This window comes from Lissotriton helveticus, chromosome 1_1, assembly GCF_964261635.1.
Source record: "Lissotriton helveticus chromosome 1_1, aLisHel1.1, whole genome shotgun sequence".
NCBI lineage: Eukaryota > Metazoa > Chordata > Amphibia > Caudata > Salamandridae > Lissotriton > Lissotriton helveticus.
In genome coordinates this window covers 648384251-648960966 of record NC_136057.1, presented here as the reverse complement: position 1 = coordinate 648960966, position 576716 = coordinate 648384251, and the positions used below count along the sequence as shown (strand labels likewise).

At 43.7% G+C, this 576716-nt stretch overlaps 1 protein-coding gene and 1 long non-coding RNA gene across 2 annotated transcripts; both read left to right on the top strand.

The window, feature by feature from the left end:
* Window positions 1-120170: 120170 nt before the first annotated feature.
* Window positions 120171-121761, top strand: LOC144770431 (uncharacterized). The gene is made up of 3 exons (XR_013598893.1): window positions 120171-120276; window positions 120380-120467; window positions 121294-121761. It is a non-coding gene; the product is annotated as an uncharacterized LOC144770431 (long non-coding RNA).
* A 2434-nt stretch (window positions 121762-124195) lies between these two features.
* Window positions 124196-496868, top strand: LOC144762581 (cadherin-related family member 4-like). Its single transcript, XM_078647805.1, has 14 exons — window positions 124196-124245; window positions 124466-124611; window positions 163368-163548; window positions 164829-164985; window positions 212358-212463; window positions 231762-231977; window positions 235039-235184; window positions 268810-268951; window positions 269134-269396; window positions 398627-398757; window positions 436972-437064; window positions 469294-469363; window positions 472725-472761; window positions 496677-496868. Exons 1-14 carry the CDS (start codon window positions 124196-124198, stop codon window positions 496733-496735), a joined length of 1797 nt encoding a protein of 598 aa, XP_078503931.1. The 3' UTR covers window positions 496736-496868.
* The last annotated feature ends 79848 nt before the right edge of the window (window positions 496869-576716 follow it).

Sequence of the window (576716 nt, the reverse complement as noted above, 5' to 3'; positions counted from 1 at the left end):
TTATATACAACTGTCACATACACTGCCTTTTATTTTTCTAGTTTGTTGGACATGCACCATTGAGAAATGTATTTGCTCATCACCACACCCATAAAGATATTCACTCATCCAAACAACTGTTATAACATGTAGTCTTAACTTTATATACCTACAGAATCAACTATTCACACATCTTTGGCAGTCACCCCCCCACACCGAACCACACGCATATTCACTCTCCCATACATGTACTCAATTAACTGATCAATAACTAATATAGACTTTCACGTAGCTGGTAACTAACTGTTGCAGCAGTTTACACAACTGACAAAGTGATACAGATATTCACACAATTTAGTCACTATCCAATATATTTAGTGAGATACTATAAATGAGTAAAGTAAACAGTCAATCACACTGGTGGCAGAGCAGGACTGCTTGATGTAGAAGGTGCTCTGTCCGCACAAAGGTGAGCAGTGAGGCCTGAGTGCGCACCGAGTAGATGCGATACAGCAGACTGGATACAAAAAGCGACGCAGTGATTTAGGCATACGCAGTCCTACATACCCTATCTTATTGCATTTGTATTTTTTCCTATAGCAGGAAAGTTTTTATAGTTGGTCAAATGTCCGTTGCTCCTACATGTGTAGCAAAGCAGATGAGTATTTATTTTTTTATATTATGTACAAAGAAATGTATGATCTTATTTTGACAATCTTTCCTTTCTCAAATCAATGTGCGCAGTATAGTTTGTGCTTTCCTTGGAGTGCACAGCACTGCTCACGCAGCGCAAGACATTTTTTAATGAAAAAGCGGGGATATGAACCTAACCTACGAATCGCACACCCTTCTGCGCGTCTGTTTCCTTCCGTGCTAAACCATTGGCCTTTGTGTGCCAGGGTACACTATGTCCGGGGACGTGGTGGAAGACACACCAGTGACAGAAAGGTGAGCTATGAATATTCTTTTAAGTCACTCTCTCACTTCCTCTCTCCTTTGATGAACACATGACGCCCAATCTTATGTTCCTTTTTATCTAACAGGTTGTGTTTCCCAAAATGGCACCCCCCCCAACACCTCCAAACCTCAATGTTTGAGGATTCTGCGATGATGCGTGGCCATCGTAACAACAAGTAGGAAAGTTGCTTCGACACGTGCTGGACCCTCTTTGAAACATGCCAATGGCACAAGGTGAGCTGAGAAGCTTGTTTCCGAAGCAACGAGTAGTCACCTGTGAGCGGAGAGAATGGATAGTGTGCAGCAACTTGAGTGCGTAGGAATGTACAATCACCTTCGGGCAGTGGGAGTGGATAGGTTGCAACAGTCCTAGTCCCAGGAAAAGGCACTCACCTCCGGACACTAGGAGTCAATGGGGTGCAGCAGTGTAGGTGTGCAGTAATGAGACCTCACCGCTATGCAGTGGGAGTGCATGGGGTATAGCACCCTGGGAGGAAAAGAGCACACAGACACCTCATTGCAGCGGGAGTTGGTATAATACAGTACCCTGGGTGTGCAAAGGTGTAACAAAGAAATATACATGTGCAGTTGTATGTACTCTGCAATTACTAATTGAATACTATCTTTGAGATCACTAAATTTGAGGGTGCACTATAACCCGGGAGATGGTTGGACACACACGGTGGCAAAAAGGTGAGTTACAAAGATTTTCTCCAGTGTCAACACTACCTCTCCTGCTCCATCTATTCCTTTCTCTCTCTCTCACACTTTCAATATCTTTCTTTCTATCTTCCCCTCTCTCTCTCTTTTTTTATTTTTCTCTCTTCCTATCTTCACTCTTACTCTCTCTCACACTGTTTCTCTTTCGCTTTTCAAGTTATGAACCCTGCTGTCCGCACTGGAGATTGATAAATCAAGGCTAAATTCAACTTTGTCTGCAGTATAGATCCAAAGCAGAATTCAAGTTGTGACCTCTGCTAAATACAGTGTTTGCAACAGGTAAGCAGAGCGGCCTAGGAGCAAAAGGCCTCCAATTAAATGCAGTGCGAATAAACAATATTGTCCTGCATAATGATGTGATCTCTCACCTCATGCAGTCTTATCTCTGAAGACCTGCTGGACCATACTATAGATCTCAGCCAGCGGGCACTTACCTACAGACACCTCTTCAGCACCAGTCTACGAGAGGGGTGGGATGCATCACGTAGACTGTACACTCGCGAATAAGCAATATTGCCAAGTGTTATATTAATTTGTGATCTTTGACCTCGTAAAGGCACATCACTGTCTCATTTTAAATACCATCTATACCATAAGTTAGGCCTAAGCCTACAAACAGTGCTGCCCTACAGACTCCTGTTGAGGGTGATTCTGCGGGAGGGGTGGGGTGCAATACCCTGAGTGTGCATGTGAGAAAAAACGATCTTGCCTTACGTAGTGATGTAATCTCTCACCTCATTCAATCACATAGATCTAATTTTAAGGACTTATGTTTCATTTTTGTTTTGCAGGTTACCTTCGCTGCTACCACTGGAGTCCATCTCACATTTTGTTTAATATACTGTTAAATTAAAGTTACGTTTATATTTGTTTATTTCTGTTTTAATAAAAATGAATTAAAAAAAACAACTGAGTGTATACGTCTTCTTTTTCTGACAACATTTGACTATTAGTTAGTGTGGTAATTATCTGCTTAGAGAAGACTTTAAAACGAAAACTATTTAACATTACAGTGCAGCTACACAAAATAATGTAAGTAACTCTTAGGCACATAAATCCTTTCTATGAGTGTATCACTTTATAACAGCATAAGTGCTGTCCATCTGATTACATAACAAATTAGCACTGCCTAGCACCACCGAGGCTTCAGAGACTGCTGAGGCACACCCTGCATATTAAAATAAAGATCCTGAGTATGACAATTCCCGGACTTAAGTTGCCTCGAACTCCTCGAACAATTAGTAAATAATTCTCGGGAAGGTGGCCGTCTACAAGACTACAAAACGTCTCTGTACATTTCCGCGCCCAATTCACATGTGACATTAACACAGTGCTTGAGGGCATATTTACAAGGAAGCCGTTAAAATTATACCCCTTAATTTGTAAAAGAATAACTGACGGAGCTCAAAGTTTTACTAAGATAAGAATAATGTTTATAACTAGAAGTGTAATACGGGGGCTAACTATGTACCAACTCTTTACCAGAGGCTGTAGATGTGATTAATGGTTCCTATGGAAAAAAAATTGAAGTCAAGCATACTAGCTGTTTGGATTAGCAACATTGTGTGCTGAACTTGTGACCTGTGTGCTCAATTGAGTGTTCCATGAACTGTTACTATGGTGACAGGCAGTAAGCAGTTTGGGGGGTAGGGTTCAAAGGTGTTGGCTGTACAGAAACCGTCATATTTATCCAAAGTACTCTACATGACAGAGGAGAAAGCAAACAGAGACGATAGAACACTGTGTATATTAGGAGCAAAAGAAGTACACAACTCTTCGAATTAACCTCAAAAGAGGGCGTGAGCAATAGCCACTGGCTTTACAAAACCCCATGTACAATTTGCCTACTCTATACTCAACAATGGGCAATTCTTTATTGATCCCAATCACACTGCTGCTTCATATTTCACAGTGTGCACTTCACTAAATACTTTGTGACTACTTAAATGGAAGACAGGATTGTCGACATTCCATAACTTAGGGGCATATTTACAAGGACGGCATTAAAATTATCGCCGCTAAAACAGCGATAATGGGCTTGCTAATATGCATTATAGTATTCCAATAGAAGCCCAGGTTAGATGTGCAGGACATCTAACCTGGGCATCTACTGGAATTCTATAGCGCATATTAGCAAGCCCATTATCGGCACTTTAGCCGCAGTTTCCTGCCGCTAAAACATCAATAATTTTAACAAGGTTTTTGCTAATATGCACCTTGGTTTGGATTTTGAAAGAGAGAACAGGGAAACCTGCTCACTCTTTCAAAATGCAAAGCAGATTGTTTTTCACCACGGGGAGCTGCATATTAGCGGGTCCCCGTGTTGGAAAAGTAATGGCGGCTTCACAAGGATGCGGGGAGCTGGCTAGGACTATAGAGACATTGAGGCTCCATCCACGGTCCTCAACCCTGTCTATACGCCTAAACAGTTAAATGGGCAATATAATTTTAACCACATTTTTGACAAAACATCCCTTGTTAAAATGCCCTCAAGTTTGCCATGACAGAGCGGGAACCTCGACTCCTGCCCTGCCATACCAAACAACAGTGTCCCGGGGGTAAGCACCCCAAGACACAGCAGGAGCCGGCCCTGGGGAGTTCTGTTCCCCAGGGCCCCCGACTGCTCCAGAATGGGGCGACATGGGCCCTTTTCACACAATATAAAAAGCCCTGGAGGGTGGTGATCACCGAGGCTTAGAGGGACCTTTGAACCTTCCGACCCATTTTTTTCAAAGACCCGAAGAGTAGCGGTTTCCGGGGCTGCAGAGGGCCTTTAAGCCCCCCTACCCAAGTATTTTACTGAGGGAGTACTTTTAAGCCCCCCACCCGTTTATTTTGTAGCACTGAGGGATGGCGGTCCCCTGGCTACAGGGCTCCTCTGGACCCCCATCAAATGTAATATTTTAGACACCGGGATTTTGCCCCCCCAGGTAGCTAATTTTAAACAAGCACAGGAGCCCACGCTTCGTTTTTATTTTTTTACGGCGGATCCATGCACCCAGCGCACATTTCTCCGTTTAAAATTTTTTATAAAATGTTGGGCCCTAGGGGTCCTTGTGGTCTAGAGGGTCAAAATATTTCTATCCTGCCCCCTGTATACATTTTGAACACTTATTCCATAGATTTCAAGACCCTCCCTTCTACCGAGGCACAAAATGGCAACCAACTCTTCCTGGTTTCGAATGTTGACAACCACTTAACAGCCAATTAGCATTCAGCGCGTGATCGGGACGGTGCACTTAGGGTGCGCTCAGGTTGCGCGGATCCACCGCGGCAAAAGATATATATGTACTTTTAATTGTGATTTTCTCAGGAACTACTGAACAGATTTATACCATTGAAGCAAAAGGCACAAGTCTGAACCAAGGACTACCTCTTTACCAAATTTGGTGTAATTCCGTTCAGCACTTCGAGGTGTAGCCGCGATGAACGGTTCCTATGGAAAGTTGCATGGGAAAATCATGTTTTGGTACCCCCTTTTTTCTCAGCCCCCGCTTCACGAATCACCCTGAGACTTTAAGGATAGGAGGGGACCGGAGCGCCCCACTAGTTGTAAAAATTTCTCAAAGATTCGGCAACCGGCGCCAAAGTTATTCCAAATAGAATGTTGAGGATTTCCTATGGAAAATAGGTCCTAACTATTACTACCTACTGGCGACCGCCAGTAGGTAATATATATATATATATATATATTGTTCACGAAAAGGAAGACCAGCACTCCGCACTTTGGAATTCAAGGTTTTATTCAGACACTGTTAGAGCCTACGCGTTTCGAACCAGATGGTTCCTTCTCACGGCAGTGTTAACTTTGCCTAACACTGCCGTGAGAAGGAACCATCTGGTTCGAAACGCGTAGGCTCTAACAGTGTCTGAATAAAACCTTGAATTCCAAAGTGCGGAGTGCTGGTCTTCCTTTTCGTGAACAATTATTCACGGGACCCGGTCCTGGTCCCGAACCAAGCACCGACTTGCCAAGTTGTTCCCTCTGCGACAGGATCGTTTGTGGAAAATATATATATATATATATATATATATATCTCACCACTGTAAGTTACTCTCGATAACTCACAAACGACCACTCCATTGTGCGGGTATCAAATCTTTAATGAAGACAGCATAGCATGACGCGTTTCGCCTGCAAAGGCTTAATCATTTGCAGCTTTCACCTGGGATGGGTTCGTTTAGCTTTTATCAAAAAAACGTAACTTTAGACATAGAGGACAGACTAGTTCCCGATAGTTCTGATTTTAAAGTGGCAGTAAGGTAATTATAATTGATTATGAGGAGAGCAGTGTCCGTGAGTACTCAGCAATTACATTTGGAAAGTTCCGTTGAAATTAGGTAATTTCATCGTATCTGTCCACAGACACTGTATTCTCATTACTGACTTATTCCTGTGTCCATCAAACCACAGTGCCCACAATGCACCCTTACTGCCACATTCCACTGTTAACGTCCTCCTATGCCGATCCCGGCAAAATAGTTTCTTTTGGACTGGCTGGCAACCGCTTTATAAAGATGCCTTTAAAAGAAAAAGTTCTGTATGTGGCTTTTATTTCCTGGCAGCCGCGCAATCCAAAATTGTATCTTGCTACCATCCAGATTCATATCGGGTTTGTTCTTGTCATCCAGCAAACGTTTCACAGCACAACGGGCGTAGAGAAATCCCTTTCGCCGACCCTGGCTGTTGACCTTGTTCGTCTTCTCAGTCGAGGCGAGCCCTTCATGAGGGCCACTTCCATTCTTCTGTCGTAGAGTCACAGTTAAACAGCCGGTGGGCGCTTCTTACACTGGATTCTCTCCAAATCACCACAATCTGACAGTGAAGCGCCTCTCCCTGCGAGTCGGGGTCGTTTCCTAAGGTGTGTCAGACACCTTTAATACACCACCACTGTAAGTTACTCTCGATAACTCACAAACGACCACTCCATTGTGCTGGTTTCAAATCTTTAATAAAGAGACAGCATGGCATTACGCATTTCGCCTACAAAGGCTTAATCATATGCAGCTTTCACCTGGGATGGGTTCGTTTAGCTTTTATCAAAAAAATTTAACTTTAGACATAGAGGACAGACTAGTTCCCAATAGTTCTGATTTTAAAGTGGCAGTAAGGTAATTATAATTGATTATGAGGGGAGCAGTGTCCGTGAGTACTCAGCAATTACATTTGGAAAGTTCCGTTGAAATTAGCTAATTTCATCATACCTGTCCACAGACACTGTATTCTCATTGCTGACTTATTCCTGTGTCCATCGAACCACAGTGCCCACAATGCACCCTTACTGCCACATTCCACTGTTAACGTCCTCCTATGCCGATCTCGGCAAAATAGTTTCTTTTGGACTGGCTGGCAACCGCTTTATAAAGATGCCTTTAAAAGAAAAAGTTCTGTATGTGGCTTTTATTTCCTGGCAGCCGCGCAATCCAAAATTGTATCTTGCTACCATCCAGATTCATATCTGGTTTGTTCTTGTATTCCAGCAAACGTTTCACAGCACAACGGGCGTAGAGAAATCCCTTTCGCCGACCCTGGCTGTTGACCTTGTTCGTCTTCTCAGTCGAGGCGAGCCCTTCACAAGGGCCACTTCCATTCTTCTGTCATAGAGTCACAGTTAAACAGCCGGTGGGCGCTTCTTACACTGGATTCTCTCCAAATCACCACAATCTGACAGTGAAGCGCCTCTCCCTGCGAGTCGGGGTCGTTTCCTAAGGTGTGTCAGACACCTTTAATACACCACCACTGTAAGTTACTCTCGATAACTCACAAACGACCACTCCATTGTGCTGGTTTCAAATCTTTAATGGAGACAGCATAGTATGACGCGTTTCGCCTACAAAGGCTTAATCATATGCAGCTTTCACCTGGGATGGGTTCATTTAGCTTTTATCGAAAAAACTTAACTTTAGACATAGAGGACAGACTAGTTCCCAATAGTTCTGATTTTAAAGTGGCAGTAAGGTAATTATAATTGATTATGAGGGGAGCAGTGTCTGTGAGTACTCAGCAATTACATTTGGAAAGTTCCATTGAAATTAGGTAATTTCATCATATTTGTCCACAGACACTGTATTCTCATTGCTGACTTATTCCTGTGTCCATTGAACCACAGTGCCCACAATGCACCCTTACTGCCACATTCCACTGTTATCGTCCTCCTATGCCGATCTCGGCAAAATAGTTTCTTTTGGACTGGCTGGCAACCGCTTTATAAAGATGCCTTTAAAAGAAAAAGTTCTGTATGTGGCTTTTATTTCCTGGCAGCCGCGCAATCCAAAATTGTATCTTGCTACCATCCAGATTCATATCGGGTTTGTTCTTGTCATCCAGCAAACATTTCACAGCACAACGGGCGTAGAGAAATCCCTTTCGCCGACCCTGGCTGTTGACCTTGTTCGTCTTCTCAGTCGAGGCGAGCCCTTCACGAGGGCCACTTCCATTCTTCTGTCGTAGAGTCACAGTTAAACAGCTGGTGGGCGCTTCTTACACTGGATTCTCCCCAAATCACCACAATCTGACAGTGAAGCGCCTCTTCCTGCGAGTCGGGGTCGTTTCCTAAGGTGTGTCAGACACCTTTAATACACCACCACTGTAAGTTACTCTCGATAACTCACAAACGACCACTCCATTGAGCTGGTTTCAAATCTTTAATGGAGACAGCATAGCATGACGCGTTTCGCCTACAAAGGCTTAATCATATGCAGCTTTCACCTGGGATGGGTTCGTTTAGCTTTTATCAAAAAAACGTAACTTTAGACATAGAGGACAGACTAGTTCCCAATAGTTCTGATTTTAAAGTGGCAGTAAGGTAATTATAATTGATTATGAGGGGAGCGGTGTCCGTGAGTACTCAGCAATTACATTTGGAAAGTTCCGTTGAAATTAGGTAATTTCATCATACCTGTCCACAGACACTGTATTCTCATTGCTGACTTATTCCTGTGTCCATCGAACCACAGTGCCCACAATGCACCCTTACTGCCACATTCCATTGTTAACGTCCTCCTATGCCGATCCCGGCAAAATAGTTTCTTTTGGACTGGCTGGCAACCGCTTTATAAAGATGCCTTTAAAAGAAAAAGTTCTGTATGTGGCTTTTATTTCCTGGCAGCCGCGCAATCCAAAATTGTATCTTGCTACCATCCAGATTCATATCGGGTTTGTTCTTGTCATCCAGCAAACGTTTCACAGCACAATGGGCGTAGAGAAATCCCTTTCGCCGACCCTGGCTGTTGACCTTGTTCATCTTCTCAGTCGAGGCGAGCCCTTCACGAGGGCCACTTCCATTCTTCTGTCGTAGAGTCACAGTTAAACAGCCGGTGGGCGCTTCTTACACTGGATTCTCTCCAAATCACCACAATCTGACAGTGAAGCGCCTCTCCCTGCGAGTCGGGGTCGTTTCCTAAGGTGTGTCAGACACCTTTAATACACCACCACTGTAAGTTACTCTCGATAACTCACAAACGACCACTCCATTGTGCTGGTTTCAAATCTTTAATAGAGACAGCATAGCATGACGCGTTTCGCCTACAAAGGCTAAATCATATGCAGCTTTCACCTGGGATGGGTTCGTTTAGCTTTTATCAAAAAAACGTAACTTTAGACATAGAGGACAGACTAGTTCCCAATAGTTCTGATTTTAAAGTGGCAGTAAGGTAATTATAATTGATTATGAGGGGAGCAGTGTCCGTGAGTACTCAGCAATTACATTTGGAAAGTTCCGTTGAAATTAGGTAATTTCATCATACCTGTCCACAGGCACTGTATTCTCATTGCTGACTTATTCCTGTGTCCATCGAACCACAGTGCCCACAATGCACCCTTACTGCCACATTCCACTGTTATCGTCCTCCTATGCCGATCTCGGCAAAATAGTTTCTTTTGGACTGGCTGGCAACCGCTTTATAAAGATGCCTTTAAAAGAAAAAGTTCTGTATGTGGCTTTTATTTCCTGGCAGCCGCGCAATCCAAAATTGTATCTTGCTACCATCCAGATTAATATCGGGTTTGTTCTTGTCATCCAGCAAACGTTTCACAGCACAACGGGCGTAGAGAAATCCCTTTCGCCGACCCTGGCTGTTGACCTTGTTCGTCTTCTCAGTCGAGGCGAGCCCTTCACGAGGGCCACTTCCATTCTTCTGTCGTAGAGTCACAGTTAAACAGCCAGTGGGCGCTTCTTACACTGGATTCTCTCCAAATCACCACAATCTGACAGTGAAGCGCCTCTCCCTGCGAGTCGGGGTCGTTTCCTAAGGTGTGTCAGACTCCTTTAATACACCACCACTGTAAGTTACTCTCGATAACTCACAAAGGACCACTCCATTGTGCTGGTTTCAAATCTTTAATGGAGACAGCATAGCATGACGCGTTTCGCCTACAAAGGCTTAATCATATGCAGCTTTCACCTGGGATGGGTTCGTTTAGCTTTTATCAAAAAAACGTAACTTTAGACATAGAGGACAGGCTAGTTCCCAATAGTTCTGATTTTAAAGTGGCAGTAAGGTAATTATAATTGATTATGAGGGGAGCAGTGTCCGTGAGTACTCAGCAATTACATTTGGAAAGTTCCGTTGAAATTAGGTAATTTCATCATACCTGTCCACAGACACTGTATTCTCATTGCTGACTTATTCTAGTGTCCATCGAACCACAGTGCCCACAATGCACCCTTACTGCCACATTCCACTGTTAACGTCCTCCTATGTCGATCTCGGCAAAATAGTTTATTTTGGACTGGCTGGCAACCGCTTTATAAAGATGCCTTTAAAAGAAAAAGTTCTGTATGTGGCTTTTATTTCCTGGCAGCCGCGCAATCCAAAATTGTATCTTGCTACCATCCAGATTCATATCGGGTTTGTTCTTGTCATCCAGCAAACGTTTCACAGCACAACGGGCGTAGAGAAATCCCTTTCGCCGACCCTCGCTGTTGACCTTGTTCATCTTCTCAGTCGAGGCGAGCCCTTCACGAGGGCCACTTCCATTCTTCTGTCGTAGAGTCACAGTTAAACAGCCGGTGGGCGCTTCTTACACTGGATTCTCTCCAAATCACCACAATCTGACAGTGAAGCGCCTCTCCCTGCGAGTCGGGGTCGTTTCCTAAGGTGTGTCAGACACCTTTAATACACCACCACTGTAAGTTACTCTCGATAACTCACAAACGACCACTCCATTGTGCTGGTTTCAAATCTTTAATGGAGACAGCATAGCATGACGCGTTTCGCCTACAAAGGCTTAATCATATGCAGCTTTCACCTGGGATGGGTTAGTTTAGCTTTTATCAAAAAAATTTAACTTTAGACATAGAGGACAGACTAGTTCCCAATAGTTCTGATTTTAAAGTGGCAGTAAGGTAATTATAATTGATTATGAGGGGAGCAGTGTCCGTGAGTACTCAGCAATTACATTTGGAAAGTTCAGTTGAAATTAGCTAATTTCATCATACCTGTCCACAGACACTGTATTCTCATTGCTGACTTATTCCTGTGTCCATCGAACCACAGTGCCCACAATGCCCCCTTACTGCCACATTCCACTGTTAACGTCCTCCTATGCCGATCTCGGCAAAATAGTTTCTTTTGGACTGGCTAACAACAGCTTTATAAAGATGCCTTTAAAAGAAAAAGTTCTGTATGTGGCTTTTATTTCCTGGCAGCCGCGCAATCCAAAATTGTATCTTGCTACCCTCCAGATTCATATCGGGTTTGTTCTTGTCATCCAGCAAACGTTTCACAGCACAACGGGCGTAGAGAAATCCCTTTCGCCGACCCTGGCTGTTGACCTTGTTCGTCTTCTCAGTCGAGGCGAGCCCTTCACGAGGGCCACTTCCATTCTTCTGTCGTAGAGTCACAGTTAAACAGCCGGTGGGCGCTTCTTACACTGGATTCTCTCCAAATCACCACAATCAGACAGTGAAGCGCCTCTCCCTGCGAGTCGGGGTCGTTTCCTAAGGTGTGTCAGACACCTTTAATACACCACCACTGTAAGTTACTCTCGATAACTCACAAACGACCACTCCATTGTGCTGGTTTCAAATCTTTAATGGAGACAGCATAGCATGATGCGTTTCGCCTACAAAGGCTTAATCATATGCAGCTTTCACCTGGGATGGGTTTGTTTAGCTTTTATCAAAAAAACGTAACTTTAGACATAGAGGACAGACTAGTTCCCAATAGTTCTGATTTTAAAGTGGCAGTGAGGTAATTATAATTGATTATGAGGGGAGCAGTGTCCGTGAGTACTCAGCAATTACATTTGGAAAGTTCCGTTGAAAAAAGGTCATTTCATCATACCTGTCCACAGGCACTGTATTCTCATTGCTGACTTATTCCTGTGTCCATCGAACCACAGTGCCACCAATGCACCCTTACTGCCACATTCCACTGTTAACGTCCTCCTATGCTGATCTCGGCAAAATAGTTTCTTTTGGACTGGCTGGCAACCGCTTTATAAAGATGCCTTTAAAAGAAAAAGTTCTGTATGTGGCTCTTATTTCCTGGCAGCCGCGCAATCCAAAATTGTATCTTGCTACCATCCAGATTCATATCGGGTTTGTTCTTGTCATCCAGCAAACGCTTCACAGCACAACGGGCGTAGAGAAATCCCTTTCGCCGACCCTGCCTGTTGACCTTGTTCGTCTTCTCAGTCGAGGCGAGCCCTTCCCGAGGGCCACTTTCATTCTTCTGTCGTAGAGTCACAGTTAAACAGCCGGTGGGCGCTTCTTACACTGGATTCTCTCCAAATCACCACAATCTGACAGTGAAGCGCCTCTACCTGCGAGTCGGGGTCGTTTCCTAAGGTGTGTCAGACACCTTTAATACACCACCACTGTAAGTTACTCTCGATAACTCACAAACCACCACTCAATTGTGCTTGTTTCAAATCTTTAATGGAGACAGCATAGCATGACGCGTTTCGCCTACAAAGGCTTAATCATATGCAGCTTTCACCTGGGATGGGTTCGTTTAGCTTTTATAAAAAAAACGTAACTTTAGACATAGAGGACAGACTAGTTCCCAATAGTTCTGATTTTAAAGTGGCAGTAAGGTCATTATAATTGATTATGAGGGGAGCAGTGTCCGTGAGTACTCAGCAATTACATTTGGAAAGTTCCGTTGAAATTAGGTAATTTCATCATACCTGTCCACAGACACTGTATTCTCATTGCTGACTTATTCCAGTGTCCATCGAACCACAGTGCCCACAATGCACCCTTACTGCCACATTCCACTGTTAACGTCCTCCTATGTCGATCTCGGCAAAATAGTTTCTTTTGGACTGGCTGGCAACCGCTTTATAAAGATGCCTTTAAAAGAAAAAGTTCTGTATGTGGCTTTTATTTCCTGGCAGCCGCGCAATCCAATGTATCTTGCTACCATCCAGATTCATATCGGGTTTGTTCTTGTCATCCAGCAAACGTTTCACAGCACAACGGGCGTAGAGAAATCCCTTTCGCCGACCCTGGCTGTTGACCTTGTTCGTCTTCTCAGTCGAGGCGAGCCCTTCACGAGGGCCACTTCCATTCTTCTGTCGTAGAGTCACAGTTAAACAGCCGGTGGGCGCTTCTTACACTGGATTCTCTCCAAATCACCACAATCTGACAGTGAAGCGCCTCTCCCTGCGAGTCGGGGTCGTTTCCTAAGGTGTGTCAGACACCTTTAATACACCACCACTGTAAGTTACTCTCGATAACTCACACACCACCACTCAATTGTGCTGGTTTCAAATCTTTAATGGAGACAGCATAGCATGACGCGTTTCGCCTACAAAGGCTTAATCATATGCAGCTTTCACCTGGGATGGGTTCGTTTAGCTTTTTTAAAAAAAACGTAACTTTAGACATAGAGGACAGACTAGTTCCCAATAGTTCTGATTTTAAAGTGGCAGTAAGGTAATTATAATTGATTATGAGGGGAGCAGTGTCCGTGAGTACTCAGCAATTACATTTGGAAAGTTCCGTTGAAATTAGGTAATTTCATCATACCTGTCCACAGACACTGTATTCTCATTGCTGACTTATTCCAGTGTCCATCGAACCACAGTGCCCACAATGCACCCTTACTGCCACATTCCACTGTTAACGTCCTCCTATGTCGATCTCGGCAAAATAGTTTCTTTTGGACTGGCTGGCAACCGCTTTATAAAGATGCCTTTAAAAGAAAAAGTTCTGTATGTGGCTTTTATTTCCTGGCAGCCGCGCAATCCAAAATTGTATCTTGCTACCATCCAGATTCATATTGGGTTTGTTCTTGTCATCCAGCAAACGTTTCACAGCACAACGGGCGTAGAGAAATCCCTTTCGCCGACCCTCGCTGTTGACCTTGTTCATCTTCTCAGTCGAGGCGAGCCCTTCACGAGGGCCACTTCCATTCTTCTGTCGTAGAGTCACAGTTAAACAGCCGGTGGGCGCTTCTTACACTGGATTCTCTCCAAATCACCACAATCTGACAGTGAAGCGCCTCTCCCTGCGAGTCGGGGTCGTTTCCTAAGGTGTGTCAGACACCTTTAATACACCACCACTGTAAGTTACTCTCGATAACTCACAAACGACCACTCCATTGTGCTGGTTTCAAATCTTTAATGGAGACAGCATAGCATGACGCGTTTCGCCTACAAAGGCTTAATCATATGCAGCTTTCACCTGGGATGGGTTAGTTTAGCTTTTATCAAAAAAATTTAACTTTAGACATAGAGGACAGACTAGTTCCCAATAGTTCTGATTTTAAAGTGGCAGTAAGGTAATTATAATTGATTATGAGGGGAGCAGTGTCCGTGAGTACTCAGCAATTACATTTGGAAAGTTCAGTTGAAATTAGCTAATTTCATCATACCTGTCCACAGACACTGTATTCTCATTGCTGACTTATTCCTGTGTCCATCGAACCACAGTGCCCACAATGCCCCCTTACTGCCACATTCCACTGTTAACGTCCTCCTATGCCGATCTCGGCAAAATAGTTTCTTTTGGACTGGCTGGCAACCGCTTTATAAAGATGCCTTTAAAAGAAAAAGTTCTGTATGTGGCTTTTATTTCCTGGCAGCCGCGCAATCCAAAATTGTATCTTGCTACCCTCCAGATTCATATCGGGTTTGTTCTTGTCATCCAGCAAACGTTTCACAGCACAACGGGCGTAGAGAAATCCCTTTCGCCGACCCTGGCTGTTGACCTTGTTCGTCTTCTCAGTCGAGGCGAGCCCTTCACGAGGGCCACTTCCATTCTTCTGTCGTAGAGTCACAGTTAAACAGCCGGTGGGCGCTTCTTACACTGGATTCTCTCCAAATCACCACAATCAGACAGTGAAGCGCCTCTCCCTGCGAGTCGGGGTCGTTTCCTAAGGTGTGTCAGACACCTTTAATACACCACCACTGTAAGTTACTCTCGATAACTCACAAACGACCACTCCATTGTGCTGGTTTCAAATCTTTAATGGAGACAGCATAGCATGATGCGTTTCGCCTACAAAGGCTTAATCATATGCAGCTTTCACCTGGGATGGGTTTGTTTAGCTTTTATCAAAAAAACGTAACTTTAGACATAGAGGACAGACTAGTTCCCAATAGTTCTGATTTTAAAGTGGCAGTGAGGTAATTATAATTGATTATGAGGGGAGCAGTGTCCGTGAGTACTCAGCAATTACATTTGGAAAGTTCCGTTGAAAAAAGGTCATTTCATCATACCTGTCCACAGGCACTGTATTCTCATTGCTGACTTATTCCTGTGTCCATCGAACCACAGTGCCACCAATGCACCCTTACTGCCACATTCCACTGTTAACGTCCTCCTATGCTGATCTCGGCAAAATAGTTTCTTTTGGACTGGCTGGCAACCGCTTTATAAAGATGCCTTTAAAAGAAAAAGTTCTGTATGTGGCTCTTATTTCCTGGCAGCCGCGCAATCCAAAATTGTATCTTGCTACCATCCAGATTCATATCGGGTTTGTTCTTGTCATCCAGCAAACGCTTCACAGCACAACGGGCGTAGAGAAATCCCTTTCGCCGACCCTGCCTGTTGACCTTGTTCGTCTTCTCAGTCGAGGCGAGCCCTTCCCGAGGGCCACTTTCATTCTTCTGTCGTAGAGTCACAGTTAAACAGCCGGTGGGCGCTTCTTACACTGGATTCTCTCCAAATCACCACAATCTGACAGTGAAGCGCCTCTACCTGCGAGTCGGGGTCGTTTCCTAAGGTGTGTCAGACACCTTTAATACACCACCACTGTAAGTTACTCTCGATAACTCACAAACCACCACTCAATTGTGCTTGTTTCAAATCTTTAATGGAGACAGCATAGCATGACGCGTTTCGCCTACAAAGGCTTAATCATATGCAGCTTTCACCTGGGATGGGTTCGTTTAGCTTTTATAAAAAAAACGTAACTTTAGACATAGAGGACAGACTAGTTCCCAATAGTTCTGATTTTAAAGTGGCAGCAAGGTCATTATAATTGATTATGAGGGGAGCAGTGTCCGTGAGTACTCAGCAATTACATTTGGAAAGTTCCGTTGAAATTAGGTAATTTCATCATACCTGTCCACAGACACTGTATTCTCATTGCTGACTTATTCCAGTGTCCATCGAACCACAGTGCCCACAATGCACCCTTACTGCCACATTCCACTGTTAACGTCCTCCTATGTCGATCTCGGCAAAATAGTTTCTTTTGGACTGGCTGGCAACCGCTTTATAAAGATGCCTTTAAAAGAAAAAGTTCTGTATGTGGCTTTTATTTCCTGGCAGCCGCGCAATCCAATGTATCTTGCTACCATCCAGATTCATATCGGGTTTGTTCTTGTCATCCAGCAAACGTTTCACAGCACAACGGGCGTAGAGAAATCCCTTTCGCCGACCCTGGCTGTTGACCTTGTTCGTCTTCTCAGTCGAGGCGAGCCCTTCACGAGGGCCACTTCCATTCTTCTGTCGTAGAGTCACAGTTAAACAGCCGGTGGGCGCTTCTTACACTGGATTCTCTCCAAATCACCACAATCTGACAGTGAAGCGCCTCTCCCTGCGAGTCGGGGTCGTTTCCTAAGGTGTGTCAGACACCTTTAATACACCACCACTGTAAGTTACTCTCGATAACTCACACACCACCACTCAATTGTGCTGGTTTCAAATCTTTAATGGAGACAGCATAGCATGACGCGTTTCGCCTACAAAGGCTTAATCATATGCAGCTTTCACCTGGGATGGGTTCGTTTAGCTTTTATAAAAAAAACGTAACTTTAGACATAGAGGACAGACTAGTTCCCAATAGTTCTGATTTTAAAGTGGCAGTAAGGTAATTATAATTGATTATGAGGGGAGCAGTGTCCGTGAGTACTCAGCAATTACATTTGGAAAGTTCCGTTGAAATTAGGTAATTTCATCATACCTGTCCACAGACACTGTATTCTCATTGCTGACTTATTCCAGTGTCCATCGAACCACAGTGCCCACAATGCACCCTTACTGCCACATTCCACTGTTAACGTCCTCCTATGTCGATCTCGGCAAAATAGTTTCTTTTGGACTGGCTGGCAACCGCTTTATAAGGATGCCTTTAAAAGAAAAAGTTCTGTATGTGGCTTTTATTTCCTGGCAGCCGCGCAATCCAATGTATCTTGCTACCATCCAGATTCATATCGGGTTTGTTCTTGTCATCCAGCAAACGTTTCACAGCACAACGGGTGTAGAGAAATCCCTTTCGCCGACCCTGGCTGTTGACCTTGTTCGTCTTCTCAGTCGAGGCGAGCCCTTCACGAGGGCCACTTCCATTCTTCTGTCGTAGAGTCACAGTTAAACAGCCGGTGGGCGCTTCTTACACTGGATTCTCTCCAAATCACCACAATCTGACAGTGAAGCGCCTCTCCCTGCGAGTCGGGGTCGTTTCCTAAGGTGTGTCAGACACCTTTAATACACCACCACTGTAAGTTACTCTCGATAACTCACAAACGACCACTCCATTGTGCTGGTTTCAAATCTTTAATGGAGACAGCATAGCATGACGCGTTTCGCCTACAAAGGCTTAATCATATGCAGCTTTCACCTGGGATGGGTTCGTTTAGCTTTTTATAAAAAAAACATAAATTTAGACATAGAGGACAGACTAGTTCCCAATAGTTCTGATTTTAAAGTGGCAGTAAGGTAATTATAATTGATTATGAGGGGAGCAGTGTCCGTGAGTACTCAGCAATTACATTTGGAAAGTTCCGTTGAAATTAGGTAATTTCACCATACCTGTCCACAGGCACTGTATTCTCATTGCTGACTTATTCCTGTGTCCATCGAACCACAGTGCCCACAATGCACCCTTACTGCCACATTCCACTGTTAACGTCCTCCTATGCCGATCTCGGCAAAATAGTTTCTTTTGGACTGGCTGGCAACCGCTTTATAAAGATGCCTTTAAAAGAAAAAGTTCTGTATGTGGCTTTTATTTCCTGGCAGCCGCACAATCCAAAATTGTATCTTACTACCATCCAGATTCATATCGGGTTTGTTCTTGTCATCCAGCAAACGCTTCACAGCACAACAGGCGTAGAGAAATCCCTTTCGCCGACCCTGGCTGTTGACCTTGTTCGTCTTCTCAGTCGAGGCGAGCCCTCCACGAGGGCCACTTCCATTCTTCTGTCGTAGAGTCACAGTTAAAAAGCCGGTGGGCGCTTCTTACACTGGATTCTCTCCAAATCACCACAATCTGACAGTGAAGCACCGCTCCCTGCGAGTCGGGGTCGTTTCCTAAGGTGTGTCAGACACCTTTAATACACCACCACTGTAAGTTACTCTCGATAACTCACAAACGACCACTCCATTGTGCTGGTTTCAAATCTTTAATGGAGACAGCATAGCATGACACGTTTCGCCTACAAAGGCTTAATCATATGCAGCTTTCACCTGGGATGGGTTCGTTTAGCTTTTATAAAAAAAACATAAATTTAGACATAGAGGACAGACTAGTTCCCAATAGTTCTGATTTTAAAGTGGCAGTAAGGTAATTATAATTGATTATGAGGGGAGCAGTGTCCGTGAGTACTCAGCAATTACATTTGGAAAGTTCCATTGAAATTAGGTAATTTCATCATACCTGTCCACAGACACTGTATTCTCATTGCTGACTTATTCCTGTGTCCATCGAACCACAGTGCCCACAATGCACCCTTACTGCCACATTCCCCTGTTAACGTCCTCCTATGCCGATCTCGGCAAAATAGTTTCTTTTGGACTGTCTGGCAACCGCTTTATAAAGATGCCTTTAAAAGAAAAAGTTCTGTATGTGGCTTTTATTTCCTGGCAGCCGCGCAATCCAAAATTGTATCTTGCTACCATCCAGATTCATATTGGGTTTCTTCTTGTCATCCAGCAAACATTTCACAGCACAACGGGCGTAGAGAAATCCCTTTCGCCGACCCTGGCTGTTGACCTTGTTCGTCTTCTCAGTCGAGGCGAGCCCTTCACAAGGGCCACTTCCATTCTTCTGTCATAGAGTCACAGTTAAACAGCCGGTGGGCGCTTCTTACACTGGATTCTCTCCAAATCACCACAATCTGACAGTGAAGCGCCTCTCCCTGCGAGTCGGGGTCGTTTCCTAAGGTGTGTCAGACACCTTTAATACACCACCACTGTAAGTTACTCTCGATAACTCACAAACGACCACTCCATTGTGCTGGTTTCAAATCTTTAATGGAGACAGCATAGTATGACGCGTTTCGCCTACAAAGGCTTAATCATATGCAGCTTTCACCTGGGATGGGTTCATTTAGCTTTTATCGAAAAAACTTAACTTTAGACATAGAGGACAGACTAGTTCCCAATAGTTCTGATTTTAAAGTGGCAGTAAGGTAATTATAATTGATTATGAGGGGAGCAGTGTCTGTGAGTACTCAGCAATTACATTTGGAAAGTTCCATTGAAATTAGGTAATTTCATCATATTTGTCCACAGACACTGTATTCTCATTGCTGACTTATTCCTGTGTCCATTGAACCACAGTGCCCACAATGCACCCTTACTGCCACATTCCACTGTTATCGTCCTCCTATGCCGATCTCGGCAAAATAGTTTCTTTTGGACTGGCTGGCAACCGCTTTATAAAGATGCCTTTAAAAGAAAAAGTTCTGTATGTGGCTTTTATTTCCTGGCAGCCGCGCAATCCAAAATTGTATCTTGCTACCATCCAGATTCATATCGGGTTTGTTCTTGTCATCCAGCAAACATTTCACAGCACAACGGGCGTAGAGAAATCCCTTTCGCCGACCCTGGCTGTTGACCTTGTTCGTCTTCTCAGTCGAGGCGAGCCCTTCACGAGGGCCACTTCCATTCTTCTGTCGTAGAGTCACAGTTAAACAGCTGGTGGGCGCTTCTTACACTGGATTCTCCCCAAATCACCACAATCTGACAGTGAAGCGCCTCTTCCTGCGAGTCGGGGTCGTTTCCTAAGGTGTGTCAGACACCTTTAATACACCACCACTGTAAGTTACTCTCGATAACTCACAAACGACCACTCCATTGAGCTGGTTTCAAATCTTTAATGGAGACAGCATAGCATGACGCGTTTCGCCTACAAAGGCTTAATCATATGCAGCTTTCACCTGGGATGGGTTCGTTTAGCTTTTATCAAAAAAACGTAACTTTAGACATAGAGGACAGACTAGTTCCCAATAGTTCTGATTTTAAAGTGGCAGTAAGGTAATTATAATTGATTATGAGGGGAGCGGTGTCCGTGAGTACTCAGCAATTACATTTGGAAAGTTCCGTTGAAATTAGGTAATTTCATCATACCTGTCCACAGACACTGTATTCTCATTGCTGACTTATTCCTGTGTCCATCGAACCACAGTGCCCACAATGCACCCTTACTGCCACATTCCATTGTTAACGTCCTCCTATGCCGATCCCGGCAAAATAGTTTCTTTTGGACTGGCTGGCAACCGCTTTATAAAGATGCCTTTAAAAGAAAAAGTTCTGTATGTGGCTTTTATTTCCTGGCAGCCGCGCAATCCAAAATTGTATCTTGCTACCATCCAGATTCATATCGGGTTTGTTCTTGTCATCCAGCAAACGTTTCACAGCACAATGGGCGTAGAGAAATCCCTTTCGCCGACCCTGGCTGTTGACCTTGTTCATCTTCTCAGTCGAGGCGAGCCCTTCACGAGGGCCACTTCCATTCTTCTGTCGTAGAGTCACAGTTAAACAGCCGGTGGGCGCTTCTTACACTGGATTCTCTCCAAATCACCACAATCTGACAGTGAAGCGCCTCTCCCTGCGAGTCGGGGTCGTTTCCTAAGGTGTGTCAGACACCTTTAATACACCACCACTGTAAGTTACTCTCGATAACTCACAAACGACCACTCCATTGTGCTGGTTTCAAATCTTTAATAGAGACAGCATAGCATGACGCGTTTCGCCTACAAAGGCTAAATCATATGCAGCTTTCACCTGGGATGGGTTCGTTTAGCTTTTATCAAAAAAACGTAACTTTAGACATAGAGGACAGACTAGTTCCCAATAGTTCTGATTTTAAAGTGGCAGTAAGGTAATTATAATTGATTATGAGGGGAGCAGTGTCCGTGAGTACTCAGCAATTACATTTGGAAAGTTCCGTTGAAATTAGGTAATTTCATCATACCTGTCCACAGGCACTGTATTCTCATTGCTGACTTATTCCTGTGTCCATCGAACCACAGTGCCCACAATGCACCCTTACTGCCACATTCCACTGTTATCGTCCTCCTATGCCGATCTCGGCAAAATAGTTTCTTTTGGACTGGCTGGCAACCGCTTTATAAAGATGCCTTTAAAAGAAAAAGTTCTGTATGTGGCTTTTATTTCCTGGCAGCCGCGCAATCCAAAATTGTATCTTGCTACCATCCAGATTAATATCGGGTTTGTTCTTGTCATCCAGCAAACGTTTCACAGCACAACGGGCGTAGAGAAATCCCTTTCGCCGACCCTGGCTGTTGACCTTGTTCGTCTTCTCAGTCGAGGCGAGCCCTTCACGAGGGCCACTTCCATTCTTCTGTCGTAGAGTCACAGTTAAACAGCCAGTGGGCGCTTCTTACACTGGATTCTCTCCAAATCACCACAATCTGACAGTGAAGCGCCTCTCCCTGCGAGTCGGGGTCGTTTCCTAAGGTGTGTCAGACTCCTTTAATACACCACCACTGTAAGTTACTCTCGATAACTCACAAAGGACCACTCCATTGTGCTGGTTTCAAATCTTTAATGGAGACAGCATAGCATGACGCGTTTCGCCTACAAAGGCTTAATCATATGCAGCTTTCACCTGGGATGGGTTCGTTTAGCTTTTATCAAAAAAACGTAACTTTAGACATAGAGGACAGGCTAGTTCCCAATAGTTCTGATTTTAAAGTGGCAGTAAGGTAATTATAATTGATTATGAGGGGAGCAGTGTCCGTGAGTACTCAGCAATTACATTTGGAAAGTTCCGTTGAAATTAGGTAATTTCATCATACCTGTCCACAGACACTGTATTCTCATTGCTGACTTATTCTAGTGTCCATCGAACCACAGTGCCCACAATGCACCCTTACTGCCACATTCCACTGTTAACGTCCTCCTATGTCGATCTCGGCAAAATAGTTTATTTTGGACTGGCTGGCAACCGCTTTATAAAGATGCCTTTAAAAGAAAAAGTTCTGTATGTGGCTTTTATTTCCTGGCAGCCGCGCAATCCAAAATTGTATCTTGCTACCATCCAGATTCATATCGGGTTTGTTCTTGTCATCCAGCAAACGTTTCACAGCACAACGGGCGTAGAGAAATCCCTTTCGCCGACCCTCGCTGTTGACCTTGTTCATCTTCTCAGTCGAGGCGAGCCCTTCACGAGGGCCACTTCCATTCTTCTGTCGTAGAGTCACAGTTAAACAGCCGGTGGGCGCTTCTTACACTGGATTCTCTCCAAATCACCACAATCTGACAGTGAAGCGCCTCTCCCTGCGAGTCGGGGTCGTTTCCTAAGGTGTGTCAGACACCTTTAATACACCACCACTGTAAGTTACTCTCGATAACTCACAAACGACCACTCCATTGTGCTGGTTTCAAATCTTTAATGGAGACAGCATAGCATGACGCGTTTCGCCTACAAAGGCTTAATCATATGCAGCTTTCACCTGGGATGGGTTAGTTTAGCTTTTATCAAAAAAATTTAACTTTAGACATAGAGGACAGACTAGTTCCCAATAGTTCTGATTTTAAAGTGGCAGTAAGGTAATTATAATTGATTATGAGGGGAGCAGTGTCCGTGAGTACTCAGCAATTACATTTGGAAAGTTCAGTTGAAATTAGCTAATTTCATCATACCTGTCCACAGACACTGTATTCTCATTGCTGACTTATTCCTGTGTCCATCGAACCACAGTGCCCACAATGCCCCCTTACTGCCACATTCCACTGTTAACGTCCTCCTATGCCGATCTCGGCAAAATAGTTTCTTTTGGACTGGCTGGCAACCGCTTTATAAAGATGCCTTTAAAAGAAAAAGTTCTGTATGTGGCTTTTATTTCCTGGCAGCCGCGCAATCCAAAATTGTATCTTGCTACCCTCCAGATTCATATCGGGTTTGTTCTTGTCATCCAGCAAACGTTTCACAGCACAACGGGCGTAGAGAAATCCCTTTCGCCGACCCTGGCTGTTGACCTTGTTCGTCTTCTCAGTCGAGGCGAGCCCTTCACGAGGGCCACTTCCATTCTTCTGTCGTAGAGTCACAGTTAAACAGCCGGTGGGCGCTTCTTACACTGGATTCTCTCCAAATCACCACAATCAGACAGTGAAGCGCCTCTCCCTGCGAGTCGGGGTCGTTTCCTAAGGTGTGTCAGACACCTTTAATACACCACCACTGTAAGTTACTCTCGATAACTCACAAACGACCACTCCATTGTGCTGGTTTCAAATCTTTAATGGAGACAGCATAGCATGATGCGTTTCGCCTACAAAGGCTTAATCATATGCAGCTTTCACCTGGGATGGGTTTGTTTAGCTTTTATCAAAAAAACGTAACTTTAGACATAGAGGACAGACTAGTTCCCAATAGTTCTGATTTTAAAGTGGCAGTGAGGTAATTATAATTGATTATGAGGGGAGCAGTGTCCGTGAGTACTCAGCAATTACATTTGGAAAGTTCCGTTGAAAAAAGGTCATTTCATCATACCTGTCCACAGGCACTGTATTCTCATTGCTGACTTATTCCTGTGTCCATCGAACCACAGTGCCACCAATGCACCCTTACTGCCACATTCCACTGTTAACGTCCTCCTATGCTGATCTCGGCAAAATAGTTTCTTTTGGACTGGCTGGCAACCGCTTTATAAAGATGCCTTTAAAAGAAAAAGTTCTGTATGTGGCTCTTATTTCCTGGCAGCCGCGCAATCCAAAATTGTATCTTGCTACCATCCAGATTCATATCGGGTTTGTTCTTGTCATCCAGCAAACGCTTCACAGCACAACGGGCGTAGAGAAATCCCTTTCGCCGACCCTGCCTGTTGACCTTGTTCGTCTTCTCAGTCGAGGCGAGCCCTTCCCGAGGGCCACTTTCATTCTTCTGTCGTAGAGTCACAGTTAAACAGCCGGTGGGCGCTTCTTACACTGGATTCTCTCCAAATCACCACAATCTGACAGTGAAGCGCCTCTACCTGCGAGTCGGGGTCGTTTCCTAAGGTGTGTCAGACACCTTTAATACACCACCACTGTAAGTTACTCTCGATAACTCACAAACCACCACTCAATTGTGCTTGTTTCAAATCTTTAATGGAGACAGCATAGCATGACGCGTTTCGCCTACAAAGGCTTAATCATATGCAGCTTTCACCTGGGATGGGTTCGTTTAGCTTTTATAAAAAAAACGTAACTTTAGACATAGAGGACAGACTAGTTCCCAATAGTTCTGATTTTAAAGTGGCAGTAAGGTCATTATAATTGATTATGAGGGGAGCAGTGTCCGTGAGTACTCAGCAATTACATTTGGAAAGTTCCGTTGAAATTAGGTAATTTCATCATACCTGTCCACAGACACTGTATTCTCATTGCTGACTTATTCCAGTGTCCATCGAACCACAGTGCCCACAATGCACCCTTACTGCCACATTCCACTGTTAACGTCCTCCTATGTCGATCTCGGCAAAATAGTTTCTTTTGGACTGGCTGGCAACCGCTTTATAAAGATGCCTTTAAAAGAAAAAGTTCTGTATGTGGCTTTTATTTCCTGGCAGCCGCGCAATCCAATGTATCTTGCTACCATCCAGATTCATATCGGGTTTGTTCTTGTCATCCAGCAAACGTTTCACAGCACAACGGGCGTAGAGAAATCCCTTTCGCCGACCCTGGCTGTTGACCTTGTTCGTCTTCTCAGTCGAGGCGAGCCCTTCACGAGGGCCACTTCCATTCTTCTGTCGTAGAGTCACAGTTAAACAGCCGGTGGGCGCTTCTTACACTGGATTCTCTCCAAATCACCACAATCTGACAGTGAAGCGCCTCTCCCTGCGAGTCGGGGTCGTTTCCTAAGGTGTGTCAGACACCTTTAATACACCACCACTGTAAGTTACTCTCGATAACTCACACACCACCACTCAATTGTGCTGGTTTCAAATCTTTAATGGAGACAGCATAGCATGACGCGTTTCGCCTACAAAGGCTTAATCATATGCAGCTTTCACCTGGGATGGGTTCGTTTAGCTTTTTTTAAAAAAACGTAACTTTAGACATAGAGGACAGACTAGTTCCCAATAGTTCTGATTTTAAAGTGGCAGTAAGGTAATTATAATTGATTATGAGGGGAGCAGTGTCCGTGAGTACTCAGCAATTACATTTGGAAAGTTCCGTTGAAATTAGGTAATTTCATCATACCTGTCCACAGACACTGTATTCTCATTGCTGACTTATTCCAGTGTCCATCGAACCACAGTGCCCACAATGCACCCTTACTGCCACATTCCACTGTTAACGTCCTCCTATGTCGATCTCGGCAAAATAGTTTCTTTTGGACTGGCTGGCAACCGCTTTATAAAGATGCCTTTAAAAGAAAAAGTTCTGTATGTGGCTTTTATTTCCTGGCAGCCGCGCAATCCAAAATTGTATCTTGCTACCATCCAGATTCATATTGGGTTTGTTCTTGTCATCCAGCAAACGTTTCACAGCACAACGGGCGTAGAGAAATCCCTTTCGCCGACCCTCGCTGTTGACCTTGTTCATCTTCTCAGTCGAGGCGAGCCCTTCACGAGGGCCACTTCCATTCTTCTGTCGTAGAGTCACAGTTAAACAGCCGGTGGGCGCTTCTTACACTGGATTCTCTCCAAATCACCACAATCTGACAGTGAAGCGCCTCTCCCTGCGAGTCGGGGTCGTTTCCTAAGGTGTGTCAGACACCTTTAATACACCACCACTGTAAGTTACTCTCGATAACTCACAAACGACCACTCCATTGTGCTGGTTTCAAATCTTTAATGGAGACAGCATAGCATGACGCGTTTCGCCTACAAAGGCTTAATCATATGCAGCTTTCACCTGGGATGGGTTAGTTTAGCTTTTATCAAAAAAATTTAACTTTAGACATAGAGGACAGACTAGTTCCCAATAGTTCTGATTTTAAAGTGGCAGTAAGGTAATTATAATTGATTATGAGGGGAGCAGTGTCCGTGAGTACTCAGCAATTACATTTGGAAAGTTCAGTTGAAATTAGCTAATTTCATCATACCTGTCCACAGACACTGTATTCTCATTGCTGACTTATTCCTGTGTCCATCGAACCACAGTGCCCACAATGCCCCCTTACTGCCACATTCCACTGTTAACGTCCTCCTATGCCGATCTCGGCAAAATAGTTTCTTTTGGACTGGCTGGCAACCGCTTTATAAAGATGCCTTTAAAAGAAAAAGTTCTGTATGTGGCTTTTATTTCCTGGCAGCCGCGCAATCCAAAATTGTATCTTGCTACCCTCCAGATTCATATCGGGTTTGTTCTTGTCATCCAGCAAACGTTTCACAGCACAACGGGCGTAGAGAAATCCCTTTCGCCGACCCTGGCTGTTGACCTTGTTCGTCTTCTCAGTCGAGGCGAGCCCTTCACGAGGGCCACTTCCATTCTTCTGTCGTAGAGTCACAGTTAAACAGCCGGTGGGCGCTTCTTACACTGGATTCTCTCCAAATCACCACAATCAGACAGTGAAGCGCCTCTCCCTGCGAGTCGGGGTCGTTTCCTAAGGTGTGTCAGACACCTTTAATACACCACCACTGTAAGTTACTCTCGATAACTCACAAACGACCACTCCATTGTGCTGGTTTCAAATCTTTAATGGAGACAGCATAGCATGATGCGTTTCGCCTACAAAGGCTTAATCATATGCAGCTTTCACCTGGGATGGGTTTGTTTAGCTTTTATCAAAAAAACGTAACTTTAGACATAGAGGACAGACTAGTTCCCAATAGTTCTGATTTTAAAGTGGCAGTGAGGTAATTATAATTGATTATGAGGGGAGCAGTGTCCGTGAGTACTCAGCAATTACATTTGGAAAGTTCCGTTGAAAAAAGGTCATTTCATCATACCTGTCCACAGGCACTGTATTCTCATTGCTGACTTATTCCTGTGTCCATCGAACCACAGTGCCACCAATGCACCCTTACTGCCACATTCCACTGTTAACGTCCTCCTATGCTGATCTCGGCAAAATAGTTTCTTTTGGACTGGCTGGCAACCGCTTTATAAAGATGCCTTTAAAAGAAAAAGTTCTGTATGTGGCTCTTATTTCCTGGCAGCCGCGCAATCCAAAATTGTATCTTGCTACCATCCAGATTCATATCGGGTTTGTTCTTGTCATCCAGCAAACGCTTCACAGCACAACGGGCGTAGAGAAATCCCTTTCGCCGACCCTGCCTGTTGACCTTGTTCGTCTTCTCAGTCGAGGCGAGCCCTTCCCGAGGGCCACTTTCATTCTTCTGTCGTAGAGTCACAGTTAAACAGCCGGTGGGCGCTTCTTACACTGGATTCTCTCCAAATCACCACAATCTGACAGTGAAGCGCCTCTACCTGCGAGTCGGGGTCGTTTCCTAAGGTGTGTCAGACACCTTTAATACACCACCACTGTAAGTTACTCTCGATAACTCACAAACCACCACTCAATTGTGCTTGTTTCAAATCTTTAATGGAGACAGCATAGCATGACGCGTTTCGCCTACAAAGGCTTAATCATATGCAGCTTTCACCTGGGATGGGTTCGTTTAGCTTTTATAAAAAAAACGTAACTTTAGACATAGAGGACAGACTAGTTCCCAATAGTTCTGATTTTAAAGTGGCAGCAAGGTCATTATAATTGATTATGAGGGGAGCAGTGTCCGTGAGTACTCAGCAATTACATTTGGAAAGTTCCGTTGAAATTAGGTAATTTCATCATACCTGTCCACAGACACTGTATTCTCATTGCTGACTTATTCCAGTGTCCATCGAACCACAGTGCCCACAATGCACCCTTACTGCCACATTCCACTGTTAACGTCCTCCTATGTCGATCTCGGCAAAATAGTTTCTTTTGGACTGGCTGGCAACCGCTTTATAAAGATGCCTTTAAAAGAAAAAGTTCTGTATGTGGCTTTTATTTCCTGGCAGCCGCGCAATCCAATGTATCTTGCTACCATCCAGATTCATATCGGGTTTGTTCTTGTCATCCAGCAAACGTTTCACAGCACAACGGGCGTAGAGAAATCCCTTTCGCCGACCCTGGCTGTTGACCTTGTTCGTCTTCTCAGTCGAGGCGAGCCCTTCACGAGGGCCACTTCCATTCTTCTGTCGTAGAGTCACAGTTAAACAGCCGGTGGGCGCTTCTTACACTGGATTCTCTCCAAATCACCACAATCTGACAGTGAAGCGCCTCTCCCTGCGAGTCGGGGTCGTTTCCTAAGGTGTGTCAGACACCTTTAATACACCACCACTGTAAGTTACTCTCGATAACTCACACACCACCACTCAATTGTGCTGGTTTCAAATCTTTAATGGAGACAGCATAGCATGACGCGTTTCGCCTACAAAGGCTTAATCATATGCAGCTTTCACCTGGGATGGGTTCGTTTAGCTTTTATAAAAAAAACGTAACTTTAGACATAGAGGACAGACTAGTTCCCAATAGTTCTGATTTTAAAGTGGCAGTAAGGTAATTATAATTGATTATGAGGGGAGCAGTGTCCGTGAGTACTCAGCAATTACATTTGGAAAGTTCCGTTGAAATTAGGTAATTTCATCATACCTGTCCACAGACACTGTATTCTCATTGCTGACTTATTCCAGTGTCCATCGAACCACAGTGCCCACAATGCACCCTTACTGCCACATTCCACTGTTAACGTCCTCCTATGTCGATCTCGGCAAAATAGTTTCTTTTGGACTGGCTGGCAACCGCTTTATAAGGATGCCTTTAAAAGAAAAAGTTCTGTATGTGGCTTTTATTTCCTGGCAGCCGCGCAATCCAATGTATCTTGCTACCATCCAGATTCATATCGGGTTTGTTCTTGTCATCCAGCAAACGTTTCACAGCACAACGGGTGTAGAGAAATCCCTTTCGCCGACCCTGGCTGTTGACCTTGTTCGTCTTCTCAGTCGAGGCGAGCCCTTCACGAGGGCCACTTCCATTCTTCTGTCGTAGAGTCACAGTTAAACAGCCGGTGGGCGCTTCTTACACTGGATTCTCTCCAAATCACCACAATCTGACAGTGAAGCGCCTCTCCCTGCGAGTCGGGGTCGTTTCCTAAGGTGTGTCAGACACCTTTAATACACCACCACTGTAAGTTACTCTCGATAACTCACAAACGACCACTCCATTGTGCTGGTTTCAAATCTTTAATGGAGACAGCATAGCATGACGCGTTTCGCCTACAAAGGCTTAATCATATGCAGCTTTCACCTGGGATGGGTTCGTTTAGCTTTTTATAAAAAAAACATAAATTTAGACATAGAGGACAGACTAGTTCCCAATAGTTCTGATTTTAAAGTGGCAGTAAGGTAATTATAATTGATTATGAGGGGAGCAGTGTCCGTGAGTACTCAGCAATTACATTTGGAAAGTTCCGTTGAAATTAGGTAATTTCACCATACCTGTCCACAGGCACTGTATTCTCATTGCTGACTTATTCCTGTGTCCATCGAACCACAGTGCCCACAATGCACCCTTACTGCCACATTCCACTGTTAACGTCCTCCTATGCCGATCTCGGCAAAATAGTTTCTTTTGGACTGGCTGGCAACCGCTTTATAAAGATGCCTTTAAAAGAAAAAGTTCTGTATGTGGCTTTTATTTCCTGGCAGCCGCACAATCCAAAATTGTATCTTACTACCATCCAGATTCATATCGGGTTTGTTCTTGTCATCCAGCAAACGCTTCACAGCACAACAGGCGTAGAGAAATCCCTTTCGCCGACCCTGGCTGTTGACCTTGTTCGTCTTCTCAGTCGAGGCGAGCCCTCCACGAGGGCCACTTCCATTCTTCTGTCGTAGAGTCACAGTTAAAAAGCCGGTGGGCGCTTCTTACACTGGATTCTCTCCAAATCACCACAATCTGACAGTGAAGCACCGCTCCCTGCGAGTCGGGGTCGTTTCCTAAGGTGTGTCAGACACCTTTAATACACCACCACTGTAAGTTACTCTCGATAACTCACAAACGACCACTCCATTGTGCTGGTTTCAAATCTTTAATGGAGACAGCATAGCATGACACGTTTCGCCTACAAAGGCTTAATCATATGCAGCTTTCACCTGGGATGGGTTCGTTTAGCTTTTATAAAAAAAACATAAATTTAGACATAGAGGACAGACTAGTTCCCAATAGTTCTGATTTTAAAGTGGCAGTAAGGTAATTATAATTGATTATGAGGGGAGCAGTGTCCGTGAGTACTCAGCAATTACATTTGGAAAGTTCCATTGAAATTAGGTAATTTCATCATACCTGTCCACAGACACTGTATTCTCATTGCTGACTTATTCCTGTGTCCATCGAACCACAGTGCCCACAATGCACCCTTACTGCCACATTCCCCTGTTAACGTCCTCCTATGCCGATCTCGGCAAAATAGTTTCTTTTGGACTGTCTGGCAACCGCTTTATAAAGATGCCTTTAAAAGAAAAAGTTCTGTATGTGGCTTTTATTTCCTGGCAGCCGCGCAATCCAAAATTGTATCTTGCTACCATCCAGATTCATATTGGGTTTCTTCTTGTCATCCAGCAAACATTTCACAGCACAACGGGCGTAGAGAAATCCCTTTCGCCGACCCTGGCTGTTGACCTTGTTCGTCTTCTCAGTCGAGGCGAGCCCTTCACGAGGGCCACTTCCATTCTTCTGTCGTAGAGTCACAGTTAAACAGCTGGTGGGCGCTTCTTACACTGGATTCTCTCCAAATCACCACAATCTGACAGTGAAGCGCCTCTCCCTGCGAGTCGGGGTCGTTTCCTAAGGTGTGTCAGACACCTTTAATACACCACCACTGTAAGTTACTCTCGATAACTCACAAACGACTACTCCATTGTGCTGGTTTCAAATCTTTAATGGAGACAGCATAGCATGACGCGTTTCGCCTACAAAGGCTTAATCATATGCAGCTTTCACCTGGGATGGGTTCATTTAGCTTTTATCAAAAAAACGTAACTTTAGACATAGAGGACAGACTAGTTTCCAATAGTTCTGATTTTAAAGTGGCAGTAAGGTAATTATAATTGATTATGAGGGGAGCAGTGTCCGTGAGTACTCAGCAATTACATTTGGAAAGTTCCGTTGAAATTAGGTAATTTCATCATACCTGTCCACAGACACTGTATTCTCATTGCTGACTTATTCTAGTGTCCATCGAACCACAGTGCCCACAATGTACCCTTACTGCCACATTCCACTGTTAACGTCCTCCTATGCCGATCTCGGCAAAATAGTTTCTTTTGGACTGGCTGGCAACCGCTTTATAAAGAAGCCTTTCAAAGAAAAAGTTCTGTATGTGGCTTTTATTTCCTGGCAGCCGCGCAATCCAAAATTGTATCTTGCTACCATCCAGATTCATATCAGGTTTGTTCTTGTCATCCAGCAAACGTTTCACAGCACAACGGGCGTAGAGAAATCCCTTTCGCCGACCCTGGCTGTTGACCTTGTTCGTCTTATCAGTCGAGGCGAGCCCTTCACGAGGGCCACTTCCATTCTTCTGTCGTAGAGTCACAGTTAAACAGCCGGTGGGCGCTTCTTACACTGGATTCTCTCCAAATCACCACAATCTGACAGTGAAGCGCCTCTCCCTGCGAGTCGGGGTCGTTTACTAAGGTGTGTCAGACACCTTTAATACACAACCACTGTAAGTTACTCTCGATAACTCACAAACGACCACTCCATTGTGCTGGTTTCAAATCTTTAATGGAGACAGCATAGCATGACGCGTTTCGCCTACAAAGGCTTAATCATATGCAGCTTTCACCTGGGATGGGTTCGTTTAGCTTTTAAAAAAAAAATGTAACTTTAGACATAGAGGACAGACTAGTTCCCAATAGTTCTGATTTTAAAGTGGCAGTAAGGTAATTATAATTGATTATGAGGGGAGCAGTGTCCGTGAGTACTCAGCAATTACATTTGGAAAGTTCCGTTGAAATTAGGTAATTTCATCATACCTGTCCACAGACACTGTATTCTCATTGCTGACTTATTCCAGTGTCCATCGAACCACAGTGCCCACAATGCACCCTTACTGCCACATTCCACTGTTAACGTCCTCCTATGTCGATCTCGGCAAAATAGTTTCTTTTGGACTGGCTGGCAACCGCTTTATAAAGATGCCTTTAAAAGAAAAAGTTCTGTATGTGGCTTTTATTTCCTGGCAGCCGCGCAATCCAAAATTGTATCTTGCTACCATCCAGATTCATATTGGGTTTGTTCTTGTCATCCAGCAAACGTTTCACAGCACAATGGGCACAGAGAAATCCCTTTCGCCGACCCTGGCTGTTGACCTTGTTCGTCTTCTCAGTCGAGGCGAGCCCTTCACGAGGGCCACTTCCATTCTTCTGTCGTAGAGTCACAGTTAAACAGCCGGGGGGCGCTTCTTACACTGGATTCTCTCCAAATCACCACAATCTGACAGTGAAGCGCCTCTGCCTGCGAGTCGGGGTCGTTTCCTAAGGTGTGTCAGATACCTTTAATACACCACCACTGTAAGTTACTCTCGATAACTCACAAACGACCACTCCATTGTGCTGGTTTCAAATCTTTAATGGAGACAGCATAGCATGACGCGTTTCGCCTACAAAGGCTTAATCATATGCAGCTTTCACCTGGGATGGGTTCGTTTAGCTTTTATCAAAAAAACGTAACTTTAGACATAGAGGACAGACTAGTTCCCAATAGTTCTGATTTTAAAGTGGCAGTAAGGTAATTATAATTGATTATGAGGGGAGCAGTGTCCGTGAGTACTCAGCAATTACATTTGGAAAGTTCCGTTGAAATTAGGTAATTTCATCATACCTGTCAACAGACACTGTATTCTCATTGCTGACTTATTCCTGTGTCCATCGAACCACAGTGCCCACAATGCACCCTTACTGCCACATTCCACTGTTAACGTCCTCCTATGCCGATCTCGGCAAAATAGTTTCTTTTGGACTGGCTGGCAACCGCTTTATAAAGAAGCCTTTCAAAGAAAAAGTTCTGTATGTGGCTTTTATTTCCTGGCAGCCGCGCAATCCAAAATTGTATCTTGCTACCATCCAGATTCATATCAGGTTTGTTCTTGTCATCCAGCAAACGTTTCACAGCACAACGGGCGTAGAGAAATCCCTTTCGCCGACCCTGGCTGTTGACCTTGTTCGTCTTATCAGTCGAGGCGAGCCCTTCACGAGGGCCACTTCCATTCTTCTGTCGTAGAGTCACAGTTAAACAGCCGGTGGGCGCTTCTTACACTGGATTCTCTCCAAATCACCACAATCTGACAGTGAAGCGCCTCTCCCTGCGAGTCGGGGTCGTTTACTAAGGTGTGTCAGACACCTTTAATACACAACCACTGTAAGTTACTCTCGATAACTCACAAACGACCACTCCATTGTGCTGGTTTCAAATCTTTAATGGAGACAGCATAGCATGACGCGTTTCGCCTACAAAGGCTTAATCATATGCAGCTTTCACCTGGGATGGGTTCGTTTAGCTTTTAAAAAAAAAATGTAACTTTAGACATAGAGGACAGACTAGTTCCCAATAGTTCTGATTTTAAAGTGGCAGTAAGGTAATTATAATTGATTATGAGGGGAGCAGTGTCCGTGAGTACTCAGCAATTACATTTGGAAAGTTCCGTTGAAATTAGGTAATTTCATCATACCTGTCCACAGACACTGTATTCTCATTGCTGACTTATTCCAGTGTCCATCGAACCACAGTGCCCACAATGCACCCTTACTGCCACATTCCACTGTTAACGTCCTCCTATGTCGATCTCGGCAAAATAGTTTCTTTTGGACTGGCTGGCAACCGCTTTATAAAGATGCCTTTAAAAGAAAAAGTTCTGTATGTGGCTTTTATTTCCTGGCAGCCGCGCAATCCAAAATTGTATCTTGCTACCATCCAGATTCATATTGGGTTTGTTCTTGTCATCCAGCAAACGTTTCACAGCACAATGGGCACAGAGAAATCCCTTTCGCCGACCCTGGCTGTTGACCTTGTTCGTCTTCTCAGTCGAGGCGAGCCCTTCACGAGGGCCACTTCCATTCTTCTGTCGTAGAGTCACAGTTAAACAGCCGGGGGGCGCTTCTTACACTGGATTCTCTCCAAATCACCACAATCTGACAGTGAAGCGCCTCTGCCTGCGAGTCGGGGTCGTTTCCTAAGGTGTGTCAGATACCTTTAATACACCACCACTGTAAGTTACTCTCGATAACTCACAAACGACCACTCCATTGTGCTGGTTTCAAATCTTTAATGGAGACAGCATAGCATGACGCGTTTCGCCTACAAAGGCTTAATCATATGCAGCTTTCACCTGGGATGGGTTCGTTTAGCTTTTATCAAAAAAACGTAACTTTAGACATAGAGGACAGACTAGTTCCCAATAGTTCTGATTTTAAAGTGGCAGTAAGGTAATTATAATTGATTATGAGGGGAGCAGTGTCCGTGAGTACTCAGCAATTACATTTGGAAAGTTCCGTTGAAATTAGGTAATTTCATCATACCTGTCAACAGACACTGTATTCTCATTGCTGACTTATTCCTGTGTCCATCGAACCACAGTGCCCACAATGCACCCTTACTGCCACATTCCACTGTTAACGTTCTCCTATGCCGATCTAGGCAAAATAGTTTCTTTTGGACTGGCTGGCAACCGCTTTATAAAGATGCCTTTAAAAGAAAAAGTTCTGTATGTGGCTTTTATTTCCTGGCAGCCGCGCAATCCAAAATTGTATCTTGCTACCATCCAGATTCATATTGGGTTTGTTCTTGTCATCCAGCAAACGTTTCACAGCACAATGGGCACAGAGAAATCCCTTTCGCCGACCCTGGCTGTTGACCTTGTTCGTCTTCTCAGTCGAGGCGAGCCCTTCACGAGGACCACTTCCATTCTTCTGTCGTAGAGTCACAGTTAAACAGCTGGTGGGAGCTTCTTACACTGGATTCTCTCCAAATCACCACAATCTGACAGTGAAGCGCCTCTCCCTGCGAGTCGGGGTCGTTTCCTAAGGTGTGTCAGACACCTTTAATACACCACCACTGTAAGTTACTCTCGATAACTCACAAACGACCACTCCATTGTGCTGGTTTCAAATCTTTAATGGAGACAGCATAGCATGACGCGTTTCGCCTACAAAGGCTTAATCATATGCAGCTTTCACCTGGGATGGGTTCGTTTAGCTTTTATCAAAAAACCGTAACTTTAGACATAGAGGACAGGCTAGTTCCCAATAGTTCTGATTTTAAAGTGGCAGTAAGGTAATTATAATTGATTATGAGGGGAGCAGTGTCCGTGAGTACTCAGCAATTACATTTGGAAAGTTCCGTTGAAATTAGGTAATTTCATCATACCTGTCCACAGACACTGTATTCTCATTGCTGACTTATTCTAGTGTCCATCGAACCACAGTGCCCACAATGCACCCTTACTGCCACATTCCACTGTTAACGTCCTCCTATGTCGATCTCGGCAAAATAGTTTCTTTTGGACTGGCTGGCAACCGCTTTATAAAGATGCCTTTAAAAGAAAAAGTTCTGTATGTGGCTTTTATTTCCTGGCAGCCGCGCAATCCAAAATTGTATCTTGCTACCATCCAGATTCATATCGGGTTTGTTCTTGTCATCCAGCAAACGTTTCACAGCACAACGGGCGTAGAGAAATCCCTTTCGCCGACCCTCGCTGTTGACCTTGTTCATCTTCTCAGTCGAGGCGAGCCCTTCACGAGGGCCACTTCCATTCTTCTGTCGTAGAGTCACAGTTAAACAGCCGGTGGGCGCTTCTTACACTGGATTCTCTCCAAATCACCACAATCTGACAGTGAAGCGCCTCTCCCTGCGAGTCGGGGTCGTTTCCTAAGGTGTGTCAGACACCTTTAATACACCACCACTGTAAGTTACTCTCGATAACTCACAAACGACCACTCCATTGTGCTGGTTTCAAATCTTTAATGGAGACAGCATGGCATGACGCGTTTCGCCTACAAAGGCTTAATCATATGCAGCTTTCACCTGGGATGGGTTCGTTTAGCTTTTATCAAAAAAACGTAACTTTAGACATAGAGGACAGACTAGTTCCCAATAGTTCTGATTTTAAAGTGGCAGTGAGGTAATTATAATTGATTATGAGGGGAGCAGTGTCCGTGAGTACTCAGCAATAACATTTGGAAAGTTCCGTTGAAAAAAGGTCATTTCATCATACCTGTCCACAGGCACTGTATTCTCATTGCTGACTTATTCCTGTGTCCATCGAACCACAGTGCCCACAATGCACCCTTACTGCCACATTCCACTGTTAACGTCCTCCTATGCTGATCTCGGCAAAATAGTTTCTTTTGGACTGGCTGGCAACCGCTTTATAAAGATGCCTTTAAAAGAAAAAGTTCTGTATGTGGCTCTTATTTCCTGGCAGCCGCGCAATCCAAAATTGTATCTTGCTACCATCCAGATTCATATCGGGTTTGTTCTTGTCATCCAGCAAACGCTTCTCAGCACAACGGGCGTAGAGAAATCCCTTTCGCCGACCCTGCCTGTTGACCTTGTTCGTCTTCTCAGTCGAGGGGAGCCCTTCCCGAGGGCCACTTTCATTCTTCTGTCGTAGACTCACAGTTAAACAGCCGGTGGGCGCTTCTTACACTGGATTCTCTCCAAATCACCACAATCTGACAGTGAAGCGCCTCTACCTGCGAGTCGGGGTCGTTTCCTAAGGTGTGTCAGACACCTTTAATACACCACCACTGTAAGTTACTCTCGATAACTCACAAACCACCACTCAATTGTGCTGGTTTGAAATCTTTAATGGAGACAGCATAGCATGACGCGTTTCGCCTACAAAGGCTTAATCATATGCAGCTTTCACCTGGGATGGGTTCGTTTAGCTTTTATAAAAAAAAACGTAACTTTAGACATAGAGGACAGACTAGTTCCCAATAGTTCTGATTTTAAAGTGGCAGTAAGGTAATTATAATTGATTATGAGGGGAGCAGTGTCCGTGAGTACTCAGCAATTACATTTGGAAAGTTCCGTTGAAATTAGGTAATTTCATCATACCTGTCCACAGACACTGTATTCTCATTGCTGACTTATTCCAGTGTCCATCGAACCACAGTGCCCACAATGCACCCTTACTGCCACATTCCACTGTTAACGTCCTCCTATGTCGATCTCGGCAAAATAGTTTCTTTTGGACTGGCTGGCAACCGCTTTATAAAGATGCCTTTAAAAGAAAAAGTTCTGTATGTGGCTTTTATTTCCTGGCACCCGCTCAATCCAATGTATCTTGCTACCATCCAGATTCATATCGGGTTTGTTCTTGTCATCCAGCAAACGTTTCACAGCACAACGGGCGTAGAGAAATCCCTTTCGCCGACCCTGGCTGTTGACCTTGTTCGTCTTCTCAGTCGAGGCGAGCCCTTCACGAGGGCCACTTCCATTCTTCTGTCGTAGAGTCACAGTTAAACAGCCGGTGGGCGCTTCTTACACTGGATTCTCTCCAAATCACCACAATCTGACAGTGAAGCGCCTCTCCCTGCGAGTCGGGGTCGTTTCCTAAGGTGTGTCAGACACCTTTAATACACCACCACTGTAAGTTACTCTCGATAACTCACAAACGACCACTCCATTGTGCTGGTTTCAAATCTTTAATGGAGACAGCATAGCATGACGCGTTTCGCCTACAAAGGCTTAATCATATGCAGCTTTCACCTGGGATGGGTTCGTTTAGCTTTTATAAAAAAAAACATAAATTTAGACATAGAGGACATACTAGTTCCCAATAGTTCTGATTTTAAAGTGGCAGTAAGGTAATTATAATTGATTATGAGGGGAGCAGTGTCCGTGAGTACTCTGCAATTACATTTGGAAAGTTCCATTGAAATTAGGTAATTTCATCATACCTGTCCACAGACACTGTATTCTCATTGCTGACTTATTCCTGTGTCCATCGAACCACAGTGCCCACAATGCACCCTTACTGCCACATTCCACTGTTAACGTCCTCCTATGCTGATCTCGGCAAAATAGTTTCTTTTGGACTGGCTGGCAACCGCTTTATAAAGATGCCTTTAAAAGAAAAAGTTCTGTATGTGGCTCTTATTTCCTGGCAGCCGCGCAATCCAAAATTGTATCTTGCTACCATCCAGATTCATATCGGGTTTGTTCTTGTCATCCAGCAAACGCTTCACAGCACAACGGGCGTAGAGAAATCCCTTTCGCCGACCCTGCCTGTTGACCTTGTTCGTCTTCTCAGTCGAGGCGAGCCCTTCCCGAGGGCCACTTTCATTCTTCTGTCGTAGAGTCACAGTTAAACAGCCGGTGGGCGCTTCTTACACTGGATTCTCTCCAAATCACCACAATCTGACAGTGAAGCGCCTCTACCTGCGAGTCGGGGTCGTTTCCTAAGGTGTGTCAGACACCTTTAATACACCACCACTGTAAGTTACTCTCGATAACTCACAAACCACCACTCAATTGTGCTGGTTTCAAATCTTTAATGGAGACAGCATAGCATGACGCGTTTCGCCTACAAAGGCTTAATCATATGCAGCTTTCACCTGGGATGGGTTCGTTTAGCTTTTATAAAAAAAACGTAACTTTAGACATAGAGGACAGACTAGTTCCCAATAATTCTGATTTTAAAGTGGCAGTAAGGTAATTATAATTGATTATGAGGGGAGCAGTGTCCGTGAGTACTCAGCAATTACATTTGGAAAGTTCCGTTGAAATTAGGTAATTTCATCATACCTGTCCACAGACACTGTATTCTCATTGCTGACTTATTCCAGTGTCCATCGAACCACAGTGCCCACAATGCACCCTTACTGCCACATTCCACTGTTAACGTCCTCCTATGTCGATCTCGGCAAAATAGTTTCTTTTGGACTGGCTGGCAACCGCTTTATAAAGATGCCTTTAAAAGAAAAAGTTCTGTATGTGGCTTTTATTTCCTGGCAGCCGCGCAATCCAATGTATCTTGCTACCATCCAGATTCATATCGGGTTTGTTCTTGTCATCCAGCAAACGTTTCACAGCACAACGGGCGTAGAGAAATCCTTTTCGCCGACCCTGGCTGTTGACCTTGTTCGTCTTCTCAGTCGAGGCGAGCCCTTCACGAGGGCCACTTCCATTCTTCTGTCGTAGAGTCACAGTTAAACAGCCGGTGGGCGCTTCTTACACTGGATTCTCTCCAAATCACCACAATCTGACAGTGAAGCGCCTCTCCCTGCGAGTCGAGGTCGTTTCCTAAGGTGTGTCAGACACCTTTAATACACCACCACTGTAAGTTACTCTCGATAACTCACAAACGACCACTCCATTGTGCTGGTTTCAAATCTTTAATGGAGACAGCATAGCATGACGCGTTTCGCCTACAAAGGCTTAATCATATGCAGCTTTCACCTGGGATGGGTTCGTTTAGCTTTTATAAAAAAAACATAACTTTAGACATAGAGGACAGACTAGTTCCCAATAGTTCTGATTTTAAAGTGGCAGTAAGGTAATTATAATTGATTATGAGGGGAGCAGTGTCCGTGAGTACTCAGCAATTACATTTGGAAAGTTCCATTGAAATTAGGTAATTTCATCATACCTGTCCACAGACACTGTATTCTCATTGCTGACTTATTCCTGTGTCCATCGAACCACAGTGCCCACAATGCACCCTTACTGCCACATTCCACTGTTAACGTCCTCCTATGCCGATCTCGGCAAAATAGTTTCTTTTGGACTGGCTGGCAACCGCTTTATAAAGAAGCCTTTAAAAGAAAAAGTTCTGTATGTGGCTTTTATTTCCTGGCAGCCGCGCAATCCAAAATTGTATCTTGCTACCATCCAGATTCATATCGGGTTTGTTCATGTCATCCAGCAAACGTTTCACAGCACAACGGGCGTAGAGAAATCCCTTTCGCCGACCCTGGCTGTTGACCTTGTTCGTCTTATCAGTCGAGGCGAGCCCTTCACGAGGGCCACTTCAATTCTTCTGTCATAGAGTCACAGTTAAACAGCCGGTGGGCGCTTCTTACACTGGATTCTCTCCAAATCACCACAATCTGACAGTGAAGCGCCTCTCACTGCGAGTCGGGGTCGTTTAATAAGGTGTGTCAGACACCTTTAATACACAACCACTGTAAGTTACTCTCGATAACTCACAAACGACCACTCCATTGTGCTGGTTTCAAATCTTTAATGGAGACAGCATAGCATGACGCGTTTCGCCTACAAAGGCTTAATCATATGCAGCTTTCACCTGGGATGGGTTTGTTTAGCTTTTATAAAAAAAATTTAACTTTAGACATAGAGGACAGACTAGTTCCCAATAGTTCTGATTTTAAAGTGGCAGTAAGGTAATTATAATTGATTATGAGGGGAGCAGTGTCCGTGAGTACTCAGCAATTACATTTGGAAAGTTCCGTTGAAATTAGGTAATTTCATCATACCTGTCCACAGACACTGTATTCTCATTGCTGACTTATTCCAGTGTCCATCGAACCACAGTGCCCACAATGCACCCTTACTGCCACATTCCACTGTTAACGTCCTCCTATGTCGATCTCGGCAAAATAGTTTCTTTTGGACTGGCTGGCAACCGCTTTATAAAGATGCCTTTAAAAGAAAAAGTTCTGTATGTGGCTTTTATTTCCTGGCAGCCGCGCAATCCAAAATTGTATCTTGCTACCATCCAGATTCATATTGGGTTTGTTCTTGTCATCCAGCAAACGTTTCACAGCACAATGGGCGTAGAGAAATCCCTTTCGCCGACCCTGGCTGTTGACCTTGTTCGTCTTCTCAGTCGAGGCGAGCCCTTCACGAGGGCCACTTCCATTCTTCTGTCGTAGAGTCACAGTTAAACAGCCGGGGGGCGCTTCTTACACTGGATTCTCTCCAAATCACCACAATCTGACAGTGAAGCGCCTCTGCCTGCGAGTCGGGGTCGTTTCCTAAGGTGTGTCAGATACCTTTAATACACCACCACTGTAAGTTACTCTCGATAACTCACAAACGACCACTCCATTGTGCTGGTTTCAAATCTTTAATGGAGACAGCATAGCATGACGCGTTTCGCCTACAAAGGCTTAATCATATGCAGCTTTCACCTGGGATGGGTTCGTTTAGCTTTTATCAAAAAAACGTAACTTTAGACATAGAGGACAGACTAGTTCCCAATAGTTCTGATTTTAAAGTGGCAGTAAGGTAATTATAATTGATTATGAGGGGAGCAGTGTCCGTGAGTACTCAGCAATTACATTTGGAAAGTTCTGTTGAAATTAGGTAATTTCATCATACCTGTCAACAGACACTGTATTCTCATTGCTGACTTATTCCTGTGTCCATCGAACCACAGTGCCCACAATGCACCCTTACTGCCACATTCCACTGTTAACGTCCTCCTATGCCGATCTAGGCAAAATAGTTTCTTTTGGACTGGCTGGCAACCGCTTTATAAAGATGCCTTTAAAAGAAAAAGTTCTGTATGTGGCTTTTATTTCCTGGCAGCCGCGCAATCCAAAATTGTATCTTGCTACTATCCAGATTCATATCGGGTTTGTTCTTGTCATCCAGCAAACGCTTCACAGCACAACGGGCATTGAGAAATCCCTTTCGCCGACCCTGGCTGTTGACCTTGTTCGTCTTCTCAGTCGAGGCGAGCCCTTCACGAGGACCACTTCCATTCTTCTGTCGTAGAGTCACAGTTAAACAGCTGGTGGGAGCTTCTTACACTGGATTCTCTCCAAATCACCACAATCTGACAGTGAAGCGCCTCTCCCTGCGAGTCGGGGTCGTTTCCTAAGGTGTGTCAGACACCTTTAATACACCACCACTGTAAGTTACTCTCGATAACTCACAAACGACCACTCCATTGTGCTGGTTTCAAATCTTTAATGGAGACAGCATAGCATGACGCGTTTCGCCTACAAAGGCTTAATCATATGCAGCTTTCACCTGGGATGGGTTCGTTTAGCTTTTATAAAAAAAACATAACTTTAGTCATAGAGGACAGACGAGTTCCCAATAGTTCTGATTTTAAAGTGGCAGTAAGGTAATTATAATTGATTATGAGGGGAGCAGTGTCCGTGAGTACTCAGCAATTACATTTGGAAAGTTCCATTGAAATTAGGTAATTTCATCATATTTGTCCACAGACACTGTATTCTCATTGCTGACTTATTCCTGTGTCCATCAAACCACAGTGTCCACAATGCACCCTTACTGCCACATTCCACTGTTAACGTCCTCCTATGCCGATCTAGGCAAAATAGTTTCTTTTGGACTGGCTGGCAACCGCTTTATAAAGATGCCTTTAAAAGAAAAAGTTCTGTATGCGGCTTTTATTTCCTGGCAGCCGCGCAATCCAAAATTGTATCTTGCTACCATCCAGATTCATATTGGGTTTGTTCTTGTCATCCAGCAAACATTTCACAGCACAACGGGCGTTGAGAAATCCCTTTCGCCGACCCTGGCTGTTGACCTTGTTCGTCTTCTCAGTCAAGGCGAGCCCTTCACGAGGGCCACTTCCATTCTTCTGTCGTAGAGTCACAGTTAAACAGCTGGTGGGCGCTTCTTACACTGGATTCTCTCCAAATCACCACAATCTGACAGTGAAGCGCCTCTTCCTGCGAGTCGGGGTCGTTTCCTAAGGTGTGTCAGACACCTTTAATACACCACCACTGTAAGTTACTCTCGATAACTCACAAACGACCACTCCATTGTGCTGGTTTCAAATCTTTAATGGAGACAGCATAGCATGACGCGTTTCGCCTACAAAGGCTTAATCATATGCAGATTTCACCTGGGATGGGTTCGTTTAGCTTTTATCAAAAAAACGTAACTTTAGAAATAGAGGACAGACTAGTTCCCAATAGTTCTGATTTTAAAGTGGCAGTAAGGTAATTATAATTGATTATGAGGGGAGGAGTGTCCGTGAGTACTCAGCAACTACATTTGGAAAGTTCCGTTGAAATTAGGTAATTTCATCATACCTGTCCACAGACACTGTATTCTCATTGCTGACTTATTCCTGTGTCCATCGAACCACATTGCCCACAATGCAACCTTACTGCCACATTCCACTGTTAACGTCCTCCTATGCCGATCTCGGCAAAATAGTTTCTTTTGGACTGGCTGGCAACCGCTTTATAAAGAAGCCTTTAAAAGAAAAAGTTCTGTATGTGGCTTTTATTTCCTGGAAGCCGCGCAATCCGAAATTGTATCTTGCTACTATCCAGATTCATATCGGGTTTGTTCTTGTCATCCAGCAAACGTTTCACAGCACAACGGGCGTAGAGAAATCCCTTTCGCCGACCCTGGCTGTTGACCTTGTTCGTCTTCTCAGTCGAGGCGAGCCCTTCACGAGGACCACTTCCATTCTTCTGTCGTAGAGTCACAGTTAAACAGCTGGTGGGAGCTTCTTACACTGGATTCACTCCAAATCACCACAATCTGACAGTGAAGCGCCTCTCCCTGCGAGTCGGGGTCGTTTCCTAAGGTGTGTCAGACACCTTTAATACACCACCACTGTAAGTTACTCTCGATAACTCACAAACGACCACTCCATTGTGCTGGTTTCAAATCTTTAATGGAGACAGCATAGCATGACACGTTTCGCCTACAAAGGCTTAATCATATGCAGCTTTCACCTGGGATGGGTTCGTTTAGCTTTTATAAAAAAACATAACTTTAGACATAGAGGACAGACTAGTTCCCAATAGTTCTGATTTTAAAGTGGCAGTAAGGTAATTATAATTGATTATGAGGGGAGCAGTGTCCGTGAGTACTCAGCAATTACATTTGGAAAGTTCCGTTGAAATTAGGTAATTTCATCATACCTGTCCACAGACACTGTATTCTCATTGCTGACTTATTCCAGTGTCCATTGAACCACAGTGCCCACAATGCACCCTTACTGCCACATTTCACTGTTAACGTCCTCCTATGTCGATCTCGGCAAAATAGTTTCTTTTGGACTGGCTGGCAACCGCTTTATAAAGATGCCTTTAAAAGAAAAAGTTCTGTATGTGGCTTTTATTTCCTGGCAGCCGCGCAATCCAAAATTGTATCTTGCTACCATCCAGATTCATATCGGGTTTGTTCTTGTCATCCAGCAAACGTTTCACAGCACAATGGGCGTAGAGAAATCCCTTTCGCCGACCCTGGCTGTTGACCTTGTTCATCTTCTCAGTCGAGGCGAGCCCTTCACGAGGGCCACTTCCATTCTTCTCTCGTAGAGTCACAGTTAAACAGCTGGTGGGAGCTTCTTACACTGGATTCACTCCAAATCACCACAATCTGACAGTGAAGCGCCTCTCCCTGCGAGTCGGGGTCGTTTCCTAAGGTGTGTCAGACACCTTTAATACACCACCACTGTAAGTTACTCTCGATAACTCACAAATGACCACTCCATTGTGCTGGTTTCAAATCTTTAATGGAGACAGCATAGCATGACGCGTTTCGCCTACAAAGGCTTAATCATATGCAGCTTTCACCTGGGATGGGTTCGTTTAGCTTATATCAAAAAAACCTAACTTTAGACATAGAGGACAGACTAGTTCCCAATAGTTCTGATTTTAAAGTGGCAGTGAGGTAAATATAATTGATTATGAGGGGAGCAGTGTCCGTGAGTACTCAGCAATTACATTTGGAAAGTTCCGTTGAAATTAGGTAATTTCATCATACCTGTCCACAGGCACTGTATTCTCATTGCTGACTTATTCCTGTGTCCATCGAACCACAGTGCCCACAATGCACCCTTACTGCCACATTCCACTGTTAACGTCCTCCTATGCCGATCTCGGCAAAATAGTTTCTTTCGGACTGGCTGGCAACCGCTTTATAAAGATGCCTTTAAAAGAAAAAATTCTGTATGTGGCTTTTATTTCCTGGCAGCCGCGCAATCCAAAATTGGATCTTGCTACCATCCAGATTCATATTGGGTTTGTTCTTGTCATCCAGCAAACGCTTCACAGCACAACGGGCATTGAGAAATCCCTTTCGCCGACCCTGGCTGTTGACCTTGTTCGTCTTCTCAGTCGAGGCGAGCCCTTCACGAGGGCCACTTCCATTCTTCTGTCGTAGAGTCACAGTTAAACAGCCGGTGGGCGCTTCTTACACTGGATTCTCTCCAAATCACCACAATCTGACAGTGAAGCGCCTCTCCCTGCGAGTCGGGGTAATTTCCTAAGGTGTGTCAGACACCTTTAATACACCACCACTGTAAGTTACTCTCGATAACTCACAAACGACCACTCCATTGTGCTGGTTTCAAATCTTTAATGGAGACAGCATAGCATGACGCGTTTCGCCTACAAAGGCTTAATCATATGCAGCTTTCACCTGGGATGGGTTCGTTTAGCTTTTATAAAAATAACGTAACTTTAGACATAGAGGACAGACTAGTTCCCAATAGTTCTGATTTTAAAGTGGCAGTAAGGTAATTATAATTGATTATGAGGGGAGCAGTGTCCGTGAGTACTCAGCAATTACATTTGGAAAGTTCAGTTGAAATTAGGTAATTTCATCATACCTGTCCACAGACACTGTATTCTCATTGCTGACTTATTCCAGTGTCCATCGAACCACAGTGCCCACAATGCACCCTTACTGCCACATTCCACTGTTAACGTCCTCCTATGTCGATCTCGGCAAAATAGTTTCTTTTGGACTGGCTGGCAACCGCTTTATAAAGATGCCTTTAAAAGAAAAAGTTCTGTAAGTGGCTTTTATTTCCTGGCAGCCGCACAGTCCAAAATTGTATCTTGCTACCATCCAGATTCATATCGGGTTTGTTCTTGTCATCCAGCAAACGTTTCACAGCACAATGGGCGTAGAGAAATCCCTTTCGTCGACCCTGGCTGTTGACCTTGTTCGTCTTCTCAGTCGAGGCGAGCCCTTCACGAGGGCCACTTCCATTCTTCTGTCGTAGAGTCACAGTTAAACAGCCGGTGGGCGCTTCTTACACTGGATTCTCTCCAAATCACCACAATCTGACAGTGAAGCGCCTCTCCCTGCGAGTCGGGGTCGTTTCCTAAGGTGTGTCAGACACCTTTAATACACCACCACTGTAAGTTACTCTCGATAACTCACAAACGACCACTCCATTGTGCTGGTTTCAAATCTTTAATGGAGACAGCATAGCATGACGCGTTTTGCCTACAAAGGCTTAATCATATGCAGCTTTCACCTGGGATGGGTTCGTTTAGCTTTGATAAAAAAAACGTAACTTTAGACATAGAGGACAGACTAGTTCCCAATAGTTCTGATTTTAAAGTGGCAGTAAGGTAATTATAATTGATTATGAGGGGAGCAGTGTCCGTGAGTACTCAGCAATTACATTTGGAAAGTTCCGTTGAAATTAGGTAATTTCATCATACCTGTCCACAGACACTGTATTCTCATTGCTGACTTATTCCAGTGTCCATCGAACCACAGTGCCCACAATGCACCCTTACTGCCACATTCCACTGTTAACGTCCTCCTATGTCGATCTCGGCAAAATAGTTTCTTTTGGACTGGCTGGCAACCGCTTTATAAAGATGCCTTTAAAAGAAAAAGTTCTGTATGTGGCTTTTATTTCCTGGCAGCCGCGCAATCCAAAATTGTATCTTGCTACCATCCAGATTCATATCGGGTTTGTTCTTGTCATCCAGCAAACGTTTTACAGCACAATGGGCGTAGAGAAATCCCTTTTGCCGACCCTGGCTGTTGACCTTGTTCGTCTTCTCAGTCGAGGCGAGCCCTTCACGAGGGCCACTTCCATTCTTCTGTTGTAGAGTCACAGTTAAACAGCCGGTGGGCGCTTCTTACACTGGATTCTCTCCAAATCACCACAATCTGACAGTGAAGCGCCTCTCCCTGCGAGTCGGGGTCGTTTCCTAAGGTGTGTCAGACACCTTTAATACACCACCACTGTAAGTTACTCTCGATAACTCACAAACGACCACTCCATTGTGCTGGTTTCAAATCTTTAATGGAGACAGCATAGCATGACGCGTTTTGCCTACAAAGGCTTAATCATATGCAGCTTTCACCTGGGATGGGTTCGTTTAGCTTTTATAAAAAAAACGTAACTTTAGACATAGAGGACAGACTAGTTCCCAATAGTTCTGATTTTAAAGTGGCAGTAAGGTAATTATAATTGATTATGAGGGGAGCAGTGTCCGTGAGTACTCAGCAATTACATTTGGAAAGTTCCGTTGAAATTAGGTAATTTCATCATACCTGTCGACAGACACTGTATTCTCATTGCTGACTTATTCCTGTGTCCATCGAACCACAGTGCCCACAATGCACCCTTACTGCCACATTCCACTGTTAACGTCCTCCTATGCCGATCTCGGCAAAATAGTTTCTTTTGGACTGGCTGGCAACCGCTTTATAAAGATGCCTTTAAAAGAAAAAGTTCTGTATGTGGCTTTTATTTCCTGGCAGCCGCGCAATCCAAAATTGTATCTTGCTACTATCCAGATTCATATCGGGTTTGTTCTTGTCATCCAGCAAACGTTTCACAGCACAACGGGCGTAGAGAAATCCCTTTCGCCGACCCTGGCTGTTGACCTTGTTCGTCTTCTCAGTCGAGGCGAGCCCTTCACGAGGACCACTTCCATTCTTCTGTCGTAGAGTCACAGTTAAACAGCTGGTGGGAGCTTCTTACACTGGATTCTCTCCAAATCACCACAATCTGACAGTGAAGCGCCTCTCCCTGCGAGTCGGGGTCGTTTCCTAAGGTGTGTCAGACACCTTTAATACACCACCACTGTAAGTTACTCTCGATAACTCACAAACGACCACTCCATTGTGCTGGTTTCAAATCTTTAATGGAGACAGCATAGCATGACGCGTTTCGCCTACAAAGGCTTAATCATATGCAGCTTTCACCTGGGATGGGTTCGTTTAGCTTTTATAAAAAAAACATAACTTTAGTCATAGAGGACAGACGAGTTCCCAATAGTTCTGATTTTAAAGTGGCAGTAAGGTAATTATAATTGATTATGAGGGGAGCAGTGTCCGTGAGTACTCAGCAATTACATTTGGAAAGTTCCATTGAAATTAGGTAATTTCATCATATTTGTCCACAGACACTGTATTCTCATTGCTGACTTATTCCTGTGTCCATCAAACCACAGTGTCCACAATGCACCCTTACTGCCACATTCCACTGTTAACGTCCTCCTATGCCGAACTAGGCAAAATAGTTTCTTTTGGACTGGCTGGCAACCGCTTTATAAAGATGCCTTTAAAAGAAAAAGTTCTGTATGCGGCTTTTATTTCCTGGCAGCCGCGCAATCCAAAATTGTATCTTGCTACCATCCAGATTCATATTGGGTTTGTTCTTGTCATCCAGCAAACATTTCACAGCACAACGGGCGTTGAGAAATCCCTTTCGCCGACCCTGGCTGTTGACCTTGTTCGTCTTCTCAGTCAAGGCGAGCCCTTCACGAGGGCCACTTCCATTCTTCTGTCGTAGAGTCACAGTTAAACAGCTGGTGGGCGCTTCTTACACTGGATTCTCTCCAAATCACCACAATCTGACAGTGAAGCGCCTCTTCCTGCGAGTCGGGGTCGTTTCCTAAGGTGTGTCAGACACCTTTAATACACCACCACTGTAAGTTACTCTCGATAACTCACAAACGACCACTCCATTGTGCTGGTTTCAAATCTTTAATGGAGACAGCATAGCATGACGCGTTTCGCCTACAAAGGCTTAATCATATGCAGATTTCACCTGGGATGGGTTCGTTTAGCTTTTATCAAAAAAACGTAACTTTAGAAATAGAGGACAGACTAGTTCCCAATAGTTCTGATTTTAAAGTGGCAGTAAGGTAATTATAATTGATTATGAGGGGAGGAGTGTCCGTGAGTACTCAGCAACTACATTTGGAAAGTTCCGTTGAAATTAGGTAATTTCATCATACCTGTCCACAGACACTGTATTCTCATTGCTGACTTATTCCTGTGTCCATCGAACCACATTGCCCACAATGCAACCTTACTGCCACATTCCACTGTTAACGTCCTCCAATGCCGATCTCGGCAAAATAGTTTCTTTTGGACTGGCTGGCAACCGCTTTATAAAGATGCCTTTAAAAGAAAAAGTTCTGTATGTGGCTTTTATTTCCTGGCAGCCGCGCAATCCAAAATTGTATCTTACTACCATCCAGATTCATATCGGGTTTGTTCTTGTCATCCAGCAAACGCTTCACAGCACAACAGGCGTAGAGAAATCCCTTTCGCCGACCCTGGCTGTTGACCTTGTTCGTCTTCTCAGTCGAGGCGAGCCCTTCACGAGGGCCACTTCCATTCTTCTGTCGTAGAGTCACAGTTAAACAGCCGGTGGGCGCTTCTTACACTGGATTCTCTCCAAATCACCACAATCTGACAGTGAAGCACCTCTCCCTGCGAGTCGGGGTCGTTTCCTAAGGTGTGTCAGACACCTTTAATACACCACCACTGTAAGTTACTCTCGATAACTCACAAATGACCACTCCATTGTGCTGGTTTCAAATCTTTAATGGAGACAGCATAGCATGACACGTTTCGCCTACAAAGGCTTAATCATATGCAGCTTTCACCTGGGATGGGTTCGTTTAGCTTTTATAAAAAAAACATAACTTTAGACATAGAGGACAGACTAGTTCCCAATAGTTCTGATTTTAAAGTGGCAGTAAGGTAATTATAATTGATTATGAGGGGAGCAGTGTCCGTGAGTACTCAGCAATTACATTTGGAAAGTTCCGTTGAAATTAGGTAATTTCATCATACCTGTCCACAGACACTGTATTCTCATTGCTGACTTATTCCAGTGTCCATTGAACCACAGTGCCCACAATGCACCCTTACTGCCACATTCCACTGTTAACGTCCTCCTATGTCGATCTCGGCAAAATAGTTTCTTTTGGACTGGCTGGCAACCGCTTTATAAAGATGCCTTTAAAAGAAAAAGTTCTGTATGTGGCTTTTATTTCCTGGCAGCCGCGCAATCCAAAATTGTATCTTGCTACCATCCAGATTCATATCGGGTTTGTTCTTGTCATCCAGCAAACGTTTCACAGCACAATGGGCGTAGAGAAATCCCTTTCGCCGACCCTGGCTGTTGACCTTGTTCATCTTCTCAGTCGAGGCGAGCCCTTCACGAGGGCCACTTCCATTCTTCTCTCGTAGAGTCACAGTTAAACAGCTGGTGGGAGCTTCTTACACTGGATTCACTCCAAATCACCACAATCTGACAGTGAAGCGCCTCTCCCTGCGAGTCGGGGTCGTTTCCTAAGGTGTGTCAGACACCTTTAATACACCACCACTGTAAGTTACTCTCGATAACTCACAAATGACCACTCCATTGTGCTGGTTTCAAATCTTTAATGGAGACAGCATAGCATGACACGTTTCGCCTACAAAGGCTTAATCATATGCAGCTTTCACCTGGGATGGGTTCGTTTAGCTTATATCAAAAAAACCTAACTTTAGACATAGAGGACAGACTAGTTCCCAATAGTTCTGATTTTAAAGTGGCAGTGAGGTAAATATAATTGATTATGAGGGGAGCAGTGTCCGTGAGTACTCAGCAATTACATTTGGAAAGTTCCGTTGAAATTAGGTAATTTCATCATACCTGTCCACAGGCACTGTATTCTCATTGCTGACTTATTCCTGTGTCCATCGAACCACAGTGCCCACAATGCACCCTTACTGCCACATTCCACTGTTAACGTCCTCCTATGCCGATCTCGGCAAAATAGTTTCTTTCGGACTGGCTGGCAACCGCTTTATAAAGATGCCTTTAAAAGAAAAAATTCTGTATGTGGCTTTTATTTCCTGGCAGCCGCGCAATCCAAAATTGTATCTTGCTACCATCCAGATTCATATCGGGTTTGTTCTTGTCATCCAGCAAACGCTTCACAGCACAACGGGCGTTGAGAAATCCCTTTCGCCGACCCTGGCTGTTGACCTTGTTCGTCTTCTCAGTCGAGGCGAGCCCTTCACGAGGGCCACTTCCATTCTTCTGTCGTAGAGTCACAGTTAAACAGCCGGTGGGCGCTTCTTACACTGGATTCTCTCCAAATCACCACAATCTGACAGTGAAGCGCCTCTCCCTGCGAGTCGGGGTCATTTCCTAAGGTGTGTCAGACACCTTTAATACACCACCACTGTAAGTTACTCTCGATAACTCACAAACGACCACTCCATTGTGCTGGTTTCAAATCTTTAATGGAGACAGCATAGCATGACGCGTTTCGCCTACAAAGGCTTAATCATATGCAGCTTTCACCTGGGATGGGTTCGTTTAGCTTTTATAAAAATAACGTAACTTTAGACATAGAGGACAGACTAGTTCCCAATAGTTCTGATTTTAAAGTGGCAGTAAGGTAATTATAATTGATTATGAGGGGAGCAGTGTCCGTGAGTACTCAGCAATTACATTTGGAAAGTTCAGTTGAAATTAGGTAATTTCATCATATCTGTCCACAGACACTGTATTCTCATTGCTGACTTATTCCAGTGTCCATCGAACCACAGTGCCCACAATGCACCCTTACTGCCACATTCCACTGTTAACGTCCTCCTATGTCGATCTCGGCAAAATAGTTTCTTTTGGACTGGCTGGCAACCGCTTTATAAAGATGCCTTTAAAAGAAAAAGTTCTGTAAGTGGCTTTTATTTCCTGGCAGCCGCACAGTCCAAAATTGTATCTTGCTACCATCCAGATTCATATCGGGTTTGTTCTTGTCATCCAGCAAACGTTTCACAGCACAATGGGCGTAGAGAAATCCCTTTCGTCAACCCTGGCTGTTGACCTTGTTCGTCTTCTCAGTCGAGGCGAGCCCTTCACGAGGGCCACTTCCATTCTTCTGTCGTAGAGTCACAGTTAAACAGCCGGTGGGCGCTTCTTACACTGGATTCTCTCCAAATCACCACAATCTGACAGTGAAGCGCCTCTCCCTGCGAGTCGGGGTCGTTTCCTAAGGTGTGTCAGACACCTTTAATACACCACCACTGTAAGTTACTCTCGATAACTCACAAACGACCACTCCATTGTGCTGGTTTCAAATCTTTAATGGAGACAGCATAGCATGACGCGTTTTGCCTACAAAGGCTTAATCATATGCAGCTTTCACCTGGGATGGGTTCGTTTAGCTTTTATAAAAAAAACGTAACTTTAGACATAGAGGACAGACTAGTACCCAATAGTTCTGATTTTAAAGTGGCAGTAAGGTAATTATAATTGATTATGAGGGGAGCAGTGTCCGTGAGTACTCAGCAATTACATTTGGAAAGTTCCGTTGAAATTAGGTAATTTCATCATACCTGTCCACAGACACTGTATTCTCATTGCTGACTTATTCCAGTGTCCATCGAACCACAGTGCCCACAATGCACCCTTACTGCCACATTCCACTGTTAACGTCCTCCTATGTCGATCTCGGCAAAATAGTTTCTTTTGGACTGGCTGGCAACCGCTTTATAAAGATGCCTTTAAAAGAAAAAGTTCTGTATGTGGCTTTTATTTCCTGGCAGCCGCGCAATCCAAAATTGTATCTTGCTACCATCCAGATTCATATCGGGTTTGTTCTTGTCATCCAGCAAACGTTTTACAGCACAATGGGCGTAGAGAAATCCCTTTTGCCGACCCTGGCTGTTGACCTTGTTCGTCTTCTCAGTCGAGGCGAGCCCTTCACGAGGGCCACTTCCATTCTTCTGTTGTAGAGTCACAGTTAAACAGCCGGTGGGCGCTTCTTACACTGGATTCTCTCCAAATCACCACAATCTGACAGTGAAGCGCCTCTCCCTGCGAGTCGGGGTCGTTTCCTAAGGTGTGTCAGACACCTTTAATACACCACCACTGTAAGTTACTCTCGATAACTCACAAACGACCACTCCATTGTGCTGGTTTCAAATCTTTAATGGAGACAGCATAGCATGACGCGTTTTGCCTACAAAGGCTTAATCATATGCAGCTTTCACCTGGGATGGGTTCGTTTAGCTTTTATAAAAAAAACGTAACTTTAGACATAGAGGACAGACTAGTTCCCAATAGTTCTGATTTTAAAGTGGCAGTAAGGTAATTATAATTGATTATGAGGGGAGCAGTGTCCGTGAGTACTCAGCAATTACATTTGGAAAGTTCCGTTGAAATTAGGTAATTTCATCATACCTGTCGACAGACACTGTATTCTCATTGCTGACTTATTCCTGTGTCCATCGAACCACAGTGCCCACAATGCACCCTTACTGCCACATTCCACTGTTAACGTCCTCCTATGCCGATCTCGGCAAAATAGTTTCTTTTGGACTGGCTGGCAACCGCTTTATAAAGATGCCTTTAAAAGAAAAAGTTCTGTATGTGGCTTTTATTTCCTGGCAGCCGCGCAATCCAAAATTGTATCTTGCTACCATCCAGATTCATATCGGGTTTGTTCTTGTCATCCAGCAAACGTTTCACAGCACAACGGGCGTAGAGAAATCCCTTTCGCCGACCCTGGCTGTTGACCTTGTTCGTCTTCTCAGTCGAGGCGAGCCCTTCACGAGGGCCACTTCCATTCTTCTGTCGTAGAGTCACAGTTAAACAGCTGGTGGGCGCTTCTTACACTGGATTCTCTCCAAATCACCACAATCTGACAGTGAAGCGCCTCTCCCTGCGAGTCGGGGTCGTTTCCTAAGGTGTGTCAGACACCTTTAATACACCACTACTGTAAGTTACTCTCGATAACTCACAAACGACCATTCCATTGTGCTGGTTACAAATCTTTAATGGAGACAGCATAGCATGACGCGTTTCGCCTACAAAGGCTTAATAATATGCAGCTTTCACCTGGGATGGGTTCGTTTAGCTTTTCCCCAAAAAAACGTAACTTTAGACATAGAGGACAGACTAGTTCCCAATAGTTCTGATTTTAAAGTGGCAGTAAGGTAATTATAATTGATTATGAGGGGAGCAGTGTCCGTGAGTATTCAGCAATTACATTTGGAAAGTTCAGTTGAAATTAGCTAATTTCATCATACCTGTCCACAGACAATGTATTCTCATTGCTGACTTATTCCTGTGTCCATCGAACCACAGTGCCCACAATGCACCCTTACTGCCACATTCCACTGTTAACGTCCTCCTATGCCGATCTCGGCAAAATAGTTTATTTTGGACTGGCTGGCAACCGCTTTATAAAGATGCCTTTAAAAGAAAAAGTTCTGTATGTGGCTTTTATTTCCTGGCAGCCGCGCAATCCAAAATTGTATCTTGCTACCATCCAGATTCATATTGGGTTTGTTCTTGTCATCCAGCAAACGTTTCACAGCACAACGGGCGTAGAGAAATCCCTTTCGCTGACCCTGGCTGTTGACCTTGTTCGTCTTCTCAGTCGAGGCGAGCCCTTCACGAGGGCCACTTCCATTCTTCTGTCGTAGAGTCACAGTTAAACAGCCGGTGGGCGCTTCTTACACTGGATTCTCTCCAAATCACCACAATCTGACAGTGAAGCGCCTCTCCCTGCGAGTCGGGGTCGTTTCCTAAGGTTTGTCAGACACCTTTAATACACCACCACTGTAAGTTACTCTCGATAACTCACAAACGACCACTCCATTGTGCTGGTATCAAATCTTTAATGGAGACAGCATAGCATGACGCGTTTCGCCTACAAAGGCTTAATCATATGCAGCTTTCACCTGGGATGGGTTCGTTTAGCTTTTATCAAAAAAACATAATTTTAGACATAGAGGACAGACTAGTTCCCAATAGTTCCGATTTTAAAGTGGCAGTAAGGTAATTATAATTGATTATGAGGGGGGCAGTGTCCGTGAGTACTCAGCAATTACATTTGGAAAGTTCCGTTGAAATTAGGTAATTTCATCATACCTGTCCACAGACACTGTATTCTCATTGCTGACTTATTCCTGTGTCCATCGAACCACAGTGCCCACAATGCACCCTTACTGCCACATTCCACTGTTAACGTCCTCCTATGCCGATCTAGGCAAAATAGTTTCTTTTGGACTGGGTGGCAACCGCTTTATAAAGATGCCTTTAAAAGAAAAAGTTCTGTATGTGGCTTTTATTTCCTGGCAGCCGCGCAATCCAAAATTGTATCTTGCTACCATCCAGATTCATATCGGGTTTGTTCTTGTCATCCAGCAAACGTTTCACAGCACAACGGGCGTAGAGAAATCCCTTTCGCCGACCCTGGCTGTTGACCTTGTTCGTCTTCTCCGTCGAGGCGAGCCCTTCACGAGGGCCACTTCCATTCTTCTGTCGTAGAGTCACAGTTAAACAGCCGGTGGGCGCTTCTTACACTGGATTCTCCCCAAATCACCACAATCTGACAGTAAAGCGCCTCTCCCTGCGAGTCGGGGTAGTTTCCTAAGGTGTGTCAGACACCTTTAATACACCACCACTGTAAGTTACTCTCGATAACTCACAAACGACCACTCCATTGTGCTGGTTTCAAATCTTTAATGGAGACAGCATAGCATGACGCGTTTCGCCTACAAAGGCTTAATCATATGCAGCTTTCACCTGGGATGGGTTCGTTTAGCTTTTATAAAAAAAACGTAACTTTAGACATAGAGGACAGACTAGTTCCCAATAGTTCTGATTTTAAAGTGGCAGTAAGGTAATTATAATTGATTATGAGGGGAGCAGTGTCTGTGAGTACTCAGGAATTACATTTGGAAAGTTCAGTTGAAATTAGCTAATTTCATCATACCTGTCCACAGACAATGTATTCTCATTGCTGACTTATTCCTGTGTCCATCGAACCACAGTGCCCACAATGCACCCTTACTGCCACATTCCACTGTTAACGTCCTCCTATGCCGATCTCGGCAAAATAGTCTCTTTTGGACTGGCTGGCAACCGCTTTATAAAGATGCCTTTAAAAGAAAAAGTTCTGTATGTGGCTTTTATTTCCTGGCAGCCGCGCAATCCAAAATTGTATCTTGCTACCATCCAGATTCATATCGGGTTTGTTCTTGTCATCCAGCAAACGTTTCACAGCACAACGGGCGTAGAGAAATCCCTTTCGCTGACCCTGGCTGTTGACCTTGTTCGTCTTCTCAGTCGAGGCGAGCCCTTCACGAGGGCCACTTCCATTCTTCTGTCGTAGAGTCACAGTTAAACAGCCGGTGGGCGCTTCTTACACTGTATTCTCCCCAAATCACCACAATCTGACGGTGAAGCGCCTCTCCCTGCGAGTCGGGGTCGTTTCCTAAGGTGTGTCAGACACCTTTAATACACCACCACTGTAAGTTACTCTCGATAACTCACAAACGACCACTCCATTGTGCTGGTTTCAAATCTTTAATGGAGACAGCATAGCATGACGCGTTTCGCCTACAAAGGCTTAATCATATGCAGCTTTCACCTGGGATGGGTTCGTTTAGCTTTTATCAAAAAAACGTAACTTTAGACATAGAGGACAGACTAGTTCCCAATAGTTCTGATTTTAAAGTGGCAGTAAGGTAATTATAATTGATTATGAGGGGAGCAGTGTCCGTGAGTACTCAGCAATTACATTTGGAAAGTTCCGTTGAAATTAGGTAATTTCATCATACCTGTCCACAGGCACTGTATTCTCATTGCTGACTTATTCCTGTGTCCATCGAACCACAGTGCCCACAATGCACCCTTACTGCCACATTCCACTGTTAACGTCCTCCAATGCCGATCTCGGCAAAATAGTTTCTTTTGGACTGGCTGGCAACCGCTTTATAAAGATGCCTTTAAAAGAAAAAGTTCTGTATGTGGCTTTTATTTCCTGGCAGCCGCGCAATCCAAAATTGTATCTTACTACCATCCAGATTCATATCGGGTTTGTTCTTGTCATCCAGCAAACGCTTCACAGCACAACAGGCGTAGAGAAATCCCTTTCGCCGACCCTGGCTGTTGACCTTGTTCGTCTTCTCAGTCGAGGCGAGCCCTTCACGAGGGCCACTTCCATTCTTCTGTCGTAGAGTCACAGTTAAACAGCCGGTGGGCGCTTCTTACACTGGATTCTCTCCAAATCACCACAATCTGACAGTGAAGCACCTCTCCCTGCGAGTCGGGGTCGTTTCCTAAGGTGTGTCAGACACCTTTAATACACCACCACTGTAAGTTACTCTCGATAACTCACAAACGACCACTCCATTGTGCTGGTTTCAAATCTTTAATGGAGACAGCATAGCATGACACGTTTCGCCTACAAAGGCTTAATCATATGCAGCTTTCACCTGGGATGGGTTCGTTTAGCTTTTATAAAAAAAACATAACTTTAGACATAGAGGACAGACTAGTTCCCAATAGTTCTGATTTTAAAGTGGCAGTAAGGTAATTATAATTGATTATGAGGGGAGCAGTGTCCGTGAGTACTCAGCAATTACATTTGGAAAGTTCCGTTGAAATTAGGTAATTTCATCATACCTGTCCACAGACACTGTATTCTCATTGCTGACTTATTCCAGTGTCCATTGAACCACAGTGCCCACAATGCACCCTTACTGCCACATTCCACTGTTAACGTCCTCCTATGTCGATCTCGGCAAAATAGTTTCTTTTGGACTGGCTGGCAACCGCTTTATAAAGATGCCTTTAAAAGAAAAAGTTCTGTATGTGGCTTTTATTTCCTGGCAGCCGCGCAATCCAAAATTGTATCTTGCTACCATCCAGATTCATATCGGGTTTGTTCTTGTCATCCAGCAAACGTTTCACAGCACAATGGGCGTAGAGAAATCCCTTTCGCCGACCCTGGCTGTTGACCTTGTTCATCTTCTCAGTCGAGGCGAGCCCTTCACGAGGGCCACTTCCATTCTTCTCTCGTAGAGTCACAGTTAAACAGCTGGTGGGAGCTTCTTACACTGGATTCACTCCAAATCACCACAATCTGACAGTGAAGCGCCTCTCCCTGCGAGTCGGGGTCGTTTCCTAAGGTGTGTCAGACACCTTTAATACACCACCACTGTAAGTTACTCTCGATAACTCACAAACGACCACTCCATTGTGCTGGTTTCAAATCTTTAATGGAGACAGCATAGCATGACGCGTTTCGCCTACAAAGGCTTAATCATATGCAGCTTTCACCTGGGATGGGTTCGTTTAGCTTATATCAAAAAAACCTAACTTTAGACATAGAGGACAGACTAGTTCCCAATAGTTCTGATTTTAAAGTGGCAGTGAGGTAAATATAATTGATTATGAGGGGAGCAGTGTCCGTGAGTACTCAGCAATTACATTTGGAAAGTTCCGTTGAAATTAGGTAATTTCATCATACCTGTCCACAGGCACTGTATTCTCATTGCTGACTTATTCCTGTGTCCATCGAACCACAGTGCCCACAATGCACCCTTACTGCCACATTCCACTGTTAACGTCCTCCTATGCCGATCTCGGCAAAATAGTTTCTTTCGGACTGGCTGGCAACCGCTTTATAAAGATGCCTTTAAAAGAAAAAATTCTGTATGTGGCTTTTATTTCCTGGCAGCCGCGCAATCCAAAATTGTATCTTGCTACCATCCAGATTCATATCGGGTTTGTTCTTGTCATCCAGCAAACGCTTCACAGCACAACGGGCGTTGAGAAATCCCTTTCGCCGACCCTGGCTGTTGACCTTGTTCGTCTTCTCAGTCGAGGCGAGCCCTTCACGAGGGCCACTTCCATTCTTCTGTCGTAGAGTCACAGTTAAACAGCCGGTGGGCGCTTCTTACACTGGATTCTCTCCAAATCACCACAATCTGACAGTGAAGCGCCTCTCCCTGCGAGTCGGGGTCATTTCCTAAGGTGTGTCAGACACCTTTAATACACCACCACTGTAAGTTACTCTCGATAACTCACAAACGACCACTCCATTGTGCTGGTTTCAAATCTTTAATGGAGACAGCATAGCATGACGCGTTTCGCCTACAAAGGCTTAATCATATGCAGCTTTCACCTGGGATGGGTTCGTTTAGCTTTTATAAAAATAACGTAACTTTAGACATAGAGGACAGACTAGTTCCCAATAGTTCTGATTTTAAAGTGGCAGTAAGGTAATTATAATTGATTATGAGGGGAGCAGTGTCCGTGAGTACTCAGCAATTACATTTGGAAAGTTCCGTTGAAATTAGGTAATTTCATCATACCTGTCGACAGACACTGTATTCTCATTGCTGACTTATTCCTGTGTCCATCGAACCACAGTGCCCACAATGCACCCTTACTGCCACATTCCACTGTTAACGTCCTCCTATGCCGATCTCGGCAAAATAGTTTCTTTTGGACTGGCTGGCAACCGCTTTATAAAGATGCCTTTAAAAGAAAAAGTTCTGTATGTGGCTTTTATTTCCTGGCAGCCGCGCAATCCAAAATTGTATCTTGCTACCATCCAGATTCATATCGGGTTTGTTCTTGTCATCCAGCAAACGTTTCACAGCACAACGGGCGTAGAGAAATCCCTTTCGCCGACCCTGGCTGTTGACCTTGTTCGTCTTCTCAGTCGAGGCGAGCCCTTCACGAGGGCCACTTCCATTCTTCTGTCGTAGAGTCACAGTTAAACAGCTGGTGGGCGCTTCTTACACTGGATTCTCTCCAAATCACCACAATCTGACAGTGAAGCGCCTCTCCCTGCGAGTCGGGGTCGTTTCCTAAGGTGTGTCAGACACCTTTAATACACCACCACTGTAAGTTACTCTCGATAACTCACAAACGACCACTCCATTGTGCTGGTTTCAAATCTTTAATGGAGACAGCATAGCATGACGCGTTTCGCCTACAAAGGCTTAATCATATGCAGATTTCACCTGGGATGGGTTCGTTTAGCTTTTATCAAAAAAACGTAACTTTAGAAATAGAGGACAGACTAGTTCCCAATAGTTCTGATTTTAAAGTGGCAGTAAGGTAATTATAATTGATTATGAGGGGAGGAGTGTCCGTGAGTACTCAGCAACTACATTTGGAAAGTTCCGTTGAAATTAGGTAATTTCATCATACCTGTCCACAGACACTGTATTCTCATTGCTGACTTATTCCTGTGTCCATCGAACCACATTGCCCACAATGCAACCTTACTGCCACATTCCACTGTTAACGTCCTCCAATGCCGATCTCGGCAAAATAGTTTCTTTTGGACTGGCTGGCAACCGCTTTATAAAGATGCCTTTAAAAGAAAAAGTTCTGTATGTGGCTTTTATTTCCTGGCAGCCGCGCAATCCAAAATTGTATCTTACTACCATCCAGATTCATATCGGGTTTGTTCTTGTCATCCAGCAAACGCTTCACAGCACAACAGGCGTAGAGAAATCCCTTTCGCCGACCCTGGCTGTTGACCTTGTTCGTCTTCTCAGTCGAGGCGAGCCCTTCACGAGGGCCACTTCCATTCTTCTGTCGTAGAGTCACAGTTAAACAGCCGGTGGGCGCTTCTTACACTGGATTCTCTCCAAATCACCACAATCTGACAGTGAAGCACCTCTCCCTGCGAGTCGGGGTCGTTTCCTAAGGTGTGTCAGACACCTTTAATACACCACCACTGTAAGTTACTCTCGATAACTCACAAATGACCACTCCATTGTGCTGGTTTCAAATCTTTAATGGAGACAGCATAGCATGACACGTTTCGCCTACAAAGGCTTAATCATATGCAGCTTTCACCTGGGATGGGTTCGTTTAGCTTTTATAAAAAAAACATAACTTTAGACATAGAGGACAGACTAGTTCCCAATAGTTCTGATTTTAAAGTGGCAGTAAGGTAATTATAATTGATTATGAGGGGAGCAGTGTCCGTGAGTACTCAGCAATTACATTTGGAAAGTTCCGTTGAAATTAGGTAATTTCATCATACCTGTCCACAGACACTGTATTCTCATTGCTGACTTATTCCAGTGTCCATTGAACCACAGTGCCCACAATGCACCCTTACTGCCACATTCCACTGTTAACGTCCTCCTATGTCGATCTCGGCAAAATAGTTTCTTTTGGACTGGCTGGCAACCGCTTTATAAAGATGCCTTTAAAAGAAAAAGTTCTGTATGTGGCTTTTATTTCCTGGCAGCCGCGCAATCCAAAATTGTATCTTGCTACCATCCAGATTCATATCGGGTTTGTTCTTGTCATCCAGCAAACGTTTCACAGCACAATGGGCGTAGAGAAATCCCTTTCGCCGACCCTGGCTGTTGACCTTGTTCATCTTCTCAGTCGAGGCGAGCCCTTCACGAGGGCCACTTCCATTCTTCTCTCGTAGAGTCACAGTTAAACAGCTGGTGGGAGCTTCTTACACTGGATTCACTCCAAATCACCACAATCTGACAGTGAAGCGCCTCTCCCTGCGAGTCGGGGTCGTTTCCTAAGGTGTGTCAGACACCTTTAATACACCACCACTGTAAGTTACTCTCGATAACTCACAAATGACCACTCCATTGTGCTGGTTTCAAATCTTTAATGGAGACAGCATAGCATGACGCGTTTCGCCTACAAAGGCTTAATCATATGCAGCTTTCACCTGGGATGGGTTCGTTTAGCTTATATCAAAAAAACCTAACTTTAGACATAGAGGACAGACTAGTTCCCAATAGTTCTGATTTTAAAGTGGCAGTGAGGTAAATATAATTGATTATGAGGGGAGCAGTGTCCGTGAGTACTCAGCAATTACATTTGGAAAGTTCCGTTGAAATTAGGTAATTTCATCATACCTGTCCACAGGCACTGTATTCTCATTGCTGACTTATTCCTGTGTCCATCGAACCACAGTGCCCACAATGCACCCTTACTGCCACATTCCACTGTTAACGTCCTCCTATGCCGATCTCGGCAAAATAGTTTCTTTCGGACTGGCTGGCAACCGCTTTATAAAGATGCCTTTAAAAGAAAAAATTCTGTATGTGGCTTTTATTTCCTGGCAGCCGCGCAATCCAAAATTGTATCTTGCTACCATCCAGATTCATATCGGGTTTGTTCTTGTCATCCAGCAAACGCTTCACAGCACAACGGGCGTTGAGAAATCCCTTTCGCCGACCCTGGCTGTTGACCTTGTTCGTCTTCTCAGTCGAGGCGAGCCCTTCACGAGGGCCACTTCCATTCTTCTGTCGTAGAGTCACAGTTAAACAGCCGGTGGGCGCTTCTTACACTGGATTCTCTCCAAATCACCACAATCTGACAGTGAAGCGCCTCTCCCTGCGAGTCGGGACATTTCCTAAGGTGTGTCAGACACCTTTAATACACCACCACTGTAAGTTACTCTCGATAACTCACAAACGACCACTCCATTGTGCTGGTTTCAAATCTTTAATGGAGACAGCATAGCATGACGCGTTTCGCCTACAAAGGCTTAATCATATGCAGCTTTCACCTGGGATGGGTTCGTTTAGCTTTTATAAAAATAACGTAACTTTAGACATAGAGGACAGACTAGTTCCCAATAGTTCTGATTTTAAAGTGGCAGAAGGGTAATTATAATTGATTATGAGGGGAGCAGTGTCCGTGAGTACTCAGCAATTACATTTGGAAAGTTCAGTTGAAATTAGGTAATTTCATCATATCTGTCCACAGACACTGTATTCTCATTGCTGACTTATTCCAGTGTCCATCGAACCACAGTGCCCACAATGCACCCTTACTGCCACATTCCACTGTTAACGTCCTCCTATGTCGATCTCGGCAAAATAGTTTCTTTTGGACTGGCTGGCAACCGCTTTATAAAGATGCCTTTAAAAGAAAAAGTTCTGTAAGTGGCTTTTATTTCCTGGCAGCCGCACAGTCCAAAATTGTATCTTGCTACCATCCAGATTCATATCGGGTTTGTTCTTGTCATCCAGCAAACGTTTCACAGCACAATGGGCGTAGAGAAATCCCTTTCGTCAACCCTGGCTGTTGACCTTGTTCGTCTTCTCAGTCGAGGCGAGCCCTTCACGAGGGCCACTTCCATTCTTCTGTCGTAGAGTCACAGTTAAACAGCCGGTGGGCGCTTCTTACACTGGATTCTCTCCAAATCACCACAATCTGACAGTGAAGCGCCTCTCCCTGCGAGTCGGGGTCGTTTCCTAAGGTGTGTCAGACACCTTTAATACACCACCACTGTAAGTTACTCTCGATAACTCACAAACGACCACTCCATTGTGCTGGTTTCAAATCTTTAATGGAGACAGCATAGCATGACGCGTTTTGCCTACAAAGGCTTAATCATATGCAGCTTTCACCTGGGATGGGTTCGTTTAGCTTTTATAAAAAAAACGTAACTTTAGACATAGAGGACAGACTAGTACCCAATAGTTCTGATTTTAAAGTGGCAGTAAGGTAATTATAATTGATTATGAGGGGAGCAGTGTCCGTGAGTACTCAGCAATTACATTTGGAAAGTTCCGTTGAAATTAGGTAATTTCATCATACCTGTCCACAGACACTGTATTCTCATTGCTGACTTATTCCAGTGTCTATCGAACCACAGTGCCCACAATGCACCCTTACTGCCACATTCCACTGTTAACGTCCTCCTATGTCGATCTCGGCAAAATAGTTTCTTTTGGACTGGCTGGCAACCGCTTTATAAAGATGCCTTTAAAAGAAAAAGTTCTGTATGTGGCTTTTATTTCCTGGCAGCCGCGCAATCCAAAATTGTATCTTGCTACCATCCAGATTCATATCGGGTTTGTTCTTGTCATCCAGCAAACGTTTTACAGCACAATGGGCGTAGAGAAATCCCTTTTGCCGACCCTGGCTGTTGACCTTGTTCGTCTTCTCAGTCGAGGCGAGCCCTTCACGAGGGCCACTTCCATTCTTCTGTTGTAGAGTCACAGTTAAACAGCCGGTGGGCGCTTCTTACACTGGATTCTCTCCAAATCACCACAATCTGACAGTGAAGCGCCTCTCCCTGCGAGTCGGGGTCGTTTCCTAAGGTGTGTCAGACACCTTTAATACACCACCACTGTAAGTTACTCTCGATAACTCACAAACGACCACTCCATTGTGCTGGTTTCAAATCTTTAATGGAGACAGCATAGCATGACGCGTTTTGCCTACAAAGGCTTAATCATATGCAGCTTTCACCTGGGATGGGTTCGTTTAGCTTTTATAAAAAAAACGTAACTTTAGACATAGAGGACAGACTAGTTCCCAATAGTTCTGATTTTAAAGTGGCAGTAAGGTAATTATAATTGATTATGAGGGGAGCAGTGTCCGTGAGTACTCAGCAATTACATTTGGAAAGTTCCGTTGAAATTAGGTAATTTCATCATACCTGTCGACAGACACTGTATTCTCATTGCTGACTTATTCCTGTGTCCATCGAACCACAGTGCCCACAATGCACCCTTACTGCTACATTCCACTGTTAACGTCCTCCTATGCCGATCTCGGCAAAATAGTTTCTTTTGGACTGGCTGGCAACCGCTTTATAAAGATGCCTTTAAAAGAAAAAGTTCTGTATGTGGCTTATATTTCCTGGCAGCCGCGCAATCCAAAATTGTATCTTGCTACCATCCAGATTCATATCGGGTTTGTTCTTGTCATCCAGCAAACGTTTCACAGCACAACGGGCGTAGAGAAATCCCTTTCGCCGACCCTGGCTGTTGACCTTGTTCGTCTTCTCAGTCGAGGCGAGCCCTTCACGAGGGCCACTTCCATTCTTCTGTCGTAGAGTCACAGTTAAACAGCTGGTGGGCGCTTCTTACACTGGATTCTCTCCAAATCACCACAATCTGACAGTGAAGCGCCTCTCCCTGCGAGTCGGGGTCGTTTCCTAAGGTGTGTCAGACACCTTTAATACACCACTACTGTAAGTTACTCTCGATAACTCACAAACGACCATTCCATTGTGCTGGTTACAAATCTTTAATGGAGACAGCATAGCATGACGCGTTTCGCCTACAAAGGCTTAATAATATGCAGCTTTCACCTGGGATGGGTTCGTTTAGCTTTTCCCCAAAAAAACGTAACTTTAGACATAGAGGACAGACTAGTTCCCAATAGTTCTGATTTTAAAGTGGCAGTAAGGTAATTATAATTGATTATGAGGGGAGCAGTGTCCGTGAGTATTCAGCAATTACATTTGGAAAGTTCAGTTGAAATTAGCTAATTTCATCATACCTGTCCACAGACAATGTATTCTCATTGCTGACTTATTCCTGTGTCCATCGAACCACAGTGCCCACAATGCACCCTTACTGCCACATTCCACTGTTAACGTCCTCCTATGCCGATCTCGGCAAAATAGTTTATTTTGGACTGGCTGGCAACCGCTTTATAAAGATGCCTTTAAAAGAAAAAGTTCTGTATGTGGCTTTTATTTCCTGGCAGCCGCGCAATCCAAAATTGTATCTTGCTACCATCCAGATTCATATTGGGTTTGTTCTTGTCATCCAGCAAACGTTTCACAGCACAACGGGCGTAGAGAAATCCCTTTCGCTGACCCTGGCTGTTGACCTTGTTCGTCTTCTCAGTCGAGGCGAGCCCTTCACGAGGGCCACTTCCATTCTTCTGTCGTAGAGTCACAGTTAAACAGCCGGTGGGCGCTTCTTACACTGGATTCTCTCCAAATCACCACAATCTGACAGTGAAGCGCCTCTCCCTGCGAGTCGGGGTCGTTTCCTAAGGTGTGTCAGACACCTTTAATACACCACCACTGTAAGTTACTCTCGATAACTCACAAACGACCACTCCATTGTGCTGGTATCAAATCTTTAATGGAGACAGCATAGCATGACGCGTTTCGCCTACAAAGGCTTAATCATATGCAGCTTTCACCTGGGATGGGTTCGTTTAGCTTTTATCAAAAAAACATAATTTTAGACATAGAGGACAGACTAGTTCCCAATAGTTCCGATTTTAAAGTGGCAGTAAGGTAATTATAATTGATTATGAGGGGGGCAGTGTCCGTGAGTACTCAGCAATTACATTTGGAAAGTTCCGTTGAAATTAGGTAATTTCATCATACCTGTCCACAGACACTGTATTCTCATTGCTGACTTATTCCTGTGTCCATCGAACCACAGTGCCCACAATGCACCCTTACTGCCACATTCCACTGTTAACGTCCTCCTATGCCGATCTAGGCAAAATAGTTTCTTTTGGACTGGGTGGCAACCGCTTTATAAAGATGCCTTTAAAAGTAAAAGTTCTGTATGTGGCTTTTATTTCCTGGCAGCCGCGCAATCCAAAATTGTATCTTGCTACCATCCAGATTCATATCGGGTTTGTTCTTGTCATCCAGCAAACGTTTCACAGCACAACGGGCGTAGAGAAATCCCTTTCGCCGACCCTGGCTGTTGACCTTGTTCGTCTTCTCCGTCGAGGCGAGCCCTTCACGAGGGCCACTTCCATTCTTCTGTCGTAGAGTCACAGTTAAACAGCCGGTGGGCGCTTCTTACACTGGATTCTCCCCAAATCACCACAATCTGACAGTAAAGCGCCTCTCCCTGCGAGTCGGGGTAGTTTCCTAAGGTGTGTCAGACACCTTTAATACACCACCACTGTAAGTTACTCTCGATAACTCACAAACGACCACTCCATTGTGCTGGTTTCAAATCTTTAATGGAGACAGCATAGCATGACGCGTTTCGCCTACAAAGGCTTAATCATATGCAGCTTTCACCTGGGATGGGTTCGTTTAGCTTTTATAAAAAAAACGTAACTTTAGACATAGAGGACAGACTAGTTCCCAATAGTTCTGATTTTAAAGTGGCAGTAAGGTAATTATAATTGATTATGAGGGGAGCAGTGTCTGTGAGTACTCAGGAATTACATTTGGAAAGTTCAGTTGAAATTAGCTAATTTCATCATACCTGTCCACAGACAATGTATTCTCATTGCTGACTTATTCCTGTGTCCATCGAACCACAGTGCCCACAATGCACCCTTACTGCCACATTCCACTGTTAACGTCCTCCTATGCCGATCTCGGCAAAATAGTCTCTTTTGGACTGGCTGGCAACCGCTTTATAAAGATGCCTTTAAAAGAAAAAGGTCTGTATGTGGCTTTTATTTCCTGGCAGCCGCGCAATCCAAAATTGTATCTTGCTACCATCCAGATTCATATCGGGTTTGTTCTTGTCATCCAGCAAACGTTTCACAGCACAACGGGCGTAGAGAAATCCCTTTCGCTGACCCTGGCTGTTGACCTTGTTCGTCTTCTCAGTCGAGGCGAGCCCTTCACGAGGGCCACTTCCATTCTTCTGTCGTAGAGTCACAGTTAAACAGCCGGTGGGCGCTTCTTACACTGTATTCTCCCCAAATCACCACAATCTGACGGTGAAGCGCCTCTCCCTGCGAGTCGGGGTCGTTTCCTAAGGTGTGTCAGACACCTTTAATACACCACCACTGTAAGTTACTCTCGATAACTCACAAACGACCACTCCATTGTGCTGGTTTCAAATCTTTAATGGAGACAGCATAGCATGACGCGTTTCGCCTACAAAGGCTTAATCATATGCAGCTTTCACCTGGGATGGGTTCGTTTAGCTTTTATCAAAAAAACGTAACTTTAGACATAGAGGACAGACTAGTTCCCAATAGTTCTGATTTTAAAGTGACAGTAAGGTAATTATAATTGATTATGAGGGGAGCAGTGTCCGTGAGTACTCAGCAATTACATTTGGAAAGTTCCGTTGAAATTAGGTAATTTCATCATACCTGTCCACAGGCACTGTATTCTCATTGCTGACTTATTCCTGTGTCCATCGAACCACAGTGCCCACAATGCACCCTTACTGCCACATTCCACTGTTAACGTCCTCCAATGCCGATCTCGGCAAAATAGTTTCTTTTGGACTGGCTGGCAACCGCTTTATAAAGATGCCTTTAAAAGAAAAAGTTCTGTATGTGGCTTTTATTTCCTGGCAGCCGCGCAATCCAAAATTGTATCTTACTACCATCCAGATTCATATCGGGTTTGTTCTTGTCATCCAGCAAACGCTTCACAGCACAACAGGCGTAGAGAAATCCCTTTCGCCGACCCTGGCTGTTGACCTTGTTCGTCTTCTCAGTCGAGGCGAGCCCTTCACGAGGGCCACTTCCATTCTTCTGTCGTAGAGTCACAGTTAAACAGCCGGTGGGCGCTTCTTACACTGGATTCTCTCCAAATCACCACAATCTGACAGTGAAGCACCTCTCCCTGCGAGTCGGGGTCGTTTCCTAAGGTGTGTCAGACACCTTTAATACACCACCACTGTAAGTTACTCTCGATAACTCACAAACGACCACTCCATTGTGCTGGTTTCAAATCTTTAATGGAGACAGCATAGCATGACACGTTTCGCCTACAAAGGCTTAATCATATGCAGCTTTCACCTGGGATGGGTTCGTTTAGCTTTTATAAAAAAAACATAACTTTAGACATAGAGGACAGACTAGTTCCCAATAGTTCTGATTTTAAAGTGGCAGTAAGGTAATTATAATTGATTATGAGGGGAGCAGTGTCCGTGAGTACTCAGCAATTACATTTGGAAAGTTCCGTTGAAATTAGGTAATTTCATCATACCTGTCCACAGACACTGTATTCTCATTGCTGACTTATTCCAGTGTCCATTGAACCACAGTGCCCACAATGCACCCTTACTGCCACATTCCACTGTTAACGTCCTCCTATGTCGATCTCGGCAAAATAGTTTCTTTTGGACTGGCTGGCAACCGCTTTATAAAGATGCCTTTAAAAGAAAAAGTTCTGTATGTGGCTTTTATTTCCTGGCAGCCGCGCAATCCAAAATTGTATCTTGCTACCATCCAGATTCATATCGGGTTTGTTCTTGTCATCCAGCAAACGTTTCACAGCACAATGGGCGTAGAGAAATCCCTTTCGCCGACCCTGGCTGTTGACCTTGTTCATCTTCTCAGTCGAGGCGAGCCCTTCACGAGGGCCACTTCCATTCTTCTCTCGTAGAGTCACAGTTAAACAGCTGGTGGGAGCTTCTTACACTGGATTCACTCCAAATCACCACAATCTGACAGTGAAGCGCCTCTCCCTGCGAGTCGGGGTCGTTTCCTAAGGTGTGTCAGACACCTTTAATACACCACCACTGTAAGTTACTCTCGATAACTCACAAACGACCACTCCATTGTGCTGGTTTCAAATCTTTAATGGAGACAGCATAGCATGACGCGTTTCGCCTACAAAGGCTTAATCATATGCAGCTTTCACCTGGGATGGGTTCGTTTAGCTTATATCAAAAAAACCTAACTTTAGACATAGAGGACAGACTAGTTCCCAATAGTTCTGATTTTAAAGTGGCAGTGAGGTAAATATAATTGATTATGAGGGGAGCAGTGTCCGTGAGTACTCAGCAATTACATTTGGAAAGTTCCGTTGAAATTAGGTAATTTCATCATACCTGTCCACAGGCACTGTATTCTCATTGCTGACTTATTCCTGTGTCCATCGAACCACAGTGCCCACAATGCACCCTTACTGCCACATTCCACTGTTAACGTCCTCCTATGCCGATCTCGGCAAAATAGTTTCTTTCGGACTGGCTGGCAACCGCTTTATAAAGATGCCTTTAAAAGAAAAAGTTCTGTAAGTGGCTTTTATTTCCTGGCAGCCGCACAGTCCAAAATTGTATCTTGCTACCATCCAGATTCATATCGGGTTTGTTCTTGTCATCCAGCAAACGTTTCACAGCACAATGGGCGTAGAGAAATCCCTTTCGTCAACCCTGGCTGTTGACCTTGTTCGTCTTCTCAGTCGAGGCGAGCCCTTCACGAGGGCCACTTCCATTCTTCTGTCGTAGAGTCACAGTTAAACAGCCGGTGGGCGCTTCTTACACTGGATTCTCTCCAAATCACCACAATCTGACAGTGAAGCGCCTCTCCCTGCGAGTCGGGGTCGTTTCCTAAGGTGTGTCAGACACCTTTAATACACCACCACTGTAAGTTACTCTCGATAACTCACAAACGACCACTCCATTGTGCTGGTTTCAAATCTTTAATGGAGACAGCATAGCATGACGCGTTTTGCCTGGTATACAACCATTACAACGCAATTTTTACCACGCAATACCATTACCACGCATCTTTTACCACGCCAATACTTTTACAACGCATACTTTTACAACGCAGACTATTACAACGCAAATACTATTACAACGCATGTATTTTACAACGCAATATTATTTTATTAATATTTTAATGTGTAATATTATTATTATTTATTTAAATTATAAAAAAATAAATTATTAATAAAAATTATAATTTAATAATAATTAAAAACACAAGTATTAATAGTTTAATATATAATTTTATTAAAATATATAATAAATATATTATTATAATTATATTAATATATTTAAATATTTAATAAATGAGTATTAATTTAAAAATTAAATATTAATAAATAATTATAAATTAATAATAATTAATTAATTATTTATTTAATTATTATATATATAATTATTTATTACAATAATATATTTATAAAATTTAATACTCGAGTATTAATTTTGCAAACATGTATTAAGTATTAATAATTTAATATATAATATTATTAAAATATATGATAAATATATTTTTTAAATTATATTAATATATTTAAATATTTAATAAATGAGTATTAATTTAAAAAATACGTATTCATAATTTATTATAAATTAATATTAATTATTTAATTATTTAATTTATTTAATATATATAATTATTTATTACATTAATATATTTATAAAATTTAATACTCGAATATTAAAATTGCAAACATGTATTAATAAAAAAAAAATTTTAATTAAAAAATAAATCAATTAAAAATCAAATATTAATAATTTATTATTTAAATTAAATAAATTATATATTGAAAAAATTAATAATTATATTAATATATTTAAATATTTAATATTCGAGTATTAATTTTATAACCAAGTATTAAAAAAAGTTATATTTGTTACCAATAATAAATTAATAAAAAATATTATTGATTTTAAATAATATATTTGATTTTTTAAATACTAAAGTATTAAGTATGGAAATATGTATTTATTTATGTAATATTTATATTTATTTATTTATAATAAATTATTTAAATATTTTATATATCTTTACATGATTTAATTATTTTATTTTATATATCTTTACATGATTTAATTATTTTATTTAGGTAAAACAGTATATGTAAAACATTTCAGTAAGAAATAAATTTATATATTTTGATATTATTTTATGTAATTAGTTATATATTATATTTATTTTATAAGGTAAAACAGTATATGTAAAACATTTCAGTAAGAAATAAATTTATATATTTTGATATAATTTTATGTAATTAGTTATATATTATATTTATTTTATAAGCACGTAATTATAATTAAAAAAAAATTATTAATAATTGTAAAAATTGTATAACAAATAAATGTTTACATTTATAATAAAAAATTAATATATGTAACATTAAACAACATTTTATGATATTTTAACTTAAAAAAAATAATTACAAATATATCAAAATTTTTGGTTCCCACGGTTTAACATTGATTTCTATGGAAGAAATTGTCCTTCATTTATTTCCATGACATAGGATATAGGTCCCGCGAAACAGATAAAGGATGATTAAATGAAGAGGATAGAGCGAGAAAAGAAAGAAAAAGAAGCAAGAAAACAGGTAAGGAGACATTATAGTTAATATATATACATTTATTTTAATTAATAATAAATAGTATAAATAAATATAAACAAACAACAGAGGCAGAAATTTATTTGTAAATATTTTATTTATAAAAATATATTTTTGAGTGAAAGTACTTTTTTTATTACATTTATTGCATATTTTTTGAAATTTTTGTAAAACACATACAATTTATTAATAATAAAATAAACTTTTTACATTTTGTAAATAAAGTAGTCCTTTGTTGATCGTTGTATCCAGCCATGACGTCACGCCGTTGAAATACGCGTTGGCGGCCATTTTGAGGAGCATCGTTGGTGGAAGCAGCAGGAAGCTGATCTGCGTCCAGGTAGGAAACTTTTTAAAGTTTATATTAAATTAAAATAATTATAATCGAATACATTTATTGTACGGGAAGAATAAGTCGAGGTTGTTCTTTAAAAAAAATATATTTTCAGTTAATAATGCATGTCGCTAAACATATAACGATAATATGTCTAAGTCGGGTTCCGTGTTAACTAAAACGATAGGTATATTAAGTACATTACATTGTACATATGTAAATAGATGTTTAATTTTATGCAACTTGTATATGCTTACATTTTATGCTGCATTTATTTTGTGATCAAATGTTTGTATAAAAATGCATTTTTGATTGCCCTAAAACATTTCGGAAAATGATAGAAAGTAAATAGAGGTTAATTTATTGTTTTGTAAAGCTTCATTTACAAAATATGAATGAAATTTTTTTCATTTAGGCAAATGGATTGTGTATTTTCTTCGTGTTTTTGGAAAAAGGAAAAATAGATTAGTAAATGTTTTTGGCATTTGGTTGATTTCGGTGCTTGAAATTGGAAGATAGAAAGTTATGTTTTATTTATGGAGAGCGTTTATGCTTGATTTATTTCACGATATGTTATTATGAGAATGAGATTGATTTTGAGAAATATGTGTCTGTGATTTCATATGTGCTTTGAAAATGTTATTGATTTCAGATAATGCTTGAATTATTTCACGATATGTTGTTATGAGAATGAGATTGCTTTTGAGAAATATGTCTGTGATTTCATATGTGCTTTGAAAATGTTAATGATTTAAGATAATATTTGTTAAATATTATGCATAATAATAGTTTGATAATGCGATAATATTTGAAATTAATAAAACAACTGAATACAATAGCATAATATGTGTATAATTGGTTAGAAAAATTGTATTTTTTAAGTTAAAAAAAACAATAGCAATCTGTAGAGGAAAAAATGTGTAGCCAATATTAGAAAAAAATGCCGTTCCTAATTTTGCTAATAATTTAATATAAAAAAATTATTAACCATATAATCCATTTGCCATTATAAAAATATCTTTGTAGAAGCTTTATAAAAACAATTTATTGAGAAATAGGAAGGAAAAGAAGAGTTTATAAAATTTTATCAAGAATGCATTTTTTAAAAAATCGATTTGTAAAAAAAAATATTTCTTTCCAAAATAAATGGAATCTTCACTAAATACAAAAAAAACACTCTAAATAATGTAATTAAAGAGTGTACACAAACATTAGGAATAGAAAGAACACCGACTTCATTTTGGAAAAAATAATTGATTTAAAAAATAAAAAGCCAATTTCTAATTTAAAGAGGAAATAATTTTTGAGCAAAGCAGGAAAGTAATTCTTTAATAATAACTAAAAAGAGAGAATGTTTGCAAGGTTTTCCAAGTAATCCAAAGCCACGCACAACGAAAACTGTTGCAGTACCGCCAATAGTCGTTCAGACATTTCCTTTGTTTTTAGAGTAATCCGTGAGTTTAGTTTACCTGTGAGAGTTTGAGAAATTCTCATTTCTTGGAAACTTTGCTCCTTCTTCAAAGTTTCCAAAAAAGAGTAGAAATTAGGATGATGTTTGCCAATTACATGATTGAAGGAGTTATGCCATCCCTCTATGGCATTATTTGTTTTAGCCTCTCCCTGTAAGCAACTCGAATAACAGTTCCACCACTCCACATGAAACCGTGGCTTCCTCCTGCGACCCGATCTGCTTAGGTGTCCAATCCATGTGTCTTCCATATAATTTAGAATAGGTGCCAATAATTCTTCATTTCTTAAATAATAATCAGATTCTATAATGGCAGTGTAGTATTCGTCTACACTTTCGGGAGGGACAAAACAAAGTGCAGTTAATTTTTTAATTTCGACTTGTAGTTTGCTGTTTGATGAATATTCTGTAACAAGGGGTGTTTTTTGTACTTTACGCCAGAATGCCTGGGAGAAATGGAAAAAACACCCCTGAATTTGGGTATCCGTGTACATTTTGGAGATCACATTGATCATGCTCAATTCAAAATCAATTATTATTTTCCTAGGACTTTGGTGAGTTTTGGATTTTATAACAGACAAAAATTCTGTGTATGTTGCAGAAGTTTTATCAGGCAGCAAACTATACACTAGGGGTATTACACTATTATTAATTTTAGCATGTATTGTATAAATTTGGGTGAATGGATGGGGTGTGCTTTTAAACGTCCCATCCATCATCCAAATTTCACTGCTTTCTAGTTTCACAAGGTTACGGGGAGTACTAAATATTAATATACGCTTCTGAGGGTTTTCATTGTCGTGCAAAAGGAAAGATTCATCAGAAAAAGAAATAGTAAGCTCATGAGGTATAACTATGTCTGAAAAGGTATGTGGTGTATTAGTTTGGGTATTACTTGCCTGCTTTTGTCGTTGAATTATTCTACGCAAATTGTGGATTGTAGGCATATTACTTGCTATATGTGTAGGGACATGTTGAGCAACCTCTCTTAAAATTGTTCCTGTGGAATCATTGGAGGTGCTTGCCAATACTTTCATCTCATTCACCGTTTCCCTTACATCAACTTCCGTTGCAGAGGCAGAGTGGTTGTGGTCTGTTGTTTTTACAATAATATCATCAACCGTTACCGCTCTGCCACTGCAACGGGTTGAAAAGTAATTCACGCACCTCCAATGATTCCTTGTTAAACTTATTCTTTCCCTACAATAAATGTATCCTCCATGATTTAAGAGTCTGTTTCCTTTTCTGGACATTATAAAATTGGCTGTTGGATGAGTAGTCATGTTCTAAAAGAGAAAAAAAAGAGTTTTTATGAATGATTAGAGATTGTTACTAATTTATAAATGCATTATTTACTCAGTGTTACAATATTTACTTATTTATTTGTAAGATTAAAGAATATCATAAATGTTGCATTTTTCAAAAAAATTGAATACTATCAAATACATATACACTGTTAAACAGTTTAATGACTGCATTCTTTACTTGAGTATTAATAGTAAGTCATAGCCTCAGACAAACAAGCACTTTCCCCACTGCAGCACTTATCTGGAGTTGGAATAGTAATTAATACCCTTACACTATCCAGCACTTTACCTACTGCAGCACTTATCTGGAGTTGAAATATTAATTAATAACCTAACACTATCCAAAAATTTAACCACTGCAGCACTTAACTGGTGTTGGAATAGTAATTAATACCCTTACACTATTCAGCACTTTACCTACTGCAGCACTTAACTGGAGTTGCAATAGTAATTAATAACTCACACTATCCAACACTTTCCACACTGCAGCACTTACCTGGTGTTGGAATAGTATTTAATAACCACACACTATCCAGCAATATCCCCACTGCTGCACTTAATTGAAGTTGGAATAGTAATTAATACTCTTACACTATCCAACACTTTCCCTACTGCAGCACTTACCTGGAGTTGGAATAGTAATTAATACTCTTACACTATCAAGCACTTTACCTACTGCTGCATTTAACTGGAGTTGGAATAGTAATTAATAACCTCACACTATCCAGCACTTTCCCTACTGCAGCACTTACCTGGAGTTGGAATAGTAATTAATACTCTTACATTATCCAGCACTTTCCCTACTGCAGCACTTACCTGGAGTTGGAATAGTAATTAATACCCTTACACTATCCAGCACTTTACCTACTGCAGCACTTAACTGGATTTGGAATAGTAATTAATAATCTCACACTATCCAGCACTTTCCCTACTGCAGCACTTACCTGGAGTTGGAATAGTAATTAATACCCTTACACTATCCAGCACTTTACCTACTGCAGCACTTAACTGGAGTTGGAATAGTAATTAATAATCTCACACTATCCAGCACTTTCCCTACTACAGCACTTAACTGGTGTTGGAATAGTAAATAATACCATTACAAAATACAGCACTTTAACTAGAATAGCACTTCAAGAATTGATTTACCTTATTGGTATCTGTTTCTTTGTGATGAAAAATGTACTCAGATTCTTATTTGGTTGGTTGATATCTCTTTGGCGGAATATAAGTTGGTTTCTTTTTCTAAAAAAAAAGGGAAAGAAATGTTGTTTATTATTATTCAGTTATTGACTTGGTTTGTAAAAAATTGTGTCTCTTCAATTGAAAATGAAAAAATATTCATCTTTGCAATTGTACAATATTTCAAAGTATAATAGTGGCAAATTGACATGTTTGAAATATCTGGCACTTTCTCAGATGCAGCACTTACCTGAAGTTGGAATAGTAATTAATACTCTTACACTTAACCTCACACTATCCAGCACTTTACCTACTGCAGCACTTAACTGGAGTTGGAATAGTAATTAATAATCTAACACTATCCAGCACTTTCCCTACTGCAGCACTTACCTTCAGTTGGAATAGTAATTAATACCCTTACACTATCCAGCACTTTACCTACTGCAGCACTTAACTGGAGTTGGAATAGTAATTAATAATCTCACACTATCCAACACTTTCTCTATTGCTGCACTTAATTGGTGTTGGAATAATAATTAATACACTTACACTATCCAGCACTTTCCCCATAGCAGCACTTACCTGGTGTTGGAATAGTAATTAATAACCTCACACTATCCAGCACTTTACCTACTGCTGCACTTATCTGGTGTTGGAATAGTAAATAATACCCTTACACTATCCAGCACTTTCTCTACTGCAGCACTTATCTGGAGTTGGAATAGTAAATAATACCCTTACACTATCCAGCACTTTCGCTACTGCTGCACTTATCTGGAGTTGGAATAGTAAATAATACCCTTACACTATCCAGCACTTTCCCTACTGCAGCACTTACCTGGATTTGGAATAGTAATTAATACCCTTACACTATCCAGCACTTTACCTACTGCAGCACTTAACTGGAGTTGGAATATTAATTAATAATCTCACACTATACAGCACTTTCCCTACTGCAGCACTTACATGGAGTTGGAATAGTAATTAATACCCTTACACTATCCAGCACTTTACCTACTGCAGCACTTAACTGGAGTTGGAATAGTAATTAATAATCTCACACTATCCAGCACTTTCTCTACTGCAGCACTTAACTGGTGTTGGAATAGTAAATAATACCATTACAAAATACAGCACTTTAACTAGGATAGCACTTCAAGAATTGATTTACCTTATTGGTATCTGTTTCTTTGTGATGAAAAATGTACTCAGATTCTTCTTTGGTTGGTTGATATCTCTTTGGCGGAATATAAGTTGGTTTCTTTTTCTAAAAAAAAGGGAAAGAAATGATGTTTATTATTATTCAGTTATTGACTTGGTTTGTAAAAAATTGTGTGTCTTCAATTGAAAATGAAAAAATATTCTTCTTTGCAATTGTACAATATTTCAAAGTATAATAGTGGCAAATTGACATGTTTGAAATATCTGGCACTTTCTTTGATGCAGCACTTACCTGGAGTTGGAATAGTAAATAATACAATTACACTATCCAGCACTTTCGACACTGCAGCACTTAACTGGAGTTGGAATTATAATTAATACCCTAACACTATCCAGCACTTTCTCTATTGCTGCACTTAATTGGTGTTGGAATAATAATTAATACACTTACACTATCCAGCACTTTCCCCATAGCAGCACTTACCTGGTGTTGGAATAGTAATTAATAACCTCACACTATCCAGCACTTTCCCTACTGCAGCACTTACCTGGAGTTGGAATAGTAATTAATTACAACACACTATCCAGCACTTTCCCTACTGCAGCACTTAATTGGTGTTGGAATAGTAATTAATACACTTACACTATCCAGCACTTTTCCCACAGCAGCAATTACCTAGTGTTGGAATAGTAATTAATAACCTCACACTATCTAACACTTTGCCTACTGAAGCACTTAACTGGTGTTGGAATAGTAATTAATTACAACACACTATCCAGCACTTTCTCTACTGCAGCACTTACCTGGAGTTGAAATAGTAATTAATAACCTTACACTATCCAGCACTTTACCTACTGCAGCACTTAACTGGAGTTGGAATAGTAATTAATACCCTTACATTATCCAGCACTTTACCGACTGCAGCAATTAAATGGAGTTGGAATAGTAATTAATAATCTCAAAATATCCAGCACTTTCTTTACTGCAGCACTTAACTGGAGTTGGAATAGTAATTAATAACATCACACGATCCAGCACTTTACCTACTGCTGCACTTAACTGAAGTTGGAATATTAAATAATACCCTTACACTATTCAGCACTTTTTCTCTTGCAGCACTTACCTGGTGTTGGAATAGTAAATAATACCATTACAAAATACAGCACTTTTACTACAATAGCACTTCAAGAATTGATTTACCTTATTGGTATCTGTTTCTTTGTGATGGAAAATGTCCTCAGAATCTTCTATGGTTGGTTGAAATATCTCTTTGGCGGAATATAAGTTGGTTTCTTTTTCTAAAAAAAAGGGAAAAAAATGTTGTTGATTATTATTCAGTTATTGACTTGGTTTTTAAAATATTGTGTCTGTTCTTTTGAAAATGAAATATAAATCTTCTTTGCAATTGTACAATATTTCAAAGTATATTAGTGGCAAATTGACATGTATGAACTATCTGGCACTTTCTCTGATGCAGCACTTACCTGAAGTTGGAATAGTAATTAATACTCTTACACTATCCAGCATTTTCGCCACTGCAGCACTTAACTGGAGTTGGAATAATAATTAATACACTTACACTATCCAGCACTTTCCCTACTGCAGCACTTAAATGGAGTTGGAATAGTAATTAATAACCTCACACTATCCACCACTTTACCTACTGCTGCACTTACCTGGTGTTGGAATAGTAAATAATACCCTTACACTATCCAGCACTTTCCCTACTGCAGCACTTAACTGGAGTTGGAATAGTAATTAATAACCTCACACTATCCAGCACTTTACCTACTGCTGCACTTATCTGGAGTTGGAATAGTAAATAATACCCTTACACTATCCAGCACTTTCCCTACTGCAGCACTTAACTGGTGTTGGAATAGTAATTAATACACTTACACTATCCAGCACTTTCTCCACTGCTGCACTTAACTGAAGTTGGAATATTAAATAATACCCTTACACTATTCAGCACTTTTTCTACTGCAGCACTTACCTGGTGTTGGAATAGTAAATAATACCATTACAAAATACAGCACTTTAACTATAATAGCACTTCAAGAATTGATTTACCTTATTGGTATCTGTTTCTTTGTGATGGAAAATGTCCTCAGAATCTTCTTTGGTTGGTTGATATCTCTTTGGCGGAATATAAGTTGGTTTCTTTTTCTAAAAAAAAGGGAAAAAAATGTTGTTGATTATTATTCAGTTATTGACTTGGTTTTTAAAATATTGTGTCTGTTCTTTTGAAAATGAAATATAAATCTTCTTTGCAATTGTACAATATTTCAAAGTATATTAGTGGCAAATTGACATGTATGAACTATCTGGCACTTTCTCTGATGCAGCACTTACCTGAAGTTGGAATAGTAAATAATACCCTTACACTATCCAGCACTTTTCCTACTGCAGCACTTAACTGGAGTTGGAATAGTAATTAATAACCTCACACTATCCAGCACTTTACCTACTGCTGCACTTATCTGGAGTTGGAATAGTAAATAATACCCTTACACTATCCAGCACTTTCTCTACTGCAGCACTTAACTGGAGTTGGAATAATAATTAATAACCTCACACTATCCAGCACTTTACCTACTGCTGCACTTATCTGGTGTTGGAATAGTAATTAATAACCTCACACTATCCAGCACTTTACCTACTGCTGCACTTATCTGGAGTTGGAATAGTAAATAATACCCTTACACTATCCAGCACTTTCCCTACTGCAGCACTTAACTGGTGTTGGAATAGTAATTAATACACTTACACTATCCAGCACTTTCTCCACTGCTGCACTTAACTGAAGTTGGAATATTAAATAATACCCTTACACTATTCAGCACTTTTTCTACTGCAGCACTTACCTGGTGTTGGAATAGTAAATAATACCATTACAAAATACAGCACTTTAACTATAATAGCACTTCAAGAATTGATTTACCTTATTGGTATCTGTTTCTTTGTGATGGAAAATGTCCTCAGAATCTTCTTTGGTTGGTTGATATCTCTTTGGCGGAATATAAGTTGGTTTCTTTTTCTAAAAAAAAGGGAAAAAAATGTTGTTGATTATTATTCAGTTATTGACTTGGTTTTTAAAATATTGTGTCTGTTCTTTTGAAAATGAAATATAAATCTTCTTTGCAATTGTACAATATTTCAAAGTATATTAGTGGCAAATTGACATGTATGAACTATCTGGCACTTTCTCTGATGCAGCACTTACCTGAAGTTGGAATAGTAATTAATACTCTTACACTATCCAGCATTTTCGCCACTGCAGCACTTAACTGGAGTTGGAATAATAATTAATACACTTACACTATCCAGCACTTTCCCTACTGCAGCACTTAAATGGAGTTGGAATAGTAATTAATAACCTCACACTATCCACCACTTTACCTACTGCTGCACTTACCTGGTGTTGGAATAGTAAATAATACACTTACACTATCCAGCACTTTCCCTACTGCAGCACTTAACTGGAGTTGGAATAGTAATTAATAACCTCACACTATCCAGCACTTTACCTACTGCTGCACTTATCTGGTGTTGGAATAGTAAATAATACCCTTACACTATCCAGCACTTTCCCTACTGCAGCACTTAAATGGAGTTGGAATAATAATTAATAACCTCACACTATCCAGCACTTTACCTACTGCTGCACTTATCTGGTGTTGGAATAGTAAATAATACCCTTACACTATTCAGCACTTTTTCTACTGCAGCACTTACCTGGTGTTGGAATAGTAAATAATACCATTACAAAATATAGCACTTTAACTATAATAGCACTTCAAGAATTGATTTACCTTATTGGTATCTGTTTCTTTGTGATGGAAAATGTCCTCAGAATCTTCTTTGGTTGGTTGATATCTCTTTGGCGGAATATAAGTTGGTTTCTTTTTCTAAAAAAAAGGAAAACAAATGTTGTTGATTATTATTCAGTTATTGACTTGGTTTTTAAAATATTGTGTCTGTTCTTTTGAAAATGAAATATAAATCTTCTTTGCAATTGTACAATATTTCAAAGTATATTAGTGGCAAATTGACATGTATGAACTATCTGGCACTTTCTCTGATGCAGCACTTACCTGAAGTTGGAATAGTAATTAATACTCTTACACTATCCAGCATTTTCGCCACTGCAGCACTTAACTGGAGTTGGAATAATAATTAATACACTTACACTATCCAGCACTTTCCCTACTGCAGCACTTAACTGGAATTGGAATAGTAATTAATAACCTCACACTATCCACCACTTTACCTACTGCTGCACTTACCTGGTGTTGGAATAGTAAATAATACCCTTACACTATCCAGCACTTTTCCTACTGCAGCACTTAACTGGAGTTGGAATAGTAATTAATAACCTCACACTATCCAGCACTTTACCTACTGCTGCACTTATCTGGAGTTGGAATAGTAAATAATACCCTTACACTATCCAGCACTTTCTCTACTGCAGCACTTAACTGGAGTTGGAATAATAATTAATAACCTCACACTATCCAGCACTTTACCTACTGCTGCACTTATCTGGTGTTGGAATAGTAAATAATACCCTTACACTATCCAGCACTTTCCCTACTGCAGCACTTACCTGGTGTTGGAATAGTAAATAATAACCTTACACTATCCAGCACTTCCCCACTGCTACACTTACCTGGAATTGGAATATTAAATAATACCCTTACAATATCCAGCACTTTACCCACTGTTGCACTTAATAAGAGTTGAAATAGTAATCAATAACCTAACACTATTCAACATTTTCTCTACTGCAGCACTTTCCTGGTGTTTGATTAGTAAATAATAAAATTACAAAATCAAGCACTTTAACTACAATAGCACTTAAAGAAATAATTTACCTTATTTGTATCTGTTTCTTTGTGATGAAAAATGAACTCAGAATCTTCTTTGGTTGGTGGAATATAAGTTGGATTCTTTTTATAAAATAAGGGAGAGAAATGTTCGTGAATATTATTAATATATTGTATAGGTATTTAAAATATTATGTATGTCATTTTGAAAAAGAAAAATAATTATTGGTTGCAAATGTATAACATACATATAACAGGTAATGCACAGGCATAAGCAGAATAAAATCACATAATAAATGGAGCAGATACAGCACAGGTAGCAGCAGTACAAGATTCCCTCACACACGGAGCAGGTACAACATACGCAATAGCAGTGAAAGCTTCACTCACACACAGAGTAGGTACAGCACAGGAAACAGCAGTGCAAGCTTCCTTAACATATAGAACAGGTACATCACAGACATCAGCAATACAAGATTCTATTACACATAGAACAGGTACAGCACACAAAGCAGCAGTGCAAGCTTCTCTCATACACGGAGCAGGTGCAGTATAGGGAAGAGTAGAGCAAGCTTCCTTCACACATATATCATGAACAGCATAGGCAAGAATAGTGCAAGCTTCCTTTAGAAATAGAACAGGTATATCACAGGCAGCAGTAGTGCAAGCTTCCTATACAAATAGAAAAGGTACAGCACAAGAAACAGTAGTGAAAGCTTAACTTATATACAGAGCAGGTACAGCAAACATAACAATACTGAAAGCTTTCTTTACACACGGAGCAAGTACACCATAGAAAACAGTAGCGCAAGTTTCTCTCACGCATGGATCAAAAAAAGTACAGGTAGCAACAATAAAAGCTTCATACACACATAGAATAGGTACAGCACAGGTAGCAGCGAACCTATGTCACGCATAAAAGAAACAAAACACATACATTCAGTACTGCGCAGGCAGCATCATTGCAAGCTTCTCTCACGCATGGAGCAGGTACAGCACAGATAGTAACAGTGAAAGCTTACAACACATATAGGATAGGTACAGCACAGGTAGCAACAGTGCAAGTTTATTTCACGCATGGAGCACATACAGCACCAACATATGTATATACCACATATGCTACATTTTTACTTATTTTACATTAAAAAATTTAAAACGCTATTAATAAATCTGTTTACTCACATAGTATTAAATATTAATACAATAAAATATTTTTATTTTTACCTTATAAGGTGAAAACCTTGAGAAAGTCGATGTTTGAATAACAATATATTTTCGATAAAATATTGTACCTAAATAAAATTTGAAAAATATTTTAATTATTAATTTTATTTGCATTTTACAAAATCAGAAATTATGAATAATAATAAATATTTTTTACCTCGTAATTTTTTTAGCACAGTTTGGTAGCTGTAATTCTTAGCGTCACTGTTTTAAGTTGTTCTATTAATGGAAAAAATAAAGTGTGAGGAAAAATTTTAGAACTTAAATAAATAATATTAATTTTGAGTAATTCTATTACTAATTGCTTGAATATATTGTTAGCTATTTCAATTACTTACTTTGAATCGAACAAATGTACTCCGAAGATTTGATTTCTATTTTGAAGAGGTGAAAAGGTGAGAGAGTCAGATTTACCGTCTGGTCACTCTGATAGTTGCGGATCAACTGATCTTAAAATGGTGTCTGTCTCATATTTATATGTATTGGGTTATTCTGTCAGTTTTTTTATATAAACACAACGTTGTAATGTAAAAATTAAACTAAATAAATTACTGTGTAAACATATAATTGTAATTATGATTTTAAGAAACGTAAATCGGGTTATTTCTGTCGTTTTGGCATCCATTTTGTAAGTACTGTTATGATGTTATTGTCATTGAAATTGTTGTAGGACTACTTTTTCATTAACTTACTTAAAATGGCGATAGCTTTTCGAAAACGTAAACGTAAACAATGAAATATGGTAACCTAAATATTATTACTCTTCTTAAATCGAAAAGTTTAAATGAGTACATTAATTATTTTATTTCAACATGCGTCATTTTAGTAATAAAATATATCATTTTGTAGAAATGAGTAATGAAATATATTATGCTTTTGAATAATCAAGTATTATTTTTATAGTCGATTTAAAAATATGCAAAAAATACATATTGATAAATTATTTCAATTTTTTATTTTCATATTTTAAAGCATTTACCAACCCAAAACATATACTTAGTGTATTTGATCAATCTATATTTCTATTTATTTAAATTATGTAAATTATTTAAATTTATGTAATTTAATATATTTTAATTTAATAAATTTAATATAATGTTAATTATTTTTATATTCAAATATATAATTTTATTAAAATATATACTAAATATATTGTTATAATTATATTAATATATTTAAATATTTAATAAATGAGTATTAATTTAAAAATTAATTATTAATAATCAATGTATATTTCTATTTATTTAAATTATGTAAATTATTTAAATTTATGTAATTTAATATATTTTAATTTAATTAATTTAATATAATGTAAATTATTTTTATATTTAAATATATAATTTTAAATATTTGAATATACATTTTAATACTCGAGTATTAATTTTAATACTCGAGTATTAATTTGAATATATTACACATTTTTTGTATTATATTTTGTAGTTTTATCAACATTTTTTAAATTACTTCCCCACCCAAAACCCCTATTTTCCCTACATCCCGTCCCAGTGGTTATTGTACTTAAAAAAAAAATTTTTATATTTAATTTGCGTTGTAATAGTATGCGTTTTATTAGTATTCGTTGTAATAGTACTTTTTTTAATAATACACTATATTGCGTTGTAAAAGTACTCGTTGTAATAACATGCGTTGTAATAGTATTAGCGTGGTAAAAAATGCGTGCTAAAAGTATGCGTGCTAAAAGTATGCGTTGTAACGTCATATATCCGTTTTGCCTACAAAGGCTTAATCATATGCAGCTTTCACCTGGGATGGGTTCGTTTAGCTTTTATAAAAAAAACGTAAAGTTCTGTATGTGGCTTTTATTTCCTGGCAGCCGCGCAATCCAAAATTGTATCTTGCTACCATCCAGATTCATATCGGGTTTGTTCTTGTCATCCAGCAAACGTTTTACAGCACAATGGGCGTAGAGAAATCCCTTTTGCCGACCCTGGCTGTTGACCTTGTTCGTCTTCTCAGTCGCGGCGAGCCCTTCACGAGGGCCACTTCCATTCTTCTGTTGTAGAGTCACAGTTAAACAGCCGGTGGGCGCTTCTTACACTGGATTCTCTCCAAATCACCACAATCTGACAGTGAAGCGCCTCTCCCTGCGAGTCGGGGTCGTTTCCTAAGGTGTGTCAGACACCTTTAATACACCACCACTGTAAGTTACTCTCGATAACTCACAAACGACCACTCCATTGTGCTGGTTTCAAATCTTTAATGGAGACAGCATAGCATGACGCGTTTTGCCTACAAAGGCTTAATCATATGCAGCTTTCACCTGGGATGGTTTCGTTTAGCTTTTATAAAAAAAACGTAACTTTAGACATAGAGGACAGACTAGTTCCCAATAGTTCTGATTTTAAAGTGGCAGTAAGGTAATTATAATTGATTATGAGGGGAGCAGTGTCCGTGAGTACTCAGCAATTACATTTGGAAAGTTCCGTTGAAATTAGGTAATTTCATCATACCTGTCCACAGACACTGTATTCTCATTGCTGACTTATTCCAGTGTCCATCGAACCACAGTGCCCACAATGCACCCTTACTGCCACATTCCACTGTTAACGTCCTCCTATGTCGATCTCGGCAAAATAGTTTCTTTTGGACTGGCTGGCAACCGCTTTATAAAGATGCCTTTAAAAGAAAAAGTTCTGTATGTGGCTTTTATTTCCTGGCAGCCGCGCAATCCAAAATTGTATCTTGCTACCATCCAGATTCATATCGGGTTTGTTCTTGTCATCCAGCAAACGTTTTACAGCACAATGGGCGTAGAGAAATCCCTTTTGCCGACCCTGGCTGTTGACCTTGTTCGTCTTCTCAGTCGAGGCGAGCCCTTCACGAGGGCCACTTCCATTCTTCTGTTGTAGAGTCACAGTTAAACAGCCGGTGGGCGCTTCTTACACTGGATTCTCTCCAAATCACCACAATCTGACAGTGAAGCGCCTCTCCCTGCGAGTCGGGGTCGTTTCCTAAGGTGTGTCAGACACCTTTAATACACCACCACTGTAAGTTACTCTCGATAACTCACAAACGACCACTCCATTGTGCTGGTTTCAAATCTTTAATGGAGACAGCATAGCATGACGCGTTTTGCCTACAAAGGCTTAATCATATGCAGCTTTCACCTGGGATGGGTTCGTTTAGCTTTTATAAAAAAAACGTAACTTTAGACATAGAGGACAGACTAGTTCCCAATAGTTCTGATTTTAAAGTGGCAGTAAGGTAATTATAATTGATTATGAGGGGAGCAGTGTCCGTGAGTACTCAGCAATTACATTTGGAAAGTTCCGTTGAAATTAGGTAATTTCATCATACCTGTCCACAGACACTGTATTCTCATTGCTGACTTATTCCTGTGTCCATCGAACCACAGTGCCCACAATGCACCCTTACTGCCACATTCCACTGTTAACGTCCTCCTATGCCGATCTCGGCAAAATAGTTTCTTTTGGACTGGCTGGCAACCGCTTTATAAAGATGCCTTTAAAAGAAAAAGTTCTGTATGTGGCTTTTATTTACTGGCAGCCGCGCAATCCAAAATTGTATCTTGCTACCATCCAGATTCATATCGGGTTTGTTCTTGTCATCCAGCAAACGTTTCACAGCACAACGGGCGTAGAGAAATCCCTTTCGCCGACCCTGGCTGTTGACCTTGTTCGTCTTCTCAGTCGAGGCGAGCCCTTCACGAGGGCCACTTCCATTCTTCTGTCGTAGAGTCACAGTTAAACAGCTGGTGGGCGCTTCTTACACTGGATTCTCTCCAAATCACCACAATCTGACAGTGAAGCGCCTCTCCCTGCGAGTCGGGGTCGTTTCCTAAGGTGTGTCAGACACCTTTAATACACCACTACTGTAAGTTACTCTCGATAACTCACAAACGACCACTCCATTGTGCTGGTTACAAATCTTTAATGGAGACAGCATAGCATGACGCGTTTCGCCTACAAAGGCTTAATAATATGCAGCTTTCACCTGGGATGGGTTCGTTTAGCTTTTCCCCAAAAAAACGTAACTTTAGACATAGAGGACAGACTAGTTCCCAATAGTTCTGATTTTAAAGTGGCAGTAAGGTAATTATAATTGATTATGAGGGGAGCAGTGTCCGTGAGTATTCAGCAATTACATTTGGAAAGTTCAGTTGAAATTAGCTAATTTCATCATACCTGTCCACAGACAATGTATTCTCATTGCTGACTTATTCCTGTGTCCATCGAACCACAGTGCCCACAATGCACCCTTACTGCCACATTCCACTGTTAACGTCCTCCTATGCCGATCTCGGCAAAATAGTTTATTTTGGACTGGCTGGCAACCGCTTTATAAAGATGCCTTTAAAAGAAAAAGTTCTGTATGTGGCTTTTATTTCCTGGCAGCCGCGCAATCCAAAATTGTATCTTGCTACCATCCAGATTCATATCGGGTTTGTTCTTGTCATCCAGCAAACGTTTCACAGCACAACGGGCGTAGAGAAATCCCTTTCGCCGACCCTGGCTGTTGACCTTGTTCGTCTTTTCCGTCGAGGCGAGCCCTTCACGAGGGCCACTTCCATTCTTCTGTCGTAGAGTCACAGTTAAACAGCCGGTGGGCGCTTCTTACACTGGATTCTCCCCAAATCACCACAATCTGACAGTAAAGCGCCTCTCCCTGCGAGTCGGGGTAGTTTCCTAAGGTGTGTCAGACACCTTTAATACACCACCGCTGTAAGTTACTCTCGATAACTCACAAACGACCACTCCATTGTGCTGGTTTCAAATCTTTAATGGAGACAGCATAGCATGACGCGTTTCGCCTACAAAGGCTTAATCATATGCAGCTTTCACCTGGGATGGGTTCGTTTAGCTTTTATAAAAAAAACGTAACTTTAGACATAGAGGACAGACTAGTTCCCAATAGTTCTGATTTTAAAGTGGCAGTGAGGTCATTATAATTGATTATGAGGGGAGCAGTGTCCGTGAGTACTCAGCAATTACATTTGGAAAGTTCCGTTGAAATTAGGTAATTTCATCATACCTGTCCACAGGCACTGTATTCTCATTGCTGACTTATTCCTGTGTCCATCGAACCACAGTGCCCACAATGCACCCTTACTGCCACATTCCACTGTTAACGTCCTCCTATGCCGATCTCGGCAAAATAGTTTCTTTTGGACTGGCTGGCAACCGCTTTATAAAGATGCCTTTAAAAGAAAAAGTTCTGTATGTGGCTTTTATTTCCTGGCAGCCGCGCAATCCAAAATTGTATCTTGCTGCCATCCAGATTCATATCGGGTTTGTTCTTGTCATCCAGCAAACGCTTCACAGCACAACGGGCGTAGAGAAATCCCTTTCGCCGACCCTGGCTGTTGACCTTATTCATCTTCTCAGTCGAGGCGAGCCCTTCACGAGGGCCACTTCCATTCTTCTGTCGTAGAGTCACAGTTAAACAGCCGGTGGGCTCTTCTTACACTGGATTCTCTCCAAATCACCACAATCTGACAGTGAAGCGCCTCTCCCTGCGAGTCGGGGTCGTTTCCTAAGGTGTGTCAGACACCTTTAATACACCACCACTGTAAGTTACTCTCGATAACTCACAAACGACCACTCCATTGTGCTGGTATCAAATCTTTAATGGAGACAGCATAGCATGACGCGTTTCGCCTACAAAGGCTTAATCATATGCAGCTTTCACCTGGGATGGGTTCGTTTAGCTTTTATCAAAAAAACATAACTTTAGACATAGAGGATAGACTAGTTCCCAATAGTTCTGATTTTAAAGTGTCAGTAAGGTAATTATAATTGATTATGAGGGGAGCAGTGTCCGTGAGTACTCAGCAATTACATTTGGAAAGTTCCGTTGAAATTAGGTAATTTCATCATACCTGTCCACAGACACTGTATTCTCATTGCTGACTTATTCCTGTGTCCATCGAACCACAGTGCCCACAATGCACCCTTACTGCCACATTCCACTGTTAACGTCCTCCTATGCCGATCTAGGCAAAATAGTTTCTTTTGGACTGGCTGGCAACCGCTTTATAAAGATGCCTTTAAAAGAAAAAGTTCTGTATGTGGCTTTTATTTCCTGGCAGCCGCGCAATCCAAAATTGTATCTTGCTACCATCCAGATTCATATCGGGTTTGTTCTTGTCATCCAGCAAACGTTTCACAGCACAACGGGCGTAGAGAAATCCCTTTCGCCGACCCTGGCTGTTGACCTTGTTCGTCTTCTCCGTCGAGGCGAGCCCTTCACGAGGGCCACTTCCATTCTTCTGTCGTAGAGTCACAGTTAAACAGCCGGTGGGCGCTTCTTACACTGGATTCTCCCCAAATCACCACAATCTGACAGTAAAGCGCCTCTCCCTGCGAGTCGGGGTAGTTTCCTAAGGTGTGTCAGACACCTTTAATACACCACCACTGTAAGTTACTCTCGATAACTCACAAACGACCACTCCATTGTGCTGGTTTCAAATCTTTAATGGAGACAGCATAGCATGACGCGTTTCGCCTACAAAGGCTTAATCATATGCAGCTTTCACCTGGGATGGGTTCGTTTAGCTTTTATAAAAAAAACGTAACTTTAGACATAGAGGACAGACTAGTTCCCAATAGTTCGGATTTTAAAGTGGCAGTAAGGTAATTATAATTGATTATGAGGGGAGCAGTGTCCGTGAGTACTCAGCAATTACATTTGGAAAGTTCAGTTGAAATTAGCTAATTTCATCATACCTGTCCACAGACAATGTATTCTCATTGCTGACTTATTCCTGTGTCCATCGAACCACAGTGCCCACAATGCACCCTTACTGCCACATTCCACTGTTAACGTCCTCCTATGCCGATCTCGGCAAAATAGTTTCTTTTGGACTGGCTGACAACCGCTTTATAAAGATGCCTTTAAAAGAAAAAGTTCTGTATGTGGCTTTTATTTCCTGGCAGCCGCGCAATCCAAAATTGTATCTTGCTACCATCCAGATTCATATCGGGTTTGTTCTTGTCATCCAGCAAACGTTTCACAGCACAACGGGCGTAGAGAAATCCCTTTCGCTGACCCTGGCTGTTGACCTTGTTTGTCTTCTCAGTCGAGGCGAGCCCTTCACGAGGGCCACTTCCATTCTTCTGTCGTAGAGTCACAGTTAAACAGCCGGTGGGCGCTTCTTACACTGGATTCTCCCCAAATCACCACAATCTGACAGTGAAGCGCCTCTCCCTGCGAGTCGGGGTCGTTTCCTAAGGTGTGTCAGACACCTTTAATACACCACCACTGTAAGTTACTCTCGATAACTCACAAACGACCACTCCATTGTGCTGGTTTCAAATCTTTAATGGAGACAGCATAGCATGACGCGTTTCGCCTACAAAGGCTTAATCATATGCAGCTTTCACCTGGGATGGGTTCGTTTAGCTTTTATCAAAAAAACGTAACTTTAGACATAGAGGACAGACTAGTTCCCAATACAAAATATATATATATATATATATAAAAACATTTTACACATCATGTGACTTTTTTTTGCATTTCCTATTGTTTGCTAATCACCAAACCCGGGAGTGCGACCTGTGTCTCCTTCTTTTAGAAGGTTTTGGGAAACCCTGGCGAGGCTCAGCCAGAGGCACCGCACCGAGTGGGAAGCGCCGAATGGATCAGCAACAGTGAGCCTTTTGTGGAGGATATATATATATATATATATCCCGTAGCTAATAATGTCATCTCTGGCCTCATTCATATGTTTCATTTTAAGGACTTGCTGGATCACACTCTTTCTCGCTGACTCAAGCGTCCTAGACAAACGGGTGACGGGAGGTAAACACTGAGGGCTGGGGGCAGTAGGTCGACGCTCTGTCTCCTCCTTCCTCTGTTCTTTTGACTCTCGCTCCCCTTCTCCCTTCCACCCATTCCCTCTCACTATCTTCCTTTCATTCGGACTACCTTTCTTTTTCTCTTCCACATGGCACACATACTTATGTTTCATTTTTGTCTTGCAGGTTTTGTACGCTGCTCCCGGAGGAGTCCCACCCATGTATTTCATGTTATACTGCTGCATTTCCATTTATTTGTGTTGTTTTAATATAGGTTTTTTTTCTCCCAAAAATAAGTGAGTTTATAGGTCTTCTTTTTCTGACAACACTTGTCTGTAGTTTATTGTGTAAATTCTCTGTTTATAGGAGCTTATGAGAGAAAACATTTGTAATTTTGCGGAGCACCTACCAAATATAAAGCAACAGACTATTTCATAAATGAAACCTGCGTAATTCTATAACTGCAAGGGGTCTATACGAGTATCACTTTATAACACCATGAGTACTGCCTGTGTGATTACAGAACCAATAAGGCACTGCCTAGGACCACCGAGGCTTCAGGGACTGCAAAGGCCCAACCTGCATATTTAAGTAAAGCCCCGGAGGGTGGTGATCCCACGGACTTCAGCTGGCCACGAAGCCCCCCCAAACAATAAGTAAACAATACCCGGGGAGGTGGCGATCCCCTAGGCTGCGAAACATCTCTGTCCCCTCCCGCGCCTAATTTACACGTGAGATTAAGATCCCCAGTTCTACAGAGACCCCGCAATATAATAATAGGATTGGCCACGGAACATTACCCACCAGGGGCCTAATTTAAATGAACGGGTGACACCCGCTTCTTTTTTAATAATTTTTTTCTACATTTTTACCATCCGGATCCGCTCTATTAAAGCTATTCGAGGTTTTCCTCTTCCTGCTTCAACTAGTCATATAATTTGCTATCACAGGGTGAAAGCCATGCACCCGTCCTCTAATAGCAAACATAAATGTCCCACGGATGCACACCCCGAGACATTGTATGAGCTGCACCAGGGAGGTCGCGCTCCCTAGGACCATGATGCATTGGTTAGTATAAACGCAAACTAACACTAACACACGTGTAGTACAGCAACCAGAGTGTAGTGAAGAGGCAGAGCAAGTGCACAATCTAAAAATATCCCAAGATCTGGATCAACATGGGCAGAGCAGCCGCTGCCACCAATGCAGTGTATCCGGGACCTTCCAGGGCCTCCTGGACCGCTGTTTAACAAGGCTTCAGCTACAGGGCCACCCGTGAACGTGTGGATGGTTTCAGGGAAAAATTCTGCCACAGAGATTCAGGTACGTCCCCCAAAGCGATGGAGAAACCTTGCTGGGTTTTCCAACTTACCAAATGGTAAGACATGGCTGCCCGCAATACTGCGGTGCCGCTGGGACAAAGCAAGGCAGCCCAGGTGCGATAGAGTTCACTGGCCTTGAGCCCTTGCAGGTCACCTTTTACTGGCCCCACTCACAGCAGGACATCAGCAGAGCTCATCCACTTCCAGATCGGCAGTGCTGGCTTTCAGGGCAGCCTTAGATTTTGCTGTGTTTTGACAAACTTCCTGGTGGTGACGTCGTACAGGGATCCTGGTGACTGAAGTAGGCGGGGGTTTCCGATGGCCAGTCGCACTTCCTTTTCCTGGCAGAGACTCTTCTCCTCAGCAATGTATGCCACGGTCCCCAGCTGACGGGGGGGGGAGAAGAGCCACATCAGGACAAACACAGGCCTCCTCCTTTCTAAATCAGTAGCGCTCAGATTCACACGACTGGGTGGGATGAAGCCACACTCCCTATGCGCTGAAAATGTAACTGCCAACAATATCACACCCCACACACTAGTTTCCTTTGCCCAGAGGGCTTACACTGCCCTCCAGTGCTACACTCCAAGGTAAAAATACTCCCCACGCACTGGACTTGCAACAAAAAGTTTTAACCGCAGGCTAACCCAGCCCTCACTCAGAAAAGGCAGTATTCCTCACACTGTCCTTCCTCTCTTCTTCTGGGCAGGGTCCTCTTGTTCCTTGAAGTAATACTGGGGTTTTAGGTGTAATACTTATACCCCAAAATCTCATTGTTCTCTTTGTGGCAATGGTCTCTGAACCCATTCCAAACCAGTCCTGTCCTCCCTGGTGCAGCATGACCACAGAGAGCGGATACAGCATTGTGAAAAAGGAGAAACAGCCTATTCAGGTACAATCAAAACTCCTCTCACCACTCTAAATGCAGACCAGCTCTATTCAGCCCTGCAATGAGTCACCCAGGCCAGGCAGGGCACACCTCAACCTCCCCAGTGACTGACTAGAGTGAATGCACATTCCAGCTTCTTTCTTTCAAACCACAGATGCTGAATACAGAAAAAGCCGGAGGCACACAGATTGCTAAAGTAAGAAAATGCCCACTTTCAAAAAATCCTATAGCCAACAAAAAAAGGATCAGAAAAATAGGAGGTAAAAGGTTTGGGGTTAAACCTGTAAAAAGGGCCAGGTCTCACAGCAGTTACTTTATGTGTTACACAAATACTTTATGCATTGCCTCTTTAGATAAGCCTGCCTGCTGGGTGCCAATCTACCAGAGGGTTATCTAGCTCACTCTGACTACAGTGGTGGTTCCTGCTTGTACAGGGTGCATACCTCTGCCAAACAGAAAACCCATTTCTAACATATATAATAAACCCAAGAAGTGTCCTGAGTACAGAATTTGGTTGTTCTCCAAGTTCTTTATTGTATTTGCTATTTATTTATAGTGTCTTCCACGGTACAAATAATTAAAGTTTTGGTCAGCCAAGATGTTTCATCCCTTAAAGAATTATGAATCCGCCGGGAAGTAGAGTCAACCACTGGCAATCACTTGGGGTAGCATTTCAACCCATCACTCTTTGACCCACCATGCCACCTCAGATTATCCCCAGCCAAATGCAAATCAGTCTTGTCCCTGCTCCAATAGGAACAGTCCAGACTGAACTGCCAAGTAAGGTCCTCTCTGAATCAGAACACAAGCAATCCAAGACCGGTATATGGGCAGTAATGTGGACCCCACAGACTTCTACTCAGAACACCTCAGGACCTGTGAAGAATCAGAAGATGGACTTCCCTGCTGTCTGAGGAACCTGAAAGAGGACTGGACCATTTTACTTTGAACCCAGGACTCAAGAAGAGACTCCAAGGGTTATTTGGCTTCCATTATGTTTTTGCTTCGTTAGGTAGCAATTTAGTCTTGTTTGCTGTACAGATAATAATATTATTATAATTGATAATAATAATAATAATAATAAGACCTGAGGAAGTGAAAGGTTGGTTAATTACTAAAATATCACTAGTGAATTTTTTGTGTTTTATTTTTTAGTCTAAGCATGTCAGACAATTTTTGGTGGCTTTATTTTTTACATGTTTCTGGTATATGCTTGCCAGCATTGACAGGGAGGGTTTCACAGATCGGCTGACTTGTCCAGCAGTTTTTGGGAGCTTTTCGCCCAGAATCGTGAGCGGGTGTGTTTGAAATTAGACACATCGAACCCTAACTTTGTACCCATATTACTATATTTGCCTATTCATGACCTGCTGTTCTGGTTGGACTTCAGAAAATGTTTCTATGAGGTCTCATTTGCTGTTTTTAGTACGTCCTTCGTGGATTCTAAAAATAGGACTCCTTATTGTTTGGATTGGATGCTCTTTTAATTATTCCTTTGTCCTGATGATAACCTAGAAATCATTATAGGTTGAAACGCCATCAATGCCTGTCTTTGTCATATCTAGGAGGAAGCATTGATCGCAGCTATTTGTTCCTGTTATTTGTTGGACTTTTGCCTCCCTCTGCCATTGTCTTTCTGTATACACTGTATATCACGTCTTTAGTGTTGTCTTTTGTGTAGTTTTGTGAGCACCGACTTTGTTTTTCTATATTTGCTGCTTACGTAAAGATATATTTTTGTATTAATTCTTTGATATGTTGGGTACCCCTTTGGGAACAAAATTCATTTTCCTTTTTTTTTTTGTTTGTTTTACATTTTAAGGTATAACAATAACATCGAAAAAGCTCATTGGTTAAAAAAAAAATCCCAAACCAGTGTAACTTTAATATTGCTTTGAAAACATAGCACGAGGTTGCCGAGATCAGACCTATTGCTTTTGCCAGTGCTTATTGTCTATTGCAACTTCCATATGTACGGTGCCACTTTGAGAGCCCCAACATTAACTCTTCTCTGTCTTGTTGCATATCTACTGCATGATTCAGTTCTTGAACAGCAGCGGATTGACATCTTGTCTTGCAAAACCTATTTAGAGAGTTAGGCCTTATAAACGAATGCCAAAATTATATCAACCAGTAAACGAAAGAAAGCCTTCTGGCATGAACACAGCGAGCCTGGAGATATTTTACTGGAGGAAAGTGGGACACGCCCAACCATTCATATGTTCAGCTAGTCGTTTCATCTGAGCTCTATACTCTCCACGTCACAGAACAGTTAATATTTGGGAATCGTTTTTCAGGCACATATTTTGTTTTGTTATCCAAAACAATACTGCACTCATAAGACTCATCATGAATCTTCACATGCTTTGAAAAAATGCTTTACCACATGTAAACTGCGCAACAGACTTTGCTCACATGATGTCTGGAAAAACTTGTAGAAGCAAGCCCTGAATTGAATGTACTCGTTCCTTGTGGAGTGTTGAGGTAAACTAAACAAGCTTTTGCAATGCAATTGTTCTCGCCTTTTGAACGTTATATGTATTTAGCTATGCAGCACATTAGCCTGGGTGGCGAAACATCTACTGTTCTTTAACATGGAGGGAAAGTAATCACCAAACTGCATGACAAGCCAGGTATGGGAAAACATGGAGAGAAATATTGCCTTTCAGCGGGAAATGGCATGGTCCAAAGCTCTGTTTTTGATATAAAATCAGGGCCTTCGGTGATCATATCACTGAAAGTACAAGATTTGAATTTTTTTTATTGGCAACAGGTGCTTGTGGAAGACATTTTCTATGGACTGGAATCTAGAGAATGCTAAAGTGATTCTGGTATTTTACTGACCTGTGCTGGTTGTTTTCAATCAAGAAAGTTAAATAGAGACAGTTGCCAGAAAAATTCTAAAAATAAAGGGGCATATTATCAAGGGCCGGTGTTAAAAATATCGCAGTTTTATAGGCAGGAAACTGCCGAAAAAACGCGATAATGGGCTTGATAATATGCCCTTGTTAATTCCCATAGAAGCCCATGTTAACACAAGTACATGGGCTTCTATGGAAATTAACAAGGGTGTATTATCAAGCCCATTATCGCCGTTTTATCGGCAGTTTCCTGACGAAAAAACGGCGATAATTTTAACAACGGTACTTGATAATATGCCCCTAAGTCCCTCAGAAGAAAGCAATTCTCGTACTTTACTGACCTCTGCTGGTCGTTTTCTATCAGGAGTGTTAAATAGAGGTAGTTGAACAGAAAAAAAGTCCCTAAGCGGAAGCAGACAAGTCCTAGAGCTGATCTCCAAAGCCCACAAAGTACATATACATATAAGTATATACTAAAGTATATAAGTATATACTAAAGTATATACAAGAGGCCTCGAAGGCTCGACCTAAAAAGACAGTCTGCACCATGCACAATGCCATCTGGAACAAAGGGGTATATTACCAACAACTAGCGATAATTTTTGTCTCTAACTTGTTTAGAGACAAAAATTATCGCCGCACATCGGCGATTTTTATCGCAGATAAACCTTGCTTTTAGCAAGGTTTATCGCAAATGCGATAAAAAACGGCCGCAATGCATGAATATCGCTGAAAAGTCAGCGATATTCATGCATTATCGAGCAAATGCTCTTAGCCATGTTATCCACCTCCCATTGGATAACATGGTGAAGAACTGCTCAGGGCAGGTGTTAGCTTTTGGAGATATTCGCGCTTAGCGCGAATATCTCCAAAAGTTGGTAATAGGAGATAGCGATGTTAGCGACTGTTTCCAGTCGCTAACATCTTGGCACGCCCACTTTGCATGTCATTAGTGATAAATATCACTGACATGCAAAGCGGGGCCCAAGATGGTCGCTATCTCCTATTAGCTGTCACTAACTGGTGTTAGCGACAGCTTGGTAATAGGGAGATAATTTTATCTCCGCTTTCTTGGCTTTTAAAGCCAAAAAAGCGGAGATAAACCCCTTGATAATATACCCCAAAGTCCCTGCGTGCCTGCAAAACTGGACACACCCCCTTACATGCACTCCTGGAATCACCAATCAGCCACCGAATATCTGATCCTGGGTCCTCTTAAAATGGCAACACACATTGCGATGATAAGGACCCGTGCACCTAGAACTACCCAGATCCATGTTTGAAAGCAGAGAATACATAACATTCATGGAACTTCTCAGAAATGTACTATTTCGCTCGTCATTTAACTTCAATTGGACCTCAGGTCAGTGACAGACAAATGAGAGAAAGTGGATGACCAGTGCTTAATTTTTTCTCTCCTGGCATTTAATTATAACAGATTTCAGTACATTACCTATCTTTTACAGGCAGGTTTCAAAATTTCACGACATAAACATTTTATTCTTATGGCTTCTTTATTATTTGAAATGAGTGGGACATGCTGGAAGCGTCAGTATTTCCGACAGTCTACATTGTTCATTACTCTGTTGGATGTTTGTGCTATTTATTTACCCATTCGAATTTACCTATCACGGATTCCTTAATGTTTTTGTGTTCCTTTTGTTTAGTTTCAGGTACCAGCCTGGTCAAAGGATACCGACACTTATTTTAACCTGGATGAAAATTCTGGTGCCATTTCCACATCGAATGTTGCCTTAGACTATGAAAGAAATCCTAAAGTAAGAAACAAATTGACTAGATTATACTTTAAGATTAAATTTCTGTTTGCTCCAAGTATGACATTCATAATTCAGAAACAATGATATTGCTGGCGTAATAAAAGTTGCAGTTCATTTAATTGATTGATTTTCCAATTTTTCAGTGTATCAGTGAATGACAGGTTCCAGGTGTTTGGGTGCACATACAAGCTTAACCTGTCCCAGAAGCAGGGCCGGACTGAGAACCAAAACCGGCCCTGGCAAAGTGTTCGACCTTCCACCTGGGGGTGCGACCGAGCTCTTTGCCGGGCCCGGTTTTCGGCCGATTTTGCTACAGGGCCGATTTTGCAGTGGCCAGTCCGGGCCTGCCCAGAAGTGTTAATGGGGGCAATGAATAGACGATATTGTCTTGGAGGTGCCCGAAATATAGCTATCGATTAGCTTGCATCACTATTATTAACTTCAATTTTTTAGAGGTAGCCACAACCACTCTATTGGATGTCCTGCCTTCTGAGCACTCATTAGAGCATATTTACAACGAAAGTGGCGAAGATTGTCGTTAAACCTAGAAGGCTAACGACACGCTTGGCCACTTTCAAAACGCAGGTCTGCACCATATTCATAACAATATGGTGCAGCCCTGTGTTTTCCCCTGCACTGGCGCTAACTTTAACTGCCTAGCGCCAATGCAGGCACCCTTACACTATAGTCCAAGGGTGTCTACGTGCGGGGGAAGATTGTTTATGTGCCGGGAGGTCCAACGTGCTGCTCATAAACAATCTTTAAATGCTGTTTTGTAACTTTTATGTGTGCTGCTTAATGCAGCACATATAGAAGTTGCAAAACGGCATTTATTTTAAAAATTATTGGATATGGGAAGGATGGGGGGCCTTCCTGCACATAAACAATCTTAGGCAATTTGCTGTTTCTATGTCTGCTGCACAAGGCTGCACGCATGGAAACAGCAAAAACAAGAAAAAATAAAGTATTTTGCCTGTTTAAGACCAGGGGGCATATTTACAAGCCCCTTTCGGCACATAACATCACTTTCAGTGATGTTGTGAATGCGACATGGGTCTCGCCTTATTTAGAAAGCAGTGTTCAGCCACTTAAAATAAATAATTCAGAAAAGGGGGTGGTGATGAACAGAGTGCCTGAATTAAGCAGACCACTCTTACCCAGTCCAAAGATCAGGGCTTGATCCATCACCGTTTTTTAGCTCACTGCACCATCCCAGCTCAGAACTTGGCTATATGCAAATTAGTCTGTTCCTGTCCCAGTGCATGATGGGAACAGGGCAAACCAAACTACCAAGCCAATTCTTATACTGGTAAGGAAACAAGCTTCCGGGGACCGGTTTCTGCCATTTCAGGCGTCGTCGGCCCGGCTTGCTTGAATCCTGATGGTGCAATGAGCAAGGGACTCACATCTGAGTATACCCTTCCACGCTTATGGTGGACAAAATGATTCAGAAAAGGGGGCACTGGGCCAGGGACAGACTGATTTGCATATAGCCAGGTTCTGAGCTGGGATGGGGCAGTGAGCTAAATAATGGTGATGGATCAAGCCCTGATCTTTGGACTGGGTAAGAGTGGTCTGCTTAATTCAGACACTCTGTTCATCACCACCCCCTTTTCTGAATCATTTTGTCCACCATAAGCGTGGAAGGGTATACTCAGACATGAGTCCCTTGCTCACTGCTCCATCAGGATTCAAGCAAGCCGGGCCGAAGACGCCTGGAATGGCAGAAACCGGTCCCCGGAAGCTTGTCTCCTTTCTGGTGAAGAATTGGCATGGTAGTTTGGTCTGCCCTGTTCCCATGATGCACTGGGCCAGGGACAGAATAATTTGCATATAGCCAGGTTCTGAGCTGGGATGGGGCAGTGAGCTAAATAATGGTGATGGATCAAGCCCTGATCTTTGGACTGGGTAAGAGTGGTCTGCTTAATTCAGACACTCTGTTCATCACCACCCCCTTTTCTGAATCATTTTGTCCACCATAAGCGTGGAAGGGTATACTCAGACATGAGTCCCTTGCTCACTGCTCCATCAGGATTCAAGCAAGCCGGGCCGAAGACGCCTGGAATGGCAGAAACCGGTCCCCGGAAGCTTGTCTCCTTTCTGGTGAAGAATTGGCTTGGTAGTTTGGTCTGCCCTGTTCCCATGATGCACTGGGCCAGGGACAGACTAATTTGCATATAGCCAGGTTCTGAGCTGGGATGGGGCAGTGAGCTAAATAATGGTGATGGATCAAGCCCTGATCTTTGGACTGGGTAAGAGTGGTCTGCTTAATTCAGACACTCTGTTCATCACCACCCCCTTTTCTGAATCACTTAAAATAAATAAGGCACTCTTTCACGCTGTATTTAGCGTGAAAGAGGAGGGGAATTGGTGTTGCGGTGGGTGTTCCACCGCAACACCCATGAGTTTGATGCTGCCTCCTATTTACAAGGTCACCTTAAATAGGAGGCAGTGCCAAGATTAAGACCAGGGAAAACCTGTCCTTTAACAGGCGAATCACTTAAAGCTTGCCCAAAACTCCACACATCCTGCTCTTCACCCTACAATGTAGGCATGCCAGGGAGAGAATACCATTCCAGAAGTGAAGCCATATGCTCGTGCTTTTGCCTTCAATTGCTAAAGAGGCCAAAGGTTTCCCTTGCTCAGAGTGAAGTTGTTCAAGCGAATCTTCAGAAAGGACAAAGGGGAATATTATTAAGGAACGGCGTTAAAATTATCACCTCTTTAGCGGCAGGAAACTGCAGCTAAAGCGGCGATAATTTTAAGGCCCTTCTTGATAATATGCCCCAAAGTGCTGCAGCACTCAGAAAAAAGAAAGAGCAAACATGCTTCAGAGGTCTCCTCTTTCACGTCCTTTTGCCTCCACCTCTGTCATATAACTGATGATCAAAAATGTAATTCACTCTCAATCCACATCCCTGTTTATGTCTTTGTTAAGGTTTGTTCATGTAGCAGTCACCGTTTGAAATTAGTCAAAACCGTTCTTATTTTTGCTTGTGGCTTGTGTAATCATTATGCGATGATCGGGTTTGCTGGTGGCATTTGTGCATGTACTCTTTGTATATGTAGTTTGTGTGTGCTACGAAGGACCAGAAGATCAGAAGTTTGTTTACATATTGCATCCTAAATATTGTTTATCAAAATGCTGTCCCATTGCATGGAGTTTTCCGACTATTATCTCCAGTGTGGGGATATATTCTTGTACATGATAGTTAGGTCAGATGATAACCTGTCAATGATATCCCTTGAAATACCTTACATTTAATGCACAATGACACATACAAAAGCTCTTTAGTAATAACCTGCATGGTGAAAGGGAGCCAGTCCTGTACAAACATTGGGTATTACTTTAGGTTGTTGATGCACATCCAAAATAAGATCGGAAGAAGCTTTTGCAAAAATTGCAATCAGAATATATGAAGGAATGGCAAACTAAGTTAAAGACTGCTACCTTACACCAGGGCAGAGAACAATTATTAGCCTAAAATAAGATTTCACGACAATCCATTGATAAAAGAGGAATTCATTTCTGAAGCATCATTAGATGGTAAAATTACTTTTTATTACTCCAGTGGGAACCAAAATAATGTATTCAAACGAAACCAAGGTTCCTTATTAAGTGCAACAGAGCCGTTCACCGTGCTCACATCTATGAGCCTACCATCTAATCGGGGGCGTAACGCAGGCCACTGCAGTGTCGGGGCCCCAATCCTCTAGGGGGATCCTTACCCTTCATTAAGCCCAGGTCCAATAAATATTTGTGAGATATTCGAGACTCAGGGGCAAACTGTAATAAGGGACTTTTGGATTTTTTTTTAGACCTAATGTGTGGTCAAGCCTGATTGTAATTTCTGTCTCATCCGCATAGGTCACTAAAGTGAGACCAAAAGAACAATGAGATTTGTAAGCAAGTGCCATATACATATTTATTCAGTGCCACTCTTTGTGAGGAGCCTGGTGGAATCCCCTTCTCATGGGTGTAGAAAGAATACTGAAATGCTCGAAAATGCACCACTTAAGAACAAATGGAGCAATAAGATGGCAGCCAAGCAAAGACACTTGTCAGAATTCTAATCAGATAGAAAAGAGCAAATATAAATTGGGAGCTCATACTATGTAACTGTGTCTTTGAATATTAATCACATATGTCTTCAAACAGGACAGTGATTGGATAGGTCGTGAGCAAGAGGTAGAGCACATCTCAATTGAAATTTCCTGAAATTTTATTTACCCATTCATTTGATTTATTACGCCTTGTATAGACCAGTAGGTTTGCCATTGTTTTAAAGTTTTGCGTGATCAATCCTGACAGGAGCATGCAATTATATTATGATTCAGTAATTGTGCATAAGACATTATTTCACTGTCATCAACCTTGATTGTTTAGTGACAAGATCAAGTTCTCAAGTTCTTTCTTTGTTTAATAAACCTGCAATATTACAGGCAGCAAATATTACTACATGCATGTTCATACAGTATTTAGTAATTGGGGTTTTAGGGTACAACACCAACGTTACAGGATCAACAGCCTTCCTGCAGTGTGAACTAGAAATGTCCTTTTACAAAATCAACACCCTAGATTGAATAATTGACATACAAACAGAGCATGATTCAGATCCTAAGAATTAGTCTTGCATAAAGTCCAAACTGTTTCTACATTTTTCCCTTTAAACCATTTTAAAATGTTATATTGTAATGGCAGGCCATTTGTCGTTAAATATGACAAATACTATGAACTGTCAGATAAATGAGATTAGAATACATTTTTTCAATTTGGTGAAGCAGCAGAAAAAGTTGTAAAACTAGGATTTTCCACATTAGTTAGTAATTATTTGGATTAGAAAGTTTCTTAATAAAGAATTACAATGATTTTTGGAAGGGTGACCAAATCCTTTTAATGTAATAATCTTTAAAGGGAGGAAAAGTAGTTAGGACTAATGACAAGGTATTTCCATAACACTTAACAACACCAAATTCATTTTTCATCACTCTTTTTTGAGTGACTCAAGTTTAGCATTTTAAAATGTGTAGCTTTAAAATAAAAGGCTATTACGCTGGATTATGTAAGCATGAATGCTACTTCTGATAGGAATTAATGATCTCAAAATGTTTCCTGCTACTTTATTTAGAAATACATCTTTGGGAAATAAATATATTCAATGATATATATTGGTGTGGAAGGGCTACCTTTAACACATATGCTAAATATGTCTTTTATGAAAGTGTTATAATATTCTTATGCCTGTCATCTGTAGTATCCTTTTGGCTTCCAAGCAGCAGCTAGAGCGATTAACATTAATATTATATGTTTTAACAGCTCCCAATTTAGTGTAAGACTCCAGTCTTTTTGTTCCCATGTGTGAAATTGAACCTGTTTTCAGTACTCTGAAAAGTCGTAGTATATTTATAGTTTTCCAATTTATTTTGAGATAATGTTCACAAGCCAGAAATGGAGAGAAGATAGCTCTAGTCTGAAACGAATAAGTATTTGGTAAAATATCGAGGCATAATCAGCTTAGTGAATTATGTCAGTAGTTTTCTTTCCAATGGTTGGAGGAAATATATAGACAGTAGCTAACATTGTGGATAGATCCAAAATACTTAGAGAAAACAACAGGGAATCTAAAAAGTTACCATGTTTTATGACATTATAGGTGATAATATTTTGAATAAGCTGACAATCGTAGCCTGTCCACAGTCAGGACTTATGTCTAAGTATTTGAATATAATGAAGTTAGAGCATTTAGAGATTAAATCTGAAGCAGTTAGTTCTTGCCAAATACTCTTTCCGTCTATTATACCAATTGTAGTAGAGAAATAAGTAAAGGCTGCATAATGTTTCTGAGTATTTTCTGATCACATATTTCTCCAATAATAAATGGAATGCTGAGATATCATCTATAATGGAGTCATATTTATGAAACCCAATTTGTTGAAATAATTTTTCCTTATGACCCCAACCTGGAAGGTGTTATAAAACAATGACAACATGTCCTTTACATCTAGCAACCCAATGCGTTTATAGTTGTTTTGGTTCAAATAAGGAGCCTTTTTATGGGTTGGTATGGTTATGCTGCCATTCTAGGATTCAGTTAAACAAAATGTAAAAAGTGGTACCAAATGCTTGCCTCATTTGTCCAGTTCTTAATCTAAATTTAATATAGACATACCATCGGGGGATTTTGATTTGGTATCCCATGCTTCTATAATTTGACCACATATATACTGGAGAATGTATATGAGCAATGGTTTACTCATGGTGGGCAACATATTTAAATGTATCTGAGACATTCTGTTAGAAGAGTATAGCTCTGAAATATATTTTTGATATTGTTTTAAATAGTATTGAAATAGAGGCTTTAGAAGTGGTAGCCTTGAAAATATTTTATGTGATATGCCAGAATGTATACAATACCAAATGTTTACTCAACATGTATATTATTTCTTGTGGCAATGGCAATTGTTAATTTCAGGTGAGGCAGAATCAGGAGTGTGGTTGACATGTTTTGCCTTATTTTACACATTTGAGCTTTGGCTACCTTCAGATTTGAAATGGTATCCCAAAGGCAGTTAACCAATTGCATAGAGTCCATTGTGTTCCTATACTTATCATGATTTAGAAATGCAGAAATGTCTGTCAGTAATACGGCACCTGGAATTTGTATCAAAGAAATTCTTTGTGTATCTTCAAATATTAAAGTCCTGATTACAGTGACAGGGAGACCGCCACCTACAGCTTGTCGGTGGCGGTCCCTGCCATTTTCAACAACTTCACCACCCACCACATATGGATGGTGGGCGCCTGTGTGGCGGTCGGAAAGACTGAGAGCTATGGATCCAACAGGCTCCAGGAGCCCGTTAGTTAATTGGAAGCAGAGTAATGCCAACATTTGTGGCAGTGCCCACCAGGCACCGCCATAGGCATTACGAAATTCCTTTCTGACTGCCCGTTCTTGGTGGTCAAACCACCATGAAAAGGCTGGCAGAAAGGGATATTGGGAGCCCCTAGTGGGTTCCCCTTACCCCCTGGCCCACAGACACGGGACCTGGGGGGCATCTATTTTGCCCCCTACATATCCCTGCAACATTTGGCAGGCACCACATGGTGCCTGCCACGTAGAGCAGGGATATGTGTGGGGTGTTTGTTTTGTATTGCTGCAGAGCGCAACACCAGTAACAATACAAAACATGGGCAATCATAATTATCCCTGTGGGACTCCCCTCTTGTAGTCCCAAGTGCGAACAATGGCGTACGGACTGAAATCCGTCCGCCATCGTAATCGGGCCCTGAATTCTCATTATTGCAATAGTCTTGAGCAAGTGTGGCTGGTGGAGATTTGAGGCTCAATATCATAATCTAATGGGTGCTTAGAACCATCTGCATTACATGCATATTTTGTACTTGTGAAAAAAGTGGATATGAGACTGCAACATAATCCAGTAGTAAGCCTCCATTTTTAATTGAATCAGTGAATGATGTAAGAGCATCTCCTTTCATACTAGCCTTCAAATTTATAAAGCCCATTGATTGATTCAATGTATTCTCTTTCAAATTGCTATTTCTTTTACCAATATAGGAATTTCAGAGGCTTGAAATATTTCTCAAAGGCTTGAATCACTTATTGTGACAACATAATTTTAATGTCTTATTTAAATGTTTTAATGTTTCTCTGTTTTTGGCTGGTGTATCTGCATCCTACATATATTATGTGATTAAATTAACACAAATAATCTGGTTCAATGAATAAAATCTTTAAAAGTGGATTGAATCGATAAACCATTTAATGTGTACTACTGTCTGAAATATTCTACCAGAAATAACGTTGATTTTTTCTGTTATTTTTTACGGCACCAAAGACTTTTAAAATGGTTGTTTCTGCAACCAATACCAAAGTTGACTCCAAGTCTTGCACTGGAACCATCTCCTTCAACATTGTGAATGTAAATGATGAAGAGCCTGTCTTTACGTAAGTGTTTAGTAAATATATATGATTTGCTGATAGCTGCCATGTTGAATATGGAATTCTATGTTCTATGTAAAAACTCAGGATGAATTTGAATGTTTCATTCAGATACACATTGCTTCTTTTCAATTAACAATGGGTGCCAAATGCACAAATAGGAAACACATTCAATCAACACTGAAGTTAATCCTTGGCCATAGATGTGAACTGGATGGAATGTTGGTTGCTGAACCTGGAGACCTCAGCATTTACAATACCACTATTTGTGATATTCTGCACAATATCTGCTCATTTCTCTCTGCATCGATTAGTAAATGTGGTTAAGGAGAAACCAACACTGAGGGCCCAACTACATGTTGTTTCACAATGCGATTTTGGTTTTGTAGTTCATTTCAACCACACCAAACAATCCATATTGATCACATGTTGGCAGCAATAAGTGCCGCTATGCAATGGGTGTGCCTCAGCCCATTTGTTTTATAAAAATGTGACATTGTATTCTGTCAGCAAAAATTCTGGTGGTCTTGATGTATTTTCACCTTGCTACATAATTATATTGGCAGTTTATTGTTACTTACACTCCTGCTTCCCATTAGCTTCCTGTGTTCCAACTAATGTGTTTATCTGAAGATGATGAATGTATTGTGTCAGTTATATTGTGAGTAGGATGTGGTGTGAGTGTTAGAGACTGCATGTTTCTTGATAGTAGTTTCACTAATTGTTTGTGGGGTTCAATAGAGTGTAAATAATATTCAGCGATGTCTGATCATGGGTGGCTTTTATTGGCCAAGTATTGTGGATTGGTCGTCGACTGGTCCTTGGGAACACAGCATGATGCAGGTTTAGCACCTTTGAGAAGTGGGCATGGCCTAGGAGTACTAAAGGGTTAGTTGGATTTCCAGACTACAGAATATGATTGTGGTAAGCAAGAGATACTGAATGGTTAAGCAAGTGTAAAATACTGAAATTATATACCCACAATGGGAAGTATGTGGCAGTAACAGTTGAAACACCAATTGTGGTGCAATTAGGGTTGCTAGCTTTCCAAGAGAAAAATACCAGCCACTTGTTATTATTTTTAGAGTCTGCAAAGGCTTGGCCATGATACTAGCTTTGGCTTTAAACAAAATTGTATGTATTCATTTGTAACATGACTGTCCTGCATTTGTTTACTTTAAATATTAGTCAGGGGTTGTAAACACAGCTCCAGAACACAATAAAAGTGATTTCTATGTATATTTGCTGTTTGCAGTATGTACAGATAAGGGCTAAAAATCAGCTTTAGGTGATTGTGCTTTTTTCTGGCCAATTAAATACAGGTGGTGCTGGTAGAAAACTGCTCAGGTGGCAACCCTGGGTGCAATCTAAATCAAAATATCATACATTTGTGTGCTAATTTACTCAAGCTCATGAATTTTCTACATACATGGTCAGTGGAACAATTTACAGTTTATTGAGTTGTATAAAGACAACATTACTAATTGATTTTATTTGCTGTATAAAATCATTCAATTTGCATGGAAAATATAGACTGACTACCTCATGATGGAATTCATGGCGGTTTGATTTAAATTGCACCATTGTGGTTGTACTGGTTTTAGGGACCCACCTAAGACTAAAGTGTATTCACTTGATTAAGATCTACAACTTCTCGTTCAGTTTTGAAAATATTTTGACATATCATTGGAGTTTTGTTTTAGCATAGTTATGAAATTGTCTGTCCTCAGGAAATGGAGAAAATAGATCAATACCACCAAAACAATGCATCAATAATTTTTTTTAATGTACTCTTAACACACTATTGAGTTTACCCTGGTTGAATATGGTGTGCATTGATTTGTCGACAGCAGAATGTATATTTAAGATGTTTTACAAGATATATATGAAAATATAGTCATAAGAGAGATACATTGTTTTTGTTATATTTTAAAATAAAATAATCTTGATGAATTTTGTATGTAGTAAAGCCATTTAATATTTTAATACTTTTTGATCTTTTTTTTTGCATAGTGATTTTGCCATTGTTTCAACTCTTCTTTTCTTACTGGAGTTCCTACCATGTGGACATACACTTTCAGTTGCTTGATGATTTACCCTGTAACATTAGTTTATGAGGGATTCTTTTTATATATATTGTTATTAGGAAAATATTACACAATTGAAGATCCACAGATTACAAGCACAGAGATGCATCAGCATGTGTAGATGTTGATATTTTGGCTAGAGAAAGTTCTAGCAAAATAGCCCCTTCAATCTTCAAGAAAGGAGAAGTTATGCATTGCACACTGCGCTATGGGCAAAGACACACACACGGCTGGGACACGCAATATGATCCACTAACGCTGGAGAGAGCATGAGCACGTATACTCAATCTGTCGCTGGTTTGGAGCGGCGTGTCGGCAGTGAGTGGGGTCCGGGTTCAGTGCCGGTGCCGATGTTCGGATTGACGAGTGGCGGGCGATCCTGCTGACAATCTGGAGCGCACAGGGGCCTGGCAACACCAACACCAGGCGATAATATCAGGCGGGGGCAGAGTCCTTACAGCATGCGGAGCTTAGCATATGTGCAGCCAGCATAGCCACCATTAGATGTGGCCGCAGAGAGTGAGCCCTGCGAGACCCACAGAAGCGACCCAACTAGGTTGGGTGCAGCTTGTGGCTCCCTAGAGTTCCCTGCTCCTGCCTGCTCTGTTTAGCCTCTTGGTCGCCCCCTTACCACTCGCCCTTGCCTCCGCCCCATTTCTGTCTTACCTCTGCCAGCCACCTTTTGCCACTTACCTTTGGCCAGCTCCCGCTGCTCCCTCATTCTAATGCCTCCATCGACATTAGACATTGGACATTGGACAGGCTTTCATTCACAGAGCTCCACTGGCCCCTTCTGGCATAAGCACCATAAGCGGCATAAACGGCAGTAGTGTGCAACTAGCGGGGGCATTAGAAGTTATTAGAAGTCAGAAGACTGCCATAACTGGGACTGTTGAGGCTGAGGCAGGGGTAGGGGTGGAGTATGGGAGCGTGAGAGCGTGCACAGCTCTCTGTCTGCCGCTCTCTGCCCTTTTCCCGCTGTCCGACACGCATTAGTGAAACCTGGTCGCCAAAGCACCTTTTGGAAAGTCCCCGCAACACAACGCGAGTGCAAGAAAGTAGGGGAGCACCGGAGGTCTTGTAGTTTTTTCCACCATGAGGTCCGGTAGTAAAAGGGGCCAGCCTGTCGTCCCCATGCGTAAAGCCAAACAAATAGGGAAGACAAAACCAAGTACTCCAAATTTGGTTTAATCCTCCGAGGTAGCAGTCGCCCCCTGGTCTAGCACTGCAGCGACAATGAGGTCGCCCACCACACCTCTCCCAAACAAAAATTTCCTCACAATTTCAATTCTTAAAGGACCCAGCATTGTCTATATTTTCCTCCAGTGGTAAAATTCAGGGCCTTCAAGATTCTGTACTCCTCTTACAACTATCCACTATACCAGTCATGGTACAAGCAACAGAGGGAACACTATCAGTCCATCCTGAGGTCTCCAGGCAAGTACCAGACAAAACTTCGGAATGCAAAAAAAGCAGCTCCACTGAACCACAAATGGGGGAAGCCAAAATGAAAGTAGAGGAGCATTCCTCCTGCCCATCCTTGCACATTTGCACCTTCACCTGTACCACCACAACCTCTACACCTGTAACAACTAACCCTAATAAGCAGAATGAATTGCAACCATCACAAGTGACAACGACAAACAATGGTAAGGGAACGAATTTAGAGCAAGATGAGTTAAGCAGACCCCAATTAAATCACTCTCCCAAACAGCAGCACAAGATCGAGCCTCAAAAAGATTCTCAAAAATCCACTCATAACTTGCCAATACAGCCTGAGGCCATCAAGCTTGCAAACGCCCATTTGTCTCCAGAAGTGGAAACAGGGGGAGGGCTGAAAACCCCAAAGAGACCTCCGAAATCTCACCAGATTCCAGGGGAGGTGGGCTGGATTTAGTCGCCTGTTATGCCCTCTCTTACCTAGGATCACAGGAGTGGGCGGATTTAGCCACCTCCTATGTCTTGGATACTCCGGAAAAACAGCCTCTGCTTATAGTTGGAATTGACACCAATCAAGGTTGCAAACAAGGCAGCGATCAGGAAGCAGCGATTAACAACTCAATCTCACGTCAAAGCCCCCCATCTCTATTTCTACCTCAGGCTCATCATATCAAGCCGGGAAGCAGGCACAGAACACATGGGACATTATATTAAACACAATGCAATGAATCATCGATGTGTTACACTATCAGTCAGACAAAATTGACCTGCAGCTGACCTTACTAGATACACTGGCTCTTTTTGTGGGGGGGATAGACGAGAAACTTGGTCAACTAAACATTCTAATTAGTAGAGCCCAGCAGGAAGCGAAATTGAATTGCAGCTGTGGTCCTATCATCGATGAACTATCGTCACTTCCCTCAATCGTATCCACTCTTATAGAGGGCCTGCCATAGGGCCCAAACCAAGAGAAATCAATGGTCAATCCAAATAAAGTAGCGCTCAACGAGTTATTGAATATGGATCCAGCTGTTCAAAACTTCGCTGACATAAATCTTCAGAGTTGACAAAGGGGCAGCTCGACCCTTGGGATTCTTTCATTACCCAAGGAGCAACACTAACTAAGAATTCAAAGCGACACCGTCAACTCAGGAGAAAAGGTCATAACAAAACATCTTCCTCAAGCCTTACAAAAGTGTACCCTCTTTTCACAACAAAAACACCACAGCAGTTAGCGTCAGCGCAGGTTACTTCAGCACACGCCCCTCTAGCTGACGGAAGAAGAACTAACCAGCTCAAGGAAACCCACTCTAAGGAAAATAAGGATGCTGCACAAGCACCAATAATATCCCCTGGGGCAGCCTTGTCACCACCTAGCAGCCAAATTGACAACACCCAGGCAATAGAAAAACTAAAGTCGGACAGAAAAAAGATGATAGCACAACCTGCCGAACATCACAATCAACTGAGGAAAGGGAGCCATTTCTCATGCATGGTTCAAACCAGGCGTTGGATTCTACCTCAAACTTACTTTTGCCGCTGCCACAGGATGCCAATCTCAAAACATCAACCATGCTAAATGAGCCCCCAACCTACAGGAATATTCAGGCCTCGACCCAGGCACCAGAACCAGTGAATCGAAAAAATTATAACACTAGTAAAGTTACCATGAGGTGCAGGGAGCCCTTTATGAGCCAATGACAACAACAACTGGGCACATGGGCCCCTCTGTAATGCAAAATTTAAATAAAAACCTAGATTGTGGCTCAGATGCATCCATAGGCCCTAATTCCTGACAATCTCAGTGGTCCAATTCAGCAGCCTATCCCCATCGTCAGAGGCAATCACTTGGGGTTAGACTCTGCAACAGCCCCTTTAGCCAATCACGCTAGGAACTCTCCTATTACCCTTTTTATGCCAGAATATGGATCGAAAGGCCCCTTCAACATACTGAATAGAGGGAATATCATCCAACTCCTAGGTGCAATGCCAACACTAAAAGGCATCAGCTTAACTGACCTTTTCTCAAAAGAATTCATAACGTCGGACAAAGCACAAGGTAGGGAATCCACTAAAACGACCTGGAGGTCCATTCACATCGCAAACAAAGTTCTGGAAGAACAGGAAACCTTTAAAGCTTGGGGGATACAATCCTTTGTGTATCACAACATAGGATATCCACTCCCTTTGCTTTTTAGATCATGAGACGGAATGGCCTGCTACAGAGACAAAACATCCTTGGTACTCAGGGGAGCCAGAGGACGGTCACCTCATAGAGAACAGGCGTCAAACCCACAAATGAGCACATTAGACAACAATCCCATTGCTTCTGATCATCTTCGGATTATTAGAACCATCAACATATCCAGCCACCGACAATGACAGAGCAACTCAGCGAGGAATTGTGGAAATCCTGATGAATCGCCTCTGAGGTTATGTTGATGGAACATTATTGGGCTGAACAACAAGCCTGGAAATGCCGAGTTCCTTGATATCTTAAAATCTTTTGACATCCTTTTCCTGCAGGAAACATGGCTAGAGGGGCCATTGCAAATAGAGGAGTACATTTGCTTCACACTCCTGCCCTAAGGAAAGGTCTAGCTACTTATATTAAAGTAACAAAAATCCATAGTGCGCAGGAATCGCCTTCTCTCCTCCCAGCTGTAAACACCATAAAGGATCAACTAAACCTCAGAGGAAAAAAAGGAGGAGGTGCTGCTGATCAACATATATTTAAATCCAAAACGGAAAAACAGGAATCAAACATTTTAATTGAACATCTGCTTCAACAAATGAGTTTGCATACCACACCAAACCTTATTCTGTCTGGCGGCTTTAATCAACATAACCTAGGCACCATTCCAAATGAAGATATTCTGGTCCAGTCTTTTCATTGGAATATTTCAACTCAAACTCATAGCGACTACAGAAGAACCTCTAAAAGTGGTTTAGAGATGCTAGAAGATCTGGACCATATTGGCCTAAGGGTGTTAAACGGAAGATCTGTCAATGACTCTCCGCTGGCCGCTTCATTTCACACGGGACAGGTGACCTCCAAAATTGACTATACCCTAATGTCTCTCTCATTTTTTGAACATATAATAGGCTACTGCCTAGGGGATAAAGGGGACAATGATCATCGGACCCTAGAGGTCTTAATTCAAGCACTCCCAGATAAATCAACTCCAAAGCCAGCAGGTATGCACGCATGCCATACCATACATTTAAAAATAATTAAGTTATCTATAGCAAACTCTAGGGAGGTGCTCTTGGCAGCAAAACAACTTCTAAATGAGCTTAAGTATCTAACTGGAACTCCTACCTGTATTTGGGAAACCTTCACGGCTTTGTTTGCTAACTCCTACTCATCTGTAGTTCGATACTTTTCGACCAACGACCCAATGGCTGCAAGGAAGGCCACAAGTGCACAGAGGTCCACCTTGAAATGTCTCAAAAAATCCATAAATAAATTATTGAGATCACTGAGGCTACGCCCGGGGGACAAGGACCTACACTAACAGCTCTGCAACAGTTAGGCCAAACTTAGGAAACTTAAGTGGGAAATCAACAGACACAATGAAAATGAATTCTGGGCTAAACTCCATCATGATTCTAAAGGAAATAATAGTGCCCAATGTTGGTCAACGATAAATACAATTTTACAACCAGCACATGGCAGTCTAATATTGCATATTACAGAAAATACATGGACATCCTTTTTAAAATGTAATTTTAACCAACAGGTTTCCAGATCACTTGCTCCCAAGGACAACCAGTCAGTTTTTTCAACCCAAACAGTGACAACTGATGAGGTTGAGGCTAATGAAATCGATGCTGCCATGATCAGGGAACAAATCTCTAAAGGGAGGAAAGAAGGAGCACCCAGGCCAAACGGGATTCAACCAGCTCTTTTCAAACAGGTACCAGAATACTGGTGAGAAATTCTGGCTCCTTTCTTTAGCTCTGTTAGACAGTTTGGGTGCTTGCCCACATCAAGCAAGGACTCCATTATTTCACCAACTTATAAAGCTGGAGACAAAACCCTACCAAAAAGCTACAGCTTGATAGCACTGCTAGATGTAGAGGCAAAATATTTTGGGGGTCATTGACTAATAGAACTGCATGAATGGGCATCAGAGCGTAACATAATTCCTCCTTGTCAAACAGGGTTCTGTAGAGAGACCGACACAACAACTAACGTATTAGCAATGTAATTACTTATTAATAAGGCAAAATTAACCAAAAAACCTCTTCATTTCTGCTTTGTGGATTTTAAGATGGCGATAAACAACGTCAACCAAGCTAACCTGTGAAGGAAATTGGCTCTCTGGTTGATTCCTCTATCTAGTCTGAATCTTCTGATACAATTACACTTCAACACATGGATACAGGTTAAGCTAGGTAACAGCTCCCACCTTTCGAGGCGCATACCAACAACTAAAGATCTCAAACAGGGTTGTATGCTCACACCAACTCTTTTTAACCTTTACACAGCAGATATGACAGCAGCCCTTAGTGCCTGCAACGCATATGCCCCCCAACTAGGGGGAAAAGCCATTTGCAGTATAGCATATGCGGATGACGTTGTTTTAGCAAGCCACACTCAAGTAGATCTACAACGGCTACTTAATACAGTGCATGGATATGCTGCTAAAAATTGCCTGGAAGTTAACATCAACAAAACTAAAACCCTGACAATTAATGGGAAAAACAATCGCATTTTTGGTCCCAGGGAAAAACTCCAATTGCGAATTCCACTGAGTAAAAATACTTAGGTGTCAAAATTGATAAGGTTGGCCAATTCGCAAAACAGTTTGAGGCCATTAGGAGGAAAGGGATAGTGATTGCGACAACGGTAAGGCAGCTTAAAACTAAACGGACTGGGCCAATTTTTCCGCCATTGCTTCGTGTGGCGCAAGCAAAAATTCCACCGTCATTCACTTATTTATTTATTTATTTATTGCATTTGTAGAGCGCAGCTATCACCTAGAAAGGCATCCTGGCGCTGACAGACTCATGACGACGTAAATGGCCAGTGGCAGGCTAAGGTTTCGGAAAGAGCAATGTTTTCAATCTCTTCCTAAACAGGACGAGGTCGTAGGTATGTCTTAGCTCAGCCGAAAGGGCGTTCCATAATTTCGCTGCGGCTACGCCAAACGATCTAACTCCTGCTTTGGTTTTCTTAAACCTAGGAATTGTCACCAGCCTGTCCGAGGAGGATCGTAGGCTGCGAGCTGGGGCATGCGACCTAAATTTCCTTTGTAGGCCAACTGGACCCAAGTCATGCAGGGCCTTAAAGGCCAGACAGAGAGACTTGAATGGTACCCTCTGCCTCACTGGGAGCCAGTGTAGCTGGGCCAAGGCCTTAGAGGAGGAAGCTCTCGTCGGCCACCCCAGCGCTAATTTTGCCGCTGCGGACTGGATTCTCTGGAGTCTGTCCATAAGATAGCTCGGGAAATCCAACAGCAGGGAGTTACAATAGTCTAACCTGCTGAGCACAGTGCAACGTACCACCTCTACCCGGGCAGGGGGCGCTAGTAATGGAAGGATTTTTCTCAGAAGTCTAATAATAGCTAGACAACCAGCTGTCAGCTTGGATACCTGCGCCTCCAAGGAAAGATAATTTTTAAACATGACACCTAGGTTACGCACTACCTTCACTGGCTGTCCTCAGGCCAGAAGTTACAGGGTAGGGATGTATACACTCGAGGCCTAGGGCAGTAAATCACCTCCGTTTTCTTAGCATTAAATTGCAAGGAGTTCAACCATCCTGCCGTGTCTCGCAGGCAATTATGAAATTCTTCCAAGGAGGTTGAATCATCTCCCTCCAAGGAAAAAATCAGCTACGTATCATCAGCGTAGTTGACAATGTCGATGTTATATTTTTTGATGATTACAACTAAGGGCTTCATATAGATGTTATATAGTACCGGGCTAACTGCTGAGCCTTGGGGAACGCCATGTGAAATGGTAGAGAAGGTGGATTGGTATGTTCTCTATCCTGGAGGAAAGACTCAAACCACCACAGGGCCGTGCCAGCAACCCCCACCTCTCTCAGCCTGTCCAGCAAGATGGCATGGTTCACCGTATCGAAGGCGGCAGACAAGTCAAGCAGGATCAAGACACCTGCCTGACCCCTGTCTGCTTGCCAACGAAGCTCATCCAACACGGTCACCAGGGCTGTCTCGGTTCCATGGGCTGGCCGAAAGCCGAACTGCACGTCCTCCAAGAGCTTGTACTGCTCTAGGTGCCTAGAAAGAGTGCCTGCTACCACCCGCTCTACAATTTTAGCTGGAAAATGTAGAAGAGAGATAGGTCTGAAGTTCTTCAGGCACTTAGGGTCAAGGGTGGGCTTTTTCAATAAGGGGGTCACCACCGCCCTTTTCCATTGCGAAGGAACCACTCCAGAGGTGAGCGACTGGTTACAGACAAGCCGAAGCGTGGGAAAGAGCTCAACCTCAAACTCCTTACAGATTTTCAGTGGAAGCGGATCAAGTGGAGACCCAGATGTGATACCAGAGGCCACTCCCCTAAAAGAGGCCACTCCCCTAAACTCATCTGCAGTCAACTGCGAGAATTCCAGAAGGGACCGATCTCATCCCTGCTCATAGGCGAGTCCAACGTTGTAATGTTGGGATAAAGTAGTGGCTGCTTCAGTGGTCTATCACATTCGACCAATACCGAGGGGTCTAGGATGTTAGCTCTGGGTTGTGGCTGATCCACCCCCAAGTCTTCAATGATCTTATTGATTTTATCCTGGAAAAACCCAGCTAGATTCTCACACAGTTCCTGGGAGGGGTGGATCTCGTTCTTAACACAGTCCAGGCTAATAAGGCTGTTCAGAACGTTAAAAATACTAAGGGAGCTATTCGGGGCATCGATAATCATTTTAGAGAAATACAATTTTTTAACTCTATGGATTTCTTACTTATATTCTGACTGCTTTATTTTCCAGGCCAGCCTATCCCTGTCCAAATATGCCTGTCTCCACTTCCTCTCTGCTTGCCTACAATCCAGCCTCAGGTTTTTTAGGCTGTCTGTAAACCAAAGAGATGAGGGTCTCCCCCTACTCCTGTGAAGTTTTAAAGGAGCAGTGAAGTCCAAAACCGAGACAATCTTTGAACAGAAGGCGGCATAATTCGTTTCTAACTGCACATCCCGGGAGAAGCACTCTTAAATCCTGAACAAAGGATGTGCTTGCATGTGGACAAACACATCTGAATCAGATGGGCTTTGTTCTCAGGATATACTTTGAAACATTGTAGGATTATGCATTTGAAGTTCAGTAAAAATTTCATGTGTCACGTGGGGGCGAGGTTCACTTCTGTTAAATGTTGTAGAAAGGTCAAGCAGAACAAGGAGGTTAGGGTACACCATTGTTGTAGATATATAGAAATACATCAATGTCTCAGTAGTTATTTTCTCTGTGGTGCACAGGGGTTTGAACACAGACTGGTAGTCTAAAATGCTTGCTAGTACTTTTGATCTTATTGTGGACAACAAGAGTACTGTGAATGGTGGGATGCCCATGGTTATGTCAGACGGGTGGTTTGTCAAAGTGCTGGCTGACCTTGTCAAGATTATATTTGGAAAAATAAATACTTGATGTGTACTTTCTTTTTGATTTTTTTTGTGGAGGAGTTATCAAAGAGTTACATGTTATTTGATCACCTTGCACACAGGTGTAGATCTCCCAGATGATGACAATATAATAGGCAACTTTAGCCTTTGTGAAAAGCCAACTATTAGTAGTGCACAGAACTTTCTAAGTCATTAGATTTTTGTCTGTCTGTATTCATTACTTCTTCCCCTGATCATTGCTGACTTATATGCTGTTAGCTAGTTCATGTCTGTACCATGATCTGAAGAAATTGTCTTTGCTGAGCGAAATTTGAGTGAACTGTGGATATTTGCTAATATTTGAAGATCATTGTTGAAGCTGTGTTATAGGTTCTTATGGTCAATGTTCATGTACAATGTAGCTGGAGGCATATCAGGCTGTCATGGAGAATTTTTCAAGAAGTGCCATAAATATCTGATCATTGACTTTTATTGGTTTGACCTTACTTGCCAGATGAGTTAATATCATTAGTATTTCAACAAGGCTGAATGTCATTATCATTAATGTTGGTCCAGGCTACATGTTGTGATGGGTGGCAGGTGAGGCCAGTACGTTCCCATTTGTACACAGGAAGAAATGTGGGTATTAGTTGAAGGGGCATGTGTACTAACCTCAAATAATAACTGCCGTCTTTATCTGGGTAAATACTTAAGGTCACTAAATTAACCTCAGCTCAACCCATTGGTATCTATTGCACAGAGCAGTAAGGCTTAACTTACATGCAATGTGTAAATATGCATGCCTGACTCAAGGAGAAAAAAGTCAAAACACAGCACAAGAAAACTCCCAAACCAATTTGGAAAAATAGAGTGAATGTAATAAATAAAAATAAACACACAAATGACAAGAATCCCAATTTCAGGGATCACATGTTTAGCCTTGTAATCTAGCTCCCAGCTAAGGGACACCAGATCATGCTCTACCCTATTTTCCTGGGGACTACCTACCCTAAGGCCATATTGGCCACCCCTTTAACCTGTTGACCGCTGCGCAAATTCCGCCGCCGTGTTGGCATTTTAATCAGTGGGCAGGGTTTGGAAGGCCCCGGGCCGACGCCCGCACATGACCACCATCACTTGGGACTTCCCCGGGCCGTCCTTAGCATGGAATGGGTTAAAGTTTGCACCTGCGGGTGGTTTATTGGGACAGACAGAGTCCCCCTGCTCATGTCCTGAGAACACTTTAAGGAATGAGGTAGTAAATGAGGCAACCTGGGCCACTGCTCCACTAGAACCTCCTCCTGGATTGTCAGATGCTGCTTGGGAACCCTTTCATCCCACCTTACTCTTGGACCTGTCCTTGTCTCTATGGACTCTCCCACATTTTGCTGTGGGAAACTGAACCATTCTTCTTGCAGACACTCTCAGGTACCTTCTTTTGAACCCTAGAGCTGGGCCATCGACATGCCTCCTTTGCAAGCTCCCTAAGCCTAGAGATCTTGCTGTCTATCAGGTGTTGGCATAGCTCAGGAAACCAATAGCTGAACATGTCCTGTCTGGAAAACAGATTGCACAGCTCCACATAACTGTTTACTTCACTATTCTTCACCCAAGCATCCAGTGCCTTGTTGAAATACTACACAGAATCTATGCAAGACTGGTGGGGCAGATGTTGGCTGTCCCAGAATATCAAACAGCATGTAAAATTTCACATTTGTATTTAATAAACGATCATTGCATATTCATAAAAACAATTTCCTAGCATCTGCATTTCATAATACAAAACAAAAATGTTTCTGCAAGTTTAAAAAAATGTGAAATCACGAATGAGCATCACAAGTAACACTTGTAACAATTATATACAATATCTCACAAAAGAAAGTTCCCCTGTACTCAAGAACACAAACATAGACTACTCAGACAGATATCAATTTATGACCAGCATAAAAGGAGAGACAACATAAATCTTTAGACGTTAACTCTTTGTCTAATATCCATACACATACAAAGAAATAATAATAATGACACAGTGTTGATGTTCTGATTCAATCGGCATTCAACAAAACAGTATCCTTCCTTGAATTTTGTTTGCACAGAGTCGACGTGTTTCGATGGATTTTGAATTATATTTCCATCTTTATCAAGACATCAATGTTATTGTCTCATATGCTTGTGTTTCAAAGAATTTATCAATGATCCTATACAAAGCAAATAGATAAACACAATTATAATCCATGTGTATCTTCTATTCAATCGTATTTATCAACATTTTATAAAGGCCAACATTGCTAGACCTATATCCTATAAATCATTGTTACTACATTGAATCATCAGTATTCTATGCTTTTACTTATTCTTGCAGGGCAAGGATCTATCAAATGTTGTGCTTTTATTTACACATTTGCATACATTCAGGGTTTTATATAAAGATTATAATTTCTACCTAATACCTGCATTAACCATTTTCTTATACATTCCACAACTGTACGAGAATGCCACAGTATCACTCCATAAAGAAGGCCCTTCCTATATCTGTTTAATGGCTAACCCTACGATATTCAACTGAATATAATTCTAGGGGGTAAGTACCTTGCTTTATAGTCATCAGTTACTATATCTTCATTATTTACAAAGCTGGTTAACGATGTTCTTTACACTTGCCCCTTATCAGGTCTTCATTAATATTGGATTCCAACCCATATTGACTACACCCGCTCATCAGTTGGTGATCATTAAAACCTCTATGTTTACACATCCTAGATGACAATGTAATGGTGGTTTGCCTGTAAGATGTTGAGCAAACCACCATTACATTATCATACCCCGCCAGAACTTACGGAGTTTATCTCCGACAAATATTTAAAGTGGAATGCAGTGCTTTCAATAAAGTTTTTTCTTCAAATCGGCAAATACCTGTGGGACTGTCACGTGCAATGAGCTAACCAATAGCAGGAGCGTTTCCTTGACTCCGTAGGACAGCGAAACACGTGACCTCGCGAACCAATCAGATTCGCCAATCCAGAGTGTAAAAGGAAGTACCTTCAACACGGTCTCGCTTGCGCTATCTATACACATACCAGAAAGCCAGGGGAAGCTCTATATAGCCTTTATTAAAGGTACGTGAGAGTTAAAGAGCCTCTGAATATCATTTTTAGCTTGTAACCAAGAAAGTCGGGGTAGGGCTGAATTTATCTGTATTTTTACAGCCCACCGAGCTGCAGAACACGCAAAGGATTTAGCCCGCGTGGTACGCTGACAGCAAAAGGCGACGATTAAGGAGTGTCCAATGCATTTAGGACCCTACATTTAAGGTAAATATGGGCACACATAGGGCGAGGGTACGGAGGAATCGATATGATTCAGGCTCCCCGATTTCAGCAGTTTTACTCTCTTGTGTTCATCATTTGTTTGTAGACTTACAAAGATAACCGAATGGTATCAGGAAAATAGACAACGTCTTTCAGAAGAATTACGACCAATAGACACGTCCATTAATCAAAAGGTAATTAGGGAAATCTTAGAGGACTTGAGGACGCCTGTTAGCAAGCATGATAGGATGATTAATAACACACGTGTATATATAAGAAATACGTATTTGTATAATCTAAATAGCGTACCGGAATGAAAATAACTTCTGCCAAAACAATTCGTGTTAAAGTGAACTTCAGGTTTTTTTTGAGGTGAGAATTAATATTTAAAGAACTTTATCTCCTACTTCCAAGGAGTGAGAGCATCAATTCACATTGATACCACAATAACAGTGAATCTAGGATGTGTAAACATAGAGGTGTTAATGATCACCAACTGAGGAGCAGGTGTAGTCAATATGGGTTGGAATCCAATAATAAAGAAGACCTGATAAGGGGCAAGTGTAAAGAACATCGTTAACCAGCTTTGTAAATAATGAAGATATAGTAACTGATGACTATAAAGCAAGGTACTTACCCCCTAGAATTATATTCAGTTGAATATCGTAGGGTTAGCCATTAAACAGATATAGGATGAGTCTTCTATATGGAGTGATACTGTGGCATTCTCGTACAGTTGTGGAATGTATATGAAAATGGTTAATGCAGGTATTAGGTAGAAATTATAGTCTTTATATAAAACCCTGAATGTATGCAAATGTGTAAATAAAAGCACAACATTTGATAGATCCTTGCCCTGCAAGAATAAGTAAAAGCATAGAATACTGATGATTCAATGTAGTAACAATGATTTATAGGATATAGGTGTAGCAATGTTGGCCTTTATAAAATGTTGATAAATACGATTGAATAGAAGATACACATGGATTATAATTGTGCTTATCTATTTGCTTTGTATAGGTTCATTGATAAATCCATTGAAACACAAGGATATGAGACAATAAAATTGATGTCTTGATAAAGATGGGAATATAATTCAAAATCCATTGAAACGCGTCGACGTTGTGCAAACACAATTCAAGGAAGGATACTGTTTTGTTGAATGCCGATTGAATCAGAACATCAACACTGTGTCCCTATTATTCCTTTGGATGTGTATTGATATTAGACAAAGAGTTTACGTCTAAAGTTTTATGTTGTCTCTCCTTTTATGCTGGTCATAAATTGATATCTGTCTGAGTAGTGTATGTTTGTCTTCTTGAGTACAGGGGAACTTTCTTTTGCGAGATATTGTATATAATTGTTACAAGTGTTACTTTGTTGCTCATTCATGATTTAAAATTTTTTTAAACTTGCAGAAACATTTTTGTATTGTATTATGAAATGCAGATGCTAGGAAATTGTTTTTATGAATATGCAATAATCATTTATTAATTACAAATGTGAAATTTTACATGCTGTGTGATGATTGTATTAGGATTCTAGTTGGAATCAAGGGAATTTAATTTATGTGACGGTAATTGTACCCTATTTCCCTTCAGTACTTTCAAGGGGTCCCTCTCTTCTCTGTTTACTGTCCCAGAATATCAGCCTAAAATATCCAGTCCATACTTTTGGTTAATGGTAGCCTTCATTGGGGGTTATTTCATCCTGTCACCCTTCCCTACATATAACAAAGATTCCCTCCCCTTTGTAGGTATGTGCCATACAGACTGTTACCCAATCTCCCCCTGGGACCCAGTGCATTTCTAAGCCTACCTCCTAGGCCTCAAACCATTTATTTATGTTGTCTCCCACTATAAAGCTTGGCACTAGGTTTTGGTGCCACCACGGCTGCTGGACCCTGTGCTTTGTTTGGCCTTCAGGTGCAGGTCTTATTTCCTCATTTAATGAGAGAGAAGAATTTTTCCTCCAGAGCCAGTTTCTTTTCTTCTAGGGCCCTGTCAGGTTCTGCTTTCTTCCTTGCCAATGTTCACTCTGCCACAGCCCTTTTTCTTGGCCAGCTGCAACTTGAATTACCCATCTGCTTTCCTTTCACCCAGCTCCTCTGGAGACAGGTTGTGGGCAGCGATGCTGCTGCCTCCTCTGGATCTGGCAGGGAATCCTGATCCTCTGGGCCCTCCTCTCTTCTCTGGGACCACAAGCAGTGTGTGTCATCCTCCTCTCCATTTCCTCCTCCTGCTCCTCCTCAACATCCCCCTCCTCATCCTCTTTCCATGCTGTAGCCTGTAACTAACAGGCCTCCCAACCCGGCCCGAGGGCTTTATGGAGCTCCTGCTTCTTGGAGCTCCTAATTGGTGAAAACCCCTTCTCACTGCAGAATCCTCTGTACACCTTTAAGAATATGTCATTTAAGTTCAGTTTCCAACATCGTTCTGAACAAGGATAGTTATGTTAAATACTCAAGTCTAAACAGAGGATTTTCTGTACAAAAAGACCCCGTGCATCCAGGAACATCCTTCATCCTTGTGGATGTTTGTTGGAAAGTAGTCTGTGGTGTTGTAAATTTGAGGTATTTTAGTCAATATCCAATGAAGGGCTGTAATAAGATGATCTGTAGCCGAGTAGTATTGATTGAAGATAGTTTATTGATGGATTTCAAGGTTAAATCATGTAATCATTTAAGTATCATTCAAGTCTCTCCTAAGCCCCACCAGGAGCAGCTCTCTTGCTACTCAGCCCTCTCTTCCAACTGTCATCCATCCACAAACCACACATTCCATATTATCTCACTCACTCAACATTCTACCATTCACCCAGATAGGGCTGAGCAGCAAGACAGGATAATAAGAAAGGTAGTGGCTTCCAAACCAGGATACTACAAGGGCCCTGTTGTAGCAGATATGCATGGTGTATAGTGCAGTCTTAAAATTAGTCATTCACAGAGTCCTAAATTTAGTTCAGGTGCCATGTGACCCTTTCTATTCAAGGTGAGGAATAGTTCTATTACCTAAATTCGTATTCTTTATTATCAAATGCTTGTATGTATGACATTGTAGCTATCAAATTGTGACTTTATTAAATGTCTAGTCATGTCCACTTGACTGCATATTTCTATTAGTGGCTGAATTTTGTAAAGCAGGGACAGAATGCATTAACCTTGGGGAAGACTGTAAGTTGAAGAACTTTCTAACTTTTCATGATTCTGTTGTCGCTGTCCAAAAACAGGAGGTCACTCAAAGGTATTGTTATATTACCATGTGGTTTGCCTAGCACTTGGAATCCAGTTTTGGCACCTGTAAGGCTAATTAATGTCTCTCTTATCCATTCTTGGATGAGACCAAGGGAAATTTCAGAAATTATACCTCACTTGTTAACTGAGTAATCAGTGGCACTCCTAGCAATATGTTTAGTCAAGTCATTAGGGCAATGTGATCAAAGCTGCCTTACAATACATATAAATCTGTGAGAATTGGGGCTACATGGTGTCCTTTAACCAGAATGGTAAACTCTGTACACGTTTGCATTCATGGACCTCCTACAGGTCTCTCTGTGCAATTCGTTCAGCCATTCTTTTCGCTTTCATTTTAATTAACACAAATATGGTCATTTGAATTACTGGTAATTTAAAGAGAGACAATGGGTCTGTCCTGTCCTTACTAGAACATTGAGGAAGTTGCTCATGTTATGTTTTACTGAAATTAAGTATTTTATCACAAAGAGGAGACAAGAAGGGCGCTATGGGGCTTACGCCTGCCCTTACTAACTGAAATAAACACAAAAAACGGTGTGATACTCTCAGAGAAATGCTGTTTGCTTATTCAGCAAGTCAGCAGGTAAGTACCAGAGACCCAATGAGTTATCTGTATGCTGGTATTTGTTTGTTACCTAAATTCAAGGCAGTTCCAAGAATTGGACGAGGATGGCTCACTCACGTAATGTGACATGCTTCACCAAGAGCCTTGAATTTAGGTAACAAACAACAATTGAGCTTTGTGATGTAGCATGTTTCCACTGCTGTGTATTCTAAGTCCATGATCTATGGGAATGTGTCAATTTTTGTTCAGGGTTTCATGTTTCGTCATTTTATTCTGTTGTACGTGACATCATTTCAGAGACTGATTTTTGACTGTTCAAAAAGAGTTTTTTTATTAGAGTCCTTAACATATTTTCTACTCTTGTATTGCAAAAGGAATATACCAGCAAATCGAATCACATTTGCAGAAAATCTCCCAGCAGGAAACGTGATATATCAATTACGAGCAACTGATCGTGACATAGATGACATAGTACGCTTTGAATTCATGGAAAAATACAAAGGTTTTTCTATTAATGAAGGTAAGCAAAATCATAATTTATACATGTTTTCCTTTTATGTGTAAGTTGGAGGACAAAGACAACACCAACAAAGAGCTACACATAAAATATATCTATTTTATAGAATGCAAGAAAAGTTGAGATGTAATTTGGGGCAATCAATCAATCAATCAATCATAACACTTGTATAGCGCGCTACTCACCCGGAAGGGTCTCAAGGCGCTTGGGGGGACAGCCGCTACTGCTCGAACAGCCAGGTCTTGAGTTGTCTCCTGAAGGCGAGGTGGTCCTGGGTCATCCGAAGGTGGATGGGGAGGGAGTTCCATGTCTTGGCTGCCAGGTAGGAGAAGGATCTGCCTCCGGCGGTGGCTCTTTGGATGCGTGGTACGGCGGCGAGGGCGAGGCTGGCGGACCGTAGCTGGCAGGTGGGCGTGTGGAAGGTCAGGTGGTCGTTGAGGTACTTGGGGCCCAGGTCGTGGAGAGACTTGTGTGCGTGGGTGAGGAGCCTGAACGTGATCCTCTTGTTGACGGGGAGCCAGTGCAGGTTCCTCAGGTGGCCGGAGATGTGGCTGCGTCGAGGGATGTCCAGGATGAGTCGGGCGGAGGCGTTCTGGATGCGTTGTAGTCTTTTCTGTAGCTTGGCTGTGGTTCCGGCGTAGAGGGCGTTTCCGTAGTCCATCCGGCTGGTGACGAGGGCCTGGGTGACCGTCTTTCTGGTTTCGATCGGGATCCATCGGAAGATCTTGCGGAACATTCGGAGGGTGTGAAAGCATAAGGAGGAGACAGCGTTGACTTGTCTGGTCATCGAGAGGGAGGAGTCCAGGATGAAGCCCAGGTTGTGTGCGTGGTCTGTCGGCTTGGGGCGGTGCCCAGGGCTGGGGGCCACCAGGAGTCGTCCCAGGCGGAGGGTGATGGTCCCAGGATGAGAACTTCCGTCTTGTCTGAGTTCAGTTTCAAGCGGCTGTTCTTCATCCACTCAGCGACGTTTTTCATCCCTTCGTGGAGGCTGGCTCTGGCGGTGTCGGGGTCTCTGGTGAGGGAGAGGATCAGCTGGGTGTCGTCGGCGTAGGAGATGATGTTGAGGTTGTGTTGGCGTGCGATGGCTGCGAGAGGTCTCATGTAGACGTTGAAGAGGGTGGGGCTGAGTGAAGATCCTTGCGGGACGCCGCAGATGACTTCGGTGGCTTCGGAACGAAACGGGGGGAGGCGGACTCTTTGTGTTCTTCCAGCGAGGAACGAGATGGTCCACTTCAATGCCTTCTCTTGGATGCCGGTGTTGCTGAGGCGTTGGACTAGTGTGCGGTGGCAGACCGTGTCAAACGCGGCGGAGAGGTCCAGGAGGATGAGTGCCGCTGTTTCCCCGTTGTCGAGAAGGGTTCGGATGTCGTCGGTGGCTGCGATGAGGGCGGTCTCGGTGCTGTGGTTGGCTCTGAAGCCGGACTGCGAGGGGTTGGGGGATCCGTTCGTCTCGAGGAAGGCGGCAAGCTGTCTGTTGGCGATCTTCTCAATGACTTTGGCAGGAAAAGGGTGGAGCGAGATGGGGCGGAAGTTTTTGAGGTTGGTGGGGTCCGCTGTGGGTTTCTTCAGCAGGGCGCTGAGTTCGGCATGCTTCCAGATCTCCGGTAAGGTGGCGGTGTCGAAGGAGGTGTTGATGACGTCTCGGAGTTGGGGTGCGATGGTGGAGTCGGCCTTGTTGAAGATGTGGTGGGGGCAGGGGTCAGTCGGAGATCCGGAGTGGATGGTGTTCATTGTGCGGGCTGTGTCTTCGGTGGTCACTGTGGTCCAGGTGCAGAGGGTGGCGGTGGGGTGCGTTGGTTCAGTGGTTGGGTGCGAGGAAGGTGCGCCAAAGCTGTTGTGGATGTCGGCAATCTTGCGGTGAAAAAATGAGGCGAGGGAGTCGCAGAGATCTTGTGACGGGGTGATGTCGTTGTTGCCGGTCCCGGGGTTGGAGAACTTTTTGACGATGCTGAAGAGTTCCTTGCTGTCGTGGGCGTTGTTGTCCAGTCGATCCTTCAGTGATTTCTTCTTGGTGGTGCGGATGAGCTGGTGGTGCTTGCGGGTCGCGTGCTTGAAGGCGGTCATGTTGTCAGTGGTCCGGTCGAGGAGCCAGGCTTTCTCGAGGCTGCGGCAGGTCTTCTTGGAGTCCTTGAGTTCGTCGGTGAACCAGGGGGCCTTCTTGCTTCTGGGTTTGCCGGGAGGGTTCTTCAGTGGTGCGAGGTCGTCGGCGCAGGCGGTCAGCCACTGTGTGAAGTTGCTGGCTGCTTCATTGGGGTCCGGTATGCTGGCAGGTGGGTTCCGGCTGAGGGAGGTGATGAGCTGGTCGGCGGTGATCTTGCTCCAGCTTCTGTGAGGAACCTGTTACGGGTGGTGGTGGGTGGTGGTTTTTCTGAAGCTGAAGTGGACGCAGCTGTGGTCGGTCCAGTGGAGTCCGGTGGAGTGGCTGAATGCGATGTGCTTGCTGGATGAGAAGACGGGATCAAGCGTGTGGCCGGCGTAGTGGGTGGGGGTGTTGACCAGTTGCTTGAGTCCGAGGTTGGCGAGGTTGTCCAGGTGGGTTCCGGCTGAGGGAGGTGGTGAGCTTGTCGGCGGTGATCTTGCTCCAGCTTCTGTGAGGAACCTGTTGCGGGTGGTGGTGGGTGGTGTTTTTTTTTAAGCTGAAGTGGACGCAGCTGTGGTCGGTCCAGTGGAGTCCGATGGAGTGGCTGAAGGCGATGTGCTTGCTGGATGAGAAGACGGGATCAAGCGTGTGGCCGGCGTAGTGGGTGGGGGTGTTGACCAGTTGCTTGAGTCCGAGGTTGGCGAGGTTGTCCAGTAGGGCGGCGGTGTTGCGGTCCTTGATGTTCTCCAGGTGGAAGTTGACGTCCCTTAGGAGGATGTAGTCAGCGGAGGGGAGGGCGTGTGGGCTGATGAAGTCCGTGATGTCTCCGCTGAATTGTGTGCGTGGTCCCGGGGGTCTGTAGATGAGGGTGCCTCTGAGGGTCGTCTTTGGGTCGGTGTGAATCTGGAAGTGGAGGTGTTCGGCGGCGGTGAAGGTGTCGTCGGCTTCGCTCGTGATGCGGATGGTGTTCTTGTGAACGATGGCGATGCCTCCTCCGGTCTGGTTGACGCGGTCCCTCCTGATGATCTTGTATCCATCCGGGATGGCGATGGCAATGTCCGGGGCTGAGGAGGCGTTCATCCATGTTTCCGTGAGGAAGGCAACGTCCGGTGATGTGGTGTCGAGCAGGTTCCAAAGTTCGATGGCGTGTCTGTGGACGGAGCGGGTGTTGAGCAGGATGCACTTGAGGTGGTTGTTGATGGTGCTCAGCTTGGCGGGTGCGGTGCAGGTCCGGAGGCAGGTGAACTTGCAGGTTGAGCAGGTGAAGGGTCCGTGGAAGCGTTTCAGGGCGGCCCGGCAGCAGGCGGGGTTCCGGCCGGCATTAAGTGCGATGAGGACGGCGGCGTCGTAGGTCTGTCGGGTCGTCTTGCGTCGGTGGGGGCCAGGGGTCCTGGCGCTGGGTGCGATCCAGGCACGGACGGGCTTGCCTTTGGCGCGCCTTTGGGGCACAATCGGCGCGCCCGCTGCGCGTACGCGCGGTCGCCATTTAAGGCGAAGTGGGAGGGAGGAGCAGCTGCGAGCGGGGAGGGCACAGAAAAAAAGGGGGCGTGGCCGCGTGAACGGCGGCGGCGGCGGCGGGAAGCGGGGACAGGGGCGGGGAAGGCGCAGGGGGAGACGGCAAAATAACAGTGAGGCAAGAAATACAACAAATACAACAATGCAACAGTACAATACTACAGGAAATACGGCGGAAACTGCGGGGGCAACGAGTAGCGAGGCAGGCAGCTAGGCAGGCGTCAGAGCGAGGCTGCGAGCAGCAGCGAGGGACACACACACAGCTGGTGGCCGTGCGGCGCGGGGGTGTCCTGGGGCGTGTCTCAGAATGACAAGAGGCTTTACTCAGGACAACCCACAAAAAAATTACAGAAAAAGCCAAAAGGTATGGCTTTTAGTAAGTGAAATTGGTTATCGAGTTGGTGAACAAGCTAATGTTTGGATGAATGTATTGTGTGAATGAATGGCTGGATGACTGATTAAGGAAATTTATACATATACGACTAAGGGCCTGATTTTGATGTTGGGTGGAAAGCCATCAGACAGCTCATCTGAGACTTTCCGTCCAGCATCATAGGTTTCCATCCAACTACCGATATATGATACTGGCGGTCAGAGGGGAGTTCTGCTGCTCTTCTGACGGGCTTAAGGAGCCCAACGGGTTGTGGATGGGACAGATAATCCCAAATTGGTGGCGAAGCATGCTCAATCACCGCCAAAAGGGATTATGATGTCCGTTTCCCACAGCCTTCCCAAGTCGGCCTTTCTGACATGGAAAGGCTGTCTGAATGTGACTTTGGGGGCCCCTGTGGTGCCCGCAAACATCCATGCATTGTGTGGTGTGCATCGTATGGTGCCTGCCACACAGTCCATGGATGTTTTAAAAGTGTATTTTTATTAGTGCAGCTTGTGTTGCAGGCATAGCACAAGCCACAATAATGAAAATACACTTTCCAACCACCGTTCAGGTGGTCACATTGTAATAGTGGAAGCAGGACCGCCAGTTCCTTGTCGGGTGGTGTGTTTCTTCTACTTTGATGGTTGGACGCACGTCAGACTGACATCATAGTCAGGGCCTAAGTGAATGCTTGTAATGATGAATGAGTGAGTGAATGGGCCTTATTTGGAATGTTTATGAAACCTGGAGCATGACTTACCAAACACAAAATTGCATGTGCAGTGCAAGAGTGAGTATGGAGGAAATCCAGATTGTCTTACTGCTCTCAGCCCAAATGTTGAGCTGTGGAGAGAGGCCTCCTACTGCTGCACAGACACCGAGACAGCTTTTCACTCTTGCCTTTACTAATACTACAGAAGGTATGCTTCTGCTGCCGAAGATACTCCAGAGCAGTTTGCGGCTATCATTAATCACATGTACATGTGAATGATTTAGTCCTGCTGCTGCAGTGGTGCAGGGTACCAATTTACACTCACCTTTCAATGGAGTTGTAGAGTAGGTATACCTGCTGCTGCTGAGGCACCAGAGTACATTATATGTGGTTCTAATACAAAGGATAGCAGCAGCACCACAGGGGGAAGCGTGGTAATGCCCTGCTCAATGCCATGAGTTCCCAGGCTCCACACTGGCACCCATTAGAGGCATCTTATACGCCACAACAGTCTCATCCATGAACTTTAGAAATATGATCATATGGAATGTCTGGTCCAGTAAAGAAGACTGTCTAATGTCATGACTCACAGTTACAACTCCAATAACAGTGAACATGTGTGTGTGTTTACTATCAGCCATTCATGAATTATGGGTCTAGCCAACTTATAAATATTTATTTTAGTCTTTGTAAAGGGCTTTGTGTTGCCTCTTAGTCACGGTATAATTACCAGTTGTGCCGCCGGCACAATGCTGCGGGCCCAAAGGTAGGAGGGGGCCCAACTGCACCAGTGCTTTGAGCCCTGGGAGGGCCCCTAGGTATTGGATTTAAGTGTGCAGATAGGTGTTGATGCATCCCCAAAATACCTATGCTGGTGCTCCAAACGTGAGGGAGCAATACATTTGTTGTTACATTTTGTATTTAGCTTGGCACATTTGCTGTGTGTTTAAAGACAGAGGTCACATGTCAGTATAGTGTGAAACATTGCTGCTTATTCTTTTTTTTATAAACAATTTAATTGATTTGAGGATAATACAAAAAGTCACATCCAGAGTAAGTAGCATGTCACACTCACTATAACTTGTAATTAATAAAGCATGCATTCAGCACACAAAAGACCCCACATAGCAGCTAAATAATCAATGCAGCGCCAGACTTATTACATTGCGTCCACTACCAATGCCCCCCCAACACTTGCTCCATATCCTGTCGTATGTAGCGGGCAAACTCTGGCCTCATACTCTGGCTTCTCTTAATAGGAATACCAGTCAACCCCGCGTCACCACTGAGATAAAATAGGAGGCTCAGAACCCTTCCAGTGGGATGCTATATCCACTTTGGCCACCATCATGGCTGTACCCATTAGATCCTGGTTCGCTTGTGTGCCCCCCACTCCATCAAGCACCCCGACAGTAACAGCAGTGGGGAAAGCTCCAATTTCCAACCCAGCACTTCTGAAAGTTCCGTAACTACAGCTCCCCAGTATCGTATTATGATGGAGCAAGACCGAACCATGTGGCAAAAGCCAGCAGGGGCATGCGAGCAGAGAGAGCATTCAGGACTTGCAAGGAGACCTGCCTTAAACAGACGGTCAGCACCAAGATATACACAGTGGAGGTAGTATGTTTGTATCAGTCGGAGTCTGGTCTTCAAACAAAATATCAAAACAAAAATATTGCGCTACCAAATATTATGTCCAAAATATAGTGAAATATCGTGTGCAAGAATATCATTGTCAGGAATATCAATTTAAGGTAAGTAATAGCGATTTTGAAATGATTAAAGTCATTATTATTGTTTACAAACATATAGTTGTTAATACATTCATTTTTTAAATATTGTTATGCATTTTGATATGTAATTTAAATGTATATGTCGTACATTTTTGGTATAATTATTGTTTATGTTTTTTCACATGTTACATTTTTAGTAGTTATTAACCCCCCCATGCTCGTGATGGAACCGGTCCGTCACGAGCCTCGGCTGGGCTGTGCTGGTGACGGAACGGTTCCGTCACGGCCCGCTCGCCGCGCCTGCGCGGTGGGTATTCCGCGCCTCCGCTGACGTTCTAAAGAGCGGGCGGGGCCGTGACGGAACCGTTCCGTCACAAGCACAGCTCACCCAAGGGCCGTGACGGAGCGGTTCCGTCACGAGCTTGGGAATAGCCGCCGCAGCGAAGGGGTTAAATTAAATGTAAGAAATGTTTGTGATTGTTAGTGCCATAGTGGGTTGTGGGTAATATAGGGGGGTAGTAATTTAATTATAATTAGTTCGTAATTCGTTTTTAATTAATATTAATTATTTAATGTATACTTAATTATGTTAATTGTGTGATTATATTTTTTTTAAAGGTACATTTTAGGTGCACATTGTGAGTTTATAGAGGTACATGGTGGGAAGCCAGTAAATTATAATTAATTATTAATTTGTTTTAAATTAATATTACTTATTCAATTCATAATAAATTATGTTAATTGTGCAATAAATTTTTTTCAGTTACAGTTTCGTTGTGGGTAGTGGAGTTGAGAGGTGGACTGGGAGTTAGAATTATTTCATGATTAATTTTTTGTTAATAATTACTTTTTTAATAATATCAATTCTTTAAATAAAAAATAAGTACATTGTATAATATATTAATTGTCTTTTTTGGCTGTGTTTTGTTTCTTTTGTATGTGAAAAGGGTGTGTAGGAAATTAACTATACTAAATAATAAATAAAGGTAATTTATAAAATTATAGAAATTATAAATAATTATGTAAAATGTGTAAATGAATTACTTTTTATATTATTTATTATGTCAGTTATTGAATGTTTAGGAGTAAATGGTGGGAAGTTAATTATATATTAATAATGTAGTCTTACCTAATTATTAATAATAAATGTTTATTTGAGATTTAATTATGAAAAGGATGGAAATAATAATTTTTTAATTTATATATTTGGAGTGTGTGATTTCTTTGTGTATAAGGGTGTGTTGGTAAGTAACTGCAATTATTTTAGGAATAAATATTTTAACATGTGTACATAATATTATTTTAATAAAGACTTTTAAATATGTGTTGTGTATTGAAATATAGGGTAGAAAGCTACTTAAGTAAAAACAAATGGAAAAATAGGTCATTTTTTATTATGCTCTTTATTATTGAATGCTTTAATTGTATTGTGTCATTAAATGTAAATAATATTGTATTTATTAGTTGTCATTATTTTGAGAACAGAACCAATTTAAAGCAGTGCAACTGGTGTGGCCGTACTGGGCGCTGACCTGTGGAAGGGGCTCTGTGACCTGAGGGGGGCACTGGTATTTAGCAATACCTTATGATAGGAGAGATGAGGAGCACTTTTGCAGGGGTAGTGAGAGAACCCGAGGAGGCGGTCATATGATGTGGGAGCATCATAAGTGATTGTCACACCAGGCGCCACCAACACTAAAACCGGCCCAATTTGAGAATATAGTTTTGTTTTTTAGTTATAATAATATTTGCAGTAATTTATTATATGTATTTAATAATGTAGTATGGATTTATTTAATTTAATAAAAAAATATATATATTTCTTTTTTAACATATTTCTTTTTTTAATTTACTACTTTTTGAAAATATTTTGTTATGTTGAAGTGAATTAGTGAGTTTCTAATGTTGCACTGATTAGAGTGGGAATAATACATTTTACCTTCCTCAAGCCCTACGTTGCAGGAATTGTACAAACTCCCATTTTTCTATGGGAGCTTGTGCTACGGCTGGTTTACGGCCACATCACAAGCTCCAATAGGGAAATTGGTCTATGTGACCGCACTATTTGTGGTCGCATGGTAATTAGTCCAGAATGGTGAACTCCAATCTATGCAAGGAGTTTGCGAAGTTTTATGCACTCCACGCTCTGCAAAGCTTGCGAAGTGCAGAAAACTCCGCTTTATGTAGTGCAGCGGAGTGTTTTCCCTGCTTGTGATTGCGTAGAATTTTTACCTGAGCGGCAGGAAGACCAGCGCAAACTGCAGTTCGCAATGCACTCCCCCACTTGAGGAGCTCCAAACAGTTTTTTTATAACTTCCTGGAGCTCCACGTAGCAAATCTCAGTGATCTATTCCCAGGCCTGATCTTAATAAGGTACGGGTTCTCGTATTGTTACAGAAAAGGGGGGTGCAAGTCCGTAATAAGGCCCTAAGTTATACCCCTCCTCAATCTAATACTTTCCCTATTGTTGCAGTGACTGGAATGGGAATAGTATATATTACCCTCACCAAAATCCAACCCTTTCCCTACTCTTGCATTGGCTGGAGTGGGTATAGTACATTTTACGACTTTCCACGTCGGAAAGGCCGACATGGAACTGCTGTCGTGAAGTGCCATCAGAAATGGCAGACACACTGTCCGTTAGGGATTATGAGTCTCTTCCGACTGGCTGACAGGCTCTTTGAGTCCGTCGGAACCAAATCGGATTCCCTGACCGGTTTGGACTCTGACCGCCATCATTAAAATACGGAGGTTGGCATTCAAACCTACGATATTGGTTGGAAAGCCTCCGAAATCATACCCTAAATATACTTTGTTTTTCTTAGATTAACTATATATAATATTTACAATTTAAATTGATATATATTTAAAAAACTATATTTTATACATCATTATTAGTAACAGTAATATGATTTTTCTGCTATTTTTGTACTCACCATTCTAAGTATAAAATGACGATATGTTTTTACTTCATTATTCATGTCCTGATATTTTTGTAGCACGATATTTTAGGATGCGATATTTTGTCAGTGAACACTGGAGGATATTGTGATGACTCTGAGGGCCATCACCGCATCATGCCAATCCTTGTCCTCTTAGGGTCCCAGCAAGCCTTCCCACTGGGTTCTAAGTTGGCTCAGTGTATAAGGGGCATTGATGATTAGTGTGTGGTATATCTGGGAGACACCACCAGTTCCTAGTTAAACCATCATAAGCTTTGTCTCAACAGGGCTAAATTCCTGGAGTGGTGTGACTTGTGAGATGTGTGTATGCAGTGCATTCCACAACTGCATATATTTATGGAATTGTCTTGTGGATAATGCATATTTTGTTTGGAGCTCCTGAAAGGAGTGCACGTGCTTACTAAACCAAACAACTCCCAATTGTGAGAGGCCATTGGCATCCCAGCAAGTAAATCCTTCCAGTGCCACCAGCTCTCCCAGCCATGTGCAATACCACAAGGGTGTCTGCTGAGTCAGTGGGGACCTCAATCTGGCATTGTGAAACATAGCCCTCCACCCAAGAGAGACACCTCTGGTAGTGTTGCAGGGACAGTGACGCAATAGAGATTCACCATCATTCGTTGGAATCCTAGGGGCTCATTGCATTGCGGTGTTTGGGACCGGCCGCCAGTCATGCGGTGGTCCCACCACACAAATTATGATGCACCCACCAGTGTGGCAGGCACATCCCAGACCTTTAACAGTGCGGACGGTGCTGCTGGCTGCAGCACTATGCGCTATGTTAACATGGCATGTACTGCATTTCCCTGCACTGTGTGGCAGACCCCATGCGGTTCCTGCCACTTAGTGCTCGGAAATGTTGGGGGTACCCCCCCAGTGCACCACCCCCTAAACACAGAGGAGGCCCACAACGGGCCCCCAAATCCAATCACCGCCAGCCGTTACATGGCGGTTTCACCGCAATGGAGAGGCTGGCTGTAGCCAGCCTTGTAATCTGGCGGACGGTTCCTGCTAAGCACCGCCACCATTTCCAAGGTCCTTTCCGCTCCGCCAGGCAATCATAACGATTGCCTGTGCCAGAAGTGTGGCGGGTGGTCTTTGCGCCCGCCACGCTTGCGGAATGATGTTACTGCCATCGTAATGTGGCAGGGGAAATTGCCAGTCAGATGGCAGAGGGCCCGCCACTGCATGGCTGGTGGTGGTGGGCCCTTCGCCATCCTGATGAGCCCCCTAGTGAGATGAGCTCCAATCTGTAGGCCAAGTCAGACCATCCTTGTTTAGCCAATCATTTGTTACCAAGAGCTGCAATGCCAGATAATATAGGTACAGGTTAGCAGTACCAAAGCCCCTGTTGTATGGAGCGCATTGACAGTTGACATAGGATAGGCACAGTCTAGAGTTGTTCCACAGAATGGAGATAGCCATTGAGTCCATCTCATCTCACGAAACCAGTGGTGGGGCAGCATGTATGGAATGTTGTGAAAAAGATAAAGAAACCTTGGCAACATCATTGGTTTCTAAAGGGCTATCCTGCCCATTACATTCACGGGAGTGTCTGCCCCTTCTTGAGGTCTGCTTTGAATCCATGGGTCAAAGGACTAATGTTGAGGGACTATATCAGTGCAAGTTGAAGCACCCCCTAAATGCACAGGTAACAGAAAGTCAAGTGACACATTGGGATGGTAGTTTGCCATTCCACACAGCTCTGCAATGGTGACAGTGGCAGTGGTACCTAGATTGACTTGGCTGGATTGATGTATAATCCGTAAGACTCAGATCTGCAAAAGCTGGAGTCAGCAGGGTGCCCTGCTATCTGATTTTGAAAGGAGCAAGTGGATACCGTCTGTGACTAATGCGATGTGGTCTTCATGGCCTGTGCCCCACTTCCATCAGCTGACGTGTGCATTGCACAGAACAAGTTGAGCAAGGGGCTTGATCGCTAGCATGAAAAGGAGGTGAGATACGGGGATCACTGCCAAGTCCTCTGGAATATATAGAAGAACTTGGCAGAGACCATTCCATTAATCTGCACATAGACGGTAGAGTTAGAGTAGAGCATGTAAACAGGGTTGCAGAACTGGAGTCCAATCCCGGCCCTCTGTAAGACAAGAGAGAGCTATCCCCAGTCCACAGTGACATAAGCCTTTTCAAAGTCAATAAGAGCAATGTTAACTGAGGTATAAGGAGGTGGCAATAAGCAAGGGCCATGTATAGTCACCTCAAACAGTGTTTTTGCTCCTAGCTGCCATAGATCCACATTAGTCTGAGTGTATTAAATTTGGAAGGACATATTTAAGGCATGAGGCCAGGATAGTTGCAAAGATTTTAACTTCTCAGTTAATGAGGGAGATGTGGCGATATTCAGCACAGGAGAAGGATGGAGGGTGTACTTTTGATATAACCGCAATAAAAGCAAGGTCAAGCTCTCACAGAAAGGAACCTGTCTCTGCTGCTTCTTTAAAGAGGTTTAGTAAATGGAGTGCAATGACTTCCATGTATTTGGCATAAAACTCTGTGGGAGAGCCATTAGGTCTAGGCGTCTTTCCATTCATCATGGCTGAAATAGCAGCCCTGATTTTCTTAATCATGAAGGGTTGTTCTACATCCTGTTCCAAAGTCAGAGAAAGTTGAGGGAGAGGCATCGCATTGAGGAGGGAGAGGCAGCCTCGATCGGATGGCGAGGGATTGCAGCATATAGTAAAGTGTAATAGGCTGCAAATGTCTGAGTAATGGTGTGAGAGGTGCGGTAGAGGTGGCCTTTTCTTCCATTATTTCTGGTATGAGTCTAATGGCCAAAGGCCGGGCTGTGGGACAATATAGAAATTTGCCATTCTTGATCCCCCACCCGTACACCTGTGCGGTGGACGCGCACCAGATCTGTTTCATTGGTTCGAGCAATAGGAGCCGAATCTCCTCCCGAATCTGTGTCAACTGTTGGATTGTGTCGTCTTGAGGCTCTGTTGGAAGTTGTGTCTTTAAGCAGAGGGCACAAGCCTCAAACTGAGTAATAAGGTGGCATCTTGCCTTTTTCTTCCCCTTAAGGATGCTTTTAGCAGAGCCCCTAATGGTGGCCTTGCGGGCCGCCCAAACTGTGCCTGCAGATCGCACTGTGCCCCCACTATTGGACTGAAAGTAGCTTTTATTTCTATTGCATGGGTGTATTTCTTGTCTTGGAAGTGCCATGCATTGAGCCTCCACGTGGGACACCGTGCATCGCTAGTCACATCTAGTTGCAGAGCCACAGGGGCGTGATCGGAAATTCCACATGAGAGAATCTGTACTTGGGAGACAGACAGTCTGCAGCAGACTTAAAAACCGGATGTATGACATTACAACGCATGCTTTTACCACGCATGATTTTACATCGCAGTTTTTACAACGCATACCATTACAACGCATAGCGCTTTGGGGTGCTGGATAGTGAATAGTTTAATTTACTATTCCAACTCCAGTCCCCGTGGATAGTAGGGAAGGTGTTGGATAGTAAATTAAATCTATTCCCTATCCTAGAGCGCCCCCCAGCGCAATGCGTTGTAATGGTTTGCGTTGTAAAAGTTGTGATGTAAAAGCACTGCGCGGTAAAAGTTGCGTTGTAAAGGATGTTTCCCATAAAAACCATATCAATGCGTGCATGTGTATGATGGGCCACTGATGTGTGTGTATACTGTCTTTGGCGAAGGTTGCAGAATCTTTAAATGCCACATAAACCCAAGGTATTTACCCTGTTGAGCAAATGTTGGGCATCGTTCTGATGGTGCTCCAACAAGAGGCCAGTGGAATCAACTGCAGGGTCGAGGAACGCATTGAAGTTAGACCCTATACGTGTGAGACCCCTATCACTGCTGTTAACGTGTCAAGTAAGGAGTCTAGCACCCTGGGTGGAGTGTAAAGACAGAGGAGGTTCAATGGTTTACCCTCCCCCACTTCAGTGAGGGCGAGTTACCTACCTGGGAGATCAGACCATGTCTAGGCAACAACCATTGGTAAGGTATGGCACAGGAGGATCCCCACCCCTCTGGACCCCCTGGCGTAACCTGCATGATGAGATATATCATAACCCTGGCACCCCAGGAACTGCCACATTGTAACAATTAGGTGTGTCTCCTGCAACATCAGGACTGAGGGCAGGAAGCGGTGGGCATAACGCAGTACTACAGAGCATTTAACACAGTCTAGAAGTCCATTAACATTCCAAGACATAGCATGGAAAGATGTCATGATGAATCAGGAAGTGGCTGTAGGAACGGGACCCGTGGTCTGCCAAGGACATTCAGAGCAGTCGGCACTGAGGTGCAGTGCGCTAATGGAAAGGTGTAGTGATATAACATTGGGTACAACTGTGATAGTGTGATGTAATGACCTAAAAAGAAAAAAACTAAAATGGCAGGTTACAAACAATAACCTTAGAAACATGCTATTTAGGAAAATTCCTCCCCCAAATATTCTCCTATGCCATACCTCCTCTGGTGAAGCATCTGTTGCCCTGAAAATTTCAAAACAAGTGTATCTTCAGGTGTGGAGTGGTGGATGCCTCCATATTACAGGATCAATATCCTTTTTTGGTTTGCAACTGTGCGGGTTGCAGCGAGGTTCCCCTGTGAGTAGTGTTCATCGGCATCCCCATGGCTTGACTTTAGGCTGGTTCGGGTCCAGCAGCGGACCAAGAAGGGGAGAGCATCCCATGTTGTCTGTCCCCAACTAAGTATAATGTAGCTGTATCTCTTCTGGCATCTAGCGGCTGATTAGAGCGTTAGGTTGGTGTCGTCAACGAGTCAGAACTCGGAGGGGTGAGTTGGCCTGTGCATTGTGTCGCCCTCAATGGGAGAGGGTGCAGACCCATTTCCGTTGCCGGACTATCTCAAGCTGGCTGTTACTGATGTTCCAGTCAAGGTGGAGGTGAATGGCTCGGTCTGTGGAGTTGTTTCTCTTCAGTGAGCCAGTCCCAAGCTGGTTCAGGTGTCCCAAAGAAATGTGTTTTGTTAGCGTGAATCACTATGGTGGACTGGGAACAAAAGCATGTACAAAAGATCAATGGCCCTGAACTTTTGTTTAACCACTTCATAGGACCTTTGCTTTGCCTGCACTTTGTTGGTGTAATTCGGAAATATAAGGATTTTGGATTCCTGGTAGTGCAGTTCTGTAAGGGCCCAATCCTTTCTTAGGATGGAGTCTCTAAAGTTGAAGAAACAAGCAATCATGGACCAATGCAGTGCTCCAGGTAGGGGCTAGAGAGTAAGTGCCTTGGGGGCATGTTCCATGGAACACAGGGGAGAGTCTATCAATTGGCAGCCAGGATTTAATCCACTGTTCCACAGCGGACTGTGTGGCCTCCGCACACAATCTGAGGTTGTTACTCCTGAAGCGATTTCCACTGCACAGTGATGTAGCTCAGCTGACAGGGAGACGAGACTAACAACTTTTACCTTGACGTCTGATACCTCATATTAAACTATAGAGAGGTCCCCTTCCACATTTGTAAATCTACTAGTGGTGTTTTTAAGATCCTGATGAAGGAGTGCTACATCAACACGCCTGATTTTAGATTCAACCGCAGTCTGTGATGCATATATGGCCTGTAAAATCTTGGTCAAGTCTCAAGGCACCCTGTTATTGGTTCCCTCCCTCTGCTTCAGGGCCCATAGTGTTATGGTCTATGCAAGGCTGGGAGGAGTGTGGCTTCAAGGTTTTGTCTTTTCGGCTGACTGCAGCAGAGGACCACAGCTAGAGCATGTCGGACCTGGCCCGCTTGCCACGATCACACAGCCTCATTAGCAGCCAGGCACTGGGAGAGAATATCTTGACTGCCAGGAGGTGTCAAGGTGCTGGGGAGTGGGTCTTGTTAGCAGGGGACTGAAAGGTCTGTAAGCTGCCTATGTCTGTGTATTGGGGCTCCAACTGGACCTCTCCCTTTCTTCATTCTGTTCAGTCCTGTGCCAAAGGGGGTGAGACTGGGGTCCCACATGGCCTACTGCAGTGGGGGGATCCTTGATGCAATGCTGTAGTTACCACTCGTCAACCAAGAGCCACACTTATGCTTCAGACCACAGAGGCTCACAGCGTTCAAGTCCTTATCGCCAAGATCAGCAGGATGGCACATCAGGCATTGGACTACAGCCAGGGGCAGTAAAGTTAGGCTCAGCGAGGGAGTGATAATCATTCCTCATTCTTTCCTCACACTGCAATCACGGGAATACTTGTCACCAGGGAGAGGGTGGCAACCCGCTTTTTCGTGTACAGGCGGTCTGAGACTGGTTAACAGGCCTCTGCCCTTCAGTGTAGTAGGTGGAGGAGCCAAATCTAAACCGAGGGTGATTGAGATTGGGGTGATGCTCATTTACTAGATTTTAGCAACCCTATTCTCCCCTGACGCCAGCCCCAAGTGGCTCGCCTCACCAGCGCATAGCCGCCCAACTCCACACATGCCACAATATCAGGAGCAAACACCATCCTCCCATATCCACGCACGTACTGCTCACTGATATTTTCAAAGTGTTCTATGTTTGTCCCCAATGCTGGTCACTTGCCAGGATGTTAGGATGGGTCTCCCTTCAACCATCCGCATTTCAGTGGGCTGGCCGGCCGAAAGTCATTCCCCAGGGTTTATTTCGTATTTCGGCTTCCTTGGCTGCAATGATGGAAAAGGGATGAGCAGTAGTGCTGGCTCATCAGGTCAGCATAGTAGAAAGTGTGGCATTTAGAGGCAGATGGTGGCAGGTGATTAAGGGTGTTGGCGAACTCATAGAGTGCGACCACCATCTTGACCCCAAGCCACGTTCTATCGCTGCTTATTCTTTTAACATGAAGACTGGTGTTTACATTTATTGCTCTTGCTGAAAAGCATGAGGATTTGTAAAGTGAACTATGTGACAATAGTGCTTGCATGAAAGGAAAGGCTGTAGGCTGGTAGTTTCTTCTAACACAAAAAAATTAAACCAATAAATGAAGTGCACCAATATTTAGAAATAAATATACATTTAGGAAAGCACAAATTAAGCACTTAATCTATTCTGAAGTGTGATGGAAACACAGATTTTAATAGGATGAAAACAAATCAATACATTTTGCATTGTGATGAAATAAATATACACTGAACCCCAATTTCCACACATTATATTTTGTGCACTATATATATTTTTATCAGTAAAATTATATGTTTGTGCAAATGAAGTGCTCATTTCAGTGGCAAATATGCTGTATGTAAATGACAGTGTGCTATTGCACCATGCTTTATTAACATATTTATGATTGTGTGCAACACCAGTTAAATACTATACCTGTATCACTCTCCTGCTGAAAGGCCATGGCTCATTTGCAACACTTTTTGCTTGGAGTTTTCAGAATTCCTAGTCTGAAATGTGTTCTAGCACCACTGCATACTAGGACCACAGGAGCTGTAACAGCACTGTATGCTTGCAGTTGGCTCCATCTGGCTCCCTCAGCTGCAAGAGTCAGACTCTGAGCAGCAGAATCCATTGAAGTACCTGTGGGGTTACTGAGAAGGCCTCATTGCGTGAGCACTGAATAGCACTTAACATAGACTTACTAAGTAAGGAGTCGACGGAGTCAGCAGTTCTATTTTCCACTGAGCGCATAAGGCAGATAGTGGATGAAGGCGAGACAGCAGCTTTAGTCTTACTAGATCTGAGTGCAGCGTTTGACACCGTGCTGCACTCCACGCTGCTGTCTCGCCTGATGGAGATGGGGGTGACGGGGTCAGCGCTAGCCTGGCTGAAATCTTACCTGGCTGACAGAAGCTTTCAGCTACACTGTCCCCCCTTCAAATCGTCTCCACGCAGGGTAAGCCATGGGGTTCCTCAGGGGTCAAGTTTGAGCCCCACCTTATTTAACATCTATATGGAACCCCTGGCTCGCGTTGTGGAGACTTTTGGGGTGGACATTGTTAGCTACGCTGACGACACCCAGTTGGTGTTTAAACTCTCACCCGACCGTAGTCAAGATGCCATCAACTTCTCGAACTGTATGTCAGCAGTAGCAGTGTGGATGAATGACAACTGCCTTCGCCTCAATGGCGAAAAGACAGAGCTGTTGGTGGTCGGAAGAGCAACATCTTCATGGTCAAGACTATGGTGGCCCAGTGAACTTGGGGACCCCCCCATTCCGAGGGAGTCGGTACGTAACCTTGGTGTTATGTTGGACACCGACCTCTCGTATAAGAGCCACGTCAATAAAGTCACAGGGAGATGCTTTGGCCTACTCAAGGTTCTTCGTAAGGTCTTAGACCTCTTGCCTGCTGTAGCCAGAAAAACTATTGTTCACGCCCTAGTAACTCCACACCTTGATTACGGCAATGCCATGCTGTTGGGGCTAAGCCAAAAAGCACTACACCAACTCCAGTGCGTGCAGAATGCCGCCGCACGTTTAGTGCTTGGCCTTCCGCGCAGAGCTTCAGGAAAGTCTGCCTTGGCTAAACTCCACTGGCTTCCCGTCAGGGAGCGTATTAAATTTAAAGCCCTCTGCTACACTCATCGCATAGCCCAGAACAAAGGCCCGGATTATCTCAAAAACCTCCTGGCCATACATCGCCCTATTCGCAATCTAAGATCCTCTGGTGCGATGTTGTTTAAAACTCCCCGTATTCTTAGGGCCAGAATGGGCGGCCGCTCATTTAGGCACTTAGCCCCTAAATACTGGAATGCTCTACCTCTGAACATGAGAATGGAGCCATCTGAAATAGGATTCCGGAGGAAATTAAAAACACTCCTCTTCCCCACTTTATAATCCTGGTTTCTCAGGCCCTAGGTAGAATTTATCAGTAATTAGCGCGGGGACTCACTGTTCTATGTGTAGCCAGGCGCTTTATAAATGCTAAAAATCAAAAATCAAAAATCAAGTACAGATTGCTGGAACTGGGAAATGAATTATTTGAGAGGTTTGTTTCTTTTTATGGGTTACTATTGCACAGCTCTTCCTTACAAAAACCAGAAGTGGGAATTGCTTTCCTTTTGAGACCTATGGAAACGTCTAACAAATATTGAATAACAACATTTTGCTCCCGAGAGCAAGATACTAAATAAGGGGGAATCCCAGTAACTAGAATGTCTCGTCCATTACTGATTACTGTGTTACTGGTGGATGAGCCAACAAATCAACAGTTGAAGCCAAGCCAAGGGGCTGTCTTGGCTCCAAGAGTATCATTTTGCTCTAAGAACCCAGGCACAAGCGAGCCATGGAAACATTTGGCAGGGAAATCGTGTAATGAACATCTTATAAAAAATATAGTAAATTACCTTTAAATACAAAAAAGTATATTTCTTTAGCAAGCCTTTGACCCAAATGTATCCGATTATATCACTACATCGAGAGGCATATATTAAAAGTGATAATTTTTAAACGTGAGCTTAGAAACCTTCACTCCCCACCCTGATGAAAATACCAATAGTGAAGTGGTAGGCAAGTCAATTGTCATGTCACAGAGCACTATTGTAGTCCATCAAGTCAAACGCAAGAGAGATTTTTTATAACACACATTCCCATGTATTTCAAGGATTTCTCATATGCAACCATTAAAAAAAATTGGAGGCTTGATAAAGAAATTGCCTAGGATCACAGAATTTTGTCATGGGATCACTCTGGGACTAATTCCAGGTTTTCTGCATTGTTTCTGGCCAGATCGGTATGTTGTCTATGAGTGTGAGTGAAACATGTTCTCCTGGCTTTTGCTGTACCTGTTTGCTTGTGAAAGTTTTGCTATGGGCCTGAGTCAAGCCTCAGGTCATATACCCAGGTTATGTTGCTTCCCAAATTTTATCCAAACTGCTTACTCATTTTATCAAAAGAAAGCGTTAATATTGTTGCCCAGTGCCACACTTGTTCCATGTTTTTGAAGGAAGCTTGCACTGACTGGCCTTGCAGTACCACTCTTGCTCCTTGTCTTTGAAGCAAACTTGGACTGCCCTTGCAATACCACACTTGTTCCATGTTTTAAAGGAAGCTTGCACTGACACTGCAGTGCTACACCTGTTCTGAGTCTATGAATGAAGCTTGCACTGGTTATGCAGTACCACATTTGTTCCATGTTTTTTAAAGAAACCTGCACTGGCTGGCACTTCAGTACCATTCTTGTTCTATATTGTTGAAGGAAATCTGCACCTGTCCTGCAGTTCACACTACTTCTATGTCTTTCAGAGAAGTTTGCGACGCTCATGAGCAATGCTGTATGTCTTATGTGGGTGAGCCAAGGACCCGCTGCGCTCCTGTTCACTGTGCTCTGTCTATTTCTGTATGTTTTAGCTTTGAGCAAAATACAATTTTAGCTGTATCTCCAGCCTCATGTTTTCTCAAAAATAATACATAATCTTGCTTAGAGAAATGAGTTTTGTGTACGCCCACTTCAGTTATTCATCAAAGTATCATTCACATATTGGTTCAGCCCTTCAACACAGCATACATCCAATTGAGCTGTTGATCAGCCCTCTTAAACAACTGGCATTGTGGCAAAGGTTATGCTTTGCCGTGTAGACAATTGCTGGTTTTTAGGATGTCAGGTGGTCTGAGTAACATTATTTTGCCTGCTATTCTGTGTTACTCTACATCCAGATGAGTCCAACCTCAGGAGATATTTCCTTTAGTTCATCATGTTATACCTCATCTGCAGCTGAAGACTTGTGTTAATTGAGCAATAAGAGTACCAGCAGTTCTGCTGACATTGCTTCTGGATCACAACTTTCCTATTGAGAGTGCCAGGCATCTCTGCTGCAAGCTTCAAAACCATGCCATCATTTTGAATGGGTATTCTGCACACTCATCACTTTCTACTGTCTCAAGATGACAGACAAGTGTGAAGCTATACGTTTAAATTTTTTATTGAAGCACATACCATCCACATTTAGTTGGCACATTATTTCTTTTGATTTTCTTTATTTTTAACTTTGTTCATTTAAGCATATGCTTGTTCTACAAAGAGAATCACAGCCTTGTTTTTTAGAAGGCATGTGAGGTGTTTATTTAACTGCAAAAGTCCACAAACATCAGACCAACATAGCCCTGCAGTGCTGGTCCAAGTGTGGCTGATGGGAGAATTGATACCCGCAGTGGACATTCAGTCTTCAGTGTAGCTTCCCTAAACAGCTTGAATTGCACTAGTGGAAATATGCAACAGATACTCAATCTTTACCTCCTGTGCCACAATATGTCCCCAGTCTATTCCTTTGCTGTGAGCAGTGTATCTGTGTGTGAGTAGTGTGCTTGTGTGAATGCAAGAGCCACCATATTCTCTGAGTGCATTGTGAGGGGTGTCCCTGTGTGGTGAATACAGGGTTAACATTGTCTTTTGTGATTCAGGGTAAGTGGTCTACAGGTTGAAGGTTGAGCCTGTTTGAGTGCAGTGTGAGGCATATTCCTGTGTGAGTGCAGCATGAGGGTTTGCCCATATGACAATACAACAACCCCTTACAATCAGTTACTTTGCTGCCCGTCATCCAACCTTCCAGTGCACGCGAATACAGATTCACACACTCCATCCAGGTCTCAGACTCTTTGTTCTTGGAGTTCCTAAACTGCAGTCTATACTGCTCTGTAATAAGGCCATACCTGAGACATAGGGCCTCCTTCATATTGGGATAGGTCATGGTACCTGCCAATTCTAAGGTCTCTAGAGTGCTCCTCCCAGAAGCCTCAAAATGTTTCCACAGACCAGCCCCCCAATGCTGTTCATTCTCAAAGCAGTCTCATACAAGGTAAACCAGGCATGGATATCCTCACTCCTATTGTAATTCTGTACCAAATCCTTGGGAATACATACTTTACCCCCTGCACTGGCTGTGCGCTACCACCATTTGAACTGGAATCCAACTGCTTGGCCTTGATATCCAGTTCTCTCATTTTCAACTCATGAGCCAAAAGCAATTTCTTTTCCTCCAGAGCACGAGCATTCCTGCTCTCCTCTGCCACCTTTTCTTTCTCTACTTCCAATTGCTTCATTTTCATCCTCATGATTTCCAATTCCTGGTTTCTCAGTCTTTCATTCTCCTCTTACTCTTCTGGGGTCAGACCCCGGCTGGAATGGTTGCTGCCAGGCCTTGATCTTGGGTTGCTCACAGGCAACTTGTGGGGTTGAAAACTATTCCTGCCACTTGCATCATTTCCCTCTTGGGCCTCCCACCAGGCCTTCAAGGCTCTCTGTAGCTCATCCTTCCTAGAGCTGCTTTTCACAGGGCAACCAAGATCTTTGCAGAATTGTTTAAGCTGCTCCACTTTGTATGAATACAAATCCTCAATGCCAAACTCCAATTATACTGGCTCACTTGTTGCCTTTCCATGGTTAGACATGATGCTTTGGAAGAGTTACTCAAAAATGGATAGGAAAAAGAGGTTCTGTTGGGTAAGACAAAAATGATTTACTGAGGCTAATAATGCAATCCAAGACTATCGCTCTCTTATAATCACAGCTCTAGAAAAAGGTATTTTAACAAATAGGTCATGAAGTCAAAGGATTGTACTATGTATTTATAACAGAATTGCTGCATTCAGTGTTAACATACATTGCATGAATAGACTGCCTGAATCAATTTTGAAGTGCAATTGAGTGAAAATTGTGCAAGGTGCTCAAAAAGTGAGGAATATATACAGTGCAAACAATTTCCTATATACAAATATATACACAGGTATTTTTAGGATGGCCAGACACTGATTGGAAGCCAAAGATTCCTATTCTTCCTATTGGAATCCTGGTGGTACTGGTCCTATGAAAAGGGTCGACGTTTCGACCCTGAGGTGCCTCAGTAGGTGGTCACGGCGGGTCTTTTGTAGTGTAGTTCCTATCTTCCCAATAGGCTCTGCGCATTGGAATAATACCTACAGCAGTAAAGGCCTAGGCCAGACGTTAACTAGGTCTACTACTGTCGATACTAGACTTAAGTTTTGGGTTTGCCAGCGTAGCTCAGAGTTCGCTAGAAACTTTCTCGAATGTTCAGGAAAGAATTAACTCCCCTGATTAGACAAGAAGGGATTTAGTTTCTGACAACCATAGAACATGACAACTTTGCTCTCCCCTAATCAAGAGTGTATCTCCAGAGTCGTGTGAGCACAAGGCAATTATTTTACTCAGTCAGTACGTGCATTCTTAGTCTCATCAGTTTGTAGAGAAAAGGAAGAGACGGGCGTGTTCAATAAAAAGGTGTTATTTATTGATCAGTCTCTTTTCTCGTACAAGAGAAATGGATCGATATTATTGCAATACTTATAGTTAAGTAAAGTGCATACATTAAAAGCAATAGTATAAAATAATACTGTAAAAACATTGATATGGTTTCTGAGCCATATGATGTTTAAAATGATTAAAATATATTTACATACACATATACATTTGACTAAACGTACTCAACTGGTGTTTCTAAATACGCCTACCCCGTGTACCTGACCTAAGTCTAATGCGTGGGCGGGAATAGAAAGTTACAGTTTAAGTTAAGTTTGTTTTTGCCAAGTGAATAACTAAAGAATTCTCTGTGAGGGGTTATTCAGTTCTGTACCTGGAAGTTAGGATGAATGAGGAATGGTATCTCTTTCTCTGCTCTCGATATTCCAGGCTGCCTGCGAGGGCTGCCCGAAAGCGCCGGTGCTGGGTCTCTCGGTAGGAGATAGCAGCGCGTCTCTCAGCGCGTCAGGAAGGCGGGGCTGCTGCCAGCGGGGTCTGCTCTGCTTCTGGGCTTCGGCAAGTATGGCTGCTCCGTCTCGTCACCACGCGTGTGTTTGCATAGGGCAAGATCGGCAATATTTATACCTTAAAGGTGCCAAGATTGACGTAAGGATGGACATAGATGCGTCAATAAAGATGTCATATGACTTGCTCGTTAGCACATTCTTTTACTGAAGTTCTCTGTGAAATCAAAACAATGGCCGCACGGATTTTCCAGGTTGTCATAGGTTTGATTTGTTATGAGAACGTCGTATGCCTTATCAGGGGCTGGAGGAATGTCGCTTGTCTAATTAGATCTCAAGCGTTATGACCTAATCAGATAACACGTTCCTGTGCCGTAGTGTGACTGCGTCAGATAACGGTATCTGCATCATGGGGGCTTTTCTTGCCTCATGGGCTGACTGTTAGTTAACTTGATAGTTAGTTTAACCAGAATAGGGTCAGGAATAGGGGATCGATTCAGAACCTATAGGAATACATGACACCCACTCCACGCTAACTATGGTCATATTTACTAATCTATGCATAGTATAACATAGTACAACATACTATAGAGTATAGTGTATACCTCACCACCCCAAAATACATAAATGCATTTTGAAATTTTCAAATATACTGAAAAATTGCAGTCATATATATTGTATGCACTTAAGCTATGAATTAAACGCTAAAGTAAACACGCATTTGTAGACATTATTGCTTATTTGGTATATGAGAAATACACATGAAATGGCTCTTAATATGGCTATACAGAAAGAAAGTTCGAGACCATTTCATCACATGATAAAATATTTGTGAACATACCAGCGGGCAACTAAAGTTTATAAAGTATCTAAGAATAGAAATCTTAGTTCTCTAGGAATAGTTTCTTACTTTAAGCAGAAGATAAGTGTCCCGAAAATTTTGTAAAAAATAATTTGGGGCTGCTAAAAAATTGCTGTCCGTGAACTGGTGGGAAAAATTGTTCATGGGACTTTATTTTTAAAGTTGAAGGCCGAATTCAGGGAACGCCGTGTGCGAGCTTGCTCAAAAGTCTCTATTTCTGTTCCAGAGAGAACATCATATCATTAAGGCTTTCGAAAAAACTGTCAACAGCTTCATGGGAAAGTTCCACTAAGTCGGAAATAGGTGTAACCATGCATTCGTGCGCATGATTGTCTCCATTGACATTCTGATTCGCATTGCTGACAGAAGGTCGTACCTGATTAATGCTGCTTTCATCTTGAACTTCACTACTCTTCAATCGTAGTGGTGAAGACTCCACGAATGCCGTCATCAGGATTGGCAGCCTTTGAGGGCAGCACAAAGCGTGAACCTTGGTAGGAACCAACAATGTATCTGCATCCACTGGCGCATCCGATTGTAGCGTCAGACAGGTGTCTAACACGCATTCTTCTCCGCATAGCAGACATCTCAATACAGGTAAAACACATCTTTGCCACATTGGTCGAAATGATAGAAACCAAGTCATGTTCAGGTCTCTAAGCCGGGATAGTCCCAGGATTTTTGATATCCGGTCCCGGTATCCAATGGCTAGGATTGTATCTTCCATTGTCGCGAGAGTTTGATCTGTGACATGGGTTGCCATAACGAAAAATAAGGACTAAGAATAGGATTCCTGCAATTAGTCCCAGGATCAGGGGAAGTCCGCCAAAAATCGAATGGACGAAATCTGGAAAAATACCCAGTATGGCTTTGAATGGTGTTAATGCCATCGAAAATACTGTCTTAAATACTTTTGAGACCCCAGTGGTATCAGAAATATTTAAGATTTCGCTCAGGATTTCCGCGAAATGTACGGGGGAATTAGTCGATAATAATGTATGTATCTCTGCAGTCGTCCTTGCGACTTGTAGATCATACGTTTCTTTTGATGACGTGAGCCTTGTAGGCGTCTGAAGAAGCACTGTTTTCATTCTGCTTAAAGTATCTATTCGAATAGAAGTAATTTTCAAACTGGGCCATGCCCTTGCCTCCCTGTCTGGAAAGGAGCTGGGGAACAAAGAACGTCCACAGCACTTGACCTTCGCAGTCGTAGTGACTAGATAAGGAGTCCCGGGCATAAGACTAAAACATTTGCGGTCTACAATAAGAATGTAACTCCCATTATAGAGTCTTTGAAAGAATGGTTCTATTTCGGTTGCAGGTGCGCCTTGCTGGTGACATGAAAGGTTGTATGAATTCCCTTCACAGGCTCCATGCAAACTAATTCCGTTACACAGAAGCGTGCCGCTTAGTGACATAGCACAATTGTTGCCACTAAGAAACACTTTCTGTCCTTTATTACTGACACATGCATGCGAATAGGGCAGGTTCCAAGTTGTTTTAAGGTACCCCTTTCCCAATTTCTCGTACATGCCAGCCTGTATATATTTTTGGCAGTATTGAAACCTGAAGGTTGAGATTGGAATATTTATGATTCCGTGGATTATCCATTCACTGACAGGTCGTTCTGACATTGTCATTGGTAATCTTTCTAGTTTTTCAATGCTCAAGATTGTATAATCAGCACCCTTTTGCGCCATACCGATTTGTCTATCAGTAAGGTTAAAGATTTGGAATAGTGACGTTGTGTTGATTAAACGCCAAGGCACATAGCCTGAACGCAGATTTTGTAACGTCCAGCCAAGCTGTACAATAGAACGCAATTGTGACTGACCATGTTGTAATAACAGTAAGTCTTGCGATAATATATCGATTGCTGACGACACAATGCTGTCCAAAGAAAAAATTCTGGAGGACAGAGTCATTAACCCATTGTCCACTACAGAAAGTGATTTTTCCAAATTAATACGGTCAATTTCCCGTATTCTCTCTGCTGTTTCAATTTGATTAACCTTCCAGGCCTCATTGTATGCTGCATATACAGAGGCTGCTATGAAACGCTTTTGACGCTGTTTGCGTGGTCCCATTATGAAATCACGCAAGTCAGCACCATCAGTAAGTAAAGTTAGGTGTTGCTTAATTTCAGGCAGTGTGGAAGTTTGTAGCCACTGAAGGCATAATTTGCCCACACTGTAGGTTGTTATTATCCCTGGGTGATGTCTTTGGGGATATCTAGGGTCTGGCCTGGTCATTTTGAACCCCTGTGTTTTATTCAGGAATCTGTCTTGACAGTTATTTGTATCTGTGGGCCAGATCAACCATTGTTTCCAATTAGGATGTGTTCTGTTTTGGTTTAATATATGGTTTACGTCTATCTCTTCATCCGTATTAGAGCTATTGCTAAACATTGTTGGCTTTGGAATAGACGGTTTATTTAAACTTTGATTTTGGCTAGGCCAAGACAGGTGGTTTGTTGAACAGTGTCATTTAAAAATATCATTTGTTCTGGGATCATGCAAGCTCTAAACAAAGCTTCTAAACCCTGTACTTGCCATTCTTTTGTACCCCAAACACTTTTTAAATCAACATTTTTGTCCCAATAATTAAATCCTAAAGTATTCATTTCCTCGAAGAATGAATCTGAATATATCAACTTTGTGTTGGTTATCATGGTTTTCATCCCTGTCTTGTTTGACAATTTAAAATAAAATGTTTCAGCATTACTTGTGTTAAAACCGGAAAAATATGAATATTTGTCGTAAACAGTTCTTGAGCTCCCTTTTGGAGGTGTTGCACAATGTTCCCATTGATTATAATTTAAAACATTTCTAGGTTGTGCAGATTTATGTAAAAAATGGTTACCATAGTGGTTATAGCAATACATACTATCATAATTTGTAGAACCTTGCAAATAATCATGTTTTGTAAATTTAGCAGACATTACTAAGTCAGACATCATGTTATTAATGCTTTCGAAGTCCCAATCATCAGCAAATGAGTTTGGTTTTGCAAAGTCACTCAAGGAGATCTTGATTTGGTGTGGGTATTTCAGGATCTCGACCGGACCATAAATTTCATAGTCAGTGTTGTCCCAGGCTACCCCACCAGGTATAGGATTGGCTGTGAAGTTGGCTGAAGAAAGTTCTCTTTTCTCGACGTGTGAAGATGTGTGTGGTTTGAGGACCAAGTTGATGTTCTGACTTGCTGTGTCCATTTTAGCATATTTTCCCTCAATGAAGCGTCCCAAAGTTAATACCATGATGAGCCAAAGTATGAGGATAAATGCACCAAAACCCACCCAAAATTCAATCCATGGAGAAATCAGATATGTTTCTTTCAGTTAGTTCAAAAGTTCCTTAGCTTTGTCTTTAAAGGATTTTGATGATGGCTGTGTCTTTGATTCACTGAGGCTTTCAGAGGAATCATCGAAGTTGATGAAGTAGCCGGATGTAGTTCTGTCAATTGTTCCAATTGCTTCAGGATTTTTGTTTCTTGCATTTTCACTTGGTACTTCATTATAGATTGGTGTGTCTCTGCTAAATGTTTTTATTTGGGTTTTCAGAGGTCTGAGTTCTATTGCATCGTTGCATAGTCCTTGTTGTTCTTCTGTAGGCGTTTCGAATGTGATGAGCCTCTTTGTTAGGACCTCTGTACTGGTAGCAAACCTTGGTGTTCTGCTACTTATTGGGAGTCCACTTGGCCTACTGTTTGTTATCGGCCACATGTTGTGGTTTTACCAGGTCGATGGATACAACTCGGTTCTCCTTTTTACCAGCAAGTGGCGGTAGTACAACTGATCTTGTCCCGTTGACAGACAAGACAGGAACTGCTTTTCTGTAAGAAGGCCCAAATTCCTTCTTTACCGCGATCTTCTCCCTGACTAGATCCACGACTTTTGGAATCCAGACAGGTCTTGCTGGGACAGGTGGTGATTCTTCAGTGGTTGTTGGCTGTTGTTTCAACTGTATGTTGCTCAGGTCTTTTCTTGTTTTGTTTAAGTCCTGCAAAATAGCCAAACGGTCTTTGACATCAAAGCTTTTTTCTTTAACCACTGAAGTCTGACTGTCGAGGTCAGAGATAATCAGTCTAGTTCCAAATAATAATTCGTATGGACTGAATCCCTTCAGAGAATTTCTTGGCAAGTTATTTAGACTACGTTGGACACTTATTAGATGTTTGACCCACCCAGCTCCCGAACCTAATATCCTTTCCATTATAGATTGCTTTCTGCCTTGGTTTTTTCTTTACACCATCCCGTACCCTCAGGAAGGAAGTGAGAAGATTCCCGCTGGACTGTGCTCATTCGGCCATGTTTCCCCCCAGGCTGGTGGGCTTGAGTGAAAACAATGGTCGAACGTAGCATGCTCTTAGCGTATATGCCATTTAGACTCGCAAATCTTTGTATAACAGTCCGGACGTCAGCCGAGTGCTGGTGAGCTACATTATAAGTGGAAACTAGCCTGTATATGTTAATCGCAAGCCCTGCTTTTTATTGGTCATATTATCTGCCTTGATACGACGAGGTATTAAACTGTTTCTCTCCCCACTGCGATCTCTGTTGCAGTTTGGGCAGTTTTTTACAAACATGGTGTAATGCAGGCTCATGCCTGGCCACCAGTACCGTGATTGTAATTCTTCCAGAGAATATTTCAGTTTGTGGTGTCTGAGACCCTCGCCCATGTGTGCGTCTGCGATTAACAAGCTTCTCCTGTCCATGTTTGGAATCACTCTATCCCCCACTCCAGGGATTCGAGCAAAAGGGACGGAGTTTGCATCGATTATGTATGTATAATTGAGTGGATAGTTGATCGGTAACACTGAGCAGTCGCCTTTTGATGACGTTTTCACCGCCAGCATTGTTTCACCGTCAATGTATTTTAATGTACGCTTTTTTCGATCTACGGGAGCCGGTATAGTGGCTGCCGCTGCGGCTGTTTCAGCCAATGAATTCCCTACAACGTGAACGCCATCACGCTGATGACTCAGTGAGTGTGTCACGTGAGTCTTTGGTAGTTCTTTTTGTAAAAGAGCTATTTGTTCCCAGAGCAATTTCTGCTTTATTGGTGCATCTGTGTCATCTTTGTAACCGTTCTGAATCCATGTCTGCAAATCCTTGTTATATGCTTTGACGCAGTAATATGAATCTGACACTATAAGTGTCGGGAATTCGCGATCCGCATTATCCAGCGCCATTTTTAATGCTATTATTTCAGTTTGTAGTTCTGAATTAGTTTCTACTGAGTGTGATTTTGTTAATAGAGGTCTTAGTTTACCTCCGCGCCACACTTCTTTTGTAATCTCACATGTGGGGTTGTATGCATGTTCTCCCCAAACGGAGGGTTGAGCATGTCCGTCTGTATAAATTACACAGGCGTAATGTCTTAGAGGCAGAATGTCGATTGGCAGAGGATACGTCTTTTCATATTTTAGATTTTTTAATTCTTCTAGTTCTGGATCAAAGTAGTAGTATACTTTGTCCGTTGTGATTGAATTCACCCATTGTATCCATTCCGGATTCAATGTTGTTGTTGGTAAATTACACGGTGTTGTTAGTGCCTCAAAGGCTGATTCTGCTGTTCTGACTGTGATATGTCTACCGTCAGCTATCTCTTTTTCTCTAGCTATTGCGGTTTGAACTGCACGAATGATTTTTTCTGTATTACTGAATTTCTGTTCAGCTTCTGTGTATAAGTGTGATTTGAATGCAATTGGTACCTTTTCTCCCTCATTAGAGGTTAGGTATGTGAATCCGCATCTCCCTGGGATGACTCGAATCACAAGATTGCGTGTGTTATCACGTGTTTCTAATTTTGTTTTAATTAGCATGTCTGTTTGTAAGGATCTAAAAATTTCTGTGTGTGTTTGAGTCCAATTGGATCTTTTAAAGTCTGGTTTAATTAGATCATAAAGGGGTTTGACCCTTTCTGCGTAATTTGCAATGTATGTTCTTCCGAAATTTAGGAAGCCTAGAATTGACTGTAGGTTTTTTAGTGTTTTAGGAGCTTGGATTACGGCACATTTCTCTAGGAAATTGTCAGCCAGGCTTTTGCCTTCACTTGATAACTCATATCCTAAGAATAGGACTGTCAGATGGGCAATTCTAGACTTTTTAAAGTTGAATTTGTAACCCTCTGCTGCGAACCCAAGTATTATGGTGTTCACTCTTTTCAAGTGAGTATCCAAGTCATCATCTGTTAAGTAAATGTCATCGACATAAGATAACGCTTCATCATCATATAGTTGCAGTAATTCTGTTACTCTCGCTGAGAATACCCCCGGGCTGTTCTTGTACCCCTGGGCTAACCGACAGAATTGCTTTTGAGTGCCATTTACTGAGAATGCAGTTAAATATCTGCTCTCTGGTGCTATGTTTTGACAAAAGAATCCATTGGAGATGTCCAAGGTTGTTTTGTATTTTTTGCGCACTATGTTATTCATTAGTGCAGCACTGTGTGAGTTTTGCACTGCAAAGGTTTTGCAACATGTGTTAAGGTGTCGGTAATCCAAAACTAGACGATATGAATTGTCTGGTTTGGAGACCGGAAACAAAGGATTGTTCATTTGTGAGGTGCAAGTTTCAATCACCCCCTGGTATTCTAGCTGATCTAGTATTTCATTTACCTGTTTTTTAGCTTCTTGCTTAATTGGGTACTGCCTTTGTGCAGTAGGTTGTGATTTTAACTGGATTTTGTGAGGAGGAGAATCCTCATCCCATCCTACATGATTTTTATATAAAGCAGGTGCTAAGGCCACTGCCCACTTTCTAGCAAGTGTGTATTTTTTATGAATCGGGATTTGATTCGAGAAGGCAGGCATAATTACTTCTTCGCCATGAGGGCACTCCCTGACAAACTCTGGTGGCCAGTCTTTTTCAGCTAGAAGGATATCATAGCCCTTGGAGAGGTTATCCCAAAATAGTCCCCTTATTTTCCTAGTCTTATCTCCCTCTATACGTAATGTTATCTCGTATATCTTGTGGGGTTTGCTAACTCTGGTGTCTGCAGTTTCCACTTGAAGATATTCATTCGTGTCCACTGTCTCCAGATGATTCATAAGGACTTTGCGAGCTATGCTCACTTCTGCTGCGCTGTCTAGCATTGTCTGAGCCCACTCTCCGTTTTTCAGTTGTGTCCTCAGTATTCTCGGCATTGTTAACTACCTTGATACTGGCTACCTTCTTTTTTGGAAATTGTAATTTCTTTTTTTGTTGAGCAGGTTCCTTGTCTTTGGACTTGGCGTGCTCTTCTCTTTGTTCTGATCGTCCTCTTCTTTCCGATTTCTGCGAGGAAGTCTGAAAAGATTGAGAGGGACGTGTATCAATGTCTTGATATCTATCAGGTTTTTTAATATTATCCCTATTTCTAAGGTTATATCTTTTCCCAGAGGGGTCACTCTGGGGTGACCTGTGTCTCTGGTTCGGAGATTTCTCCCTTCGCCTAGGAGACCTTCCTCGGGACTGGAATTTCTTTTCTTTTGGATTGGATTGTTTGTTTCCATCCCAGTTCTTTTTTGGTGAATTATTATTAAAAAATATTTTTTCTGGACTTTCAGTCAGTTGCGGTTTTACTGGTATTCCACCTAAACTATCTCTACCTAGTTCTTCATAAGATTTTTCTATGATTCTGGCAATTTCAGCTGGTTGGTCTGCTATATCTGTCTCTTTTAACCTCTGGCGGATCGCCACGTTTGCTGCTTCACCTTTTATATTGGCTAGTAATATAGCCGAGACCTGCTTGAAGTCTTTCAGTAATTTCATACCAAGAGTTAAAGCTGGTTCTGGACCGTATTCATCTTGAATTTGTTTTAGCACATCTGGTATTACCGAAATGGATGGAACACCGTGCGTTTTTGTGTAGATTGAAGCAAAGACTGTACCCCAAGTGTCACAGTCCTCTATGTGTGGTGCGATTCCCATTGGGAGACATATAGTCAGAATCCTGTGTTTTTCTAGCGGGGTGGTGTCAGGAAACACCGCCTCTATTTGGGTGATTTTCTGTGCCAACCAGAATGGTATCTGTTCCCGTTTAGCCGGAACTTTACCTAGGCAGGATTGGATGTTCTGTGGTGTGATTTTATTTGCGTTCCCCTGGTGAGGGGTCAGCTGTGGAAGTTTAATCGCTGGCTGAATTGTTGAAGTCCGCATTACATACTGGACTAATTGTCTATGAATTTTTAGTAATTGTTTTAGCTGTATTAACAGCTCTCCAGTAGACATTCCTTCGATGTCTGGGTGTGGTGTGTATCCGGCTAAGACCGGCCACGTTGCTCCTGGTCTACCTAAAGGACCGAGCCTTGTAATGTGATTATTATGTATTAGGGCGCCATCAAATAAGAGCCAATGCTCTTGGAATTTGAGTGGTACTTCCACCTCCTCGAAAGGAGTGTAAATGTCGGGTGGAACCTCTATTTTGTAATAGTGGAAGTACTTTGTTGCAGCATTTGCTGCTGGAAAATGTATCCATGTATAGTATACCTCTGTCTGCCGATATTCGTGTGCCTCAATTACGAATATGACTGTGCCACCTCTAGGTGTCAGTCCATTTTCTATAAGTTTTAAGGTTATAGATTTCCTTTTGCTGACCGGAATGAGTATTATATCCGCGTCTGCATCCTTTAGTGCAGTATCTGCTGCTGTTATTTCAGCTGCTAATCTAACTGCCTCTCTTTCTTCATCACTTTCTGACATTTTACTGTCAGGATGGTTATTTTGTTTGTTTGCAGATCAGGTTTCTTATGGAACAAAGATTAGATGCACAATATTTTGGAACAGTGTATCCTTCAACGTTGACTAAACCAAGAACCTTACATAGGAGTTCCCTCCTGCGAGGTTTTGGAGGATATTACCTTTCACCCACTCCAGACGTCTTTGGAGTATTTGGGAAAAGGGGTCTGAGTGAGAAAGCACGACTGAGTTACTCTAAATGTCTTACGTTAGTTTTATCGCCCTTTCCAAACGCGTTGGGCGCCATGTAGTGTAGTTCCTATATTCCCAATAGGCTCTGCGCATTGGAATAATACCTACAGCAGTAAAGGCCTAGGCCAGACGTTAACTAGGTCTACTACTGTCGATACTAGACTTAAGTTTTGGGTTTGCCAGCGTAGCTCAGAGTTCGCTAGAAACTTTCTCGAATGTTCAGGAAAGAATTAACTCCCCTGATTAGACAAGAAGGGATTTAGTTTCTGACAACCATAGAACATGACAACTTTGCTCTCCCCTAATCAAGAGTGTATCTCCAGAGTCGTGTGAGCACAAGGCAATTATTTTACTCAGTCAGTACGTGCATTCTTAGTCTCATCAGTTTGTAGAGAAAAGGAAGAGACGGGCGTGTTCAATAAAAAGGTGTTATTTATTGATCAGTCTCTTTTCTCGTACAAGAGAAATGGATCGATATTATTGCAATACTTATAGTTAAGTAAAGTGCATACATTAAAAGCAATAGTATAAAATAATACTGTAAAAACATTGATATGGTTTCTGAGCCATATGATGTTTAAAATGATTAAAATATATTTACATACACATATACATTTGACTAAACGTACTCAACTGGTGTTTCTAAATACGCCTACCCCGTGTACCTGACCTAAGTCTAATGCGTGGGCGGGAATAGAAAGTTACAGTTTAAGTTAAGTTTGTTTTTGCCAAGTGAATAACTAAAGAATTCTCTGTGAGGGGTTATTCAGTTCTGTACCTGGAAGTTAGGATGAATGAGGAATGGTATCTCTTTCTCTGCTCTCGATATTCCAGGCTGCCTGCGAGGGCTGCCCGAAAGCGCCGGTGCTGGGTCTCTCGGTAGGAGATAGCAGCGCGTCTCTCAGCGCGTCAGGAAGGCGGGGCTGCTGCCAGCGGGGTCTGCTCTGCTTCTGGGCTTCGGCAAGTATGGCTGCTCCGTCTCGTCACCACGCGTGTGTTTGCATAGGGCAAGATCGGCAATATTTATACCTTAAAGGTGCCGAGATTGACGTAAGGATGGACATAGATGCGTCAATAAAGATGTCATACGACTTGCTCGTTAGCACATTCTTTTACTGAAGTTCTCTGTGAAATCAAAACAATGGCCGCACGGATTTTCCAGGTTGTCATAGGTTTGATTTGTTATGAGAACGTCGTATGCCTTATCAGGGGCTGGAGGAATGTCGCTTGTCTAATTAGATCTCAAGCGTTATGACCTAATCAGATAACACGTTCCTGTGCCGTAGTGTGACTGCGTCAGATAACGGTATCTGCATCATGGGGGCTTTTCTTGCCTCATGGGCTGACTGTTAGTTAACTTGATAGTTAGTTTAACCAGAATAGGGTCAGGAATAGGGGGATCGATTCAGAACCTATAGGAATACATGACACTTTCTCAAGACAGAAGAGTAGGTGGGCTGGACAGTCTGAAATTAAGTAATGAGCCGTGTATCAAAGAGACCGCGTGGGCACTGAAGAGTCACCCAATTGCAAGGGGAGCATGATTACTCACATTTTAAGGAAGGCCAGGTAACCTCAGTCTTAACCTGCAGGGCACGATGGCCGGGGTATCTGTGGGAGAGGAGTGTCTGGGTCAGGGCCTCGAATAATGAATGTGAATGGAAAATCACACACATGGATGTGAATTCCTCACATCACTAGGAAGCATTCGCAAATAAGTGACTAGAAGTTGTGGTACAGTAGGCTAAAGCGTTTGGTGTGAGAAGCATGAGCGTACACTTCTACTCTATGCAATACTTGTGCATTCACGTTTAAGTAAGGTGAGAAGCATGAGGAATCACTTTTACTCTATGCAATGGCCTAAACTGGACTAGGGTATTGGGCATGTGTGCTTTCACATTTGATTAATATTTGGTAATGCACTCTACTGTGTGTGCCCGCAGCTGGTGACTCCGTGGTGGTCACGGGTGCCATATACGTGCATGGTGGAGAGGAGCGTCTATGTTCTATGTTCTATGTTAGGGGATTTGTAAAGCGCACTTACACAATAGGTCTCTTGGCGTCTGGATTGGTGTGGCCGCTTGTGTTGTAATTACGCTGGGTATTTTATACAGCGCCGTAATGGTTTGGACACAGACGCGGTGCCATGAAGGCTGAGTGTAAGTCTGGTAAACGCCTGAATGCTGGCTCGACCGAGTTGCAAAGTGTAGTGTGGGGAATTGAGTGGCACAGCTGTGTGCCGATTTGCATTACCGCAGTGCCATTTGCGCGGAAACTGGCCGCAGTGAATCTAGCGGGGAAAGCATTAGAATAATGTCATAGCTCCTCTCGCTTACCCGTATTCTGTGTCAATCTGATTAGGAACAGGCGGTGGTGCAAAGTCCCATCCGTCTTGCTGCGAGTTGTTGATGTAACTGACTCGTCAGAGCTGTACTGTTAAATCGAGTACAGAGACGCTGCCACGCACTTGTTGCCTTTCCAGGGTTAGACATGATGCTTTGGAAGAGTTACTCAACAATGGAACCAAAATCAAAACACGGTATGTGGTTGCGTTGTGGTCTGCACTAGACTAATGATGTACACCAATTACTGTGGGTCAAGTACAAATACATGTTTAAATCCTCTCCGCTGACCACCAATGTTAGATCTGGTAGTCTCCAGTTGGCAGAGGTAGGCACCACTGTCCAAATAGGGACCCTTCCTTATAGTAAGGGTAAGGGGGATACACTCTTTAGATAACCCCTGCCCACCCCCTTGGTAGGTTGGCAAGAGCAGACAGGCTTATCAAAGGCAATGTGTAAAGTATTTATACCAACACTCACAGTAACACAGTGAAAACACCACAAATGGACTCCACACCAGTTTAGAAAAATAAAGTATCTTTATCTAAACTACACAAGACCAAAATGACAAAAATCCAACATACACAGTTCAAGAATATGATTTTAAGAGAGTTCTAAGGATTGCGTCAAAATAATCCACAGTTGCGTCCCTTTTTGCCCAAAGTACCTGTAGATGCAACAAAAGTTCCAAATGGAAGCTGCAGCATTGAAAAACAAGCGATGCATCACTCCTGAGACCCCGAGGAGGAGATGCGACAGTCCCGCTGGACGTAGTGGGCGTGTTGCGACGAATTCGGTCTGTATGGGGAGGGATGCGATACCTTGTATGGATTCCGGTGCGCAGGTTCAGTAGGCAGCGTCTCGCACATGCACGATGCGACGATCTTCAGGATAGCAACGATCTCAGGTGCGGCAGCGATGCACAGCGCAGTGTCGATGCGATGGCTCTGCGACGATGTTCGCAGCGACGTGATACGTTCCGCAATCAAGCAGAGCGGCGATCTCAGCCAGCGATGACAGGTGCTGCGACAATCTCGATCCTCACGGCGGCGAGAATTTCCTCGCACTGTCGGGGATGCGCTCCGCAAGCGAGCGATGTGTGAAAATTGCAGATTGTCTTAGTTTCTCCTTGTACAGCTTCCCAAACAGCAGGCACAACTTCCAGAGGCCCCAAAATTGGATCAAGCACTCTACTAAGGGCAGAACTCTCTCAGAGTTCAGGGGGGAAGCTGGGGGTGAAGTCCTTTTGTTCCTGGGACTTCTTAACAGGAGGCCAGCTCTCCTCAGGCCCTTGGAGATCTCTTCAAACAAGGGGACACAGCACACAGCAAAGTCCTTCCCCTCTCCTTGGCAGCAAAGCAACTGCAGGTCAGTCCACAAGCACACAGCAGGACAGTCCCTCCTCTTCAGTCTTCCAGCTTTCTCCTTGGCAGAGGATCCTTCTTGATTCCAGGATGATCTAATTTTCTGCAGTCTGGGTAGCCCTTTTTATACCAGTATTTCCTTTGTTCTCTAGAGGCAGAGAGGCCTTGGCTTGGTCAGAACCAATTCAGGTCAGTTCCTGAGCACTTTGTTTTTATGTCTTCTCCTCTCCCTTCAGAGAGAGGGGCAGGGTCGTCAGCCGCCCACCAGGAGGTGGAGCCAGCATTGTGGAAGGCAGGCACAGCCCTATTCAGGCCCAGTTGCTATCCCCTCCCACCTCTCAAGATGCAGATGCAGTCATTCAGCCTAGGGCTGACTCATCCAGCCTCCTGGGGGCTCCCCAGCCCCTGTCACTCACAAAACCAGACAGTCAATTCACAAACAGGCCAAGGCACACAGAAAGGTCAGACAAGAGAACAGCCACTTTCTAAAAGTGCTGTTCTCAAACACAGGATTTAAAAAACATCTGTCCTAAAAGATGTGTTATTAAATTCTGAGTTCAGGGATACCAGACTTTAATTTTCCATCTCGCTCCTATGGGAAGATATGCAGGTGAACATTATACACAGCATTCCCCATTATAGCCTATGGGCAAGATAGCCCTCTCAATAGTGAAAAACGAAAAAGGCTGTAATTCACTACCAGAGCATGTCGCACACACCAGTTCATGCTCTACCTTTCATATACACTGCGCACTGTCCAGGGGGGTACCTAGGGCCTTCTATAGGGGTGTCCAATGTGTACAGAGAGGGAAAGCTTAGACCTGGCCAGTGTGGACACTGGTCAGGGCAGCATGGCAGTTAGCAATTGCACCAAGGCACCAAGGTGGCAGGCCTGAGGTGCCCAAAGCATCTAAACCAGCAAAAACTACATCCAGCACAGCATCAAAAATACAGGAGGTAGAGGCAAAAATGTCAGGGGAAACCACGCCAAAGATGCCAGGTCTAACAGATGGTAATTGCTGTTATGTTGTTATATGAGTTGATCATGATGAAAATTACAGATTTTTTTTGTAACTTAGCATTAGATTGGTAGCCCCATATTTCTATAAACAATTCACAATGATTTTATCATTGTAGTATATGTATCTTCTAAGTTAACATCATTTTGTACGAGGGAACAAAATGTACCTTTCAGTCTTTCAAGACAAAATTATGAGTTAGTAGTCTTCGTCCTTTGTTCTATTAAATTGTCAAACGCATTTTCCTTATCCCCACCACAACATACATCCAATGGCTTTCCTCACTATGGGCCCAATTATGATTTCGGGCCGATCACCATCGACAAGCTGTCAATAGCGGTCCGTCCAACATCGGAGACTGCTTTCTGACTGCCACATAATGATGCAGTCAGTCAGAGCGCAGCGGTCGAAGGTCGTCGGTCGGAGTGTATATCCCTACTATAGGGGTGGTGACAGCGGACGCACTGCCATAGGGATTATAATGTCCCTTTTCCCTCTGCCTTTACATGGTGGTCGAACCACCATTTAAAGACAGATGGAATGGGACTTTGGTGGTCCCTAGTAGGGCCACCCTGCCCAGTGGGCCTCTGCTATGGGTCCATGGAGGCACATGTAGTGCCCCCTCAAACATCCATGAACTGTGTGCCAGGCACCAAATGGTGACTGGCACATAGTGTGTAGATTCTTAAAATCATGCCTTTCTCAAATGTGGCATGTGCTGCAGCCCTTTTTTGGGCCACATCGTAATATGGCGGATCGGGTCCCACTACATGTTGGACAGTCTCCATCCCAATATGATGGCGGTCAGACGCTCGTCCAACCGCCATCAGAATGAGGCCCGAAGAGAGACACATTGCTGATGCACATATAAGTAGCAGACAAGAATGAAGAGCATTCAGTGCCATGTCTGGTGGGGCCAGTTTTCATTTGATTTGCTAATGCTAATGCTTTTTTTGATTATGCTTTTTTGCTGAGGACCCAGAAGTTTCCTATAGACCCAATTTTGTATTGGTTGTGGGGTGTTACACTTTCTATCACGTAAAACACATGTAACGTTCAATTGATAACTGACTACAGCCACATCATCAAAAAAGACTATCATACTGAAGCTATCTTCACTGACTTGAGCCTTGTCGTGGTATGGATCATGTTTCAGAGCTGTTTTTATTTGTGTCCTGAAGTATGTTCTCAATGAAATGCATTTGCTAAGACATCATTTTAAATATACATAACCACGTGTTTCTTTCCTTTGCATCATGAAGATACAGGAGACATTTCATTGTCCTTCCCACTGGACTATGAAGATAGCAGTATCCCTCCTATAAGGGTAGTGCGAGTTCAAGCATATGACAAAGACAGAGTGCATCCTGTGCAGGCTCAGCTGACCTTCTCTCTTCTGGACTTGAATGACAATTTTCCCAGATGTGAGGATTATTCAATAGTGTGAGTAGTTCACATGACACTTCAGTTATATCCAATGAATAATGACTTGATTACTGCAACGCTGCATGACCAGATGCACGTGTAGAATAAATATATTGAAAGGGTGCTTGCAAGGAAAACAGATACAATCAAAGTTATACACATACCGATGTGACCGCCACTGTCAAAAAACCTGAGATACCAACAATTCTGACTTTATTGAACAGTATAGCAAATATAAATGTTTTTCAGCTCTAGGCATTTACCTGAAATTAGCAGTGGCATATTGAAAACATACACCTAATTTTGAATGCGTGACGAAGACAAATATAATGTTCTCCCATCAAAATTTGATACCTTTCAGGTTGTAAAATGATGCACTTGCAAATATGCGGACATTAAAGTAGTCTGAGCTACGTTCCGGGACTCGAGGAATGTATCTTTAACTACGCAAACGTTCTTTCCCACCACATTTCCTGCTTGTCCATATCGACTGGCATTGACTCGTTAAGCAACTTATAAAGTATCCCGATAGGAGTATCCATTGCCAAGACCTTTTCTACTGCCTTAACTGTTATAAACTGTATCATACTCCATAGGAAATAGCGAAATGGGGGGAACAAAAAATGTGCATTGTCCTCGTTGCTACTTACACAGTGCCGATTTGGTTCATATGTTGGCAAGTTGTCCATCCGTGGGGGGATTGATAGGGGATATATAGAGTTTTTGGAGGGTAGACTAGGATTAGTAGTACAACTAAATCCGCAATTTATTTTACTCGGGGTTGATAGTGAGGCAGTCCCTTGCTAGGCACAGGCATTAGTGTTTATTGCAATGATGGTTTTAAGACTGTGTCTGGCGACGGCGTGGTTGAATCACTATCCATCCTCGGCTCAGCGATGTTTAGCCCGCCTTGTGGCCATGTATCATACTGAGATGGCAATATACGTATGGAAAGGCAAGGGCGCAAGCAAAGGGGTCCTTTTTGGGGTTGGATCTCTGCAATGGCTGCGGGATCGGGGCTCACTTTTATACAGCTTCTGTTAAAGATAGTTGGAGTAATGTTTTTTTGGGCAACTTTATTCATGTTACCTTCTTTGTAATTGTTATTTTTCCGCACTGGGGCAGGGGCGTGGGAGGGGGGGGGCTGGATTGCTTTTCGAAAAATGTCAAAAAAGATTTATTAAAAAAAAAGAAATCAACTAAATGTGATACCTTTTACTTGCAGTTAACATAAACATACTTTAAACATAATTTATCAATGTCAACTGCGCTTCTTTTCCCTTTTGAAATTCATGTAGCATTCAACTTCCTGAAACGACGCCAGTTAATACCTCTTTGCTACACCTAAAATGTTGGGATGATGACATCTTGGCTCCTAATAATGTTCTAAGCTATGCCATGGATACTGATGACTATTCTGCTGGCAAATTTCAACTCGTTGACAATGAAGTAACTGTGAGTAATTGTTGTTACCATCATTGACGTTCACATATTATTAAAAGATATTTAGAACCATCTTTTCATGGGTGATGCATAAAATGCGATGGCTCTGCTTCTCAGTACTTTTATGTGCGATAATTGGTATACCATATACCCTACTTACACGGTTTCCAGAGGGTTCCCAGCCACATCTAGATGACTGCAAAGTCCTATATAGGAGTATTTCTGAAAGGATGATGTTTGAACCAAGTGAATTCAAAGTGCAGCATCAAGAACATATCTCCACTATGCAGATTATGTTGCTGGCCAGTACGCAAATCGGTATTGTTCAAAATACACACAAATTAAAGTATTTATTTATGCAGCTTTCCACCCCTGCACATTTGAATGTTATAAGTAACCTACACAATTATTTCAATGCAAACTATTTTAAGTACTCGGCGTTAAGGCTGGGTCAATTTATTTCGTGATGGTGCCAGTAAGCAAGCAAGTAAACAAGCTTTATTCGATTTCTACAAACGAGAATCATAAAAGCACATAAATACATAATAATTCAAAATTTCACAGATATAATCTAATTTTCTATAAAAATAACAGTTGTAGTGCAGATAATCCATCCCATTATTGATTTCCTACATTTTACCAAGCTTTTCAGAAAATTTGTTAAAAACCATATCACAAATTCATTGTTTAAAAGTTGTGAAGCTAAAAACGCCGGTCGGCATCTTCTAAAAGCGAGTTTCTTTAAAATCGGTAGTAACCATTTTTAGGTCTCGGCCTGATCCAGCGCATGTGCTGGGCTGGCTGAGACTTCCGTAGGTGCTCTGAGGAATGCTTCTTTTGTGGGGATCAGCTCACTATCACGCGCAGCCGCGGTCGGTAGGGGAGTACCTGCCGGGGCGGTGACATGGGGAGGGGGAGGGGCAGGGTGAGGGTTAGTAATGTATGGATAATGGAGGTTTGCAGGTAAGTAAATATATAAATAAATCAAACGAATTTCGTTGCGTTCACTGCATCCCCAAATGCGCCTGACGTGCACAGCCGCCTCGGGTGCTGTCACTTTTGCCGCACAAGCGCACGCGTTGATGAGCCCTTGATCGCGATCTCTTTCGCTGCCGCGCATCCGTGTGCCTTTCACGGCCGCGCGGCAAATGCTTGTTTTACTTGTTTGAATAGAATATTGAGCTCTTGGCAGAGGGTATATCTGCACCATTTCATTTATTATGGCCAAGTTGCTTCATCAATTTTTCATCCAGCCCAGCATTTCCTGCTGAAGGCATCTTCTTTGACTCATTTTTACAGACCATGTTTGCTCTATTTATTTGGGGATGTGTTTAGGGGCTTCCTTGCTTTTTCTCCTTTTTATAAGAACATTATTATTAAAAACAAATTTAGTTTACCATCAAACAGTTGATGTCCAAGTTGTCGAGCCTCAGTTATGGCGCCGTATATGCACAGGTGTGTGTTCTGATTTCATCTTTACCAGCATGTGCACCCTGGGGGGCCATGAGCCAAATCCGTACATGCCACGGGTTACCTTTTGGACGGGAGCTTATCAACACTACCATCCCTACTGCTTAATATACATGCATATTTAAATCGAGCAAAATGGATTGCGCATGCTCTTTCTGTCCTGATGCTTTTTGTGGTTTATCTAGTGCATGGTGTGGCTTGGAGCCCATTGCTTACCATTGTTTGGCATTCCTAGTCACTCCAATTTGCCCGTTTCTATTTGTGTCCCAGCTTTTCAGTCTTGTGTTTGTTCCTCTCATGGAGCATTGCCTCTTTTCCATTTGTGTGTTTGCCTGGCATCTGTACTTAATGTTGGGGAACTACTATTTTTGTGTGTGTGTAAGCACATACAGAGAATGTATGTTTTTGAGGCCCCTACCATGTGTATTTCCGTCCCCTCTCGTGCTGCGGCCTGATCCCATCCATCTCCCTGTTGCTATCACTTATATGCTTCTCCATGATGGTTTTGCTCTGACCTTCTACTGTATTGCTTCTGTGTCCCCCCACGCCCTCACCTGTGTTGCTTCCATGTCCCCTCTACTAATCCTGTGGTGCTTTCATGCCCCCTGCACTGCCCTGACTTGTCTTGCTTCTGTGTCCCCTTCCTCCCCTGTGTTGCAAAAATGATTGCTTTATTATTTCTGCTTACGAAAAAAAAACATTCAATTAAAACCGATTCATATGTGACAATAAACATAATGTATTTAAAATGCAATGAATCACTCACTTCACATGAAAATCATATAAAAATTGCTACATTCAAAGGAATATAAAGCAGTAATTCTGATTCTTTCTGCAAAGTCTCTGTAACTCGAACGTCAGATAAGAAGTCTGGGACTATACAGTTTATTGATTCAGAGGGTTTTTGATTTGGCTATATATGTATCTCTATACAGGTACACATTTGGTTTATTCCCCATGTTTGGGGATTTGCCTTCCGTACATTGGTTTACGGGGCACTCGTTTGCCAGAAATTTCATGAGGACAGAACAAGTAAATCTGGATTATCCATACCTTCGGGACGGAATTACAACCTACAAGAAGGTATGTTTTTCTTCTAAAAAGAAGAAATCAAGTTATCCTTCGTTAGAAAGAAAATTATCCCTAGGCGAGATGACCATACTGATTCATAATTATCCTGCTACAGGTACTGCACCAAGAAGACATAGGCGTCTTTTCCCCTTTTTTAATTGCCCTCACTCTATCTATCTATCGCCCTCACTCTATCTATCTATCTATCTATCTATCTATCTATCTATCTATCTATCTATCTATCTATCTATCGCCCTCACTCTATCTATCTCCCTCACTCTATCTATCGCCCTCACTCTATCTATCGCCCTCACTCTATCTATATATCTATCGCCCTCACTCTATCTATCTATCTATCTATCTATCTATCTATCTATCTATCTATCTATCTATCTATCTATCGTCCTCACTCTAGCTATCGCCCTCCCTCTATCTATCGCCCTCCTCTATCTATCGCCCTCCCTCTATCTATCTATCGCCCCCTCTATCTATCTATCACCCTCCCTCTATCTATCTATCACCATCCCTCTATCTATCTATCGCCCTCACTCTATCTATCTATCCCATCACCACAGCATCACTCAGCACCACCACAGCATCACTCAGGGGCACCACAACATCACTATGCGCTGCCACAGCATCACTGAACACCACAGTATCACTCGTCGCCACCACTGCATCAATCTGTACAACCATTCAACAACAACTGGTTCAAATATGTTTTCTCAATGTTTCAAGCTTCATTACAAATGTCACAAAAAGATGTTAATATTTCACTTCTGTTCTTGGATTTTCGTCACAATAAAATACACTGAACATAATCTTCACAAAAGTTATTTTCAAAAGTTTAAGCTATTGGGATTATAAATTACAATAACTTTTATTTAAGTATTAATTATTAAAAAAAAATAAAAGCCAATGTTCTTTGTAATATCAATACATCTAAGTCACGTAAATACAACACATATTGCATTGCAAATGCTATAGGTGTCAAATTTGCGAAAGTTAAAACTATTGGCATTGTAAATGACAAAGCTATTAATTTAGCTATTTTCAACACCAACACATAAATAAAAAATGTGTAATTTACAAAACCAATAGCTCGAACTTTCCTAATGCGAGACCTATTGCATTGCAAATGCTTGTTTCCTTTGAAAATTATAAAATTTACAGAAAAAGACTACGTGGATTTTTGTTTGCGCTGAAGTGGCATTGCATGGGCATAATTGCATCACCCTTGCCCATTCATTCATTTTCAGGAAACTAATGGTGCGATGGAATATATCTAATCTGAATCTTGCTAATAGCAGTCTGTCATATTGACCACGTACTAAGGTGAGGTAGGGTTGAATACTATAAGTTATTACTGTCATCTGGTGATGTAGTACTGTGGGCTTGGTGGCTTCTTCTGATAAGCAACAAGATTTGAGTAATGCTATACAATTTGATTTCAGCTCCTTTCTTGATATCGCTCTCATTGTGCTTGGTTCGTTGTAAAAGTTGGGATATCCTAAATCGTACAGAAAGTCCTGAACATATTTTAGCCACTTCATTTTCAGCGTGTCAGTCATTCCAATAACATCGGTAAAGATCTCCTGATTTAGGTGGGTTTCCTCATTTGTCCATAACCTGTGCCAAAGCATGATTAGTTATTTTTTAATTAGGTCTGTTAAAAATGGGACCCCCAATTCTGCATGACAGACATATGATGATACGCTACTTGGGAGAGCCAATATATATCTTAGGAATTGATTTTCTACCGTTTGTAGGGGTTGAACATTACAGTGTCCCCACACTCCCGCACCATACAAAGCTGTCGATACACATTTGGCCCTATACATTTGTAATAGTGCTTGAGGGGGCATTGTGCCTAATTTATTTGAAAAGTTAATTAAGGCTGCAGTGGTTTTCATGAAGGCGAGGTTTTTCATCTGCACCGCCTGGGCCCATGTGGCTATATGGTCAAATAATATTCCTAAATAACTAAAAGTGTTAATAAAGTTTATTCTGTGATTCTCAATGAACATCTCTCTACATTTTTTGCTACCTGTGCCGCACCTCATGATAAACGTTTTTGATGTGTTTACCCTTAGGCCTAGGTCTCGCATAAATGCTACAAAACCATCCGATATTCTTTGTAAGCCCACTTGGGCGCGACACATCAGGACGGCATCATCTGCATACATTAATACTGTCATAGCTCGCCCTTTAATGACAGGGAAATCTTGACCTGTTTTCATCAGTGCTTGTTCTAAGCCATTTGTATAAAGATTAAAAAGGAAGAGGGCCAAGACGCATCCTTGCCTGACCCCCTTCTTAATTGGGAAGGGTACTGTACACTCTTCATTAATGCAATTGCGAACCCTACCTTTTGTGATCTGATAAAGGTGTTTCAGAAAATATATATTCGTGTCATTCACCCCCAGTTCCTGAAGAACCCCTTGTAGTGTAGTTCCTATATTCCCAATAGGCTCTGCGCATTGGAATAATATAAACAGCAGTGTAGACCTAGGACTGAGGTGAACTAGGTCTCTACTGACTATATTAGACTTTATTAGTTTTGACAGCTAGCTCAAAGGTCTCTAGAATACTTTCTCGAATGTTCAGGAAAGAGTTAACTCTCCTGATTTAGACAAGAAAGGATTTGCTTCTGACAACTGCATAAACATGACAACTTTGCTCCCTCAGAATAAAGAGTGTATCTCTAGAGTTGTGTGAAAACAATAGACACTTATTTCACTCAGTCAATCGTGCGTACTTAGTTTCACCAGAGTGCAGAGAAATAGAGAGACGGGCGTTTTCAATAAAAGGTGTTGTTTATTGAGCAGTCTTCTTTCTCATGCAAGAGAAATTAATTGCCACAATTGCAATACTTAGTATAAAGTAAAGTGCGTACAGTAAAAGGAGTATTATAAAATAATACTTTAAAAGCATTGATACGGTTTCTTAGCCATATGATACTTTAAAATGGATAAAATATATACATACATAAAAACATTGACTAACGTACTCAACTGGTGCTTCTAATCTACGCCTACCCCGGTGTACCTGACCTAAGCCTAAGATCTGAATCAAGAATTCTCTTAAGGGTTTAGTCAGCTCCGTACCTTGGTAATAGAATGAAGGAGGTCTTGTATCTCTCTCTCAGGACTCGATATCCCAGCAACCCGCAAGGGCGGCTGGAAACACCAGAGCTGGATTTTCTCGGCTGGAGAAAAAGACAGCGTCTTTCTCAGTGCGTCAAAGGGGAGGGGCGGCTTCCTTCGGCTCATCGCATCAGCTGGGCTTCCGGGCAAGTAGATAGCCGCTCTGCTCCAAACCACCGTGTGTTTGATTAAGGCAACGTTGGTATATTTATACCTGAAAGTTGCCGGGTTTGACGTAAGGTTGGACATAAGACGTCACCAAGAACTAACAGTTCTTTCTGACTCTAGGAGTTCTTGTGCAAATCAAAACAAGAGCAGGGGGATTTCCCGGGCTGCTGGAGGCTTGGTTTGTTTATAGAACGCGTTGTACTTTCTAGGAGTCTAGGGGAGTAGCCTTGCTGTATTTGGACTGCATGGGCTATTACTAAATATGGATATGATTCTTATGCCTTTATAAGGATATTATTTATTATAGCCACATAAGTGCATAAACGGGAATATCGATTAGGGTCCTAGATAGAAACACAACACCCTCACAGCCTCTCGTGTATTACACAGTCAAAGGCTGCGGCTAGGTCTACAAACGCTAAAAATAGCCTTCCTTTTTTTAGGCAGGTGTATTTACCGATAAGGGTACTCAGGTTAAGGCTTTGTTCTACAGTTCCCATTCCCTTCCAGAATCCAAATTGTAAATCTGATAAGATTTTATTTTCCTCGGTCCGGTCTTGTAGTCTCCCTGATGCAATGCGTCCTGCTATTTTCGCCGAAGAATCCAGCAGGGATATCGGTCGTTAACATGTTGGATCTTGTCTATTTCCCTTTTTTTAAAATGGGAACTAAAATGGATTCCGTCCAAGTCTCAATGTACTTTGTAGAGCAACTGGCCGTGATTATTTGGGTCAATATTGGACCCCAGAGTTCTAAATTAGTCTTATATAGATCTACGGGAATCCCATCAGGGCCAGGTGCGTTACCGCCTTTACTTGCCATAATTGCCCTGTTTACCTCATCCAGGGTAATTTGAAGGTCAGTTACCGTTAACAAACATATTAAATTGTTTTCCTCACCTCCCTCATTTAAAATTTCTATAGGATTTACAGGATCATGGTTATCAAAGATATTTGTGAAATACGCCACCTACTGCTCTTCGTGATCGCTACTTCGGTGGTATAGGTGTCTCCCGGGTCTAGGAAGGGAGCCCTTACGGCCCTCCAAAAGGCTGCCCCATCCTTAGACTCAGTGGTTTTATAGAAGGACTGCCAAAGTTATTCTTTTAACACCCTTTTACATTCTTTGATCGCATTTATGTATACCTTCCTTGCCTCCCTTAGTGCAATCGCGTTCCTAGGAATACCATGGGACTCTCTTTTCAATGTGGACTATGCTTTTTTACACTTTGAGTCAAACCATCCTTTAGGCTTTCCTATGGAGTTACTCTTTGATACCCATAAGTTTTCATTTATTGACCTTGTGAAAGGATGTCAGAAGAATTTTGTGTGTTGTGTTTTCATTTAGAATGGCTTCCATTGCTGTAATACTTTTTGCCACTATTTTTTGTGTTGTTTCTAGTGGATCGACCATCAGCCATTTGAGGGCATAACCGTTTTTCCTTTTCATTTACATCTGTTGGGGGGCATGAACAACTGTAAGATCATGCTTAGTTTGAGAGGTTAGCAGTTTAAGTGACATGCTCAGAGGGAAATGATCACCCACAATGATGTCATGTGTTATAAATTGACCCGTCTTTGATGCTAAGTTTGCAGAGAGCAGGATGTAATCTATTGTTGTAAAACCTCCTCTTCCATTGAAAGTACTCTTGAATGGCACCGGGGTAAGACTTAACTCATTTGCAAATCCTAAGTCGAGATCACAAGACATTTCATTTAAGATGTTCCTGTATTGTGTGTGAGAGAAATGGGTTTCACTTTCCCCTTCTTCGTTCATAATACCACATATATTAGTACCATTTTTAGAACACAGTGTAATAGTAAAGTCCCCCCAGACAATGTATACATCCCCTCTACTTTCTGTTAACATTATTTAGAGACCATTTAACAGGTTTTCTAAAATTCCAGCTGTCTGATCCGTCGGTGCATTATTATAAAAATTTACCAAAACCACTCTTTTCTTTCTCCCAATATACAACTCCATCAATTGATAATATGCCTCCTCATATTTCAATGCAATTTTCCCAATATTTAATATGTTAGAAACATACATAGCTAGCCCGTCTTTGCCCGCCCATGGTTTCCTGCAACAACTGCCGTATGATAGGTACGATATCCATTCATATGTACGGGCTCCTTTAGCAACGTCTCTTGAAAACATGTGATATGAAACCCTTTTATAAACTCAGACCACTTTGGATTGCCTATCTTGGTTTGCAATCCTGCTACATTCCACTAAACAACTTTTACAAACTTAACATTGTCACTATCAGCTAGATTCATGAAAGACCCGTTTTGCGAGTCTATAATAGCGATTCATAAGGAATCGCTATTACAGACTCGCAAAATGGGATTCATGTAGGAATTGCAATATTTATTGCGATTCCCACTGATTCCTTATTTGCGATTAGCTAATTGCTAATCGCAAATAAGGAATAACTCCCCATTCATTCCTATGGGCCTAAAGGCCCATAGGAATGAATGGGGAGTTATTCCTTATTTGCGATTAGCTAATTGCTAATCGCAAATAAGGAATAACTCCCCATTCATTCCTATGGGCCTAAAGGCCCATAGGAATGAATGGGGAGTTATTCCTTATTTGCGATTAGCAATTAGCTAATCGCAAATAAGATTGCGATTTCAAGGGTGCCTGGGTGTCCAAAGGACACCCTGTAGCACCCCTGAAATGTAAATTTACACAGGTGTTGCGCACACACATGTCCAAAGGACATGTGTGTGTGTAACATGCAATTGAGAAAAATGCACTAAAGTGCTTTTTTCTATTTTTTCGCTATTTACCACGAAGTCAGACTTCGTGGTAAATAGCGACCAAAAATAGCGAATTCGCAATGTAGAAATGGTTAATGTATTGCATTTAAGGAATCTCAAATATAGATTCATTAAATGCATTTCCTCGCAAATGTGCGAATTCTATATTAGCGAATTTTGCATTTGCACTGGGGATTGGAGTCCCCCCCCTTCCTGGCAGCAACAAACGGCCAGCAAATCAAAAGGGAGAGAGAGGACTAGGTAAGCCAGTCCGGGTCCCCTGGTTATATGTAGAGATATCAATATAGGACTAGCTATGTTGTGTTAGAGGAAACTCAGAAGGTATATCTGTAGGCAAACCCTTAGGTTTGGTCATGAAGCCCTCACACACCAACCTAGTTGGTGTCATGCTTCATCATCGGGCCCACCACAGTGACACCGAATGTGTCCCGGGTGTGCTGCGACTCCAGATTACTGAGGAGCTGGTATTCTTACTGAGTGTGCAGTGTTGGTGAGAATGAAGATGAAAGGTTTTAAAAGCTATACAGGTGGTCCCAGTTCCCGAGGGTAAGAGGTAAATTTAATACCTGGGCCCCTGTTAGCAAGATAAAAAGGCTGTGGACGATGTGGAGTATATTAGGGGCTCCTACGTCCTTGTGGTCTACATGTTTCAGCCAGGCCTTTTGATTAAAACTGGCTTTCCTCAGGACCAAATGAGTATGTGTGGGTGAAAATAAACTATATTAAGTGAAAGTGTGTGGTAAAAAAGTGTTGCACTCGCTAAGGTGCCGTACGTGTAAGAGGGGGATTCCCTCTGCTTTACTGTACATAAAACACAAAGACAGTACAGACATACAAAAAGAGTCATTGAGAATGGTATTAACCAAAACACAACAAATAGCCGGCTTCTGGTGTGCGTGAGCGACCTAGAGCGGCAAGTAACAATGCCATGAGTGTGCCATGGCTAAGGTGAACTATGGCGGTTAAATATTAAACGCAGTGGCAGTGGTGGGCTACACAGCGAAACAGGCATAGCGTGAGGTACAGGTAAGTATGGTACATAATTCCTCACACTTGCTACTTGCTGTTAAAGCCTCATGGGTCACTTGGCAGGGAGGGAAAGAAGATCCTAAATGTTTGTAGAGGATTACAGTTAGGATAGTACCTGTGGAGAGAAATTGTTGCTTACCCAGAGCGTTGTGCAGAGATCAAGCTTACTCACGGTATTTCCGATCAGCGGTTCCTGCGACCTATCGTCCTGCTCCAGTGTCCCGAATGAGCTTTGCCAGAGTCAGGTATGGGCTTAAATAGCCGGTTTGATTGTTATCACCTGGAGAGGGGAGAGGGCGCGGTCGCGTTTCCTTTTTAGAGCGCGGGCGCTGGGAGCTAGCGGTCTGCGCGTTGCGCATGCGCGATGTGAGGTTTCCAGCGCATGCGTGGTAGAGGTGTGTGCGAGCGCTATCCATTCGCGCATGCGCCATGGTACCAGGACTAGGTTAGCATTGGTAGTGGCATGTGCGCGCGAGTGCGTGCGCAACTGGGGCAAAAAAAGGAAAAGAAGCCCGTGTGGGTCTTTTAAGGTTTAAAAAGCAACAACAGCGATTGCAAGGTATATAGGCAAAGAAGGCAATTACAGAGTAGGGACAGATCACGAGTCTGAGCGCAGACAGGGATACTGACCAATACTTTACATAGGAGTGTTTATCTCGCCAGAGCATTCCACGGGATGGAATCATTGAGCCCCTCTATATGGGTAGAAAGGCGATAAATCCAGCGTTGCTCTTTGGTGAGCAGAGTCTTCTCATCACAAGCTGAAAGTGCGAATTGTTCGATGACCGTCCAGGTGAAATCATTCGGGGTGTGATTTTGCACGATGAAGTGCTGGGTCAGTTTGCTGATGTTTTTACCACAGCGCATGGTGCTCCTGTGTTCAGTCATCCTGGTTCTAACCTTCCTGGTCGTCATGCCTATGTATCTCAAGCCACAGCGACAGGTGATTAGGTATACTAGGTTAGATGAATTACAGTTCGTGAATTGTCGTTGTGTCCAGGTTTTACCATCTTCCAACGACAATGTTTTGGAAGGGGTAGTCAGGTGGCAGACGCTACAGTTGTAACATGGTTGGTGGCCTGTTAGTTCTGGTAGGCCCCAAGTGTTTAAAATTGTATGGCCGGTTTGCTGTGTTTTTCTGGGTCTCGTGGTTACCAGCTGATCCTTCAGATTTTGTGCTCTTTTGTAAGCAAAGCGGGGGAGGTCCCAGTTCCTCGCGCCTGAATTGATGATCTTCCAATTTTTGCGAATTATGCTGGAGACCTGATTGGAGGCGGTGTTATAGGTGGTGACACACGTCATGATGGGTGTTTCTGGTGGTCTGACCACGGTCTCAAGAAGGGCCTCCCTGTTTTGGTTGCGTGCTCGTTTACAGGATTTTGTGATGATTCTGGATGGGTAGCCACGGTCTCCCAACTTGTGGACCAAGGCTTTGGACTGGTGTTTGAAGTCATGGAGGTTGCTGCAGTTCCGGCGAATGCGCAGGAACTGTCCAAATGGCAGGTTCTCTCTCAAAGGTCTGGGGTGGAAACTATCAAAGCGCAACAACGAGTTCCTGGAAGTCGGTTTGTAATGAGTCGTTGTGGTCAGACCCCCCTGATCAGCTTTTATGTTGAGGTCCAGAAACGCCAGTTCAGTAGAACTGCTAGTGCAGGTGAACTTTAGAAAGGGATCAAGGCTATTGATCCAGGTGAGAAAATCTTTCAATGTCTCCTCATTGCCTTCCCAGACAATGAGGATATCGTCAATATATCGACGCCAAATTGTTATATTTGCTGAGTAGGGGTTCGTGGGGGCTTCGATATTTGTCTGCTCAAAGTGGTGGACATATAGCCCCGCCACGCTCGGCGCAAAGACACTGCCCATCGAGGTACCATTCGTTTGTAAGAAGAATGTATCTTCGTATTGGAAATAGTTCTCTTTTAATGCCAGCGTGGCGCAATCCAAGATGAAGTGACGGGGTGTACGATGTTGCCAGTCAATCTCCATCAAGACATCATGGAGTACCTTCAGTGTGGCATCCTGAGGGAGGCTCGTATATAGGCTCTCCACGTCCAATCCCACCAGGAGGTGTTTGTCTCTATCGAAACTGACATCCTTGATGATGTTAAGGAGGTGCTTCGTGTCTTTGACGTAGGATGGAGTTTTCTGAACCAATGGGTTGAGGTAGTGATCGCAGAACCGTGATAACGGTTCTAGGAGGGACTTTATCCCTGACACTATGGGTCTGCCCGGTGGTGGGGTGACCCCTTTATGCACCTTGGGCATGATGTAAAAGTAGGGTACTTTTGCATCACGTGTGTTGAGATACTCAGCTTCTTGCTTTGAGATGTATTCTGCGTCAGAAGCCTCCTGTACTAGTTCTGTGATCTTTTTTTGTAGATCTTTGGATGGGTCTCTCAGTAATTTTCTATAGTTACGAGTGTCGCTTAATAGTCTGCGGCATTCGGTGTCGTAGTCGATTTTGTTCATGATGACTATCCCTCCACCTTTATCTGCTGGTTTGATGATGCGGGTAGGGTCATTTTGGAGTTTTTTGATGATCTCCCTATCTTGACATCAATGACTCTTTTTGTATGTCTGTACTGTCTTTGTGTTTTATGTACAGTAAAGCAGAGGGAATCCCCCTCTTACACGTACGGCACCTTAGCGAGTGCAACACTTTTTTACCACACACTTTCACTTAATATAGTTTATTTTCACCCACACATACTCATTTGGTCCTGAGGAAAGCCAGTTTTAATCAAAAGGCCTGGCTGAAACATGTAGACCACAAGGACGTAGGAGCCCCTAATATACTCCACATCGTCCACAGCCTTTTTATCTTGCTAACAGGGGCCCAGGTATTAAATTTACCTCTTACCCTCGGGAACTGGGACCACCTGTATAGCTTTTAAAACCTTTCATCTTCATTCTCACCAACACTGCACACTCAGTAAGAATACCAGCTCCTCAGTAATCTGGAGTCGCAGCACACCCGGGACACATTCGGTGTCACTGTGGTGGGCCCGATGATGAAGCATGACACCAACTAGGTTGGTGTGTGAGGGCTTCATGACCAAACCTAAGGGTTTGCCTACAGATATACCTTCTGAGTTTCCTCTAACACAACATAGCTAGTCCAGCAACAAACGGCCAGCAGCAATCCTCCTTCGGTGCCAGTGCTTAATTTGAGCGGGTAGTTGCTGGTGAGGACCCACTTTGTCAGCTTTAAAGCCATCCCCACCCCCTTTTGTACCGCTTTTGACGCCATAAGTGTGGCAGGGTATGCTCAGACGTGAGTCCCTTGTTCACTTTGCCACTGGATTCAAGCAAGCCGGGCTGAAGACAGCTGGAATGCCAGAAACCGGTCCTCGGAAGCTTGTTTACGGTCCAGGGAAGGCATGGCTTGGCAGTTCAGGCTGGACTGTTCCCATGAGGCACAGGGTCAGACTGATTTGCATATAACCCAGATCTTTTGACTGAGTGTGAGTGTTTGATTGGTTCAGATGCTCCGTCCATCACCACCCCCTTTTGTACCACTGGTGAGGACCATTGGCACTTATTTTGGGGGGCCATAACTTATTTTTCTGCATAAGATATTCACTAAAAGCTCAATGGAGGGATGGGCGTCCAAATTGGAAAGACGGGGAAGAAAAAGACAGAAAAATTGTCACAAAAGGAGGAAGCAGAAACCTGCACGTGTGAGATAAAGAGGCAGAGAATGTCTGGTATCGGATGTCTGGTATCGGATTACAGAGGCAGCAAGTGGATTTAAGATGCAGCCTTGGTATTTGGCATGCCAATGTTTAATTGCACCCGCCGCAGGGTTCTGAGCAGGGATTCGGTACTGGCACTCATTCTTTACCAAATTAAGCACAGGGTGGCCCTTTTCCCTTTTTCTTTTTTGTGTCTATATTCATCTTGTTTCGTTCTCCTTATATCTTCCTCTAAAAGTTACTTCTACTCTGCAGCAACTATCTGTCTCTCACACAAAACATGTGAGTTGTACCAGAACTCACACCCAGTCAAAAGATCTGGGTTTGATCCATCACCGTTCTTTAGGCCACTCTGCCACCCCAGTTCAGACAATGAATGGATAATGCAATGGAGCACACAAAGGAGGAGAAATGTATATTCCTTACCATCTACATTAAGATCACCATGAGCCAAGTTATGAGAATGGTATTACTGACTGATTTGGACAGACCTGGAGCAAGAGATAAAAGCATAGAAAGCATGACAGGCTTTGAAAAATGTAACAAGGCTCTAAGAGCCCTCTCCGAACTCTCCATAATGCCAACAGTCTCTTTCCATCTTTATTTCAATCCCTTAGTAGGATTCAGGAAGGGACCAGTTACAGTGGCAAGACCATTATACTTAGAGTTTCCATAGGAAAAGCCACTTTGGATTATTCATAGAGTCCAAGAAGATGGCCTCAAGTAGATCTCCTCCTTCCTCACTGGAATAACCCAGAGAATCCGCCTTTCTCCCTTGACCTCAGAACCCAGGAACAACATCTGCGGGATCCATCAAGTTTATCCGTAGCCCTATCCTGTTCAACACCTACATGACTCGCCTTGCCAATTTCGTTAGATCGCATGGTCTGAACAACCTGTACTATGCTGACAATACCCAACTCATCCTCTCATTATCAGAAGACCACTCTGACGCTTCCGCAGGTGCATGATGGTCATCAATAACTGGATGAGAGACAACTGCCTAAAACTCAACACAGACATGACAGAAACGCTGATCTTTGTTAAAAACACCTCCCATGGAATGACGCCCGATGGCCCCCAAACTAGGACCCTCACCCACTCGAACCGACCACACCTACAACCTCATCATCATCCTGGACAGCAAACTGACAATGAAAAGACAGACCAACACAGTCTCGTCCACCTGCTTCCTTAGCCTCTGCATGCTATGCAAGATTTTCAGGTGGCACCCCATCGACACCAGATGGACCCTCACACAAGCCCTTTTCACCAGCTGACTGGAGTATGGCAACGGACGCTACATAGAAATCACCTCACCCCCGAAGAGACTGCAACCTATCCAGAATTATTCAGCAGCCAGACTCATCCTTGACCTCCCTCAACAGACGCATAACACCCTCACTTCAAAAAGCTCCACTGACTCCCCACTCAGAAGAGATGCCAGTTCAGGATGCTGAGCCACACTTTCAAAGTCCTCCACAAGCAGGGATCTGCTTACATCAACCACCGACTGAACTTCCACCTTCCCTCCAGACACCTGATCTCCCCTTCCCTCTTCCTCACCTACACCCCCTGCCACAGCAACAGTGGTGGACACTCCTTCAGCTACCTCTCTGTGAAGTCCTAGAATGACGTTCCACTTCATCTACAAACCTCATCCTCTCTGCTGGAAATCAGAAAAGTACTCAAGACATGGCTATTCAACTGAGCCCCACCTTCAGCAATACTCTTGATGCTTGGATACCCTCACGGGTGATTAGATGCACCTAACAAATCCCGATTTGAATAGTTGAGAAGAAGTTTTGTGTAGGTCAAGGTCAAGAAGGAGGGGGAGTAAGGTGTGTCTCAAAAGCCCAAATTCCCATTTTCGTTTTCATGGTCTTTGTTTTTTGGTGCAGAAAAAACAAATTACATCAAATTTGCCATAAATGTAGAGCTTTACTCAAGGAAATGTGTTTGCTTGGTTTGGTGTTAATGAGTTTTTTAGTTTTTATGAAATTAGAATTTAAGGAATAGCTTAGGTTGGAATAAAGAGGTGAACACACTGACCACTTTAAAGATATCACGGTCTGCAAATTCTTCAAAAGGATTTGATTGGCTGCCACCCCATTGAAAGAAAATGTTGTGAGTGCTATATCAGGACTCAGGGAGCCTATGCACCGCCTCTGATGAAAAATATTTTTTTTGTGGGATGTGTATGTACATCCTCAAATATTCATCAAAGGTAGTTAGTGTAATCAGTAAGACGATTTATAATATTTGTAACAGCATCTGCTTAATTAAGGGTGACAACTAGAGCATTGCATTTGGTGCGTCATCAACAATGTAATTTGAGATGTCACCAGTGATGTCATTTAACACGTCATGTGTGAAGTAATATGTGAGATCAAGATATAGAGGAACAACGGCGGACTCCAGATACCGCACTAGCCTTGGACAGCGTACTCAAAATGAAGTCTAAAGTTCAAAATCAGATAAGTGGTATGCACAATCCTCTCCTGCACCTGCCGCTGAAGGGCGCAACCCATGATGGCCGGGAACAAATATAAACTAAACAATGGAGCGGTGCACTTCCCAAGTAGTGTAATGTCCAATAAGTAAGCCCAATCAGTGTCTTCTATGAAAAAGACTTTATTCAGATTTCATCAAACATAGTAAGTGAACATCAGCCAACGGGTTTCGTTCGATTTCCGAACTTCGTCAGGGCTTATGTAGTGTATCCTAACCGATGTATACTGGTTCATAAATAATAAATCCAAAGTCGTCATGTGCAAATATATAATCAGCATACCAGGGCAGCCTCCATATTAAGGGCTCTCAGTCAATAATCTGCCGCTAGAGTTCAGGCGTATCTGCAGTGCACTGCAAATACGCCCGAACTCTAGCGGCTCTGAGTCTTTTTCAAAGAAGACACTGATTGGGCTTCCACTGATTGGGCTTCCTTATTGGACATTACACTACTTGGGAAGTTCACAGCTCCATTGTTTAGTTAATATGTGAGATCATAAGCAGATCATAAGCAGTGCATGGTAGGAGCACAAGTTAACACAGTAAAGCATAACTAGAGCATTTCAGTGTTTTTGAATTGTAAACATACTTTCTTACCTTATTTAAAAACCTAAACATAATGTCAGTTTCGGTGAAGTTCATTCAAAAAATATTTAGATTTTTTTTTTATGTATGCTATGATGTGGTTTCCATATCTATCTATAACGTCACTTTAAACTGTGTTTTTTCAGAATACATCTGGGTATTTTGATTATATTCAGCCAACTCCACTACTGCACGTGGTGTTTGTCCTAGTACAGTTGATGTGGCCAGAACTTTCTGGTCTTTGGTCAGGCCCTATGCTGAATGGCACTTCGGTTGGCCATCCCAATTATGCATGGACTTCTCAAGGGTTTGGCCACAGGACCCCACTGCAGGTGGCCAAACCTCTGCAATGCACAATCTTGACCAAACGCAGTAGGTAGCCGCAGGGCCTGGTTCATGGCCAGGCCCTGAGGCTCATCCTGCTGGTGTGTCAACCTCTGCTGTGCTTCCCCTTTGCCCTGTACCCAACTCTCCATTCCCCACTCCCCATTGACACCCAGACCACATTAATTTTTACCGTGAATGAGCCCCTGAACGATATACGAACCTCCACGCCTACCCAACCCCTTCATACTCAAATTTTAAAAGCAATTTCAGGACACAGAGACTGATTCTTGTAATTGTGGAATGACCAATGGAGAAAAAGCTTCATCATCCAATTATAGGGTCCTATTTAAAAAATGTGGATACCCCAGGATTCTGACATGAATAACTGCCAGATATAGCTAACTTTTTAACCCCTTGAAGCACAACCTGAGCACCTCTTTAAACCCCAATTTTTCAAAATTGGCTAAACAGATTTACACCGAATCATAAAAAACATGTTCTCTGAGAAAAGGTGTAACTTTTTGCCCAATTATGTGTCCTTCACTTCAGCTGTTTTGTCTGCATGAAACAGATAATTTTCCTATGGAAATTAACATGTAAAATCAATGTGTTGTCACCCCACCCCTTATTTTGGGTCTCGCTTGATGGATCAGCAGAAATGTTTCCAGGAAAAAGTTGAGGTGGATGAACTTTTTTGGGGAAAATATAGTGCAGATTCATCAAACAGTGCCAAAGTTGTTAGCAAAACAAAAAAAGTTTCCTTTGGAAACTGTGAACTAACTATATTTCTCTGTGGCCATCAGCACAGTGTATCTATATGTGAGTCAGAATAATTTCTATGTAGTAGCAAGCACACGATCTCCAGAAAATGCAGCCTGATATTGGTCCAAAAAGAAAATGGTGAAGCAATAGTAGTCTAGCAAAATACAAGGATGTGGGGAAAAATGTTGGAATTGTTACAGGTTGTGGCCAATCCTCGCTACCAGTTTTCATGAAAATGTAATCCTTAACATGGGTATTGAGCAAGCAGAAAGGATCCTATGACAAAAAGTGATTAGAGGAACAAGCCCTCCCTTTCCTGCAACAAAATGAACATCGCATTCCAGGGAAACGCTGCCTAAAACCCAAAAAGGGTGACAGAAAGGATATTGAAGCACGGTCTCATGTTCAACAATGCAGAATGTGATAAGAAGGGATACATTTATAATTTGGCACAGCAGATATGCAATGATAAATTTATTAAGGCCATTAGTAATCGAAATAGGCAAGCAAAAAGACCTTAAATATAAAAAATAATGTGAGTAAATGCCCCTTTTCGTGAGGTCAAACCCATTTTTTGCTGACTTTATTGCTGATTTTTAGACTGTGGCCACTGGGGTGCTGCTGTCTAGTGCCCAGTGTGTGTGTTCTGACAAATGTGTAAAAAGTAGCTAATCCCAAATTGCCTTATTTAATTCTCTTGTAAGGACATAGTATATGGAGAAGGAATTATACCCATGGCATACATTGTTAGATGTTACCTGAACTGCATTACTTATAGTGCCATCCATTGGCTTGGCATAGGAACACATGGCGTCAGGACTACAATGGTAGCATGACTGCTGTAGTTTAAACCAGTTGCCAAACCAGCCAAAATAATATTCTTAACCAGGCAAAACCTTCCTTTTAAACATTGATCACTCCTATGTAGGCCGTGTACCCCACAAGATAGAGTGCATGGTATTTAAAATTGGGATATGTGGAAATGATATGTTGTCTTGTCCCTACAGTGATAAGCCCCCGAAAAGGTAGTTTCATTGTGAAAGTCTCTTGTTGAAAAACAACTGGAATACATATTTAAATATTAAATCTGCTATCTCTGGTTTGGGACAAGCTAGAAAAACAGGTCTACCACTTTCTAAAATATTTATTAAAATCAAATGTAATGGTGTAGTTGTTTTTTAAATACAAATTCAGGAAGTGTGTCTATTAGGAAGTTACACTGTCTTTGCCTGTAGCTTCTGAAAGCTAATTTACATTAGCCTGCTTTCAGCTGTCTTGTCAGTGCTTGACTTTAGGAGGTATGAAAAATGCCCCCAGAGCAGGACAATTGCTTACGCCGGGTCACAGTTGGGCTCGATGTGGGGCAGGTGAGCCATATCAACTCTTGAAGGACAGCTGGGGGATTTCAGGTACTTCATTAACTCGAATGAGACAGAGGTGAATTCTTTCCATTCATAGTTTAGCGTAAGGGGATACCTAGGAAGAGGAAGCCTTTGTTCTTTAGATACACAGTTGTCAGTTGGGCATCAGCTTGGTGGGAAGGGGAGCTGGGCCCAGAAAGAGTTTGAATAGCTTAGGAGCATAGCCCATTTCCCTAAGCACACCCTTGACTGGCAAGTAATCTCCCTCCAAAGGCAAGGAGGATTGTGCCATCTTGGATTTCATTTAGAATACTGTGCTCTGGGATTGTTGACAGTAAGGCAAACATGATGTGCTCTTAAAGTGGGTAAGGTTTTCCAATTACCTTTTTCTCCATTGGATAGGAAGTGTCCATGAGTCACTCCACCCACTGGCTACTAAATCATGAAAAAAGTGAACCTCACCACCAGCGGCTCAAAACAATTTTTACCTGTGAAAGAACAGAAGAAGAACTGTACTTGCAATTTGAGATCCCTGAGGAGACCTGAAGGGCTGAGCTTCCACTTGCAGCCAGGGCAAAGAAGTGGACTCAAATGGGCAGTTGAATGACCTCCTATGTGGCTACAGAGGCGCATCAATCTAAAAAATGTTTTTTGTCTGTATTGGCCAGTGGCAGTTGCAACTGGAAGAGGACTGGACCCGGCTGGTGGCATCTTCTGGAGTGAATCCTGAACCCTAAGTGCTGTACCTTATGTCCTGGGACTATTAGTGGTGTCTAGAAGGATTTATCCTGGAATCTATGATAACATTTTGACTTAAAAAAAGTTTGCACTTCCAGACCTCAGGAGGATTGGGGATAACCTCCCAGATCAATTCATGCAAGGCACAACCTTGCTGGGCAAGCAAATCAAGTAGGTCTTGCTCTGAACTTATAGCCACTCAAAAACCTGTTTAGCAATCCCTTGTGGCACGCTAATCTGACTTCAGAGCAAGCTTTCTGGATGCAGGCTGTAGTCGTACCCCTCTGAAGGATACTATGCTCTAAAAAAGGGAGAATGTCTGAACTTTGCAATCTTGATCAGGCAAAGGAGCCAAAAGTATTCGACTAGTGAGAGGAATTCTACTGGGTGTGAAATGGAAACTTTCCTATTTCCTGCCAAAATTAACCACTTCTGCTGGACCAGGTCCAACAGCTATCCATCTTCATGAGGACTTACTTGGATGTAGTCTCTAACCTTGTCCCACTGGAAAATGTAAACATCCATATCAGAGACAAGTAAGAAGGTAACTTCTTTGACAGTTCCAACCTGTTTGGCGTATTTGACCCATGCTGCAATCCTGTCTTTCTAAAACCGCATGTTGTTCCAGGTCACACATGAACATTCCCTTCTATTGGTGCTTTACGTTTTTTGGTACGTTTTCTCTTAAATCTTTAAAAAGCCATACCACCAGCTCCTCATATTGGTTTTTTGTTGTTTTGGTGGCGTTTAATTTGTTACATTATTCTCTATTTTTTATGAATTGCAGTGGCATTTCTATTGTATAGTATTTTTGACTTTTTAATTGTATGGCACTTCTAAATGATCTACATATTTCTTGTGGTGGACTGCCATCCACCCCAATAAATTAGTCACTTCCTTACAAATAAGGTGACATCACTATACCAAATAATAGCTGTTTAATGGTGATTTCCAGAATCATAACCTAGCCAGCAAGTCTCAACATGTCTCAAAGAAAATTATCCCAAGTTACAAAATTGGAACACAGTCTAAAATTACAATGTGACCAGACTTAATGAGTATTAATTAGGAAACTATTAAGATTATCTCCTGGGACATTCCAGGGTTCACCTTTAAGAAAGGAGTTGAGGACCTAGTAAACTATTTAAAAACTTAAAATTTCTGGATCCTGGAGGAAATCAAATAATTCATTTACATAATGGCAGACCCTCTGCCACTATGCTGCTGTGGCAGAGGCCTCACCTTTGTCTGAACTTCAACAGTAATGCTAGCCAGCCGGCGTGCCATGGTGTCCAGACCATATTGTGCTTGCTTTATAAAACAGGCCCTCAATACATGGTGTTCTTTCTGAAAAACAACAATCAATCACCATGACACTGGTAATTTTCATCAAGCACTTAGTCATTTGTTTTCCTGTACATGACCAACTTGCCTGTCCCAGGGATATCAAAAAGGAACAAGCATTGAAAAATACATTAGGTTTTGGTAGCGAGGATTGGCCACAACCTGTAACAATGCCAACATTCCTAGAGCTTTTGGTCCCAGTGCCAGTACGTCTGATGCAACATTGAAATCAAGTCCCCTTTAACTGCAATTTAGACTGCCTGTTTAGTAGTCAAAAAGAGCAATATTATGGAGCATATTCTCAAAGACCTATCAATGAGTTATTGGCACTCTATCGCATCCAACGTGGCGATAAATGTATCGCCCCATTCACACGCTGGTGCTAACAGACGATATCACCAGTTTACCTGTGATAGCAGTGGCACAAAACATTGCCACAGATGACCCTGGCAACTAAATGAATGTTAAATGTTAAATGTCGTATACTTGTAAAGCGCACAGCTGCCCCAGCAAAGGGGCGGTCCGGCGCTGTATACCGCTGGGAAACCCGTCCTGGCTTTCCCTGTGGGATGGTCCCTACTGGGAATCCCCAAGGTGGAGTCAGGCATCCCCGGCGTTGATGGGGCCGTTGTGGAGATTAGGCAAGCTAATGCCCAGAGTTGCCGAGTGGGACCCCAGGTTAGAGTAGGCACCGAGGCGAGAATTGTCAAGTCCGCTGACCCTGGTCCACGACCCTGCCGCATCGGGAATTGAACCCTGGTCCCGGGCCGACTTCTGCTCCCGGGTCTGCCGCCTCTAACCAGTGAGCCACACCACTCCACTCAACTAACGCTTCTGATATGCAGAGAAGGCGTTCCCGTGCAAAAAGCCGCAAAAACACCACTTTGCAACATTTTCAATGACTAGCCAGATCGGCGATAAGATCTCAAAACAGGCAAAAAGGCCCGTTAGCAGCAGGGATTTAACACCTGCTCTTAACTGGTGTAAAGTCGGACGACAACCTGCACCACAATAGGGAGACCAGCCCAGAGCCACACCTGAAGAACAACAGATGCCATGGAGCCAACGATCATGCAGCTCGGACACCCAAGAGGGCCACAACACCCACCGCCACCCCGCCCTCGGACAAAAATATGTTACATCAACTTTACGAAATCACAACCAAAACAATTTGCCTGATGTGCACAATGACATCACTTAACATTCATGTGTGGTCAGAAAAAGGCGAATCACTCATTCATCTTTGAATTTCCAAACAAAGCATTTTATTCAAATTAAAGTCAAAACAACTATTTGGAAGAGTCATGGTGGGTCTTCTCTGGACAATCTGTAAGTCACATCCTGCAAGACAAAATTCAAGAAAAGAAGGTGCGTCATGCACTCATCAAAGGACAGAGAGAGAGAGAAAGAGGAGGGGCGCAACACAGGCCCCCGCAGCCCCCGCTCCATGGAGCCCCCTCTGCACTGCACTCTGGCCAGAGAGCTCCTGATTGAGCCTGGAGGGGGCCCCTCTTCATTCCATGCAGGGAGGCCACCTCAATTTTCATTATGCCAGTGAGAAAGAGAGAGTGAAAGGAAGAGAGATAGAGAGTGAAAGGAAGAGAGATAGAGAGAGTGAAAGGAAGAGAAAAAAAGAGAGCGAGGGAGAGAATGAGAGAGAGAGAAAGATGTAGCGAGAGAGAAAAAGAGAGAAAGAGAGAGAGAGAGAAAGAGATAGAAAAAGAGGGAGGGAGAGAGAGAGAGAGAGAGTGCCCACACTACGCACCCAGGCCTCACTGCTCACCTGCTGCCACCGGTGTGTTTCCAACCACGTGCGGGTATACACTGCAGTCCACCAGGTCTCTTATCTGAAACAGAGTCCAGATTTATGAATGGCAGAGTTCATACGATTGCACATGCCATTATTATCGCTTACCCGTCCCTGCACTCACTGGCTACTGCACCCCGGCCCCTCCCCCGCCTAGCGGAGATTGCCCGACCGTGCGCACCCAGGCCTCCCTGCTCACCTTCTGCCACTGGCGTGTCTCCAAGAAGGCCCACTATGTGCCAGTACAAGCTTTAAGCCAGGGGCCTGCAACCGGGGCAGCCTCCACATCATGCAGCCACAAACTGCGGGCCACGTTGTCACACACTTGATTCTGAGTCTTGATTTCGCAATGGCAGAGATCATATCAGTGCACATGGCATCATTGCAGGCTGTAAAAGTGGGAGTGGGAAGTACACAGCTGTTCATATAATTGTAGTAAGGAAAAGTTCTGATAAGTTTTTAATGTTCGAGGGTGCTGCCCGGGTGGCGTCTCTTGTCAGCGGCGTCCTCAAGTAAACATACACAAGTTGTGCCCCCAATGAACCATTGGAGGCATCCCCTGGCGCACCACTCACTGATCTCCTGGGTCACCAGAATTCCATAACCAAAAGATGCGACAATTTCAATAGTATATATAGTTGCAAATTATCTTATTTACTTCATAAGTTCATGAAATTTCCAAGAATTCTTTGTATTCCATTTCGTACTTATTGGTGTTATTATAACTAGTCCAATGCATTTTGGGCTATCAAGCCCTTCATCGGGGACCAAAGGCTGAAACAAGGTACATAAAAACGTAATCAACTCACAGAACTCAATATTGCGAAAAATAACAAAAACGGAACGATATTCAAACCATGCATTATAGCTATGTGTGCATTTGTGAAAACCCCGGGTGAAAAAAGTGAAAAACAAATTAACAATGCCCACAGGCACTCACATCAATAGACTGTTGGCGAACTGTGATCATACAACGTTCGATTTTCAGTTAAGTATGACTGTTGGAAAAATGTTTGCATTAGACACACTAATCAAATTCAAAGACTTTATTCGGCTATATTTCATAACCAGAAAAGTTCATAAAATCACAATACAATTTACAAAACATCAAGACATCAAATATTAATAAAAGAATGAAAGGAGAACAGTCTACAAAGTACTTGTGCAAAAAAGGCCAAAAATCATATTATCATTGATTTACGCAAATGGAATACATTTTTAAAAAATGCCACAACGGAACAAACGGAGAAAATATCCTCCAGTGTCTGTATAGCAAGAAAAGCAGGGCGACACTGTCTCTGATTCATATATTTTAGAATAGGCATTATCCATCTCTTCCTAGAAGTCACATAAAATCTGCAAAAGAATAAGATGTGTATGTCCGATTGATCAGAAACATCGTCGCAGGGGCATTTACATAAAGGCTTAGACCAATCATTCGTGGTTGGGAAACTCAGTAGTCTAAAGAAAATCCCGAATCTGAATCTAGTCAAAAGAAACCTTTCGTGCTCTTTCATTTGTAGATTAAGATAGGGCTGAGTGGTCCTTCCTTTGGTAATCAATTGATGTAAAATCACAGTTTTTTTCTTCATTTCACTTGACTGTCTTTGAGTCGTAAGGAAGTTTAAACACAAATATTTCAAAGTCTTCCTAGTAATGTCTAGCATAGATTCAGGCTCATAGAAGAACTCAGGATGCTCAATGTTGATACAAACAGTTTTAATATAACATAACCATGTAATCCTTTTTGCCCCATCCAGCTTTAACACGTCTCCCAATATGAGTCTATTTAAATGGCATCTCTCATTAGTCCATACCCGGTGCCATAAGAGCACTGGTTGGATTCTAATTAGATCTTCCAAGAAAAACAGACCTAGTTCTGTATGGCAATTATAGTTAGACATGCTCATTGGGAGTGCCAATAAGTACCGTAAAAAAACATTTTCAGTTACTTGTAAGCTACTGACATTTAAGTTTCCCCATATGCCTGCCCCATATAGTGTGACCGAGACACAGCTAGTTTTGTAGATATAGAGAAGTTCTTTGACTGGTTTTTTGCCCATCTTTTTACTGAAAGTCCTAAGAGCCATTATGGCTTTAGCAAATAGTAAATTCCTAGCCTGTATTGCACTATTCCAATTCCCAGTATGCTCAAAGAGAATCCCCAGGTATGGAAAAGTCGGGGTGTGCTGTAAGGGGATTGATCCAATAAACATAGTTTTTTTCCTTTTGTGGACATTACCAATACAGTTCATCACAAAGGTCTTGGTGCAATTAATTTGTAATTCAAGTTTGTCCATAAAAGTACTGAAGGACGTAATCATTGCCTGCATGGCTACAGGGGTTCTTGCCATAAGCACGGTATCATCTGCGTAAATAAGAGCTGGTAACCTGCGGGATGAGGCGTTAGACATATCATTACATTCCTGTAGGAGAGTGTCCTCTAAATTATTAATATAAATAGAAAATAAAAATGGAGCAAGGACGCACCCTTGTCTAACACCCCTACCAACTCTAAATTCCCTTGTGCATTCACCCCCCACGCCAAACCTAACCATTGCGCAGGCCCCGTTATACAGTTCTTTTAAAAAGCTGATGATATTTGCTTCAACTCCCAACCTGGTTAGAATAGTCCAAAGTTTACTATGATTTACATAATCAAATGCAGAGGTAAGATCTAAAAAAGTTAGAAAAAGTCTACCTCCCTTGGCCGTTGTATATTTTTCTATCAAAATTGATAGATTAAGTACTTGTTCAATAGTGCCGACTCCTTCTCGGAACCCATATTGGAGATCATTTATAATATGGTGTTCCTCAGCCCATTCCTGAAGTCTGTCTAAAATGACTCTCCCAATGATCTTAATGGTAGAGTCAAGCAATGAGATGGGCCGGTAGCAGGCACATTTGGATCTGTCTCCTTTTTTAAAAAATTGGTATAATAATTGATTGATACCATGTGTCAGGTAATCCTGTGGAACAAGCAGCATTGAAGAAACTGGTGAGCAGCGGGGCCCAGAGACAAATTTTCTTCTTAAAAATGTCCACTGGTACGCCATCAGGACCTGGCGCCTTACCCCCACGACTGGACTTAATACCCTTAATTACCTCATCTAGGAGGAAATTAAGATAGAGCCCTTCTACGTGCTTTTTCTTAGCCGTTGGCACTTGTGTTGAATCGCCGATAGCTATTACTGGGTTATAGAGAATTTCAAAATGCTTAACCCAGTCGTCTTCGTTTATAGCTATCTCCATTCGGGCCTTTGAGCTATCTTTGAAAAAGGGAGCATTGACTGCTTTCCAAAAAGCTGTTATATCCTTAAGTTCAGAGGCCTCCACTATGGATGTCCAAGCTTTATCTTTTAGGAACTGTTTTTGTGTTTTTAGTGCGGTTTTGTACTCCTTCCGTAGGGTCCTTATCAGAGGCTGGTTTCTCACTCGCTGTCCCAAGGCCATTTTTAGTTGTTTAAGGGCCTTGGTACAAGCCGGTGAAAACCAGGCTCGATTTTTCCTTGAATTGTTATTAGCCTTCACATTGACCCATAACCCGTTTTTTATACTGGCGATAATCTCTTTAAAATTAGCAATAATTGCTACATCCTTGGTTTCCGGGTCTAAGCAGACGTCAAAGTATGTGCTGCAATCTTTAACCAGTTTACTTAGAAAAACCTCGGGGACCACCCTGGTCCATTTAACGGCATAACCATTTTGTCTATTTATGCCCACATCAATAGAAAAAGCCTCAGCTCTTTTATGCACAATTAGATCAATGTCCAATAGTTCCATCCTTATCGGGAAATGATCACTAAAGGGGACATTTAAGACATTATAATTGACAATACATTCCCGGTAACGTGATGAGATAAGGATAAAATCGATGGTTGACATCAATCCTCTACCATTAAAGGTTGGAGTGAATGCAGTCTTGTTATAGCATAGTTCATTGGCAAACCCTAGATCATGGAAAAAAAGAATCTCATTTAAGGCATCTCCTAAAATTGAATGCTCAAAATGAGATATATTAGTCTCCCTATCCATAGACAGTCCACAATTTCCAGTTCCAGATCTATCACATAAAGAACAGTTAAAATCCCCACCCCAAATTACGGTGAACAATCTATTAGTACTATTAATGATACTCTTTAAACTGTTGTTGAGATTTTTAAGTACTGCCAGTGTATCAACGGGGGAAATATTGTTATAGAAATTAACTATTAGTATGGAGACAGAACTGTTAAAATGCAGACCAACAATGTGAAAAAAATTGGTATGAGAATATAGCTGCAATTTGTTATATAGGAGGCAATTTGAGATGTACATACATAGACCTCCTTTTGCTCGACCATGTACTGAAGCTACGGCAGGAATGGATACAGTTTTAAAACCACTCAGATGGTATTCACCCTCAGTCCAAGTTTCTTGAAGACAAATTACATCACAGTTTTCAATAAAGAGTTTCCAATCTGGGTTCTCTATTTTTGCTCTGAGACCGGCTATATTCCAGAAAGTGATAGACCATTTTTTCCCAAAACTTTCAACTAGTTTCCGACGAGTGCATGACCCACTATCTGTAGTAATATGGGTTTCCTTGCCTACAGATATTTGATAGCACTTGTCTGTCACCCTATGTTCTTCCACAATGCTAACAGGTTTGTCACAACAAAGGTCATCGCTAAAACATATGCTGCTCACATTTGGGGTAAGTTCCCTCGACGTCACCATGCTTGTATTGGCCTTCCCTAAATCTGGATTACTAGCCTCAGTGTTACCTTCGCTACTCTCTGTTGGGATAAATTCCCGAGACATCTCCATACTTGTAATGTCCATATTGGCCTTCCCTAAATCTGGAATACTAGCCTCAATTATCAGTGGACTATTAGACGTATGACCACTACGCGATTTCTCATTTAACCATGGTACAGGGAGTCACTCATTTTCATCCAAGCCAGAGAAGGGATGAAAAAGGTTAGATAGTGGTATGCCCCAGTATTCCCTGGCATTATTGGTATAAAATTGTTATTATGAAATGATGATGGATGAAAATTAGGATTCATTGTTTGAAGGAAGGGGTTATCATTTTTGCCGTAGTATCTATGAACGGCCGGGTTTGGGATTAAATTTGGTCTACGTGGTACGTGAGGTCTATGCATCATTGATGGATAGTTTATGGGCATATGGTTAAAAGAAGGAGTTTCAGTCTCACTGTAGTAGCTATGGACAGCCGGGTCCCAGGATGTACCAGTTCTAGATGGTACATCATGTCCACGCTTCATAGGGGGGCGTTTGGGGTACCGTGATCGATTATTTATTGGGTTCATCAAAGCTTCTGGGTAGAAGTAGCTCAGGTTCCGCGTAGATATGCCCCCCTCACATCTCCCGGGGAACCAGTCACTAATATATGTGACCAGTCTGTGATCTTTAAAATTAACTGTGATCACGTCCCCTTCAATGTCCTTGGGGCGTAGACCCACCCAATTACATCGTCTAACTGAGACAATGTCTCCATTTAGATGCGAAGGGAGCGGTCTATACTTGCGCAGCCAATGAATAACTTTGTTTTTAAGGATGGAATTATATTCTATGCTGCCACCTGACAGAATCGGGATGCCAGTCAGGATAATAACATAGTTTGATGATTCCGGTGGTAAATCTGCTATATTGCTGGTTTTAGTTCTTGTTGCGTGGACAGCCTTACTAGAGGAATCCTTATTTATATTTTGTTTAGTAATTCCTACCTGAGCTTTTTCATTATTTATTTTATCATTGACTGGAACAGTATTAATAGCCCCTGATTAATTTGATTTAGCTGTAGTAGAAATTTTGTTGGGTATGGGAATAGCAGTTTGTTGCCTAGATGGATTATTGGTGTGCTGTTTAACCACGGGAGGCACGTAACTCGGGTTATTAGATTGTTGAGAATCTGTCAGACTTTTATTCAACAAGATCTGATCCATCTTCTCCCCTAACCTTTTAACTCTTTCGGTGAGCGGGAGTATTAGGGCTTTTAAGAGGCAATTAATGTCCTCTAATAGCCCTATATGGTTAGGGGCAATTTTTCGATTGACAGTACAGTGCTCTATTGGTTCTACTTTCCCACCATCTTTAGTAATCTTATGTGGAGAATACATATTACTGGTAGCCATTGGGAGAAATCTTTCTCCCTTTCTAAGGCCACCCTTTCTTCTCCTTTTCCTTGGTGGGGAACAAGAAATACTATTGATTCCCTTAATAGGAGGTTTTTTGGAATTCTTCCTTGATACGGTATCCGATTGCAAATCCGTACCTGGAGGTGGAATAGAAGGTTTCTTAAACTTTTTATCAAGAGAACTAACCAGTTGTAAATCAGTACCCAAAGGTGTGAACACAGGAGAGGGTACATTTACATTATGTAGAGGTGCTACATCATTAGGTAAAGGTGTATTTAGGTCAATTAAGGAATTAGATGTTTGGATAGGATCAGTAATGTTAGAATCAGGAATGACTAAGATATCATCAGAGGGTAGTTGGGTATCTTGAAATATTAATGGTATATTTTCTGTGCTGAATAAGTCAGCATCAGAATCTTTATGTATCACTGGATCTAATAGATTACAAGAGTCGATCTTCTGTAAAACAGAAAGTGGTTGTTTCTTTAGGAGTTCGACAGAGAGACGATGCCCTTCTCGCCTCTCGGCCAGCGTGATCTCTCTGTCTACCTCACTTTTTACTCTAGCAAAATATTTGTCCAGTGGGCCAAGAATAGATGCCCCTATAGTACTAGGTAAGGAATCCAAAACAGAGGAAGGCATTTTAAGTTTGAAGTTGATAGGAATCCCCTCAGGTAACTAGGTTAACAACTAGAAACACCCCAATTAAACAAAACAAGCAGAATATAAAGTGACTGACAATACTTTAAAACAGAAAGAAGGCTGTATACGATGATAAGGGCTAATATCCCTGTCCCGATAACCAGGTGTCAGGGGGTGGCCCAGCCCAGCCTACTCCGGCCTCTGACGGCCACAGACGGTCCCGCCCTTGTCCCGGGCTTCTCCCGGGATGCTCCCGCACGCTCCCGCGCTGTGGGATTAGCACTTGGCTTATATCCGTGGGCTGTGAGAGTGAGAGTTGGGCGTGGCTAGCAGGGAGAGCGGCCAGGTGACGTGAGGCACGGTTTGCCGGGGCTTCTGGAACTCGAAGTCTGGTTCCGAGTGCTCGCAGCCCTGCTGCACACAGTTCGCCGTCACAGTCAGCCCAAAATTCCCTCAAGGCAGGAAAAGCGCAGCGGGACCCTCGGAGTGGGTACCACAAGTTGTAAAAGTAAAAGCGGCTAGGAGAGCTCGCAGCAACAGCCAACAAGGTCCGTAGGGTGTCCCACAAGGTCCAGCACTGACGAGGCTTTTCAAGGTGAGAGTTGGGCGTGGCTAGCAGGGAGAGCGGCCAGGTGACGTGAGGCATGGTTTGCCGGGACTTCTGGAACTCGAAGTCCGGTTCCGAGTGCTCGCAGCCCTGCTGCACACAGTTCGCCCTCACAGTCAGCCCAAAATTCCCTCGAGGCAGGAAAAGCTCAGCGGGACCCGCGGAGCGGGTACCGCAAGTTGTAAAAGTAAAAGCGGCTAGGAGAGCCCGCAGCAACAGCCAACAAGGTCCGTAGGGTGTCCCACAAGGTCCAGCACTGACGAGGCTTTTCAAGGTGAGAGTTGGGCGTGGCTAGCAGGGAGAGCGGCCAGGTGACGTGAGGCACGGTTTGCCGGGGCTTCTGGAACTCGAAGTCCGGTTCCGAGTGCTCGCAGCCCTGCTGCACACAGTTCGCCCTCACAGTCAGCCCAAAAATCCCTCGAGGCAGGAAAAGCGCAGCGGGATCCGCGGAGCGGGTACCGCAAGTTGTAAAAGTAAAAGCGGCTAGGAGAGCCCGCAGCAACAGCCAACAAGGTCCGTAGGGTGTCCCACAAGGTCCAGCACTGACGAGACTTTTCAAGGTGAGAGTTGGGCGTGGCTTGCAGGGAGAGCAGCCAGGTGACGTGAGGCACGGTTTGCCGGGGCTTCTGGAACTCGAAGTCCGGTTCCGAGTGCTCGCAGCCCTGCTGCACACAGTTCGCCCTCACAGTCAGCCCAAAATTCCCTCGAGGCAGGAAAAGCGCAGCGGGACCCGCGGAGCGGGTACCGCAAGTTGTAAAAGTAAAAGCAGCTAGGAGAGCCCGCAGCAACAGCCAACAAGGTCCATAGGGTGTCCCCACACTAATCAAAGTTACATTATAAACTCTGGGGAATCATACTCCTAATTGTCACAGATAACTTACTTCCAAGACGCTTCATCGTCTCTCTAAAGGTCCACGCGCAAAGTCTTGACAAACATTAATGACAGCCGCGTGTGACCGCCTGTCATCGGTCTTGTAAGAATACCGATTCATGCCTCAGGAGTAACTAGGGTCGTGATTGGTCCAGCGCCCGATCACGTGATCGGGAGTTTGACCAATAACGTCCCGAGGATAGTTCTGTCTAACGATACTGTCAAGTTGTACGCTGTAGCATAACATGGGTGTCAATAAAGTTACAGTTGTATGTGACAAATATGTCTGGCCATGAACACAAATCAAAACAAAATAATAAAGTAATGAAAATACTGAAAATTACTGTGGTTAAAGGACCTTACATCCAGCATTAACGGATCGAGGCAAAAGATATAGCTGTGATACATCATTCATAAGTAACACATAAATTCTGTGCGGTCATTCAAACCGAACGGTTTCTGAGAATTCAACAGGTAAATCCAACTGTTTTCTCGTTGTAAGAGAAAACGGTTGTTGTCTCGACCTTCTTTTTTGGGGATGACTTCCAGGATCAAAAATTGTAGTTGGGAAATGTTATGCAGGGTTTTTATCTTTCGTGTGGTCTTGCCAACATACCGGAGATTTTTCGTGGAACTCGACCTTGTTTACAATGTGGCAACTGCAATAACATCATTAGAGGCAACTGTTTGACACATCCAATGAAAGGTCATCAAATCAAATTACGGGTGAACGCCACCTGCGATACAGCCAATGTAATTTACATGTTAAAGTGCCCTTGTGGAAAAGTGTACGTTGGCAAGACCATACGAAAGATAAAAATCAGACTGAATGAGCATAAATCTAATATTAGAACTCGCAACGCTAAATCGACTGTAGCGGTTCACTTCACTGAGACACTGCATAACATTTCCCAACTACAATTTTTGATCCTGGAAGTCTTCCCCAAAAAAGAAGGTCGAGACAACAACCGTTTTCTCTTACAACGAGAAAACAGTTGGATTTACCTGTTGAATTCTCAGAAACCGTTCGGTTTGAATGACTGCACGGAATTTATGTGTTACTTATGAATGATGTATCACAGCTATATCTTTTGCCTCGATCAGTTAATGCTGGATGTAAGGTCCTTTAACCACAGTAATTTTCTGGATTTTCAGTACTTTATTATTTTGTTTCGATTTGTGTTCATGGCCAGACATATTTGTCACATACTACTGTAACTTTATTGACACCCATGTTATGCTACAGCGTACAACTTGACAGTATCGTTAGACAGAACTATCCTCGGGACGCTATTGGTCAAACTCCCGATCACGTGATCGGGCGCAGGACCAAACACGACCCTAGTTAGTCCTGAGGCATGAATCGGTATTCTTACAAGACCGATGATAGGCGGCCACACGCGGCAGTCATTAATGTTCATCAAGACTTTGCGCATGGACCTTTAGAGAGACGCTGCGGCGTCTTGGAAGTAAGTTATATGTGACAATTAGGAGTATGATTCCCCAGAGTTTACAATGTAACTTTGATAAGTGTGTCTAATGCAAACATTTTTCCAACTGTCATACTTAACTGAAAATCGAACGTTGTATGATCACAGTTCGCCAACAGTCTATTTATGTGAGTGCCTGTGGGTATTGTTAATTTGTTTTTCACTTTTTTCACCCGGGGTTTTTACAAATGCACACATAGCTATAACGCATGGTTTGAATATCATTCCGTTTTTGTTATTTTTCGCAATATTGAGTTCTGTGAATTGATTACGTTTTTATGTACCTTGTTTCAGCCTTTGGTCCCCGATGAAGGGCTTGATAGCCCGAAATGCATTGGACTAGTTATAATAACACCAATAAGTACGAAATGGAATACAAAGAATTCTTGGAAATTTGATGAACTTATGAATTAAATAAGATCATTTGCAACTACATATACTATTGAAATTGTCGCATCATGACCCAGGAGATCAGTGAGTGGTGCGCCAGGGGATGCCTCAAATGGTTCATTGGGGGCACAACTTGTGTATATCATTGCAGGCTGCAAACCTCCTCAGTTCTTTAGGTGCCACTAACTCTGTGACCCGAGAGGCAACGCCACGTGGCGGTAGGCCCATGCTGCCCCCTGGCTCAGGCCTACATTTTGGTCCAATAGAGCTCCCACAAATGCTTACCAGTCTGGACCGCCAGGTCGGGGCATCATCGCAGGCTGCATACCCACTCAACACTTAAAGGTGCCCCTACGTCAGTGCACCGAAAGTCACCGTCCCGTGGCGGTAGGCCCATGCCCGCCGCAGTGTATTCGGTGCCACCAAGTCTGTGCAACGAAAGTCATGGGCCCTTTATAATTGAGTCTCGTGGTGCATACGCCATCATGTCACCTCCGGCAGTGGGAAATGTGATGTGGTAGGGCCCTAGGCCTTCATGCATTAACAATGACCACACAGATACACCCAGATAAAGAGTGGAAATGGCGTCGAGCACGTGCGCCTAGCCCTTTTTATTGCCAGGGGCACATGCCCTGTGACGCATGTGCTGGATGGGTGTGGTGTGGATGTTAACTAGCGGTGAGGGAGTGGCTGTGGCATGCTGACAACTAGACCTGTGATCAGCAGATCACTACAGGGAAGACCTGGGACATGTAGCGTTGTCGTCGTTCCCTGTGAGAGTAAGTGGAGTGGGCTGGCCTGGCATATGCCATTCCAGCATAAGGGTGTGAAAAATGACCCCGGGGCTCTGGGTGTGGTTCTGTCTTGGCCTGGAAAAGGAAGTAACTAATGCATGTGTCTCTGTTGTACTGTCGGCGCCACCCGGACCGGAATCGGCAATGTGTCACTCTGTGACTCAAGTCCCACAACATGAGCAACATGGACGTAAGGGGGAATCACTGACCCTATATTCATCCATACTTCCACACTTGAATGATCAGAGACATGACACATCTGTGTGAAAATGAGTGTTTGATGCACATTCAGCATTGTAGCTAGAGCAGTACAGGGCCATGCAAACCCCACTTTACATTGTTGGCCTGTGTAGGGCCAGCCAAAGTCCTTTAAGGAATGACAAGTTCCTCAGAAGACGAAGAGTTCAGTCCACAGTCTGAATGCTATGTCGTTGGTGACCAAACAAAATATGGCAGTCCATGTCGAGGTCCCAGTTGAGTGTCGCAGAGTGCATCAGTAACAGTGGAAGGTGATGATGCAGAGGGCAGAACCAAGCAGAAACCTGCCATTTGGCGGAGATGATTGCTACTGCGTCCTTCGTATGACTAAGGCAGAATCATCCGCATCTTCGTCCTCTGCTGCTTCATGTGCCTCACATGGTAGTGTTCTGTCTCCAGCCTGTGTGGCAGTAATACCTCAGGGGCTAGAGGCGGAATGTCTGCTGCACTGTGTGGCACTGACACTTCAGTGGGCTGTGGATGGAGTGGTAGCAGCAGCATTCATCCGCGCCAAACCTTGTAGCAGCAATGCCATGAGGAGGGTCTTTAGAGCATTGAGAATCCCAGATACCTCTTGCTGGTGTGAGGCCGTGGCAGTAGCTCTTTCCGCCTGCGTCCACTCCATATTCTCTATTAGCCTCTGCATATGTCCCAACTTCCTGGTGACATAGCTAGAGCCACTCTGACTAGACAGTTGTTCCTGTCTCAGAGTAAGGACTCCAGCGATGTCAGCCAATGATCGTTGTAGAGCATGTAGCAGACTGTGGGTATCTGTTAGGGCCTGTGAGTGGTCCCTGATGGGACTTAGACACCCACGTATGGCATCTAGTTTGGCTGCCATGCAGTCAAACCCCACCCTGTCGAACCCCACCCGCACCTGTTCAGGCAACTTCTCCTGACACCCCAACACACAGAATTGGAAGGCCATGTGTTCTTCGTGGGGGTCCTGGGAGGCAGCCATGGTGGTGCGTGTTGCCTGCTGTGTAGCCTGTACAGGGGGTGGGGTATCATCGATGCAGCTGGGCTGCCCTGCTCCTGGAAGAGGGTTGAGGTATTTGTCAATGAACTATTGGAGGGCGTCAGTGTCGAAGGTGTGGTCATCAGAGAAGAGAGGTTTGGTCAGCTCTACAGGAGGTGTTGGTTTTCCCTCTGCAATGTGAAGGGGTGATGCAGTTTAACATTGTGTTCACATGTATGTTGACGCATTGTACATGTTTACATACAGACTGCATGGCATGGTACATTGCGACTGTTTAGGAGGAGCTGCCTATTTGATGGGGGACAGGCACATTTCAACAACATCACGGATGTGTGTTTGTACTTGTACATTCTCAACTCACATTTCTCTGCAATGCCATATGTGATTGGCCAGTTTGTACCCACAAGCAGCACCAGTTGTGTCCTCTGTTCTGTTGTTTAAGTGTTGCAGTTTGTGCCACCTTGTTGTCAATGTTGATGTTGTCTGCATGTTATATGTGTGTGCTGTATGATGGGAGAGTCACCCCTGCAACTCTGATTTTGCTGCCCCTTATCCCTTTCATGAGGTGTGCCTTTGACTTCTGTGCTTATACTGTGCTGAGATGTTGCATACTTGGGTACATTGGTCTCTTGGTGGGAGTTGGGGGTCTTGGGCATGGTTTGTCTGCAGAGGTGCTATACCTAATTGTGCATGTGTGCCATTAGGCCCATCTCCCCCTGTCCCCCAAGTCCCTGGTCGTTACTCACCCTGGTGCTATTGTGTCAGGTCATGTTGAGCAGTGTCCGGTCCCCCAACTCCTGCCACTATCTCCACACTGATGACTTTGGACACCATTTCTTCCATCTCATCCAACTCCTCCTGTGGCGCCGGACTCCCACCTCCAGTCTGCATTGCAGCCTTCTAGTTGTTGCAGAGTTTCTTCTTAGTTTTGCGCTTCACGTCATTCCAGCGCCTCTTGACCTCTTCCATTGTCCTCTTCAGCACTCCGACTGTATTCACCTTGTCCACGATGGACTGCCATATTCCATTTTTTGTTGCCAATGACACAGTGGAGGTGACAAACAGTAGTGTATGGTGTTCTATCACCTTTGTTATCAGGATCCTGTTTTCCTGCGGACTCTTCTTCTTGTCCTTGCCCCTACCTGACCCCGAGGTCCCAGCCTGGGCCTCTGGGGGGCTTGTGGGGTTCAGGTTGTCCTCTGTACTTGCTCCGGCTCCCTCCATTGTGCTTCACAGTTGTTTTGCTTTTGTCTTAGGTTTTTTTCTCCTTTTACAGTGATAGTTCCTGCTTGGCATGTGTGAATTGCAGGCCTAGTGCATCTTATCGAGGATTGTTTTATCGCGGTTGGGCCCCTCACATCTTTTCACACGTTGGGATTTATATTTATATCGCCGTCTCGGTGACTTGATCGCGGACATTTGATGCTTTTTCGGGAGACTATCACATGTTACCGCCCTGTTGTGAATAAGACATTAACACAGAATTATTTTGACGCGATAGATGGTGATATGAAACTTTGCGATAACCAATTTTGGCGCTGATAATCGCACGTTCTTGTGAATATCCCCCAATGTGTTTAGAGGTATTCTGACAAATTTGCGCCTGGTGCTACTGCAACTGCAGCACCAATCAAATCATGACCCTGTAACTGAACTTGTGGCTGCCTCTTTAGTAGAAAAATATAGCATAGCTCTTGTATATCAACTTTAATTTTAACTTGCAATATTTATTACAACATTTGGAATTTGATCATAATGACCAAATAGATCAAGTTGAAAAAATAAATCGGATAATATCTACAAAGTGCAAAGAAAGGTACTCTGGTATGATTAGAAAATGCCACAAATGTTCTAAGGCTGAAGCATCTGCTTTACACAAATAAGTAATAAAACACAAGCATTCCAACATACTGGTAGAAGCTGTCTGCCTTTTGCATGGGAAGAGATCTTATTTTGAGAGTAAATGGGGCTGAAACATTGTCAACAGCTCAAGTAGAAGTATTATAAATGCGTGCAGCCAGGGGAAGTTAACAAAAAGAAGTTCCACACAAACTAATGAACATAGTAATCCGGTGATGAGAACTGATAAGAGCCCCCTTTTAAGATATATTAAATATAAAAGATTTCACAAGCACAGAGCAAGCACTGTGTAGGCAAACCCTAAAAAGCAGCACCATTTGCCTACTTTAAAAAGGATGATCCTGGGGGCGCTAGAGGGCGCACTGCGGAATGGCTGGCTAGTGTGTCAGCTCCGCCGGACGGGCGCGAATCTAGCGGCCTTTGACCCCTTCAATCCCCTGCTACTGCCGAGACAAACCGAGAACTCGGCGTCGGAACTCAGGACCCACATCACCATGGCATGGAGGTGTCACCACAAGGGCTGTGTGGAGAGATTCTGATCCAAAAGGTGAAATGCCGACGGAGACGCTCCAAAATGGCCGCTCGTGAGGGTCGAAGGACCTGCACCTACGGGACGTACAAGTGAATTGTGACCAATTACCTGCCTGGCGCCGCATAGATTGGAGGCATTGAACGCCATGCGAGGCTGTGGGAAGATCGGAGACCGCGGCTGAGTGCAGAGGCGCTGTGCTTCGCCATGCGTTCCAGCGTAGACAAGATGGCGGCGCCTTTGGAACGCATATGACCGGCAGCGGCGGACGAGCGGAGCGGACACTGTGGCGCCTCTCTTCGCTACCTGGCGGATGTGAGGGGCTCTGGAGGTGTATCTGAGCGGCGGGCACTCTGTCCTTGTTGCTGGATGGGCTACACAGCGGTCCACTGGACAGCGTACATGTGACGGTGAACACATGGTTAGCGAAGAGAACTGCAGCTCACACAGGGTGTGAGGGGTACATGCGGTGAGCGACGCCCGGGGCTGTACCACTGACTTACGCGATCTGGCCCTATCAGCGTAACACTCGACCGGAGCCAGGGAGAGCCTCTCTTCTGCGGGGGGTGAGAAGGTGAGGCGCCTCATTACTCATGTGCCTCATGAGGTCCCCGGACAGCAGCGACCATTAACACTATAAGGCGCAATAGCATCACGGGCTCAGCAGTACCCGCACACGAATAATTCGGCCGATGACCACGCGCACAGCGAGGTGGGGGGCTGCGACATCAGCACATCGCGCCAACTCTACTACAAGTGCGACAACGGCTGGCAGCCCAAAGACGACCGGGCACAACTCGCCAAAGTTACACAACGACATGGGGAAACCAGACAGGCAACAAACCAAGCTCCAGTTTGAAACTCGGAAACAGGTCAAAAATACCGTGACAGACCCTGAAGCGGAAGGCGGCCAAGAGCTAACAGAGGGAACGGGCATGGAATCAGTACTGCGAGCGATCCAGCAGAGCCTGCAGGAGATGAATGGTAAGCTGGATAATGTGATGCAGAGGGTGGACAATATGGCGGCGAAAATTGAAAAACATGACGCGCGCATTGTGGAGGCAGAACAGCGGATTTCAAGGGTGGAAGACGACCACAAAACCACATCGAAGACCTGCGGTGGCCTGGAAAAAACAGTGGAGAGCCTACGAGCCAGGGTGGAGGACCAGGAAGCCAGGTCCAGGCGCAATAACGTCCGGATTTCGGGTCTGCCGGAATCCACAAACACGGGGAAAATGGAGACCTACATCGAGACACTCATGAGAGAGATCTTTGGCTCTGAAAAACTGTCCTCAGTGTTCCTGGTGGAGCGTGCGCATCGTTCACTGGCACCTGTGCCGAAACCTGACGCTGCCCCGCGCATGATCATAGCCCGCATGCTAAATTACAGGGATAGAGACACGATCCTATGGCTGGCAAGAGAAATGGGTAAGATCACTCATCAGGGGAACACTCTGGAGTTCTATCCTGATCACACCATGGCGGTACAACTGGCTCGGAAAGAATTCGCTCCGGTGAAAAAGAAGTTGAGAGAACTGGGTTTGGAGTACGCCATGCTATACCCGGCGAAACTAAAAATCACCAATGGCGGGAAACCGGTTATACTACAAACAGTACAGGCGGCGCAGGAGTATATCAAGCAGCAAGGGAAGCAAAGGAAACCTCAAGATCGGAATGAACCGACAAGCGACGTGGAATGATTGATTCTGCTTTAGGCAATGCTGGACTGAGCTACGGAACTCACGAGAAAGACACCAGCCAGCAGCGACTACAGCCGACTGTGGGAACTGCTACGAGACACGGCGGCTGTGAATACAATGGACAGTGACATGGCGGTGATCATACGAACATACTGTGAGTACGGACTTTGATAATAGTATGCCGCTGGAGGAACAGCTCTGCAGTGAGTATCTGGGGAGCGGGCAACGGTGGGAGGGCGCGGCACAGGCCACTTGACAGGGGAGATAGACCGGATACCTCTGGCAGGCACTTTGTCTGCGCCGGTCGTCGGTCTGCTTGCCTGGCGTAAAAAGCTGTGTATGTCGAACGGTTCCGAATATCTGATAATTTACGACAAAGTATTGTGATGGGTCTGAAGGACTATGTTTGTACCATATAACACCGTTGTTTTTATTAGGTGGATTGGGGGGTTAGAGAAGGACTTACATGTGTACTAAATTGATGCTCACGCAAGCGTCTGTCCACGTCCACTATGTGGATGGAGATGTGTGAACCTGGTGACACCCCCCTGAGGGTGCGCCCCGAGACATGTTTTCTACTAAAGTTAAAAGTTGTTCAGGGATGGCTTTGGCAAAGTTTGGGTGCTAAAGTGGGAGGGGGGAGGGCAGGGAATCCGGGATCTATTCAGCTACAACCTCTGTGTCTGAGAAGCATGGCGAACTCCTTAGTCATGAAATACCATGCAGATAATGTTTTAATTCAGCATATACCATTGTTGCTTTCGATTTCCATGTTATGTGGCACTGCGGACCTACACCATCAGATGCAGAATCGACGTCTGACGTGTATGAATGCCATCCACACACATGCTCATGTCACGTAATAGTGCGCTGAAATTCCTCACATGGAATGTACGGGGTCTAGGCAACCCGAAAAAGATCAGGCAGATGTTTGCTTATTTTGACCGATTAAATGTTAACATCGTTTTCTTACAGGAAACGCACTTAGCACGAGACGGCACTTCCACATTAGGCACTAAATGGGCGGAATCTGTAACCAACTCGAACTACTCATCTTACTCTAGAGGGGTAAGCATTTTAATACGGAAGGGGACCAACTTTGAGATTACAAACGTACACAGAGATACAGAGGGGAGAAGCGTTGTTGTGGCAGGCACGGTTAGACGACGGAGGATACTGTTGGTGAACACGTATGGCCCTAACGTAGATGACCCGGGGTTTTTCAGTAATATATGGCACACCATAACTGACCTACAGACTGATCACGTATTATGGGGGGGCGATTTTAATGTGACACTGCAGGACTCTCTAGACAGGGCAACACACACATTGGAACAACATGGGAATGCCAGGACAATGCTGCAGGATGCCATGGAGGACCTGCAGATGGTAGATCTGTGGAGGGTTGGTAACCAAGGGGTGGCAGCAGCGACACACATTAACGCGGCGAACAACAGTTGGTCCAGACTGGACTACTGGCTTGGTACGCAAGAAGTACTTACATGGGTTGTAGATATCAAACACTTACCGCGAACACTATCCGATCACAACCCGGTGATGCTGGAAATTGTTATCCCACAGTATGAGCCACCACCCTTCACTTGGCGCTTCAATGCAGCTGCGTTGCGAGACCCCATATATGTTACCACAATACATAAGGCAATAGTTGATTACTTTGACCTGAACTGCCCGACAACTGCAGATCCGGGTCTGCTGTGGGAAGCCTTTAAGGCCACGATTAGGGGAGTCTGTATTAGTACGACCTCAGGCATCCTCAAAGATATCCGACAACAACTGCACACACGAGAAAAGGCCATTCAAGCACTGGAACAGATATACACCCGGACAGGAGACACTAAAGTATTGGGGGACATTCAGGCGCTGCTGACAGAGTATAACAAATTTGCATCAGACGAGCTTCAGTATGTATCTAAGCGGGCGACTGCTCGGCACTATGGAGAGGGGGGCAGGCCGGGCAGGGCACTGGCTGCTAAAATCTGCTCAGGTAAAACACCTCAAAATATAGCGTCCATTTGTACTCCAGTCGGAGAGGTAATTACTGATGTTAAGGGGATACTGAAAGAATTTATGACCACATATGGCACGCTTTACAAGGCGCGCCCGTCACCCTCGCAGACTGATTTACTGGCGGATATGGAGGATGTAGAGATAGCATGGCTAGCTGATGGACATAGGAAATACTTAGAGCGCCCTATAACAGTGGAAGAAGTCACAGACACCATTAAGCGTTTACCTAATAACAAGGCGCCGGGGCCCGATGGCTTCGTAACGGAATTCTATAAAATGTATGCTGACTTGCTCGCCCCGCACTTGGTGCGGCTATATGGGGCGGCACATGAAGCCCAGACGCTACCGGCATCTTTGAGGGAAGCCTTGCTCATTACGCTGTTAAAGCCGGGCAAGGAGGAAGACAAATGCGATTCATATCGCCCCCTTTCGCTATTAAATGTAGACACAAAAATCATAGCTAGTCTGCTGGCAGACAGGCTGAAACTGCTTATGCCCCTATTAATAAGACCCGACCAATCCGGATTCATCCCTGATAGGGCCACCACGCATAACACCCGCACATTGTTTGCATTGGCGCATTATCTGGCTCCTGAGACGAAGGCAGTGGCAGTGTTACTTGACGCTGCTAAGGCGTTCGATACTATTGGCTGGTCCTTTATTCAAGCAGTACTGGTGCGTATGGGATTTCCCCACATCTTTCTGGGATGGATATCGATGTTGTACACAAACTTAACTGCTCGCATCAGAGTGAACAGGTACATTTCGGAACCCATTCAGATATGCCGAGGAACTAGGCAGGGTTGCCCACTCTCGCCGATGCTGTTTGCGTTAATCTTGGAGCCGCTGGCGTGTAAAATCCGGCAACACCATCACTACTCTGCACTTCAAATGCCCTCACGTCCCATACTCATCTCGCTCTATGCGGATGACATGGTGTTGTATGTTAAAAATCCTGAACAGCACTTGAATCCGCTTTTAAGAGAATACATAAAATTTGGTCAACAATCCGGATTGCAGATAAATCCCTTATCTTGTCACTGACGGACAGCAGGCACCCAACGCACTTGGACTACCCACTAGAATGGCAGGAGGAACCCACAAAATATTTAGGAATATGGTTTCATAGGGACCCTGAATTGGTCATCCGGACTAATTACGGACGTGCCGTAACGTCCCTAGAAGACAAAATTAAAAGATGGAATAGACTTCCCCTATCCCTGGCGGACAGGGCCGCGATCGTCAAAATGGTACTTCTACCGAAATTCCTATATTTATTCAACAATATCCCGATAAAACCTCCAGCTGCAGTATTCCGAAGTATCAATACGTTGGTACTTAATTTGCTTTGGGCGGGGAAACAGGCGAGGATGGAACTGCGCACCATGACACTGCCATATGCTAGGGGGGGTTTCAAGGTGCCAGACTTCTACCTTTACTACTTATGCGCACAGGCGCAATTCGCGCACTTCTGGCACCATGACATACCCTTTTTGACACATGTGGCTGTAGAAGCGGGAGATGCCGACCCGATCCCACTAACTAGCATAATGACACATAAACGCCCTAGGTTACACGACCGAGATATCAATCCGGTTAACACTACCACGGAGGCGTGGAGATTGATGGGAAAGGCAGCAGACAGTCTACCACTCTATGCACCCACACTTCCACTAGCGCACCACCCGGCCCTTTCGGTTACACAGGAGCAGGTTGGCATGGATCTGTTGAAGCGGGCTGGCATAGACACACTGGGTGACATGTATGTGAATGGTGAATTCCAGACCCTGGACAAGTTACGATACATCAGCAACCCGTCCCCACTTTTCAGGTTCAACTACTACAGGCTGCAGAGGGCACTTCGGGAACACTACCCTACACACCCAGAAGAGCCAAAAACACTTGAATCCTTACGACTGCTCCTCACTACACCCACGGCGTCTCACCTAGTATCCAAACTATATGCAAGCATTCAAGGTGCGGTGGGGGGAAACACGAACAAGGCTAAGGACAAATGGAGTGCTGGGCTGGTGGAACCTCTAACTGACGAAGAGTGGGCTGCCTCTTGCATGCTTACTAGCATGTTGACACCAAACGGTAACTTGAAAATCATACATTATAAGTATTTACATCAGGTATACCATACACCTCAGCGACTGTATAAATACAGCTTGAGGGAAGATTCACAATGTTGCAGGTGTAAACAGGAAGATGCAGACTTCATGCATCTAGCGTGGCACTGTCGCAAAGTGGCGGGATACTGGGAACAGGTCATGCAAGTGCTGAATGGGATGCTCGGAGTCTCCATGCTGTGTGAGGCGAAAGTCTGTCTGTTGGGTATTGTTCCACAACTAAGAGCTTTGAAGCGCAAATTCTGTGCTGTTGCGCTTTTGCTAGCCAAAAGAAGGGTATCCATCCACTGGAACAGCAGGAGAGCCCCGGAGGTGAAGCACTGGCTTGAGGATATGGTTTACTGTCAGGACACGCTCAACACATACGAAGAGGAGTTGCCAGTCAGATCTAGGCCCAAAGACTATTGGGGGTTCCTGCGTGCCTATTTACTAGAACATGGCACGACAGAATCGGAAGCGGACACTGAGTAAAGTATACATCTGAGGACAATAGTCATAGAGCGGACAACTGTATGGTACTGGTACTGAGGAGGAAGGATGCTGTGATGCAGAGTGCTTGTAGCGAGAGGAGAATTACAAGTTGGGTAGTATATTGTTATGTTTAGTTCCTTTAAGCAAAACTGTGACAATGTAAGAATACTGGCAAGCATGTAAGCAAGTATAGCACTGACCGACAGATCTGAGGTTTATCAGATAACACGCCGCCGGTCCGCTGGATGTCGGCTGATTGGCTGTGTACACCTAACGCCATCTCTCTCTGTTGTGAGTGCATGTAGCCGGCCCGCTGCGGTTGTAGGCGAATTGAATGTAATTTTTTTGATTATGGAAAGTGCAATAAACATCTTACACCCAAAAAAAAAAAGGATGATCCTCTGATTAATGAGCTAGCATAAGCTACGCTGTTGGAAACACCGCAGTTTCCCCATCTCTACATGAGACTTGGGAACAGAAAGATGTACAGCAGCGTGGGGAGTGACCCGCCTCACAGCAGTGACAAAGGTCACTCCTTTCACCGCTGCGCGGCCTCTGTATAAGGGGAATCCTTCATCTGCGGTGGTAGCAGTGGTTCAGTAGCCATCCGACCGACTAACTTATAATACTTGGGTTTCTTTAGCAAGGGGTTGATATTGGCGTGTTTCCAGCTCTCCGGGAAGGTTGCTGTCTCAAAGGAAATGTTGATAGCTTTCTGGGGATGGGGTGCGATGGTGGTGCTGGCTTTGTTGAAGACGTGGTGCAGGCATGGGTCTGACGGAAAACCAGAGTGGATGGTGTTCATGATCTTGATGGTGTCGTCGTCGTTTATATTGGTCCTGGAGAGCAGGTGGTTGGTACAGATGGTCGTTGTGGGGGCGGAGGTCTCAGTGGTTGTCGGGGCAGTTGTGACGTCGAAGCTGTTGTGGATGTCTGTGATCTTGCAATGGAAGAAGTTGTCGTAGGTGTAGGAGCTGGGGTTGGAGAGTTCCTTCACAATTTTGAAGAGCTCTTTGCTCTTGTGTGCATTGTTGTTTGGGCGGTCTTTGAAGGAGGCCCTTTTGGCGGATCTGATGAGGTGGTGGTGTCTGTGGGTGGTGTCCTTGTGGGCTGGGTAACAGTCCGGTGTTTGTCCATGGTGCCAGTTCTTCTCTAGTTTTCAGCAGGTTTGCTTGGAGGCCCTGAGGTCTTCAGTTAACCAGCTGGCTTTCTTGCTGGTGTGGCTTTAGGAGGGTTTCTTGAACGGGGCGAGGGTGTTGCCGCAGTCGTTGATCCACTGTCTGAGGTTGAGTGCGGCAGAGTCGGGGTCGCTGGGGTCAGGGTGGGCTCTGGGCGAGTGTGGTCTCAAGCTGGTCTGCAGTGCCTTTGCTCCAGCGGCAGGCGGGGTGTCTGTTGGGTGGGGTGGTGCGTGGTGGGTTTCTGAAAGGTGAAGTGAATGCAGCGATGGTCAGTCCAGTGGTGTTTGGTGGTGTGGTTGAAGGCGGCGTGGGGGCGTGCGGAGAAGATGGGGTCAAGCGTGTGGCTGGCGGAGTGGGTGGGTATTGTGATGAGTTGTCTGAGTGTGGTCAGGTCGGGGGGGTCTGTAGATGATGTTTCCTCTGAGGGTGGTGTTGGGGTCGGTGTGGATCTGGAAGTGCAGGTGTTCCGAGGTGCTGAGGGTGTCATCGGTGTTGGTCGAGACTCTGAGAGTGTTCCAGTGGACGATGGCGATTCCTCCTCCTACTCCATTGGTGCGGTCTCTGTGGATGATGTTGTAGCCTTCCGGAATGGCTATGGCGATGTTGGGCGTCGAGGAGGGGTTCAGCCAGGTCTCCGTCAGGAAGGCAACGTCGGGGGAGGCTGAATCAAGGAGGTCCCAGAGTTCAACGTCGTGTTTGCAGGCGGAGCGGGTGTTGAGAAGGATGCATCTGAGGTGGTTTTGTTCTTTCCTGGCGGGTGGATTGGCGGAATGAGTGCTGGTGAAATTGCAGTTCCGGCAGGAGAAGGGTTCTTGGGTGCGTTTCGGGGCGGCCAGGAAGCAGGTGTGTGATTGTCCGGCATTGAGTGCGTGGAGGGTGCTGGCATCGTAGCGTAGGCGGGCGTCGTGGTGTTCGTGGTGGCCAGGGGGTCTGGCGCTGGGCGCGGTCCAGGGGCAGACGGGCGCAGACAGGCTTACCTTAGGCACGCCTTTGGCACGCCAGCAGCGCACCTGCTGCGCGGCCTCCATGTAAGGGGAGGTCGGAGGGAGGGGCAGCTGGGAAGCGGGGTGGAGAATGGGCACCCAGGGGGGCGAGGCCGCAGGTACGCAGAGGCAGGAAAACCGGTGGGGTACGGCGGGGAACAGAAGGCAAAATAGGGCCCAGACAAAATGGCAGGGGGGGGAGAAACAAGGAAATTAGGCAAAGCAGGAGGGAGACAAAAAGTAAATTAGGCAATGAGAGACACAACAGTACAACCAAAAGCAAAACAGCAGCAATGCAAGAAGACAAGTGCAGCCAAGCAGTACAGCAGCGTGGGGAGTGACCTGCCTCAGAGCAGGGTCAAAGGTCACTCCTTTCACCACTGCGCGGCCTCCATATAAGGGGAATCCTTCATCTGCGGTGGTAGCAGTGGTTCAGTAGCCATCCGACCGACTAACTTATAATACTGTGGGCGGTCCCGCAGTGTGGCAGTGGTCGGACCGCCGTAGTCATAACAAGACCCTTTGTTATTACGTGCACACCATGTGTGGTTCTGAATACTCTTCGCCTTTTTTTGGTTTTCTCATTCACAGGCTAATGCACAGTCATTTTTTGTTGACAGTCTCTAGTGTATGTTAGCTAACATGTACTATTAGTTTCAGAGTTCTACAAATAGACAGTTGCAAACTTCAATTGCCTTCTTTAATCTCACTCTATCAAAGTTTTCCATAGCAGAAAAAGAGTGAATATAAATTATGCGCAGCTACTCACAGGCATTGTATCCATTCGGCTCTTTATTTGTAAAATAATAAGTGCTGGTGCCCGAACTTTAGTTCTGAATTCCACAGCCGGTTCTATCAAATGCCGGTATGCCAAATACAAAGGCAGTGTAGTCCTGATTCTACCTCATCCGTCTTTCATCGGCCACCCGACACTTGCTGTCCGTTTATCAGACCCTTTCAGGTTCTTGCTCATCTGTGCTTCCTAACTATGTCATTGTTTTTCTGTATTTCTCTTCCTCCTTATTTCCCTCTTTGTGATGTTCTGTCTCTTGTGCTGGTTAAATTATAAGAAGGAACTATAAGAGCCAGTCCTCATAAAACGAGTATTGGTGGGCCCCTCCTGCAACCACCGGCTCAAATGAACCCCTCCCGTTGCCAAAGCAGGAGCCACATATGTTAAGTATGAAGAAAAATAAAATTGCAATCAGGCGCTGCAATGGTTCTGGTGATGGTTCATGGGTACTAAAGGCAAGCTTTGCTCTGAAGGCAAGCACCTGGTCAACTCTTTTAAATGGAAAAAAGTGGGCCCAAATGTGTATAGGAGTTGTCACATGATCAAGATTTCTAAACAGTTCTTTAGCTATATCAAATGTTCAACATGAGTTTCATATATTTAAGCTCAGCATCTCAGTGATAACAATTATGGTGGCCCTATTAGTGCAGACAGTCCATGAGAAACATTTATAATCTGACTGATAAAAGGATCGAGTACAGTGTCTTTACATCTTCCTGTTTTCTTCCAGATAGGGCCCCACGAGCTGGATTATGACAGTTTGATATTTTCAGGGATGCAGTTTAAGCACACGTTGTTAATAAAAGTTTCCGACCAGGGAGAACCTTCACTGACAAGTAAGTATCAACTTATCATTCTGCACCATGCAGTTAGTGCAGTAGAAGCACTCAGGCCCTTGTCCATCGTGTGATACCAGGCCCAACTAGGGCAGTGCATGGAAAGAAGTGTCTGTCTCACATAGCTATTGGCAAACCTAGTCAATCTGAACTACTAGACAGACCACCCACTATTTCCAGTGCAATGTAAGCGTCTGAACCTATGAAATCATTAAAGTCTAATAAATAATGAATAATTGGATGCAAATAAGTATGGCCTTGGCTCAGTAGAACAAACTAGCATCACCGAATTCCAGAAGTGTTCCTACGCTGTAATATTCGCAGATGTCTGATATTCAGTCGCTTACATCATGTATTTGAAGTTCTTCAGTAAAATTACAATTGCATCTATGTCATTCGTTTAATATTCCAGATTCGCATGGCCAAATGCCTCAAGGTAATTGTATGTGTTGTGGCACTAAATTTTTTAACTTGACCCTCTCTGCAGGGTCAACTCCAAAATGTTTGCCTTCGCCCTCCTGTTTTTGCTGACTTCGTTTTTGTGACCCACAGCTAATCAGTGCAAAGTGCTTGTGCTCTCTTCATTAAACATAGAAACATTGGCTTCCACTCAATTGGCATATTTTATTTGACTTGTTAGTCCCTAGTAAAGTGGTACTACCTATACCCAGGACCTGTGAATTACATGATACTAGTGGGCCTCCAGCACTGATAGTGCAAACCTACTTAAATAGCATTTTAAACATGTCTCAGGCCTACGTTGCAGACTGTGTGTGCAGTTGTCAACTGCCATTTTGACCTGGCAAAATAAAACGTTTGCAGAGCTAAACCTACATTTTGATATGCATAAATCACCACTTGGATAGGCCCTAAACAGCCTACAGGGCATGTATTTAGAAGGTTGGGCAAGTACTTTTAACTTTTGCATGTCCTAGTAGTGAAAAGCTCTTAAACTTGTTTTTCACTACTGCAAGGCCTGCATCTGTATAGGACAGCACTTGGGGGCATATCATCAAGAAACAGCATTAACATTATCGCCGCTTTAGCAGCAGGAAACTTCTGCTAAAGCAGCGATAATGGGCTTGATAATATGCTCTTGTGAATTCCCATAGAAGCCCAGGTTCTGGTGTGAACCTGTGCTTTTATGAGAATTCACAAGGTCATATTATCAAGCCCATTATTGCTGCTTTAGCAGCAGTTTCCTGACGCTAAAGCGGCAATAATTTTTACGCCGTTCTTGATAATATGCCCTTTGGTTCCCTTATTACATCTAATAAGTGACAACTTTCAATTTGGGGCATGTTAGAATGTTGAGTTTGGTGTCTATGAAATTGTTTTCAAAACCCTCTTAAATGGTAAAGTCGGATTTTATGTCAGAAAGTTTGACGCTGGACTCCACGAGTTGTGAGTTTTGCTCCCCAAGTGGTGCCGCTCTGGTCCTGGATCCTTGTAAGTGGATTTGAAGGTGCTCTGTCAGCTAAGCTGTGGTCCTGTGACACATCTCCTCACAGCTCTGCTTTACAAATGGTGCAACACAATGCATCCCTGATGCCAGACTTCATATCACAGCCCACAGACTCCTTTTGAAGCTGCTGCTGCACGATGCATCCTCGATGCAGGCCTTTGCATCACAAGCCCCTTGTTGATGGCATCATTGATGATGATGCATGACTTCAGATTGCAGCCCCTCAGCTTCTTGTGAATCGCTAGTGTGCAATGCATCTTCGATGGAGAACTTTGCATTGCAAGCGCCTCATCGACAGCATCTTCGACGGTGATGTAGGACTCCGCAAATAAACCTTAGAAATTCCCTGAAAAAAACAAAAGCTAAAGTAACATTATAGTTAGATGTCATAAAAAGATCTGCTTTTCTTTAAAAAAAAAACTTTAGAAAGTTACAAAAAAGTAAAGTAATATTAGGTGAATATGTCAGTACAAAATTAACATTTTAAACAAAAAACAACACAGAAATTCACCAGTTCTAGCTAGCTATAACTTGCGCCCAAGCCATACACCGCTTATGACCTCACATAGTACTTCACTCATGACATGTTCTATCACATAATTTATGGCATCACTGATGACATCTCAAATGACAACAAGATGATTTATAAAGTTTTCAATACGTCTACACACCTATGATGTATTAGGCACATATGCGTTTTGTAGGCACTGCTGGACACAGGCTGTAGAAAATTAGGTAGAAATGTAATATAGTAGCTACTCGCCACAATGTAAACTATAAATCAAAGTAACACAGTCATTGGATGGTGTAATCAGAGATGTCATCAATGATAATGTTGTAACTGACATATTCACAAAACTATAACGCCACGTTAACCTTAGTTTATTTCAGTGAATTTCTAGGAATTGTTTTTTTATCACACTAAACTATAATGTTACTTTAACCTTTGTTTTTTTTGTGAATTTCTAAGTTAGAGATGGAAAGAAGAACTGCAGTTTATTGGTTGGCGATATACTCTGCTCTGTTGGAGAAGTTTGCAGAGTTTTGCCCACTCCGTGCCTTGCTTGCAACGTGTAGTTCCAGCAAAACTCTGCCAACTGCTCTGCAGCAGCGTTTTTTCTTGCATGCGGCACACAAACATTAGGTTGGCGAGTTTGAATTTGCATTCCCTACCATGATTTTCGGATGCTAGAATGCCACTCGGTGAGATTTTCTCAGCACGGCCAGTCGAGGCAAGTCACTACTGCGTTGCGAAAGGTGCCGCTCAAGTAGAAAACCTACTCGAGCATCAGCAAGAAGGAGTGCCCTCTGGCATGCCAAATGGTGTCATTCGTGCTGAATTTAAAGTATGGAGTAATTGCACTGGCTATGAAAGGCCAGCACCACTGTTAACCTTGAAGATGAGGGCCTTTAAGAAGGAAGCAGGCCTTTAATGGCTTGTGTAGTCCAGCTATGGTGTAAGGGTATTAGAGCAGTCTATCCCCTGAAGGCAGAACATCCTAATTAGTAAACCAAAGTCTTTACAGCTGAGAGTATAGACCCCCCTCCATGCTCCGAAGTCTTTGTTTCATAGCTGTTCCTGTGATTGTTCAACACAAAACAGCATGTGCAGAGCCACAGCTTTTGTCTGTTGGTAATTCACAGCAACAGCTGTGAAAGGGGGATATTTTCCAGTACAATGATGAATGTATGTAGTAGTGTATAGAGAAATAGTGACATCTCTAGGCCCGGGCGCAGCAGGCGTAGTTGCACTACGCAGAGCTCCACGGAGTTGCCCAAAAACTCAGTGCAGCTCCGATCCATGCCTCCCAACACCCCGTAATAAATATTTTTAAATTAGAATTTACAATTAAAGTAAATTAAAAGTGCACTTACCTTACGTCGGACTCCCGGGCTGCCCTCCTCCTCCTCGCCGTAATCTCAGCAGTGTCCCCGGCTGCCCTCCTCCTCCTCCTTGCCGTAATCCCATACATTATGGTAAGACTGCGCATGCGTGTGCATGCACAGTCCAACCATGACATATGCCTGCCATAGGTAATTAGGGCAGGGGAGGAGGAAAGTAGCCCGGGGACACCGCGGTAAGGTAAGTGCACTTTTAATTTACTTTAATTGTAAGTTTTAGTCAACACATTTTTTTTCCGAGTAGCAGGGCGGCATAAGGGTCCAGGGCTGAACTCCGCTCCGCTGTGGATTCGGAAGTTTTGCAAGAACTTCACGTTCTCCACAGAACGTAAAGTATGCAAAATTCTGCAAACTCCACCAGTGGAGCGGTGTTCAGTGCCCAGGGTTAGACATCTTCACCAATACCTCTCCCCAGTGTAATGATTGTATATAGTATAATTTACTTACCAACGTTAATCTGTGTTGAAAACTGTCTGTTCAATCATGGATGCACATACAAAGATGCAGATGCACACTGGTCTGTCTGCTAAGAACCCTCCCCAGTATAATGGACATATGTAAAAGTTTGCAGAGAGAGATTGTGTCCTAGTGACATCTCCTCCTAAGGTAATGGTAGTTGTGTGTGAAGAGGGAGTAATCTCTCTTCTAAGAACCTTTCCTGGCCTCAATTAAATGCATAAGGTAACAGTATTTAAAAGATGAGTTAATAATGTTGTCTGGGATGAAAGTGTAGAGAGAGAAGTGTATTAAGTACAGTGTGCTACAAGAGCGCGCTATATACTTACACTATTGTTTTGTTTATACATATGAGAAATACAGTGTGTGGAAAGACTATTCTCTTAGCTAACACTTTTTCTCATAGTGATTATGATTTCTATTAGGGTGTGGAAAGAGACTGACCTTTTTCATGACCACAGGGATCTATCCTGAGTCCCCTTTTGTTTAATTTGTACCTCCGCCCACTACCCTACCTTGCAGAGAACTTCGGTCTGGTTTTGATGACCTATGCAGACGACTCTCAGATTCTGTTTTCACTATCTAAATCTGACTCGTCTGATTCTTCTGCACTTAAAACAGGCCTCCATGAAATTTTCTGCTGGATGTCGGCCAACCAACTCAAATTAAATGGGGAAAAAACGGAGATCCTTCTCCTAGGGAACAGTAAAGATCTCTGGAGCGACTCCCATTGGCCGACTTCACTAGGCAAGCTTCCGACCCCAGCCACTCAGGTCAGAAATCTTGGGGTCATCATTGATGACAGCTTATCTATGGTGCAACAAGCAAATAAAGTGGCTGGCATATGTTTTACTATTCTCAGATGGTTACGCAAGATTGTCTGGATGCTACCACCGACCACCCAGAAGACCGTAGTCAATGCCTTAGTGACATCTCGGCTTGACTACGGTAACATCTTGTACCTGGGTGCAAACAAAGCAGTAATAAGACGCTTACAACTGGTGCAAAATACTGCGGCCAGACTGCTTTGCAGAATTCCGAGATATGCCAGGATCACTAAACATCTCAGGGACCTGCACTGGCTCAGGGTCGAAAATCGGATTCGCTTTAAAACCCTGAGCTACCTGTTCAAAATCAAAGCCGGGACTGCTCCCAAGTATCTTCAAGATCTTGCCAAGCCTTACCTACCCAACCGCAATCTTCGCTCAGTTACATCAGCGAACTTTGCGGTACCAAGGTACAAACGGGCTAGAATGGGCGGAAGATCCTTTTCATTTCTGGGTCCAACTCTTTGGAACACACTGCCCACTGCAATACGCAAAGAAGAAAACTATAGGAGTTTCAGAAAAAGTGTGAAAACCTGGCTGTTTGATAAATAATTTGCCTTTGGATCTGTTTTCTCTCTAGTTGTGTCCTGTGTCTTTGCTGTTGCGGCGCCGGGAAACCCTTTGTGGGTAGCTGTGCGCCTTATAAATGCTATAAAATAAATAAATACATAAATAAATACTTGCCAACCTGATAGTAAAGAAAATAACATATTAACTTATGTTTACTATATTTATCTTACTCATACAATGAAAATATTACATTTATTTAACTTCCTTCAAAAACATTGTTCGTTGTTCTCAGAACTTGAATTAATTTACACTGAGTATATTCTGATATACCATTTATTATGTATATATACACACCAGAATACTAACAGTATGTATGGCCTGAATAGTTAATTAAAATGCAATCCCGAATGGAACTGTGGGGAAAAATAAATCAGTTATATTTATTTTAAAAAACTAATATGTTATATGTATCAAACTACCATTTTAGAAACAGTTTATTGGCATCACACACAGAAACTGTCATTATGAATTTTAATTTACAAGAGAAAGTCATTACTAAAGTGATGTAAGAAGTTTCTAATATATACATGAATGCTTATTAATTTATTTTTTGAGGACTTCATTTACTATAATAAAAAGTTAAATCATGATATAGTTGTGGAGCACAGTTATCTTGCACAGCAATTCCAAACGCTACTGACATGCAATCTGGTGCTAAAAGGTACACAAATTGATCTGAATCAATGTAATTTCTGCCTAAATAGTAACAATTAACACACTCATTATTCTATGAATAGTTTGTTTTAAAGAATTCATTTATTGCAATTCCCTCTTTTTCTAACACATTTAGCAATACCATTATAAACTCCTGTGCATCATGCTGCACATTCAAAGTGAACTGTGTATCACCATTACATTGTTCAACAATACCATGTATTTCAGTGTGTACTAAACTGAGAAGATTTATGAAAGTTTAACTTAAAGGTTTCCCTTTGTTTCGTTCAATGTTTTCAACCACCAGTTGTAGGTGAAATAGATCATTAACTACTACATTACAACTCCTGAAGATCAACTCCTGAAGTGCTTGACAATGGAACACCTATTACATTATTCACTTCATTCGTTTTTTACCTGTTTGTAAGATTCTTCACTTGTTTTTGAAACTTTTGAACAATCTGCAAACTCAGCAGCTTTTTGCTTCCTATCACTTGGATGTTTCTAAACAATGGGTTATGAGCTTAGATAAGGAGCATACAGCCCTCTCAAACCTTTGTATTCTATCACACATGAAGAACCAGCATTGACTTTGCTCTTATCAAACTGAAGAAGGTACAATGATGAAAATGACCTAACCTGTGATAGAGCAACATAAGGCATGCCTTCTTTGATTAATGTGTGACCTGTATTTCTCATTGCTGCACCGACACTTAACCCATGAGATTTGCGAAAGGTAATAACAAAGGCCAAACACAGAGGAAACTGTTGTCTTCTCACATGGAGGTATTTACCAACAGAAATCTATCAGTGCACCTTCCAATTTTTTTTTAGTCTTCAATATGATCAAATGGAATCAAAATATATTTGTAATTTGATCTATTGTGATATATAATGAAGTCGATCACATTTCCCATTGCACCGTTCACTAACCCCTCCTTGACATTCAGATTTTGTTGCACAATTGTTCTTTCATTTCTACACAAATCTAGTGTTATTTCTAAACCAGCAGTATGTGAAACTGTTTTCTCTTGTGATGCAATGTTTTTTTTTACCACTGATTGACATAGTGTTATGATTAAACCCTGATGTTCCATTTTATCTTTACTATTCAAAGTTACAATATATTGTTTATCCATATGAATGATTTCTACATTAAGCTGAGTGCACTCATCCAATGGTGGCATGAGGCACAAAATCTGTTTGTGAGTTTTCATAATATGTTGCATTACAGAAGCTGGTGAGATGTTGTGTGGTAACAGATACCTAATCATGAGAAAAGCAAAAGCTTTCTTTGCTTCTTTCCTAATAATTCCCCTTTTCATGTCTTTTAATATATTGCGATACTCCACATCTACAGCTTGTCTCATATTTAGTTTTAATTCAGCATACTGAAAATATTGTTGTATAACATTTTAGGACCCTATTGTAATTTTCCCAATTCATGCTCTTATATAGGTATAAATCACCATATCCTTATATAGGCTTAGAAATCATAACCATATTTAGACATAGCTCATGCAGTCCAAATACGGCAGGGCTACTTCCAATAGTTCCGAAAATCCACAACGATTTCTTCGAAAACTCGGCTTCAGCAGCTAGGGACTTCCCCTTGCTCGAATACTGACTTGTCCAAGAACTCATGGAGTTTTAAAAGAACTGAGACTCTTTAATGACGTTATTATGTCCACCTTAACATCAAACTTGGGACCTTCAAGGTATAAATATGCCCACACTTGCCATAGCAAACACGCAGTGGTTTGGAGCAGTTTGACTATCTACTTGCCGGACGCATCCTGCTTCAGCAAGTGCCAAAGGAAGACGACCCTCCAGCAGACGCACTGAGAGAGACGCTGTCTTTTCTCCTGCCAAGATATCGAGCTCCAGTGTTTCCAAGCTACACTTGCAGGTTGTTGGGAAATTGAGTCCTGAGATTGACCTTCTTCATTCTAAACCAAGGTACGGAGCTGATTAGACCCTAAGAGAAATCTTGGATAGATTCTTGGCAAAGAATTCTACATTTATGCTACACCTCACTTACTTCTTCCCTCGTACTAAGCTTAGGTTAGGTACATCAGGGTAGGCATATTGTAGAAGCACCAGTTGAGTACTTTTTAGCCTCTGTTATTTATGTATGCATTCATCTATGGTCTAGGAACCATAGATGAATGCAGTATTATTTTATTCTACTCTTTTTACTTTATGCACTATATTTTGCAACCAGTTTTACGATTGTAGCAGTTCATTTCTCATGCTTGAGAAAGGAGACTGTTCAATAAATCCTTTTATTGAAAACACCCGTCTAACTATTTCTCTGCACCTCTAGAGAAACGAAGCATGCACGAATGCGAGCGAGCATCTCACAAGCCTTTCATTGACCCAACTGCCCTGCTATACAAATAATTGTAGAACTTTAGTTTCTCAAAAAACGCTGAATTGATTTACACCAAATCACAAAAAGCACAGGTTTTTGCTATAGCCTTGCCTAAAGAAGTCTATGGAAAATGCTCGGGGATTTTAATTTTTGGACCCCTTTTTTGCTGGCCCACACTTGATGGATCATCCCGCAACTTTTCTGCCACAAACTAGTCAAACAGTAGCAACTATTTGGGCAGAATGGTGGAGATTCGTCAAGCGGTGTCAACATTATTAGCATCACAGGGGTGCTGGAGAGCCCGGCTGCAAGATGGCCGCCACTCTGTGAGGCTCTGCAGGTTGGACAGGAAATCCTCACTTTATCCACTCATCTAAGCTGCAGCAACACAGATTAGATTGTAGGGGGTGATTCCATAGCCATTTGGACCCTGCCTCGAGACAGTGAGTGCCATAGCATAAACTATAGAACAGGACCTAGCTGCTGGTACAGCCTCCAGCCCTGGCACAGATGAACTGTGATGTGCAGGACAGAAGCCCCTAAGCTGTAAATTCTCCTGCGAAAACATAGCAGAAGGTGGACACGAGGGGCAGGAATTTGATGTGCAGCCCCCCCAGAGGTGAGCAGTGATTAATGGGAAACTGACAACCGCTGCGGAGGCAAACCAGGCGGCACCGTGAGTAAAATCGACTCTGCAGCCGGAAGGGAGGCACTGTAGGCCTCATTGAGGGAGTCTGGAAGTGCTGGCCAGGGAATAACTGGAAGCCGGAGGTGGAGGTGAGGAAGCTCCCAGGGCTGCTACAGCATCAGTATAGAGTATCTGAAAGAGTCAGCGCAGATTTATATATAGGAGGCGGGCAGCCGCCTGACCGAGACACGGCCAAGGAGTAGATGTCTTGGTAGTGCGCTGACATCGGGACCAGTGCGGCAGGGCCTCGTGAGCGGCGGAGGTACCTGTGATACGGCAGAGCCATAGGCATTTCGGGAAACCATCGGGGCTACAATAATAGAATACTTTGCTCTTAATGAGGGCACAGTTGAGTCCCGTTCAATGCTATGGGAGGCCTTCAAGACATTTATACAGGGAGAATGTATTACACAGCTGGCGGGAGTACTGCACCCGCTGCAGGGAGAACTTAAGCAAATTGAAGAAGAGAATGTTTCACTACTAATAATGTAGAGATACTGAGCGGCATGAGAGACAAGATCAGAGACTTTGAAGAGGCGGCCTTGCATGAGACTCACTATCATGGCAGGGAGGCGAGTGCTAGGAGATATGGAGAGAGAGATTGGGCAGGTAAGACTTTGGCGGGCGTCCTCAGAAAGCCCTGGGCGATTGATTATATTGCGGAACTATGCACTTCCGGAAATGACACAGTGGTAGGTCAGGAAGTTGTCCAGATGGAAATGGTTTCTTTTTAAACCTCTTTAAATGAGACAAACTAATGAAGGTTCCTTCCTGATCTTGGTAAGTTTTTTTGACTCAATACAGCTGCTCTGACTTTGAAATGTGCACTGAAGCAATCTGGACAAGCCATTCACAGAAGAGGAGGTGATTAGGGTAATTTGCGCTTTGCTGAGAGATAAGGACCCAGGTCTGGATTGCCTATTGGCAGCATTTTATAAATAAAATACAACATTACTAGCTCCAAACCTCATAAATAAGTATGAGGAGTCACTTGAAAAGGGGGTGCTTCAACGTCACTTCGTGAAGCGCTTCTCACTATGGGCCATATGTATCAAGGCCAAATGGTATGTTGGAAAGAATTTGGGTGCAAAATAAGGAATCGCAAAATTTGCCATTCCTTATTTTGCGATTGCATTTAAGGAATCGCAAATTTTGCGATTCCTTAAATGAAATGTATTAAGCAAAAAAAATTCCAAAATGCCCTTAAGGAATCGCAAATTACCACTAACTTCTAGTTGGTGGTAAGTTGCGATTTCCTTGAAAAATGCACATTTCAGCATTTTTCAAAGTGCCATGTGACGCACATACATGCCCTTAGGGCATGTATGTGCACCACATGTGCACCCATGCTTATTTCAGGGGTGCAACCGGGTGTTCTTTTGGACACCCCTGCACCCTTGAAATTATTCTCAGTTTGCGATTCGCAAATTGCAAATCGCAAATTGAGAAAAAACTCCCATTCCTTCCTATGGGCAATTATTCCTTAATTGCGAATTTGCAATTTGCGAATTCGCAATTAAGGAATATCAAGAAATCGCTAAAAAATTGCGTTTTTCTTGATACATACCATTTTGCAATTCTGAAATAGCGATTTCTTAAAAATCGCTATTACAGAATCGCAAATTGGTTCCTTGATACATATGGCCCTATGATCCTAAAACTTGATAAAGACCCACAGAGCGGTGAATCCTGCGGGCCGCTGTCCATGATTTATCTGGAGAACAAAATTCTGGCAAAGCGTATTGCATCGAAGGCTATTTCCCTTGCTGCCCCGCGTGATGCGACCTGATCAGTCTGGCTTTGTCACAGGTAAGGCCACAGCACACAATTACGCACCTTCTTTGCCACAATGCAGGAGACTGACATTTTGCTGCTGGTGACTGCTATTTTTCTGGACGTCACCAATGCATTCGATTCTCTCAAATACATTATATTGATTGCCATCTTATATTCAAGCCCCACTGTGAGGTAAATGGGGTGATACCTCCTCCGTTTCATGTCTCCCGGGGAACGAGGCAGGGATGCGATAGAGGCGGAACTAGGGGAGAGGATGTAGCCCTTTGGCTAGAACGGCTAGAGTGGTTGACCTCGAAGCTGGGGAACCGAGTTTGAGTCTCAGCAATGAAGCTCAACATCCTGTGATTCTGGGCAAATCATTTCATCTCCCCGTGCCTAACAAAAAAATTAATGTGTTCTTCTGTAATTAAACTGGTGCCCATGTAAAGCGCTCTGATACCCCATGTCTCTGGTATAGTTTGCAATATATAAAACGACCCAAAAAAATGCCTTCTATGCCCTTTTCTTTTTGATATGGCCCTGTAACCCCTGGCGGCCTGGATCAGGCAGCATCTGGCCTTCACCCGCCCAGGTGATACTTGTCTCCTTCTACGCAGACGATGTCACACTATATGTAAAACGTCCGGCCGAGAACTTGGATACTCTGATTAGAGAATTCATCAACTGGGAAAAGTCGGTCATCTTCCCGCTAACGGACAGTTCCAATCAGAATTTGCGCTATGTTGGGCAGACGGCCAAGTCAACTATATGGTAATTAGGTTAAGCCTGGATGTTGAAGAACTATGGCAATTCAGACGAATACGCTGGGTCCTGTGCTAGATTGAGGATACTCCAGCGTAACACAATGGGAGATGCATTCCCGGAGGGAATCTTTATAGGCCCTGGAGAGAGAAAAGATTAGTGTATTGGACAGAATGACCTACTACCAGGTCCAGGCCGCAAAACGCGGCAGCTTTGTTTTCTTCCCAGCTGCACCGCCCATGTTTCAGGTGCTAGAAAGCTTTTTGATTTGCCCTTCTCCCCACAAATTGATCACGTGGCTATACTCTGAAATGCAGCGCACAGAGACAGTATGCACCCCTAAAGCGCATCAGGAATGGGAGACCCAGTTGGGCATACCTGTTTCGGAAGAACATTGGGTATTCTGATGTGTGCAGGCTAGAAAATTGTCCCCTAATATAGGCTACGTCTGATACATTTTAAATTCCTACACAAGGTAGGCCTGATTGATGATGCACAATGTGTGAGGTGCCTGGTCCCTAGTGTGACTTTCCTGCACCTGTCTTGGGACTGTCTTGACATTAGTCACCACTGGGGAAACATCTTTGATGTAATTGATGCAATGTTAGATCTACACATAGAACTCTCCCTTTGATTACACTGCTGGGAAATGCTTTAACGTGCCCGTAGGAAACGGGAAATTAATTTCCATTCTTTTGCTGCTTGCTAAACGACATATTGAGATGTGCTGGGGTTGCCGCCAGGTTCCTCGTGTGGAAGACTGGCTCCGAGACGCACCTTTTTGTCACAGACAGCTGTCTGTCTACCGGGACCTTATGCCTGTCCAAGCATGTCATAGTGATATCTGGGAAACGCTACAGACTTAGCTGCGGCAGACTTCGAAAGATGAAAGTGGATCTCACTCTCTTGCCCCTTTAGCTGCCGAACACATCTGGGGAAAATGGACCAGACTGATGGCTGTTAGACATGAAATGACGGTGTGGTACAGCATGAGGAGGTCACACCCCCCTTCCTACCCTTTTCCATTCCCCCTATGGTTTTTTTTTCTTTCTATTTGAAGCTCTCTATGGTATAACCCGGAATTAAGCATACAACTGTATGACATGACAATGATGGCCTCCTGCACTAGAGGATGTTATGCACAGGCTGTATGGAGCTTTTGCTCCTCTCATAATGTGAGAATGAGAGTGTTCTGCTGTAATTTCCTGCTTGTACCCACAGATGTACTCAATAAGCAAGAATAAATTAAAATAAAATGGAAAAAACATTTATTAGCATCACAAAATATGCATTTCCTATGGAAACTCTGACCTAATTATAACACTCTAGTGGCAACCCCCACTTGGTAATATATACATATATATTCAGTCCCAGGCATTTCCTTTCTTTTTTTTTAAGTTTAATGTATGTTAATGTTTTTCTTAGGCCCTATTATATAAGTTTAAAAACACATTTATTTAACCTTTTTTGTATGTAAAAAAAGCAGGCCTGTTGATAGTAATAACATGATTTGTTTTAAAAGGGGTGCAGAAGTGGAGCAAGCATTTCTCTATATAATTTGGGATGCTTTTATAAGGTTACTGTGTTCTGTGCTTTCACATGGATCACTGGAAACACTTCTTTAAGAAATGCAATTGCTTTATGGATGATGTTGGTGGCAGGAAAACACACAATAAGATGCTGTTGCTCTTCCTCCTTCTGCTGGATTTAAACTATCTGAAGAAAAGATGTATTATATGACATCATCTTTGCCTGAGGTTCTTCAGAAATAAACAATAATTTCAGTAGCTGTTATTCTCTTTCTTCTTCCCCCCTCTGTTTCTTCAGTAAATGTTTCATCTACTTCATTGGTGTCATCTCGGCACTCTCCCGAGTATGAGTTGAAGGATATTGAAGTTCTTGAATCTGCTTCTAAAGGTTAATTCATTCAGAAGTCAGAATCTGCTACCTTTTTTAAGCATTTGGTAGAAAATATTCAGAAACGTTTTTAGGATGAATTGCCAGCAGCTACAGTTTCATCCACTGTGTTTAGCTGTTTTAAAGAGATCACGGTTCTGCTTCAAAAAGATAGGGCGAATGCAGGGAAAAGTGATCTTCCTAAAGGTTTCACAAGTTTATATCCTCTTGCTAAAAGTTAAGATTGATACAATGAAAGCTAACCCGGCTGGGCAGTCAACTGCTATGTCTGAGGACGTGTCAGTGACAGGCCTATTAGACTGCCAGGTGAAGGCATCATTGTAAAATTATTCTCTGGACTGAATCTGGATGTGAGTACCATAATCTGAATGGATTATGCATCACAGTCACTTGTTAATCACTTTTAGGCATGACTGCAGCCATTCAGGAGGGCGTTGGGTGTTCAGAACTTTTTGGAAGTGAAGAAATGCATGCAAGATTTATGTAACATGTTACTAGTGACCGTTTAAAAGATTCAGTTTTATCTATAGTTTCCAATATTGCTGCTCAATGCAATATTTATCCCAAAGATTGGCAGTGGAAGGGTGCTCAGAAACCCTGCCTACTACATATTTCTGGAAATAAGATGTTTGATGATCACCTTTAAGATCTGCTTCAAAGAGCTTTTACATGAGAAACATGCTCAATTATTTAATGCTCAAATGTAATGCTCAAATCAAGCCAGATACTCCACACAGGTAATTTATGAAGAGGTGACAGAGAGATTTTCAATTTCAAACAGGAATGAATAAAGTAACGAATCCTTTCTATTTAGGAACCAGGACACCAGAGTTCCTCCTCCTCTTCCAAAGCCCAAGAAAACATACTGACTATGTTAAAAAAAATCCATTACAAGGCAAGGTCATCTTATTTATTTTTTCAACAGCTAAGGAAAGAAGAATATGTCAGATGCATGGGTACTGAAAATAATAAGTCAGGGATTTTCTTTGGAATTCATTGGAATTCCGCTAGATTCAGGCCTATTTGCAGAGTCAATCACATATATGTGATTAACTCAAGAGGATGTAGATCTCCTATCAAAGAAAGCAATTTGTCATTGGCCAAAATCCCCGGAAGGACAAGGCTTTTATTTCAGTGTTTTTCTGTTTAAAAGTCATCAGAAAGACTCGGGCTTATGAATCTAAAGAAATGGAACCGATTCCTAAGGAAATCTCAATTTAAAATCTGAATTCAAAATTGAAGCACAGGGATACTTACCTTCATACTACCATTTTTCCATCTGATCATACATTTATATGGTTCTGTGTAGAAGGTCATCATTGGCAATTTCAAGTACTCTCCTTCAGCTTAGTATCTTTTTCAAGGGTGTTCACAAAATTCTGGCTCCACTTGGGTTTCTCCTTGGAGGCAGGGAATTTTGGTGCATCTTTTTCTGAACGAACGGCTTGTTCACTGATAGGTCATCATTCTAGAGCATACAAAGTTGGTTTGCCAGGTCCTTATGAAGCTTGACTTCTCTTGGTGATGGTGACCCTATTCCATTTAAGATTAAACATTTTTGCTGTGCAGTCTGGGAAAGGAGACAATAGTTTCAGTAAGGGAATGGCTCTGTGTCCAACATCACATGGTAAGTCCAGGGTATATAAGAATGTTCCACAAAATGTATTTTTGCTATTGTTTGTCTTTCTCTTAACAAGCATCATGTAGTGTCACAGTATCTTGGACTTTCACTTGGGTCCTCTAATTCATTATCTTCTGAATCATGGGATCCAGCTTTGCAGAAATTGGACAACCTTGCAGAAACAAATTAAATCTGGGGAGAGCTACAGTGGTGGATGAATTCAACATACTTGCTCAACTCAATGGAATTTCCTTGTCCCTGCCCCGCCACTAGTCATGTCCACAGACACAAGCAATATTGGGTGTTGTGTCAATTTGGATCACCAACAGTACAAGTAAAAAGATTTCCAGACAAGAGAACCCATTTATCAAATTGGAGGGAAATGAAAGCAGAATTTAAGCTCTCTCCACCTCTCATCTTCTGCAGAACAGGTGATGCGGAAGACATACAATAAAGAAACATAGCATTACCTCAACAATCAGTCAGGAACACATTCTCAGTCACTAAAAGCCCAAAGATTTCAGAGAGTCATTTGGGCAGAGATTCATCTGACCTTGCCCTCTGAGACACACCTTCAGGGGAAGGATAATACTGTGATGGATGGGAAACATCACTTACAACGAAACTTGTACAACGCACTACCATTACAACGCGGTCATTACAATGCAAACCATTACAACGCATTGCGCTGGGTGGCGCTCTAGGATAGGGAATAGGTTAATTTACTATCCAATAACCTTCCCTAGTGTCCACGGGGACTGGAGTTGGAATAGTAAATTAAACTATTCACTATCCAACACCCAAAAGCGCTATGCATTGTAATGGTATGCGATGTAAAAACTGCGTTGTAACAGCATGCGTGGTAAAAGCATGCGTTGTAACGTCATACATCCTGTGATGGATAGGCCAGGCAGGGAGTTCCCTTCTTTTGACGACTTCTCTCTGACCTTTGATATATTCAAAGGCAGTTGCCAAAGGTAAGGATAACATCAGTTAGACCTTTGGCAAGTGCAGAGATTACTTTGTTACTAAAGTTCCTGAACAGGTTTCAGGAGGAGTGATTTTGGGGAATGGACACTCTGCCATGTCAATGGCCCCCACTACTTTTGAATGCTTTCCTACCTTTTCCTTTAATTTCCACTTTATTAGCTCGTCTTCAGAGGGAGACGGAAGAGCTGATATTAGTAAATCCCTTTTTGCCAAGGATGAGTTTGTTTTCATTGCTCAGGATAATGTTCAGAGTATTAACATGGATATTTCCAGTGAATCATTGCCCTATTCATTCTCCCATTATACATTTTGCTATGTTTCAGAAGAAGAGATTGATGGCATTGCTGTTGGAGAGGTGAGGGGATTAGGTCTTTCTCCTCAGTTGCATTTCAAGTACAGAAATGCAGGAGGCTGTGTACTGGGATATATTATCATCACCATTGGTCCTCTATTTCGAGGTGGTGCACTGAAAAGTTCTTGAGTCCATTAGTCTTGGAAGCAAAGTGGGTCCTTCAGTGTATCAAGGATGTATCAATATGTGTTTAGCTGATGAAACTGTGAAAGTTCATTGGGCAGCAATACAATCAGTTAGAGCCCCTTGGGCCATCATAGAAAAGGCAACTGAAAGGGTTTTCATTAATTACCCCCCTTTCTAAAATGACAACTCCATCGTGGGATTTCCTCTAAGTCCATAGGGCTTTTAAGTCCCTTGCTGACATAAATCTTAAATATTCAACACTGAAGGTTTTCTTTTTGATGGATTAAGAAACTCAATTATTATTTGGGATGAGTGACTACCCACCTAAGGAATAATCACAATTAATGTCAGGTTCAACCCTTAACATCACTAAATTGTCCTGAGCTCAACCTCCTGGCAACTGTGGTACAGGGCAGACAGGCTTAACTTAGGGCAATGTGTAAAGTATTTATGGAGTACTAATACAGTAAGTAAGTCAGAACACTAAACAATATAAATTAGAGAAATAGAGAAAAATGCAATGAACAAAATGACACCAAAGTGATAAAAACCCAGTAAGGGAACTAGAGATATGAATTTGTAATGATTTCCGTGAAAATTGCACTATAAATTGCAGGGCACCAATGGTAGTTAATGGTCACGGTACACCAAGACTTAGGCACAATTTGAGGCTAACCGCATTAGAGCCCTAATCATATACATCAAGTAGATTGGTCCTGGTATAAGTCAGGGAGTCAAAAACTTCAAAAAAAAATTCAAAGTCATAATCTATATCTGCCATAGGTTGGTCCCACAAAGGCTCTGGAGCTTTTGAGGTTTTTGCTTGAAAAAAAAAGCTAAGTCCCAAAACACTATGGGTTTAGTATCTTTTCCATGATGCTGGAGCCTTTTAGGGGGATGATATGAAGTTCAGTCAGAAGTCAGTTGTGAAGTATTCTTATTAGTTCCCCTTTGCTCAAGAGCATGGGAAAAAAAGTTTTCAAAAGTTTCCAAACTTTTTCCTAGTGCCAAAGGAACCACAGGTGTACGCTGCGAACTCATCACAAGAGTTTGGAGGAGAAGGAGCACGTATAGAATTCCAAGGTGCCAGGAAGACGCTACTAGCAAATGTTGGTCCAGGTTTCAGTTGCACAATGGCTACAGGGATACAGAAAGCTCTAAGAGGCCTTTTATTTACGATTTCCAGCTGTTCTTAAGTTTGGACCTGGTTTCTGTCCTAATGTACTGACTTCTGAGAGAAAAGGGAATTCAGAGTATTGAAGCTTACCAGAAAGTAAACTGTTCATTGCAGATCTTGACCGAACCAGGTGACCCCCCCGACCAAGAAAGTAATCAAAAAGAATCCGGTCAGGGGAACAGCAGGATAGCAGAAACCAAATACATAAAACAGGGAGTGCATAGACATGTTTTTGATAAGATAGCTACCTGTGGTCTTTAGCCTTTTTCCTTACTTGAATTTGGAAATTTAAAAGGCTCAATAAGTAAATCTTGTTACAACAACATTTGTGACTGTCCTACATTGTTTTCGGAATTAAAATACGCTTTTTCCTAGGACTATTTCTGCAAAGGCAAAACCTGAAGATATGCACCTAATGATGTAAGTCGTGGAGTTCAGCTACTGGTGTATACATAATTTAAATTTGAAATTACCAAGCATAGTGATTCTATCTAATTACTTCACTGCCACATTAGCAATTGTCATTTTGGATCACATTGTCAACCCATTAGTAATCCGTGTGGCACTAGACTTGTTGCTAGGGCTGTTGCTCTAATTAGGGAAAACAACTGTTAAGACAGGATGTCTCTTAACATGAATCAATATCAAATGTTCATTAAAGAAAATGAGCAATGCAAGGAGAGCAGAGTAATGTAAAGCATGGAATGTGTTCCCTTATAGACAGTAGTGTAACATATAGAAATATACATGGGTAGCAATGAATAATGGGGATGTTGTTTGATTGTATTCTTGTATTCCGAGTACAAGAATATTGTGGTACACTAATATCAGGGACAAAGTATCGAGGAACAAAATATTGAAAGGTAAGAACTCCAAAGAAGAATAGATTTACCATTCTTAATTCCACATGTATGTGCATTCAAAATATATATTGTTTAGGTTGATTTACATGTAGTTTGGTTTAGAAAATCTATGCAAACCTACCTTTTGATGTTTTGTCACTGTCCATTCTGACTGCGATAATAATGTTAATGTACGAGGCACGCTTTTTACTCATACATAATTTTATGTTTTGTATGCCCTCCAAAAAATATCCTCTACCCCTGCTTTCTACTGCTACACAGTGGCAGATGCCTACTCAGGGAGCCATAGATAAAATTACCTCTTCTCTCTGCTCTACATTTATTTTTAAAAATCTGACCTCCTGTTATCCACCCCACCCATCTCTGTGCATTCTCTTTCCTTCAGAAGCTGTGCTCCAACATTACAGCGCTTTTCTGACTGGCTGTCATAGAGCCCAGCCAGAGCAGCCTGGAACTCTTTTATGATGTAGCAACAGTGAGTTATACACTCTGTAACCCACCATTGCTGTCACAGCAGTGAATTATCACATTTAGAGTCTGACAATCATGCTAATGGCTCTCAGTGAGAGCCATATCCAACAATATTAGCCTTCACATTGATTTGCCTTGGTAAAAAACAGACTTGATTCCTCCTGTCCCTGTGAACTAGAAGAGGCGCAGCAATGCTCTGTGGGCCACACATTGGTTTTCTAACTTTTGTAAAATGGTCAATGCACTGTAAAACATGTAACAAAGCAATATGCATGTCAGTGACCTTTATTTTATATTTCTTTCACAGGCACAGTAACCGTGATTGTTAGAGTAACTCGTGTGAATGATTTTTCACCAGTACCAGGACCTAATATATTCAATGTGGTGGAAAATAGTGAATTGAACACTTTGGTTGGGACGGTCAAATTCACAGATGATGATTGGCCTTTTAACAATCTGAAGTATGCAATTATGGGAGATGATTTTGGAAACCCTCCCAAGTTTTACATTGAACCTGATAACGGTAAGGGCCAACAATGTAATGAACTTTTTATCCAATACATTTAAATGAGTTTGAAACAACATAAAACGTTTACTACCTCCTGAAGGAGGAGGTAAGCCTTTCACAGATGGAGGTCAACAATCCAAAGGACCAATGCCTACTATCACTGCAACTTTTAAAAAAGAAAAAAAAAATTCTTCAAAAGCGAAATGAAGCTGCTTTGAAAAAAAGAAGGTTCTATGGGGCATATGTACAAGCCACTATCGTCACTTTTTATGATTTTGTGGTGGTGATAGGGGCCTTATTTAGAAGGCAAGATTAAGCCACTTAATGTGGCTTAATCCTGACTTGTAAATAAGGCCCCCTTTCACGCTATGCTTAGCGTTACAAGGGTGGGCAGTGGGTGTTGCGGTGGGCGTTCCACTGCAACACCCATTGATTTTGATGCTGCCCCCCATTTACAAGGGCAGCGTAAATAGGAGGCAGAGTCAAAATTAATACCAGGAAAAACCTGGCGGCACCCATGTAAAAAGCAAAATGCCCTGTATTGTTTATGTACAGGAAGGTGCTCCTTCGTTTATTGAAGTGGCGGAGTGAAGCATTAAGCCATGACGGCTAACGCCTCACTCTGTCACTTCTTTGAACATATGCCCGAATGTTTTTTAAAGCTTTAAAAGGTATGATGGTTTGCTGACCTTTTAATGTTGATTAGGTAGCTACAACGATACTTGGAGTCAATCAATCGCCCAGAAAAACTGTCCTTTAAAAGATACACTAGTGCCTTGACTACTTTTACTAAAAGATTAGGGAGGAAACCACCCAGGGAGCTTCTACATTTATAGAAGGCTCAGTGTGTATCGGCTGCGCTATATGGGGCTGGGGTTAGGGGCATCTCTAATCCGACTTCCCTGCAAACAGTAGAAAATCTCTTTCTTCATTTTATTCTTGGTGTTCCACCTGGTACGTCCTCTTTCGCTTGCCATGAGGAGTTGGGTCTTTCATATATTATGGATCTTATTAAACTCGAGCCCTTACTCCTTTGGTACAGGATTTGGTCTAGTGAACAGACCCAATTCAATTGTGATATCCTGTACGATTGCATGAAGCTAGATGGAGCATTTAAAATTCCTTGGCTTAAGTACATATTCCAGTTTGCCAAAGATCTTGGTCATTCTGAGTATTATTTAAAACCGAACTCAATGACCCAAATGTCAAGGAAATCCTTGAAGAAAGATTGTTTGGATATATTGGGAGTTGTGAGATTAGCGGTTGAAGCCCCAAAACCCACAGTCATCTACCATCAGCTAAGGCTTACAACTTTTGATATGGAACCCTACTTAAATTTTGTCTCTAAAGACCATGACAGAATGTTGTTAATGAGATTCCAATTAGGAATAGTCCACAGAATTTTGACTATCCCGCTTATGAATGACTAGTCAAGAGAACTCCCTCAGATTTGGCATGTGTGATTTGACATCAGAACAGTCTACCATTCACTTATTCTTTTTTTTGTACATTTTTTAATGAATTAAGGAAATTCTGGATACGTCCTATTTTAAGCTCCTTCTGCCTAAGACAATGTCGTCCAGCGCCCATTCGATTGCAGTATTTAGAGAATGAACTTGTGGCTTGGAGGGTTTCTAGCTTCTTGAAGAAAGCTGTGAGGCTGAGGAAAAGTATGTGCTTTGATCCTTGATGGGCTTTTCCCCTTTTAAAACTGTTTTGTATAAAAAAATTAAAATACAGAATTTTATAATTCTCTTGAGATCTGTATTTTATATATTGTGATTCGTGTTTTGTATAGATTCCGATGCTTGCTTTTATGATTATATGTATATGATCTAATAAATCTTGATTTGATTTGATTGATTTGATTAGGTAGGTCAAACCGAGACCCAGTCTAGGTCTTTCTTCATTATGCTGGGAACTGACCTATTAGTACATAAGGTTGTTTGGAAAATAAGAGCCTGGCTGCAAAAAAACTAGTTGAAACTTGTGACTGATTTTTGCAACCAGAAAAATAGTACTTCTTGCTCCTAGTTCAATATTACAATACTGCAACTGCCATAGGCAATTGTTAGGAGGAAGGAGGTTTATTGATATGTAGGTTGATACTTTATTAAAGGCTTGTCTCAGGTACTACTTATGAATCTCCTTTGTAGATAACAACCGGCTGGCAGCCAATCCAGCATTTTATAGTGTACAGCTGATTTACAATAATACTTATACTAACCAGAAACAAGTATTTGTTTGTGAAGGTTTAGAGCTCCTGAACACTTTAAAATAGAAAACAATTTTGTTCGGCTAAAATAACTATTCTGCAGCAGTTACTACATGTGCTAGATTTTCAAAGGTTAGCAAAAAAAGCCTTTAAATGGGTATCCCAGTAAGTTTTAATTTTTATTTCTGCCAATGAGCTGTGAGAGACAAATCAGACTTACACTGGTGTCGTCTCCAATGGATGTCGAATTCATGTGCTTATTTTGAAGAAATCTCGAAGTACTAAGCCCTTAACCACTTCACAGCTCTCCTGAGCACAAATCTCAGAGACTCCCCATTTCTCAACACTTGAAAGTGGGCACAAGATTTTGCAGATACTGAATGGGGGCTAATGTGGGAACAACATTAATTATGAATTAATTAAAAGAATCGGGCAGGATTACCATGTTTGCTAATACTGACTGCCTGACATCCTTCATGTCTTTATTCCTATTTCGAATGTGCAAGAAAATGGATTATTATTTTGGATGGATGTTAATCCACTACAAGTAATAAAGTCAACAACTTGCTAGTCCCAAAAGAAGTTTAAATATTTTAAACCTGAGCTCAACTTCTGGTAGCAACTGCACAGAGCAGATAGGCTTAATTTAGAGAAAATAACCCTCCAATTTAGCAAAATAATGAAGATTATTGAACCCAGGATACAATGCCTGACAAATGCTAAATCTATTTTCTTAGTTGTACAGCAAACATAAATGTGAAAGTGTTACATATCTCTCAAGTAATAGTAAATAACCTCTGTATACGATTTTATGTGTACAGGTCTATCTGTTAATTGGTAATATGTTTTTGACTGTTATAGGTAATATTAAGGTGTTAAATGCTATAGACAGAGAGACTAAGTCACAGTACACCTTAAGTATCCAAGCAACAGATCTCAACAATGATATTGAGCCAGATCCACTGCAGCAGTTAAAGCGCACTGCTGTGGTTACAATCAATGTACAGGTAAGCATTAATTGTGGAAAATGGAATACGATACTGATAGGCCTTTTCTGAAGCAGGTAGAATATGATTTAGAAATGATTAACAAAAAATGATAGATTTTATGTTATTGACTGTTCAATATATACATGGAAGATGACAAAATAAATAGTGTATTGTGTGAACCAGGAGTATTATTAGTAAAAGCGGCTGTTTACTTGTAGGAAGAGCAGAATTTATAGAGATATATGATTCACAAAAAGTGTGCAGGGTTTTCAAGTTTAATAGAGATTCAAGTCAAATAAGTAGAATCTCTAAATACAACAGGAGTATATCAACTGAAAACAAATGCATTTGTTTGGAAGTCCAGAAAATGAGATTCAGAGTTTTCTAGAACTGAAAATGGAGTGGAAGAGGACACCATTTTCAGTGAGTTACATAATAAAAAACAATTTGAGTGCAGTATGGAATATAAAAAGAGTAAAAAAGAAAAATTCTAATTGGGTGACAGTGAAGACAGATATAATCTATGGTCCAATAAACAATTTGGAATATGACTGTAATCATTAAAAGAACAGTTTGGTGTGAAATGGATTTGAACATTCTAAATAACTTGAAATGTCATTGTTCATTAAGATGTAATCTCAGTGGCGGCTGCCACGAAAAAAGGGTGGAAGGGCCAGAGGGAGAGTATGAGGGGGCTATGTGGGAGAAATAATAGATTTTTTTTAATCTTACATTTAGCTGCTGGCTGCCTCCAGAGTCGTGTTTGCCGTCGCCCCTCTTCCTAGATCCCAGCAGCCCCTGGGGCAGTCTCCCATCCAATACCTGTGCTGCAGAGCAGCATAGGGATTGGTCTGAGCAGGCTGAAAAGATGCCTTACTCAGACCAGGTCGTCTCTGATGGTTTCTCCAGCCAATCTGCTCAATGCATCTGGGCTGGAGAAAACCTAAGTGCGCATGTGTGTTTTGGTCAGCCTGAGACGGCCGGCCAAACACACATGAGCACGTAGGGAGTGGAGTGCACGTAGTACTCCTCCTCCCCCCTCCCATGCATAGCCCCCATCCCTACCTACTAAGAGTCAGCAAATTTAAAAACAAACGGTGCAAGAACATCACATGAGCACTAGGACAACAGCATAGAGAAGCAAGCCTTTATTTACAGGTACGGGCAGAGTTCATCATGCTGGAAAAATTGAACAGCCATTCCGTCAGGCCTGTTGTATTTTGTAATTATTTCTTCCTCAGAGGCTTTGACGAACAATGTGTGCTATTGTGGGCACTCTCCCATGCTTTTAACTTCCAATGACACACCCCTGCATGGGGCTGCACTAATGAGGCAGTGTTGTAGTATATTGGGAGCTGTAGTACCCAAATTCACTCCATAGATGGATGCACTTTAATAAACTGTAAGTCCATTTCAGCTCTGTATGAGCCCCAGAAGGCGAGTCAGTTCTAAATCCTGAGTTGTTGCCCCACATTTGAGGTCGGTAAATCCTCCTCGTGGCCCCCAGATTGAAGGGTGGTGCATTCTCTGCGGCTCTGCCGCCTATGGATGCTGCTCGAAGGTTGCCCTACGCTTGAGAAGCACTCGGGCAACAGCATAGAGGTGCAAGCCTTTATTTATAGGTACAGGCAGAGTTTGTCATGCTGGGAAAATTGAACAGCCATTCCGTCAGGCCTGACGTGTTTTAAAATTATTTCTTCCTCAGAGGCTTTGACGAAAAATGCGTGCTGTTGTGGACACTCCCCCATGCTTTTAACTTTCAAAGACACACCCCTGAATGGGGCTGCTCTAATGACGCTTTGTTTTGTATAAGTCCCCTGGTGGGCCAGGTCCCGGGGGCTATGTGCAGTTCATTAGCGGGGGACTGTAGGGCCCCCACAGCCCTGGGGACCACCACCTCCCCAGGGCTTTATTCATTATGTGCGGGGTCACACACCCCCAGGGCATTCATTAATTTGGGTGGGGGCCTCGCAGCCCCCCCAAATCCCAGGGACCGCCACCTCCTGAGGCTTAAATTGGTTTTTAAAAGTGTGTGTGGGGCTCCTGCCTTCCCTACACTGCCCTGGGGACTACCACCTCCCCGAGGCACTAAATATTCAAATACTGGGGTCCGTTGTGGACCCCCAGCCCCAAGGGACCACCACCTCCCTGGGGCTTTAAACACTTGGGAGGGGGGCTGGGCAGCCCCCCTCCTGGAACACTTGATGGCACTGGGGACCGCCACCCCCACAGGGCCAGGTCCTGCAATGTCCCGGGGTGCCCACCCCCGGGACATTGCTGTTTGCTATGACAGGGGGGAGCACAGCTCCGACCCTGTCATAGCAAACTCTGCTTTGGTTTTTGAAAGTGAGAGCAGATCTACTCCTGAGGGACTTTGGGGGCCAAGAAGCCCTCCTGGTACTTCCTGTAAGCCCTACGGAGCGGAATTCCGGAGCGCTGGTCAGAAGCCCAGCACCCTTTCTCCACCACTCTGCAAACGTGACTACAAGTTAAAGAAGTGTTTGCAATGTAATAGGTTTTGCATTTGTGAGAATTAGAGCTATTGGCATTGTAAATGCATACGTTTTTTACTAATGTTTTTTGGAGTGGAGTGGATGTACGTTGTATGTGGTGGAATTATGTGGTATGTTGCGCAGTGAAATTATGTCGATAGGAAGTATATGGTATTTAGTGTATAGGAATTATGTAGAGTGGGATTAAATATTATAGAGAGTAATTATATGGTATGGTAGTCTGTGTTTTGGAGTGGTAATATCAGGTTTAGTTTTCCTTGTTTCTATAGAAGCTCAACTATGAACTCAGTAAGAAAAAAAGAGATGGAATTACTGAGAAGCACTTGTGGACCTAGTCAGAGGTATGAGGAGGGCCACTTGAATTATGTGACTGTTTGGCTACACTGAATTTCACACATTTATAGAATTTCTGCATTAGCCACATAATTCATTATCAGTACCCCAATCGCCAGATTTGAACAGAAAAAGTCTTGTTTCTAGCTCAAACATTACCAAAAATGCATTGACAAGTGCTATTGCATGGTGGAAGGCCCTTTGCAAACCTAAAATGGTCACCTGTTACTTATTGCTAAATGTGGGTGTTAAATTGGTACTAATGGTGTGCAAGCCACTTTTGCTTCCCTCTGTGCCTTTCTTGCCTCTTTCTGCATTTCTGTTGCTTCTTTCTGCACGTTTCTTTCTTTTTCCACACTTCTCTTGACCTCATTCTGCAAATCGCTCATACTTTCTGAACCACTCTTCCCTCTTTCTGCATGTCTGTTGCCTCTTTCTGCACCTCATTTGCTTCTTTTTGTACCCGTCTTATGTCTTTCTGCACCCTTTTTGCCTCTATTCCTTTTTTCGGCACTTATTTTGTTTCTTTTTGTACTTATCTTGCTTCTTTCTGCACCTCACTTGCCTCTTTCTGCACCTCACTTGCCTCTTTCTGCACCTCTATTGCCTCTTTCTGCAATTTTCTTGCCTCCTTCTGCACTTCACTTGCCTCTTTCTGTCACTCTCTTGCCTCTTTCAGCACCTCTGTTGCTTCTTTCTGTACCCATTTTGCCTGTTTCTGCACCCCTCATCCCTCTTTGTGCAACTCTCTTGCCTCTTTTACATCTCTCTTCCCTCTTTCTGCACCACTCTTCCCTCTTTCTGGACCTCTTTTCCTTATTCCTTCAACTGTATTGTCTCCATCTACACCCTTCATGCCTCTTTCAGCACTTCTGTTGCTTCTTTCTGCAGTTCTCTTCCTCGTTCTGCATTCTCCTGTCTCTTTCTGTACTCCTCTTGCCTCTTTGTATACCTCTCCTACCCCTTTCTGCATCCCTCTTACCTCTTTTTCCACCTCTGTTGGTTCGTTCTGCACCTCTTTTGCTTTGTTCTGCACTTCACTTGCCTCTATCTGTAACCCTCTTGCCTCTTTCTACACCTCTGTTGGCTATTTCTGCATTGCTCTGGCTTCTTCCTGCACCTCTGTTCCAAAGTTCTTAATCCCTCTTACTTTTATCTGTACCCCTCTTCCTTCTTTCTGCACATCTCCTGCCTCAGTCTGACCACCTATTCCTTCTTTCTGTATCTCTTTTGCTTGTTTCTGCAACTCTCTTGCCTTTTGCTGCAGTTCTGTTGCCTCCTTCTGTACATCACTTCCCTCTTTTTGCACCTCTGATAGTTCTTTTGCACTGCTCTTGTTCTTTCTGCATCTCTCTTGCAAATGTATGCACCCATCTTGCCTCTTACTGCACCCCTTATACCTGTTTCTGTACCTCTCTTGCCTCTGTCTGCACATATGGTCCATCTTTCTGTACCTCTTCTGCCTGTTTCTTCAACTCTCTTGCCTTTTGCTGGAGTTCTCTTGCCTCCTTCTGCACCTCTGTTGCTTCTTTCTGCACTGCTCTTGCCTCTTTCTGCACCCCAGTTTCGTAATTATGCACGTTCCTTGCTTCTTTCTGCACCTGTCTTGCTTCTTTCTGCACCCCTGTTGTCTCTTACTGCACTCGCCTTCCCTCTTTCTGTACCTTTCTTCCCTGTTTCTGCATCTCAGTTGCCTCTTTATACACTTTTCTTGCTTTTTTCCACACCTCTGTTGCTTCTTTCAGCAATAGTCTTGCCTCTTTCTGAAGTTCTCTTACCTGTTTCTGCACCCCTCTTGCCTCTTTCTACATCTGTCTTACCTCTTTGTAGCCTCTTTCCACATCTATATTCCCGCTTTCTGTACCACTCTTGCCTCTTTTTGTACCTCTGTTGCTTCTTTCTGCACTTCTCTTGCCTATTTCTGTACCCTTAGTGCCCCCACTGCACCTCTGTTGCTTCTTTCTGTACTTCACTTGGTTTCTTGCTGCACTGCTCTTGCCTCTTTCTGTATTCCTTTTGCATCTTTGAGCACCTCTTTTGCTTATTCTGGACAACTCTCTCCTTTTTCCGCACCCCTATTGCGTCTTTGTGCACCTCTGATGCTTCTTTCTGCACATCTATTGCATTTTTCTGCACCTGTCGTGCTTCTTTCTGCAGCTGACTAGTCTCTTTCAGCCATCTGTTGCTTTTTTTCTGCAGATCTCTTGCCTATTTCTGCAACTCACTTGCCTGTTTCAGCACCTCTGTTGCTTTTTTCTGTAGATCCCTTGCCTCTTCTGCACCACTTATTCTTTTTCTGTACCTCTCTTGCCTCTTTCTGCACTTCTCTTCCTCTTTCTGCACCCTTCTGTCTCTTTCTATACCTCTTTTGACTCTTTCTGTACCTCTCTTGCCTCTTGCTACACTTCTCTTACTCTTTCTGCACCCTTTGCATCTCTGTCAGTACCTCTGTTACTTCATTCTATACTTCTCCCCCTTCTTTCTGCACCCCTCATGCCGGTTTCAGCACCTCTCTTGTATCTTTCTGCACCCCTCCTGCCTTTTTCTGCATCCCACTTCCCTATTTGTGCAACTCTCATGCCTCTTTCTACACCTCTCTTCCCTCTTTATGCACCACTCTTGCCCCTTTCTGTACCCCTGTTGCTCCTTTTTGCACTTCTGTTACCTCTTTCTGCACCCTTCTTGCCTCTTTTAAACCTCTGTTTTCTTCTTTCTGCACTTCTCTTCCTTCTTTCTGCACCCCTTGTGCTTTTTTCAGCACCTCTGTTGCTTCTTTCAGCAATCCTCTTCCTTCTTTCTGCACTCCTTGTGCCTCCTTCTGTACCCCTGTTGCCTCTTTCAGCACCTCTGTTGGTTCTTTCTGCACTGCTCTTGCTTCTTTCTGCACCTCACTTGCCTCTTTCTGCACTTATCTTGCTTCATTCTATACCTCTGTTGCTTCTTCCAGCAATTCTCTTACCTCTTTCTGCACTTCTCTTGCTTATTTGTGCACCTCTGTTGCTTCTTTCCGCTCCTCTCATGCCTCTTTCTACACCTCTCTTCCCGCTTTCTGCACCACTCTTGCCTCTTTCTGTATCTCTGTTGCTTCTGTCTGCACTTCTCTTCCATCTTTCTGCACCCCTTGTGCCTCCGTTTGCACCTGTGTTGCCTCTTTCAGCACCTCTGTTGATTCTGCACTGCTCTTCTTTCTGCACCTCATGTGCCTCTTTTTGCACTTCTCTAGCTTCTCTCTACGCATCTGTTCAGCAATTCTATTGCCTCTTTCTGTACTTCTCTTCCTTCTTTTTGTTCCCCAATTGCCTCTTCCTGTACCTCTCTTGCTTCTTTGTGCACCTCTCCTAACTATTTCTTTACCCCCTTGCCTCTTTTTTGCACCTCTGTTGGAACTTTCTGCACTGCTCTTCTTTCTGCACCTCAATTGCCTCTTTCTTATCTGGTCTCTGCTTAAACCTCTGTTGTTTATTTCAGCATTTATCGTGTCTCTTTCTGCACATCTCTTCCTTATTTCTGCACCCCTCCTGCCTCTTTCTGTACCTCTCTTGCCTCTTTGTGCATCCCTCTTACCTTTTTCTGCCCCTCTTGCCTTTTCTTGCACCTCTGTTGGCTCTTCCTGCACTGCTCTTACTTCTTTCTGCACCTCACTTGCCTCTTTCTGCACCCCTGTTCTCGGCTTCTGCATATTTACTGCCTGTTTATGAACTTCTCTTACCCCTTTCTGCACCTCTGAGTTAGAGGTAGTTTTAACCCCTTGCCCTATAATGTACTAGGGCCTTACATGGGAGGTCATGCCAATCAAGGGGGTATCCCAACCCAGTGTGTAACCTAGTGTATGTAGGTGTTTTCACTGTATTTTAAGTGTCGTTCAGCAAGCACTGGTCCGGGCCTGATTAGTCAGAGTCAGTTACCACCAGTAGCAGTCAGTAAAAATGTGGGGGCACAGGATGACTGCAACAAGGCCTTTTTCTGCACCTCTGTTGGTTCTTTCTGCATGTCTTTTGCTTCTTCCTGCACTTTTCTTCGTCTCCTGCTTCTTTCTGTTTATTTCTTCCTCTTTCTTCACATTTCCTACCTCTGTAGGCATAGTTATAATTATCATTTAAAAAACGTTAGAAATTCACTGAAAAAACATAAGTTTCAGGGACGTTATATTTATAAATTATCATTTAAAAAACCTTTGAAATTCACTAAATAAACATAGGTTTGAGGGACGTTATAGATAGAAATTAGCATTTAAAAAACCATAGATATTCAATGAAAAAACCATAGGTTTCAGGGAAGTTATAGTTAGTTGGACATTTCACTTGTACAAAACCTGAAAAATCCTGCCTTTATAGTGAGTTGAGCTAACTATAATTTGCGCCCCCGCAATACACTGCTGATGACGTCACAGATTACATCTTTCATAACATGGTCAGTGACATCACTAATGCCATCACTGATGACATCTCAAATGACATCACTGATGACATCATCCATGAGATAATGTGCTGCACCTCCTCACACCCTGATATAACCTTTGATACACCCACACTAAAATACAGACTACCATTTTCAAAACCATAGACGCACCGATTTCAGTTACTACATACCCACTCACTGATTCCTAGGTCTACACACACGTCCACTCTTTCACTGATACAGTCATTCATACATGCAGTCACTTATCAATATAGCACTATCAATTGCACTGATATACCTATACAGACACCCACATATCACCATTCATCCATAGAGTTCCTCACAGACCTAGTCAATCATGCAAAGAATCATTCAAGCTCCCATGTACTCACCTATACAGTTATACACACATCACCTCACTTATTCATACAGATACTAACACATACTTACTCTCTTTCACATTCACTGATACAAGCACATACTCATTCATACAGCCATTCTTACAATCACTCACTCTCACATATAGTCATTTATATACTCCAACACTAACATATACTGCCTTTCACATATGTAGTTATTCACACATGAACCACTGAGACACCCATTCACTCACCAAAACACCCAAACACATATCACCTACCCATACAGCCACTCACAGATGCACTCTTGAAGCCATACACCTAGTGAATCACCCACTCACACATCTATGCAGTATATACTGGCAGAAGCAAAGAATTTACCCTTACCGGTGTGAAAGTGCTGTTTTGTCTAGAGTGAGATGGTGCAGAGGTGAGGTACCGCTAAACTCGGGGATGAAACTGTGCGCCTAAACTGTGAGCTGAGTGCTATAAACTCATGTAGTCTGGGCGGTGTAGCAAAGTGGGGGTTGTAGCATATGTGTGCAGGCAGTAGCGGTCGGCAGTAGGTGTTACTGTAGGGCGGTGACGTGGGGAGGGGGAGGGGCAGGGTGAGGGGTAGTAATGTATGGATTACGGAGTTTTACAGGTAAGTAAACATTTAAATAAATAAAACAAATTTCGTTGCGTGCACCGCATCACATTTGGTGAAATTGCACTAGAACTGATGGAGCATTTATGATATAATCTTTTTGTGTATTTTTTCAGATCTATTAATTGTGTGTCAGTATACCACATGTTGTTTTTCTTTTACAATATAATTCTTTCTGTATTATTTCACATCTACTGTCCCTACCTTACTACAGCATAAATTATTCATTTTTTTATTATTCAATCTATGTGTGTGATCCAATGATTACTGTTGTAGTTGATGCTAGCAGCAACCATTCCCTGAAGGCTGGTTTACACTTACCGCACACACATCCAACACAGACGTCACTGGATATGTCACCATGGTTATAAAAAAGAGTCAAGCGTGTTCATTATCTATGCTTGATACTGTCTTTGGGCCGTACTATATTATGTTGTTCTGTGGAAAGCGAATGCAACCATGTTACCGTTGGCATTGGAGAAAGCTTCTGTAATGTCATTTTTAGGTGGATGGCTATCATAGGTGGAAGGCTACTTTACAGAGCATGAATATTGATGAAAATGATGGTTGCATGTTGTGTGTAGTGTAAGATATGTGTATACTGCAAAAATATTAGAATGAAGCTCTTTAAGCAGAAGAGGTGAGTCTCATGAAATGCCGTACAGATATTGACTAAAATGGGTGGTGTTTTCAAACTGTTACAATGGTAAATGTTATGAACTAATGAAATGCTTTTTTTATGGTCACATAGCAATCAAACAGCCAGTGCGCAATGAGACCGCACCCGACGTGATTTTGAGAAAATATATTTACTATAATATACGTTTATTACAGTTAGAAATATATAACTGTTTAAAATATGACCTCCGCTCCCGCTATCAGCACATCACGGTGATAAGGGATTTTAATTTTCACTGGGATCAAGTACCTAAAGATAACTATGCCAAACAACTAGAAGATTCAGAAAAGGGGGTGGTGATGAACAGAGTGTCTGAATTAAGCAGACCACTCTTACCCAGTCCAAAGATCAGGGCTTGATCCATCACCGTTATTTAGCTCACTGCCCCATCCCAGCTCAGAACCTGGCTATATGCAAATTAGTCTGTCCCTGGCCCAGTGCATCATGGGAACAGGGCAGACCAAACTACCAAGCCAATTCTTCACCAGAAAGGAGACAAGCTACCGGGGACCGGTTTCTGGCATTTCAGCCTCGTCGGCCCGGCTTGCTTGAATCCTGATGGAGCAGTGAGCAAGGGACTCATGTCTGAGTATACCCTGCCACACCTATAGTGGACAAAAACGATTCAGAAAAGGGGGTGGTGATGAACAGAGTGTCTGAATTAAGCAGACCACTCTTACCCAGTCCAAAGATCAGGGCTTGATCCATCACCGTTATTTAGCTCACTGCCCCATCCCAGCTCAGAACCTGGCTATATGCAAATTAGTCTGTCCCTGGCCCAGTGCATCATGGGAACAGGGCAGACCAAACTACCAAGCCAATTCTTCACCAGAAAGGAGACAAGCTACCGGGGACCGGTTTCTGGCATTTCAGCTTTGTCAGCCCGGCTTGCTTGAATCCTGATGGAGCAGTGAGCAAGGGACTCATGTCTGAGTATACCCTGCCACACCTATAGTGGCCAAAAACGATTCAGAAAAGGGGGTGGTGATGAACAGAGTGTCTGAATTAAGCAGACCACTCTTACCCAGTCCAAAGATCAGGGCTTGATCCATCACCGTTATTTAGCTCACTGCCCCATCCCAGCTCAGAACCTGGCTATATGCAAATTAGTCTGTCCCTGGCCCAGTGCATCATGGGAACAGGGCAGACCAAACTACCAAGCCAATTCTTCACCAGAAAGGAGACAAGCTACCGGGGACTGGTTTCTGGCATTTCAGCCTCGTCGGCCCGGCTTGCTTGAATCCTGATGGAGCAGTGAGTAAGGGACTCATGTCTGAGTATACCCTGCCACACCTATAGTGGACAAAAACGATTCAGAAAAGGGGGTGGTGATGAACAGAGTGTCTGAATTAAGCAGACCACTCTTACCCAGTCCAAAGATCAGGGCTTGATCCATCACCGTTATTTAGCTCACTGCCCCATCCCAGCTCAGAACCTGGCTATATGCAAATTAGTCTGTCCCTGGCCCAGTGCATCATGGGAACAGGGCAGACCAAACTACCAAGCCAATTCTTCACCAGAAAGGAGACAAGCTACCGGGGACCGGTTTCTGGCATTTCAGCCTCGTCGGCCCGGCTTGCTTGAATCCTGATGGAGCAGTGAGCAAGGGACTCATGTCTGAGTATACCCTGCCACACCTATAGTGGCCAAAAACGATTCAGAAAAGGGGGTGGTGATGAACAGAGTGTCTGAATTAAGCAGACCACTCTTACCCAGTCCAAAGATCAGGGCTTGATCCATCACCGTTATTTAGCTCACTGCCCCATCCCAGCTCAGAACCTGGCTATATGCAAATTAGTCTGTCCCTGGCCCAGTGCATCATGGGAACAGGGCAGACCAAACTACCAAGCCAATTCTTCACCAGAAAGGAGACAAGCTACCGGGGACCGGTTTCTGGCATTTCAGCCTCGTCGGCCCGGCTTGCTTGAATCCTGATGGAGCAGTGAGCAAGGGACTCATGTCTGAGTATACCCTGCCACACCTATAGTGGCCAAAAACGATTCAGAAAAGGGGGTGGTGATGAACAGAGTGTCTGAATTAAGCAGACCACTCTTACCCAGTCCAAAGATCAGGGCTTGATCCATCACCGTTATTTAGCTCACTGCCCCATCCCAGCGCAGAACCTGGCTATATGCAAATTAGTCTGTCCCTGGCCCAGTGCATCATGGGAACAGGGCAGACCAAACTACCAAGCCAATTCTTCACCAGAAAGGAGACACGCTACCGGGGACTGGTTTCTGGCATTTCAGCCTCGTCGGCCCGGCTTGCTTGAATCCTGATGGAGCAGTGAGCAAGGGACTCATGTCTGAGTATACCCTGCCACACCTATAGTGGCCAAAAACGATTCAGAAAAGGGGGTGGTGATGAACAGAGTGTCTGAATTAAGCAGACCACTCTTACCCAGTCCAAAGATCAGGGCTTGATCCATCACCGTTATTTAGCTCACTGCCCCATCCCAGCTCAGAACCTGGCTATATGCAAATTAGTCTGTACCTGGCCCAGTGCATCATGGGAACAGGGCAGACCAAACTACCAAGCCAATTCTTCACCAGAAAGGAGGCAAGCTACCGGGGACCGGTTTCTGGCATTTCAGCCTCGTCGGCCCGGCTTGCTTGAATCCTGATGGAGCAGTGAGCAAGGGACTCATGTCTGAGTATACCCTGCCACACCTATAGTGGCCAAAAACGATTCAGAAAAGGGGGTGGTGATGAACAGAGTGTCTGAATTAAGCAGACCACTCTTACCCAGTCCAAAGATCAGGGCTTGATCCATCACCGTTATTTAGCTCACTGCCCCATCCCAGCTCAGAACCTGGCTATATGCAAATTAGTCTGTCCCTGGCCCAGTGCATCATGGGAACAGGGCAGACCAAACTACCAAGCCAATTCTTCACCAGAAAGGAGACAAGCTACCGGGGACCGGTTTCTGGCATTTCAGCCTCGTCGGCCCGGCTTGCTTGAATCCTGATGGAGCAGTGAGCAAGGGACTCATGTCTGAGTATACCCTGCCAAACCTATAGTGGCCAAAAACGATTCAGAAAAGGGGGTGGTGATGAACAGAGTGTCTGAATTAAGCAGACCACTCTTACCCAGTCCAAAGATCAGGGCTTGATCCATCACCGTTATTTAGCTCACTGCCCCATCCCAGCTTAGAACCTGGCTATATGCAAATTAGTCTGTCCCTGGCCCAGTGCATCATGGGAACAGGGCAGACCAAACTACCAAGCCAATTCTTCACCAGAAAGGAGACAAGCTACCGGGGACCGGTTTCTGGCATTTCAGCCTCGTCGGCCCGGCTTGCTTGAATCCTGATGGAGCAGTGAGCAAGGGACTCATGTCTGAGTATACCCTGCCACACCTATAGTGGACAAAAACGATTCAGAAAAGGGGGTGGTGATGAACAGAGTGTCTGAATTAAGCAGACCACTCTTACCCAGTCCAAAGATCAGGGCTTGATCCATCACCGTTATTTAGCTCACTGCCCCATCCCAGCTCAGAACCTGGCTATATGCAAATTAGTCTGTCCCTGGCCCAGTGCATCATGGGAACAGGGCAGACCAAACTACCAAGCCAATTCTTCACCAGAAAGGAGACAAGCTACCGGGGACCGGTTTCTGGCATTTCAGCCTCGTCGGCCCGGCTTGCTTGAATCCTGATGGAGCAGTGAGCAAGGGACTCATGTCTGAGTATACCCTGCCACACCTATAGTGGCCAAAAACGATTCAGAAAAGGGGGTGGTGATGAACAGAGTGTCTGAATTAAGCAGACCACTCTTACCCAGTCCAAAGATCAGGGCTTGATCCATCACCGTTATTTAGCTCACTGCCCCATCCCAGCTCAGAACCTGGCTATATGCAAATTAGTCTGTCCCTGGCCCAGTGCATCATGGGAACAGGGCAGACCAAACTACCAAGCCAATTCTTCACCAGAAAGGAGACAAGCTACCGGGGACCGGTTTCTGGCATTTCAGCCTCGTTGGCCCGGCTTGCTTGAATCCTGATGGAGCAGTGAGCAAGGGACTCATGTCTGAGTATACCCTGCCACAGCTATAGTGGCCAAAAACGATTCAGAAAAGGGGGTGGTGATGAACAGAGTGTCTGAATTAAGCAGACCACTCTTACCCAGTCCAAAGATCAGGGCTTGATCCATCACCGTTATTTAGCTCACTGCCCCATCCCAGCGCAGAACCTGGCTATATGCAAATTAGTCTGTCCCTGGCCCAGTGCATCATGGGAACAGGGCAGACCAAACTACCAAGCCAATTCTTCACCAGAAAGGAGACAAGCTACCGGGGACCGGTTTCTGGCATTTCAGCCTCGTCGGCCCGGCTTGCTTGAATCCTGATGGAGCAGTGAGCAAGGGACTCATGTCTGAGTATACCCTGCCACAAATATAGTGGCCAAAAACGATTCAGAAAAGGGGGTGGTGATGAACAGAGTGTCTGAATTAAGCAGACCACTCTTACCCAGTCCAAAGATCAGGGCTTGATCCATCACCGTTATTTAGCTCACTGCCCCATCCCAGCTCAGAACCTGGCTATATGCAAATTAGTCTGTACATGGCCCAGTGCATCATGGGAACAGGGCAGACCAAACTACCAAGCCAATTCTTCACCAGAAAGGAGGCAAGCTACCGGGGACCGGTTTCTGGCATTTCAGCCTCGTCGGCCCGGCTTGCTTGAATCCTGATGGAGCAGTGAGCAAGGGACTCATGTCTGAGTATACCCTGCCACACCTATAGTGGCCAAAAACGATTCAGAAAAGGGGGTGGTGATGAACAGAGTGTCTGAATTAAGCAGACCACTCTTACCCAGTCCAAAGATCAGGGCTTGATCCATCACCGTTATTTAGCTCACTGCCCCATCCCAGCTCAGAACCTGGCTATATGCAAATTAGTCTGTCCCTGGCCCAGTGCATCATGGGAACAGGGCAGACCAAACTACCAAGCCAATTCTTCACCAGAAAGGAGACAAGCTACCGGGGACCGGTTTCTGGCATTTCAGCCTCGTCGGCCCGGCTTGCTTGAATCCTGATGGAGCAGTGAGCAAGGGACTCATGTCTGAGTATACCCTGCCACACCTATAGTGGCCAAAAACGATTCAGAAAAGGGGGTGGTGATGAACAGAGTGTCTGAATTAAGCAGACCACTCTTACCCAGTCCAAAGATCAGGGCTTGATCCATCACCGTTATTTAGCTCACTGCCCCATCCCAGCTCAGAACCTGGCTATATGCAAATTAGTCTGTCGCTGGCCCAGTGCATCATGGGAACAGGGCAGACCAAACTACCAAGCCAATTCTTCACCAGAAAGGAGACAAGCTACCGGGGACCGGTTTCTGGCATTTCAGCCTCTTCGGCCCGGCTTGCTTGAATCCTGATGGAGCAGTGAGCAAGGGACTCATGTCTGAGTATACTGAGTATACCCTGCCACACCTATCTTTTTGTCCACCATAAGCGTGGAAGGGTATACTCAGATGTGAGTCCCTTGCTCATTGCACCATCAGGATTCAAGCAAGCCGGGCCGACGACGCCTGAAATGGCAGAAACCGGTCCCCGGAAGCTTGTTTCCTTCCCAGTATAAGAATTGGCTTGGTAGTTTGGTTTGCCCTGTTCCCATCATGCACTGGGACAGGAACAGACTAATTTGCATATAGCCAAGTTCTGAGCTGGGATGGTGCAGTGAGCTAAAAAACGGTGATGGATCAAGCCCTGATCTTTGGACTGGGTAAGAGTGGTCTGCTTAATTCAGGCACTCTGTTCATCACCACCCCCTTTTCTGAATCATTTTGTCCACCATAAGCGTGGAAGGGTATACTCAGATGTGAGTCCCTTGCTCATTGCACCATCAGGATTCAAGCAAGCCGAGCCGATGACGCCTGAAATGGCAGAAACCGGTCCCCGGAACCTTGTTTCCTTCCCAGTATAAGAATTGGCTTGGTAGTTTGGTTTGCCCTGTTCCCATCATGCACTGGGACAGGAACAGACTAAATTGCATATAGCTAAGTTCTGAGCTGGGATGGTGCAGTGAGCTAAAAAACGGTGATGGATCTAGCCCTGATCTTTGGACTGGGTAAGAGTGGTCTGCTTAATTCAGGCACTCTGTTCATCACCACCCCCTTTTCTGAATCATTTTGTCCACCATAAGCGTGGAAGGGTATACTCAGATGTGAGTCCCTTGCTCATTGCACCATCAGGATTCAAGCAAGCCGGGCCGACGACGCCTGAAATGGCAGAAACCGGTCCCCGGAAGCTTGTTTCCTTCCCAGTATAAGAATTGGCTTGGTAGTTTGGTTTGCCCTGTTCCCATCATGCACTGGGACAGGAACAGACTAATTTGCATATAGCCAAGTTCTGAGCTGGGATGGTGCAGTGAGCTAAAAAACGGTGATGGATCAAGCCCTGATCTTTGGTCTGGGTAAGAGTGGTCTGCTTAATTCAGGCACTCTGTTCATCACCACCCCCTTTTCTGAATCATTTTGTCCACCATAAGCGTGGAAGGGTATACTCAGATGTGAGTCCCTTGCTCATTGCACAATCAGGATTCAAGCAAGCCGGGCCGACGACGCCTGAAATGGCAGAAACCGGTCCCCGGAAGCTTGTTTCCTTCCCAGTATAAGAATTGGCTTGGTAGTTTGGTTTGCCCTGTTCCCATCATGCACTGGGACAGGAACAGACTAATTTGCATATAGCCAAGTTCTGAGCTGGGATGGTGCAGTGAGCTAAAAAACGGTGATGGATCAAGCCCTGATCTTTGGACTGGGTAAGAGTGGTCTGCTTAATTCAGGCACTCTGTTCATCACCACCCCCTTTTCTGAATCATTTTGTCCACCATAAGCGTGGAAGGGTATACTCAGATGTGAGTCCCTTGCTCATTGCACCATCAGGATTCAAGCAAGCCGGGCGGGCAACGACGCCTGAAATGGCAGAAACCGGTCCCCGGAAGCTTGTTTCCTTCCCAGTATAAGAATTGGCTTGGTAGTTTGGTTTGCCCTGTTCCCATCAGGCACTGGGACAGGAACAGACTAATTTGCATATAGCCAAGTTCTGAGCTGGGATGGTGCAGTGAGCTAAAAAACGGTGATGGATCAAGCCCTGATCTTTGGACTGGGTAAGAGTGGTCTGCTTAATTCAGGCACTCTGTTCATCACCACCCCCTTTTCTGAATCATTTTGTCCACCATAAGCGTGGAAGGGTATACTCAGATGTGAGTCCCTTGCTCATTGCACCATCAGGATTCAAGCAAGCCGGGCCGACGACGCCTGAAATGACAGAAACCGGTCCCCGGAAGCTTGTTTCCTTCCCAGTATAAGAATTGGCTTGGTAGTTTGGTGTGCCCTGTTCCCATCATGCACTGGGACAGGAACAGACTAATTTGCATATAGCCAAGTTCTGAGCTGCGATGGTGCAGTGAGCTAAAAAACGGTGATGGATCAAGCCCTGATCTTTGGACTGGGTAAGAGTGGTCTGCTTAAGTCAGGCACTCTGTTCATCACCACCCCCTTTTCTGAATCAAACAACTAGAAGAGGCACTTAATGCCCTGGATCTTATCCAACTTGTGAACATTCCCACCCGTAACAAGGGCCATACCCTTGACCTGGTCTGGGCAACCCACCTCCAAGCAAGTGTGACAGATATCAGCCCATGCGCCTGGTCAGATCATTTTCTGATCAGGTGCTTGCTTCTGATCATGGCCAAATGGCTCCCCCAGAGAGGAAAGTGCTGCGTAGGTGGAAGACAATAAAAGATTCCGAACTGGAAGAGACCGTGCGTAACTCAACCCCAATATGGCCAGTACAGGGAAACCTTGACCAGGAAAGTGAGTCCATCTTACTAAGGCTGAAAAATACCAAGCCTCCCTGGTACAATGAGGCTCTAAGAAGAAAGAAAAACATTCTACGCCACTTCGAGAGAGCATGGCAGAAAGCTTACAATCCTGGCGCTATCTCCGAATACAAAGCCACCCTACAACCTACAAAAAAGCCATTAGAACCAGGAAGGCGGAATACTATGAATCTAGGATCCTGGCAGCCGACAACAAACAAAAAGAAACTTTCCGGATCCTAATGGAGCTGAGACGGTCACAACCACAGAAACCCCCGGGTTGCCCCGATGACTGCAATAAATTCCACTTCTATTTTGTGCACAAAGTCAATGACCTTCTGTCAGTCATCCACCATACCTCGGCCATCCACCTTATTCCAGTGACCGACCCCACACTGCCTGCCTACGATAAACCCCTATCCACCTTCCCTAAGCTAAACCCTGGAATCCCTGAGCCTCCTAATGGGCAGTAATAAATCAGGGTCACCAGCAGATCCCTGTCCCCCTAGGGTGGTGTATGGCACTCCTCGGGGTGGAGAGTCAGATCCTTAACCTGCTAAATCGATCTTTGGAAATCGACCATGTCCCGACCAACTTCAAGGAAGCTAGGGTCACATCCCTGTTGAAATAACCAGGGGCAGATACTACGAACCTTAAAAACTTTAGTCCAATTTCCCAGTTCCCTTTCTTGGCAAAGGTACTGGAGCAACATGTCCTGAAACCCCTATCCCATCACATAGAGAGAAACAAGCTTTTCCAAACAAAACAGGCTGAATTCAGAGCTCGCCACAGCACTGAAATGGTAATGCTGGCAGTGCTGGATGAACTTAGACTGATGACCGATAACAAGAAGCCATGTGCCCTGGTCCTGCTGGAGCTGTCAGCGGTCAGCCATGACCAGCTCCTGTCGGTCCCAAAGGATCCAACTGGCTGACCACGTGTCAGATCTGGGCAATATAACGTGTGGCATCCACCAAGGGTCGGCGTTGTCCCCCATCTTTTCAATGTTTATCTCCAGCCCCTGGTGGCTGCCTTAACAGATATGGAGTGTCAAGTCTTTAACTATGCGGACAACACCCAAATCATCATCCAGATAGACAACTCTCCCACGGCCCATGTACGGATGCAGTATATTCTGAAGTACAGAGTCAACTGGATGACAGCCAATTCCCTCAAAATCAACCCCGACAAGACCAAGGTGTTGGCCATTACGATGGACATCAACCCTTGGAGTGACCTTTTCTGGCCACAAGAGCTCGGCCCTACCCCCAAGCCAGCCCCAGTTGTAAAGAGTCTAGGCATAAAAATTGACGCCAAGCTTTCTATGTCCCACCAGGTTCTTTACGTGGTGGGAACATGCGTGGGCCTTCTAAGACAGCTACAGAAACTCGTCCCCCTTCTCTCATCCACAGCACATCGTATGGTAGTGTCAGCAATAATCATCTCATGCCTAGACTATGGGAAGTCTCTGTATATTGGCCTCCCAGAGAACCTGCTAACAAAGCTCCAGGTAATCATGAACGATGCTGCAAGACAAATTTTCAGGCTCACAAGGAGAGCTCACGTCACCACCTTACTGCAGCAGCTCCACTGGCTCCAGGTCAAGCAAAGAACCAGGTTCAAGGGCCTATGTATTGCCCACAAAGCAATCTATGGTCTGACCCCAGCATATATTAAGGAACGCCTGGTAAACTACGTACCAGGGCGCTCCCTTCGGTCTTCGGATACGGGCCTGCTGATCTGCCCCCGCTTCAACCTCACCTCCAAAGGGGGCAGAGCCCTCTCTACAACCATTCCTCAACTCTGGAACAAGCTGTCCCCATACCCTCGGAAAGAACCAGTCCTCCTCCCATTCAGGAAGAAACTAAAAACACTCCCCTTTACTGAAGTCTGGGGCACATATAAGGCCAAATTGGATACACCCCTGCAGATGTGCCGAGGTTGGGCTCTCTCTCATAGCGCTTAGAGACCAGTAGGTGATTACACCCTTTAGAATTCCCAATTAACAATAACAATAACAACACAACAGTAGAGAAAGCATGGGACTTCAGAGAGATGTACTATTCCCACTCTAGTCCCTGCAACAGTAGAGAAAGGTTTGAACTTTGGAGGTATTACATTTACTATTCCCATGCCTGTGCAGCAGTAGGGAAAGCATTGGACATCTGAGGGGTTAAATTTATTATTCGCACTCCAGTCTGTGCAACAGTAGGGAAAGAACTTTACTTCAAACAAATAACATAATTAAATAATCATATTAATTGTCATTTCGATGATTATTAACCAATTTAATAATTATTCATTAATTACAAATATTATTTCTTTATCACTTATTTAACTTCCCACACTGTACCCCAACAAACCTAGCAGGCCACACATAAAAAGTAACTAAAATAAACAAGTATAACACAATTTTCATAATTAAGTATCCATTCACTCCTTTGTATTAGTATCACTCCCAGTCCGTAACCACTGGCATCAGTTACAATTATGGTTTTGTCCTGGGGATTTTATGGCTTCAAAGCAGTAGCACTAGCCACAGCTTTCTTCACGGACCCAAAGACAGATTGACACTCATTTGACCATTGAAAAGATACTTCATTTTTCATCAGTTTGCGCAAAGGATGCACTAACTCTGGAAAGTGATAAACAAATTTGGCATAATACTCGGACAAACCAAGAAATGATCTTAATTGATCTTTGTCACGTGGAGACGGAGCCTTTTCTAAATCTTCTACCAGTTTCAACTTAGGTTTGATTCCATCAAATGATAATGTGTGACCAAAGTAGTCTAGCTCCTGTTCACAGAACTTATATTTCCGGAGACTAATGGTGAGGTCAGCTGCTTTTAATCTTGTGAGTACGTCTAACAAAACCTCATCATGATGATTTTCGTCTTTTCCCCATATCAAAATATCATCTTGAAATACCAACACATTTTGTACATCCTTCAAAATGCTTTGCATCACCTTTGAAATACAGTCAATGCCGAAGCAAGGCCAAACGGCATTTGAATAAATTGAAACGCCCCTTCCGGTGTTAGAAAAGATGTTAAATGTTTTGATTCCGGTTGCAACCGCACCTGGTGATATGCACTGGATAGATCCAGCGTGGTAAAATACTTACCATCTGGTACACTGGATAACATCTCATTTATACGTGGCAAAGGATATCTGTCCACCCATATACATTTGTTCAAGTCTCTTAAATCCACACCCCACATATATTTTCACTTCAGTTTTTCTCCCTTTAAATAACACCATAGCATTAAAATATCCCGATACTGGTAATTTCGTGCCACAATAACCTTGAGGTTCAACGTCAGTAGGAATTCATCCTATGGCTCCTAAGTCTTCCCACTACTGCTTGTCAACTAAAGTAAAAGCGGAGCAAGAGTCTGCCCACATAGGTACCTCAATGTTATTTATGGTTACTATACATTTCAGGGGTACATAAACACTTATTGACTTTTGAACTAAACTGTTAACTTCTTCCACCACCATTGCTTCTAAACGAGTGTCACACTCGTTTTGTGCCTCGATATCGGTACGAGATATAGCAGAATGACAATTATGTTTACAGATTTCTTTTGTTTGTGAAACTCTTCTGCTTTGCAATCTCTCGAAAAGTGGCCTATGCTTTTGCACTTATAGCACTTATAGCAACGGCTTTTAGAAGCAGGACAATGGCTGGCATCTGGTGTATGTTTATTACTCCCACATCTATAATATAATTTTCTATAACCTCCCTCTTGCTTTGCAACAGGCTTTTTGTTATCTACATTGTCTGCTTTTGTAATATTTTTAGTGGAATTCAACACACACACTTTACTTTGATCCATATCAATTTTTTGTTTAGTATCAGCCAAATCCTTTAAGTATTGAGAACTAATTTCAATACGTTTGGCAATCTCTAATGACTTATCTAATGTAGGATCCTTCAAATCTTACAATTTTTCTTATTATTGGTTTTATTAATCAGCTGATCCCTAATGATCTCATCCCATAGATCTTTAAATCTACGGGTTAATGCCAACCTCTCAAAGCAGCCACATATTGTTCAATCTTCTCACCTTGTTTCTGCGTTCGTGAGAAGAACTTATGCCTTTGAACCACTATACTTAATTTCTTTCCAAAATTTTCAGTTAACGCTGACATGGTATTTTCATACACATCATACAGATCAGCAGAATCTGACTCAAGATTTTCTGTCCTAGGTTAAAAATTGGGTAATGTACTTAAAACTTTCCTACCCTCCACTGCCAGACTAAGAATCAATATGGCCAATTTTCTTTTTGGAATAAATACGTCACCACCAATAGCTTCTAAATACGTGGTAAATGCTTCCGTCCAATCTTCCCACTCCATGTACGTGGGACCAGGTTCCTGCAAGAACGTAGGAGGTGGAGGAATATTCTGTGTTTCCATTATCAATATGCACACACAAACCAAATGGTAAGTATCAGTTAAAACTATTACTTAAAACAATGCACTGTATAACATGGGTTCTTATGTACTAAAATAAAATGTCATCCAAATGCACAAACCCAATGTAAGTATTCATAACCAATAGTTACTGAAACTAGAACACTGTGTAATGCAAGTTCCTATGTGCTGAGATACAATGTCATCCACAATTCAGCGCCAAGTCAAAGTTCCACTCACGCGTGAAAATGTCCACTCCAAATGATTTGTTGATATCACGGCAACTCACCACTTTCTCTGATCATTGTATAATTGCTGTCACTAAGCAAAAATATGATGGATTTCAAAATGGTGGTGTTCCCAATTCATGCCAATATATATAGGTATAATTCACCCAATCCTTATATAGGCATAGGAATCATCACCTAATTTAGTCTTAGCCTGTGCAGCCCAAATACGGCAGGGCTACTTCCACTAAACTCAGAGAATTCACAACGATTTCGTGGAAAAACCAGCCTTCAGCAGTCAGGGACTTCCCCCTGCTTGAATACTAATTTATCCAAGAAATCCTGGAGTTTTCAAGGAACGATATTATGTCTAATCTTACTCCAACTGGCGCACTGAGAAGACGCTGTCTTTTCTCATGCCGAGAAATCCAGCTCCGGTGTTTCCAGGCTACCCTTGCTGGTTGCTAGGAGATCGAGTCCTGAGAGAGAGATACACGGCCTCTATCATTCTGAAACCAAGGTACGGAGCTGATTAGACCCTTAGAGAATACTTGGAACAGATTCTTGGCAGAAAATTACTAGACTTAAGCTACCCCACACTTACTCCTCCCTCGTACTAGACTCAGGTTAGGTACACCGGGGCAGGCGTGTTTTAGAAACACCAGTTGAGTACTTTTAGCCACTATTTTATCACTGTATGGCTTAGAAACCATATCATGCTCTTACAGTACTATTTTATAATACTATTCGTATTATATGCATTGTACTTCTTAACTAGCATTTCAATTGTAGCAGTGCATTTCTTATGCTTAGGAAATAAGACTGTTCAATAAATACTTTTTATTGAAAACGCCCGTCTCCTTATTTCTAAGCAAAACTGGTGAAACGAAGCATGTGCATCTGACTGAGTGAAATAGCTGTCTATTGTTTCCGCGACTCTAGAGATACGTTTCATTCTGGGGAAACAAAGTTGTCATGTTATATGGTTGTCAGAGACTAATCCCTTCTTGTACTTTCGAGAAAGTTTCTAGTGACCTCTGAGCTAGCTGGCACTCACAATTAAGTCTAATATATTCGGCAGAGACTTCGTCGACTTAAGTCCTACGTCTAAACTGAAGGATATATTATTCCAATGCGCAGAGCCTATTGGGAATATAGGAACTACACTACATGGCGCCCACCGTTTGGTAAGGCGATAATTTAACGCTAGATACTAAAGTAACTCAGTCGTGCTTTTCACACAGACCCCTTTTTTCCCGTAAAAACTTCAAAAGATGTCTGGAGTGAGTGAAAGGATAATATCCGCCAAAACTGAGTAGGATGAAAAATCCTATGTATTAGTTTTTGGTTTGTTCAACGTTGAAGGATACAGTGTTCCAAAATATTGTGCACCTAATCTTTGTTTCCTTGAAACTTGTTCTGCAAACTCTCAGCCGACTAAAATGGCGGATAGTGATACCGAATTGGAAAGAGCTGTAGCAGCAGCTCAAGCGGTCTCAGGTGATGCTAATATCATAGAAAATTATAAGGGTGCTATACTGCTCACTGTAAATGTAAGGAAAAGTATAACTTACAAACCAATAAACAAGGGAGTATCAGCAAGAGGTGGCAGAGTAATCTTTGTCATAGAGGCACATGCATATCGGCAGACAGATGTATTCTATTCATGGATTCAGTTTCCAGCAGCTAATGCGGGAACACGTGAGTTCCACTACTATAAAGCAGAGAAACCTCCAGCGGAATACGTTCCATTAACTTACCAAAAGCATCAGCTCTGGTTTAAAGGTGCCCTACCACATCAAAATCACATTACTAGGCTCGGTCCACTAGGTAGACCAGGAGCAACATGGCCGGTACTAGCCAGCTATACACCACATCCAGACATTGAAAGGATGTCAGATGCAGAATTGTTAGCTCAGCTAAAACAGTTAATTAAAATACATAGACAATTGGTTCAATATGTCATGGGGACATTAACAGTCCAACCAGCTGTAAGAATTCCACAGCACACCCCTTCCCAGATGAACACAAACAAAATCACACCACAGACTATACAGTCAGTCATTGGAAAACTACGAGCAAAACTAAAACAAATTCCGTTCTGGTTAGCACAAAAAATTACTCAAATAGAGGCAGTATTTCCTGATAGTACGCCTCATGAAAAACACAGGATTCTGACAATCTGTTTACCTATGGGGATTGCACCACACGTAGAGGATTGTGACACTTGGGGCACAGTCTTTGCTTCAATCTACACTAAAACACATGGTGTTCCGTCCATGGTGGTAATACCAGACGTTCTAAGACAGATTAAAAATGAATACGGTCCAGAACCGGCTTTAAATCTAGGTATGAAATTACTGAAAGATTTCAAACAGGTCACAGCTATACTATTGGCCAACATTAGAGGTGAAGCAGCATCAGTGGCAATCCGCCAGAAACTGAAAGAAACAGATATTACTGAGCAACCATATGAGCTTGCCAGAATAATTGAAAAATCTTATGAAGAACTAGGTAGAAATAGTTTGAGTGGGAAACCACTAAAACCACAACTAACAGAGAATCCTGAAAAAACTTTTATTAAAAATAATCTCACTACTCCTAAAAAGAAGTGGGAGAACAATAAACAAACACTTCCTAGAGAGAAGCATTCACAGTCCAGAGGAAGGTCTCCCCAACGGGAGTCATCTGAAAAGAGGTACAACCTCAGAAATAGGGATACTTTAAGAAAACCTGATAGATATCAAGATAATGATACACGTTCCTCTCGTACCTTTCAGACTTCACCGCAGAAATCAGGAAGAAGAGGACGGTCAGAACAGAAAGAAGAACGTGTGAAGTCCAAAGACCAAAAAGTAAGAAAACTCAATTCAACAAGAAGAAGGTAGTAAGTGTAAATGCCGAGGATTCTGAGGACACAACTCAAGAACGGGGAATGGGCTCAGACAATGCTAGAGAGGGCAGCAGAAGTAACCATAGTTCGCAAGATCCTGAGGGATCATCTAGAGACAGTGGACTTGAATGAATACATTCAAGTTGAAACTGCCGACACCAGGGTTAGTGTACCCCACAAGTTATATGAAGTAACACTCCGGATGGAGGGGAACATAACTAGGAAAATAAAAGCTCTCTTTTGGGACAAGCTTTCCAAGGGTTATGACATACTTCTGGCTGAAAGAGGCTGGCCACCTGCAGTTGTTAGGGAGTGCCCACACGGCGAAGAGATAATTATGCCAGCCTTCTCAAATCACATTCCAATTCATAAAAAATATACATATGCCAGGAAATGGGCAGTAGCTCAGGCTCCAGCATTATATAAAAATCACGGAGGATGGGATGAGGATTCTCCTCACCATAAAATCCAGCTAAAAAATCAACCTACTGCTCAGAGGCAGTATCCAGTCAAGCAAGAAGCTAAAAAACAAGTCAGGGAGATCTTGGATCAACTTGAATATCAAGGGGTGATTAAAACATGCACCTCATCTATGAACAATCCTTTGTTTCCTGTCTCCATGCCAGACAATTCATATCGTCTAGTTTTGGATTACAGACACCTAAACTCTTGTTGTAAAACTTTTGCAGTACAAAATGCACATAGTGCAGCACCGATCAATAACATCGTGCAAAATAAATTTAATACCACATTAGACATTTCAAATGGGTTTTCCTGTCAAAACATTGCACTGGAAAGTAGGCACTTGACCGCTTTATCAATCTTGGGGACACTGCGACAATTATGCCGTCTCCCCCAGGGATTCAAGAATAGTCCAGGGTTATTTTCAGCCAGAGTAACAGAAATACTACAAATGTACGATGATGAGGCATTATCTTATGTCGATGACATATATCTTACAAACTATGATTTGGACGTGCACTTGAAAACAGTGAACACCATAATACTTGGGTTCGCTTCTGAAGGGTACAAATTCATTTTTAGGAAATCACGAATTGCCCACCTCAACGTCCTATTCTTAGGATACGAGTTGTCAAGTGAAGGCAAAAGCCTGGCAGCAAACTTTCTTGAGAAATGTGCGCTGCTCCAACCTCCAAAGACGCTGAAAAACGTAGTCAATTCTAGGTTTCCTGAATTTTGGAAGAACTCCTGTTTAATTACGGCGAAAGGGTTAAACCTCTCTACGAACTAATCAAACCTGATTTCAAACCAACAAATTAGACTCAGAAACATACAGAAATGTTGCGTTCAGTACAAACAGACATGTTAGCAAAAACACAATTAGATACACGCAACAATGCGCGCAGTCTCGTGATCCGTGTCATCCCAGGGAAATGCGGGTTCACATACCTGACCTTTAATGAAGGTGAAAAGGTACCAATTGCATACAAATCACACTTGTACACACAAGCTGAAATGAAATTCACTTCAACAGAAAAAATTCTGACAGCGGTTCAAACTGCAGTAGCAAAAGAGAGAGCTCACGCGCAGGGTAAACGCATAATGATCGTTACACCTGTACCTGCCTTAGAGGCAGTGACGAAAGCGAGCATTCCAAATGCTAAAGCTTTATATCCGAGATGGATACAATGGGTTAACTCTCTTGCTGCAACAGACGTTGAATACGTTTTTGACCCCTGCTTGAAGACACAAGAATTCCTATAATACAAATACAAATGTCCTCTGCCGACCGAAATTCTGCCGCTAGAACATTACGGCTGTATAATCTATACAGACGGATCAGCACAAACCGCAGTTGGGGGTAGACAAGCCTATAGTGCTGTGTGCGCGATCGTTAAAGGTCGTTGGCGCAAAGGTAAATTCAGACCGATGGTCACTAAAACTCCATCTCTCGGAGACTGTACAGCTCAGCGAGCTGAACTACAGGCTTTCAAGATGGCGCTTGAAAATACCGATCGCGAATTCCCACACTAATAGTACGCGATTCGTATTTCTGCGTTGAATCTTACAACAAACACTTGCAGAACTGGGTTTGAAACGGTTTCAAAAATTCAAAAGGTGGCACGATTAAGCATAAAACGCTTTGGGAACAAGTAGTTCTTTTGCAAAAAGAACTACAAAAGACTCATGTGATTCATACGCTGAGTCATCAACGTGATGGCGTTTACGTTGGAGGGAATTCATTGGCTGATGAAGCCTGATAAAGCCGCGAAGGCAGCTGTGCAAACAGCTTCCGTAGCTACAATCACTCATTCGAAAAGAGTAATAGATGGTGAAACGTTACTAGCAGTGAAAACTTCAATGGAAGGCACCTATGCAGCGTTACCTCTATACTATCCACTCAAAAATACATACATAATTGATGCAAACTGTGTTGCTTTTGCTTAAATCCCTGGAGTGGGGGACAGAGTAATTCCAAACAGGAATCAGAGAGCTGCTTTGGTACACGAAGCACATATAGGAGAGGGTCTGAGACATCAAGGAATCTTGAAATCTATAATAAAATTAGAAAAGATGTACTGGTGGCCGGGACTGGGAGTAGATGTGTACAATTTAGCAATTTACTGCCCTAACTGCAACAGCAGCGAAAGCCACCAGGTACCTGACTACAGAGTAGCCAGCCCACTTCAGATACCATTGCTAGACAGCATTAGACTATCTACACGCAAACGTTATATTGCGCGGATGCGGCCCCATAACTACTTGGACAAGATTTATTTGGATATGGCCCCAGCGCTCGGCTGACGCCAGAACTGTTATAAAGGATTTGCGAGTCTTTATCGGCACATACACAATTGGCACGCTACATTATGACCAGGGTCCTGCGTTTAGCTCTCGAGCTTACAAGGAGGCCATGGCTAGCTTGGGCGTTGCATTGCGGTATTCTAGTCTCTTCCATCGTGAGGGTAATGCGGTAGTGGAAAGAAAAAAACGTGACATAAAGTAATCCATAACAGCTACGGTATTAGGTTCGGGTGATGGGTGGGTCAAACATCTAATAAGTGTCCAACGTAGTCTGAACAATCTGCAAAGAAATTCTCTGGGTGGAGTCACTCCATATGAACTAACGTTTAGTATTAGAATGATAATCGAAGACTTCGATTGTCAGACTTCAGTGGTGGAACAAAAACCCTTTGATGTCAAAGATCGTTTGACTGTTTTACAGGACTTAAGTGAAACAAGAAGAAGTCTGAGTAATACAATACAGAAGCAAACTCGGCACCTTCGAAGTATAAATATGCCTACATTTGCCCAGTCAAACACACGGTGGTTCAGGAGCAGATCGACTAACTACTTGCCCGACGCCCTGCTGCTGCAAGTGCCGAAGGAAGCTGACCCTCCAACTGACGCAGAGAAGATGCTGTCTTTTCTCTTGCCGAGAAATCCAGCTCCGGTGTTTCCAGGCTACCCTTGCTGGTTGCTGGGAGATCGAGTCCTGTGAGAGAGATACAAGACCTCTATCATTCTGAAACCAAGGTACGCAGGTGATTAGACCCTTAGAGAATCCTTGGAGCAGATTCTTGGTAGAAAATTACTAGACTTAAGCTACACCACACTTACTCCTCCCTCATACTAGACTCAGGTTAGGTACACCGGGGTAGGCGTATTTTAGAAACACCAGTTGAGTAATTTTAGCCACTATTTATCACTGTATGTATTTTATGCATTTTAGGTATTCTATGCTTATGGCTTAGAAACCATATTATGCTCTTAGAGTACTATTTTATAATACTATTTGTATTATATGCATTGTACTTCTTAACTAGCATTTCAATTGTAGCAGTGCATTTCTTATGCTTAAGAAATAAGACTGTTCAATAAATACTTTTATTGAAAACGCCCGTCTCTCTATTTCTAAGCAACTCTGGTGAAATGAAGCATGCACATCTGACTGAGTGAAATAGCCGTCTATTGTTTCCGCGACTCTAGAGATACGTTTCATTCTTGGGAAACAAAGTTGTTATGTTATATGGTTGTCAGAGACTAATCCCTTCTTGTACTTTCGAGAAAGTTTCTAGTGACCTCTGAGCTAGCTGGCACTCACAATTCAGTCTAATATATTCAGCAGAGACCTAGTCGACTTAAGTCCTACGTCTAAGCTGCAGGATATATTATTCCAATGCGCAGAGCCTTTTGGCAATATAGGAACTACACTACAGCGGCACGTACGGTACGTACGTCACCAAGCGGCCTCCAATCCTTCAATCCACTGCAGATGCTCTGAATGATGACCTCATGTTGCTTCGCCTGAATGTCAACACATAGCTAAGGTCAAGATGCAAGGTCGCGAAGATCGTTGCTTGGAAACGATGAGACGCTTTCAGCATGTGACGACCCTTCCAGACTCCACCTCGTTGTCAGGAACTTCAGGAGCAGTACGAACACCGATCACGAGGAGTGTTTTCTCACAAAACTCCACTTTCTTCGCATGCTCCTGGACTATGCTCTTCGTTGCTAGGTACGAATCGCATGCTCCAGACTCTATACCTAGTTGCCAATCATAATGTTTACATGCGAACTTCAACTGCTTTCACGTGACTCCAACTGCTTCCCTGTTTGTGCCAGATGAAATTGAGTAAAACAGTCCAACTTTATCGACTATTTAAGTCGTTGGCAGGAATTCACAAATCAGATCAACGTAGTATGGTCACAAATTCAAAAGATTGTTCGCTTACATAGTCAGACTGCTCTTCTTGTTTGACACAGACATATCTAGTGAAATATTCAAATTCCTTGAAAAGACAAACTTCCTTGTAGCGTGTTGCTGGTCTCTAACCAAGGAATTAGATAATGTCACAATCTTCATGCCACATAAATCCTTCAAAAAAAAAAAAGGTATTTCTCCTCTTCAAAAGCATCCCACCTCATCGCCAATTTTAAGATTAAGGACACACTTCTTGAAGGTAAAGGATTTATTGAAGTGCAGTACAACGACTTCCAGAGGCCACCTCTCAGCTCCTCAGCCAAACTTTACTGCTGGACTCAAAAATACAGATTCCAGCAGTAGAACCTTGTTGCTAAGAGATGAAGAGAACATACAGAACCTCAAGTAAATAAAAATATAACAGATAGCAGCACAGTTTTGAATGTGGCTCCCAGCTGTAATGCAGGCTCTGGCTGCTGCTCCTGCAAGGTCCCCCCTGGGGCAGAAAGAAAGCAGGTAACATCGAGGCTCACGAGCCCGATTGAAAGTCAAGCCGAACTTCATGAACATGGCTCTCTTTCAAGCAAAGATGCCAGAAGTTGTAATGATCTACATCCACTATACTGGTGTAGGTGTCAAAGTACAGAAATATGGCTTTGAAAGTATCACGCACAATTTCCATCATGTAAATGCAAATTAGGCAGAAATAGCAATATCTATGTACCACACATAGGTCACTCTACTGTTCTACTTTTTCTAACAAAGACAAGTGCTAATTGTTTAGCAAATGTGTAATATGAGTTGGGTTTTGGACTCGTACCCTGCTAGCTGTGCCATCTCACTTCTTAGTTTCTTTTTCTAGGCTTGTCATGTAAAATCCTTTCAGCATTTGCTGATATTTCTTTCACTGCACGCTCACCTCAGATGACTCCATTTACCAGACTCACTAATATGGCTTTCTGTAAGTCATTGTGTGTGTGTGTTTCAACCACACAATTCAGCTGAGTAGTGTGTGACTATGTCAACGTAGACTCCATTTCAATTCAGTAAAAACATGTTTAGGCTTTCTTTTGTATGAGTTAGTGAACAGTTTCGTAAGGGACTCACCTTAGGCGTTCACATTCCTGAACCAAGCTTTGCTCCCTCGACAGCTAGGACCATTTCCAGTGCAAGCAACAGAGAAATGGCACAGCTTATCCATGTTGCATCAGTTCAGGCCAGTCACGGCCAGAACTTGCTAGCCAAAGAGAAAACAGGATGTGGGAGCACACCACTGACCTCTCAGGCAAGGTTCGCCCCTGGCATTCTGGTAAATGCAGTCTTTTGTAGCTCGCTCTGATATTTTCGAGTATTTCGCCAAGGTTGTCGCAGATAGTGTTGATCTCAAGACACGTTTCTGGTTTGTTAACCGTCATCAGTAGAGAATAGAGTCTTGTATTTTGGGGTTTGCTGAGTAGGCTGCCAAATATTATATCAGGTCCGGTACCTCTCACTGGCACGCAGGTGCTTCATCCACGAGCTCATTAGCTCAATGACTCACCGGAGTACTTTAAATAGAAAACAGGATGTAGGAGCACACTGCTGACCTCTAAGGCAAGGTTCGCCCCTGGCATCTGGTAAATGCAGTCTCCTGTAGCTCGGTTTGCTATTTTCGAGTGTTTCGCCAAGGTTGGCGCAGATAGTGCTGATCTCTAGACACTTGTTTCTGGTTTATTAACCGTCATTAATAGAGAATACAGTCTTGTATTTTGGGGTTTGCTGAGTAGGCTGACAAATATTATACCAGGTCCGGTACCTCTCACTGGCGCACAGGTGCTTCATCCACGAGCTCGTCAGCTCAATGATTCACAGGAGTACTTTAAATAGAAAACAAGATGTGGGAGCACATCGCTGACCTCTCAGGCAAGGTTCACCCCTGGCATTCTGGTAAATGCAGTCTCTTGTAGGTCGCTCCGATATTTTCAAGTGCTTCGCCAAGGTTGGCGCTGATAGTGCTGATCTCTAGACTTGTGTTTCTGGTTTATTAACCGTCATCAGTAGAGAATACAGTCTTGTATTTTGGGGTTTGCTTAGTAGGTTGCCAAATATTATATCAGGTCCGGTACCTCTCACTGGCACGAAGGTGCTTCATCCACAAGCTTGTCAGCTCAATGACTCATGGGAGTACTTTAAATAGAAAACAGGATGTGGAAGCACACCGCTGACCTCTCAGGCAAGGTTCGCCCCTGGCATTCTGGTAAATGCAGTCTCTTGCAGCTCGCTCCGATATTTTTGAGTGTTTCGCCAAGGTTGGCGCGTATGGTGCTGATCGCTATTGACGTGTTTCTAGTTTATTAACCGTCATCGGTAGAGAATACAGTCTTGTATTTTGGGGTTTGCTGAGTAGGATGCCAAATATTATATCAGGTCCGGTACCTCTGACTGGCGCACAGGCGCTTCATCAGCGGCAGCCTGCTCAGCAACCCCAAATATTTTCATGCTTAATCTCTACTGATGAAGGATAATAATCCAGAAACACGTGTTTAGAGATGGCCATCATTGATCTGCACCAACCTGGTGAAACACTCAAAAGAACTTTTGTGCAAGTACACACGCTTGATGAACTGCATCCACCATAATGCTTATGGGCGAACCCGCTGGGAGGTGAAGCAGTGTGATCCCACATTTGTTTCTTGCTAGCCAAAGAGAACAGCTTCATGCACCTGCTATTTTCTTTTTGATGCAGCGGCAGAACACCCTCTATCAGCAAGAAGCAGATGGCCCTTCCCTTACTCTAATCAAATGGCTAAGGCTCTGCACTCCTGTGCTGGCCGCAGGAGAGTTTCCATCTTACTTCTTCGAGTAATCCCTGACCAATAGGCACTTGAGTGGCCGTCAGTCCTTGGTGCACCACATTTCACTGGACTTCATACATAGGTGATTCGAGGTTCGGAAGGCTATCCTAATTTTTCTAATGGATAGAGGGGATACAGAGGGTGTCCCAGTACAAGCTGGTGAGTTTTCCTTTATTTTTAAAAGAAAACATTTTACTTATTTCCTTTGGCATATTAATGCATGTACTCTCCTCTTACTCCCCGAGCCATGCTAATCAGCTTTCTGTACCCATGTTAACATGGTCAGTTACCACAGCAGATATACCAGAGGGTGTTGGTGGTGAATGCATGCTTGGACTACAGAATACATACTTTTTTGTAAAAACGTGTGCTTCTGCTCCGCGAGGGCAGCTCTGCACAAAAGATTATACAATAGAAAAACTAAGGGGCAGATATACTAGAAAGTGCCGCAGTGCGGCAATGCAAGCTATTGTGCTGCGCCAGGCTGCAGCACATTCAAAGCACAGAGATGCGACATATTTACAAGAATATGTCGCATCTCTGTGCTTCCCCCTGCACTGGCGCACAAACTGCAGCCATGCGTCGGGGCAGGCACCCTTGCACCATGGTGAAAGGATGCCTGCGTCGTGGATAAATTGTTTTGGTGCAGGAAGGGGCACTTTCCTGCACAAAAACAATCACTACAGGCATTTTCCTCTTTCTATGCGTGCTGTAGAATGCAGCACGAATTGAAAAAGGAAAAAAATAGGAGAAATGACAACATTTCTCCTCGTTGCGCCTCGCTACGCCACCTCTAGGGTGGTGTAGCATTCAGACGCAACTACAGATTTACGATTTCTCGTAAATCTGGAGATGTGTCTTGTTCCATGGGTGTTGCGTGGGAACACCCACAACTACACGCCCCTTCAACGCAAAGTGCTGCGTGTGAAGGGGCAATATTTACAAGGAGAGGGAAAGTCACGCAGGGTGGCTGTTCCTCTCCTTGCAAATATGGAGGAGCCCCCTGTTGCACCAGTACATCACGAAAAGTGACGTACTGGTGGCGCAGGGGGCTTGTAAATCTGCCCCATAGTGCCCCGCCGTAGGCGGTAAAATCAGTTAGCTACGCCACTGTACAAAATGCATATTAAAAATTGTTGGTATTGATGGACAAGGATCAGAGAATAACACCCAGGTGACTTGCCCTATAAGAGGATAACTTAAAGTTCCAAGCTGACTTGAAACTGGATATCTGTGCATTATCAAATGCATTGTAGTGGAATTGTAAAAAAAAAGAATCATTGAAGCCAACAAGACGGTCAAAAGGCTTGGGGGTACCTAGTAACTTTGAGCGACTAAATCATGATGTTATTTAGTTACTCAAATAGGAGTGCACAATAGACCTGTTGTTATGTATCGAATAAGAACATATGGATTGTTTCAACGTTTGATTCTAATACCTTATTCTACAAATTAGTGCTGTAATATTATTTTACATACTTTTTTCCTGTGTTAAAAGTGCAACTATCACAAAACCAGGCTAGCCATAATTATTTTTCGCCTTTGTCATTATAGTTCTGAGCTTAGTGTTTGGAATGTTTGGAAGCACTACATATGAAATGGAATGTTAGTGGGAACGGCTCATTAAACATACAGCCTATCAGGAAAATCAACTTTGAACTTGTCAGTTATCCTAAAGCATGAAAGGCCCATTAAAAGCAGGAAGCACTCATGTTTAGAAAGGATTTGGGTTCGAGATTACTTAAGTGTCGTGTTGCTCTCGTAATAGAAAGAAACCACAGTGTTGTCCAGAAGATTTATTTAGTGAATATCATCGGCCATACGTTGTGAACCTCTATGTATTTTACAGAATGTAAATGACGAGCCACCTGTTTGCAATCCAGCACGTTACGAGAAGAGGATATATTCGACAGATGAGACGCCATTTCTTCAGCTGCAGTGCACGGACAAGGACTCGCCCAACAGCCAGCTCAGCTACGCCATAACAGGAGGTTATTCTCCATTTTCAACTTTTCAGTTTCCCCACACCTCATTTGTTATGTTAGACTCTTTGAAAGGCGTGGACACCTACCTGCTGTAATGTGTTATTCTTGAAATGCAATCCTGTAGGGGCTTGAACACGATATGTAGAAAGCACTTGTGTAACTCATTTTCACTATAAATCATGTCACAGGGAACGGTATGCAGCGGTTTAAACTGCAGAGGACGGGCTATGATCCCCCTTTCTTGACAACACGACAGAATTTCCAGTACCATGTCGTCGACGGAATTCAAGACCCCACCGTCTACCAGCTACTGATAGAAGTGACGGATGAATTTGGGGGAAATGCAGCCACTCGGTTGACGAGCACAGCAACCGTGATAGTGCATGTAACTCCCTGGACAACAACAGTGCCAACTAAGCCCACCACCACTACCACAGCAACTACTGTACCCGTAAGTGTCTGCCAAATACTTCATTATCTTCTTTTCTTTTAACAAGAATTATTGCCCTCGAAAAAAATGTTTGGAGCCAGTGCAGATGTTATCATCCAGTAAAAATATGCCTTTACGTGTTGTTTTCTGGACAAGTGCTCTCAGTTGAACACAGGTCCGGCGTTAGGCATGGGCAGCATGGGTGGCTGCCCAGGTCCTCCGGTCTGGTCGCAAGAGGGGGGGGGGGGGGGGGGGGGGGCTCGCACCTTGACTTCAGTGTTTCGAGGCCCAGGGGGGCCCCCTAAGAGTTTAAAGGTTTTCTTTTTTTTTACCCATTTCCCCTGCTGGCCCCTCTCGCAGGGCCTAATCGCTGCAGCTGCATGATGATGGCAGAGATTTGATAGGTACTTAAACTGCCCTTATGTGTGAAGTGCGCCCTGCCCCTGTATGAATGAAAACCAGGATATCCTGCAGGGCGCAGAACAAAGGATAGAATGACGTCCTGTCACGTGAAAGCTGCTCACCTAGGATGAGGGAACACTGGGAAAGGAAGCATAGGGGTGAGAAAAAGGGGGGGGGCAGATAGGTGTGAGTATGACAGTGAGACAAGGGGTGCAGGCAGAGGAGCAGACACAGCATTAACAAGAGGCTGGAGCAAGGCTTTACGTGTCTTAGACCCAGCAATAAATTAGAACGGACATTGAAACGGGACCCATATATTTTCCTATATTCATGTACTAACTTGACCTGCAAAGAAACTGGTCTAGTGTCTGCACAATGAGGTATGACACGTTTGCAGGGTCGGACTGACCTATAGGGCAATGAAATCAGACTGTGCCCAATCTGTCAGGTCAGAATGTAGGTTGTTTTTTTAGATGTTTACAGGTCTGCTTTATGGTCATATGAGCTGTTTTTTACTGTTGATTTTTGTGATATTTTAAAACAAACATTGCTTCCAGCAAACTCAACTATATGCAGTCTTCCATACCTTACACAATCGTATACCGCATGTCTTTACAAATTAAAAACTGATATAATTTGCAAATACAGAATTTTTTTTAGCTGCCTAATTCACTAATGGGGGCCACTTTTATTTCGGTGCTGGGGTCTATTTCCTGTCTCAGTCTGATAATGTATGTTAGGGTAATACATGGCAGCAAATTATTTCCTGTTTGTAGTTCACATGCTTGACTTAATTTTGCATTCCTTAAAAATCTTAGGTATTTCCAAGATGTGTGTTTCTGTAATTCGTTTCACAGCATATAACTCTTATATGGTGCACACTTTGTATTGAGTCGCATCCAGGTGTTTATAACAGGCTACAATTGAGAGCTTTGTATTTGAGGCCGAAGGCAGTATAACTTTCTCACTATGCCTACCTGGGGAACAAAAAGTTGTTCAGAATGCATGATCATCCAATACATGGCCTCTCTGCAGAGAACACAGAGCAACAGTACAGTATTCAAATTGCAGGTGTGATTCTGTGCAAATGTGTGTGAAGGAGGCACTCTTTGGTCAAAACAGTGACAAGGTAAAAGTAAAATAATTTGTTGTTGTTACTCATTTACCCAAAACAGCTAACAATCATTGACAAATCAATACTCCTGGCTGTTTTTAGGTGTAGGTCAGTTGTTGTGTCATATTTCTGTTTTCAATCACGGAAAGCCCAGAGAGGAAACAAAGTACTGGTCAGATTGAACTCTTTGTGGAATCACAGAAATTTAGATTACCTGTTTAAGCTACACCCTTAATTATGTAGACCATGCCCCTTTTAGAGACCCACTCACTTTTTTCAGCCAGCTTAAAGGCCTGGCTGGCAGAAAGGGAGACAGGGAAGAGGAGAGATGGATGTAATGGGCAGAATCCATGCGAACAGGCTGGTAGTGAGATTAAGAGCCGAGGTGAGGGGCATTACATTCAAAAGACAAGGATGTAAGAGGGGTAGAATCCATGCAAAATTGTAGGAGGCTGGGAAACTGGTGAACTTTGAAATGCAGAGGTTCCTAATGAAACATTTAATAATTTGTTGTGTGCCAGGCATGCCTCACACAAAAATGCCAGAAGACAGTATTTTTGGCCCATTTTCCATAAAAAGTAGTCCACAGGTCATGTGTGACCCATTCTTACCCGTTTGCACCACTTTCTTGTGCCTCATTCGCATGTAAGAACTGCACTCCTGTCTTTTCCCTTCTGTAATCCCCATTTTCCAATATGCTCCATTTTACCCTTTCAATCAACACACTTTCCTGTCTGCACCATTTACCCACATTAATCACCTCTCTTTATAGTGTAATGTTCTCTAGTGCTCAACATTCTGCTTTTTAAGCTCCTTCCTCTTTCAAAAACCATTATAATTCCATGTGTACTTTGCCTGTGTTGTCTCCTCTCTTCCTAGTGGACAAAACAGGTGCTAAATCAGGTGAAAATTCTTTTTACAACTATTTGGGCCATAATTGCAATGGTCAGCAGGTCACAAGTTTGAATTGGCTATTAATAAAACATATTTACAGAGCGGCAAATGTGTTAAAGTAAACAATTTATAAAAGAGTTAGTGTTCCATATACTTTTCTTTGCAATTGAAGCATTTCCATCTCTTGAAATGCGTTCCTACTCAAGGGTAGACATTGCCAGTCTAAAATATTTCAATCAAATTAATGTATGTCTGCTTTATACCACAGACTCTCAATGTTTTCACAAAAAATATGCTTCTGTTCAAACTCGGAAACAGGAAATACTGCAACACAGGAGATACATGAGAGAATAGTGCCAACAAATCATGTTGATCCATTGTCCTAGCTCAAAATACAATTACGGTTACTACTTAGGGAATCCATCTTTATTTACACAGGCAATAAAGCCTGTTACTGGACGCTCAAAAAGTCAGCATGCTGTGACAGTCTTCTCAGGTAGGTGATACTGTATGATCATAGGTGATTCCCAGCTCAAAGATTTTTTACAGTGTGATCATAGGCTAAGAAAACTGACCCAATGTGTGACCACCTGCACAGCATGCTAAAGCTTTAGTGTGGAAACACAACCTGGCTTGTGGGGAGCAAAACGGACAGGAGAAACAACGAGCAGTGGAAACAGTTCAACTTCCCAAGTGGTACTGAGACCAGTTTCTACGTACCAGCACTTTTCTTCTGGGTCACTCAGTCCTCGTGTCTGTGTCTCTGCCATGAGTTTGCTGACAACCCTATCAGAAGACAGGATAGGAACAGGGGCTGACCCTCCTACAGCCTCATTGTATAATGGCTTCTGATAGGCCTTGGGGTGACAATGCTACAAATGCATCACCGCCCAAGGATGCTCCTGTGTTTCACAGATGTGCATTTCAGGGAGCATGCTCAGCTTCTTTATGGCTTATGAATGTGTGAAAAGTGCGCAAAGGAGCATAGCACTGATGAAAACAAACACGCAAACTGACTGTAAGTTTGGGTGTTTATACGTTTTGCCTTTCAAAGCTGTTCAAAGCAGCTTCTTTTTGCCTGTTGATACTAGGCAGCTGTGCTCTAGCGGCCTCAAGCACCAGCTGGCTCTGGTAAAAGGATTGAGTATAAAGGAAGAGTAGAGGTGGATGTAAAGAAGGAGAACAAGTAAAACAAAATAAGAGACTGGGGGAGAGTGGTGAAGATCAGCACACGGAGAGCAGAAGACAATGTTACAGGGTCAGAACCAGCAAGAGGAGAGTAGAGATGGGGGAGAGCTGAAACATGAGGAGTAGAACATGGAGGGAAGAGGTGGATCTAAAGAGTGCAGAAGCAGTGAAAAAAACGTGTAGTTGGAGAGAAAAATAAAAGGTGCAAGATAGTGCATGAATGGGAAAAGTAGATATAAAAGAATTAGGAGGATTTAAGTAGCAGAAAGAGGGGAACGTGAGAGGTGGATGTAAGAGGTCAGGAACATCAATAGAAGGTGGGAGACTGGGTAGGGAGGTCGGTGAAAGGTAGCCATTACAGGGGCAGAATCAGTGAGAAAAGATTAGAGACTGAGAGATGAAGTGCACAACAAGGAGGAGACAGGGGGTGAAAGAGAAGCAGAATCAGTGAAAAAAATAAGAGGCAGATGGGCGTAAGAGATTCAGAAACAGTGAGACAAGGTTCAAGGCTCGAGTGAGAGTTGATAGGTGAAGGGTAGCACATGGATGGGAGCTGGTCAGAGACACAGTGCCAGCAGAGAACTAATGTGGAGGGGGAGAGAGAGGGACTAGTGAGAGTTGGATGTCAGAGGGGCAGAATCAATGGGTACTCTAAGAGTCAGGCAGATAGATGATGTGAAGTGTAAAGCATTGAGGAGAGAGAGATTTTACCTTATTGTTTAAAGTTTACATAAAACTATATACAACAATTACTTTACATAAAACTTCACAAAATGCTGATAAAAAGCATCATTAAAATTCAACACATTTTGATTAAAAATTAAAGACAAAGGGCCAGATGTAGGTCGCCAATTACAGGTCGGTAACGGCCGATTTCGGCCGTTACCGACCGGTAATTGGTTTTCGAGATGTAGGGGCCAATATTTTACAGATTCGGTAAATTTACCGAAACTGTAAATTTACCGAATCTGTAAAATACCGATTTGGTAATTTTACCGATTCGGTAAAACCCAGATGTAGGTAGCACTGTTTACAGTGCTACAGGCCTTCAGAATTCGGTATTTTACCACTCATTCCAATTGGGTGGTAAAATACCGAATTCAGGTGTGCATGCACATCTGTGCATGCACACCTGTGCCATGTGACGCACAGACATGCCCCTAGGGCATGTCTGTGTGCCACATGGCACACATGCCTGTATTTGGGTTGCTAGAGGGTGTCAAAGTGACACCCCCTGCACCCTTGCTGAAATCGGTATTTATCGAATCTGTAAATACCGATTCGGTAATGCCCATTTATTCCTATGGGCTTCAATGCCCATAGGAATCAATGGGCATTACCAAATCGGTATTTACAGAATCGGTAAATACCGAATCTTAACGATTCGGTATTTACCGAATCTGAAATACCTACATCTCCCCCCCTCTATTTTACCACTTCTTAAATACCAAATCGGTATGATTCGGTATTTAAGAAGTGGTAAAATAAAATTACCTACATCTGGCCCTAAGTTAAATATTTTTCCCCCCAGAGCTTAACGCTATGTCTCAATAACTTTAAAAGGTTACCCACCACTTTTAAAGAACCGCCTTTGAAGCACAATAATACAGCCTCTGGTATTGTTCTCATGCCCTCAGCATTAAACATTGACTTTAAATATTTTCTCCGCACATCTAGTAGGTCTGGACATAGGCACATTATATGTTTAATGGACTCTTCAGCTAACTTGCACATCCTATATGACTTGTCAGTGCAGCCCTTTAGTTTTAATGAACCATCAAAAGCCTTAAAAGGGAGGTAAAAATACCTGAATCTCAAAAATGTGTTTTTTGTCCTGAGACCGCAAATTAAAATCAAAGTAAGGTTGCCTTAGCTAGAAAAGGTGTTTGAAATATATCTGCTATGCTTATATCTGGAGGCTGCATCTATGTCACTACTCAAGATCAGGTTTTCACTCACTTTTTTTAATACTAATTTGCGCACTGCTCTTGGCAAGGATGCTAGTGTCACTATCGAGAGTAACCTATATTTTTCTCCATTGAGGAGATAGGTGTATATAAGAGATAGAACCAGTTGGAAATTGGATGAACTTGGTTGCATGGGAGAGATGGATGTAAGAGGGATAGAGTACACATGGTAAGGTAAGAGTATGAGGAAAAGATGAGAAAAAGAGAAAAGCATTGAGGGGTAGGTGGATTTAAGAGGGACAGAATATACACGTAAAGATCAGATGATCTGGGAGGATGGAAGGGGAGACATGGATGTAAATGAAGCAGAACAAGGAAAGAAGTTATGAGGCTGGGGGAGAGATAAGAGTTGAAGTGGAACATGTGGGTAAGATGTCTGTGTTCATAAGAAACTGAACCTGCAAGGGAACATAGGCAGATTGGAGAGAAGTAATGTTGAGAGGTGGATGGAAGAAAGCAGAACCACCGAAAATGTTGAGGTTGGGCGGAGGGAGACAGGAGGGTAGAGGTGGAAGTTAGATGGGCAGAACCAGCAAGAGAAAGTTAAAGCAAAAAAGTAAGAGTCTGAAAGGGAGGTAAAAATGCTCAAATATTCTTCAGCCGGCTCAGAAATTATCAGCATCTTCAGACATCACCTTGTTGCCCCTTCCTCAAAAATCCTAGAAAAAAAAGAGGACAACTTCCAAATGTCTTTCATAAAAAGTAAGTTACTCATTGACAATGTGCCAGTTGGCTTCTGACAACTCTAGGAGTTTTAAGTAGCATTTCCTACTGATTCAGATGATTTGCGGCTGACCCTTGAGGTTTTTATGACAGAACCCCGTCACACATACCTTTACAGTCAGTATCTCAACTGCAACATTACCATGCATCCCTTTACCAAGCAAGTCACTATAATGACTTGCCTTATGGGGTTGCTAGAGTTTGGAATAGTATAAATTACGGTTCCAACTGTATTCCAACAACACATCCCCTAAAGCAAGTCGTTTTAATAACTTGTGTGGTAAAGGAATGCGTGGTAATGTCGCAGGGTAGTTACTGCGGTGTAAAGGCACATCGTGGTATTGACTGTGGCGTAAAGGATGTTTACCACTCTTGTTCATGAAGATAGCACAGCCTAAGTATTACTAAACATTAGTGCCACATTTGACACAGTTTCCCAGCCAGTGCTTATAAATCAACTAGTACAACTTAGAAATTAAGGTATTCCCCTGGTGTGGATAACCGCTATCCTATTTGGGCAATCTGAAGCAAGCCACTCATCACTTGTTTCTGTTATGTATTAAACCTCAGACTTGTGGAATTTATTGGGTCTCCGCTGTTTAATCTTTATCATTCCCAATTAGCCTTGCTCATTCAGTCCTTTGGTTTCTTGTTGATGTCTTGCGCATATTGGTACCAAAACATGAATTTCCCTCAGTGGCAATCTGCCCAAGAATATGTTTGGTCTTGCATGCTAGCAGTTAATTTCTGAATGAAGACTAATTCAGTGCAACTTTATAGTGACATAGCAAGGGTTCTAATACTGAAAAGATCTCATACCATATGGTGTCCCTTGTTGGCTTGTGGAGCTGGGTCAATTACCCGCATTTGCACAGTCAGCAAAAAAATCTTGGATTCATTTTCCAGCATCTTTTTTTTCAGAACAGATTAACCTTTTTTCATCCACTTGCTTTTACCACATCCATATGTAACACCAAATCATCCCTTTTCTCCCTTCTCACTGCAGTAAGGCTGCTATACAGTCCATTATATTCTCGCCATCTTAGGTTTCCTGCCTTTTTTACATTCAGTACCCTTCAAATCATTCAGAACAGTAGAGGGCGCCTCATCTGAGACTACTGCATCGCCGGGACAATTCTTCTAACCTTTTTGCTGTCTGCTTGGTTTTTGGTCTGAAACCCTCTATCTACAAGGCACCATCCATTCATCATTAAGCACTTCATTAAAAAGGTTCTCTCTTTGTACAACACTCATTATGTTAATTCCAGAATCCTATACTCTGTGCCAACCAAACTCCTGTGCCACCAAAAATTTAGAGGTCCCTGATTGGAGGCCGATCCTTCTCCTTTTTAGATGTGCAAGACTGGAACTCTCTCCCTCTTGAACTTTGGTGTAACTCCAAACTTTTGCAAAAACACTTAAAACTGTCCTTTCTCCGCATTAGTAAAGTCTGCAACTCTCCTTTGGAACTCTCTTAGTGCCAGGATGCCCGGTTAGCATATCAAATTCATTTATCCCATTCAATAGAACAATAACACATTTTAAATCATTGAGGGGTCGATTCCGATCCGGTAAAAAGCGCTCCGAATCGTCGTACGGAGCGTTTTTTCCCCGTACGAATCGAACCTGTCAACGTCCCTTACGTACGTCAAAGTACGATTTGTACCAGGAGCTGTACTCCGTACGAGTCGTACAAGACACCGTACGACTCTAATCTCCGTACGATTCTCCCTCGGAACCCGCTGTACGCGGCATCTGTACGGTTCGCGGCTGGTTTGTACGACCCAGCAAGTACGATACGTGTCGGGTACGCACCGTACGACCCTTTTTCTACGGGAGCTGAAAACAGCCGTAAAAGCAGAGTACGGAACGGCCCCCCCCGGGTACGGTGCGGACCCCCCATGATCGCAGGGGTATGCAGCGTACCCCTGCGATCATGGGGTGTACGAGCCAAACCCCCATTGTACGATCGGTGTACGAGCCGTACCCCCATTGTACGATCGGTGTACGAGCCGTACCCCCATTGTACGATCGGTGTACGAGCCGTACCCCCATTGTACGATCAGTGTACGAGCCGTACCCCCATTGTACGATGGGGGCACGGCTCGTACACCGATCGTACAATGGGGGTACGGCTCATGCACCCCATGATCGCAGGTGTACAGTGCGTACCCCTGCTATTATGGGGGGTACGGCCATACAGTGTGTATGTGTTTGTGTGCTTTTCCGTACGACTCGCCCTTACCTGACGTGGACCGTACGAATCGCGTCCTCATACCCCGGTCCGGATCGTACTCGTCGGTTCGTACGGCATGTTTACGAGTCGTATGGTATGTGTACGAGTCGTACGGTTCACGGTTTCAGCCTTGCAATACGTACTAGTCGCGACGATTCGGACGGATTCACGGAATACGGATCGTACTTCGCGACTCGGAGAGACGGGTACGATTCGTACGGAGAGGGATCCGGATACAAATCGTACGGACGTTTTTTTTCCCGAATCAGAATCGACCCCTTAATTTATTCCTATTTAATACAGATGTAAAATATAGGTACGCATTTTCTAAGTATTATTAATTTGTAACCATTATACTCACATCCAAACTCAGTAAGTAGCTTCTTGCAAAAAGGCTTCAACAATGCCAATTAATCCGTGATCTCTAAATAAACTGCACATTTTATAAAACACAGCAGCTCATCTCTCTTAATGAGAATTCCAAAGTTCAAATCTTTCTCACATGTATTGTTGGAGCTACACTAGTTTCCCATTAGAAAAAAGTAGCCTTCACGACACTGTATATTGCTCATAACATAGGTCCTGAGTACCTTGGAGAAAATTCATATGGTACACACCTAGGTGAGCTCTTCGATCAAGCCCCTCGGGAACAGTGGAAACACCTAAAATAAACAAAGAGTCCTGGAGTGGTAAAAGCTTTTTCTCATTCCTTGCAAACTCTGAAACAAAATGTCTTTGCATTTCAAAGCCCAGTCCAATTCTGTTTTAGAAAAAAACTTAAAACCTGGCTTTTTTCAACTACCTTGCCCAATTAGCTTTATTTACGGTTACAGCTGCAGATGGCAGGGCCACATTGGCATGCTCTATAAACAATATCAATATAAATAATAGCCAATTGAAATGACTTCCTATGATGTCACTTCCTGTTAAGTTAAATCGTATGCAAATTATAGGGGTCTCGCATTTTCCCATTCTGCCCAGGGCCCCATGAACCCTAGGACCGGCCCTGGTTGAACATCTTACAAAATAATTCTTAAAACAATTCAAAGAATTCATTTTGTTTAGTTCTAGGAAATCACTTTGCGTTTCAAAGGATTTTTTTGGGCATTCGTATGCATGATTGACAGTTCAGGGGGGTGCAAGAGACATACCATCTCGCTCTCCTCGTTAATCGTATTAATATTATAGTGCATATACGCTTTCTAAACTTACTTCTCTGTTTATAGCAGACAGTAACTTTTCATTACTTTGGTCATAAAGACTTTTGCCCGCCATACTTCCATTTTCAACCTAGCTATATTCCTAGGTCTCAGACTATTCTGACTGTCTCAATTGGCCTTTCTTTGGTTTGGGGCAAAGTCAAATAGTTGAATGCGCACATCTATAATGTACTATGTTCTCCCTTGCCAGTTTTCCAGTATTGGTTTTTTTAACTTGCAATTACGTGTTGATCTGTAGAGAACTCTATGTCTTATCTTCTTTCAGAAAGCAACTGTTTCTTCTGCAAATTATCTCTCAAATACTTGCTTAAGTAGAACCAGACACTATTTGACATCATGATATACTATCAAATAGTCTGTGAATTCTCAATCGTGACTTCTCAGGAGAGATCTTCTTCTTCTGTACATGACCATGTACTTTCACTCCAAGTGATAGCTTTGAGCATTAACATTTTCCATACTTTTCCACTAAACTTTGATGGCTTTGTCTAATTAGTTATTTTGCCTTTTCAATATCCTTTTTTTATCCTGGACACAGTCATGCTGTCTCTTTGTTTTCTTTTAAGTACTTCGACTTGCTTCCAGGAGTTCCTTATCTCTTTTATAATAACACCCTGTCAGTGCCAGTGGGCATGAAGAATTCTGAAGTGTAACAGCACTGAAACGACTGCACCTATAACAAGGTTTTGCATTTTTGTTGTGTAGTGTGATTTCTCCTCTTTTTTCAAAGTGGTGGCCTCATAACTTCATAGCGTGTTTTTAAGTGTTTGTCAGTGCAGCTGTCTGCAAGACCTATTACTTGCAATATACGTTAGAAATGGGGTTTCTGGTTGGCTAGTGTACGCCCCTACGCCAGGCAGATCCCACCACTCTAAACAGGGCAAGGGAGTTACACACCCAAAATAACCCCTGCACACCCCCTTGGTAGCTTGGCAGAGCAGTCAGGATGATCCCAGAGGCAATGTGTAAAGCATTCGCACAAAGCACACATACATACATCAATGACACACAAGGCATAACACAAAAAGAGACTCAACACAAGGCTATAAAAATATCCTTTGTATTGTTCATAAAACACTTTAGACCACAATGACATACATCACTGTGCGGCTAGGCACTTGTCATGACATCACATAGATTACACGATCATTTTGCCAATCGGGCAATTGTCTTAACAACACAAGTAGTGCACCAAAGTGAATACTTGTAGAGTTCACACATCGCAAATCCACCATCACTGGGAATAATCCTGCAGCTTCTGCACATAACATTTTAGGGCATAAAATGCAGCCAACTATAAACAGGCACATAGCATGCAGTTGAGGTCAGATCTAAATCATAATTAGGGCATGAAATACAGTGGCAACATCACATCAGGGAATCATATCTTCCCAATATCATCATGTCCACATAGGGTACAGTATCCCTGCACTCCTGCTCTACTTTGCGAGGTCACTCCCACTAATGACAGAGGGCCCCAGATCTCAGTCATGCCTTTTATGGGGGATACTCCTGGCACACAGTGCTGGTGCAGCGGGTGGGGGCTTATCCCCGAGACTGCACCAGCGGTGACACTGCAAGCCGAATGCCACAGAGGCGCAGTCCCCGTTATACTAGAGGCACAGGGAGGCCTTTCAGCAGTCAAAGTTGCAGCACTACACTTTTAGGCTCTGAGAGGGAAAAGCACCCTCCAGCGCTCCATACATGCCGTTAAAGGAAATCACAGGGCGAAAAGCACAGCGCTTATCACACGCTGTTTCAAATCACAAAGGGCAAGCCACACAGCCCTTGGAGATCACTGGAGGTACCAACAATAGGGCCCAGGCAGGCCAGCGCAAGGGTCTATGTAATAGAAATATCAGTCCTTCTCTCTACCCAACAGGCAGCAGGTCAGCACACTGAGTAATCAAGTTCAATGGCGGTTCCTCCTGGCAGTCTGAAGAGCCAGCAGCATCTTTTACAGTCCCACGCAGTGTCTGATTTCCTGTGGTCGCATCCTCAGTACTTATAGTCCGAATGTCTTTGTTCAGGGGGGTCTTCAAACACTGTATTAGAATTGCACAACCCTCCCATTCACACTTCAAGCCCTGGTCCCAGACACACGCACGGGGGCGGACACAGCATTGTGGAAAGTAGGCACAGCCTTGTTCAGGTGCAGGTGCAACTCCTTCCACCACTACAAATGCAGACCAGGCATATTCAGCCTAGCACAGAGTCATCCAGGAGAGGCAGGACATACCGCTACCCCATCCTTGTTACTGTCTAGAGTGAATACACATCTCCTCTATCCTGTCAGTCAAAACCAGATAGTAAATACACATCCAGGCAGGGCACAAAGATTCATAAGCTCACAGATATGCCCATGTCTAAAAGTGGCATTTCTAAAATAGTATTGAGAAATCTGCTTTCACCCATAAGCATGATTTATCACTACTACCCCAAACATCACCATGCTACCCCTCTCATATAAAAACATTACCACTGAAGCACATATCAGGGTGTCCCCAATGCAAACCTATAAGAGGGCAGCCCTATAGCAGTGAGAAACCAAATAGGCTGTTTGTCACTACTAGGACATGCCACACAGTTGAGGCACATGTCCTACCTTTTACTTAAACAACACCCTGCCCATAGGGCTAGCTAGTGCCTACCTTAGGGGTGACTTAAAAGGGGAGCTTCAGACGTGGCAACCACTTTACATGCCACGTCACTGCGGCAGTAAACAGCGCGTGCAGGCCCTGCACTGGCAGAGGCCCAAGACAGATTTGAAAGGCTACTTCGATGGGTGGCGCAAGCAGCGCTGCAAGCCCACTAGTTATTTACAACAGGGGGTGGTGATGGACAGAGTCTCTGAATTAAGCAGAGTACTCTCACCCAGTCAAGAGATCAGGGCTAGATCCAACACCGTTTTTTAGCTCATTGCACCATCCCAGTTTCAGAACCTGGCTGTATGCAAATTAGTCTGTCCCTGGCCCAGTGCATCATGGGAACAGGGCAGACCAGACTACAAAGCCCACTAGTAGCATTTAATTTATAGGCCCTGTGTATATGGGATACCACTGTACAAGGGACATACAGGTAAATTAAATATGCCAAACAGGTGTAGACCAAGTACCAAGCTTCCAAGAGAGATCACATGCACTTTAGCACTGATCAGTAGTGGTAAAATGCCCAGAGTCATAAAACGAACAACAACAGTTCTGGGATGGCCCTGCAAAAAGGACTGAGTCCAACAAAGACCTATTGCTTGCAATATATGTACATTGAGCTTGGGGTCAACGCCGTCAGACATTGGCTTTAGACATTTTCAATCACACCTTGGGACAGCCACAGAGGTATTCCAATGCATGAGGGACAATTTAAAAATTAAATATGACTGATATGTCACACTGCTTCTCACATTCAATTCATTATCTCACACATGCATTTTTTCTTAACTGCAGCAGGCACTATTCTAAAGCTGTTGTTGTGACTCAAGGAATAGCCTTCTCTTAAAATGGCCTTATACTTGCTTTTGCATATCACAATGCACAGTCATTTCAGGGTCAGTCCAAAATAAACAATTAGGATGCCTGTACAGGATGTCGACCTGTTAATATGTGGGCACTTGAACAAAAACACCAATACCATTCCATCCCATTACCACCTTCACCAATACCATCAGCAATTAACCCCAATACGACCAATACCTCTACCAGAACCACCAGCACATATACCACAAGAACTACTAGTAATTCAACTTCCATTACCACTGAATGTTGTTTACTCTGTATAATTCTTTGAACCTGCCCTTTTATAATATGTAATCTTCTGTTATCTTTCCTTTGACTTATTCATAGAACCCTCACAAGTCCTTGCTACTCTCTCTTCCTTTCTTTTTGAAATTGTTTTATTACTGCACCTAGAAACTACACTTGGCTGGTGCAGGTTGCCCATAATAAATAAATATACATACAAATAGAACAATATCACCACCACAAAAAATCATGCCACAACTACCAGTACCACAAATATCACTGGAACAATACTATTACCAACAATACCACCTCTAATAACACAAGCACCTTTAGCTCAATTATCACCAATATTACCATGATGAATACCATCACCACCGTGCTACCTACACTAATACTGCACTATCACCAGTGACGATTATAACCACCAACAAATCCAATATCAACATCAATTCCACCACAACACTATTCTCACCATCAAAACCACCAATACCACACCACAACCACCAACAGCACCACCACCAATACCACATACCCATCAATGCTTCCAGCACCAATAATAGCACCACATAACCACCAATATCACACCAAAATACCACCACCACTAACATAAATACCTCCAATCCCTTCATACTACCACTACCAATAGTACTAACACCATCAATATCACCAACATTAATACCAGTACTATCACCATGTATACCACTGATATCACCACTACAACGTATACCATCACCACCAAACCCCAACAATAACACTAACTATTCTTAATACATTGGTGCCTGATAGACTTTTGATTTGTTTCCCTTGAGGATACAATGGTACACGTGTAATAATAGTTTTTTTTAGATGATATGTTGGATTGGATTTAGAGCGTATACATACCTACTGGTCACCTGAAAGGTAAAATATATTTTAAATCACTGCTCTCTTACAAATAGATAGAAAATAGACAATGGGAATCTATATGTTTGTTTCTAGTTATGTTTTACTTCTAGGAATATTGTTTTTTTATGATAAGCAGGATATGGTTTTTACGACATTAACATTACATAAGGTAAGTAGGGTCTGACACTGTGTGGCAACTCGTGGGCGATGCACGGTACTGTGCATGTGTGGGATAACTGCTGATTTTGTTATGAGGCACGGGCACTATTATAATAGTGGGCAAATCACCATTGGCGATTATTAAACAAGCACCTCCTGGTAAACGAATGAGCGTAGGCTGAAACCCTTCTCATTCTTTCTCACTTATCGCAGAATAGCCTAGCACAGGGGACTGAGATTCCTCACGCTAACCTATCAGACGTGTGGTGTGAACTGGGTCCCTTACACAGTTGATGGAATATATAAATACAGGACACCTCCCTTATACTACCCGTTATTTACAATTGTAGCCCTGTAGAAGTCTGCTATAACTCCATCATTGAATATGAAACACGTGTTGGCAAGGACAACATTTTGTTTACAAAATATGGAAATACAGAACAGAACTACTGATACCACGATCTCAAGTGCAATTTGTTGAGTGCTCAGAGAGTGTATTTAAATAACACTGTCTATATTACCATGACCGATTCCACCTCCAGCAATGCCAGTACTACTACCAATACCACCAGTACCGCCACAGAACTATACCACCAACAACATCACCACTACTACTAATACCATTAATGCCAATAATACCAATACATTGACCACAATACAATTCCACTACCAATATAACCACTGCCAATATCACCACCAAGAAATTAACAAGAGTATCACCAGCACATCACACCACAACACCAGACCATCAATGCTACAAGCAATAACATGAATACCTCCATCACCAATTCTACCACCTCAATACTATGACCACCAATACAACTAGTGCCAACACCAATAATACTAGCACTATAAACATGTAATGGTGATTGAGACTAGAGCAGCTTGTAACCTACCTCAGCGGATTCAGCTTGCACTTCTCTCTGGGTTCAATAGGGGAAAAATGAGCACAGGCAGCAGTTGCTGCAAAGTGACTCACACTTCAATACCCCTTATCCCAAAGGTAAAAGACATCTCTCATCACCTGTAATCTTTTCTTACCACTGACTAGTAACATTTTCATCTTACTATATGCCTCGTCTGATATCAGAAAATGCTTGTATTATGGATAAATTGTCATGTTTTAATCAACAGTTTATACTCTATTGCACATTCTAAACGCTTTTCATTAAATAGGGTGATGACTCCCTCATCCTCATTTAATTCTTGTTTTGTACAATAGAATGAGAATTGATGTATCAAACAGAAATTAATAGTTCTTTTCTAAGTTTCACCAACTACTCTTAGATTTCACCTACTGAAAACTCTTATTGCTGTGCCTTTCTTCTCTATAAAGATAGACACTGTGTTGGTTTTTAGGCATCAGCTAGCAGAAGAGGAATGTGTCATCTTGAAGGCTATCATCCCATAGCATGAGCTAGTGTAATAAAAACATAATCTTTGTAAGATTGTGTCCAACTTTTTCCTTGAAAACACTTTTAAATTGACAAAAGCAGTATAACTTGAATTTAACAAAGTAAATAAAGATGTGCATGTTCATTATTTTGCCTTTCTTATTAAGATTTGTTTGTAACACATTCCTCTAAAATACAGTACATTTGGCAGTTTGGTACATTTGCAAAGCTGAAGAAGTATGTGCATTAGACTCAATGCTCTGAAGTGAACGAGGATTCCGTTCAACTCATTCCTGTCTGCCAGGATATCTGTGGGAGTGAATCAGTTCTTGGTTTGTAGACAGGACATTACTGTAATGAAAGGGAAGTTTAAGGCTTGGCAAGTGCACACGCAGGCCTTGCAATAGCGGTTCTGAGACAGGTTTGATAGGCTACTTATGCAGGTTTGACAACCAGTGCTGCAGACCCACTAGTAGCATTTAGATTACCGGCTCTTGTTATATGGTATTCCACTTTACAAGGGACTTATAAGTAAACTGAATATGCCAATCACGTTTGTACCAATGTCACCATGTTCAGGGGAGAAGCACACGCGCAGGTCAGCAGTCGTATAGTGCTCAGAGTCCTATGGCTAACAAAAAAGATAGAGCAACATGTAGAGGTAAGCAGGCAAAAAGCTTGGCCAAGACTGTGCCTCTGCCAGTCTCTGAATACACGCATCAGTTGGTTGACAGTGTGTGTACATTCCCTTTAGACATTCAGACAAAGGGAGTTTTGGTGTGACATTTGCATCCTGATGATCCATCACTAGGATGACAGGCCTTTTACGCGGTAGAATGGGAGGGAGGAGCTTACCCTTACACTTACACCTGAATGGGGCTGTGCCTGTCTCCACACATAGAGATGGATACACCCCTGTAGTGAGATTGGAGCCACGGCAGGTAAGGCAGGAACCTTGTGATCGTCAAAGGCATCTTGGAAGTCTCCCCAATTCAAAGGCACATGTGGGAATAAGTACTGGACCCCTGACAGCAACTGATCAGAACGTTGATTGAACCAAGGACATTGTGCCTAAAAGAAGCACTGCTGTGCTGCAAAAGGAACTTCTTCTTTGCTGTGTGGAACTGCTGATTTCTGTGCTGTAGGAGGGACTGTCACTTTGCTACCTTCTTTGCTGGGTTGACTTGCAGCCTGCTGCTTTTTGGCTGGGAGTGAGAACCACTGGATCTGAGCTGCTTGAACCCACTTTTCTGGAAGGGCTCGCTGGCTTCTCCATGTTCATGAAGTCTTAGGGCCCTCAACTCTGCTTCAGTAGCTGGACTCTGCCATCAGTGAGTCTTCCCTTGCTTGAGGTCCCCCTGCAGTCCTGGTCCTCAGAAGGTGGTTCTGCAGCAGTTTTCTCCAAAATCGACTCATCAACACCTCTGTGCAAATAAAATCTAGCGCAGTGCCAATCTGAAAATATCCCTGCATGCCTCTGTGATGATGCAGGACTTGACAGCGAGTTTGGCTGATGGTGCAGCACTGATCCAAGGTCCTGACCGTGAGACTTGATGATGACACAGTGCCTGCATCCTAAGGTGTTTGACAACAATGCAGGACCCTACTCTGACCCTCGACTTTGACGCATTGACCCGGCTGCTTGATTCAAACTGACTTATCGAGTCTTCGACACCAACGTGTGCTCCATCCAAGGTAGCTTTTTCTTCGGGCCCTGCGTGGGTCTTGTAGCTGGCCTGACCTCCGTCACGGTCTTACTGGAACTTTGGGTTTACTCCGGTCTAGTGCAATATAAGTAACCTTTTAGCACCATTGAACTCTAAGCGCTGTTTTTGGATTTAATCTTTAAAAATTCCTGTCTAAAGTTTTACCTATTGGATCTTTGTTGTTTTGGTCTTGTTTTACTCAGATACATATACTCTATTATTCTAAACAGGTGTGGAGTCATGTGGTGTTTTCACTGTGTTACCGTAATTAAAGTGTGAACAAATACTTTACACATTGCCTCCTGAGTTAATCCTGATTGTTGTGGGCGAAGCTACCAGAGGGTGAACACAGGTTCATTTAGATTGTGTATCTAACTTATCCTGACTATATGGAATTGATCAATTAATTTGCGTTCATGAGAAGCTCTTGTCATCAATTTACCCTGAATGTGCGGATTACGATAATTCCACGGATGCGGTATGCATATTTACCCAAGTGTGAGATGTCCATTCGTCTCTTCTGGTGATCAGTAGTCTCAATCGGATCCAAAGTGCCACGTAGAAGAGCCATAGAAGGTACTGGATTAAAAAGTCACTTTGTTTGTATTTTGCATAGTAGTATATATTGAGAGCACTTCACAGACAACATGTGAAGACACAATAATTCCTTCCTATCTCGTGTATCTGCACAAGAAATTATGATAATGAGGGGCATGGCTTGGAAGGCATGGTGAATAGCGGTTTAAGTCTGTTGCTCGCATCAAAATGGACTGTTCATCACAACGGCAGTAGTCTCCAGTTCACCAAATGGAGTGCTGGTGACAGAAATCACTTGGGGAACACCAGGGGGACATGAAGAGACAGGAGGCCAGGTGAAATATTGGCGCTAGCCCCACATAGTTCAACTTTGCATTTTCCCTACCAGCACCGCTGATACTCACTGTATAAAATGGCTGCCGGGCTTGAATGCAGTCTGGCACCAGGGAACTAACAGTAGGTGTTACTTTGTCTTGTGAGAGCGGTCTCATACCCATCAATGCATCCAATGCCAGTTTCCTGAGGCCTGCCTTGCCACTCTGTGCATGTTTCATCCTCGATGGCTCTCTACGGTCAGTAATGGATGACATGGATGTCCCAACCCGATTTGCCTGACCTTAAAAGGGTGTTGCACCCCAGGGCATTAAACCTTAATTTAATTTAATTTTCCACAATAATAAGCTTTCAGTAATTTTGGCATTACTGGGACATTCTTGTAGCATAGCCACCAGCATTGATTTTGAATGTGCAGGAATCACTAATGCATAACAAATGACTAGCACGTTTATGACACAGCACATGAGATTTTTTAATTATTGGTGTTTCTGGAAGGGCATACCACTGCTAATGGCACAGGCTACTCCTGATTTGTGACCTCTTAAGTTCTGGAGTGGGTTTCAACAATTTGACCCAATCGATTACTAGCATTTGGGGGCACTGCCTCTGTTCCTTATACTTTTTCATCTCATTGAAGTATTCATTAGCCCATTTGAATATCCATTATTGCCTGGGGGCACTGTCTAGTGCATAGGTGGCCCATATACTTCTGGATACCAAAGAACCCTGTGGTGTGCAATCTGTGGCTGCCTGAAGAGTGCCATAAGTACAAGCACACTATACCTTTATCTTGCCTGCACTGTGTAAGAACCATAAAGGGCCACAGGGCTGAGACACAGACCTAGTACTTTACCTGCTCATAGGTCAACAAGAGATTCTTGACCATATTCTCGGTGGTCTGGCCACGGCTGAATAAGACACTAAAACAAGCCTTAGATGCTCTGAAGCGGATCCTGAATGCAGACTCTCAAATTAAGGGGAAGGTGGACATAGCACTATAGACATGATATTAAAGAAACTTGCTGAAGTACATGACCTTGCTAAGTCTACAAAGTCCAACATGAATATGGTGCAACTAGAACTATGTGCCATAAGATCGGAAATTAACGCCATTAACAATAAAATGGCTGAGGCAGAGCCTCAGATTAGTAAAATGGAAGACATGGCCAACAACTCAAACAAAGAAATTATGAAGCTTTAAGCACCTTCTATGTAACTTCAAATGGAGATGGCAGAAATGGAGGATATAAATCGAAGAGGAAATTGTGGATTTTCGAAATACAGGAAGAAGCTGAGAAGACAGCGGATTCTCGCATATTTTTCCTGGGGAAGTTGCCACCACAAGCAATGGGCACATCCTTCAGGATGGACTATGAACTAGAAAGAGCGCATTGATCTCCATCATCCAAACCAACCATTACATTGTTTCAATTGTTACCAATATATTTGCACATGTAGCATGGTTATAGTATGGGACGTAACTAATATGTTAAATGTTATCTATTCTTCTATAGAATTAGATATACATCCTAGAATTTCACATGTGAGCCAGTGGTTCTTTGATTTCCCTATGTAATTTAGTAATTTGCTGTCTGTTCCTAGATCACAAGACCACTTTTGCATTCAATCATATCTGATACATCAATTCCTTGATGGCTGGGCTGTTACCCCGCTGTCGTCTCCCTCACATTCAGGGGGGCACTGGGTGGGTGATGGGTTGGAGGTAGGTCTTTTCCAATAGGCATTTTTTCAGTATCTTCGTTGTAATATATTTTAATGTTTTTTCTTTTTTCTGTATTGTTTAAGTATGCGAACATGACAAACCAACCTTCTGTTCTCTCTTTGTTCACTCATTGGCATCAGTAAGCCTTTACATAGGTCACTGTATGGATCACAGAGGTACATTTGTACACAAGGAGGATGACTTCAATGGGACTAGTGTAAGTACATATGTGCCGACCTTTGCTGGCCTGGGTACAATATGGTGCCAAGTTGTTCCCTCTGCTCATGTATCTCCAAATCATTTACACATCCCTACACTATAGCTAACTTTTCCCTTTTCGAGAATCTGAAGTTGATCTCTCTAAACGTTAAAGGGCTCAATCTCCCTGTCAAACACAAGAAAATTGAAATCTATCTATATAAAGTCAAAACCAAAATGATTTTATTTAAAAAAACTAAATTAGTCATAAAGAGTTGACTTTCTCTGGGCACAATTGGATCAGTGGAGATCTGGTCTCACCCACAAAAAACAAGATAAAGGGGGTGGTGACCTTGATTGCCAGAAATTCGGGTTTATCTGTAGATGTCCGTGCATTGGACAATGAGGGAAGATGGATTCTCACAAAACCTTCCAAAAATGCCAACCCCTTTCATGTTCTCAATGCTAATGGACATACTCAGACTTCTGAGGCTCCTTCTCTGCATCACTAATCCATATTCCAGAAGATGGCCTGACCATCATGGGTGGTGACTTTAATCTCCCCCAAGATGCTACTTTGGATACGCAGTCAAAAGAAAAACCTATTTCACGCCCCCAACGTCCCATAAAACTCTCCTCAACTTATGCTCAAGATTCAACCTACACAATTGCTGGAAACTACAACAGCCTGACACCAGGGACTGCACCTTTTTTTCCAACCCACGCAAACCATACTCGAGAATCGACAACCTCTTCATTGCCAATCCACACACACCTCATTGGCCAAACAGATATCCTCTCTAGTCTGGTCTCCGATCACTCTTTTATATCCCAGTCCCTCACAGGAGTTAACACACAGCTATCTTGTAAGTTGTGGCGATTCAATAACGAGTCCATTGAAGATGCTGCATCTAAATACATTATGAAAAACATCACCCTAAAATACATTAATGACAATACATCTGTAGATGTCTCCCCACCACTTACTAGGGAACACTTAAGGCAACCACCAGAGGCACTCTAATTGAAATACAAGCTAAATTAAATAAAGCACACAGTAGCAAGCTTTCAGGGTTATAACAAGAAATCAAGAACCTAAAAACTCACCATATTTCTAGTTTGAATAAAACCACATGCACCCTTCTAACAAATAAAACGTTTGAATACAATAGGATATTTTGTGAGAAAGCATGGATTTGGGTTAATAAATACAAGAGCTTGAAACTGTGTGAATCAAATATGACAGGAAAAATGCTTGTGTCCTATCTTAAAGACAAACACAGTCAAAAGGGCATCACCTCACTAAAACTATAACTCAAATGTGACAGAATTAACACCACAAAAGATACTGGAAGTTGTCAGAGACTTTTATGAGTCTCTCTATAAGGACAACTCTATGTCTTCCACGATCCACCAAAGTGTGCAGGGGTAACTTGTAGAGTGTACACTTACCTTGCATCACAGAGGAGGATAAGAATACCCTCAATTCACCATTTAGCTCAGACCAAATTGCAGCAGCTATTAAATCCCTCAAATCTAACAAAGCTCTTGGCTTAAATGGCTCTATTGCAAATTTTTACAAGACATTCACATCCTCACATGTCTCATGCTATTAGATCTCTTCCACCACTTTACAGAGTCCGTAACCGTTTTGGGTGTTTTCAGAACTGTTTTGGGTGCCACAAGGGAGGCAGCTATAATGGTATCCTGAAAAATGGCACAGAATCAACACCTGCTAAAAGCTATAGGTCTATGTCACTAATAAACCTAGACATGAAGATCTATGTTAACATTCCATGTAAAAGACTGGAATCTTATTTACCACGCGTAATTAGTCAAGCACAAGTAGAATTTGGGAAGGACCTCATGCTCAATGACAATACTCGTCTCCTGTGCCATATCATTGAAAAAGCCAAGACTCCCTCTTCCGATACTGTAACAATAACTTTAGAAGCCTATAAGGTGTTTGATATTGTCCTGTGGACATTTCTCTATGAAACTCTGTTAAAAGTTAGCCTAGGTGAGGATTTTACCAGAATGGGGATGGCACTCTATATTGCCACCTGTGCTATAGTGTCGGCGGTTGCTCCCTTGTCCCCTTCATTCGCTTTAGACATAGAAACAATGATGGACTGACTGCTGTCTCCTTCCCTTATCATGCTGGTCCTGGAACCCTTGCTCCACAACATCCAAATAAAAGACTTGATGACCAGTATTGCCTTTAACAGAACTACCATGAAAGTGACAGCTTATGCTGATGATATTAGGATTGTGACTGAGAGTGCACCTCACTCCATAAATGTACTAATACATACAATCAACAATTATGTGCTAGTTACAGGATATAAACTTAACAAGGCCAAATCAGAGGTCAAGGTGTTAAACAATTTATGCACCAGAGACCTTTTGGATATATCAGGACTGGTGTGGCATCCTCAGTTATTAAAATATACAGGCATAGAATATGGATCGGATTTGATAGCAACCTTGCATCAAAATGTAGAATTGACACTAAAGAAAACAGAAGACTTTTCAGAAGGATGGAATTCTAAATTTATCACCTGGTGTGGGCACACAGAGACAGTTGAAATTGTGGTGACCCCGTCAGTCAATTATCTCATAAGTAAGCTGCTATAATCCCTGTCTGTAGACAGCCATAAAAAATAGGATAAAATGTTAGGAAAATTCATATGGTCAAATGAGTGTCCCAGGATATCAATGTAACAATTAAAACTTCTCACTAATCTGGGCGGAGTAAATCTGGCCAGCTTTATAAACAATCAAACTGCATTTATAGCTTATGGTTCTTTCAACTGTCAGACTATATCCCCTTATGGCTCTTAGTTGAAAGAGAGATCCTTGAGGACATCCATCCATTATGCTCTTGTCTACCAAGATCAGACCCTAGAAACCAGACAGATGTATTTTGAACTACATGAAATGAGCTCTTATGGAAATAAACAAACTTCTAGAGATCCAAATAAATAACCCTCAATTTATAATACAAAGCACACCTGTGTATTGGTGTTTTAGGTCTGCCAAGGACATCCACTCATTGAAATAACTGGGCACACAACAATCACCTCAACCTTTAAGGAAATCCATTGACAGTATAATCTGTTGCAATTGGGCTCTTAAGATTTCCTTAAACTTAAAGCTTGCATAATCAAGTCTAGGTGTTTGCATGAGGATGCCTCTTTACCTACACTTATTTCCTCCTTCAACAAATCTGGCCACCAAATTTCCAAATTCAAACACCCTCTAAAACCCAGAACCATGCACCTAAACTCCAACTTATTAAAGAAGTGGGACACATCCATATCTCTGGATGACTGGAGACTGATTGGAAATCAGTTTTTCCCATAAAATTGCCCGTTCCCTATCCTAAACTAGATATTTGCTCCTACGTAGGGCGTTTTGAACACCCTCACACCTCCACAAGATATCACTTAGGGATGATCCAATGTGCTGGAATTGCAATAAGGAGATTGGAGACTTACCACCAACTATTCTTCTATTGCTGGGCTGTCTCCCATTTCTGTGACCGCATTTATGCCTTTAGTTGGTCTTTATTCAAAGTCCGGCTGAGGCGTGATTTTTTCACCTTCATTCATGGTTTCCTAGATCCATGAATCTGGTCAGCCAACGACAGTCCAATAATAGACATTTTACTGATTGTGGCCTGTAAGTCAGTGCTCAATAACTAGAAAAACATTTCTTCCACCACCTGAAGGTCTTTAACTATCACTCATTGGAATACCACTTGGCAGATAGCGTCTTGGCTCCCATTTCTACTTACTAATACCTCTACCGTAAAGAGACAGGCATTGGGTATATGATTAGATACCCATATCGTACTTTGATACCCCGTCCATGTTTGGATATTACCTGTTACACCATGTTTTCAAAACATCAGATTGCATGACATGATTGCAGACCGGCGGACTCACATGCTGAGACAGAAGATTTTTCCGAATTCTAATCGCGAATTAACTGACCAGAACACAATTCAAGTGACAGATTGTTATATTTTAGATGGTCTGCCCCTTTCAACTCCACGGCTACACTGCACACAGCCTGCTTATTTACAGACTACGCGCAGAGCAGACTTTGCTTTCTCACACCGTCTACGTTTCCAGAGTTGCCTGCAACACCCGAACCGGGTTGGAATTATCACCGGTTCAGGGAGATTGTAATACTTGCTTCCATGGTAGTAAGCCCTGAAGAGTCCGAGTGTATATTTACTCAGACGAAACACGTGTCGGCTGGCGCTGTCTAGTTTAGAGTATTAAAGCATCAAGACCTACAAGGCTTCAACTTCTTCTTCTTCTTCTTCTCATTTATTGTGGATTATCTGAAATTGGACAATATTATTTGTATATTTATATGTGTGTGCACAGGGACTGTGTTTCTATGATTATCCTGTGTACTCTCTCAGACTTTGTATATCATGCTGTCAGTTATCTAGGATTGTGAATAAGAGCAAGGGGTCATATTACCAGGGCGGCGATATGAAATTATCGCCGCTTTTGCAGCCGTTTTTGGCCATAAAGCGGCGATAATTTAATCACCTTATCAGCAAAGACACACTATTGCGTGTTGTACTGATTTAGCTCCCCTTTCAACAACGCCCAACTTTGCATCTCTAATGAGATGCAAAGTGGGTGTTCCGTGCCAAAATAACTGGAGAAATGTCGCTAACCGACATTTCTACCATTATCAAGCTGCATGCTAACAAGCAGAGCGTTAAGAAAAGTAGCGCTAACAACGGTTAACACTACTTTCCTAAAGCCTGCTTGTGATCTGACTTAGCCATGTAATCCAATGGGAGGTGGATTACATGGCTAAGATCACCCTGCCTTAACAGAAAGGTTTCGCTGGTAGCAGTGTGATTATCGCTGGATTTCCAGCGATAATCACACTGTTTTCCAGCTAACGCACAGATTGCTATCGCTTGGTAGATAAGCGCTGCTGATAGCACACTATCTCCGTGATTGAATCCAGCGTTAGCCTGCGATAATTATCCCCGCTCTAAAAGCGCTGAGCGATAATTATCGCAGGACCCTGCTAATATTCCCCAAGATTGCTTACAGAATTGTCATGTCAACTGCTGTTTTTCCATTCATTTCTTTTTACTTTCATAATTCATGATTTTTTAAATAATTTTCTATGCCTGTTTTAACATTGGAATGAAGTATTAAATTCTCCCTCGACCTCTTAATAGCAGCACATGTTTTGTACTGCTGTTTCCTGACTGTCTTTTTTTATAAAAAAAACAATAAATCTCTTGAAGTCAAATAAATCAGGTTATTGCAGATGACATATTTTATTAAGTTGAGCATACAGGATCATCTGTTATATGTTTTTATGTGCTCTTGAGTATTTGTCTGATTCCGCTTTTTTTGCTTTCTGCTTAGGGACTTTTTTCACCATTTTTCTGTGACTACATGAATGCAGCAGGCCTCCCATTGTTGCCTGAGCCCAGCTCACAACCTCCAATCCTAGCATCACTACTGAGCCATTAGCTTTTTACTGTAGACAAACTGTATCATCAATTTATGCTTCAATTGACTAATAAAAATGGACATATTTAAATCCCATCTTGTACGGACACTAAAACAGTAATGTTCCGCGACCTCGCCCTAGTAATTCTAGCTCATGCACAGTGCTACATAAACAACTGTCATCGAGTCGATACCACTCATGCGTCCATGTTCAGTGCTGGGGCTAGTGTCATTGACAATGACATACGACCCCGTATCTAATGTTGGCCATCATGTCACCACTGAGCGCTGGGGGAGCACAGATTTTGGGCATTAAAATTGAGCTATGTATCTCCTTCCTCAACCATATGAGTGAAAGGCAGACACATCATGATTCATGGGCATAGAAGAGGGACTAGCATCATACATGCAGTGACAGAGCAGCTAGAGCGACAGAAAAGATAGAAATCTATTTGTCAGCTATTGGTCATGTCTAAGTCACGAAACACTTCTGTACAAATGTTGTCATCTGCAATCAGTGTAACAACACTTTAAGTCATATGAACAAAAAGTGGAGGTTTGTATTCCTTGGAGGAAGATGAAATACTGCATACAATTGTACTATGGTCATTAATCAGACTAATGGTGCGTGCATTGAAATCTGACTCTGCTCATGTTAGCAGATTCATGTTAATTACTGAAAGTTGTACTTTTGTTTTACAGAAGACACAGTGCACTGAAAGCAATTTGCTCCTCTAGGCGTACATGCCTATTACCTTAAAATCCAACGTTTCCAATATGGCCGATCTACAGCATGGTCCATGATTGGGTCTGAGGTTAGGCGCAAGTGATAGGCTGAACCACATAGCTTGATTTACATATTGAGAGTCCTGAGCTATTATTGTTTTTGATGCTGGACCCTGGCAATTTGGAAATTGGCAGTGTGTGTTTTATATATTGAATGTCATCACAGCAACTTTCTGGAACAAAGTATACAACCTCATAGACACAATCACAGGAAGCCAGACACAACGAGGCCGAGCGGGTATTGCCACCGCCTTCCTAGCACCACAGCTTCAATCCAAAGAAGAACGCGAACTAATCGACGTTCTGCTGTTGGCAGCGGTAAAAATCATCCTGGGGAACTGGAAGAACACTAGCAAAGCTACCTTTAAACGCTGGTTCAACTGGGTTACATTCCTTCGGGGGGCAGACAACATTACCGCCAAACACAAGGCGGCAAACCATACAGCCAAAGAGGACATGTGGGAAGCCCTCAATGCCCACCTGAGGCAGTAAACCGTAAACCCCCCCCTCTCTCTTCTCTCTTCCTCTCTCTCTCTCTCTGGCTCCACTATGCCAAAGTACACATTGGAAGAGCCGCCCAAAGTATGACAACTGTTTTGTTTTGTAAAATTTATTTTCAATAAAATATTTTGAAATAAAAAAAAAAAAGAATGTCATAGCAACTAAGCACCACCTCAGCATCAGCACAACACCAGTCAGGGTCACTTAGCACCACTTCTACGTAACACAGTAGCATCACCTGAGCATCACTCAGCAGCACATAAGCACCACCACAACACCACCACAGCACCACCACAGCACCACCTCAGCATCACTCAGCCCCAGCACAGCACCAGCTCTGCACCAGTGCAGCACCCCTTCACTACCAGCGCTGTTTTTGTCCCCCCATCCCCATAAGAAAAAAACCTATAACAAGCAAGCATTAGAACAGGTGAGAAGAATTTGCCAGAATTTCAAAAACTGAAAGACATTTTTAAGGTAATTCTTCTCTTAATAGGATAGATGTGAATAATATCTGCCTGGTTATATATAAGATAACAAAACACTTTTTTATTATAACTTTTTAGCATGCTGCACAGCAGCCACGCTGTTCTACACCATAGCTTAAACACATTGGCAAAACCAATTGCTCTGGCTAAACACTTGTAAGGTCTCAAAGGTGAGACCTATTGGTTATGCCAAATCTTGTTTCACCTTCTGTTGACTGTGCTTTAGCTGAAATCTGGCTGATTTTCTGGGTCTGAAACCAAATATATTCCAAAACCACTTTGAGGGGCGAAAAACCTCCTCATGCCAGTTGGAATCTCATTAACCGCATGGGAGCCCTTCTGACTGACTAGGTCGGTTAACATTCTGACCGCCTGATTATGATGTTCGCCGTCGGAGTTATAACCACGCTGTGATACCAAACCGGTTCTGATCGACTTGCAGAGTATTCGGGTCAGTCGGAACCATATTGTACCCCCCAAGGTCAGTGTTTTCGACCTCGGCATTGTGATATTGTTTTCCAACAGCATTTCGCGAAAGCCTGTCTGATATGAAAAGACTGCCGGGCAGAGGCTTTCCGCCAGACTTCGTAATGAGCCCTGTAGTGTCTAATATACTCCCACCACTACCAGAGTCTCATTTAGTTAAGTCAATCACATATGTGGAAGTTCAGGTACCCACAAAAGTAAAGACATTAGCTTATTAAACTATGATTCTTTATATGGAAAATACTTGAGGTATAATGTTCTACATGGGTGTGACTGGCAGTTGCAATATTATTAAGATGGCTATTCTGCCTCGATACCTGTATCTTTTAAGATTTATAGCGTTTTTCTCACCAAATAAATATTTTTTTTAATTGAACGCTATTTGGCAGAAGTGTATCTGGTAGCACGGAAAACATCTGTGTTCAATAAAGGTCCTCTAGCTTTCTTGTAGGTGTGGGAATATTTCTCTACCTTCACTTTTGAAGTCCATTTTATCTCTTGTTTGTGTTTAGACTTACAGGAGTCTTGGCAAGGGATCTTTGGCTTTTGGGGAATGGGCGTTCATACTATCAAAACAGTAGTTTAGTTATCATACTGCCAAAAGGTCTCATTGACACTGACTACTTTAAACATACCTGATTTAAAACGTTAATGGCATTCCACAAAATACGGCTAAACATAAGGAGACTTGGTGTCATACCCTGCTACAATTTATATACTCTGCCTCGCTACAAATAGGCCTCCCTATGTACATTCTAGCTATTTATTATTCCGGTGGGACCTGTGGCTTAAGACTGAAGGCCAAATTTGCCGCATGGCACACTCTACTTTCATTTGAAGAATTGCAGAATAAATATACTGGGCCAAATCAGGGCTTCTTTAGATATTTACATTACATTTTGCAGCACACATAGAAACAGGAAAAAGCCTCAGGAATGTGCCACTTCCTGCACAAAACAATCATCCCTGTAATGCAGGCTCCCCTTGCACCATTGTGCAAGGGTGCCTGCATTGGCACTAGGCAGCCAGAAGGGTACCAGCGCAGCAGGGCTGGAGAATCCAGACACGCCCTGGAAATTAAGTCTGACCGGCCAGAGGTTTGTGGGGAGTAATGCTGATGTAAAACACTGCTTCTGCCTTTGTTACAGGGGGCAGATATTACAGCAATGCTACAAAATGGTCTCTGTAGCAAAAACGCCCCCTACCGTTCCAAAACAGGCCTGCACCCTTCTGGCCCACCGGGAAAAAGCCCGGTGCCCGCTATGGCCAGCCCTGCCCTGCAGCGCAGTTAAAAGGGCAGGAATGCACCCTATTGACTTAAATAGGGCACATTCCGGCACTTTCCCTGTCACACAGTGTGCTGCACTGAGTGACTTGGCATTAAATGTGGCAACACCAACCAAAAAACGTCCTCACAATCGGCCAAAATTCCAGTATGTCTTGCAGCAGCATTATTTTGGGCTAATGCCTTTCCAAATTGAAAGGTGCAAAGATTAGTGAAGATATAATGGGGTATATGTACAAGAACTTCCCCTAACTAGAATTAGCATTAGTTAGCAGCAGTTTTCTCAACGCGGCGTAGCACCAAAACCTATTGCCCTGTTAGCGATGTATTTTCAGTACGTCGCTACATGGCGATAGTTTCAGGTAGCCCCGGTGAAAACTGCCGCTAACACTAGCATGAAGGCGATACAAATTCTGACGTTAACGGGCAAAAAACTGACAAAGGCAAATTTGTGGGCAAAAAATTCACGTTAGTCAGCAGAACTTCTCCTTTTTAGCCTCTAGACGCAAAAGTAGCCAATAAGTCCACCTCCAATTAAAAAAAGAAAAGAAAAACAATGGAATGCAGAATGGAGTAAGCAGGGACAAGTGCGGCACAGATCAATAACCTCCCCAAACCCCCCCCCAACAACCAGGATGACCAACCAGAGTCCCAGGGAAAGTGGAGATGCAGAATCAGGGCTACACACATGAAAAGAGGCCCATTGTTGGGGAAAACCTGTGATGCATCACTTATCATAGTGCCCTCCTTGCAGCACGATGGGAGCCAAAACTTTGAAAGTGCAGACAGTCCCCAGGCACAGTGGCCTTGCTGGGCCGGTGTCTGGGACCCAGAGTGGGATGCAGAGGTGATGTGGATTGATAAAGATCAATTCAAAATGGTCAGGCTATTCTGTTGATGTTTCCTAAGTTAAATTTGCCCGGCGTTAGACGCCTCTAATACCATACGAAGTTATCCAATAAAGAGGCAGGCGCTGGAGACAGGAAGACAGGAAACAAGTTTTATTCCGACGGAGTAGAACACATCAGATCGGACAACAAGGTATCGTCTCGAGGTGCTCTCTCAGCCTCTCTGAGACCTGGTCTTTTATACCCTGGTTTAAGACATGTGAACGCTCTTTATTACAACAAAGTCATTGTGAAGTATGAGAACGACATCCCCGGCACCCCCCAGTTCCGGCCCATTCCAACACATGACAACAGTAGAGGCCCTTTCCCCTCATATGATTGGGAGGGGGCTATCACGCAGCTAAGTGTTCTGCCGATTCCTTTGGAATGTGTGCGCCTGATCGAATCTCAGGGGGTGGGGAGGTCATGATCAATAGTGGCTCCTTTCAGGAAAGGCGAGTGCATACAGTAGTGGGCAATAAACTGTATCCTCGGGCTAAGGGATGACCAGCGGTTCGTACAGGCATTCGGGCTCAGAGGAAGGGGTCATCAAAGGAGGGGTATTCATGGACGGAAAGGAGGTGTTGGTCAGGCGCGGGGTGTGATTCCCTGAGGCAGAGTCATGGGAGGGGAGGGGAGGGTTCATGACTTGTGCATGTGAGTGCGGGGGCAGCCAGGGTGCGCGGGGAAGGCTTGCAAGGTTCAGGGAAGTGTGCTGACGGGCGATCGTGAACAGGGAGACCATGGTACCTAAAATGGCTGTCGTGTATGTTCATACGTGAGTCGGCAAGGTGGCGTAGATGATGTTCAGTACACGAACTAAAATTCCACAGTCCTCCCTTTAACATGTCTCGCCAGCTTGTCAGTTCGGATCGATCCCCATGAGACCACGCACCTCTATCTCGTATAGGGGACTCATGTGCTCAGTTTTAAAGTCCAAAGTCTTAGGGCACATACAGATGGAAATGAGTGCACATAAAGGTGGTAAACATTGAATACCTAAGCAACACCCACACAGTATCATGATTGGTATCAATATAAACGTGAACAATCTCCATCCCCAGTTCTTCAAAGTGTCCCAGAACCAGCCTCCAAGCGACCATCCTTCCTGCCCCTGGTGAACCTCTGAGGACAGTCTGTGGAGGTGTTCGATTGCTTTGTAGACTGAAGGTGAGTTATCTGGCACGTAGGTGCAACAGCTGGAGCCGATGATGCGGCATGCTCCTCCACGGTCGGCCAGAAACACATCTAGAACAAGACGGTTTTGAAGAGCCACCAGGCGGACTGCCTGAAGCTCAGCCGTGTTGTTGGCGAGGATGCCAGCGCTGATGTTAATGGTTGTTTCTACTGCCTGAGTCAGGTGTCGGATAGCGCGGCTATTTGCCATTGGGCCCCACAGAGGAACAAGTCCCTTCGCCGCATCCAGGAACTGTGCTCCGGTGGAGTCGGCTTTTCCAATGTCTCCGGCGCGCTTTTGCCGGTGATGGTAGGCTGGAGCCACATACGTGGGAGGAAGAATGAAGGCGATGTAGCACGTACCCCTCCAGCCTTTTGGGAGCCAAGTGTAAGCTTTGGTGCCACAAACAAAGTACATATTCGGGGAAGCAACAAAGGAGGGGGGGTCAGCTGAGACCAATGTTTTGGTGATGCGACAAGAACTGTGACCCACCAGCTGCGTTCCCTGTCCTTCGAGGCATACGAGTCCTGTGACATTGATGACAGACAGGGCCACGGTCAGGGTGGCAACCGTTTGTTTCCGCAGGTGGGAGAAGGTGGGTCTGGCTGGATTGTGGAGCACTTGCATTTCGACCCTTTCTTTGGCAGGGATGTTCGTAAGGAAGGTTGAACCTGAAATTGCAGGACAAAAGGGGGCAGACGTCTTTCCTGTTTTGTTCAGCCAGAACCCATAGTAGAAGTGTGACACTGTTTGACCGGAAGCGGCGTTGTCCTTGTGGCTTTCCTGCATGAGGATCAACCAGGCGAGGCAGGAGCCGTGAACTGAGAAAGGAGAAGGGATGAAGGGGATGGAGTGTCCGGTAGCATGTGGGAGCAACCCACAGATCCAGCAGTTCGTGGCATTTGCAGCAAGGTTGTGCTGGTGCAACAGTTGTACGAAGGAATTGTTCCAGAACTCCTTACGCCTTTCTCGGAGCTGAGGTGAAAGGGTGATCAGGTGGTGCTCTTTCATGGTGGTTGGCTGGACAGTGGTTGGCAACATCTGGTGAGCGGGTGTGCTTTCCTCCAAGATCCAGAAGGAAGTCATGAGGAGGAGGCAAAAGAGGAAGACAATGAAGAAAGCGATTGTCTTTGATTTGTGCAAATTATCAGTCTTTGGGTTCCTGTAGTGGGTATTTCCTGTTGCTTCCGACGTCTTCTTATCTGGCGCTTCCATCATCTTCTTATCTGGCGCTTCCATCATCTTCATCTTCAAGGTGCTCGGTAGTGGGCAGAACCACAGACTTTGTTTAGCTTCTCTCCGGGTAACCCTTGGTTGCTTTGGGTCACCGTTCTGAGATTTTTAACTTAGTCAGTGGCCTACTTAGCCGAAGCTCCCTCCTTTCGACGCAGGAAATACCCTTCTCGGGATGGCACAGTGGGATCAGAGCGTTTTGCAAGTTCAAGTGCCTCGGTATCAGGATAGCAGTTCAGTGATGGTCGGTCTTTGTTCAGGAGCTCTTCTTGGGTGCTGACGTTGTCTGTCGTGGCCAGGGTCGACGAGACCTTTTTGCAGTGGTGTGCATGCAGCCAGTGCTTCTTCCCCTCTACTCGAAGAGCCGTCCGAGTGGTGATCAGTACTTGCCAGGGGCCCGTCCACCGGGGTTCCAGACTCCTTGCCCATTGAAAGTTCCGGACTAGGACGTACTCTCCCGGTTGGATATCGTGACCGGGACCCCTGGAAGCATCGGGGATGGCCTGCTGCACCTGTTGATGAATGACAGACAACGTTTTAGTTAATTTGTATAAATAATCTGACAGCAGGACGTCGGGGACGTCGTGAATGGAGGTCGGTTTGGGGGCAGTCCAGAGGTTCATTGGTCGCCCAAATACAACTTCGTAGGGGGTCAAGTGGTGCTTAGTGGGAGTGGAGCGCATAGATAGTAATGCCAGTGGAAGGGCATCTGGCCACTTAAGTCCTGTGGTGGCCACTATTTTTGACAGTTTCAGTGTCAGTGTAGCGTTGTGTCGTTCAACCAGGCCAGCGGATTGGGGGTGGAAGACTGCATGGAACCTCTGTCTTACCCCCAACCCCTTCAGGATTAGTTGGATAACTTCAGCTATGAAGTGGGGGCCATTGTCGCTCCATAAAATTCGACAAAGGCCGTAGCGAGGGAAAAACTCTTTCAGTAGTACTTTGGCAGTAGTCATGGCAGTGTTATCACGGGTCGGATAGGCTTCCACCCATTTGCTGAAGGCACATACAATGACTAATACGTACTTCAAGCCTTGGCACCTCTCCAGTTGGATGTAATCCATCTGGAGGACCTCAAAGGGATGGTCGGGGATCCCAAACCCTCCCCGGGGTACCACAGTTCCTTTTCCGGGGTTGTGTTGTAGGCAGATAAGGCACTGCTGGACCAGACGTTTTGCTGAGTCGGGGATCTTGTTGTTGTGCCAGACTTTGGAAATGAGTTCAATCATGGGGGCAGAACCTATGTGTGCAGGGGAGTGTGCCATTGTCAGTATGGGGATCAAGTATGAGTCGGGCAGCAACCATTTGTTCGTGTCTTTTGTCCGCCAGCAGCCTTCATCGTCCCTTAGACCCACCCGTGCCCATTCAGTCAGTTCGAGAGGTGTGCTAGCCGACTGGATGTCCCTAATTGTTTCCCTAGCGTCAGTCCATTTTTCTGCTTGTGACCTGGTCACATACATGCGTGTCGTTGTCCTATTCTCAGCCGTGGTTCGGGCAGTGATGTCGGCTAGTGCGTTTCCCTGTCCAACTAAATCTGTCACCTTCTTGTGTGCCTGGCATTTGATCACTGCTAATTGTTTGGGGAGAAGAACTGCTTCAATCAGGGCAGAGACTAGATCTCCGTGAAGGATGGGCGTACCGTGGGACGTCAGGAATCCCCTTTCCCTCCACAGGAGCCCAAAATGATGAACCACCCCGAAGGCATACTGGCTGTCCGTGTAAATGTTCGCCGTGGTTCCTGCTGCTATGATACATGCTCGTGTGAGGGCAATTAGTTCGGCCGCCTGTGCGGATCGTTGTGTGATGCGAGCTGTTTCAACTACTGTTCGGGCTGTAGTCACCGCATAGGCCGCTGAAGTGGTGCCGTCTGGGAGTTTGATACAAGAGCCATCTACCCATAGTTCTCCATCAGGATCTGTAAAAGCAATGTCTCGGAGGTCAATTCTACTCCTGGTCTGTTCGTCCGTGAGGGTCACACAGTCGTGTATAGGGGGCACATCGGGGTCATTTTCAGGCAAGGGCAGCAGTGTAGCAGGATTCAATGTCGTGCATCTCTTCAGGGTGATGTGGGGTGCAAGTAGAGTCAATTCGTACCCTGTCAGTCGTGCACTAGTCAGGTGTTGAGTCTTGGTCTGGTTCAAAAGGGTGTCGACTGCATGGGGTACTAACACCGTGAGAGAGTTCGAAAGTACAATTCCCTCACTCTGGCGGATAGAGACAGCAGCAGCGGCTACTGCTCGAAGGCAGGCAGGTAGAGCTCTGGCGACTGGATCAAGAGTGGCAGAGAAGTAGGCACAAGGGCGCTGTTTGGCGCCGATGGGCTGAGTTAGAACAGACAATGCGCATCCCTCCCTTTCGTGAGTGAAAAGGGAGAAGGGCTTGGAGTAATCTGGTGTTCCTAGAACGGGTGCCGAGCAAAGGGCATCCCGCAGCTCCTTAAAGGACGTTTGGCATTCGGGGGTCGAAGGGAGTGGGAAAGGGACATCTTTGGCCAACAGGGAAAGTAGGGGTTTTATGATGAGACTGAAATTCGGTAACCATTGTCGGCAGAAAGAGGTAAGGCCCACTAATGAACGGACTTGCTTCTGTGTTTTTGGAATGGGGGTGTCTAGGATGGTTTGGATTCGGTCGGGCGTAAGTTTCCTCCCTTCTTTGGACAGGAGATGGCCTACGTATGTCACTTGGGGCTGGCAGAACTGCAGTTTCTTTTTGGAGACTTTGTGGCCATTCTCCGCAAGAAAGTGCAAGAGTTGGATAGTGGCTGTGATTGCAAGTGGAGTGGTGTCGGCCGCCAAAAGGATATCATCGACATATTGGATCAACACCACTCCATCTGGTAGCTGGACGGCGTCCAGCTGTCTTTTGAGGGCCTGGCTGTAAATGCTGGGACTTTCAGTGTAGCCCTGGGGAGCTCTACAAAATCGGTATGAACGGTTTTTTAAAGTGAAGCCGAAGAGATAACGGCTGTCTGGATGGATGGGGAGAGAGAAAAATGCATTTTTAAGATCAATAACGGTGAAGGTGGTGGCAGTGGACGGGATGAGAGTCAGAATGGTGGCGATGTCTGAGACTACGGGGTACTGTGGCACCACCACTTTGTTGACTTCTCGCAGGTCGATGATGAAGCGGTACGCTTTCTCATCTCCCTCACCTTGCTTCTTAACAATGGGTAGGATAGGGCTATTGCAGACATTACTAACCACTTCCTCTACCACTCCTGCATCTACCAAGGACTGAATAATCGCTACCAATGCCTTCTTGCCTTCGGGCGATATCCGGTACTGTGGGAGTTTCGGGAGTATTGCATCTGGTCGAACAGTTATGTGTACAGGATCGATCATCATTCGTCCTACATCCGAGTCGTTTCTGGCCCATAGATACAGGGGTAGGGTATCGAGCAAGGATAGGTCAGCATCTGTTATGGTGTACATATGTCGTGCGGGGTAGGGTCTGGACATGCTCGGGTTGTCGTACAGGATGACTCGGACTCCATCCGGGGAACACCTAATAGTAGCTCGGAAATGTTTCAGTAAATCAATACCCATAATGGCGTCAGGGGAGTTGGAGGAGAGCAGAAATGTTGTGTCAGTGGGATTGTTTCCTAGGTCAAAGGAGATAGGTACAGACAGGGGATTAGTGGAGGGCGTTCCATCGAAACCTATCGATGTAATGTGTGAGCCAGACAAGGGTGCCCTTGGAATCAGTCGCTTTGATAATACACTACGTGTCGCTCCAGTGTCTACCAAGAATGGAGACTTTGTACCCAGGACCTTAGCAGTGACGTAAGGACCTTGCTGGTCAACACAGAGCTCGACTGGATCCCTCCCTTGCCCCTGGCAGTCCTATGCAGAGTCGTGAGCATTGTTGCAGTCGGACTGTTTGCACTGATTTTGTCGGGGTCGGTCAAATGTGTTTGGTCTGCCAGGTCTGTCATTGGTGGTGTCGTAGGTCTATAAACAACAAAGGTACCAGAGGGTCTCAAAGGATGTGCCCCAAAGTAACAGAAGGACAACCACTCCCTAAAAGCCAAAGTGATGCGTCACAGAAGTTCTCAGCAGAGTGAGAGAAATACCCACCAGTCACCATACGGATCCGCCCTTCATCATTTGGGATTTTAACCCTACCACCCGTCTGAGAAAATCAGTGCCACATACAGAGGTCAACCCGGTGGTAAGGGGGTTCCTCAGAAGGTAAAGGCAATGACAGTGTGGTATGCCACTCGATGTTAATGAGTGGCCAGAGACATGGGACTGGGGTGTGCAGTGTTGGAAAGAGTGAAGGAGTAAGAAAACCAAAAAAGAGTGTATTAAAATTGGTTTGAAAGAGGCACTTGACAAAATTTATTCGGTGTGTGCCTAACATACCAATGTTAAAAATCAATGCAACCCAATGCTGTCTGATTACGTAGACCGCCTGAGGTAAGAATGGTCGACTAGTTTCTGCAATTGGGGGACTATTGTGTCTTTGCATTCATCAGGACCAAAATAAGATTAAACTACTGCACCAAGTGAACTACGTGAAGTGAAGGGAAACACCAGGATAACAAAAAACAAGTGCACATGGTCACCTGAATGCTCCGGGTGCCCTTACAGTCTGTGTTGATCACTATGGAAAGAGAAAAGGGTTAGGTATAACTATCGTGATCTAATGGGCTGACAAAAAAGTCCATCGATGTGGATCTAGCGTAACCTCACATTCAGATTGTAGGGAAACAAATATGGCCCGATTTTGAATCATTCGGAAAGAAATTTCATAAGCCAAATGTCTTTCAGTCCTTACCTCGATCTGTAAGGTAGACTGGCCTCACCCCACCTGGCAGCGGCTCAGGGGAAGATGAAGCACCGCTCTAGAAAACATGTGAAACACACGTCAAACACAGTATGCACAAACATGGACAAAGCACTTCCTATTTACGGTAGCCGACAAGAGATGGTATCGGTCTCTTAACAATAATTAATTCGTGCCCAGCAGTAGCGGAGCCGAGACCCCGTTTAAGAAAGGATACCTTTTGTTAGAAGAACGCAGCACTGCGGAGAGAAGAAGGGAGGGCTCCTCTTACCTATCCGTCGGTACTCCAGGGCCGGCGTCCTGGCCGTCTGGGGAGGTGACGAACGACCGAGGAAAGGCTGATTATAAGCCGCGCTGCCATTGGTCGCGCGGTCACGTGGGGCACTTCGCTCACCCCTGTAATTGGTTCAAAGTGGAAGAAGCCTACGGTCTCATTGGCTATTCGACCAAGGGCCGAAGGAGGTCATTGGTCGGTCGGTCGCTTGAAGTCATAGCGACGGGCATAAACAAATTACGAAGGCGAGTGTAGCCTAACCATAGGCACAACGCGAGCGAAGTTTCGTGGGGGCTAAAGAGGCTAGGGAAAGGAAAGCACTATGTTCCTGTATTACTAATGATGGACACATCGCATAGCTGAAGGTCAGTGAAACCGGAACAAAGGGTCAGAGGTGGATTTGCCCTATGCGCTGAAAGCTGTTAAAGACAGCTGACCACTACAACGCCTAATTCACTAAACTCAAAATACAGTAAAAACTCACACCCCACTATAGTATTAATACAGTCTAACTGTAACAAGTACGGTAATGTGAGTGTTTGGGGAGAACAGCTGAGACAATCGGGAAAAAAAGGGAAAAAAAGGGAAAAAAAAAAAACGGGAACATGCCCCAGATGTGGTCATGATGGACAAATCCAGTGGGGTTTTCACTACACCCCGTGTGTTTATATCTAAGGAAGATAGAAAGTCAACACAGGAACCTAGTGTAAATACCCTCCTCATCTCAAGGGCAAAAACTATCCCTCTGAACACCCTTTCATAAGTGTATCCTCTACGTTCAGTGTGTAAACGACAGAGAAAAGGAGAGTGTCCAGACAGGAAACATGATATACTGAGATCCTTCTCTGTTCACTGGGACTGACTCACAGAACAGACCAAGGAATATCGTCGTTCAATCCATCTTTGTGAGTCTTCAATTTAAGTACCCATCTTTGTTCTTTCGTCAGCAGGTATTTAGTCACATCAGCTGTGTGTTTGGGGATAAAGGGTTGCTCCAAAACAGTCCATTGGAATTCAGTGGCTAGGTGTTTCGCCTCTAGAAAATGGGCAGTTAACTTAGTGGCTTGTCTGGCACACCTGATGGTACTCTTGTGCTCAGATATCCGTAAACCACATGATCACTGTTGCAATTGGTAAACTTCATTTGTTTCCACGGTCTAGCAGTGCCAATATCAATCTCCAATGACTTCGTTGTCTGCGCACAGACCTGACAATTGCCACAGGGGTGGTGTCCCTGAACAGGAGGGAGATTCCATAGTGATCCTATCGCCCTTGGCGGGTCTTCACGTGGCCTAGTATGCACCAATCTATCTCTCAGGTTTGGGCCCCTCTTAAATGAAACCAAGGGGCGAGAAAGAGTTAAGCGCCCAGAATTCAGTATTGGCCAGTGTTTTTTGACAATGCTTTGAATGCTGTTGGAGAGGCTACCAAAGGTTTGAACAAAAGTGAGGCGATCTAAATCAGGCTTGGGAGGTCTAGGTTCCAGCAGTGCTTCGCGATTGTTGTTCATTGCCCTTTTCATGGACCTTTGAACAAGTTTGGGAGGATATTTTCGTGCCACCAATTGCATGCTTAAATCCTTGGAATGTTTTTTGAAAGCTGTTTTCGTGGAGCAGTTCCTTTGAACCCGTAAAAATTGGCTGAAGGGTAGACTCTCTTTTAATGCTTTCGGGTGGTTGCTATCAAATAGCAGCAGAGAGTTCCTAGCAGTGGGCTTCCTGTAGAGCTCCGATTGTAGGCCCTCGGGACCAGCAGTAATTAGTAAATCGAGGAAAGCTAGTTGTTGGTGTCCAATCTCGATGGTGAATTTGAGGTGGTTATTTCTGCTGTTCAACCAACCCAGGAATTCTAGGCATCTGTCGCTTGTCCCTCTCCACACAACAAAGATGTCATCGATATACCTTTTCCAGGTCTTAAGGTTATCGATAAAAGGGTTACCATCCTTCAATACATGATTTTGCTCGAACCAGTGAACATAAAGATTCGCCAAGCTGGGGGCGTAAACGCTCCCCATGCTGGTCCCCGATGTTTGTAGGTACACCTGTTCTTCGAATTGAAAGAAGTTTTGTTTCATGGCCAGTGTGGCGCAGGCCATTATGAATTGGACGGGAGTTATGCTGTGTAATTCCCTGGACTCCAATAGTTGGTGCACAACGTCCAATGTCTCATCCTGAGGGATGGAGGTGTAGAGTGCCTCTATGTCAAATGAGACTAAGAGATCCATCTCTGAGTCAAATTCGATGTTGGGTAGCAATCTTAACAAATCAGTAGTATCTTGGAGATAAGTGGGCATTTCCTGCACCATCGGTCTCAAAAAATAATCCACAAAGGTGGAGAGGGGTTCCAGGGCTGATCCTATCCCCGAGATGATCGGGCGTCCTGGAGGCGGTCGTTGCTCTTTGTGAACCTTGGGTAAGGTATAAAAGTAGGGCATCTTGGGATGTTCCGTGCAAAGGTACAGGGCTTCAGCTGGTGTGATCCATCCCTCCACAGATGCTTCTTCAACCATAGTTTTAATGTTCCGTTTCAACTCATCTGTAGGGTCGTAATTCAAGGAAGTATAGGCATGTCCCGTGTTAAGTTGTCTGAGGCACTCAGCTCGATAAACCTCAGTGTCCAAAATCACAATCGAGCCGCCCTTGTCGGCTGGCTTTATTGTTAAGTCCTTATTGTCAGTAAGAGATTTTAGTGCTAAATGGTGTGATTTAGGCAAATTCTGGAAAGTCCTGTGTTTTGTACTGAAGAGGTCATCCATCTCTTTCTCAAGTGCCTGTTCATAGGCTAAAACCTGGGGAGGCATGAGATGAGTAGGTGGAGTAAAAGTAGACTTGCATTTCAGTCCCGTGTTGACATCCTCCTCATTCTGTGTGGAGGCTTCTTTTTCTGCAAAGAAGAAGTGTAATCTAATCTTCCTGAGAAATCTTGCCAATTCCAAGCGGGTCTCAAACTCATCATTATGATGGGTTGGCACAAAACCCAATCCTTTATTCAAGGCCTCCTCCTCTATTGGAGTTAGGATATGTTTACTCAGGTTCATGACAATACTGGGGCTGCACTGTTCTGTCCTGCCTCTTTGTTTTTGGACGAGTTGCTCCTCAGAGTCCTCCCTTCTGTTGTCGTTGGTGGGGGGCTGACATGAACTTGGGGCTGCGTATTCCCTCTCCTCCTGCCCCGAGATCTGCCCCGGCCAAACCCTAAAAAAGGCTGCCCGTTAAAGTTGTTTGTTGGGAAGTTCCCAGGGAAGTTAGTCATATGCGGTCCCATAGGTTGTTGAAAAGGACCCGGTTGTTGTGGGGGGAAGAAAGGTGGCATGCCACCAAATTGCCACGGGTTAGGTGGCCACCATTGTTGTTGCTGGTGACCTCTCCAATTGTTTTTGAAGTTTCTTTTGCCTTGACCACGACCTCGTGTGTTGGAATGATCGCTACCAGTGTCGCTCCCTGAGGAATTATCACCTGAGCTAGATGTGCTGTAGGATGATCCCTTTCTGCGGCCAGTGGTACCAAAATCTGGGGGGGTGTAAGTATCACTTGAGTAAGGATATATTTTCTCAAATTTGAATTTATCCAGGTCTTTCCTGAATTTGTCCATCTTAACCGACAAAGTATGCTCCCTGAAATCTCTGTTGTTTTTGTTGGAGTCATCTAAGTTCTTGTTAAAGACCTTGGAAGTTATAGTAGTCTTGATTTTAGACTCAAGGATTTGGATTTCTATAAGCAAGGTGTCGGCTATGCGTTTGGAGGTTTGGATGATCAGAATCAACCAATCTCTGGTACATCTCCAGGCGATAAGGGCCCAGTTTTTTAAAAACTCCTTATCACTTAGAAACAACCTAGGTGTGTTGGTCACTATCAGTCCTGTCGGGGCGCAATCATTACGCAAATATTGAGCCATGATGGTGCCATGTAGGGCTGTCCTCGTTTGTGATTTCTTTAGACCTAGCAGTTTGCCCCACTCATCCTCACTCACGCTGACGACAGAAGTCAAAGACTCAGTCAGATCAGGGTGTTCAGCAAGTGCTGCCAAAAGGTCTGCATCTGAGAACGACAAACCTTGATTTTCGGCCATGATTAGGGAAAGTGTGCTATCCGAAGTGCAAACTGTGTTCTAGAGTGACGAAGAAGGTTCAAAACACAACTGAGTGATGAACTACTATTACGAAATCAACTATTCGTAAAACAAAGGTCCGCAGTTAAAAAACTGCACTGAAACAACAAAAACACTACGGTAGGGGGGACCTAGGGGAAGTTTAAAGACCAAGCTCTGGATACAATCCCCAAAAAAGCCTATACGCAACAAAGGTACCAGAGGGTCTCAAAGGATGTGCCCAAAAGTAACAGAAGGACAACCACTCCCTAAAAGCCAAAGTGATGCGTCACAGAAGTTCTCAGCAGAGTGAGAGAAATACCCATCAGTCACCATACGGATCCGCCCTTCATCATTTGGGATTTTATCCGTACCACCCGACTGAGAAAATCAGTGCCACATACAGAGGTCAACCCGGTGGTAAGGGGGTTCCTCAGAAGGTAAAGGCAATGACAGTGTGGTATGCCACTAGATGTTAATGAGTGGCCAGAGACATGGGACTGGGGTGTGCAGTGTTGGAAAGAGTGAAGGAGTAAGAAAACCAAAAAAGAGTGTATTAAAATTGGTTTGAAAGAGGCACTTGACAAAATTTATTCGGTGTGTGCCTAACATACCAATGTTAAAAATCAATGCAACCCAAGGCTGTCTGATTACGTAGACCGCCTGAGGTAAGAATGGTCGACTAGTTTCTGCAATTGGGGGACTATTGTGTCTTTGCATTCATCAGGACCAAAATAAGATTAAACTACTGCACCAAGTGAACTACGTGAAGTGAAGGGAAACACCAGGATAACAAAAAACAAGTGCACATGGTCACCTGAATGCTCCGGGTGCCCTTACAGTCTGTGTTGATCACTATGGAAAGAGAAAAGGGTTAGGTATAACTATCGTGATCTAATGGGCTGACAAAAAAGTCCATCGATGTGGATCTAGCGTAACCTCACATTCAGATTGTAGGGAAACAGGCGCTTAATACAAATATGGCCCGATTTTGAATCATTCGGAAAGAAATTTCATAAGCCAAATGTCTTTCAGTCCTTACCTCGATCTGTAAGGTAGACTGGCCTCACCCCACCTGGCAGCGGCTCAGGGGAAGATGAAGCACCGCTCTAGAAAACATGTGAAACACACGTCAAACACAGTATGCACAAACATGGACAAAGCACTTCCTATTTACGGTAGCCGACAAGAGATGGTATCGGTCTCTTAACAATAATTAATTCGTGCCCAGCAGTAGCGGAGCCGAGACCCCGTTTAAGAAAGGATACCTTTTGTTAGAAGAACGCAGCACTGCGGAGAGAAGAAGGGAGGGCTCCTCTTACCTATCCGTCGGTACTCCAGGGCCGGTGTCCTGGCCGTCTGGGGAGGTGACGAACGACCGAGGAAAGGCTGATTATAAGCCGCGCTGCCATTGGTCGCGCGGTCACGTGGGGCACTTCGCTCACCCCTGTAATTGGTTCAAAGTGGAAGAAGCCTACGGTCTCATTGGCTATTCGACCAAGGGCCGAAGGAGGTCATTGGTCGGTCGGTCGCTTGAAGTCATAGCGACGGGCATAAACAAATTACGAAGGCGAGTGTAGCCTAACCATAGGCACAACGCGAGCGAAGTTTCGTGGGGGCTAAAGAGGCTAGGGAAAGGAAAGCACTATGTTCCTGTATTACTAATGATGGACACATCGCATAGCTGAAGGTCAGTGAAACCGGAACAAAGGGTCAGAGGTGGATTTGCCCTATGCGCTGAAAGCTGTTAAAGACAGCTGACCACTACAATGCCTAATTCACTAAACTCAAAATACAGTAAAAACTCACACCCCACTATAGTATTAATACAGTCTAACTGTAACAAGTACGGTAATGTGAGTGTTTGGGGAGAACAGCTGAGACAATCGGGAAAAAAAGGGAAAAAAAATGGGAACATGCCCCAGATGTGGTCATGATGGACAAATCCAGTGGGGTTTTCACTACACCCCGTGTGTTTATATCTAAGGAAGATAGAAAGTCAACACAGGAACCTAGTGTAAATACCCTCCTCATCTCAAGGGCAAAAACTATCCCTCTGAACACCCTTTCATAAGTGTATCCTCTACGTTCAGTGTGTAAACGACAGAGAAAAGGAGAGTGTCCAGACAGGAAACATGATATACTGAGATCCTTCTCTGTTCACTGGGACTGACTCACAGAACAGACCAAGGAATATCGTCGTTCAATCCATCTTTGTGAGTCTTCAATTTAAGTACCCATCTTTGTTCTTTCGTCAGCAGGTATTTAGTCACATCAGCTGTGTGTTTGGGGATAAAGGGTTGCTCCAAAACAGTCCATTGGAATTCAGTGGCTAGGTGTTTCGCCTCTAGAAAATGGGCAGTTAACTTAGTGGCTTGTCTGGCACACCTGATGGTACTCTTGTGCTCAGATATCCGTATGCGGACCTTGCGTGTGGTCATGCCCACATACTTGTAGCCACAAGGGCAGGTGATGAGGTAAACCACATGATCACTGTTGCAATTGGTAAACTTCATTTGTTTCCACGGTCTAGCAGTGCCAATATCAATCTCCAATGACTTCGTTGTCTGTCTGCCAGGTCTGTCATTGGTGGTGTCGTAGGTCTGCCCTCGCCCCTGCCCTCCAGTTTTTGGGCCATTTGTCATGTCCCTTGTCTCTTTATTTTTAATCATTTCCCGAAGGGCCAGGCATTGAGACTTCCAATGTCCAAATTCTTTGCAAAATGCACACTGGTTCTTATCAAGGTCGGTTCGTGGAGCGCCAGGTGTGGGGTTGCGGTCTCTAGGGGGCGAATTCCTAGGGGCATTCGACTGGTAGTTTCCCGTATACCGTTCCCTTCCTGTAGTCACTCCCTGCAATTGAGCAATCATCACTCGTTCCTTTAAGTCCTTTTTCTTTCTCTCAGTCGCCCTCTCGTTCTCGTTCTTTTGGTGTTCGTAATACTGAGCCATCTGAAGGATAGCTGCAGGTTTGGAGGCTCCCCAACTACTCTCACTCGTCTGTAACTTTTGGGAGACCTCTTGCGATAGCCCTTTTACGTAGTTTTGCACGAATAGGTGTTGTCCAGTTGCGGTGGTCATGTCTTGGCCACTGTAGTCGGAGAACACCGTTTCAAATCGGGAGAAATATTCTGATACGTCTTCTTGGGGTTTCTGACGGCAAGCCGTGACTACTGACCAGTCTACCTTCTTCTCTGGGATCAGCGTCTTTAGCTTCTGCACTATTTTGTCGGGGAGTTCCAGTATGTCTTTTACAGGTTTCTTTCCGGGCTCTCGCTGCCTATCTAGTTCATTGAGTTGTTTCCAGGTGTGTCCGAACAGGTCTGTGTGGTCGGCTTTCCGGATTTGCTTCCACACATCGGCCGGCAGACACAACCCGAAAAACAAATCAATGTCCGATAGAGTCATTATGGTTGAGCCCAAGGCTGTGCCTAGTTCTGTATAAAATGCTGTAGGGTTCTTTCTTAAATCGGGCAGGGTTTGCCTAAAAGTTAAAATATCTTGCCGATCCCATGGTTGGTAAACCCAGTTGTACACAACCCTCCCTTTTGCATCTGCGTGGTTGATATCATCGTTTGTTCCCTGACCTCTTGGGGGAACCCAGTAGGGGGCGGCTTCTCTGATAGGCATCATAGTGTTGGCTGCTTCTAATGGGGGTTCAATCGTCTCAGGGACTTTGATCTTGACCTCTGGTTTCTGTTCCGCGAGGTGGCGGAAAACCTCAAGCGTTTGCATGAAGAGGTCCGTCACATCGCTCTCAGTCCCATCTCCAACATCGACCCTTCTATATAGAGCCGTCAGTTTAGCAGGACCCTTATTCTGGTACCTATCCTCATAGGCGTTCAGGGTGTGGTAGCTGAACCGTAAAATGAAATGCCGTCTGTGACTACCGGCATGTGAATTGTGCATATTCATCGTATATTCTTCGCTCTCCTTCCGTTCTACCAGGGTCTTTGCTATCTGGTCGATTCCATCCCGCTCATCTTTGCTCAACCTATTTGGCCTGGCTGTTAGCTGCCTGCTAGTCTCATGTTCATCTGCTGTTGTTACCAATGCGGCTGGTGCGAAGGCCGTAAGAGCCGGGGCACTAGCGCTAGGGTCACCCACGCCTGCACTTTGAACTGGTGAGTGTTGTGCTAGAGGCTGGCAGGGAGCATAAGGAGGGGACATGTAGATAATTGGAGGACCGAGCAGTAACTCGTCATTTGCCCGCTGTTTGGAGGGCATCTCCGGGTAGAGCGTAGGGGGGGTCCTGACAGGGCATTGGCCTGACAGTCCTGATTCTTGTGTTTGTTTAACTTCCTCTTTTCTTCTTATTTCTTCATCTAGTTCTTTTGCGGCCAGATGGGCTGCTTTTCGTAACTCTTTCACTATTTTTGCTTCTTCTCTTTTCCTTCGCTGTTCTGCTTCTTTGCGCCACATGCCAATACTATCGAGCATAGTGGGCGTTGCCTTATTTATTTTTACAGCTGCTGCTAGTGTTTTTATTTTATTTTCATCAAAAGAACCTATCAGTGGCCACTGACTTTCAGGATCCTTTTTTGTATATTTATGCCATAACTTACTATAAGCTATAGCGACTAGTCCTTGCTTAGTAAACATGTCCTTATTAGGGGTGCCTTCCAGTGGAGCTGGATGGTTCATCTCTAATAAGCGGTCCGGGTTGACCCAACTACTAACCAATGGGGAGAAGATAGGCATGACGGATTACAATGGGGGGCAAAAGCCTGCACTACCTATCTTTTCACTACTTGCAAAAAAACTGGACAGAATATTCTATTCTACACTGTTTGCAAACAGAGAATACCTCCAGAAGGAACCAATTCCAAACAGTCAATGTTTGGATAAACAATCAATCAATGAGGAATGAAATAGGTACGACGGGTTAAAAGCTTGCGTTACCTACCCTTCACTATCTGCAAAGGGAGAGAGAATATTCCTACTCTTCCCCGTTTGTAGGCAGAGAAGATCCTTAAGAGAACCAACTTCGAACAATTCAATGCTCGATCAAACAATCAATCAATGGGGAGAAAAATAAGCACGGCAGATTACAATGGGGGACAAAAGTCCGCGTTACCTATCCTTCACTATCTGCAAAGACTAAACAGAGTATGGCGACTCTGTGCTTGTTTGCAAATAGAGAATCTCTCAGAGACAATAAGACGAGTAATACTAGTATTTTCAAACAATCAAACAATCAATTTCGCAATTTGTCGTGTGTCACGACCTTACCCGGATCGCACGGACCGTTTCTCGTCTTCCGCTTCCAGCGCCCGATCGTCCTCTATTCTCTGTTGCTATCGCGGCACTCCTGGTGGTTCCCAGTCAGGACCGTAGATCACTCGGGAGAGGTCTGCTCGGAATCAGTGAAGTTCAGATGATCGGCTGTCAGACGAGGGTCTATCGGACAGGAGCTCTCCCGATCGTTGCAGTCGTTCACTCTGTCGTCGGGACCTCTCCCACTGGATCCACGTGTCGCTGATGGGCCCCGCGTTTGGGACGCCAATTGATAAAGATCAATTCAAAATGGTCAGGCTCTTCTGTTGATCTTTCCTAAGTTAAATTTGCCCGGAGTTAGACGCCTCTAGTACCATACGAAGTTATCCAACCAAGAGGCAGGCGCTGGAGACAGGAAGACAGGAAACAAGTTTTATTCCGACGGAGTAGAACACATCAGATCGGACAACAAGGTATCGTCTCGAGGTGCTCTCTCAGCCTCTCTGAGACCTGGTCTTTTATACCCTGGTTTAAGACATGTGAACGCTCTTTATTACAACAAAGTCATTGTGAAGTATGAGAACGACATTCCCGGCACCCCCCAGTTCCGGCCCATTCCAACACATGACAACAGTAGAGGCCCTTTCCCCTCATATGATTGGGAGGGGGCTATCACGCAGCTGAGTGTTCTGCCGATTCCTTTGGAATGTGTGCGCCTGATCGAATCTCAGGGGGTGGGGAGGTCATGATCAATAGTGGCTCCTTTCAGGAAAGGGGAGTGCATACAGTAGTGGGCAATAAACTGTATCCTCGGGCTAAGGGATGACCAGCGGTTCGTACAGGCAGTCGGGCTCAGAGGAAGGGGTCATCAAAGGAGGGGTATTCATGGACGGAAAGGAGGTGTTGGTCAGGCGCGGGGTGTGATTCCCTGAGACAGAGTCATGGGAGGGGAGGGTTCATGACTTGTGCATGTGAGTGCGGGGGCAGCCAGGGTGCGCGGGGAAGGCTTGCAAGGTTCAGGGGAGTGTGCTGACGGGCGATCGTGAACAGGGAGACCATGGTACCTAAAATGGCTGTCGTGTATGTTCATACGTGAGTCGGCAAGATGGCGTAGATGATGTTCAGTACACGAACTAAAATTCCACAGGAGTTGCTGGGCTGTGGTGGTAGACATTGAGGCATCGGCGATCGCCCTTACCTGGAGATGAAGTCTGACAGGTCACATGGAGACACGTTGCTAACCTGTGTGAGAAGACCACCTGGTGCCCCTTGGAGCTGTTAACGGTAGAGGTGCTCCTCTGCACCAATGTAGGGAGGTCTGCATCGCATACCACGCACCACCACTACACTGGGATGCATGGGGGAGATTTACCAATGGTGGGCTGTGCCTCTGTGCATCATAGGCCGGAGGATGTTGCACTGGCCAGATGCTGTGGAGAGTGAGACCTCAGAGAGCTGCGCCGAACTTGTGTGGCGGGAGAGCTCCAATTGCATGCATAAGGGGGCCCTTTTGCTTCACATGCATTGGGAGGTTCCCCAGTGGACTTGGCACCAACTGCTGTACCTAGGCTTGTGAAATCCTGCCTGGCTGAAGCTCCGAGGAGTGCAAGAAGAGGAAACATAACATGATGGTAACTTTCTGATATTCTCATGCTATGTTTCCTTTGCGGGAAGTAGGTTGGGTGAGGTTGCTCTACTCACAGAGCAGGGCAGCGGCAGATTGGCATGCCCACTCAAATGTGCAGTGACTGTTTGGTCGGCCCTCTCAAGCTGCCCAAAGCAGTAATGCGCATTTCCTTGTTTGCAATGCAGGCTGCATTACAGCATGCATTGAGTACATGTCCACCCCAACAGACACTGGCTGAACACTTTGTCATGGTGCTCAAAAACAATCACAATGTTGCATTACAGCATTGTGAATGGCTTAGGAGAGGGAACCTTGCTGTTTGCTTCCTGGTCCTGGAAGAAGACTCAGGAGAGCAGGAGCAAAGAAGACAAGGGACTCGACTTTGAGGTAAGATTTAAAAAAAAACCTGCTCCTCCACTGTGTCCCTGCCCCCTCCTGTGTCATTTCCCATGTTTTCCACCTCCAATCTGCCCAGTCCCCCCCGCACCACTAATAATTGGTGGCCATGCACAACGGGCAAACCACTGGTGCACCAAAGGCAAGCCTATCTGTCTGGACTGCACCCAGCACCAAGGACACTTCCTCTCGGACACTCTACCACTATGACGCAAGCACCCTTCTCGCCATCAGCCCTGGACTCTACACCGCCTGCCATCTAGCATCACTGTAAAATTCCCTTCCACCCTGTGCCTGCCAAAACTACAAACGTACCCTCTGTCACATCAGTACACCAGTGCCTCCTGCCACCCAGCTGACCAATAGCTGACCAATAGCGCAACTGACGGGCTCACCTGCATCCTCCTCAACATGCTGTCCCTCATTAAGGACACAACAGAAATCCGGGATCTCCTCGATGCCACCTCTTCAGGCATCGCTTTGTTCACTGAAATCTGGGTCAACCTATGCTCTGGACAGGATATCGCCATCACCATCCACGACGGCTACAATTTCACCCACACGGACCACCACAAGCGCCCAGGAAGGGGGAATTGCCATTGTATAAAAAAGCACACTCCGACAGACCATGCACTCTAATGTCCCCACGGCTACCATGGAACACCTCCACTTCCAGATCCAGACCAACCCCTACCCCACCCTCCACAGGACCCTTGTCTATAGGCCCCCTGGCCGATGAACCCCCTTTCACCAATGCCATGGTAGACCTCATCGCACCCCAGCCTCTACCATCCACTGACCACATCCTTCTCGGACACCTCAAGTTCCACCAGGAGAACCCTAGTGACCAGAGCACCACCACACTCCTGGCTAACCTCTACAACATCGGACTGAAGTAGCTAGTCACCACACCATTCCACAAAGCCGGACACACGCTTGACCCAGTCTTCTCTGCCAGCGGGAACTTCAACTACAGCCACACCCCCGAACTCTCCTAGACCAACCATCATAGTATAAATCAAGCCCACCTTAAAACACTGCAATCATGCCCCCTGCTGCAGCTGGATCAAGGCCATCAAAGAACTTTTAGGCAACTCCCTCTGCTCCACCACTCCACCAAGGCTTACAGATGCCAACACCGCAGCGTGCAAACTCCACTGATGGAGCTCCAACTGAGCATCAGGGTGTTGCTGACCGCCGAGGAAGGGGACAGCAAACACCCTGGATGCCAAACTGTACTCTTTACATAGGGATGTACCTAGACATATGCATGACCTTGTGAACCTCTATGCCACAATATAACTTTGTCAGGTAGGATGTATGCAGGGTGTGTGTTCCCATGCAACACTGCCTCATATAAGTGGCTCAGTGAAATCTATGATATAACTCTGATATTTCCAACTGGAAAAGAGGCTCTGCTAAAGGGTGAATCAGCAAAGCATACATGCTGTAAGTGAGTCTGTATTTTTAAAATGACGTAAACGGTTTATGTTTGCTACTGAGCGCTGTTCTCCTAGTTTATTAACTTCTGTACGTAAGTGTTAACTGAACTAGCAGTAGTAACAGGCGGATCATCGGACCCCTGTGCTGCTCACTTAAATATACTGGTGTGACATTTTTAGGTTGAGCCTAGCAGCAGTGTGCATGCGCTACTCCCTCTGCGAGAATGCTGTAGTAGAGTATGGGAGCGAAGCCGCGCCCACTCTCCTCCCATGTTTTTCATTGGCTTGCGTCATTGTCTTTCGTAAATTCTGCCTTCGGATTCGTTAACAGGCTTGTGAGTCCCTCCTTAGTACGGCTTTGTCTTCATTTGTACCCTCCCATGGTGACTGGCCCTTTTACTTCTGTTGTTACACAGGACCTGTTTTTAGTCTGTAAGCACGAGTTACTTTAATGAGTTTCTCTTACTGCAGGTTGGGCATGCGCTGCTTCAGCGGAAACCGTTTGTGTTTTTTTAAGCAGCACGGCCGCCCCTGTAACATGTGCGCCTGCTTTAAATCACTTTAACCCTGCATTATCACGTGTCTGTTTCCAGGTAGCACATAATCCTGTGCGAATGAGCTGAAGCTGACAACAGCACATCTGTGTTACATGTCATCTTTACTAAAGCCACGTGATGGATTGTTTTCAAACGCCTGTTTTATTAACAACACCACCACCACCACCAATACTACCACCATCAATACCACCACCTCCACCAATGCCACCAATACCTCCACCGCCAATACCACGACCATCACCAATACCCCCACCACCACCAATATCACTATCACCAATACCAACACCACCAATACCACCACCACCACCAATACCACCACCACCAACACCACCACCAATTCCACCACCACCAATACTACCACCATCACCACCAATACCAATACCACCACCACTACCAAGACCGCCAATACCACTACCACCACCAATAACACTAACAATACCAACACTGCCAATACCACAAACACCACCACCATCACCGCCACCAATACCACCACCAATTCCACCATCACCAATACCACCAGCACCATCAATACCATTACCACCACCACCAATACCACCAACACCAATACCACCACCACCAACACCAACATAAATACCACCTCTACCAATTCTACCAATGCCCCACTAACACAACCACCTCCACCACCACCAATACCATCACCGCCAATACCACCAACACCAATACCAACAACACAAAAACAACCAATACCAGCACCAAACCACCACTACCAATACCACCAATAATACACCCACCACCACCAATAACAATTACACCTCCAATGCCAATACCACCACCAATACCACTATTACTAATACCACCACCACCAATACCACCACTGATAGTACCACCACTGATACCAACAATACCACCACCACCAACATTAATACCAATACCACCACCAGCAATACCACCAACGCCATACCAATACCACCAACACCAATTCCACCAACACCAATAAGAATACCACCAATACCACCACCACCAACACCATCAGCACCAATAATATCACTACCACAAATACCACCACCACCACCACCAATACTCCCGATACCACCAGAAATACCACTGCCAAAACCAATAACACCACCAATACCACCACCAAAACCACCACCAATACCACCACTAATATCACTACCACAAATACCACCACCAGCACCACCAATACTCCCGATACCACCAGAAATACCGCCACCAACATCACTAATACCACCACAAATATCACCACCACAACCACCAATACCCCCAATACCGCCGTTAATACCACCACGACCACCACCAATACCAATACAACCACCACCAATACCACCAACACCACCACCACCATCAATACCTCCACCACCACCACCACCACCAACTACTAATACCATCACCACCAATGCCCCCACCAATACCACTACCGCCAATACCACCACCAATACCACCACCGCCAATCCGATACCACTACCTCCAGGACTAATACCATCACTACTACCAATATACCCGCCAATACCATCACCACCACCAATACCTTTACCAACACCACCAGTACCACCACCACCAATACTACCACACCACCATTACCACCAACACAACCAATATCACCACCATCCTCACCAATACCAATACCACCACTAATACACCACTAATACCACCACGACAACAAATCAATACCACCAGCACCACCAATATCACTACCACCAATACTACCAGTACCACCACCACCAATACCACCCCCACCAATCCACCACCACAAATATCACCACCAATACCACCACCACAAATACCACCACCAATACCACTGATACCACCATCACTAATATCAACACACCAATATCACCACCACCAAAGCCACCACCAATACCGCCGCCAACACTACCACCACCAATACCACCACCACCACAAATATGACCAACACCACCACCAATACCACTACCACCATCACCAATACCACCACCACCATCAATACCATCACATCCACCACCACCAAGACCATCAACCACCAATACCACCAATGCCACCACCAATACCACTACCACCAAAACCACCACCACCACCAATACCACCACCACCAATCCCATACCACTAACTTCAGTACCAATACTATCGCCTCTACCAATACACCCGCCAATACCACCACCACCACCAATACCAATACCACCACCACCAATACCAGTACCACCACCACCAATAGCACCATCAATACTACCATCGCCACCGATATCACCACTAACACCACCACCACCACCAATACCACCACTCATACCACCACCACCACTAAAACCACCACCATCAATACCACTAACACCACCAATATCACCACCAATACCACCACCTCCACCAATACCACCACCAGCACCAATACCAATACAACCACCACCACCAATACCACCACCACTAATACCACCACCAGCATCAATACTACCACCTCCACCACCACCAATGCCACCACCACCACCAAAACCCCCACCACCGATACTACCACCACCAACACCACCACCAATGCTACCACCACCACCAATACCACCACCACCACCAATCCGATACCACTACCTCCAATACCAATACCAATGCCAATACCACCACCAATACCACCAATACCGATACCAATACCACCATCACCAACACCAGTACTACCATCACTAATACCACCACTACCAATACCACCACCACCTATTTTGCAAAACATTTTTTATTGAAATGAATGCTCAGAGAGATATCACATCAGAATCACTGATCAGGCTTAACCATCCGCCTATCACAAAACAAGTACACTGTAAATTCCATAGTCAGCAATAAAACTGTACACACATAACTCTTGTGTTCTGGGCCGCTAAAATGGCAGTGCAATCAATTGCAATTGGTAGAACTAAAACCCCTGTAAGACCCCCTCCCCCCTCCATCTATCTACTCGCTACTCAACTATAGTTCCCCCCTTCCCCCTCATGCAACATATCCCACCCCCCCCAGGCATGTCGTGGTGCAGCCCCATTGGGCTGTAAAGGTGCGGACATCTCTGCTCCTATCTCGTATCTGGTCCCGTGGATACCATGTGGTATGTGTCGGCTCCCTGCTCAGTGTGGGGCATCAGTGTGCAACTGGATAATGCAAGGCAACTTGCTTTCATCGTGGCATTCTATGGCGGGTGTGCCCCAGTGCTGTGTACAGGGGTCCCTCCATCTTCGTCTGCGGGAAGTGTGAGTTCCATGACTAATCTCTCCCAGGCTCTCGCCCTCTCTAATGCCTGTTCATTACCTATTCTATGCGCCATTTGAAGCCGGACCACCCCCCACATCGAGCCTACTTACTAAACGCATGTTTCCATTTATCTACACTGGGACCGTTGTTCGCCTTTCACTGCGAGGTTATGGTTCTTTTAGCTAAGAGGAACCCCAGGTCAATACATTTACTAGTGATTTTGTTTTTGGAGGTGTGGATAAACCAATGCAGGATGCAATGTGCCATGGTGTGTTGTATGTCTCTCTCAGTAACCTCCCTTAACAGTGCCGTCACCCCTTGCCAAAAGGAATCGAGCACCGGGCAAGCCCATATCATGTGTTTAAAATCGGTGTCCCCCTGTGCACATCTTGGACAGGTCACGGACTGGGCTGGAAAGTATTTATGTAGACGGGCTGGTGTGAGGTATGCCCGATGCAGAATGTGAAAATGCACCAACTGGAACCGCGCATTTCGCGTACCCTTCCAGGCTCTCTCCACTATCCCAACCCACGCCGGATCCGGTATTTCCATTTGTATGTCCGCTTCCCATTTCCTCTTCAAAGCTCTCCTTGGTGTTAGAGTTTTGTGGGTCATGCACTTGTACAAGCATGAGACTGCTTTGATTGTGCCTGCCGCAACCACCACATATTGGCAACCCATAGATGTAGGCGGTTCCGTCAAGCCGACTTCCAGTGTTTGCGAATCGCTGCTGTGAGCGCAGCATGAACCAGAAAGTCTCCCCCTGGTAAATCAAAACGGTCCTTGAGGACATCAAATGGCAGCAGATTACCTTCCTCATAGAGGTCCCCTATGGTCGCTAAACCCTGTTATTCCCAAGTCTCCAACCTCTGCCAGGTTCCTCCATGCGGCAGTGCCCTGCATATTTTTAATGGGATATCGGGCGCATAAGGGATCACCATACCCCCTATTCGTAGGTACCTGTTCCAACATTTACGAGCAGTGGCAAAATCCTGCGTGAGATGCATGTCTCCGATCGGGAGCCGCAGAACTATGCGAGACAACACCAGCAAGGGGCCCGTCGGCTCACCTGCCTCACCACCACCACCTATACCAATATGTCCACAACTACCACCAATACCACCATCACCACCAATACCACCACCGATACCACCAATACTGCCACCACTACCAATATCACTACCACCAATACCGCCACCACCTGTACCACCACCACCACCAATACCACCACCACCACCAATTCCACCACCACCCATACCACCACCAATACCTCCATGAATACCACCACCACTAATACCACCACCAACAATACTCCCACCACCATTACCATCACCACTCCCAATATCACCAATAATGCCACCAATACCAACACCAATACCACCACCAATACCAGTACCACCACCACCAATACCCTACCACCAATACCCCACAACCAATACCACCACCACTAATGCCACTACCAACACCAATACCAATATCACCATCGATTCAATACCACCACCTCCACCACCAAGACCACCACCAATACCACCACCACCACCACCACCATTACCACCAATACCACCACCACCACCACCAATACCACCACCACAAATATCACCACCAATACTACCACCACCAATACCACCACCACCAATACCAATACCTCCACCACCAATACCAGTACCACCACACCAAATACCTATACCACCACCAATAACAATACCACCACCACCAATACAATACCTCCACCACCAATACCAATACCGCCATCTCCAATACCACCACCCCCACCAATACTACCATCAACAATGCCGCCACCACCAATACCACCAATATCAGCACTACCAATACCACTACAAATACCACCTCCACAAATACCACCACCACCAATACTACCAATACCAATACCACAATCAATACCAATACCACCACCTCAGCAACTCTGCTCACTAGTAATAGCAGGGGCACTGTACAATGCCGGAGCTGCAGCCAAGACCATCCCTCCCTCCATGCCTGCCATAAAGCAAAGCCCGCCCTGCACCAGGAGTTGAAGCCAGGGCCCTACTACAGCTGGAGTGTTTTTATTAGGCCAAAGATAGCAATGACATTACGCAATTCCACACTGCACACTCAAATCACAGAAAGGGCTGGCACTAGTGACAAATTGCCAATTACGGTCCAGGTGGCGCTGACACAACAACAGGGACACACGCTTTAGTTACTTCCTTGTCCAGCCCAGTACGGAACCACACCCAGAGCCCTGGGGTCATTGTTCAAACCCTTACGCTGGACTGGCATATGCCAGGCCAGCCCACTCTGCTTACATTCACTGGGGGGGAAAACAATGCTACATGTCCCAGGTCTACCCTGTATTGATCTGCATATCCCAGTTCTAATTTTCAGCATGCCACAGTCACTCCACAGCCACACCCTCACAGCTGGTTTACACCCACACAACACCCATCCAGCACACACATCACAGGACATGTGACCCTGCCAATAAATAGGGCTGGGCGCACAAGCTCGATGCCATTTCCACTGTATCTCTGGGTGGGTATTCCGTGTGGTTCTCATTTATGCATGAGGGCCTAGGGCCCTGCAACATCACATTCCCCAGGGCGGAGGTGACATGATGGCGTCCGCACCACGATACACAATCATTGAGGGTCCATGACTTGCGGGGTACAGACTTGGTGGCACCGGATACACTGCGTCCGGCAAAGGGACATCACCACAGAACGGTGACTTTCAGTGCACTGAGGTAGGGGCACCTTAAGTGCTGAGCAGGTGTGCAGCCTGCGATGATGCCCCATCCTGGCGGCCCGGACTGGGGTTTATTGCTGTGAGCCCTGCTGGACCGCAGTGTAGGCCTGAGCCAGCGGGCAGTGCTGGTCTATAGCCACGTGGCGTTGCCTCGCGGGTCACAGAGTTAGTGGCACCTCAAGGGCTGAGCAGGTGTGCAGCCTGCGATGATGCCATGTGCACTGATATGTCCTCTGCCATAGCGAAATCAACACCCAGAATCAAGTGTGAGACCTGGTGGCCCGCAGAGCAGGGCTGCATGATGTGGAGGGTGCCATGTTCGTGAGCCCCGGGCTTGGGGCTTGCACTGACATGTGGTGGGCCCTCTTGGAGACACGCCGGTTGAGGAAGGTGAGCAGTGAGGCCTGGATGTGCAGGGGCAGGCATGCACCGCTGAGGGGCGGGAGGGGCTGGGGTGCAGCTGCCTGGGTGCGCTGGGGCTAGCATGCTCCACTGGGCAGTGGGAGGGGCTGGGGTGCAGCTGCCTCGGTGTGCAGGGACAGACAGGAGATGATTGCGTGTGCAATTGTATATACTCTGCCATTCATGTATCTGGACTCTGTTTCAGATGAGGGATCTGTTTCAGGTGCGGGACCTAATAAACTGCAGTGCATACCGGCATGTGGTTGGAGACACACCAGTGCCAGCAGGTGAGCAGTGAGGCCTGGGTGCGCAGTGTCCCCACTCTCTCTCCCTATCCCTCTCTTGTTTTCACTGTGTGTCTCTTTCCGTCTTTCTCTCTCTCCCTCTCTTTCTGTCTTTCTCTCGCTCCCTCTCTTTCCATATTTCTCTCTCTCCCTCTCTTTCCGTTTTTCTCTCTCTCCCTCTTTTTTTGTCTTTTTCTGTCTCCCTCTCTTTCCGTCTCTTTCTATGTCCCTCTCTTTCCATCTTTCTCTCTTTCCCTCTCTTTCTGTCTCTCTCTCTCTCCTTCTCTTTCTCTCTCTCTCATTCTCCCTCTCTTTTTCTCTCTCTGTATCTCTCTCTCACTTTCGCTCTCTCTCTGTCCTTTGATGTGCTCATGGCACATCTTCTTATCAAGAATTGTGTCTTGCAGGCAGTGACCTACAGATTGCCCCGAGGAGAAGCGCCATGAGTCTTCAAAATTGTTGTTTTGAGTTTTCTTAAATAAAATGTTTCGCTTGGTAATTCAAAGGTGAATGTGTGATGCTCATTTTTGTGACAACACATGCATGTTGCCTGTTGTGATTGTGCGACATCAGACGAAATATTTTGTATATGATTTTGTGAAGTTGATGAAACATGTCTTTGCCCGGGAGTGGGGGGGGCCGAGAGAGGGTGGTCCTGGGGGTGGTGGCGGTGGGTGTTGTTGTCCTGTTCGGGCTCCCAGCTGTATGGTCAGTGGCTCCATGGCATCTGTTGCTCTTCAGGTGTGACTCTGGCCTGGGCTCCCTATTCTGGTGCAGGCTGTTGTCTGACTTTACACCAGGTCAGAGAAGGTGTTAATTTCCTTCTGCTAACGTGCCTTATCACTGTTTTGGGTTCTCATCGCCGATCTGGCTGGTCGTTGAGAATGGTGCGGAGTGGTGTTGTCGCAGCTTTTTGCATGGGAATGCCTACTCTGCATCTCATTAGCGATAGATGCGGGAGGTAATCTGTGGCGATGTTTTTTGTGGCTGCTATTGCAGGTAAACTGGTGATATGGGCTGTTAGCACCAGCTTGTGAATGGGGAGATAAATTGATCGCAACTTTGACTGCAACAAAGTACTGTTAACTCAGTGATACATCCTTGATAATATACCCCAATGTGTGACACTAGACATAGTTATGTCAGGGCACCAGGGCAGAACAAAGGGAGACCACAGTAGGAATGGTGCAAGGAAGAGGATTATTTTATATAAGTATTTATATCAGCACAACAGTATGATTAAATAAAACAGTGACCATACCATACAAGTGTGCACTGAACGTGCAAGTGACAGTGGGCGGCGCAGTGACACAAGAATGAAGAAACAGCAGGGCCGATTCACAGAACTAACTTAAGAAAAAATCCTAAACTTACTACCATTTTGGTATTCACAGAAGGCACTTACTCATTTTGGTATTCACAAAAGGCGCTTACTCATTTCGGTATTCACCGAAGTTAGGAGTCCTAACTTTAGGACTCCTAAATGCCTTCTGTGAATACTGAAAGTCTTAAAGTTAGGATTTCTCTCAGTTTAGGAGTAGTAAAGTTAGTAGTAAAGGGTTGAAGATCTCATTGGGAGGAGGTATGCATTAGGGTCAGTTGCATTGGAGTTTGGTGGGACGTGGTGCCTGTGAGCAAGTGGAAAGAGAACAGCGCACCTACCTTAATTAGGAGAGGTTTCCAGTGAAACCGGGCTGTGCAAGTCAATCTGCCGAGTAGTTTAATTAAAATTCACTGATATGAGAGACAATCAGTGAATCCTAGCGAAGCAAGCCGGCCGGCAGATGAGTGAAGCGTCTGTAAGTGCCGGAGGGGAGGGGAAGAGTGAGCCACGGCCTTTAGTGAGGCAGCACGTTATTGCGGTCACATGGCATACAAAGACCAAACCGCGGGGTGGATACACTGCTAGGCCCCCGGGGGGACCAACAAGTACCTTGTGTGAAGTTTGGGGAAGAAGGTGTTAGAGGCCACAGGACGTTCCGGGTGAGGGGCAGAAGGGGGAGTGGGAGGCGGGTCAACATCAGGGTGCGTGTATTAGGCAAATTACATGGGAAAAATTATTTAGGAAAAAATTATACATGGTCAACACATCAATCTTAATAAAAAGCTCATATCGAGGGCTGCATGATAAGTTCATTTTGTGAGCATGAAAGGGAAAAAAGAAAGAACATGCTAAATAATAGTGATAGCATTGAGCCAGGGTTACAATGGCTCAATTGTGCAAATGATAACTGGATAAATCCCAGAATGCAATGATGGACACAGTCAACATAGTTACAGTATTCCAAACAATCACGTCAGGTAACCTGTAGGGGTTCTAGCTATGTATATTGGCAGAGCATAGCTAGGAAAAGGGGTACACCTGTCGCTAACAGGTCACAGGTCGAAGGGTCATGTGTGGGGCAGGCTGTGGTCAGGAGTAATGGATAGATCACTTGCCACACAAAGTCTGTTTCAGATGATTTTTTTCTTTAACGTGCCCAACCAGAGGTGCTGTCTCAACATTGCATCTTATACCGCTCTGGTGTTGAGAGATGCATTGTTTGACCATTTGTGTGGTCTGGCCGATGTACAATAGATTGCATATTATCAAGGAACGGTGTTAAAATTATCGCCATTTCATGCCGATAAAACGGCGATAATGGGCTTGATAATACGCCCTTGTTAATTCCCATAGAAGCCATGATGTTAACATGGGCTTCTATGTGAATTAACAAGGGCGTATTATCAAGCCCATTATCGCCGTTTTATCGGTAGTTTCCTGGCGATAAAACGGCAATAATTTTAACACCGATCCTTGATAATATGCCCCTGTGTCCTCTACTAAACTATTGTCATGTATTGTCAGTGGCACTTATTGCACAGCTTCACTCCAGTGGTTCTACTGTGTAAACGCTGGTCCTTTCTCTTTCTGGTGTCAATTCTTAGCGGAGCCACGTGACCTGCTTTCTAGATGTCCATAGCTGCCAAGGGTTCAGATTGCTATGTGTAACATTTTCGTAATTTAATTTTAATTATGAGTCAGCCGTCGCAGGCATTTGCAGTAGTTTGCAGTAGTTCTAAGATCTTCTTAGACTTTCTCCATGGTCAAATGGATTTAATTTCTGATATGTATATGTTTCCCTTGTCTTCATTTCTTGATTTGTGCTTGCAAGAAAGTGTCACTCATAGTCATTGAAATCTCACTCATAATTACACTGAAATAATGAATATGTCACACATTGCAATCTGGAACCTTGGCAGCAATGTAGACGTCAAACATGAAATAGCTCATGTCTCCGTTACAGTTATGCAGAAAAAGTCCTGGCACTCGTTAATACTGGTTTAGAAAGTCTCACTTCTTGATAGGGCAGTAATGCGTTGATACTGGAGCAAACACTGCTTTCACTGCCGCCGGAACGCGCTATACCGCCGATGAGTATGTTATTTTTCAGTGCCATTTCATAAAGACAGGGGAAACATGAAACATTTATACTTTACTGCCATCTAGCGGAATTAAAATAGATTCATTTAATGTGCATTATATCATTGTTTTCTCAGCCTATTTCGGGATGAGAGAGACTGTTTTACGTGCAAGCAGAAGCACTGTAAAAATAGTTAACAAGTTATAATTCATTTACACGAGCATTACACTGCATTAACGACTCATAGCAGTAAAATGCCATTACGATTACCAGTGGCTATATTGCTGAGACCATTAGCAGCAGTAAATTGTGTGTTTTGAGAGAAGCAGCAGTTGCTACCCAGGTATAGCACAGTTCCCAGGAACCGGCACTATTGTTGTGCAGCTTTATTGACCTGAGATACGACAATCGTGCTGTTTCCATGGATAAAAATTGTTCATTTCCAAAACAAGTGGCCTCTAGAATGCCATCTTTTTACAACATGTATCATTACGTTTCCTTGGTTACCCACACGAGTAGGGCCAGTCTATACCAGTATCCTGGAGAAATGCAGTTACTACCTCCTGTTGAACAACTAGTAGTAATACAAATCTGCATTCTCCCTCCCTACAGGAGAAATAGAGGATTTAATTTAGGTTAAGATCCAAGTAATGTTATCCACAGAAAATATGAAAAACACCCCATAAATAAACTCCTAACAAGCTACCTTTATGCACGATTGGACTTGAGGCATCATATTGGTGTGTAAGAAATGCCTTTAGAAACATTCAACTGTCACACGTGTTTCAACATTATTTATAGGAGTTTTTGAAGAGTAGACTATGGTGTGGCACCCTGGTTACTGACTCCCCTCCTCTCTTCCTTGGCATTGAAGAGGATAATGGTGATGATGGCTGGAGAGACATTAGGGGGACTTCAACATAGTGCTGTCATATTTCATAGTGGACATCTAAAAGATGTAGGGGCATATTATCAAGGGGGTTTATCTCCGCTTTTTTGGCTTTAAAAGCCAAGAAAGCGGAGATAAAATTATCTCCCTATTACCAAGCTGTCGTTAACACCAGTTAGTGACAGCTAATAGGAGATAGCGACCATCTTGGGCCCCGCTTTGCATGTCAGTGATATTTATCACTAATGACATGCAAAGTGGGCGTGCCAAGATGTTAGCGACTGGAAACAGTCGCTAACATCGCTATCTCCTATTACCAACTTTTGGAGCTATTCGCGCTAAGCGCGAATATCTCCAAAAGCTAACACCTGCCCTGAGCAGTTCTTCACCATGTTATCCAATGGGAGGTGGATAACATGGCTAAGAGCATTTGCTCGATAATGCATGAATATCGCTGACTTTTCAGTGATATTCATGCATTGCGGCCGTTTTTTATCGCATTTGCGATAAACCTTGCTAATAGCAAGGTTTATCTGCGATAAAAATCGCCGATGTGCGGCGATAATTTTTGTCTCTAAACAAGTTAGAGACAAAAATTATCGCTAGTTGTTGGTAATATGCCCCGTAGTTTTTCAGATTCCATTTCAAGTTTCACATGTAATGTGGCACTTGCACCTTTCACACCAAACATATTGTAATCTCTAATGGAGCAGGATTCGTACAAACGTCGGGTGTCATCATCATATAAACCCCGCCAGTGGTTATAGCGACCTTTTTTCATCAGAGAGGCCAGGGAGCAATCACTTACATCTGTTTCTATAAACAGGGAAGATGGACGGCACTGCACAGTAAATGAGAAGGAGAATTGTACAAGGTTTAAACGATGTTATTATCAAACTCTATTTATTCAGGTCAGTAATTCATTAAGTATTCAAATTTTAACATCATTATTACAGATATAAATGGTCCAGAAGTCAATATAAGGCAAAATAGAGCCTCAACCAGAATTATAAATAAAATAGAGAATATGCAACAAAGGTGTTCCATAAAGGAAACTCCAAATCTAAATTAAGAAGGATAAATCAAGAACGGGCATTTGGTTAGGCAAATATGATAAGGTGTCAGCTTATGAAAACCCAAACCAAATAAACGTCTCTCATGAGAGAATACAAATGCTTTGACATTAAGCCATTGCACTCAGGAATTGGAGATCAGCAGAGGTAAGCTGGATTTTCTCAGTTTAAAGTTAGCAAGCGTCTCCTCGTCTAGTCTAAGGAACATGCACTGTTATTATTCAACAAAAACACTAATTGAAACATTTCGGCTTGTTCTTGCTCCCAGGAACCAACCATCTTTCTCCAGGCTGTGAGAACAGGTAAACTCCCCTCTTCTCAGGGCAAAACAATGGTCCAAGCATATCTATATCCTTGAGTTGTTATAGTGGACAGATTGTTAGGTGCAATCAGCTTGTGAGGATTTGAGTGTACCCTATGAAAGGGTTGTGGGGCCTTATCATGAAGTACACTCACAAAGACGTCCAGTCAGGCTCATTTACTTAACCTCAAGCTCAACCCTGGGTAGCTGTGGCTGTGAGCAGTAAGGCTTAGCAAAGGAACAAGGTGAAAAGCATTTAACAGCACCAAACAATGAAATAGGTAAGTCACAACACACAAAAGAAAGAGGACACCGATCTATAAAGATAGATTACATCATTATGAATTATTTGAGACCTTGATGAGTATAATACACCATAGGGTCCCAGGGATACAGATTTTAGACGATGATATTACTTTTAAATACAACTGCACACATTCATTGCCGAACAAAAACTTAAAAACCTTTGAAAAGTTTGAAACAGTTAGTTTGGCAACTCCGCCTAGTTTACATGCACAATTCCAACAGGACATAGGTCAAGGTGGCGAGAAAGGATATTTTGGAGAGCTACCTGCCCACGAGAGCGTTTTTAAAGCAAGATTCAAACTTTATAGGGAAACCGCCTTAGACTTCAATGGAGGGGTCCAAATGCTGAAGGATGTAGGCAAAAGATGCTCAAAGGATGCACCAGTTTTGATGCAGTAGATGGGGATGTCTTTGTGGTTGTTCCTCGGGCCTCAGTCCACAGGTGAAGTGGGGCGAACTTAGCCACAGAGAATAGGGGCCCTTTGAATACTCCACATTGCAATAGCAGACCAGCTACAGGTCAGTCTGCACCATGATTGAAGCAAAAATCTTAGGTTGGGGCTAGTGTCCCTTGGGTGAAACGAATCAGTATTTGGATAGCACTCCTGGGTCAGGCAAAATCAGGTGCAACTTTTAGCAATCTAGGATTTGGCCTCTTAGGGGCTCTGTGACTAGTGGTGGCAAAACGTCTGCAGTGGCTACCAACTTGGTTGGTTTGTGCAGATTTAGCACCTGTGTCCCTGGTACTGGTTCCAGGAGATCAGCCAACTTATCCTTGGTTTTACAGCTGTAGGTTGGAGCCACAATCTACTTTTTCCCTGAGCCAAGAGGCACAGTCCAAACTTTGGTAGCTCAGAGTGCAGCAGGTACAGTCCTTCTGTCGGTGTGGCCTCTCTATGTGCAGGTTCAAGGTCATCTGGACAGTAATTTTTCTGTCCTCTCTCTGTTTCCTGTGTGATCTGATATTCAGGGTGTCAGGGGTGCCATATTTATCCCAGGAACGTGCTCTGAGGGGACCACGATGTCACTAGCCAATTGGTTGCTGGGTCCCCTCCAACCTGTTGCTGAAGTTTCTGTGATGTGTGGCATCTGGCTAGCCCAGAGTTACACATTCTTGCCCCTTTCAAGATTGCGCTACTCTTCCTTGGTCGTGAGGTGCTTGGTAGACCACCCTGAAGATGTGGCCACCAGATGGCTATTCGCCTACAGTAAAACTGGTTCAGAGCGAGTTTTCGCTCTTTGACCCTGTCTGCACTTTGTCCGCAGGAACACAAGGCATCCTGGTAAGGGGTGTAGATGCTACTTTCCTTCAAAGGCAGCTTGATCTTTGAAGCTCGCCTTTTTTCAGCTAATACCTTGAGTGGGCCATCCTAGGGGAGGAGGTGACACTTCACTATGTGGCAACTGTCTTTGTTCCTGTGTTGGGGAGTCATTCACACATCTCCCAAGGCTGTCAGAAAGCTGTCTGTATGCCAGGCGGCCTTTTGTGAGGCCACTGGGCTTGCTGGAGAACAGAGTGGCAACTTTCTAAGAGTTGGTAAACTTTAATTGTGGAATTAAATTCGTCCTGGGCATCAGGTCGGATTTCTTGTCAGAGTTAATCTGATGCCTTACATGAACCAGTTAGGTAGTCCCGTTCAGGAGTTAACCGGTTTGGGTTTCCAACCGGGGTACTTGTATTACCCAATGGGGTTACTAATTTTATCCACAAAAAAAACTATTTGGAAGTGTTGCTGTTGAAAGATATTAAAATATGGCTCGTTAGGCCTTTTTTAGGGTAGAATTATATATATGTTTCTGGTATGGGATGGCTTTGTCATTGGTGTGAACGGGAAAGCCGAACTGACAGTGCAAAGAGTCCTTCAATCTGCATTGACTTGTGGGGAGCTTTTTGTACACACACAGCATGGCACAAACAGTGCTGCAGCCCTTGGTGGACGCTCTGACTTACATGCTATGAGTACCATATACTAGGGACTTATAAGTAAGTCAATCCTTGCTAATTGGGTGTTTCCAATCAACATGTAATTTGTATATGGTCAGAACGTTGGTACTGAGGTCTGGTTAGTAGGCCTCAGTGCACTTTCAAAGTCGAAAAACTAGGAGCATTAGTTCAAAAATGTGAGGGTGAGCATGTAAAAAGAGGCATTTCCTTACAAAACTCTAACCACAATTTGCACTCCCATCCTGGCGGCATCTTCTTCTGATCTAGATGAGAAATTACCTATCAGTTGTCCAATACAAAAAAAACATTCACTAGCTAGCAAAGTCGTCTGGAAAAAACAGCACCTGCAATGGAAAGAAAAAACACACAACCTGTTAAACAATGGAAATGAATTGTTCAGGCCTCTTAGCCTTTAACGTCGGAAATACGACAGTCAATATGGCAACTGAAATGCAGCTAACTTTACATTTTACAGCATATTAACTCATGTGTTGTTCATAATGGTTAAAGGCAGTCACTTACAAAAAGTATATGATTAATATGCAGACGTTATTTAAAGTACATTTTTCTTCCAAATGCATTTAATTATGAACATGTAAACTTGCGCTTTCCCTTCTCTAGAGAGAAAAGGGTCAAAAGGTCCCCAGGCAACAAATAGCTGTACTGTGAGGCTATGGCATCTTATTGATTGATTGCAATGTCAGTCCTGATTTTTGGCTCTTAGCTTGCTTACCAAAGTTCTCGTTGATAGAGGAGTAGTACCTCTGCACAGTACACAAGCACTGTGTGCAAAGGAGACTGGAGCCCCTGTACAAACAACATCACAAAGCAGATAAAAGTCCTCCATGAAGCTATGCGTGAGACTGTTTCAGGCAGCCCATCCTGGCCACCTCTCTGTCAAAACCTACGTGGAAGCACGGGTAGATAAAGTGGGTGCTTTCTGTATCTCTATCCACCAATACATTACCTGCTTGTTCTATGCCCCACACTCCAGTCGACAGACCTAAATATTCCCCATAAGGTACGTTGAATCATGAGCTTCTGTTACCCTCCTTTGATAGCTGGAGAGGAACGGCAAGGCAAACCACAGGGAAAGTTTGTGAAGTGCTGTGTGTACCAGCACAATGAAATAACCATAAGGCTAAGGAATGGATAATTTTAATATCAAAGCCAAGTTTAGATAAAAATTCACATCTCTATTAAACACTATCAAGCCTATTTATTATCACTGACGCAATGCTGCACAATGCAGCAATGCACCAGAAAAATCTGAGTGGTGGTGTGGCATTTCCCTGCCCAATGGATGCACCATATTTATGGCACGGAGCACCATGGCGCAAGGACCAAAGATGCTTCAGGAATTCCTACGCAACGGTGTCAGGAATAAATGCAAGTACTCCCTACATGACGCTAAGTTGATTTGATTTCGTAAAGCACATATATGTGCCACAAATCAGCATTGCACCACGCAGGAGTGCTCTGCATCTCAAGATCATTTGAAAAAGTGACCCAGTCAATACAGCAATTCACCTCAACACAGAGAAGCATAAAAAGAGCCTCAGGGAGTCAGGAGGGTAACAACCCTAACCCAGAAGACATACCATCATCCCAGACGAAGTCTAACTACAATGAGGAGGAGGACCAGATATTAATAAGTGAGGTGACAGAAAAATGTATATCTCCTATTTGTCACCTAGAAATTGCCATTAGAGAGAAAGGATGCCATTTGGGAATCCATAGTGGAGAAAATAAATTTTGTAGCACAAAAAAATAAGGATCATCCTGGAATACAGGACCAAGGAAAAACTAACAAGTAACCTTAAGGCAGCCATGAGGACCGGAGTAGGACCTGATGTCCAGGAGGAGTTGGATACAATGGAGGAGCAGCTAGCATCCCTTATCCAACATAGTTGGTACCTTGAGTGGAATGGCAGGACAGTGCTGAAGTAGAGGGTCAGCAAGAACTAAAAGATGAGTGAAAACAAGAGACCATATATTAGCAAATTGTCATGCAGGGCAACACAGCAACACACTTTGCGTGAAAGGAAAAGGGCAGGAATACCCCACATGTAAACTCATCCTTCACATAACTGTCCTTTCCTTGGGCAGTACCAATTCTACAAACCCAGTCCAAGCCTGACAAGTTTCCCTGGCCCATGCTTCAAGTGGTGTCCCAGTCAAGGTATTTCCTTTCAGTACTGGGACTTGTAGCGTCATCACAAAACATGACTACACGTCACAGAATATGAAGAAGAAAACCTGGAATGGAGAATCGCATCATGCATGGACCTTGGAAACCTGGCAGATATGCCTGTGCCAATGCAGGCCCCCTTGCACCATGACACAATTGTGCTTGTGTTGGGGCCAGGTAACCAATAATGTATTGTAATTTAAATTCAGTCAAATTGTCTGTGTAGAGGGTCAGTGTGGCGGATGTATGTCGTTACAATGCATGCTATTACAACGCATGCCTTTATGATGCAAGTTTTACAACGCAAGTCGTTACAACGACTTGCGTTGGGGGCGCTGGATAGTGAATAGTTTAATTTACTATTCCAACTCCAGTCCCCGTGGATAGTAGGGAAGGTGTTGGATAGTAATTAAACTATTCCCTATCCTAGAGCGCCCCCAGCGCAATGCATTGTAATAACTTGCGTTGTAAAGGTTGCGTCGTAATGGTAGTGCGTTGTAAAAGTTGCGTTGTAAAGGAGGTTCCCCGCTGCGTCTCCCTAGAGGATCTCCAGGTTCTGAGTTGGTGCATGCGTTGCGAGTAGTATTACTTAAAGAGCCAGGTGTATATGTGGCCAAACGCCTACAGTGGTCGACCTCGAAGCTGGGGAACTGGGTTCGGGTGTTGGCAGGGATGCTCAACATCCTGTAATTCTGGACAGGTCACTTAATCATTCTGTGCCAAACAAAAAGATGAATGTGTCAATCTGTAACTCAACTGGAGCTCATGCAAAGCGCTCCGATACCTTTGGGTTAAGTTTGTGCTATATATAACTCCAAAAAAGAAAGAACAGAAAAAATACATATTTGACACAGCTGACTTGATATGCTCGGGGAGGTTGTTCCAGGTGAAGGCTGCCATATATGAGAATTCCCTATCTCATGTCTTGCTCATATGGATGTGGGGGTGTCAGTGAGTGCAAGTGATGCAGAGAAGAGATTCATGATTGGTTGGTGGAAGCGTAGATGGTGTGTGAGCTAGGTGGGTCCTTGGTAGTGTAGTGCCTTGTATGTGTAGCTGAGCATCATGAACTAGCAGGGTGCCTGAATGGGGAGGCACTGTATTTTTCTGAGGTGACGTGTGATGTGCGTGCATTAAGGTAGGCTGAATAATAGCCTGGCAGTGGTGTGTTGTATAGTTTTCCTCTTGTGTAGTAGGTGTGCAGATGTGCTGTAAAGAGGGATTGCTGTGCTACAGTCTACATGTGATGAGGGCCTGGGTGATAGTCAGACATATCAGGAGGTCGCCATATGAATAAATCTGACCATGCAAATAATGTGAAAGCAGGTGGAGTAATCCTGAGGGTCCAAGGGTGAGGTGGTATGTGCCTGGCTGCTGAGCACCATGATGTGTAGCTGTAGCAGAGGTGGTCGTTGGTGTCTGTGAGAATGAGGGTGCCTTCCAAATCAGCCACGCCCCATGCAGATAAGTGGTGGGGCAGATTGGGGGGTGGATTTTGACAGACGATGACGAGGGAAAATACATCTTTTGTTTAACTTTCCGTTATCATTGTATGTTGAAATCCCCCCTCCTAGCCCCACTGCTCTTACCTTCACAGGCTGTGGCTGTTCCAGATACGAGTACACTCTCCCTTGTTATAAGTGCGGCCCCTGTTGTGGAAGGCATGTGCAATCTTCCTCAGGCAGGAACAGCGTGCCCGTCTCAAGGCAATAGATCTTGCCATTTCTGGTGTCATGTTAGGTAGGGAGAAAGTAGTACCTCATATTCAGGCAAGTATAATATGCACATCACATATCATACAATATAACTAACATTGTTGTGTAATCCAAGTACAATATGTCAAAGTAACCCAAGTAAGGTTAGTGTAGATGTATAAAACATGTATTTAGCACAATATAGAACCATGCCTTCACTCATACCAGAGATCCCCGCTCATTCCAATATATCGATGGTAAATAATATCCATGAGCTGGATACGTACACTTTTGCTGTTGGTCATTCATCATGCAAAGGGGAAAGTTCAATGCAAATCTTAAGTGAGATGTGTAAATGCAAGCAATGGCAGCTTGTGTGGCTCTGCATGACTTAAGTAATCTTAGTTACATAAGGCAGCCCACATTGCTGACTTGCTTTATTCTGATCACTGCATAGATGGAGGGTGCATCAACATCCATATTTTGTCAGCTTTACATATTTAGCATCAGTGTTATACCTGGAAATGTGTCATGATGTATCAAGTCTACAGTGAACCTAAATAATGGGAAAAAAAATCAGATTTCACGTTTCCGTTACCTCATTCTCCCTGTGCTGCATTCTGCAGCACACAAATATCCCAAATTCTCTCAGGAGTGTGTTTATGCATGCAGCTGTCCTTACCTGCCTACGAACTATGTTGCCTACAATGCACCCCCCCTTATCCCATTATGAAATGGTGCATGTGTCGGTGCTAGGCAGGCAAATGTGTGCCACCAGTAGGAAAGGACACATATGCACTGTATCATTAAACCACTGTGCATTCATGCCCTTTTCCTTTCATGAAGTGCAGCAAGGTGTCTTGCCATGTTGCTCTGCATGACAGCTTGACATAAATGCCACATAGATTAGATAAGGCCCAGGAGGCTGGCATTGATATGCCAATATATGTTCAATCTAGGCCATATGTCCAAAGTTATGCCAGTGACTGTGTAAACAAGCAGTGAGGCCTACTGGGGTTGCATAGGTATTATAACAGTGTTATTGCCACTCTGTGGTCAACAGATATATAAATTACTGAGAGATCCACCATCCATGGTACAACTCCTAGGCCACAGCGCAAGTTCCCTGCCATGTGTGCGTCTACCATTACACTGTGCATTAGATAGGTGGAGAGCTATTGTGATGAAGCAAACCTTGGATTGATAAATCAGGAGCCCTACATCTATGCAGCCTCCTGGGCACCTGTGTAATGGGGCCACTGCCACTCCATTCTACTTAGGCCTGACATAGTCACCCCCTGAGACAGGATAACAACAGCTATATCTCAGGTAAATTGTAAAGTGGTAATAATACTGAGGAAATGTTTAGATGTCATACAAATGACTCACACCCCTGTGGCAACACATGTGGAGATGCAATTGCACCTATTCAGGGGTTGTTGAAAGGATACAACCAAAGTTGGGATGTTACTGGCACATTTCCAGCATCTATCTGTTGATCAGTGATTGCAATGTGATTGCTAACCTGGTAACACTGTAATCAATGTTTATGCAAAGTGTTGTTAGGCATGGCATGCAGGTATTATCACAGGTATACCATTCCCAGACCTATATTAACTACACATTCACATGAACATGCCTCCTTGCTTTTCTTAACATCTGTTGATACGTGATGTTGTATTTGCTCGATATTACTAAGTGATTTGTTGGTAGGTGATGTAGTATACCTCTCTATACACATCAGGCTGTTACAACTATCATGGATCACATACACAAGTCACAGAGCTACAACCAAGTAGTCATGACTCTTACTTGCCGCACCAGTATCCTCAAAGCTATCAACTTTACCTTGGGTGAACGGGCGATGTCCACCTGCAAAACAACAATGGAAACAACACTGCGTTAAATGTGGAGCAACTGCATACCCTTCAAATCTTAACTAAGCACTATGACATTACAGTGTCATGACACGTTTAAACACACTTACATACTTTGTCAAACCATGGAATGCAGCTGGTCACCTGAAGGACTGATTGGACAAGAGGTGAAAGGTCAGAAATGTCTTATATGTCATATGTCATATGTCAAACTCATGCCCATGCATTTGATGTTGTAGGAACTGCTGGCTAGCTTAATCACAGGCCCCTTGCATGATGCCGCAAGGGTGCAAGGATTGCCACTAGGCAGCCAAAATTGTGCCAGCAGTAGAAAAGGACAGGAATCCATCGTAAACAGTCCAGATGATGTATTTCTGCCATTTCACACAGCGCAGCAAGGTGACTTGTTGTGCTGCATGAGAATACGCTAACGGAGCAAATGCAGTTTGTACTAATTCGCACTCCACAAATTGCACATAGCACAGTACAAAAACTGCTTAATCACATAGCGTAGCAGCTAAATCAACAACATCCTCAGATGCTTTGCTAAAACAATTTTACATGCTAAAAAGTATATAACCAATTGACAAAAGTGAGATTGTTCAATTAAAACATTAGGCAATGAGAGAGGTGATGATTTTGGGGTCCCCCCTAACCTACGGGGAGGACCAAGCACATACCTTGAACACAAAGAGCATAAACAAAAAGCACTTCTTGTTGAACTTTGGTGGTGGTCCCATCCTCTTAGGACCACCCCAAGCACAGTTATTGCGAAAAAAACAATCCCAACCAAAGGCCCTGCAAAGCATTATGGGACAAGATTAGCAGTGGACAGTGAATATTATAGTATCCAATATCAAAATAATTCTACAAAGAGCTGCAGTTCAACTAGTCGTTACTAGATGTCCCTCACGAGTCAAATGCAAAAACATTGAAACCCTTTCATCAAGCATTTGCATTTGACTCGTGAGGGGCATCTAGTAACGAGTAGTTGAACTGCAGCTCTTTGTAGAATTATTTTGATATTGGATGCTATAATATTCACTGTCCACTGCTAATCTCATCCTATAATGCTTTGCAGGGCCTTTGTTTGGGATTTTTTTTGCCAATAACTGTGCTTGGGGTGGTTCTAAGAGGATGGGACCACCACCGAATCGTTCAATAAGATGTGCTTTTTGTTTTCAAGGCATCTGCTTGGTTCTCTCTCTATGTTAGGTAGGATCCCAGAATTATCACCTCTCTCACTGCTTGCTGATTTTTCAGTTTCACTTTTGTGAAAGTACAATATGCTCTTTAGCATATAAAGATAGAGATATTTATTTTATAATAACTGACACTGTGCAAGATGTTATTTGCAATTATTTCACAGTGCAGACAAGTACACAGTGCCATCAGCTACGCTACGCAGGACTACGTGCAGTTCAAAGTATACTACGTGCAGCTACGTGTAGTGCTAGTACGCAAACTACGCCCAGAGTTAATACAGATCTGCATTGAGAATCTAGCCATGCGACAGATAAGGTCACATATTGTTCAGTGTTCACATGATTGAGGAAAAACAGCAATAAATGTTTAATCCTAATACATTTACAAGCCCAAACCTTCTTTTGTCCTGGATATTGCTCTATGGTTACCCTCATTTGGACAAAGGGCTGCTTAGCATTACCTATTGTCAAGAGTGGTAGCTCTCTGTAAGGCAACAGAGCATTTATGCCAGGTGTGCTGTTTTGTGGTAGTTTGATACATCTGCCACCTAGAGTCACTCTGATTTACCTTGTGCTCCAAAAGGCATCTACACATCGCACATAAATGTTGACATTGATATGGACCTTAAAAAAGTTATCTACATTGCCACATACAGACAGCACACTACTTCATACCTGCTGGCGCTCTGATCTCCAATCCCAGATGGTCCACAACATCTGCTTTACGGGCCATGACGTTCACCCAACGATGTTTGATTAGGGAGCTCATGTGCTCCTCATTTGCCAGCTTGACCAGGTGCTAATGCACCCATTTGTGTCACTTTTTCTGGAGCATTACTACACAAATGTACATTTTGTGGTGTACTGCGCAGTTGCACTTATGTGGTAATGCTAAGGGCCATGCAATGGCAGCAATGCTCCAGTTTCGACCTGTGCAACAGAGGTGGTGTGCCTGTTCCAACCCGTGCAACAGAGGTGGCGCACCGGTTCTGACCCGTACAACAGAGGTGATGCGCTGGTTTAACAGAAGATGCTTGTCATCTGCTGGAGCAAACATCTTAGGCCCACTACCATGGGTCCAGGACTGGGGTGGCACCACTTGACATGCCAGACGGCAGAATCCAGGTGCAGAAGTACGCTGGTTGGAAGTCTTTTAAGTCCCTGAGACTTCATAACAGGAGGCCTGCCAGATTGCCCTTAAAGCCACTCTGGGATCAAGGGATACATGTGCAGTCCTTATCATCACCGAGCCAGGGGAACAACAGGCAGCAGGGCAGGACTCCAGAGCTGATTACGCCCTCATCAAGATTCATATGAGTTACCAGGGTAAACACTTGGATGTTAGCCACAGTCATATTAGCAATAAAAGTTTGATCCAGGATCTAGCGAAAGCATTCGACTCCTGTGATGGGACATCCTCATGCATGTCATGCAGAAGATGGAACTAGGAGACTGATGGCTTTGGTGGGTACAGTTGCTCTACACTTCTTCCATAGCTAGAGTGGAAAGGGAGGAGTTATCTCAGTGCCCTACGATATTCATAGAGGAACTAGGCAGAGTTGCCCATTATCCCCTCTATTGTTTGCCTTGGCTATTAAACCATTGCAGAACGGTTCAGACAGGAGGGGCAAGACCTGGGCTGATACTTGAGGGGAAGTAACATATAACTTCCCTATAAGCAGATGACCCATTGCTACATCTGAGAGAAGGTGCTCGGGGATAACCTATGCCATGAATATACTAGAGCAATTTGAGAACCTGACGGGACTCCAAGTTAATAAATGCAGAACTCATATTTTCCCGATTACGCCTTCATTGCCTTGGCCAGTAACAAACACTCCCAACAGATATTAACTGGGCCCCTTGTTCCTTCAAATATCTGGGCATACAAGTGTTCCATGAACAGATGGACCTCATGGAGTGTAATCTGTTCTCTTAACACATGCACATCATTTTGGTGGTCCCTCAATTAACAGTTATAGCCAGAGTGGCAGTGTCTAAAATGGCTGACTCCCAAGGCAACCTTATTATTTTCTTAACACTCTGGTGGTGACCCCGCAAAAGTGGTTTAGAGATCTGGACTCGATGCTAAGAGATCTGATTTGGGAAGGGGGCGATCCAGAGTGTTGCTGGCAGTGATGCAGAGGTCCCCGGAGATGGGTGGTCTAGGTGCTACAGACTTCGAAGCATACTATTTTGCAGCACAACTTCAGTGGCTCACTCAGTGGTAAGATGGGAGATGACTGGAGACACTGGGCAATGAGGTGCAAGTGGACTCCACCTCTCCGCGGCTTTCGACACTGTCTGTCACCGCACCCTAGTGCAGCGCCTCAGCAACGTCGGAATTCAGGGGAAGGCACTAGAATGGATCGTCTCCTTCCTCGACGGAAGAACACAGAGAGTCCGTCTACCACCGTACAAGTCAGAGGCCACCGGAGTCATCTGCGGCGTCCCTCAAGGATCCTCCCTGAGCCCCACCCTCTTCAACGTCTACATGAGCCCCCTCGCGACCATCGCACGCCAACACAACCTGAACATCATCTCCTACGCCGATGACACCCAGCTGATCCTCTCCCTGACCAACGACCCCGCCGCCGCCAGAGCCAACCTTCACGAAGGGATGAAAGATGTAGCCGAGTGGATGACGACCAGCCGCCTGAAACTGAACTCAGACAAGACGGAAGTCCTCATCCTGGGTTCCTCGCCCTCCGCCTGGGACGACTCCTGGTGGCCCCCCGCCCTGGGCACCGCACCCACACCGACAGACCACGCACGCAACCTGGGCTTCATCCTGGACTCCTCCCTCTCCATGACCAGACAAGTCAACGCCGTCTCCTCGTCATGCTTCAACATCCTGCGCATGCTACGGAAGATCTTCCGGTGGATCCCCACCGAAACCAGGAAGACGGTCACCCAGGCCCTTGTCACCAGCCGACTGGACTACGGCAACGCCCTCTACGCCGGAACCACCGCCAAGCTCCAGAAGAGACTCCAGAGGATCCAGAACGCCTCAGCCAGACTCATCCTCGACATCCCCCGACGCAGCCACATCTCCGGACATCTGAGAGACCTGCACTGGCTCCCCGTCAACAAGAGAATCACCTTCCGTCTCCTCACCCACGCACACAAAGCCCTGCACGATCAAGGCCCGAGCTACCTCAACAACCGCATCAACTTCTACACTCCCAAGCGCCACCTCCGATCAGCCAGTCACGCCCTCGCCGCCGTCCCCCGCATCCGAAGAACGACAACAGGAGGAAGGTCCTTCTCCTACCTGGCCGCCAAGACCTGGAACTCCCTCCCGACCGACCTGCGCCTGACCCAAGACCACCTCTCCTTCAGGAAGAAGCTCAAGACCTGGCTGTTCGAGCAGTAGCAGCACCCCCCCCCCCCCTCCCAAGCGCCTTGAGACCCTCCGGGTGAGTAGTGCGCTCTACAAATGCCCTTGATTGATTGATTGATTGCTTGCAAAGCAAGTAAACTCCAAGATTCAGACAAAAGCTTCTGGGACTCTATTGCAGGTTGTGTTGAAATGCTGGAATAGATGCCTCTGACGCACAATGAGGACTCCCCTGACCTTCCCCTGGTGGATCTGCCGCGGGGTGACGCCTTCTCCCTTTTCACGGCGGGTCAACTGCAAGAGTGGATGGCAGTGGGCATATTGACGGTCTGCTACCATTACTAGGAGGGAGAGTTGATCCCCTTAGATGAATTTCACATGCAATATGATTTTCCCCCGGACCAGATCTTAAACTACCATGCAATGCAGAATGGTAAACACACAGTGCTCTGTGATACCGCCTGCCCGCCCCGGTCCGACTCGGTATCCAATACCGTTGAGCGGAGGGCGGGACAGGTACGAGCCTGAGTGATACACTTCCTGTTCCCGCTGTAGTATCGAGCGGCTAGCGCTCTAGCCTTGCTGCATCTGGGGCTATTTAGCCACTCGTCGGGAACAAGCGCGCAGCGATTGCGCGCAGGGGGCGCCTCAGACCCGCCGAAGACACGCCAAAGACCTGCCCGTCTGCGCCCGTCCGCGCCAGACCGGGCTAGGGGCTATGGCAGGTCTTGCTGTTACACCGCCTTCCCCCGCCTCGATGAGTATAACATATTCCTCTACGGCACTGCGCAGCTTAAATGTCCCTCGCCCACTAAATGCTAAATGCACTTTCCAATTAGAGGTTGAAGGCCCCTTTTCTTGCCGTCTTTGTCGCATTCAATTTACTACTGCTCAAACTTTGAACTCCCACATATATAGTTGTGATTTGATGACACCCATGCCCTCTCTAGTCATAGACACCGCCCCACGAGGTAGGAAAAACATCCTATGTAATATTAGGTCCCTCTCAAAACACACGGCGGAGGTATGGGATATGATATCTTTAATCAACCTGAGCTGTGTTTTCTCACTGAAACATGGCTCAAACCACACTGTACTCCGGCTATCACCCTCGCCATTCCGTGCAATTACAAATTATTGCGACTGGACCGTCCTATTAAAACTGGAGGCGGAATTGCTGTGGTATACAAAGAAGAATTGAAAGCTACAATTCTAGAAGAATTTTGTTCCCCTAACATTGAAATTCTGATTTTTAAGATACAGTCCTCTAAGGAACACTATAAAGGTGCTCTAGTTTATAGGCCACCTGGTCCTTACAAAAATGTTTCCAATATTTTAATTGAACTACTTGCCTCACATATTAATGATGACTGTGAGTTCACACTAGCTGGAGATTTTAATGTCCATGGTGAGAAACATGATTGCAATGATGCTCAATCATTAACAACAGACCTATTGACTCTAGGTTTGACATTAAAGAATAAAGGACCTACACATCAGGCTGGTCATACTTTAGACCTAGTTTTTTCCAATATTCACACGATTTTTTGCCCACCTGCTACCCAGGTGAGCTGGACTGATCATTTCGTTGTGGAATTTATTACCCCCCCCCAGGCGCCCAAACCCAAGCACCTCAGCACTTTACCCTGTATCCGCAGACAGTGGCATAAAGTCACTAACTCTACTTTTAAAGAGAATTTTAACCTTCCTGTACTACGACATTCGGATGACATTGAAGCAGCTCTCAAGAAATTTGAAGATGAAACCAGGAAAACGATAGATAAAATTGCCCCATTAAAGTCTTTTAAATCCAGGCCGGTCAGAAAGCAAGAAGTTTGGTTTTCTGACAAACTAAGAACTCTTAAACAAGGAGCCAGGAAATTAGAAAAAAGATGGAGAACATCCCATCTTTTAGAAGATAAAGAAAAATATTGGAGTGCATTATCCTCCTACCATAAAGCAATACGATGTGCGCAGAAAGCACATATTGCTACTCAAATACAAGAAGCGGGAAACTCCCCTCGAGTCCTTTTTCAAATAGTACAGACATTTGCTAAACCGACAGCATGTGAAGCTCCTGATACTTCATCCCAGCAGCTGTGTGATGAGATCTCCTGTTTCTTCTCGAACAAAATTGATAAAATCTATGATAAAATTTTAAGTACCAATCAGGCCTCAATTTCAGTCCCTAGGACCCCCTTATCCATTCTCTCTGACTCCATACCAGACTCACAATCCCTGGACACCTTTCCCCCTGTCTCACTTCAAGAGATATCGAGTCTTATAAAACAGATTAAAAGTGGTAGTCCAGAGGATGTTATCCCTGCTAGACTAATACCCACTTTGGATGAACAACTTAGTCCACTGATCACAGAATTAGTGAATCTTTCACTCATTTCAGGCACTGTCCCCAAGGAATGGAAGCGAGCTCTCGTCAGACCTTTGAGGAAAAACACCGCCCTACCATGGGCTGACCTGACAAACTTAAGACCCATCTCTCTGCTACCTTTCTTGGGGAAAGTCACAGAAAAATATGTCAATCGACATCTATCTAGACATATTGAACAAGTACAGGCTTTGGATGAGTCCCAATCAGGATTCCGCCCCAAATACAGTACCGAATCCACTTTGTTGTCGGTTACTGATGATCTCCATGCTTACCAGGACAAGGGCTTATCAGTCATCTTGGTTCTATTAGATCTATCGGCAGCGTTCGACACCGTATCTCATTCCATCTTAATTCAACGGTTGTCGAGCGCTGGCCTTAAGAACAAAGCCCTTGAATGGCTAGAGAGTTTCCTAGCTGACCATACCCAGAGAGTCACCATGGGTACATACCGCTCGGTGGAAATTGAGATCTCTAAGGGGGTGCCACAGGGCTCATGCCTGAGCCCTACGCTCTTTAATATCTATGTGGCACCCCTGGCAGGAGTGTTGCGTAGATACGGCTTTGTTCCCGTATCTTACGCAGATGACACACAACTCTTGTTCCCCTTCAAATCTCTTTCCGCCGAGGTTAGGAACTCTTTCTCAGCTGGCATGAAAGAAGTGGCACATTGGATGTCCTCCAACTATCTCCAATGTAATGTCAGCAAAACGGAGATCATGCTATTTGGGGAAGCTAGGATACTCTGGACTCCGGATTGGTGGCCTGTAGAGTTGGGGGCTGTCCCTGAACCCAAGCAGATCGTGAAGAACCTGGGTATTCGGCTGGATCACGACCTATCACTTAAACAGCATACCAGTTATATATCAGGGATATGCTTCTACACTATCGGCCTACTTCGCAAAGTCTTCCCTCTTCTACCCAACTCAGTGAGGAAAACCCTCGTTCAAGCACTTATTCTGAGCCGGATAGATTATTGCAACGGTCTGCTACTATCCGTCAACGAAGGAGTGCTAGATAAACTGCAGGTTATTCAGAACACGGCAGCCCGCCTTGTTCTGAATGCCCCTCCGAGAACTGCCTCCAAACCCCTCCTGGAGCAATTGCACTGGCTCCCAGTTAGACAAAGGGCCAAATTTAAAATTTGCTGTTTGATCCACAAGTGTCTGAACGGACAGGGACCTACCTATCTTGAACGGAGATTTATTCCTTATGTCCCAGCACGGTCCCTCAGATCAAGTACCAATCTCCTACTTGTGGTCCCCCATGTCAAAAAAGCCAGGCATGGAGGTAGAGCTCTATCTACTATGGGCCCAAAGCTGTGGAACAAACTACCACTGACCTTAAGACAATGCAAAGAACACCTAGCATTCCGCAAGCAATTAAAAACTATCCTATTCAAAAATGAAATCTAAACTCATCCTTCAGTATGTTCACAGATTTACCGGTCAAAAGCGCAGAGATACTCCTGTTAGAGTGATTCTAGCGCTATACAAAACCACAAATAAATAAATAAATAAATGCTGGAGACTTTTGGTGCGATTTGGTGAGGAGGCAGACGAGAACCCAACAAGCCCTCAATAATACAGGCGGTGGTGACACTTGGGTCAGCAGGACTCTTAGTAAAATACCTACATGGAGTGCTCATGGAGATGACCGTACCACCACTGAAACACTTACAGGAGAAATGGGGAGACTTGGTGGGCTGACTGATGCAGAATGGGGTAGAGTCCTGAGCAGCCCAAGAAAATCTCTAGGAATTCCAAATTTAAGTTCACACAATTCAATTTTTTGACATTACCTATCTTACTCCCACAGACTTAGCATCATATGTGATGTGATGTGATGGGGCATTTTTATAGCGCGCTACCACTCCAAGGAGCATCTTGGCGCTTCGACTCCTGATTACCAGCAGATAGCCACACTAGACTACCCAGGTTTGAAAAAAAGGTAATCATAGCAGGGCTTTACAGCCTGTATCCGACAGTGTATAAATCCATGTTTTCAGCATTTTTCTAAACCTTTGCTCCGTAGTGGCTTCCCGTAGGAGGTGGGGTAATTTGTTCCATGCTTTTGCACCAATGACTGCTAAGGATTTTCCTCCTTTGGTTGTCAGCCTAAATCCAGGAACAAGAAGGAGATTTGCTGTAGAGGATCTAAGTTCCTGCGTCGGATGATATTGTGTGAAGTGCCTACGCAGGTACAAAGGACCCTGTTGGTGAAAGGCTCTATAGGTGATGATAAGGACCTTGAACAGGATGCGCTTATGTACTGGGAGCCAGTGTAGGGCATCTAATGCAGCAGAGGCCGAAGATTTTCTGGGCCATCTAAGGACCATTTTGGCAGTTGCATGTTGGACCATCTGAAGTCTGTGCAGGGCAGATTTGTTTAGCCCTGCATACAGACTGTTGCAGTAATCTAGTCTAGATGTTATCAGCGCCACCGCAACTGTCCGCCTAGGATGCAGGGGGAGCAGATCAAAGAATTTTCTGAGACTCCTACTATATGAAGCATACACCTGCTACTTCTTTTGCTTGATGGGTGAAGGACAAGGTGTTGTCAAATGTAATACCCAGGTTACGTGCTGCATTAATAGTCCTTGGTGGAGCCTCTGTCTCTTTAGGCCACCAGTCATGAGGAGAAAAGCAGTTATTGGGTCCAAAAGGCAGAATTTCTGTTTTCGCAGAATTACACTTTAAATGATTATTTGTCATCCACGCAAAAGTTGCCGATAGGCATTCCCTCAGGGTCATTTCCGCCTTAGTTTGATTCTTATCAAGAACCAGAACCAGCTGGGTATCATCGGCATATGCAATCGTGCTAATACCGAAGGGGGAGATCAGTTTGATCAGGGGAACCATGTACAAGTTGAACAATGTGGGGCTCAAACTAGAGCCCTGCGGTACCCCTGTGTTCAACACTTTCTCCTCAGACCTAAAGTTTCCCAACATAACGATCTGGCGCCTATGTGCCAGATAATTTTTAAACCATTCGAAAACGGTTCCCGCTATGCCCGCATTTGCTAGACGATGTAAAAGGATAGCGTGGGACAACGTATCGAACGCTGCAGAGAGATCTAATAGGATCAGGACTGCCATCTTGCCCTGATCCAATGCAGCTCGAATGGTTTCAGTTGAGGACAACAATGCAGATTCAGTTGAATGGTGTGCTCTGAAACCTGCTTGGCATGGGTGAAGAATTTCATTCTTTTCCAGAAAGGCCATGAGTTGTTTATTAACATACGATTCCGTTACTTTGCAAAGTGCTGGGAGCAATGAGATGGACGCAGGTTAGAAAGGGTCGCAGAGTCCTGCAAGGCCTTCTTCTGCAGTGGTCTAACTACTGCCACTTTCCATTGGGGGGAATTTCACCTGATTGAAGGGATGAATTTATGATAGAATTAATTCCAGGGTTGACTTCTTCTATTGTTGCTTTAAGCAGCGTAGGGGGCAGGGATCGAGAGGAGATCCTGACTTAATCGCAGATATCCCTTGATATGTATCTTCCAGACTAATTTGATTAAAAGTTTCCCAACAGGGTTTGTGTATATCTATGTTGGTTTTATCCTCTAACTCCGCTTTATCAAACTGCGGGAAGTCTTTCGTGAGGGTATCAATTTTCTGTACGAAATAGTTAGCTATCGCGTCAGTACAGCAGTGCCCTTGGTGCAGGACCCTGGATGTAGGATTTGCCCATATTGTGTGAGATTGCCCAGGCCTGCAAGATTATTGGCACTGGATTGTAGACATTTTAAACAAAGTGTTGGTATGCTTGTTGCCCTGTACAGCAGTGGTCTGCCCCCTGTGTCTGTTCCCATGACCTAAAGCCAAGAAAGTGGGCACTACATTTGCTGTCCTAGCACTGGTACTGGCAAGAAGGCATATAGCCCTTCGCTGGCGGACAGCAGTCGACTTAAAGGGATAGATGTTGTAGTCTAGGCCAGGGCAGAAGAAAGTACATTATTAGAGGAGCATAATCAAGGCATGAGTCGTCAACCAATCACAGGACTGTGGTCTGAGGTGATGAGGGCATGGGATGGCAAAGGGGGAAGCAGTGGCGAGAGTTCTCCCGGTAACACTCAGAATAGGGATATACAAGTGGGAACCCCAAGCTTCCTCAACCAAACCCAATGTTTGTTGCAGACAGCCCAGTCAAATTCTAAACCATTCCCCTAGCTTGATGTTAGCACTAGAGATCCCCATATGTCAGAAAGAAGCAGTTGACACAAAATTGTCAAACTTATAACATCTAATTCGACCACTGACCCCAGGATGCCTTATTTGTTGGATTGCCTAATATGTTATATGTTATATTATGTTTTACTGTGATGCAATGATATATCTATTATGTGGAAATGTTCATGACCCCCCTAAGGAATAATGCGAGAACTAGGTATTGAATGTAACACCCTGAAGACATATCTAATGGGAGCTGTTTATCACCATAGGGCTTTTAGCCTGGACATGTGCAACTAACCTCTGAACTACATAATCAATTGTTTTGTATTTCTTCTCCATATTGCCTTATTGTACATGAAAAGGCTGTTTTGAATTAAAATGCCAAAAAAAGACATTTAGGAAAAAAAAGGTTTATCCTGGGTCCTTTGCCCCACTCTTTTTGATTTCCTATTCAGCCAAATCTCTTTTACTGAGATGTGTTTGGGCCCCTTCCTTTTGATCTATCACTGATTCAACACACACTTATGGTAGCAGAGAGACTGGTTCGCTCTCTCCCACCCCCAAGAGTATGTCTTACCCAGCGTGCACCTTTGCTGAACTATCAAATTTGTTCTGGTGGGATTCCTCTACTTCTCATGTTTTTCCCAGACAGCCATGACCTTACCGACAAACGAACCCAAAGTTATCCACATTATGTGGCAGTGCAGGTACTTCTGCACTCAGTGTACAGTCGCAGCACATTCAGGACCAGATTCACAAACTGCCTCTGAAGTCGCAGCAGAGGCCTCTCAGTCACAACTGCGGTCCCGCACTCGTAGTGGGACCTCGGTACAGCAGTTTCCCATTGCACAGTTTCTGCCATGAGAACGGGACCACCACCGTAACTGCAAGGCCTCCGCCGTCACAGCGGAGGCCATTTGTGAGTCGGCCTTCAGTAACCAGTACTGTAAGCCACATGTATTGTGACACTATAAGCATACTCTAATAACATAACAACTCCTCGGGTCTGTGATAGTGATGTGTGACACATGCTTATACCAATATGTGTTCTGACACCAATTCTCCCTAGGGGAGAGATCCCTTTAAGGATGAATACCCTCACTTAACATGGGTGACATGCTTCATCATGTCGGTTTCTCCTCCCAGTGGAAAACCTAGTTCCACTGAGAGCTATAACTCCCTCAATGTGAGGAAGGAGCTCAGGGATGTTTTTATGTAGAAGATCCTACACTAATGGGGATCCTAAAATCCCATGGTGGATCAGGTAAAATGAAACGTGCAGCGCAAAAATAGACAAAAAAGTTAATTAAAACTACCTGATAGGGTTAAAAAGCGGTGCAAACAGCAGTATGGAATTAAACTGCTGGGTTTTGACACAAGGTTAACATGTTTCAGCCCCAGTAATCTAGATAAGTATCTGGGCTTTCGTCAGGGCCAAAAAGGAACTACAAAGCTGCTGCTCAAAGGGAAAAAAATTATAGACTGTATCGGTCGGTACCCGGTCGTAGCTCTTGTACCGCGACGGGGTACCGACGGATAGAGCGGGCCCCCTCCCCTGAGCTGTCGCCAGGTAGAGGTGAGGGTGAATATCCAAAAATTTGGGTATGTCTAGTAATACTGAAGAGAACACTGGATCACTGGTCTAGTATCTCTTTCTTATACATTCTATAATCTTTTTTCACTTAGAGCAGCAGCTTTGTAGTTCCTTTTTTGTCCTGACGAAAGTCCAGAAACTTATCTAGATCACTGGGGCTGAAACATGTCGACCTTGTGTCAAAACCCAGCAGTTTAATTCCATACTGCTGTTTGCACTGCTTTTTAACCCTACCAGTGCGAGCAGGTGAATAAAGATTGTCTGTTTTGCTTCCACTAGGTAGTTTTAATTCACTTTTTTGTCTATTTTTGCGCTGCTTGTTTAATTTTACCTGATCCATCATGGGATTTTAGGATCCCCGTTAGTGTAGCATCTACACAAAAAATATGCCTGAGCTCCTTCCTCAAATTGAGGGTGTTGTAGCCCTCAGTGGAACTACGGTTTCCACTGGGAGGAGAAACCCATATGATGAAGCATGTCACCTATGCTGAGTGAGGGTATTCATCCTTAAAGGGATCTCTCCCCAAAGGGGAAGTGGTGTCAGAACACATATCGTTATAAGGATTTATTACACATCACTATCACAGACCCGAGGATTTGTTGTGTTATTAGTGTATACAAATAGGGGATATTTTCCTTGCAGGTCTATAAACTTTTTTCCTTGGACCCTCCCTCCCCTTCTTTCTTGTTACTCACTACAAGCATACTGACATGCAGAACAAACACTCAATCTGTGCGCACTGTTCAGAACTACAACCCCTTGGTTCTGTACTAGAGTGTGTCACTTTGAACGCACACTACCAGACACACACATTAACCATGTGCACACTGTTCCACATTTCACCCTATTTGTAGTGTATGTCTTGCATGGGCATACTCAGCACCTGATCCTATAAATCACATACTTTCAGATCAACCTGATGTTGAGCACGGGCGAGTTGAACACACAGCAGCAGAATTTTAGAAGAGGTGAGTGAGCCAGTAGGACTCACTCATGTGACCCTGTGTTGAATGATCATGTTCACTACTACTGATCGCTACACGGTGTGCTGCCACCCTCACACTTGCTTTGATTTATTTCTATTCAGAAAAGGGGGTGGTGATGGACAGAGCTTCTGAAGTAAGCAGAACACTCCTACCCAGTCAAAAGATCAGGGCTTGATCCATCACCGTTTTTTAGTTCACTGCACCATCCCAGTTCAGAACCTGGCTACATGCAAAGTAGTCTGTCCCTGGCCCAGTGCATCATGGGAACAGGGCAGACCAAACTACCAAGCCAATTCTTTACTGGAAAGGAAACAAGCTTCCGGGGACCGGTTTCTGGCATTACAGCCGTCTTCGACCCGGCTTGCTTGAATCCTGATGGTGCAGTGAGCAAGGGACTCATGTCTGAGCATGTCTGAGCATGTCTGAGCATACCCTTCCACTCCTATAGTGGCCAAAACGATTCAGAAAAGGGGGTGGTGATTTATTTCTGGCGCAGACAGTTATGTACCACGACTATGAGGGTGGGTCTTTGGGTGGCCCTCCTGGTCCAATAAGACCGCAATTCAAGATACAGGCCAATGTCACAGCACACTGAGATTCCATGTTGCCCTATGGAAATATACCAGCATTAGCGATCCAGACAACAATACAGTTGTGCACTCGGGGCAGGGATACACAACTGTTACCAATCAGGAAAAATCTACTACCCAACACTAGCATTGCACCATGTTTAAAATATCTGTGTATGTCCACAACCTTGCTTGCATTCTTACATACACGCTTCACATATTACACATCTCTGTATTCATGAAGTGATGTAAAGGTTGTTAAACATCTCCCTTGTCTTACTTTTCAGATAAATGCCACACATTGCTACTACAGTAGTTTAGTATGTTTTGGCACAGGCCTTTGAGCCTCCGTGCATTGCTCTGCAAAGTATGGAAAATGTGTATTGTATCAAGTGTTGGCAAATGCAAACTTCACATTAAGCAGCACTGGAAAGGTGTTATATGTGTACTGTTTTGAGTTTCCACACACATGTTGAATGCAATCTTTACAAATGACATTTTAACATCTACACCTAAGGCAATGCCTTTGGCCATGACAGATGTCTCCCATGATCTGTGATTGTATCTGCCACAACAATTTCATACCAGCATAGTACTGCCACTCTGCATACAATTCTATATTAAAAGATTAAAGCTTAAAAGCCAAAAGCTAAAGATTAAAGATTTTAAGACTTATCTAGTGGAGGCTGTCGCTCACTTAGCCATAAGAAAGAGTAGACTCCTGGTGTTAGGAGACCTTAATATTCATCTCGAAGATGAACTAGCTAAAGAGGCTATAGACATAAGGAAAGAACTGCAGGCCTTGCAATTAGAATTAAAAAACTTTACCCCAACCCATAAGCATGGACACTTACTAGATCCTGTATTTGGAAGCTGGGACGGAGTGAGGGTGGATACTCCCTTACCTGTACCTTGGTCGGATCATTTTTTGATCCCTCTTAAATTATACACTCCAGCTACGGATACTCATAGGGGGGATAACAAGAGCTATCCACGACGCAAATGGAAAGACTTCTCACAAGACACTTTCAATAAATTATTACAGAAAGGGGGTCCTCCGGGAGGCGCTGAATGTGAAAGCGCAAATAGTAAACTAGAGAGGCGTATTTTAAATGCCCTAGATACAACGGCCCCGATGTGCTTATCCAAGGTAGGGAGCAGAGGAAAAAAGTCAGCTCCTTGGTTTACTCCCGAGCTGCAGGCTGCTAAATCGGAATGTAAAAGACTTGAACGTAGATGGCGGGTGGACTTCTGCCCTCAAATGAAGTTAACTTATAAGGTAGCTCAGAGAAATTATCAAACTATGTTGCGAGGAACTAAGGCCAGGCACTATAAAAATCATATTGGGGAGGCAAAAAACTCCTCGAGAGAACTTTTTAAAATCTTTAAGGAGATCTCAGTAGTAGCAAATGCAAATACCCCAGACAATGACTTGATAGAAGAGTGTAACAGAGTAGCTGACCATTTTGCAGGGAAGGTCAGTGATATTTATGCAACCTTCTCTGGTACCACGGAACGTGGACTTGACTTTGAGGAGATTGCGGGGGCAGGTAATGTGGAGTACTGTCTGAAGACTTTTTCGGTTCCCCCTCCAGAGACACTTAGCAGCATCTGTCAGGGTATTAAATCTGGCTCCCCTCGGGACCCGGCACCACCTAGGGTGTTGGGAGAGAGCCTCACGGTGCTGGAACCTTACTTCAGGCATGTACTTCAGGTCTCATTTGCCTCCGAAACACTCCCTGAAGATTGGAAAAAAGCTGTAGTTCTTCCAATAAAAAAGAAACCCAATATAAGCCATGAAGTACTTGAAAACTTAAGACCGATTTCCTTACTACCATACCTAGCCAAAGTGGCGGAGAAAGTGGCCAATATTCAACTGATGGCACACTTAGAGAAGAACAACCTCCTACAATCCTCCCAATCAGGTTTCCGATCGGGCTTCTCCACGGAGACGGCCCTTTTGAGAGCGACAGAGACCCTGTGTCAAGGGGCGGATGCTGGACAGACCATGGCATTGGTGATGCTGGACCTCAGTGCGGCGTTTGACACTGTAGCTCATTCCATCTTGCTGCAGTGTCTAAACAAAGCAGGTGTCACTGAGTCCGCACTGGGATGGCTGAAATCATTCCTGACTGGCCGGAGCTTCCAGGTCCAACGAGGCTCCTTTAAATCTTCAGCGATAGCTTTAGAACAAGGGGTGCCTCAGGGCTCTGCCCTGAGCCCAACTTTGTTTAATCTATATATGGCCCCTCTGGCAGAAGTGGTGCAAGCGTATGGAGTGGAGTTAGTCTCCTATGCCGACGACACCCAACTGCTGATCTCTTTGTCCCAAGCACCATATACGGCGGCATCTAATTTCAAGGCCTGTATGCAGGCTTTGGCAGAATGGATGAACTCGCACTGTCTGAAGCTTAACAGCTCCAAGACGGAGGTAATGGTGATTGGTGGGAGCAACCTGAGTTGGACGGCGGATTGGTGGCCATCATGCCTGGGTCCAACGCCCAATCCCTGTAAGGAAGCTAAGAACTTAGGGATATGGGTTGATCCCACGCTATCTTATGAAGGCCACATTCGCCGCCTAGTGGGAAAGTGTTTTGGGGTATTAAAAACCCTCAACCACACCTTAGACTTACTCCCGCTGGAGGCCAGACGCACCATGACTCAAGCATTGGTGACATCACGTATGGACTACGGAAATGTCCTGTTCTTAGGCACCACAGAAAAAAGTATGGAACGTCTGCAAGTCCTTCAAAATACGGCTGCCAGACTGGTCCTGAGACTCCCAAAAAGAGCAGCCTCCAAACCTGCTCTCGCAGCTTTACACTGGCTGCCGGTCAGGAAAAGAGTCATGTATAAAGCGCTCCTAATATGCCACAGAATAATATGGCATAAAGCTCCATCCTATCTCCAAGACCTGGTACACATGTATGAGCCTAGCAGAGCCCTACGTTCAGAAGGAACGGGCCAACTGAAGATTCCCCGCGTAAAAAGAGCCAAACTGGGAGGTCGCTCATTTAGAGTCCTAGCGGCTCGCAACTGGAATAGGCTCCCGGTTGGCCTCAGACTGGAAGGTTCTGAGGTCAAGTTCAGAAGTCTCTTAAAATCCCACCTATACAATCTATAAAACACTGATGGGCGGTGGAGGCTACCACGGCTGTTGTACGAAAATTATCTCCACAGCGCGGGGACACGCCGGGAAGGCGTCACCAGGCGCTTTATAAATTACTTTATTATTATTATTATTATTATTAGTATTATTATTATTATTATTATTATTATTATTATTATTATTATTATTATTATTATTATTATTATTAATATTATATGTGAAACACACATCAATTTGAAGATTGCTTCAGGGACTGACTTATTGGGAGATTTGTAAACCATACTACACTGAGTGCCAGATTTAACACAGCAGAACACAGCAAAACAGCTTGCTGAGCTACAGTGAACTGGTTCCTGAGAGGAATGCCCAATATCTGTTTAGATATAGGGCAAACCTGGCCTCTCCCGTTCATGCAGGGCACTGCATCACATTGGCTTGCTGCGTTGATTTGTTCTTTGTTGGCGACATGCCCTAATGTTTGTCAACAGCTCTATCAATCAATTAATCAGGATTTGAAGAGCGCAGCTGCTTAACCCGTGAGGGTCTCGAGGCGCTGTTGGATCATGCTGTCTGTTCTCCTACTGGTTGAACATCCTGCTCTTGAGGTCTTCCTGAATAACTGGAGTGATGAGGAGGCTCTTAGGTGCAGGGGAAGGTTGTTCCAGGTCTTGGCCTCCAGATGGGAGAAGGGGCGACCTCTGCGGTTTGTCCAGGGAATACGATGAGTGACAGCTAAGGCGAGGGATCCAGATCTCAGTTTCCTGGTGGGCTGTTGAAAGGTCACGCATTGGTTGAGGCATGCACGTCCTTCGTTGTGTAGTGCCCTGCATGGGTGGGTGAATAGCTTGTTCTGGCATATCGTCATGACTGGTAGCCAGTGGAGTTTCCTGAAGTAAGGGGTTATGTATGTCCATCTGGGGAACTCAAGGATGATCCTGGCTGCTGACTCGGGTCGTCTTGAGTTCCTTCATTAGTTGGGCTGTTGTTCCTCTGTAGAGGGAATTGAAGTAGTCAAGTCCACTGGTGATGAGAGCCTACATGGCAGTTCACCTGGTGTTGATTGGGAGCTATCTGAAAACGTTACTGAGCATTCAGAGTGTGAAGAAGCAGGCAGTGGAGACAGTGCAGATTTGCTTCTTCATGGATAGCTGGCTGTCAAGGATGATGCCGACTTTGAGGGCGTGTTCGGTGGCTATCAGGGTTGGGCCTAGCTCCGGGGGCCACCCATTCATTGTTCCAGTGTGTGTCCTTGCCTTTCCCGAAGAAGAGTACTTCTGTCTTGTCAGTGTTGAATTTGAGACAGACGTTGTTCATCCAGTTGGCAACATCTTTCCTGCATCTTTGTATCTTGTCTTTGCTGGTTCTTGGATTGTTATAGAGAGGATGAGTTGGATGTCTTCGACAAAGGAGATGATGTTAAGTCTGTGACTGTTGAAGATGTTCGATGGGGGGTCATGTATGTGTTGAAAAGTTTTAGGCTGAGGGATGAGCTTTGAGATGTACAACAGGTGATGTTCTTAAGTTCAAGGGAGGATGATTTTCTGCGTTCTTCATGTGAGGTATAATGTGAGCCACATGAGGGCTGCTCCTTCGATCCCGATGTGTGGTGGGATACAGTGTCAAAAGTTGCTGAGAGGTCAAGGATGGTGAGGGCCTCTGTTTCTCCCTGGTCTAGCAGCATTCGGATGTCATCTGTGGCTGTGACTGGAGCTGTCTCTGTGCTGTGGTTTGCTCTGAAGTCAGATTGGGAGGGATCCAAGAGATTGTGATTCTCCAAATATCTGGTGAGCTGGATGTTGATAGCCTTCTCGATGACCTTGGCTGGGAAGGGGAGCAAGGGGATGGGACAGTAGTGTTTGAGTTTTCCTGGATCAGAAGATAGCTTCTTCAACACAGGCTTCACATCAGCATGTTTCTAAATCTGGGGGAAGTGGGCTGTGGTGATCGAGGTGTTGAGGACCTTGGTGAGTTCTTTGCTGATGAGTTGATTGTTGAGGTTGAAAGCGTGGTGAGGCGGGATCTACAGGGGCTCTAGAGTGGATGGATCTCATGATGGTTGCTGTTTCCTACTCAGTGAGGGGAGTAACACAGGGTGAGCTAGTGTGGGAGAGCATTAGTTTGTGTAAGGATGTTGACGCTGTCTGCAGTAGGGGATTTGGGTGAGAAATCTTGGTAGATTAATTTTGTTATGGAAAAAGTCTGCAAGGGCATCACAGAGCTCTTGCGAGGGTGTGATGTTGTTTTCTGTTGCTGAAGGGGTGGGGAATTCTTGACAATGATGAATAGTTCCTTGCAGTTGGAGCTGTAATTGATGTGGGGGGCTAGGGCGATCTTCTTGGTGTTCTTCAGGAGCTGTTGGTAGTGAATGAGGGAAGCTTTAACACGTATTTGGTCCTTGAGAATCTTACTGGCATGCCATCTTCTTTCTGTCTGTCTAAAACTGTATTTCTTGGTTTTTAGTTCTTCCATGAACCAGTTGGGGTGTCATGTTAATTTCTAGGGAGTTGGTAGGTTTTCCCAGGCCGACTACATCAGTGCTTGCTATAATCCAGTTTGTGAAGTTGTCCCCTACTTGTTCTGTGTCCTCGGTGGTTGATAGGTGGTAGTTGACGGTGTTGGTCCAACATTGTTATGATACCTTGGACCAGCTGCACCATTTTTTTGCTGAAGGTGGAGGTAGAAGTGTTGAGGCATTCTGAGACAGCTCAGAAATCAAGAAATTATACAGGTTGAGGCATACATCCAGTTAAGAAGATGTGCATGGCTATATAATTACCTTGTCATACACCACACAATAGATGAGTCATTATTGACATCCTTTTCTTTTAATTAAGGAAAAAATAGTGCAATAATGTTGATCTCATTCCACCAACCGCCCATTGTGTGCACTATGTCTGCATCAGTTTTACCATCCTCTTCCAGTTCATTTGGGATTTCAGTCTCATTGTACCATGGCACATTGGTTTTTAGACAGATGCTATGCAATATTGCACATACTAAGATGAACTTGCAGACCTCAGGAGATGAGTATAGCAGTCTTCTCCCTGATTTATCCAGGCAGCGGAAACTGGACTTTAGGACAACAAACATTCACTCAACAACATTGCTTGATCTTGTCACAGCAGAACTGTACTATTGTTGGCCCTCCGTCTGTGGATTTTGGAATGGTGTCATGAGCCATGGACCATATTCGTGGTCACCTAAAAAGTGGAAAATACCAACACTGATTTGGTACATTGCTACTTAGACATAACTGATTATATGTGTTATGTATGCAGGCAAACTCATAAACATTTCTTTAACTTTTTACAGATATGTCTTAGGTACTGTTGACCATTGCTTTACACATGTCTGTTCAACTTATATGTGCCATTTCACATATTGTCCATGGTGTGAAACATACAACACATCAACATGCTAACTTTCATGTTTAGTCAGACGATTACTATGATTTTACCATCTATATGAGATTTCCGCTTAATAGGTATACAAAGTGTCAAACTTATTATCAGAATAAATCTCATACATTTAGCCCTATATAGGTAGTGACAGTGCCAACATGTTTGACACTCACACATACATCTGTCCTTTTATCACCTACTAGCAGCCCGTCCCGACGTTGTCCCGGTATGAAATAGAATGTGTGTAATGTTTGTATTTGGCAAGGGCAATTTATTTTAAAATCTCGCGGTAGACAACATTTTTTGCTTCATTAGAATAGGGACGGAAAGGCCCAGCTGCAGCCCTGGTTGATGTTAGCAGGCGCGTGTAATTGGTGTAGTGATCCGCCGCCTGAGCCCGGCTACAGCCCTGGTTGATGTTAGCAGGCGTGTGTAATGTCGTTGAATGAGAGAGTTATCAGCCCCGGGTAAATCCGTTTAATGAGAGAGTTGAGTGACAGCGAGTAGGAGAGGCTGCAATAATTGTCCCCACAGACACTCTCATTTGCATGTTCCCCCGCTTGAGGCCCAGATGTAGGCCTGTTTGATGTTAGCAGGTGCGTGTTCCCCCGCTTGAGGCCCAGCTGCAGCCCTGGTTGATGTTATCAGGCGTGTGTAATTAGTGTACTGATCCGCCGCCTGAGCCCGGCTAGAGCCCTGGTTGATGGTAGCAGGCGCATGTAATTTCGTTGAATGAGAGAGTTCAGTAACAGCGCTCAGGAGAGGCTGCAGTAACGTTACATACCAGGCCTCCAGGTGAACGCGTTTGTCACGCCCCCAGCACACGGCCACAGCAGACGATCTTCTGATTAATGTACGACCCACATGGCATGAAGAGCAGAACGTAGCACACGCCGCCAGCATTTCTCACGACCCCAGCGTGCCCCTTGATGCGGCGCAATTGCGTTCACATGGCATGAAGGCCGGACACACGCCCCCAGCGTTTCTCACGCCCCCAGTGTGTCACGCCCCCAGCGTGCCCCTTGATGCTGCGCAGCAACGTAATTGGCGCTTGTGTGTACGACTCACATGGCATGAAGGGCGGACTCACGCCCCCAGCATTTGTCACGCCCCCAGCTCACGCCAACAGCCCACGATGTGATGGCCGTACCACACGCCCCCACCGTTAGTCACGCCCCCAGCCCACGCCCACAGCACAACGCAGACACGCCCACAAGGGACTACTTTGCTGGCATGGTTCTTTTACCTTTTGAATGTATAGAGGAGTTGGCCTAACAGCTAAGGCGCTCGACCTCAGACCTGGGGATCTGGGTTCGAATCTTGGTAACGACGCCAAACATCCTGTGAAGTTGAAGTTGAAGTGATTTATTAAGCGCTCTGCTACCAAGCGGTTTCCTGGCGCTGGGGGGTAGACACCATGGAGGGAAGACACCGGGGAGATTACTGAGATGGATAGGCCAGAGAAAAGAGGTGGGTTTTTAGGGCTTTACGAAAGTCCAGATAGGCGGTGGTGGACCTGATGGGCAGGGGGAGGGTGTTCCAAAACTGGGGGGCAAGAGTGGAAAACCTCCTGCCGCCCACCCTGGTCCTCCGAAACCGAGGGACGCTAAGGAGGGCCTGGGTGGAAGAGCGGAGGCTGTGGCAGGGGACGTAGGAGGTGATTGTGGAGTTGATGGAGACTGTAGCCGTGCCAGCACGGGCCATGAAAACCATGCAGCCCATCTTAAATAAAGATCTCTGCAGAATGGGTAGCCAATGAAGTGACTTAAGCAGGGGAGTGGTGTGATGGAACTTGGGAAGGCGGTAGATAAGATGAGCTGCTTGATTCTGTATGGAGTGAAGGCGCCGAAGCTCATAGGCAGGAATGCCCACGTAGAGACAGTTCCCATAGTCCAAACGGGAGGTGATCATGGCCAGGATAATGAATTTGAGGGCTTCGAAAGAGAAAAAACGGTAGATCTTACGAATTACTCTAAGGGACAAAAAACAGGACGAGACAAAGGAACTGATCTGAGGACGCATGGAAAGGTCCTGGCTGATTTTAATTCCCAGGGTTTTGACAGAGGCGGAGGGTACCGGGGAGGGACCAAGGACAGACGGCCAGAAGACAGAGGTCCAAGGGCTGGTAGGGCCGCCAGTTAAAACCAGCTCCGTCTTGTCCGGATTGACTTTTAGATGATTTTGGTTCATCCAATCATAGATGAAAGTAAGAGTGGTTTGGACTTTAAGAGCGGAATCCGGGGGGGGAGGAGAGGTTGAATACAAGCTGGAGGTCGTCGGCATAATTGAAGACAGAGACCTCCATATTAAGCAGAGAAACTATGAGGGGATGGATATAAAGGTTGAAAAGAAGAGGGGAAAGGGAAGAACCCTGGGGAACCCCACAGGAAACAGAACGGGTAGGGGCGCTAAAGCCCTCGAGTTGGACCGCCTGGGTCCGGCCTTGGAGAAATGAGGCGAGCCAGGCCAAGGCACACCCCCGAATGCCTGCCGCTCCGACACGATCGAGAAGAATGGAATGGTCGACCGTGTCGAAGGCAGCGGACAAATGAAGGAGGACCAGGGCCTGGGGCAAGTTGGAATCCGCCTTTCTCCTGAGCTTGTCCAGGACAGAGAGAACCACAAATTCCGTTGAATGGGCCGGACGGAAACCAGCTTGATGAGCGGCCAGAAGATGATTGTCCTCGATATAGGCCGAGAGACAGGAGGTAATGTGGCTCTCAAGAATCTTACCCAAAAAAGGGAGCAGGGAGATAGGCCTGAAATTGGCGAGGAGGGTGGGGTCGGCGCCCATTTTTTTTAATATGGGAATTAATGTAGAAGATTTAAGGAGGGCTGGAACCGATACCTGAGTGATGGAGGCATTGAGAAAAGTGAAGGGAGGGTCAGGGCAGCAGGAAAATCAATCAATCAATCAATCAATCAATCAATCATAACACTTGTATAGCGCACTACTCACCCGGAAGGGTCTCAAGGCGCTTGGGGGGAAGGGTCCGCTACTGCTCGAACAGCCAGGTCTTGAGTTGTCTCCTGAAGGCGAGATGGTCCTGGGTCAGCCGAAGGTGGATGGGGAGGGAGTTCCATGTCTTGGTCGCCAGGTAGGAGAAGGATCTGCCTCCGGTGGTGGCTCTTCGGATGCGTGGTACGGCGGCGAGGGCGAGGCTAGTAGACCGTAGCTGGCGGGTGGGCTTGTAGAAGGTCAGGCGGTCGTTGAGGTACTTGGGGCCCAGGTCGTGGAGGGACTTGTGTGCGTGGGTGAGGAGCTGGAACGTGATCCTCTTGTTGACGGGGAGCCAGTGCAGGTCTCTCAGGTGGCCGGAGATGTGGCTGCGTCGGGGGATGTCCAGGATGAGTCGGGCGGAGGCGTTCTGGATGCGTTGGAGTCTTTTCTGTAGCTTGGCTGTGGTTCCGGCGTAAAGGGTGTTTCCGTAGTCCAGTCGGCTGGTGACGAGTGCCTGGGTGACCGTCTTCTTGGTTTCGGTCGGGATCCATCGGAAGATCTTGCGAAGCATGCGTATGGTGTGAAAGCATGATGAGGAGACGGCGTTGACTTGTCTGGTCATCGAGAGTGAGGAGTCCAGGATGAAGCCCAGGTTGCGTGCGTGGTCTGTTGGCTTGGGAGTGGTGCCCAGGGCGGGGGGCCACCAGGAGTCGTCCCAGGCAGAGGGCGATGGTCCCAGGATGAGGACTTCCGCTTTGTCTGAGTTCAGTTTCAGGCGGATGTTCTTCATCCACTCGGCGACGTCTTTCATCCCTTCGTGTAGGCTGGTTCTGGCGGTGTCGGGGTCTCTGGTGAGGGATAGTATCAGCTGGGTGTCATCGGCGTAGGAGATGATGTTGAGGTTGTGTTGGCGTGCGATGGCTGCAAGAGGTCTCATGTAGACATTGAAGAGGGTGGGGCTGAGTGATGATCCTTGCGGAACGCCGCAGATGACTTCGGTGGCCACGGATCGAAACGGGGGGAGGCAGACTCTGTGTTCTTCCGGCGAGGAACGAGATGATCCACTCCAGTGCCTTCTCTTGGATGCCGATGTTGCTGAGGCGTTGAACTAGGGTGCGGTGGCAGACAGTGTCGAACGCTGTAGAGAGGTCCAGGAGGATGAGTGCCGCTGTTTTCCCGTTGTCGAGCAGGGCTCGGATGTTGTCGGTGGCTGCGATGAGGGCGGTCTCGGTGCTGTGGTTGGCTCTGAAACCGGACTGCGAGGGGTCGAGGGATCCGTTCGTCTCGAGGAAGGCGGCAAGCTGTCTGTTGACGATCTTCTCGATGACTTTAGCAGGAAAAGGGAGGAGCGAGATGGGGCGGAAGTTTTTGAGGTCGGTGGGGTCCGCTGTTGGTTTCTTCAGTAGGGCGCTGAGCTCGGCATGCTTCCAGCTCTCCGGGAAGGTGGCAGTGTTGAAGGAGGTGTTGATGATGTTCCGGAGTTGGAGTGCGATGGTGGAGTCAGCCTTGTTGAAGACAGGGGTCGGTTGGAGACCTGGAGTGGATGGTGTTCATCGTGCGGGTTGTGTCTTCGGTGGTCACCGTGGTCCAGGTGCGGAGGGTGGTGGTGGGGGGCGTTGGTTCGACGGTTGGGTGCGTGGATGGTGCGCCGAAGCTGTTGTGGATGTCGGTGATCTTGCGGTGGAAGAACGAGGCGAGGGAGTCGCAGAGATCTTGTGACGGAGTGATGTCGTTGTTGCCGGTGCTGGGGTTGGAGAACTCCTTGACGATGCTGAAGAGTTCCTTGCTGTCGTGGGCGTTGTTGTCCAGTCGTTCCTTCAGTGATTTCTTCTTGGTGGTGCGGATAAGCTGGTGGTGCTTGCGGGTGGCGCTTTTGAGGGCGGTCATGTTGTCAGTGGTCTGGTCGAGGAGCCAGGCTTTCTCGAGGGTGCGGCAGGTCTTCTTGGAGTCCTTGAGTTCGTCGGTGAACCAGGATGCCTTCTTGCTTCTGGGTCTGCTGGGAGGGTTCTTCAGTGGTGCGAGGTCGTCGGCGCAGGCGGTCAGCCACTGCGTGAAGTTGCGGGCTGCTTCGATGGGGTCCGTTGTGCTGGCGGGTGGGTTCTGGCTGAGGGAGGTGGTGAGCTGGTCGGCGGTGATCTTGCTCCCTTAGGATGTGGGCCGGGCCGCAATCGGCAGGAGAGCCAGACTTGACCTTTTTAAGCAAGATAAGAAAGGACTCCTTGGAGATCAAAGAAAAATGATCAAGAAATAGGGATGGCGGGGGGGGAGCGGAGGGACAAAGGTGGGGGGTGGCAAGGTACTATTGCGCTTAATATTTGCGATTTTCTCAAGGAAATAACCATTGAGGGAATTGCAGAGTGCTTGAGATGAAACAGGTTTAGGATTGGCTCTGGTGGAAGCGGCTAAGTTATGTACAATGGAAAAGATCTCTTTGGGCTTATTGGCCGCAAGTAAAATCTTCGAGGAGAAATATTCAGTTTTAGCTGAAAGGATGGCTTTCTTATAGTTACAAAGAAGAGACGCGTATTGGGCCTTCAAAGAAGGGAAATAGTCGCGCCTCCAATGACGTTCTGACTGTCTAAGAGCCAGTTTAAGGGCTTTAAGGATGTTGGAAAACCATCTATTGGCTTCATGGGGGCGGCAGGTCCTTACCCGTTTCAAGGGAGCAACCAGGTCACAGGAGGCAGACAGCCAGCTGTTGATAGCGTCCGCTTGATGGTCAAGGGAAAGATCGAACATCTCAGGAAGAGAAGCCACCAGGGAAGAGCAGAGAGTGTTGAGATCAACCCGATTCCAGTTCCGGGCCAATGCGTTCTTAGGCAGGGGGGACCTGTCAGTTGCTCCCAGGTCGATGGAAAAGGAAATCAGGGAATGATCGGACCAAACGCATTGGAGGACTGTAGGGGAAAGGATGGTCAGACTGGCTGACCAGATCTGGTCTAGGATATGGCCGTGAGTGTGGGTAGGGACGTGAATATGCGGGGTGAGATTTAGGCAGTGGAGGGTTTCAGAGAAGTCTTTAGATGTCAGATCTTCCCTGGGGTCACCGAGCCAGTAGTTAAAATCGCCCAGTAACAAGACTGAGGAATTGTTGACCACGAGTGTGGCCAAAAGCTCCTGTAAGGCTGGCACAAAATTAGGCATGGTGTGAGGGGGGCGGTAGAGGAGCACAACCGTGAGGGGAACCAAGAGATTGACAGAGCGGGCAACTAAGAAATCAACGGCCATAATGGACGGGTAGGAAAGAAGCTGGAACTGGAGATTGGACCGAGCAATCATGGCCACTCTCCCTCCAACATTCCCGTCATGGCGGTCGACTCGAAGAGCGTAGTACGAGGCGGGGAGCGCCGCAAGAACATCAGGCAGTGAGTCTGCCGAGAACCAAGTTTGGGTAAGAAACAGCAGATCGGGTTTAACGGTGTCAAGCAGATCAAAAAGGTCCAAATGATGCTTAACCGCCGAACGGGTGTTGATAAGGTAAGCCGTGGCCATTGTAGGAGGGCAGGGAGGGGAAGAGGGGGGCAGTTCGAGAGGAACAGCCAGCGGAGAATCGGAAAGGGGAACCGAAAGTGGGGAAAGGCTGGGGGCAGGGATACCAAGGCTGTGAATGCGTTTAAGCGTGAGAGAACTAAGGGGCCAGTCACCCTGGAGTGCATAGAGTTAGGCAGGGGAATAGATCGGTAAAAGGGCAGAGTCTTTGGTCCCGGGTCCCGGTCGGCCGCGGATGGGCGCAGACGCAAGAACATCAGGCAGTGAGTCTGCCGAGAACCAAGTTTGGGTAAGAAACAGCAGATCGGGTTTAACGGTGTCAAGCAGATCAAAAAGGTCCAAATGATGCTTAACCGCCGAACGGGTGTTGATAAGGTAAGCCGTGGCCATTGTAGGAGGGCAGGGAGGGGAAGAGGGGGGCAGTTCGAGAGGAACAGCCAGCGGAGAATCGGAAAGGGGAACCGAAAGTGGGGAAAGGCTGGGGGCAGGGATACCAAGGCTGTGAATGCGTTTAAGCGTGAGAGAACTAAGGGGCCAGTCACCCTGGAGTGCATAGAGTTGGGCAGGGGAATAGATCGGTAAAAGGGCAGAGTCTTTGGTCCCGGGTCCCGGTCGGCCGCGGATGGGTGCAGACGGGCTTGCCTTTGGCGCGCCGCTGGCGCGTCCGCTGCGCGGCCGGGGAGGGGGGCATGATATGCTGGCAGGAGGGGGGAGTGGCCAAGCAACTGCACCGGCAACCCCTGTCTACCCTCAAGATGGCGTCTGAGCTCGCCGTTCCCCGCTGCAGCGCCTAATCGGCTGTGCGGTAGGAACCGAGTGCGAGGAAGAAAGAGGGGTAGTGAGGCTGATGATGTGCGCGAGTGAGAAGGTTAAAACAACAGCAGGTACAACAACTGATACATTTTTAAATTTAAAATGCGGCAATCGGTGCTCCCGGCTTTCCGCCTCAGGAGTTTAGAGCTAGTGTCAGTATGGCGCGCGAGGCAGCCAACACGCCTGAAATACTCGCAGGAGGGGGGAGTGGCCGAGCAACTGCACTGGCAACCCCTGTCTACCCTCAAGATGGTGTCTGAGCTCGCCGTTCCCCGCTGCAGCGCCTAATCGGCTGTGCGGTAGGAACCGAGTGCGAGGAAGAAGGAGGGGTAGTGAGGCTGATGATGTGCGCGAGTGAGAAGGTTAAAACAACAGCAGGTAAAACAACTGATACATTTTTTTATTTAAAATGCGGCAATCGGTGCTCCCGGCTTTCCACCTCAGGAGTTTAGAGCTGGTGTTGGTATGGCGCGCGAGGCAGCCAACACGCCTGAAATAATCGCAGGAGGGGGGAGTGGCCGAGCAACTGCACCGGCAACCCCTGTCTACCCTCAAGATGGCGTCTGAGCTCGCCGTTCCCCGCTGCAGCGCCTAATCGGCTGTGCGGTAGGAACCAAGTGCGAGGAAGAAGGAGGGGTAGTGAGGCTGATGATGTGCGCGAGTGAGAAGGTTAAAACAACAGCAGGTACAACAACTGATACATTTTTTAATTTAAAATGCGGCAATCGGTGCTCCCGGCTTTCCGCCTCAGGAGTTTAGAGCTAGTGTCGGTATCTGATCGGATCTGGGCAAATCACTTAATCTCCCCGTGCCAAACAAAAATGAATGTGTGTCCTCATGTAACGTAACTGGTGCTATGTAAAGCGCTCTGATACCTGATTCAGTTCGGGTCAAGTTCGCGCTATATTAAACGCTGCAAAAAATATATATATATATATATGGTGGCCGTCTGCATAGCCCATGTCCTTCTGCTGCAACTGCCCTTTCCAACGCTGTATTGGGTGTTGTGATTGGTGCTGTGGTTACTGAGATTACCCGCCTCAAAGGTTTGGGCTCTCTCTTTAAAATATTGTATGGATGATGTCCTTGATTGCATACATGCCATTTGCGCAACCTTTGATTTGTTTAGTTATTCACTTAGTAAATGTAACAATCTTTAACATTTGATATGGTTTTTTCAATTGGATGTATTCACACATCTGCTAATGCTTTTTGAGGGGCAAGTTGTCTTGCAGAACTTTGATTGACACATGGGCATGGCAATGTAGCCCTTTTTCGTATATGCCAATATGATGTAGATATAAGTGATGTTAGACTACAGACCTGTACACAGCAGTTTCTATATTCACATATATGTATGTTATTCTACCAGGTAGGCGATTCTGTACTTTTATGCCTTGATTCTGATATTGTTAATTTAGCATGAAAGGGTTCAGACTTGGATCATGAGTACAATGTGATACCTTACCTTGGTTGCATTTCAACTAGGTTATTTCATAGTGTATGACCTCTTTCACAGCCTATTTATTGACTGTGCCAGCTTTACATTGATGGGCTCAGATGCAGGAAATGTAGGCAACTCGAGCCACTAAATTGTTTATCTATCACATTAATGAGGTATGCCAAAGTATGCCAATGTGGCCTATTATCTATGTGATTGTTTGGACCTAGAATGTTGGAATGTCTGAAAAATAAGTGGACTTTCTAATTATGGTATCACATATGTACCTAGAGTTGGCAGTTACACAATATTTGATTCTACACATTCAGTGCATGATATACATGGAATTCAGAAGTTCTTTTTCCATTTGTGCTCCTCAGACTTTGGTCAGCCTACAGAATTGCTGCCATGTGTGACACACATTCTTAGGAAAGACATGATTTGTTCAACAACCATTATTTTAGTGGAACTTTAATAAATAATTCAGATTTAAAATACCATTGCATTCACACATCTCAAAATTAGCTAAGATGAATCCTTTCTACTCATATTGAATACATTTGTGGACCACATGATTTGTGGGTTGATTTGTTCAACATTGCGTAAAATGTGGTTATCCCTACTCACTGTGTGAGAAGAAACAATACATCTCACTGTGGGATTTTTCCTACTTCTCTTAAGGATCACTGAGGAAATCACACAATGGGACATCCTTGACCGCATGTTACTCCCACTAGGTGCCCATGACACAAGAACAAGACACAAACATAGAGATGGCTATTATGTCATACGTTACAACTTCTTAGTTGGTAAAATGTATCTTTCTACTTTTTTATCAATCAATCAATCAGGTTGGTGAAGTGCACTATTCACCCGTGAGGGTCTCAATGCGCTGAGGGAGGTGAGCTGCTCCGTTGGGGTCATTCGAAGAACAAGTTCATTGAGGGTCTTTATGTACTGGTGCAGTGTCGGACTTCGTAAGAGGTTCAGGGGGAGTATGTGAGAAGTTGGCCTGGCATATGCTGTCCACTATTCTAGTGGGCACCTTGCACCAGTTCAAATGACACATTATTGATGGTAGGTTAATGACAACCTTTATAGAAAGCTATCCTAGTGGTAGCTGTGGAGAGCAGCCTTCAGGCTAAGTCTTGGAGGAATATAAAGCAGCTTATTTTACCAGTCTATAATCTTCTGAATGACCAAATGAAAGGAGAACCACGCCAGGTATATATATAAAATATATGCATTTATTCTAAACACCATCCCACTAGGCAAAAGTACATAAGGAAAACTTGATAGCACACAGTAAATTAGCACAATATACGTTGAGCCTTAGGGGCGTAACAAACTATATATTAAGAAAGTGGTATAAGAACCACGACTTGCATGGATGCAAGGCCTAGAGCATGTAAAACCACTGGGGTCACCAGGAACCACCCAAGGTACTGACACAAGGGACCCACGGGTGACGTGTGCAGTGTGTGAACACAGCCGCTAATCAGCAATAACTTCTATGGGGAAAGTCGCAGTTGGAATTTTAAAGATTACGGAAACTTAGATGAGGACTTGGAGCAAACCCCTTAAGAAATAGGGGGTTCTAGAGCCAACACTCACTAGAGCACCAGAGTACTCGAGTTACCTCACCCAGGGAAGCCGGGTGCATAGGTGTCTTCTGGTGTCGGGTTTCGTTGTCGTTTTCATGGGCGATCTGCTGCAAAGTGCTGCTGCCGTCCAAGTGGGAAGTGTCCGGTGTGATCCAAGCCTGGATCAAAGATGAGAAGAACCTGAAAGCAGAGGGGACAGAGTCTGGGTCACTTGCCAGTGACCAGGGTCACGATAGTCAAATGCCCACCGATGTCGGGTGATTTCAGGTGAAGAAGGTGAAGCTTGACTCTTCAGCCACGTGGACCAGGAGGCATCGATGATGACCAGGATCTGGATTTGAGCTGTCCTACAAAGGATGTCGAGTGCTGCGGTGTCGGATCTTGGATTGGACCCAACAAGCCTTGGCAACAGCAACACATGCAGGAATCAAAGAAATGCTTTGGAGCAGACCAGCAAGGTCTAAGAGACTCACCACGCGGTGGAGAGTCAGGGCACGTCTGGAGCAACCAGGGAAGCCCAAGGAAAAGAAGAGTTGCCTTCACAGGGAGCCACCAGTCAACGGACCAGGGATCTCAAAGGAGACTCGAGGGGAAATGCAAGAAGCAGACTCATGGAACACTCGTGGAGTGTAGGCCCACAATCTTCAGTGTAGATCGTGCTCGGGGCTTGGGATACAAGTAACCCAAAGCACAAGTAGGAGTTGTAGAGAAGTCAATGCACTAGCAAATGTGATTGGTGTCCAGGAGTTCTGGTTCAACGTCACTCGTGAGGGCTGCGTATCTCAGCTTTGCTGGGGACTCGGATCGGCTTCTGAGAAGTCTAGAAATCCTCTTCCTGTGTTGAAAATACTTCGGAGTCCGGCGAGAGGTTCGGAAATGCAGACCAACAGAATGCTTCATTGGTGCCTGCTTGAGCAGAGGAGTCACTCCTTGACCCCAAGTGAGATTCTTCAGTTCTTTAGTCTTTAGCAGAGCATCGAAGTTCCAGGATTCAGTTTCAGAGTTTCGTCCAGGTGTAATCTAAAGTCCTGTTGCCAGGCGTCCCTTACTTATACTGAAGTAAATGGTTGGACATACTCTGGGGACCTACCTATGGGAGGGTTTGGAAAGAGGGGTGGATACACCCATTTCCTTTGTCCAGTTTTGCACCAGAACAGGGGCTGGTAGCCCCTGCAACCAGTTTGAACTGGGCTATGCACAGGGGACACCAAATGTGCCCCCAGTGCAGATTTTCTGGCACTCTCGGAGTGCACCCACCTAGCCCCAATACACTAAAGCCTGTCTGTGAGGTGGTTACACCTCCCTGTGACAGGAAACCTATTGTTCAGGCTTCCCCTGCCGGAGTTTTGTCCAGCAGCAGGAGGTCAGACACTTGTCTGTGGCTGCAGCATCCATTTGTTATGCCAGGGCTCTTTTAAACTATTACCGGACAGACCAGTGTGCACATGTCTCTCCCTCCAGAAGGGTGGAATTCTACCCCCACCACCAGGACTGGCGGGGGGTAGGATTCCAAAGTGTTTGATACTAAACACAACATGTTTCCATGCAGCCATTCCAAAGTTAGCATTTACCACGAGGTTAAAATGCACTGAAGAGTATATGGTCTGACTGCATCACAGAACAGCCTCAGAGAATAGATTCCGAAAGCTGCAGAGGGGCCCTGCTCATGCATGGGCACCCTCTCACACAAAACCAAATACTCTGCCTTCAGGATTGATAAGGCCTGCCATAGCAGTGGCTGATGGGTTCATATGAGTCAGTGATTAAATGTAGATATAGGTAACCTATATCTTATTAAGGGGTGCATGCACCACTGTACCCAGGCTGCAGTATCAGTCCTGTGGTGTCATTTTGGAAGGCTTCCCAGGGGTGGCATAATACATGCTGCAGCCCCTGGTAGGCCTCCGGGGTACCTATACCCTTAGTACCCAGTGTACCATATACTACAGACTCACAGCGGGCACGGTTTAGGAGGAAGAATGGTATAATGTTATGGACCAGGCTGTGATGGGCTTATTTGTGTTGGGCAGGCTAAGGTCGAGTCTAACGGCAGCACGCATGCGCTACGAAGTGAGAGTCGGACGAGTCTGTGTGCTGCTCGGCGCCCGTAAATCTTTCAATACCCCTATCCCTACCATGCAATGCTATTACTTTAGGACAAAAACCTTACATCGAATTGACTTTCATCTATCCCCCATCAAGATGTAGAACCTGCTGAACTTACCTCCGACCGCGGAGACCTAGCTATCTGGTCAATGCCAGGTGGAGCTACCTGATAGCTATCGAGGAGATGGGTTGTGGACTTCCCGCTCGACCTGCACCTACCTACCCAGCCGGACTTTGGACAGTCTTTAATTCAACTCTCCGTCGTACCTCCGTGTCACCTCTTTACCATAACCCCCTTCCCCTCTACGCTCCTTTCATCTCATCTTCTATGCTCCTTAAATGTTTTTCCACAGAGACCTAGCCATTTGGCAATGCCCAGTGGTGCTACTGGATAGCTATAGAGGAGATGGCCTGTGGACTTCCCCCTCGGCCCTCACCTACCCAGCCGGACCTTGGGCAGATTTTCCCTTCGTCTCTCTGTCGTATCTCCCTCCTACCCCTTTTACCCAACCCCTTTCCCTTCCTTCTCTCCATTTCCTAGTCTTCTATGCTCCTTGAATGCTTTTGTCTGTGACTAGTGACCGTGGAGACCTGGGGGCATATTACCAAGCAATAGCGATAATTATCGCTACTGCGATAATTATCGCTATTGCTTGGTTAGAGACAAAAATTTACCGCTGAGCTGCGGCGATTTTTATCGCAAATAAACCTTGGTATTACCAAGGTTTATCGCAAATGCGATAAAAATCAGCCGCAATGCATGAATATCACTGAAAAGTCAGCGATATTCATGCATTACCGAGCTAATGCTCTTAGCCATGTTATCCACCTCCCATTGGATAATACGGCTAAGAACTGCTCAGGGCAGGTGTTAGCTTTTGGAGATATTCGCTCTTAGCGCGAATATCTCCATAAGTTGGTAATAGGAGATAGCGATGTTAGCGACTGTATCCAGTCGCTAAAATCTTGGCACGCCCACTTTGCATGTCATTAGTGATAAATATCACTGACATGCAAAGTGGGGCCCAAGGTGGTCGCTATCTCCTACTAGCTGTCGCTAACTGGTGTTAGCTAACTGGTGTTAGCGACAGCTAGGTAATAGGGAGATAATTTTATCTCCGCTTTCTTGGCTTTTAAAGCCAAAAAAAGCAGAGATAAACCCCCTTGATAATATGCCCCCTAGTTTTCTGGCCGACTCCCGGTGGAGCTACCTGATAGCTAAAGAGGAGATGGGCTGTGGACTTTCCCCCTCGGCCGTCACCTACCCAGCTGGACTTTGGGCAGATTTTCCTGCGTCTCTTTGTCATATGCTCCCTCCTACTCCTTTACCCTACCCCATTACCCGCACGCTCCATTTATTTTGTCCTCTATGTTCTTTAAATGTTTTCCCATTGAGACCTAGCTAATTGGCCAATGCCCGGTGGAGCTACCTGATTGCTATAGAGGAGATGGGGTTTAGGACTTCCCCCTTGACTGTCACCTCCCCAGCCGGACTTTGGTCAGTCTTTCTTTCGTCTCTCTGCCTTATCTTCCTCCTACCCCTTTACCCTTACCCCCTTCCCCTCTACACTTTCACTTATCTCGTCTTCCATGCTCGTGTAATGTTTGTCTAGCAACTGATATAAATTGTAACTGATGTAATTTTGTAATTTTGTGGAACCTCATGTAAAGCGCTCTGATACCTCCGGGTCTAGCCAGTGCTATATAAAACTCTTAAAATAAATAAAAACCCCAGTAACCAAACTGGAGTGTACCTATAGTACATGCAATCAATTTAGAGAGGAAGCAGCTAGGCTGGGGTCCTGGATAGCCGGGCCCCAGCCAGACTAAAGTCGAAAAACAGTAAAACACCAGCAAAAAGTGGGGGTAACAATAGTAAGCAGATCCTACTCTCCTACAGAGTTCATTCCAGGTCTTGGCTGTGATGTAGGAGAAGTGTCTACCCCCTGCTTTTTTCCGGTAGAAGAGAGGGATGGGGTGTGGAAGGAGATTTGTTTGTTGAGGTATTGGGGTCCGGTATTGTGGAGGGCTTTTCAGTCATGTGGGAGCAGTTTGAAGGTTAATATTCTTTCAATGGTGAACCAATGGAGGTCGCAAAGGTGTTGGGTGCTGTGGTTATGTCATGGGATGTTGAGGATATGTCTGGCGGCGGCGTTCTGAACGGTCTGGAGATGGTGGAGAAGTTTTTGCTTATTCCGGCATAGAGAGCATTTCTGTAGTTCAGTCTACTCGTGATGAGTGCGTGGGTGACGGTTTTCCTGGAGTCTTGGGGATCCACTTGAAAGTCTTGCAAAGTAAGCAGAAGATGTTGAAGCATGTGGAGCATACAGCATTGATCTGGCGATTCATGGTGAGTGAAGAGTCCAGTATGATGTCAAGGTTGAGGGTGTGGTCTGTTAGTGTAGGAGGGTGTATGAGGGTGGGGGGGTGCACCAGGTGTTGTCCCATGCAGACAGGGTGTAGCCGAGGATGAGGACTTCTGATTTCTCTGAGTTGCGCCTCAGGCGCCTGATGATGTCAGGTTCCTTGGTGAGGGAGAGAATAAGATGGGTGTCATTGGCATAGGAGACAACGTTGAGCCCAGGGTTTCTGACAATGTTTGCGTGGGGGGCCATGTAGATTTAGAAGAGTGTGGGGCTGAGAGAGAATCCTTGGGGTACTCTGCATCTGATCTCTGTCAGTTCTCAGAGGAAGGGTGGGAGTCGTATTCTCTGTGTTCTGAAAAGATCGTATCCATTCTAGGGCTGATTCTCGGATGTATGTGGTGGTGTCGCTAGTGTGTGGTGGGAGATGGTGATGAAAGCTGCTGATAGGTCCAGGAGCATGAGGGCTGCCATGTGGCCTTGGTCGAGGAGAGCACGGATGTTGTCCATGGCGGTGATGAGGGCGGTCTCGGTGTTGTTGCTGCAGAATCTGGAATGAGAAGTTTAGGATGCTGTTGGTTTCTATGAATTGTGCTAGCTGGGTGTTGGTGGCCTTTTGGATTACTTTGGTGGCAAAAGGGAGCAGTGAGATAGGCCTGAAGTTCTTGAGATCCATCAGGTCTGCAGAAGGCTTCTTTAGGAGAGGGTTAACTTTGGCGCATTTCCAGTTGTCGGGGAACATGGCGCTCTCGAGGGAGCAGTTGATAGTTTGGCGTGGAAGATGTGCAGTGGACAGAGGCCAGTAGGTTCTCCAGAGTGGATACTCTTCATCATCTTTAAGGTGTCTTCTGTGGTGGGAGGGGTCCAGGTGAGAAGGGTCTGTTGGATGGCGTAGCTGGAGTGGGAATTGAGGTGGTCCTGTGGTCTTCATCATCGAAGTTGTTCTAGAGCGACTTGATCTTAAGGTGAAAGAAGGAGCTGAATTTAATGCAGAGGACTTGGGAGGGAGGGACGTTGGTTGTTTTGCTGTTTGGTCTGGCAAATTCTTGTAGGATGGCAGAGAGTTCCATGGAATTGTGGATGTTGGAGAGGATTCTGTTAATGAAGAGATACTTTCCGTATCTACCATTCAGAAACTGCTCATTGATGGAACTGTGGCAGAAGATGTTCATGTCATGTGCATTTCCAGGAAACTTTGACAGAAAATTGATGAACTTTCCATGATGGTCCACTCTCGACTGGACATTGATAGAGTAGGTGTTCTTACAGATTCTGTACAGGTGCGATGTTGATGCAGGGCGCACAAATTAGATGTGTGCAATCTATGGTACCAAGCACATGTGTAAATCCAGCAGGGGTGTAGAAGCCTTGCTTGGTATCTAGTTGTTGGCGAGTTTCTGGAAAAATAAGGTGAATGGGTGTGAGTTTTATGATGGCATTCAACACAGATGAGAGAAAAGCAGAAAATGCTCCCTGTGAAATGCCTGCAAATGTGGCCATTATGGTTTGGAAGGTTCCTGAGGCTAAAAAGTGCAGCTCAGCCATGAATTTGACATGTGATGTGATGGCATTGGCCCTTCCAGTTCCTGGCTGGAGAGTTGGTGCTATCTTCTCCAGCAAGTCCATTTTGATCTCCCTCTTCAGTCTGTAGAACTGTATGCCCTCCTCCTCCCTGAGGTCAATGAGGGATATGCACTGATGAAAAATAAAAACTCGCCTATGTGGTTATCTCCTTGCTACTCCTAGTTGCATTATAACGACTTCCATGGCGTGGTTGAGCTTGCCAGAGTGTAATCTGATGATAAGGAATTATTTGTACTGCAGCCACTGTGTCATTGCCTATGCCTGGGTTGCTGGGCTAAAAGCCTTTACAACAAGGTTTTTACCTTGTTAAGCATTTACAACACATTTTTAGCACACATATTTTTACAGCGAATATGCATTTAAAACACATGCCAATACAACTCATTTAAGGTAAGTTGGTGGGGTGTAAAAAGCATGCAAAGTAATTGAATGTGCAGCAATTACAATACATTTCTAGCACTGTGTTGTGATAATATACAATGCGTGATGCAGTGCTAAACTAATAAATACCACTGCATTACAGTTGGGTTGGTTTTACACAGGAATGCCTACATTACATATATTTATTCCTATGGGGCGCAGTAGGATTCAGGGCAGCTTTTGCCCCATACAATCCTTGAAAAACTATCCAGTTTTTAAGATGCGTTGTTTTATAAATATGACTTACTGCTTGCAGCTGCCTTGCAACACAGCCCCTTGATACATATGGCCTAATGTTTAAATAAACATGCCTATTTGTCTAACTTTAAAGGAATGTTGATTGATGCTGTGACGCATTCCAAGTAAATAATTCATATGTATTTGTATGGAAGCAAAGAACTATATTTTAATATTGGTGTATATTAAATACTTAGGTGACACTTGCACTGTCATGTTAAACCTAAACATCCATGTAGGTTCACGGCTGCCCTTGTCCCATCTGTGCTGCTATTAGAGAACAATAAACTCAATAAATTGTTTAGTTATCTAAGACACTTTTACAGCAACGGAATAAATAAAATGATCATAGCTGCAGTGGAGTACAAACACTTTTTTGTGGAAGCACACAACTTCTGCCCAATTAAAACATGTACTTCTGGCTCTCAACAGGTGGGCGGCACTAAGGTCACGATATTATGAATCGAAGAATGTATGAACAATAATGTTGATTAAAAAATGTGAGTAAAATTAGAAATGTGAAAAAGTGAACTAATAAAACAATGGTTCATTATGCTAATTATCCACTGGGGGAAGGATGTGCACCGAAATAATTTATTGTAATGGAAGCAGCCAGCCACAGTAAGGCTTTAACTGCAAGACAGGCTGGAGGACAACCTTTTACCATGGTTTAATGCACACTCTTCTTTTTGTGCGGGCAATGAAGACGTTTTTTTAAGCTGCATCATTCTCAATTGTCATAGTAAAATCATTGCCACGCACCTCAGCCACAATCAGACAGCTGTGCTCTGTGCTTTGGCAGACTTGTTATTTTACCACAGCTGAACTTATTTTGGCTTCACAGCATCCTTCAAATTTAAAAAGCTTTGGTTTTCGGAACTGAAAATTTAGGACCCAGCCTGCTTAATTTAGGGCTTCAGGTGGCCATCAATACCCAACGAACTAAACACGTTTGCAGATTTAAAACACATGGGGGCATATTATCAAGAACGACGTTAAGATTATCACCGTTTTAGCAGCAGAAAATTGCCGCTAAAGTGGCCATAAGGGGCTTGATAATATGCCCTTGTGAATTCCCATAGAAGCCCATGTTCAGGTGTGAACATGGGCTTCTATTGGAATTCTCAAGGACATATTATCAAGCCCATTATCGCCGCTTTAGCGGCAGTTTTCTGCCGCTAAAACAGCGATAATTTTAACGTCATTCTTGATAATATGCCCCATAGTCCACTGTATCAGCCTTCTCAGAGCAGACAGTTTTCAAAGCACCACCTAACATTGTGGAAAAGGTCATTGACTTAACTTCATCAGTCCTAGAACAAGTTATGAGCATTGAGATTCAAGCAAGTGGCTGAAGCAAAACATCCTGCTGTTTTCTGCTGCAGGTAGTGAATTGCTTTCTTGCAATAGATATGAAGGCACCGTTTTCCTTTTTTGTGTTCTGGGCATGTATCCAAGTGCCAATGCACTAAACTGAGGTTCCTAAAATGAGTACATCGATGCCGCTGGAAGATAACCCATTCACATCTGCAAATAGTTACACACAATACTCCACAGCCCTTTTTCTTCACAGTGGCAGTGACTAGGCGGGTTGTGCAATGGCACAATGAATTTCCAAGAATTCCCTTTTTTCTGATGGCTTTTACGGCTGGATGAGAACCAATAATTATTTGCATAAAGTTGTCCCCTACCTGTAGTCGCAAAGCGAGCAGGAAATGATTGTCTAAAACGTGGGAATGAGTACTTACCAGTAACTGGCATTTACAGATTAATTCCACATATGCCTTTTTGTTTCTTTTCTTTTTGACTTCAGTGCAACAGGTAAGCTGAGATGCCTGATTTATGCATGCAGTGCCTTAGGGCCATATTTATTGCATATTGATGCAGCTCAGTGCAGCAAGTCAAGTTTCCGCGCTGCATCATAGGGAAAGGGCATGAATGAGCCATATTTATCCCTATACAGAGCATTCCTGTCCTTTCCCTAGAGCTTATAATACAATTATATGTGTAGGCGCACTCCTATTTTGTTAAAACGCAATCCGATTTTAGTTAAGGGTGCTGCAACATGCGAGAGCTGTCTACACCCGTGGCTTATGAATACCAATTATAACAGGCAGCATTGCCTGACTCAGTTGCACGCATTGCCATTACCTCCTCGTCCTGTCTCCCCGTCCCATTCCTTATCAGTGAGCAGCTAGTCTGCTCCACAGAAAACTACAACCTAGCTGAGCTTTTTCGCACCTCCGCCAATATGGCGTCACTTCCAGGCGACCATAAAGGGGGAAGTGAATCACCGTAACATCCTGTTCCTTTTTTTCTGCACGCAGTATCCTCGTGCCTGGCTAAGCGGATGGGGGGAGTTTTTCCTTTCCCTACTTTGTGTTGTTACTGTTCGGCGGTCTGCTGTAGCGGTCGCCCTTTTTTTTTGTATTTGATTTGCCCCATATGCTGCCTGTGCCTCTGTGGCTTCCGCGGTTCGCTTTAGCGGCCGTTTTTCCCTGTTCGGCTCTCACCTGTTCAGGCCTGCTTTAGCGGCCGGTCTTCTTTGCCGGCTCCTGACTCCTTCCCATTGCATGGTGCTGTGCGCAAGGTGCTGGATCATGAATGGAAGGAGGTGAATAAGTGTGCTTTCCCGCGCTTTTTGTCCAAGCGCTATCCTTTGGAGGGTTTTGCTGCAGAGTTTCCTCAGACTGTCAAGGTTGACAATTTAATGGCTGGTCTTTCCTCGAATGGTCTGGTCCTATCCGACGACGCCCTTCCTTCGGATGCTGTGGATAAGCAAGTTGAAGGGGCGGTGAAGCGTTCTTATGCTGCTTCTAATTTTTCTGTCAGGGCGACCGCCTATTCGAATTACATGGTCCAGTCCCTCCTCAAGGATTTTCAGGCACTTTCCTCTCTTTTGCAGGAAGGGGAGGATGCTTCCTCTCTTTTGGCCCTCATGGAGTTGCAAGTGCGTTACTTGTCTGATCTTTCCTTTGACAATTTGAGTGCGGTGGTGGCTGCTTCTGGTGCTTCCATCGCTGCAAGGCGGCATATCTCGATGCGTTCCTGGAAGGCTGAGTCTTCCCAGAAGTCGGTCCCCCTTAAGTTGCCCCTTGGGGGTTCCAAGGTATTCGGTCCGCAGCTTGAGGAAATGGTCAAGCAATCTGCAGAGAACCACAAGCTTGTGGCTCTGGTCCGCCCTCCTTCTCGGGGGCGTGGTTTTGGCTACCGTCGCGCCTTTGGGCCTCCTGCTCGGGGGAGCTTCTCAGCCCTTTTAAGGCAGGGGTCATGGGCGGGGGGGGCCCTGGAGGTGCCAAGTCCCAGGCCCCTGCCAGTGTTGCTGCCACCGCTTCCTCCTCTTCCCTGTGACTGTCTGCCTTTGCCAGTTGGTGGTCGCCTCCAGTCCTTCCTCTCCCTGTAGTTGTCGGTTCCAGATGCCTGGGCGGTTCAGACTGTGTTGGAGGGTTGCCGGATAGAGTTTTCCTCTCCTCCTCCGTTTTATGTTCTGACTCCCCTGCCCCGTCTTCCTCTGTGAAGGGAGGCGTTGCTGGCTGGTGTGCTGCTTCTGTTGGAGAAGAAGGCTGTTGTGGTGGTTCCTCCTCTGGAAAGGAGCGAGGGTTGCTATTCGATCCTCTTTCTGGTCTCCAAGAAGGATATTTCGTATCTGCGTCCTGTTTTGGATCTGAAGCGGGTCAATCGCTTTGTTCTCCATCATCCATTCAAGATGGTGACTCTGCAGTCCATCCTGCCTCTGTTGCTTCCGGGAGGTTTCCTGGCATCCCTGGATCTGATGGATGCATATCTGCACGTTCCTGTCCATCCGGCGGACCAGCGGTTTCTCCGGTTTGCTGTGGGTTCCCTTCCCTACCAGTTCCGGGTGCTCCCATTCGGCCTTTCCTCGGCGCCCAGGATTTTCACCAAGCTCTTGGCCCCTCTGGTGGGTATTCTTCATTCCAGGGGGCTAGAGGTGTTTCCCTACCTGGATGACTGGTTGATTGTCTCTCCTTCTTTTTCTCAGGCTCTGTCGGATGTGGACCAGGTGTGTTTTCTCCTGGGTTCTTTTGGGTTCCTCATCAACCACCGGAAGTCCTCCTTGGTGCCCTCCCAGTCCCTGAATTTCCTGGGGGCTCTCTTCGGAATGGATCTGGGCATGCTGTTCCTCTCCCTGGAGCGCCAGTTGACTTTGTTTCATCACCTTTCTTGGCTTCTGTCCCAGTCCCAGGTGTCCGCCCGTCTGTGGTTTCGGAGTCAGGGGGAAATGGCATCCACTTTGCATCTCCTCCCTTGGGCCAGGCTGCAACTGTATCCCCTGTTGCATCATGTCCTGTCGCACTGGGATCCTGTCTCCCTGGATTACGAGACTCTGATACCTGTCTCTGCGGGGATTTGGGCGGATCTCCAGTGGTGGTTGTCCCCTCAGTCTCTTTCCTGGGGGTACGATCTCCTTCCTCCTCGGTCTGTGGTTGTGTTGTCCACGGATGCCTTGGTTTGGGGTGCCGTACTGGGTGCCTCCAAGGCTCAGGGTCGGTGGTCCTGTTTCGAGTCCCTCCAGTCCTCGAACTGGAAGGAGTTGAGTGCTGTTTGGTTGGCTCTTCAATGGTTCGCTCCTCTCCTTCAGAGTCAGGCAGTCTCGGTGCAGACCGACAACCAGGTGTTTCGTGCTTATATCAATCGCCAAGGGGGCATGTGTTGGTCTCTGTTTCTCCTCTCCCGGAAGATTGGGCTTTGGGCCGGGTTGAATCTCTTGTCTCTGACGGTGGTCTATCTTCCGGGGAATGAGAATGGGCCTGCGGACTCTTTGAGCCGGGTGTTCCCCTCCTCGGTGTCTCTGTGTCTGTCCCTGGATATGTTCCATTTGATTGTCCTCAGGTTCCACCGTCCTCGGCTGGATCTCTTTGCCTCGGAGGATTCTGCCCTTCTTCCTTGGTTTTGCAGCCTCGTTCCCTCCCGGTTGGCGTGGGCCACCGATGCTTTCTCGGTTCAGTGGTCGACGGGTCTGCTGTTTGCCTTCCCTCCTTTTGCCTTAATTCCGCAGGTCCTCCGGAAGATTCGGTTGGATCAGGCGGAGGTTCTCCTGGTAGTGCCGGAGTGGTCTTGTCAGTCTTGGTTTCCCCTTCTGCTGACCTTATCTGTTTGCCCTCATTGGAGGTTTCCCCTGTGTCCCTCCCCTCTGCGGGCTCCTCTTCTCTGGATTGCCTCCCTGCGCCGCCTCCGGCTGGGGGTTTGGCACTTGAGAGGTTGAGTTTGCTGGGTCAAGGTTGCTCTGTGGAGGTTGCACACTGTCTCCAGCTGTCTTGGCGCCCTTCCTCCTAGCAGTCCTATGCCTGTCATTGGAAGAATTTCTCCTCCTGGTGTCTTGGGAAGGGTCTCTCTTCCACCTCCTGGGAGGCTGTACAGGTGTTGGACTTCTTGCGGGATGGTTTCGTCTTGGGGCTTGCTGTTTCTTCCCTATTGGCACAGTGGGCTGCCCTTCTTGCCTTCCGGGGTTCCTCTGTGTCCTCTGTCTCCCCGTTGGTGGCTCGCCTTCTGAGGAGTTTTTTGCTTCAGCGTCCTGTTTCTCGCTCTCCTGTGCCTCCTTGGGATCTTCCCTTGGTTCTCCAGGCTTTGACGGACCCCCTTTCGAGACTTTGGACTCCGTGGCCCGGAAGTACCTCTCTGCTAAGGTTCTTTTTCCTGGTGGCCATTACTTCTGGGCGGAGGGTTGGTGAGATTGGGGCTTTGATGGCTTCTCCCCCCTTTTTGCGCTTTCGTGCTGACAAGGTCATTCTCCGTCCCAGTCAGTTTTTTCTGCCTAAGGTGTTGTCTTCTTTTCACTGTCAGGAGGATAATTTTCTCTCTGTCTTTTTTCCGGATCCTGCCTCTCCTGAGGAGGTGGTCCTCCATTCGTTGGATGTGCGGAGGGCTCTCCGCATCTACTTGGAGCGTACCTCTGGTTTCCGTAAGGTTGATTCCTTGTTTGTCACCTATGGCCTGTCGGGGCTTGGTCTTCGGCCTTCTTTATCCACCTTGTCTCGTTGGGTCAAAGGTGCTGTGGTTTCTGCTTACGATTCTGCGCACTGTCCTCTCCCTTCTTCTGTTCAGGGTAGGTAGGCCAAGGGCGTTTCCTCCTCCTGGGCCATGTTCAAGGGGGCCTCGGTGAGGGGCATTTGTAATGCTGCCACTTGGGCTGCTCCCCATACGTTTGTTTCACATTATTGGGTTCAGTTGGGGATGGCGGCCTCTGCTGCCTTTTGTGGCTCATGTCCTATCTGCGGTACATGGTTTGTAATATGTACTGTTTCTTTTGATTAAAATGGACCTGTTTTTTCTCGCAATTTTGTTCTGTTTTTTTCTTACAATCACCGTGTGCTTGGGTATGGGCTCACTGATATGGAATGGGACGGGGAGACAGGACGAGGAGGTAATGCCCGGTTACTCACCTGTAATATCCATTACTCCGAGTCCTGGTCTCCCCGTCCCATTCCTGCGCCCTTCCCTCCCTCCCTGTCTTGAGTTTCTTTGGGTGATTGTCTGTTTTTGTTCTGGGTTTTCTTTGGTATTCTAGGATGTTACGGTGATGCACTTCCCCCTTAACGGTCGCTTGGAAGTGACGCCATATTAGGGGAGGTGCGAAAAAGCTCAGCTAGGTTGTAATTTTCTGTGGAGCAGACTAGCTGCTCACTGATAAGGAATGGGACGGGGAGACCAGGACTCGGAGTAATGGATATTACCGGTGGGTAACCGGGCATTGGTGTGGAATACACCAGAAATTCAACCAATATACTACAATGTATTTCAGTGTTTATTTGTGTTATGTCAGAAACTGTAGTCAGCGGTGCCCATCACGGCATCAGCGGGAGCTGCTCTTAATAAGTGCTCAGAGGGGAGGGTGGGAGCAGGAGGCTGAGCTTGTGAGGTTGAACTTGACTCCGCTCACTATGGGAGGTTAACAGTTTTCTGTGAGTGCCAAGAAGCAGCTTTTCGGCGCACAATGAGTATGCAAGGGAGCTGAACAAAACCGACAGTCACATTCTTCATAGCAACAGTTTCTTGGCTGGTACAACTTTTGGCAGGCAAGGAAGTCACCTTGGGAGTGATTGGTTCATATGTGTGCGCTGATATATCTGATTATTTATGATTCACATGGATTCTCGCTTCTTCCAGGTGTGTCAGTGCGATTTACATTGCACATTACCACATAGGACCACTGGAATTTGCAATTGTGCGCCACAGCATTTTCCATGTCCTTATGAATGTGCCACATTTGCCCCCCAACTAAGGGTTTTTTCATTGAGCAGGCTTCAATACCCCCATATGCGCTCTGGTGCCAGGGCTGCTGCCCCTCCTGTGAGTGGCACAAGGTCTCATACACTGTGCAGGCCTGCTTTACCTCCACATGGTCTCATCCACCCCGGCTAAGGTTCCTCTAGTGCCTCAATCGCCCTGTCAGGCGCTCTGATGCTAGGACTCCCGGCCCTCGGGAGAGTGACACAGGGTCTCCAACACAGTACATCAGTCCTTTACCTTACATGGTCTCACCCACCCTGACCAAGGTTCTCTCTCATCTAGCACCTCACTCCCCATCAGCGCTCTGGTGCGAGGACCCGTGAGCGGCACAGGGTCTCATACACAGGTGCCAGCATTGCTGGCCTTGCCTCTGCACTCTGCCACCAGGAATCACCCACCTCTGGACTGGGAGCCCTGGCCTGCTCCTGCTGCTGGCTTCTGGGTACAGCTGTTTGGGCATATTTGGTTAGTAGGGATTTGTTTATTAACCTATTACACTAACGGATCATGATTGTTAATGTCAAATTAAGAGAAGGTCGTACAAGATAAACGTCTTTGTTTTTTGTTGTGTGTATGGATGAGCGCTGCACAGGACGGTGCTGTTGTTGTTGAGCTGGGTGGTCAGTTTTCCATTTCCGGCCTTTGCAGGTACTTTCCCCACGGCATCTCTTGCCAAGTCTCTCTAGCAGTGATGCAGTGTTGTGCCACAGAGTGGATGACATCCTGTTCGTGCTGCTTGTTTAAGTTGGTTTGGTCAAGGACACATACTGTTTGTTGAGTTGGCAGTGCTTTGCCTGCTATCTGGCTCTGGAGCCTTGTCATCAGAGCTCAGAGTGGTTGACACCTTCCTGCTTTCTCAAATTTGCTTGAAAATTCTTCATTTGCCCACTCTTTTTTCAAAATTTTCTCGAGGGGAGAACCCCCCGAACCCTTGTAGATGGTTCAGGCTCGCTCGCAATGCTTGCTCGCCGTGGTGAAGTACGACAATTGTTTTATGGCTCACCACTTTCAAATCTCACCAGCAGCCACTGATTCACATCCAGGATGTTACATCAGGCAAAGTGTTAATATTCCGTAAATGAGAAAGAGCTATTGACGTGTGTGTGCGTGGAGTGTAGAAAAATGTTAAGCTTATCTGTGGTGAAGACCATATGTTTTAAAGACTGATCATTGCCCCTTAGTAAACATTATTTCTGGGAAGAAAATTAAATGCACCACAGCCAGAATCACTGGACTAATAGCACAATTGTATGCAGTCACAGTAGAGTATATCCCGGGTAAGAAGAATTACAGGACAGACTATTTGTCTATACTTCCCATTGAAGACTCTGATGATCTGCAATGGGAGTCTGAAGTCATTTGATTGCTCATGTAGGGGATGTCAGTGTGTGTGGTAGAAATGAAGACTCAGTTGATGCGATTGAGAGCGATTACATTTTGAAAGAGGTTGTTCCATTAGTGAAGTCTGGGTGGCCAAAAGAAAAGAAACTTATCCTATGTTTTGCAAATGTTTTCGAACGTTTCGGAAGAATTATCCTTGGAAGGCAGAGTGCTGGTGCATGGGGACAAATTTAACCCATCTTCCTGCTATTGCCAACCCATGATTGAATTGGCACATTGGGTCATCTAGGTTCTGCAGTAACAAAAAGGAAAGTTAGGGGAAACGTTTGGTAAATGCAAAGTAAGTGATAAAGTCTTATTAACAGAAGGTTCTAGTGAATCAGTAAATTTATGTCCATGTAAAGCTTGGCAACATATTACGTGGAATTACTAGAACAGTATAAAATTTTACCCAGCTACATGAGATATTTTGTAGTAATGATTGAGCACTTGTCTAGTTGGGTTCGAAGTGAAATCGGTTTGCGTACCTACTGCTAGAAAAGTCATTAACTATTTTCAAAGAATGTGTGTTAGAGGTGGGATCCCAGGAGAAATCCTAACGGATAGTGAAGTACAATTTATTTATGCAGAAATTACTTCATTCTTAGACAGGTGTGCCATAAAACACTTGAAAATACCTTTGCACGCTTTAACAAAGTGTTAGGGGAATGTATACAATCTGCAATCAGAAGTAACAAGAATGTGGCAGAAGCAATCAAGAAATTAGTCTGATCATACTGCACTACACTAGAACTGGGGAAACCCCCTTTCAATTAATGACAGGGAGGAAGGCTGTAACTGAACAATGTCCGTTTGGGATGGTCCAGTTAATGCCAAAGGAAGGAAATGTTGGTGATTGGTGGAGACATGCTGAAGATGAGTCTGATCTGACTAGTTTTGCAAAACTGGGGAAAATAGGATCTGCAAGGAAAACAAAAAGATGCAAATTGAAAATAGGAGATTGGGTGCATGTGAATAATCCGATTATGGTTGGGAAAGGATTATCTAAGTTTAAAACCTATTCAGGTGTGTGAATTGAGCAAAAATTCTGTAAAGGTGTCATATGGGAATTGGTGAACCACCACTCGGGCATCGTTGATTCCTGCCAAATCACAATAATGTTACCAAAGTCACCAAAGAAAAGGTGAAACATGGTACAAGGGGCATTGCATATAATGATCCTGCAAGGAGTACTCACACCAGTGTCACACCAAAGAAATAGCAAGTGTTTGGTACAAACTGAAGAAGCTTAGTGGAGTAGTATGCATTGTTTTATTCGGATCACTGACATAACCTCGACAGACCGAATATCGACTGTACAAAATATCGACGAAAAATTATCGACTACTAAATTATCGATTGCCTATACTTAAACAACAAAACACAAAAATATCGAAACCACATTATCGACAAAAAAAACAACGATTACTACAATATCGACTAACAACATTATCGATTTCTAAAACATCGATTATCACATCTTTAAATGAAAAACGGACAAAATATCGAATACAAAAATATAGATAGCACATTTATCGTTTTTTAAAAATATCGAAATTACTACATCCTTGAATAAATCACTGTATTATCTTAAAATTTAGTCATACTATTCATATTTATTCACTAATTGTTTCTAAAAAGCTATAAAACATACTATATATTTTCCTAACATTTATAACACAAAATAAATACAAACATACATTTTATAATACATAAACAATGTTTCGAACAAATAAACATTTCTTACTGCAAATTATATATATTCCTCCACTTTAAAAATATAAAGATAACATTACCTATACAAAATAAGGCCTTACACATTAAATAAACGTTAATTGGCGTCACCCGTATAAGGAAAGCAATTAGTATAACAGGTTAAAAATTTCAAATCCACGAATTAAAACAGACTATCAATTTAAACAACCAATCCTACTTCAGAAACTATTAGACTAATACTATATAAACAAGATTACAGAAAACTAAAAATGCAGCCTAAATCTCCTAACTAAAGGAAGACGAAACTCTGCTGGATTTCTGAAAGAAAACTGATTGACTTCAACATAAAGACAGCTACACCTATATAAAGTAAGTACTACTACATTATTTTCCATCGAAAATGTAACTCTCAAACCTCACACCTATGTTTAAAAGCCAAATACCTAAAATATATATATTTTTTTACTATTTATCCTACAGACAAAAAGAAAATACAGAAGACCTAGACAACACCTGGACATCAAAAGTTAAATATAAATAAGTAAGTATATAATTTAAATGTAACTTCGACATTTAATAGATAGGTAACTAAATAGAAACTAGCTAAAAACCTCTAGCAAAATATCATAAATAGTTATAAAATATTTGTACACATTTTCTCAACTTCCACAGGTACAAATATATATACACAGAAAATAACAGTTTGAAGAACATCAACACCGGAAAAGAACTACTTGAAATCATAAAAAGATTTACAGGTAAATCAGAAATGTGTTAAACTGTATTATTAGAATACAACATTATTTTTTTAACAAATGTAATGACATTCTCTTTTAATTACCTCCTAGCACTACAATACAAGCATGACTGAAGGAGCTAAATTCATTTATTCACAAAAAGGGAAAATGCTTCTTTGTTACATGGGATATGTCTACACTCAAGAGAAACAAAAAGATTTGAAAGTTTTTTGGAAGTGTACGAAATATTATGCCAACAAATGTTATGGTAGAGCTATAACTCAGGAGACTACTGTTACTTATACTAAGAAACATAATCCCCCACCCAATGTAACAGAAATAGAGATTAGACAAATGCTAGATTCCCTTAAAGAAGCTAGTACTAGTACTGATCAACCAACAACTGCTATTCTAAAACACCATTTAACTGTACTTCCCCAACATGCTTCTAGCCAATTACCATCTATCGATTCCCTAAAAAAATATAGCTAGAAAAAAAAGAGCAACATGCACTACTCCTCCCACACCAAAAACTTTTGAAGAAGTGCAAATTCCCTCTGAACTCTCTGTAACTCACAATAAAGATGATTTTATACTCTATGACAACAAATGTAAAGATAAAAGAATTATACTGTTTGCCACAGCAAACAACATGACTAAACTTACCCAATGCCAAACTTGGATGATGGATGGTACTTTTTCTGTATGTCCCAAACCTTTTTATCAATTATACACTATCCATGGTCATTTCCAAAATGCTAATATTCCATTCCTTTATGCCCTTCTACCAAACAAACAGCAAGCTACCTATCAAGAAATACTAACTGAAGTCAAGCAACATACTAACAACTATTTTCCACAAAACATTATCATTGACTTTGAAAAAGCTATGATAAACACCATCCTTAAAACATACCCAAACACAGCAATACAAGGTTGCTATTATCATTTTAACCAATGTATCTGGCGACATCTACAAAAATCTACCTTGAGTATCCAATACGCCACTGATAGCACTTTTGCTTATCAAATAAAAAAACTCATCGCCCTAGCCTATGTTCCAGTGACAGATGTAACTGAGCACTATAACTTGTTAATAGACAGCCCCTACTATAAAAGAAACAAAGAAAGACTAAGCCCTATGCTTGACTACTTCGAAGACACATGGGTAGGAAGGCTACACAGATCAGGCCATAGAAGACAACCCAAATACCAAATAGCTTGGTGGAATGTCTACCATAGCACACTAAATAAGGAAGCAAAAACCAACAATGCAGTTGAAGGATGGCACAATGCCTTCCAAGCAACTACAGGCCGAGGAACACCTACCCTTCACAAATTAATACAATCCTTACAAAAAGAACAGAGTTACCAGGAGCTCCGAATGGAGCAATCAGTAACTTTGATCGGACCTAAACTCACCAAAGAAAGGAAAAAAATGTATAACACACTCCAAAGTCAAGTTACCCTCTATCCAACTAGCAAAGGACTAGACTATCTATCAATGATTGCAAAAACTATTCTTTAAAACATAACATAACTATACACGTGACATTAAGCTTTTTTTTAAGAAAATCCTTAATTTTTACATGTAACAATTAGCAATTAAATTATCAAATACATAATATTAACATATATAAAATGTATTTAGATAATGTATTTACAAAATGTTACATACAACCTAACTAAAGCAAAAATTAAAACAGTTTCCCCACCCATAAAAAGTTTTGTAAAAAATTACCTTTCTGTTGCACCTTCAAACGTAATCCAATTCCAAGCAATCCATACGACACCATACCAAAACCCATTCAATCCATGGAAGTCCAAAAAAAATGCAAACATACAAGCAAATCCATAGCGACTCCTCTCCAATGTAATACACACGATATACCATTGAAAACCCGAAAATAGTAATTTGTAAAAATAAACGCTCCTGCAAAACGTGCAAACCAAAACATTTGTGTGCTAAAATAAGAGTATATAATACTCGTCACACAACTCTGATCGAAAAAGAAGGACCTCCTCAAAAACAGTAAAACGCGACGATAACCTTGAAAAAATAAAATACATACCCACCCACACAAAAACACCCATACATATATAAAAAGACATATTTATACACCAAACATATTATCTTTGTAACATTTAAACATATTAGCTCACGTCACACACCTACAACTAAAACGCGGTAAAAATTAAATATCGTACACTCTACCTAAAACCGAAAACACAATCTTCTCTTAATAACCCTATGTACATAAACTTAAACACACCACACATACACTAACACTAACTTAATAGACTTATAAAATACAATAAAAACAAACTTACCCTCTCTAACGTGAAGCAGCATCCAACCGCGATCTGTCGAAGCACCAAATAAGCCTAAATAACATTACGCGGTTAAAAAGTAGTCCCTGTATACAGCAAAAACCTCATTAATTTCTATATTTCAACACTTAAAAAAAATACACTGAGTATTATATTAAGTGTAAATAATTATTTAAATTGTAGAAAATTATTTCTTAAATATTCATTACTTTCAAATAATTATTCAACTGTTATCTGTTACTTTGAATAATATGTTATTATTTATATATACATGTTGAAAATAATCTATATGGAAAACAAATGTCATATTAGTTTAAACATTACGTATGTATCTAAAAATGTATTTGTGTGTTTATCTATGTTAAAATTAATATTATAAATATGTTAAATATTCATAATATTAATTTGTAAAAAAAATATGATAACTTTGTAAAAAAACAAAAATGTTACTGTTATAAAACAAATATGCATATTTATCTATGACAATATATTCAATGTCTATGTGAATAACATAATTGTTATTAAATGAAAAGTACATATTACCAATTTGTTTCTTTAACTAATTTAATTACAATATATGTGAATAAACATATAAATATTTAATTTTCATTTATTTGTGAAAAACATATATATGCACTTCATATATTTTTTGTGGATAATAAAAACTGTTTACTTACAATTTTCAATAGAAATAAAAAATACATCTCTACTTAGAATTTATTTTGTATATGTTAATAAACTGTTTTTCAGTTATTCCATTTAACCCTGTGTATGTTTCCTTCTTTATTATTCTATATGATTATTAATTGCATATGTAATATTCTATTTAAAAATGCATTTTAAATTTTAATAAATGTAAAAATGTATTTATCTTTTAACTACTACAATAACAATAATTATCATTAATACAAATTTTTATATATCATTTTAAAACTATATTATAGTATCCTACCAATAATAGTTATTTGTATTAAAAATGTTTTCTTATTTACACAGCACCAATAATAAACTCACAAAACCATACTACACATTAAAACTATACAAATTTCAATTCCCACTTCACCAATTGTAAACTCATGGAAGGTGCTGGACACTGAACCCATACTAATTACTATTCCCACTCCACCAAGTATAACATCAGGGAAGGTGGTGGACACTGAACCCATACAAATTACTATTCCAACTCCACCAAGTATAAACCTAATTTTAACCCTGTACCCCTGTACCCAAAAACCCCAAACTGACCCTGAACCCTAAAAATACGCCTTTACCCAAAAACTGAAAACTTACCCTGAACCCTAAAAATACCCCTTTACCCAAAAACAGAAAACTGAACCTGAACACTAAAAAAACCCCTTTACCCAAAAACTGAAAACTGACCCTGAACCCAAAAAATACCCCTTTATCCAAAAACTGAAAACTGACCCTCAACCCTAAAAATACCCTATTTCCCAAAAACTGAAAACTGACCCTGTAACCTAAAAATACCCCTTTACCCAAAAACTGAAAACTGACCCTGAACCCTAAAAATACCCCTATACCCAAAAACTGAAAACTGACCCTGAACCTTAAAAATACCCCTTTACCCAAAATATGAAAACTGACCCTGAACCCTAAAAATACCCCTTTATCCAAAAACTGAAAACTGACCCTCAACCCTAAAAATACCCCATTACCCAAAAACTGAAAACTGACCCTGAACCCTAAAAATACACCTTTACCCAAAAACTGAAAACTGACCCTGAACCCTAAACATACCCCTTTACCCAAAAACTGAAAACTGACCCTGAACCTTAAAAATACCCCTTTACCCAAAATCTGAAAACTGACCCTGAACCCTAAAAATACCCCTTTACTCAAAAACTGAAAACTGACCCTGAACCCTAAAAATACCCCATTACCCCAAAACTGAAAACTGACCCTGAACCCTAAAAATACCCCTTTACCCAAAAACTGAAAACTGACCCTGAACCCTAAAAATACCCCTTTACCCAAATTCTGAAAACTGACCCTGAACCCTAAAAATACCCCTTTACTCAAAAACAGAAAACTGACCCTGAACCCTAAAAATACCCCATTACCCAAAAACTGAAAACTGACCCAGAACACTAAATATACCCCTTAACCCAAAAACTGAAAACTGACCCTGAACACTAAAAAACCCCTTTACCCAAAAACTAAAAACTGACCCTGAACCCTAAAAATACCCCTTTACCCAAAAACTGAAAACTGACCCTGAACCCTAAAAATACCCCTTTACCCAAAAACTGAAAACTGACCCTGAACCCTAAAAATTCCCCTTTACCCAAAAACTGCAAACTGACCCTGAACCCTAAAAATAACCCTTTACCCAAAAACCCCAAACTGACCCTGAACCCTAAAAATACCCCTTTACCCAAAAACCCAAAACTGACCCTGAACGCTAAAAAAAAACCTTGACCCAAAAACCCAAACCTATAACATTTTAAATATAATTATATACTTACAAATACTTACATTGTTATGGGATGCGTTGTAAAAGTACCTGCGTAGTAAAAAAATACGTAGTAAATACATGCGTTATAATGGTATTTGCGTAGTAAAATTTTCGTTGTAATGGTAGTGCGTAGTAAAAGTTGCGTGGTAAACGTTGTATACCTTTAATGAATATGATTATTTCCTTCTTTATTATTAATTTAATTCCCACTCTATTCGCCTATAAACCCACAACCCGCTACAGGAAATATAAAATTTAATTTAACATATTTAACAAATAATCAATTAAATTAAATTAATTACCAATAAAATTATAAATAATTAACAAATATTTTTTTAATTACAATAAATTAAATATTACTAACAATTAATAAATTTACATATTTAATGATTTATAATTAAATTACTTCCCACCCTATTCCCCTATAAACCCACAACCCGCTACATGACATAAATTATTTAAATTAACATAATTACCAATTAATCAATTATTTTTAATTATTTACAAATTAATTTTTATATATTTAAAAAAAAGAAATTAATTAACATTTATTTAAATATTACTACCAAATCATAAATGTACATATTTAATTTATTATAATTAAATTACTTCCCACCCTATTCCCCTATAAACCCACAACCCGCTACATCACATAAATATTTTAAATTAGCATAATTAGCAATGAAAAAATTAAATTAAATTAATTACCAATTAAATATTATATAATTGAAAACTATTATTTAATTAACAATTATATAAATATTACTACCAATTAATAAATTTACATATTTAATTATTTATAATTAAATTACTTCCAACCCTATTCCCCTATAAACCCACAACCCGCTACATCACAAAAATATTTTAAATTAGCATAATTAGCAATTAATCAATTCAATTAAATTAATTACCAATTACATTTTATATAATTGAAAACTATTATTTAATTAACAATTATTTAAATATTACTACCAATTAATAAATTTACATATTTAATTAATTATAATTAAATTACTTCCCACCCTATTCCCCTAAAAACCCACAACCCGCTACATGACATAATTTTTTTTAATTACCATAATTACCAATTAATCAATTAACTTAAATTAATTAGCAATTAAATTTAATATAATAAAAAATTATTAATTAATTAACAATTAATTAAATATTACTAGCAATTAATAAATGTACATATTTTATTAATTATAATTAAATTACTTCCCACCCTATTCCCCTAAAAACCCACTACCCGCTCCTAGAAATTATTATACAATTAGAATAAATTTTAATATTTATTAATTATTGTTAAAAAAATTTCAATATAAATACATAAAACAATTACATATATTTAATCATGACTGTCGATAACACAACTTTCGATATTCTTAAAACCGATATTTTGACTTTCGATATTTTTAAACTAATATAAATAACGATATTTTTTACTATCGATATTACTTACTCGATATTTTTTCAATCGATATTTTTTAACATACGTGAAAATCGATAATAAATACATCGATATAACTTACCTCGACATTAATGCCTTCTCGATATTCTGGAGTCGATATTATGTCCAGTCGAAAATAAAAACTCGATATTTAGACTACACACCGTTTTATTTGTGTATATATTTATTTTGTTTTGACATTGTTTCATGTTTTCTGTTTCTTCTATAAATTGTTCTAAAATGGTGGGGTAAGCTAAGGCCAGGGATAAAAGGAAAGAACAAGTTGTATCTGTTTATTAAAAGGGAGATGTGGTGTGAAGATGTTTAAGGTCAGAGTCTGACACATCATGGAATGCGACAATGTCACTCTGCTACATTCAAAGAGTGTCAGTTACTCCTTTGCCCCTATTGTGATGAAAGTGTAATGCTTTCACAAAATAAACTTCAATTTACACAATACCTCTTGTGTGGAGAACTTCTCTACAGGTGCGTTATTCCAGATTTATAAACCACTCAGTACCACGCAAAATGGCTTTGTGTGGCTTTATAAAGCTCATTTTGATTTGCATTGTGAATGCACCACATTGTATAGTGCAAATGCGACACAACTGGCCATATAAATATGGCTTCTAGTACAAGATCTGTACTTCAGTGAGTTAGGCCATCAAGGCCCAAACTGGCCTGGGATTAGTTTTGCTCCAATTCAGACCTGATGCAGCCTGTCAGTTCAATTTGGATTGTACTTACTGGTGCAGGTCTAAAACTGGTTTGCATAACATTGGCCTAGGTATGTTTTGGCACAGTAATAAAGAAGATGATGGACTACAATGTGACCATAAGTAATTGCCGGTGGTGGGGATCAATTCAAGCATTCATCATTGCCTTTTGATGTCACGTACAGAGTGCTTCTGCTTCATCTAAGCCCACCTAATCACAGACATGACAGCAAGTTCCTTGTCATATGTAGCCTAAGTCAATCTTTAAACAATATGCAGCAGATTTACAAGAAACTGACCCATCTGTACAGATGTGTCAGTTTCCGTGCTCCTCCATATGAAACCCTTGCGCTACCATGAATATTGTATTTACAATACAGTGCACCATGGTGCAAGGTTTGACAGATGTGTCTGAAATTCTTACGCATCTGTTGACCCAAAGGTGACGCATTGCTGGAGTTGCTCATGGAAGTGACGCAACTCCAGCAATGCACCACAACGGACAGGTGAGTTCCCGTTAGAAAGCCTTGTGTCATTCCTTATACCTGGTCTAAGCAGGTATAGGAATTTTAACACAGTGAAGGCGTAGAGTGACGCAGTGAAATGTTGTAAATTTCACTGCTTCCGTTTTACATATTTCTTTTTGCGTGGGAACGCCCACCCTGCATACATTATAACTGATGCAGGTCTAATGTCGTACACAGCTTTACAACGTGACACATTTCCCTAGACGTGTCACGTTGTAAATGGGCAGCAATGTGGTGCATAGTTTACGGTGCCACTGCGTCACATAAAGTGACACAACGGCGACGCAAAGTGTCGCAAGAAGCTGTAAATCCCCCCCTTCCTGAGGATGTCTTGTTGAGCAGAGGAGTTGTTGAATCCGAGATATCCCTCATGAAAACCAAAGGGCAGACTTACTAAGATTTTACATCTCGGTGCATCACTTATGTAGTGCAGCCCCTATGCAAAATCATTTTAGAAATCTGTTAAGCTATGTAAAGCTACTTTGTGTAGCTTTGCATGGTTTAGTGAATACACTGTAAAACAACACAGCTCTGCATTATTTCATGTTAGTGAGGGATTTGATGTGTGGAGTATGGGGGCTTTGCTTTCACCCACCCATGGATGTTGGCGCATTCCTAGATATACTCAAGCTAGTAAGCATGGGAATGTGTCAAAATGCTATGCCTCCCTGAACTAGGCATTACGTGGTGAAATATCTTTATTTCTCCTTGCTTCTTCCTCTTATATGCCTGCTGCATAAAAGAAGAAAATGCTGTTAAGGATTGTTTCTAGCAGGAAGGTGTCCTTTCCTGCTCAAAGACAATCCTTTGTATAACACATGCACCCTCACCCATTGTTGGTTAGACAACACACAGTATGCTAGCATTAGGAGACAACTGAAATGCAAAATATCTTAGTTGAAATTACGCATTTCTGCTGCTCTCATTTTACCCAAACGCAGTGCAGCAATTTTGCTTACTTTCCTGCGTTGTGTTAAAAATTAGTAAATAAGCCCACAAATGGGAATGGCCCTATGCACATACAGGCAGCATTCCCATATCCCTTCCTCCTTACTGAATCCTAATTGTTAGAGGTTTCACGTTGATAATTTTCATAATTCTTTGGTGTTGATGAGCGCCTTTGTCGGTCAGAACTAGAGAGTGTCACATCAACTATTTAAATAATGCAATAACAAATACAGTAGTTTCATATTGTGCAGCATAGCTTATTCTTTTCAACATAAACACACTATGTTACATTGAGGGTACCCACCCTAACCTCATAAAGTTAAATAGTCATAGATATTGGATAATAAAAAGCAAGGTAATTTGAGACTCTATGGATCTAAGTAGAAAAAAGTAGTCTCTTTCTGTTTATTTTGGCATACAGATGCTAATGATTCAAAAAGATTTAATGTTTCCTTGTGATGTTTTGTCATTGAAACTAGCACTGTACACATATTTTAAAACGTTTCTTATGTTTACAGGTGACTACATCAGTACTGGTTAAATTTGCCCATGTTTGGAATCCTGATAACTGGTTTCCTGCAATATTAGCAATCACAGGATTTCTTCTGTTGTTATGCCTCTATGCACTGGCATGGGCACTCCTAAAAGAGTAAGTTCTATTTGTAGTCAAAATAATGTGTTACTATTTGTTCTCAATATTTCATGCGCAGTGCCATATTTGTCAATGTTCTGCTTTGTCTGAATATTTTATTTCATTGTAAATTAATGCAATTGTTGAGATCTTAAAGTACTTTTTGTACTTGACACCGATGCTTTAATATCCTGATGTTTTGAGATAATTGAAAAATGCATGTAAAATATCAAAGAAAGTAGGAAAATTACAGAATTTGTGTTTCTTTTTATTGTGCTAAAGCACAAGCAAATGACCAGAAGGATTCAAGGTACTGTAAAAATAAAAAAGCTGACTAATATTTAGGCCAATTCTCAAAACTGCCTCTCTACAATCAATGTCTGGTTGTACGATACTTATCTTAAATTACACAGAGAATACATTATAACATGGACTTTGAGCTCAAATTGAGGAATATGCTCTGTGTCCCAAATATTCTATGAAAACCTGGATGTGAAAATCAGTAACACTCTTATGTTACAAGAGCAAACCAGAACAGTTAAATCAATCAATCAGCATTTGTATAGTGCAGCACTGTAACCCAGGGGGTATCTGGGCGCTGTGGGTACGACATCTCTGTTGAAGATCAAGGTCTTGAGTTTCTTCCTAAAGTCTGCCGGGGAGAGTACTGTTCGAAGATGGAGGGGTAGGTTGTTCGAGGTCTTGGCAGTGACATAGGAGGAGTGGCTCCTGCTGCAGCAGTGACTGGTGTAGGAGGTGCCCATACTAGTGAGGAGAAGCGCAGGTTTCTTGCAGGTAGGTGAAAGTTCAGTCATTGATTGATGTAGGCCTGTCCTTGGTCCTGGAGAGTTTTGTGGACTTGTGTGAGAATCTATAACTGCCATCTCTTCTCAATGGAGAGCCAGCGGAGGTTTCTCTGGTGCGGGGTGATGTTGGTCTATTTGGGTATACGGTCTTGAGTCTTTCGAAGAGCAGGGTGGAGATGCTGGCATAGAGAGCCTTGCCGTAGTCTAGGCAGCTGGTGATGAGGGCCTGATTGATGGGCTTTCTGGTGTTGACTAGGATCCATTTGAAGATTCTGTGTAGTGTGTGAAGGTTGTGGAAGCAAGAGGAGGTGACTTTATTAGCTTGCTATTTCATGGGTAGTTTGCTGTTTAGGATGATGCCTAGGTTCCATGCATGGTCGGGAGGTTTGGGTGCTTGTCCGAGTTCTGCTGACGACCAGATGTGGTCCCATATAGATGAAAATAGCTCATTTTACATGAAAAGAGCAACAATGCCCACGGAGTGGCTTTGGGTTAGTGAATCATCACACTAATAGTTTGGTGCTCTTTTCACAACAGTAACATGAGCAGGAACTTCCCTTTAACTGTCACTTTACGTAAGGTGGGCTATTTTCATCTGTAGTACTTCTGACAGATTGGTGTGTTGAAGTTTGGGATGCTTCAAACAGATAATGCCTCACCCATGTCAACATCCATATATTACGTAGACCGGGTAGAGATATAAATTATCACTACTACCTTGGAAATGTCCAATAACATAAACAAAAAGGTCTGGATGTATTCTTTACAATTACAAAAAATAAAATCACACAGGACCAGATCATTCACCCATAGAAAAGTGTGAAAAGTAGAGAGAGTACCTCACGGTAGAACAACCCGAGGGGGTTCCCGGTTAATAATTCCCGGTATACCCACTTCTCATCATTGGCGACTCTCTCTATTGTGAAAAGACAAACGTTCACTCAACAGAGGAGTAGTGCGGACGTGAGAATAGTGAAGAAAAAACACAAGTAGTGACCAGCATAGAAAGGTGTACAAATACACGTATCAAAACCCCAAACAAACCACACCAAAAAACGAATAAAATTGGGTAGTGGTGCTTTGCTTGCTGATACCGTTTTATTCTGATGTAGCAAAGCACTACTGATTAAAATTGGTTACTTATATACCAACACAGTTTATATCCTCAAGCCGACATGTTTCATCGCTCCTTCTTATGGCGATTTCATCAGGGCATATAAGGGGTTTATTATTCTCAACTTTTCACATTATACTGGACCTGTGTGAAAAACAAAAACACGCTCAAGGCGTGATTCAAATGCCTCATCCAAGAGGCACTACTGATGCAGCATATATAGACACACAGTTTGAGGCTACTTTACCTGGAGTGCGCTATGTCAGCATATACCAGCGTCACTCCTCAGGACTCCGTGCCAAGTGTTCACGTGTCCGTAACCGTGACCTGAGCAAATCACAGTCACCTGTTTAAGTTAAAAACAACAGTATTTTCAGAGTCCCCACAAGTATCCGAGTGCAGTCATTCCCTAACGCACATCCGAAGTTCATGTCCTTTCATACAATAACCAGCATCTGCCGCCTTCCATGCTGTTTCAATAATGTCTGGCGATAGGATATTAAAAAACGCCAAACATATCACCCAACGTTGTTATTCCAATTGACCAGCACCCCCGCATTTCCATACTGCATGTACAGCCTCTATTATCTCGAAAATCCTCATGTTTAAATCATTTCAACCTGGTAAAAGGGAAAAGGGTCAATCTAAGCCTCAACAGTGGGTCTTCATCAGGACGGAGTGGCTGAGTGGAAGGGATGAAGCCGATTGCAAAAAGGACAATAATCCCAACTACATTAAAATCAATTTAGAAATGTGTGGGATAGTATCATCTCTTCCGTGCCATATATATATATATATTGTAGTTCACAAAGCCCAGTAACAACTGTGCCGATGCACTCCGTTCAGGCAACACGTTTCAATTAATTACTCCAGCAGTCGGGTGTACTTCTCCAGTTACTTTTAATTCACATCGCTTCCAAAGCACAGTACATGAAACAGCCCAACGCGTTTCAGCGAACCAGTCACCTTGATCACGAGTAGTTGAGTAATGTTCCTAACACATATTAATAAAGTTTAAAAAAACATACATACACACGTGATTGCCACAGTGAAAACATAAACAAGGGACAACAAAATAAATTGAAAGTACGGTGGCCATCTTATAGTGGTGTTTAAACATAACAATATATTGCAAAACGTATATTGAGATGATGGCAGTCATATTATGTTTGCTAGTCAGAAGTAAAATACTTCAAATGTTTACATCCTATTTGATGCTGGACTTGGAATTCATGGAAAACAATATCACTATTGATTTGAAAATTCCCATCATTAATGCATGAATTAATCGGGTTGCTCACAGTGTTCTAAATAATATACCATTATAAAAATAATTTCTCCATAGATATGCCTAACAATTAGAACCAATATGTATAATGCCAGTGTATGATATGTTGATTGATCAAAATAAAACCCAAGTGGGTTAAGGTTCCAAGGCAAATCGTCATAATTAAATTTATAATGTGGAAAAAGGAAAAAACAAGAGCAAACCAAAAGAGGAGAAGAAGAGAACAATCTACTGCCCCAGTGGGAAGATATCACGGCCAAATGTCCAAATTACACAAAGTCTTGAGAATGTCTCACAGCAATCAAACTCCTCCGCAGCCCTCTGCAAGAAAGGGGGAAAGACAAAGCACAAATTGCCTGTCAATGCTAGTATCACATCTTAACACCTATACAGATGACTTTAAAATTATATGACTTTCTAACAGTGCCCTATTGATTCCGAAAACAAATAAATACAAACGTGTGATAAACAATAAACCAAATTAGTTAATGGTTAAAAACAGATTCTAGCAAGAGACACAGGTAAGCAGAATTCCACTATGTACAAAAGGCACACTACAGAAAAGCAATATAAACATGCAGACACGGTAGATGCCCTACGTAGTCCTACATAGTCTACGTGTCACCCAGATGCCATATCATTCCCTCTTCGGAATTGAGGCCACCAGGGATCAAGGTATCTAGATTGATGATATACCTGTTTTCCAACTGTCTCAGTTTACGGATTTTGTCCCCTCCCCTTGGCATTGGTGGCAGTTTGTCAATGACAAAGAATTTGAGGAGGTCACGATTGCTCTTGTGATACTCCTCAAAATGGCGGGCCACAGGTGAGGTCTGGTCTTTATTCTGGATAGCCCTCATATGTTGAAGGAACCGTATTTTGGCCGGGAACATAGTAATCCCAACGTACTTTTTAGGACAAGGGCATACCAGAATATACACACAGTATTCGGAAAGACATGTCAAATGTTCCCCAATGTTCTTTTCTTTCTCCTCTACTTGGTAGAATACCTTTTTCACGTTAGAACTATATTTGCACGCTTTACATTTCATACATGTAAAGAAACCTTGGATATTACTGGTTTTGGGTCTTATCGTGCTAATTTCATTTTGGCTTACTTTAGTTCTCAGTGAGTCTGCCCTCCGATATGTCATACTGGGATTGTCACCCAAAACGTCAGTCAACGTTGATTCCATTTTGAGCACTTTCCAGTGTCTGATAAGACTTTTCTGAACTTTCCATGATTTGGAATGGTAAGTCGATATAAACCTAATGACTTCCTTATCCTGCCCTTTGTCTTTTCTTTCAGGGTTCAATAGAGATTCATGGCTAATCTTATTGGCCTTCAGGTATGCTTCCTCAATGATTTTGGGATGGTAGCCTCTCTCTTTGAATCTGTCCTTCATACATTCACTCTCTTTTACAAAATCTTGATCCTGACTGCAGTTTTTCTGAGCCCGGAGGAACTCGCTGTATGGAATACTACGGATCAGTGCTTTAGGGTGTCCGCTGTCCGCATGTAGCAGGGTATTCCCGGCTGTCTCTTTGCGGTAAAGTCTTGTAGTCAAGTTTTTGTTAGACACCTCAACGGATAAATCCAGAAAAATAGCTTTAGAGCTACTGATTTTTCCTTCTAGCTTCAAATTGAGAGTGTTCTCATTAAGATCTTGTATAAATGATTCTGCTTGTTCACTAGGACCATCCCACACAATGAATAAATCATCTATATACCGCAGCCATATTTTCACATGGCTGCGGTATAGGTCATGGGTCCTTGCCACTTGTTGCTCCCAGCTAGCCATAAACAAATTAGCAAAGCTGGGAGCAAAACAAGTTCCCATCACAGTCCCCTGTTTCTGTCGATAATAGACATCATTGAAAACAAAAAAGGTTTTTTCTAGGCAGAAGGTCATCATCTGGATAATCATTTCTGTGTGTTCCAAATAGGAGATAGATCTGGTTTTAAGGAACCTGCTACATGCGTCGATTCCATCCTCATGTCTTATTGACGTGTATAAACTACACACGTCAAGAGTAATCAGCAAATAACTGTCCTTGTGTATTTTGTTAATAAAATCCCTGCTATCTTTAAGATAGAAGGGAGCTCTTTCCACAAAAGGACGTAAAAAGAAGTCAATATACTTCGATGTGTTCTCAAGTAGAGAACCCATAGAAGATACAATAGGTCGTCCTGGGGGGGAGGTGGCCTTTTCGTGCAGTTTGGGCAGGAGGTACAATGCCGCTACCTTCGGATTTCTGTTTAGCAGATATGCATATTCATTCCACTCGATGATTCCCCTACTTCTCCATTCTTTGAGGAGCTCAAAATAAATATCATTAGTTTTCTCAATGACAGGTAATGAGGACACTTCATAGCATTCTGTACAGTTCAATTGGCGCATACCCTCTTCTAAATAGTCATGTACATTCATTAAGACAACATTGCCTCTTTTGTCCGACGGCCTTATCACAATGGAGTGATCATCCTCCAAAGACTTAATTGCAAGTCTTTCGGATTTCAGCAAGTTGTCATGAGGCCAATAGTTCTGCTTAGCCAAGTCCTTGAAGTCGGCAATGACCAAAGACTCAAATGTATCAATGCTACATGTGGGTAAAGAGGGATTGAATGTGGACTTGGGCTTAAAAGAGTTAGGGCAGTTCAAATTTGTGGTATAGCCCAAGGATGTCACATTGTCTGATCCATCCTCAGGAGTGCCATGCTCCAAGCTGTTAAGGGCTATCAATGATTCAACTTCATTGATACTTACATCCGCAGGTTTAACAATTGATGTACTGTGGTCAATATTTTTCACCTTAAGTTTGTTCCATTTATGTAAACTGAGTTTTCTGGTGAATTTAAAAAGGTCTATACGTTCCTGCGAATAAACAAAGTTAGAGGTGGGGCAGAACGACATACCAAATTGTAACACATCATATTCACTTTTAGAAAGAGTACGTGTAGATAAATTTACCACGTTTTTGGTATTCATTTTCTTCTTCCTTTCTGACCCCGTGTTACCACTCCCATTGGGGTTGTATTTTCTTTTGCACCATCCGCCCGCCTTGTTTGTGACTGGGTTTGGTTGTTTCTTCTCCACGATTTCCTCTGCCTCTGCCTCTTCCTCTGAATCCTTTGCCCTTTCCACGGCCTCTGTCTATTTGCCAATTCTGTTGTTGCGCAGTTTGATTCATTAGTTTGAATTCCTGCCAAAAATTTGGCATATACACACACATCCTGCTGCCACTCACCAGTAGGTTGTTACAGTTGGGGTCTAGTTTCCATAGGGAACCCATTTTTTGTTTTGCTAACAACTTTGATGCCATTCTAAAAACCTTCACAACACACAACATTTTCAAATTTGGCTTGGCAGTCACTTCAGCTGTTGTATCTAAAGTTTCAGTGGAATTAATCAAAAATGGGCTAAGAAAAAGGAGAGATCCCAAAACCATAGTGGATCTGTCGATCTATGCACAGACTAGGTGTGGGCGGAACTAGCAGAATTTTACACCGTGGTATTCCGCAGAGTTGCATAAAAGGCTTCATTTTCTCCTTGACGAACCTTACAAGACATTCCTTTAAAGTCAGTTTCCCCTAAATCCAAACCCCATACTCTCATCCTTCCTTCTGAACTGCATTCATTTAGAAAGTATTCTCTGGCCTCCCTTTGATGGTCGATGTAGCTGACAGTTAACTGCGTCAGTTAACAATAGTCGGGTGGAAGACGTAAACAGTTGAAGCCATGGGTCATTGCACCGCATAGCGCATCTTTTACCAAAATATGCAAAATCATAGAAAAATAACTGAATGTTCTTGGCAGGCTTTTCTTAATGCCGCCACTTTATACCGTATTTGTCTGTGATGTTCAAAACACTTTTTAAGGCCTTAAGGTATATTTACACCTCTACAATGTAAAGCTTTAGCAGTGGCCGGCCTGTGTTTCAATTTGTTGATGCAGTGTAAACATTTGTGTTGCCACCACGCCATGATGTCTTGTATTGACTCGAGATTTTGTCTTTTGAAGTAATTTTATTGGAATGCGTCTTCCTATGTTGAAAAGCATTTCAGGACTGATTACGAGTTTGGCAGTGGGCGTGGGGACTGCCCCGCCGCTGCAGTGCCAAAGCCGCTTGAGAACCCATAAGATAGGCCCCGAATTGGAAATGTCAAAGGAAGTTATAGTACGGCATGGACAGTGAAGTCCATGCTGTGCTGGAACTGGCGGTATATGCACACAGGTGGGCACATGTTGAGTCCCCCTCTGTGCATCCATGTGAAGTGAGGCACAACCTTTCATTTCTCACCACCACTGTTTTCATAGGGGAAAGACCTCTATGATATCAGTGGCAGTTAGGAAAGTCGTAATATGCTTGGTGTGACAAGCATGTTACGGCCTCAAGAATGCTGCACCACTGGCAGAGAAGGGTGATTCCCATGGTGGCAGTGCCAGGATGGCAAGACTGCCAGGGTCGTAATGTGGCAGTTGGAAGACAGCCACCGCTGCTCCACCATGAGTCAGAATTGTAATTAGGCCCTTACTGTCTACTGAGTGGTTTGTCTTTTAAAATAAACAAAAGAAAGGGGCACAACATATCAGACATTTCCAAGAAGATGGAGTACAAGACATCACCAGTACAAAGGGCAAAACAGTTGATAGCTTCGATACAGGGAATAAGTCACAGCTGTAGCACACCCTTTATCTGGGGTGACCACTCACATTTAAGCCTGGTTCTTAACCACTGAGGGCCATATTATCAAGAAAGGACGCTACATTATCGCCGCTTTTATCGGCAGGAAACTGCCGCTAAAACGGCGATAATGGGCTTGATAATATGCCCTTGTGAATTCCCATAGAAGCCCAGGTTCTGGTGTTAACCTGGGCGTCTATGGGAATTCACAGGGCCTATTATCAAGCCCATTATCGCCATTTTAGCGGCAGTTTCCTGCCGATAAAAGCGGCAATAATGTAGCGCCCTTTCTTGATAATATGGCCCTTGGTTCTCAAATCGATCTCAATTAACGCAATAAGTCATTCCGAACAACTCTCTTCTGGTGTTGTATTCCACGAGCCACCACTATGCTACCAACTTGTTACTTTCCTTCTTTGAACTCCTTCACTCCATGTCCCAATGTTAATTTTGAGATTCACTCGCTAGTATCAGCCAATCAGCAGCCCCCATTAAGAATGTGACCTGCTGCGACAAGAAAGTAAAGGTGACCAATCAGCGCTGGTCTAGCCAGTAAAGGAGAAAATCGGAGCACGGAAGATAAAAAAGGACTAGGGCCGCTGCATATCAAGGCTACCGCAATGCTAGTCAACATATTAAATTGCAAATTGGCAGAGCGGCCATTTCAGAAAGGGGAAGAGTGCATTGTTTCTCCTTATAACTAGTAAGTAATAATACAGTGTTGAATAATTCCCTGATGGAGCGAAGCAGCAGAATTTATTAGAAAATCTACGTTAAAGAGTAACCTAGAGTTCCTAAATTTCTCCACTTCTGTCAGAGGAATTACAAATTACACCCCCCCTAGCAGCAACAGCAAAACCATGAGAGAAATGTTGCAGCCACCATTTTGTCAATCCGGGCACAGTACCCGTGAGGGGAGGAAATAAAGTCTGTATAGGATATAGGGGTTTAGGATAGAGGTATACTGTCCCAAGGGACTGATGGAGGGGTCTGTGAGGGATCCCAACTGAACAAGAATATTGGAAGGATTCTACTCAGGAACGGAACTATGCTTGGGACCATAGAACATTAATTGATAGGGATTGAGTCACTATACCACCTCAGTACCAGTAGACCGAGTCCGAATACCTTTAGTGTCTCAGTTGCCCTCCTACTCATATCCAGAGAGACAAGTGAATTCACACCCCAGAACACAACACTCCCAACCCTTTCAGGGATCATGGTCACAGGACACTCCCTTTCGCTCACACACTCAAACTCCTCCACACTAAAATATGACAGAGACAAGAAGGAAGCTGGAAATGCTTAATGAAACTATTGTGCTCTAGAATTCAGTATATGTGCCACAATCAGAAAACAATTGCCTAGCAAGAAAACCACTGTCAATAAACCGTATACTATGTTAATCCCTATCATATTAGAAGACAGAATAGCTAAACCTGCCTCCCCTTCTACAGGAGCAAATTTAATATACAGGAAAGATCTCTGGGTTTAGGAGCTGACCCCATACCTTAGCATACCCAGATGGACATTCTACATCTCAGATACAGCTGTGATCTTCTCTAAGGAAAAATCGGTCTCTCTCTCTCTCTCTGTATTCACATGTTCACAAATTACAGCTGAATTTCTGTGTTGTGTCCAGGTGCGAGTCCCTGACCCGATTTTTTTTATAAATAGGACATTGTTGTTTGACCTCGTCTGCTGTTCAGACTAAATCCCAGGGAAGGACAGAACAAGAAAACAACTGCATGTTCTGTGTGAAAATATAATGTGGTACAGGTAGGCTAACATAGGGAAAACACAATGGGTCCTGTATAAAATACATGACATCCACCCCTTGCTCAGGAAGGAAGCCAGTAAGTAACAGATTCAGGCATATATATAGTGTCCATTGAAAGGGGCACCAGATGCAGTGAAATACAGATTGCATACATGTGAAGTAAGCGTGGCGGGAGGTTAAACATCAATCCACATCCAAAGCTTGCAACAGAATCATGCCAAAGTGATGAAGCATGCCTCCACAGTAGTACTGGTGCAATGCCAGGTCCAGGGCTGCCACAGAAGGAACAACCATTACAGAACAGCAGAAATAGGATCAGAATACCACAAATGGGGAACAACAGCACCGGGAACCCACTGAACACCCACAAAAAACAGAGTGTATAAAAGCCAGAATTACTCCAAAGATAGGGGCCGATTAGGATCGCGGACGGACCTGCGTCCGTCCGCGACCCCCGAAGTGGAGGGAACGTCCGCAGGGGCTGCGGCGTTCCCTCCAGTGCAATTAGGATGTGACCGCCACCCTGGCGGTCACATCCTCTATTCTTAACATTGCGGCGGGTGCTGCGTGAAGCAGCACACGCCGCGATGTTAAAAGTGCATGTTTACCTTTGTATGCACGAAGCTGCAGGCACCGCGTGGTGCCTGCCGCTTCGTGCACGCAAAGGCAGGGGGGTACCATAGGTGCCCCCCATGTGAACCCCCCACCCCCCACCCCCCTTCACCCCTGGGGGCCTGCAACGGGCCCCCGAAGACAACACCGTATGCCTTTCCACGGCGGAAATGCCGCCGTGGAAAGGCAAATGACCGCAGCTATCGTAATATGGCTGGCGGTGTCTGATAGACACCGCCAGCGATGTTAGTGCTTTTCCGCCGCGGTCGGAAGGCGACCGCGGCGGAAAAGCAGCGGTCGGTCTTCCTGACCCCCCAGCCATCCTAATCTGCCGGGGGTCTTTGAAGGCTCCACAGCGGTTTTTCCGCATCCTCCGGGCCGGCGGACACTTCCGCCGGCCCGGAGGATGCGGAAAACCACGATCCTAATCGGCCCCCTAGTTTGGAAAGAAGTGATAAGACCTGAGCCTACAAGTTTTAAAAAATAGGCAACACCCAGGGTATCAGAAGTGTTAAATATTTAATGTATCAATTCAATGAAATGCAGGGGAAGATTTGTATTTAATAATTACTGTATTTCAACAGTGTTTCTAGTCACCTGCAATTTGAAGCTCTCGTGTGCAGAGGTGACAGCCACTTCTTGTTGAAACAATAATGTGTAGTGAATGAAGGGTGATCAAGGTCCGAGTCGTTGCTTGTAGATGTAATTTATTTGAAGTATGATGGTACAAGGTACATTCATGGATAAGTAATAGAGAAGTAATTAGGATAATAAGAACCCCACCAGGAGCAGAATCATCTCAGATCAGCCCCAAGTCCCAAATGACTCTAAGCTGAGGCAGCATTCTACTACATCATAACATGGTAACATTCTAATAAACAAAGCAGGAGAGATTGCAATCAAGAAAGATGCAGAAGTCACTACACATCTTCTCTCTTTAGAAAAAGCAAAAGCTTAAACAATGTAGTAAGAAGAGACAGAGTAAAGGACAATAAACAATACTAAAAAAAAAAGAAGGATAGTTTAGTAGTAAGAAAGAAACAAAGCTAGAACAGGATAAAAGGAATGAGACATGAAGCTAGAAAGGACACATCTTCTCCTTTAATGAGGAACACAAAATGAAACGAGGATAACGAATACCAAGAATACAGAGGATGAGTAAAATCAGACAAAAGGATAAGCTAAAGTGCTAAGTTAGTGAAATGTTCACAGATACATCGAGACGTGCCAGTTGGCCGGACCGGAGTAGCGAAGTAACCAACAAACGAAAACACTGAAAAAACATGAGAAGTACTCCAAGAGGAGAATTCAATTGAAATCTCCAAAACAAAAAGTGAGAAGAAAGGTGAAGAAAAAACTACACCAAACAGGAGTACGACCAACCAAATACAAGAGGTGAATTAAATTTTACCAGTAATAAGTAATAAGAAACTCGCATAATAGAATATAATCTGGCAACAAGTTTGAAGAATATTAAACACAGGGTTATTTCATTTTATAAAATCCCAAGAAAAGTAGTTTGTCGGAGTGTTTCATTTAAAAACCTAAGTTGGGTGAGAATGAGGCTGGCTCGAAATGAAGTTTCAGTTCCCTGGACCTGCCAGGACTTTGTACCCTAAATTGATTTCAGGTCAATATTGTCTTTCCAAAAAAGATACCATTAAGAGCCAGTTGTTTGACACATGAAGCTGCATATATCAGCTACGTCTGACTAAGCATATACTTTTTTTACAGGGTAGGAACCCATTTAAAATAGATTGAGGTTGGGTCTGAAAGGTCATAACATGCAAAATATGTATACTTGGCTGTCTGCATTTTTGAACTTCCTTGTGGTGGAGTTAGAGAGTATTCTTACTGTGTATAATTATAAGGGGGACGCTGTCCACTGGCCCTATGCAAAAAATAATGCCTATAATGGTGATAGCGAAATATCTCAGCATACTTTGCAGAATTAAGATATAAATCTTCAGATTCAAGCACAGTATAGTATTCTAATTTGAAAAGCATTGAATTCACAGTATCAACATCCCAATCTTCTGATTGTAACCCCGGTACTAATACATCACTCATAGAAACTTTGAACACATCTATATCTGCATATATAATCTGCAGCGTACCATAGGACCAATTATATCAAAAGGAACTTTATCACAAATGATTCCATCAGTCACAGGAAGGCTTGAAAATGTTGACAAAGAGACTAGTCTCTTTTCATTTTATGTGAGGAGGAATGAGGATCCAGCACCCTGTCAACCAGTTCTGTGGCAGAATGTTCTGGAAGGTAATGGTTGTTGATCAAAAGAAAAAACATAGTCACAAATTCAATCCACATGAATAAGAGTACCAAAGAAAAATGCATACAAATGTATATCCAAGGAGGGACAAGATAAGTGCATTTAAACCAAGAAATAAAAACACAAATCCATGCTGTAGGTGCAACCAAATACACTGAAAAAACTGTCAGAAGAGAAACTATCTGGTTTCGTATAGTACCCTGAGGAACTCAAATAGAAAAGAAGTGGTTGCGATTTAGCAGTTGGATTCGATAAATGTAACTCAGAAGGTGTTTCCAACGGAGGATCTGTATAAATTAAATCTATTGTAGGAAATGGAGAATAAGAAGCAGTTATCAAATTGACAGAGGTCTCGACCTCCTCCCCAGGCAGTCGGGTAGAAGCAGCAACAGTAGTACTCACGGGCTGCAAAGAAATGTTTTGTGAAGGACCACTCCTGGCCATATTTTTGAGTATTAGCCATATGGTGTAGCTTGACATGTTCAATGGAAACAAAGTGATTTTTTTTATGTCCTAGAAGTGGTGGCAAAATCACAGTTCATGTACACTGGATACCAAAGACTGGAACAGGAGCTCAGTATGTTGGGCCAAATTCCTTCTTTGGTGCCAATTTTTCTCGAACAAGGTCTCCAACTTTGGAAATTCAACCAGATACAGGAATTTGAGTGTCTAGAGCTGTGGGAAAGATTAAAGTCCTGAGGTATACCTCCGGCCCTTTTAAACTCCACTCGGAAGCATGTATTAGAGTCAAGTTGGGTGAAGGCTCCCATGTTTCAAGGAAACCAAAAGTGGCATCAAATAAGGCTGTGTGTTAACCCCGCTTCCTTTTAACTTGTTTATATCGGACTTACCTCCTACAATCAGTAGCGCCAACTGCCGCCCCCCCAACGAGACAGAACTCACATCAGTAACCTGTTAAATGCAAACGACCTGGTGCTATTAAGCCACACAAAAGTAGGCCTACAGAGGCTAATCGTTGAGCTGCTTCCCTACACTACTCTTTAGAGTTAAACTTGTCAAAACCAAATACTATTTCTTTTGGGAAGCAAAAGCGGTAATAAGAAAGGTGGTATTTCAAAAACGTAAAGCTTGAATCAACACCCCACTACAAATATTTGGGGATCTTTCTTGACACCAGAAGCTCATTCCTTAAGCAGAAAGAAGTACTACGGGCTAAAGCTATGTCACTTGAGGCCGCCGCTGCAAAATTGTCTAAACAACTACTTGGCTCAAGTCTAACCCTTATGCTGAAGGTGATGAAGGCTAATATAACCAATTCCCTTTCATATGGGCACAAGATCAGGAAGGATACAACAAGCACCTTACTAAATAATCTAACCATTAACATTTTTAAATGTGTATTCCGCCTGCCAAGATCAATTTCGCCAGCCCAAGTTAGACTTGAAGTAGGCCTGCAAGACCACCATGGGGTAGAGGCTGGTGCTTTCATAAAGTTTTGCAACCGATTGCGCCATGCCCGGGAGGGCTCCCTGGAGGCTAGACTTTGGCAGGAACTATTGAAAAGCCATACCAGTCATAAACATAGGCATCACCTGGACTACAGCCTACAACTACTGGGAGTCCAAAAATTCTGGGGATCAAATCCCTCGCAGCCGGCGCTAAAGGCAGTCATCAAGAAGAGCGTTCGCCTGTGGTTCTTTCACTCAGACAGGGCAACACTATCAAGAAGGAAACATGCTTGGGCAGCGCTGTCTGATTTTAAACCAGGCGCTGAGTCACCCTATTTATCGAGCATGTTTGCACATTATTGGAAACAAAAGTTTATTGCTGTGAGGATGTACAAATGGCCTTTTTTAAAGAATATTCCTGAACAGCGCCAACCCAGTATCAGTAATAAATGCAGGATGTGCGGCTACCATTCTGAAGCAATGGAGCACATAGTTTGTGTATGCCTCGCAATGCTCACAGCCAGACAGTCTTTACTGCAGGAAGAATGGAAAAGGCTAGGAGTACGATCATGCAGCTATGCCATAATAGCCGCCTTAAACCCAGGCAACACAAAGCTGAATATTGGGCTCAAAAAATTTGTCAATATAGCACTGAAGATTTTGGGAGACACCAGTACCACAAATCTCCCCAACCCCAGCAGTGCCGAAAACTGTTCATTGGTTCAACCACTGAAACCTTGTCTGCTAACAAATGTTGATTAGAGCCTGGCTTTTCAGCCGAACATTAATAGTTTTCAGGGTAGAAGAGAGTCTAAAGAAAAGATCTGTTTTGTAGTTTTTAATTAGTTTTCTCTTTTTTAATGTTTTTTAAATTTATAAACGAATGAATTGAAAGAGTTTTAAATTGTATTGGTTTTATATAATCAAACAATAAAGTTCTATATATGTGTCTAGAGTCGAAGAGAGCGATGCAGGCAAATGTTTCCAAGCCAGGGCATCACAGTACTTCTGTAGATCCTGTAAGACAGTACAATGGTTATCTACATTCAAGGTTGCGGCTGACGCCACAACGTCTGCACCATTAAGGTCTGGAATATACATCTTGATGTTAAAGAGCGTTTCATATAGGGTTCTCACTCCTATGGAGATTATTTTATGCCTGCTGAACCCCATAGAGATGATTCAACCAACCACATCCTGTACCTAATACTCTAGCCAGTAAGGATTGCTTTATGTCACAGTTCATTTTCTCCACAACAGAATTGCTCTGAGGCTCATACAGAGAAGAAAATGCAATTGCACATTCATGGACTTCAGCGAATCATGGTATGTCTGAGAGGCGAAAGTCGGACTTTGGACCGAGTGGAATGTGCTACAGGCATAAGTCCCGACTTGCAAATCTTTAATAACACTTTGAGCGTTAGCCGAGCGCTGTACCCAAATCCAGAGGAACCTGGAGAAAAGATCTACTGCAACCAAATAAACTTGAAAGCAGTATCTGATATCAAAGGACCGCAGTGATCAAGATAAGCACAACCGAAAGGCTGATTAAAAATAAACAAATGCGTCTGTGGAGAATGAGACAAATGTCACAACATAAAACATATTTTTTACTGATATATACCTTTCCACCAATAGCGTTGTTGTGAAATGGAAATAGTGGCATTCATTCCTGCATGTGTGGAAGAAAAACCTTCATGCGCAGCAACATTTAAAGAGTGTCTGCGGTCAAGGTCGGGTATCATGCAATTGCCAACCCCAGAGATAGGTACAAAGGGCCCGATTCACAGAAGGAACTTAAGACAAAATCCTAAACGTACTACTTTTGGTATTCACAGAAGTTAGGATTTTGTCTTAAGTTTGTCTTAAGACAGACTTAAGACAAACTTAAGACAGACTTAAGTTAGGATTTTGTCTTAAGTCTGGCTTAAGTCTTTCTTAAGACAAACTTAAGACAAAATCCTAACTTCTGTGAATACCAAAAGTAGTACGTTTAGGATTTTGTCTTAAGTTCGTTCTGTGAATCGGGCCCAAAGGGAACATATTGGTTGTTCAGAAAATAGAAATATTTTGGAGGAAAACCCTTAGGTATAGTGGTGCCGGCTTGAGAAGCATAGACGGCAGCCAAGATGTCATTATTAACACGTGTTAGAATGTTTAACTGCTGCTATTTTACAGATGACGACTGCTGATTTGGCTGCTTTATCAGTCATAGAATTTCCTCCTGCATGTGCTCCCACATGTTGATGGCCGATTGTATGAATAATATGAACTCGTGGCAACTTATTTTTAAACTCTGCAGCCTTAACCCAAATCATTTTATGCTTGATTGTGCTACCTTTGGAATCCTTAAAGTCATTTATTTGCCAAAAATGCTAATTACCATTAAATACTTATATACATTAAAAAGAATTACACACTATAATTGTGGGGAACTCAGGATCCATATGTTCAAGTGTCAGAAGCATAGCCAACTGTGCCATACAGTCTCCTGGAGACCGAATGTTAGTAACAGTCAGTTGAAAAATGCCATCTGAGATAGTGTGTAAAACAACAGTGTATGTTGCGGAGTATTGCTCTTTAGAACCGATGGCTGGTTGTGCTGACCCATCAGTGTAGATAATAAATTTGCATACATCAAGGGAAAGAAGAGAAATAGAGACAGGGTAAGCCTAGTCATATTGCAAAGATTCTTACGTCTGTAAAGAAGAATTGAAGACAAAGTCAACATCAACTGCTGTTAAGGATGTAACTAAGTGTGGGCGTAGTGCTCCGCTCCGTCCACGGAGTGTGCATAGTGTTGCCTACTTCGCAATCCGCAAAGTAGGCATAGTAGGCAGACTACACACATGCCTGCCACCCGCCTCCCTCCCGCCCTCTTCTAAATACCCTTAAAATCATTAAAAGCATTCTAAAAGTAATGAAAACGACTTACCTGATATGCTGCGTCCCGGGGCTCCCTCTTCCTGATTTATCGCTGACTTGTTCCTCAACTATGCGCATGACGGGGTGTCCGCGCATGTGCATTTGTAAGGCCGAGGGAGCCCCGGGACGCCGCATCTCAGGTAAGTCATTTTCATTACTTTTGGAATGCTTTTAATGTTTCTAAGGGCATTTAGAAGAGGGCGGGATGGAGGCGGGTGGTGCGTAGTGGGGCTACGCGAAGTGTGTGGGTGTGCGTAGATTCCCCCCCACTTCGTGATGCTTTGCATAGCCCCACTACGCCCAGGCCTAGATGTAACCCATTGAATCCACTGGGGATCAATGGGCTTTTGAATTTGTGACAGCCTCTATGGGGGGGCGATACAAAAAGGGATGATGGACGGAGCGTTTGAACAAATCAAACACTCACCCCCAGTCAACTGATCTGGGTTTAATCCATCACCATTCTTTAGTCCACTCAGCCACCCCATTTCAGACATGGCTATATGCAAATCAGTCTGACCCTGTGCCTTATGGGAACAGTCCAGCCCGAACTGCCAAGCCATGTCTTCCATGGACCGGAAACAAGCATCCTGGGACCGGTTTCGGATTCATAATCCTCATCAGCCAGGCTATCTTGAATCCAGTGGCCAAGTGAACAAGGGACTCACGTCTGAGTATACCCTGCCACACTTAGGGCAAACAAAGCGATACAAAAGGGGATGATGGACGGAGCGTTTGAACAAATCAAACACTCACCCCCAGTCAACTGATCTGGGTTTAATCCATCACCATTCTTTAGTCCACTCAGCCACCCCATTTCAGACAAGCCTCTATGGGGGGCACAGAAGAAATGAGAATAATTTGCTTACCATGAGCCAAAGGACTGCTGTCAGTATTTTTTCAACTATGTAAAACGCATTTAAATCAGGGAATATAATTGTAACTTATACGCAATAGGAACTTATCTCTTTCAATTAAATGTGACATAAGTAAAACCAATAGAACCAGATACAATCAGGATGACCAAATTTGTTACATTAAGATGTGTATTTCAAGCAAATCAGATTGTAAAGACCTGAGTATCTCAGTGTGTTCAGACATCCAGCAGGACACCAACAAATCTGAATGCATCAATGAATAGAGTGATTTATTATGTTGAACATAGTCTGGAATGTAAGTTCTTCCAAAATTAGAAAATCCAAGAAAAGATTATAGCTTTTAGGCGTATTTGGGGATTGTAAACTGCACAGTTTTTCCTGAAAAGTGAGGGGCAAGCTCTTACCCTCATTGGTTAATTTATAACGAAGGAAAAGGACATTGGGGAAAGCAATGTGAGACTCTGAGAAATTGAACTTTTAACCAAGTTCAGCAAGCAATGAAAGTATGCAATCTACTCTAGGTAAATGATGATTCAATTCATCATCTGTTAAGTAGATGTCATCTGCATAGGACAACGCATCAGAATCAATCTCATGGAGAATCGACCCAATTCGAGATGCAAAAACACAAGGACTATTTTCATATCCCACACACAAATGGGTGTATCACCTCTGGGAGCCAAGGGCAGTAAATGCAGACAAATCTCGGCTCTCAGACGCCTAATTGTGACTGAAAAACACATGTGAAATATCAAGCAGGGTTTTACATTTTTTATGAAGATTGTTGTTAATCAGAGCTGTGCTGTGTGTATTTTGAACAGCAAAAGTCCTGGTATAACTATTCAAATCTTCTAATACAATATGATAAGACTATTCAGATTTTGAAACCTGAAAATTAGTATTATTCTTCTGTGACACACAGGGCTCAATTACTCTCTGGTATTATAATTGAGTAAGAATGTTTTTAACAGCCGTTATGTTTTCAAGTTTAATAGGATACTGCTGCTGAGGTTGAGGAGTGGACCGTTTAGGAATTACATAGAAAGAAGAATCTTAATCCCATCCAGCTTGGTTGCAATATAAAGCAGGAGCAAAAGCAAGACCACATTCAGAAGCACAAGCTTGTTTAACTGATTCTGAAATTAGATGCGAAAAAGAAGAGAGGATAACACCCTCACCCTGGGGAAAAGCAAGAATAAAAGAGGGAGGCCAATCAAACTCCGCTAAAAGAATCTCATAAGAAGAAGGTAAAGTGTCCCAAATGATAGCTTTATAGGTGTGTCTAACCTCACAGTCAATTTGAAAATCTAAGTGATAGAGTTTATCTGGGGGTGCAACATGTATATCCGCAGGTTTCAGCAAGACAAATGTCTCCATTTCTCTTGCCTCCAGAAGCCGGCAGAATATCTTGTGGATTATGGTTACATCTGCCACGCTATAGAGGAGAGTTACCACTGAACTCTTATCCAGGAGAACAATCCCCACCATTTGGGGATTACATAGCTGTTAAGGCTGCAACTTTCTTTTTATAGAAAGGGGAGGTGGTTGATCCTCCTTCTTGATTTTCTCGTCAAAAGAGCATTGTGTATTCCGTTTAGGTTGCAAATATTCTCCTTGTCTACGATTAGATCTCCCGCCTGTTAATCAGAAAAGTACAAGTGAAAGGAATGAGGAGGACAGGGATCAGGAACCTGAAAGCGATCAGGAGTTTCAATTTTAGAATAATCACGAAAATCGTAACATTGTACAAAATATTACGGGGCGGTATACCACCACAAGGTCTATCCTTTTGTTGTGGTTGTTTATATTTATCTGAGGTTTTCTTAGGAAAATGATGGGCAGGGTGAGCATCTTTGTCAGAAGCTTGTTTTACAAGGGTTGAATTGAAAGGTATGGTTCCAAAACTTTTACATCCTAAGGAGGAATACACCTGTGTCATGATAATAGGCAATTTGCATTCACGGTTAGCAAGAGACAATGAGGTAAGTCACTGGCATATATCCAAAGAAGCTGCTTCAGCTTTAACACTAGAAAGAATCATTTCGGAGACAACAGGAACATTTCTATCAAGTTTCATCCCCAAATCAGGGGTAGGACCCACCCCATTTTCCTTTTGTATTTGTTTGACTATGTTTGGAAGCACTCCAATTGAGGGAGTGTCATAACAAAGAGTATACACCATGACAGGTGTTGTAGTCGGCTAAAGTGGGAAGCAGACCATTAGGCAAACACATAGTTAAAATTCTATGTGCCTCTTGTGGTCCATTAAGGGGAAACAGGGCATTAAGCTGAAACATTTTCTTGGTGATTCAAAAGGGAATTTCCTCATGGTTAAGTGGGTGTTTTCCCATAACTGAATGTACAATATTAAGGCTAATAACAAGTCTTACAGCTTATTGAGCCCAGACAGGTGCACCAGCTCTGGCAGGACCGGCTCAGGAAACAAACTGTATTAAGCGTCAATACAAAATGGCAATTTAGTTATATAACACGCATCTCTGCTTAATTCAGACCAGCTAAATTAGGACAACGGTGTGAAGCCTGCGAGAGTAGGCCAGGTGATCTGCCAAACAATGCTGTAGACATGGGGAATAGCATCATTAAACCAAGTCTGGCACTCCCAGATAGTTAGAGAAATCTTAAAAAGTGCACACAGACAATCAACATTTGGTGCTGTAGCAGCAGTATAAGTATGAAACAAATTATTATTCGCGTTGACTGCCGCTAAGGTGACCCAGGAATAACAAACTTCAAAGTGCTAAACAGCGTCTGCTGCAATCACAAACATTATAGGAGCCACCACCTTATGGACCTAATGCTGAAGCAAGTGTTGAGTAACTGCTTGCCGGCAATTCGCCAAATGGCTATGGCCACAATTTATAAGCAAAGGATTAAAAAAGGCAGCACAAAAGCAGGTATAAACCTTTTAATATTCAAGCTTGAAAAACCAACAGAACTAGGTGGTCTCTAAAAACTGTGGAGGATAAATCCCAAACACCACTTGATGTCTCCACAAGACGGTGCAAGGGTATTGTGGACAAGAACAAGCGCTACTCAGGCTTCCTGTAAATAAGTACCAGACCAAACATTGGTGGCAAACAAAGGATAATTTGAAATGAAAAAATATCCAATTATTGCATGTCGGAAGAATACAGTATGTAAGCAACCATTGCAGAGGCAGAGGACTCCATGATGGAGTCTGATTCCTTGCAGATGACAAAGTGTGTGGCCCATTTCATAAGTTCCAATGACCAGGCATGATCCTCAGCTCGATCAGATACAGATACTGTCACCAGACAACCTGCGTTGACTTCAACGAAACTCTTATCTAGCAATTGCTGTGCTGATGCACAGGAACTCCTGTTGACCATTTGCTCCCGACTCATATTTTGTAGAGGTCGAGGAACAGTTATGATATTTGGCCACTAAGGTACTCATCAGCAATTCGATATCCATGGCAGCGGGTGTCTGCAGAGCCAGGTTTATGTCTAGTTTCCATTGAAAGGGGCACCAGATGCAAAGAAATACAGGTTACACACAGGTGAAGTAAGCATGGTGGAAGGTTAAACACCAATTTACATCCAATCCCTGCAAGGGGAATCATGCCAAAGAACTGAAGCATGTGCTGGCAGTAGTGTTGGAGCAATGTCAGGTCTGGGGCTGCTGCAGAAGAAACATCCATTACAGAACAGTGGAAACAGGATGAGAATGCTTTGAATGAGGAACCACAGCACCGGGAACCCACTGAACACGCTAAATAAATAGAGTGTATAAAAGCCGGAATTACTCCAAAGATAGTTTGGAAAGAAGGGACGAGGCCAGAGCTTACATGTTTTAAAAAAATGGGCGTCACCTGTAGTATCAGAAGCATTAAATATTTGATGTATCGATTCACTGAAATGCAGGGGAAGATTTGTATTTAATATTAACTGTATTTCAACAGTATTTCAAACACAATGGGCCCTGTATGGTACACCTGACAAGAAATCGTCCAAAAATGTATTTTTGGGGCATGTGAGGATCCACTGATCCATCTCAGCACTCAACACTTACCCCACGTAAATCAACTCACACACCCACTTGCACAGCCACACTCCCACTCATCACCTACCCAGACACTCGCTCAGAGACTCAGAGAATCACTCATACACCCACTCACAGACCCACACAAGCACCCATGTACATACCCATACAACTACTCACATACCCACTCCCACATCAGTATAGCCACTTGCACACCAACTCAGAGACCCACATAAGACTCACACACCCACTCATAGACCCACACTATCAGTCACACAGTCACTCATACTCACACTCCCACTCACACACCTACACAACCACTCACACACACATATGCAGCCAAACCTCACTCACATGTCCACAGTCATACTCATGCACCTACTTACACACCCATACAGTCACTCATACACCCACTTACAAACCCCAAAACCACATAGCTACCCACTCACAGACCCACAAAGCCAGCCAAACATAGACTAACATACGTACCACACACTCATATACCCAACTTACATACCTACACAACTACCTATACACTTTATAGTTAGGAAATAGCATTAAAACATAGAAGTTCACTGAAAAATACTAAGGTTACAGGAAAGGTATAGCTGGGAAATAGCATTAGAATTCCATAGAAATTCACAGAAAAAAAGAAAGAATACAGGGACATTATAGTTAGGAAATATAATTTCTTTTTAAAACCTTAGGAAATCATTAAATAAAAAGGTTACACAGATATTATAATTAGGGTCAGATTTACACACACAAAACCATAGAAATTCAGCAGTTATAGTTATCACATGTAACTATTGTGCCCTAGGTAACTATAACTTGCACCCTCACCATGCGCTGTTAATTACCCCACATTTTATTTCAAGGAACACGGATCCTCCGAGGATCTGACAGTCCCCATGCTGAAATCTAATTGGCTGTCAACTATACAACCAGGAAGTGTTGCCAGCCATCTTGGGGCTCAGGTTCAGTGAAGTCACCCCCCAAAAAAGAAAAAAGGGACAGTGAAGGAATACCCTGTCCCCTCGCTCTGAGGTCCTTCAGGGTCCCCCACCAGGGCAAAAAGCACTTTTGATTTCTGCTGCAAAATCATGATGGAGTCACAAATCATCTGCAATTTTTTTTTTTAAACAAGTATGATTTCCTGTGCTTCTGTAAGTTACAGCCCCAGGCATAAGAAGGAGGGTACACTAGGCCCCCCTCATAGGGCTATATTTAGCCCGGGCCACCACGTCCTGGGGCATTATTTCAATATTAGAGGGGGCTGTGCGGATCCCCCTCCATTGGGCTGATGTTGTTGATGCTGAGGAATTTGAGGACATCGCCTCCAAACAAAGAAGCACTTACTTCATATAGTTAAGAAGAAAGATGAGATTTACCTCTTTGTAGTCTTGTTGTCTTCTCTACGGGAGGATTATGTTATCACATATTTCTGGATAAAGATGCACCAGAAATAATCACATTGCTAAAATGCACACAAGATCCCTGGTGCCATTTCCTCATGCTCCATTACGCAGCTGTACTGTAGAATATATATCGGGCATTTACACATGGAGGTAGCACTTAGTAATTACCAGTAGAAAGTACTCCACTTGAGTAGATATTTTGTGCAAAACTGTGGAATCTTGTTGTATAAGGGGGCAGATGCAGTTCATTTGTAGCCCAGTCACTCATACAGCTACTGACACACCCACACAGACACTTAAAACTGACTCACATACTCAGGCACTCACATACCCACTGACTGACCCACTGAGGCACTAATACACTCACTCACTGACCCACTCAGACACTCATAAAGCCATTCATATAATCACTCACAGACCTACTCAGAAACTCTCACACAAACACACACTCAGACGCACTTAGACACTCTCCCCTCATTCTCAAAGAACCACTAAGACACTCTCACAGCCACTCACAGACCCCTTCAGACACTCACACACCCATTCACAGACACTCATGTACTCACTCACAGATTGACTTATACACTCATAAATGCACTCACACGCCTACTCAGATACTCAAGCACCCACTCGCAGATCAACTTATGTACCGAATAACACACCCAGTGAGACACTTATGCAGCTATTCCCAGACCCATTCACACCCCCACTGACAGACCCATTCACAGAACCACGAAGACACTCTCACCGCCTCTCAAAGACCCATTCAAACACTCCCGCACCGACTCATAGACCCACACGGACACTCATGCACTCACTCACAGACTGACTCATACACTCATCGAGGTGCTCACAAACCTACTCAGATACTCTGACACCCACTCACAGCAGCTAATGATAAAGGCATCTGGGGCAGGCTCTCGGGCTCAGCTGAGAGCTAATACTATAATATTCACTTAACTCTAGAATCTCACCCCATAATGCTTTTCTGGGCCTTTGGTTGGCATTGTATTTTTGACAATAACTTTGCTTGGGTGGTCCTATGAGGATGGGACCACCACCGAATCATTCAGCATGATATGCTCTTCGTGTTCTAGGCATCTGCTTTCCGTCCCAAAGAGTTGTGGGTACAGTAGGTAACTCCATTGCAGAGCGGAGTGGGAATTCTTGCATAAATTCTGTGTTTTCAATGAAATGCGTAGTTATCAAATCTCCACAGCTTACGCGAGCCGAGTGGAGTTCATTGCCCAGGGTTAATTAAAAGATGTGTTTTTACATTGTTAGTCCAGAGACTCCAATTTTCTATCTGCTCCCAATTGGAAATATCACCTAAAAGATGTTTTAGGGCAATCCCCAAGTTAACCTGTAGGAGATATAGATCTTGCAGTAGTAAAAAAATAAAGATAATAGTTTTTCACTCCCAGACAAGTAAATCTCCGAGGGCCTACCTTTAGGAGTGACTTACATGTAATAGAAAGGAAGGTTTAGACCTTGCAAGTAGTTAAACTTGCAAGGTCGAAATGGCATTTTAAAACGGCACACACAGGCTCTTCAATGGCAGGGCTGAGAAATGTTTAAAGAGCTACTGAGTGGGCGGCACAATCAGTTTTTCAGGCCCACTAAGCGCACTTAACTAGGGACTTACAAGTAATTAAATATTCCAATCGTGGATGAGCCATTGTTATCATGTTTAGACTACAGAGCATATGCACTTTAGCACTGGTTAGCAGTGATAAAATTCCCAGAATCCTAAAAAACAGCAAAAATGGAAGTCAGGAGGTAGAAAAGTCGGGGAGAACAATGCAAAGGATGCCAGTTCTAACACATATTAAGGGAGTAAAGAAAATTGTATCACAGGACAGTCAGGCCCGTATTTCCCTGATCACCATCAACTCTCAGGTAGGGCTGCCACCATTCTGCAACTATCATTGGATGACCACAACTTGATCATTCACTCAGTTTATATGGGGTTCACATTGTAAGCCACACAAGCCGGACACTAGCACCGCCCTGCCGTAATCCACCAACTAACTCTCGGGGGGGGGGGGAACAAATCATCTGGTCTTCACCAGTGATCGATGGCCTGACAGTACTATTGTCTTGCACACTATGGGAACTGGCAGCCTAGCATGTTGAATCCCCATCACTTATTCTAATAAACTACTTCTTCTCAGCCAATGGTGAGGGTTTTATTAGATCTTTCTCATTACTCTTACAGCTAGTGGTGATCTTATCTGGTTTTGGCAGACAGGAGTTGTTATGCTTTTTTAAACCTGCTCATACCCTCTATTAAACATTGCTGTAGGATTCCAAATCTTTTGAAATATTTTGGTACCCCAGTTCTTCACCCACAGAGGGAGATAAGGATTATTTCATCCAAATGTTTTATTGTGGTAAAGGGAAGTCACTATGCTTAAAACTGGTTTGTATTATCCGAGCTGTCAACACAATAGCTGATGATGTAGACTCATTGAAGCCTTTTGAACTTGCTCACAGTCCCTGGAAGCATCTGTTGTAACCTGTTACATTTGTTTAAACTGATGGCTATGTATGTTTTTATTGTCTGTTGAACCTCATTGCAAGGCTTTAAGTAATGGAGCAGCTTAAAAAGCTTGCACCTTGCCTTAGGAGCAGTATGGCTAACTTAGGGGGGACTTACTAATAGGGGTGGGTGAAATATTCAGTTCCACCTGCGGAATTGGTGGAATTTTGGCCACTCTGTATTTCTCTTTATTGCAGAGATCTGGCCAAATTCCGCCAATCGCCACATGGTGTAATTGTTCTCCCGTGACACTCCAGAATATGGGAGCTGGTGGGCCCAAGTGAGATTTGGCATCCCCTAGTGCGATTTTCTAATGAGAATGGTCACAGACATTCGTGAGCAGCAGTCAGAGGACTGCTGTTCGAGTATATTTTCTGTTTCTTGAATAGATTTTATGTTCGAGCAGCATTAATATCAACATGAATGGCTTAGTGGTCTTGCACAACGCATGCCACAGTTTGCAATGATTTTCAGCTCTGCTTTCACTACCAGTGCTAAATTGCAGCACAAGCTGAACATTATCCATCCATTGGCGGAATTCTATGGACATTAGTGGAGTTTTTCAGTAACTCTTCCACCCACCCTTACTTACTAATATTTGAAAGGATTTTCAGAAATTTTATAAATAAAACTTGATGGTTAACATAAAATTTTATATGTGCTACTTTTAAATAGTATGCACCTTGCCTTATGAGCTGTATGGCCTACTTAGGCGGGACCTACTAATATGGGGGGAAGAAATATTCCATTCCGCCTGTGGAATTGGTAGAATTAAGCCCACTCCATGTTTCTCTTTGACCCAGAGTTCTGACCAAATTCTACCAATCGACACATGGTGTATTGTTTCTTCCGTGATGCTCCAGAATATGAAAGCTGGTGGGCCCAAGTGAGATTGGGCATCCCCTAGTGCAATTTTCTAACAAGGGAAGTCACTGACATTCCTGAGCAGTAGCAGTCAGAGGGCTGTTATTTGAGATAATTTGCTGATGCTTGAGTAGATTTTCTATTTGAACAGCAGCTGAATCAGTTTGAATGGCCGCGTGCTCTTGCTCAGATACTCTGTCCATCACCACCCCCTTTTTGTAATTATTTTGGTCACCATGAGTGTGGAAGGGTATGCTCAGACATGAGTCCCTTGCTCATTGCACCATCAGGATTCAAGCAAGCCGGGCCGAAGACGGCTGTAATGCCAGAAACCGGTCCCCGGAAGCTTGTTTCCTTTCCAGTGAAGAATTGGCTTGGTAGTTTGGTCTGACCTGTTCCCATGATGCACTGGACCAGGGACAGACTAATTTGCATATAGCCAGGTTCTGAACTGGGATGGTACAGTGAGCTAAAAAACGGTGATGGATCAAGCCCTGATCTGTTGACTGGGTAGGAGTGTTCTGATTAACTCAGATACTCTGTCCATCACCACCCCCTTTTTGTAATTATTTTGGCCACCATGAGTGTGGAAGGGTATGCTCAGACATGAGTCCCTTGCTCATTGCACCATCAGGATTCAAGCAAGCCGGGCCGAAGACGGCTGTAATGCCAGAAACCGGTCCCCGGAAGCTTGTTTCCTTTCCAGTGAAGAATTGGCTTGGTAGTTTGGTCTGCCCTGTTCCCATGATGCACTGGGCCAGGGACAGACTAATTTGCATATAGCCAGGTTCTGAACTGGGATGGTGCAGTGAGCTAAAAAACGGTGATGGATCAAGCCCTGATCTGTTGACTGGGTAGGAGTGTTCTGATTAACTCAGATACTCTGTCCATCACCACCCCCTTTTTGTAATTATCTTGCGTAAAGCATGGCACAATTCGCACTGCTTTTCAGCTCTGCTAGCAATACAGGTGCTAAACTGCAGTGCAAGCTGAACATGTTCCTCCCATTGGTGGAATTTCATTGAATTTAGCTGAGTTTTTTTGTAACTCTGTGGAATTCGGCACAGTGAAACTCCATGAGTTCCACCCACCCTTACTTACTAATATTTAAACCTGACAAAAGAGATTATTTTGACAGGATGAACTTGCAGTTGTAAAACTGTGCAGGCAGGCTACATTGGTAGGTACATAGTCATGTTTACACTGTTACTGTAGTATGTAGCACAATGGGAGGACTTCAGGACACAAGTGGACTTCATCTCCCGAGCAGCAATGCACCAAGAGGTACATTTGCAGAGTAGTGTGAAAAGGGAGCCTGACCTCGGACCACCACTCTGCAATCTAGCTGTGTGGCGCTTACTGGAGGTACCTGGTGGGCCAGTTGGCCCCCAGGCACCCCCAGTATTCAAGGGGACTTAATCCCCCAACATAGAACGCACCAGTGGGCATGTTTGCAGAGTGGTGGAGAAAGCGGGCGTGGCCGTTGTCCACCTCTTAGCAATCCCACTGTGTGGGGCTTACTGGAGGTAAGAGGTAGGCTAGTTGGCCCCTAAAGTACCCCAGCAGGGAAGGGGACTTCAATCCCCATCCAAGAGCGTGCCAGGGAGCACATTTGTTGAGTGGTGGGCAAAGGGGGTGTGGACTGCTACAAGTACTTACCAATGCTGCTGTGTGGTACTTACTGGAGATAATCAGAAGGGTAGTTGGCCCCCAAGGATGTCCTTGGAGGCCAACTACCACTCTTGTTACCTGTGGGATGGCTAAGACATCTTCGGATGCCATGCCCCTTTCTTTCTCCACCACTCTGCAAACGCACCTCCTGGCAGACTACAGGATGGGGGATGAAGTCCAATTTACTCCTGAGGAAACTTGGGGGCCAAGAAGCCAGTGGAGGTCATGCCAATCACAGGGGTACCCCAACCCATAGATTACCCTTGTGTATGTAGGTGTTTTCACTGTATTATAAGTGTCTTTTAGCATAGCACTAGCTCTAGGCCTGGTTAGTCAGAGTCAGTTACCACCAGTACCCGTCAGCAACATGTTGGGGGCACAGGATGAATTTGCAACAAGGCCTCTGTTGGTTCTTTATGCACATCTCTTGCTTTTTTCTTCTCCTTTCTTCGTCTTTCTTAACTTCTGTTGCCTCTTTCTGCATTTCTGTTGCTTCTTTCTGTGCCTTTCTTCTTCTTCTTGCTATACATGTCCTACCTCTGTAGGCATCACTGATAACATCATCCACGTAATATTCTGATGCATCTTCTCACACCCTTATGTAACCATTTATACACCCACTCTAAATTACAGACTGCTATTCTCAAAACCATAGACATTCCAACACCAATAACTACATACCGACACACTGATTCTTAGGTCTACAAACACATCCTCTCACTTGCCCATACAGTCACTCATACTTTTGGACACTCATAAGTACAGGACTGTCATTTGCACTCATACACCTATATAGACACTCACACACTGCCACTCATCCATTGAGTTACTCACACCTAGTCAGTAATGCAAAGAACTAATCACACTCCCATTTACTCACCTATACAGTATTACACACACCACCTCACTTACTCATACAGATACTAACACATACTTACACTCTTATACAATCACTGATAGAAGTACACACTCATCCATACAGCCAATCTCACAAACACTCACTCTCACATATAGTAATTTATATACTCCAACACTCACATATACTGCCTTCCACATATGGAGTTACACACACATGTAGCACTGATACATCCATTCACTCAAAAACACACCTATACACAAACTCACCCACCCATATAGCCCTTTAGAGATGTACTCTTGAATCCATTCACCCAGTGAATCACCCACTCACACATCCATGCACTGTCAAACACCTCCCACCCACACAAACACTGAGGCACCCATACAGATACTCAGACAACCAATCAATAATGCATATAGACACTCATGTAGCTATTCCCCAACACACGCAGCCGCTTACACCAACAGACAGGTTGATACTGACATTCACACAGTTTAGTCACTAACCCATGCATTCAGTAAGATACATTTAATCTCTCACTTATGGAGTCAGTCACACACCTACTAAATCATACATTGAGATACTCATACATCCACTCATTCTTCAATAAAGCTTGGCCTATATATATTAAACATGTTTAAACTTTACAGAAACACACAGTCACTGGATGATGACATAAGTGGTGTCCTTTGAGATGTCATTAGTGATGTCATGAGTGATGTCACTGACCATGTCATGAGTGATGTAATATGTGATGTCATCAGCGGTGCATTGCGGGGGTGCGAGTTATAGTTAGCTGAACTAACTATTACAGATGAATTTCACTGGTTTTGTACGAGTGAAATGTCCAACTAACTATAACATCCCTGAAACCCCAATCCCTTATTATAATGTATGGAGGGGCACTTTTGAAAAAGAGCCCCGGGGAGGTGGCGGTCCCAGGGGCTCTTTTTTAAACGAAAAATTATGTAAGGGGGGCTTGAGCCACCACCACCTCTTCGGTACTTTCTAATTAAAGAGAGGGGGGCTTTACGGCCCTCCTCCTGGAGCCAGTGATGGATGTGGGGACCACCTCCCACCAGGACCCGGTTCCTGCAGTGTCTCAGGGTGCCCGCCCCCGGGACACTACTGTTTGCTTTGGCAGGGCGGGAGCTGTGCAGCTCCTGTCATAGCAAACTCTGCTTTGGATTTTGGAAGCGAGAGCAGGTTTTCTGCTCTCGCTTCCAAAATCCAAAGCAGGATTACTTTTCCACATGGGGAGCTGCATGTCAGCAGCTCCCCATGAGGAAAAGCAATGCTGACTCCCGCAGGAGGCTTAAAGCCGGTGGGACCGTGGGGAAAACGGGGACCCCCCATGGTCCCCAATGGAAAGGCCAGGCCCCGGGGGATGGGGTCTCTGGGGCCAAGAGTGGCCCCCTCCCCAATAAAATGTAAAAAAAACAAAACAAATGTGGCAGGGCCCTGGGGGATGGGGTCGCCGGGGCTAACAGAGGCCTCAGGTGGGGGGCCACACGGCCCCCTCCTTTCTAAGTTTAAATAGGATATATATATATATATATATATATATATATATATATATATATATATATATATATATATATATATCTAAGTTCCTCTTTGTAAAGAAGATACACTCCGGACACTGCGGGGCTTGAAAAACTGGTACTTTAATAGGATTTCTTAGCAGACCGGTTTCGGCGTGTGCCTTCTTCATGTGCCATCATCCTTAAACTGTGAATGCACTTCACTTATCAATGTGTTCTGGCTCCTCCCTCCCAGTGGCGGCGGGGCTCACCTGCGCAGAATTGCTATTGCTCGCCTTAGTGTTTGGAACTACTAGTCCTGAGATGCAGCAAGCCAGCAACGCAAGCGTAGGTAAATGAGGCTTCACTCTTTCAACACTCTTGTGACTGTTTTTTTCGCCCCCTGCTCTCTGCCAAAGTCTCCGGGTAACCACAGCTTCACAGTGCAGACCAGATGCGGCGTCTCTCCGCTCTCTCTGCACTCGATGTCAAAGTTGCTGGAAATCACCTTGGAGATTAAAGTGGCGGACCGTGGCCTTTCTCCGACCCTTCGGCAACATCAAGTTTTCTTCCAATATGCCCACGGTCACTTGTAGGGAGGGTCCTTCATGCGCGTTACTGGAACCGCGCTGAATATAAATTCAAAGTTCCTCTTTGTAAAGAAGATACACTCCGGACACTGCGGGGCTTGAAAAACTGGTACTTTATTAGGATTTCTTAGCAGACCGGTTTCGGCGTGTGCCTTCTTCATGTGCCATCATCCTTAAACTGTGAATATATATATATATATATATATGGGAATGGGGTCCCCGGGGTAGAAATTGGCCTCAGGGAGGGGGCCAGAAAAAAGGGAAAATAAGGGGGGCCACACAGCCCCCCTTCTGAAAAAGAAAACAAAAAAATCTGGCATCTCGCTGGAGGCATCCTGCAAACGCGCCCCCTGGCACGTTGTAAGATGGGGAACTAATTCCCCTTGAATACTGAGGGTCCCTGGAGGCCAAGTAGCCCACCAGGTACCTTCAGTATGCACCAGGGAGCTGCGTTGCAGAGAAGTGGTCCAAGACCACGCCCCTTTATACACCACTCTGCAACGTAGCTCTGTGGCGCTTACTGGAGGTACCTGGTGGGCTAGTTGGCCCCCAGGGATCCTCAGCATTGAAGGGAAATAAATTCCCCAACTTAAAACGTACCAGGAGGCGCGTTTGCACAGTGGTGAAGGTAGGGTGCAAGGCCTGATATTATAAGTGTGCAAACGCACCCTGTGGTGCGTTGTAAGTTGGAGGATTAAGTCCCCTTGAATCCTGAGGGTCCCTGGGGTCCAATTATCCCACCAGGTACCTCCTGTAAGTGACACACAGCTGCATTGCATAGAGGTGTAAAAAGGGGAATGGCCTTGGACCACCTCTCTGCAACGCACCTCTGTGGCGCTTACTGGAGGTACCTGGTGGGCTAGTTAGCCCCCAGTGACCCTCAGGATTCAAGGGGAATGAATCCCCAACTTAAATCCTGTCAGGTGGCTTGTTTGCACAGTGGTGAAGTGAGGGGGCAGGACTGATGTGACATGTGTGTACTTATCCAATCACTCCGCCAAAACACAAGCACTTATAAATTCACCATGCACTCTCCTTGCAGTACTCTAATCTTCGAGTCAGTACCCATGCACTCATGCAATGGCCCATGCACAAACTCATGCACTGCTGCAATACCTTGAGGACTACCTATGCCTTCCAGTAATCTCCCTGGTACTACCTATTAAGTCCTCCAGTCACTCAGCCAGTTCTATGTGCTTATCCGATCACTGCGCCAAAATGTAAGCACTTATAAATTCACCATGCACTCTCCTTGTAGCACTCTAATCATCCAGTCACTACTCATGCAATGACCCAGGCATTAACTCATGGCAAATACAGAGGAGGTCATGCTAATCACAGGGGTACCCCAACGCATAGTGTTCCCTAGTGTAAGTAGGTGTTTTCACTGTATTCTAAGTGTCTTTTAGCAAAGCACTGGCTCTAGGCCTAGTTAGTTAGAGGCAATTACCACCAGCACCCATCAGCAAAAAGTTGGGGGCACAGGGGACTTTCTGCCCCTCTGTTGGTTCTTTCTGCACATCTCTTCATCTTCCTGAACTTTTCTTCGTCTTTCTGGACTTCTGTTGCCTCTTTCTGCATTTGTCTTCTTCACATGTCCTACCTTTGTAGGCATAGCTAGAAATTAGCATTTAAAAATGCTTAGAAATTCCCTGAAAAAACCATTGGTTTCAGGGACGTTATAGTTAGAATTTAACATTTAATAAACCTTTGAAATTCACTGAAACCATCTTAGGTTTTAGGGACGTTACAGTTACAAATCAGCATTTAAAAAACTTAGAAATTCACTGAAAAAAACAGGTTTCAGGGACTTTATAGTTCGTTGGAGATTTCACTCGTACAAAACCATAGAAATTCGTCCGTTATAGTTAGTAGACCTAACTATAACTCCCGCCCCCGCAATGCACTGCTGATGACGTCACATATTACATCACTCATGACATGCTCAGTGACATCACTGATGACATCTCAAATAACATCACTTATGGCATCACTGATGACATTATCCATGTGATCATCTGAGGCACCTCTTCATACCCTAATAAAACCTTTCATACACCCACTCTAAAATACAGACCACCAATATCGAAACCATAGACAGACCAAGAACAGTTAGTACATACCTGCTCAGTGATTCATATGTCTACACACAAATCCACCCACTAACCCATACAGGCACTCATACACACAGTTATTCATCTATACAGCCACTGATATATCCACTCATACACCTATATCGACAATCACACACTGCCACTCACCCAAAGAGTTACTCATACACCTGGTCAGTCATGCAAAGAAACAATCACACTCCCATTTCCTTGCTTATACAGTCATACACACACCACCACACTTATTATATAGATACTAACACATACTTACTCTCCTAAACAATTACTCACTCCATACAAATAATCTTGCAATCACTCACTCTCACATATAGTCATTTATATACTCCAACACTCACATATTCTGCTTTAAACATATGTAGTTACTCAAAAATGCACCACTGAGACACCCATTCACTCACCAACACACCAATACATACACTCACCCACCCATACAGCTGTTTCCATATGCACTCTTGAACCTATACACCCAGTGAAACAACCACTCACATATCTATGCACAGAGTCACATACCCCCCACCCACCCACAAATACACCGAGGCACCTATACAGATACTCAGTCAACCAATAAATAACTCATATAGACACTCATGTCTACTCACCAAGCCATGCAGCCGCTTACACCCCAACTAACAGACTAATAAAGATTTTCACACAGTTTAGTCTCTAACCCATGCATTCAATAAGACATATTTAATCACTCACTTATACAGTCAGTCACACACCTACTAAATCATCCATTCAGACACTCATACACGCACTCATACTTCAATACACCCTGGCATATTTATAAATTAAACATATTTTTATACTTTACAGAAACACACATTCACTGGATGATGTCATCAGTGATATCATTTGAAATGTCTTCAGTGATGTCATTTCAGATGTCATCAGTGATGGCATCAGTGATGTCACTGAGCATGTCATGAGTGAAGTAATATGTGACGTCATCAGCAGTGCATTTCGAGGGCTCAAGTTATAGTGAGGTCTACTAACTATATCGGCCGAATTTCTATGGTATTGTACGAGTGAAATCTTCAACTAACAACAACGTCCCTGAAATCTATATTTTTTTCAGTGAATATATATATAGAGCTATTCATAATTGTTTTGCGATATCATATGCCATATACTCATTCCATCCTCAATCATCATTTGATATGCTGATCTCTTAGGAAGTGCAGGCTAGGCCCTATTTAGTGATATAGGGCCATATGTATCAACATTCCGTTTTGCGATTCCTAAATAGCGATTTTTAAGGAATCACTATTTAGAAATCGCAAAATGGTATGTATGTAGAAATGCGCTTCTTTTTAGCGATTTCTTAAAATTCCTTAATTGCGATTAGCAAATTGCTAATCGCAATTAAGGAATCATTTCCCATTCATTTCAATGGGCCAGGAGGCCCATAGGAATGAAGGGGAAATGTGCGATTCGCAATTTGCTAATCGCAAATTGAGAATTTGCACCCCTGAAATCTGCATGGGTGCACATGTGGCTCAAGGGCATGTATGTGCGCCACATGGCACTTAGAAAAATGAAACAATATGCATTTTGAAAGGAATTCGCAACTTACCACCAACTAGAAGTTGGTGGTAATTTGCGATTCCTTAAGGCCAATTTGCTAATTTTTTTAGCTTCTTACATTGCATTTAAGGAATCGCAAAATTTGCGATTCCTTAAATGCAATCGCCAGAGAGGGAATTGCATATTTTGCGATTCCTTATTTTTAAAGCAGATTTCCTTGATGCATACCATTTGTCCAAATTGCATTCACGAATTTCGGCGTTTGCGAACTCAATTTGGCTTGATACATATGACCCTAGGAGTTTTGGTAACCCATCAACTTTCCCTCTCTTGTCCACCATGAAAGGGGATTGATTTCGGAGTGCACAGCGGACATGCATAAGCAAGTTGTGATTCAGTGCGCTAGCTGTTCCTCCACTTAAGTATTTGTCACAACTGGCTCATTTAGAGATTTACTGCAAACTGTTAAACTGTTTAAAAGCAAACACTTTGTATGCTTTTAATTGCGGCGCTGTTTTTAAGGGTTTCTTGTTTTAAATATATTCACTGGTGATCGTATGCCCTACATTTGATCCACCTGTGAAAAATCGCTGCCTCCCCCGAGCCATTCTCCCCAGTCCACCGCGGGTTATCCCGATTGAGTGGAGGGGGGCACTTCCGGCAGGGTGGAAGTTGGCGCACTAGCCCTCTCTCGTCCACCATAAAAGGGGATGGATTTCAGAACGTGCAGCGGACACGTGCAGCGGGCGTGCCAGTGGGGCGTCGAAGGCGCGCCAAAGGCAAGCCTATCTGCGCCCTTCCGCACCAGACCGCCACCAGGAGTCAGGCACCCTGCCTGTTCACACCCAGACCTCGGTACGCGCCACAATCTTAAATATTCAATGACAGAGCTTTTGCTTATTAGGGAAATTTGTCACTACCCTACCCTTGTCATAATGACAGAATGCATCACCTCTAATATTTGGAAGGTTTCTTCACCTGCCCATATTGCAGGACCAAAGCACAAATCCAGCCTCAGCAGAATCTTGGCCAAATGACCTCAAACTGTCCTGTAAACCCGACACCAACACAAATCAATTAAATGCCAAGTAAGTAGTGAACCCAGACTTGAATCTTAAGAACAAACTCACCTCTCCCAGGAAATCCTGGAAAGGCTTCCTGGGAAACGTGAGATCTCTCCCCAAACATGCAATTGAGATATGAGACCTGCTAAAGTCAAATAGACCCAATGTTGGCTTTAAGACAGAGACATGGCTAAAACCGACTAGCACCCCTGCAGTTGCCATCGCTATTCCAGAAGGGTATAGGATTCAAAGGCTCGATAGGCAGAACGAAATTGGAGGAGGGATTGCCATCGTTCATAATTACAGAACAAAAATCAAAATTTTAAAACAGCGAAGTAATGAGCAGATCGAAATCCAGATTTTCAGGATGGATCTCTCGCCACAAAACAGATTGATTGAAAGGGGCACTGGTATACCGCCCACCAGGCCCCATTGCCGAATTCTCTCTTCAAATCATGGAGCTGACAGCTCCTTACTTGATCTCTTCCAGCAACGTTATGCTCCTGGAAAACTTCAATATCCACAGTGAATGCCTTGTTAAAGCAGAAACGTCATCCTTCATGGCAGTTCTAGCTTCCCTGAACCTTAAAAAATCAATGATGTTCCTACTAACACAGCAGATCACACCATAGACATTGTCTTTTCCAATGCACCTTTTCTCAAATGCAAAGCCCCAAAGTCAGTAAGCTGGTCTGACCACGCACTTATTGACTTTCAATTACAGGGACTCAGAGTGCTGAAGTTGCCTGCCCCACGCAATCAATCCTTATATAGACAATGGCAAAAGTGTAGCCCACTTCAATAAATCAGCCTTAGCTGCTATCAAACTGATTGCTCCATTCAAAACTTGTTCAAACAAATCCAGACAAACCCAGGCAGTGTGGTTCACTCCTGAACTTCATAAGGAAAAAAGCAGCTGCAAAAACCTAGAAAGAAGATGGCGCCAAACCCATCTTAAAGAAGACAAACAAAAAATACAGGTCAGCTCTCTCCCTCAATCACAAAAGCATAAAGCATACTCGGAAAACCCATATAGCACAACAACTTAGCCAAGCTGAAAACACCCCTAAAGCCCTGTACCAAATTCTGAAATATTTCACCAGCCCCAAAGCCTGCGAATTAGAAGAAAGTTTTTCTCAATCTCTCTGTGATAAAATAAGCCTTTTCTTCATACAGAAAATAGACACCATTTATAATAAGATCGCTGCGACCAGCTGTCCTCCGTTGGCAGATATCATAACAGGATCTCTTCCTAGCACAAAGTGGCTTTGTGTGGCCTCATAGATATGGTTGAGAGGGTTGCGCCGCTGAAGTGACAGTAAAAATGATGCTCCTATGGCGCAAGCCTCTCAGAAATAAGCCCCTCAGTTTGTCCACTTTTTATTTGAGGTATCCTAATGCTCGCGTCATTGTTTGAAGCAGCCTACTGTTCTGAAGTTCTGAACATCCATCAATGCTTTTTTTTCTCCAATGAGATGGTTTGCTTATCAGTGAGCTTGCCAGATAGTCCTGGATGGATCAGCTAGTGCTGGCTGACAAATCAGATGCAAAGCAATAATGCATATTGCGAATTTTATGCACCGTGGTGATGCTAATGATGTAGTTACTGCAAATACATATTCCTTAATGTATTCTATCAATATCACTCCATAGTTTCTTTCATGCATTTAGAGATGTTCTGTCTTGAATGAAGTTTACATTTGCCAAATGATTATGAATTTTTCTTTAAGGTTTTTAATGGTTGTGACACAAACATAGTTTTATGATTGCTGACTCTTCACATTTACCTTGTTACCTTGTATCTGCCCAGCCTATGCCCGACCAAGGCAAGTATGGCTTAAACCCATATGTCGGGCTATGGGAACTAGGCATTCTAGCGTGGCACTCCGTATTTTAACATCGGACACCCGGCCACTGTACGTCTGTGGTGTCTCAAAATTCATATCCTGGACATGGTCCATTAGAGCCAAAAGGCTAGCATCTAATGTTTAATTCTTTTTTAATTGAAGGATCACCTTTAAATTTTAACTGTTTTATCTTTTTCTACTCTTTTTAGACATTCAATGTATTTTAAAAGATCTTGTAGAAATAATGTTGAATCTAATAGTCAATTTTATATCTGTATAAAATATCTTTTGTTTGTATTACTTTGATGCTTGTATGATTTGACGTATCGAAATAAAGCCTTTTGACATTGACATTTACCTTGTCACTTTTCTTCTTATAGTGTTCCAAAATATGCAAAGTTCTTTCCTCAATGTGATGGATCCAGAAAGAATACACAGCCTGATACTTCTCAGAAGGCAAATACTGGAATGAAGTATGTTACATAACAATAAAGTGTGATCTTTGTATAGATGCGTTCTTTAACATTATTGGTGAAACTTCATGCAGCCTGAAAAACAGGTATGCCCCGGCCATTTGATAGCTTTGTTAAATTTTCCGTTCATAAGAAACATGGCCCTTAGTTAGAACTTGTTATGATGGCCTCAGTAGCCGGAAGGACGCACCCTTATAATTATGGAGAAAGGATTGAAGCTTCTGGGAAACTGATATGCAAATATCAAATTATGTTTCCACAGATAGTATGTTAAAATATTTTTATCATAGACATGAATTGGCAATTACCAGGTTCAGATGATGCCTCGATCATTATAGTCTTTCTGGGAACAAATGTCGAACATCAGCGTAAGAGAAAACAATTAACATTATTCTGGATGTAGGAACGTATAACATACATTTATTTACACTGTGAAGATTGACCCCAAAAAATTAATTGCAATTACACCAAACACATTATTTGTATTTTCTGTAACAAGGTGTACATATCTTATACCAGATCAAGCCTGGACCTAACGATTGTGTTTTTGATGAACATCATTTTGCTTGTTCAACCTATTGCCCAAGGTAATTGTCATTACCATTGTTGAGTTGGCTAACATATAGGGAAAAATTGACAGATTCATCATAAAAATCAGACAACAATAATTGGGAGGTTAAACTGCATTGTGCTTGCACCACCTCTCATATGTTAGGTGTTCTGCTTGTGCTAAATGTGCTGGCGCTTACCTGCCTGAGCTAGGTTCTGCCTATCTCATTATATCACAGCCATGTTGGCATGACCTCCTCAGCCCAGCAAAGCACCTCAAGGTCCTTCCCCTCATAATGAGGGAAAACATAACTGATAGCCTCAGACCTGGGTGCTTCAATGTTATGCCCAGAAATGCCCTGGACCAAGCATCTATCAGAGAAGCACATCATAGAGTGGGATGAGGTAAGCAGCCTCAGTGACCCCTTCCCACGAGGTAGGGAATGCCGCCTGCTGTCATTGGCTGAAGGTCAGACAATAAGAGGAGGCAACAGTCCCATTCCTCAGAAGTCCTGAGGCTTACCTCCTGCCATCTGAGATCACCACTGCAGCACAGTGAGTATTATTTTTGTTTTAAATATTGGTTTGTGTGTGTATATATGAATGCATGTGTGTTTGTAATGGGTGCGTGTGCATGTGTTTGCAATTGAAAATGGTAGGTAAATATGTGTGCATGTGTGTGAGTGAGTGTGCCTGTGTGTGTGTGTGAGGCCTACCTGCCCACCTACCCTACTAGTGAATTACTAATCGTCACTGGGAGACAAGTACTAGAGGGCACTGTTGATGGCAGAATTAGGAGAGCAATGGGATGTCAAAAGGAGTATACACTACAGGAATTAAGAGATGGCAGGGTACAAAAACGGAATGACTGTAAAAAAGATAGATTGAATAGATTGTAATTAAAGCGTGTTTACATTTTGAAAATAAATTCTTTTAAAGTCAATCATTTTGAAAACTTTGAATATAAACATTTCAATCTTGCAGTGAGATGTATATGACGTTCATTACATTAGAATCCTGAATCTGTTGGCATATTTCGTTTTTTTTTTATTCTTTATTGCCCAGATCATAGCATATAAAAAAAAAGAAAAATGCATGTTATACATAGCATTGCAGTTACAGTGCTGTATAGAACTTAAAAGTAAAACAAAAAATACAGAGAAAAGTAAAGAAAAAAAGGACCTATCCGTAATCGATTGTAGCTACATTATTTGTGCTTGTGTCAGCTCTAACGGTACCGTCCGAAAATAATAAAGAACTTTAGGGAGTATACACATCTTTAAGACATTCCGTCGCCCGACCATGGTTAAATGTATGCACTCTACCTTTTCTAACTTTTAACTGATCCTAAAATATCAGCCCAATTTACATCAATAATCTCCTGAAGTGACATCCTAATTTTGATCCCTAAATACCTAGCCTCTTGTGTCACCCGAGTCTCACCGGGGCATAGACCCGCTGTGCAAATAACCTGCGTTTTTGTAATATTCAATTCATATCCAGCAACCTTCCTATACTCTTGAGTCAAGTGCTCAATCTCGCCTAATGCTTGCGCAGGGTCCGATGTAATGACCGCTATGTCGTCAGCATAGGCGAGAACGGGTACCTAATGTTCGCCCACTAACATTGATTGTATACCATTAGTTGTCTCCAATAATTGCAATAGTGGCTCAATATAAATGGCAAAGAGTAACGGAGAACATGGGCATTCTTGCCGTGTACCCCTAGTAATATATACAAAAGATGATTCCTGCCCCATAGTGCAAATCTTTGCGCAAGGGCGTTTATACATAGTTTGCAATGCACGCAAGTACTGGGGCCCAAACCCCATCTTACGCATTAAAGTCCAAAAAAAACCATATGACACGATCAAATGCTTTTTCAGCATCTAGAAATATAATTCCAATATTCTTTTGAAATGAAGTAGCATAATCAAGTAATGATATAACCCTGTGTAAGTGATTGACCGTACTTCTAACTGGCAGGAACCCATGTTGGTACCGAGATACCAATGGTGGAAGAACTTGCACAAGCCGAGTTGCAAGTATTTTTTAATAAACTTTAGCATTCGCATTAATTAATGATATAGGTCTATATGACCCAGGGAGTCTGGGGGGGCTTGTCTTTCTTCTTAAAAACTACTATATTCGCATCGTCCCAAGACTCAGGGGGATTTCCACTTTGAGCGGCTATAAAAGTAGCATGCATATCTTTCTTTATAGTAGAAAATAATAACCGATAAACCTCCAAAGGAAGTTTATCCAGGCCAGCTGCTTTCCCGAGCGCTAAGTCATCTAGTGCCATCTGGTGTTCTTGCATAGAAATTGGGACTTAAAGCTCTTCTCTTTCTGAAGGCCCTAACTCAGATAAGTGAAGGTCGCGAAGATATTGTTCAACTTGATCCTGAACAACAGGATCTTGAGTATATAATTCTTTATAATATGTATTAAAGACCTCCAAAATTCCTTCCATGGTCTCAACCGTATCCCCTTGATCGTTCTCCAGAATTTCAATATGTTGAGACCCCTGTCTCCCCCGCATTCTTTGAGCGAAACATCTGCCAGTTGTTTCCCCATATTCATATCTTTCAGATTTGTATTTTTTAAACTGAGTAGCTATTTCCTGCCTCCAGACCGCCTTAATCCTAGCCTTGCTACAGGCAACTTTAGTTTGTGCAGCTCGACAGTCCACTTTAGAACTAATTGCTAAAACAAGCTCACACTCAGCCTTTCTCAAGTCCTCAAGCAGTCCCGCTATCAAAGCTTTCTGTTTCTTCTTTTTGGCCCACCCATAACTGCAGGTTTCCCCCCTAAGTCCGACTTTAAAAGAATCCCAAACCATTGGTTGGATAGCACTTCCTCTATTATACTCTAGAAACTGCCTAGCCCACAGCTTAATATGACATATATATTCCTCATCTCTTACAAGCTTTTTATTAAATGTAAAGGACCGCACAGTCCGAGTAGTATTAAAGCAGGGCAGGTCCATAACCACCGGTCCATGGTCTGAAGTAATACGGGGCATTACCTTCATCTTTGCACCAGCGGTTAAAAAACGAGGTAAAAAAATATAGTGTAACCTAACAAATTTACTATGTGAAGAGGAAAAGAAAGTATACCCTGGATTTCCATAATTTAGCATCGTCCACCCATCCACAAGGCCATGTTGCTGCAACAGCTGATGCTAAACCCTAAAAACCTTTGGCTTACGACCTTTATAATCTACAAAATGAGCATCCCATATTTGAGAATCCCTATGTATATTAAAATCCACGAGTAATAGCAAAGGAGTCTCCCACAGCGCTAGTTTAACATTCAAGAATTCCAGAACTTCAGATTCATCTAAATTAGAGCCATACACTGTACATATGGTAATCTTAGTACCCCCTATAGTGCATTCCGTAATTGCCCACCTCCCGAGATTGTCAGCCCGTTCTCTACCCGTGCCAATTACAGCCCGATTGCCTAAAATTGCCACTCCTCTATTCATAGTAGATTGTCTAGATGCTGATAATAAAGTAAATCCCAACTCCAATAACATCTTATGATTAGACCAGGGTATATGCGTTTCCTGTAAACAAAGGATATCCGCAACTCAGCAATCACTCGCTTCCTTTTAAGAGTATTATTCAGCCCACAAACATTAAAAGAACATAAACACAAGCTCCGATTAGCCATTAAAACATATATATCGCTGGTCATTAACATAGAGATAGGAAAATAAATGCACACCAAAGTTCTTACAGCACATGCTATGAACTGACCTTTTGTCCTTTTTACCCTTAATCAAATACCAACCCAACCCGTGTCCCTGAAAACCCCCCCACACCACCCACACCCCCTCACCAAACCCGCCCCTCCTACCCAAAATGTGACCCCCCCTTAAATAAGGCAATAGGGCTAATCGCCCTGGTGATGCTCGGTGAGTAGCTCCCTGAATACTCGGCCCTCCCGTTTTCCTAAATATAAGAAAAAAGGATCTCAAAAACTGTAAGTCTGCAACTTAAAAAGAGATTTAAACCTTAACCTACAATTTAAAGTAACACTTAATATTATAACAACCAAGTCTCTACATCAGTCCATCAAACCAAAGAATGAAGATATGCTCTGGCAGCAGCCTCAGACGTAAAGAAATGAGTCTGACCCTTATTAACTATCTTTAAAGTTGCTGGTTGTAGTAGAAAAACTTGCAGACCCTTTGTTTGAAACGGAGCTATCAGCTGTCGTAGCTGCCATCGCTTTTCAACTGCGGAATGACAGTAGTCAGGACGTACAAAACACTGTATTCCTTTTCCAGTTCTCTTCCTGTCTGGTCTAGCCAGGTCATAGAGTACCTGCCTAACCAAAAAATTGTTCAAGAAAATCAATATAGCTCGAGGTCGTTGCTGTCCTACTTGCCCACTTCTTACAGGTCGCTGACGAAATGGAAATCTATGGGCCCGTTGAATTTCGCTGACCCAGTTCCATTCTTTCACCTCTGGTAAGGCTACCTCGAACAGCTCAGCTACAAATTCACATGCGTCCTGTCCCTCAAGGCCTTCTGGGACCCCAAGAATACACAAATTATTGCGCCAAAGTCTATTTTCCAAGTCGGCAAGTTTATCATGCACATCATCCTTGTGCGCTTTTATATCAGCTACATCTTCCTTTTTGGTCACCATCTGGTATTCTAATGACGATATACGACCCTCAGCTTCCGCCATTCGATCAGTAAAGTCACTGCAAGTTTTGGCCAGGTGTCGAACCATGTTCTGTAGTTTTCTACATGCAGCATGCATTTTTAAATGCTCAGCTCGACCCTCCACCCTATGCTCTGTAATGGATGTATACATTTCTTTCAATGACACTTGGCTTGATGCCGTCACATCTAAGCTCCCACTGGCTTGGTCAGATAGGTCGAGTCTCTCTAAAAGTTGTTCACCATTGGAAAGATCTCTTAAATGCTTCTCTGGTTGAATCTACTGTCCCCAATGAATGGAAGCATGCGATGGTGGTTCCACTGATAAAAAAGGCTAACGCAGACCCAAATAATCCTTCTAATTTTCGCCCTATTTCTTTACTTCCCTGTTATTCCAAGATTTTGGAAAAACACGTCAACTCTCTTCTTACCTCTTACGTTGAATCCTCTAATCTTTTACACTGCTCGCAATCTGGGTTCAGGGCTGGCTTTTCCACCGAGACTACACTCCTCGGTGTGTCTGAGACCATCAGAAAACAGGTGGACAGCGGGGAGACTGTGGCACTCATTCTATTAGACTTGAGTGCCGCATTTGACACCGTCTCCCATTCCATCTTGCTGTCTACCCTGAATTCGGTGGGTATCTCTGGCCCGGCCCTGGCCTGGATTGCTAGTTTTCTTTCTAATCGCACTTTTCAAGTTTTTTCTTCTTCGTCTGTCTCTTCCATCTTTTCATCTTCTCATGGTGTTCCCCAGGGGTCTATCCTCAGCCCTCTTTTCTTTAATCTTTATGTGAGACCTCTTGCTTTTTTGGCTGAGCAAGCAGGTCTCACTATATACTCTTACGCAGATGACACACAAATCATCTATTCTTTATCTACTAATAAACATCTCCCGACGTCCTCTCTTCGGTCCGGGCTGGAGCAAATTGCCAACTGGATGCTCAGTCATAAATTAAAACTGAATGGTGATAAAACTGAGCTACTTTTATTCGGTCCTCTCACCTCTCTTTGGGGCCCTCAACATTGGCCTCATCAGATGGGTCCCACTCCCACCCCTTCAGCCTCAGTTCGCAACCTCGGGGTTTCTTTTGACAACCAACTATCATTTAAGCAACATGTTGTAAAAGTCTCGGCCACCTGTACTACCATCATAAGATGGCTGAGAAAAATCACATGGATGCTTCCAGCTGATACCCTGAGGATTTTAGTCCAGGCCCTTGTCACCTCTCGCATGGACTACGGGAACATTCTGCTTCTGGGTGCTTGTAAGGAGGTAACAAGGAAATTTCAGGTGGTCCAGAACATGGCAGTCCGCCTCCTTTGTAGCTTGCCGGCCAGGGCATCGGCTTCTATCCATCTGCGCAAGTTGCACTGGTTGCGCATTGAGAACCGAGTTAAATTTAAAGCTCTATGTATAATGCACCACATTAAAATGGGTAAAGCTCCCAAATACCTTTCCTCTTTAGTTCAGCACTATGTCCCTTCCCGTACTCTGAGATCCTCCACTCAAAACAAATTTTTGATTCCTCGGGTCAATAGAGCTAAAATGGGCGGCCGCTCGTTTGCTCTATTGGCACCGTCCCTATGGAACTCCATGCCTCAATCTTTACGATCTGAGTGTTGCTACCTTACATTCCGCAAAGGAATTAAGACCTGGCTGTTTAATACTTAGTTGTGTCCTGATTCTTCGTTTAAACTTATTTACTCTCAGTCTTTCTCTAGCGCCGGGAAACCTTCGGGTAGCTGTGCGCTCAACAAATGTAATAATAATAATAATAATAATAATAATAATAAGATCCCAGTCAGGTGTTTCTGCGGTAGCTGATCCCACACTACGCACTCTATCTTTCTTCCGGACCGTGGGTGCCTCTGCTGAAGCTCCAAGGGAGCTATTTTGCCTTTGGCTATCACCCATGATATTGTCTCCATATCCATCTTCCTGGATTGAAAGTTCGCCTTCCAAATCTGATCCTTCTGAATGCTCTGAAAGCGAGTAAAACTCACTTTCCTTACTACTTAGGGGCTCGTGTACCTCCTCGCTATTAAGTTCATCTCCTTCATCCATTACATCTGTTACACCAATGTCTTTAGACCCAGCCATAGCCAGAATTTGGGATGACTCAACATGCTGTACAGCTGGCGCAGGGAGTAGTAAGGTACCTGACTTTGTTCCAAAACAGCAACAGGAACTACTTCTCCTCCTGCTTCTTCATGCAGATCCATGTTAGGAGCAGGGACAGAAGCTTTTTTCCCAGCAACGGGCTGAAACATTAGCGGAATATTAGGGGTGCCTTGAACTAAATCTTGACGCTGCACAACACTATCATAGTCCTCTACGCCCGGCATTTCTTTAGCTCTTGCAGCAAGTGCAGCGCGAGTACCTACCGCGCCTTCTCCTGCTGCTCTTGTCTTCCCACCGTGAGCCACCTTAGGTGCCATTGCCATAAATTTAAACAGTGTCACAGGAAGAAAGCAATGCGACCCTGCAATCGCCAAATCACACAGTATTAACACCCCCGGTGATGATGGTCCAAATTTGAGGTATATCTTCTTCACAAAAAAAAGGGCACCCTCAGAACGTTATCGCCGCTATTTTAATTACAACTGTATCAGCTTCTAGAGTCAATTCACCCCATTCAAATGTCCAAGCTGCTTGCAATAACAGTTGCGGTAGCAGTTGCAGTTACAGTTACAGTTTCTTTTGTATTTGAATATAAGTTTAGTACACTTTATCTGGACCTTACTGCCTGCATTGAAGTCCCTCCACCGGTCCCAGTTCCAAACTAAGAATGAATTTGCTCCGCTGTAGTGGCCGCAGGTGTGCTAATGCGCCCGGCATACGTTCTGCCACTGCCGTGCTAGTCTCCGCGCCGAGCTCACTGCCCCCTCAGTCTGCGTTTTCAGCAGTCGGCGTTCGGCGTTTTCCTGCAGCAGCCTCCACAATTCGTCCCGATATTCACCGTATTCCTCCACCGGTTGCCAGAAATCCGAAATCCTACGGGAAACAGACCACCGTCCACCTGGAAAGCACAGCAGCATTCGTCTACAGGTGAGCTGAGTCCCGAGTAGGCAAGCTTCCTCACACACACGTCCGTGGTGCGGACGCCATGTTGCCCTCTGTTGGCATATTTTGATTGATTTAAAAAAAAATGTGGGAGTTGCCAAGTGGTGGCCTACTTTTGCTTGGCATATCATGGTACCAGCTTCATAGAGTTCCATAGTATCTCTCATTCTTGAGATGGCAGTAACACACTGATTTTGCAGGACTAATTGCTAGATGTTATGAGAAATGTACTTGTCTGGTTATTAAGTGAATTAAAGAATAAACTAAAAAGATAAATGCAGGAAACTTATAAACCCGAAGTGCAGGCAGAAGAGCCTGGAATGCTACTTCTCATTGCATAATCAGTGAAGACTAACAAGACAGGCAAAACTAAATTAAATTGTGAAAACCACTATAAGTGATAAATGTCATAGTTCAAGTAAAAAAGTCCCAGCTCAGTTAACGGAAGACAAAACATTAGTCCTTGGGTTGTATTTGCAACTCTTATGAAATCAAGAAATAGCTTTTCACATGCACAGTAGAAGAAACAACTGGTTTGCCTTCCCAACCTCAGTGAAGTTGAAAAAGAAGATTCTTTGACACACAAGTGTTCTGAGAAAGATAAATATAAAAGCCAGAAGTGTGTCATTAAACCTGCAAAATATCACAAACCTAATGTGACAAATTTAGGTTTCGTGATTCCTACTCAAGACACAGACAAAATATTTTTCATGCTGAACCACAAATGTCACTAAATTAACCTATCCTTAACCCTATTGTAGTTTTCACAAAATATGTAAGGCATCTGACCAGGCAAGACACACAATTCTAGCGCAGCGCGCTGATCAGTAGCGCATTTATCTCCATTAGACTCGGATTTTGAATAACTTTTAAATTACCCGTTTTGTATCTCATTTAATTATTTGTTAATTTTACCCTGCTTTTAATCCACTTACTTGCTCAATAATTGTGTCATCACCGCATTTGGCGGCCCTTCTTCCCTTGCTTCATATTTGCAGCGCCATCTTGGGGGTGATTTTCCTGACGGCAGTGCCATTCAGGGCAGCGTACTAGGCGGCGTGAATACCGAAGGTATTTAAGGTGGGTTGGGATTTGGGATCCGGACATCTGACCAGGCAAGACACACAATTCTAGCGCAGCGCGCTGATCAGTAGCGCATTTATCTCCATTAGATTCGGATTTTGAATAACTTTTAAATTACCCGTTTTGGATCTCATTTAATTATTTGTTAATTTTACCCTGCTTTTAACCCACTTACTTGCTCAATAATTGTGTCATCATCGCATTTGGCGGCCCTTCTTCCCTTGCTTCGTATTTGCAGCGCCATCTTGGGGGTGATTTTCCTGACGGCAGTGCCGTTCAGGGCAGCGTACTAGGTGGCGTGAATACCGAAGGTATTTAATACGGCCATGGCAGCGCGCAGCGGGAGCACGCCGGAGTCACGCCAGAGTTCAGCCCGTCTGTGCCCGTCCGGGCCCAGACGGGCATAGGGCCGGTCCCCCTGCCCGACTCATGGTTGCCATCTCCGGCTTATATCAGGTACACGAGGGATGAACTCATGCTTTGGCGGCCACTGAAACTCGCCGCATGTAGGTATGTTCACGAGGGAGGGCAACCGTTCCTGCCCTGTGGGGCCTGTAATATGGGTCTGGTAATGGCCAAAGACAATTGCTTGTTGTCAATGGCCCTGTTGAACTGTCGGTCCCTCCCTAGTCATGCGACAGAACTTAATTCCTTCATTCTCGACCACAAGTTGGATGTCTTGTTTCTAACAGAAACCTGGATCTCTTCTAGCTCCGGCCCGGATATGGTCAGAGCACTTCCACCAGGTTTTCCTATATCTCACCTAGATAGACCAGTAGGGTGAGGAGGTGGAATTGCCATCCTTTACAGGGATACGTTAACCTGTAAGGTCCATGATGGAGGGATGAGTGACTGTGAGAGCTGTAAATTCTCTCTACGGTTGTCGCATACCGCTTCCTTGGCAGGCCTCCTTGTCTATCGCCCACCTGGGACCATGGGCAACTTCCTCAACTCTTTTCTTGAAACGGTTGCGCTTCTTGCCTCTTCCACAGTCAACTTTGTGGCACTAGGCGACTTTAACATTCATTTTGATGACCCCTCTGACTCTCTGGCAGTAGATCTTCAGGGTGATCTGAAAGCGTTCGAGATTAACCTGGTCAATTCAGGTGGAACGCACGGGAAGGGACACTTGCTCGACCCCATTTTTTCGAACTCGGAACGCCTTAAAGTACTGCCCGCGCTGGTTCTGCCCTGGACAGATCATTTTATGGTTCCGGCCCTGTGGCAGTTTGATGTTCCAGTGGTATCTACACCTAGAGTATACACGGTGGAAAGAGCCTGGTCTAGGCTCCCAGTGGACACCTGGGCAGTACACTTGGAGTCGACATGTCCCCTCCCCGGGCCTGACCCGCTAGTCGCTGATGCGAACTTAAACACCTGGTTGACCAACTTGCTCGATGCTATCCTCCCTAAGAAAAAACTACTCACCAGGGGTAAGAGAGTGGGCTCAGCTCCCTGGTACACGCCAGAGCTCAGAGCTCTGAGGAAGGGTTGCAAGAGGCAGGAGCGGATCTGGAGAAGGGACTGGGGTGAAGTGAGCCGGAGAGAATACCAGGCAACACTTAACATCTACAAATCGGCCATCCGGGTAGCGAAATCCAAGTTCTTTGAGGAGAGAATAGGACTCTCTTCTAATACCTCGAAAGAGTCGTTTAAGGTCATCAGAGAACTTCTGCGAACCCCCGAACCTCCGGTCACTCATGACAACCCGCGTGAAAAATGCTCAGAATTAGCCACGTTCTTTAAATCTAAGATTGAAAACATCTTGGCGTCCCTCCCTCGGTTAGCGCAGGAGCAATCCTCCGAATGCAACCCTGGGTCTCAGCCTGGGGTGAGGACAGCTGAACTGGACTCCTTTGGTCCAGTCACTGTGGACGAGGCTCTTGGGGTCTTGGTGACCCTGAAGAGTGGGTCTCCGAGAGATCCGGTACCGATGAAATACCTGAAGCAGGTAGCTTCTACCATCGGCGGCCCAGTGACGAACCTTTTGAACCTATCCTTCACCCAAGGAGTCGTGCCTCCCAGCTGGAAAGGAGCGGTAGTTAAGGCCCTCCTGAAGAAGCCTAGCCTGGACCCCGCTGACCTTGCTAATTTTAGGCCTATCTCCCTGCTTCCCGGCCTTAGCAAGGTGGCGGAGAAACTTGTGAATAGGCGCCTTTCGGGTTTTTTGGAATCCAACTCTCTCTTGGGTGACTCCCAAAAGGGTTTTCGCCCTGGCCAGGGGACGGACACTGCCCTGCTGGCAGTCGTGGAGAATGCCAGGAGCATTCTGGATTCAGGGGGATCGGTGGCAATGATCCTCCTGGACCTTAGTGCGGCATTTGACACCGTAGACCATCAGGTGTTACTCCAGCGGCTGTCGGGGGTGGGGGTCTCCGGGTTAGCCCTGAAATGGCTCGCGTCCTTCTTAGAAGATCGGACGTTTGAGGTTTGGGAAGGCCACGAGAAGTCAACATCGGTTCCCCTCCAGTGTGGTGTGCCACAGGGCTCATCGCTGAGCCCCACACTATTTAATATCTATATGGCCCCACTGGAGAGTGTGGTACTGCCACTGGGTATCAAGATCATTAGCTATGCGGATGATACCCAGTTGGTGGTTGGGCTCCCCCAGCCGGCGAACCAACCCGACTTGCTGCACACATGTTTAGCCAGGGTCTTCACCTGGATGTGCAACTCAGCACTTAAACTTAACGGTTCAAAAACCGAACTGATGATGCTGGGGAACTCCCTCCCTCCCTGTCCCCTAGTAGCTGGCCTAGCTGTCTGGGAGCCCCACCTACCCCAAAACAGGAGATTAAGAGCTTGGGGGTGTGGCTGGAGCAGGATTTATCCTTCAAGACACACGCAAAAAAGACCGCAGGCGTGTGTTTCGGCCTGCTCCGGTCAGCCCGGAAGATCCTACCCCTCCTCCTGATGGCCACTAGGAGGTTACTAATCCAGGGTCTCATCATTTCACGGCTGGACTACAGCAATGTGCTGTTTCTGGGGGCTCCAGAATCCACTCTAAACAAATTGCAACAAGTGCAAAATGCTGCCGCCAGGCTTTTGACGGACCTTCCCAGGCGGCAGTCAGCCCGACCTGCGCCGAAGGCGCTCCACTGGCTCCCTGTGAGAGAGAGGGTGAAGTTTAAAGCACTCTGCATGGTTCACAAAATCTTGCAGGGAAAAGGGCCCCCTATCCTGCGGAGCATGGTCCAACCTTATAAGGCCTCTCGCGCCCTCCGCTCAGACCACCAACATCTCTTGCAAGTCGCGAAAGTAAAAAAAGCCAGGACTGGCGGCAGAAGATTTTCCGTCAACGTGGCAGCGTTATGGAACTCTCTTCCGCATGCCCTTCGCTCTGAAACTGGCACCTTGCGATTTCGCAAACTTTTAAAGACTCATCTGTTCCCTGCTTAGTGCTCTGCTGTTTTGGTGCGTACTCTGGACGAGCGCTGGGATGCCCAAGGGTAACCATGCGCTATACAAGACTCAATAATAATAATAATAATTGTGTAAAGTACTTATGCAGAACAAAAACAGTGATAAAGTGAAAACACAACTCAAGAATAATGCCACACCAATTAAAAAAAAAAGAATACATTTAAAGTATTTGACATCAAAACAACAGAAATGCAATCAGTAAGCCTGGCTGTGTGCAATTTTAAAGATATAAGGTAAGCATAGCACCTAAAAGCACAAAGCACCACTCCTGGTTATCCTGTTGCATGAGACCGGATGAAAGTCACAAGTTTAGGCAGACAGTGGTGGAGCACAGACCAAATATAGATACCAGGTTAGTGCCCCTGAACAAGTTCCCTTCTAAAGTCTAGTGCGAAGAGTCCAGATCACAGTTGAGCAGGCCACGAGGAGAAGGGAGAGCATCACGGATGTTCATCGCAGTAGCATGAAGAGCAGGCCGAGCATCATGGATGGTCATCCCTGTAGTGCGGAGAGCCTGTGGGGTGTTGCAGACAATTGTTGCTGGGGATTCATGTTGGCCGTCACCATGTTCTGTTGATGCTGTAGCATGAAGTGCAGATCTTGCATTTCTGGTCATCGCTAGTGGTTGCTATAGTGCAAAGAGTCAGGTACACTAAAGCTTCACATTTTGTTTTCGAAGAGAGCACAACCAAAGCTACACCAAGGGTTCAGGAATTAAGGGACACCTCATGGGAATCATGAAATTCACTATGGCAGAGACAAGCACGGTTCAGGCTCTCCCAGTTGCAGGTATTGGCAGTAGGTCCAGGCAGCAGGTCAGCTAGGCAGCTGGGAAAATACAGGGAGGCCTTTGTAGCTTGTTTTGTCTCAATTGCTCAGAAAAGGAGGTCAGTATGCTGGCCCTTGGAGTCACTTCAACCTGGAATGAAGGGTGCAGGTCCAGTCTTCCTTCTCAGCATGAAGAGTAGACCTCAAGCAGCAGTGTAGCAGGGTTTCCTTCTTTCGTAGTACACACGGGTTTAGGATTGCACTGAAGAGTGGGTGTAAGGTGCCCCTTTTTTCCTGTTGCCCAGTTTAAAATGGGAGAAGCTTCTGGAGCTTCGCCCTACAGTGGTGTCTAGAACTTCTTGCCTCCCTGCCCTGGTGCCAGTCTGTGCGGGGGTGCAATAGGCTACTGTGAAGGTCTTTGTGCGTATGTTGAGACAACCCCATTGAATTGCCTTCATGCTTTACACTCCCAAATAAAAGAAATTCAGCACTCCCAAGATGAGGCACTCTGTAAAGTAGGAAGAAACACTTGGAAAGGAGACTCAGGACTCAAACAATGAGTCAAATTACTTTTCAAAAGGCAGTTTAAAAAAAAGTGTGGGATGCAAATGTATATTTATTTATATATGTGCAAAAGCAAGTAATAATAAAACACTCACCAGTAATCCAATAATAATGCAACAGACCACCGGTACACCGGTCTCCGCAGAAGCGCAACCGCTCAGATGTTCGTAGTGACAGCTGTACCCGACTGTCCTACCGCTCCCTTCACTTGAAGTTTTATTTAACCAGGATACGATTTCGTGTAACCCGTAACTGCCGAGTTGGAATTATCACCGGCATACTGAACCAATGTTTTCTGATAACAGACAGCCCTGAAGAGTCACAGGTACAGCACCCGCATGACAAAACACGTGCCGGCTGGTTGTTTGCCTTGATGTTACCATTCCTTCCAACTTGGGAAGGTTAAATACATTTCACTTGAAAGAAACTTTTCAGACTTGTCCACCTTGTCTCAGTATATGCTTTTGTTTACTTACTATGAATATCTTGACCATACTCTAAACCTAACGTGTGCACATGACTTTTGTTCAATTCATTGGGTGAGCTCTTGTCACTCCATAAAGAGGTTTAGGGGTCTCCTCTGACCTGCAGCACCGCCGTACTATTATAACCTTTTATTAACTAATCACCGCAACCAGCCCAGGTAACATTCTTCCTGCACGCTCAGAAACCCAACACAGAACCCACAAATATAGAGATCATGTATACACAGCATGGCAGCATATAAAAATATATATATGTGTGTGTGTGTATGTATATATATATATATATATTCACTGAAAAAACCATAGGTTTCAGGTCATATATAGTTAGGTATTAGCATAAAAAAAAACATTGAAATTCACTCAAAAAACTATAAGTTTTAGTAGTGTTATAGTTAGCTGGATATTTTATTCATACAAAACCATTGAAATTGCTCCTATATAGTTAGTTGGACTAACTATATTTCGCGCACCCGCAATCCACTGCTGATGATGTCACATATTACATCATTCATGACATGGTCAGTGACATCACTGATGACATCACTGATGACATCTCAAATGACATCACTGATGACATCACTGATGACATCTCATTTGACATCACTGATCATATCACTGATGATATCATTCATGTGATAATACGATGCACCTCCTCACACTCTAATATAACCTTAATATAACCTAGGTCTACACACATCCACTCATTCACCCATACAATCACTCATACATACAGTCATGAATTTTTGATTGATTGAGCCTGGCAAAACAATCAAAGCTATTCCTAAAAATTAAGCTACGGCTCGATGATTACTTTCAGCATTTGTCACGCCTTGCCATTTTGGTGAGCATTAGTCAGCGTGACCCACATGAAGGTTGTTAACGTGGCTCTACCTGTGGCATCTCATTTCATATGGCTTCGTGCGACTCTGTTAAGCTTTCCGTTGAACTGCGGTCTGACCCCGTTAGCAAAACACAATGAAACATCAGCATTTTCATTAGACAAAATAAAAAGCGGCTGCTATCTCTGTGGAACAGGCTAACATGAACCGGTATCATGTAATAGCCTTGCAATATTTATGCACTTGTCTGCTATCAAAGGCCAGACAAAGGCTAATCGTGTTACAATATAAACAGCGCAGGGCACTTGCTTTTACAAGACTATAAAATTGGCAAATGCCTGTTTCTAGAATCAGGCGGTGGTCTGCGAGTTCCTGGACTAACCCCCCCTCACCCCCCACCCCCCCACCCCTACCCTTGGGTTCAGATCTTGTTGAGAGAAACCCCCGACTGGTGCCCATTAAAGCAATAGAAGGCAGCACATGTTCTCAAGTTCGGGATGATCAAACCACAGGCATTCGGCCTACAACATCTTGTCTTGGACTACAAGTGTGGCCAACACACAACACAAGAGAGGGCGGTGTGACAGATCAGTTACAGAGGCATTCTTGGTGCAAGCCTGCATTCCTGCACACAGAAGTGGGTGAAAGGTCGAGGGGTCAAGGAGGACGTACCTTGTGCGGCTGACCTGAGGACTTCTCGGAAACAACTGCCTTCCAAGCTCCCTTGGGGCCTTTCCACTTCCGGATGTTTGGGAGGGTCGGCTGGTTTAACTCCGTACAAAGCTGAAAAACAGATTAAAAATTGTGCGTAAGGTTATGGTTTTCATGACGCACTTTTTGTACCATCAACATTGTCTGATAGAATATACAGTATGCTTTCACTAGAGCACTAACACATGTATTTATATAATTTATCAAAACCGCTCTAAAGACACATTTTTCGTAGCAAATGACACCAAGCATTAGCAAAGCCAATATGTCTGCATTCGGAGCCTGCCTTTTTGCTTAGCCAATACTTGTTTTATCATGTCTTTATTATAGGGAGAGGTACTCGGGCCTTGCAATATAAACAATCATTGACCATGCCAACTGGTCTGGCTTTAAAGGAATGTTGTATTGTAATGTGAAGCATTACAAGTAAATAACAAGGGGATAGGTATGAATTTGTGTAGAAACAAAGGACTGTATAATAATATTGGCGTGGGTTAAAAGGTCAGGAGAGAGTTGTACTAATAAGCCAGATCTAAAAATCTATTTATAATGACAGCCTTCCTCACATCTGCACCGCTGCAAGAGAAAAAGACTATAAATTATCTATCTATGTAACCAGGGCCGTTTCTAGGTGTTGTGCCGCCCTAGGCGAGAATTTAAAAATGACGCCCCCCCTCCCTTTTTCTACCATCACTATCTCTGAATGATGATACACCTCACCCAGCCGTCACCCACCCGCCCACCTCCGCCTCATTTTCATTTACAGACACCAGAAAACAGACCCGGCTCCTCCTCGACCCCATGGCTTCCGTGCTGCGCCTCTACAGACCCGTGCTGCCTGTGCCTAGCTCTGCTGCGAGAATTTAAAAATGCCGCCCCCCCTCCCTTTTTCTACCATCACTATCTCTGAATGATGATACACCTCACCCAGCCGTCACCCACCCGCCCACCTCCGCCTCATTTTCATTTACAGACACCAGAAAACAGACCCGGCTCCTCCTCGACCCCATGGCTTCCGTGCTGCGCCTCTACAGACCCGTACTGCCTGTGCCTAGCTCTGCTTCCATGTGTCTTCTGCCCGCCTCTCTCTCAAGGGCAATATATGGGTACATTTAAAACACACCCACTCAAGTCTCTGCGCCAAGCAGCAGCCCTTATATCACGAGTGGCATTGTTCAGGTGCACAAGCGGCATCGTGGGTCGGACTCACTGGTTGTGCTCAGAATGTGCTCTCGGACAAAAAGGACTCTCGATAATTCTGTGTACGTGCCCTGGAACGTAAGGGGCTCTCAGTACATGTAAGGGAGTCTGCGTCAGCAGACAAGCAGGGTACAGCATGTGCGTCCTTAAAGACTTACTGGCTCTTAGCATATACAATTAGGCGCGAAGGGGGTCTGTGTGCATGTACCCCAAGACATGCAGGCTCTGTACACGCAGCATCAGACGCACGCTTAGTCCATACATCTGCCCTCGCGCACCATCTCGGGGCTCCCTCAGGACACGGGAGCCCCAGCCGCAGACGACGCTTCTGTTCCAGGTGGCAGGGCTCCCTCCCATCACGGGAGCCCTGCAGAGTCAGCCGCCATCTTCCTTCTTCCCCCTCGCGGCGGGGGCGGGCATTTCCGGCCAGCCGCGCTGGGATTGGCTGGCCGGCCCCAGCACTTCCGGGTCGCCGTGGGCAGCGCGGCGGCCCGATTTCAGGCAGGCAGGCGGGGACAGTGCGCGCACGGGTGCGCGCCGATAGATATATAAGTGAATTTGAATGCAAATTTCACAGCAAATACTGGACGGATTTACACCAATTAAAGAAAAGCGTAATCTGCGAACCGGTCTCTTCAACTTTGCCAAATTTCAAATAATTCCGTTCAGCCGTTCGGGCTGTAGCCGTGTCTAAAGGTCCTATGGAAATTTGCATGGGGAAAACACGTTTTGGGACCCCCCTTTTATCTCAGCCCCCACTTGACGAACCCCCCTCAAACTTTCAGGGAAGGAGCGGAGCGTAACGGGCCATCTTCTTTGAGAAATTCACGTAGATTCATTAACTGGCGCCAAAGTTATTCCCAATAGAATGTTGGTGATTTCCTATGGAAACTAGGTCCTAACTATATATACCTACTGGCGACCGCCAGTAGGTAATATATATATATATATATATATATATATATATATATATATATATATATATATATATATATATATATATATATATATATATATATATATACACGGGGGAGTCCCTGACTCCCCCGTGGTCCTATATCGTCTGGTATTATGTGACAACACAAAATAGACGACAATGATTAATAATAACTCTATGTTCAAGGAATGCCATTATAATACCGCGATCCGGTTGGGTATTAGCGCATTGCAAGATAAAAAATGCATTAAAACTACGGCACCCACAATGCACCTTAATTGCCAGGTGGAGTTAGTCGGTATAAATGGTAGAAATCAATGATGGACACGTGTTTGTTAACCGTGATCAAGGACAGTGTATCTGTCTGAAACGCGTAGGTGGGGAACCTACAAGAAATAAACAACTTGTCATATAACTGAGGTGGTGTGCGGCGTCTTCCTTTGAAGAAAACTTTGCTGTAATTACAAATTTGCGAGGGTGTTCCGAACCTCGCCGCCTGCACCAGCTTTTGGCCGCTCCTCTCATATTGGGACGTTTGCTGGAAAAATATATACATATATATATATATATATATATATATAATTTTTTTTCCACAAAAGCCTTTTCCTCAAAAAAACAATCTCGAGCCCAGCACCGTATCAGCGTGAAATTTATTTAGAATAAAATGACAAACAAACGCCCGACGCGTTTCGGTGCAGCCGCACCTTGGTCACGGGTAATTTGTAGTTTGTAAACAGTAAAACTTATAGTGCTCAAAACCATTACAATAAAGGTAGTACTACCTGTCCCAACACAAAGTAAAGCCCTTTAAGTTTGGCAGCCATCTTGAAATGATCAAATCAATTGCATTTTCAAGCATTTTTTTGTTATCTCACAATCAAATTTGGTCAACATTCAAGTAAATTTGATGTTTCAAACACATGATTTACAATGTTCCCGCCGATGTTGATATAATCACAGGATATACAATGCATTATATTCACACGATATGTACACTATATACAATTATGCCCCAGTGGGCATTTCCTCTTGTACCATAAATGGATACCACAACCAATTGATTGCATTCTATCTGCGTTTTTTTAAATTAATCATAAGCATAGCATTATTGTTTTGCAATATATATACTGTGTTGTTTTTCTAATTCCGCCCAAGTGGGCATTTTCATCGTATAAAACCATTTCTTGCAAATTAAATCACTAGATAACATCTTGCTCTTGTGAGAATGTTATTACGCTCCATATTGAATCACAAAGTAAGTTAATTTAATTGTGCCTTTCTTTGTTGGTCATCCCTTTGGTCTGCTGACAGTATGTCCCCTACAAAAAATACAAAAAGTGTGATCACTGTGATGTAAGTGAATGTTAAAAACAAACTTGTAGCTTCATTATTTACAGAATATAATTCAATACATCTGAACTTTCGGTACACAGCATTAAACATCAAAGATTATTGTGACACTTTTAACCTAAATGGATTGACAATTCCTCATCCTTGTTTAGTCCTAAAGGTTGGAATGTGTCATATTTCATAATGATTCTGGACTCCAATTGGCACAACTGTCTTATTCTGTCCCCTCCCCTTTCTGATTTTGGAATTCTATCTAGGGCACAGAACTGCACTGCGTTACCATTCTTATGAGATTGTTTATCCTCATTGGTGATTGCCCTGGTATGTTCCAAAACTCGTTTTTTGACTTGGTGTATAGTGCTTCCAATATATACTAGTGGGCAGGAGCAACACAAAGTGTAATATATATATATAAATATATATATATTTGCAGCATTATGGGACTGGTAGTCCCTTGTCAATTGCAAAGGACAGCATGAGGTGCAGGGGAGCCAACCACCACTGTGTAAGGCGGAGCCAATGCGAAATAAGAAGTGGGAGACAAAATGTCGGGACATTTAGCATTTGAAAAAGGCAGATTGCCGAAACCGGTCATGCTAGCCTGATAATTAAAAAATTTGAAAAACGAAGCCCAGCTGTGTCCTGTTCTATCGAATCCGAACGGAGGAGATGCTTGAATTGATATATATATATATATATATATATATATATATATATCTATCTATATATGAGGCATGCACCGTTCCACAATGAAATTATAAAATAAAAAGAAATCTAATACCAGCATATTCTGAGTCCGTGCTCCTGTTCTGTGAGACAAGGTAATGGGGAACCTTGGAGTTGATATATATATAAATATATATATATATATATATATATATATATATATATTGCGTTGAGTCCGGAACAACAGGGCACAGTATAGCCACACCAAGCCCAGTAGTCGACGGATATTGAATAAAGCCACAAACTCCGTGCTCTTCTGTCAGTGAGTTTTAATCATGAAGAATTAACAGCCCACCAGTCGCCATGACGCGTTTCACCTCAGCCGAGGCTTGATCACATGTCACGGTAAGAAAAAAGGGAGTAACTTAAATAACTAGGTTGATCACATGGTTAATCAACGATCCCATTCAAATCTTAAAGGGATATACATCACATTGTTACTATGTCGGGCATAGTGCCCTTTTAAAGTTCCAAAGTCACATCCCCAAGTAAAAACGAAATCATCATACCACAATAGTTGAAATCTACACAGGAATCAAAATAGATCATTTCAGTAATTTTTTGTAAAAAAATATACGAACAGAAAGATCTGATTCAAAGTATTGTAGAACTGAAATATTCCTAAAATTCAATGCCTTTAGAAAATATATATATATACCTATATTTAAAAATATATATAAAAAAGAGAAAATACCTCAAATTACATTTGTATACAAAAATATATAGGAGTACTCTAAATTCATATATTTACATAATGTACAATAAATATATAAACAGATCACCTATTATTTACATCTCACATAATTCAGTTCATACATTGGTATCAAAATTACTTTGGGGATAATGTGATTTATACTGGTATATAACAAATAGAACCTCAGTGGGTTTTCCAAGTTACTCAGTAGGAGCCATCAAATATCGTGACGTATGTAATACAATTAGTTACTTCCCTAAGGGTTGTTTATAAAAGTTCCATTTCAAGTGAATGTGCATATATACTGTGAAATGTGAAATTGTTAAAAACATTTTTTTGAACTACTCAGGCTGCCAAACATATTAAGATTTTAGAGTATTATACAAAACGTTCAAACATCAGTAAAAAGTCATCAAAAATAGTATAACAGTTCATAAACAAGTGTACAGATCCTCCGTGCTGTTCAGCCCACCAGGCTGTTTACTATTGCACTCAAGAATGTATCGGGTTTCTAACAGGCGCAGCTTACTGTCTCTATCCCCTCCCCTTCTCAATGGCAAGACAGAGTCAACCAGATAATATTTTAATAATTCTGGGTTGCTCTGGTGACATTTCTCGAAGTGTCTTGCCACAGGATAGGATGGATCCTTTCCAGAGATATATAAATATATATATATATATATATATTCAGAATAACTCGGCAAGGTCCCCCACCAGAGAATCCACGGAACAGAGGGACTCCACAGCATGGCAAGTCTCTTTAAATTATTTTTATTTATTCTCTAACACAACGTGCAAAAGCAACAGGACGGTCGCCGTATTTCGGCAAATGCCTTCAACTGGATATATATACTACATCACCTATTGAGATAAGCACATCAGTCTGATCAGCTTGACTGGGAAGCCGTTATCAGTCATCTAGAAGTCTCAATGGGACTGCAAGAACGCACCTGGGCGACGTGTCAGGACCCAATAGAACTTTTGTCTGATTGCCTAAAGTTCCTTTCTTTAATACCTTGACTAACACACAGCGAGGCTTCTAGAAATTCCCCCTGCCTTCATCTATTGGAAAAGCAAAGCTGACCATACCGGCCTGTGCCGAGGTAAAGCCGGAAGCTGGCCAAACCTCCGTGTTTTGACTCAGAGACAGAGAAGGACATTCCTCTCTCATGCTTACAAATGCACATCCCGCAGTTCTGTTCCAAGCAACGCTGTTTTGCTCTATGCTGTGAAGAAATAAAAACATTCCTCTTAGAAGCTGCAAGAAGGCACAAAAGGAAATCACGCGAGAGCACAAAATGATGTTGTACATTCAAAATGGAGTAGATTAATAAACATAGATTAATAAACACATGATCTCATAATGCATAGAAATGCATTCAGCACTCCAATTTCAAGTGTGATAATTGATAGCTTTGCCCCCCATTATGCCAGAGATAGGCCATCCTGCCAACATCCAAACCTTCTATTATTTGGCTGTTTAGGATGAATTAGCAAAGGCCAACTGCCAACCACACCTAATCATGAGACTCAGGAATGGGCTGCAGGCACCAAATGATTTGGACAAGAAAATGGCAACTTTCTAATAGTGACATTTTCAGAATTTAACCTGTGCTCCGAAAACGGCTAGGTTGGCACAGAGCAGCCGGGCTTGACTTATAGGCAATGTGTAAAGTATTTATGCAGCACTTCAAACAGTAAACAAGTGAAAACACCACATTATAAGGTTGGCACACCAGATTAGGATAATAGAGTAATTTTTAATAAAAACAAGACCAAAACAGCATAAATCCAATCAGTATAACTAGAGATGTGCATTTGTAAAGATTTTAGAGAAAATAGCGCAAAAGCACAAAGCGTTAACCAATCCTGGTTTGGGGAGCATCGTGAGGATCCGCGTCAATGTTTTTTCACATGGCTGAAGCAATGCATCATTTCCGAGCTGCCACGAGGATGCTACGTAAGGTCCTGCATCATCATCAAGGATCTCATGGATGAAAGCTTGTGATGCAAAGTCATCCGTCAAGAGTGTGTTGTTGCAGTCGGCGTGATAGTCGGGTGATATGTCAGTTCCAGAGAGCTGTAAGACTGCGATGCAGAGCCCGCCATTGTCGTTGAGACTGGCAACAATGCGTGATGTGAGGGAATTTTGCTGAAGATGCATCGCGCTGCAGCGGTTCTGAGTAGGCTGCAGAGGCGATGCGGGTGCTAATACATGTAGCCACAATGAAGCGTCGGTTCTGCTCGGGGGTTGCACCGCACAGCAGAGGAGATGTGTCAGTTCTGCTGGATTCACAGAGAGTGGCTTCTAAGGGTCCAGGAATGGAGTGGCATTACTTTTCTGTTAATGATCCTTAAATCAGGAGGCCAGCCAACACACCCTTGGAGTCACTCTGGTGATTAAGGGTTCAACAGATTCAGGTCCAGACCTTCATACCCAAGAAAGAGGGCAGCAAGCAGCAGGTTAGCACAGCAGGTGCATCAGTCCTTCAGGGCAGAAATCCAGCAGAAGAGCAGTCCTTTCAGCAGCATAACAGTCCTTCTTCCTGGCAGAGTATTCACAGGTCCTTAAATGTAGAGAATCGTTGCTGTCTAAGGTCCTAGTATTATACCCTGGTTCACTCCTACTGGAATGTGGGAGAAGCTTCTTGACAGTAGCTTTAAAGTGCACAGAATTTCCTGAGTCCCTTGCTGTGGCTCCAAACTGGCTGAAGTGACAAAGTGAAGGTGATGGGTCCTTTGTGTGAAGGAAGAGCACTCACTATTCATTTGCAAGTGGGGCTGTGCTCCTCTCCACCCCACCATCCTGCCAGCAGATGGCTCATTGAGACACAAATTATATGTCTATTGTGTGACTTTCAGGGAGGAATCCACTAAGTCTAACTGTCAGTTGCGCCCATTCAGATGACCCAAGACATGCTTCATGCATAAAGCGGCTAAGAGCAAGAACTTTCAAGTTGCTAAAACTTGCATTTTCAAGATTGTAATCAAAAACCCAATTTTATCATCAAATTGGGTTTTCCATTACAATTCCAAAGACACCAAACATAACATGGCCACCTGCTTTCAATTGGAAATTACAGCGTATTAAATGTAGTAAGGAATCCCCAATGTTACCCTATGGCAGGGGTAGTCCTCACAGTAGTGAAAATGACTAAAGGAGTTTATCACTACTAGGACAAGTAAAACTAAAAAGTACATGTACGAACTTTCAATTGCAAGGCACCCTGTCTTATGGTCCGAGGTCATACCTTAGGGGTGACTTATATATATTAAAGGGGGAGTTTACGGCTTGGGAATAAGCTTTTAATTCCAAGTTTACATCGCAGGATAAAACTGCAAACAGGCTGCAGTGGCACAGAGAGCAACTAAATGGGTGGCACAATCAGTGCTGCGGGCCCATTGGTACCATTTCATTTACAGGCACTGGCTATATGGTATATCCCTCTACAAGGGATTTAAAAGTAAATTAAATATGCTAATTGGGTATAATCCAATGTAATCTTGTTTAGGGGAGTGAGCACAAGTGCTTTAGCACTGATTAGAGTCCTAAGGCAAAAAAACAAAAAAACGAACTCGGCAAACGTGAGGTGAAAATGCAAAAGGGTAGGGAGTGACCCAGCAGAGAGGGCCAGGTCCAACAAGCACCAAGAGTCCTGTTCTTGGTGGAGGGGGCTGCGGGAAGCAGGGAAGCATCCCAAACAGTCATTGTTGAAGTGCAAAGAGCAGGCCAAAGTAGTGGATGGTCATTGATGTAGTGAAAAATATCCTGTGTCAGTCAGGCCGAAGCGTACCCATGGCACTCCCCTTGAGTAGTTCATGCTGTAGCTAGAAGGGTCGGGTTGATGGGACTTTGCTTTGTTGGGCAGCATGATTGACAAGGTCTTGGATCCAACGGGCTCGTTTGTTGCCATGAAGAGTCCACAAACTTCAATTCAGCTCCAATGAGGCCACACTAACCATCTGGGACCTGAGGGGCATCACTTGGAGGTCAAGGGCATACTCCAGCTGGATCTGGGTGCTTTTTCGGGTGGTTGGGAGCCTGTTTTGTCCCTATGGTTCTGAGAAGGTGACCAGCACACTAGCCCTTGGAGTCACTCTGGGAGTCCTGGGTTCAGATGAAGGTCCAATTCCTCTGACTCAGGCAGGAGGGCAGCAGGACAGCAGAGCAGCAATCCAGCAAGCTAGCAGTCCAGCAAGACAATAGGCAAGCAGGACAGTAGACAAGCATAATAGCTGTGCTGTCAGGAGTATGAAGCCCTTTCTGTGGAGGTAGGACACAGCCTAATCAGGTGTAAGGAAGGCTGTGCTTAGCTATGCTCACCCATCCTGCCAGTGGTGGCCCATTCACGCACCACTAGCCCTCTATTGTGTGTTGTTGTCTATGAGGCATTCACAAAGCCCAACTGTCAGATACACCCAGTCATGTGACCCAGAGACAGGCTGCAGGCACTAAATGTCTAAGCCAAGAAAATGCTACCTTTCTAAAATAGCCATTTTCAAATTTGCAATTTAAAATCCAATTTTACCACAAGAGAGGATTTTTCATTATAATTCCAAAGACACCAACCATGAACTAGTTACCTGTTCCCATTTGGAAGTTACAGTTTATTAAATGTAATAAGGTAACTTCAATGTTATCCTATGGGAGAGGGAGGCCTTACAGTAGTGAAATACAAATTGACCACTACCAGGACATGTAAAATATAAACACATAGGTCCAACTGTTAACATACACTGCACTGAGCCCTCTGGGCTGCCCAGGGCCTACCCTAGTGGTGACATATTGCATTAAATAGTAAGGTTTGGGCCTGGCAAAAGGTTTATTTTGCCTGGTTAAAATAGCAATTTAAAACTGCATACAGAGGCTGCAAAGGCAGGCCTATGACATGTTTAAAGGGCTACTTAAGTAGGTGGCACAATAAGTGCTGCAGGCCAATTACTAGCATTTAATTTACTGGCCCTGGGTAAATGTAGTACAAGTACATTAAATGTGCCAATTGGGTATAGGCCAATTCCAACATGTTTTAGGGAAGGAATACAAGCATGTTTCACAGGTTAGTAGTGGTAGAGTGTGCTTAGATCTAAGACCAGGAAAATTGAGAAAAATGAGTAAAGGCAGAAGGTTTGAGGGTGACACAGCAGAGAGAACCAGGCACAGCAAACGAGGGTTTTACATTACAATTCCTCAGGCACCAACATGACTTTCCCACCTGCACTCAACCAAGTTCTCACTTAATAAATGTAATAAGCGTACCCAACATTTTTCTATGGAAGAGGTAGGCCTTGCAGTAGTGAAAGGTGAGTTCATAGGTTTTTCACTACAGGACAACATAAAACTTTAAAGTGCATGCCCAACAATTTAAATTCAATGCACCTGGCTCTAAGAAATGGTTAAGGTCTAACTTAGGGACTTATATGCATTGAAAAGGAAGTATTGGACCTGGCAAAGGGTTTCTTTTGACATGTAGAAATTGAAGTTTAAAACTGCCCACACAGGTTGCAATGACAGGCCTGAAACGAGTTTAAAAAGGTTGTTGCTTGAGTGGGTAGCACAATAAGTGCTTCATGCTAACTAGTGGCATTTAATGCACTGGCCCCACGTAAAGGTAGTACCACTTTAATAGGGACTTGCAAGTAAAAAAAATGTGGCCATTAGGTGTATACCAACGTTACCATGTTTAAAGGAGAGAGCCCAAGCACTTTCCACTGGTTAAAAGTGGCAAAATGTGCAGAATCCCAATGCCCTCAAAAATAGGTTCAGCTAAACAAAAAGGAAGTGAAGGCACATAGCTCGGGTTAAACCATGCGAAAGATGGTTCATTTCTAACAAACATGTACTAAAAAGTTGCTTAGTAACGGTAATAGAAATGACTATATGATGAGGGCCAATAATTTCCTTATGTTACCTGGACAAAGATTGACAGGAGTGCCTGAATAGCAGCTACAAACTTTTTATTTCTAGTTTCGCCGAGCTGATTTCCTTAAACTGAAATAACCTGTTAGGTTCTGTAGATTCTGAAGTTTCTGGTGGTGGTATTATAGAAGGTGCTTTGGATCTCTGAGTGACGTCAGCAGATGTAGCATTAATTTTCAAAAAATACATTTTATACCAGCATACATAGGTCTTGTGAAGAAGAATATGGATTTGTAGTTCTAAAGGTGTCTTTAATTCCCGTATTACTCTAGAAAGCTCTTTAGATAGATGTGGGGCCTTAAATAGACAGGAAATGTGATATATCTTTTGTAAGACTTAATCTCTTTTGATGTAAATTGTAAGCTTAGTTGTATATTCTGTTTTGGTCTTAGATGAATATTCCAGTCTCCATTTTAATTCCATCTGGTCAACCTCTATTTCTCTGCTGGCACATTCTGCAGAGAACCAACAGCTGAATATAGGTTGATCATTCAGTGATCAACTGCTGAATTTGCTTCATGCAGAAGTGTGTAGGAGGCTACCTAGACATTCATTTAAAGCTAGCAGGAATTTGTGCCTTCACTTCCTTATTTTTTGCATAACCTGTCTTTGTGGGAATTAGGACTCTGTGCACTTTATTTCTGCTAACATGTGGTAAAATGCTTGTTCTCTCCCTTCCAAATATGATAAAATTGGTATATACCAAATGGGCATATTTAATTTACTTATAAGTCCCTACTAAATAGCATTACATGTACTTAGGGCCTGTAAAGTAAAACATGCCTTAGGCCTACCTCTGCAGCTTGTAGTACAGTTTTATACTGCCTTTCCAACCTAGAAAAAGAAATATTTTGCCAGTCCTAAACCTTCTTTTTTAATATGTATAAGTCACTCCTAAGGTAGACCCTATAGGGTATGGTGAATGGCCATTAATATGTGTACTAAGGTTTTATATGTCCTAGCTGTGTAAACTCTCCAAGTCTTTTTTAACTTTAACAAAGCTAGCGCTCTCCTAGACTGATACAGGGTTAACATATTACACTTAAGTGATAACTTCAATTTGGGAGCAGGTATAGAAACACTTCTTTGACTCATGGGAATTATAATTTAAAATGCTCTTTAAATGTACATTAGAATTTAAATTACTATTATGAAAATGCCACTTATAGAAAGTTGGCATTTTCTGCCTAAACCAAATATGCCTTTCTGCCAGTGCCCAGATCACGACTGCAAATGTCTCTCCTGTGGTATAATGTGTATTTCTTCCAGACAGTGGACAAAAGGGCTTTGGGCATGTGGAGAGTGTTCCTTACCTGAGCAGAGTGGCCTGTGTAGTTGTACCGAGCCCTTCCTGAGCTTCTAAGCCTGAGGGCTGTACCTCACTTCTGAAAATGCCTCCCATATCACTGACAAATGCAGCCCATGCCTGGGCCTTCCTGACCTTTGTTACTCTAGACAAATTGGCACCAGACGCAGAGGAAAGGGAGGAACTGACTGCAAGACGAATGGTGAACCCCACAAAAAAGTTATCAGTTGTGATAAAAGCGGCACCTTAAGAACCTCTCAACAGAACACCTCTGGACCTGTGGAGACTCATATTAAGAACTGTCCGCCTAGCTGAAGCATGGACTTGCTTGCATTGAACCCAGGACCCCAAAAATTACCCCAAGTATCTTTTGGCCGACCTCCTGTTTGAGCTACAGGGACACAGCAAGCTTCCGCAGGTCTTTCCTGCAACTACCCAGCTGACCAGCACCAATTAGACCATTGTGGACCTTGCTGCTGGCCACTTTTGGCATTAGAATATGAGAGAAGTTCCTTCAATGGCCATATACATCAATAATGTGTATGCATCTCTAAATGTCCAGATAGAGTGACAGTAACAAGTTAATTAAGGACACTGATTATTCAAAAATTGTGTTTATTTTTCTTTTTTTATATATATATAAATTCATATAAATACTGTTTTGAATCAAAAAATTACATAGAAAATCCATCAAATAGTTACAAAAGATCACAAATCATACATTACAATCATATAAATAGTCGAAAAATAATAATACCCCTCGGTAACAATCAACCAAGCAACTTACTTACGTGCTACCAGTCATACTACAACCATACCACATACTAAGATGAAAAGAAGGAACTGGATTCCAATTAGCTGGATAACAACGCTAATACTATACAAGGGCCACCAGATGTAACAGTCGGCCCTTGTAGCAATTTGTAATTTTTTGATTCAAAACAGTATTTATATGAATTTATATATATATAAAAAAAGAAAAATAAACACAATTTTTGAATAATCAGTGTCCTTAATTAACTTGTTACTGTCACTCTATCTGGACATTTAGAGATGCATACACATTATTGATGTATATGGCCATTGAAGGAACTTCTCTCATATTTTGTGTATTTCTATTCCCCTCTGTTCCTTGGCCACAAATTGTTCATTTGAGGGGGTCCCATTATACATGTTGCCCACTTTTGGCATTAGTCCTGGTCCCCAAGAGGTGCCCCCAAGTCTTGGACCTTTGGCTGGTGCCCCAGTGTACTCCCCTTCACATCGAAAATGAACTTTCCCCAGTCAGCTCATGAACACAAGAGGAATTTCACAGCGGCCAATGGCTACATACTCCAGACTTCACCGCAAGATGCTTTTCGTGTCAACAACAACTACCCCACATATCCTCTCAATGCGAAGCTCCAACTGGCAACCCGCTGTTTGTGCCAAAAATGATCTCCTTGCTGTCCTCACCAAGCAAAGCTCTAAATGAAGCATCTTTCATTGACATGGACTAAGTTAGAAGGTAAACTTTCAACTCGGAGGAACCTACCCTTGTCTCTGATCTCTCTGTTATGTTCATCCTGAACTTTTGACTTTGATCTGGTCCAGTGCGACCAGACATGGTTCCCCTGCACACTGTCAATGGTACCAAGCTATACCTGAATGATGAACCCTAACTAGGCTGAAACTAGTCCTAAGTTGCTTGTGCTCCAGTTCAGGTACGACCTGAATTGGCAGTTCAGGTCGGACTGTTCCCGATAGAGAAGAGTCAAGAGTGATTTCCATATGGCTGTGTCCAAACTGAGGTGGCATAGTATGCAAAATAACAATGGACAGGTATGCGGCCCAAGTACTTGCCAGTGGCTAAGATTAATTTAATTCAAGCATTCCATCCATCAGTTTTGTATACTTGAATATTTACTTTAATACAATAATTGCTGGATTGTGGCAATACAATCTATCTTAGTCTAAAAAACAAACTGATAGAAACAGCTGCAGCTCGTGCACGTAAAAGCGGTGGGCTGGGTGGGGGGATTTCGACAGACGATAACAAGGGCAAATGGAATAAATAACACATTTTCAGTCATCATCTGTAGGAATCGCCCTCCACCCGGCCCCACGGTCTTACCTGCATGGAACCCCGGCTGGATAGAAACACTCGTGACTCATTATTGGTGACAGGAAAAGAAACAATATCACCCCCTTTATTAATTCTTCAAATTGACTGCTTGTAGAAAAATACCTTATTTCTTGTTTACATCAACTGGACAGTTCGTCATCCTCCTCTGTTTTCATGATAGCCAGATTTGAACTTTATAAGACTATTTGTCCTTTGCGATTTAACAACCAATGAGAGCTGCACATTTCTAAGTTTAAGGCTAAAACCTAACTAAAGGGCTTTTCTGTGACCATTTCAAAATTCTGAAATAACTTTCCATTAGAGTTGAGTACTTTTAAACCTCCAGCTACGACTGTGCTTCTTAATTGCCAGTTGTTTCCTGGAATCTTGTATTTGTTTTATTATGTCCCCTAGTTGTTGCGAATATAGCACTAACAAAGGACTGTGAATGTTGCTCTTACAAAAAATATGTAATATAACATAACACAACAAAGAACTGCTCAGTAACAGTGGTGGTTACTCCAACCACCAATAGAGTGAGTTATCCATTACTGATTTTCCCTGACCGTGTATTTGATGGCTCAAGCACTAAAACAAAAAAGAGTTGCCCTGCTGCACATAGAAAAATCTCCTGGAGTGCCAGAGCCATTGATTCTTTGTTTGTTTTTGTCTGTAACAAATTCCTATTTGTTTTAGAAAATAGAAATCTATGTTGAGCTGATCCAAGCACAAGTGATCGCCTCAAGTGCATCTACCATCCTGGCAGAGGCACTGAAGGCATATACATCCCTGCCAGGCATACTATATATGGAGGGTGGCCCTCAACCTCATGAGTGGAGGCCAGTGCTCTGGTAACCTGTCAGACTGGTGGGTCACATGCCAACAGATAAACAAGCATTGCAAAAGTCATTAGATCTGGCCTTAATGTACTATTTCAAGTGAAAAAGCACTATTTGTGTTGGGTCATTCTCAATCTTAAACTGACATGAAGAGTAATAAAGTTAAACCATTTATGCAATTCTTCTTCCTAAACCGAGGTAGTAAACAGTAAACGGCCTGGGGGATTGAAATAGATGTAACGCCTATTTATGGGTTTCTATGGAAGGAGCATATGTGCCTGTTTATTAGCACTCTGGAGTTAATGCTGGTTTATATTACATCATAGCAAATCAGAATACATTCCTGAACACAGAATAAGTTACTTGGGAACCCCTTTCCTTTGCGAATAGTTACCACTCCAACTTGAGAGTGGCTACCTTATGAATGGTTCGCACCTATTTCAGGACTAATCACTTGATACATATGGCTTGGAATTGCAATTGGGAAGTAACTCCTACTATGTGCCCCTTACAAATTGCGATTATTTATCTGTTTCTAAACCCATTTTAGGAATTTGTAAAAAGTTACTAACTTCTACGAAGAGTTTGTTACATGGTTAAAAGCAGTTTGTTTATCATAAACTCTGAATTGGAGCGTTTCAATGCGAAAAATTTCTTTGTGCATATATCCCCTAATTTATTAACAACTTCTATCTTGATGTCCCTAAGAGGAACACGTTGTAGAACCTAATAAACTGTTTTTGAAAGCGTCGGAGGAAGGCAGGACAGAACTGCATTAAATATTATTGAATTCATTTCAAATACTCCTCAGTGGTGCATGCTTGACAAATAATTCAGAAACCTTATTGATTGTATTGTGACAGCCTGACAATAAATAGATCTTGAAACGTTTAATTACCAGTTATAAAATAGTATTTTTTTAAGAACAAGAAATCAATTTGTATCAACATTATTTATGTATTTATTGGGACCATTGTTTCATCTGTTTCAGGAATGCAGCACCGAATGAGAGTCATCCAAAGAAAAACGAAAAATTAGCGGACTTGCCTAGCAATCCATTTGTAAGTTAAAAAAAATAAATGATTCCCATTTTTATGAGGTAACTTTAATCTATCATTTCATGATCAATAGATATACTATGACAAACAAGTGCCAGAGGAGGCATATCAGGGTACAGCCTTAAGTGGCTCAGCATCAGAAAATTACCGTTGTAGAATATAAGGGTCAGATGTACGTCCAACTCGTCACAAAATACTGGTGGCAATTTGCCACCCGTATTTTTTCGACCCTGTAGGAAATTGCAAAGCAACCTTTGTAGTAATAGGTCAGTTTGCAAATCACCAATTTGTAGTGGGCCGCAATTCGACATGCCTTATGAATATTAATGAGGCAGGGCGCATATTGTGACCCACTTGGAATCACAGCCATCACAGCAATGGTGGCCTGCTGAGGTCAGCCAACCACCATGTCTCTGAATGCTTTTACATAAATATTTTTTTTCTTTAAATGCAACAACGTTTCCTTAAAGTAAAACGGGATGCCTTTATACAAAAAAAGAAATGTATTTTTTAAGAGTAGGCAGTGAGAGGTCCATTGGTCCACTTCCTACTCCTAAAAAACTATTGTTTAAATATCCACAAAGGGGATGGCGTCCCTTGGGAACCACTTTCAGTTTCTAAACAGGCTGCCTCCTCATTTGAATAGCAAAATGTAAATAAATATTGATACCATTCAGTATTTGGAAGGGAAGCCCTAACTAAACACGCCTCCTTCCAAATACGAGACTTGCAATTTGGGTTTGATACATCAAAAAAATACTCTGTGCAATCGCAAATGGTCTGAATCTCACGCCCTTATTCCTACCTCCTTGTGAACTCTGAAATACTAGGATTTATACTAAGTCAGTATAGGCAATCCGTGTAATGGTTGACAGTTCTATGTTCCGTGCATTTAGCAGCATACTGGGTGCACGTCATCTGCATCCGCATCCCTACGGGGTTTAATAAAAGGGGAGGACCCGCATGTGGGGTCATCTCCCGATACAGTCACACCATGTACGCCCCGATCATAGTGCTCTCCATATTTTCCCACATCCATTCTGCAGAGGCCTTACCGGCGTAGTCAGTGCTGGCGGCACAACACCCCACACAAACTGTATCTTGACAACCCAAACTTGAAAATAAGGAGACATATTTCATGACTAATAAACAGATAGAAAGGGATAGATCGTATTATTTCTTTTTAAAATATAAGAAAAATATTTTTAGAATCATCGTAAACAATAAAAATTAATCTAATGTATTTTTAGTTTGTCCATCACAGGTCAAAAGAAGCATATAGTGTAAAAACTGTTTTATATTTAGAAATATTGAGGAATCGATGTATGTACTGCAAGGAAAAAAGTGGCAGATTTATTAACAACCGGTGATGAAATATTTTCAAGAATTTTGCACAATGCAACTTATGTTATGCTCTGCGTATTCTGGAGCTGTTATCGAAAGTGACCTTTCACACATTTCATATGGATTCAAAAATTCAAATATCATCGATTTGAAACCCTTACGCTTACAATTGCTCATTATAACAATTGTAAAATAGGAAAACCCATGTACACAAGAATTGCAACGAGTAGAACATCCATTTCATTTGGCTCACTTTATCTTCCACCTTGGCACCATCTAGGCCTCGGAAGAGCTCAGTGCAGATTAGAACCGATAGCCTATAAATAGCTAAAAAAGTTGTTTGTTTCAGGTAAAGGCAACGTTTTAAGAGGCTACTACATCCCATGCTACTAGCTCAACTTCATTGATATTTCCCAGAAATAAAACTTTAGAAAATACACAGCGGGCCCGATTCACAGAACTAACTTACTACAAAATCCTAAATATTTGAGTAACCAAAATGAGTAAGTTACTCAAAATGAATAAGTTACTCATTTTGGTATTCACAGAAGGCACTTAGGGGGCATATGTATGAAAATCTGTTTTTGCTATTCTCAAATAACCATTTTTTGAGAATCACTATTTGAGAATTGCAAAACAGGATGTATTTAAAAATTCACAATTTTTTTGCTAATTCTTAGTTTTCCTTAATTGCGATTAGCAAATTGCAAAATCGCAATTAAGGAATACCTTCCCATTCATTGCTAGGCCCATAGAAATGAATGAGAAGTCATTCTCAAATTGCGATTCGCAATTTGAGAATCGCAAATTGAGAATAATTTCATGAGTGCAAGGATGTCATAAAGACACACTGATGCACTCTGAAATGAACATGTGTGAGCATATTGCACACATACATGCCCTAAGGGCATGTATGTGCGCCACATGGCATCTTTAAAAATGCTAAAAAGTGCATTTTTGAAAGAAGTCGCAAATTACCACCAACTTGAAGTTGGTGGTAATTTACGATTTCTTAAGGAGAAATCGCACAACTTGTGTGCTTGTTGCATAGCATGTAAGGAATCACAATGATTCCTTAAATTCTTAGACAAAATTAAGGAATCGCAAATTTTGCGATTCCTTAATATTGCGATGCGATTTTCCTCATACATCGCGTTTTGCAAATTTTTAGTTGCAAACGCTGCTTTTTTGCAAATCGCAGCGTTTGCGACTAAACATTTGTTTCATACATATGCCCCTTACTCATTAATGAGTAAGTGCATTCTGTGAATACCAAAATGAGTAAGTGCATTCTGTGCCAATTAACTCCGTCTGGATGGCAGAGACCATTACCATTGCCATCCAGAGGGACTTCCGCAAGTCAAATTTCAATCTGTCTGCCGGCAATATGAACACATCTTTACATTGACATCCCTTTCAATGTAGTAAACGTTTGATGGATACCTTCAGCCATGGTGGCTGGTAAACTTTTCAATACTTTTTTGTTTTTCAAATCAAAATGAGTTTTTGTTTTTGAAAAACAAAAATGAATGAGCCTCACGCCATGGGAGGTTTCTCCAAGGGCGTGGGGATCATTTTTTGATATCTCTTACTGCTAGGTTTTTCCTGGTGGTGATAGCCAGGAAAAAAGGCATTTCACCATCCACCCTAGATAGGGGACACAATGTTATTCCCTTCCTCAGATGGTCACTACTCCATCGGGAGTTCGGAGGAAATACTAGGTGGACAGAGTCAACTGGGGCTCCATTGACAGAATACTTAAGGCCCCTCTGTCTCCAAATGAGACTGGTGGACCAAGGGTTTGGCAGGAAAAGGTACCCCGTTGGCTAGAATCTAAATCGGGCCTAGGTGTTGGCCCAAATATCTCTATCCCCCTTTTTTAATCTCTGTCGTGAATCCTTAACTGAAATTAAAATGTCCAGACACACACCTGTGTTCAATGAGCCCAGCAATTCAAGCATGAACACGTCTGTTTCACAGCACAATAATTATTCACTTATTCTTCTATTTATATTTTCAGCCCTCTGCAGTTTTTGATGGCCGTGCTGTTGACCTAGGTATGTAGTTATATTATGATAATTGATATACAGCAATAATGAAAAAGAGTTAGCTTGTTTGGGGGACTCTCCTTCTTTCTCTGGGTTAGTGAGGAATTTAGGGTTTTCTAAAGTTTCACATACATGTCTGGAAGAATGCCCTTTACTGGGTAGCAGTTTGTGCCATACACAATAACTGTTTTGTTTTCTATGCATACTCAACTTAATAGGCAGATTACCTCACTGAGAATGTGTAGTTGCAATCACGAGGAGCGTGTGGCAAGATGGCCGCTCACTAGAGAGGCTCCGACCAGCTGAGCCTTCAATCCGCCTAATATCCGCCTTCAAGACTGCATTTTAGCACTGAAAATTGAGCGCTGCTCATCTCTGTTGTGTCCTGCCCGGATTGGATCTGTTATATCACTGCTCGGAATCGCCGATGCGCTTACTGGTGGGGATAGACTGATCTCGGCGACCATGATCCATAATGGCGGCTCGCTGCGGTTTGACCTGTGGCTCTCTATGACCGTAGTGGGCATTGTGGCTGCTTGAAGGGCTGGCCCTGTTGACTGCGCACACTCTGTGCTCACTGGCGGCCTGCCCATCGGACTGCTGCCCTGTGCTGTGGGCTCGTCCTTGCCACCGGAGGAACAAGCGGAGTGGAGCCCCTGCAGCTTGGGTACCCTTAAATCCTGCCTGAACCGCTCAGAGCTGTGTGGAGGGGCTGCTGAATCCTGTGTGCTCGGCACCAGTTGTGGTGAATGGGGGGCAACCTACCCTCTGGCTAGTGACTGTGGAGATGGCGCCAGTGGGCTGTGAGCTGTGGCTGAGCTTTTGAGCATGCAGGAGTGGGGCGGACTGCGCTGGTGGCGATTCGCCGACGAGGCCGTTCGTGGTGACAACTGGCCGACTGAGACCATGCATGCTTCCCGCATTGCTTCGGTCTGGACTAGGTGCTGACGCCAGGGGTGCAGTGTAGCTGATGTTCTACTGAAGCATATCAGGTAATTATTGGGTGCCGTATGTGACTTTGTGCACTTGCATGAAGTGGAGGCCTCTCCCTGGTTTATTTTTTTGGCTTGAGACTGTCATTTGGAAGGCTGGGCTCCTTTCTGCCCCTGGGCCCCTGTTGGGCTCTGCACAGCACTGGCATCTCTTGGGTGGCAAATTGCTCCTATTTGAGGGAATCTCTGCATCTGGCGCCTTCATTCTCTAACGGATCAGTGGTGCTCCCCCCGGCAGTGGTGGATTGCGCTTCACATATTTGCAATACGGGGGCTCACTTGTTGTGGCCGACGCCCCTCTGGGTCCTCTGTTTGCGAGAACCGCTATAGTTGAGCTCATTGGGCCTGCGGGCCTATGCTGCAATTTGCTATGGAGTGAACAGATAAACCTCGCCTCACCTATGAGTCGCGCAAACCCTCTAAGACCACGCAGAGAGCAACCTCGGACTACGAGGCTGACTCCTCAGCTGCCTGGCCTCCGACCCTCTAGACAACACTGCTGGCCATGCAGCACAGTGTACAGTCTATAGAGGGGATGATGGCTCTAGGTGTAGGCGGAACACGTTCTGGTCCGAACTGGGTGAGTGCTCCACCTTAGTCTGTTCCCTCCATTTTTACACACCGCTTACATAAGCGATCCACATGTCTGACAACCATGTGTCCTTTGTCCATAGGCTGTAACCAAATAACCCCTGCCTTCCTTCCTTACGATGTTCTGATGAAGACCCGTAGTGACTACCGAAGGGAGCACACCGTGGGTTGAAATGTCAACGATCGAACAAGGCTCAGACCAACCAAGGCCCTACATACCAAAAGTAGCATTAGTAGCCACCAGGGCTCATGGTTTTGAGTCTAGACATCAGAAACCTTGTTCTTTCCCTTGTACATAATATCCTGAACCACCTTGTATATATTGCACAACATTTTTTGTCCCTAAGCATATATGTCACATGAGCACTTTATATATTTCACCTTTTGCAAACAGCCTGTTTATATTGTTAAAAAGATGAATATATTTGAATGAATTAATTCTGATAAAATGCTAAGTGGATATGCACAGACAGTGTTATTGTGATTATTACTGATAACTTTTCACATGTGTGTAGGCGTGCGTGATATTCATGCCCTATGAATATTTGGGTTATGCGACAATTCACACTACTTAGGAGCCGGTGGCCATATTAGAGTAAGTGATCTGGAGGCATAACGAGCATCAGTTCATATTTAATGTGTTCCAAGATCCCGTCTGTATTACAGAAGAAGTTGCAAATGCTTGTGTTATCCCTTTTTTAAAAATAGATCACCCAGTCACACATTTTGCTCCTGTATCATCGGAAGGGGGCATTCTCTCATTTGCTTTGGTGCATGGCCCATGATATTGAAGGGTACATTTGCTCCTGACCAGGCCACATTCTGCTCTCCACCTTTTGGGAGGGAGTACAGTAGTCTTAGTGACCTCTCAGGTAATCCTCTGCAGGTCTGAGCACTAACAAATATATATATTCACAGATAAAACAAAGGTTACAGGGACGTTATAGTTAGGAAATAGATTTTTTTTAAATGTAGACATTCACTGAAATAACCAACTTACATGGACATTATAGTTAGGCTCACATATCACATGCACAAAACCATAGAAATTCAGCAGTTATAGTTATCTCAGCTGCACTGCTTATGACTAACCCTGGGCGCAATGCTACGCTCCGCCCACGGAGTGTACGTAGTGTTGCCTAATTCACACTTTGCAAAGTAGGCATAGTAGGCATGCTCCGTGGATGGAGCGAAGTTTCTCACAAGAAATTGGCTAGAAGAACTCGCCGCGTCATCTGAAGATGGAGCCCCGGGACGCTGCATAGACGGTAAGTGCTTTTAATGTACTTTAAAATGTATTTTACATTTATAGAACCATGTAGAAGAGGGCGGGAGGGAGGCGGGTGGAGCGTAGTGGGGCTACGCGAAGTGTGTGGGTGGGCGTAGCGCCCTCCCCACTTCACGAAGCTTTGCGTAGCCCCACTACGCTCACTACGCCCACCCTTACTTATGACCTCATATTTCACATCAATCATGGCATGGTCAGTGATATCACTCATAACATCACTGATGGCATTTCAAATGACAGCACTGTTGACATCATCCAGGGATTTCTATTATTATATAAAAGTTACATAGTGCTAAACATATATATTAAGGTAATTGGATGTGTAAGTGGTTTATAGAAGAGTGAGTGGGTTTGTGAGAGACTTTATACATGAAAGATTGTGTGTGTGTTTTTGTATGGATAAGTGAGTGAGTGTGTCAGTGGGTGTATGAGTAAGTGAGTGACTATGCGTGTATCTGTATGCGTGAGTGAGTGGGTTTGTAAGTGGCAGTAATGGTGAATATGATGGTAAATTAGTGGCGGTATTGCTGAGTGTGCAGATGTGTCAGTGGTTGTAAATGGTGAATGAGAGGGTGCATCAGTGGCTGAATGGGTGACTGAGCAGGCACATGAGTGTCTGTATGGGTGAGTATTAGAATATATGAGTGGCTATGTGGGTTTGTGAATGGGTGTGTGAGTAGTTGTATGGGTGAGTGAGTGTGAGAGAGGTTGTATGGTAGAGTATGTGCTTGTCTCAGTGACTGCATAGGTGAGTGAGTACATGTGTTTGTATATGCATGAGTAACTGAGCAGGTTTGTGAGTAACTGTATTGGTGAGTGAGTGCCTGTGAGTGACTGTATGGGAAAGTGGGTAGGAAAGGAGGTCTGGCTGGACAAGCCTCGAAATGGCTGGGGTCCTTCCTTCACGCCGCAGTTTTCAGGTGTCTCATCAACCTTACTACTCTAAAAGTATTAAGCTGGACCAAGGGGTGCTCCAGGGATCCACCCTTAGCCCTACCCTTTTCAATCTCTACATCATCCCCATGGCAGAGATAATCAGAAAATTTGGCGTCAGTGTTGCGCCATATGCTGATGACACACAACTGGTGGTGTCTCTAACTCACGCTCACGATAAGACAGCCAACAATTTCTCTACGTGCCTACAAGAACTGGCGTCTTGGATTGCTGACAACTGCCTAAAACGTAATGCCGACAAAACAGAAGTACTAGTGATAGGCAAAGCACCCTCGATCTGGTCCTCATCATGGTGGCCTCAGACCTTGGGACCGACCCCCTCCCCCAGTGAAGAGGTTAAGAACCCAGGGATGTGGTTGGATACCAAACTATCCTTTGCGAACCACACCAGACGAGTGGCAGGAAAATGTTTTGGGGTACTGCGAGGACTTCGGAAGACCCTTGATGTACTTCCTGTTACAGCAAGGAAACTATGGTCCACGCTCTGGCGACATCACGCTTGGGTTATGGGACCGCCCTCAATCTGGGAGCAAATATCAAATGCGTGCAATGACTCCAATGCATACAGAATGCAGTGGCTTATCTCGTTCTAATGTTATCCAGGAGAGCTCCCTCTAACAAGGCCCTTGCTTCCCTTCACTGGCTTCCGGTTAGGGAACAAATCCTTTTTAAAGCTCTGTGTGTCAGCCACCGCATACTGCAGAGGAAAGGGCCCAGCTATCTGCATGACCTACTCACCCACTACTCTCTGACGCGCCAACTGAGATAAAGTGGGACAGGGCAGGTTAGCATTTCGACCATCAGAAGAATAAGGAGGATGGGTGGCCGCTCCTTCCGTTTTTTAGCGGCCAAACACTGGAATAAACTCCATCTGGGGCTCCGGCTGGAGTCTTCGGAGACAATCTTTCAGAAAAAACTTAAGACCTGGCTTTATCCATCCTTAAGCCCTCACGTCTAATTTCTCACTTTCTTGCACTGCACCGCCTGATCAGGGTCTAAGCTGCCGCAGCGCGGGGACACACTAGCTAGTGTAGGCGCTTTATAAACTTGTTTCTTATTATCATTATTATTATTATTATTATTATTAGGTGTGTGTGGAGCTGTATGGGTGACTGAGTCAGTGTGTGAGTGGCCATATTGGTGTATGAGTGGGTGGGTGTTTCTATGTCTCTATGAATGGATGCATGAGGGGCTGTATTGGTAAGTGAGTAGGTGCATGAGTGGCTGTATATGTGATTTTGTGATTGTGTCAGTGGCTATATGGGTGAGCTGATGGCTGAGTGGCTGTATCGATCAGTGAGTAGTGTATGAGTGTTTGTAGGGGTTTGTGAATTGGTTTGTCAGTAGTTGTATGGGATATAAGGGCTTGTGTGAGTGCTTCTGTGGATGATCTCATCAGTGATGTAATTTGAGATGCCATCAGTGACCATGTCATGAGTGATGTAATATGTGAGGTCATAATCAGTTCTTTTCGGGGGCATCTGTTATAGTTAGCATAACCTGCTGAATTTCTATGGTTTTACATGAGTGGAATGTGAGCCTCACTATAACGTCCCTGTAACCTTTTGCTTTTTCAGTGAATTTCTAAGATTATATTTGACTCTATTTCCTAGCTATAATGTCCCTGTAACCTTTGTTTCTCTCAGTCAATTTCTAAGTTAATTTTAATGCTATTTTCTAACTAGTAGAGAAAGGGGGCAGGACCTTCCACAAGCTCTCAGCAATGCCGCTATGTCCGGGCTCACTGGAGGTAACAGGAGGGGGTCTTGGCCCTAAAGGACCCTCAGCATCCAAGGGGACTTCTTGCCCAACAAGTAGTACACCAGGAGACATGTTTGCTGAGGTGAGAGAAAGGGGATGGGCCTTCAATGAGCTCTCAGCAATTCTGCTGTGCAGGACTCACTTGAGGTAACATGAGAGGTTGTTGGCCCCAAGGACCCTCCGCATCCAAGGGGACTCCCCCAACCAGTAGTGCACCAGGAGGTGTGTGTGCAGAATGGTTGAGAAAGGGGTTGGGGCCTTAGATGAGCTCTCAGCAATCCCAGTGTGTTTATGACTTACTGAATGTAATGGAAGGGGTTCTTGGCCCCCAAGGACCCTCAGCATCAAGGGAAACGTCATCCCCCAATCAGTAATGTGCCAGGTGGTGCATTTGCAGAGTGATGGAGAAAAGGGAGGGCTTCGTATCAACAATCCTACTGGGTCCTGCCTTTTTAAAAATGTATTATTATTAGGGAAGGTGGGCCATGCGACCCCTATCCCTGGATCGGTTTTGGCCCAGGGGACCCCATCCCCCGGAGCCCTGGCCTCTTTATTCTCTGTGCCCCTAGGGCATCAAGTGACCTGTGTTGGGGACTGCAGGGGAGCCTCAAGGTCCCAGCTGTCCCTGCCAGCTCCCTGCCTTCTGAGGGAGCCGGCATTACTGTGACAGGCAGGGGGATGCTGAAAGGCAGCACCCTGTCTGTCAGGGCAATGTTTGCATCTGTTTCTCTGCACGCATATTTGCATGCAGAGAAACATATGAAATCTCTGCCTTCCTCAAGCCAGAGCTGCTCGACAGCTCCGGCTTGCAGAAAGTAGAGTTATATTTGATTTTGCTTGGTGGGAGCTTCTAGCTCCCACCAAGCAAAAGTAAATAGCACCTGGGGAGGTAGCAGGACCCGGCTTTAGGTGGTGGTGTTTCCCAGGGTCAGAAATGGCTCCACATTCAATTTAGCCCCAGGGAGTTGGTGGTCCCTGGGGGTTCTGCAACTAACCCCATACATTCATTTATTTCAGCCTTGAGGAGATGGCAGTCCACAGGGCTGTGTGGGGTCCATGGGTGCCTCAGCATTAATTTGATATATTTTGCCCTGGGGAAGGTGGTTGTCCCCAGAGTGGTCCGGGTGGACCTGCCTGCATACATTATAAGCAGGTCCCCGGGGAGGTGGCAGTCCCTGGGGCTTTGGTAAGCCCTAAGAAGTGGACCCTGTATGCCCCCCTTCTATTTTTAATGTATGCCCCCAGAACTTGGCCCACCCAGGGGTGGTAATTAAAATCAAGTGTTGTTTTTTTAACTTTCACGTGAATTCACAAATATTGTGATTTCACAGCTTTTTTTAATGAAATGCTTTTTTGGCCTGTCAATGCCAGGCTCGTTATTTTTCGCTATGTCATCACGGCCACAGATATCACTAACTTTATTTTTTCTTATATTTTGCAACAACTACTGCACAGATTCACACTAATTCACTGAAAGTGTGTCCTGCGTTATCAAATCTTCCTTTCTGCCAAACTAGATGTAATTCCGTTCAGTGCTTCGGAGTGCAGCTTCGACTAAAGGTCCTATGGAAATCCACATGGAAAACACACCTTTTTTTTAGCCCTCTTTTTCTCAGCCCCCCACCACTTTTCAGAGCACTCCGAAACTTTCCATGCATAGCAATATTCAATGGCACACTTTTTTGGGAGAACATTTTATATAGATTTGTCAATAGGTGCCAAAGATATAAGCAAGTCAAAAAATGAATTTCCTATGAAAACATGGTCCTAACTATATTTACCTACTGGCGACACCCAGTGGATGGACACACAGTGCCACAAACATATAAATTCAAACATATATGATTCAGGGTATTTGCCCTTGCGGGTCTCTTGCCCTCGGGTGTCAGTGTACTTTATGAATCCATGATAAGACAGTGAATTGAAACACTTTAGAGTATCTGGTAATTCACCTATCCTCTGAAGGCTTGCAACTAATGCTAAGATTTATTTCTGCAGGTTGTTCCTAAGAAAGTTCCCGAGAGTGGCATGTATGGCAAAAATGTGATTCCCTAGCCCCACTTACGCAGTAAAAAGCTAGAGGGGAAAAAGTAGGGTTGTCAAATAAGACAGGAATCATCAGCCTGATGAATGTTAGTAACCTTAATGGGTGATTAGAAGGCCGAAACATGTTGATGAACACAGGTGGCAGGGCCAAAAATACTAATAGTTTAATTGCACCCTGGCCAGTAATTCTCAATCTTACCAAGAGGGGCCCTGAATAAGGGTGGGCTTAGTTGGCGGAGTACCACTACGGAGAATTCTGTGGAATTGATCAAAAACTCCATTCCATCTCACCCTTATTAATACAATTGAAACCTCACATACCTTTGATAATACAACAAGTAACTCAATCACTTCATGCAAAAATGCATATAGCCATCTCACAAAAGTGAACATGAAAATTCAGCAAGCAGTGAGAGATGTGATGATTTTGGTGTCCTCACTAACCTAGGGAGAGAACCAATCAGATGCCTTGAACATAAACAGCACATCATGCTGAACGATTGGTGGTGGTCCATCCTCCTAGGACCACCCCAAACACAGTTATAGGCAAAATACAGTCCCCACCATATGCCCTACAAAGCATTTTGGGACTAGATTCTAGAGTGCAGTGAATATTATAGTACCCAATATCAAAACATTCCTTAAAGGGCAGGCTTTCCAGGCTCAGCTGAGAGCTAATACTATAATATTCACTACATTTGAGAATCTCGCCCCATAATGCTTTGCTGGGCCTTTGGTTGGCATTGTATTTTTGCCCATAACTTTGCTTGGGGTGGTCCTAGGAGGATGGGACCACCACAATCATTGTGCATGATATGCTCTGTGTGTTCAAGGCAGCTGCGTGGTCCTCCCCTTGGGTTAGGGGGGACACCAAAATCATCACTTCTCTCATTGCATGATATTTTCAAAGCCCACTTTTGTGAATTGGTTATAAACTTTTTGGCATGTAAAGGCAAAGTTTTATCAAAGGGTTGTGGGTGCAGTAGCTTATTCAAGAGTTTTTGCATGAACTCTATGTTATGTGCGTAATAATAAAACAGAAATCTCACATACTTTTAGTAAAACAACAAATAACTTTCTTTACATGCTAAAATACATAGTCATCTCATGAAAATGAATATAAAGCAAACTGTGCCTTTAGTTAAACAATAAATCCTTCCATCTTAACATGCTAAAATTCAAATAGTCATCTCACAAAAATGAAAATATAGTAAACAGTGAGAGAGGTGATGATTTCGGTATCCTCCCTAACCTAGGGAGAGAACCAAGCAGATGCCTTGAACACAAAGAGCACATCATGCTGAAATGATTTGGTGGTGGTCCCATCCTCCAAGGACCCCCCCAAGCACAGTTATGGGCAAAAATACAATCCCAACCAAAAACCCTGCAAAGCATTAATGGATGATATTCTAGAGTGCAGTGAATATTATAGTATCCAATATCAAAACATTCCTCAAGGGGCAGGGTATTGGGATCAGCTGAGAGTTAATACTATAATATTCACTAAACTCTAGAATCTCGCCCCATAATGTTTGCTGGGCCTTTGGTTGGCATTGTATTTTTGTCCATAACTTCACTTGGAGTGGTCTCAGGAGGATGGACCACCACCGAATCGTTCATCATGATAGGCTCTTTGTGTTCAAGGCATCTGCTTGCCCTCCCCCTAGGTTAGGGGGACCCCATAATCATCACCTCTCTCATTGCCTGATATTTTTCAATGTTCACTTTTGTGAATTAGTAATATGCTTTTTAGCATGTAAAGGTAAAGTTGTTTTATCAAAGGGTTGTGGGTACAGTAGTTAACTCCACTACGTAACAGAGTCAGAAATATTGCATGAGCGAATTCCGTGTTTTCAATGAAATGCGTAGTTACCAAATTTCCGCAACCTCCGCTAGCGGAGCAGAGTTCATTGCCCATGATTAGCCCTGAATAAAATGAGGTGGGCACTCTCTTAGGCAACTTTAACTCTTTTGCGCTCTAAATAATTCCCTCTTCCTTTTCTTGTGTGTGAGATAGAAATCTTAGGGCTATATGTATGAACACATTTTCCCATAGACATAGAATGGGTGAAACCCTTTGATACATCTGGCCCTTAGGGACGAGTAAAGGAAGGGAGATACCACTCGCCCCTCCTTAAGTGTGTGGTCATAGACATTGGTATATACCTGATTGGCATATCTAGTTTACTTGCAAGTTCCTTGTAAAACGGTACACCCTATACCCGTCAACTGAAACCTAAATGCTATTAGTGGGCCTGCAGCACTGGTTGTGCCATCCACACAAGTAGCCTTTCAAACCTTTCTTAGGCCTGCCATTGCAGGGCCTGTGTGTGCAGTTTACTGCCACTTCGACGTGGCATTTAAAACCACTTGCCAAACCTTAAACCTCTCCTTTATTACACATGGAGCACCCCTAAGGTAGGCTCTCGGTAGCCCTGTGGGAAGGGTGTTGTGTACCTGAAAGGTAGGACATATACTTTTAAGTTTTACATGTCATGGTAATGACAAAGACCGAAATACGTTTTCACTACTGCGAGTCCTACTTCTCTCATAGGCAAGCATTGGGAATTCTTTGAAAACACTTTTAAGCTGTAATTCCTGATTAGAAAAGAGTAGCTAAATCATGTTTCATATCTTTAGAATGCTAATGATAAAACCTCTTTAGTGGTAAAGTTAGATTTGTCATTACTACTTCAGAAATGGCACTTTCAGAAAGTGGGATACCTGACCCCTTTGATGTTTTTTGCTTTAATCTCTTTATAGCAACTATCAAACAAAACCTTTTTTATGTTTGATTTTAGGTTATTTATTCAACCAGTTTGTTTGAAGTTTTTGCATTTTTTTTGCAAAACGTTGTTTTCAAAAGTAGGAAAAGAAGATCCACATATATATGAATAATCGAAAACAACTAATACATTAAACAATTCACAAAATTACATTCATGACAAAAAACTTTAGAAAACAAACATTAACAAAGTGCGACAATTCATAAACGAAACAATTGTTTTTGCACCATGTACATTAAACACATAGCGAGCCTCCTGGCTTTTACTTAAGCCAAAAATCAAGACAGTGCCTAACACGAGGAACTTTTTTGTATGTTTGGGAGGGGAATTTATTTTTTAGTCCAATTCCCTCAACCACTAGAAGTAAGATTTTGGCAGTTCCTCTGTGTTGTTAATAAAATGCCAACGCGTTTCAAAGCACAGGTCTCAATTCCTGTGCCTACCATCAGGACTTCTTATTCATGTGTGTTTCGCGAACATCTGTGCGGACTTGGTTGCACTTGTTATAGAAACAAGGTTGTGAGTCTGTGTCTGCTTTGAATCAAGGCGACCGGGTCCAGCGCAGTTTGACACGCCTATGTTCTTACAAGAAATGCCTCGAGTAACTTGCTTGTGGAATGATGGCTTATAGATTCAAACAAGTGTGCCACAAGAATCCAGGACGCGGTTGAATCGAGACTCGCATGGGACGTGAAAACTACTGTCAATGTAAAGTGAAATACGAGACACCGTCCAACCTTCGTCTAAACTACCAACCCGGTCGCCTTGATTCAAAGCAGACCTTTTGAGATGTTTTCATTGTATTACTGGATGTGTTTGTGTTACACTAATACTTTATGAATTACCTCTTACAGTACGTCTGCTTGTTGGGTGCCAATCTAACAAAGCGTGAGCATAGGTTAATTTAAAGTGTGCAACTAGCTTACCCTGACTAGGATTGTTGTCCCTAACTGGACAGGGTGCAAACCTCTGTCAATTAGAGACCTCATTTCTAACATTGGTGATCAGCGGTGAGGATAGGATTTTTGTTTGTGCAATGCCATATAGTAATTCAATTTTCACTACAACTCTAGCCTTAAAACAATTCAAGCCTGTTTCAATTCATCCTTTCTAGCCTTTTTGAGTTTGTTGATATATTTTTACTTTCTCAGGAGAAGCTGTACCTGCAGGAATTTAGTTTGAGGTGGCCATGTTAGAATGCTAAACTATGCAGCAGCAAAATGATTTCTGCAAGGACTTTCACCTTTCTACAAAGGGCTTTACCAGCATGTACAGCTGCAGAACACTTTGAGGGACTGGGCGTAGACCTAGGATGCAGAGGCTGACATCTCAGAGGAAGAGCAGGAAATTACTGAGGAGCAGGGTGACCTGATTCTAGAATCTGAAATGGGTCTGAAACTACATGTGGACAGGGCCCACAACTTCCCAGGAGGAGTAGTTATTACAAGGGCAGAGATCAGTGTCTCTTTAAAGAACCTGACCCAGAGGAGCAGGCAGACAGGAGTGTGGAGCAAAAACTCAAACTGAAGCATGCCAAGTTAAAGCAGGAAGAACAGCTTGCAAAATTGAAACTGGAGAAATAACAGGCTCTGGAGGAAAGGAGGTTGATTCTGGAGGAGAGGAAGATGTCTCATAAGCGAAACCTCAGAGAGCTGGATATAAAAGCCCTACAAGTGGGGCCCAGGAACAGTAATGGTGGCAGTATACTGACAGTGGTCACTGGTGAGTCCAGATCCAGGATCCTAAAGGATTTGGTGCCCAGCTAAGTGGGGGAGATGGCATAGACAAATGGTTTGCAGTCTATGAAGTGGTTTTCAGAGTGCACAAGGTGCCAGTGGAGTTCTGGGGTAGTAGTTTGTGGAGGTATATGTCTACGGCGGTGAGGGACACCCTCCTTACACTAGAGGTAGAGGACCATACATGCTACATGGCAATGAAGGCCATCCTAGACAGTACGTTTTCTCTAACCCCTGAGAGGTGTAGGCTCAGAGTCAGGGTCACCCACAAGATCTCTTCACAATCATGAGTGGATTTCTTGGATTATGCCAGCAAGGCAATGAAGGGCTGGGTGAGGAGCAGCAAGGTTGATGATTATTCAGGGCTGAATAACTTGACTTTGAAGGCGCACATGCATAATATTTCTTTTCCAGAGCTGCACCAACAACTAGTTGATAGCAAGCAAACCGGCCCCAGGATTCTTGCTGAGGAGGTGGACATCAGGGTCAGCACCAGAATGTCCAAGAAGGGATCTTGGGGAGACTCCCAAAAGGATGGTCAGGGTTCCCTAAATAAGAAGGAGTGAGGAGATAAGAAGACAGAGGGCCTGGATTAGATCTTGCCTGTCAGGTTACTCTGACAGGCAATTCGGATATCCCCTCTGCTGAAAAATCAATCCTATTACATCCTATGAGATGTATATTTCAGCAGATGGGATATCTGTCACCGTTCTGATTAAGGGTGGATGGAGCTTGCGGAGTTGCACTAGGCTTAATTTCGCAGAGTTGCATAGAAACTCAGTGGAATTCCATGGAGTTCCGCAAGTGGGAAGAGCGGCTCCACTCACCCACCCCTAGTTAATTGAGCCCGCAGTTGCCTTAACTTTCACTTAAATTTGTGATTTTGCAGGTTCTGGAAATTTAGTCATGCCTCCTGTGAAGTAAACCAGGCCAATGAACATTATTTCACCCTAGTCGCAGAGTCCAGTCCACACTCAACAGTATGAAAAAACATAAGCTGTGGAGTGTAGGTACCAGACCAACCAGGTCCACTGCATGGTGTGCACTGCAGTTGTGTAATGCGGAGTGCTGCTTTTCTGCAATATACACTTCTTTCCAGGGCGGTGCCCCAAAAATATGTTTGATTTCTGGGAGGTGGTAATTCCCCTATAAACCCTCTCAGCATGGCCAGAACCCACCTGTGGACTTCCTCCCCCAACACTGCCCACCACGTGTCCAATTCACTTTTGGGCAGTCAGTGGGTCAAAAAATCACATCACTTTCCACCTTCAGTGTTGCAAGAGAGGTTCTTCAAAGATACCCTGTAGTGCCACTCCAGAGCAAGTAACATTAACACAGACGAGTAGCAAGCGCAGCTTCTAGGAACCTCTCTCACCTGCCAGCCTGGGTAAGGTGGTCCTGAGCTTTCTGGCATTGGAGACGGGGGTCCATGGATTACTGCTTCCTCCCAGAATCCTTGGTATGAGCAGGCCCATGCAGTGCACTATCAGGGGGCACACCAGCACCTGCTTCAAGAAGGAAATAGCCATGGAAGATCTCACGCAGGATGGGCTATGACTACAGCCCAGCGAAAGGCTCACTAGCACGGCAATGACTGATGTGTTTTTGTGGGTGGAGCAGCCAATTTGGGTGTAGGTAAACCTATTGATATTATTTGGAGCAAAAGAGTCTCTTTCCTTAAGCCATGCCCTCTTACCCTGGAACTGTTTGCCTAGATCTAACACAGAATCCAATCACAGCACAATCAGTAAGCGTTTTACTGTTTTTAAGGAGTTTGAGTGATGGCAATTTGCATAAGTGTTGAGATCAGGAAGGTAGGGACATCGAGGTGGGCGTTGGTGTTATTATTTCATTTATTTGTAATGTGGTGGCTACCGGTAAAACTCCGCTATGCGGCGTAGTCAGAGTTTTTGTCAAACTCTGCCCTCCAAGTGGAGTGCAGAGGGACAAAAACTCGGTTTACTCTGCCGGCCGAGCGGAGTTTCACACCCAGACTAGGTCTGGTGTGAAACTCCGCTCCGCCGGCAGAGTTAACAGAGTTTTTGTCAAACTCTGCCTTCCAAGTGGAGTGCAGAGTGACAAAAACTCTGTTAACTCTGCCGGCGGAGCAGAGTTTCACACACAGACTTAGTTTTGTCAGAGTAACCCATCTGCTAAGATCTAAATCAGGCCCAGCGTTCTCTCAAGGCCCCCAACGCAACTCACTGGGGAAAAGGCAAAGTTCTCATTCCCAATCTGGCCACCAGAAGAAAAAGTACCCTGCCTGACAAAGGTCAGCAGCCCAAGCCCATCAAGTGCTAAGAGAGCTATAAAAATGGACACTACAAAGGCTATCCCAGGTGTACAAAAAGAGCACCACCTCCCACTGGCAGAAAAAAATCCAGGAGTGGCTAGTGTAGTGCTGCGGGAGGAGTATATTTCAGTTAATGGGAGGGAGTTTAGTGAGGTTACCCTAGTGTCCCTGGGTGACAGTGAGCTGGCTCCTAAGATACATGTGCCCTCAAACACTAAAAAGTATTGGCAATGGGCCTCCATCTATGGGAAAGGTGTTGATACTCTGAGGGAAACAGAAGCCAGCATGATTATGATAAGGAGTCAGCTGGTGTCCACAGAGCAGGTAGTACCAAATGCATTCCACCAAGTTGTTGCAGCTAACAACAGAGATGGTCACTATCCAGTGACCCTTGTTCCTTTTGAGTGAGGGGTGTTACAGGTCTTCAGAAAGCTTGTGTGATCCCTGTCATGACTATTTGTTGGGTAGTGACCTTAAGCACACTGCCTGGAAAGAAATGAAGCTTAAGACTCATGTGGAGATGTTGAGGTTACCTGATTGGATCTGTGCATCGACAAGGTCCATAACTACACAGATGGGAGCCAAAACGCTCTGGAGCCCAGAACATTTGCCCAGCCAGATGCCAAAAGGGGAAAGGCAGAGGACAGGGTAAAATAGCCCCTGAGTATCTTCCTAGTGAGATGGGTGGGCCATATACTGTGGCTTCCCTGGAACCTACTGAGGAGGGCCCTGCTTCCCTTGTTGACCTGCCTACACTTGCTGGATAGCATATAGAAGGATGACCCACCAAGAAGTAGTTCTGTAGGGCACGAAGGGAGTGTTTCACACTTGAGGCCATGAGGGAACAGGCTAAAGCCCAAGCAGCGGGTGATGTCTGTGGTAGTTATCACATTTACTAGGAGGACAACCTTCTTTACTGTGAGCCTAAGGCTCTTTTGCAAGGGATAGCAAGGGCCCGGGTGGTCCTATAATGCTAAAGTCCCATACTACTGGAGCTGGCTCACAAAATTCACCTGGTAGGACTGTTGGGCCAAGACAAGACCTTGCAAGGCTTGTCCCACATCTCTTTTGCCCCAAGGTCAGGACTTCCTCAGATGCATTATGCAGGACCTGTGTAACCTGCCAGGCTAGTGTGAAGACAGGACAAAGGCATACCCCTCCCCTCAACCCACTGCCTGTTGTTGCCATCAACATTTTTGGGACCATGGATCCCCAGATTACTTCAGGCAAGAAGCTCATCCTGGTTCTGGTTGATCATGCAACTCAGTGCCCAGAGGCAATTCTTCTGAGGACCATGACTGCACTTGCAGTGGCAAAGGCCCTGATGGGATTTTTACCTGAGTGGGTTTCCACAACAAAGTGGTGTCTGACAGGGGCACAAACTTCATGTCTGCTAATATGAAGTCAATGTGTAAATAACATGGAGTAACTCATTATAAGTTCCTCACTTCTTACCACCTACAAACCAATGGACTTGTTGAGAGATTCAACAACACCTTGAAAGGCATGCTTAGAAACCTGCCTGAGGCCTTGAGGAATAGGTGGGACAATCTCTTACCATGCATGTTGTTTGCCTTTAGGGAGGTACCACAGAAGGGAGTGGGCTTAAGCCCCTTGGAGCTTCTGTATGGGCACCCTGTCAGGGGACCCCTAAATCTGGTGAAGAAAGGGTTTAGTGAGCTACATGCTGGCATTCAGAAGCCAGATGGCTAACCTGTGATGAAAGAGTGGTATGACCAACACTCTACCACTGTGGAAGTACAGCCTAGCCTGCGAAGAAAGGGTGGGTTATGGAACCTGTGGATACTGATTGAAAAGAAGGGTAAAGCTACCTACCTGGTGGACCTTAAGGCACCAGGTAACCCCACAGGGTGCTTCACCTCAGACACCTCAAACTCCACTTGGAGAGGTCTGATCTCACACTGCCTATGGTGACAGATGGAGAAGAGGAAGAGGAGGTTAAACCTCTCCCAGACCTCTTGGACTCCAAGGAAAAGGATGGCTCTTTGGAAGGAGTAATCCTTTCCTCCATTCTAGTGCCTGAATAAGAGAGTGAATGCCACCAAGTGTTGGGACAGCACCCTTCTCTTTTCTCTCTTACTCCTGGGTCTAACGACCTGTGTACTCATGGTCGAAACACATGGCACAACCTCCCACTTAAGAAACAATCTTCCAGGTTGCCGCATAAAGTGAGGGCCAGCATTAAGAGTGAAATCTCTAAGATGTTGGATAGGGGGTGCTAGAAGCCTCCGGTAGCTCCTGGTCTACTGCTGTGGTTGGGGTACCAAAAGCTGCCCCAGAGGGCACCACACCTAAAGTGAGGTACTGTATAGATTATAGAGGGCTAAATTCTGTGACAAAGACTGATGCTTATCCCATCCCCACGGCAGACAAACTCATTGATAGGTTAGGGGCTGCCCAAAACTTAAGTAACATTGATCTTACAGCAGAGTACTGATAGACCACCCTAACAGAAGGTGTCAACAAGAGGTCAGCCTTTTTCACCCCAGAGGGCCACTATCCGCTTAGAGTGATGGTGAGCCAGGTACTCACTGGTATAGAGGTCTTCTCAGCTGTCTATCTGGATAACATAGCTGTCTTCAACAGTAGGTAGAAGGACCACCTTTTTCACCTCTAGGAAGTGCTTCAGGCTTTGCAACAGGCAGGCCTGACTATCAAGGTCAGTAAGTGCCAGGTAGGTCAGGGGTCTGTGGTATACTTGGAACTCCTGATGGGTAGGGGTAAGGAGCAATTCCTCCATGCCAAGATTGAGGGTTATATTAACTGAGAGACCCCAAAACCCAAACTGAGGTCAGAGCATTCTGGGTGCTGTAGGAGGTTTGTCAAGGGATTTGGCCCTATTGTTGCCCCTTGGCAGAGCTGACTTCTAAGAAGCAGCCCAGAGATACGATTTGGTCAGAGGCATGCCAAACTGCATTTGACTCCCTGAAGCTTGCCATGTGCACAGCATCTAAAAACAGGAAAATAAAGAACTGATGATTGAGTTTAATTGCAGTCCCATTTTAAAAGATAAAGCATAATCATTGATGTGCTTAAGTTCATGATAATGGTGACTACTAGACAAAATTCCCAGTTTTTCTTGGTGTTGGACCTCTCTTTTTTGGACTTCTGCTGTGGAGTGAGACCTCCTCATGAAATCACATTAACCATAATTAAATCTCATCTGCTGTAGTGCTCTGTTTTAGAATAGTGTTTAGCTGCAACCTTCAGTGACCACTTTTGAAATAAGGACTGTTGCTGTGAATAGATGGGTCAAAAGATCATAAAGAAGGTGTGTATAAAACATGCTCACATACATCTGCAAACATGAAGACTGAGGAGGAATCCTGCCTCACTCAGCCAGACATCTTTTCACAGGTATCTCAGATAGGGTCTAGTATAAATTATTTAAATGATATTAGGTACTGAACAGAACTACACCATTCCTTTTGCTGACAATGCATAGGGTGTTTTTGTGCACGTTATGTTTAAAGTGTTTCAAACTGTACATGTGGATTGGTGTGTGATACAAGGACCACAGTCAGTATCTTGCTTATATTTTTGGGATCTGGAAGTCATATCTAATATCAGATTTACACTAGTTAAATTCTTAATTAAGCCTCTATAAGAATGTATTTCTTTGGTTCAGTCCTTAATGAAATATACATTTTGCGCTGCCTGGCTGAGTGAGTTGATTACTGTGCTCTATGATCTGGGAGATTAAAGATCCCATTGACCAATGAGTACATTCTAGAGAGTTTAAGAATCTCCTGTTGTCTAAACTGCCCCAGTCTAAACTAGTTGGAAATGTCAAACTTCCTTATGCTGCTTCCAAGCAGGAGATTAGCAGATCTCCCTTTCACATTACTTTATTTAGATTTTAGGGGCTCATTACCGTCTCGGATTTAGGACCGACTGACTTGCGGTCAGCGGTTCCCACTGCTGAATTACGATGCAACCAAACATTGTTTCCTATGGGAGCCCATGTTACACCAGAGAACCAGCCGTAATACAGGCTCCTATGGGTAAATTGTGTGTGTTTGTAAAACCCTGCACCCAGTCAGTGCAGGGTTTCACCGGGGGGGGGGGGGGTCCATAGCTACCTCCTCGGCCACCAACCATGGGCCGCAGAGGCAAGGGGGCCCTGCCAGGGGCCCCAAAAGACAGTTTCTGACAGCCGTTCCATGTCGGACAGGCCAACTCGGAAAGGGTGTTGGTAAACCAACAACCTAATCCCGACGGCATAAACGCTGTCCATAGGGAGTTACGGTGTGGTTCTGACCAACAGGAATACTCCGTGATACAGTTGGCATCAAGTAAGAATGATTGGGCGGTTTACATTCTGACCGCGAATATCATAATCGGGCGGTCAGAATGTAAACCGCCTGAGTCGGTCAGAAGGGCTCCGATGCGGTCGGGAAGATTCCGATAGTCGGGCGGAGGCCATCTGCCCAACATCGTATTGAACCCCTAAGACGCTACCTGAAAGCATTTCGTGCAGATTTACTTGCACTTACTCCTTCATCACTAATCTAATACCTCTTTAAGACACCTACCCCACGCCACCTTCCAAGATCTCCTCTTCGTTCCAACGCGGGCTTGCTCGTTGCGTGGAGAGAGACAGATCTGACGGATTGCGATCAGGGGCAGCTCCGGGCAGAAAACACACTTCCAGTCTCACCGGAAACTAGGTTGGCACTCTAGCTGGCCGAGCAGACGGGGCTACTTAAACTGGAGTTTGGCAGGGGCGCAGTGGACGCTCCGAGTGTCAGGTATTTTGGACTGAATTATTTTAAGCATTTGGTTAGTTTCTATACCATTTGAATCCATTTTTAGACGCACTTCGTGCAGACTTACTTGCACCTACTACTTTATTGCAACGCTACCTGAAAGCATTTCGTGCAGATTTACTTGCACTTACTCCTTTATCACTTATCTAATACCTCTTTAAGACACCTACCCCACGCCGCCTTTCAAGATCTCCTCTTCGTTCCAACGCGGGCATGCTCGTTGCGTGGACAGAGACAGATCTGACGGATTGCGATCAGGGGCAGCTCCGGGAAGAAAACACACTTCCGGTCTCACCGGAAACTAGGTTGGCGCTCTAGATGGCCGAGCAGACGGGGCTACTTAAAATGGAGCTTGCCACGAGGCGCAGCGGACGTGCGCAGCGGGGGCGCCGACAGCACGCCAAAGGAGCGCCAAAGGTAAGCCCCTCTGCGCCCGTCCACGCCAGTCCATCGCATCTCGCCAGGAACGCTGCTCCCACCAATCTATATGGATACATCTATACTAGAAATGCCCTGCTGAATATGCGCCAGCAAGTCCATCTGTGTGACTGCCCCCCCCCGCGCCATCCGTTATGCGGCCCGTTCAAATGCCCTTGCGGGGATTTCTCACTTGGCCAATCCACCCCTATCAATGCACTTCTCGTGCCCCCAGCCGTACAGTATCTTAAGATCCTACAACTTAACGTCATGTCACTCATCAAACACCATGCCGAGGTTCATGAACTCATCCTAGATGAAGCACCTGATATCTTTTTCATGACAGAAACCTGGCTTCATGATGAGGTGACGGCTGAGCTCGACTTAGCTCTTCCACCAGAGTACTCCATCTATTCGAGTAATCGAAACACCAGGGGAGGTGGGATAGCGGTAGTTGTTAAATCCTGCTATCCGTGTACGTGGAAGAATATAGTGATAGAAGGTTGTGAAAGTGCGCACTTTCGCATTTCGGTCAACCATCATTTCACCCTCTCTGGCCTCCTGATCTACAGGCCCCCAGGGAATGATGCCACATTCAGGAAAGCCCTTCCAGAGACCGTCAGTTCTCTTGCATTGGGAGTGGCTAACTTTAATATCTTTAGTGACCTTAACCTGCATTTTGATCTAGTCCAGACTCCCACCATCGGCGGCTTGCTCGCCAACCTTGCGGCATTCCAGCTCCATCAGGTGGTCACTAACCCTACTCATGTGGGTGGGCACATCCTGGATCCTATATTTACCAACTTAGCTATGGCAAATGTCCAGCTGCCAACCCCGGTGGTATGGTCTGATCATTCACTGGTGGAGCTATCCCTCCCAGTCTCGGATCCTCCATTTAAAAATATAGACAGAGTTATTTTCAAACGCCCCTGGAGTAAGTTGAAATATGTGGATTTCCACCGCCTTCTCAGGGAATACCCTCTTGGCCATTCAACGAAGTAGAGTCTGGCTATGACCTCTTCTGTGACTGGATCACTCGGGCCCTTGACTCCTTGATTCCAGTCGCCCAGAGCAAATGCCGCACCCTAGAACCTAGTCCATGGTATGACGAGGCCTTGTTGTTCCTGAAGAAATCCTGTAAAAAGGCGGAAAGAGACTGTCGGAAAAACTATGACCCTGAGAAGAAAATATTATACCTAGCTAAAGTAAAAACTTACCATAGAGCCATCTGCAGGGCAAGTGCGGCATACTACTCCAGTGAGATCAAACGCAGCTCTAATCCGACCAAGTTGGTTTTTAAAATTCTTAAAGATCTCACCGCCAAAAGAGTCCCAGTCTCAGAGGTCTCGTTAGAGTCACATTGCGAAGACCTCGCTACCTTTTTCTTGGAAAAAAGTTCGCAACATCTACCGTTCATTCCCGAGCACTGGTCCCTCAAATGCATGGCCGACGCCCAGTCCCTGTACCAACTCCGGCCTCACCATTCTCTCCGAGGTGTCAGAGGTCGAATTTAACAAACTAGCGGCCAAGGTTAAATCCGGCTCCCCCGCTGATCCGCTAAGGCCTGCACAGTTTAGAGACTCCACCGCGCTGTGCCTGCCTCCTCTGCGGCAGCTTATCAATGCCTCATTTGCCTCAGGTACAGTGCCCACTAGATGGAAGCAAGCTTCCATCACCCCGATCCTTAAGAAACCCTCGTTGGATCCTAGCAAGCCTGAGAATTACCGCCCAATCTCCCTTTTCCCCTGGGCGGCTAAAGTGGCCGAAGCACATGCCAATAACATACTTACTAAACACCTCCAGACTAACAACATCCTGGATATCGCCCAGAATGGGTTCCGGGCAGGCCATAGTACAGAGATCACCCTCCTTGCGATGACAGAACATCTGCGTTCCGTGCTTGACTCCGGTCAAACGGCGGCACTGGTTCTCCTCGATCTCAGTGCCGCGTTTGACACGGTCTCGCACACGGTACTGCTCCATCGCTTGGAAGAGGCAGGGATTACTGGCCTGGCCCTTGAATGGTTTAGATCGTTCCTTTCTGGTAGATCGTTCCGGGTAGCCACCCCTCTGTTCCAATCCCAAGTCCATTCTATCGAGCAGGGAGTGCCTCAGGGGCCCTCCTTAAGCCCCACGCTATTCAATCTGCATGTGCAGCCGCTAGCTGCTGTCGCCAAGCAGTGGGGCATGGCTATGATATCATATGCCGACGATGCGCAGCTGGCGGTGGCACTCTCCAGGGACTCAGACTATGAGGCTTTCAGGTTCAGGGAGGGGTTGGCTGCAGTGGCAGGCTGGATGACAGCTAACTGTCTCCAGCTGAATGCCAGTAAAACGGAGGTCCTCATCGTCGGTAAGAACGGCGATCTGTGGGGCGATCAGTGGTGGCCTTCGGTCCTGGGTAAGACACCCATACCGGTGACAAACGTAAAACATCTAGGGGTATGGTTAGACCCCGCCCTCAGCCTCTCTAGCCACTCTAAAAAAGTGGCAGCCACGTGTTTTGGCATCCTACGTGCTATCAGACCAATTTTGAAATTCTTCGATGCACCTACCAGGCAACTCATAATTCAGACTACCATTTTATCCCAGCTGGATTACGCCAGCTCCCTCCTGCTGGGGGCAAATCAGGCGGACATCACCCAGATGCAGCGCATACAGAATGCTGCAGCCAGAGCCTTGGTTGGCCTACCTAGGTTTTTCTCAGTGAAGGAAACCATACGGAATTGCACTGGCTTCCAATGGCCCAAAGGATACAGTTCAAGACATTGTGCCTATCCTTTAAAATCCTTAAACAGTCCACTCCCAAAATCCTGGAGAATCTACTGACCCCCTATGTCCCCTCACGCTCACTGAGGTCCAAAGGTCAAGGTCTGGTTACGGTTCCACGCTTCAAACGCTGCAGAGCTGGAGGGCGCTCCTTCCGCTACCTGGCGGCGATGCTCTGGAACTCCTTACCAGTCCATATCCGCGCTATCGACGACCTTCTTCTGTTTAGAAGGGTGCTAAAGACGCACCTTTTTCCACCTAGGATCTAATCTTTGCTCTGTAAATCTCTGCTCTGTACCTGCCACTGCTACCTTTCTTTCCATCTGGTAGCTGGCTTGTTGGTGGCCTTAGCGCCGGGACGCCCCTTCGCTGGGGCAGCTGTGCACGGTATAAATTATATTAACATAACATAACATAACAGATGTTACCATTCAAAATATTTTAACACAGGCACTTGTGGTTATTCTATATAAATAAAGCACACATCTCTACATTCACCTCCAAAGAAAGCTACACATAAAGCTTTATGTTACGAGTGCTTACGAAACCAGAATTGTCTTTACTCTATTGCAAGCAGCCACATGCCTTAGCTACCTCTGAAACAAATTCACACATCCCCCTCAATATCTATCTTACCTCTTGTGGCCCAGAAACCCCTTCTACACATTTCAGTAATATTCTGCATTCACACTTAGCCGGCAACTGTGCATCTTCATCAGTTTCATACTCTTTCCTCCCTATGATTATAATTGTGTTGTCTGACTCCAACATTTAAAAACAATTTATCATGTAAAATTTCTTTGGCAAGTGACTACGAAAATAATTGAGTACCTTTCATTGTTTCTGGTATAGGGCTATTGTACCCCCCAGAAATATCAATATTGCTTTAGTTCAGTAACTTTAGATAGTTTATTATGGGAAAATATTGCTAATATCATCCTTGCAATACTATGTGACATTATGTAAAGTCATTCCCGGCAGGTAAACTAATCGAAGTAATATTTCACTCATGATAAAACTCTACTCAAGCATTTTTCTGAAATTCAAACTATAGCACTGTGGTATCAAACTATAAATGTTAGTGTTGTCCTTTTATCATTTCCCCTGATGCTCAAGGTGCAATGATACTTTATCTCTAGTATATTTCCATAGGGACATGATAAAACAACATTATTTAGAGCATTTCATTTTGCATCTACTTTCTAGATTTTAGTGTATAAGAGGATGCACAGTAGAAAAGTAGACAAGTCTGAGCAGAAAGTAGAAAATCTTGTCTCCAATTTTATTAATGTTATGTACAATGTTTATTCTATGAAGGATAAGCAAGCGTATATATATGTATGCATTTATTTACCTCCCTCTGATTACATTAGTCATGTAAAGATTTTATGGATTGGAAGTTGCCTTTAACAGAAGTTTTAGTTCTGAAGCGACCTTTAGTTATTAAGATGCTTGGAGGTGTATCATTTCTGTCAATTTCATAAACTTTCTCTCTTTTCAGCTACAGGCATGCACTACTTGTTCAGCAGTAAAACTGGCGAAGTTCAATGGCTGAAATAGGTTACCAACAACGTCAAAGCTCGAATGAGCACGCTACATGCGTAAACCAAAAGTAAACTGAAAAACGTGTTATTTTGCTTTTGAATTGAAATCATTTACATCGTTATGCTGAGTGCCGAAATGCCGACAACATTCACCGCGATGGACAAGTTATTGAATGACTTACTGAGTTTCACGTCATCAAAATATCCAGCTTTTTGCTGATGAATATTTGAAATTCTGTGCTGTAGAAGTCTGAAGGGGAATGGATTTGAAATGTTTGTTCAAATAAGGTAAAGATAACGTTACAAAAATGACATTGATTCGTCAGAAGCCAGGGGTACCATAAGTGACATTGAATAACATCACAAAAAGCGACATCATATGGCTTTTACTTGATGAGATCATTGAAAGGGTCAGAAACTTATGCATTTAATCATCTCTGGACTCCATTATACCACACAAATGGATTAAAAAAAGACCGAAGGACAAACGATCACCATGGTACACCCCTAAAGTTCGTGAAGTTAAACAAAAATTAAAAAAACTAGAGAGGGCCTGGAGGAAAGATTACAGCCTAGAGAAAAAATTTAAATATAGAGAAGCTATCAAAATTTATCAGGCAGAAACTTAGAGAGCACAGGCACAATATTTTGAGGAGAAAATCAAAAGGGCAGCCAACGCTCCGAGGGAAATTTCCTGAATAGCGAAAAAACTGACAAATTCTCCCTCAGCTGAATTACCCTACGTAGAGGTACAGAATCTGCACCTCAACGTTGTAAGGAACTAGCAGACTTTTTTTACCATAAAATTCTGGATATTTACAACTTGTTTCCCCTAGTTTCTGGACCCGAGGGCCAGGACACAGAATTATAAATTTCAGGGGATGGATCCGCACATCTAGAAGATATTCCCACTTTAGACACTTTAGACACAGCCACGCTTTCCCAAATATTTGCTAAAATCAAATCAGGATCCCCCTGTGATGCAACCCCTGTGCACCTGCTGCGCAAGGTAGAAGTACTATTGGAATTACTAAATTCTTCCGTAATCGCGGCCAAGTGCCCAGGTCATGGAAACATGCCATGGTAAAAGCGCTATTAAAAAAACCTAACCTCAACCCTGAATGGTGGAGCAACTATCAGCAAGTATTGCAAGTATCACACTTCCCCATGACCAGTACAATTTTAGAGAAACACATAAATTACCTGGAATCCCACTCGATTTTACACACTTCCCAGGCAGGCTTCCGACCCAACCACAGCACAGAAACTGCCTTGTTATCAGTAATGGAGGAATCAAGGAAAGTCCTTGATCAGGGAGGCACAGTGGCAATTATCCTGCTTGACCTGAGCTCCATGTTTCACACTGTCAACTACAACATTCTCTTTGATAGACTCAAAATGGTAGGAGTGTCAGGAAAAGCCCTCTCCTGGATCAAATCCTTTCTAAAAGATGGATCATATCATGTCTTTGAAGGCAACCTCACCTCAAGAAGGCTCCCTCTAACATGTGGAGTCCCACTGAGGTCCTCTTTGAGCCCCACTCTTTTCAATGTTTATTTAGGACCCCTTGCTGAGATAGGCCTGCCATATGGGATCCAGATTGTGACTTATGCGGACGACACACAGCTAGTGGTAGCTCTAAGCCACTCAAAGAAGGGGCCAGCCAATTTAGAAGCTAGCTTGGGAACGGTGGCGACTTGGATGGACCAGTCATATCTCAAGCTTAACGGAGTCAAAACGGAGTTAATGATCCTTGGTAATCATAATATCACTTCACCTACACTGAAAAGGCCCAAATGTTTGGGTCCCCCTCCAAAACCCAAAGAAAGGATCAAAAGCTTAAAAGTATGGCTAGATAGGTCACTTAAATTTGACCACCAAGAAGTTCAATTAGTAGCTTCTTATTATGGCATTATCAGAAAAATGCGGAAAAGTTTGCCACGGCTTCCTGTTACTACGCTTAGGATCGTGGTACAAGCACTGGTGCTGTCCCGGTTCGACTATGGAAACTCTCTCTTCCTGGGCACCCCGAAGGCCACCACAAGAAAACTGCAGGTTTTGCAAAATTGCGCAGCTAGGCTGCTGCACAACATCCACAGAGCACAGTCAGCTAAACCGGTGCTGGAAGCATTGCACTGGCTACCAATAAAAGAATGCATAATGTTCAAATCACTATGCATAGCACACAAAACCCTATGGGGTACAGACCCAAAAATCAATCTCGTTCTGATGGCCTTTCATCGTACCTCACATAACCTGAGAATTCCAATGTATTCCTGGCAACAGTAACTAAAGTTAATAAAGTAAGAGTCGGAGCCCCTATGTTCTCCTACAATGAGGCAAGACTATGGAACACACTCCCAATCCAGCTCCGTTCAATGACCCATCATCTGTCATTTTAGAAGCAATTTAAAACATGGGTTTTCCAGTACCTGCCTTGAGACTTTATCCTGCTACGAGTTGCAACCAGCACTGGGATGCCTAAGGGTAGCCATGCGCTCTATAAAATGTGAATTATTAATAATAATAATAACAATAATCATAATGTGATCTTTGCCAAGATGTACTGACAGCATGTCACATCATGGAAAGAGCTTAATGAAGCTGGCTCCTCCACATGTTACAAGCCTCAGAGAGAAATCTTAGATACAGGCTTCAGGGAATCAATGACTAATTGATTGTTGTAGGATGAGATGACAGTGATGAAATGTCTTACTATGAAGTTCATAGCAAATGAGATGTGCTATCGCCTATTTCCTGAAAATTACAATCATTCTTTTAACCTTTCATTGACTTTTACATGTATATATTCCCCTAGCAAGTGCAAGAACACAAAACACATTCATTTGGGGCATTACAAGTCTCACTGGGTTCATGTGATATAACTACTAAATTCAATAGTCTTTGGGTATCGGTCATATTTGATCTGGACAAGAAATTATATTTTACCGCCATCCTCAGCCTTACATACACAGACTCCGTCAAACCTTTCTTCAACCCACAATAGCGCACCTGCTCACACTTTTTACACAGTACCTCTAAGTTAAGCCAGACTTGCATTAGTGTCAAGCTGCCAGAAGGTTCAGCACAGGTTAATTTAGTGACTTTTGTGGTTCAACCTGACCAGGATTATGGCAGTTGACTAAGTGGGACTTCCACCCCTCTCAACCAATAACCCATTTTATTACAGTATAATATAAAGAACCTTCTTTTTCACAGTCTGTCAGGCATTTGCTATTCATTGACCACCACATTGTGAAGCATGTGTAGTTGACTCGATGCCTATGTAAGAAATGTAGTTGTACTCACTTTATTTTACTCTGGAGGGGGAAAGGCTGAGTCAACCTTGCTGGGATGGATTCAAATTGTTCAAACTTGCAAGTGCTGCTCCCATTTGCATTGCCTTTTAGTACAAATCCTAGTTCACAAGGATTAAAAGCAGCAGACGCCTTATTACAATTCCGAGCAGCTGTAATTCATTGCAGATGTAGGTCAACTGTGAGACAGAGATGTGCAGCAATTTTTTTAAAGTAAAGTGGCTGTGCAAATTATCATGGCCAAAGCCTATCTTTGGATTTATGCAGACATTGAGGATTTCTTGAATTCCTCGCTTGTAATTCAAGCACCTCTCAAAAATGTGTCTTGTGGCTCCAAAAAGCCCAATCTTTAAGTGTTGCTTGCAGTCCCAGCACATCCCTCCCTAATTCCTACCATTAAACCATATTACTCATGTTAAGAGATATGAGATAAAGTATTTCCTTTGACTTCTCCTTCTCCTCCTGGCCATTTCAATACTCTCCATGTTCATATAACTTACGCAGTCCGTTGGTGGACTGACTCCCTAAAATCATTTCAGGCAGGTGTCACAACCATAAGTCCTAAAGAGAACTAATCTGCATGTCATCATGCAGGTTTTCCAGGGGTTGCAACCAACATACCTGGGGTGGTAAGCTGACGAGTAGCAGCCGGTTTTGGACTCACTGTTTGAAGCTTTTTTGTATAATCAAACTGATAACCTAGATTCACATTTGTAAGAGACAGAATTTTCGGTCGGTTATTCATGAATCATAAAGGATCATATGGTGTGTAAAGAAGATCAGTATGATTTATTTAATCATGCCAGAGGGATGTTTTGGTAATTAATCCTTCACTTTTTAAATTGATATTCCTCTATAAAGTAAAAAAGAAAGCATACGTGTCTTACAGAATTAATGTTACCCCAATGCATGATATATTTGCACACTGTCAAATGCTAAAAATTTCCATCAGTCAAGAAGATAAAGGGAAAATAAATAGGAAACATTAATATCCAAAACATGCAAATGGCTAAAAGACATTTGGATACCATGACATTACCTAAAACCTATAATTTGTAGCTCTAGAAATAGTAATCTGGTGCCATGTGATAAGTACATAAAAAAGGTTTCTTCTTTAAACAAGAAATTATAGATGTTTGTGATATATTTATCAAAAATTCCACATATTCCACTTTTATGACACTTGCATAAATGTAATCATAAATGTACATCGGAACTGGGATGAAACACGCAGACTTCTGAAAGGCACAGAAATAGCCACCTCACCCAGGGAGGAAGAGATAAGAAAGCTGTAGGTTAATTTCCAGTGGTTTAAGAAAATTAATATGGTTTAATTAATTGGTATAATAAATTGCCGAAATATTTATGTTTTGGACACTGAATCTAATAAGTACCATCAATTCAAGCCCATCCATCTAATTGATTCAGAAAATATAATTTCGACCCTACAAATCGTCTATGCCTGGACAGTTTAACACACAATACCAGATTCCAGGTCGTAAGGATTGACCTGTACATAATTATGTTACCCTAGGAAGTAGGCATCTGTCTGTGCTGTATGCACATTGTAACTTCTGTTGCACGAGAACTGTGTGTCATAGGCCCGACTTCTGAGTGATAAATACTGCTTTACATAATGCAATTGGCTATATAATGAGATTTTGTTTATTTTTTATTAGTAGTACTTATGATAGCTCACATGTTCTATATATGCCACATAAATAATGCCCACTGGCTCAATAATAATATATATGAGACTACTGTAATGTGGCCTGCATACAAGTGTATTTCTTATACATTTTCTAATGGTACTACCAGTCATGAGCGGAAAATGTATCTTATCACACATTCCAAGGTGAAACGACACAAACAGGGCATTGGGATCTCCCTTCTGGCAAAGAGAACTGATCAAAATCAGGAGACAGTCCTACAAGGATATTTGGCATTTGCCCCAGCCATAGAATGGTATGCCCTGTATGCAGTGTGAGCTGTTCCAACCTGGCCGGCACTCAACATTGGTCCCTGGAATGTAGATTGTGTATCTCATCTCTCCTAATGGATTACTACTAACAACTACCAATTAGGGCTAATTGAATGGAAAATATAGTTATATTATGCTCACTTTTCTTATTTCACCATTGCCATTTTATCTGTCCTTTTAATAAACATGTTGCTACATACATTTTGTCTAGTTTGGTATGCATTAAAAACCGATATCAATTAATCCGTGTGTTACTGTGTGTGCGTTAAATCTGGGGGTTTGCTGAGGGGATGTCAACACCAGCCTTTCTAAATATTTGGCAGGACTCACTGTCTTCACCAAATTCGACCATCAGTAGGTACGGTGTGAGTGAATAACCATGGCATACCTGTTAATTTTCTTTGCTCCAAACAGAGGTAAGTATACTTTCGCTCTTTAAGGGTCATCTATGACCGGTTGTAAATGAAATCGTTTGCCTGCATCATTACTTGGGTTGGTGTGTCAGAGTCAAGACCAATAGGGGCACACATTCTACTACGTGCATTCATTAGGGAAACAAACAACTGTCGTTGTAGCCTACACCGATAATAATGTGTACAAATCGAACAAACAAATAAAGACCCACAGGACAAACATAGCTAATAAATCAGACCTTGTTGACAGTGAGGAAGTACTAGAAGTCCTCTAGGACATCGTCTACTTTTCATGTACGCTGAGCAAAACAAAAGTGCACACTATCTTTTGCCAGCCACTTTTTGATTTTCATATATCAATATATATAGTCTATTTTTATCCTCTCAATTAGGCAGATGCATTCTACCTCTGCAGTTTTCAAAACTACCTGTCATGTTATCTATACAGTTGTAACAGAATGACTGGTCTAATGCATTTAATGAGATTGTAGTTTGAAATAAGCTCTATTTTATATTACTGGCCAATAAGCCATCGTTCAACTTTATTGTAGCATTAGTTCCTGAATGTTTAAGTATTTCAGTGTTGAAATCACTTTTTAATAAACAGGAATCTGCAATGTTTTTTTTTTAAAGACAGTCTCAAATGTCCTTATAACATGTGACATCTCTCCTCACCTGCAATAAAGACATGATATAAACGCTGAACAGTAATATATTTTGCAGTTGAGTTCTGGCGTCCCAATGCCTACTGTCAAAGTCAGCAGGTAGTGTGAAGCACAGGCCACTGAGCATAATTGCAGCTGCTGTTTAAAAAATGAAAACAGGAAGGTGCTTTTCCTTCTTCTGGTATTTTTTTATAAAAAGAAAACGATCAGCAGCAAAGAGATATTCATAGCAATGTGTTTAGCTACTTGAAGGAAATATAGACTCTCTATATGTTTTACACAATCTGAGCCACAGAACATTTAACCTGACTTACATTAATCTGATTCCAATATCATTCTTACAGAAATTACTGTTTTTTGGCATGGTTAGAATTACAGTACGGAATTTGTCATTATTCTTCTTGTCTATAATGAATGTGAATGAACAAGATACCAGGTCCTTAGTGGTTTGTGGAAAGGGTCATGGTATGGCCATATATATAAAGAATTGTTTGTCATATATGTTAAAAGGATATTCCAAGTCACCTGAGAGTTCCATTACCTTAAAAAGGAACTTGGACTTCAGCCTTATTCCTCTATATGATCATGGAATTGCTTGATGGCCTGCAATATCCTTATAATGTACATTAGGGTACTTTATCCCAGATATACTCTGTCTAAACCCACATTTGAAGCTTAAAGGTTTTTGCCTCATCAGACTACTGATCTTTCTTTTACCATTCTGCTTTGAGTATACTCATCACGCTTCGAAACTTAGCCTCAGATGGACAAATACAAGAAAATGCCCGCTCTTTCAAAAAAACGTACCCTCCAGCCTATTTAAAATTTAAAATGCATCTAAAAGCTTCAAACAAAAATCCCTCAAAGAACAATCAAAAACACTTGTTGTTGATCTTCAATGCTTTACATAAAATGATGGAAACCCCCCTATTTTTTATCATTAAGTTAACAACACACCACCCATCCTAGAAGACAGTGTCAAAAAAATCACAAATGCAAACTCCCCTATACCTCTGTCCAAACCCCCATGCCATGTTGTCACTTGGAGCAAGTTTGTGTATCACGCACATAGAATTTCTTTATGCCAACTTCCACAGATATTGAAGACCTACTTTTAGACTTGACACACCAGGAAGACCCAACCCCACATATCCATCAGGGGCTCCACCTCAAATAAGTTCATTGAAATCCCAGCATCTTAAGTTACCTTCACAAACACTGTCATATCCTCCCTCAACAGCCTCCATCATAACTGCTAACCAGTTGCTGAACACTTCCTAGTGATTGTTAACATGTTTGACAGTAATCAGCCTAACCTTTGATTCTGAACTGAAAGTTGGCTACATGAATCCTTCCAACCAGTAATCCACCTCCTCATCTCTCTAGGGTATTGGATTCTTCACCTCAATTTATAAGGCAAAGGATATGGGGGTGTAGCAGTAATCCACAGGATCTCTCTCCTGTGCAAGAGTCTTAAATATGAACCATTCTGCACCTTTGAACATTTGTCACTGGAAATGAAAACTACCAACTAGGCCCACACAAACTTCCACATATCTCCCACCGTCCAGGCAACACCTCCAGTTTCCTCCACAGTTGATGGAGCACATTGTGAAAAAACAAAAAACTTGCAGGATACTTTAATCTAAACTGGACAAATCCCAATGACTCCACTGTCTCTGATCTGTGGCAATTCCTGTGCAAGAATGATCTCTTACAACTCTCCCACTCATTCTAAGCGAGCCACTCGGGACCTTCAAACCACTAAAGACAGCTTTCTGGAAACTAAACATCTATCTCGCTGGATAGGTGTGAACATTTCTGACTTTGCCTTTCCAAATCATACCATAGGTGACAAGCTAGTGTCCAAAACTTTAAAGACTTTGATGTACCAACCCTTGCAGCCTGGAGCTCCTCTAGTTTGCAAGATACCCCAGACGACATTAACCTACACATTCTTACTAAACATTACAACAAAGGCATGACTTTGAGCATAGTTGATCCTCTTGTCACTCACACAGAAAAAAAATATAAAAACAAACATGTAAATGGTGTTTGAAAAAACGTAAAAAAAGTCTCTTAGATCCACAAAATGTACCTGATGTCCAAACCCCTCCCTGACTCATATCAAGAACTACTCAATGCAAGTGAGGAGTATAAGAAAATGTATTTTAATCAAAAGCTATGTTCTTGAGGCACAAAATAAATTCAGCTAAAAGCCATACTTGGATGCTAAAAAAAGACTATACAAAATTCAAATCCCCTTCCCAAATCTCCCTCAAAAACTCAACTGAGAATTGCAGCAACTTTGAATGTTTTTTCCATGAAAACGTAAAGGACATCATATTCTCGCTGAAACCTCAAATATTTGCATCAAATATTAATACTACATACTTGCTCCTAATTCAGAAATACCAATAAACATAAATAATAAAATTTCTATAGCAAACCCAAATTACACTTCATGGACCCTGTCCCTGATGATATCAATAAAGCCACCAGCTATCCCCTGATGCCTTCTGGTTAAAACTGGTCATCTTCTGCCCCTTGTCAGGAGAAGTACTTGACAGCCTATATACTATCTCATAGATGCACTTCTTGCATTTCTTTTCATCTTCCTGTTCCTTGAGTAACATTTAGAAAGCTGTGCTGACTCTCAATTTACGAATAAATCTAGCAAGATTGGAGAGCAGCCTGCAGTTCTTCAACCACTAACCTTTCAACTATAGATAATGCACTTAATTTTTAGATTCAATATAACTTGTTCCTTTAATTCTTTTTGAACAGTAACCAGCATTCGATACAGTCAGTCACGTCTTGTCTAAAAACTCTGGAATTTCAAATAGGTCTGAGTGGAATCATTCTTATGTGATTAGCTCAGTAGCTGCTTTCAAGTGATCAAACTTGCAATTTTCTCTTCCTTATCCTCTCTGAGGAAGTCCCTCAAGGTTTAATCGTATTGCCCATTCTCTTTATTCTTTACAGGGAATCATCAGTTGCTCGTCTTTTACCTTATCTCTGCTTATAGTACCAAGCTGTATATGCAACTCTCCTACCCTGAACATGATTCCTACCTAAATCATCCTTTCATGAGCTATGATACTGGATCTTATTTTAGCATCCAAATAACCAAACTTATTAAACAGATAAAAATGATCAACATCAGGATAGACTTCTCAAGAGAACCAAACCTTTCATCTTAAAATGTATGGCTAAACGTCTGGTACTGTTTAAGGGAATTTAATCTGGGTGTTATGAGTGATTTCCATCTAAATTTAATTAGCTGAACATTGATTCAAATGTGACTATGTTTTCATTTCTCCTGTCTCTCCCCTGAAACATTAGTTAATGTAATATGTTGTGTGATGCTGTCATTTACTTTTTAATAAGACGTAATTCTTAAGCTCTAGAGGACGATTTCATCTCAGATGTCAGTGTTTAAAGTTCTTCCTGCTGAGGGTCAGTGAGTCTATTCCTTGCATAAGTCAGTTATTGCTTTATGTGTAACTAGATTTTTTCTGTTACATCGAATAACTATAGGACAAAAGGAGACTAATCATTATTCGTCTAGGGGATGATATTAGGTATTGTTGCACTTTTTTTGTTTTGTCATTTGCTGGGCGTATGTAACATTTTACTCACCTCATGCTGGCTGTATGAAGTTTGCTGTGTAGTTTGCTATAAAAGAGGGCTAATTTTGGAGATGAGCCAGAGTGTTATCTCTCACTTTTAGGTAACATATCTATACACATGCAGTTCTTTACTTTAAACTTCATATAGATTCCGTTAGAAATGGACTTTCTGGTGTGCTATGGTATGCACTTAAGCCAGGCAGAACTCACCACACTAGTCAGGACAAGTAAGTTACCCACCTGTGCTCACCCTCTGGTAGCTTGACGCAGAGCATTCAGGCTTATCAACAGAGGCAATGTTGAAAGCGATTGCGCAACACACTCACATCAGTAATATAATAAATACACCACAAAAGAGACTTCACACAGAATTATATATATAGAGCACAGGACCCACATCTGAGCATACCCATCCAACCCAGGGTGACAAATGCAAAAAGAACAATTGATGGACAGAATGCAGAACAATGTCATACATTCACCCCAGTACAGAGATCTGGGCCTAAATCCATTTTTTTTCTCACCATGCAATTCCAGTTTGGACCCAGCCATATGCACATTAGCCTTGACCCTGCGCCCAATGGGAACAGTCCTGCACGAACTGCCAGGCGAGGTCCTCCCTGGACTGGAAACAAGCATCCTTGGACCAGTTTCAGGCTTTCAATCCTCATCAGCCATGATAGTTTGTCTCCAATGGCATGGAGAGCACGGGGCCCACGTATGTGCATACCCGTCCCACTCAGGGTGACAAATGCAAAAAGAACAATTTATGGACAGAATGCAGAACAATCTCATACATTCACCCCAGTACAGATTTCTGGGCCTAAATCCATCATTATGCCATACCAGTTTAGCAGGGTATGCCCAGATGTGGGTCCCTTCCTCACTTTGCCACTGGATTCAAGCTAGCCTGGCTGATGACGGACTGAGGGTGAGTGCTTGCAATGTTCAACACTCCGTCCATCACCCCCTTTGGTTTTGCTTTGTTCGCCCTAAGTTTGCAGGGTAGGCCCAGCAGTGGGTCCCTTGCTAACTTTGCCACTGGATTCAAGCTAGCCTGGCTGATGATGGCTGATTAGCCGGAAACTGGTCCCAGTATGCTTGTTTCCGGTCCAGGGAAGACATGGCTTGGCAGTTCAGGCTGGACTCATCCCATGAGGCACAGGGTCCGACTGATTTGCATATGGCTATGTCTGAACTGGGGTGGCGGAGTGAGCTAAAGAATAAGGATGGGTTAAACCAAGATCAGTTGACTGGGGGTGAGTGCTTGCAATTTTCAACACTCTGTACACCATCCCCTTTGGTTTTGCTTAATGGTAATGTAGGTAAGTAATCCCTAAGTATGCGTTAAGTTTCCACATGGGGGCCTTCGTTGAGTACTCACTCCGTAATGCCACCATCTAGGAATAAGCAGTCCCACGCTCCAAAGCAGGGCACTAGTCTACAGGTAACGCAACAATGGCCCCACCATCCTGTCATCAGTGTGTGGGGCATCCAAAAGAGCTCACTCGGTCCCTCACTTTCTTCTTAGCCAACAGCTGCCCGTGAACATGCAGTGAAGCAGTTTTAGTGCAACCCCAGTGAGGGACAAGAGGGACACAGGAGACCTCTTTGGACTCTGGTCATTGAGAGGAGCAGAAAACAGCACTCTTCATGTGCTCTGGTTAAAGCACTAGGTGCTCCAGGGGGGGGCCTTAGGCAATAATGGCTCCCTGGTGCCCACAATGTGCGTCACAATCCACAAAGAGGACACAACAGCCCCGGTAAAACCCTCTCACAGGGGATTCCTTGAGAGGGGCACCGAAGTGGATGTTTGCTTGGTATTCCTAAAATAATAATAAATAATCCATTTACACCAGTAAGCATGATTTTTCACTACCATTCTAAACATACCAAAAATGACAACGCTACTCCTTTCAGATCATAAATTACCACTTTAACGTATATAATGGAATTTCCAATGTTAGCTTATAGAAGGAGCAGGCCTCATAGTAGTGAGAAACAAATTAGGCTGTTTGTCACTACTAAGACATGCCTCACAATAAGGGCACATGTCCTCCCATTTAACTACACAGTGCCCTGCACTTAGGGCCTTCATTAGGGTGAGCTATAAGTATTAAAAGGGGAGTTTAAGGCTTAGAACCAGCCGAAGCGTTGTTCTACCAGCTCCACTAGAGGAAATCTTAGGCCGTTGGCAGGTCAGACATGCTAACAATTGTTTCCAGTTCGGGACCACCGGGAAAACTCTGGTGGTCCTAAAGAGTAATACAAAAATCCACCCCCCAGACTCTGGTAGAATTCTTCCAACAAGGTATCAGGGACATTAGTGTTTTGGGGGTTTTAAAAAGAAACCCTCTCTGTGGGAGTTTGTTTTTGAAAAAAAAAAGGTTTTGACTTGTCACAGACCTGTCACTGACCCAACGTATGGTGAAGGAGAATCGAGAGCAAAAAAATATATATATATTTGAGTTTGAATCGAGAGCAGAGTGCTAATCGAACACTCTGACAGAAGAATCGAGAGTTAGCTGAGGGAGAAGAATCGATCTACCCAGTCGGGCTCCAAGAGTTGCCATAGAGAGGGGTGTGATGCTGGTGTTGCACTTAGCTGAGGTTGCCTGTCCTGTCCTGCACCTGTCCTGTCCTGTTGGCGTCTAATTAGTCGGGAGCCTTTCTTTTTGTCCCAGCCCGTGGCCAGGGTTGGTCCTTGCACCATTCTAGGTAAATATAATCTGTGTGGTATGTCCTTGTACAGTTTTCCCTTTTCACCATTCCCAGGTACCAATGTCTAAAGGTATTTTCTTAAAGTTCTGCAAGTTTTATGCTTTAATAGTTATTTTCTTACTGGCAAAGTCCCTAATCTCATTGTTATGGCACCTGACTCACAGAATATTGCATAGATAAAGTGTTTAAAACTTTCCAGAGTCTGTGGTTATTTATTTATAATGTTAAAATGTCATACTACCAACTATTCTAACATCCTGATTCTAATTTACCTTTGTGGTTAGAATAAAGTGACAAGGAATTGGTAAGTTCACTTTCTGCCTATCAATGATAGGCAGAAAGGGAAAATATCTGAGATTATCGGTTCAGGGTGTGTAAGTTTAATGGGTCCAGGTGAGTATTGTAATTGAAAATTCCCTGAGCTGGTACTCCCACACCATCAGCCTGGAGCCTTGAGTGGGATGCAGAGGAGCTGTGGAGTCGATGAGCCATGGCGGTAAAAAATTAAGGCGCAGTGATTGCCGTACCTGGTGGTGAAGTCTGGCCGGTCGCATGGAGACACGTTGATGACCTGTGTGCGAAGCGGGCCTTGCGCCCCTTGGAGCTATGAATGGTAGAGGTGCTCCTGGGCACCAATGTAGGAAGGTCCGCATCACATACTACTATCCACAACTACACCGGGGTGCACGGAGGGGATTACCAATGGTGGACAGCGCCTCTCTGAATCACAGGCTAGATAATGTTGCGCAGGCTGGACGCCGTGGAGGGTGAGGCCCCTGAGCTGCGCCGAACTTGTGTGGTAGGAGCGCTGCAACGTCATGCCTAGGGGGCCCCTCCTGCATGAAGTGCATTGGGAGGTTCACCAGCGGACTTGGCGGCAACTGCTTTACCCAGGCTTGTGAAATCCCACCTGGCTGAGGCTCCTGCTGGCTGAGTCACAGATTTGGAGAGAGTGCAGCGGATTGCGCCACGGTGTCAATGTACAGGTAAGGGGAAGGTGGGATACATAGCGGAGGAGGCCCGTGGGTCGAATTGCCCAGGCCTAGCATGTGTAGATGACGTACCCACAGTGGCGGCTCATCCGCTATGGAAGAAGAGCATCACCCCACTGCTTGCAAGCAGTGCAAGAGGAGGAACAATCATCACATGATGATAACTTCCTGATGTAATCGTGCCAAGTTTCCTTTGCAGGCGGGAGAATGGGTAGGGCTGCTCCACTCATGGAGCAGGGCAGTGGTGGAGTGGCATGCCCACTCAAGTCCCCAGTGACTGTTTGGTCAGCCCGCTCAGGCCACCCAAAGCAGTCATGCACAATGTCCTGTTTGCAATGCAGGCTGCATTACAGCCTGCATGGAGGACATGCCCACCCCTCCAGCCCCTGACTGAACCCCTCGTCCTGGCATCAATGACCAATTCCAATGCCACATTGCAGCATTCTGATTGGCTTAGGGGAGGGAGGCTTGCTGCCTACTTCCTGTTCCTAGAATACTGACTCAGGAGAGCAGGGGCAACAAAAACACAAAACCTGGCCTCGAGGTAAGATTTCTCTCATTTAAATATTTGCAACACCCGCTCACACACATCGTGCGTGTCCACGCCCCGTCCAGTGTTTTTTCCAGCATATCCCACCTCCCAGCTGGCCAGTCCCCCCGCAGCACTTCTCAATGACAGCCTCTGTGCGGCCATGCGCAGTGGGCGTACCACAGGTGTGCCAAAGGTATAGATGGACTTACGACGCATACCATTATATCACATTCCATTACGATGCATACTAATACTAGGCATATTGCGACAGTAGGGAAGGTGTTGGATTGCGGAGATGTAAACATCACTATTCCTACTTCAGTGAGTGTAACCCTAAACTAATCCCTAAAACTCATCTTTGAGCCCCCAAAACACACCCTTAACCCCTTTGCTGCGGCGGGAAATCCTCTGCATCGCTACGGGGGAGGAGGCCCGCGGGGCGCTCCCATGCTCGTGACGGAACCGCTCCTTCACGAGCCTCGGGCGCCCTGTGCTTCTGACGGAGCGGTTCCGTCACAGCCCCGCCCGCTCAGTAGAACGCGCCGCGCAGGAGTGAAATCAGCGCCAAGCAGGCGCGCCGAGCGGGCCGTGACGGAACCGCTTCGTCATCAGCACAGTGCGACCGAGGTGCTATGAACTTTACTATGAATGTGTGGCATTGAGTAACATGCCCAACAATTTGATTGTGATGCTTTTGAATATTGTTTGTCACTTGCCTCACTACCTCACTTAAATCACCCTTCTCCCTTCCCCCCACTCAGTTAGGCACACCAACATTTTTATTCTAGTGTTTTCTGTAAAAAATTTCCCTAACTAATATGTATCAGGTGCTTAGTGTGATTAAATAACACTTTAGCACTAATTAATTTCTCTGTGTTATTGACTTGATACCATTTTACACTGTATTTTGATATATATAATTGTACTGGGACCGCCACGTTCTATAAGGCTTAACTTAAAGGCAATGTGTAAAGTATTTGTACAACACTACAAACAGTAAAACAGTGAAAACACTAAAAAAAAAGAAGATCTTACATCAGGGTAGAAATATAGAACTTAATAGAATAAATAAAACAAGACCATAATGACAAACATCCAATCAATAGAACTGTAGGTATTAATTTTTAAAGAATAAACTGCAGTATGGTACATAAAAGCAGGAGGCGCCATCTGCAGCTATCTGATCGAGCTGGACCGCATCAAAGTCAAACATTTGGCATGCCCCAATGGAGCACAGGTCAGATACAGTCCCAAATTAGTTCAGCTGAAGTTTCACCTTCTCAAGTTTTGTGCCAAGAGTCCCATTCATGATGGAGAAGATCGCCAGGAGCAAGGAGATATTTGTGTGCAGTGGTGGGAGTGGCACGAAGAGCAGCCCAGGCGGTACCTTTGCAAAAGGTACCGCAATGGGAGCATCAAAGCCAGTTCCTGCAGGGCATGGACTATGAAGTCCATGCCCTGCAGGAAATGGGGGAGCACGAACACAGGGGGGCACAACATCTGCCCTCCTGCATGTATTCCATGGCGAAGAGGCACAAGGGAGCCCACCACACTTTTCATGGCAGTCACACTGCCACAAAAAGTGTGGTAGTGAGTAAACTCCTAATATGCTTGTCAGTGCAGCAGTTGCCCCACCAACTTTTTAGTGGCCTCAGACCGCTGCACCACTGCTAGGGATCATGGACCCCTGGCTGCAGCAGCGGTTCCGTGATGGTACAACCACCGGAGTTCTAATGCGGTGGTCGGACCACCAGTCTGGCAGTCGGTGGACCACCACTACGTGTTCTGCGGTCCATTTGACTGCGAAACTTGTAATAAGGGCTAAGGCAAGAACATGCCAACTTGCTAAGAGTGGTATTTTCAGAATTGCAATTTAAAATCCGACTTCACCATCAGTTAGGAGTTTAAATTAGGATTACAGAGTCACCTCTTACCATTTAGAAATGACACTTATAAAATGTAACAAGGTAAAATCAATGTTATCCTATGATAGAGAGTGAAAACCGAATTTAAGAGCTTTTCACTACCATGGCATGTTAAAGTTAAAAGTATATGTCCAACTTTTTAAAAACACTGCACCCTGCCTTTGGGGCAGTCCGGGACCTACCCTAGGGTGATGCAGCTGTGGTGCAGAGGCCAGGGCGGCTGATTCCAGAGCATGGACCTCATGGGTTCGATCCCCTGCGCTGGTGGCAGCTCATTATCATATGACTCTGGGAAATAGCTCACATAATCTCCCAAACGGCCAGCAGAGCCCTTAAGGGGTGATATGTTAGCCCTTTACAAATATGGATTATTATCATTATTATTATATGTAATAAAAGGGAAGCTTTGGGCCTGGCAAATGGTTAATTTTGCCAAGTTGACATGTCAGGTTACAACTGCACACACAGGCTCTGCAATAGCAAGCCTGATACATGTTTATAGGGCTACTGAATTTGGTTGCATATTCAGTGCTGTGGGCGCACTTGCAGAATTTAACAGGCCATGGGCACATGTAGTGAACTTTACTAGGGACTTATAAGTAAATTAAATATGCCAGTTGGACATAAGCCAATGTTATATATTTTTGAGCAGAGAGCACAAACACTTATGCACAGGTGAGCCTTGGTAAAGAGCGCAGAGTCCTTACCTAGTAAAAATGAAGTCATAAATAAAAGGAGTTCTAAATGTGTTTACACTCTTATTGCATTTAAGTTTATCCTAGGTGTGTATGAAGTAAATCAGCCGGTAAAGAGCAGGCATGTGTCTCAAGCATGCTTTTGCGTGCATACTTAGGGCCTGATTATGACTTTGGCGCAGCTTTGCCTACTCTCCGCTGGAACAGCAATGCCAAAGTCACTCAAGGAACGCTTTCCTTATTATGAGCTGAACTTTTGTAAAACGGACGGCCTTTCGCCCTTCCCATGGCGGTTCCTGGAAGACAGGCACTTCTATGCAAACTGCAAAAATGTTCCAGCATGTTCCAGCATGGCATGGACTGTGATGTGCATATTGTGCTGGAACTTTGGGGGAATACAGAAAAACGTGCCCCCCCTGAATGTATCCCAATGGTGAGGGTGCCCTGTAGGGCCCCCTTTGTTCCACCACCGCCAGCCTTTTCACTGTGGGGCTCCTGCCATGAAATGGCTGGAGGAGGCTGAACTCGCAATATACTCGCCAGTCCCGCTGGCGAGAGAATGACTGTTCCCTGGCGCAGCCAGTGGTCCTCTGCTGCAATGACTTTTGAAATTGTAATATGACAGACGGTGGACCGTGACCGCCAGACTCGTAATCAGGCCATAAGATGTTTCACTCACTGTTGTGTCCTATGAAGGTAGACACCAGGAGCCAGGATGTATATTTAAGTCTTCTTCATTCGGTCTCCAGTTCAGATTGCAACAGTCTTGACTCCAGCCAGCCTAGTTTGGTACCAGCCCCACCAGGAGCAGCCTGCCTAGCTGCTCAGCCCATCTCTAACTGCAAGCATTCATCCCACTCAGACACCCAGGCATTCCACGCATCACAGGCACACCAACATTCTAATACCAAGACACACTCTGGCTGAGCAGCTAGAGGCAGCAGGGCTGGAATACATGTTATACAAATAAGTAGGATATAACATTATCCCTTTTTCTTCAACGAAAGAACATCGCAAGAGTAAAAACCATTAAGGCAAGAAAGGATGGTTAAGATACATACATTTGAACAGCAATATCCCCCATCGCCCCTAAAAAAAAAATATTTAGAAGCGTAAGAAACAGTGTAACATTACAAGAAATACAGTTCGTATCAATTTGTATCATACACTGGGACGTAATGTACAATAGCGCAAAGGGTAAAAGACCGCGCAACACAAATGCCCAAAAGCATAACATAGAATAGCGCTAAAGGTAGAATATCCTGCAACTACAATCCCAAGAGTAAGGGAACAAAAAGTAGATGCGTTGTCACCCATAAAAACGCCCGTAAAGGGATGTACAATAGTACTGCGCGCAACTGTAAATGGGGTAGACTCCATATCCCAACTCAGAGTAAGGATTAACCTAGGTGCAGAGTAACTATGGGAACAAACCCATGGCCCAAACCCCTTGTAGAGGTTACATACCCCCATGTAGGAGTAGCAAACAGCGAAAAGTAATAAGGAAGTCAGCCCATAACCATCCCTCGTGAAAGGGAACAATGTGATGACCACCCACAGGAAATCAAGGAAAACCCATCCTCAAACAAACGTAAACCTGTGGCATCACGACATCAAAAATACTGTAAAATAAGATTACACTAATTTACTTAAGAGATAAGTACTCTATAGCTTTAAACACAGCTCACAAGGCCAAGTCGCAACATAATGACGTATGGCAACACTGTAAACATTTACAAAGGTAAGTAGTGGAAGACTTTTGTCATAAGTAATCTTTCACACTGAACCCTAAATTACTTGAACATGTTCTTGTTTGTGAAAAATTGCAGACTCAAAATAGTCAGTTGAAGTAACATGCCAGATATGCGGCTCAGAATACACAGTCAGCCGGTCTAAGACAACACACACCGCAACCTCTGACAATATGTGCAAGTTGATGTCACTATAACACTCACCTAAAACTGTTACCTTCAGTTTACTCCAAAAACTGGATGGTGATAGAAAAATAATCCTTGCCTAATTTGTTTAAAAGTTATCCCTGCCTTATACTGAAATTATCACGTTACAAATGCCCCTTCTTGACTGTTTCAATTGTGACGCAGACACCGATTGTGGTGGGCAGGAGAGGTTGTGAATGTCCTTTTCTTAATATAATCTAGAATAAGATTTTAATGTATACATAGTGGTACTGTATTTCTGAAAAGAAGAAAAATGTACACTTTAAGACAATAGATGTATTATAACTCAGTACATCATGCAATAACTTATTTTGCTGTTAGTAAAAAAGAGACGACATGAAAATATTAGTCTTATTTAAATAGCTTTAAAAATTAGTTATAGCTGTACGCGCATTAGGAGGAAGTCAGTGTTTCATCGAGTTCGAGATATGACAGGTATTATCGCGAATATGAATGATAGCAAACAGAATATGTAAATACTTACCGAAAACGAATGCTTGAATGCATTTCGTTTTGCAAGAATATATTTAAACGATTTACAGAGACAATTTCATTTCATTAAGTATGCATTTAATAAACATTGGCAAGCCGTCAGTGTCAGGAAAAAAGCGTCCTCTGTTTCAGTTCAGGGTTTCCTTTGTAGAACATGTCAATCAGCGACAGCTCTTTTCTAGTGAACCGCTCACACATAATTCACAGGTCTACAGAGTAACCAGCCCTTGGAATGAGAGCAACAAGTTATATTTGTTCGGGGCTGTATGTCACTAACAACTTTCTTGCCAGCGACCTCTGATATCACCAGCACAAGTTCCATACTGGCAAACGGCCATACCTGTCAATAGTGCAGCAGGAGAAGTTGCTTCGGGACTCAAGGGCCAAAAGGGTCACATAATCCTAAAGGGTTGTGCTTAAAAAGCTTAATTTTATTAGAGATTTGGGACACAATTCACAAAGGTATTTTTGGTTATAAACTTATGATTATGGTCCACCTGTCAGGAATTCACAACAAAAGTCCTGGTTGGCATCAATTGAATTATTACTGAAAATGTCTCCTCAATAGTAAATACCACACGAGGGATGGAAAGAGGTCATCACAAGGTTTATCAAGTAAGATTGTCACCACTCACAGACTTCTGCTTTTGGTAATTCACAAACCGAAAAACGACCTTTACCACACTGGAAATGGTCAAAATATATTCCTCTTCCATGATGGGAAATTGAACGAATCATCCCCAGATTTGCCAGTGGAGTAAGGGAAGGGTTTTCTCCATGAGGAAAATATGCCTTTGAATATTGAACTCCCTTTTCCACTCTTACGGTATTCTACCCAAGCACAATTCTGCACAGTGGGAATAGGTACCCTTAAAAATCTTATGACAGATATGCTTGGAAACTTTCGCATCACCTGACTTTCCCTGCTTACTATTACACCTGTTTTGGGAATAGCAAGAAAGTGTAAAAAAGGTTCAAATGGGGTTGTACGACTCCACCTGTACATTTACATATTTCTATGAGATTTGTACCCTCAGTGTCATATCAATCAATGAATAATGATTTATAAAGCACAGCTAATCACATGATAGAGTATCCAGGCGCTTTCATGTCCCAGAGGCTTATTTGAACAGACAGCTCTTGAGGGCCATTTGAAATATCCTGGAAGTGAGGTGACGGTCCAGAGGTGCGTAGTAAGGCTGTTCCAGGTTTTTACTGCGAGGTGGGAGAAGGACCATCCTCCACTTATGCTTCGGTAGAAGCTGGGAGCATGGGCAAATGAAAGGGAGGTGAGCATGGTCTTCTCGACTGTTGGTGAAAGTTCAGGTGGTGGTTAATGTATGAGGGCCCTTGGTTGTGTAGAGCCTTGTGTGCATGGGTCTGCAGCTCGAATTGGAATTTCTTCTGCATGGGGAGCCAGTGGAGTTGCCTGAGGTGGGGTGTGATGTGGGTTCTTTGGGGAGGGAAAAGGATGGGTCTGGCTGCGGCATTCTGTATGGTCTGAAGTCTCTGTATGAGGTGTGCAATGATTCCTGCATAGAGGTTGTTGCAGTCCAGTTGGCTGGTGATGAGGGCCTGTGTCACAGTGCATCTTGTGTGTAGGGGTAGCCACTTGAAGATCTTATTGAGCATGTGCAGAGTGAAGAAGCAGGCAGAGGGGCGACGGTGTTGATCTATGATTTCATGGTGAGCTTGTTGTTGATGATGATTCTGGTGTGGTCGGAGAGAGTGGGTGCGGGTCCTAGGTCTGACGGCCACCAGGAGTCATTCCATGTTTTGCTGTTATTGCCAAAGATCATTACTTCCATCTTGTTTGTTTTCAGCTGCAGGCAGTTATGGGTTCATCGGTGAGTGGGAGAAGGAGTTGGGTGTCTTCTGTGTAGGAAAATATGTTGAGAACATTGGCTTTGATGATGTTGGCCAGCAGGCTCATGTATACGCTGAAGCGGCTGAGTGATGAGCCCTAGGTGATACCACAGGTGATCACCTTGGTTTCAGAGGTGAAAGGTGGAAGGTGGATCCTCTGGGTTCTTCCAGGGAGAAAGGAGATGATCCTTCTGAGCGTGTTCCCTTGATGCCAATGTGGTGGAGTCTTTTGATCTGCATGTGGTGGGATACAGTGTAGAAGGCTGCTGCGAGGCCAAGGAGGATCAAAGCTGTTGTTTATCCCCAGTCGAGGAGCATTCAGATGTCAGGCGTGGCTGCGTTCAGGGTGGTTTTGGTGCTGCAGTTGCTATGGAAGCCGGATTTGGAGGCATCGAGTAGCCGGTCCTGCTCCAGGTGTGTCATGAATTGACTGTTGATAATCTTTTCCAGTAACTTCACTGGGAATGGGAGCAGGGAGATTGGTCTGAGATTTTTGAGTTTGCTGGGGTCGGAGGAGGGTTTTTTGAGTAGTGGTCTGACTTCAGCATGTTTGTAGGCATCGTGAAATTGTGCGTTAGCAATAGAGATGTTGAGTATGGTGGTCATTTTAGAGCTGATCCTTTGGTTTCTGAGATTGAAGATGTGGTGCGAGCATGGGTCTGTGGGAGCTCCCAAGTGTATGGATTTCATGGTGGAAGTGGTGTCCTGGGCGAAAGGATGTAGGTGTGGGTTGGGATTTGAAGTTTCTATATATGGCTGCGATCTTGTTATGGAAGATGTGGGCAAGATTGTCACACAGCTCCTGTGAGGGAATTATGTTATTTTTGCTGGAAGTCGGGTTGGAGAGCTCCTTAACGATGTGGAAAGGTTCCTTGGTGTTGATGGCTCTTGTTACCATTCATGCAGCAAGGGCTGTGTTCCTGAAAATGTAGATACATTGATTGATGTGATGGAGATTGAAACAGTCCAAAAGTAGAAATATTTGAGAAATTGAATTAACAGTCCTGTGAAATAGTCATCACGTTTGTCAAAAAGCTTAAGGCAAATTTCACTGTAGTATTGCTGTACACTTTGATGGTGTCTTTGGTTGACAATCATGCATCCTTTTGAAATGAATAAAAAGGCCAAAGTCCATTATAAGGTAGGCCTGGGTGGTGAACTTTGCTCCGTTAGCAGAATTTGCTGAGTTCTCTGCACTCCGCAGAGTTCGCGAGCGGTAGAATTTCTACCCGAGTGGCAGGAATACCAGCATAAACTGCAATTCGCACTGCACTCTGCCACTCACGGAACTTTGCTGAGTTTTTTTGTAACTTCGTGGAATTCCGCGTAGCATAACTCCACGAACTACGCCCAGGCCTGCTATAAAGTAGACATTCCACAATACTAGCTTATGCATGCCTTTTTTAAATTGTTCATAAATCTGCTTCACCCAATATTTTGAACAGCAAACTCTAAGATATAGTGCAATTAAGTAAGGTTTTACTCATGAATACGGTTGCCCCAAAAATATATTTTAAGTGACAGAAGTGATTAGGTAAACTTCTGCAATTCTATCTTGGATTAGTGGCAGATCTCATGTTTTGCAATTGCAAATGTATTTCTACAGAAAGTACAAATGGAATAAAGGATTGTTTTCCCAATTTTTTATAGCTGAAGCTTCAGGGCCGATATTTTCTCTTCAGCTTTTCTCCGGGTAAAGAAGAGCACATCTGAAAACATTTAATTGATTGAGTTGTGCACATTTCAGATCAGCTTTTGTGCTCCCGAACAATTATTTTTCAACCTGCACTTGTTAAAAATATTCCCACAAGCCAACAGACACCACTAGACAATAGACAAATAGGGTGCAGCTAAATTAATGTTCACACACCATATTGTCCCAAGTGGACCCAGTGAAAACAATGGAGGGACAGATTTATCTGCATCCCAATTTTTCCAGACTCCCCTGCACTCTATTATCCTTGTTCCATCTCAAACTGGTAATTACCTCTACATTCCTCTTCCTCATCCCAGTCATTGCACCTTGAGGCAGCTAAACAGAAAATATGGCAAAGGATTCTAAGTAAGCTCTATCCACCCTCCTGGGTCATATAAAAAAAGCTTACCCAGAATCCTCATGTTCGTTTTTTCTGTGTACAGGATGTTTTGATTCCTATTCCTACACTGCTCTGGTCTGACTAGGGCTAATGTAAAGTACCCACCTTCCGCTGCACGAGAGCAGCATGATCCCAAGATCACAAGGATCTGGTTTATATGCAGCAATGGAGGCATAGTCTGCAGCAGTGGCCTCCCCGGCAACCAGGAGGGGGGTGGCTGTGACACTCCGATTGGGGTCCTCTCATTAACGGAGTTACGGGTACCTTTTTAAATGGGTGCTGTTGTTGAGCCTGCTTGGATATGGGATTCACCAGTGCCTCACTCTGGTTCTTCAGGCCTGGAGTGGCTTGTGTTGTTCTGGTAACCGTGCAGGGGTCATCCTGGGGAATTCTCTTCTGGGCATGCAGAAAAAGCAGGTGGTTCTTCCCCCTGGCAAATAGACTTTTGAAAGGGATGGAGGTCCTCACTTGCAGTAACAATAGAGGTTGCAGGAGTTCGGCTGCTGTGCGGCACACTGATGAAGGGTGGGAGCCAGCAGCCCTCTGCACTTTCCCTTCTCAGGATTAAAACTGGTGTGCTTAGAGCCACAGTCCCATGCAATACCTGAAAACAGCTGAGCACGCACTGGATTTCACGGAAAGGTAGGGTGAACACAAAACACTAACCCAGAAGTGAAAATAAGTGTTCACCATGTACTGGATCATGTGTAGGTGCAGGTACAGGGGGACCAACCACCCAGTCTATGGAGAGCACTGAGTCAGAAGAGCAGGGCAGGAGGCCAGCACATAAGGCAGCCAACCCAAATGGTGATACCTCCTAGCTTTCCAACAATCGTCTTGGCAAAACAGAGTTAAGGAGCAGCTGGCAGCAGGGCAAAAACAGAAGAGCAGTCTAGTTGAGTCCTTTGTGCAGAACAGACAGTCCTCCTAACAGAGGTTCAGTCCCAGTTCCAAATGTGATCTAACAACATGGAGTCAGAGCCCTTGTACTTATACTCCAAATGCCTTCGATATAGGGGTACTTCACAAGAAACCTTACAAGTGTTTAACACTCCCTTTCAATCCCAGGCCTGGTTCCATCTGTACAGTAAGGGGCAAACAAGCCCTTTGTGTGAGTGCAGGACACTGCCTATACAAATGTAAGTGTGCCTGCCTCCCTCTCTCCCAGCCCAGGAAGACTATTAGTATGCAGATGGATGCAGATGCTTCTCTTGTTATGCCCAGCCCTTCCTGTGTTGTGGCTGTCTAAAAGGTAAGCACAAAGTGTGGCTGTCAACCAGGACCAGATGTAGATTTAAGTCAAGCTCGAAAGAACATAGAGTAGATGCACAGAGATAGGGCTACCTAGGATCCACCTCAGGGGTGACCTATATATAGTAAAGGGGGAGGTTAAGGCTTGGTAGGTAGTCTTAAATGCCAGGTCAGTGTGACAGTAACCTCGCACAGGCCCTGCAATGACAGGCCTGAGACAGCTTTCAATTGCTACTTCTGTGGGTGGCACAATCAGTGCTGCACGTGTTGAAAATGGCAATGTATGTGTACATAAGCGGCGTTCATTTGTGTTCACTGTACCCCTTGTTGTAAGCAGAACGAATAATTACGAAACACTGACTGTGTTATCCCGCCAGCATAAGACCCATGCACATATGTACACGACAGCTATTTTAGGCACCATGGCCTCTCTGACCGTTTGCTAAACCCCCGACACCCCTCCCCGCGCGCACTGCTCATGCAACGGCCACAAGACCCTCTCCCTCTGCGTGACCCTGCTCTAGAAGTAGCACTCCTGCTTGACCCACACCCCCCCATTTCCTCCCAGGAACACCGTTCCCCTCAGCTGACAACCCCCCCCCCCCGGCTGCGCTTGACCTCTCGACCCGGTCCCAAGTCCTAAGACCAAGCCTCGTGGATGTACATCCCCCTTTTCCCTGCCCAGCATAACAAAACCGTGATACACCAACCGAAGTGTCCGACCTTATCACCTGACCAACCTTTGACCTGATCATCCCCTCCTGCCCTCGTGCCCTGTAGGAATGTCCAGCTGAGAGGTCACAATCTCTTGTTACATTCAGGAGGGGAGGATGACATCTGAGCGACTGGTATGGGAATAGGCCTGAAGCTGGGATTCCAAGCATGCCTTTTCCTACTTCAAAGCGTCTTTATTGTAATAAGGAATGTTTGTGCATCATAAACATGTGTATAAAAGACGAAGCCTCAGAGAACTTGTTAGAGCACCTCCTGAAGACACTATGCGAGTGTCCGAAATGACAGGCTCTCCTCATGAGAAATAAAACTCTATTCTTGTCTTCCTGCTCCCAGCGCCCGTCTCTTTATTTGGTAATTGTTCAAGATGGGAACTAAGAGGCGTCCTGCGCCAGCAGCCTGGGCATCAGGTGTGTTATGGGCTGACTTTTCCTCAATTGGCGCCCCAACGCGGGGCCCATCAGCGACATAAGGTCCGGTAAGAGAGGTCCAGACGATGGGGTGAACATCTAAACGATTGGAGTATACCTGCCTTGAGAGGGCCCTCGTCCGGCTGCCGATTGAATGAACTTCACCGATTCTGAACGGATCTCTCTCAAGTGACCTACTGTCCTGACTGGAATCCCACAGGAATGCTGCGGTAAAAACATGGAGAAAGAGAACGATGGGGCGCTGGAGAAAGGAAGGCGAAGAATTGGCCACATGGTCCGGTCCGGGTAAGGTTAAGTAGGACGTCTTCACGTCCGATTGGTAGGATGGTTTTATCCATCTGATTGATTGATTGATTGATTGTTTTGAAATCAGTATTTAAAATACTGGTATTGTTCATTGATTGGTTCATTTAGACTCGGTTGCTACTTGAAGTATTGGTTCTCCTGGAGACATTCTCTGTTTGCAAACAGCGACGAATAGGAACGTTCCTCTCTCTTTGCAAATAGTGAAGGATAGGTAATGCGGACTTTTGTCCCCCGTTGTAATCCGTCATGCCTATTTTTCTCCCCACTGATTGATTGGTTGCTCTGTTGCTCTTTGAGACATTCGCTGTCTACAAACGGGAAAGAATAGGAATATTCTGTCTCCCTTTGCAGATAGTGAAGGGTAGGTAATGCAGACTTTTGTCCCCGTTGTAATCCGTCATGCCTATCTTTCTCCCCATTGATTGTTTGTTATCGGTTTTTATCGATTATTGCCCTTTGAGATATTCCCTGTCTACAAACGGGGAAGAATAGGAATATTCTGCCTCCCTTTGCAGATAGTGAAGGATAGGTAATGCAGACTTTTGTCCCCGTTGTAATCCGTCATGCCTGTTTTTCTCCCCACTGATTGATTGATTGTCTGAACATTTATTGTTCAAGGAATAGTTCTTTTGAGGCATTCTCTGTTTGCAAATAACGTGGAATAGAAATGTTCTGTCTAGTCTTTGCAAGTAAGGAAGGGTAGGTAATGCGGACCTTTGTCCCCCGTTGTAATCTGTCATGCCTATCTACTCCCCACTGATTGGTAAACCAGTTCCACCCGGACCATTTATTGGAGGTAGGTCATCTGGCTCGGCCAGGAGGGTACCCCTAATACAAAAGGACAAATATAAAAATGCGGATTAGCCGCTGTATCGTGCTAGCAAATAAAAGAGAAAAATATATATATAAAAATCGTTAGGGAAAAGAAAAGGAATAGAGTGAAATCAGTAGGCCGCTGACGAGATCTCTTTTCAACCTCGCTGAAATAGAAACATAGGGAACAACCCCTCAGGAAATATGAAACTGGTGAGGAAAGCCGAACTTAACGCTATGACTTCGAGACAGCTTGGCTCCACCACCCACCCCGCCCAATTAACGACAAACCTTAGGCGAATAATAGAAAATATATAACACTCTAGCGAAGTAACAGGTTAACACGTTTTATTTTTTTAACAAACAAAAAAAAACATTTAAGCAACTATTTACATGACAAACTGCTGCAACGACAAACGAAACCCACAATGCATTTCGCCGTCTGCCTGACGCCGTTCCAGCCCTTCCTTCCCCAAAGTAGCAATGTTGGGCTACTTTGGGCTACTTTCTAGTAGTTTTTGGGCGTGTTAAAGTCTACAAAAACCGTCAGGGGCGGTGGGGTGGAAGGACCACTGCGCGAATAGCCCAAAGGCGGCGCCACACGCCAAGGCCTGTCCCCCGGATGAACCAAGGGACCCGTTCCTGGGGCCAGGGCGAAGAAGCGTCCGGCCGCCATCGGCTGTAGGCCCGGCCCGAAACGTGCCAGGCGTCCCCACTTCTTCAATAATTGCTGCGACAACACTGGGGGGGGGATGTCTTGCACATGCCTCCGACCCCCCCCTCGTCCTCATCGCCTGGTCCGGCCATAACAAATGTCAAGCAAGACGCCGTGCGGTGCACCGGGAGGGAGAGGCGGCGCGAACGAGCCTCTCCCACCTCCCCAGGTGAAGGCTCCCCAGCTGCACCCCCAACGCTCCTCGCACCCAGCAAAGGGTTCGTCCACTCTTACGGTGCAGCGACGCTCCACGCACCCGGCAAAGGGTTCGTCCACTGTGGCGATGCTGCGACGCCTCGCCCGACAGGTTGGAGCCCGTCTGCTCATTTGACCCCGCGATTGCCGGTAGCTGCCGAACTCTCAAAATGGCGGTCGACCTTGCAAGAGCGGGCCCAGCATGAAGGAATGGCCCGGTTGCTTGTTGACTCCACCATCATAAAAGTTCTCCTCGACCTTGAAGATTCTATAGGAGCCGCGGGAGTCCCCGACCCCGGCAGATACCCCCGATGGGGAATGACTGCCATAACTGCCCGCGGAACGATGAAAATGTAGCCGCGGGACGTCGGCGCTCCCATGCTGACGCCAGCCTCAATTTGAATGACTAAAATCCTGCAGACTACAGTTCGGATCAGTTCCGGTGAAAACGCAGTATGACCCGGTAGAAAAATGTTGCTTCCCCCCCCCCTTTTTGACTGATGGTTCATACTGCCGATCCCTTTCTGTTGCCCTTTAACGGAACTTTTTGGACTGCCGAAAGAGGTTCTGGGCCAACCACGAGTTGGTGGAGGTTTTGACTATGCCTGGATCTGCCTGGCCGCACCCAAAATGGCGCTGGTACAAATGAAACTTTCAACTCCTTGTTGTACCCCGATTGCTCAGCCTTGGTGTCATGAAATATGCATACAGTTTTTTTTTTAAAAACAATGAATTGATATGGGATGGGTACTGATTATGTGTTCGGACAATGAATTAAAGTGAGATGGGTGCTGGTTGAACATTCGGACAATGAATTGTTGTTAAGTTTGGCGCATCATGACTATTGAAAGTTCGAATTTCAACACTTATGATACTCGCTCACACTGAAGTTTCGATATGATTTTATTGCACTTGTCGCACTTTTTTCAATGACCACCGACTCCATTAGGTTTTGCACTGATAAGTACCCCCACATGTACAGTTTTGGCCGGCCCACAGGGTTGTAGGCCCATATTTATGCACCGACATTTTTTATTAAAGATTTTTGGAGAAAAACGTACGTAGTTGTCACGTGTGAATTGGTAAGTCTCGAATAACTGACCACTGTTTCCGATATAACTGAATTACAGGTGAAATGGCTCAGCTCGATTAGTTAAGGGTTAAAAAGTATAGTACGCAGAAATATTGCAAATATGAATGGTCCAGGTTTTTGTTGTATGTACTTTGCACATTTTTGTACAGCCTAAAGCAACCGCTAAAAGACCCTGGAATTCAGTCTATACTTTATATGCTACCTGTATCAGGAAAATTGTGCTAAAATGCCCCTAAGTCGCCCCGAAGGAGTGCCACCTGGCCTCCCTACATACGGTCCGTAATACCACACTTGGGTGACCTATGCTATCCACCGGCTTCCGATAATCATCTCTCCCACACTAAAAGGTTCATCTGGGCTTAAATGCCGAGTTGGCAAGAACTGCGTTCCGTGGAGATAGACCGAGTATGTAGTAAGTAAAAGCCTTTTCGGGTTTATGCGCGCTGATGTGTTTTTAAATGCTGCCCCCGCCCCCTTCTTTTTCCCTCTTTCTGTAGGTCACTTTGGAACATCGATTAAAAATACGAAAAAGAAAATGGTGATCTAACGGACGAAGAGACGGGAAAAAGGCGTTCGATTATGGTGCCTACGCACCCCGAATAATACAACCAAAAATAATGTGCACTCATGATTAAGCACTCTACACTTAACTAAATAGGGAAAAGTTTAAAGAATATTCTGAGGTGAGGTTTAAACTCTAGGACCCTCCGTTTGGAGGACTAGGAATGTTGTCAGTGTTTAGAAATTACTACATCCTTTCCACACCCTCATGAACCGGAAACTCAGAGCTGCCCTATTGTTCTCCCAACTGACACCCACTGTTGCCTCCGCCTGGAAACGCATTTAGCCCGACCAGGTTAGTTCTTGACCGGTTGCCAAAGGCATAAGTGTGTAAAACAACAAAGACCAGTAAAGGCAGCCGACAATAAAAGGAAAGAAAAGGGTAAAAAGAGCGTAGGATGCTAAGGATGCGCAGCATACAGGAAGAGATCATTATGGCCAATAACGGTTATATGTCTTGTCTTGGATTTTTGTATATGTACTGTCTCCCTCACCTGAGTATGTGTGTATGTAATGTATGGAGCTACGTCATCCCTCTGCCTGTGTTTCCGTATTACTTAACCCCTGTTGTTCTGTGTAATGCGCGCAATGAATGACCCATTATTGTACACATCTCTCTCTCTCTTTCTCTCTCCATGTCATACGTGTACCGAATGGACCATTTAGAGTGCGGTCTCTCTCTCTCTCTCTCTCTCTCTCTCTCTCTCTCTCTCTCTCTCTCTTCCTCTCTCTCTCTCTCCAAAAGCCCCCTGTTCCCTCTTTCCTTGTATGGTGACGTTGTGCCCCCCCCGGCACAAAACTTAATTGGGTCTCCTCGAACACAAAGGTGTTCGGCAAAATTGACAGGAACTAAAAACGATTGTGACTTGCCATATTACTACCTCTCCTTTCTGCAAAATGATAGAACCCGAGTTGGTAATGAAGGAAAGGACAGGTAAGACGACGGATGTCCCCTAATCTGGCCTTTTATAGGGGGACTATAACGTCAATGGCCTTCTGTTTTCCAGTTCGCTAGAAATGCAATTCCCAATGCACCGATCACTTCACCCCTCTGCACTTAAGTGCGGATGTCCAAAGCGCCCCCGCTTCTCTCGATTGACCCCAGCTCCCTGTCCAAAGCGTCCCCGTTTCCCCCGATTAACCCCAGCTTCATGTCAGCTACCCTCGAAGCGTAATTGATGACCTTGATTAACGGTCGCTCCCCAAGAAAAGCATGTTTAACATCTGCCCCCTCCCCCTTCTTCATGACGATAACGCCCCTGCTTGCAAGAGTTAGCCGACCCCGAAGGGAAATGTAAGATTGTCGATACTTGGGTTAAAGGGAAGGGCGAGTCTCTACATAAGGACTCGATTTTGAGTTTGATATAATACACTGTGTATAAAGGTCCAATTTCTCTCCACATACGTCACGAATGAACGCCAAACAGGTTTATGAATTCAATGGTAATGCCCTCCTACATACTCCATAAGTGATGACTTCTGACTGTGACCGATGAACTTATCTCCCACCTACATAGGATTGGGGACGGAATTGAGATGTATAAATGTCTTCTCCTGCCAGTTTTTCTAAAACTTATTTTGTACCCATTCAAAGATACAATCACCGGAGGAGAGGAGCTGGACGTGACGCACAGCCTGGCCACAGATCATGAAGCACGTGTGACCGCGACCAAAGGTGGAGCCACCGAGCAACGAGACGCGGGACGAGGCACCACTCTCAAACTCGGCAGATGAAGGAATAAAGGGCCGCCTTGAAGCCCTCGATTTGCTGACCCACTCGTGCCTGAAGTCCCCGTCCCTTTTTGAGCCCGACTGATGGGCCTGCCTGCTCGTCATCTTTTGCTCCTTTTGGTCCCTTGATGTGCTCAAAGATCTGATCCCACTCGGCCCTCTCTTCCCTTGATTATTCAACAACATCACACTTTTCGCATAACTTTTGACTATAGAATGAGGTTTTGCCACGGAAAAAGAAAGACACGCAGGTGCCCAGCATGAGGCACCCCTAAGAAAATCAGTTAAGAAACAGGACTGTGATCTAACAGCAGAGGACTGATCGCACCCTGCAACGTGTAAGGATGAATCCGAGCTGGACCTATAGCTCCACCGCCGGTGCTCAACAGCGCCAACAAAAGAAGACGGACTCTGCTAAAAAAGACATTGTGACGAAAACCCCCCCTTCCTGAACTTTCTACTCACCCCCTTGACCAAATTGCTTGTATCAACTTGAACTCCTCCCTCAGCCATTTTGTATTGCTTTCTAAAAATGTTTCATCGATCACTCATGCATTTAGTTTTCCAAAAGTCTCTTATAGCACTGACAAGACCCGAAGGTATCAGAGCTCTTTCTACTGTATTTTGATGTCAGCGGAGAGAAAGTCAGTACATGATTCTATAATGTGTCTGAACGTTTTTCCTGATTAACCCCGACTAAAGTATAATATCGATCTCTAGACTTGTATGAAGAACCCAACAAATGTAAATTAACATGTATTGCATTCTGCCTATCGTATCGACTATATAGAATTGAACTTGCTTATGTAAAAAAAGCGGCGACTGTTGAAAATGGCAATGTATGTGTACATAAGCGGCGTTCATTTGTGTTCACTGTACCCCTTGTTGTAAGCAGAACGAATAATTACGAAACACTGACTGTGTTATCCCGCCAGCATAAGACCCATGCACATATGTACACGACAGCTATTTTAGGCACCATGGCCTCTCTGACCGTTTGCTAAACCCCCGACACCCCTCCCCGCGCGCACTGCTCATGCAACGGCCACAAGACCCTCTCCCTCTGCGTGACCCTGCTCTAGAAGTAGCACTCCTGCTTGACCCACACCCCCCCATTTCCTCCCAGGAACACCCTTCCCCTCAGCTGACAACCCCCCCCGGCTGCGCTTGACCTCTCGACCCGGTCCCAAGTCCTAAGACCAAGCCTCGTGGATGTACATCCCCCTTTTCCCTGCCCAGGATAACAAAACCGTGATACACCAACCGAAGTGTCCGACCTTATCACCTGACCAACCTTTGACCTGATCATCCCCTCCTGCCCTCGTGCCCTGTAGGAATGTCCAGCTGAGAGGTCACAATCTCTTGTTACATTCAGGAGGGGAGGATGACATCTGAGCGACTGGTATGGGAATAGGCCTGAAGCTGAGATTCCAAGCATGCCTTTTCCCACTTCAAAGCGTCTTTATTGTAATAAGGAATGTTTGTGCATCATAAACATGTGTATAAAAGACGAAGCCTCAGAGAACTTGTTAGAGCACCTCCTGAAGACACTATGTGAGTGTCCGAAATGACAGGCTCTCCTCATGAGAAATAAAACTCTATTCTTGTCTTCCTGCTTCCAGCGCCCGTCTCTTTATTTGGTAATTGTTCAAGATGGGAACTAAGAGGCGTCCTGCGCCAGCAGCCTGGGCATCAGGTGTGTTATGGGCTGACTTTTCCTCACACGCCCACTAGTAGCATTTAATGTAAAGGCCCCGTGTATATGGAATAACACTGTACAAGGGACATACATGTAAATTAAATATGCTAAACAGGTGTAAGCCAATCATATCATTTTAATGGGTGAGAGCAGTTGCACTTTAGTACTGATTAGTAGTGGTAAAGTGCCCAGAGTCCTAAAGCCAACTAAAGAGGGTCAGACAAATAGGAGAAGGAAGGCAAATGTTTGTTGATAACCCTGCAGAAAGGGCCAAGTCTAACATTAAGGCTTCCGCTCTATCTAGTGAGGCTTCAAGTGTGGGTGGATGCAATTTATATTAAAAAACTGGTCTACTGATGCAGCACAGTGAGCCAAGGAGCTGAAGATCCCTATCGAAGGTCCCAGGTTATTTGAAGGAGGTTTAGAGAGCAAGTTTTATCAGTCAATGAAGAGAGGACGCATTCTTTATCTTTCATGAGAGATACTCCTAAATCCTCAAGAAGTTCTGGATGAAAATCTTTTAGACAACTATCAAGACCATATTCGTTCGACTAACCAACAAAATTGCAAGGAAAACTTCTTTGTTTCATTCCTTCCAGAAATAGAAGCACAAGTCAGAATTATACTTCAGATTTCCTGACTATGTTGAGAATGCCTCTCCATGAAACGTTTGGAAGATATTTCTCTGAATGGAGGAAAGTCATGACTGACAGATGGGTCCTGCTCAGGTTATCAGATCACCTTCTCCTCTATTTTGATTCTGACAGGGACCATTCAAATTCCATTCCGATTCCCCAGCCTCCTTTCAAGACACAAGCTCACATGAAGGGCATTGCTTCATTTTTTTTTAAAAGAAGGCAATGTTTCCAGTTATTATGGTAAAGAGAGGCCTAGGAGTTTATTTGTTAGTCTTCCTGGCAAAGAAAGCCTGCAGTGGCTTTAAGTTGGTGATAGATTTCAAGACATCAAATTCAAAATGGATACTCTGCAGAGAAATGCTTCTTTGATCCCATCGCATACTTTCATAACTACACAATATTTTATGGATGCATTACTCTGTATTCCTATAGCCAAGAAGAATTGTCAATTCCTCAGATTTGCAGTGGGAATCAACAATGGCAATTCATGGTCCTTCCTTTCGGCATCAAATCAGCTGCCAGAGTCTTTACAAAAACAATGGCTCCAGTGGAGGCACATTTACATCTGTTATAAATACCAATCTTACTGTATCTTGATGATTGGTGGGTTCATGCTCATTCTATCCAGAAACAGTCTGTAGGCGGAAGCCCTCTATGATGGTTATGACTGCACAAGTTGCCAAAATGTCAGCTCCAACTGTCAGGGAGAAATCAAGTTTACTGGAGCCATTTCTGTTTGAAAATGTTCTTCCCTCCACAGAGGATTTCACATCTTCACCACCTGATCATAATTCTTCTTCCAGATAATAGGTTTCAAGAGGAATGAATCTGGAGATTCAGGGACCCATCGCAGCATCAGTTTTTGACATTCCTTGGGCGCACCTTCATCTATGTCCCTTCCTCTGTTGCAAGCACATGTTTTACTCACTAGCAGTAAACTCATTGGTTCACCCCATTCCAATCTCTAGTCAGGTCAAATTGCATCTCATGTTGTGGATGAACTCGGACGATCTCCTGTGGAGTGTAGATATTATGCATCAGCAACAGCCAGCAGTTCTTACTACAGATGCCAGCAGGATTGGTTGGGTAGCAACTGTTCTTGGTCAATCATATCAACAGAAGTGGTAATGTTTGGAGCAGAGGAAGTCTTCAAACTGGACGGAGATTACAGCAATCCACAGAGCTCTCCTAAAGTCCAAATCTCTTGTGTTTCAGATGGATGTCATAGTGAGGTCAGACAACACAGATTTTTAATTGTGTACAGCAACCATCAGGGGAGCACTGGGTCCAAAATCCCTGAAATGACTGGAGCATCAACAGGCCTTTGGGCAGAGGACACTCTGCAAAGTCTATCACCATTTCACATCATAGGGAAGGACAATGTGCAGGCAGACCATCTCAGCAGGATCTTTCCTCCTAAAATGAACCTCATGTTGTCCCAGAGGGTCATCATGCAAATTTGCAATGGGTTTGGACCTTCATTTCTGAAATTTGTCATCAAAGGATGCAGTAGTACCAAGGATTTGCTACAGGTTCCCGGAGAAGGGAGCATGGGTAATGGATATTCTGCTGATACGTTGTCCACAGAACCTACTTAATGCCTTCTGTCTCTTCACCCTGATTTCCAGGATACTTTCCAATATTCAACCAGAAACGGCAGATGAGATACTAACAGTGCCCTATTGGCCACGACGTGCATGGTTTCCACTCCTCAAAAGCCTGTCAATTTGTCCACTATAGCTTATTCCTTCAATTCCTCGAATCCTCAGGACCTGTTTGCCTTCTCCTCTAAATCTGGTTCTAACAGTCTCTAGGTTGAAAGGCTGAGTCTATTAAGTAAAGGTCTTCCCCCTAGTTTGGTAAACATGGTCCAAATTTAAAGGAGGCGCTCTACCTTGAAAGCCTGTTCCAGATACCTTTGACAAATGGTGCACTGTGCGTGATCTCTCAGCACCCTCCTTTAATTTTGTCTTCTGTCTAGTAGTTCTTGGTGGAGGGGTTTCAATTAAAGCTGTCCCTTTCTACACTCCAGTCTCAATATTTGCCCTAAAGGCCTTTACGGAAATTTCTGAACTTTAGGAGGACATTTATTCTCTGGTCAATAGGGTTTTCAAGAGCTTCTCTATTTCTAGACCTATCCAGAGATCTCCCTCTCATTCTTGGGCTCTTCCAAATTGTTAGACCTGGCTTGTCCATTGGGTTTATACCCAGACATTTTGCTTTGTGGACTCTTGTTTTGGGCCCCGTTTTTGTTGGTTTTATCATTCTGGGCACGTTACCACTGCTGATCAGTACTAAATTGCATATGCTCTCCCTGAAAATTGTGTTTATGGATGGGTGATTCCATGTTTGGCATGTTTGATTTACTGGTAAGTCCCTAGTACAGTGCACTGTGTGTGCCAAGGGCCTGTAAATCAAATGCTGCCAGTGGGCCTGCAGCCCTGATTGTGCCACCCACATAAGCAGCCTGTAAAGGTAACTCAGACCTACTACTGCAGTGTCTGTGCACAGTTTCACACTGCCATGATAACCTGGCAAGTGCATCCACTTGCCAGGCCCTAACCTTCCCTTTTCTTACATGTAAGACACCCCTACAGTAGGACCAAGCAACCCCTATCGGAAGGGCGCAGTGTATGTGAAAGGTAGGACATGCACTAGCGTGAGTGTGACATACCCTGATAGTGAAATACAGTGTATCTCGTGTTTCACTATTGAAAGGCTATCTGTCCCAAAGTATAGAATTTGAGTTTATTTATAACATCTTATAAATATAGCTTCACATTGGCACAAGCCAGAATTCTGGAGTTTAGTATGTCTGAACTCAGAATATAAAAAGCATCTTTTAGTAAAGATAATTTTTATATTGTGTGTTTAAAAATACCAATTTTAGAAATTGGGAATTTTCTTGCTTAGCCGTCCTGTGTGCCTCTGCTAGTTTGTGTATTGAGTTGGGAGTGACAGGGGAAGTGATTCTCTCATACAGTCACTGGGGGGGGGAGTGGGGGTTGATGTGTGTCCTGCCTTTCCCGAATGAGTCAGGTCTGGGCTGAATAGACCTGGGCTGTTTTCAGAGTGGGGGGAAAAGTTCTCACTAGTACCTGAATAGGTCCGGTCTATATTTAGAGTGGTGGGAGGAGATTTCCCTTGCCCCTGAAAAGGCCCTGTCTGCCTTACGCAATGCTGTCTCCACCTCCTGCCAGGCAGTTGCACCAAAGAGGACAGAACTGGTTTGACAGAGCAAAGATCTTCTCTGCCACCAGAAAACAAAGGAATTTGTGCTATAAAAAGAGGGGCCCAGACCCCTGAACTTTAGATTACTGCTGAACTATGGAACCTGCTAGGATGAAGAACCAGGAAAGCTGGAGGAGGAGTACTGCCCCCGTGCTGTCTACTGGTGGTTGCTCCTGTCTTGGGCAGGGAAAGGACTGAACTGTGCTTTCATCACCCTCTTGTTAGAGTGTTCTCCAAGGGCTATAAGTAGAGCTTGGCTCCTGTTGGAAGTCTCAGGGATAGAAAAGACTACAACGATCATGCTGGGAATCAAGAGGAACCTTTGCCAAGGAGAAGAACTGGAGAAACTGAGGAGGAGTACTGCCCCTTTGCTGTTCTCTGTCTGATGTTGGTCTGCAGTGGCTGGTTCTGCCAAGGAAAGCGAAAATGACTTGGGTGTGTCCTCTGTTCCCTGCCTAAGGAAGATCTCCAACGGCTTGAAGTAGAGCTTGCCTCCTGTTCTGAAATCTCAAGGACACAAAGATGTCACCCCCAGCTTCTCTGAACTTTCTTGATGGGAGTTCTGACCTGCCAACAGGTGCCTGTAGCTGTTCTGGGCCTCTGGAGCTTGATCTGGCTATTGTGAGCTGGAATAGCAATGCAACAACAAGAAACATGATGTATCCATACCTGTTTCTGATGCATTGCCAAGGAAACCAACACAGTACCTGCCACCGGCTCGAGAAATCACTGCACGCGCATCGGGTGCACCGATCTCCGAAGTCTGAGATCCTCTCACCAAATCCAGCACAAGCCATTTTGTGCAGCTGCATCACCTTCCCTATGTGTAAGGAACCGAAGCATCACCTTCCCTGCGATCCTTTTTGTTTTTGTGCGCGACGCACCCAAGGTACTTTGTGTGAAAAGTGTCCCATCTGCAATTTGCTATGAACAGAACTATTTCTACCATTTGTAAGTCATATTTTTATTACTGTATTGTGGATTTTTGTCATTTTGGTCTTCTTTTGGTTTAGATAAAGATTACTTATTTTTCTAATCTGGTGTGGTGTCCATTTGTAGCGTTTTCCCTGTAATACTGTATGTGTTCCAAATGCTTTACACACGGCCTCTGAAATAAGCCTGACTGCTTGTGCCAAGCTACCAAGGGGGTGAGCAGGGGTTATTTTAGAAGTCTATCCCCCAAACCCCGACTAGGAAGAAAGGTCCCTACTTAGAAAAAGGTGCAAACCCTTGCTAACTAGAGACCCCCATTTCTAGCACAAATGTTCTAAAATACCTGCAGGCTTCTCATTTTAAACCTCTGGAATATGTGGGTTGAAATCTCTTTCGTACAGAGTTGTCCTTTTGGTAGCCATAACGTTAGCACAAAGGATTGACAAACTGCCCACTTTACTCTGTTAACCTAAGATTCTTTGAATATGGAGTAGTGTTGATGCCACACCCTGCTTTTTTTACCCAAGATTAACTCTACCTTCCAAAAGTCACAAAAAGTGGTTCTTCCATTTTTGTTGGATGTTAAGAGAGCTCTTTCCATTTATCTCAACAGGTCACAACCTTTCAAAAACAGACCATATTTTTGTAACTTTCAGACAAGCGGGAACAGGAAGAAGAGTGACTAAGATGAGTTAAAACAGAGGCTTAGAGGCTACTATTCTGCATGCTCGCCAGGAAACCTCTGAGGTTGGATAGGCTCAGGGTCGATCCACTAGGGATATGGTCACTTCTCTTGTTGAATTCCATGGGGTCTCTATTCAGGAGATTTGTAGAGCTGTCACCTGGTCCTCTGATTCTACCATCATCAAACATTATAGTCTGAATCATGTGGTTGATTAAGATGTTAATTTTGCTGTTGGAGTTCTGAAGTAAGTTCTGGATAAAGTTCTTGATTTAATATTCAAATTTGTCTTCTCGACAGAATTGACTCAAGTCATGGGTGTGTATTCTAATTATGTGCTCTGTTTTCGTTATTTCAAAGGCATTTTAATTTGGTACATCTCAAAGCGTTTTTACAGGGACGAAGGACGTAGAGGTAATGCTCGGATTACTCACCGATAATCTTCATTACTCTTAGTCTTACTTGTCACAGTTTTTACAATATCTGCCACCCTTTCTCCTTGCCTGTTAATTTGCTTAGTTATAATAGGAGGATTATGGGTAAGCTTTACTTATATAGAACCGAGGAGGGTAGGTAGGGTTGCTTAGATTTCTCCTGCACGTTTTCTGCCTGGGAGGCGGAGCCACCTCAAAGTGTAATGACTGTAGACAGAAAGAGTAGAACTAAGAACAAATCAGATGACCAGTAAGTGACCGGAGCGTTTTCTTTTGCACAGGGCTTACCTGCAGCTAAACCAAATGAAACATTAAAATTAGATAATTCACTTCTTGTTACTTCTCCCAGGTCATTCTTCAGTATGCTGAATATAAACAAAAAATGTGCATCTTATTAATAAACTGAGGGCGTTCGAATACTGAAAGATATGAATTCAGTCTCTTTAGTGGGGCTTTGTTCTCTAAGTGCTCTTTGATTTCCAATGGTAAATATGAAAATGAAGACTTGCCGTGAGTAATTCTGTCTCACAAATTGCTGTGTACATAAAACTGTATCTAATACAAACATATCTCTTTTGCCAGTTGAGAGAACGCAATCCTCCAAGTATTGTTAATATAGTTCTGCCTCATTACTCATGTAAAGAAGAATGTGACAACTCTGAAACTTGGCAAAGACATTATGTATGCTTTATACAGTCAGTGCCTCTGGATACATTTGAAAATGGTTGCAGGCATGTTATAGTTTTTGTACCACATTTCAGAATTGCAAATTTGGTTGCAGACGCTAGAAGAATAGTGGTGCTTTAAGCTTAAGAGCTGTTTTATTACTAAAATAGAGATACCTCACAATACATTGCCAGCATGTGCAGGAATAATCCTAAAACCATGTTCATAATAGCAATGGTTTACTAGCTCCAGAATGGCTTTTCTTACTGAATAATTAGGGCCGATTCACAATAGCATTTCTGAATAGGGGAAGCAGTAATACAGGTATACTCATTACAGTTATGAATCAGATCGAAACATTAAACTCTCTAGTATTAATGATGCAACGAGGGCACAGTCTTTACAGATTGTGTGAATTGTATTCAAATAGTCCCCGAATATTCATATTTTAGATGTTTTGGGGGCAATTTCCCAAGGCAAGTAAGAGTATGCAAAAGAGTACTATTAACGTACTTCTTTAAATACTCCATCGTACTTAGGCTGCTGTATATATAAATCTCCACTTTCATGTTTTCTCTGAGTAGGGCCTTAAGCTTTAATTTTCCACAAACGATGCTTTCCACTGAAGAAATGTATTCGGAAACACAGGAACCTATTCAGCAAACAGAGGAAAATAGGAACACAGATGTAAAGATCTGCCTAAATGTACTTTTACTTTTTTTTTTGTTGCTATCCACATATTCCCATTGGTAAGCCTGGGAAGCTGTGCCAGAAATAGGTTTCCATGTGTGCTGTTGAGAATGTCAGGTGACTTTCCCAAGGACTCATATTTCTACTGGGCAGACTTCTATATAGCATAGAACCATACGTGGGGGGATAGAGCCTTTTTCTGTTTTTGGCATAAAGAAAATATATTTCTCTATGATAAATCTCCTCCCCTAAGCCCCTGTCAAATGTATGGGTGTTTGGTTCCCCTTCACATGCTGGATGGGTAATTACTCCGGTCTTTGCTGAAGTAACTCTTTAAACAAGAGTATTGGGAATGCCCACAGACATAAACTTTTGTTGGTGTTACTGAGCATCCAAGGCAATGGTTTGCTTAGGAACGCCCACTTCCCTATTCTTGAGTGAGATTTAATACCATAGATTTCTCTACCTTGTGCTATAGAAATTCACCGTTGTAATATACAGTTGTGAATACAGTTACACCAATTAATATCCTTTTTATTTTCTGGGAGTTATAAAAGTGTTTATTCTGCCATAAACATATGTGTATAACCGAAAACACGTTTGAATGGGACAACTGTCTTAAATGTGGCCAGATGACTCAATCATCTCTTATGTATGTAACAAAACTCCCTAACATTAACATGTAGCCAACCTAACCTTATGCAGGTTAGTCAGCACAAATTAAAAAAGCCTTTTTTGTATCAATAACAAACATCTACATCCTCTTCCAATCCACGTAATCTACATCGAAATAGGTGTTAAGTTTTAACGGGGTTCACCCATAAAACTACCCGACCTGGGTCATGATAGCAGTATGTTCGAGAAAGGGTCGAAGTAGTGTATATAATTTTAAATTTGAACAAACAATTCACCCCTGAACAGTTCCAATTCTGTTCACCTGGAACAAAGGTTTATTTATTCATAAGTGAAACATTCATTGGATGAAACATTCATTGGATGCTCTTGTAATTCAAAGCATGTATCTACTTAAGTATACTCTTAGTGCATGTAATATTTACAGTGCTCACAGTGTAATACAGAACAAAAGAAGGTTTATGGGAAATGGGGGTGAATGGATGAGTGAGGGACAGGGTAAAGGTGTTGTGACATAGAGACAGTTGCATTTATATACAGTAGAACCTTTGCAGCCTAATATGGGCCCACAGTTCCCTTCTAATCATAGCACAAAGGTACATGTGAATTGATGTCTTCTATTCCTATGGCTTTGAGAGTGTGTGGTAGTCTACGTTTCGACCCCTGTTCGATGAAGGGTTATTAGTTCCTCAATATGGGGTCTTCGTAAGGACAAGGTGGTTGTGTGGAGCACGTTTGGAAGGAACTCTTAATGAACCATCCTTGTGGGCACATTAATCTACAGCAAATAAGAAATATTTATCAATGGGGTACTCCCAGGTAGTTCTTTATTGGAGGTGGACTTAGAAGAGTCCAGGTGTAGCAGAAGACTTTATTTGGACACAGTTAAAAAATAATGGAAAGTGCCCTCTCCATTGGGTAGAGTTGCTTTCCCCCTAGACCCTTCTCCTGACATAGAGTTGCCAATTTAGATGCTTTGGGTACTTTGCCACTGCTGATCAGTGTCAAAGTACAATTGTTCCCCATGTAAAATGTAATGGTAATTGGTTGGCCATGATTGGTATGTTTGCCTTACTAGTAAAGTCCCTAGTGATGTGCACTTTGTGTGCCAGGGCTAGTAATGCAAAGGAGCACAGAGAAGGGAACTCTGGACTGCAGTGTAGGGCCTGCGCGCAGTTTGCTAAGTTAGCATGTTGTCCTGACAAGTCCAACCACTTATCAGGCCTGACTTTCCAATTTACATACATATTGGGCACTCCTGTGGTAGGTCCCGGGTAATCCCTGGGCAATGTGCAGTGTAGGTAAAAGGCAGGACATATCCTAAGATGTGTGTTATGTTCTAACAGTGAAAAGCTGGGTGTTGTGTTTGTTAGCCTAGTTTCCTGTAAGTTTACAATGGGGAGGTGAAGTTTAGTATGTTTGAACTCACAGTGTCATAACACATCTTTCTATGTAGGTGGTTTTGTCACTGTGTGTTCAGAAACCACTATTTTAAAAAGTGGCTGAGTTCTGTGCGTTTTTGGCATTTCTGTGTGTCTCTGCTGAAATGTGGATTGTCTGTCTGGATCTGAAAGCTGAGAGAAGCTGGGAGAGGTCTTGACCCAGGGAGGGGTTGAGATGGCACCAGGCGGCCCTGTACCTGCAGAGTAGGGGGAGGAGAAGCCAGGAAGTGAAAAGGCCTGGGCTGGTGCTATAAACCAATTGGCCCATCTCCTGCTGAGTGATTAAGGATCCAGACCCCCAGTAATAAAGGAAGAGAGGTGACACTTGGAGGGAGACACCCAGAACTGATTTAGGGTGGGGTCGGGGATCCCTGAGCGCAAACGAACTTCAAAAGACATTAAGGGGTATAACTATGAGAGCTGAAACCCATGAACATTGGAATGAAACAGAAATGGATTGAGACTGAAAAGGCTTGGACCCATTCTGTGGTCAAGATGAACCTCTGCTAAAGAAGGAGCAACTGAAGAGACTGCTGTGGAAAGACTAATCCTTGCTGCGTGATCTGGGGCTGGTCTGCAGTTTTCTGTTCTAACCTAGGGAGAGGCTGTTGGGTCTGAGCATGGAGGCGCTGGGCCCCCCTGCTTGAAGAAGACTGTGCTTTGTGCTGTACCTTGTAACCCCAAGGCTCCATGTTTGGAAATACAGGATCATAACATTTTCCGGAGAAGTCCCAAGCAACGCGGTATGCATGTGCTTTTTCAGCTTGAGACTCTCAGTAGATGTACCTTGTGATCGTGGGCATGCAGGAGTAAGATGAGTCTCGGACGCGATGGGTGCGTGTCATTGTGCACGCCAAGGCATTGGTGAGGAGCACCTGGCTGTGGTGTGCACGGGGAGATGAAGTAAGACTCAAACACAATGGGTGCATGTTGTTGTGCAGGCCAGGGTGTTGGTGAGGAGCGCCTGGTCGTTGTGTGCACCAAAAGAAGAAGTGAGTCTCTGACGTGCAGAGTATGTGTCGTGGTGCAGCCAGGGCATTGGTGACGAGCACCTGGACATCGTGTGCTCCGGAAGAAGAGAAGAGACTCAGATGTGCAGGGTGCGTGTCGAGGTGCCACAGAGGCGCTGGTGAAGAGCGCCAGGTCATTGTGAGCACCAGAGAGTAGGCGAGTCTCGGACACGCAGATTGTGTGTTGAGGTGCATCCTGAGGTGCTGGTGAGGAGTGCCTGGGTAGGGTGTGCACCGAATTTGAAGTAAAGTCTCCACTATGCTGAGGGTGGGTGTCGGTGTCACTGAGACCGCCGGCAGGAGTGCCAAGTTATTGGGCCCTCAGAGTAACAAAGCAGCAGCCCTGACCGGCAGCCCCGGAGGAGCTGAGCCGCTGGCCCATGCTCGCCGCACCCCATGATGGAGGTCTGGATCAAGGACCAAGTCTCTGACGTCGGAGAGGAGAGTGGAGTCATGCCCCCCCAGGTAACATGGAGCACCAGCTGGGGTGAGGTGCGGGTCCGGAGGGACACTCTCTCTGCCTCTCGCTTCTGTCAGCTGCACAAGCCTGTTGCTTTGGCTCGGATATCAGCCCGTTCTGACCCAAGGAGGCGCAGTACTGGGGCCGGAGTGGGAAGCAGTACATTTGTGTCATCATTGATCCATGTTGGGGGCACTGTTAACAGAGCACCTAAACTGTTGTATTACACTTTGCATTATTGCTGCTAACGAACTATCTAACTGTTGTATGACGCCTGACCTCATTTTTGCTTGATGAACTACATGATGGGTGCGCTACGCACTGCATTATCTTTCCCCATCAGATTAACTGATTGTAACGTGTCACAGTGCATTATTTCTTCCTTGCACTGTACAGGATTGTAGCGTGACCATTGCTTTGTTTCTTCCTGGTGCAGGGCATGCTGGTAGTGATATGCATTACATTTTTCCTTCTATTGCAAAGTACATGACTGTGGCCCTATGTATGGCATTGTTTCTCTGTTGCAGAGTACAAGAGAATATCTTTACGCATTGCAGTATTTGTTTTCTTTTGCAACGTGTGTGAATATAGCAATACGACTGGCCTAACCTTTTGGAAATGGTTAGAAGTGAGCTTAACTGTTGGTTAGAAGCGGTGGTTGGGATTAGAACCTACAAACCTACCGGAAAGAATACTACCCATTCTTATATGTTGGTTTTGTATTGTGTGCTCATATCGTATAACTTCTTATATAAAGATTATACTCATTTATAAAAACTCGTGTGGAGTCTATTTGTGGTGACATCATTGGGTTGCTGTGAGCGTGGTTGCACATACTGTACACTTGTGCCTTGGAGGTAAGCCTGGCTGCTCGTGCCAAGCTACTAAGGGGGTGAGCTATCTCAGACGGTGTCCTTACTTAGCCTTACTCTGAAGCAAGGGGTCGGGGACTCCCTCCTCCAGCATTTGGTGGCGGCGGTAAGCGATAAGGAACCCCAGTTCTAACACTATTTTATATCAAAACCTTGACATTGTGGGTGCAATCTACAATATGTTTGCAAGATGGTGGTTAAGACCAAAATTGTAAAAGTATATCTGCAATTTTTTTATGAAACACTTCTGCTATTTTGTTTTCCTACAGCATCATGGAGTTTATTTGCAGTGGAGACAATAACTGAGTCTCATAACAGAGGAAAATTCAAAATGATTATAAAATTGTGTAGTCTCAATGTATTTATTGACAATGCTTACCTGATCTTAGGAACTGTGGCAGATCTTATGTTTTTTTTCCCACATATAAAATATTAAATCCCTCATATGGTTGGATGTACCATCGACGAAAGAACACATTCCTTTATTGAATATTTCTTGAAAAGTATGAAGAATGGCCTAGAAAGAGGACTTGAGGTAAATGTGCTCTGAGGAACACATTGCTAAAAAAGATGACCTGGAGCAGCTCTCTCTTCTAAAAAATACAGGAAGCCTTTCTTCCTAAAAGCAACTCCAGAAGAGCTAATCAAGCCCCAGACTCTAGCACATAGATGGTGGAAACACCCTGTTGCATGGCCTTCTGGACTCCACACTGGCATCATTTAGAAGCATCCCACAAGCAACAACAACTCTCATTTAGGGCCAGAAGAAATATGATCACACCACCCTCTGCCTGATGGAACTCCGTTGACTTCTGTTGCTGGCCTGTATCACCTCCAAAACCAACTGCATTGTTTACAATGAAATCCAAAGTCATCATGACCAGCACCCGCACTTTTGTTGCAGACCAGCTCACCATCTGGTGGTTCTCGGTACATGTTCATCCAGGACACCAGCAGACTGCAGACAAAGGGCCTGGATTTAGATCTTGATGGATCGGTTACTCCGTCACCAGGGTGATGGATATCTCATCTGCCGAAATATAAATCCTATTATATCCTATGGGATTTCTATTTCAACTGATGGGATATACATCAATGTTGTGATGGAGTACATTGTATGCCAAGATCTAAATCAGGCCCTAAGTGTACAAAGGAAAAAACAATTAATTGGCCTTTTTCCATCTATGCCCCTGGATCTGGGTGTGCTTGGGGGGTATCTAATATGAATGACCCCACCTTCAGCACAGTGGTTGGGTTTGTGTCCTCCATTGCACACTGCAAATTTACATCACCAACACATCCTGTGGTCAAAGCCTAAGTTAATATAAAGAGTTTTCCTATAGGAATTGATTCTCTTTTTACAGAATTTTGCTTACTATTTGACTGTAAACATTCCCAGATGGTACGCTTTCCTCTCTAATTTTTTACTAGATCAAGCGCAATGCAATTGTCCCCCCATTTCAGATCTGGGAAATGCTGCCAGTCTAGACTTGGGTCCCTTGCTTGCTGTGCTACAAGATCCAAACTATAACTCAATGATAAGGCTTTACAAGGTTGCCTGTGTGCTTTTCTGGCTTTTCTGGCAGTTTAGGTCATGCTATTTACATAATAAACTTGGTTAGTAATGATTTGTACAAAGTGGGGCTTTGCCTAAAGTGGCACAGTAGGTGAAAAAAGATAGATGGGGTTAAATGCTACTCAGAGTGATTGCCATTGGCAGATACTATTTATACGCATCTCCCATCACCTGTTATGTTCTTGATAAAGAATGTTCTATCCGAAACTGAAAAAATAGACTTTTAGTCACAGCATTTTGTTTTCTATAGGAACCACAACTTCATCTACAAAGTGAAAACAGTGTTTGGCAGCCGTTTGCAATAACAAATATATTTGTTTTTAGTATTCAGCATGTCACACTTTTAAATACCAGCTCTTTGAGCTGCAAGGCTATAAAGTAACCAGGCCTGGAGTTCATAAAGGTAGAGGTTTCTGCATGGCAAATCTCCTAACATCTCTTAACCAGGTCACAGTGATAAACCTAGATCGATACTGCACTGGAGAAAGACCTCCCTCTAGTCACCGTGCTAAGAGCTCTAGCCCCACATTAAGAGCTGAGTCCCTGACTTTTTGTTTGCCCTATCACTACCATTTCTTTGTTTCAATCATGAAGTTTTGCAGTAATATCAAAAACCGCTTTGAATGTATGATCCACTTTCAGCTCTTTCATGCCCTCTGTGACTAGGTCACTGGCAGGCACAGTCCTCCAAATTCTCCAAATTCTAAATGTGTTCACATCTAATATTCTGGGATAGTGTTTTGAGTTTTCAATATTCTAACACAGCCGCAGCTCACTAATATTACTGCAAATAATCTCTGTGACCCCCTCCCATTTCTAGTCTGGGGAGATCTAGCTAAGTAGCAATTGCAATATGCCATACCGACTGTCAAATCTTCAATCAGTCTGTCATCCTACGTGGTTTCCAATAGCAAATGACTACATCTAGAACATTCTAAGGCAATAGTCTAATGTTGGTTTCATTGGCTCATGCATATATATATTGCTCCAGGTCTCCCAGCCATCAGTAGGCTTAAACAGGCTATTTGTTAGTTCATATTACCATTGTTAAGTACTAAGATAACTAACTCTATAACTCCTCTCACAATTTCCTAGTATATTCATATATCCAAATGAAGTGAATATATTCAGACAGTTCTGCTGCACATTTTGGACAATATACAAATCTGCTTCATATCTTTTATGTAAAATCATGGAAGTCAGGTATGTTCTGTTCAAATTGTTCTCTTCAAACTCTACAAATTCTACCAACTTAAAACATTCATTATCAAATACGCTTTTAAATATGCATTCAGGCTCTGATCCACCCAGTTGCAATTGATTGCCCTGAGCAGTCTTCATCCACCTTCTCCTCAGGGCTACGTTTAGAGTATTTATCCACTCCTAGGGTCCTGTAAAAAGCAGAATGAGGGGCCAAAAGTACAAAGCATTTGCAAATCGGTTGCAAATAGGTTAGCAATTGTGAAAAGATACATTTTGAACTTGTCATAGTGTATTTCAGTACCAATCCAAAAAAGCGAACCTAGGATCATATGTATGAAGCATTTTTGTGTTTGTGATTGGGCCGTTTGCTATCACAAAAACGTATTTTGCTATGTACGAATTGCAACTTGCAATTCAATAACATGTTACCGAATCACAATTTGGAATTGTGAAAACATGCAGATTCAGTATTCGAAAGGGGTGTGTTTAGGGCTTTCCTTCCGAATACCCAATCGCAGCGGTATGTAAGAATGTCTTGCAACTGAAATGCAGTCTCAAACCATTCACATTCTATATCCTACTTCAAGTAGATGGTAAACCATTCCCAAATGGGAAGGGGTTCCAAATGGTAGCAAAAACATTTTTTGAGAGCAGGCAGTGGCAGAGGAAATCAGGCTGCATTAAAAAAAAGACTACTTCATGTAAAAGCAATCAGAGACATGGTGGTATGCTGACGCCAGCAGACCAACATCCCTGTGATTTTAGCGTTTCCTAATGGATCACAAATTGTGTTCTACCTCTTGAATATTAATGGGGTAGGTTGATTAGCGAACCATTAGGAAAGACTGAATGGAATTCTTGGAGTTTCATATATTTGAATAGTGATTACCTATTTTCAATGTTTAATTACGATGCATATAGCCCCACATCTTACCAATCCACAGTTTTTGCACCTGGAAATAGCTATTACCTATTTCCATATTTTGGAATGTACTAATGGGTCACAGAAACAGGTATTAGCACTTATAAATTAGTATCAAGTGGAGTATCGTGGTATTAAATGAAAGAAAACTCCCTTTTGCCCACAATGGCTGCTCCGTATGCTGTAGCAAGGAGGATGAGGGGTTTTGCTCCAAACATGGCCAAAGGAGAAGACAAAGACGGGATCACATTTTTGAAGCCACAATGACTTTATTCCAGAAGACGAGGAGGCGATTTATGAGAATATAGGCTGAACAGTTTTAGCGCTTAAAGGATTGGCCAAATGCTATTTAGAGCTAAACATACTGACTTACCGATCTCGACCTTTGGAAATGCTGATCGTGCTTGACAGGTCAGATTAACCTGTGCCACCATGGTATGAATGGAGCGGCAACAAAACACAAATCATGCATGTATCATCGACTGCCAGATGCTTAATTTCCAGTCAACAATTAGAGGTTGAATACATTTTAAAACCATTATTTATCTTAAAGGATTAGTATGGTTATGTAATCTTTATTCAGATTAGTCCAGTATACAGAAATATTGAATTAAAAGGTTGATTAGTGACAGCATTATTCAATTTAGAGTGTTCCTTAAATGATATTGTCACTTTCAAGCTAAAGAGTCCTATCTACCCTACCCAGAGAAACCCTTTAAGAGTTCCTCTTCAGAAAAGAGCAAGATTTTGAGCATAGTTAAAAACTAGAATTTCTCATAAAGAGTTGTTCTGGAAACTCAGCTGAGTTCCCCACAGCTCCTGTCGCAAGCATTAAAATAACAGTAATAGAGGAATGATTGTTGCAGTAGCATTGATCAGAGAATAAAGAAAAAAAGGAAAGAATAAAATCACCTTTAGCAGTAGCTGCCGGTAACAAAGGGCAAGAATGCAATAGAGTGACCCTTCCATAAGAGAGTCATAAAGGATCTCCTCTACGTTAGTCTCTGAGGTCAGAATGTGGAAAAAAACTTAGTAGCTAGCCAAATCTCTCATCCAATGTAAACCACTCATCCAATTGTGCTGCCAACTTCTGTTCCTTCTCCTCCCAATTACCATGGTAAACATTCACACTGGTACATAGTAAAACACTGTTTTTAAGAGTTAGAAACTTGGAGGAAAGTTCTCATGAAAACCTTCTTACCTAAGCTAAAAGCTGTGTTCAATGTCTATTGTAAATACAAAGGCTACTCAGATGTGCTGAAACAAATATACCAATGATGTTCTAGTTAAGCACACATAAAGTATATTAGTGTTCATTATAACAGTCTATACATTATGAATGCACAGTAAGGTTTACTGTCATATGTAATGATCTAATATGGTATGATGAAACTAAGGAAACATAATCTTGAAGTCAGCACATTCTTCACCAAGATGTTGGCACTAGGTAAAATGTCCTAAATAAAGGTCTACTTAGCTATGAGCAAGAGTCAAAAGAAAAAGAATCAAATGGGCACATTTCAGAATGATAGCCAAGTACAAAACAACATTTCTTCACATTATTTTCCCATATATTTAAGGAAAAACAGTTTCCCCAAGTATTATTTTCGATGTGAAAACATTCTTATATCAAAACTGAAATGCATTCTAAAGTGATTCTTTTACACGTTAAAAGCAAGGACATATTTTGCTTTAAACACATTCTATAGTGCAATTTTAATATGATCTGCAATTTAAAATGTGTTTTAAAAATTCATTGCTTACAGCAGCAATGTTATTTTTGTTCTATTTGCTGAAATAAATGTGTTTTCTAAGGACAAACATAGTAATGTGTCTATCCCATCACATATACAAGTACTTTGATGCCGACTTTTAGCTTCAGAGGAATGTTGCCACAGTTGGAGGCGTGTCACAAAGCTCACTTTCACATTTTTGAATTGTTGGGTGCAATGCTGCGTAATGTTAACAGCTGAATTGCATTTGCAAATACTCTCCAAGGTGTGCAGCAAAGACAATGTATATGTTTAAATGTCGTCAAGCATACAATTGTATCAGTGCTTGCTGTTTAATTACATACTTTGTTGAGACTTTTCCTGGTTCAACACGAATCATCATACATCTTTAGAAAGTGTGGTCTATACAACCAACTTTCCAGTGAAGAGTTTGGTGAAGACTTTCTTTTAGGCATATATTCAATTGTAGGTTATGTTTTTGAAAAATATTGGGTTGCATTGTTTTAAAATGTACCATTAGTTTTGTGTTCGATGACAGTGCATATTTTCTGGGTTCATGGATTATGACCCCACAACTGAATGCTTCTACGCATATGGAAAACTAATATAATGTTGCACATAGGCAAACCAGGGTAGTCATAGAACAGACTTCTGGCCTTCTTAAGGCATGATTTTGCTACCTGCACAAAAGTGGCGGAGCTCTCCAGTGTTCCCTGGCAGTGGCCTACAAAATAGTAGCAGTTTGTGAAATGTTGCACTACATTGCAACTGGGAAGAGACTTCCTATGGAGCCTGAGGTCCGCAGCTCAGATGAGGAGGAAGAGCTACCGCCATACAGAGTGCTACCAGAGCTGCAGATGGATGCACATGCATTACAAACAACTATTTTAAATGTAAGTATATTAAAAGTGTAAAATATAATCTTAAAGAAAACAGTCAAAGCCACAATATAGTAAGTATTTTTTATTTCCATGATATTCACAAGAAGATTGAAGACCCAGGTATGAAGAAAAGTATATATTTAAAAAAAACAATGTTTTGCCTACTGTATGAATACAACAAACATGTATGTTATGATTATCACAAAACATATTTCAGTGCCTTTTTCCCAACTTTGTATGAGTTAGCCTCCTTATATTTGTTTGTAAAAGGTCCCCTTCTATTTCAGCTGCATGACTATGAGTACACCTACATACTATGACATCATACACAGATAAAGCTACTGTGCATGGAATCCTTCCTATTTTATACAGCATGTGAAGTCTGATTGCTGGAAAGTATTCCCATAGTTTGCAACTATTCCATTGATGACATAACCTGCACCAAACCTTTAGTTCCTTCCTTGCTAACAGTGTGCCGTTTTCTAGAATATGTAATCCTGATGAGTAGCTCTGTAGCAGTTGCCAGTTTTTCAACACTCTTCCTATAGTTTTGCATTTTAAACACTACACTGTGTTATCTTTTGTTCTGTTGGAGAGTCTTTCATGATTTTATTCATGTGTTCAAGGCTATTGATCATGGTTGACATGCCTTAATCCATTTTCATCCATGTTTCCGCCAATCATTTATTTATTTATTTGTTTATAAAGCTCCAGAATCGACTTCCGAAGGAGTATCTCTGCGCTTCAGACGGGCAACATAAATATGTGCGAGTGTGGTCGGAATCAGGAACAGAAGAGGGTAGTCTTAAGCAGCTTTCTAAAGTGAAGATCATTAGAAGATTATCTTAGATGTAGAGGAAGCTCATTCCAATACCGTGGGCCAAGGCACGAGAGGGCTTTCCCCTCTAATCTTGCTCTCTAACTCGGGGTATCTCCACAGATGTTTGGTGCTAGAACGAAGAGGCCTTGAGGGTGGATAGGGAATACATTTTTCTGAGAGATAGCTGGGACCAAGGTTAAAGAGTGCCTTATGGATAGTGTGGCAGATCTTGAATTTTATCCATTGGCGTATGGGTAGCCAATGAAGCTGCAAAAGAAGAGGACATCCTGGGAGGCATATTGAGAACTAGTCGTGCCGTCGTATTCAGGGCCACCTGAAGTCTGATGATTGAGGACTCATTAGCGGAGATCAGTAGACCATTACAGTAGACCAGGCGGCTCAAAATAGGTGCCTGAGTCAAGGTCCTTCGAATAGAGTCTTGGAGCATAGGGAAGACTCGTTGAACGAGGCCTAGAGCCCACTCTCTGAGCAACGTGCTCCTTAAAAGTAAGGGCTTGGTCCAGACGGGCACCTTGGTTCTTAATCATATGTATATTGTCCTATTATTATTTTTTTTTACTTCTAACATAACTTTCTTTAAGTTCACTAATTCTTCTCTAGATAGTCTTGCAAAACTGTGGTCGAATTGTCTCCAGGGACCCTAAGCCTAAGCAATTTCAATGTTTTGAACCTCACAACAAGACACAAAATACAAAAAACAAGTCTACACCAAACAAGTGCTCAAATACTGACTTACAGGTAGATTCATCAAGCATTTTTGCGAGCGCAAACGGTGCGAATCGCGAATTTGAGATTCATCAATGGTTCATGAACTCGCAATTGAAAAATCGCAAATAATTGCGATTTCTCAAATTGCGATCGCATTTAAGGAATCTCAATTAGAGATTCCTTAAATGCTATTCATGAACCTTTTAAAAATTGAGAATTCGCTATTTTTTGCCGCTATTTACCGCGAAGTCTGACTTCGTGGTAAATAGCGAAAACTTAGAAAAATGCACTTTAGTGTATTTTTCTAAGTTGTATGTTACACACACACATGTCCTTTGGACATGTGTGTGCGCAACATCAGTCTACATTGACATTTCAGGGGTGCTACAGGGTGTCCTTTGGACACCTCTGGCACCCTTGAAATCGCATCCTCATTTGCGATTAGCAAATTGCTAATCGCAAATAAGGAATGACTCCCCATTCATTCCTATGGGCCTGAATGGGGAGTCATTCCCTTTTTGCGATTAGCAATTTGCTAATCGCAAATAAGGAAGCTGTAGAAATCGCAAATTATATTGCGATTTCTACATGAATCCCGTTTTGCGAGTCCTTAATAGCGATTCCTTAATAATCGATATTAAGGACTTGCAAATCGGGACATTGATGAATCTGGGGGATAGTTTGTTTAATTCATTATCAAATATTGAATTTTGTTTTTTTATTTTTGTATATGTTATCATTTTAGTGTATTCATTTTTATATTATTTATTTTTGTAAAGCAGTTGTGGACCCCCTAAGTAGGCATGGTGGACCCTCCAGGGGTCATCAGACCTCAGGTTAAGAACCACTGCTCCTCCACATCAATAGTCTGTTCTTCATGGAACTCTGAAATATTTGGTTCTATATCTATATGGAAAGTGGAATGGGAGACGCTGTTTGTACTCTGCTTGCCAGCATCCTTTGCCGGCTGGAACGCTGTTTGCTGCCTGGGCTGCGCTGTTCTAGCGCAGGGACATCTTCACTTGCTGCCTCTTGGTCCCCCCGCCGCCGCTCATTGTAACAACAAGCGGCCGCTGAGCGGGGGGACTACAGTGCCCAGAAGCCCCGGCGGGATTGTCCCGCCTAGCCACGCCCACTCCCGCTCCCGGAGGCGCATAAAATACCGGCACTCCCTCCGCGTCGCGGGACGCGCGCGGGCGGCTCCGGGCTAAGGGCGGGCCGTCTGGTGCTGTCCGGGGCTGGCCAAGGCTGGGCTGGGCCCCGTTTCTGTCATCTGCTTTTCTGGACATATACAGTAAGACAACAGGCCTTTTATTAGTGCCCCTACTTATAAGACTTATATTAGTTGGGCTTTTGTTTTGTGTCCTAATTTATATGTTTTGTTCTCCTTGTTATTTAAGTTGCATTGGTCTTTGTTCCTGAAAATACAACTTATCAAATTATGATTTCCCGGCCAACCAAAGGCCGAAACCCTCTAGCGGTAGGGTCCGTTTGAGGGACCCTAGATCACTTCATCACTAGGGCTGCCTCTGTGGTAGAAAGGGAGATAGCTATTACCGAGCGCCGTCTGTCCTTAGAGCACCTTAGAGCTCGTCCCTGGGTCCCATCCAGTTAGCTACTACACCACAAGCGGATTGTATGGACAATGATACAACTGGAGACAACAGCATCCCATTACTCTTACAAGATATAACAGCATCAATTAAGTCACTTAGCGATTCCAACACTGACGACCTAAACTCAGCTTCATTATTAGATGTTATCCCGGGGGATCATACACCAATTGTAACCCTTAAACACACCCCGACCCTGAAGCCTTATGACAAAAGAATAGATCAAGGCCCTACTACAAAAAAAAGGAAGCGGGGGGGGATCAGACACAACGGCAAACGTGCCAAAACAGCTAAAACTTCTATGAGTCCTTTAAAGAACTCTATTACAACTACTAAGAAGATTCTCCCGGACCACCCCGCTCCACACGATCTTTTTACTAAGGACTTAATGGGGAGCATTGGGCATTTAGTTAGATCCCTATTACTGCAACTCATTGAGAGGACGAAAAGAATAGCAGATCAATTGGGGTCTCTAGAGAAAGCCATTACAAACAACACTGGCCTAATCAAAGAACTGTCTACCCTAAGTAAACAACCATCCACCTGTGTCATCCCTACAGGACCGAATCCAATTAAGGCAGTGAATAATAGGGATCTAATACCCGTACCCAAAGAAAATATCCTAGTACCCCAGCCAACAGACATAGCCCATGTGACCCAAAGGGAGGAAAGGGCAGGAGGGCAAATTAACAAACCCGATAGTACTCAGGGAAACACTGTCAATACTTACGCCCCTGCTAAGATCTCGAGGGGAACCAGACACCAGATAGATCTACCCCCAGAGGCGGCATCCTATGTTGTGGTACTTACTGGGGTCCCAGAACTAGTGGATGGGAAAACAGAAGCCAATCAAGACCTTAAGAATAAAGTTGTACACTGGCTGAGACACAATAGGCCACTTCCCCCTAACATCAACGGGGAAATTCTCCACGTAAGAAGACTTGGATGGGTGGGACCAAAGGACATTCAGGGGGACACCATTATCATCAATTTTAGGGACCGTAGGGCAATCACACACATCGTTGATTGGTATACAGAGAGAGGCATTGTAGGAATTAAGACACATGATCTAAGTTATTTCTATCCCCGGGCCTTGCTGACTAACCCTTCAAAGCCCCGGATACCGTATATGTGCTACACAGAAGGCCCAAGCTTTAACATCTCCACTCACAATCGTTTTGCCGCCTTCTCCGGACTGGAAGGAGTAGATTGACTCCCTAAATGGTCATCTAGGGGTCGCTGTGCCCTGAATTATCAGAAAATGCAGGTGGCATCAAACACTGGACTGACAGGGAAACATATAAATTTAACAAATTCTAGCTTATTTTGTGCGGATTCACAATCATCTGAGAGGGATGGCCTAAGCCGAGGGAGTAGGGCTGGGGTAGAAGATCTAAACTATAGCCACGGACTCACATTGTATACACCCATGGTGGCAATGATTGCAGCTACCAGTAATGGTGGTACGGGGGATAATAACCAGAGGGAGACAAATGAGACAATTTACCAACCCATGCGGCTTGATACGACTCTGACTAAATCCTCGGAGTCTCAGGGAAAGGATTCTGATAATACTGAGGGACCGGAAAAGTGTCCAGTGACCTTCTCGATAATTCCTGAATCTGATCACCCAATCAACCCGCAGCTAATTAACATCTTATCTTTCCAGCCTTTAACTCTTCACCAGGAGCATGACCCATATCTCAGCCCCCCTCCACCATCAGGCAAAACAAGGGGATTAATACCTAGGATGGGCAGATCCACCGTCAACACAAAGCACCAACTGACCGACAATTTATTGTCCTGGAATGTGGCGGGCTTAGCCGATAAAATCGCCAATCCCGTCTGGTCGGAAATTGTGACACAATATTGCATAGTCTGTATACAAGAAACATGGACAACCACTGAGAGTCATCTTTTGGGCTACAAAACTTTCCACACGCCAGCCATGCCCAGTCTGTCTGGCAGAAATAAAGGGGGCCTATGCACATACATCTCAACTAACTCTGGTTTAACAGACATAAAGTTTATATCGACAGAGTTCTATCAGATTGTTGTTACTTCCTGGGGAGTTCTAAAAAACCTCGCCTTGGTTAATTTCTACAACAATTTCCCAAACGCACAAATTGAAACAGTTGTAAGCAACTTAAAAGCTACATTAGCAAAACTGGAGGAACAATCGGCCGGTGACATGGCCCTCCTCTGGGTTGGGGACTTTAACTGTGCCCTGTGCTTATGGAGCAATGCGGGGATTTTCAGCTTAGGAGATGGCAAGGAAGACGCGCCAACTCATTTCTCTCACTCTAAGCTAGGAGTCTTGCTGAATGATTTTGTTTCCCATTTTGTTCAGTCTTATGCCAATGAAATGTGTTCCCCAACTAACTTTTAATGGGAGAGGCTGTTGCTCAACCATAGATTATACCCTTTTATCATCTAGGTATTCAGGGGCAATATGTAATTGGGACACATTGGACGTCGTTCTAAGCGATCACTATCCCCTTGCTTTGACTCTAAAACTAAAATCTAATGATTTATTAAGCAAAGAAAGCAAAACCTTTCACAAATTGCCATTAAAACTTGCTAGCACAAATGGATACTTCATTAATTGGGACAAAGTGGTGCCTGCGGACTTCCTGAAAACCTTAGTTAAAAATACCTATGAGGGCATCCAGGTGTGCCTAGCGACTAAAGTAGACTCCCAGCTAGTTACAAATTCCTTTACTAAAATCACATTGGAGATTAAAAGAATTTTGGCAAGGGCACCTAAACAGACCCCCCAAGACAAACAGGGCTGGTTAAATGGACACTGCACCAAGGCTTTGAAAAAATTAAAAGAAGCTTTACACATCATCCCAAGGTCACAGGAAATAATTTGGATAGCCCGGTGTGCTTATCGTACTGCTTTATCAAGCAGGAAGAAACAAATTAAGAAGGATGCTTGGCAGGCACTAGAGGACGCTAGTGACAGGAGGGATAATACAGCCTTCTGGAAGGCAGTCAATGCTCCCTTCCTGCAAAATAAGCAGGCTGCTAAGATAGACTTAGCGATACCTGGTGATACTTGGGTCCTACATTTCAGCAGCTTATATGATAAACCGCAATGCTCGGTCACAGGGGCAACCATGGTGCTTGATTCGGATGCACCTACAGGGCAAACAAGATTTAGGGCCAGATGTAGGTAAATCTATTTTACCGACTCATAAATACCGAATTTTACCGATTCGGTATTTATGAATCGGTAAAATAGAAAGAGGGAGATGTAGGTAAATCCAGATGTGCATTTACCGAATCGGTAATATTCGGTATTTACCGATTCGGTAAATACCGACCGGTAATGCCCATTCATTCCTATGGGCTTTGAAGCCCATAGGAATGAATGGGCATTATCGATTCGGTAGTTACCGAATCGGTAAATACCGAATTTCACAAGGGTGCAGGGGGTGTCACTTTGACACCCTCTAGCACCCCCAAAACAGGGTCGGGTGCCTGTCATATGGCACAGGTGTGCATGCACACATGTGCATGCACACCGGAATCAGTATTTTACCATCAAATTGATGGTAAAATACCGATTCAGTAAGGCTTGTGGGACTCAGAAGAGTCCCACCTACATATCAAATTTACCGAATCGGTAAAAATACCGATTCGGTATTTTACAGAATCGGAAATTTACCGATCGGTAAATTTACCGATACTGTAAAATGACTGGCCCTACATCTCAAAATCCAATTACCGGTTGGTAACGGCCGAATTCGGCCGTTACCGACCGGTAATTGGCCACCTACATCTGGCCCTCAGTGTTTTCCCGCTAGGCATTACCTTTGAATGTGAGGAAGTCCTTGTGGCACTGAAGGAAAGTCCATCGGGGAAGGCCCCCGGCCCGGACTGCGTCCCAATTGACGTATATAAATCAATGATCGACCTTTGGGCTCCACTGTTAACCAACGTGCCTAATTCATTAATTTCCTCTGGTTTTATTCCCACTTGGTCAGAGGCCATGGTAGTGTCGATCTTTAAGAAAGGTGACAGGAATGACCCTTGCTGTTACCGTCTGATCTCACTACTTGACGCCCTAATGAAGGTCCCCGGGAGAATTATTTTAAATAGAATACAGGAATGGACTGAAGAGCACGATGTAATTTCGAAATTACAATACGGTTTCAGAGCAGGTAGAGGAACCATCGAACAAAGCCTAAATCTAGCCTTAATAATTGCTAAATACACCCAGGCAAAAAAGGGAAACCTCTACGTGACGTTTGTGGACCTCAGCTCCGCATTTGACTGCGTAGATCATGAGCTGCTTTGGGCGACACTTTCAGACATCGGCATAGATAAACAAATCCCAAATCCTCCTGTTCATAAAAGAACTTTACAGGGGAGCGGGAGCACGTGTTAGATTTGGAAAAGGGGCTGAGTGTTCGGATAAATTTCAAATCCGCAGAGGGGTGAGACAGGGGTGCATATTAGCACCCCTGCTCTTTACCCTCTACATTAATGCTGTTGGTGATCATCTTAATGAAATTTACCACGACTATCCGACTATTAATGGGACCCCAATACCCATACTACTCTATGCGGATGATGCCGCAATCATGTCGCAAACATGCGTAGGACTACAAAGGGCAGTAGGGAAGTTTACCGAATTCATGAAACGCAGAGGCCTACAAGTAAACGTCTCTAAAACATTCACTATGTCCTGTGGAAACGGGTCTAGAAAAAAGCAATGCTCAATTTTTTTGGATGGCAGAAAGTTAGAGAACATAGATAGTTTTTCATATCTTGGTATTAATTTCGACAAGAGGGGCAACTGGCATGCAGCTGCAATGGCAAGGGGCACCGCGATTTCCAGGGCAACAGGAGCACTTACTAACTTCTCAAAAAAATTAGGAGGTAGGCCGGTTAGGTCCCTTCTACAGATCTATAAAGCCAAATGTACATCAACTGGCATATACGGATCCGGGATCTGGGGGATTGAGCCTGGGGTCAGTTTGCAAGGCATTGAGAATTCTTTCCTCCGATACCCCGGGGGACACCAACATATGTGCTTCACAGTGAATTAGGTCTTACTTATATTTTGGACACCATCTATTCTGCACCTATCTTACTGTGGCACAATGTTTGGGCAAAACAGGAAACCAGTTTGAACAGGGAAGTTATAAAAGACTGTCTAAGCCTGGCCGGTGCCGATAACATCAGGTGGCTCAAAGTACGTCACAAATTTGCTGAACGACATTGGGCACCCAGAATTTTTCTACAAACCAGATAACATGAACACCTTGCCCAGAGTCACTCTCAGAAAAATGGTTCTGCAGCACCTGGACAGTCTAAAACGGTCTGTAGAAATGGGTAAGAGTATTGTTGTAGAACATCAAAGTATCACTAACAGTGAAAGAATACAAAGGTATTTAACCATAGAACCTTCCCCCTATACCCGTATGCTCTTGACCTGTTTTCGAACTGATACATTCTACAGACTAGTAACTTTCCCGAATTCAAATAACTGATCTACAAATCTGGCGAGTAGCCCCTGTGATAACATCTCCCCCCAGTCTAACATCCATTGTTTGCTATTCTGCAGGTTTTATGGGCACACAAGGGAAAGTTTTTTGAAACCCCTATTGAGATCTTGGGGCATACGTACCTGTAGAGCAGCTTACCATAGATTGAAAACCTTAGAAAACCCTTATGCCACCAAAGTTGTATCAACTTACCTTACAACAGTGGTTAAGGTTAGGGTCTTAATGCAGCCTTAGAATAACTGGTAAATAATTGGACCCTTAAATGTCATTATTTGACTTATCTCGTTTTGTATGAGCAAGTCTCCTGAGTACTGTAGTGTTTTTATCCTGTTTTTAATTGTATTGAACTTTTAAAATGTGAAAGGCCTTTTTAATGTTCTGTTTTTATCACTGTTTGCTTTTATGAATTTGTTTACACAATTCGATAAAGCTTGATGAATGAAAAAAATATATAATATGATATGTTAAAAAGTATACTTTGTGTTATGTATCATAGAGACATACATACAAACAATTTTGTGATAAATTTAGGATTTCACTTTCAATTTGTGTTATTTTTTACATAAATATTGAACATAAAATTATTATTTTCATTTAATAGGTTCTTATTCTCTAATCAGACATTGAAATGGCAATTACTGTTGAACTTGAAAAGTCACAAGGCTTGTAATGAACTACAAATTCCATAATGCATTTCTATCTAGAAGGTAAAACATATTGCATTTTTATTGAAAAAATAAACTTGAGGAATTAAAAACAGTAAGTGAAATTTCATGTTTAATGTCTAATAAAGTTACTTATTGTTATTAAAAAAATGTGTATTGTGAGAAGTTAGCCTGGCATATGATGTCCACTAGTTCTAGTGGGCACCTTGCACTAGTCTAATCGACTCTTATTGGTGATGGTTGTAAAGTCAACCTTATAGAAAGCTATACTAGTGGTAGCATGAACCAGCAGTCTTCAGGCTAAGACTTCAGTAGGTGAGTTAAGCAAGTTGTTTTACCATATATAATTCCTTGAGTACCATATGAAAGGACACCACACAAGGTATATATCAAATATATATGTATTTAATCTAAACACAACCCCTCTGCACTCTTTATGAGGTCAGAGATAAAAATACAATACAAGTCACACAGTTAATACACAATAAGTTGCACAGTATACGTTATGCCCTAGGGGCTCCACAAACCATATACTAAGAAAGTGGTATAAGTACCACGTGAGAGTTAGAAAGCAGGCCTTGGCCTGTAGAATCGCTGGAGCTACACTAAACGAACAGTTGTTAGGAAGTAGGAGACCTACGGGAGCCGTGTACAGTGTCTAAACACAGGCACGGGTTTTCCATTGACTTTCTATGGTGTTCATAAAAGTTACAAAGTTAAAGATTAAGGACACTTCCGGATGGACTTGGATGAAACCCTTTTAAACTAGGACACTTCGAGAGTCAAGACCCACGGGAGCACCAGAGTACTCCAGTTACCTCACCCAGGGAAGCCGGGTGCATAGGTGTCTTTTCGTGTCGGGTTTCGTCATCGTTTTCTATAGAGAGCTGCAAAGAAGTGCTGCAGGCGACCAGAGAAAAAGTGTCCGGGTGGATCCAAGGGTAGATCAAAGATGTGAAGAACCTGAAAGCAGAGGGGACAGAGCCTGGGTCACTAGCCAGTGACCAGGAAGGAAGGGACCAGGCGATGTCGGGTGCTTTAAGGTGAAGAAGATGAGTTTGTGTCTTCAGCCACGAGGTCCAGGAGGCATCGACGATGACCAGGAGCTGGATTCAAGCTGTCCCACAATGGATCTACTGCAACCCATGCAGGATGTCAAGATTGGCTCTGTGGCAGACCAGCAAAGACTGTGGTGCTACTCCTTTGGAGAGAAGCTGGAGCAAGCTTGGAGCAACCAGGAAAGTAAAGTAGTTTCAAGATGGCATCTTGGGGGGACTCACTAGCCAGCGGGACAGTAGCCGGGAAGATGCATCGAGCACAAATGTGAAGGCAGGGCCCAGGGAACACTTGTGGAGTGTGGGGGCCTGGGCTTCCATGCAGATAATGCTCGGGGATGGGACTTCTTTTACCTCAATGCACAATTTACTAAGGTTTCAGGAAAGTAGTGCAGTTAGCAAAATGCAGGATGTCCAAGATGTCCGGTCCCACGTCTCTCGTGTCTTCCACGGGTCTCAGCTTTGCTGTGGAAGTTGGTCGGTGTCAGTGCAGTCTGGAAGTCCAGTTCTTGAGTCGTAGAGTCTTTGGTTCCCACCGGGAGCCTTGAAACTGCAGACTGGCAAAGTTGCTGATGTTGCCTGTTTGAACAGGGTGGTCACTCCTTGACCACAAGGGAGATGTCTTCCATTTTCTAGTCAGAATAGAATGTCACGGTCCAAGAGTTCTGTAGGATAATCTGAAGTCCTGGGACACAGCTCCTATACATATACTAAGGATGGGGGCTGGGTTACCTGACTAGATCCCTCCTATGGGTGGACCTGAGAAGGGGGTGGTTACACCCCTTTCCCTTTGTCCAGTTTCGCACCAGAGTTGGGGCTGGAGTGCCCCAGAAACTGGTTTGAACCGGGATATGCATGGAGCACCTTGTGTGCCCCAGGCAGTGTCTAGATGGATTCACTGAATGCAGCACTCCCTGCCCCAAAACACTAAACCCCTGTCTGGGGAGGTGCCAGCACCTCCCTGGACAGGAAACCTATTGTCCAGGCCTCCCCTGATGGAGTTTAGTCCAGTAGCAGGAGGCCAGACTCGTGTCTGTGGCAGCAGCATCCATTTTGTGATGCTGAGGCTCTGTTTAACTTTAACCGGGTAAAGCAGTAACATACATGTCTTTTCCCTCTAGAAGGGTGGAATGCTACCCCCACCGCCAGAATTGGTGGGGGGGTAGTATTCGAAAGTGTTTAACACCTTACACAACAAACCAAAGCCAAACCAAAGTTAGCATTAACCGCAAGGATTATAATGCACTTAAGAGTATATGGTATTGCTATATCATAGAGCAGCTATAAGGAGATGGTTCTGAAAGCTGCAGAGGGTCTAAGCTCATGCCAGAGAACCCTCTCACATAAAACCAAGCACTCTGCCTCAAGGATTTCCGAGGCCTACCATAGGAGTGGATTATAGGTGTATATGTGTCTATATGTAAAGGTAGATATAGGTATACTATATCTAAGTAAGGGATGATTACACCACCTTACCCAGGCTGTGTGAACAGACCTGTGGTGTCAGTTTGGAAGGCAAACCAGGGGTGGCACAATACATGCTGCAGTCCCTGGTAGGCCTAGGGTGCACCTATGCCCTGGGTACCTATGGTACACTTTACAGGAGCTCACAAGGGTGACCCAGTAACCAATCTGGTATGCACCTAAAGTGCATGGTATCAATGTAGAGAGAGAACAGCTGGCTGTGGGTCTGATTAGCAGGCCCACAGCCACATTAAAGTCGAAAAACCAGAGAATCACAGCAAAAAGTGGGCGTGACCATAGGAAGCAGACCCTACTCTCCTACATGTATACTAACCCGTCTTTGACTGAGGAATTCTAATGTGTCTATATTAATTAATCCAGATGCAACCTATGTTAATTAGGTGTTTTGAATTACCTCTCTTAAAGGTGTGGGTGGTGGCTGTTTGTATGGGGCCACTCCAGTGCCAGCAGCTTACCTCCTCCCACTTGTCAGATTCTCCTTAGTTCTGGATCAATGGTCATACAATATTTTCCTTACCTCAGCCACACTCCGTGAGGTAACCCCAACAGCATTAGATTTCTACTGAATCCTTCTCTATGTACACTTTTTGTTGCTCCAGAAACAGTTATTGGAACTTTCCCAAATAGTTAATTATTTGTAACACATTCTTGCACAAGGATTTCTATTTTCTCATTAGTGAAATATTCCTTTATTTTTCTTGAGGAGTACTCATGTTGCCTTCTGTGGCTTACCATTGCTGATAAATTCATTAGATGGTAGTCCCAGCATTTGCTTACTGCCAGCTCCTGTGCTTTCGGATGTGATTGCAACAATGTATTTTCTGATTCTCACAGCGGCGTCACTAGGAGGGTGCGGGGGGGTGCGGACCGCACCGGGTGTCACCCCATCATGGGGTGTCAGGATCATGCCAGGTTCTATCACTAGGCTCCTTTCTGTTCCCACTTTCAAGGTCCAAAGAAACTCGTTGCCGCCGTTTCCAATATGGGGTTCCATTCAGAAGCAGGTTCATGTTCGCAGTCTGGGGAAGGGTTGGTTAACGCTTCCTGATTGCGCCACTAGAGTGTTAGGTTAGCGTTCTAGTCTTTGCCGCTCAGTCCGCCATTTCCTGACCCTGCGCGTTCTATGTGGCGCACTTCAACTGTCGTTTACCGGCAGTAAGACGTTCCGTTGTGGGCTCCTGTCACAATCTTCAGAATTCGTTGATGTGAAGCCCGTATGTTTCAGTCATAGACTCACAGTTCCATTCCCGCCGCAGCTCCTCATTTTCGTGTGTCCAGTGGAGCCGGAGGGGGAATTTCTGAGGCAGAATTGGTATGCAGACAATTCCTTTGGGCAAGTAATTCTTCCGCTTCGATTCCAGGCTTAAGCGGTAAGAAGTTTCCAATACTTCATAAAGACTTATTACAGCGTTGTTCACCCTGAGCAATTCTAGAACAATATTTACCGTGTGGCAGTTATTCGTTTCCTAAAGAAGATCAGCTTGTCCTGAATAGTCTCAGCCAACTTGTCCTTTCATACCTGCAAATGATATCAGGCAGTTCTATAGGAATTGAAGGCAAGAGACTTTCTTGAGACAATAGATGTTCCCTTGGTACAGTAAACAGTGTGAGTCATTCTTCAATCGAGAAATCTACCAGATACTACAAGTAAATGGGAGTATAAATTATATGCATATGGTTATACTGTTATTTACCACCTCTACTTGATGCAACCTTCTAAAGACACTAACGACAACTTGAGTCCTACAATCCTACTAGCAAGACTGAATTGTAGAATACTCTCAAGAGAGAAGCAATTTCCACTTAGTATCAGGTATTGAGAGAGTAGGAGAGAGAGAGAGTTGAATTCTAAGTGTTGTTGGAACTATATTAATGATCTGTTAATTATTCCAGGTGTTCCTTCGCATCTCCAATTCAAGAGGTAGTTAAGAAGACACCAGTGTGGAAGTCTCTCTTTGTTGTTCGTTATCCACTTCCCCTTTCCCCTCCATTCCTAGACTTGGAGAAATCCGGGTGTAGGGGTGATTGGGAATTTGGAAAATATCAGCAGTAAAGCATTGGTCATTCGCTCCCACGGAATCAAGATAATTCAGGTACTGCTTCTGACAGATTGAAGTGCCTCAAATTACCTTCCGTCCGGGCGAGATGGCTGAAGGGCTAGATGTCAAGGCCTTGGCTTCGGTGTTAGAGGGGTTACAGAAGCAGCTGAGTGAAACCAGGGAGGAGGTGAGGAAATCTAATCAGGAGGCTAGTTATTTACGTCAGAGAATAGATGAGCTATCTGAAAGTCCACGTCCTAATTTTGGGAGTATTAAGTCATCTGCTTTTGCGCCCTCTTCCTCTTCTTCTTCAGAGTTAACTACGCAGGTTGTGCATGCTATGTCCCCTACCATTCCATTGGCCCCCCCCGAGAGATTTCAGGGAGATCCCCATAAGGCACAGATTTTTCTTACACAGTGCTCTTTGCATTTCCTGTGCAAGCCCATTTTATTTAAGGAGGACCAGTCTAAAGTGGCGTTTGTGCTGTCCTACCTGAGTGGCGATGCAGCGGCGTGGTCATTGTCTTTGGTGGCCTGTAATGACCCGGTGTTGTACAAATTTGAAGATTTCAAGGCTGAATTTTTGCGTATCTTTGATCGAAGAACCATTTCACAAACTACCGACAATGAATTGCTGGAGTTAAAGCAAGGAAATCGAGATCTGGTGGCGTATTTGGCACAATTTAACAAATTGATCGTAGAAACTAGTTGGCCAGAATCCAAGAGGGCGGCAATTTTCTACAGAGGTTTGAAGGATGAATTGAAGGATGGACTGGCTCAGATCCCCAAGAGACCAACCGATGTATCTGAACTTATAGATCTGGTTTTGCAGATTGACCAGCGGCAGGCGGAAAGACGAAATGAGCGGCGGAGAGATGTTTGTACTCTTCCACCACGATTTGATCGAGCCAGGTCGGAGTTGGTCAAGAGCCAAGAGAGTCAAAGTCACTTCTCTGAAGAACCCATGCAGGTGGGTGCGATCCGAGGTCCTCTTACCAAGGAGGAGAGAGAAAAGAGGCGTCAAGGCAAGCTGTGCACGTATTGTGGCCAGTCGGGCCATTTTGTCAAGGAATGCTCAAAGAGACCCAAGACCAGTTCGTGGGTAAAAGACCGGCTCCACCAGTAGACGGAGTTGCACTGGTGGGAGCGAGTGAGGAGACAACTCCAAAGTCACAGTTTTTGGCGAATACTTTGCAGTCTGCAGCCCCGCATTTGATTTTGTCTAGTAAGATATTTTTGGGAAAATCTCATGTGGAAGAAGTTTCGGTGATGGTGGATTCGGGAGCAACTGGGAACTTTTGTGACATCCAATTTGCCAAATCTTTAGGAATTCAATTTGAAAAGAAGTTAAGACCAGAACCCGTTCGAGCTGTGGACGGCACAAATTTGTCTTCTGGGCCTATAGCCTATGATACAGAATTGATAACGGTATTGGGTCCGGGAGAACATCGAAGTTACATCCGATTTAATCTCATTGATGCCCTCCAGTTCCAGCTCATACTTGGTTTGCCCTGGCTCACTGAGCACAATCCACAGATTGATTGGTCTAGACGCACTGTGGAGATGAACTCAGATTTTTGCTGTGAACACTGTTTTCAATCAATTCCTGAGACCACAAGTTCTACCATGTCATTAAATTTGGCCAACCAAATTCAGATGATTTGTGCCTTGGAAGTTCCCGTAATTCCAGAGGAATATCAAAATCTGAAGGAAGTTTTCAATGAGAAAGAAGCTCGAAAATTGCCACCTCATCGAGAATACGATTGCAGGATCGAATTGGAGCCGGGAGCCTCCTTACCGTGCAGTCGAATTTATGCTTTATCGGAACCAGAGAACATCCATCTTAAGGACTACATTGAACAAAATTTAGCCAACGGCTTCATTCGACCTTCTCAATCCCCCGTATCATCACCTCTGTTTTTTATTCCTAAGAAGGATGGAACTTTAAGAACTTGCATCGATTATCGGGCTTTGAATTTAGTCACAAAAAAGAATCGTTACCCACTACCCCTCATTTCTGAACTCCTCGATCAGGTCAAGGATGCTTGTGTGTACACCAAATTGGATTTACGTGGGGCTTACCATTTAGTACGCATGGCTGAGGGTGAGGAGTGGAAGACAGCATTCCGAACGAGACTAGGGTTGTTCGAATATCAAGTGATGCCCTTTGGGCTTTGCAACGCTCCGGCAGCATTTCAGCATTTCGTTAACGACGTGCTTCGTGAGTACCTGGACCGATTTGCTGTGGTTTACATCGACGATATCCTCATTTACTCAAACAGTTTGGAGGAACATGTTGGCCATGTACGTGCCATTTTGGAACGGTTGTTGGAGAATCATCTGTTTGTCAAGCTGGAAAAGTGTGTTTTTCATTCTTCTAGTGTGGAGTTTTTGGGTTTCATTTTATCTCCAGTAGGTGTATCCATGGATAATTCTAAGCTTCAGGCAATTAAGTCTTGGCCTGCGCCTAGGTCTGTGAAGGAGATACAGAGCTTTTTGGCATTCGCCAATTTTTATCGGCATTTCATTCAGAATTTTCCCGAAAAGGTGAGCCCAATTACTCGTCTACTTAAGAAGAATGCCCGATTCATTTGGGAACGAGAGGCAGAGGAGGCTTTTCAATTGTTAAAGGAAGCATTTGTCACCGCTCCTGTTCTGCAACATCCTAATTTGAAAGAACCATTTTTCATCGAAGCGGATGCGTCCAATTTGGCCATTGGAGGAATTTTGTCTCAACGTCAGAAAGACACAGGTCAACTCCATCCAGTGGCTTATCATTCCCGTAAACTATCTCCAGCAGAGATCAATTATTCAATTGCGGATAAGGAACTTTTGGCAGTAAAAGAGGCTTTCCAGGTTTGGAGACATTACTTGCTTGGTGCGAGACATGTTATTACAGTCTTCACGGATCATCGGAACTTACAATTCTTAAAATCTGCTCGAACTCTCACTCCTAGGCAACTGCGGTGGTCACTCTTTTTTGCAGACTATGATTTTGTTTTGACCTATAAGCCAGGTTCAGCTAATGGAAAAGCTGATGCCCTTTCTCGGTTGAGTATGGGAGAAGAAAAAGATAGTAAGGTGGAAGGATTCATCATTCCAGAAGAAAAGATTGTGGCCATTGCAGTCGAGGATGACTTGGAGAATCAGATTAGGGAAGAATTCACGAAGACTGAATTTTCCAATTGGGAATTGGAAGGTCCAGATCGAAATGTTAAAGATGGGAAACCATTCTTGCAAGGGAAGATGTTCGTCCCCAGCGAAAATCTACAAAACAAAATCATTCAGCAGTTCCATGATCATCAGTTGGCTGGCCATAAAGGGGCCAAGAAGACTTTGGAATTGATCAGGAGAATCTTCCTTTGGCCGGGCATGGACACTCAGGTGAGGCAGTACATCGCCACTTGTGAACCATGTGTTAAGGGCAAGAGTTTGAGACAATCCCCGCAGGGTCTCCTAATGCCTTTACCTGTTGCCCCATCCCCCTGGCACACCATCTCCATGGATTTCATTGTTGATCTGCCCACTAGTCAGGGCTATTCAGTGATTTGGGTGGTAGTGGACCAGTTCTCTAAAATGAGTCATTTCATTCCCTTGAAGACCCTACCCACAGCTTCTCAATTGGCCACCCTATTCATTGAAAACATTGTCAAATTACATGGAATTCCCAAGGTGGTGATTTCAGATCGTGGTTCACAATTTGTTTCCCGATTTTGGAGGTCCTTCCTAAATGGTCTAGGGGTTGACTCCCATCTGTCCACCAGTTATCATCCGGAGACGGATGGGCAGACAGAAAGAGTGAATCAAGATTTAGAACAATATCTTCGAATGTATTTGATGGATCAGGAAGGGGAATGGCCTTCTTTGTTAAGCACTGCTGAGTTTGCGTATAACAATTCAGTTCATTCGGCTACTGGGTTCTCCCCATTCTTTTTGAATTCAGGTCGACATCCCAATATGTTAGTTGGTCGGGTAGAAGTAGAGGTCCCTGCAGCAGAGGAAGTGATTAGAAATTTACAAAGATCCTATCAGACAGCTTCTTCTAATCTCAGTAAGGCTAAGGGGGCTTACAAGGTGCAGGCTGATAAGAAGCGAAGAGTCAGTCCCATTTTTGAGCCTGGGGAAAAGGTTTGGATTTCCACTCGACACATGCGGTTGAGGGGGAATCGGAAGTTCCAACCGAGATTTGTGGGTCCTTATGCAGTGGTTCGGATGGTGAATCCAGTGAGTGTAAGAGTAGAGCTCCCTAAGTCATTAAAGATCCACCCAACCTTTCATGTCTCGTTGATTAAAAGAAACCCCCCAAATTTCAGACGTGTCCAACCACCAGCTCCAATTCAAGTGCAGAACTCTGAAGAATTTGAGGTCAAGAGGATTTTGGACTCTAAATTGAGAAGAGGGAAAATCTTCTATTTAGTGGACTGGAAAGGTTATGGTCCGGAGGAGAGGTCTTGGGAACCCAGTAACAATGTTCATGCTCCAAGATTAGTCGCAGAATTTCATAAGACCCATCCACTGAAACCTAAGGAGGGGGCTTTGGTGGGGGGTACTGTCAGGATCATGCCAGGTTCTATCACTAGGCTCCTTTCTGTTCCCACTTTCAAGGTCCAAAGAAACTCGTTGCCGCCGTTTCCAATATGGGGTTCCATTCAGAAGCAGGTTCATGTTCGCAGTCTGGGGAAGGGTTGGTTAACGCTTCCTGATTGCGCCACTAGAGTGTTAGGTTAGCGTTCTAGTCTTTGCCGCTCAGTCCGCCATTTCCTGACCCTGCGCGTTCTATGTGGCGCACTTCAACTGTCGTTTACCGGCAGTAAGACGTTCCGTTGTGGGCTCCTGTCACAATCTTCAGAATTCGTTGATGTGAAGCCCGTATGTTCCAGTCAGAGACTCACAGTTCCATTCCCGCCGCAGCTCCTCATTTTCGTGTGTCCAGTGGAGTCGGAGGGGGAATTTCTGAGGCAGAATTCGTATGCAGACAATTCCTTTGGGCAAGTAATTCTTCCGCTTCGATTCCAGGCTTAAGCGGTAAGAAGTTTCCAATACTTCATAAAGACTTATTACAGCGTTGTTCACCCTGAGCACTTCTAGAACAATATTTACCGTGTGGCAGTTATTCGTTTCCTAAAGAAGATCAGCTTGTCCTGAATAGTCTCAGCCAACTTGTCCTTTCATACCTGCAAATGATATCAGGCAGTTCTATAGGAATTGAAGGCAAGAGACTTTCTTGAGACAATAGATGTTCCCTTGGTACAGTAAACAGTGTTAGTCATTCTTCAAGTCGAGAAATCTACCAGATACTACAAGTAAATGGGAGTATAAATTATATGCATATGGTTATACTGTTATTTACCACCTCTACTTGATGCAAACTTCTAAAGACACTAACGACAACTTGAGTCCTACAATCCTACTAGCAAGACTGAATTGTAGAATACTCTCAAGAGAGAAGCAATTTCCACTTAGTATCAGGTATTGAGAGAGTAGGAGAGAGAGAGAGTTGAATTCTAAGTGTTGTTGGAACTATATTAATGATCTGTTAATTATTCCAGGTGTTCCTTCGCATCTCCAATTCAAGAGGTAGTTAAGAAGACACCAGTGTGGAAGTCTCTCTTTGTTGTTCGTTATCCACTTCCCCTTTCCCCTCCATTCCTAGACTTGGAGAAATCCGGGTGTAGGGGTGATTGGGAATTTGGAAAATATCAGCAGTAAAGCATTGGTCATTCGCTCCCACGGAATCAAGATAATTCAGGTACTGCTTCTGACATGGGGTGACACCAATCTGCTTACGCTGCTCTGGCTCGCTGTGTAACACAAACACAGCAGGAGTACCGTAATTCTGGCGGGCAGCATCATTCATCAGCATGGCCCCTGAGTGGCCTTGGGCGCTGCCGAGTCACCGCGGCCCCGAACTGCAAATGTCAGGGAAGCAGCATTGTCACGCATAATATGCATAGATAGCCCCTCGGCTGGTGAGCTGGTAGGGCTGCTATAATGGCTAAACTGAAGTGGCTGGTACAAGCGCTGGAAGCTGCGGCTACTAGTGCTAAAATTAATCAATAGACTCCCAGTCCCACCTCCACCCACATTACCTTCTGATTGACGTCATACGTGCCACACGACGTTACGTCCTGGTGTCACGTCGTCATCGCGGCCTGAGGTTGTAATGACGATTGGATCGCACCCTGGCCATGTAACTCGATTCAAGCACACTGGCGCCTGAATCAGTAAGTGAGCGGCAGTATTTGTTTTCATACAGTAAAACCTGCCGTGCCGTAATTTTGTTGCTGTAAAGTTTGCCTGGCAATTTGGTGGTGGTATAAGCAAGAGCCGCAGGGGGTGATTGTGCCGTTCGCCTGACCCTTCTCTGCAGCATCCCCTCTGTGTTGCTGTTTCCACTTTCCAGGCCATCTCATTTTCCGTCCGTGGTCACGCTCTGTGCTCTTCAGATGGAGTTGCTTGAAAAGAAGAGTTCTCTGGAGCCAGGACCCGTTTTTTGGCTGCTGGTAGGTGCTGGGTGCGTGAGCAGAGAGGGCCGTGAAACTCGTTATTAATAACGGGAGGCCGCACCACAGACCCCGGGGGCAATGCTCAGCTATTGATTTAATCACACTGCTTAATGGCCCGGTCGGAAAAGTGTGCAGCTACAGCAGGGGTTCGAAGAACTCCTTCTTTTCAGCACATGTTTTTGATGTATGAGTGGGAACTGGGTGTCGGCTTTGATAGTGGAACGGAAATCTCCCCGGATTGTCAGTAGCTACGGGCATAAGATAGAACAGCGAAAATATTCCATCTGCTTTAATTCCGAATTCCGAGATATGTATTGTTAATGTGTAGGCAAGGCAGTTATTTCCCAGGTCCAACCTTTCTGACGTGCTGCGCTACTGGCTCAACTGAGAGAAGGAGGACTCATATTAGCTTTTGTGTCTGATGCGAAAATATTGATTTTCCAGTCACGCTTGCGACTTCATATAATTTTTATTTCAGAGTTGAATTGAAAAGTACAGTTGTTCTGCAGCTGGTCAAATCCTACAGTCAGTTAAAGGCCGTTGCTTATAACGTTGAGATTGGAAAAACGTTCCAATACCTTAAAAGTAAACCACAGGCTACATGTGTGTGTGGGTGGGAGAAGCTTGTCATGTCTGTTATTTCTGATCTTTATGTTTCCTTTGTCTTCATTGCTTGATTTTGCTTTCGAGACAGTGTCACTTATAGTTGTTGAAATGTCACTCATAATTACACTGAAATTATGAAATTGTCACACATAGCAATCTGAAACCTTGGCAGCTATGGGTAAGGAGAGTGTCCAACAAATATTCCAACACAGTACTCCAGTCGAATAACTGTGCTTAGGGGGCTGAAGGGTAGTCGCACTGTGCTGATTGCGCGGTATTACCCCGGCCGGCACTGCCGGAGTTCCGAGAGGCCAGTACCTGTGCGGGTCAGTGGTTTCTGCTTTAGTTTATGTTGGCTGCCTGCAGGCCTTGCTGAGTCTTGTGCACAGGACGGTGTTTTTGCCGATATTACGCCAAAGTGGCGGCTGTTTGGGTGCACGGTGAATGGTTGTGCAGCATTTTTTTTATTTGCTGCGCTACAAGTTTAAATGCACAATCACCATCACCTGTACCTTGCAAAACATAATTAGAGCGTATGCTATAGCAGGCGGCAGCTTTCACACACCAGCGGTCGGAGGTGCAGGCTGCGAGGGCAACTGACCTATCTGTACTTAAAGTGGAGCAGGGCACCGTGGCCAAGACTGCAGAAAAGGGGCAATACAATTAATTAATGGAGCCAGGAAAGTGCTTCCTTGCCTGGACGCTCCAGAGACGTATTTTTTTACAGGACATTGCTCGAGCAGGTTTAGCTGCACCTTCCTGATCACCTTGTCTGGCAGTAACTAGACCAATTATACATTAATAGCTGCACGTGGACGGCTGTGCTTGTGTCCCGAACAGGGTGCTAAAGTCAGCCAGGGTCGATGGCAGCTTACAGCGCCCTTTCGCCCTCCATAGACGCCTGCACAGGGGCTCTGGATCAAGAAGGCCTCTTGGTGCTATTAGCATACAGAGGAAGTTTTATAAAGTGTCAGCCCAAACGTCTGGGGTAGCGGAAGTAACATCATGCACACTTTGATCCCAAATGATGCCACATGGCTAACCCGTTTTACCACTGTTACCTTTTGAGTGAGGAAAGAGGAAGAAAAAGTTTGCTAGAGAGGAAAATGGTTTACTAGAGAGGAAAATGGAAAATGAGACAATGGGAAGGAGGGAAAAAGCAAGAAAGAGGATAAAAGGGGAGAAGGAAGGAAAGAAAGAACAGGAACCACACGTTCACAAAACTGTATTTTATGAGGATTATCTGTGAGCTACTGCTTTTTACTAGGATAGTGCCCTTCCATTTCTACCACTTGACAGCAGTTTTAAGATCTGAGTTTTTCGTTACCCAAATGGGTGTAATGTCTGTTATTTATATGTTTTGCACTTCTTCATTGCTTGATTTTGCTTGCGAGAAAGTGTCACTCATAGTCGTTGAATGTCACTCATAAATACACTGCAATTATGAAAATGTCACACATTAGCAATCGGAAACCTTGGCAGCTATGGTACTCTGCATTCACGAGTTAGACCCAGTACCGGCTTGCACAGATATGAGCAGGGGGGCAGGGTGGTGGAAGCCAACAGACTAGGGGTTAAGTATTATTACATTTTATTTTTTTATTTTACAGAGTTTTATATAGCGCAAACTTGACCCGAATCGGATATCATACAGAGTTTTATATAGCGCGAACTTGACCCGAATCGGGTATCACAGTGCTTTACATAGCACCAGTTGCATTACATGAAGACACATTCATTTTTTGTTAGGCACAGGGAGATTAAGTTATTTGCGTAGAATCGCAGGATGTTCAGCGTCATTGCCGAGACTCGAGCCCATGCGGTAAGTCATGAGGGGGTGACACCATGAGTTACCCGCCCCGGGTGACACCAACCCTAGTGACGCCACTGGATTCTGATGTCATATTTATGTGTCTGTGCGCCAGTTGCGTATTTCAAACAGAAGCGAATCGTTTTTTGCAATTTGGTATTTTAGGAAAGAGAATCCCAAGAAATAGTAACTTTGATCATGTAGTCAGTAGAACATTTAATTTATCAAATCGCAAAATCTGATTTTTTAACAATAACAAATTATGTTAAGCAAATCACAGGATAGTAAATTTGACCGTTAATCTCTAGCCTTCCATTGGTGTTCAACTCTATCATTCAAATAGATTCCTTCAGCACGTCTTAAAAAGATTTCCAGTACTTCCAAGCAACTCCGGCCAGTCTGCAATATTACAAAAACTGCCATGCTGGGACTTCAAGCTAGGCTACCTTCTGCTTCTTTCAATGACAGGTTTTTACAATTTGTATAATGTTCACATATTTTGGTCCACTTCTGTGTATCCACTTTACTGCAATCATGTTTCAATGTATGCTTGTGAAGGGTGGCAGCCATTTTTTGACTTCGACAGTCAGGTCCCACATTTGTCACAGTACACATATTAGACATGGTTGTTCTTTATATGTTTTACCCAGGTCATAAATACGTCTTCTGATGTTTCTTCACGGTAAGTCCCCTTTAACTTTCCCCTTCCCAAGTCAAAGTCTGGCAGTCTAAGCTCTCTCCTTCATCTGGTTGTTTCATCACATTTATTTCTATTGTGCTTAATTCTAATGCTGTGATTAACCTTATTTGCCTTTGGTCTATTTCAATAGTGCACCAGCTACAAAGCAACTGAGGTTGGCATCCTGACCTTCCTCGCTCACAAACGTTCTGTGGAAGATTCACAGCCAGAACACCGTCAGACTGGAGACAAAGTAATAAGAAAGACAATACTGTAAACATGCCTTCTCTATCTATTAAGTCAAGATCTTGAACAACAACTCCACATAGTGAAATACACCACCCATCTTCCAATTCAGAAAAGATCTGAAGACTCAACGCCTCACAACGCCTCAAAGAAAACACTCTCTACACATCCTAATAATCATGTACCCTGTCTGACTGCAGCAGCTATACCTCTACTTTGTAAATGATCCTAAGTTGTGTTTGTGTTTATCAGCGCTGTACAGCACTCTTTGCCACCGCATAGATTTAAGCTTTATATATACCCACATTAATATCTAGATTTTGTGAGACATATACAAATGGATATTTGTACGAGTCTGTTCTCCAATGCGTTTCTACATTAGTCAGCAGCTCTTGATTCTCACCTGTAACTCTTACATCTGCCAAAATAGTTGACTTACTGCCTGAGCCCTCCGCCATAGTGAAAGTTGTAGCTGGACCTCTTTACAAAGTCGTTACGGGTAATGGGGGTATAGGTTATCCTCAACCATTTTTCCCACACCCTAATGAGCAGGATACCTAAATATTTCTGATCGTTCTGTTTCCATTTTATGTTGAGTAGATATTTCAGACCTTTCTGGTTCTATTTCATGCTGAGTAGATATTTCAGACCTTTCTGGTTCCATTTCATGCTGAGTAGATATTTCAGGCCTTTCTAGTTCCATTTTATGCACAGTCGAACTAAAAACACCTTTATGGTGGTAAAAGACAAGGCCACCACTCTACTTTTTCCTCAGTTTACTTTTTAGCCAGAGTACTGTGAGAAGGAGTCGCTTAGGGACATCAAGGCTAGTATAGATTAGTCAGGTTGTTCATAGGGTGTCACTAGTAGAAATAAATGACTTCACAGGTCTTGCCACAATAGGTGTCCACTAGATCTTTTCAAAATGTTGTATTGCAGCAGATGGAGGTTCAATTGTCAGGAGAAAAATGATGGAGGTTCGTCTTCTGCTTGAAACACAACAAGAAGACCCAGTAGTTTGACTACTTGGTCTGCCAGTTGTAAAGTCAATTGACTTTGGGCATACAGACCTGTTCTAAGTCAAATCTGTCTAATATTTGAACAAGTAAGCCTGTTTAATATGGTGGGGTCCCTTTCATTATAAAGAGAGATGGCTACAATATTCTTGTTTAGGTCTTTGGAGCTGCATAGAAAAACACCAGTGCTCTCAGGTGGTTTCTACTAGAATGCTAAGTACAAATCCAACTTGGAAAGGGTGCACTAGTGAGTGAATTCCCTTATGCAGTCTTGTCATCAAGGTCTTAACTATAATCCTGAATTCAACCTTATTATGGGTGATGAGTCTGTAACTCCTGAAGTCAAATGGGTCTTTACCTTCCTTGAGGATAATTGTTGCAATGGCCCAATTGAATACTTGTTCAGTGAACTGGGTGTTTAAGTTTCTTTAAAATATCTAAATAGCATAGAATCCAGGAAATTCCATGGTTCCCTGGAGAATTCGTCCTCCCTAGGGGATCTGCAAGTTGGAGAATCAGATTTAGTCATAGATATAGTCGTAGAGATATGGGGTCTGATGTATGAAAGATTAGTGATTCGCTATCCAAGCTCACACATGTTAGTGACTGCTAAAAAGGGTGTGTGTGATGTACGAAAATGCGCTTAAAGTGTATTTATTAAAATAGCATAACACATCGAATATTTAGCGACTTATTATTTTTGCGTAAGAAAATACTGAACCAGTATTACATGGAATGACAAAACATTCTGATGTATAAACCATTCGCGTACAGAACATTTGTCGAAAGATAACATTTTGTAAAGTGCAAAATACCATAGTTTGGAAACAAATGGTAACCAGGTGCAAAGTGTAAAAGTCTGCCTGAAATACATTGCATTCTTTACAATGGCAGGCCTCAATGCCGTAGTGAGGAGGAATCGGTTCTTGGAGCTCAATGAGGAGTGAAAGAAGTTTCAGACAGAGGGTGACACTGTTTGACCAAACAGATGAGGTTTACCAAAACGTAATTCTATCCTTAATTAATGAATTTGACCCTGTGCTTTACCTATATTCAGGTATTGTTCAGCTTACAATCATTTAGCTTCTTGTAGCTACCAATGAACTGTTGCAGTTGTAGGAAGGATATCACAGAGTGCTTTATTCAGGGTGTTTAAACAATTTCTAGATGCAAAGTGGGCTATAATAAATTAATACATTGCATTTCCAAATAACGCTATTGAGTTGTAAGCTACAAAAACCCAGTTCCAAGTAGAAGCACATTTCCCAAAAGTGATCAGATGTGTAGACGGTACAAGTTTTAATATATCCACCCTCTGAAATAGAGTAATAGTGTCGTAATTGTAAAAGCCCAAATCTGTTACACATACTAACTAGTAGCACGTAAGGCCACATGCCCGATCACAGACCTAGTTTCACAATCCCCTCAGAGCGATTATGACTCCTTGATCTTTAGACGCTGTGGAGAATATGACCAGCTAACAAGAGGACCGTTAGGGGATGGTTGGTTGTTAGGTTTCAGATTTCATTTAACATTTAAATTTACTATCCACATTTGAAAATGTTTAATCTAAAACAGGTTTGTACATTTCCACGTGATAGCGCATATGCAGTATGACCATCATGTATCACAACTCCATACTTTTGTCCCTAAATCTTTAGGCAAAAGAGGTGCAATGCTGCTCAAAGGCAAACAAGGAGCATTACTGAGCAAACATTTGACCCACTTATATTAAGGGGAGCCTGATTTGACTCGGGCCAGCAAGTCTAAGAAGGTCTGTGAGCATATGGCAGGGAAGTGGTCTATGGTGACTGTATTGGTTATCATGGTGTCGGAGGGCTCCATATATCTGGAAGTGGAATTGCTGGCTTTAATGCTGGAAATTCTTTCCATGAAATAGTCATTCAGGGAGTTGCATATGTCTTGGGTAGGCGTCTGTTTGGGGAGTATTCTCTCAGCATTACAAAGGTCATTGACTATCTTAAAGATTTCCTTTGACCTGTTGAGAGAGCTCAAGATTCTGGCAGAGAAGTAGGCGGCCTTGGCTGCCGTTATAGCGTTTTTATACTCTTTGTGAGCCTTTGAGTACTGGATTTTTTCTTCGAGGGAGTATCTTAATCTCCATCTCCTTTCTTTTTGGCAGAGCGCCAGTTTTTGCTTTTTTTAGCTCAACAGAGAACCATTTCTGAGTGTCGGCTTGGCGAGCACGATTGAGTTTTGTAAGCAGGGCATGTGTGTTGCAGGCCGCAAGTAGCCAGGCAGAAATGTTCTCTTCCGGGGCGTTAATATCGGGGACAAGGGCGGGCAATGAGCTGGCCATGGTGTCGATGAATTCCTGTTTATTGAGAGCCTGCCACTTTCTTATCATGCCACCCTCAGCCATGGGGGGCTTGATGTTAAGGGGGATCGTTGCTGCAAATATTATTAAATGATGATCTGACCATATACATGGTAAGATTTTGGGTACCGATAGATTGGTGGACCAGATTTGGTCAAATGTGTGCCCTTTGATATGGGTGGGAGAGGATATGTGCTCTGTAAAGTTATGGTTGGAGAGTAGGTCAGATAGTTCTGCGGCATCGGCCCATCAAGGGTGTTGTTAAACCAATAGTTCAGATCGCCTAAAAGTAGTATCTTAGTTTAGTTTGTAGCCAAATTAGCCATTTGTTTTCTCAGAGAAAGAGGAAATGAGTCCATGTGCTGTGGAGACCTGTAGACAAGAACACAGATGAGGGGTCCCGAACTGGAATCCAGTTTAATGGCCATATTATCTACTGCCGGAAGACTAAGAGGGGTGATGGTAGTGAAATTATGGTCCTTATGAATGATGGTGGCTACTCCGCCACCAGTTTTACCTAGGAGCCGACTTGCATGTAGTATGTAATAGTCCTGAGGTAGCGCCGCTAATATGTCCGGGGCGGAATCGAGATTTAGCCAGGTTTCCGTACCCAGAAAAACATCTGGTTTTTCTGACATAAGCAGCAAAAAGATGTCCAACTGGTGTTTAACCAAGGAGCTGGTGTTGAGGTAGAAAATACATATGGCAGTGTGTTTTACTTTGGTAGGCCGGGACCTTGGGGGCAGTAAGGAGTGGAGGTAGTGGATCGACATGGAATCTCCATGGTTGAGAGATGCTGTTAACGCTAATATGCTTGTGGGTAGTGGGATCAAGGGGGAAGGCCAGCTGGGCCATTGTTATGAGTTCCTCAGAGGAGTATTTTAAAAATTGCCCATGGCTCATGGCCCCTGGGCCCGTCAGGGCATGTACGGGCGCAGACTGGCTTGCCTTTGGTGCACCTTCAAACTGCCACCGGCACCCCCGCTGCGCACATCCTCTGCGCTCCTGTACTGCGGCGTGCATTTGTGCCCGGCCCCGCCTCTGACTCTTCCCCCTCCCGGCAAGATTGGCTGAGGCCAAGGGGTGGTGCCGAGTAGAGTGACAGGGGTCCGCCCGCTAGTGTGGTGAGACTGGTTTCAGTTTTTTGAAAAGCACAACATACAATTCTAGCAGTTCTATTCTAATAGTTAAAAGGGTTTTAAATGTGAATCAAAGCGCAGCAGCGGTCCACGTGGCAATGACACAGCAATGTAAAGACATCGTGCAACGCATCTATTTTTAAAGTACTGTAGTGTGGATTTTTATCGTATTTGGTCTAGTTTAAGTATATAAAAATAAACCTGTGTGGTGTTCTTTTGTAGTGCTTACATTGTGTTACTGTTGGTTTTGTGCAAATGCTTTACACACTGCCTCTAAGTTAAGCCTGATTGCTCATGCCAAGCTTCCAAGTGGGTGAGCATGGGTTATTTTAGGAGTGTAACTCCCTTATCCTGACTAGGAAGAAGGGTCTCAACTTGGGCAAAGGTGCAAGCCCTTAACAAACTAGAGACCCCCATTTCTACCATTGGTTGTCAGCGGTTAGGATAGGACTTGTGTTTGCACTTGACTTACAGTAACTGGTGTGCACTACTACCATATTGCAGACCATTATGTGCCACATACTAGTTCTTTTTCTTTTTGGCCTATTTTTGATCTTGCCAGTTGGAAATTGCTAATTCAACATGCCTGAATCAATTGCATCATCTGTTGCATCCTTAGAGAGGAGGATAGGCTGGAATCCTACAACGTAAAGGAATTGAAAACCATTTGCAAGAACCTGGAAGTCCTCGTCAGAGGCCTCCACAGGAAGGATAAGCTACAAAAGGCCTTGAGGGACTGGGTAGTGGCCAGACATGCCAGTGGGCAATCTGGTGATCTCAGTGGAGAGGTGGAGTAACCTGTTCCTAGGGTGGATGTGCTTTCGGGAGGGGAGAAACCCTCCAGGCAAGGCAGCAGTAGCTTGTCCCCAGAGGAGCTGGAGGACAGGCGTGAAGCAAGGAAGTTTGAGTTGGAG

Excerpts from the sequence above, each read along its gene's own strand:
- LOC144762581 (XM_078647805.1), top strand. The coding sequence starts at position 124,196 with ATGGCTCACTCACGTAATGTGACATGCTTCACCAAGAGCCTTGAATTT. Across the intron at positions 235,185-268,809 it reads TGGTTACAATCAATGTACAG|AATGTAAATGACGAGCCACC; the intron begins GTAAGCATTAAT and ends TGTATTTTACAG. Across the intron at positions 269,397-398,626 it reads CCACAGCAACTACTGTACCC|GTGACTACATCAGTACTGGT; the intron begins GTAAGTGTCTGC and ends TTATGTTTACAG.